The 576,716-nt window shown below is 34.9% G+C and overlaps 1 protein-coding gene and 2 long non-coding RNA genes across 6 annotated transcripts; 1 reads left to right on the top strand and 2 right to left on the bottom strand.

Moving 5' to 3' along the window:
* Positions 1 to 12,437: 12,437 nt before the first annotated feature.
* LOC140698113 (uncharacterized) lies at positions 12,438 to 159,826 on the bottom strand. The gene is made up of 3 exons (XR_012075575.1): positions 159,667 to 159,826; positions 150,492 to 150,535; positions 12,438 to 12,619 (listed from the first exon to the last, which is right to left on the bottom strand). It is a non-coding gene; the product is annotated as an uncharacterized lncRNA (long non-coding RNA).
* A 30,858-nt stretch (positions 159,827 to 190,684) lies between these two features.
* On the top strand, positions 190,685 to 522,190 carry EPHA3 (EPH receptor A3). Of its 4 annotated transcripts, none has more exons than XM_006215602.3 (17): positions 190,685 to 190,900; positions 209,169 to 209,233; positions 289,058 to 289,718; positions 405,681 to 405,836; positions 406,555 to 406,890; positions 447,210 to 447,334; positions 450,141 to 450,303; positions 457,468 to 457,570; positions 458,268 to 458,332; positions 464,380 to 464,505; positions 470,321 to 470,506; positions 479,638 to 479,699; positions 481,285 to 481,494; positions 498,673 to 498,822; positions 500,341 to 500,534; positions 512,880 to 513,035; positions 519,464 to 522,190. In XM_006215602.3, exons 1-17 carry the CDS (start codon positions 190,813 to 190,815, stop codon positions 519,567 to 519,569), a joined length of 2,952 nt encoding a protein of 983 aa, XP_006215664.1. In that variant the 5' UTR covers positions 190,685 to 190,812; the 3' UTR covers positions 519,570 to 522,190. The 4 variants fall into 4 exon arrangements, with proteins under 4 accessions (XP_006215664.1, XP_072823035.1, XP_072823019.1 ...); XM_072966918.1 differs by lacking the exon at positions 190,685 to 190,900 and adding an exon at positions 197,901 to 197,987; XM_072966925.1 differs by lacking the exons at positions 190,685 to 190,900; positions 209,169 to 209,233 and adding an exon at positions 272,648 to 272,713.
* LOC140698929 (uncharacterized) lies at positions 248,630 to 271,679 on the bottom strand. The gene is made up of 3 exons (XR_012076972.1): positions 271,561 to 271,679; positions 263,471 to 263,560; positions 248,630 to 248,829 (listed from the first exon to the last, which is right to left on the bottom strand). It is a non-coding gene; the product is annotated as an uncharacterized lncRNA (long non-coding RNA).
* Positions 522,191 to 576,716: the final 54,526 nt, after the last annotated feature.

Below are 576,716 nucleotides of genomic sequence, written 5' to 3'. Positions count from 1 at the left end.
CTGTATCTCCCAGGAAAAGGCCTGTCTTGGCATCCCTGTTGTGCAGTCACTGGAAGGGAAAAGTCCTTGGGAATTTTGGCCTAAGCATAAATGTGTGATGAATTTCAGAGTACAAGAACTGTACTCTTTGGTCAAATACACTTAGCAGAAGGTCTGAGAGGTGCATTTTCATGGATGCCTCACACTACATTAATAGTGAAGAAAGAAGTAAACAGATATGATCAAGATTCAAGAACTGAGGTCAATATCACTTTATAAGATTTTAGAAAGGTATGAATGCCAGTTTATCGGAGATGCCTTCCCTGATCACCCTGTCTATAAAAGCACCTCTCTTTTCACACATAATCCTGTTCTCTCATGCAGTTTTATTTTAGGAACTGGAATTTACCAATTTCTGATATAGCAATTTTTTCACTTGTTTTAATTCTTTATTGTCTATCTGTCAACACTTCTCGCCAACCAAAATCTAAGCTTCATTATTTCAAGGCGACTTCCTTCCATTTTATTGCTATTTTTCCAGTAACTAAAGCAGTATGGCCATTCAAGATATATTTGTTGAATAAATGAATGGGGGGGTGTTGGTTTAAGGATGAAAGAAGAGAAAATGTCAAAGAAGACTCCCAGTTTTATGGTATGTGCAACTGGATGGATGGTGGTTCATTCACTGAGGAAATACACAATAGAAATCTTGGGCAGGTGGGTCAGAAAATAATACTTTTTTTTCCTCATACTTGAGTTTGAAATTCCTTTGAGACGTCCAAATAGAGCTTGTACCTTTTCTTAATAAACCAAATATTACAGTATAAAATTTAATGCAAGTAATGGGAAGTTGCAGTGTATGTATTAGTTTGTATTGTCTATTTTATAACACTAAAGCATTGAAATCTGAGTTACCTTGTAAAATCAGCACATAATAACTATCAAATCTCCATTAAGAGATGACTGAAGAGATCAGCACATAAAGGTAACGTCTGAAGGAAGATTGGTCAGTCACGAAAGCTGAGAAAAGGGAAAAATAACAGAAATAAAAGTTTCCAATATCCATTCAGATACTGATAGAGAAGACATTGGGTCTTTAGAATTGTGTTTCCTTGGCAGAACCTTGGTTCTGTGAAATAGATACACAAACTTATGTTAATAAATACTACTAAATATTTGAATCATCAAACTCTACGAATTCTGAGCCCATGTTTATAAAATTCAACTTAAGACTTTCTTCACAGTTGCCTGTCTACCAGGAATGTAAGTTCATGTAATAACAATTTCTCCTTATAAGTTAATGATTGGGAATTCTGACTTCATGTAAAAATCTCTTGGGCTTGGTTAATGTGCCCTACCCTCCCTTTCCTAAGGGAGGCATTAACTCAGCTCCTGAGCCTTCCAGGCTTAAGGCCAGATCCTGCATCTGATAAATTCACTGAAGTAATAAAATGCCAGCCTAAGAGTTCTTTTAAGTTAGCATACTAGATATTGTTTTCAGTGGCAAAATCTGCACATTGCTGGTGCATTAAGGAGAAAAACAATTATCTTCAACTGTGATGACAAATTAAATGATATTTGATTTTGTCTCAGGAAAGATCAGGTTTCTTCTCAGCAATGAGCTAATTTTGTCCTAGGAACGAAAAGGACTCAAGACAATGGTTGTTTAATTTGGGGCTATGAAATGAGTATAGGCATGAATTTGGTCATGCCTATCCAATGTATAGCTGTGTGACATCTGGTAATCATTTATTTCCTCCCCCCGATTCTGATAAAAAAATACATACTTTGTGTCTACTAGCTAACTTTCCGTTGGCAAGTTATGGTATTAATTAATAACAAGGCAGAGTATATTCAGTCAGAATAATCATATAAATGTCCGTAACAGCTCTGTGTAATCCACCTGTGTGTATACAGGCAGCCCTCACTTTGCATGGTGCTATGTTAAGTATGACTTATGTGTAGAGGAGCCATTCAAGCAAAGCCACTACTCCTAGCATACAAGTGTCAGTTAATACATTCACCTGAAAGTGAAGATTGCTTATGACATAATTAGCCCATGAATCAGTAACAGCTATGAATATAGCCACCTTTTTGCTTTTTCATCCATTTTTAAAAGGATGATATTAATAAATATAACATTTTTCATTCTTCTATTCAAATAGGGTGGCTAAAGCAGAGGAAATGCAGATAGATGGTATTCTCTAAAAAGAATCCATCCCTTCTCTCCCAAACTTCTTTCTTTGTTTACTATTAAAGAGATTAGTATTCTCCTTGAACTTTGAAATGATCTTTAACTTGTTTGTTAGTCCTCATATCCTGTGGGTTGTTAAATACCATCATTTATGGCACTGTGCTGTCTGTTACAGCCATGCTTTCTGTTATAGTTTTATTGCTTCCATAAGAGATTATGCTGTCATTATTCTTCCTCTGGATGAGCCTGTAGTTTTCCACCTAGCCTGCTCTGCCTTTTTTTTCCCCCTCAAATAAAACAAGCAACGTGTTTACCAATTAATATTCTTCACACAAAACCAAGATCATGCTACTTCCTTGCTCACAAATCCCAGAACAATCAATATTGGGATTCAAGTTCCTTCTCAGCCCAGACCACAATTACCTTTTCTGTCCCCATAGTTCACTTAGTTTCTACAGATCAATACTCTAAAGGCAAGAATGTGGAACCATGCACTTTTATAGTTTTACTTCATGTAGTATGAACAATTACCTTCATTTTTTCAACTTCCATTCCTCACATTCATGCACGATATTCTCCATAATATCTAAACGTCCACATTTTGCTCATTTTTAGGTATAAATGCAAATATAAATGTCACTTATTCCACAAACTATTCTATTCTCCAAGCTAGCTGTCCTCTCTCCTTCTTCTACATGCCCACTTCCCTTAATTCTTAAATTTCCTATGACAGGCATTATTTTCCATTTAGTATGGCATGCATTATATATATATATTATATATATGCAATATATATCTTATTATAGTATAGCATTACTACGCATGTAATACATCTCCAACTATCCTAGAATATCCACAGATAGGGAATCTGTATCCGTTTCATGTGTGTTCTCATATTGTATTTTACATTAGTGATTTATATAAAATAATTACACACCAAAGTCTTTTATTATAGCAAGATAAATTAATGATAGAAATGCTCAACCTTTATTTATTTATTTTTTGATTTTCATTATTTTTCTGACTTTGCTCTTTTTTTCTAACATTTTTTATTGAGTTATAGTCATTTTACAATGTTGTGTCAAATTCCAGTGTAGAGCACAATTTTTCAGTTATACATGAACATACATATTTGTCATATTTTTTTTTCGCTGTGAGCTACCACAAGACATTGTATATATTTCTCTGTGCTATACAGTATAAATGTGTTTATCTATTCTGTATATGCCTGTCATTGTCTATAAATTTTGAACTCCCAGTCTGTCCCTTCCCACCCCGCATCCCCTTGGCAACAACAAGTTTGTATTCTATGTCTATGAGTCTGTTTCTGTTTTGTATTTGTGCTTTTTTTTTCAGATATCACATATGAGCAATCTCATATGGTATTTTTCTTTCTCCTTCTGGCTTACTTCACTTAGAATGACATTCTTCAGGGACATCCATGTTGCTGTCATTTTTATGGCTGAATAGTATTCCATCATATAAATATACCACATCTTCTTTATTCAGTCATCTGTTGGTGGACATTTAGTCTGTTTCCATGTCTTGGCTATTGTAAATAGTGCTACTATGAACATCTGGGTACAGTGTCTTTTTGAAGTAGGGTTCCTTCTGGATATATGTCCAGGAGTGGGATTCCTGGGTCATATGGTAAGTCTATTCCTAGTCTTTGGAGGAATCTCCACACTGTTTTCCACAGAGCCTGCACCAAACTGCATTCCTACCAGCAGTGTAGGAGGGTTCCCTTTTCTCCATAGCCTCTCCAGCATTTGTCATTTGTGGACTTTTGAACGATGGCCATTCTGACTGGTGTGAGGTGATACCTCATTGTAGTTTTGATTTGCATTTCTCTGATAATTAGCGATACTGAGCATTTTTCATGTGCCTATTGATCATTTGTATTTCTTCCTTGGTGAATTGCTTGTTTAGGTTTTCTGCCCATTTTTGGATTAGGTTGTTTGTTTTTTTCTTATTATATCATATGAGCTGCTTATATATTCTGGAGATCAAACCTTTGTCGGTTTCATCGTTTGCAAAAATTTTCTCCCATTCCATAGGTTGTTTTTTATTTTACTTATGGCTTCCTTTGCTGTGCAGAAGCTTGTAAGTGGTAGCTCACAGTGAAAAAAATGTGACAATGAATATATTTATGTTCATGTATAACTGAAAAATTGTGCTCTACACTGGAATTTAACACAATATTGTAAAATGACTATAACTCAGTAAAAAATGTTTAAAATAATCAGTTGCATTTCTTGACACTAACAATGAATTAACAGAAAAAGAAAGTAAAGAAAGAATCCCCTTTAAAATAGCACCCAAAGTATAAAATACCTAGGAGTAAATCTAACCAAGGAGGTGAAAGACTTATACACAGAAAACTATAAACCATTGATGAAGGAAATTAAAGACTTTAAAAAATGGAAAGATATTCCATGCTCTTGGATTGGAAGAATCAATATTGTTAAAATGGTCACACTGCCCAAGGCAATCTACAGATTTCATGCAATCCCTATCCAATTACCCAGGACATATTTCACAGAACTAGAACAAATTATAATAAAATTTATATGAAACCACAAAAGACCTAGAATTGCCAAAGCATTACTGAAGAGAAAGAGGCTGGAGGAATAACTCTCCCAGACTTCAGACAATACTATAGAGCTACAGTCATCAAGACAGCATGGTATTGGTACAAAAACAGACATATAGACCAATGGAACAGAACAGAGACCCCAGAAATGAACCCACAAACTTTTGGTCAACTAATCTTCGACAAAGGAGGCAAGAATATACAATGGAATAAAGACGGTCTCTTCAGCAAATGGTGTTGGGAAAACTGGACAGTAGTATGTAAAACAATGAAGCTAGAACACTTCCTTATACCATACACAAAAATCAACTCAAAATGGATCAAAGACTTAAACATAAGACAGGATACAATAAACCTCCTGGAAGAAAATATAGACAAAACATTATCTTACATACATCTCAAAAATGTTTTCCTAGGGCAGTCTACCCAAGCAATAGAAATAAAAGCAAGAATAAACAAATGGGACCTAATGAAATGCTCATCCTTTAATCATTTGAAGATTCTGTATAAGTGCTGTTAAATCAACTCAATGCCATTTGTTATGAGTGCTCATAAGTATAATTAGATTCTCTACTTAAGAAAAATAAATAAAATTATAGTAACATTTTCATGCAAAAGGACACAATTACAAGGAATACAATCCTCAAAGTCCTGTCAAGTTGTACATATTTCTATTTCTTGTACTGTTCCTACTTAGGAAGAGGTTTTTTTTTTAAATTTTCAACTCGAAGTCTTATTCTTTAGAAGAAAGATACTAGAACAGAATCCATTTAAATTCTCAGTTGCTATCTAGTTTAAAATCATGCCATTTAAATATACTTAGAATTCCATCTAGCAAACATATTAAGTGGATTATGTCTTTCCTCAAAAATAAGCTCATCTTCTTCAGGGCAGTCAATAATCAACAATTTTGAGCTTACTAAATTTAGAGCCTTTTTAGAACCATTTAGTTTTTTTTTGGAAGATTTACTTTCTGGGAAGAAATCACATACTCCATTTTGTGTGTCATTTGAGAATTACAGCATTAAGGATATCACTGCAGACTAATAGAGAAATCTTTTTTTTTTTTTTTTGAGAAAACCACAAAGCACGTAAGCCAAACTGTATTACATACATTCGGTACAATCATACTTGCAATATTAAGTAAAACATTGACACTGGCACGTTGAAACTCTGTTATGTGTCAGGAAATTTTCTTCCCTTCAGGAGGCTGACATCTGCCAAGAATGATGAGGGCAGTTATTTGGATATTATTCCATGCTCACCTCTGGCTTAGGGAGACACAGACACAGGAGAATATAGGACAGAATTTGCAGTTCATTTCATGGAACCAGCACAGCATTCTGTACAGGACAACCGTTTGGAGGAAAAGTCTCTCCATCAGTTTAAATCAGGCACAATACACACACACACCCCCCCAAAAAATACTTTCTGGCAGCAGAGTTTGAAATCATGACCAAACTCAACAGAATACATCAAATGATACACTTAAAAACAAAACCAAAAAGCGTTGAATATTTTAATAACCTCTAAGGAAGATTAGGTATTTTGGTAAAAATAGACTATTACATTTCAAACCAATGTAATGTTCCATAAAAACATGTAACAGCATTTTATTTCTTTGATTTCACGTTACCCAGTTGTGGTTACTTAGCTATTGTATAAGTGTGAAAACTAGATACTACTGTATGGATCTTGGATTTAGAATATGTGAGTTTATATGCATAGTGTGTGACTCTGTCAAATCTCTATGGCTCTCTGAAACTCTGTTTTCCCTGCAAACATGCCTATAAATATTATGTACTTGTTTCTTATTAGAGAAGTCTTATTGACCTACTTTTATATGCTTTTAAGCTATTAGAAAAATAACATAAATCTCAATTTCTGAGATTTTAAAAACAGTACCAAGATGTATTAATTTAATTTTGCTTATTATGAGAATGTTAATGACTGAATTATCATATTCACATGTTGAAGCCCCACCCCACCCAATGTGCTTATATTTAGAGATTTAGAGATAGGGCCTTCATCAGGTAAATAAGGTTGATTGTGGTTATAAGGGTGGGGTTCTGATCCAATTAGATCAGTGTGCTTTAAAAAGACACCAGAGAGTGCTCTCTCATGTGTGTTGTGTTAGCTCTGTCTCTCTGTCTCTCTGTTTCATGTGAAGACAGAAGAGAGGGCAGACATTTACAAGCCAGGGTAGACTCACCAGAACCCAACCATGGTGACACCTTGATTTCAGATTTCCAGCCCTCAGAACTGTGAGAAAATAAGTTTCTGTTAAGTTACCCAGTCTGTGGTATTTTATATGACAGCCCAACAGACTAGTACAGAGAAGACTAAGACAGCAATAAGTATAAGTATTCTGAGTACTGAATAAGTCAAATAAATTAACGTAAAGTCATCAACTGCAAGTATGCTTCTTACAGTTACAATCACACAGTGAATTTCTATATATATTATTTTAAATATTAAAATATCTAATTACTTACATGAGAAAATAAACTATATATTAAACAAAATACATACTGTCAGTAAAAAATGAAAGTTATAAAACATGTCCAGTATGGGTCCTTTATTTAATATATATGCATACATATTACATATGAAAATGTGGATGGTGATTATTTGGTTAGGATGAGCCATTTTAAATTTCTTCTCTTTCTGAATTTAACTGTACCATTTTATAAATGAAAGTACTAAATATATAACATAAAAGAGCAGTTGTTGAAGTTTTTAAATGTAGTTTAACTAAATTTTAAAATATTGCAAGTTAGTACTTTCAGGAAATAAATGGTAACAAGAACATTATGTAGAGATAACACATCCCAGATTTTGAATAACTTTAAATAAATATACTATATTCCAAAGCTGAGCTTCTCAAGTGGTGATGCCAGGACCATATTTAGATTTTGAGAGCCTCTCTACCTATGTATAAAGCATAGTTTACATATATTGTTTTTAAATATTTTTTACCTTTTGAAACCCCTGACATTTCATATGCAAATGATATAAATTGGACAATAGTAGAAAGAATCCAACCATTTCCTAACTACCAACAAATTAGCAGTGTAGCTAATAGCAAGCAATTTATACAGTGGCTAATCTGATTAAGTATCTGGTCATCACTCTGTCTCTACTCTCTAATTTATACCTTTCTAAACTCAGCCACGATAATAGAGAATACTGAATATTTTACCTTGGGTATGATATTTTTAGGATCAAAAACTGTCAATGTTTTATACCATTCAGTGGTATTTAAATAATCTAACAAGAGCCATGTGGGGTTGACATGTTGGTCAAGAAATGTCAAATGTCATAACCTTTCTTTCAAATGTAAACTCAGAAAAATTATTAAGGTGAATGTATAGGGTGTAGTGAAGATAAAGAATGGGGCGAAGTATTAATGCATATTTATTGATTGACAGACACTAATCCAGGTGCTGGGATTGTAAAAGAGAGTAAGACTAACAAGGTACATGACCTCCTATAGCTTATATTCTAGAAAGCTAATAAGTTACTAAGTAATTAACAAGTAGGATAAATTTGAGTAGTTACATGCTAACATGTGAACAAGACAAAATGAAAGCGTTCTAGGAGACTCAGTTTATATGCTTAGGAAGATTCGGTACAAGAGATAGTAATGGAAGGGAGCCTGAATGACCTGAATGTGGCTTCCATGAAGGCATCAGAGGGATGTTCCAGCCACATGGAATTGCAAATACAAAGGCAGAAATAAACCTGGAATTTACAAAGCACAGGATATTAAAAAAAAAACCTACAGGTTGAGCATACAGCAGGGGTGGGAGAGAAAGTTAAAAAGAATTGACATATATACCAGAACAAGGGATGTAAATTTCGCTTTATGTAGAATAGGAAGCCATTGGAATGCCTTATGCAGGGGAGTAGTATATGATATCAATTTGCAAGTTATCCTTCTGATTGATCAATTTTATGAAAATCTCCTGGCATTGGGGACAGAAAATAAGAGTGGTTTTAACAAGCGAAAATAGTGAGTCTTATGATCAGACACATTTGGTAAACTTTGTCTTAAGTGATGAATGCCAACATTAGCAATCAGGGATGTAATACTGAAGCTGGGCATAAATTTAAGAGAACTCAGAAACTCAGATAAATTTGTTCATTATTAATCTGTTTATAAAAAATCAAAATATCCCATTTAGGTTAACTTGGTCCATGATCTCCTGGAATTTATATTCTAGAGAGGTAAGTCAGACACTAAATAATTAAACGAAAAGGCACATCACTGCTTATCTATGGGAGGGTGATATTAAACAGCAAATTACAAAAAAAAAAACTGTAGGAGAAAGAAAAACTTTTTCCCTTTTTCCTCCTTTTTGAACAATGGGCTTAGCATTTTTATTGTCTGTTGGGGCCCACAAATTATGTTCCTGACACTGTTTATAGATTTTCCTCATCTGTAAAATCAGAATTAAAACTCTACCTCTTAGAGTTGTAAATATTACATAAAATAAAACAAGTATTTAGCACAATCCCCAACTAATTTTGGTGGTCAATAGAAGACAGTTTCTCTCTACCACCTTACTACCTCTGTTCTTTGCCATTAATTAAGAACATGTTTCTTATAAACAATTAAGTATAAAATAAGGTATATTGTACAACATAGGGAATATAGCAAATATTTTATATTAACTATAAATGGAATATAAACTTTAAAAATTGTGACTCATTATATTGTTCAACTGTAACATATAATTTTATATATTAACTATTAAAAAATTGTAAAAAAAAATCTGTAAAACCAATGAAAATTTGTGATTGAACTGCTTAAGAGCAGGGCTCAAGCAAATGTTTGAAACACAACATATTAACAGATTCTACTGCTATTAGGTAAAATAAAAAGACAAAAAAACTTAGTGGGAAAGAAAAGAAAGAACGTATTTCCTAAGATACTTCAGTTCCAGGTTGGGAGAGACTGAGATCTGTAGTGTACCCACAGCATTGTTTCTCTCCACATATCCAAATGGTCCTAATACAAGTACCTCACAGTAACACGCCACACACAGCATGTCGAGGGCACCTCCCAGCTCACAGAATAGCTTCTCTTAATACTAAGCCAACCAATATTGTATCTTGTGTAAAGAGGCATCTGTTAAAAAGATTTCTTTTTTTCTTGAATATTGATATCGTTTTTTATTTAATTTTTTTTTCAATTTAAGCTGTTGCATTTGTTTATAAAGGCTTTGATTATTGATAAAATATTAGTGTATGCACAACCAGTATTAAATTGTTCTATCTCATTAGAAGGCAGTTATGCCTATTTTTACTTTTTAAACCTGCTGATTAAAATTTTTCCCACTATGAAAACATATTATACTTTGCATAAGAACCAATATACAACTATGTAATTTTCTGGAGCTGCTTTTAAAATATTAAGTATTGGACTTTATAAAATGTGCAGTAGATTATCTCTGCTTTTGCAGGACTAACTTTAAAAGTATAAATAACTTTTAAAATATATTACAATAGGCTTAAAGAGAGGGAAAATGATTTTTTCTTGTCCTTCCTTCTCACTCTTCCACCCCCTCCAAAATGAGAAACTTCTCATCTAAATCTAGTTGCAAACATCACATAATATATAGGAAAGAATCTCTTGACAAAATGAGAAAACATCAGTACCCTATGACAAAGAGTTGAAAAGATAGGAAGACATCCCTGTTAAATGGCAAGGGATGGAATAGGAAATTAGAGAGTAGGTTTTCAGAAGTAAAAAAACAAAAAACAAACAAACAAAAAAAACAGCCTTATAGAGTTAGGGCTTAAGAACTGGGGCCATTGTCCAAGTATAGGATAAGAAGCAGATAATTTATCAAGTGATTATTTCATAGTTATTTTAGTAGTGTATAGATCAAATAAACCTGTTAGTTTAGTCATGGGTAGATAAAACAAAATCAGTAAATACTGGGGAGAAAAATTCATATAAATATTAATAAGTAAAATATCTAACATTTTGTAGTTTATTTTTTCCATGAGTTACCTAATATAACACATAAAAGAAAAGAATTTCTCTTGATAGAGCCCCATATATATTGGACTCAGTCCATGGCCCGAAAAGTTGGGTTTTCCTAAAATCAGTTCTAAGAAAGAATCTGATAATTAATTGTTGTCTGTATCTCAGGAATAATGCTCATGAATTATGTCCCTGTAGATATACAGTATTTAGCAGGGCATAAACTTATTTTAATATGGGAATTTTCAAAGTTAGAATTCTGAGCCCAACCATGTGAGAGCCATCATGGTGAAGCTGAGTCTTCGGTGGCAGTGTAATGTAGGTATAACACATTCACAAAAAGATGATGATACAGCTACAAAATGACAAGGAAATCCATCACGAAGGTTTGAGCAGGTCTTTTCGTGAGAGGCTTATTTATACATTCCAAGAAAGGAAATGTTATTCACTGGTTAACCTATCTGGTAGCTTTTTTCAAACTGATGAATAAATATATTCACACCTGTAACTGATAGTGACTCTTCTTGAGGAAAGCTAGTATAATACATGAATATATACTACAGAGAGAACCTGAGTGGACTTAAATGCTTTGCATTTAAAAGGATTGGTTTCTTCCTATTTGATCCTTTGTATAATTACTGTATGATGAAGATGGTGCCCATTATTATATAGTGTCCTTATTCAGTGACAATTATCCAAAGAGATCAAAAGAAACTTAGAAACTTTCAACAAAATAGCCTACTGTGCTAAGCATCACAGGAAATAACATTTGTCTAAGGAACAGCAAAGCAGAAAGAAAATGTACTCAGGTCAAAAGGAAAGTAAGTCTATTTTCCCTAAAGTTTGTGTTTTAGTTTCCTTCACAGAGCTAAGACCCCTGACAACCCTGGATAGTTCAATGATGCATCTACCATGGAGCCCAAAGGCTAAGATTTTAATTCTCTCAGACCTTTCCTTATTTTCACAACCCGACACAAAAAGGCAAAAGGCAGAAGTGCTGTCAATGTATAGGACATGGACTTTGTTTTTGTATGAACTTCAGCTAGCCAAATGTAAGAGGAAAATTCGTATTAATCTACTTCCTCTGAGAGTTGCTAAGAAAGTTGGAGGACATTATAAACAGGAAAACTATTTACAGTAAAGAGAACAATATCAGGATTTAGGGCTCTATTAATAAAGTTATGGAACTTCAGTTTGAGTACAGTAGCTTTCAAAAGAGAAATACAGAAATAAAGATAATAATTTGCTGAGTGACTGTAAAAACTCTGGGCCATCCATCATTTCTTTCACATCTAACAACAATAAACTGGTACTTAATTTTGATGTCTTAATGCACAACTCATGTTGAACCAGAAAAAGAGATTCCAAAGTTGCTTTTATAGATATTGTCATTAACACAAGATGAAATAATTTTCTAGATACATTATTTTTGTTAATTGTGTTAATTTCTGACATTCATTGTGTCATCCACAGTACCTCACCTATATAAGTCACTCAATAAATGCTTGAAGGATCTTACACTTTGCACATGTATTTAATATAAACCTATGTAATACATGACCTGTTTGGTCCCAAAATAGCAATGACTCTGAGGTTCTAACTTTTATTAGAGGCAATATTTCCCTTTTCAGTTGCAGGATTCTACTGCATATTCTGCTCGAAAAGAGCCTAAGTTTCTTCAGAATGTTATATAAAGATTAACTATGAATATGCATACTTTCATCATTTTTTAAAGTTTAAAATTATATTCCATTTGTATGTGAACACTGAAAGATGATTAGGAGCTCTCCTCCAGGGTTCGCTTCAAGAGACCAGGTGTCTGAATTCTCAAAATTGGTCCTTAAGGGGAGATCTGTCTCTGGAATGAAAACAAGGTTAAAGCATTGTATGAATTTTATGCCTTCCTCTTCTGATCAGGTGCCAAGACAGGCACATAAAATACTGTAAAAAAGGAAGCATTAGGAAATACTAACAATGAGGAGAATGAACTCAAAAGACAAAGAATGAAGAGATTTCCATTAAGACATTAAGTAATGCAAATATTAGCAGTGTCTGTAGAATTAAGTTCAATAGCTTGTTCAAATTCTTTAAAACTATCTAAAGCTGAAGGTAATCATTAACTTCTTCCTCTAGAAAGGGACTATTCCTAATGCTTCCATAACTTATCTAACTTGATGTAATAAAAATGATTACTTAAAATATTTTTAATATTTTAAAATATTATATATATTTATAGATATAAAATATAGACTCACAGACAGACAACAAACTATGGTTATCAAAGAGGGAAGACATGGGGGAGAAATAAATTAGAGGTTTGGGATTAACATATACACACTACTATATATAAAATAGATAAACAACAATGTCCCTACAGTATAGTACAGGGAACCATATTCAGTATCTTGTAATAAACTATAATGGAAAAGAATCTGAAAAAGACTATATGCATATGTATATGTATAACTGAATCACTTTGCTGTATACCTGACTAACACAATATTGTAAATCAGCTATATGTCAATAAAAAAATAAAATAAAGTATTTTTTAAAAATTTAACCAGTACACGCCTCACACGATTAAGATGTGATATAGGCAAAAGCTGTGAAGTTGTTGCAGGATAGAAAAGTACACAAATATTTAAGAACTTTATAGAATGTTGTTAAAGCTAATATGATTAACAAACAATAACAAAAATAATCATAATGCCATATATCCCAAGAAGAGAGGCCCCATCTTGTCTTTGATTTTTATCCGTAACATATTATCTACAATATATTTATGATATGTTACGTATGTTTCAAATTAAAACTTGCAAAGTGGAGAACAAGGAGCCACATGGTAAGCTGTGGGCCACAAGAGAAACTGAAATAGAGTTTATTGCTCATAGGTCCTGGAGGAAGTACAGAGTACACCTTGAGGGTTCCACATAGGGAGGTTAAGGAAGAATGCAGACAGAGAGAGCTATAGGACCTAGGGCTCATGCCTTCATTAGGGTTTTTATTAGAGACCTTTGGGGTTTTCCAGGTGAAGGCCAGATTGGTCAATTCAAACCTAAATTGAGGGTTTTGGTAAACTCCACTGGGGTCTTAACTAAGAGACACACAAGGAAGGCACTGGGAGAAGGGGAGACTGTTGATCACAAGGGCTGTTGGGGAAGCCATATCAGAAACTTATTTTGTCCCCATAGATTTGGGATGTGTCACCTTCCTGGCATGTGGATGTGTCATCCATCCAGAAGATCTCTGAACCCTGGACGTTAGCATTTTTATGGAAACTTCATCATACAGGCATAATTGATCTCAAGCCCTCCTCCCGTCCCCAGAGGAAGGGGGATGGGGCTGAAAGCTTCTAGCTTCTAATCATGGTTTGGTCTTTCTGGTGATCAGCTCCAATTCAGGAGCCCACCAAGAGTTCCCTCTTTAGAAGAAAAGATGCTCATATCACCCAGGGAATTTCAAAGTAGTTCTGTGTAAGATGCTCTGAACACCTCTATCATTCAGGACATTACAATGGTTTTAGGAGCTCTGTGTTAGGAACTAGGACCAGAGACCTATATGTAGATCTATATAGTGAGAGATACGTCTTCTTATTTCACATTCTCTAATCCTACCTTTCCACAAGTTGTTTTGGTGTATACTCTAGGAAGTAAGGCCCATGAACCCAGAAGTAAACAAACTTCAAAAGAGTGATACTGTATGCTTTAAAAACATATTTAAATATAAATTTTTAAAACCAAGTACAATACATATCTGAATAGAGATTTATATACACATTTGAAAAGTAAAGGAGTTGCAGTATTTCTTTAGAACAGCAAAGGGGGTTTTAACATTGAAAGTCATGAAGTTTGTTCAAGAGAAAAAGAAACTGCAGACACTATTTGTTAGTTGAGTTTTTAGCTCTCAGAAAACTTGACATAAAGTTCTGTTAAATATGAAAAGGGTTAATTTGTTATCCAGTGGTGGTTTTCATTAATTCATTCACATCTGTCCACAATCATTTCACAAATGTTACCTGAGCACCATTTCTTCCATCTGTACGGTCAGCTATTAGGGAAAAAATCATTACTGAAATACATTAATAAAAACATGCCATTAAAGCAATGAGTTTTACATTTCAGGTAAGAGGGCAATATACTCTTAAAATTACAATAAAATTTGATGAGTGTTTTGATAAAGGAAGTAGAAGGTCGGTGCCAGGGGAACATATAAGGTGCATTACTAGAGGTGGGGATGTTTAAACTAGAGTAGGAGTTAGCCAGGGAAAATGTAATGGGACAATCAGAGGGTTTCAGAGTGGGCAGCTTATACAACAGCTGTGTAGAAGGGTAGACTCACATGCCACAAGGAGAATATTTCAGTCGGATGATCTTGCCTGATTATCTCAGGTAGTTTCTTCATTTGCATGTTCCATGATATCTACATTTACCTCAGTGATAGTGTCTATTCCAGTCTCTTGCATATCAATAGGTTATGTGCCTTTTGACCCTAAGACCATGCCTTATTCCTTCATTGAACTAGATTTCTCAAGTACTTAACAAGATCAATACTCAATAAATAATTTTACCCTCAGCTTATGCATAACCATTCATTGTTTCCTGCATATGTATATGTTGATTTTGTGTCTGAAATTCATATGTTGTAATCCTAACCCCTCGAACTTCAAAATTTGACTAATTGAAGACAGGGTCTTAAGAGGTAATTAGGTTAAAAGGAGATCATTAAGGTGGGCCTCAATCCAGTATGACTGGTGTCCCAATAAGAAGAAAAGATAAGGACACATACAGGCACACACGGGAGACCATGGAGGGAAACAAGTAGAAGATAACGATCTATAAGCTAAGGAGAGAGGCCTCAGAAGAAACCATGTTGATGTTTTGGTCTCAGGGTTCTCGCCTCCAGAACTACAAGAAAGTAAATATTCTATTGCTTAAGTCATTCAGTCTGTGGTACTTTATTAGGGCAGCCACAGCTAACTGTGTATTACATACATGTTTGTACATATCTTAGTTGGATGATTGGAAGGTCTGTTGTCATTAAACCAGTAATTCAAGCAAAGTAATTTTCCATTGGGAAATGTGAAAATGATACAGTTCACCAAGCTCAACAAACCCATACAGAAAGAAAAACATAGTTGTCACTTTTAAAAGAGACCTATGGATGATTTCAATAAACCATATCAACTACATTTATTAGCCACTAATTTACAGTGGTCATTATGAGTGGTGACAGATCAGAGTTATGCCTTGGGAATGGATGTGATATCAAGATTTCAGAAAGGAAATAACTACTTAAGTTGTGATAGTGTCCACCGAGAAAAGGAAGAGTAGAATGAGAAAATTTTGTTATATTCTGATATTGAGCCTGATACGCAAGACAATGGACAGGAATAACACAAAGATAGTTCCAAGATATCAGGTTTAGAGACTAGTGTTGCCATTAACTGAAATATAAGCACCAAAGAAAGAGCAGAAAGAGAAAAAAACTGAGTCAATTTTAGACATTCTAAATTTGAAGTGTTAGTATATTGCTAGATGGAGATGGTCAGATTATAAAAAATACTAGAAATTTGGAAAATGGATCGATGATTAAGTAAATTTCTTTTAAAACAGAAAAAATTACAAATATAAGAGAAATGATTAAAATTGGGGGACCTACTTAAAAGCAGCAGAAATTTGTAAAATATGCCAACATTTGCAACTTCTAGCATGTCTATTAAAAGCTACAACACCAACAAGAGTTTTAGAATTATTTAATCAAGAAACTCATCTGAAAAAGCAAGGGAATAATTGGTGTCCAACAATTTTTTTCTGTACACAGCAAGATAATTTCATATACAAACAATAAAATTATTACAAAAAATAGGGGAGAAATAAGAACAAATGAGGACTCTACCTCTAGACATCTTAGACCAGTGTTTCTCAAATTTTGGAATAGATAATCTTTTCTTGTAATATCGATAAAAATTCAGATTCCTGCGTCTGACCCCAGGCTACTGTATAAAAATAACTTGATTAGGACCTTCAAATCTGCAATTTTAATAAGAGTTTCTTGTGTTTTTTTAAATGGTCCACAGAATAAAAAAATGAACATGACTGTCAGAAAATGCAAAAAGAAATGTATGTATATAAAATCAAGGAGTTAATTATAGAACCACATCTAAGATAAAAAAAAAAGCAGGAGGAAGAATATTCAATAAATAGTATTACAATCATGTCACAGTTTGAAATGGAATGAAAGGATTACTTCGTGAAAGGAAAGAGGAAGTGGGACAGAAACTTCTGTATCTCAGGTTCATATAAACTTTCACAAAATCTTGCACATTGGCTCAGTCATCAAGGGTGTTTTCTGTATGTTTTAAATAAACTTTAAAATTCAGAATAGTTTCAGAGTTAGAGGTTTAAGAAGATAGTTTTCATATACCCTGTTTGAGAAGATAACTAGTTTGCATGTACCCACCCTAAGTTTCCTTTATTATTAACATTTTACATTATTTTGATATACTTGTCACAGTAACTGATGTCAATAATGATGCGGTATTATTAACAGAGAAGGTTTACATATTTTTTACTAAATTTTCTTTTTATGTTTTTGGATCCAGTGCACAATACCACATCACATTATTCACTGTCTTAGTGCATTTGGACTGTAATAACAAAATACCAATTGGGTAGATTATGAACAATAGAAACTTAACTGCTCATAGTTCTAGAGGCTGTGAAGTCCAAGATCAAGGCATCAGCATGATCACCTTCTGGTGAAGATTCTCTTCCTGATTCAAAGCTAGTGCCTCCTCACTATCTCCTAACATGGTAGAAGGGACTAGGAAGTTTCTTTTTTAGAGTACTAATCCTATTCATGAGGGGTCCAACTTCTGGCTTAAGCACCTCCAAAAGACCATCACCTTTGGGGGATAGGATTTCAAATATGTTGGTGGTGGTGGGTGTGAGACAAACATTAAAATCATAGCAGTCATGCTATCTCCTTAGACTGCTCTTTGCTGTGATGACTTCTTAGATTTTGCTTGTTTTTGATGACCTTGACAATTTTGAAGAGTACTGAGTTGGTGCTTTGTAGAATCTAACTCATTTGGGATTTGTCTAATGTTCTTCACATGATTAAAATGAGCTCATAGTTTTTAGAAGGAAGACCACAGAGGTAAAATGCCATTTTCATCACATCGCACAAAACATATATATAAACATGACTATTTTGATATAACCTTGATCACTTGGTTGAGATAGTGTTTGCCAAGTTTCTCTACTGTACTGCAATATCATGCTTTTTCTCTTTCTTCTATACTGGCCACGGAAGGAAGTCACTGCACAGATCACACTTAAGAACTGAGGAGTAATGCTGCACTCCTTTGAGGAAAGTATCTATGTAACTTGTTTGGAATTCTTCCATACTGGGTATTTGTGTTTTCTCACCTACACGTTTGCTTATTTGATCATTTATCTATATTAGTATGGGCTTATGGATATTAATTTTACAGTTTTAACTATAATCCATTTATATTGCTACTAAAATTGTTCCAGCTTTTACCATGGGGAGCTATTTCAGTTGGCTTCTCTAGTTAATGTACCCTTATTATAATCATTATCATTATTATTATTTAGAAGTTCCTTACTATCTGACACTACAAGATTCTCTAGGTTTATCTTTCATATTCTCTTCTTCATCCCTAGAATCAGCCATTTCTTAAGGCTCCTTAGTTCCTTTTCTTAGAGTCTAGTATTAAAGAAATCAAGATCTATGAGCTAGGTACACTCATTGATATCAGAGTGTCATTGCTTCTTAACCTTCTCAGCTGACAGAACAAGGAAATACAGGCATGTAGACTAAACCGTATGTGTATAGTTATCTTAAAAATTCTGTGTGCATCTGTATTAAGGTAAACATGAATTCATATTGATTTTTAAAACTTAAATTCTCTATTCCGTGGATTATTCTAGCCTTTTCTCCCTGTTTGTCTGTAACCTTTCAGTATGACTATGAGAAGCCTGGCTACTGTCATTTGTCATACATTTACTCAACTGTCTAATACACATATAGAGTGTTGTCAGAATTGTTAACCTCCTCCACGGGAAACAGCTTTATCAACTAGAGTACAGTTTTTATACACACTTACTTTTGCCTTCAGTATTATAGTCTCCATTCACTCCCAATGTTACTTAGGGAATCACCCATGCCCAATTCAGTTACTTACTACATTTTTTGTACAGGCATATCTTGTTTTATTGTGCTTTGCAAATACTGTGTTTGCTACAAGTTGAAAGTTTGTGGCAAACCTGTGTCAAACAAATCTCTTGGCACCATTTTTCCAATAGCCTTTGCTCACTCTATGTGTCGCATTTGGATAACTCTTGCGATAGTTCAAATTTTTTCATTATTATATCTGGTATGTGCTCTGTGATCTGTGATCAGTGATCTTTGATGTTACTGTTGTAATTGTTTTTTGCATTTTTAGCAGTCCAGTATTTTTTAAACTAAGCTATGTAACTTTTTTAGACATGTTGCTATTGCATACTTAATAGACTACAGTGTAGTGTAAATATAACTTTTATACTAAAGATTTATAAACGTGATGCAAGGGCACTCAAAGTAGAAAGAACAGCAGATGCAATAGTATATAAGTGTGAAACTGCATTGTATATTCTGGAATTTATAGGCAATTCAGTAATTTTTGGAATATAAAGCAGAAGTTTTTTTTTAATTTCTCTTAATCTCATATTTTTATAAGTAGATGTCCATGTAAGGTATTGTGATCCTGATGTGCATATGAATAGAAGTTATACCATTTTATTCTTTGAGTGTATTCACCAGAATTCATCAAATAAGTGATTCTTCTCTTTTAATCAAGAAATGAAAACTTCCTTCTGTCCCAACTGTGTACTTCTTGGAATGTTGAAGCATGTAAAATGAGTCTATTCAGATTCATTTCTACCCCTTCATTTTGATGCCAATCACATACCATATAGAGTCCAAAGATACTGGTTAAAAAATAAATGGAAAAAACATAATTTGCACATAAATTATGTCACTCATATATGTGCTATCTCTTAGATGAAAACTACCTGCAATTATAATATTTTAATCACTGTTATCTATGCATTTCTATAGCATCATTCTCCCAAGTTTTTAAGATTATTGAGAAGGATGTTGGTTTATAACAAAATAGAAAAAAAAAGGCAATCAGATATTCCAATTTTTGTGCTGGAAACTGCCTTGTAAGGCTTACAGAAGCCAAATGGTATATTCCTTTCCCAACTCCACATTCAGTGACCTCACAACGACAAGTTGAAATTGGTCATGGTGGAAGTATATACATCACAGAAATAGCAGATGCAACACATCAGTTTTGTTCTCCCTAGGAGAACCAGCTATTAAACATTTATTAGCATGCAACTGAATATTTCTTTATAATTATCTTTCAGTATTGGAAGGAAGATGATTCCATAGTTTGTAGACCACTTGAATATGTCTTTAAAAAATGTATATACTTAGAAACACCTTAAAAGTAGATAAAGATCACTTAATTGTATGAATAAAGTGACAATAGGTTTTGTAAATCATTACTGCTGCTTACATTGAAAGATTTGCCTCCAGCATGAGAGAGTCCCCAAATAGTGGACATTTTTATGTCAAACAAGAATAATGGGATCTAAAATAACAGTATTTCTACCACTGAAGTTCTCAAAGAGTAAAACGAGACAACCACATTAAGCTCCTTCATGTGAACCACACTGAGATTCAGAATCAAATCTGCTATATATAGGAAAAGGACAGGATGTCTGTGAATTTCCACAATTTGTCTGTATTCTGTGTATTAAGCTGTCAGGGACTATCTAAATCACTTCCTTTTCTGTCACTCTGTCTTCGGACAACATCCTTTGAGACACAACAGCATTCAGCAACGACCTCTCCGTCCCTCACCCCAACCCCCAAAGTCTCAAAATGATATGTAAATCCTGCAATTCATCATGCTCTGTGTAGTACAGGTTTAATTCTTCCTCCTAGGCCTCAATCTGCTGAAACATTACTCTGATATACAGTACAAAAGCAGCAACAAAGATGTTCATATCAGTCCATTGTGAGTTGGTGGCAGGCAGAGAAATCAATGAAGCCAAGGGGACAATAGCTGGAGTTTAAACAGGCTGCTGAAATTTGCTAAGACGCAGACAAAGGGCCCACGCTGAAAGGCGAGCTACAGTGGAATTCCTCGGCCTCCATTATGTGGCTGAAACAATCCTCACTCAGAGAGTGGATTTGCATCTCTAATAGAGTTCAGGCTCTGTTTGTGAAAGGCTTTCGCTAGGCCTGACCCCGTGTCTCAAGAGCACATTGATACCCAGGGCCTTCCCTCTGCCTTGTCCCACACCACAGAGAGCAGTATCATGGGAAAATGCACTAACTTAAAAGAAAGCAAAGGAAGGCAAGAGGAAGGGAAAAAATTAAAGGCTTGAGGCAGTTTTGGTGGTACTTAGCAGTGAAAATTACTTTGGCAAATAATAGAACCTACTGCTGGTAATTACTGCTAACAAGCTTCCCCTAGCCCAAATGTGACACTTGGGCTGATGTGAGAAAAGCTGATAGAGGCCAAGCTTATTAAGTTTGAATGAAAGGAACCTTTTCCCTATGAAAATACAGCAACTCAGGAGCTTGCAAATCTTGTAATCTAGTGTTACCAATTATTCAGTAAAACAGAAAAATGGTGCTGCAATATTTTAAATCCTTCTTGGATTTAATTCAGTATGGTGCCCTAATCCTAAGCAACTATAATCATGAACATCCTTGGTTTCCTAAACATGTATGCTTGGCTCCAAACAAAATGTTGTGGGTACTTAATCTTCTCCTCCATGCAAGGAACCACTGGGGAAACCTTTCATACCTGATGTCCAGCAGATAGCCTGGCAAAACATTTCTCTTTGGGAGATTAAAAAAATAAAAAGGAAATGATCATAATCTGAAACAAGGCAATAGAATTTTGCTAAAATTCGTTCATGGCTTATTAATTTTAAATTAAATTTGGTTTGGTTTAACATAGTAATGTTAATTTCTTCTTCAACCTTAAAACTGTTTTAGTCACCATAAGAAAGTGATCATATGAAATTATAACATGTATTAATTATTATATTAATAAAATATTTTGCTTTGAGAGTAAAATCATGAGTAAAGATAAGTAGAAAATTATAAGAAATCTCAGAAATGTATTTTATTTATTACTATATTTACTACATACAGGAAAGGATCATATTCTCCCATTTTTAGGACACAAGTGTTTGTTAAAAGGTGAGTATTTCTTGTGTGCAGTAATAATTAGATGAAAGATAAATTCTTAATTCAGCATTTTGAATTGAAACTCCATTAGAATTATCTGGCATATCCATAATCTTTACATACTAACACTTTCACAAATTTTTTAAAATGTTACATTGACTCCATAGCACAAATGGCACCTCAATTAAGCCAACTACAGAAATTTTAAGTGTAAACTATTTAAATCAGTGAAAATAATCATATGCTACTGTGGACATTAAAGAGCTCAATTACAACTTAATTTTAAACTTTTCAGTGTAGCTTTGACTTCTTAATAATCCATAAGTTCACTGCTTGAATATACCATTTGAAAGTTTCCAGTGATTTGTTTTTCTGTCACCACTGGGCAAGAGGCCATATTGAGATGTTGTACACTCTATCACTTAAGAGTTTATATGGACTCAATCTGTATTTTTTAATATGACTATTTTTACAAATAGCTTAAAACATGTTTTAAATGTTGAACAACAGAGAATGCCAAAGAGTCACATATTTGCCTAATTATTCATTTTGAAATATGCATGTTTAGTTCTAAAACTATTGTGTTTTATGGCTATGAAGCCTTTAAACCTAAAATGCCCTTCATGCAGCAAAGTGTTGATTATTCATATACATAGTATTAGTGCCATGTGTTATAGACAAGCCATTTACTCAGCAATGAGGATAATAAAAATAGATATTGAAAACTTTATGCTTAATGAACAGAGTACATTTTTAACAGTTCCTTAGAAAAAACTAAATATTAAAAATTAACATTTAAAGATTAGTATCATTAAAATTTTATATAAATTTATCTAACTCAAGATAATTTAAAAGACTTTTACCACATATCTTATAAGTAAATTTATGCTGTTCTTATAGTCAGTTGATTCCTATGTAAAATTATTTATTTTACTGTTACTGTACTGTTGGCAAAATCATTAAGATGCTTTTCTTTTTATTAAGATGTTTGTGTACCCATGATTGTTTTTATAATGTAAAATCACACCTGAGAATATTAAAGGAGCTAAACAAATGAATAAAAGAATATAGCAGTTCCTTAGTTTTTTTTAAAGCAATATAAATTTTTTCAAATAGGTTTTTTGTGTGTTTTTTAAGACATTACATTCACTTTGAAGTAAAATGTGTATATTTAGTAATGCACTTTTTGACTAACAATGAATGTTGTATTAATTCATATAATTGCTGTTCTAATGTGAACTACACAGGATATCGATGTTGCAGTAAGAATATTATTCTTATTGAAAATTCATAGTAAAAAATAAAATAAATACATAAAGGAAAGGAATGAAGATATGAGAGAAGGTGTGAGAAAAAGAGAAGTCAGAGGGTTAGAGAATAAAAATGAAATGGGTAGAGACGCTGATAGGGTGGGAGAGGCAGATATGATTGAGAAGTGGGGGAGGAAGGTTGACAGAAATAAAGGGGAAGAGAGAGGAAGGAACCTTGTGCCTCACCAATATGAACACTCATACTTTTGTAATTCTATAGTCACTAGTATACTTAGTGAGAAATTCCAAGTTTTGTCAGTGATGCAATTTATCCAATTCATAATTCCATCCAAGACTTCATCTAAAACCTGCTCTAAGGCATTTTGTTTCATCACAGGGAAAGCCTGTAATTGAAAATGAACTTTATAAGAAAAAGCTCTATTAATACATTTCAATGGAGAAAAATTAATGACAAAATAATAGACTGTAAAGAGTTTGGAGAAAAACATGCAAACAAATTTGCTGGATCATCGTATTTCTTAAGCCATGTATTATTATTTTTAAGTATGTAATAGAAAAAAGTTAATGGAAGTACTAGTTTACGGAAGAGAATGTGGAAACTGATTTTAAATACCTTATTCTACAAAATTTTGTGTCCAAAATTATATTCTATATAATATATATTAAAAAATTTTTTACAAATAATTTGGAAGCTGGAAAATGACCACCAGATGAGACAAGTCACTGAAAATGGGAGCATGCTGAGATCAACAGTCACACTAGTTCTTGAATGAAATTCTTGTTTAATTCTACATACAGTGTGCTACCATTTTGTCCAGTTTTGAAACTGCTGCTCCCTTTCAACACCTTCATTTTCCTTCCTCACTCTACTACATGATGTTAATCCTTGTGAATTCTCCCTCTTGTATCTTCTGTGTCTGTTGCTTCAGTTCCATTTCACTCCCTTTTGTCTGACCACTGCTGCAGGCTCAAAATCTCCTCTCCCTCTCTCCGCTGTTTACCTGAACATCCCACTCTGCATAGAGCTGTCACACTGATTATTCTAATGTTCAAATTCAATTATGTCATACTCATGCTCAAAAACTTTCCCATCTCCCTATTGCCTTCTGGAAAATATTTCCGCTCCTCAAGCAAGTAGTCAAAGCTCTTCAAAATCCACACCAAACATCGTTTTCAGACTTATTCTTACTCTGTTCTCTTACACAAATCCAACATCCTTACAGAAGAGGACTGTTATTCCATGGTTTTGTCAGTATCATGAACATGTTCCAAATCTATTTTGTTCTACTTGAAGTTTTCTCTCCCTCTCTGAATCTCTACTTACTTTCAAATATGACTTCTATTTTGACATTTGCCCAGATCTCATCTGCAAGCAGTGTCTCTGAAACTTCATTGTCTATGCTAAACAAGCCTGTACTTTATTATAATACATGCATAATTAAATTGTGTCATTTAACTCCCAAGAGTACATAATACATTTTCTTCCCATACTAACTATAATTTAATATTGAATGAATTGAATACACAGGAATAGAGAGAGATACCAGTTTAACTTAATAATAGCTATGAAAAAGGTACTTATAATGTTAACAAAGTTAGATTATCAAGAGAAAATTTTTTCTTTTTTTAAGTTAAATATAATTATATTGCCTTTAGTGACAAAAACCAGTACATCCTTTAAATCGACTGGTCATTTTCAATAATGAATGCACTTTACTACATTGAGGAATTTACTTCCAAGTTAATACTTTAAAAATCAGGAAGTGAAGAATATTCTTTAGGTTTTAATTATGCCTGCACAAGAAATATAAATGCAGATAAATATACTATAAACTAGCCTTTAGGATATGTCTTTAAAGATGAGTTTTTTTCATGTAGTCCTTCCATAAAGAAATAACATTTTGATTTTGATATGTTCTAGAATATGACATTTCTTACTATTTATATCAGATTGATACAACATATAACATCGTAATAAATTATGAAAACTGTAATTTATGACAGTATGGAAAGTAGCATAGTATCAGATGGGTAGACTGATTACCATAAAGTTTTCCATAGGGAAGATACCAAAGGCAAAGTGGAACAGAAAAAAAGTTTATTTTTTAATGACTACTTTGACATAATTCTTGATTTCTTGTTATTTCACTCAACTGAAAAGCTGCATTTTCTTAGTTCCTTTATTCAAGATGTTAGCATATAAATGAAAATTGTTATAATATTGACATTTTAAAAAGGCCTCTTTATTCATTCTTTCTATATTGAAATTAAGCAACTGTTGATGTACTTTAGAATGAGATTATATTAATTTTAAAAATTGTTTCCTTCTTTCTCAAATTCAGAGAATGATTATTTAAAGGGCTTTTATAGTATTTTTTTTTTACTGATGGTTAAGTGAGATATAAAAGATGTAGTATCGATTTGCATATTTGTTTCTTTCTTTTTAAAAATTTTCTTTCATTTTGATAACTACAACAAATTTTAAAAATACTCCAAAAACTTAATCTCATTTAAATTTACCCTAGAGTGGTACATATTTATATTTTCCTTAGTGTTTCTGGCACTGTAGCAATGATTTATATAAAAATAGCAGCAATGAACTATGTAGTTTCTCTATTCTTTGATTTTAGAGTATTTTACAAATTTATCAGTACCTTGGAGAAAATGGCTAAAATCTTATATGACTCAAATTTTCCATCTACATTATCACTAAATGTGAGTCACTGATAATTGGCTACCTTAAATCATTTCAGTTCTTTTGAATATTATCAAGAATGCAAAACAGCAGGTATACACTGTGTTTGGTTTTAACACCTGAGGTATCTTTTGTGAGGTCTCTACAGGTTCCTATATCATGATGTGAAAATATTTTAAGTAACATGGTCCTATTAGTCCTATACAAAACTAGTTTGATTTTTAACATGAATAGTCACTAATTTTCCATATTTAATAGACTGCTATAAAAATGTGAGAGAAAACACAGAATAATTTTACTCATTTCGTTTTAACATGTTACATGAAAATGAAATGCTCAAAATGTTACTATTTAATGAAATGCTCAAAATGTTTAATTTCCCAGAATTAGTCCTAGGTTTCTGAAAGCTTTAAAATAAACAAAGAAATTTATTGCTTATTTTCCAAATAGAATAGCACTGTGATCAAATTATTTTAGTGAAACACTTAAGGCTAAACATGGAGTAATGCCTCCAGGCCCCATTAACATTCTAAGTCTAATCTATTGGAGCTGTTTCATCTGTTCCCACATAATAACAACAACAAAAAGTGTGCACTTGTTTTTGTTGTAGCGAAGAACAAAGACAAAATACATTTTTGAACTTGAATTTTTAGATCATAATAGCATCTTGTCTCCTTGGTGTTTCTTTCATTTTACCAACTGGGTGACTTGTTGAAGGGAATAAAGAGAGAAGGCGTCATACAGGGGAAGCCACCGATATCATTGGCAAGTGAAGCTCGCGCCAGTACAGGCAAACACAAAATGAGCTTTCACGCAGGGCTCTGTCAGTGTCATTCAGCTTTGCCTGAATGGATAACCCTCTCATGATTTATCTTCCATTCATCAAGTCAATGCCTGGTATCTTTTCAGTTGTGATGGATAAGACCTTACTAAATTGACTACTGCCCGCTGAGCATTGTGAAGCCTGAGAACTGAACAGGAAGGGGATCCAACCATATTTCATTCATATAGTAAGTCAGTCTTCTCAGTAGATCTAAAGACTGAGAATTAGAAAGGGCCTTGTTTCAGCCGGCCCACTGGTCTGGACCAGAGAGTCAAGGATCCATCTAGTTTCTTAGATTTGAAAGTTAAGTAGGAATAAGGGATATTAGTAGTTCCCATAGAGGCCAACTGGAAAATAGGAACCTATTCGTTAGGAAGTATCTACTACTCCTTCAGGTTTTGTTCTAGACGATAGACATTTAGCTAAATCCTTTCAAACATTGTACTCATTTTATCATGAAAAATAACTATATGAGATAGACATTATTACACATATTTCACTGAAAAGAAGTTGTTAAGCTCCATTACAGCAGTGACTCTAATTGACTTATTCAGTTATATATTTCTCAACTCCTAGAATAGAAGAATACCTAGCTCAATAAACGTCTATGGATAGATGGAAATGTGACAGTAATGGAGCAATGGAGGGTAAGGAGGAATGAAGGAAAGAGAGAAGGAAGGAAAGAAACCTAAATTCATATACTAGATTTAGGATTTGAAGTGTGGATATATATTTCTAAGCACTATGGGTCGTTTTTTTTTCACTTAAAAAAAAATCACACTGAAAACTTTCAAGATACTTGTTTGACTGTGAGAAGAGTAAACACAGTGCATCTACTTAAATCTCCTTCACAAGTATTGCATGCAACTTTTGGTCTTTTAAAAAATTGTTTTTCTTTTTTCTCCCATATTTAAAGACATAGATAAATTGTTTTAGTCCAAAGGTAAGGATATATATAACTTCATTCCTCTCTGCAGAATTTCGTGTGTGTGTGTGTGTGTGTGCACACGCACAGTTCCTCCATTAGTGTTCTGAACTCCAGGTATCCTTTAAACAAGAAAATTATCAAGTGCCTTCTGTTCATCAAGTCATAATTTTAAAATATCAGTGTACACACTTAAAATCACTGCCACAGCATACACATGTTCAAAGATATGGACACTGAAAATGAAAAAATACCTCTACAAAAAAGGACTATTATAATTATACAGTACCAAAAGCCAAAAAAAAAATAACAAAACAAACAAAAATAAATACAAACATAAAACAAATAATAGAACATTTTACATCCTGATACTGTAGTGAGTGAAACTCTTATGATTACTTATCTTGTACCTTCACAAAAAATTACTTGAAAACAAGTTCCACAGTAAAAATAGTTATTTCCTTTATTTTCATGTCGGCTTTTAAAATCTGATTAACAGATTCCTAAAACAATGGCATATGGAAAAAGATACTAAAGGATCATTAATTCTTCTGAAATGTGTTAAACAAGGGTTATTTATAGGTGTACTGGATTTATTTAAACATATACAAAATGGAGATGAAATATATATCTCTTTTATATTTTTGAAAAGGAGCAATCTAGAAACCTTTTTTACAAATTTGTATACTCTTCATTTGAAGAGTTAGCTAAGATTCTGTGCCTGGAGGTTGAAGGCAGGGGGCCCTCCACAAGATCATTCTCTATCATACCATGAAAAACATTATGCAAGAGAAAATAAATCACCCCAGAAACAGGGGGTGGAGAAGAGAGTGAGTAGTAAGTGATAGCCTTGTTTGTGTGTTTTTCAATTTTCCTGGTTAAGCTGTCCTCCTAGTTACATTTGCTTCGAATTTTCACTTTTTGTTTACCAAATGGAACGTATTTTCTTTAGGAAGCAAAGTAAACAAAAATACCCTCCTCTGACAGTGTAAGGCAGAGACGGCATTCCAAAATGGATAGGTCAAATGTACAAGGAATGTCTATAGATACAACATAGGCACGCGCGCGCGCGTGCGCACACACACACACACACACACACACACACACACACACACAATGCCAATGTAAATTAAACCTGTTGATCTCTACAGCCCCTTTTCTAGAGTCTGATATAAAATTCACTCAAGAGCAAATGATAAAATTGTAGATTTTTTTCATTCTTTGCCTCTTTTCCTCTGACTTGATCTATAACCGTTTATCTCTCTTAATCAGCTATCCCAGAGGACTATAGAAAGAGATGAGCTAGAATCAGCTTGTGTTATCTGCACAAAAGTGACAAGGAGGACTTTAACAACATAATTTAAAATAATGTTCTCAAATTGTTCTACCATAGGAGTTGTGTTTCTTCTCTCTGTTCTATTATTAAAGGAGGTTGTTAACGATGAACCAGTTTGATTTTATTAAATTGGCATTATAGGGCATGAAGACATTTTTAATACCATTTTGGGGTGGAAAAAAGAATTGGTGGCCCATGTTCTTATTTGTGATCCCTTAAGAGAATAAAAATGCTAACACCCACTGTGCCGGATCACACGCACCAAAGCTCACAAATGGGTTCAACTTTTATTCTATAAATATTTATTTAGGACTTGCTAAGTCCCAGGTGTGTTGTTCTAGGAAACTGGAATACATCATTGCACAGTATACAAATAGCATTCACTCCTACAGCTTATATTCTGGGTGTAGGAGGAACACAAATTACAATAAATATTAAAATTATGATTACCATCAACCAAGAGTTGGAAAGGCAGGGTACTTCAATGCTTGTTGATCATTTATTCACGGGTATGCTCTTTAACAAATCTTCAGGGCTTTCCACATTTTTAAAGAAAATAATTTGTTTGGTGGCCTTGAACACTTAAATAATCAGAAAGTCTAAGTTCATAATGTCTCAGGGTTAACAAGTAAATAAAAATGACACTGGACCAAGACCAAGGAGCTCTAGTCTCTAGCCAGAATTTCACTGTCATCTGTCTGAGCTCCATGGAATCGCATGCCTCCCCCAAACTGCATTTAGAAAGTAAATGGGAATTGGTATCACCTGATGCATTACTGTAAAACATCATTAGTATCAAATTATAGAAAATTATAGAATGTCCAAGGAAGTACTTTTGAAAGGCTAGAAAGCTATGCACTTTACCCAGTGTCTTAACATATCTGACATTCAGTGGATACTCTATCCATATCCGTTGAGTAGAAAAATAAATGAGTGAAGAAAAGAAAACTTTTATCACTATTTATATCATTTTTTGATAACCTGTTTTGTGAATGCTTAGTCTTTCAATTCAGCCTTAGTTTTAAAAATAGAAAAGTTAATTTCTCCCCCTAGGGCTACACAGAGAGCTTTTTTTTTTTTTCAGATTTCAAATTCACCTAAGAGCTTTTAACGAAGTTTTGTTGAAATAAACAATCAAAAGTCCTGTGTATTAATCATAATGAGCATATGCTTATTAAATAATGATGGTTCCTTCAGGTGCTCCTTGAGTGCTGTTGGTTCTGCGAAGTGGCTTAATTTGTATATTTTAAAGTTAGCATAATATCCAGCCATGTGATACATTCAGAACAAACGAGTACTCAACTCAGCAGCTGCTGAAGGATTTAGAAGTAACAAAATTTTATAAAGTTTTATACAAATTAATTTTTTTTTACTTATTATGGTTTTACTTTATATCCTCAAATTGTTATTTCTCCTCCATGCTTAATATTTCTCCTTTGGTCTGACAGACTGAAGATTTTTTTTTTTAAAGTAAACATTGAAAAGCAATTCATTTCTCTGACCAAGTCTCCAAATATCAAAGACCTAGCAACAGGAATGGAAAATGGAAGATGGAAAATCCAGACTTGGTTGCACTGTCACTTGGTTTCAGTCTAAATCTCAGTTATGTGATCAACCACGCATGTGAACAAAAGCGACATCTCAGAAGAGAGGAGGGATTTCTGATGGAAATCACAGGGGAAAAAAGAATATAGTTAGGAAGAAAAAAAGCAAGAAGGTAGGTGTCAGGGCCTTGTGGATTTTGCTAAATGGTTAGATGCCCCATGCTCTTTGCAGCAATTCTTTTCTTCTTAATCTCCATCCTCTTTTTCAAAATGCATTAGGCCCAATCCGAAAATCTCTTGTATAGGAAAGAAAGTTTTGTATATTTTTGATGTCTGTGGGAAAGAAGTGCCAGGGAGAGGTTTTATTTAGGAATGTATTTTGGAAGCATTTTCTGAGGGGAAAAAGTTTTTAAGGGAAGGACTTTGTCATTAATTAATAGTCTGAAATTCTGGGGCTGAATACTGGGGGCACAGCCCCAGAATTTCACGCTAATAATTAATGACAAAGTCATTATATATCACAGTGCTATGAATCTCTACACAAATCAGCTATCCAGCTCTCCAGCCAGCCAAAGGACAGGGCATCTTCTAATGAAATATCATGGGTATGAACTGTATCAGATTAGTCTTTTGCCTTTAGCTACTCTTATGAAGGAAATGGGGAAATATATTTACAAATAAAAACATGAAAAACAATTAAACAGATGAGTCAGTATTAAACTGAATCAACAACATTATACTATCATGTTTGATTTATGTTTACTGTAAAAAAACAACAAGATGAAAATGTGAAAAAAAAAAATACCACGACAGCCTACCCAGAAAGGGGAACATTTGTTTACTGGGTACCATAGTCAATGTTTATCCTGCTTATAGTTGGGAAAACAGAACTGACTCTGAAGGTTTATGAATTCACGTGATACATAATGTCTCTCAAAAGATTCTCACCCAACAAATACACTCAGGACTAAAGAGCTGAACTAAATGGCATTATACATCTTGAGAATCTTGATATTTAAAATTCAATCATCAGATCAAAGTTTTCCCTTCTTTCCTGTTTCTTTTATATTCACAATGAATACATTTTTTGTCGTTATGGTCATTAAGCCTAAAGTAGGTAGTTGAACGTTAAGAGGTTGAAAACATGGAAAATGTGAGATAGAATAATTAAAATTGATTCAATCCAACAGCCAATCTAGAGCTGCTAGTTCCAGTTTATATATTTAATGTGTTAAGTGAATTAGAAGAATGTCAGAATGTCTAATTCAAAATTAAGCCCCTTTTGTGTGTGTATTAAGGAACGGAAGTAAGGGAATAGAAAAAGAAAGGGAAAGGAAATATTTTTTACTGTTTTATTCATACATCTACACCAGCACACAGAGTTCTTCTACTCCGCGAAGCACTCTAAATACACTACTGGATTGCAAAATAATAACCTCTTTTTAGACATTAAGAATAAACAGTAAAAAACAAACAAAAACAAGCAAAACAAACAAATATACAAAAAAAACCTCAGAAAGCCTTTTAGGAAACATTAGGGTTTAACAGGATTTGTCATACTTTAATTTTTTGAATTGTACAATAATTCTGAAAAAAGTGTTGAGAAACTATACACTTCTTGTCTCAAATTAGAATGCAGTAACTACCAAGACAAAACAAGAGAATTAATTGTACCTGAATTAGTCTAACTGTTGACTTTCGGGTAGTGTCCATCTTAACATAATGTTAATCAAGTTTCACCTGATACACATCATAGCATCAATATAATGAACATTATTAATGCTAGCAGCCCAATGTAAAATCTTTAACTATAGCTTCCCAATATGTATTTTAATATGAATATTTTATTTTTTACAAAAGAATGAGACTCATTACAATGAGACTGTCTTTAATTTTCAAAACATACTAAATTAAGTTGGCATGTCACTTATCATAATAAAAAACATATGTCTGTGTCGTGAGAAAAAGAAATTTTGAATAGATGTCATTAAAAAAATAATTGTTCTTTTATAGAGGTTACTATGAGTCAAGAACTATCATGGTAGCTTTTTATACATGATCTCATTTTATCAAAAGAAGGACCTCACAAGTAGATATTACTGCCCTATGTTACTGAGGAATAAATTAGCCTTCATCCCAATGTTTCTCTCTAGATATACCAGTTGTGAATAATTTTTTTTTCACTGCCACTGAATACCTTCTGAGATTTTTTATTGATTTCACTGCTATTGACATTGGAAATCCTGCCACTTGATCCTGTTAACTGTTTGATAATGATGATGATAATTGTGATGAAGAAGAAATAATAAGTTTTTGCCAGTTACCTGTTCCAAGCACTTTATTGTACACATATTGTATAACTCAAGTTTTCTCCTTTAACAGAACTAGAAGAGATGACTGGAATACTTACCAGCCCTTTTACAATTTGCATAAATAAAATTCTCATTTTTGTAGTGAAAAAAACTGGAATTACTCAATTTCATATGGTTTATTCTAATATATACTGCTTTAGTTTTATCTGGTTTTTAATGATGGTAACATTTAAGCACATAATAAGTAAATATACATCTATGTAAATTTTATAACCAAAAAAGTTATTCAGGCAAGAGTTTTATTGACCAATAAAATTTTTGTATGTATAATTTTGTTTCATGAGATATTTTAAAATGTGGCTATTTTATTGGCTTTTAATCAGACTGTATACCATGCTTATTAATATAACTTTTATTCAACTGACTAATCATCCTTTCACATTCCTTTCACAATATGATCAACAAATTTTTAAATTTTTATTGATCTCTTTTTTTACAAAATCTTCCCATTACTTAGGAGCAAGATATCTATAAATTATGCTGGTTATAAACTGGCAGTAGTGTATTTTGCCACTAAATAATTTCCCAACATCAAAGGAGAAACCCAAACAGATTACCAATGAGAATTACCTTGTTCTGATAGAGCTTGGGGAAATATTTTCACACACGGTAGGCACTAATATCATTGACAATAAGGATGGTAAAGAAATGGGTGCTGATTAATTTTTTTCTTATATTTACTTCACATTCATCATTAGGGGTAAAAATAGAACACATTCTTATTTTCCATCAGAAGTGCTTTTCCTAAATTATTTAACAATATATAAGCTATTGTTTTACTCTACAGCTAACATTAAAAAGACTGTTAATTCTATCAAAGAGTGATTCCAATTTTACAATTAAAAAAGTCATAAGAGATTGAGTCAACAACTCTTCATGGTTTTTTAAGTAATTAGTTTGATCACCAGAGCAAAAACATTTTAACAGCAAAAACTTGTTTCCTAAGAAAACTTAATGTTGTCTCATCTAGAGCAGACAAATGTTTTAAAATATTTTTAGCATATGCCCTATAAGGTTGAAAAGACAGCCTTTTCTATCATCAATCATTCTCTTCACTAATAATGAGCCAATCCTAACCATAAAATATAGATCAGATTTGCTGCCCTCACATTTAAAGTTTCAGGTTCTCCTCCTGCACTGATTACAGTATTGCCATGCTGAAAGAAGAGGTCTTCGAAGAAAAATACAAGGATCCATTAATCATGAATCATTACATTTTGTCAGTTGGCAAAGGAATACTTTGCTCATTTATCCTTTGAATGAAATTAGTTCTGGCTCGGCTCTTACAGAAGGAAATTCTAAATTGTCTTGGCATCTTCCTATAGCAGCTTGTGTATGTGCCATAAAATGGCAGATGGGGTTTATTAATGGCAGATGAGTTTAGTTTCCAAGGTTTTTTCTTTTTCCTATTTGATCACTTTAATACTGAAGCACAGATAAGACTCATACATTAAGGCTATATATTTATCTATATTTTATCTTATTAATGAGGGATGAAAGAGAAACTTGGTAATGTCCATGCTGCCAAATATAAGTAAGCTCTGTATTCTCTGTGCAGTGGAGGAAACGGACACACATATCCTTAGGTTTAGGTATCCAGACAGAACCAAAACCCAACAATCAAAATTGTTGAAAATATTTGCACTTAGTATGTGAAGTGATAGTTTACTTGTAAACAGCACTAGTCACTTAACAGAGTAATATGAAGATTGCAGTCGTATAGATTAATGTTTAACAGACATATGAGTAAGTTTTGAAAAACAACGTTTCCTCATGAATAATTTCTACATAAATTTTACTGCCTCCACTTAGTCATCCTAAATGGAAGAAAATATGTTAAGTTTTAAATATGAAACACTGAAAACTAAACTACATGACTGAAATAAAAGAGTATCTGACGGGTGCATTAATCAATGGTTGAGTCTCATTTTATATCACTGTCTGGCAGTGTGGGAGATGCATAGGCAGACACATGGATTCTTTTAACCATGAGTGCATGGCTGGCAGCAATCTGTAATTTGGAATATGAGGCCTGCAATATACCTCCTCAAATACTTAATTTCACAGAACTAACACAGGTGCTGGAGAAAATATGCATTAAATGTTTTATAATCTATAAAGAACTATAGACCTACATGAAATCTGTTATTCAGCTTAAAACCAGCAGAGATAAGGGCTCTACAACTTAATAGAAGTGCTTTATGCTGACTGTTCATATGTTAGACTTGGTGGGAGTTAGTGGTGAAAATTTTTATTTCAGTGATTTAAAACATGGATTTGACTTGCCTTTGGCACAGATTTATGTATATTTAGGATAATATGTTGCATACTTGAAAATAATTCAGAACATAGAAAAAAGAAAATAGTATTTTTAATAAAATAACTCCTAATCAAAAAGAATATGAAACTGACTACATTTCCCTAATATGCAATTATACCTTCACCACAATCTTATAGCTTAAGCTTATAGGAAAGGGTAAAATAAACCTTTTATCTTCCTAGTGCTACTTGACATAGGGATCAGTGGCTATGACAGGATGCTATCTTGGTGTAAAAACGAAACAAAAAAAGGACTAATTTTTTACAACTTAATATCTTAACATTAAGCAGACACTAGCATCAACTATCTTCTTAACCTATTAAACACATTTTTATCAAATCTGTACTTAGTAATACTTTTATCTTAACAATAAATAGCTAAGCTCAAATTTGGTAGCAGACTTGAGCAATTAAAAAATATGAGTTAAAATGTTAAAATAAATTCAAGTAAAACTCTTAGTATTATTCAAGATCCATAAATAGCTATTCATTTCCCATGACAGCACACAAAAAGTCACTTAAAACTTTAAACCACACTCCAAATAGATTCAAGGTGCTCTTACACATTTTTTCTGGCCACACTAATGTTGGATTCAGAATCAGTCTGTCCATACTCCTGCCAATTGTTTGCTGTATAGAAGCAGAAGTAACTTTTTCCAGTATCTGGAGAAAAAATAATACAGTTTATGCCTGTGAAGGAGATGGTTCCACAATTAGGGTAGTTTTTGCTTCCATTTCATAAATCACTATTGAATTATGACATAACTCTGTACCTAACAGATCTATAAAGTGTATGTTCTGATTCTTGCTATCATTAAATATATTCCCAAAATACTAATCCATGTGTGTAAAGGATGTTGCCTACCTCCACATCAAGCACAAAAAGTCAGAATCCAGCCATTAGCTTTCTCCAGATACAAGATGGTGATGAAATGTGTATCTCATTTTGACTGCCAAAAGATAATGGAATTCCCTGAAATCTCATTACCTGCAAATGTAATGATAGCCTTCTTAGAGTGGAATAGTAGAAGCGGAAGTGCAATATTGCTGCAAAAACTGGTATTGTAAATACACATCTATGTGCATTACTATTTATGTCTATATTTCATACAGAGAATAAGTTTCTCTTGCATTTGGGACCTGTTTTTTAAGATTGCACAATGCTAGAATTATTTTTCTCTCCTTGTCGGAAGTTTAACAAGTCAAAATCTGAAAGGCTGTATCCTGATGCTTCCTGGGGCCCAGAGGAAGAGAACTGACTGAAAACGGTAGCTACACTGAGGAAAGCTGACCTGAAAGGTCGTCATGTTTTGATGACATTGTGTGATCTTCTGAATCCAAATGTGACAGAAGTCAGCCAATTAGAAAGCAATGTCTTAGGTATCACACAGAATAATTTTGTGTATCAAATGCCACAATAAATATGAAACTCAATACCTGTTATTAGCATTACAACACAAAGTACTGAAAACTGAGCAATATTGTTTCCCAGTGATATTTGAAATAAAATGAGGATCAAAATGCTAAGTTAACAGAATGAATCTATAGCGAGCAGAATTCACTGCTTGAGCAGGATTTTATGGCAGGGACAATGCCTCACTGAGGCCTTCAAATCATACCAGATTCACATTGAACAAATATGTATTTGGCGCCTACTTTAAGAAAATTACTATAGAAAAGAGAGTTTGCAAACTCAAAAATCTAGACACATGCTGCTGGGCATAAGAGTGAATCAGGTTTTGAAAGGTCAGTTAAGAGATCAAGAGAGAGAAAGTTTTCATGGTGCTTTCTGAGTTCCTGCAACCAATGTGACAAGTTTACAAATTCAAATATGAATTGGACTGTAGAGATTACAGTGAATATATATATCCTGCCTTCCTTTCTAAAATGTTTTCAAACGTTATCCTTAAAAAAATCTAGAATCGGGATTTTTATTTAAAATATTCCAATTCTCAAATGTTTGCTCAACTTATGGAGGTACTGAGTATGAGGATGCAAAACAAAACAAAACAAACAAAACAAAACACTAAACTTGCCCAGCATGCAGGCCGACATTTATGACTCCTGTAGTAAAGGATATAAACATGATTAACACTGTAAATTAGAAATGCACAATTTAAAATGTGTCTCTTAACCTTTATGTTTTGTTTAATTATTCAAATAATCCACTAGATAATTATCTCTAATTTACAGATGAGAAAACAGAAGTCCAAAGAAGTTAGGCTGTTTAGTAATACAGCAAAAGACCACTGTTTGAACTGAAGTTCAAATATTCTAACCCAAAATGACTGTAAAATGGATTTGAAAATTCAATAAACAGTTTAAAGCAATCCCTGTTAGAGCTTTATTATTTATCTATTTATAAATTTATCTGATTATTCAGCAAATATTGCAACTATTATGTGTCAGGTACTCTAAATGTTAAGAAACTCTCAGGTTAAAAACAGTAATAGTAATACAATGGGAAAGAGGAATAGTCTTTCAGAATCACACTTTTTAATCAATATAAAATCTTATGCAATCACATTTAGGACTAGGCAGAAAAAAATCAGGACAGATGGCAGAGAATCTTGAATGCTGAAATAAGGGATTTAGACTTGAATAGGTTGGAAAATGGCTTATACACTTGAAAATATCATACAATTTTTAAATGTTTGAGTCATTGGAACTTTTGACCATGGAAGTAAGATAAAAGAGTCTTTTAACTTGTGATTTATCTATTTATAGGAACAATTCTAATTTTATTCAACTGTTTATGTATGTGCATGTGAATATTTTTCTGGAGACAGGATCCAAGACTTCCTATTTTCTCCCATCACTCCTTCCTCTCTCCGCTTCCCTCCCTCCTTCCCTCTCTCCCTCCCTTTCTACCTTCTTCCCACCCTCTTTTATTTATTATCCAGTTTCTAAGCCACATTCCTGCTTGAATTACACAAGATCAGGAAGAAAGTGGATATATGGCACATTTTTAGAAAAAAAGTCAAATGAAATAATTTGAAAAATATGTAGTACTTTGAACTAAGTTCTGTGTATATTTCTCTGCATTGTGTATTAGTCACCAATGAGGCATCCTATCAAATGCTGATCATCTTCAAATGTTGACATAGTTATAGACAGTATTTTGGCCTTAATTTATTCCCTTGATGAATGAAATGCAATTGTATAGAATTCAAATATGTTTAAATAGATAGCTCTAAGTTATTAAAAGAAAAATAAAGTTAAACCACAAGATTTCAAATCCTAGCTATGCCACCTAATCACTGTGTGACATTCACCAAGTCACTATACCTTTTTATAAATTAGTCTCCTAATGATTACTAACTTCTTTCTAGTTTTAAAATTTCATGTGTATATAAGTCTAGAATGTTTAATACATTATTAACAGCATCTTCCCCTCTTACATAATGTATCTTAAAATACAATCAGGTTCTGGTACTTTTGATACAATCAACACAAGGAAAAAGAGTGAGAATACTCCATCTACACCACAGACCCTATGAAACTGTATACAATTTTCTAAGTGGTTGTACGTATATTGAACTGTAATATACGTGTCTACTAATGCCTATGTATTCATTGGCCAATATCTTCACATGATTTATGAAATTTCTGTGGCTTTTCTCTCAGTTACATGTAAAGCCCTCAGAATATTCACTGTGGATTCCTTTATTCATCTTTTCTAACTTTCCTAATTTTCCTTCTGGGAAATAAGACATTCCTGGAAATAAACTTCAAGAATCACTAAAATGAGAATATGAATACTTAAGATAAAATAACAAAAGAATAAACAAGATTAAAACAAAAAACAAAATGGAGGTTTTAACCTGTATAGATTATACAATGACCCTCAAAAAAAGACAGATCAACAATTTACTAAAAGAGAAAATACAAATTTTAAAAGTGTGCTATTGATGTCCTTTCCTCTTTTTTTGAATATTGAATAATATTTAAATATAATTTTATCATAAGTTAAACGTTTTAAAGGATAAAATAATGTACATGAACTATATTTACTTGCATATATATTTATATTTTATTTGGAGCCAGTTCTAAAGTTGGAAAGTACCCGTGCCTCTAAATGGATGGAATTAAAAGCCATCCTGTATTACATTGCTGCTGTTACTTTTCAATTTAATTATGTTAGTGTAGTGAAGGGTTTTATAGATTTACTGGGTATTATTATAAATGTCATTTGACTGTGATGTTGGGCATTAACATGTCAGTTATTTGCTTTTAGGTTAATAAAATATTTTTTGCAGGAACAAAAATGGTGATATAAAATGCAATGCATAAACCCATCTTGATATGCACATCATGTAATTACACAAACTACTCCATGAGCAATCTGTTTAATGTATTACTCTCGACAAAGTTCTACTAGAAACTGTGTTTTGCAGCATCATTATAGTGAGCAAGATTGCCATATAGTTTATTCTAAATCAGACAACTTCACAATCTTTGAGGAATGAAGAATTGGTTTCTTCATTTCTACTTTTCCAATGAGATACAATCACTTGTCTGATGGGGCAGCTATTAGAGAAAATGGCAAAGTGCCTTGCGTATCTTCTGAGGCTGATAAAATATAAAGTGGCATCAGATAGTGACTGAACATCATTATATAAACTTGGAATCCTACACTCAAGAGACCTCTCTCTTGATCAGGTACTTATTTATGCCACCTTGCAATACTTACTTTCAAGATAGGACAGAAAGCTTTAGTCGGCCAGATAATTACAGATTACCAGATTACTTGTGTTTTTGGTAAGTGCATGAGTACGAGTGTAAATATTCATGTGTAAATATGAGAAAGTCAAAGACCCTCTGATTCCGGGGAAGCAGTGCTCGTCACTAATAAGCAAAGTCAAGACCTCCTTCAGCCTCAGTTACTTAATTCAAATGCCAGTGGCTGTGGGTGGCTTAATTCACAGTCAGAGGGAAAAAGAAGAAAACAGACTGAGGAGGATAAACTGGAGAGGGAAAAAAATCAACCACTGTAGAAAAAGGAATAGAGGAAGAGCAACAACCAATACTTACTACATTTAATAATTTTATGGAGATTGTGATCATCTGACTCCATTTTTTGATATTTGACTGCTGATAACTTTATGTCTCACTCTTTCCTCTGGCCCCCGCTGCTCTACCTCGGGGCAAGCTGATAAGAAATCCTGGTGCTTACTCTTTCGATGATGATGAGAAATTCAAACACACAGGATCCTAACCATGAACCCCTCACCCAATTACCATAAAAACCCTAAATCCAGCATCATCTCTGCTCTCTCAAGCAACTTTTGGATCAGCCTGGGGGGCATGCCCTGTTCTCCCTAGAAAACCCCATCATTTAAGTAATGAACCTTTTCATAAACTCTTGGTATGTGTGGAGTACCATCAGGTTTGACATAGAAACCACATTTGCGGGGAGATCCGCTCTAATTTTACACAGTGACTACAACAGAGACAAAACGTATAAGAAAAACACATGTGACCAAAAGTAGATGGATATTTTGAATAATTTCAAATTATGGATGATGTCTAAATGAAAAGATCACAGACTATTAGCCCTTGCCATTAAATGAGTCGTTTTCATTTCCTTTTCAAATTTTGTGTAATATTCTTGCCAAGCAGACATCCTGATAAATATTAATGCAATACCATGATATTCATCATTTAACAAAACAACATATTTCCTTATGCCTCAAAGATTCTACCCTAAAGGAGGAAAAAAAAATACCCTGCCATTTCTCTTATATATTAGTTTCCAAAGGCTGCTATAACAAATTACTACAAACTTGGTGACGTAAAACAACAGAACAGGACAATGTGGAGAGGAACAAGGGACAGAGGAACAGAGTGAGATGAGGTGAGGCAGCATAGCAGGTGGTAATCAGAGAAACAGGATTTTCAAGGCCATAGTAAGATGTTGGGATTTTTTCTGATACAGAGGGTTTTATGACAAAGAGTGACTCGAATATGCTTAAAGTTTAAAGGACATATGATGCGCTCTGTCATAAATAACTTAAGGAAGGAAAACATGCAAAGAATAAGCTCAATCAATCTCCTATTGCACTATACTATGGAGGTGAGAGAACAGTTCCAGGCAAGACTAGATTGTGACTTGGATATGGTGGTAGGGAGGAAGATGGAGAGAATTAGTTGTATTCTGGAAAATACTACAGGAGGACCAGACACATGTTAGGAGACAGTCACAAGGATTCAAGAAGCAAATCATATATGTCAAGGTAAGGAACAGAGGATAGTTATTTTAAAACTTTATTGAGAGCCAGCAGGATTTGCAGTTACATGGTATGTCCAAAACAGCTCTGTATACTCATGTGAAGATGCAGTGGAAAACTCCAATTTGAAATTATAGGATAAAGAAAGGATAAAAACAAACAGAAAAGATCTCTAAGTAGGAATGAGAATCTAGTGCACTAGAGCTCCGCCTTAGATATAGGCAGATACATTTCATTTTTATAAATGGATAAGAAGGCAGAAATATGGTTATTGCTGACATTAGGTGGATAGGTGGGATGGTATAAGCTTGAGGAAGTTCTCCTCTGATGATGTCACTTCTCTTAGTAAGGCAGGAACAGTCATTATTTGAGAATGAGGATAGGAAATACTGTGTTATGTCTTGAGAAAAGAAGAAAAGGAGTAAATTAGTACTCCAGGAAAGTGGAAGACCGAATAAACTAGGGAAATGTAGTTTCATTGCCAGATAGTAAGTCCAGTTGATTTTTCTGGTAAGAAACTCAAAGTTAAGGCAATAAAAGTAGCTATTTGTATTCTCTAGACCTGGACAAAAATATAAGTGTATAACGAGCCATATTTAAGCAAGATTGAGAATGCAATCAAGCAAATGAATATTGGAAGAAGTGGTAAATATTGGAAGATGAGGGCATATTCAGAGAAATGTTAATGATTTACTTGAATATACTTAGGCTGGGTTTTAGTAGAGATTAAGCGGTACCTTGAAAGTGAAAGAGACAGTGAAAATGTTTTGAGATCAGTGACTTTTAGTTGCAATGTATTTGAAAATATAATGAGATTTGAGTCTTAGAGGGGGTAACCTGTGAAAAATGGTGGGAGTAGTTATATGATTGGATATATGATATTTGTGATTCTGGATGGGCACACTATCCAGGAGGTAGAGTTTAACTTTCAGTGCGGATGTGTGTCTCCCAAGAGGTAGCAACAATGGAAGCACAAGTTAACAGAAATGCAACATGGGACCAGCATATGTAAAGTGCCCTGGAGAAGTGCCTAGAGACACAGCAGAATTCATATGAACAATAAAGAAACATTTGCTGTTATAAGAATATGAACTTTAGAGATTGTCTGTTACTGCACCTAACCTACTCAATGTTGACAGTTATATTCCAATTAGCAGTTATTGACAATGACAAGGATATGTCCATCACATCTGTGAGACATGAAATAGATTGGAAGACAGTATATTTGGAATAAAAGAATTTAAAAAAATTGAAAAGGCAAAGATTATGACCTGTCCATGGAAATCATTAATAATTAAGAATAATGATGGTTTAAGGAGTGAATATCATCAAGAAATAATGGAGAGTAAGCTGAGGGTTGGTAGATGACTGTATAATGAGAGGTTGTGAGAGAGAAAATGTAATGAGATGAGGTTCAAGGTGTTGATTTTGAGGAGCAGAGAAATGGTCAATTTGACTCTAGGCCCAAAATTATGAGGACTGTGGAAGATAACAAAGCAACCATCTTTGAGAGAAATGCAGGGAAATTATCACCCACATTTCAGTTAGAGAAATGGAGGTTAAGAGAACTTTCAGAGAAGATACTGATGTTATGAGGGTTTTTGCTGATAATGGATTATGATTTCCAGAAGACAGAGTAGAAGGGTCTCAGGCATTTGGTTAGAGGGGGAAATAGGGATAACAGAATAGATCTGTCTACTTACATGTAAGTTAAAATATGGACGATAAGGGGTGATTTGGGAATCTAGGATCCCATTTGGTGATTCATATAAACAGGGATAAAAGGAACAAATTACATTAAGTCTTGAATTTAAGGCATATAATGTTGGTGAGAATTTGAGTATTAAGGAGTTGGATGGTATTAAAAGTTTAGGAATTTCTTTAATTGCTGCAAATGGAAGTTTTGTGGCTGGGGCAGGGTAGCCTACCCCCAAGCATGTGAGAGTCTCCTCTCGATCTCTGCAGATGGTTGGTGGGAAAGCACAGTCCTAGGCCTAATGCCTGGAGATCCCACTGGACTCTGTTGATAAAGGCAAGGAAATCTAAGAAGCTAGATATATTTCTAGAATGTTCAGACTTCCTATTTTTTTTTTGATGGAATGAATAGACAACTGCCATAGTATTTTGCAGTACTTCTAATACTCCTCATCTTAGAGTCACAAAAACACTTGCAACTTGAGAAAATTACACATCTAAAGAAAGAATTCAGGATTTGGTTCAAAAATCTCCTTTCTCTCCATAATACTTCACTGTCTCATGAATTCTACAAAAACAGTCCTAGTGTATCTTCTGGAAGTATATTAATTTCTTATTTCAATATAACAGGACATGGATGTTTATGTCGCAGCTATTATGGAAACTATCAATATGGTGAATATCTGTGCTCTGTTGTGTACGAACAACATGTCCTTCTATCGTTGTGCAAAGCATGACTGTAGAGATGATTTACATAAGACATCCTACCTAAACTTGTGGGTTGACATTAACGGTTTGCCTAATAAATACATTGAAAATGCCAATACTGGTTTTCAGTGGATGTAAGAATGTAAAGGACTAAACACATTTAGCAGTGGGCCAGATTTCCCCTGGGTGTTATTAACTCAGTAGCTGAAGATACATACAGGCCAGGCACAAGGCAGCAAATCAGTGTCGTCTTCAGCACTGAAATGAACTCCAAAGGAAAAGCAAGGCAGTAAATTGTGCCGTTACCCCCAGGGTATTCCATATTTATGCAACTACATGTTCAGTAACTACATCATGTTCACATAAGGAACAGCCCCATGCTTGTGAAATCATCTATGGTAAATTGGTATTTAGGAGCACTAGGAAATATTTTTCCAATCAACACTTTCCTCATTCTTCTCAGTTAAAATTTTATCTAAGCTTATAAAAGAAGAGATATTTATTGGAGTTTGTTATTAGAACAAATCACAAGAACAGATTTTTTTTTAAATAAGGATGTCAAGATGCTGTAGAGACTCATGAAAATACCACTTGAAACTGATGTTTTTTTCTCACTCCACACATCACTAAGACAATCTTATCAACATCAGCATTATCCTCCAAGGTTAATTATCACTTTAGTAGGTCAGGGTAGGTTTACTGGAATATATGTTAACTGTATCATCCAATTAATACGAAAATCCTTAGTGAGATGTTTGATAAAAGAATGTCTTACAATCCCTGTAAGTGTATATTTCTTTTCCTTGAAATCATTGAAGGGGATTGATCTTGGAAACTTTCTAATTATTGTTAGTTTTTGAATTTTCAGTTTTTACAATAAGTTAAGTTGGAGAGGAAGAAAAAAGGTAATATAAGATAGTTCCTTGTTAACCCATGAGTTAACACGTATGTTATGGTGTTAACACGTTTAAAGATCATTTGAAATTTGAGTGCCTGCTTATGGCCATGAGAATTATCTCTGGACACTAGATTTCACACATTTGGAGACAGTGAACATGACAGCTTCACCTGACTGATGGTTTAAATGCTATCAATCCCCAAACAATCTTACGGCCTTAGGTAACAGTAATGGCTTTCCATTCTGTAAAACCCTTTGCAGATGTAAGAGCTTGCAGATCAAAAAAAAATCTTTTAAGTGAAATGCATGAAAATAAGGAAAATGCTAGAGAGCATATTTTGAACCTTCCAGCTCCACATTCACGTTTTCCTGTTTTATATGATAGCTACATATTGCCTCATTTGAGGAGGAGGAGTGGTGATCCATTCTTCTCCTTCCTTGATGAGGACAAGCATTAGCACACAGTGTGCTTCATGGACCAACTACTCCAGAATCACCAGAAACATCTGTTAATTTAGGATGACCATATAATGCATCTTCCAGACCAGGACTCTTCTGAGAAACAGAAGGGTTTTATAATTATGCCAGAAGAGTAGGCGAAAGCCAAAAATACCTTATGTCACCTTAATTAAAATGCAGATTCCTGGTTTCCAGTTTGGATCTGTTGAATCAAGACAACACTTTGTATAAATATGTAGAAGTAGATGTTTTCCAGGGAGCTTCTGGAAAAGGAGAGAAAGTCTGGAGAGAAGACACGATATGAAAAGTGATTTCAAGATTATAGCAAGAAGCTAGGGGTTATAAGAAGATACCCAAATGGTGAAAAACACCTGGCAAATTTTTGCACAATGTTGAATAATGCCTAATATTGCATTTATGTTATTGCCTTTACTAACCATAGTGTATATCCTCCTCCAATGCATCAAGTATCAGTTAAAAATGTGTTTCCCCACAATGGTACCTGAAGTAATAAGTTTTAGAGAAGTTGTACTTTAAAGAAGGAATAGGGGTAGGGTCTAGAATGAGGGGAAATGGCACAGAAATAAAAATAGTTTTTAAAGACAAAATAGGGAGTAGATACTGAGAATGCAAAGGAATCAGGTCATTGACACAATCTGTGCTCAAGAGAAATAGAAGCCTCCTTAGTATTGTCAACAGTCCTGGAGGGCAGATGACTTTCTCAAAGTACATGAACTGGAGGCCGTTACATTAAAAATCCTTTCAAGCCCTAAGGATGTTCATAAGCAGTCATCTGCAGGACACTGATAATGTGATGAACACAGTCACACAACAAGCTTTACTGTGTATTAGAAAAATACAGTATGGTTGATACCCAGGTGTTGAATTTCTCCTTGACATACAAGAACTAGTTGAGAATTTTGACAAATATTTCCTAAATGAGACTCCAAAAGGCTATGCCTATTGGACTTCAGTGCCACCAGCAAACATATGAATTGTTTTAGGAGGTTAGCAGAAAGTAATGACTTTAGGAAGGTAAATCCACTAATGGTGAGAGAGAGAGAGAGGCTGGAACAACAGGAGGCAGTAAAACTACCTAGTCAGCCCCTGTAGAAATGTGAGTGTATGGAAATAATTCACCGTAGGAGTGTGGGCAGGATTAATACTAGAAATGAAAAAGACTGACATGAGCATCTCTCCAAAATTAAAGTAAAATTACAGCACATTAAAGTTAATTGACTATGGATTAAAGGACACAGCGGTAAAAACATTATTTTTAACATTCAAATAAACACTCCCGAAGTTTATTAGGCTTTAGGCAAAACAGCTAATCTCTGGTCTCTGTTTCCTCGTCAGTAATATATCTATCTTGTACTAATAAAGTATTTGTGATAATCCCTGCCTTATAGGTCTTATTAATTACATATGTGTATCTATATCTTTTATACACATATATATTTAGTAGAGTATCAGGCTAAATAAATATTGACTGTGTTATGGTTATTGTTGTTATAACATGATAACTACTTCTTGAACACAATAAGAAGTCTGAAGGGTGAATAACAGTAATTACTGACATTTGTCAACCCCCAATTATGTGCCAAGACCTACCTCAACATCGTAACTATTAACTTTGTAAAGTCTATTCAGGGCACCCGTGACTCTAACAGGTCATTTTGGAAATAAGTAAATGCCTTTGATCATAAAGAAGGTGAAAACACGTGTCTGAATTCTTCGAAATAACAGCTGTAACACCCGGGACTCCTGATAGTGCAGCAGCAGTATTTCCTGAATGGAAAGTACTATGTTGTGCCTGGGAAGCTAAATTGCTCTGTGAAGAGCAAGGTGCTTTTAGTAAGTGAACCCAAAAGGTAGCTTTTTCCTCGTTCCTCATTCCCTTCTCATTTTGTTCATTCTTTGTTTTGATTTTGCTTGTTCCCCGCTCTCTCTTCTCTTTCTCTTTCTTTTTCCTTCTCTCTTTCTCTTTACACACACACATATGCATGGATACCTTATACCTACAGCAAAGTGTTCCACACATAGGAAACCTGGCATTAATCCCAAGACTGCGCTCTCAAGCCATATGAATGCAGGCGATCTGTAGGCAACTCGTACTGTTTGGTAGGGTTATTCAGAGTTCTGAAATGCAATAATGTTAAGCAGTAGTTGATCTGCATTGCTCCTATGAGCCAAGGTTTAACATTACATGGTAATTATAATAATAAAATCCTACACCATTTTAAATTATAGCTTGCCATATGCCATTGGAAATAATAAACAGTGGATAATGTTTATTATTTACAAAAAACTCATTGGTCAATGTTTTCAGACCACAAAAAAGCCTCGCACAAAAGCTATTTAACTATGATGCAAAATGTAAGTGATTTACAACAGTAAGTTAATGCCTTTGGTGACAAATGATACTATCAATGCAACTCATGATAATTACTTTTGTATCTATGAATGTATGTAATTTGATATTTATCTGACTCGAATATACAAAATAAAAAAGCCTTCCATAATCTTCAGCTATGGTGGGAAACAAGGCACGTATACACAAGTCTGTTGGTTCAAGTTATTTTTGAAAAAATTAATTCAGATTTTATTGACCTCAGGCATTATCCAGTTATCTCTCTATAACTCCAATATGATCCTTCCTTTAGAATTTTTAATGAGGCTACATTATTAAAATGTGGCTTTAAGTTTCTTATCTTTCAGGGTGATGCAATGAAAGGCATTAGTATAACAGATTAAGCAGGGCACGTCTTGTAAAGGCAAATCGCTAACCTTTCATGTCTACTTCTGCACTCTGTGTGCCACAATGCTCCCCAGATATTAAAAAACAGTGCATCAAATAAGGCTGTGCATTGCCAAGAGGAAAGATCAATGGCTCTCGTAACAGATTCCCATCGATAGCCAAAGAACCTCACTTGCTGCATTTTCATACAAGGCTTTCAAATATCAAAGAGAATTATATCCAAGGGAAAATACTCTAACAAAACTTTAAACAATGTTGACATCTAGGGTTCTCTGTTATACCAATCACGTATAAAATTAGTATGCAGCGGTATCAGTCGCAAAGAATATTTAAACATTTAAGGATTTATTGTAATAATAAATAATGCTAATGTCTTTCTTAGGTGTTACATAGAGTACCTTCCCACCACTATCAAAAAAAAAAAAAAAACTTCTGAAGTCAATGATCGAAAGCTTTTCAACATTCTTTAGGTAGAAAATCACAGAAATGTTACGTTTAAAGGAATTTGAAAATCTTTTTTAGTTCAACATTCTGAATTGCTTCATCTTATTTGAATACATTGAAAATGTTCGTTTTATTACATTACATTCCTCTGAGGACATACTACCTTAAATTCTCTAATTCTCCATTGTAAAAGTGAAAAGTTTTATAAGTCTGTTGCATCTAGTACTTTAAAATTAAATATTTTACTTTTATATTTTAGGTATTAATGATGGCTTTTATAGAATGAATATGTTTTTATTAAGAGCTTGAAATTATGTGATTGTTTCAAAGCCTATTACATCATATCACAATTTTTATATGTCTATAAAATCTTTTAATAGTCAATTCAACCACCATTAGGGTGAAGCATAGTGTATTTGCTACATTAAATCAACCTCTAAAAGACATAGGGGGTCATTTCCCCTCCTTGAATGCTTCTACCTAGTATTTATTACTATTGCCAGTGCATCTGAAGGAAGGGCTCAGTCCCTCAGGGTTTAATTCCGTGAGAGAAAAGGGAACACTTGACTATGTATGCATTAACACTGATTTATATTTATCTAAGTAGTGGCAGAGAATAAACTAGAAAAGAACTATAGGCATAGCTGGGGAAATCAGGGGAAGACAGTCCAGAAACACACAAGATTATCTGAAGCTCTAAACTGGTGGGAGTTTGACAATGCCCGGGACACAGAAGTGGAAAACTAGATTCTAGCATGAGCTTTTACAGGAGGATCTGTGCAATTCTGAAAAAGTTACTTAATTTCTCTGTGCTTGTTTCCCTTATCTAAAAAGTAGCGGTCACTGGACATGACAAATAGAGTGATTTGATGAATTGTATTATAGCACCCAGTTTGGAGGATGTACTGCAAGAAACATACCCTAAAAAAGAAAAGTTTAATTTAAATACATTTTATCTCCCTTTCTCTCTTTTGTAGTAAGACACTGTTGTAAAATAATCATTAACATGTTTTCCACTCTGCAATATTGTCCCCCTCATTTTTACTAAAAGGCTCCCAACACCCTAAAGCAGTTAATTAATGCAGTCCCGAGAAGAAATTTTGATGACAACGAGAGAAACCTGATAGACTGGATCAAAGTATAATATTTGAAGAAATACTTGCAAAGTAGCTTTTAAAATGTATTTATTCACTTTTTTGTATGTATGTATTTTGCATTACAGAAGAGATACCAACATCCTGTGTTTGTTTCCAGAGAAAGAAAAAACAGGACACTTAGTTGTCAGGGGACTTCTGTCTCACCACATCACCTAGAGAACCCTATATAACTTTTGGGGAATCCAAGCATGCTGAAAACTTTCGTAGAATTTCCCCTCTGGGACCTGAGAGCAGAGAAGCCTGGCAGAAGTTTCCATATCCCCCAGAAAGGGGAGCAGTTAAGGAATAATTACATTAGTTGTCAAGGGCAAGGAGGTGGAGGGGCAGCTCCAATAAGTGTCCTGTGGTTCTTGGGTGAACTGGGAGAGTATCTCGATTCTTCTCATCACACCCTGTGGATGGACATGAGGTTTTTCCCACCTCATCCTAGGATGGGGGTTAACTGAACTTCCTATTGGTATAAAAGAGTCTTGTAGTAGGACTTGGGCATTTGGTAAGAAATGTTCTTTAGACTGGCTACTAGATGAAAATGAAGAAATAACAGCAGATGTCAACACGAGGGGTTGGCCTTCCAGGATGGTGAAATAAATCTGTGCATCCTAAGAATACTGATGTTCGTAGACACTGAATGGACTCTCTTAGTTCCACCCTCCCGTAAGAGGAAGCTACTGTGGAAGTGCTCAGAACTGAGCAACCAGCTCAGGGAGGGTGGGGGAGAAGACAGCTGCATGTTTGGCATGTAATCTACCTGTTCCTATGTCTGGCACATAGTAGGCTCTCAATAAACAGTTCACCTTTATTGGTTAGAAATATTATTAATATCACTCAGTGACTAAATACTGAATGTATGTATAACCACCTTATATATTTTGGTTGATCTTGTTTTTAAAACAAAGCTTTGCTGGGAGAAATACTACATTTACATACAAATATAGATTTTACTGATTTCCAGGCACTGAATATTGGACACAAAAAAATCAAATATAAAATATAGGTACTGTAGAAATATGTTGCTTCTATGGGTTATATACTTCAAAACACTAAAATAACTGTCACTGAGCCTAAAGTGTTGACGTGTACAGCAATGATACTGAAAATCTCACCATAAATTAGTTTTATGAAATGAGACAAATAATAGGAGGGAATTATTATTTGGGGGGAAAAAGTGCCTCTTAGAGCTTGTAATGATTACCAAGTAAAACCAGAATAAGTGTTCAAATAAACTGATTATATTTCAGAATTTCTTTCCTTCCTTCAACACAGAGCAACAGCTCTCCTAGTTATTGATACATGAGATTGCTGATGACAAAATGAAAATATGGGCCAGAAAACAGATTTGGGAAACATCGGTCTTTTGCCTTTTTTCAAAATAGAGACATAAGTGAGGTGTCAAGAGTGGGGCTGACAGTGATGGTATAGCATCTGACAGCTCAAACACAGCTTGCTCGTCAGTCTGATGCCACTAAGCCCAAGATGGCAGGATTCCACCACATGAATATGTCTGTAATCTTGACGTTCAGAGGACTGGTTTTTGCCTTCATGTGATTGGTGCTTGTAATTAACATAATAAAGTACTGGTTGCTACTTAATCTACAACTTCAGGGCCAATACCCAAACCCTCATGTCCTCCAATTGTACAGGTTGTATTTGCAATATTTTATCCATTTGAATGTACTCAATCAGAATACAAAGTGAATGGATAAGGGAGACTATATTTCAGAAGCATTTTTGAGATCTGTCATATTTTCTTATTTGCATGGCAGTGTGCTACGAAATTAAGTTTTGGATTCTAATTTTCTGGCTCACTCAGATGATTTGCCCTGGTGATATCAGCACTTCACGATGCTGATGCCAAGTGTTGTTTATGCCTTCCCGTCCTCTAGGGACTTGTAAATCTATCCTGCATCCGCAAGCTGTCAGAGGAGAAGAAAAGCACTGGTCACTAATCTTGTCATGATCAACATCATTCTCAGCACCCTGGTTTGTAGTCTGGCCTGGACTGAAATAAGCTGGTAATACAAACGTGTACCTTGGATATCCTTTCTGTCTTTGCCATCTAGTTGATCTTATTTTCTCCTGACATTCTTTAAACCATGGTAGACAGGTGTTACACAAAGTTGAAAACATACCTTCACTAAAGAGTTTTGTGTGCATATGCTGATCAGGCTAGTGAACAATTTATTAAGGCTTTGAGGGGGTAAGCAGTCCCTCCATATGGCTCTTCTTCTTTTTTCCCCTCTGAATTCTTCCACCTACTTAACAGACTGAACATAAAGGGAGAAGCTCTGGCACAAAGTGATAGGAACAGCATTAATTCCAAAAATTCTCTGCTCGAATGGTCCCATTACATCTACCATTGCCCACCTGAAGGTTCGTGATGGTTTATTTCTTTCAGCAAAGAGTATCACTTGTGTTGATCTCATGTTCAATAATCTTGGGCTGTGACTCCAGGGGAAACAAGTATCTTTCCCAAACAGTGAATGTTGAGCATCAAGACTTTAAATTATTTTTGGTCTTTTCATTCTCAGAATGAATAGACACAAATGTTTATTTTTCTCTTTCTTAAAATTTTTTTATTAATGTACTTGGCTGTTCTTTTTCCCTTCAGATAAAATTTATTTGTTCTGAGGGCTGGAGAGAAGAGTTCTTTGTTCATTCAGAGCCCAGGGGCATATCGCCGTCACTTCAACCTGGTTTGGGGCCAGTGGTCAGTTTTACTATCTGCACGATATTTTGGTACTTAGAAATTCATTGTTGTGAAATTTGCTCTTTTCAACTTTATTTTGTTCTGATATCAAAAGCTTTACATCTTAGTTTTATGATAAAAAATATCTAATATTTCAAAATTTTTCAACCTCTGGTTTATGCATAACCACCACAGGAAAAATGGCTTAACAGAATAAACTTCATATGACTTTATGAAGTCAAACTGACATGAGTTCCAAACCTATCTTTAATTCTTCATAGATATGAGCTTTTAGGCAAGATATTTAAACTCTATGTCCCTCAATTTATTCATCTCAAAAAAGAAAGTAATAACAACACTAACCTTGCAAGGTTCTTGTAAGAAACAAAAGCATTATTTATAAAGTATCTAGAACAGTCCCTTATGTATGAACAAGGTTCAACATCAATTAACTTTGCATTTTATTGAAACAAATTATTCAGCAAAATTTCACTTTTGGCCAGCCCTGTTCACTAGATAAGAAAGATACATAGGTAAACACCTAGAGCATTCTTTCAATAAAGAAAAGACACACAAAGATACCATTTTGTGGAGAACGGTGAGCATATTTAAGTTGTATGTATCTATTCATTATTTTGTTTCTTTTTCAGAGATTTTTAACAGGTCTCTTTTGGATTGGCTGATGGTGCCACCTCCTTTGTCTCTTGTATCTATGGCACCATTTGCGGGCCTGACTCGAGCCCCAATCCAGAAACAAGCCCAAGTTGTCGTCCCTATTTTTTTCTATCCTAGACTAGCTCTGACAGATTTCTTTCTTATTATGTTAATTCAGTATCATCCCCCAAAAGATCTGTGATTAATTCTGACACATATCCACTGGTCAATGACATAGCTTAGGAATAGTTTTCTCTCCAGGAAGTATGACCAATGGTTTCAGTGGTATTTGGTTTAAAAAAACAGCTTTCTTGAAGTTTCTCCTATTCCCTCAGATGACATATTTTGGATAAACCAGGGGTACTCTGTCAGCATACATCCTGGGCTGCCCACAAAGTAACTGCTCCTTTGTATACACTAAGTTACAAACTGGTCTCCATGTGTGTAGGTATCCTTTTCTGCCTTCCACCCCGAGTTGTACTTACTCCAACCCAAGAGGTCAGAGAGCGGATCAAGAGCAGTTTATGTTTCTCACTGGCTGGATTCACAGTCTCCATGAGGCTTTACTTCAGTTTCTTACTCAGGTTGACCACAGGGTAAAAGAGGTCATTTAGAGACACTATGTCTTTAGGGACTATTCTGAAAAGAGTGAAGACATTTGGACCTCACGGAAGTGCAGATAAGAACTCTGTTCCCGTAGTTTCCAGCTGGCCTCCATCTGAATTCTTGGAGCCTCTCTTGACTCTAAGTTCTCTTCCTAATGGGAAGCCAGCCTCATCTTACACTACAGTTTCAGGAGCAGAATTCTTTCTGTTGTTATGAAAACCTGTCTGAATACAGATACTTCTGGAAAGAGAGTTTCCTTAGCTTTCCTCATATCTGAATTTAAAAAGGCAAAAGACTCCCTCGCGGCAATAACCCTCTAAGTTCCCAAGTATTCATGTTTGTGGCTGCAAGCTCCTAGATGTGCCATTCTGAGTCAGAAAAAAGAAATAAAAAGAACCCATACTGTAGCCCTCTAAAGAAAGTACGCAATGTCAGGCATATTTTTCCTGTGTTCCTCATTGATGCTTTCTGATTGACCTTTCTTTTCCCCTCCAATTTAGAATCAGTTAATCTGTTACTCCTGGGAGGTATGAATTTCCATATTCTGGTTGATTTATATGGACTTCCTGTAAACTGAAGACTGCAGGATGAAATCAATCACCATGATGCCTACAGCAGTGGCCCGGGATAGGACATGAGAATCACCTGATGTTTTCCATTCTTATTAGGGCTGAAATGAAAGCACAGTATTTTCATGCTTCCTGTGCTGGGGATATTATTTGGAGAACCCCACACTGATAAGAGAAGAATAGAGATATGCCATTTTGTACTTTTAGCTAATGTTTTATGATGGTGATAAAACAATAACTGAAAGTTTTATCTAACTCTCTTAAGAACTCTTGAGTTTACAGGACTTCTGTAGGTAGGTGCATGATACTATCCCAGAATCTAAGAAACTGATGCATTAACTCAGTTTAGATAACATGCCAGCATTTACTAGAAAATAACGTTCTGAAATTATGAGTTATGTTCACTTGCTGGAGAGAGTGTTGTTAGGATGTTTAATTTCACTTGTTTTCTTACGTTTTTTTTTTTTCCTCACCGCTTTTCTGCGTGTTGGAAGTATACATGTATATTCAGTTATCAAAACTAATACAAATACCCATCATTAAGGTGGACTTCTTTCAAAAACCATAAGACAGCACTCTGATAGCAATGCCCCATGTTAAAGGCTTACGAACAATTTGCTAAATAAGAAAGAAAAGAGAAAGAAAATCCTAGGAAAGTCAAGGCTAGAGGTTTTTCTTTGCAGTTGAACTTTATTTCAGTTTAGTGTCCACATTTCCATTGGTCATGAAAACTTAAAATTAAACCTCTCCAATATGCACATTTTAATTTAATATGGAGGAATGTAATTCATTATTTGGCACAGATTTATTGTTGTAAAAGCTCCCGCTGATGTCATGGTGAATTCTGTGCATGAAATGAGGGCAAACAAATGATTCATTTTTCATGAATATTAACAATCAATGTTACATTCTCCTCAAACAACAGTGTAATGTTTTTTACCAAAATGCTCAAATGTTCTTAGCTTATATTTCTTTCAAAAGCCATAAGGTAGAAAAAAGTTTTGTAAGATGTAATGGTATTGCCACAAAAAAAAAGTGGTACAAGATAGAAAGCTGCCAAGTTAATCTGACTGCAAAGATCCATCAACTCAAGTGACCAAGTGGTGATAAGTCAACCATGTAGGGAGGGTTCCCTTATAACCTAGGATATATTTCAGTAGATGAACTGCTCTCCTGTCTCTGTCACTGGGATATTATGAAAGAACTCTTGTTTTCACATACAACTGCATCATAGAAAGAGGGCTGTCTCTTTAGGAACCAACTCTTCTTTCATTCAACAAATATTCACTGAGTGGATATTATGTACCTAGAACTATGCTAGGTATTTAAGGCACAATGATAGATAAAACTGCAATGTCACCAGCATGTCATGGAGCTTATAGTCTAGTGGGAACACTGGCAATAAATCAAAATAGATGGTGTAATTATAGATTAATGGGCAGGCCAAACAAACTTAGGAAGAGGTAAATATTTAATATGTGGCTGAACTCTCCATTAACCGTTAACCCCAGTCTAAATAACTAAATAGGACTTTTAGTTAGCTTGTTTCATTCTAATTTTCTGTCCATGTTATGCACAGCATTTCTGTTCAACTCTGGCTCTTCCACTGGAAATTCAGTTATTATGTTTTTGAAGCAAACAAAAGCTTTTTCTTTGATTTAAGGATTGTTTGAATAGTAAGAAAGGCTGGCAGAGAGATAAACTAGATTATTAGTATATTCACTTCCCTAATTTTCTAATTCTTTATTTGTCAATATGAGCAAAACTTTCCACGTATACAATACGAAAACTACAAATTCAAGTATACCCCATTAAGTAAACCTCCCAAAAATTACAAATTAAAATGCAGTTAGGTGTTAAGTATTCATTGGGAGAAAATGGAAAGTGAAAATAGTTTATAGTATTTTAAAGCAATGCAGGTTAGCAAGTACAAACCTATCCAATATATAATAGTATTTCCACCCAATGGTACAAAATATACATCTCATTAGCTATTGCAAGTTAGGTTCTCTTGGGAAAAGATTCTGAGATGCAGATTAAAGTGCAAGAGTTTTATTAGGAAGAGCTCACAGGCTCAAGACTGAGGAGACAGAGAAATTGAGCAGTGGTGCTGTCTCAATGGAGGTGTCATCAAACCATCTGAAGCTGGGATAACCCTTTATATTAATCCTGAATTGGAGTAAGAGAGCCATTACCTTATAGCCCTGTGGTGACCATCAGATGTGGAATTCCCCAGAAAGAAGACATGACTTTGGGCAAGACACCTGCCTTCAGTGGAGGCCATCTCAAAATAGGGCTGGCAGATGAGGGCTAGCTATGTACTGGCAGCTCTTCTCACAGCTTCATTCCTAAAGGGGAATCTGGGAGACACCTGCCTCTTACACCATTTGGAACTGTTTCTTTTTTAATTCACAGAGCAGTTAGCCCAGAGCTCTAGTAAGCCTCCCTTACTGAGGAAATTTGGATGAAGTAGATTAGTGAGAAAAATTACAGACAATACTGCCACAGATGGTTATGGGCGCCACAAATATCACTTTTATCTTCATTCACTATTACGCATTTCATCTATTCCCTCCAACATCAACTAGCATTTTTTTCTGGTCTTGGGGGCATGATGCATACCTTACTTCATGAGAAGTTTGAGGCCTTAGTCATTGTACCCTTATCAAGAAGGGGTGGTTGCACTTGTCCATTCACTATCAAAATCGGGCAAAGCAGTGTCAAGAAACCCCAAGAATAACACTTGAATTATACTCTCTTCCCCCACTGAATAACAGCAGACCCACTGGGTATTCCTGATGATCAGCCAATTATCCTTGGCAATATGGTGATTTTTTTTTTTGCCTCTTTTCTTTTCCCAACCCCACTCCTTGATCAAGCGCCCTCAGATTACCAACTCAGGCGTATTCATGCTGAGTAATTCCTTCAGCTCCTTTAGGGGTATTGTCCATTTCCTCCCTTATCAGGCCTTGCACATCTCCAGCTGGGTTATGTCCTGACTTAATCCTAGTGGCCAAAAGGGGAATTGAGGACAGATCTTGAGGAGGGGTGTATGTTAACTTGATGAGGGAAGCCTCTCCACCATCTCCAAGCAAGGTAGGACTACTAGCCCTAAATAGGGAGTAAACCATTTCTTCAGCTTTGAGGGTTCAGGGGGATTTGGGGATTCAAAGTTTATAAATCCAATTAATCCAGATGCCCCCATCCCATGTGTCAAGGTCAAGTTCTTTGCTAATCAGGGCCTTGGCCTTAGCATAGCAGACCTGATTAGGTTGACAGTTAAACCATCTTTGGAAGTCTGTTATTCCTATGAATAAGTCCTAGGCCTAACCCCCAGCTTTCTCTGTCTCTAGCTGCAGGAAGTAAAAGCCTCTTTCTGTATTTAAAATCCCCCTAGCTTTCACACTTGGCTTTCAGCTGTTAATAACTTTGAACCTTTTCTTTTCCAAAAGCAGTAACATTTAGCATATGCATCCAATTACAGGTTCTTAAGCTACATTTTACTTTTTTTATTTCTCACACACCTGATATATCTAATCAGCTAGTGCAATCCCTTCTACCAGTAGAGCATCTCAGGTAAACGTTTTAACAGTTACAATGGTACTTTGTGCCAGGAGCTATCTATACTCCACCTACTACCAGTGATGTGGTCATTGCCAGCCGAGAGGCAGGTAATCCAGTTCCAAAAGCCCATCTCTAGTCCACCAGATGATTGTTAACACCAGCTGTCCCTGAGGGGTTTTCAGGAAGCAGATTCTGAGATGGAAATCCCCACACAGGGGATTTACTAGGGAGTGCTCTTGAGATTAACTCCTGGGGAAGGGAAGTAAAGGAAACAGGGTTGGTCGGAGGAAGAAGCTGAGACCCGACAGTCTCAGTGAAAACCTCAGTCAATCCCACCTGAAGTATTAAGCTAGGATAACTATTCATAGTTGTCCAGAGTTGGGGGAAAGTGGGTTAATCTTTCTAGCCCCACACTGATCAATCACTGAATATGGGGCACCCTGCATGGGGACATAACTTTAGGGATCATGGCTGTCTGTAGCCATGGCAGTTCCCAAAGAAGGTGAGAGTGAAGGACTATAGACAGGAAATACAGTATAAATTATAAATTCTTTATAAAAGAATCTGAATGGTGTTATCATAGTGTTGACCAAGCTAGTATGTAACACTGCTACTCATTTTTAATGGAAAAAGAAAAACAGGAAGTCCTCAACCATTTATTAAAGAACATCAGTCATGCCAAGTACTCTTTCTGTTCCTCTAAATACACTTGGTTTCTGGTTGCAGTTAGCCAAAGGAAAACCCAGGCAGAAGTTGAAGAGACAACAAGCAGTAAATTCAGCCTATTAATTCCTCTAGCTCTCTTCCTCAAGAACAAATCACTGGTCTTCTTAAGGCAGCCAACTCTAAAGATTCTCTTTACTTCCAGGTAGAAATGACTTCTCCCCTGCCCATTACATTCAGGGTAGTACCTGCTCCTAGAGTGCTGTTCTTGCACTATATTCATGTTTCCTTATACAATGCCCCCACCTTTGAATTAAATTCATCTATAAATAAGTCCTTCTCAAGTTGTCCTAACTTGAGTGCACGAGTGTACCCTTTGTTTCTTAGTGAGACCCTGACTTACACAAACATCTTTCCTAATACGATCAGTACTCTGTAAACTCCCTTAGGGCTCCATCTGTGCCTGATTTGTCTTTGTGTCTCTAAATGCTCCAAGTATTCTATAGGTCTGCAGTAATTGTGTTAAATGAGCCAGTTTTTTTCAAGCATATACATAGGATTTTTATTTATGTCAGTACTAATATTATTTGAGGTTCTCATTACTTCTTATTTTGCCAAGGTTGAAGAGAGCATCTTAAATGTGGGAACATTTCTCGCATATTTTAGTTGTAAATAAAATATTGGCTAACTCAGATTCTCAGTTACTTAGGCTTTATTAGAGGGGGCAGGACCATTTAATTGGATCATGAGAAGCTAGAGTTACTCAAGATGGTCCTCTATTTGTATGACCTGGTAGAAGTTGTTTGGTTTCTTGGAGCCTGGTTTCTTTATGCAGTAAGTGAACGGAAAAAGTATCACTGACTTCTTCATAGCTCTAATTTTTTTGTAGTTCTCTGATCCAGAAAATTGTAAAATGGGCACGTTGCTTGGGATTTTTATTCTGTATAACCTTTAACTTCTGAGTCATTGAATTTTTCACAGATAATGTTCTAGGCTATTGATTATCATTTCCTACCTTTTAGTAGATGGAAAAAAATTGAGAATTAGACAGTGTCATTGAGATTTTGGCAAAGACAACAATATATAGTTTATAAATACTGCATTTGTGCTTTGATGTAGTGGCCATTGCTCAAAGTTAATGGTTTTGGCAGTCCTGGATGACCCAGCGTTGATTGACTGACATAAAGGTCAGCTGCTTAATTTATGAGCTGTCCTTCCAGAATAAAGACACTGATGCTGACCTGCTGGCAGGAGGGGCTGCTGCTGAGGCTATTGACACAATGGTGATGATAGTTTAAAAAGAAGCTATTCACCTTCTTTTGATCCCTGCCTGTTGTGATCAATGGCACTTAAGCCAGGTCAAGATAAGGAACAGATACTTCTGTGGCTGTAGAACAAATTAAGACCAAGTTGCTACAAAGCATTATTAACTTCATCTGCATTCTGTTCTAACAGATTGAACTAGCCATACATAGACAATTACTAACTACTACCCAGAGGACAGACAAGTTCAGGATGGCATTTTCTATTAGCTCTAAACGGCTCGAAAAGGAATTCAGTCGCTTCATAAATTAAAATTATTTAAAAATTCCAGTTCAGAAGTCAATATTTTTTCATATCACAAATCCTACCTACACTGTTTTGGATATAGTCATTGAACTGATGATGGTAATTTACAAAAATTGTAAGTATATTTGGGCAAAAGTTGAATTTCTCAGCAATATGAACATACAATCTAATTTATAGTTTTTTTAAATCTCAGCAGTAATGATATTTGGGACCGGATAATTCTCTGTTGCAGATAGGCTGTGTTTTGCACCGTAGAATGCTCAGTAGCACCACTGGCTTCACTCACTGGGTGCCAGTAGCAATCCCTCTCATCAGCAACAACCAAAAATGTTTCTAAACGCTGCCAAATATCCCTTTGGGGACAAATTAACCCCAGGCTAGAAACAACTGACTTAATTAACAAATGTTTTATGAATTTTATTTTGTTGCCTAGCAATGAGCATTGGGAACTCTACAATGAATAGAATGTTGTACTCTACTCCCTAGGACCTTACACTTTGTTTAAAATAGGAAAATAAGTAAATATTTACCACTGAGGTATATGGAAGGTATTGTGTATGTGTGTGTGTTTAACTTCGTATGCTTTTTTAAAAAAAAGTTTCATTCAGTAATAATATATTTCACAATGAATTTGTCATTAATTGGTTAGGCCACACCATGCAGTCTTGTCTGAAGGAAAATGGAGAAGCTAGAAATGTCAGGGAGTAGATGAGAACAAGACCAAGATGAAAATACGATTAGGATGGCTAAAACATGTAGCCTAAACTTTGACATCCCAGTGTGGAAAAACACGAGAGTTAAATCTGAAGATGAAAACTGAGGTTACTAGCAGAGTATCCATCACACTTTAAAAAAATCTTCCAGATCTTTGAAGTCAAAGGTTGTACAAGTGTAACATTTATACTTACATTGCCGTGAAACAACCTTTGGCACTAAGCTCCTATGATACAATCTGCTCCTGTTGACTCCCTCACCTGAGGATACAGCACAGATTTTCCTATCTCATCCTTCTTGTTGCAATTTCAAACTCCAAACTAAACGTCAAAATGCTACAACACTTTCCTGAAACTCAAAGAAATTAGGTGAACTCCAGCCAGGAGACATAACACTGTATACCAAGGTTGCTGCCTCATACCAAGTAGATAGAAAGGGATTCTATATAAAAGTCCTTTTATATAAAAGGCAATAGAAAACATGTAGTGGAACAAGACCAGGCTTGGTGAGCTCTTCAAAATAAATCTCTTAATGGAACACACAATTCTCAGTTGTGAGACTCAAATTGAATTAGTACTTACTATCTGGTGAGAAGTGTTATTTAACTTAACCATTTTAGGACATGTCCAGGAAAAATGCAAATATATGAAATTTGACAAAAGGAATGAATAAAACCTACAGCAGATCCCCTGTGTGAGGAATCACTGGAGTATATCAACAGTGGTCCTGAGTTTTCAATGGCACGGTGAGAAGTACAGGAGAGTAGCAGTTATTCTTAGCTTATAAATCCACACTTCCAGTAGCAACTGCATACTCAGATCAAATACTGAGCATATATTCCAAAGAATGCAGAAATATGTACTTTCAATAAAATTTTAACTGTAATGAAAACTACCTAGGTGGCTTAAAGCATCACAAAAGACAATGCAATTTTATCTCTTGCTCAGCAACAAAAATTATTTAAATCCAAGCAAAGTTTCTGAATAGATGACTAAAATTTACAGTGAATTTTAGATACTAAAATGTGAATCAAGGCTGATAAAGGAAATCACTTAACTGAACCTGTTAATTAGCATCTGCCCAAATTAGCATTTATTTTGGGATCAGCTAAGATTCAAAAGAGCAAATGTTCAGGAGGTTGTAATTAAAGAATCTTTTTCCCCCTATTTTCTAAGGTGGAAGTGGAGGGTAACTATGTAGGCTCAATCCAGAAACAAGTTGACTTGTTTATTTGGTCAAACTATTTTACAAATGGAGGTAAATTCTGCCCAGAAATGTTTATAACCATGAATAAAGAGAACACAACAAGAAAAGGCAAAATAAAAAGTGGCCAATTTCTTGCCTCAATTTTTTTCTAACAAATGTACTGTGTTAATACTTGCAAACATGCATGTGGAACGATTCAAAAATGAATTAGACCAAGTCCCTCTTTGCAAGTTGTTCACAACTTAGTAGGGATGATTAATGCAGAAACAATAAACAAAAACAGACTTAGCTAAAATACTGTTAACTAAAATATAAAAATAGTAATTTTAAAAAACCTAGAACAGTGTCAAAAAGAGGACAGCAATAAAAAAAGGCAGGGGGATGAAAGGAGGTTTTCTCAGTTCTGGTAGGTTTAGAAAATGTCTTCTATGTGCATATTCATAATGTGAATTAAAGTCATTCATATTTTTTTGTTGCTTATTCTGTGTTCTTACTCACAAATTTTGACAGCACCCTCCAAGGTTACAAGTGATTGTATGAGGGCCATTTTGGGAAGAGGCCAGTTTCTCTTTTCTCTTCCAGCTATGCAGACTGAGAGTAAAGTTTCTTCTGAAGTTAGTGATGTTCCAAATCAGCATCTCAGAAGTATATGACAATATCTCAAACGTGTCCCAGATGTTTCTTTTTTATTTTTTGGAAAGTGTCATTTTATTAGAAAGGCAGAATCTGTAAGTATTTTTTAAATATATTATACCAGGAAGCTGAAACTTTAATATTTTTCAACCATAATATGCCATTGACCAATAAAAAACAAACATATAAGGTATTACTTTTCGTCTGTATATTTCCATGCATATAAATTGCATTTAAATGTTTATATATGTGTGTGAGTGAATTGTGAGTGTGTGTTTAAAGACATACAGGTTGCAGGTTTATGATGATGGAAACAAATTATCCTGTCTATAGTTTCCATTATGCTTAATTTAAATCCAAATCTATTTAAAAAACAGAATACATTTATATTCTAATTTATAACATATTTATGCTAATATGTTATTTTAATAACTTCTGGCTTCTACATATGAATTGCATCGTTTCAAAATAGGTTTTTAGAAAAATTAAGCTGACCTTTTTTTAACTAAATCAGTAGCTGTTCAAATGACTTGTTCGAAACTAGATTTTTTTTTAAGATAAAAGTATTGATTATTCTTGAACCAGTTATACTATTATATTTTCTAGAAGGTACTTTAAAAAGAAGTCCTGGTTAGGAAATACATAACATCTTTATCAGTTTGAGGATTATAATTTCAAGAAATTGCTTTCATATTTTTCAACACAGAGTTCAAGAAAAATAGTTTCATATCATTTAAACCAGTGTAATGTGGCAAGATGACATTAAAGAATCAAATCAAGAAAAAAAAAGCTGAGAAGTTCTTGTAGTTTAAACAGCAGCCTCAAGGGAAATTAAAACAGTGAGGTATGTAATAGTGGGTTTTTACACATGATTAAGTTATTGATTTATAAAAGTATGCTGAAGTTCATGTTTGCCTCTCTACATGTGAGTACATTGCATTCTGTATTATTATGCTATCCACACCATGTTTAAAAAGTGCAGTAAGAATATTAAAATATTTGGCCACATAACTAAGAGACTATATTCCAATCTGTATTCACTTATAGATGAAATTAATGTTAAACTTAAAAAGACCAGCTTTCTTAAGGGTACTATAAAAAGATTGTCATCCTTGTTGAAAGACTGTAACATATTTTTCCCATTTCATTTACTAAAGTGAAGTCTTTATAACATGCTTGATTGTGGCATTTCATCTAAATAGACTGCCTATTGAACAGTTACAAAGTGAAATATTAACAAAGCTGATTGGGTTGTTAAACCAAACCCATTTGTAAAAATCAATTCTGACTCAGGAAAGTATGTACACTATATTTTATCACCGTGAAAAACTGATGGTGGGAAAGAGTAATCATGTATCCAAGGAACAATTTAGAAAAACCACATCTTAAACAATGGTGTCATTACAACAATCGTCCATAAAGAAAGGAAACATAAATGACGCATAGTCCTTTCAAATACCCTGAAAGTTGAATTATATGGTAGAAATAACATTGTATTCATGTTATTTTAATTCATTTTATGCTATTCAAGAAAACAGATACACCTTAGCAGGTGCTGAATAATGAGCAGAAAAATGAACATTTCTATTAGATGCACCTGGATATTCACAGTGTAGATAACAATAACCCAAAGAAATCCAATCACATAGATTGTATGCAATGACATCCTACCACTCTTCTTGGGAATGTTTCATTATTTCATCTGCGGTTATGTCTTTTCAAATTAAACACAATGTCATTTCTAGTTTTTATAACATAATATACCATTGAATATGCATGTGAATATAAAGAGTATTTTAAAGGTGTCACCCAGTACAATAATTTTCTAGCTCTCTATTAAGTAAAGTATGTAAACAGACATTACAAAGAAAATTATACCTTTTTTTAGTGCCTATTGCTGAATCATTCACAGATTTATCGGTAAACCAGACACCAAATCACTTTCCAGATACCATGTCACTTTGGCCTAACAAAATAACTTTTTCTGAAATCTTGGCCTAACAAAAATCCTAGAAGGTAGAGTATTTTGATTTCACAGAGTTTTACAGATAAAAGTAAAGTAAATGGTTAAATAGCTTGCTCATTTTCACAGACAGCATGGAGTCCACCTAGGATTTGAACTGAATGGGACAAGATGAAGACATTATTCTTAATCATGAAATTATAGGATACAAACATCCCCTAGCAGACACTTGCAGACATTCTCTTCTCAAAAGTTAACAGAGCTATGAAAAATCTTGCTGGTTATCACCCAAGTATTAGGGGATAAATCTAGATTCATTCTTCCTAATTTTATGATTGTTGATTTTCTCTTCTGGACAAAAAGAGTAGAGAGGATCCCAGTGATAAACTTCTAGGTTGCTAAAATGACTAAAGAAGGTGCTACAAGCAAACTTTACTTAATACTTCATGAAGTGGGTAGTCTCCATACTCAATAGTTTGGAGAACTGCAAAAAGGGGAACAAGGCAGAAAGTCTTTATAGTATAAGGAATAAGGAACAAGGAAGAGAAAGAATAAAAATATCTGATTGGCTACGGTTAAGTATCTGGCTTTATTTGAGATATCAAGGAACAGGGGGAGAGTCATCAGTGTTACAGCTGGTTACCTAGATGGTCTGACTTCTGAGCAGAAGGGCCATTTACAAGAATATGAAACCAAAAGTTTAAGGTATGTTTGTTGACATGGTTTTCTAGGTTCAGTGGCATCCAGTCTACCAAAGAAAGCTTAATGTGAGATCAATTTGACAATTCAAACAAATTTTATTTAACACTTTATGATGTGGGCAATCTCTACTCTCAAGAGTTCAGAGAACTGCACACTTCGTGAAGTGTTAAAGTTTGTATCACCTAAATTGTCTTCTTTAATAATTTTAACGAGGGCCATTCTGGGGTGGGGAGGGGCAGAAAAATCCAGTTGACTAGTGGAGAAAAAATAATAAAAAGAGAAATAATGGAAGAAAGATCCCAGTCCATGTTAAATCAAAAAGCCTTACGCGAAAGACCTTTTACCAAAGTCCAATATGACTCTTTCTGCACTGGGTGCATGCACTGAATCCCTCGGGTCCCCTTATGGACTAGGTTTGAGCTGAATGGGCAGTTTGTCCCTTAACAACAAAAACAGCTAGAAAATACCAAATAAAAGCCTCTTAAGAACAGCTCAAACTCATATCTCACCTCATTCAGGTGTCTGAAATATAGAAAAATAAACAATGCAAATTACCCATACCTGGCCATCCAGGTACATGGAGAGGAGCTCACTCTATTTCTGAAAAATAACTTTACATAAAACTGTCCCAAGTCAGAAAAGGAGGCAAACAGAGAATTCACTTGGGTACTATACAGATACTCTACAGAGAGACAAACTGAAGAAAGGAAGGCAACAATCAAAAGACACATTAAGAAGACCATTGGAGTGAACAGAAACAGGAAAAGAAAATAGAAAACAAATGCATCAAGTACTAAATCAAGTAGAGCATGGGATCTATGGGAAAAGAGATTAGTGATGAGATAATCAGTAAAAAGAGGAGCTCTTAGGAGAAATAGTAGTCAGAAAACAAAATGAGAAAATTGGATCCACTGCAGTAATTAGGGATGCTGTAGAAACAAAAGTAGGAATTGGAAAAAGACCATTTCTAATGATGAGATATCTTCCTGGAGATTATCACTTAGAACGAAGAGAGCAAAGACAAAGTAAGAAAAGTAGGTTTGAGGATAAATGTTAGATTTTGAGAACATAAACATATGGAAAATTGGAGCCTCCCTGATGCAGAAAGCAGAAAAAATAGAATAGGAAAAAAAAATTAAAGATAATACTTTCCTGAAATGAGAAAATAGCTGAATTTACACATTTACAAGGTTCACTTTGTTCCCAGAAAAGTTAACAGAGAACATTCAAAATCAAAACATATCCTATTGAAATTATTGAATTATAGGGATAAAATAATAATAATGCCAAAGGCATTCACACAAAAGAAGCAAGTCCCCTATTAAAAAAAAATCAGGAGACCCTCATACTTCTTTAAGGCAATCATTATGGATTGGAGTCAAGTTTATAATGTTTCCAAGAAAAAGGAGAGTGAATAGAATTTTCATTCCATTTCCATTCAAAGCTAGCTAACCACTAATGTGTAAAAGAAACAAAAAAGATATTCTCAGATTGTCTAGAATTTGGAGACATATTACCTGAAAACAAATATTTATATAATTTATACAACTAAGATACTAGTCAAAACAATAAAATTCTGATGTGGCAATTATTGTAACTAAACAAAATAAAAATGTATAAAAGGGATAAACTTACCAATTTAAAGGAAAAGTTTGTTTTCTAAAACAAATAAACCAATAAAAATTTGTACATAAGTGGAGGTTGGCAGCTAAGATGGCGGAGTAGAAGGAGCCTGAACTCACCTCCTCTCATGAACACACCAAAACCACAACTAACTGTAGAATAACCATCAGTAAAAAAGACTGCAACCTACCAGAAAATATATTCCATAACTAAAGACATAAAGAAGGAGCCACAAATGAGATGGGTAGGAGGGATGGACTTGCAATGTAATCGGGTCCAGTATTCCCTGGCTGGGCCACCCACAAGCTGAAGAATAATTACATTGCAGAATTTCCTCATAGAAGTGAGAATTCTGAGCCCCATGTCAGGCTTCCCAGCCTGGGGTCCAGCACCCAGAAGAGTTCCTAGCATATTTGGGTTTGAAGGTCAGCAGGGCTAAACTGCAGGAGCTCCACAGGACTGAGGGAAATAGAGACTTCACACTTAAAGGATGCAGATATCTCATGCTCACCAGGATGTAGGGCAAAAGCAGTGATTTCATTGGAGCCTGGGCCTGACCTATCTGCTGGTCTTGAACAGTCTCCTGGGGAGGAAAGGGGTGGCTGTGGCTCACTCTGGGGACATAGACATGGTGGCAGACATATTGGGAAGTAATAATTTGCATGAACTCTCCTGTAGGCTGTTTGGGTCACTAACACCAAGATCCAGCCCCACCCACCAGTGGGCAGGCATTGGCCCTTCCCACCAGGAAGCCTGTACAAGCCTCTGGACCAGCCTTACCCACTGGGGACAGACACCAGACGTAAGAAAACAATGATACTGCAGCATGCCAGAGGAGTCACAAACACAGCCCAGACCCTACTCCGGGACCAGCTGCCCCCTGGCCCTTGGATGACAAGAAGGGAGTACACTGTTGGGATGCATAGGATGTCTCTTATGGAGGGTTATTATCCAAAGTTGAGAAACATAACTAACCTACCACAGCCATAAAAATACAAATAGAAATTTAGACAAAATGAGGTGGCAGAAGAATATGTTTCAAACAAAGGAATAAGAAAATCCCAGAGAAAGAACTAAGTGATGTGGAGATAGGCAATCTACCTAAGACAGAGTTCAAAGTAATGATCATAAAGATGATCAAAGAACTAGGGAGATGAATGAATGCACAGAGAGAAAAGTTAGAAGTTTTTAAAAGGGTTAGAAAATATTAAGAACAATGAAACAAAGTTGAAGAATACAGTAACTGAAATGAAAAATACATTAGAAGGAATCAAGTAGATTTAATGAAGCAGAAGAACGGATCAGTGAGCTAAAAGACAGAGTGACAGAAACCATTATTACAAAACAGAAAAATAAAAAGAATGAAAAGAAATGAGGACAGTTAAAGAGACCTCTGGAATAACATTAAACCAATTAATATTCACATTATATGGGTACCAGAAGGAGAAGAGAGATAGAAAGGGCCTGAGAAAATACTTGATGAGATAATAGTTGAAAACTTCCCTAACCTGGGAATGGGAACAGTCACCCAAGTCCAAGAAGCACAAAGAATCTCATATAGAATCAACCGTAAGAGGAACACACAAAAACACACTGCAATTAAAATGACAAAAAATAAACATAAAGGAACAATATCAAAAACAACAAGGGAAAAGCAACAGATAACATACAAAGGAAGTCCCATAGGATTACCAGCTGTTTCTCCCAGCAGAAACTCTGCAGGCCAGAAGGGAGTGATGAAAGGGAAAAATCTGTAACCAAGAATACTCTACACAGCAAGGCTTTTGTTCAGATTTGAGTAAGAAATCAAAAGCTTTACAGACAAGTAAAAGTGAAAAGAGTTCAGCACCACTATACCAGCTTTTCAACAAAAGTTAAAGAAACTTCTTTACAAAGAAAAGGCCACAACTAGAAACAAGAAAATTATGAAATGGAAAAGCTCACTGGTAAAGCCACACATACAGTAAAGGTAGGAACTCATCCACACACAAACTAACAGGGAGATTAAAAGATAAAAGTAGTAAGATCATCTATATCCACAAGGAAAAAAAAAAAACAAACAGCTGAAGGATACACAAAACAATTAGATGTAAAATATAATATACAAAATAATAGTCATGAGGGGAGGAGAGTACAAATGCAGGGTATTTAAAATGCATTTCAAATTAAGGGAAAAGAAACTTAGAACAATCACATAAACATATAGACTGCTATACCAAAGCCTCATGGTAACTGCAAACCAAGTATCTCTAATACATATACACACAAAAAAGAAAAAGGAACCCAGACATAACATTAAAGAGAGTCACCAAATCACAAGAAAAGAGAACAAAAGAAGAAAAGGAAGAAAAAAGACCTACAGAAACAAAGCAAAAACAATCAACAAAATGGCAATAAGATCATAAGTATTGATAATTACTTTGAATGTAAATGGACTGAATGGTTTAACCAAAAGACACAGACTGGCTGAATATATACTACAACAACAACAACAACAACAACAACAACAACAACAACAACAACAACAACAACAAAACCTGGATATCTTCTACCTACAAAGACTCACTTCAGATCTAGAAAAACATGCAGACTGAAAGTGAGGGACTGGAAAAAAGGTATTCCGTGAAAATGGAAACCAAAAGAAAGCCAGAGTAGGAATACTTATATCAGACAAAATATACTTTAAAATAAAGACTGTAACAAGAGACAAAGAAGGACACTACATAATGATCAAGGTGTCAACACAAGAAGAAGATATAACATTGTAAATATATATGTACCCAGCATTGGGACACCTCAATATATAAGGCAAATACTAACAGATGTAAAGAGAGAAATCAACAGTAACACAGTAATAATGGAGGACTCTAACACCCCACTTACATCAATGGACAGATCATCAGGACAGAAAATCATTAAGAAAATACAGACTCTAAAGAAATGTTAGACCATATGAACTTAATTGATATTTATAGAGCATTCCATCTGAAAGCAACAGAATACACATTCTTTATATTTTCCAGGACAGATCACATGCTTGGCCACAAGACAAGCCTCTATAAATTTAAGAAAACTGAAATCGTATCAACTATCTTTTCTGACCACAATTAGACATCAACTCCAAGGAAAAAAATGAAAAAGACACAAGCACGTAGGGGCTGAACAGTATGCTACTAAACAACCAATGGATCACTGAAGAAATCAAAGAGGAAATCAAAAAATTAAAGATAAATGAAAATGAAAACACAGCGATCTAAAGTGGGAAGTTTATAGCAATATAAGTTTACCTCAGGAAACAAGAAATATCTCAAATAAACAACCTAAAATTACACCTAAAGTAACTAGAGAAAGAACAAAACTCAAAGTTAGTAGAAGGAAAGAAATCATAAAGATCAGAGAAGAAACAGAGACTGAAAAAATACAAAAGACCAATGAAACTAGAAGCTGATTCTTTGAAAAGAAAAATAAAATTGATAAACTTTAGGCAGACTCTTCAAGAAAAAAAGGTAGAGGGCCCAAATTAATAAAATCAGAAATGAAAAAGGAGAAGCTACAACCCAAACCACAGAAATACAAAGAATCTTAAGAGGTTACCATAAGCAACTATATGTCAATAAAATGGACAACCTAGAAGAAATGGACAAATTCTTAGAAAAATACAATCTCCCAAGACTGAACCAGGAAGAAATAGAAAATAAGAACAGATCAATTACCAGTACCAAAACTGAATCAATATTTAAAAACTCCCAACAAACAAAAGTCCAGGACCAAATGGCTTCACAGGTGAATTTAACCAAACATTTAGAGAAGAGTTAACACCAATCCGTCTGAAACTATTCCAAAAAATTGCACAGGAAGGAACACATCTGAACTCATTCTAGGTGGCTACCATCACCCTGATACCAACTAAACAAAGATATCTCCCCAAAGGAGAATAACAGGCCAATTTCACTTATGAACAAAGATGCAAAATCCTCAATGAAATACCAGCAAACTGAACCAACAATACATTAAAAAGATCACACACTATGATCAAGTGGGATTTATCCCAGGGATACAAGGATTTTTCAATATCCACAAATCAATATGATATACCACATTAACAAATTGAAGAATAAAAACCATTTAATCATCTCAATAGATACAGAAAAACTTTTTGATAAAATTCAACATTAATTTATGATAAAAACTCTCCAGAAAGTGGGCATACAGGGAACATACATCAACATAGTAAAGGTCACGTATGACAACTCACAGCTAATATCGTACTCAATGGAGAAAAGCTGAAAGCATTCCCTCTAAGATCAGGAACGAAACAAGGATGCCCACTCCTGTGCCTTTTATTCAACATAGTTTTGGAAGTCCTAGCCACAGGAATCAGAGAAGAGAAAGAACTGAAAATAAACTGAATCTAAATTGGAAAAGAAGTAAAACTGTCACTGCTTGCTAATGACATGACACTATACATAGAAAATCCTAAACATGCTACCAGAAACCTACTACAGCTCATCAATGAATCTGGTAAACTTGCAGGATACAAAATTAATATACAGAAATCTGTTGCATTACACTAACAGTGAAATATCAGAAAAATAAATAAAGAAAATTCCATTTACTACCTCATCAAAAAGAATAAAATACCTAGGAATAAACCTACCTATGGAGGCAAAGGACATATACTCTGAAAACTATAAGACACTGATGAAAGAAACTGAAGATGACACAAATAGATGGAAAGATATATTGTGTTCTTGAATTGGAAGAATAAACATTGTTAAAATGGCCACTACCCAAGGCAATATACAGATTCAATGCAATCCCTTTCAAATTACCAATGGCATTTTTCACAGAACAAGAGCAAAAAACTTTAAAATTTGTATGGAAACACAAAAGGCCCTGAATAGACAAAAGAATCTTGAGAAAGAAGAATGGAGCTGGAAGAATTATGCTCCCGGACTTCAGACAATACTACAAAGCTACAGTAATCAAACCAGTATGGTACTGGCACAAAAACAGACACATAGATCAATGGAACAGGACAGAAAGCCCAGAAATCAACCCATGCCCTATGGTCAATCCATGACAAAGGATCAAAAATATGCAAAGGAGAAAAGATAGCCTCTTTGATCAGTGGTGCTGGGAAAACTGGACAGCTACTTGTAAAAGGATGAAATTAGAATATTCTCTAATTTTGTATTAAAAAAACTCAAAATGAATGAAAGACTTAAATATAAGACCAGATATGCTAAAACTCTTGGAAAATGCAGGCTGAATACTCTGACATAAATTGCAGCAATATTTTATGGGGTCCATCTCCTAGAATAATGGAAATAAAAGCAAAAATAAACAAATAGGACCTAAAACATGTAAGCTGTTGCACAGCAAAGGAAACCATAAACAAAATGAAATGACAATCTATGGAATGGGAGAAGATATTTGCAAATGATGCAACTGACAAGGGATTAATTTTCAAAATATAAGCAGTAGACCTAAACAGACATTTCTCCAAAGAAGGCATATAGATGGACAACAAGCAAATGAAAAGATGTTCAATATAGCTAATTATTAGAGAAATGCAAGTAAAAAGTACAATGAGGTATATCCCCATACTAGTCAGAATGGACATCATTAACAAGTCTACAAATAATAAATGCTGGAGAGGGTGTGGAGAAAAAGAAAACACTCCTACACTGTTGGTGGGAATGTAAATTGGTGCACCCACTATGGAAAAACAGTATGAAGATTACTTAGAACACTAAAATTAGAGTTAACATATAATCCAGCAATTACACTCTTGAGTATATATCTAAAGAAAACTCTAATTCAAAAGGATGCATGCACTCCAATGTACATAGCAGCACTATTTATAATAGCCAAGACATGGAAGCAACCTAAATGTCCATCAACAGATGAATACATAAAGAAGATGTGGTACATACACAACAGAATATTACTCAGCCATAAAAAGAATGAAATAATGCCATTTGCAGCAACATGGATGGATTCAGAGATTATCATATTAAGTGAAGTAAATCAGACAAAGACAAATATCATGTTATCATTTACATGTGGAATCTAAACTAGAAAGGATACAAATTAACATATTTACACACCAGAAATAGACTCACAGACATAGAAAACAAACTTACGGTTTCCAAAGATGAAAGGAATGGAAGAGGGATAAATTAAGAGTTTGGGATTAACATATACACACTACCATATATAAAACAGATAAACAAGGACCTACTATATAGCACAAGGAACTATATTCAGTTCAATCTTGCAATAACCTATAATGGAAAAGAATCTGAAAAAGAATATATATATATATATGTATGTATAACTTAATCACTTTGCTGTATGATTGAAACTAACACAACATTGTAAATCAACTATACTTCAATAAAATTATTTTAAAAGTTATATGTAAATCAGTTTAAAGTGACTCAAAAATAATAACATTAATGAACATCCAAGAATATAATAAAGAAACATAATGCATACAAATATATATCATGTGATAAGATCTGAAAAATTGTCATTCAAGAAAAATTTATTCAGTGGACCAAAGAAGAGTACTTTGATAAGAGGTAATGTCTTAAAAGAATGGATAATTGTCATTAATACGTCCTGAAATAGACATACATCAAATACTTGTTTTAAATCATGGAAAGATTTGTCAAATATATAAGAGTAGATATATATGGAATACAGTCATATCATATAAGAATACATCTCTCAGTTCTCGGAACAAACACAAAATTAAGTAAGGATCTGCATAGTATAATTAATATGGTTGATTTTTTAAAAAATGTGACAAATTACATGCAAACAACAGAGAATATATCTTTTCAAGATTCCATGAACCATTTATTAAATAGGTTTAGCTTGACATTGGCAGGGTAGAAAGATAGTCTGCTAGTAAGAAATAGCTAATAAATAGATAGTTGAGATGTCTTGCCTGTATGTTACTTAAACAACTACTCTAAAAGAATGCTCTCATTTGTCTCCTTTATAGTCATACTTATTTCATTCAATTATCGTATTAATGTCTTAAAAATTAGGACATTCTCACCTGGCCTTTTAGACCTGGTGTTCGTGATTGTATAAACTGAGGCCTTAAAAAGGATTTTTTCTGTAAAGGAAATTCAAAATACTTGCATATGTGCTTCAAATTCTGGGAAGCAGCATGGAATGTCAGTGATTGATGAGCTAGTTATTTCAGAATTCCATTTTACGATAGTATTTCAGAAATGTTAAGTCTTGTGACAGTTTTGCCAGATCAAAAAGCTGTAATTCAGTGATGACAATAATGCTGAGCAGTTAGTTCTGGCCCCGTAGTCTGATGCCATCTTTACACTCGCAGATCAATCCCCCATACACCACTGTCACATAAAAAACACCCCATTGCACTGTACAATTTGGCATGATTGCCTAAGAGGCCTGGGTTGAACTGGCATTAATTAGCTATGTCACGCTATTATTCATTCCCCGTGAATTTGCTCTTATCATTCAGATCAGGGATGAATTCACTAGCACAGCAGTGTGTAGAAACGATATATGATCCACTTGCTTGTGTTTGGTCTAGTATTCCTCTTACACAGAAAAGTCAGTGCTGTAGAATTTAATGCACTCTAAATTTTATTCCATCCTTTGGACCATCTCTTCCTTTCTCAGCAGATAATTCACACATTAAGATACCCAGCTTGAAAAGTGCAAGTAAGCTCAGTTCACTTTCTTCCTTCTAAGACAGTTTTGTTTTATTCTTCTTGCCAGATTCTCCCTCTACCTATCACATTTTCCTTTCTGCCGACGGTCACCCTTCCTGCATTTAATTATCTGAGGTGTATTTCATCTTGGCTTCCTATGTGAACTCAGATACATAACCCTATTTATCCTCAGCTGGGAAATCCTAAAAGAGAGAATATCCATAAATAACATAGAAAAATAATTATCCAATAGGATAAATAATGGTCTTAAGTGAACACTCTGGCAATATTCATTTTAAAGATATTTTTGAGCATCTTATGGCATTTTACTGCCTATTTTATTGTCTGGCATGTCTGGTCCAGAACTTTATTCTTTCTTAAAACTTATCTACATACAGGCAAGAACATAGGACACAGAGTGTTTAATTTTGTGGCCCAGAGAAAAACTAGTCCCAAAAAATTACAGACAGTCTTCCAAATTGTGTGCTTTGAAAATGACTGAAAAGCATGGCATAATTTTTTTCTTCTAATGTGTCTGAAACATGGATTAAAGAGCAAACAAGTTCTCCAGAATGTCTCTTAAAATACGCTGCTCGACATTGTTTTATAAACTCGACAGTTATATAATATTTGTAGTTACTTGTTAAGAAGTTTTAAACTGCAAGTGACAGAAAATCATGACTCAGCAACAAAAAATTTTCACCTTCTAAACAAAAAGTTACTGGGTAAGGTAGCTTCATGTTTGCATAACTGAGTGGTCTAAAGACATAACAGAGTAAGTACCTCGCCATTCTTAGTATGTGGGTGTAGCTCCTGTCATCATAGGAAGATGGTTGCTGCAGTTTCAGCCATTACTTGCAGTCATTTCCCTACCCAGTATAAGGGAAAAATGGAATCTTTTCCAGGACAACCCCAAAACACTTTCTCATATTTCATTGGCCAGTATTGTAACACATCATCAAGATTAAACTGATCACTGACAAGGCAAATGGGACCACCATGATTGCCTTTGGCTAGTCAGTAATTACCACGGGACCCCAGGATAGTGTCATCCTTCCCAGAGTCATAATAAGGATCTTGCCATCAAGAAAGATGAGGTTTGGAAAGGCAATCAATGGTATCTGGGAAATTTATTTGCTGAATTAGCCAATTTCTATTTTATTTCCTAAGAGAATGGAACTCCGGGTAGGTAAATGATCTTCAGTGGAATTTAGGATATTGATAAGGGCAAGGCTTATACATTTGAAGCAAATAATAAAGGAACAGAGCAGGAAAAACATTCCTGGAGTGAAGATCACTAACTTATCTGACAGATGTTTATGTTAATAGCAGGTGGCAAAGAAGGTTAGAAAGACTCTAGATAAGGAGATTAAAAACTGAGAAGGTAGGGCACTAAAACTACAATGTTTAAGGAGATAAATTTATCTTCTCATTTTTGTTTTTAATTAAAACCAGGAAAAAGAAGAGGAATTTTTAAAAAAATCTTTGCTCAGCTTTTAAAGCTTCCAGGCCCTGTTGTTTCTTCTGTATTTTCCTTTCTTCATTTTGTTATACCTTTAACAAATATTGTCCTAGGTGACTGAATGTAGCAGTGAACAGAATGGGTAGGAGTCAGTCTTTAGCATAGCTCTCTGCCCTCAAGGAGTTTAAACAGTAAACAATAAATATAATAAAGAAATAAATGATACAGTCTCTTAGAAATTGATAAATCCTGTAGGGGAAAAAAGAGAAAGAAAAATGTAATGCAGGGTAATGGAGATCAGGAGTGCAAACGGAATACAGTTTTTTTTAAGTATAGTTGATTTACAATATTATATTAGTTTCAGATGTATAGCACAATGATTCAGTACAATGATACAGTCTTAAATAGGGTACTTAAGAGCACATCCTATTTAAGTAATATTTGAGTAAAGACTTTCTGCCATTCAAATCAGATCTCTCCTAATGTTAAGCTGTAATGCAGTGTGAAGCTTTGAGAAATTAAATATCCCTCAAAAATATTAAAATATATTTATTATATAGTCTATAAAATAATAATATTTTATTAAACTGTATTAGGAAATATATTTTTTTTCTTTGAATATCTCTATTGGTAGCTTTCAGTTCCTGCTCTGCATTAAAAATCATCACACAAATGTACTTCTTCTTCAAATTATGACAAGTTCTAGGTTCATTCAAGCTATTATGCCTCTCTTTAAGTTCCACTTAATCCATTCTGTACCTAAAGCACTTAGCTCTCCAACTGGCTAAAACAGAACCTTCTTGTTTCTTTTTTTTCTGGGAATGATTTCTTCTACTAAAAAAGTAAACTTGGGAGGTCAGGCAGAAGCTTATGAGAGACTGAGAGAGAAAAGCTTCACCCAGATACTTCAACCAAAGTAGCCGACGATCACTCCTAGTGATCAAAGGTATAAAATTTCTTCTGTATCTAGCTGGCTTTGGCTATTGATTTATTTGGTGTGAAACATAGTAAGTGCTACCTTCAGGGATAATTTTAATTTAATTTTTTATATTTATTGATGGCTCCTTCTACTTCTACAATCTCTAGACTTAATGTGTTTGGTACCTGAGTCTCCCATCATGGTCAGTTGTCCTTCCCAAACTGCCCCAGGTTTTGAAAGCTTAAATCTCCTCTTCAATTCCCATCCTTGCAGATATAGGCGTACCTCATTTTATTGCACTTTACAGATACTGCTTTTACAAACTGAAAGCTTGTGGCAACCCTGCATTGAATAAGTGTGTCACATTTTGCTAATTCTTGCAATATTTCAAACTTTTTCATTATTATTATATTTTTATAGTGATCTGTAATCAGTCATCTTTGATGTTACTACTGTAATTGTTTGGGGACATCATGAACCACACCAATGGAAGTCAGCAACTTTAATCAATAAATGTTGTGTGTGTTCTAATTACTCCACTGACTGGCAGTTCCCTCATTTCTCTCCCTCTCCTGGCGACTTCCTATTCCCTGAGACACAACAATATTGAAATCAGGTCAACTATTAACCCTAAAATGGCCTCTAAGCATTGAAATGAAAGGAAGAGTTACATGTCTCTCACTAGTAAGGAAAGCATGTGGAAAGCCAAGATAGGCTAAGAGTGAGGTCTCTTGTATTATATAGCCAAGTTGCAAATGCAAAGAAAAGTTCTTGAAGGAAAGTAAAAGTCCTCCTCCTGTGAATACACAAATGATAAGAAAGCAAATCAGCCCTACACCTGACACGGAGAAAGTTTTAGTGGTCTGGATGGAAGATCAAACCAGCCACAAGATTCCCCTAAGCCAAAGCCTAATCCAGAGCAAGGCCTTAACTCTCTTCAATTCTGTGAAAGCTTAGAGAGGAAAGGAAGCTGCAGGAGAAAAGTTTGAAGGTAGCGAAGACAAAGTCATGAGGTTTTAGGAAAGAAGCTGTCTCCATAACATAAAAGTGCAAGGTGAAGCAGCAAGTGCTGATGTCAAAGCTGTAGCAAGTTATTTAGAAGTTCTAGCTAAGAAAATTAATAATGGCAGCTACACTAAACAACATATTTTATATTGGAAGAAAATGCCAATATTGGAAGAAGATGCCACTTGGGACTTGCATAGCTAGAGAAGAGAAGTCAAGGCCTGAATTCAAAGTTTAAAAAAACAGGCTCACTCTCATTAGGGGTTAATGAGAATCTGCTTGTACTCTATAAATGGAACAAAGCACATCTGTTTATAACACAGCTTACTGAATATTTTAAGCCCACTGTTGAGACCTATTGCTCAGAGAAAAGATTCCTTTCAAAGTATTACTGCTCACTGGCAACGCAACTGGTCACCCAAGAGCGCTGATGGAGATATACAATGAGGTGAATGTTGTTTTCATGACTCCTAACACATCTATTCTGCAGCCCATGGGTCAATTCAAATGTGTTTAAGAAATACACTTCATAAGGCTAGAGCTGCCAAAGAGAGTGATTCCTCTATTGGATCTGGGCAAAGTCAACTGAAAGGCTTCTGGAAAGGACTCATCATTTTAGATGCCATTAAAAACATTCATGATTTATGGGAAGATATTAATACCAGCATTAATAGGAGTTTGGAAGAAGTTGATTCTAACTCTCATGAATGACTTCAAGGGGTTCAAGATTTCAGTGGAGGAAGTAACTGTAGATGTGGTGGAAATAACGAGAGGACTAAAATTAGAATGGAGCTTAAAGATGTGACTGAATTGCTGCAATCTCATAATAAAATTTGAACAGATGAGGAGTTGCTTCTACTGGTGAGCAAAGAAAGTGGTTTTTTGAGATGCAATCTCCTCCTGGTAAAGATGCTGTGGAGCACGTTGAAATGAGAGCACAGGATTTAGAATATTACATACAGTTAGTTAATAAAGCAACATCAGGGTTTGAGAGGATTGACTCTAATTTTGAAAGAAGTTCTACTGTGAGTAAAATGCCATCAAACAGCATTGCATGTGACAGAGAAATCATTCATGAAAGAAAGAGTCCACTGATGCAGCAAATTTCATTGTTGTCTTATTTTAAGAAATTGCCATAGCCACCTGACCTTCAGCAACTACCACCCTGATCAGTCAGCAGCCATCAACACTGAGGCACAAACTTCCACCAGCAAAAAGATTACTACTCATTGAAGGTTCAGATAATAGCTATCATTTTTTTAGTAATAAAGTATTTTTTAATGTACATTGTTTATTTAGATACAATACTATTACCCAGTTAATAGACTACAGTCTGGTGTAAACATAACTTTTATATGCACTGAGAGACCAAAAATTTGTGTAATTCATTTTATTGCAATATTCACTTTATTGTGGTGGTCTGGACCTGAATCTACAATCTCTCTGAGGTATGCCTTTAAATCTTTAATGACCATGCAAGCTTCTATGTGCTAATTTGATGGATTCTTTTGCATAAAATCACACACAGATAAGAATATTATAATTTGTTCTAAATAATATGCTCATGTCTTTGCAAGGGTCTTTCATGTCTTAATCCAAATAGATATAGTGGATAATAACAGATATTCAGGAGACATTTTAGAAAGTAAGTGTGCTTCAAATCACAGCTCTGGCCAGAACATTAAAGACACCACTCCTTGGGTCCCATTCCGTGGGAAGTATTTCTCTCTTCAAATCTTTTTTCTATCTCTCACTCCTAGAAATTTGAATTGCCATATAATGTAGTAGGAAAAAAAAACTCCAATAAGCTAGGGTACTGTATACAATAGCTTTAGTGGATCAATATTGTAGAATTTAGACTCTAAGGGGTATTATTCTCAACTGTGGTTCTCAGCATCTTCTATAGGAATGTTCGAAAATGTAGAGGGACTTTGGAAGTAACCCATAGCTCAAGTGGGTGTAGCCAGACATGCTGGATAGTTTTCAAGAGTGAAGGATATCTTGTACCATGAAAAATGGTCCCACCCAAAAAACTAACAGTGACCCTGCAGGGAAACACTAGAGGATGTAAATTGGTGGACGCAGTGGCGGTATACAAAAGAAGACCCTACAGTCAGCACTGTTGAATATATATGGTGGTGAAATCAAGAAGGTCTGATGACTTCCTTAGGGGAGTGAGAAGGAAAAGGAACAAATGTAGGGAAAGTACCTGTTTCATTTCAGATACAAACATAGGTAGCCTTTTTGATACTTTTTACCATTAACATGGCAATTCTTATTTTTACCACTGAGAAAATGGAAGCTCAGAGAGGTTAAATAATTCACACAAATTCAATGTGTTAGCGCGTGATGGAGCCAGGATTCAAACCCTGTCACAATGAACTCCACAGCTTCCATCCTTTCCCCTAGAGTGGAAAGACAAGAATGCACTGCTCCAGTACTTAATGTAATGAACTTGTTTGTGTGAACTTACGATTAGTAAGTATGAATATAAATACTTTCATTACAAACTTGTTTTTCCAGGGTCTCAGGCCTTACAAAAAGAACTGTGGGCCAATAATATTGTTATTTATCATAACAACAATACAATGTATAAAATATTATTATTGTACTATTCTTTCAGAGGCTCAGGAAGACTAGTGTGCTAAAGAGTAGAAGGCAAAGCTGATGTGATGTTGTGACAGATTAACTGATTGCATTGTTGGCCTCAACTAATGAGCTCCTTGTAGCCCACAGTTGACCCTGTAACTCTGTTGTCTCTTTCTGTGCTGACTCTGAACTGGCCTTGTGACTTGCTTTGGCCATTAGAATTCTGCAGGAGTCATGGTGTTCCTTCTTTAACTTTCTTGCTTCCTCTTTAGATCCTTCTATCCCCACAAGAATGAGCCTGATCCAGCTAGTTATCTCAGTCAAGGCAGTCCTGGACCACTCTACACCAAAATGACCCCAAACTGGACCAGATTAATAAATCCACCTACCCCTCCCTCAGCTGTGTGCAGACATGATATTGGGTGAGCTTAGATGAGACCAAATAATTACTAAACTGACACATAGATTCATGAGCATTAAAAATGCTTATTATATTGTCATTAAATTTTAGAGTGACCTGTTTCATAGTAATAGCCAACTGATAGAGATGATTTTCTTGAGTGATGTTTAAAGCCTAGCTAAATTAATGTCCCACAAGAACCAACACTATTCTAGCTTCTCAGGACCTGGAAACTCTTATTGGTTCAGTAGACCATATTCTGTACGTAAATGCTGACAAACCCATTTAGAGCACAAAGACATTAGCAACGGGGAAGCTCCGTTAGGCAGCTTCAAGATCAAGAGATGTCTGCTTAAGGGAGCTGTCTAGTAGGAAAAACATGACACACTCTGCTTGAGACATTAGCAAATAGATTGATTCATCAAAACATGTTAAGTTACCCCTTCTAGAGTGTGAAATTTTCTTTTAGTCAAGTTCCTGGGATTTGAATCACTGTAACTGTAAATTAAAAACAAATTTTTTCAAATTTTGGATCCTCAGGATGATAAAGTTTTTGGCTTCCAGTTATAAAAGCAAAACTATCTTTCACTGCAGTTAATCACATCTGTCTGGGATAGTTCAAATGAAACTAGGATGCTCGTCCAAATGACTTTTTGGCATCGTTTCCTACCCATAAATCCATAATTTTAATCACAAGGAATTGTTACCAAAGGAATTATCTATTCTATATAGCATATTGCTCAGTATAAGTGCTTAACATTTTTATGTAAGTCAGCTTCAGTATTTAAAATATTTTCCTAAATCCCTGGAGCTAATTATTGAGCAATCGGCATGCAATAAACCTTGAAGAAATCTTCAAAGAAAGAGAAGGTTTAAGTGGGAGGATCTAAAGACTGGGAATTACAGTAATCGAATCATGTGGTCAGGAGACATTAGTTGTTGCTGTGAGGTCTCTGCAAGATAAACATGGCTGAAACCCACACAGAATGAATAGCTGACATCAACAAGTTTTGTACTATGTCCTAAACAAACAGATTGGGTGGGAAGAGAAATATTCCAAAATTAAATCAGCTCATCATTTCCAGACAATATTCTTATATCCCCACTGCCATCCAAATTGGGGAGGAGGTGAAAAAGGAAACACTGAAACTCTAATAAATCATCTCATAACCACCAAAATGTCTCTTTCTTGATTCGGAATTAAGTAGAGTTGACTCAGCCACCCAGAAATATTCCTATGAGTGCCCTGAAAAACAATACAAAAGGCATAAAAAATCTTTTAGGAGAAGCCGTGGTCTCAGATTTTATTAGTATGTTCTAAGTCTACCGTGATACTTTGCAAAAAAATTATTCAGGTATTTATTTCATGAAAATGTATGAAGTTTACAAGTTTGTGGTTGTCATTACAAGACAAATCCTGCCATAGCATATATTCTAACTACGAACATTGTTGTATAGTTAAAGCCTGTCAAAGTCCTAGATATTAGGTCACTTGTTTCAAGTACATATATTGGATAAAATCAATATCCTTTAAAATGAAAGAATGCAAACATCTCTCTCTCTAATTCTATTTTAATAAAATCTTACTTGTATAAATAATAGGCATAACAGAGCCAGTAAAAGAACATTCCTAGTTTTAAAGTTAAATGGATTTTCTATTCTTACTCTACACTTTATTAAAATTATCCTGTAAGTTTGCTTTGTATTTTGACTCAGTCTTTTCCTTTTCAGAGTATTTTGTTTTTCCTGGAGTTTTTAGTTGTCTTTTTGTTTCTTGAAAAATGTATCTGTCACATAACAGAGGTCAGATTTTTGGCCAAGAATTGTGTTCTATTAAATTATAACTATATCAGTAAGCGTGGTACAAGTAATTGGCAAAACTGACTGTACGTATGTTTATGCTTGCAAAAAAATTTACTTCGAAATTATTTTGAGACTACAGCACTCTGAGCACTGCTACACCTTAAATAATAATCATTACATTAGGCACTATCTTCTCCTATCCTACTATAAATATAATTCCCAATGAGCAGCCAGCATTTCTTTTTAAGATAAGGTAGAAAATGTGATGAGAAACCACTCACAATAGGTCCAGTTTTAAACAATTTGAATATTAATTTAAATCTTCATATCCCAAATACAACAATGCAAAAAGTTTATGCTAAAACATTTAACTTCATCAGTGCTTAGATGAACACACTTGAAAGCCTCTTTCTCTCATGGACACACTAGATCTAAAAAATGGCATTTTCCTCCCTATTTATTTCACTGCAAATAAATTTTTGAAATGAAAGAGAAGATAAAACAGTATTAATGACAACAAAAAAAGACCCAAACTTTATATGCCAGACTACCAGCTATGTCCCATTAACTGCAAAACACTTTAAGATACAATTAAAGACCAATAATTCATATTTTAAAGACTATCTCTTTCATTTTTATTTTTTCAATTAAAATATTGTTCCTCACATAGATCTGTATCTGTCTCTGTTTCACTCTCCTCTTAGAAGGTTTTTATAAACCAAAAACCTCTCAAACTAAACTGAGCTTGCTTAGATTTTGAATTTAATCCAAATACAAAAATGAGTCTACTTATATTTTGGCTTTTAATTTTGTATGGTGTTTTTATTTTTGTTTTATTTTTAACTTTTAAGTCGGTGATTTCAAAGCAAATAATTTATGTTAATGAACCAATAGGTAAAATTCTACCATTCACAAATATTTTTCTCAGTCTGGGTGAAAACTGTTATTTAAAAACATGGCTATAATTAAAGTCCTCATTTGTACTGTAAATATTTAAAAGTACAGCTACTACTAAAATAACAGTAATGTTATCTAAGATAATCAGGAAATTTTTGGTTTACTTTTCTTTCTATAATACAGGTCATTCAGAATAGGTCTTACTTAGTCTAGATCAATTAACATTTATAGCAGGTTTTGAAAAACAGTTAATACAGTTAAGGCACAAATTAAAATTCGTATGTAGAATATGCTGTATGTGTATTAATTGACTTTGATTGATAATATAGTCTAATTAACATAATTATTTAGTCATCATTTGTATATACCATGTATATATCTGCTCATGAGATAATAATTTTGTAGTATAACTAGGTTTTATTTGGAAAATTACCAGTTTAGGTACAAATATTCTGAGAAAATTTCAATTTCATCTCAGTAAATCATCTTTAATAATAACACCTGGGTGATAACAAAAATTAGTAATTGCATTGCATCTGAAATGAGTTTTATAAAACTTAAGAAGCAAATTACAAACACTTCATGATGCTCAGTGTGATTCAAAGCAGCAAAGCAGTTGTGCTGACCCAACAGCTGCCAGCTGACTCTTTTCAGTCTTTACACAGTTTTTACTTTGCTATTTTGTGTGTAAGTAGGTGTCTGTCTATATGACCTAGGATGTATCCTTAAAATCATTTTCCAAGGAACAAAATTATGTAGCTGTGAGAGGAAGAAGTTTTCAGTTTCAAGTAGAAAATGGATTATGTACTAATCCATACAATCTTATACTGCAGCCTTCAATTAAGCTTTGATAAAGCTATACAACTGCATGTTTTGAGCACAGGAATGAATCTATGTTTAGTCATCCCAGTCATTTTTCTTATATTCTCCCCAAAGGATAAGATGAGAGGAAAGATGGATGAGCTGCCACTTCTCCACAGAGGGATGCCAGTGAGATACAGACATTCCTGATGCAGGTCTTGGCATTAGCTCTAGATTGGCATCAGACTCTTCAAAGTTCCCTTAAATAACACTGATTAAGGTTTTATATTCTGTGATGATGCCAGGCTCCGCTCTGGACTAGCTTTCTTTTGTAAAAGTTCTGGATGGATTTTTGAATTCAGTTTTGATTTGTAGGCTTATTCAACCGCAGAGAGAAAAAAAAAAGCTGTTTTTTTTTAATTTTATTTTACTTTGGTCACACACATTCTTACTTTTTCCAAGTCACCATCATCCTCAAACCTTGGGAGGTACAGTTAGATTGGGTTAGTCAAATCCCTAAAGCAAATCTCTTCAAAAAATAAAAATCGATTTTTCACAGTTACTCAAAAATGCATAGTAATTTGGAGTTTGTCTACCGGGAGTATCACTTTCCCAACCACAAGTTCCCTCCCTCCCACCCAGTCTCCTTGTTAGAACAGAATGTGTAAGCCTTAGGTGCACACATCAATTCGGGATTCACTCGGCATAGCAGCGCACGCTGTTAGCACCTTGCCTCAGGCAACTGTTCTCCATTCCTCTGGGACACTAGCACTCTTTGTACTTTCCTCCAAACTGGAATTATGCTTGAAAGCTTGATAATTTGATAAATCTTTTAATTGTGAGCTGTACATCATCAAGTTCCTTTTAAGTTTGGTGCTAACAACATTAGCTTTCCCTGCAAAGAGCACACTGAAATGATTAGTTAAAAAGCATTCTGTTAAAAGGTTGAGCTATGCATTCTTTTTTTTCTGTTTTTTTGTACCATCTTCCAGAAGCAGCCAAATAATGCAGACATTTTACTCTTATTATATGAGGTGAAGAAAGCTGAAAGTTTGCCACATGCCTGGAAAGGATCAAGTAGTTCATCGCTTACCTTAGAAACTCAGTTTGTATTTATGTCCTGCCTTTAGCTATTTCAATTTGTATGACTAAGCATGTTCTCCCTTTCCCTGCACACAGCAAGAACGCTGACACTACAGCATTCATGTTATTATAATAAAGCCTTGGCTATAATGGGGGTTGGAGTCATCATCTTATTACAGAAGTTTTGAAATCAGAGCAGAAATTCTCAATAGGGTGTCACACAAGGGTTTTGTGGTAGCCTGACAACAGTAAAACATTTTTTCTGATATTCATGTTATCAAAACAGGACCAAGATTTTTTGTCCAGTTATTCAGGAAGGAAGCCAAGAGGCACTTAAAATTCTGGGAGAGTCCCAGAGGGAAGGCAATAGTTATATCATGGGTAAAGGAAAGAAATTATGAAAAAATCTGGAGATAATTTCAACCTCAAAGGGCTTGATAATTATACTGTAGAAACATTATACTTGATTTGAATTTAGTCAATTTCTCATATTTACACTTGAACTTCAATTAATAATAGAAACAGAAATCAATTCCAGGAGGCCTCACACTTTATTTTCACAATACTATATTTTTTCTGAGGACAAATTTTGCATGCTTAGAAATTTACTTCTTTGCATCAAGCAATACTGTCACCAACCTCATGGTAGCAGCATTTCATGTAGTTTTAAATCCCAGCCAGTCCATTTAATAGCTGTGCTACCTTGGCTCTTTTGCTTCCTGAAATTTTTGTTTTCTCATCTAGAAATTAGACTAATAGTTTTCTCAAAGAGGTGTTTTGATAACCAGAATAACAGATGTGAAAGTGAAATGTCTAGCAGTGCCCCATAAATATTAGTTCTTTCTCGATTAAAAAGCAAATATCCATTCAAGGTGTAACACAAAAATTAAGTGGGCATTTAAATTACCAAGTATATTGTTTTGCAAGTAGTGCAAGTAACTTTACTTTTGTATCTGATAATCATCAGTGATCTTCTGAAATACGCAAAATGTACTTTGATGGCTCTCAAGTACATTTTCTATGTAACAGTAGACACAATTTAATTTGTAGTGGAGTGTTAGAAGTTCTATATTTCTTATATTAAATTGTTCTGTATTCCTCTTGCCAACAATTTCAAATTCTCAAATCTTTATACCTGCATATTACTGTAGCTTGGTCCTCAGCTATTCATTTTCATATTACTATTAATGTTATAAAATTCAACAGTGGTCTCGGAATTCTCTGTTCAAATGTTTTTAAAGGCTCCTCATAGCCCATTGAATATACCTGAGTGTTCTTTCCCTTTTAGCATCTGGTTCTAAAACTTTAAACACTTATTTTGGATACTCCTATACCCACATCTTTTATTTCAGTCAAATGAAACTGGCCTTCTCTAAACATGTCTTGAATGTCCCTACATTCTTTTGCTCAAGTCAAATTTTCTGTGTGGGACAACACCCCCACCTAAATCAAACTGTTTCCCACTTCTCATTTGTCCGAATTCTCTGTATCCCTCATAATTCAGGTTAATGAGATGTCCTAGAGAAAGATTTCCCTCATCATCCTGAGAAAAATGACTCCTTTTCCTCCTCTAAATTTCCTTGTCAAGACTATACGTGTACACACACACACACACACGCACACATTTTATGACGATGACCATATTCTGTCTTAGTTTTAGTTTATTTCTCCATATGCCTTTACTCCATGACTAGATTAAATTAGCTTAACACGTAGTAGTTTTGTTTCCATCGCCCCTGTTACATAAAGAACATCTACAACAATGAAATGAAATGAATCTCTCAGTCCTTCTTCTGGATAAGGTTACTGTGCCACAGCAATGAATATTTTTAAATGGGAAGGTACTGAGAAGTAGAAGGAAGGAATAACCTGGTGGTAGAGATGTCACACGAGGTACCTGGAGTGCTGGTGCTGGGAGTGGGGAGAGGAAGGCGGCAGAAAGAAGAGTGTCTGAGCAAATACAACAGGGTACAAATGAATGCAAGTATGTGTATACAGAATTGATACTATTTCATGTTCTTGGCTAAGGGTGACTGCACCTTTTAGAGGAATAGTGATAAATAGGCTAAGTGGCCACACTGAGAAAGAGGAAGAACACTGTGTTTTCAGTTGCAGAGACCCGTCTTCTAATTTTCTCTTCATGGATTTTTTGGACTGTGCTCTGATAGCACATTTTTGCTCACAGAGTTGTGATACCAGACATCTCAGAAACATTCAGATCTGCCCCAGGGCCTCCTATATCAATTGCAAACTCAGTGGTTTATTGATAAGATCTTCCGTCACCTTTCAAAGTTCTTTTTGGCTATTTTGATGCAAATATTGAAGGTTTTGCCAAATGACCACTCCCATTTTCTACACATTGCCTGGTCTTTCCAGTGTCACACTGTTTCTCACAAAATTCTTTGCTCTGACTGGAATACACTGCCTCTAAACACTCCTTATTTCCTACAACCTCCATCTGTGTTTATGTACTGAACTGCTACTCATGCTTCAAAACATAATTGAAATATCCATTTGTTCATGAGAACTTTCGAGATTTCTAACATTATGTCACAAATAAGATATGATTTCTTCATTGGACATTCTAAATAATTTCAATAATTTATAGAAATTATAATATTCTGTTTTAATATCCTTATACTTTTAAAATATTCTTTATTAGCTTATAAATTTCTGACATAGAGTATGGATTTAAAAATATTGCACATGAATGACTCAAAAATATTCTGGAAGTTTATACATGAATGATAGGGGTTGGTTTCATGGGCAAAGCCAAAATAAAGTTAACAAAGTGAAATCTTAAATTTTTGTGAATTAGTAGAAAAACGTAATTTAATTGAGAAGTTAGTATGGAATATGGTAATCTGGCTTTTATAACAAAAGCATCAGTTGGTAATTTCACAATTGGGAAAGGTTGACAAATATCAGGAAACCAGAGGCATCATAAGAGAGTCATCTTAATCTAACATTTTGTAAATCAAAACTAATATAACCAAAGAAAAGGACTGCTTTTACACCAAAAGCAGCAAATGTCTCAGGAATTTCAGTTGCTAATTAATTCTGGTTCCCAGAAAAGCCCTTGGTGAGAGTAGCTAACTAAAGCTGTTTAATGGCAGTATATCTTGAGTTCTCTACCAAAAGGCCATTGCTAAATTCCTGCTCATTTAAATCTTAATTCTAATACCCCTGGGCTCTCTATCATATCTCTATCCAGCCCCAAACTGGTGACCCTATTCTAAGAAGGAAGTGCATTCAATTTGAAATACCTGACTCCCAAGAAACTTTAGCACTCCTCTCTTGTCCAAAACAAACCAAATAAACAAAAAACAAATAGAAAAACAAAAACCAGGCCAAGTTTTCTGTAAGATTGCATTACAAGGCAAAATTAAAATTTAAGGAACAATTAGAAAAGACATATACAAATACACAACACAGCAGAAATACCAGTAATCATTTTAGGTGACACTTCTCTTTGAAAATTCTTGTTTGTTCGATTAGGTTAGGCTTTACATTCAATATTCCAAATATAAGTTCAATCTACCTTTCAATTGTTATTTTGTATTTGAGATATTTTCACATCAATCCATTTTCTGTATGATATGTGATTTGGTATAATAATCTCAAAAATAATGGAATATTCTGCCATAAAGTCTAGCCTCTAGCAGAGATTACTGTAACACACGCAGTGATTTTATAAATTAAATATAGTACTGAAGACAATTAAACATCATCAGGAAAATGTTCAGCTAATTTTCTTTCCGCATCATTCAATCCACAAAATAAAAATTTCTATGTTTTAAATGAAATTGTTTTAAGCTTTAACTTCAACGGATAAACAAAGAAAAACATTCAGAATTTGCATATCATTTAAAAGGCAAAATTATACATAAGCTTGGAATGAATGTAATGGAAGCAGTGTAATGCTATGTACAATAGAGAAATAAGAAAAAGTGAATTGTGTGACCTTGTTTCAACTAATACCTCATTGTACTTAGTGGGAGACATTTCAGTCCTCCCTCATCTCAACTTTTATACAATAGTTGATGAAACAAGAATAATTCAGCCCTTTCCATGGATTGTTCTACAACAAAATCCTGTCATCATGCACTCTGCCGAAGTGCTATAATTAGAACTTGCTGGAAGCAAAATTACAGTGATAAATAATTATATTTTCCTTACTAACAACACATGTGGGAATACAATGGAGATAAACACAATGAAAGGGAGAGAGAGACAGAGCATTCTTTCTGCTTAGCATCTTGATAAAAGCTGCACCAGAGACAGGCAATAAACTTAGCATGCAAGTACTAACTCATTCGCATGAACCCAGAGCTCCCCAGTTTGTCAGTGTTGAGAAAGAAAGAGTCCCTGACATTCTTACAAAATCAATGACAATGCCATGTTAAATGGCCTTCCATGGGTTATTACAGGTCAGTCTAAGAATCTCTTTATCCTGATTCTCCATCACTGTGCAATTTTCTCTATCAGTTTTTAGTCTTCCTTCTTGGCACATCATGATTAAACAAACATTGGAATTGCCAAATAAATGCAGGTGGATTAGCTGTGCAAACATAGACAACAACATGACCTACAAATGATATGGAAGACGGGTTACATGGAAAGTGCTTTGCCATAGAAAAGATGATAGACAAAGGCTGAATTGACAGTTGTAGAAAAATTTTTCATTTGCCAAAATTTCCCAGAGGAACTATATTATGGAAACTAAAGCTCTGTTTCTCTGAAAGGAGAGTGATGCTTGCTCAGGCAGGATGCCCTCTCCCCAGGAAAACCCTTTAATCTCTGCTGTATCTGTCCAGTGCTCCATCTCTTCCTCAATATAATGAGGTGCCCCAAAAAGCCTGTCTGGCCTAAAACATCAGCTAGTTCTGTCCTGTCTGGAGAAGCTGGTAGAACTGGAAGTTTTGGATTCAAGGTGGGTCTAACTTCTTGAAGATTCAGAAACTTGAACAGAAAGAAAAATAAATAAATTGCCAGATATGTTGTTTTAGGAAAACAGATCATTCTTTAAATCTTTATGCTGGTTGAGAAATATGCTTATGAAGATGTGAGCACTAGCCTTATGTGGAAATAGTCTGTTAAGTAAGGACTTTCTGTGCATGATAATGAGGTGACAGACTTATAATACCATCCCCATTTGTCTTGAGGGGCCATTGTGTGAGGCAGGTGGAAGAGGAAGGCAGAGAATGGGACAATATAATATAGAGTGTTACTGGAAATTTTGTATGAAACTAAAAGAAATGAGTATTTTGTGATCTACCCCATATAAGAGGAAACCTTCCATTATCTTCCCCAAGAAGCTGACTCTGGCCGCCAGATACCAGTGTAGGAGCTGTTAGTACTCCTTTCTCTGAATTGCATGCATCAAGTTAGGTAGAGTCCTATGTTTTCAGAAATCTAGTTCTTTCAACAGCTTCCCAGTAGTAGGGTCTACTTTTATTTCCATAGGACCTTCTTTTCTCTCTCTGATTTTGCTCCATGTGAGTAGCTATTATGATTCCAAAATAAACAAAAAAAAATCTATTTGTTTTAAAATATTGTCAGCCTATTCAGCAATGCAGTTATTATCTGTTACTCTGGACAAATAGCCTCTGGAAGTTTGAGTAAGTGGGGGCTTTATGGATCTTCTTCCACAATCTGACCACCAACTGGTCTTTTACAATGCAAAAAGTGTTGGACTAAAAATTTCCCAGAAATGTCAGCACTTGATACATAAACCAATTCAGTCTCTTCTTGTACCATGAGGAAAGGTCCTCTCTCTTCCCTCCAGTGCTCCAAGATGGATAACTCTCTATTCTGATGGTTTGAAGCAGCCTGTCTTGTCATTTGGTTAGGTGACAGAATCTGCCAAGTAGCAATGATTTACAGGAACTAAAGGATCTAGACCTTGACCCTTGCATGAAAAATTTAAGCCTTTCATGTAGGACTAAGGCTATGTCATCTCTCTGAACACCTGTCCTGAATACTATCATTCTCACCAGTGAATAATTCCTTCTAATATGAGGCACAGATGCTGAAGTGGTGCACGTGGACCTTATGAAAATTCTATTCCAATTCTTCTAATTTTATCAGCGATTTAAGAAGTTAAGATCATCCACTGAAAGTGAAGCTGGGGAAGAAGTGTTGGAGGATAAGGAAGGAAGAGGAGTAAGAATTCTTCTAAGGAGATGGAAGAATGGAAGGATCAGGAAATGCAGTTTTATTGCTTTGCAGTATCAGGAGCCCATTTTCAGTTCCTGGTCATGATTTCAATTTTGATCACCCTTGTGACATATTTTTCTCATGACACCTTCAACTGCATGGTTGCAAATGTGGAGTAGGCAAAGAGCTGGATTTAAGTGGAGTTAGGATTATATCCCATGGTTTATGCGAAGAATTTTCAAAGAAAATGCAGCATAAAGGATAAAACAGTGTTATGACTAAAACTGTGTATTTCCATCACCATGTCTTCCGAACTTCATTGTTACTTATCCAATTTGACAATCTCAGAAGTCCTAAACTGAGCATGTTGTCCTCATGACCAGCCTTACTAAAATAGGTTCTTCCTATTATTCCCACCCCCTTCTTACCCAACTTATCACAATTAAAAACTAATGTATTTTTGTATTCATTTTCTCACTCTCCTTCTTTCAAATTGTATGCTCAAAACATCAGGGAACAAAATAGCGAATACTTAATAAGTATTTATGAAATAAGTAAGTAAATAAATAAATATGAAAGAAAGAAGAAAATAATCTGGCTGTTGTTTGCATTCTACAATTTATTGGTTGTGATCAGCTAAAGAAATGCTCTTTTATTACCGTTACTTGTAAACCAATTATACCTAGCCTCCTGACCTGGGCAGCAATCAGAACTAGAGCCAGTTCTTCATCTTCCCTGTACTCCTCCTTCCCAACTATTTCCCCAAAATAATTCCCCAAAGAATATTACACAGTAAGGCAACCATTCACTTGGCATGAAGCAGTTATCTAAATTATAAAGAACCTTGGAATACAAACTCTTCAGAAACACTAATATATGAATTTACTTTCATTAGAGCTTTGAATTCTGATTTCACATAAGCCAACTTTACAGCTCTGTCCTGCTCCAGCCCCACCCACAGCTTTTGGCAATCTTTCTTAGCTATTTTCCTTGGCAGGGCTCCAAACACAACTCCTGGGTTAAAGCTGCAGGTGACTCCTCTAAATTGGCTGCTTCACATGATGGATAACACTTAGAATCTTCGGAACTTCTTTTTATGCATCCTTATTTGCACTGTCTTACTTATTGTTATTTGCTACCCTCATTTCTTCCCCATTTTCTCTACTGGACTTCATTGCTTTTTCTTGCCTTACTGTGAACCTCCACTGCTTTACAGATCTCCAACAGCCTTATCTTCTTATTTCATACTTTCTGCCTTTTCAGATATTGAGATCTTAGCACTTTCCAAATAATGTTCATCCAAGCCCTGAATTCCTGTAGTAGCATCAGCAAAGCCCAATTTTTCAAAAATAGGTATGAGGTATTTTTTATCTGGTATAAAATGACACTTTTACAAACATACCTGGAAAATTTTTATTTATTAAAAATATTAAGAAACTCTCACTCTCTTTTTCTTCTTTGATTCTTGATAGATGTATATTCCAAACAACTTTGGGGAAATTTCCTGCCTTACTAAACAAAAACACCAATGCAAATTTGTTAACAAAACCTTGTAAGACTCAGTGACGTTATCATTAGCATTACTATATACTGAGAATGTAGAAGGCTTAAGATGTAGGACTTGCCAAACATGTTGGTTTTATCTAAGTTGTTTTGTTTGAAAGCAAAGTACGATGTGAGCTTCCTTTCTTTCAAATTTCTATTTTCTTCTACGGGCTAGCAAAACTATTTTCCAAAAGTCTAGTCAATAAAGGCTTACTCACTTACTCTTTCCCTAGAATAAGTGAAATCTAAAGTACATTTTGGCTCAGTTAACCATCATGATTCAAGCAACAGAAATTTTAAACGAAATTCGTGAAGATAATTGCCCCAAATTTCTATATGCCTTCAGTATGTGGACACAATCTATAAAATATTTCAGAAGAGATTATATGGTTTATGTTAAAGCAGCTGATTCCCAGATAAACTCAATAAAATTGATTTGTCATCACTGTTGATTCATGGTAAGTAGCTATATTGGGAGGTTGGCATTACACACTAAACTTTAAAATTTTTCAAAACTTAAGATTTCTACATTCAGGAGTTTATCCATTGAAACAGAACTGAATAGGAAGCTTTTTAGAATGAGATGGATGATTCAGTAACAGCAATGACTTAAGTAAAGACTTCTAGGAGATTAACACCAGACAGGAGAAGGATAAACCTGTATCACATCTTTACAAGGAAGTTCTTAAAAATATGTTACAGTAATTTTGAAGAATGTGTGAAGCCAACTGTATTTTGCCTTTTAACTCAAAATTTTTAAATAATTATATTCAGAAAAATGCAAAACTGCTCTCTTAAATTTTGATCATCGGGGCGTTCCACTGAAATGCACTACATATTTTTCAGAGTCATTTTTCACTTTTCATTTATTAAATAATAATAGAAGCTAGAATGAAGCACTGGATTGTACTTCTCTTGTTTTTTTGTTTTTTTTTTCCCCTCAACACAATTTCCAAAGGAAGCAAATATGTACTGAGCTTCTTGGGGGGCTCAAACTGAATCCAAACTGCATGGTCTATAGACTAAAAAGGGTCTTGCAATTTGTCACTTCCTCCTAAGTGGGACATAACAATTGAAGATGTTTTCTGTTGCTAAATTATCTATTTGATTTCAGAAAATGAAAAGAGGGACACCACCTTCTTATAAAATCATCTTCACAGGTTTTAAGGGGTCAGGGAACTAAATCCAAACTTAAGTTGTAAGTACCAGAGGAATGGAATTCTAAGATGGCAGAGTAAGAATTACCAGGAATTAGTCTTTCCACCCAGACAGTAATTACACAGGATTAATCTGTCTGATATAACTAATTTGGAACTCTAGAGTCTGAAAAAGGCTTGCAAATTTCAGGGAAGGCTTATATGTTAAATTGTGTTAATTCTGGTCAATTTCAGCTCTTAGTTTGCTAGTGGCTACCCGGTCCACACCCCTGACCCTGTGCACATTTTCCCAATGACTTACATGCAGCTTGCAAGAGTAAAGATGGACAATAAGGACCCTGTCCTTCAAATATCAGGAACCTGTGTTCTGACTGCTGTTTGTTGCATCTGATCACAGAGGTGCAGACAGAGTCAGGCAGCCATTGCAGTTGTACCTCCTCTCGTTACAAGCCCCTCCTCTCAACCTGAAGTGACTTCCAGGGGACTTAAAGAAACAGTGCCTAACACCCCACTTCTTGTTTTTATTTCCTTTTTTGAGATCCTGGCATTAAACACCAGGACATTAAAAAGCAATTTCGTATAGGGGAGAAATTAAAAAGCCACCACACATGCTCAGAGAAAGCCATAGGCTCAGAAGGAACCTAAGAAAACCTTAAATTTACACCTCAAGCTGATCCTCAGCACAGAGACAGGTTACAGCAATAAACAAAACAAAACATATAAACAAAAAACAGCAAACTTTGGATCATGGGAAAATATAATTTCCAGAGTTACCACATTATTAGATTTAAGTACCTGGTTTTACATAAAAAAATCACAAGTCATACAAAGAAATAGGGGAGTATGGCCTACTTAAGTACTCAAAGGAAAAAAAAAACAACAGAAACTGTCCCTTAGAAAGACCTGATGGCAGATATACTAGACAAAGACTTTGAAGATAATCAAAGAATTAAAGAAAGGCATGGAAAAAAACCAAGAAAATTATGTATAGAATATCAATAAAGATACAGGAACAATGAAATGAAACCAAAAATTTCAGGAGCTAAAAATTACAATAAGTGAAATGAAAAATTTACCAGAGTGATTTGGAGGAACATTTGAACAGGCAAAAGAAAGAATCTGCAACCTTGAAGATAGTACGATTTAATATTGAGTCTGAGTAACAAAAAGAAAAAAATTTTAAAAAGTTAAAGAGAGCTTCAGGGACCTGTGGGACACATTATGGGAGTCTCAGAAAGAGAAAAAAGAAAGGTACAGAGATAAAACATGAAAAAATAATGACAGAAAAATCCCCAAATTTGGTAAAATATATGAATATAAATACACAAGAAGCACAGGAAACTCCAAGTAGGAGAAAATCAAGAGACTCACACCAGGACATATTATAATCAAACTGTAGAAATCAAAGTTAGAGAATCTTGATAGCAGCAAGAGAGAAGTGATTCATCACATATAAGAGATCTGCGATGAAATGATCATTCAGATTTATTATCAGAAACTTTGGAAGCTAGAAGGCAACTGGCTGATATTCACAGGGCTAAAAGAAGAAACTATCAACCAAAAATCTTATACCTAGCGAAACTGTTCTTCAAATGTGGGGAAGAAACTGAAACACTCTCAGATAAACAAAGGCTGATGGAGTTTATTACCACTAGAAATGCTAAAAGTAGCCCTGCAAGTGAAATAGAAGGACACCAGATTGTAACTCAAAGCCATGTAAGGAAATAAAGAGCAAAGAAAAGGTAAATATATGGTCAATTATAAAAGTATTTTTGTAACTTTGGTTCATAATTCCACATTTTGTTTTCTATATAATTTAAAAGACTAATTATTAAAAAATTATTAGCTATGTTTTTAGACACACAATACATAAAGGTATAATTTTATGACATCAATTGAAAGAGATGGGGGCAGAGACATACAAATGCAGAGTTTTTGTATACAGTCAAAGTTAAGATGGTATAAATTTATATTAGAGTGTTACAAGTTTAGGGTGTTAAATGTAATCTCCATCATAACCACAAAGATAATAGCTATAAAATAAAAAAAGGAAATAAAAAATTTAAAGGATTTCATTATAAAATATTACCCAAACATAAAAAGGCAGTAATGTAGAAAATGAGAAACAAAAAAGTTCCAGTGCAAAAATATAGCATATGTAAACATATAGCAAAATGACAGAAATTCCTCCTTATCAATAATTACTTTAAATGTAAATATATTAAACTCTTCAGTCAAAAGACAGAAATTGGCAGATGTATTAAAAAATGATTCAACTATCTATTGTTTATATGAGACTTACTTTAGATCCAAAGATACACACAGATTGAGAGTGAAAGGAAGTAAAATAGATATTTTACACAAATAGCAATCACCAGAGAGCAGAGGTGGCAATATTGATATCAGACAAAAATGAAATTTAAATCAAGAGTTAACAAAAGACAAAGACATTATACATTAATAAAAGGTTAAATATAACTGTTATCAACATTTACACAATTAATAGCAGCCCATCACAATATAAAGCAACATTGACAGAACTGAAAAAATAGAATGTTCTACAGTTAATATCTGGAGATTTCAGTACCTCACTCCCAATAGTGGGTAGAACAACCATATAAAAGATAAGGAAATAGAAAGATTAATGTTCAAAAATCAGTTGCATTTCTTTTCACTAATGATGAATCAAAGAAAAAGAAAGTAAAGAAACAATCCCCTTTAAAATAGCACCCAAAGTAATAAAATATCTGGGAATAAATCTAACCAAGGAAGTAAAAGACATACATGCAAAACTATAAACCACTGATGAAGGAAATTAAAGAAGACTTAAAAAATGGAAAGATATCCCATGCTCCTGGACTGGAAGAATCAATACTGTTAAAGTGGTCACACTGCCCAAGGCAATCTACAGATTTCATGCAATCCCTATCAAATTAGCCAGGACATATTTCACAGAACTAGAACAAATCATAATAAAATTTATATGAAACCACCAAAGACCTAGAATTGCCAAAGCATTACTGAAGAGAAAGAAAGAGGCTGGAGAAATAACTCTCCCAGACTTCAGGCAATACTACAGAGCTTCAGTCATCAAGACAGCATGGTATTGGTACAAAAACAGACATTTAGACCAATGGAACAGAATAGAGGGCCCAGACATGAACCCACAAACTTTTCGTCAACTAATCTTTGACAAAGGAGGCAAGAATATATGATGGAATAAAGACAGTCTCTTCAGCAAATGGTGTTGGGAAAACTGGACAGCAGCATGTAAAACAATGAAGCTAGAACACTCCCTTACACCATACACAAAAATCAACTCAAGATGGATCAAAGACTTAAACGTAAGACAAGATACAATAAACCTCCTAGAAGAAAATATAGGCAAAACATTATCTGACATACATCTCAAAAATTTTCTCCTAGAAGAAATAAAAGCAAGAATAAACAAATGGGACCTAATGAAACTTACAAGCTTCTGCACAGCAAAGGAAACCATAATTAAAACAAAAAGGCAACCTACGGAATGAAAAAAAATTTTTGTAAATGAAACCAACAAAGGCTTGATCTCCAGAATATATAAGCAGCTCATATGACTCAATAAGAAAAAAATAAACAACCCAATCCAAAAATGGGCAGAAGACCTAAACAAGCAATTCCCCAAGACATACAAATTATCAATAGGCACATGAAAAAAAGCTCAATATCACTAATTATCAGAGAAATGCAAATCAAAACTACAATGAGGTATCACCTTACACCAGTCAGAATGGCCATCATTCAAAAGTCCACAAATGACAAATGCTGGAGAGGCTGTGGAGAAAAGGGAACCCTCCTACACTGCTGGTGGGTATGCAGTTTGGTGCAGCCACTGTGGAAAGCAGTATGGAGATTCCTCAAAAGACTAGGAATAGACTTACCATATGACCCAGGAATCCCACTCCTGGGCATATATCCAGAAGGAACCCTACTTCAAAATGACACCTGCACCCCAATGTTCATAGCAGCACTATTTACAATAGCCAAGACATGGAAACAGCTTAATGTCCATCAACAGATGACTGGATAAAGAAGATGTGGTATATTTATACAATAGAATAGTATTCAGCCATAATAACTGACAACATAACGCTATTTGCAGCAACATGATGTTACTGGAGAATGTCATTCTAAGTGAACTAAGCCAGGAAGAGAAAGAAAAATACCATATGAGATCACTCATATGTGGAATCTAAAAAAAAAAAACAAAACAAAAACAAAAGCAAAAAAAAACAAAACAAAAACAAAAGCAAAAAAAAACAAAACAGAAACAGACTCATAGACATAGAATACAAACTTGTGGTTGCCAGGGGGATGGGGGATAGGAAGCTGGCTAGGATTTCAAAATGTAGAACAGATAAACAAAACTGTACTGTGTAGCACAGGGAAATATATACAGGATCTTGTGGTGGCTCACTGCGAAACAGAATGTGACAATGAATGTATATATGTTCATGTATAACTGAAAAATTGTGCTCTACACTGGAATTTGACACAACATTGTAAAATGACTATAACTCAATAAAAATGTTTATATAAAAAACATAAATAAAGTAAGTAAATAAGATAAGAAATAGAGAACTTGAACAGCACAATAAACCAACTTGTTCTAACAGACATACACAGAACACTCTATTCAACAACAAAATATACAGTCTTGTCAAGTGAACATGAAAAAATTCCCAGAACAAATCATATATTGGGCCACAAATTAAGTCTCAATAGATCTGAAAAGATGAGTATCATAAAAAGCATCTTTTCCCACCACAGTATAATGGAGTTAGGAATCAGTATCAGAAGAAAAACTGGAAAATTCAGAAATTTTTAGAAATTAAACAAAACACTCTCAATGAATCCATGGATCAAAGAAGAAATTACAAGGAAATAAAAAAAGAAACATAACATACTAATATACTAACTCTCATGGAGTACAATGAAACAGTGTTAGGGGAAAATTTATAGCTATACTGCTTACATTAAAAAAGGAAGGAAGATCTCACATCAACAATGTATCTTTAAACTTAGTAAACTAGAAAAGAAAAAAAATTAAACCCAGAAGGAAGAAAATAATGGCAGAAAGAAGAAAATAATAAAAATTAGATAAAAGATGAATGAAACAAGGAGTATAAACAATACAGAAAATCAATAAAGCCAAAAGTTAGTTCTTAAAAATATCAAAAAAAATGATACATCTTTGGCTAGATTAAGAAAAAAGATAGAAGACTCAAATCAGAAAAATTTAAAAAAAAATAAAAATGGGAACATTATTACCATTTCTACAGAAATAAAGAGAGCAGTATGAACAATTGTACACCAACAAAATGAATAACTTACAGGAAATGGAAAAAGTGCCTAGAAACAAAGCACTTGCCAAGACTAAATCATGAAGAAATGAAAATCTGAATAGACCTATAAGTCAAAAACTGAATTGGCAATAAACAATATCCCAACCAAGAATAGAGCCCTGGACCTGATGGATTACTGGTTAACTCTATGAACCATTTAAAGAAGAACTAACACCAATTCTTCTCAAACTTCTGAAAAACACTGAAGAGACAGAATGCATCTTTATTCATTCTGTGAGGCCTGTATTACTCTGATACAAAAGTCAGACAAAGATACTAAAAGAAAACTACAGACCAATAACCCTTACTAATGCTGATGCAAAAATGCTCAACAAAATATTAGCAAACAGAATTCAGCAGCATGTGAAAAGGATTATATACCTCATCCATGTGATATTTATTCCTGGAATGCAAGGATGGTTCAACATACAAAAATCAATCAATGTAATGTACCATATTAACAGAATAAAGAGGAAAAAAACAAATGGTCATCACAATTGATGTGGAAAAAGTATTTTACAAAATTCAAAACACTTTCATGTAAAATATTCAACAAACTAGGAAATAAGCCCTCACATATAGGTTCAAATAATTACGACAAGGGGGACAAGACTAATGAGAAAAGGATAGTGGTACTAGGGAAACCGGGTATCCATATACAAAAGAATGAGATTGGGCCTTTACTTAACACTACATACAATTATTGACTTGAAATACATCAAAGACTTAACTGTAAGACCTAAAACTATAAAATTCTTAAAATATAGGCTAAAATCTTCATGACATAAAATTTGGTAATAATTTCTTGGATATGACACTGAAGGCATATGCAACACAAGAAAAACTAGGAAAAATGGATTTCCTGAACAGTGAAAAAATTGTGTGCATCAAAATATACCATCAATAGAGTAAAACGGTAACCCACAGAATGGGAGAAAATATTTGCAAATCATATATCTGCTAAGGAATTAATATCTAAATTATATAGATAACTCTTAAAACTCAACAACAAAAAAACAAAACAACCCAATTCAAAAACAGACCAAGAGCCTGAACAGATATTTCTCTAAAGAAAATACACAAGTGGCCAGTAAGCATATGGAAAATTGCTCAATATCACTAATCACTAGGGAAATGCAAATCAGAAGCACAATGAGTTACTACCTCACACTTGTTAGGATGCTTACTCTTAAAGAGAATGTAACAAGTATGGTGAGGATATGGAAAACTGGAACCCTTGTGAACTGTTGGTGGGAATATAAAATGGTGCAACTGCTATGGAAAACAGTATAGTGGTTCCTCAAAAAAATTAAAAAAAAATAGAATTACCATATGATTCATCAATTTCATTTCTGGGGTATGCAGCCAAAAGAGGAGTTTGGAAGCAACATTTGTACACCCATGTTCATGGCAACATTACTCGTAATAGCTAAAATGTGGAAACAATCCAAGTGCACACTGACAGATGAAAAGATAAGCAAAATGTGATATGTACATACAATGAGATATCATTCAACCTTAAAAAAGGAAGGAAATTCTAACATGTCCTACAACATGGATGAACCTTGAAAAAATTATTCTAAGTGAAATAACCCCATCACAAAGAGATAGATACTATATGACTCCACTCATATGAAGTACTTAGAATAGTCAAAATCATAAGGACAGAAAGTAGAATGGTGTTGACAAGGGGCTGAAGGAATGGAGAATTACTGTTTCATGATGTAGAGGCTCAGTTTTATAAGACGACAAGTGTTCTGGAGATGGATGGTGGTGATGGTTGCACAACAATATAAACACATTTAATACCACTAAACTCTAAAGTAGGTTAAAAATGATAAATTTTATGAGTACTTTACCACAATTTTTAAAAGGTTTTTTTTTTTAAAAACTAAAGGAAAACAAACATTCCTTTTAGTCATTAAGCTCTACAAGTGTGATAGATTCTCACATTAATGTTACTTTGATATTTATGTTTATACTTTCACATATGCTTGAGTTATTGTTATACTGTTTATACAATTTCTTTTAGTATAAAAATGTGACCTCCCTCTTTCTATACTTCAAATGTCATTAACATTAACATAAACATGAAATTTTCCCCAGATTTTTCATTGAAGTTGCCTCAGAAGTTATATTTAACTTATTATTGGGATTCTGTATATCTCAAGATTATACAATAAAATCAGATGTTTCACCTATAGTAAAAAAAATTTTTTGAAAGACTAGTTATAAAAGATAAGGGGAATTTGTATGACCAATGAATAACACCAACATTTCTACAATACATTCACAAACTATTCACATACATTATCTGTTAATACTCCTAATACACATCATTTGTAGTTATTTTTAAAACACTATTCAGAATTCCAACAATGAGCCAGTTCATTAGATGGGTTCTAAATATTGCAAATTCAGCCCTTGCTTAACTGGTTGAAAATAACAAGTCACTTTCCTTCTATGCCCATATGTTTATTCCATTTCAGACACATCAGCACTCTCAGAATTCTTAAAAACAAACAAACAAGAAACCTAGTTTTGTTTCATTCCACTCCTGGACCATTGGCCTTGCTTCTCCTTCTGCCTAGAATGTCCCTTCTTTAGGTCAGGACAGGATCACTCCATCCCTTTATTAATCTCCCCTTAACTGTCATCTCCTCAGTGAACTCTTCCTTGACCAACTTGTGTTCATTAAGTTCTTTTTCAAAACTTCTCTTCTAACTGGTCACTTATCAATCCCACAGCTTCCTTTATTTTTCTTCTCAGTTGAAAATATTTTTAATTAAAACATACTAATCTGTTTACTTTCATTAGGTATTTCCCAATGAGACAAAGCGTAGCCCCTTGAGGTAGGAGCTATGTTCTATGTCCCTCTGCGTCTCGTGCAGAGAGAAGAGCAGGGACTCACAATGATTTATTAAATACATGGATGAATCACACAATGCACTAAAAAGCAGGAGGCTATTCCTGCCAGTTGTTAATATTTCAAAGAACAGGGCCCTTCTTGTCTACTAAGGCTTTTCTTTCATAATTGTAAGACACTGTGAATATATACTTAATAGAATTAAGAGTCAGGTAAAAGGATGTTCTCTCAGGAATCTGTAATATACTCCAGAGTTGAAGCAGGGGGTTAGAGTTTCAGTGACTGACAAAGCTACAGATGGAATCTCTGCATAAGTGAATGAAACAGAACCAACTGCAATAAGTGAGCTCATTTGCAGTTTGTTGTTTTCATAAACCATACCTATCAATCAACCAAAACCAGCTGCTCAATTTTCAGAAGCTATGGGTGAAATTCTTAACTGAAAAGGGTAATAAACTCAACACTAAAATACATGTGAGCATCTAATTCAGAATTGCCCTTCTAGGCTTTTATTAAACTAGCACAAAATAAAACCATTTCTTCCATTTAACTTTTGAATTTGTCCAGAGTTGTAATAACTTCCACAGGTCAAAGAAAAAGAAATTTTGTTTTTGAAAAGCTTTCAAAATCTGCTTCTGATAAATGGAGACAGTTGACAAAATCTTGAAGGGATTTTTTTTTCAACTGAGAAATAAAATTTTAATCACAAAAGCTCACGTCAATTACTACTCACCCATTTGACTCAATCTTGCCTGAGTACAAACTACATGATGTGCAGACTCCATATCTCACTCAGGCTTAGTTTTCTTACTGCCCCTCAAGTGTATGCTGACCACTTTTCATGTTCTTTTAGCGTAGCTTTTCATCACATTTGAAATTCCCCAGGGTTTTAGGATTTTTAAAATAATTTTCTATGACCAATTATGATGCTCAAAACAGCTTAGTTTTCCTTTTGTGTGTTACAAAACTCAGATTAATATTTTAAGTGATGTTTGGCGGTTTAGCTCCAAGTCTCTTCCATGTGAACCGACTTTTCTTACTCAGGTTGTGTGAACAGAAATTATAGCGTGTCAGTTCCACGCTTTGCTCTTTATTTATATGGTATGATAAATGCATTCAGAACCAAAAGACACCTATTTCTTCACTCCAGACTTGGATTAACCATACATTAGCCACTTCCTCCTGTTTTAGATCAATCCCTACTCTCAGAACACAGTTTATTCAGTAGAATTAATGGGACATCTAGATCTGCTTTTTTCTTAAGCTAACTCATTCTGCAATGTCAACAGGCTCTGACTCTAAAACTGGACTCATTATGTTAATTTTAATTGTTAGGCTGCAGATCCCCTGTCTAAGCTCTGTTCTAGGAATGGGACTTGGTTTTAGAAGCAAAATGACTCTGCTAAAGTAGACCTGAACTCTTTTTGGAAGATTTTTGATCCAAAAGGACAATGCAAAGCTAAGCCTTGAATTAGCATTGAACTGTCCATTAACTGAGCACCTGTAACATGAGAAAATAACTGAAATAAAAGTCAGATCTTCCCTGAGTTCAAAGTTCAAATCTGAAAAAAAGATAGTCGTAAAAAATAAATAAAATTTACAAAAGATATGCACACAAATATAAACAGGCATTATACATGATGTGCCATCAAGCATGAACTAGAATATAATACCTATATAAAACTGGATAAATGACTTATGAAAAGGGAAGACAGTGAAAAAAGGCATGAGTATATGAAAGCACATGGAATGTTTGAGGAAGAGAATATGGTTCCATCTAATGTGATAGGTTACTCATGGAAATTCAAAATTTTTGAGTGCTAAATGAGCCTGGGCATCAATCTGAATGTACACTAATAAGCCAGACTGTATAATAATCTATATATCTTATAAATTAGACCAGTGGGACTCAAACATTCGTGTCCCTAAGAATAACCAGGAAGCTTGTTAAAAGTAGATTTTCAAATCTATCCACAGAGGTTCTGATTCAGTATGCTTAGGGTGGACCAGGAAACCTGCACAGTTAACAGATATCCAAGGAGATTTTGATTCAGATCAATAGCACCCTTTGATCCAGTCTAGTGGGGTCTTTACTCCAGGTTCTCACTTAAGGGGCTCTCTGAGCTTTGGAGTGCCTCTCTCAAAACTTTCCATGCTCTCCTTCAGTGCCTGGGATCAGCTGGGCTGGCAGAATCACACACACTGGGATCCACATGGACTTTAGTCCCTGTCTCTCCCCTTCATGATGCTCTTCAACCTCCTACCACTGTGATGGGTTCATGTGTGCCCAAGGAGCTCCAGGGCTTGTACCTATGGAGTTACTCCATGTCCCCAGTATCTCTCCATGGAATCATGTCAGTTTGGGCTGCTGAAATAGAGCTGGCACTCTGATTTCGGGTGACTCACTCACACCGCACACAGAGCAAGTTCAGACCACCAGGCTATCTAGAGCCCTGACACCGGGACTTTGGGCCATGCCTAGACCTGTGCTTCAGCTCTTGCCCTGCCAATGGCTCTTGCTCATCTGTGTTCTGACTTCCACAGGGGTCCCCCTTTTGTTCTGAAGCACCTGAGTGTGTCAGGGTTGGTGGTAGGCATCCTGCATACTCTTTTGTCACTGGAATCCAAGGAAGTCTGTCCATCCCCTTCACTAGTTCTTTGCCATGGATCAGGAAGCACTTCACAGGTAACCAGTTATTGCTCCATAATGCATACAGGCCATCCTGATTGATATTCTCTCTTACCTCTGATTAATATGGTTACCTCCTAAGACTGACCTAGAAGGACCCTTCTAGGTCAGTCTTATGCCATATCAGATGAGGGATGGACACTCCTATGATTTCTACATTAATTCAGTTGAACAAATATTTGTTGAGTACCTAGAAGTTTCCAGACATGATGCAAGGTCTGGGAATATAAGGCCCAACTAAGTCATGACCTCTATTCTCAAAAAAGGTCACAGTTTGTGAGATGGACACATAAAATAAATGAATAAAAGTTACAGTGGCAAATTCTACAATAGTGGAAAGCATGAATCACCCAGGGGACATAAAAGAGTAAGCAGTTAACTCTACCCCAAATTGCATTTAAATCAAACCCGACTATGTATTTAAGTAAGTATTCACTCATTCAAGCAGTATTTTTGAGTGTGTCTATACTGTGTCAGATGTTATACCAGTCCTAAAGATGAACTGTCTAAGAGTGGCATGAATGATATATAACTACAAACAGAAGCTGAATAACAAATGAACCTTATTAAAGGATTTGGTCTTCCTCAGAGTTATCTCCCTCATCTACTGAAGATGAGAGCAAGAATTTTTATAGATTATTGAATAAATGAAAGGACAATTTGATGTTTCTAGAATTTTCAAAAGTCAGCATTTATTTCAAGCCTTTGCTGGAGGAAGATCACTTATTTAGAGCTTTACTTTGGGTTGCATTCTCCCTAATTACAACCTACACATAGCAAGTTTGCCCAGAATTGATACTCATTTGATAAGTTGCTTGGCAAAGCTTTAACAGCTACAAATAAGTTTTATGAGGAGTATCTGGTTATCATTCAATAGTTTAAGATTCACTCTATATTTTGTCATCATATTGAATAATAAGCCTCTTTACTGAACACTATATAGTGAAATGCCCCTACACTTGAACTCAGTGAGCTGTTGGACTGTGTACCAGCCTCAGCTCATTATTAGGAGAAATTCATTATACTCATATGTAAGTTCCTATAACTTACCTTGCTTTCCACCTCAGATAATGCTTCTGAAAGTAGTAATTATTATTCTTATTATTACCAATATTTTATTCCAGAATCTGTAAAGTATCCTCTGAACTTCACATTACAAAAGATAGGGTAATTAACATTATCATAGATTTGAAGCCATTTATTAATCTATTTTGTATAGCTTACTAAGATCCTAGTGTTTGAAAATACTGACTTGACCCATGTTGGTAACTTATTTAGACTATAGAGTAGTTTATACAAAATGAGAAGAAAGCTGTACCTGCACTGAGTTTGGAAACTACTCTTTGAATAGTCTTTGAAACATCTGACTTGTGAAGGACCACGTTATAAAACAGTGGACCACTGGTTGCATTTCAACCCTGTGTGGTAACCACAGATTTGATGGCCAAAATATTTATGTCATTTCTTTAAGCCAATAAAATATGGGATCAGCTAACAATGGTTAGTGATTGCCACTTATTAAACTTACATATCCTTATAGGATCTTTTTGTTTGTTTGTTTTTCCACATATAGCTCATATGTGGCAAGTATCTATATACTTCAAATTTCTTAGAGCTTTATGTTTTGCTGTCATTTCACAAAATGGTTTCATTAGCGTAATCTTTTGACTTCCTCTCTCAATGATGCTTTAATTAAGATTATTTCCACAAGAAACTCTGGTTACATTGAATGCTGTCTTTGAATTTCAGGTTCAAATTAGTCATTCCTGACAGGTATAGAGATTTAACACACAAAAATCTCAGTAGTATCTGTATTATTACCTTTGGGTATTTGCCACAGAGACTAAAACCTAAATTCTTTATTCCAAATCACTTTAAGGGAAAGCTTATAACACCTTAAAACATGTAAGAATCAGATAGTGGGCCTAGTACCGCAGAGATTACTAGGCCCCTAAATAATTGTGATAAATGTAGTGCAGAGGAAGGCACTGACGGTTCCGAGACACACTGCACTACTGAGAGATTTAATGGTTAAACCGCAAATTATAGTGTCTCTTTGTATTTGGTTGTGAATTTTCCCCTTGATTATCTCTGTGTCAGTTTCATCAGTTCCACTAAATTCTGGATCAGGGATTTCCAAGGGGATGCAGATGATCAAGGAACAAAGATAATAGATTAGAGTGGAGGAAAAGTATTAGAGAACTCAATTTAGTTTTTTAATTTATTCTTTTTAGTTTTACCTTTTTATTATGCCTTATAATACACAAAATACATAAAATACACAAAATAAGCTATGAAATTTGTAAATAAGACATCTATGTTGGAAGTGTACATGACACATTTCACTAATGATGAGGATAATTTCACATGTTTGAACATTGCTGCTGTAGATTGTACTAGGTTAGATTATGCTTCCGTAACAAACATCATACAAATGTAGACCCTTAGCACCATAAGGCACTACTTCCATTTTACACAGTGTCTGCTGTGGGTCTGGGAAACTCTCCAAGGCAACTGTCCTCCATGTAGTGACTCAGTGGGGAAGGTCTAGCATTCTGTAACTGCTCCATCTTAAACATATGGCCCCTTAGATCTGGGCATCAGGGAAGAAGAGTAGGGAGAACTGTGTACAAGCTCTTAAAGGCACATTTTATTGGCAAAGTGAAGCTCGAAGCCATACTTAATTTCAGGGAAATGAGAAAATGCAGTCTTCCCATGTATGACAAATATTCGTAAGCAAATCTGATAACTAGTGCATACTTTAAAGACAAATCCAGTCTATAATACAATGAATCCATTTCTAAATATATTATAAATGTTTACATGCACATACTCAAATACAGATACACATATATCACTGCTGATCATAGAATACATACATAACTATATTATAACAAAAATTCACAAGTCTGTATTTTAATTAATATACCACATTACAAAGTAGAACCTATAAGTTAAAGTTCTGTTAGCCTACAATTCAATTCATTTGAAAATCATCCTTTCATATAACACCAAATCTTTTAATACAAATGAGACAAAAATTTCTGTCTAGTTTATTAGGTATAATGTAAAAATAGTTAAAAATCATTCATCTTCAGCATCATAATCATATATATTTAATTTAGAAGAGAGGAAATATGACTATAAGAAACTTGGGATTTTGGCATTCTTGTTCCACAGAAGCAAATAAGGTATTAAAAATTATTATTTTTAAATACAGGCAATTCTCTGGTTTCTATGCCAAATTCCATCAGTTTGAAGGGACTTGGCCTTTCACAGCCAAGTTTTAAGCATGCAGAAATTATAAGTGGAAACATAATGTGTCCTCTGATCTTGGAGGTGGCAATTTTTGCTACAAAACTGGGTGGGAGATTGATCTCATTCTTTGGTTTTCCACTTTATGATGAAGAATTTAAATATGTTATACTATAACCAGCAGTTAAAAAAATAGTGTATAGCCTCAGTGAAAAAGCAATGCTTCATAACTACATAATAGCTTCATCAACAAATAAGAGTCTGCTTCCTGCAGTGAAGCCACAAATATGCTGAAAGGCCCTAGCTTTCTGAAGGATGCACAGAGCTCTCTGTTCAAGTCACTTTTGGACCATTTTCTTTCTGTGTGGTGGCAGTGGTTGTCTGGCTGCGTGGGTGTATATTTGAAACACATCTTACAGACTTTTTAATAATGCATTCTTGGGGAGAAAGGGAGACCAGTTTTTTTTCCTTTGCTATAAGCACTTAAAGTATTTCTTTGATGACTTACTGATTTTCTTTAGCAACTCAACATTGATTAAATAGGGAAATAAAGAGGATTTTTGAAGGAAAGTAGAAAAAAAGTAGTTGAAATTTTTTGTTATCAAGTTTGTTTATATTCATTTATTATCTGTGCTACAAAATCTTTAATGACTAAGCTAAGATCTCAACAGGAATTATTCATAGTGGGTTAAAGAAGCCAAAGTCATTTATCTTGAAGGCCTTTCATCTAGTGATATTAGGTCCATAACGTTTACTTGTTCATTTATTCTCAGTTTCCATTTGATATACTCAGTGATGATGTGTTTCCAACTCAAAGTTATTACCAACCAAGATTAAACAAACAAAAAAAGGGATTCTTCTAGGTCAGACCTTCTAGAGGGCAAGTATCTTGAGTATTTTCATGACCTACTTATATTGATTATACGATTAGATGATGACTTCAGCAAATTTTCCCTGGAGAGTTTTCTTCTGATCTATGTCTTTCTTAACAATTTAGGACTGTATTAGAGCAAACAAGTTTGGTCTATTTTTATTCCTTATTATTTCAGGAGCAAATTTCACATTCTCCTATAAAATCATCTATAGGATATTGACATATTTATGTTCATAAATAGATATGTACATCTAAATGAGCAGTTTTCTAAGGTTATCTTGCTGTATGTCTAAGATGAATCTTTAAATAAATCAGTAAATTCCTGAGTCTCCTTATGCTTATTAGGAAATTATGATTTTTTCATTTAACAAACATAAAATTCACCTAGTTGTCTCTATGCTAGATTATTACCTAAGCATAATAGAGAGATGGGTTATTTCTAAAACAAAACAAAACAAAACAAAACAAAACCAAACCTAAGATTTCAGAGGTAAAAATCATAGGTACAGTTGAAATTATTTATCCTATCCCCAAACTCTTAAATTGTATATTCTATGTTCTTAAAAACAGTTAAAGATAATTCTTTTACCAACCTAGGAAACTTTCTTGATCACAGATCTCTTTCATTTTTAGGAAACTTACTCCTCATTAGTGATCTAAATTGCTCAAGTTAAAATATACCATTATTTTGTACTATTTAACCAAATACTAAGTAATAAATAAATATTAGAATCCTTATTCCCTATATTAGATCACACTTGTTTTCTCACTACCAAGCAAAATAATTATAAATTCTTATTTTTCCAATGTTTAGATGGTTAACAAAATTCTTTTTTGTATCATTTTCAATTTTTCTGATTTCTTCTTAATTTGTAAACTTCAGTCCTATGCTCATATAAGGATAAAAGATAATTTCCCAGTACCCAGCACCAGTGCTCCAATACTATAAAAAATTTATGCAGATTAGCCTCCTCTAAATGGCCTTTAACTCACTAGTTCTTAAATACCATCCTACCCCTGCTGCTTCACCTCCAGGGAAAAGCTAGTAAAAAAAAAAAAAAAAAACCCAGAATATTTTGCTTACTCATTTAAAGAGCTTGCTTAACTTCACAGAGAAATATATATAATAAATTGATCCTTGAGATTATGTATCAAGGCTACACTCACAAATATCTTGTACTCAGTAGGTAAATGCGTGGATTCAAAAACAACAGGAAACGTGAGTTCAGGGTCCCGAAGGTCTAGGGTCTGATTCTTCTGAATCAAGAATATAAGTGTACTGTTTTCATAGTCCTTGGCAAAGGTTTCCTTCCTAAGATGCTTCGTGAGGAGGGTCACTGGCAGCACTGTAGCACACAGCTGCTGAAACTGACCCCTTATCATTCCAGGCCCACTGCTGGAACCAATTCAGTACAAGTTTACTGAGCATTTACTATGTGTCAAGCATTACACAGTATCTTATGCAAAGCTCACATCAATCCTGCACAATCCATCATAGTAATCCATAAGTGCATACATGAAGAAACAAAAATTTAGAGGTACTGCAGTATCCAAGGTAACACAGCCAGTATAGAAGAGTCAGAACTCAAACGTCAGGCCTATCTGACTGCAAAGTCAGTGTCTTTACTCTCCATGCTCTACTGCCTGCGCTTTATGAATGCTTCCTGTGTCCTCTCATTATGTCCTTCCCTCACTCAGACCACGTGACAATTCCTGGGAATGTATTATTTAGCATCTGTATTTGCCAAATTTCAACATGTTTTAAACTGAAGATAAAATGACTCTGTACAAAAATAAATTAAAAGATTTTTTTAAATCCCTCCAAACTATAAATCAGCACAACTTTAAATGGTGAATGTCAAGTGCTAAAATAAGGCACCAGAAATGCAATTGTGATAAACTGTCATCTTTCTACTAAAACAAAAACTAAGGAGTGACATAATTACTGATTACAGGGTATATTGTATCCCCTGCCCTCAGAAGGTCTACTTTCAGACGTGTAGATCCTACTCATATTAAAATATTCTGCTAAAACTAAGCATTTTCACTTATAAATATATTTCAGAGCTAATGATTTGAAGCTAGTACTGTCACAGACAGACATCTAATATTTTCACCACTGTGTCTTGATATTATAAGCTAGACTCAAAACAACAGTAAAGCAACATGAAGTTTTAGAAACTATCCAAACCTTCAAACTGACTGCCTTAATAACCAGGGGTTATCACAAAGCTGTCCTGTTAGTTCCCAAGGAGCCTCTATCATAATTTTAAAATTGAAATAATCTCACAAGAGAGGAGATGAAGAATAACCATTTATCTCAAAAGGGAAATATTATTCTTTTAAAAATTTTTATGACTTCAAAATAAAATTTAGTTTCACTTGATGAATGTCACTGATTGACTAGTAAACAAACTACAAAAGTAGGTTCCAATAATTTTATAATGCTGAACAGTAAGTGAAATTACAAAGTATTTCTTCTTAGCTGCCAACAGTTTTTTTGTTTGTTTTAGGAGTATGATCCAGCTCCCAGTTAAAGTATTCTGGCTTTTCTTTGAAAGCTACTTATTTGATTCTTGACTACAATCATGTGCTTTCAATTTCTTTTGCATTTTACCACTTACTTTCTACAGCATTCTTTTATGGCTGAATGACTGCCTGGCAAAATAGAAACTGAACCACAGTATGTAATTAAGTTCTTTGCACAATGGGAGTTAGTCATCGACACAATTAAACTCCTGGCTTCAGAATCCAGTACTGAAGAAATGAACAGCATAACCAAAGAGCGTTCATTCCATTAAGATTTTCCTAACTCACGGGATTGAAGAGATCTGCCTGCTTTTCTGGTGTCATGACAAAAATTCAAAATAAATTCTCCTTCCTAAACTGAAAAGAATGCATGTCAGATAGTATCTTGTTACTCCTACATTCATTTTTAATAGTTTTTTTCACTGTTTTTGAACTCAGAAGAGAGACTTCAGAAAACTGGTGACAAGATACAACAATTTAGAGATATTTCGCTCAAAACCTGGGAAAAAAAGTCCTAAAATATAAAATGTACTTTTTTTACACAGAATAATACTTTGCTATTTTAATATAATCCATAATGTAATAATAGTGCAATAAAATATAATATGTAATAGTTACATATATGTTAATACGTTTCAGTTCTTTATAAGTAGCAATTTTAGTTTTAGTTAAAACAGTTCTAGAGCAAATGAATCATTTTTAACATGATGCAAAATTCAATTTCAAATTGACAGTCAGATATGTACCTAGATTAAAAAAATTAAATGGAGAGCCATTCAGTTGCTGGAAATGCACTGGAAGAAACAAGGAAAGTGTGAGTAGATATAGTCTGGTTTTGAAATTTTTATTTTTCAATAAAAATATTTCTAATTATCCCTTGCCCTTGGATCACGTTATTGATTTAAGTCATATTAATAGGTTCTAGTTGAAGCAACTATGAATTCAGGCTAAACTAAAATGTAGAATCACATATTTAAATAAGTGTCAAAAGTTGTGATAACATTCAGTATTTCAGTGACTACAATTGTCACTAATATTGATATGGTGTCTAAAGATTTTTACATAGAAAAGACTGAGCATAATATGGTCTTATAGTTTGTAAGCTACCGGGAAAATTTCTCTGACATTTTTGCTGTAAAGTTTTTATTTTGATAACTAGTACATATAGACTCAACCACAATCAGATATATAAAAATATAAGCATAAGAGAATTCCAAAGATATGCTGCAATTGGTATTCTGATACTATTTTTGGCTAGGTGTTTGTTTTTCCTTTGGTAGAGTATCACAAATATTTTCTGGTTGTTAGTGATTGAGCATGGTCACTTGACTTACTACTATAATCACTAGAGCCTTTTTATATAATTTGAACTTGGGATAAGAGGGAGGACATTCATTAAGTTGCTGAAGAATCATGGAGGAAATGAGAAAATGTAACTATGGTTTGGTTTGGGAAAACTGTGTTTTCTTTCAAATTGCTTATAATAACACTGCATCCAGCTCTGACTAGATTGCAACCTCCTCGGCTTTTTCCTTAGGACATCATAAACAGGTTTCTTCTTTTTTGAAAGTTATTATTCCTTCATAGTACTAATTTACTCAGTGTTTCACTATAGCTATTTTTCTAAAGAATTTATCTATTATTTCATAGGTGAATACCAGTAATTTGTAAATTGCTTCTTTAGGGAAAGCAAGGAAGGCATTAAGTCTTACATCATAGAAAGTTCTCAAAAATCTTTTGAGTCAGCTGCTTGGTAGAGCAATAATTAAATCAGCAGACCATGATGTCTGCTTTCTGTTCCATTCACACCTGTCTGCCAGCAGGATTACTGGGTAAAAGAAGATCTTGGCTCTGCCCAGACAGTTTCCCCCAGGAAGAAAGACTTCCAGAATTCTGAATAAGCTGCTTCAAACTGACAAGACGACTTGGGTCCAAGTGGCAAAGAAATGGACCATTGAAGATGCTGTGATGAACAGCCCAGATGCCCTGTCAGGACTAAAGGACTGATTCCCTCCACTTCTGAAGTGCTGCTGGCTGAGAACCCCCTTCAGGATTCCCTTTGGAGTAGAGAGTTGCCTCACCCCAAATCACAACCTCTTTGTAGGGCATCCTGCATCCAATCACTTGTTGATGTGGGGGGATAAAAGCCCTGGACCCTTACCACAACTCAAGATGACTCTGAAGGCCCACCCCAGATTCTGAGCTCCCCACAGGGCTGGCATGTGTTGCTGCTGAACTGCACCCCAACTCACCCCAACTTCCTTCTCACTCCAGTCCTGCTTCCTCCTTCCCTTTCTTCCACAGACATTCATCCCAAGATTCCCTCATAAACCCTCAGCGCTGTCCACCAGTCCCGCCTTTGTCTGGCATACTACAATAGAATTAAATAATCCCACATGTTTGGTAAAATAAATACATCTCCCCCCCCAAAAAAATTTAGCAACAAAACCAATAAGAACTCTCAAAAATGCGAAGACTTTAAATCCTGAGCATTCTTGTTGGAGAATGTTTTGAGGCATATTTTCCTTTTGTACACACAAGGAAGGCAGCTTGACCAAAAGGAAGGAAGAGGCAACATCTGACTTTAGGGTTATTACTCAGACCATCACCTAATTTGATTTAAATAAGATTGTAGTAATGTGCATCACTAAAGAATAGAATAGAACATATAATTAACTACCCCATATTCAAGTTAGAGAGTGACACTGGTGGATTGTAAGAGAACTGGGATTAAAAAAATAAAATGTGCATTAGATAAAACATTGACAGTGGAACCTACTGGTTTTGTTGTTAAAATTTTTTTCAAAATATTAGTTAGAGAATGGGATATAATAGTTGCCAGGGATAGTCATGAAAAGGGGATCAGCAGGAGAAGAGAGAGAAAAGGGGATTGAAAATGTATTTGAAGAAATTATGGCTGAAAACTTCCCAAACCTAAAGGAGGAAACAGATGACGAAGTACAAGAAGCTCAGAGGGTCCCAAACAAGATGAATCCATGCTAAGACATATCATAATTAAAATGGCAAAAGTTAAGGATAAGTAGAGGATTCAAAAGGCAGAAAGATGAAAGCAAAGAGTCATTTACAAGAGAACCCCACTTTGATTACAAGGGAATCAGCTATCAGTAGATTTCTCTGCAGAAACTTTGCAGACCAGAATAGCATGATATATTCAAAGACTTGAAAGGTAAAAACCTGCAACCTAAGATAGTTTAGCCAGCAAGATTATCATTTAGAATAGAAGGAAAGATAAAAAATTTCTCAGACAAGCAAAAACTAAAACAATAAGCAATACTAATCCTACCCTAAAAGAAATGTTGAAGGGTCTTCTGTAAAGAAGAATCTACAGGAAAGGGAAAATATCAAAGGAAAAGGCAAATATATAGTAAGCATTGAAGATCACTTAAGCCAGGATGCAGATTAAAAAGCAATAAAAATGTTATAAAAGTGACTATACAATAAACAATGAAAGGATAAGCAAGAAGATGTAAAACAGGACATATAAATCACAAAATGTGAAAGAAGGGAATATAAACATGTAGATCTTTTATAATGTGTTTAAACTTGAATGACTATCAGTTTGAAGCAACTAAATGTAGTTATGGGTTAACATACTTGAACTCCATGGTAAACACAAATCAAAAACATACAACAGTTTCACAAAAAACATAAAGAAAGGGACTCAAGCATACTACAAAAGAAAATTACCAAACCACGACAGGAAAAATAAAACAAAACAAAAAGAAGAAATGAAGAAAGAAGAACTACAAAATCAACTGGAAAACAAAGTTTAAAATGACAATAAGTACATACCTGTCAATAATTACTTTGGATATCAATGGACTAAATGATTCCATCAAAAGACATAGAGTGGAAGATTGGATTAAAAAAAAAAACAAGTACCTGCAATATGGTGCTGACAAGAGACTCACTTCAGGGTGAAAGATACAGACTGAAAATGAGGGGATGAAAAAAGATATGTCAAGAAAATGGAAGCAACAAGAAACCAAGGGTAGCAATAGTCATATGAGACAAAATGGACTTTAAAATAAAAGCCATAAAAAAAGAAAAAGAATGGCTTTATATAACGAAAGAAGAGGATATTACACAAGTTAACATATATGCACCCAATATAGGAGCACCTAAATATATAAAACAAATACTAACAGACATATAAGAAGAAATTGACAATAATACTAGGAAACTTTAAATACCCCACTGACATCAGTGGGCAGATCATCCAGACAGAAAATCAATAAGGCAACAGAGGTCCTAAGTGACACAGTAGAACAGCTGTACTTAACTGATAGCTACAGGACACTATATTAAAAACAAAAGCAAAAACAAAAACAGAATACACATTATTTTAAAGCATGAATGGAATATTCTCTTGGATAGACCATGTATGAGGTCACAAAACAAACCCCAACAAATTTATGATAGAAATTATGTCAAGGATCTGTTCTGGCCACAACAGCATGAAACTAGAAAGCAACTACTGAAAGGAAAATGGGAAAAGAACAAATACACAGAGGCTAAGCAGAATGCTACTAAAACACCAATGGGTCAACAATGAAATCAAAAGAATAAATCAGAAAATACCCTGAGACAAACAAAAATGGAAACACAACTTTACAAAATCTATGGGATGCAGTAAATGCATCTAAGTTCTAACAAGAGGGTTTATAACAATACAGGCCTTCCACAAGAAATAAGAAAAATCTCATGTAAAACACCTAATCTAACACCTGAAAGAATTAGATAAAGAAAAACAAAGCCTTTTGGCAGAAGGAAGAAAATAATAAAGACCAGAGAGGAAATAAATAAAAGCGAGATTAAAAAATACAATAGAAAAGACCAATTAAACTAAGAGCTGAGTTTTTGAAAAGATAAACAAAACTGACAAACCTCTAGCCAGGCTCATCAAGAATAAAACAGGAGCCAAAAAAACAAAATAAGAAACAAAAGAGGAGAGGTAATTGAAACCACAGAAATGAAATAATAAGAGAATACTATGAACAGTTATATAGCTAAAACTCAACAATCTAGAAGAAATGGACAAGTTTCTGGAAACATACATTCTGCTAAGACTGAGTCAGGAAGAAAGATAATTTGAATGGACTGATCACTGGAAGTGAAATAGAATCTGTAATTTAAAAAAAAAAATCCATGCAAACAAAAGTCCAGGACCAGACAGCTTCACTCGGGAATTCTATCAAATATATGAAGAACTTACACCTATCCTTCTCAAAGTATTCTGAAGAATTTAAAAGGAGGGAAAATACCCAAATTCATTCTAAGAGGCCATCATCACCCTGATACCAAGACCAGACAAAGATACTACAAGAAAAGAAAATTACAGGCCACTATCTTTGATGAGTACAGATGCAAAATTCTCAACAAAATATGAGAAAATTGAAACCAGTATTACACAGAAACAATTATACAAGACGACCAAGTTGGATTCATTCCCGGGACATAAGGACAGTTCAACATACGAAAATCAACCAATGTGATATACCACATTAAAAGGAAAGACAAAGATCATATAATCATCTCAATAAATGCACAAAAAGCACCTGACAAACTTCAACATCCATTCATGATGAAAGAGTTTCACCCAGGTGGATACAGAGGAAATATACCTCAAAAAAATAAAAGACATTTACAACAAACCCACAGCGAACATAATAAATGATGAAAACTTGAAAGCCTTCCTGCTCAATTCAGGAACAAGACAAGGAGGCCACTATCATCACTTCTCTTCAACACAGTATTGGAAATCATAGCCAGAGAAATCAGACAAGAAAAAGAAATAAAAGTATCCAAATTGGAAGGGAAGAGATAAAACTGTCCCCATTAGCAGATGACATGACACTCTATATAGAGAACCCTAAAGTCTCCACACAAAAACTATTAAAATTAACAAAAATTTGTCAAGGTAGCGAGCTGCAAGATTAGTATCAAAAATCTGTTAAATTTCTTTACACATTATGAAATTTTAGAAAGAGAAAGTAAAAAAAAAATCCTGTTCAAAATTGAATCAAAAAAAAAACCAAAAAAACAAACAGGAATAAATGTAACAAGGGACGTGAAAGACCTATACACTGAAAACGATAAAACACTGATAAAAGAAATTGAAGATGACTTAAAAAAATGGAAAGGTATACTGTGTTCTTAGATTGGGAAAATAAATATTATTAAAATGGCCATACTACTCGAAGCAATCTGCAGATTTAATTCAATCCCTATCAAAATACCCATGACATTTTTTACAGAACAAGAACAAATAGTCCTAAAGTTTATAAGGAACAACAAAAGACCCAGAATTATCAAAGGAATCCTGAGTAAAGAGAACAAACCTGAAAGTACAACCCTTTCAGACTTCAAACTATATTACAAAGCTATAGTAATCTAAGCAGTTTGGTATTGATACCAAAACAAGCATATAGATCAACAGAACAGAATAGACAGCCCAGAAATAAACCCACACACCTATGGTCAAATAATCTATGACAAAGGAGATAAGAATATACACTGGAGAAAATACAATCTCTTCAACGTGTAGTGTTGGGAAAGCTGGACAGCTACACGTAGATCAATGAAATTAGAACATTCCCTTACACCAAATAAACTCAAAATGGTTTAAATACCTATAACTATAAGACATGATACTATAAAACTTCCAGAAGAGAAAACAGGCAAAATATTCTTTGATGTAAGTTGTAACTATATTCTTAGATCTGTCTCCCAAGCTAAAAGAAATAAAAGTAAAAATAAACAAATGTAACCTAATTAAAAGCTTTGCATATGGGGAAAAAAACAATTTTGGACAGCAAAGGAAACAATAAATTCTACAAAATGGGAGAAAATATCTGCAAGTGATGATATCAACAAGGGTTTGATATCCAAAATGTACAAACAGTTCATACAAATAAATATGAAAAACAAACACCCCAATCTAAAAATGGGCAGAAGATCTAAATAGATTTTTTTTCAAAGAAGATATACAGATGGCCAATAGACACATGAAAAGATGCTCAACATCTCTAATTATCAGAGATATGCAAAGAAAAACCACAATGAGGTATCACCTCACATCTGTCAGAATGGCTATCATCAAAAAGTCTATAAATAATAAATGCTGGAAAGGGTGTGAACAAAAGCAAACCCTCCTACACTGTTGGTGGGAATGTAAGTTGGTGCAGCCACTATGGAAAATGGTATGGTGGTTTCTAAAAATAAACTAAAAATAGAGCTACCATATGATCCAGCAATTCTACTCTGACTTATATATCTGGAAAAAGCAAAGACACTAATCCAAAAAGATACATGCACCCCAATGTTCACAGCAGCTCTATTTACAACAGCCAAAACATAGCAGCAACCCAAATGCCTGTCAACAGGTGACTGGCTTAAGATGTAGCATATAAATACAATGGAATATTACTCAGCCATAAAAAAGAATAAAACAATGTGAATTGCAGCAACGTGAATGGACCTAGAGAATATTACACTTAGAGAAATAAGTCAGATAAAGAAAGCCAAATACTGTATGATGCCACTTATATGTAGGATCTAAAAATTAATACAAATAAATCTATATACAAAACAAAAACAGACTGACAGACATAAAAATCAAACCTATGGTTACCAAAGGGGAAGGGGGGTGGGGAGAGGACAAATTAGGAATATGAGATTAACAGACCCACAAGGATCTACTGTATAGAACAGAAAATTATACCCAATATCTTATAAACACCTATAATGGAATATAATCTGAAAAAGCAAACAAACAAAAAGAATCATTACACTGTACACCTGAAACTAACACAATATTGTAAATCAACTGTACTTCAATTTTAAAAAGTGATAAAATTATCTGAAAAAAGCATTGAAATGGACATTTTTGTAGCATGAAAAGGAGGGAAAAAAACTGGCAGATTTTTAATAAAGAATCAAAATATTACACCTAGAGAGTAACCGAAATGCTGTCCTCTGTTAGTTCTTCTTGTATTAAAATAATTTTAAATGTCATATTATACTAAGGCCATATTAAAATATAAAAGAACCTGGACTTAAAATATATAGGTTCAAATTTATTTTCTTCTACTGACAGTAAACCAAAATATGCTTATCTTTTGGGGACTTCAGACAGGATAAATAAAATGATAGTTAAAAATCTTTTCAGTTTGGAATTACTGTGAGTTTTTGGATTCTAATAATGTTTAAATTTATAAATATATAGACCATTTAGTAATGAAAAATGCAACAATAAAATAAAGACATTGTTGATGTGTGTTTTTAGCTACTTAACATTCCGAAACCTTAGTTTTTTTGAAATTCTCTTTGTTGAAATGCAAAACTAATTTGTCTTCTTATTATTGTGGTAAGAATACTTAACGTGAGATCTACCCATTTAACAAATTTTTAAGTATATTATACAATATTGTTAATTTACTAAGCATAATGCTATACAGCAGATCTCTAGAACTTACTCATCTTGCATAATTTTTTTCTTGTTGATCAACAACTCTCCATTTCTCATTCCCTCCATTCCCTGGAAATCACTACTCTAATTTATGCTTTTATGATTTTGACTATTTTAGGTACTTCATGTAAGTGGAATAATGCGATATTTGTTCTTCTGTGACTGGCTTATTTTACTTAACATAATGTCCTCCAGGTTCATCAAGTTGTTACATATGGCAGGATATCCACTATTTAAGGCTGAATAATATTCCATTGTATGTACATAACACATTTTCTATATCCATTCATCAATCTTCCATTCAGGTTTTTTTCCCTATGTCTTAACTGTTGTGAATACTGCTGCAATGAACGTAGGACTACAGATACATCTTTGAAATACTAGTATTATTTCCTTCTACTTTTGTTTTGAAAATGCCATTGTCATTTCTTTTTCATTCATTCTTAATCCTCTCAGACCATTTCTGTTTAGTTGTGCATAAAACAACATATCTACGTTAACAGTTTCAAATGCTGACATTGAACTTATTTTATCATGGAGAAAAATGACACGTCTTTGGATCTTCAGTATGGTATTTTCAGATAAAAAGAAAATAGTTGTTTCAAAATATATCCATAAACACCTAGGGTATCAAGATCAAACTAATTTTTATGGTATTCCATAGATCTTCAAACTCATTTGCAAATATTATATAATACAACTGTTAAAGATAGCTAATTCTGAAAGATGCTAATTGTATGTTTGATAGTCAAATCTCAATTTTTAAATATTATTTCAATTGTACATGAGAGGTCTATCGCCCAAGGAAATTCAGCCTGCTAAGGTACTGTAAACCTTTGAAGTGTAACATTCTTAAACCAAAGAAATAGTGGTGAATCTGTCTTACCTGTGACGTAAGTGTTTTCCTTAAGTGTTAACTTAAATGTTTAAGGAAAAATTTGCAGAGATTTTAAAATTATTCTTTGACACCCAAAACTTTTTCCCAGGAGACCATAAACTGATAACTCATCAGTAGCCACAGGTTCGGAAAATCTAAGAGATTTATAGGAAATTTCTTCTAGATTGCTACTGTTTATCTCATGTCATTTGCAGGCTGTATGCTTGCATATATTCTGTTCGGTATATAAAGATGCTCCCAGTAGCTGAGCAATTTCCATGTTTCAGTAACACTAGAGTAAAGCCTTTGGGAGTCTGTGACAGCTAGGATCACAACTAAGAAAAATTAAAGATTTTTTTGCGATTATTAGAGCCAAAGATTAATGTGCATTTCAAAAATATAAATGTGCTTGGAAAAGGTAATATTTTGTTACACAAAATATGTGCATTTTGATTCTGCATAGTACACTTAAAATCTACAAGTGTACTCATCATGGTTTCCTTATTTAGCAAAAATAAACCTTTTTACTATCTCTCCAACCAAGTGTTAATAATTGTCAGTGTTTGAGTTGAGTATGTCTCAATGACAGCCAAATTAAAGTACAGTCGATGGGGTGCGATGGAATACAGATGTGAGAATCCAGATGCTCACTCTTGAAAATTAAATTTCCAGGTACACAAATGGAAAATGTCTCAGGGTTAATAAAGTAACTAAAGTTTCACAGACTTGTGGGCAGGCCTTGGTTAGGACCTAGATGGTGTGTATGTGTGTGTGTTTCCTGATCACAGGGTTTAAAAATTACTTGAGACAACATTGAAAATCGGAAATATCCATGTAACAATCCAGGTATTAGTCTCTTTTTCAAAACCAAGGATGATATGGAACTGGACTGAGGATTCAGTTTTGCCTTCATTTAGATTCATTTGAGACTTACAAACATTGGAGTTTGAATCAGCTGTGGACCAACTCAAAGAGTTCCTATCTTTTTGATCTTTTACACAAAAGCATCAGCTTCCCAGAAATGGTGTGAAGAGAGATATTATGAAATAGTTGAATATACAGGGCCAGAAAGCTAGTAAGATAGAATTTAATTTTATCTACTGTCTGTACAAATAGAGGCATTTCTTGATCAAGGCCAAAAGCTATTCTTGAAAATCAGACGTACTTCATGAAGGCAGTAACCGGGAGCCTACTGTATCTTATTGGAAATACGGGAAATCATAATACTCCTTGTAGACCCAAGGTATCTTAATTATTGTATGAATCATCATGCAAGGTTTATAATGTTCATTTTCACTGTTTTTTTATTTCATTAACTTCTTCCTAATAGATGAAATTGCTGCATAGTTAAATTCGTAAAATGTAGCATTTCTGTAACCCAAGTAGATCTTCATTACAACAGACTATGAAGATTATAACAGAGAATGAAATAATGAGAGAGAGGCTTTGGCGCCATCATATTCAATCATGCCTATAGTTTTGCCTGTGTGAAAATTCAGGATTATTACAAAAGTCAAAAAACTGACAATATATTTTCTTAGAAAAGATGTGGGGAGAAAATACCTATAGGGGAGCCCCAGGCAGAGTTTTGGAAATTTTATTTTGAAGGGAAACATACTAACCTCCTTTGCTAGAAGACTTCTCAATTGTCATTTAAGCTTCTTACCAAGTTTGCCTTGGTAAGCCATGTTAAGTGGACAATATATTTTTTTAATAGCAACAAAGGGCAAATAGGTAATGAATTCAGATTTTAACTGTTCATGTCCACTTTGCAGGATGACAACACTCAAAAATATATTAATAAATATCTCTGAACTTTAACACTATTGAAATCTTTTTTCTTAATTTTGTGTGTGTTGTGTTTGTAAAGTCATGCAACAGTCTACTTACTCACTAGTTAGGAAAAAGTGCTGCTATATTGTTTATCAAGATAACTATTTTAGGTCTTCAGAAAGCATAAAAAGTATGTAAATACATACATACATAGTTTTAAATTACACATACAATCTGTCTGGGGAAAACATACTGGCTTTTGTCCTGTGGAATTATTTCTGAAAAAGAATAGGAAAACATACACATACATACACATTTAAGATAGACAGTATTTCATTGTCAGCTTTAGGATAATAATAGGGAACATAATTTTATGAGTCATAGCCTGTTTGACTTTAATCCTTTTAGACATTGCAACCATTTGATTAAGTGCTATATGAGCTTTCCCCCCAACACTCTCAAAGTGTCATCTGTCATAGCCTTGCTGTCACAACCAAAAAATATGACTGTCTAATGATATTAAAGCCAAGAAATATGATGTTGGGTTTGGCATTTCAGATCACAATGGTTCCTTACTGTAAACTATGTAGCAAGGTCTCAGTGTGTATAGTGAAAGAGAAGATACCATAAACATGGCAGATTTGGGGTAAAAATAGACTGAAAAAAATGGTAACTTTACTCTCCTGCCTTATTTAATGCAGAATACTATGAATAAATACCTATGGTCTGCTAATTGTTTTCTAAGTAAATGACTATACATTAATTGTTGTGAGCAGTAAAAAGTTACACATTTGGGCTAAGTTCCTTTATCAGAACATTTGCAATAGGTTAAATTTCCCAGCTTAATACTGCATAAGATTTGTTGCTATCTGGTCCCTGAAAAGATCCTAGTATGCTATTAACACTGAAAATGTCAATTAAATGTGGGACATGATCAGGTGGGCTTTGGAATTTTAAAAAGTATTTATTTCCTAGTTTCAATTCAGGAATATATAAATTAACCTGTGTGATATTTGGCACATTACTTATTATCTCTTTCCTATTTTCCTTATTTGTAAAACCATGTTTCCAATATGTGACTGGCAGAGGTTTTTGTGTGTGAATCAAGTGGGAAAATGCACGTGTTTAACACATAGTAGGTATAATAAAAGATAGCTCTATTTATCGTTAGAAACATATAGTAAATCTACTTCTGCCCTTGCACAATGATACGGTTTAAACCTGTAATTTCGAAATTCAGGTCACCATACTTCAATACAACTTCAAAACATACTTCAAAACAACTTGTAGAGAATATAAGGTAGAGCAACAGAACTAACTGAGGAGACAAAGTAGTTTTAAGAACCATCACTTTGATTCATAGAGCTACAATGGATTTTGAGACATGTCAAAGTAGACAAGAAAGAAATGTGAGAAGAAGACATAGTTCACAGGGGACAATTAGGAAATACTGTGTACTGAAAGGAAGGAGGTTTAGCCAGACTATTGGATGTGAAGAGTATGGAATATTTATTTCACAAACAACCACTAAGAGCAGTGTGAAAACTCAAACACAGGATCTGCCCTCCAAAGCAAATGTGCAAGTGATGAAACTGGAAAATACCAAAATATAATAAGATAAACTTATCAGATGGTAAAAACATACAAAGGGTGAGAAACACTTATTGAATGTTGCTGTGAGGGTCTCCCTGGACACTCTTCCCAGCAAACCAACCATAACTCATGAAAATATTTTTTTTTAAATCTCTTTAAAATCTTTGGGAATTGTCCTCTGGGAATTTGCAAACAGCAAATGGAGAAACATTCATTCCAGAAAATCTATGCAACTTTAGTCTGTGCCATTTCACTCATAGCCTCTCCTTCTCCCTCAGCTTAATTTGGCAAAAGCTCTACTCTGGGATGATGCAGCTAAGAAGATGGGACTCTGTCACTCTTCTCCCAGCTCCCAGTCCAAGGTGATGACTTTCTGTAAAGTACAGGCTGTAACCTTTACTCACTCCCTCCACACAGCTCCACACTACAGAAGATCTACTCAAGGCAAACACAGCTAAGAGGTCTAGAGTTATCATCCTCTACCCTGTCCCCACTTGTCAAATGGAAATTCTAATACAGGAGTGTCTGACAAAGAATACTAAGACCGAATTCCCCACCCCCACCCCAGCTTGTTCATGGGGTGAAAGCTGCATGCCAGTAAAGGCAAGTAAGAAGACCTATCACACACAACCATCCCTCCAGTGCCCAATCTTGGGTAAAGTTGTTATTCCAAGAGTATCAGGTCACTCCATCTCTGGAGAAGTGGCACAGGAGGAAGTGCAATCTCTACAAGAACAGAAGGTGAAACAGCCCTCTACAAAGGGATTGACTTTACTTGAAACACAAAAGGAATATTTATGTCCATGGGCATGGTTAAAATCAATGGAGATCTTGGTGCATAGCAATTACAAAGAGACTTTCATGACAGCAACATGTAGACCAGACAGAAGGTTAACAATAAAATCAAGGGAGGTAACTGGAAAAGAAGAGCTATCTAGATTAAAAGAAGTTTCAAAGACTGATCTGAAAGAAGTTTAGAGTCTACCTTTGCAAATGGGGTACATTTGCTCCAGAGGGTTGAAAACAATGTATCAATCAGCTAGCCATTAGTAGACGCTAACTGAATGTGATTCCACTAGTGACAGAACATCCAAACTTAACAGGGAGATCAGGTAAAAAGACAGAGTCCAGCTAAAACCACATTCATGTTTGTGTAGGTTAGGGGGAGACTGTACACAGACCCAGGGTTGTACCTTCTGAAGAGCAACATCAGAGACTGCACATCGTGAGAGAAAAAAACTTCACTGAGTAAGTCCAGCCAAGTCACTAAACAAAAAAGCAAACAATAAGAGTGAGCAATAGGATACAGAATTGCTACAATATATTACCTAAAATATACAGTTTCAACAAGAAATTGAGTCATGCAAAGTAACATTAAAATGTAATGTATACAGAAATGTAATCTACGTAGAAGAAAAAATGCAGGCAATAGAAATTTGTTATGAAAGTACACAGATGATACACTTACACAAAGATTTCAAAGCAGCTGTCAAAGGTATTTAAAAGAAATAAAAATAAGCATGCTTAAAGAATTTAAAGAAGACATGATAACAATATCTAATCAAATAGTGAACATCAAGAGATGGAAATTGCTTGAAAAAAGAAGAATCAAAGAAAAATTCTGGAGTTCAGAAGTACTATAAGCAAAATGAAGAACTGATTATCAGATGCTCAACAGTATTTTTAAGCTGGTAGAAATGCAAATCAGTTAACTTGAACACAGACTGGCAAATATTATACAATGTGAAGTACAGAGAGAAAAAATGAATAAAGGAAAATGAACGTGGCCTCAGAGGAATGTAGGATACTACTGAGTAAAGCAATATATCCATATTAAAATTACAAAAATGAGAAGAGAAAAAGTAGAAAAAAGATATTGCAAGAAACAGTGGCTGAAACTTCCCAAATTTAATCAAAACCATTATTATACACATCCAGAAAGCTCAATAAAATCTAGTAAGATAAATACAAAAAATCTACAGCAGACACAATGGGATCAAAATGCTCAAAGTCAAGGATAAAGAGAGAAATCTTGAAAGCAGAACAGACTTGTCATACACCAGGGAACTCCAAAAAGAATAGGCTGACTTCTCATTAAAAACAATGAATGTCAGGAGACAGTTGTATAACATATTCAAAATATTTAAAGAAAAAATGAAACTGTCAATCTAGAATCATAATCAGCAAACTTCCTCCAAAAATCACTTCAAAAGAATGAAGGTAGAAATAAAACATCTCCAGATTTTTTAAAAAAATGACAATTTCTTGCTAGCAGACCCACCATACAAGAGTAGTAATGAAGTATTTCAGGCTGAAAACAAGTAACACTAAGCTTTAATTTAAAACCACACACACTTAAAAAGAGTGCTGGTAAATATAATTATATAGGTAATCATAAAAGACACTATGCTTGCATTTTACTTCTCTCTTCTTTCCCAATTCATGCTATGAGGTCAGTATCACCCTAAGACCAATGTCAGACAAAGACATCACAAAAAAAGTAAAATAGAAAACTACTGATTAATATCTTTTATGAATATAGATGCAAAAATATAAACAAAATACCAGCAAACCAAATCCAGCAACATGTAAAAAAATTACATATAAATTATAAATTCCACAGCCAAGTTGGATTTATCCTAGGAATGCAAAGTTGGTTTACTATACAATAGTCAATTAACGTAATTAACCACATTAATAGAACAAAGAATAAAAACCACATAATCATCTTAATAGACAGAAATTTTTAAAGCCAACACCTTTTCTTGATAAAATTACTTGAGCTAGGAATAAAAGGAAAATGATTAAATCTAGTAAAAAGAATCTATAAAAAGCCCACAGATCATACTTAGTGAAAGATTGAAAGCTTTCTCTCTGAGATCAGAAACCGGCAAGACAAATAAATACATTTTCACCACTTCTATTTAATATTTTACTTGATTCTAACACAGCAATTAGATAATAAATATATAATACATATTTATATACATACAGAGATTGGAAAGAAGGAATTTAAAACTCTCTCTTTTTGAAAATGATATGATCTTGTATGTAGAAAATCTGAATAAATCTCTTAAAAACTATTACAACAAATTTACTACTTTGGCAAGGTTGTAGGATTCAGTATCAACATTCAAAAATTAACTGCACTTCTATACACTAGCAATGAACAATCATCAAATGAAATTTAAAAACAATTCTTACAATAGCATAAAAAGAATAAAATAAAATGGAATTTAACAAAATAAGTGCAATACTTATACTATGAAAACTACAAAACATTTTGAAAGACACTAAAAAAGACCTAATTAACAGAAAGACACCTTATGTTTATAGATTGTAAGACATTATAGTTAAGATGTCAATTCCCAAATTGGTTTAGATTCAATGCAAGCTCTATCAAAATTCCAACTACTTTTTTAAAAGGGGAATTGACAAGTTTATCCTAAAATACACATGGAAATTCAAGTCACCCAGAACAGTCAATACAGTCTTGAAAAATAACAAATTTAAAGGACTCACATTTTCTGATTTCTAAGCTTACTACAAAGCTACTGTGATCAAGACAGATTGATACTGACATAAAGACAGACACACAGATAAACAGAATAGGAATGAGAATACAAAAATAACCATTTACACATTTATGGTTAATTGATTTCTACAGGTATGCCAAAAATTCAATGGGGAAAGAATAATCTTTTCAATAGGGCAGGAACAACTGGATAGCCAAATGTAGAAGAATGAAGCCAAACTCCTTCCTTATACCATAACCAAGAATTAATTCAAGACCAAAATATAAGTGCTAAAACTATATGACAACAAAAGCACAAGCAACCAAAGAAAAAATAAATTATTTGCACTCTATCAAAATGAAAAATTTTTTTCTTCAAACTCATGGAATCAGAAAAAAAAATTTGCAAATGATGTATCTGTAAAGAGCTTTGTGACCAGAATATTAACAACTCAAAAAGACAAGTGAATTTAAAAATGGGCAAAGGATCTGAAAAGATATTTTTCCAAAGACAATATAGAAATATCCAATTGACACATGATAAGATACTCAACATCATTATTCAATAAGGAAACACAAATTAAAACTATAATGAGATACCACTTCTGCTCACTAGAATGGCTATAATCAAAATGATAACCACAGTGTTGGTGAGGAAATAGAGAAACTGGAACCCACATACATTGTTGGTAGGAGTGTAAACCGCTGCCACTGTGCTGGAAAACAATGTGACAGTTTCTGAACATGTTAAACATGGAGTTATCATATGACTCAGCAATTTGACTCTTAGGTATATACTCAAGAAAAATGGACAAGTACGTCCACAAAACACATGTGTGTGAATGCTCATAGCATCATCATTCATTATAACCAAAAAGTGGAAACAACTCAAATCTTCTTCAACTGAAAAATGTATAAATAAAATGTGATACATTCATCCAACAGGATATTATTTGGCAGTAAAAAGGAATGGAGTACTGATAACATGCTACAACATAGATGAAACTTGAAAACATTATGCTTAGTGAAAAAAGCCACAGACTACATGTGAAAAGGACCACATATTATCCGATCCCATTTATATGAAATGTCCCAAATTGGCAAATTTATAGAAACAGAAAATAGATCAGTGGTTGCCAGAGTCGGGAGTGAGGGTCAGAAATTAAGAATAACAACTAAGCACAACGTTTCTTTTGGGGATGATAAACTATTCTGAAATTAGATTGTGGTACTCCAACAACTCTGTGGAGTACTCATACATGTACAATATCGATGAACTTTGAAAATGTTTTGTGAACTTAAACAAGTTAGTCACAAATAACCTCATATTATATGATGCCATTTCATGAAATGTCTAGAGTAGGCAAATCTGTAGAGATGGAAAGTAAATTAGTGGTTTAAGTGGTGCCCAGGGCTGGGCGGTGAGTGATGGAGGCAGGGATTGTGAGTGACTGCAAACATGCAGATTTCTTTTCAAGATAATGACAATGTTCTAAAATTAAATAGTGATGATGCTTACACAACTCTGTGAATATACTAACTCACTAAACTAAGCAATTTTAAAAGGTAAATTGTATAACAGATGAATTATGTATCAATAAAGCCGTAAGAACTATATAAAGGAAATGTAGCTAAACTTAGCAGGAATTTAGGCGGGAAAAATTCAGACAGCGCAGGAGTATCACTGAAATATAGGAAGAGATAACATCTCTTTTTTTTAGATCAAGGCTTGGTGAATTTTGTTGTATGCTTTTTTTAACTGAAGTATAGTCGGTTTACAATGTTGTGTCAATTTCTTGTGTATAGCATGTTTCAATCATACATATACCATACATGTGTTCTTTTTCATATTCTTTGTCACTATAGGTTACTGCAAGATATTGAATATAGTTCCTTGTGCTATACAATAGAAACTTGTTGTTTAACTATTTTATATACAGTAGTTAGTATTTGCAAATCTCAAACTCTCAATTTATCCATCCTTACCATTGATAAATATTTGGGCTACTTCCATCCCTTGGCTAATATGAAAAATGGTGCAATGAACATGGGTATAGAAATATCTCTTCAAGATCATACTTTGAATTCTTTTGGATACATACCCAGGAATGGGCTTGCTGAATCAAACGGTAATTCTATTTGTAATTTTTGGAGGTAACTACATACCGTTTTCCACAGTAACTGTACCATTTTACATTCTCCCCAACAGTCCAAAAGTATTCCAATTTCTCCACAACCTTGCCAGGACTTTTCTATTCTTTTGATAGTAACCATCCTAATGAGTGTAAGGTTATATTGTGGTTTTTGAATTGCATTTCCCTAATGATTAGTGATGTTGAGCATTTCTCATAGCCTTGTTGGCCATCTGTATGTCTTCTTTGAAGAACTGTCTGTTCCAGTTCTTTGTCCATTTTTTAAAATCATGTTATCTCTTTTTGTTGTTGTTATGCTTTATAGGAGTTCCTTATATATTCTGGTTACAAATCCCTTATCAGATATATGATTTGTAAATACTTTTTCTTATTCTTTAGATTGTCTTTTCACTCTGTTAATTGCTCCCTTTGATCACACAGAATTTTTCACATACTAAAAGATGCTATTTTTTTCTTTAAGAAAAGAAGTGCTACTTACAAAAGTGCAGCATTTTTATAACTAGTATATCAACACAAGCTAAAAATACATTTCAGTATTGCTGTCTCCAGACACAGACACCACAGCATAGACCACTATGTCCACCTCTACTGGACATCAAATAGCAATATTATAATATTGATGCTGATGCTGCTGATTCTGGAAGCTTGCTGTAACTGCCATTCCTCATACTAGTCTCATCAGAAAAAGCTCACTCTGCTCCCTGCTTCTATGTCCAGCTAACTTCAAAAGAAGCATCAGCTTCATATGTCTGACAGGGACACTGTGAGACACTGTGCCCATGATTTAGCTACAAGTGAGGATTGGAGAGTGAACACAAGAAATTTTCAGCATCTCAAATGGGAGATAGGCTAGGTTTCCTCAAGGTGGACAATTCCTCAAACATAATTATAATTATTGGCATTATGTCAAAAATAAATGACAATCACCACTCCTCTTTAGGAAATAAAGACGTTCTTTTATGAAACATATTTTGGTACAATTATTATAAATAATCACATTCTTGATGGGTTGTTTAACTAATCCAAAATAATGCTTCTTAAGCTTTTTGCATATAGAATAACAGGGCAAATTTCAAGCCAAAGGTCCTTCATTTAGTTAATTATCTCTGACCAAAGACTTTGTTACACATCGTTATTACAACTCTTAGATTCAGAAAAAAAGGGTCTCATTTATCTCTAAGCTCATTCTATTTAAGTAGAGATTACATGTCAGTGATATAAGAATGGCTCAATGATTAAAAAATTAGGCCATCCAAATCAATACCTGTGACCGATATGATCATAGATCTTATAGCTCATCACTCTCAAATTCTAGAAAGTAAATAATCTAAATAATGTCAGCTGGGCAAATCAACACTTCCTCTTCTAATGTTAGAACAGATCATGTGCTATACCATCATATTAAAAACAGAAATAGTTAACCTAATGATATTTTCTTTCTGGAGGATGAATATACAATACTTATTATGAGACACATTATTATTACACTTAGTGTATTATTAACTGCCCTTAACATACTGTCTACTGTCTCTAGAAATTATAAGTCTGTGGGAGTTTATCAGACTTTTATATTATTTTATTGACATATGTCCAATTTACACAGCTATTATCAAAACTATTTACACAATGTATTTTCACCAGATCTTAAACTTTTACATTTTTATATATTTTTAAAAAATGTCCCCCACATGAAAATTTACACAGTATATTTTCAGGGCTTATGCATCTAAAACATTCCAAAATCTGTTACCAAATTTGATCATTTAATTAAAATAGTCCAGAAGTTTCACCAGTAATAATTTACGGATAGGCAGGTATAATAAAACAATTAATTAGGATTTTCTAGTTTTTTTTATTTAAAAGAAAAATCTCAACCAAGATGTCATGGACAACCTGAAAGTAACACTGGTTCTACCCTAACAAGGCCAAAGCTAATGCTAGTAGAAGAAAGTGTCACCCACCTCTAACAGGGGAAATTCACTGAAGAGTCTCTAGGTTTAAAGCTAAATGCTGTCGTTGGCGTGAACAAATAACTGCTGTGTCCACACACATAAAACAAACCAGATTCCTGCTGACCACCTCCTACCTCCAGTTTCTTTTCATCCATTTCTAGATAGACTGAGGATGAATTTCACAGACAAAAACATGTGCATTATTGGAGTTTAGAAATGGTGGTGCTGGTTTCGCAGGCTCTCACCCTGAACCAGTGACATGGGTAGATTTATATTAATTCCAGAATTGGCTGGAAAACTTCAGTTAAGCATGAGAAGGAGAGTGAGATGTGAGTCACAACCACAAAATGCTTTATTTCATGTGAAACTGGTGTAAGTGAGAACTTTAAATGGTATTGACAGGAGTGTGAATTTTCTTTTTTGAGCGTTCCACCTGCCTAAAAGTGGAAGCTTCCCCTGCTGCTGCCCATGCTGTCCTCGTTTGAGGGATAAACAAAAGCCTCCTCTCCAAAAGTCTGTCAATCCAGCACTTTTATGAGGCACTGAATTCATTTAAAGAAAAAAAGTGCTAAACGAATACATTGTCAAACTAAAAACGATTTTAATTTTTCAAAGGGAAACTTGGCATACCAATTATTCTGAATAATCATCTCAACAGTGTGCAGTTTTGCATTACCAACTACTATGATAAGGAGAAACCCAGTACCATAGATACGATTTTAATCAGTAGGTGCTGTTGGTATTCAAAGTAGAACTATCAAGTGGCTACTGAATTTGGACAAAAATACCATAGAAGTGGGAAGCAAAAAGTGCTGCCTCGATAAATAAACATTATCAGAATAAATACTAATACTATTTAAGATTGTCCACTTTTATTTTCTAGCATTAGACATAAATCACACAAAAAAGAAAATCGTGAAATTTTAAACCAACCGTTTTATTTCTTGACAGATTCACACTAGCTTATTCACAGGAGAAACTTATTGAATTATCAGCTTGCTACCTTTGAATTTTAATTTTTCTTTATCTTTCTATTTTGGCTCAGAACAATTATTTTTTAAAACTATTTTACTGTGATTTTTTTTTGAGATAAAGAAAAAAATTGTTTTCTTTTTTCCCTCTCTCTCTCAACTTGGAGATTACTGTAAGTCATTTGTTTACATGTATACCATGGAAGTGTACATAATGTTTTCAGTTACACTACAACACTGTTTTCCTCTTTCCAACAACCAAGTGAAGAACACTTTTTCAAGTGCTCCTTTTGAGTGCTGCTCTTTCATTTCAATTCATCTACTTGTCTACAAGACCTGATAAAAGATGGGGTCCAGTTAATACTCCTGATGCATTGTGTTCACATCGACTTCCTCTTTGGTACTGTGATCATGAGCAGTACACAATAGGAGGCATTTGGGTACTCATTGTGCATAATTATTAAGGTGTGACAAAAGGATGAAGGAATTGCAGAGGCAATCTGTTCTTCAATCTGGGCTGTCTGAGGACCCTTTCAGAGCGGCAGAGTGTTAATTTCCTGAACATCTCATGATAAGCAAAACGAGCCGCCTCTGACAAGAAGGTGGCCATAAAAACATGCCGGTGCTGTGTGATTTATTCTCTAATGTAATAAAAACCCCAGTGAAATAAGAGAGTTAGTTCTCTTAGGTAAGAAACTCTCAGGCGTTTATAAAAAATTGATGTCCTTCAGCCATGGGGTAGAACAGAGACAAACTGGTTGTATTTTGAAAGTTAACTGATCTTCTCAATTTATAATAATCTTTAATTCACATAAGGAGTGATAGAAAAAAGACAATTTTATGATGATCCCTAGTGATCTGAAAGTCCATTCTTCAAACAGAATAGTTTGCAAAACATCCACAGTTACAGAAACAGCACCTACTAGTTAATAAATATTATTTGTGCATTGGTTGCAGATAACTGTGAAAATTAGTAAACACATTAAAATTTCAAATACATATGCCATACCATACAGTTTTTGAATTAAAAAATTAAAAACAGATCTGTTTTAGTATGATGAGCTTCAAAATAAACCCTGGGTACTTTTGTTCTACCATCCTTTAACGGATCATCTTTAAAGCAAAAACTCTGTAAAGGAAATGAAATAAACCAGCAATCTGTCTTTTTGAACTTAACTTGAATCAGAGAAAAGGAAGTATTATAATGAATGATACAAAATACCCATTTTTACCCCCTGAGTTGGAAATACCAGGTTATGCTATGCAACTTTGGTCTACGAAGTAACCGACCAACTCAGAAGTAAAAGGCCGAGTTTCTTTGCCCTCTGTGAGGTTCCAGACCTAGTCACCTTGGAGATTACCTTCTGTCTTACTCTACACCTCATGAGTTTCAGAACCATCCAGAGAACTAAAAGTAGTCGTCTTTAGTCTGAGACTTTTGAAAGGAAAAAGAAAAACAAATCAAGAGCAGATGCAGTTTGGAATATAGTCACCCCTCGGTATTCATGGGGAATCACTCCCAGGACCTTGTGCATACCAAAATCTGTGGATGCTCAATTTCCTTACTCCTCCTTACAGTCGACCCTCCCTATCTGCAGGTTCCACATCTGCAGATACACAGGGTGGACTGTATTCCTTCAGGATTCTTTTTCATGTCCGACTCTATTGGTATGCTCAGTGACTTAGGCAGTTCAGCTCCATATGAGTTGTTTTTAGAGGTCTCTTGTGATGGCTTAGAAAGTAATCTCAAACTCCTTTTTCTCTACTAAAGGGCAAGACTCCAGGCAGAGCAAATCAGAGATACCCATCTCAAACTGTGCATCTGTGCCATGGAGATAAACAGCAATTCATTCGTTAGGGTGCTGCCTAGTGTAGACACTAGGAGTCCTACAGTGGGATGTGGAACAAGATGGAAATACTTTAGTGAATCCACACTTACGGAAGTGGCATTTACCAGTAAATAAATATTATTGGTTCCAGATAACTGTGAAAATTAGTAAACTCATTAAAATTCCAGAATATTAGCATTTCTCACGTTTAGTTTGTTAAAAATACAAATTGTCAGTTTTCTCCAACAGAGAGTCTAGGTTGATGTCCAGGAATCTATCTATATGTGTAACAAGTATCTCTGATACTTCCAAGAATCACACTCTGAGAAACTCCACAATATAAGTATAACCAAAATATATAAGTAATTCAACCAATTACTGAACATAACAACTAATCTCAAGCTATAATATGGCGAGTATAGATTTCACCCAATTCTTCCTCTGATGGAGGGATTGTAAAAGTTCACAGAATCAGCTGTGTGCCTTCATTAAATTAAATGTTTTAAATGCTTGTTCCTCTGCTTTTGACTTTTTGCTTTCAGTATCTTATGTGTGGTTGTTTTGCCCATTACATCAAAATATTTTTCAAAGTCTATTTATATGTTTGTCAGGAAACATTTTTATCCTGATTCCCAATCTTTATATATGTTGAAACTAAAAAAGCAAAACTCTATTTTCCTTAGCCTTACCCAGGACTCAGGTGAGAATAAGGATGTTTATGCAGCAAAATTCTAATTCAGAAATGCAATCTAGCCTAAGGCTGAGAAAATGGTTATTGGAAGTGTTTGTCCACATTTGTACACAGCTGTCAGTGGGTAAACCATCCTCCACTACCCCCCGCTTCTTATATAGGCCGGGCAAGGTAAATATCCTGAAAACCAGGGTGCACACAAAAGACAACTAACTGCTTAGCAGAGGGAATAATGAGAAACTAGGAGTAGAAGAGAAGAACAAAGAGTGAAAGAGAAAAGAGAGGGGTGAGAACGTATTCGTTTCCAATGGCAGCTGCAACAAATTACACAAACTTAATGGTATAAAGCAATTACAGAAGCCAGAAGTCCAAAGTAAGTGTCACCGTGGGGAAATAAAGGTGTTTGGCAGAGCTGCACCCTCTCCAGAGCTCTAGGGGAGAATCCATCCCTTGCCTCCTCCCACTCCTGGCAGCTCTCAGAATTCCTTGGCTTGTGGCTGCATCACCCGAATCTTCCAAGTCAGCATCCTCAAATCTCTCCCTGCTCCATCTGCATATCCCCTTCTCCTCTGTGTGTCTGCTTATAAAATCTCCCTCTGCCTCTCTCTTACAGGGATTCATGCAATTGCATTTATGGCCCATCCAGACAGAATACTCCCCTTATTTCAAGATCCTTAATCACATCTGGGCTTTCTGTTTGGTTGGTTGGTTTTTCACCCTATGTAAGGTAACACTGACAAGTTCCAGGGATTAAAATGTGGATATATTTTGTGGGGAATATTTTTAAGCTTATATTGAGGGAAAAGAGAGGAAAGAGAAAACTTGTATCAGGACGCTGAAGCCAGTGCAGAAAGTGATCATTGGAACAGCCACAGGCTATAACAGGAATATCTAAGATCATTTTAAAGCGGTATGCCTTGCTGAGACTAAAAACTATCTTGATCTTCCTAAATTTTCAGTGAATCGTGCTTCAAAACCAAAGCCTCGTGGGAGAAGCTATCTGAGTTTCACAGAAGTAAAAACATCTGTCAGAAATGACCATGAGAATTTTAATGCTTAGATGTACTGGGACAGGACGTTGCAGCAAACTTGGGATAAAGGCTTGAGCTAACTTTACCGATGTATCAAAGGGCAGTGTTGCTCAGCTGAAATCTGGATGACACTGCACTTGCTGTGGTTTACATTGGGTTTTAACTATGACATTAGGTTTTTATTTGCTGCTGTGGTTCTGTCCTTTCTTGGCTGTTCATGTATTTCTGCAAGCCATCTCAACTTACTCTATTATTTCCTTTTCTATCTTCTTCTTTGCTATTCTTTGTGTCCTGAACACCTTCTTTCTAAGCTTGAATAGAAGACCCTGTTGACACACATTCCTACTTAAAAAGAAACGATAAAAGATCTCAGGTCAGCCAGTGAAAGAGGAGTTCCTATCTGCCTGCCCCTCGGTTCATAGATTTCACTCATTAAATCGTTATCTTCAAATCTATGATGAGAGAGATTTTGAATCTCCATCAAGAAACACTTTGGTCTGGGATGAAAGGAGGAAGTCTGCCAAGTTGACTTCAGAATTATATAAGTGCTATGTGTACAAGAAATTGTCTGCCCTATAATAACCTGGCACATCTCAAAGGCAGGCCTTCTTCAGTTAATGGCAGTTAAGAGAAGACCTACTGGTGCTTAGAGCCTTATTCAATGGGTTACACAGTCTTCATTATGGCTCATGTTTCCTTAGATTTCCAGCCTCACAGACACCCTCAAATGCCAAAATCATGAGAGGTAGTTTAAAATGAGGTGCCGGGCCACCTTTGCAGGGCATTGTTAGAGCTGTATTAGAGCTGCTTCACCTCCAGGCTGAGACTGAACAGGTAAGACGACGGAGGATTCTCCTTCAGTCAAGGGCATGCACAGGACAGGAGGTGTTTTTCCTCTGCCTCTACATAAACAGGGAATGAGACCCCTTAGACAACCCCTTAGAAAGCTTTATTTATTTCCTCTAGATACTGAGAAGCTGATAAGAGAAGCTTAAAGTCAGGGAACTGACTCTTCTGACTGTACAAGGTTTGGGGTGTGCTGTGAAGTTAATTTCTGCTTTCATAGTCATTCTTGCCCTACTTTAAATTATAAATATTTCAGGGCTCTGCTAGACCAACAAATTTATTTATTCTTTCATTCAACAAATGCTTGCTGAATGTCTATTATGTGCAAGAGATTATGTTACATTACTTAAGTGAAAAGAGTGTTTAGCCCTTTTACCCAGGATATTTGTAAATTAATAATATTAAAAATGTATCCTAAAGAAATATCAAACAAAGCATTTACTGAATGTGTCCCTGTAAAACACACTGTGGGGGTACAAACATGAATCTGATGCAGTCTTCCCCAGAAAGACGAGCTCATTGTTTGGTGATTAGTTATGATAAAATATCATATGAAGTAAAATGTGACAAATGAAAAGCTATGACTGTCCAGTTACAGGTAGTGCCATGGAGCAGAGGCAAAATTTCTATAGTGGGTTACAAGTGAGGTCTTGCTAACAGCTGTTCAGGAATCTCATGTAAGTCTGCTTACTTTTTGAATAAGATAACATCACACAGAAATATATTGAGACCCTCATAAATCAAATTCTATGTCAGAGGTAAAGAATTTAAAGACAAATATAACTTACTCCCTAACCTCAAAAAGGTTATATATAACTCAATGGATGCAACAGATATTTATGGAAATTATTTTAATGAAATTACACGTGTGCATTTTTAAAATTCAGATCTATATTAAGTGCCCAACTCTGTCGAGGAAAGTTAGGAGATGGGGAAAGTGAAAATCAATAATTATGTTAAAAACAGACTCTCTTTTACAATACAAATTTCTCTTACTCAAAACCAAGTGGGATCTAGATCCAAAAGTGGGTCCCAGAAAACCATGGAGATTGATTCAATTTGAAGGGTTGCTGCTCAACCTGCCTATCCTTCATGGCAAAACAGTGCATACCTCATGTGTCATGAGCACCAGAGTGACACAAACCCTAGGCACAGTATGAAAGAACACCTTCAGTATACCCCTGACTGACACAATGCTGTAGCAGTTTTCCTGGACACAGAACCCAATTCCTTTCTGCATCTGATGACCTCAACCACTAATCCCACAGCTCTTTCTCCATGTTATTTCTCCTTAACGTTAAACCTTAACTCCTTAATCAAAAAGTTCCTTTTTGATGTTGAAACTCTTTTCTGAAAAGTAACCCTAGCCACCCTCAGTAAGGTTTTTGTTTTGTTTTGTTTTGTTTATTTACAAGGGCTACTCTGACTTAGGGCAATGTACATAAATATAGTTCCCAGACAATATTAACCCTTTTAAAACTCACAACCAGAACATCACCCTCATAGGCATCCTGCTATCAGACATGCTTTGGCCAAAAGAGTAATGTCTTGACGTGCTTCACAAATGCCACTGTTCATAAACATCAACAAGATAGGATTTATTGCTCAACAAACATTGCAAAGGTTTACAAAAAAAAAAAGAAAAGCAAATTTAATTTTTTAAAATATTCAGATGACTCTTCTAAAGTGTGTCTGAATTAGTTAAATGCAAATGCTCTGGAAGTATAAGTTCTGGAAGAACAAATTTTCCATAAAATGCATGCTAAATACAGTTTGGACTGGCAATTTAACCTCGGGAAAATAAACCACTGGAGATTTTTTTCCTTTGAAAAACAAAATGCAGAACCAGTTAGAATATTGCTGCTCTGACTAAAATGGAGATTTTTTAAATGTTTGGGAACTTAAATTTTGTATAATACACACAGAAAAGAATTGGAAAAAAAGAGGACAATATTTCTTTTTACTCTTTTTACAAGGCTTAGCCAGCCACATCAGAAAGACCATATGTTAGTTGCAAAAGTTTGCTCTAAGGGGTTTTAGTCAGAATTTTGCAATTTGGATACTATATTTTAAAAATGATGCTTTCAGAAAAGATTTAAAACTCTTTGATAATGGTAATACAATTGAACTACACTATAATGCAGAGAATTGCTACTTTATAGATTTCCTATGCCAAAATAACTGAAATGCATTTTGTTACATTCACCCCATAGAGGTGAGATGGATCCTCTAAACTCAAAACCTGGTCTAGATATCAAGACAGATGATGCCACAAACTCACCAAGAGAGTATGAAAAAGTTTATCACTCACATAATGAGGTTTACTGGGGGGAAACAGAATGTGCTCCCAAGAAGATCCCAAAATGGCTTGAAACAACAGAGAACAGAGATTGTCTTCAGGGTTTTTATGGTAGATAGGAGGTGCAGGGTAGGATGAGGGTTCTTTCGCATGGGCTGTGGCTCGTGTGGTTTGGAATTCCCAAAGCACCAAAGGAGGGAGCACTGGGCTTTCTAATCAGCTGACCGAGATGTACAGCCTAAGGGGGAAAAGGAGTGGTGGGTTTGAAATCTGTCAGCAAACAGTGAACACTGAATTTGACTCTATATTACAATTCACTTCTGATATTTGACTGAAAGCTGATACAACATTTCAGTTAACTGAATTTAAACGTGTTTAAATAAACTATCATCATACTCTATGAGGTCTGTTGCCTGAGGCTGGTAAGGTAGGTGAATGTTCTATTGACTGTATTGTTCAAGAGTTCAGTATTATGCAGCTTTGCAAGTGAAATAAGTGCTTTGGTCATTATCAATAATAGATTCAAAACTCTGAAACAAGTAAGGAGTATTTTGGTGTTGCCTTGTATTGTGGCTTTAGTATGTGCAGAAACTTGTATGATCTTGATGTATCTCTTTGGATATCTATGAAGCAAAGGAGCCAGAGTTCTTAACCCCAAAAGAGGCAATCCTAGATAAACAATAGTTGCTGTCACTGTCAGAGCAGATGACCAAACTATTGGTAATGACCAAGAGTCTGTAAAATGTACATGCGGGGCCAACCGTTGGCCAGGATATCCATTTCTAAGATGGCTGCTTAAAATACAGCCAATTGTGCTAAACTTTGTATCCTATCCTTGATCAGGGACATCCTAGTAAAGGGATAAAAAGAGGCAGCCCTTCAGTGAGCCCCATCATATGTGATGGTGGTCCTGCTATTTATAAAGTATATGCACTCGCTTTGTTTACACAGTTGTACCCAAGGGACTGACGACAGAGGAGTTTTCCTCTAAACTATGGCACCTGGCAAGATATTGAGGATGAAGGAGACAACTTTCCTGTAGATGAGATATGCCAGAGTACTTGCCTTTGACTTTGTCCTCTAGAAGGAAGGCTCTGTGGTTAAGGTTCTCCTGAACTTATGGGGTACTGTTTCTATGACCCAAGACATCAGGGAGCTGGCAATCAAGGGTTTGGGGCTTAGGGCCTGGGAGACCTGCTGTTCTCAGGAAAGGCCAGTATGCAGCCAGCAATGGTCACTCTAATGCTAAGAACTGTGGAATCAAGGAGGGCAATTTCTTACACCAGAAGTCCCCGGGCAACCTATGACCATCTTGGCTGGTCCAGGGTTTAAGGGCCATGGACTTCAGTTAGGTTTGAATTAATCCCTTGGCTGTGACTTGGGAGTATCATGGGTGTTTTCCCTATAACCTGCAGGATCAGGAACTTTGTTACAGAACCAGGTAGCAGCAGCAGCAAAGACAGTTTGTAGGGTCCCAGTAAGCCATCTTTTTTAGGACTGTTATCTCATCATGCCATGTGGTAAATGCTATTCCTTCATGGGGGTAATCACCCAATGGGCCTATATATTGCACAGCGTATCAGTCTTTACCCTGACTTCCAATAGAATGGCTTTCAATGCCTAGTTGAGCATTAAGAGCTCATTAACTGTCAGTCAGCATTAAAAGTTGCTTTTGAGCCTAGCTTTAGTCACAAATTATGCTAGCATCAAGACACATGAGTCAATTTGAAACACACAGAGAAATCTGGGCCAATCCACATGACCCAGACCATTTTAAAGAGGACCCCAAACACATACTTCTGTCCATAAATGCTAATTATTGAAACTTATGACTCAGGTTGGTTAAATCTACAAGAGGTTCAGTAGGAATTAACAAAGAGCACAAAGCAGCATAGCTCAAAGCACAAGCTTGCCAACCAGCAGCGTATCTAGTCAGCAAGCCAATGCAGGCAAAGAAAGATTCCCAGTGGTGGTGGCCATTATCTGGACACTCTGCTTGCTGTGCCAAATGTGGTGGTCACCTGCAGTAAGAGAACAGACCCTTTACCCAAAATTTGGTTCAGATGTCAAGACTGTTGATGCCACATATAGTTTGAAGATTTGAAGTTTATTGCAATATAATAGAACTTTCTAGGAGAGCACAGCTGACCCCCAACAGGTGCAAAAATGCCTTAGAAGAGTAGGGAAAGGAAAGCAGCTTTGGGGTTTTTAAGAGAGTTGGGGGTGGAATTGGTAAGAGAGTTCCTCCATGAAGGCTAGGATTTGCATGGTTTGAACTTTCCAACAGTACCTGGGCTTTCTTATTGTATAGTCAAGCCACTCAAGATGGCTCTTCCCTTGCTCTTTGTACATCCTGCACTCAACCAGTCCCTGCTTCGTCTACACCCTGCTCACACACACATGCTTGCCCCCTGCCCTAGCTGGTGATTGTTCCAATCCTTAGGCCAGAATGGCTCAAGTTGCTAGTTTATTAAAGGGAAATATCTGCCCTCATGATGGTCCTTAATCTGAGGAGCTATAAGGGATGTGTTCCAGCTGCTGGCTTCCCTGGTAACTGGTAAGCCAACCTGACATAAATTGGCAGCCTCCTTCTCCCCCAGGTAGCAAAGATTGCTGTCATGTCCTGCCTGCTATCAGCGGGACACAGTGGGGTGTCACTCCAGGAACTTCTGCTTCAAATGCGTAAGATTTCCTATCTAATAAACCATTGATGTCTCTGTCACTGTTTCCAGGCTATTTCTTCAGCCTTGAGATTGGGAACTACAAGGCTTGCAGGCCTGCAAGGTACAGTCCAACACTTACCAGCTTGCCCACATGTGGGGCTGGGTAAGGAAAAACGATGGGGCTTGAAAGTTGTAAGCAGTCAAACATCAAAAAAAAAAATGCAGTCTGATTGGTATACATTGTGTGTGTGTGTATTATGTGTATGCTAGATGAAAAGATTTTATTTGGAATACTAGTACATTTCCACCTGTACCCATCATGAACTAGTGATTCACAAGCAGTCAAGGGGGTGGTGTAGAAATAGCATGGACTTTGGAGTCAGGCAGACCTGAATTCACACCCCTAATCTGCAATTACTTATTCTATTCCCTTGGGAAAGTGTAAACGTTCCAGTTTCCTCTTCCATGTAAAACAGAAACCTCACAGAACTGCTCAGGGGAAGAGGCCAACATGTGAATTCACGTGAACTCTATGGCAGGGTTCTTGGCATACAGGAGGTCTTATTCATGCTAGTTTTTAACCTCTTTTCCTTTGGTCATTCAGGAACTTATGTTTATTTCTGAGTGGAAACCCTGGCAATAGTAATGTTTTACTAGACAGCCAATTTTCAATTATTCATAAGTGGATTGTCCTTCTTGGGGATAAAGTGGTGCCCCAGCAGCTTCCCAGCTCCCATTTCAGCTGGCCAGCTCCCATTCTTCATCCTAGGGTAAGGTATGAGTCGCACCAGCTAACTGAATTACATATTAAACTGGATTATGGAAGATTGTTTTCTCTATGTGTCTTTATACCATAAAAAAGTATATTTGAAGCTTTCTATTTAAATCTTGTGAATCAATTATCCTTTTTAGATATGCATCACATACACCTTTATCACTATTCTTTCTTTCAGCAACCATGTATTTGAGCTCATGGTGGGAGGACATAGCAACACAGTAGTTCTCATGACAGGATATGATGTAAGGATAAGATGGCAGGAAGAAAAATTAAAAAAATTCAAAATACATATATGCAGCAAAGTAGAATACGCTGTTTGTTAGCAGGTAGATCATGTACTTCTGTGCCCTGTTCTTTTACCTGATGGCATCAAAGGCTGAAAACCCATGACTGTGAGCTTCTCTAGTCTGTGGCTTCTTTATTTCACAAGGGCCATTTTCAGCACTGTAGCTAGTATTTTGCTGCCCCAACCACATCCCTTTAGGCTATTTCAGTGGACACAAGCTGATTCCAGCTCCAGTACCTGCATTTTTTTATGCCTGATGACTTTCTCCATGTCCAGAAGCCACTCTGCCCACATGCCAGGCATCCTGGAAATGTCAAATATTTAATACCCATCAAGAATAGCACCCAATCAGTGACTGATGGGAATTAGTATATAAATATCCCATCATCCTGTCTCTCAGATGAGATAACTCTGAAGTATGTGCTTTACACTGACTTCTAGAGTTTTCCCAGTGGGATTAAGTTCTGTTACCCACAGTGATCACTGGCTTTATATAACTACCCTTTGTTGATCTCTTCTTTGTCTCAATTCTCTATTCACCCAACAGTGTCTTCTGCTAATCACATAAAGATCTGTGAACATCCTTAGAATTTTACCTACTTGTGAGCTAATAAATTAGCCTGTTTCTGTTTCACAGCTACTGACAGAAGACACAAAACTTCTGGGTAAGATACAAAGAACTTCATCACTCATAGCACAGCAGGCAGCACCAGCTTCATGGTCATGTCAGTTCTTCTTGCTCCTCCTTCTCCCTGGCCCTAGGGTGGTCTTGCAGAGGAACCCATATGAATGTTGGATACAAAACAGACTTGTGTCATAACTGAGGAATAGTAAACTTGGGGACTTCACTGTTTTTATCATAAATGGCAAGCAAGCCTGCTTTTCATCCTTATCCCTCACTGCAAATGCAACCCTGAAAAATGGCCCAAGTAGAGAGAGGCCAGTGTTTTACATTCTTGGTCTACCCAGCAAAAACCCACAGGACACATGGGGTCCATGGCAAGTTGCCTCTCCCAACAGCATCATGGTTTATACTTGTTTGCCCATTCATCAGTAGGCTGAAGCGAGATGAGTCATCGTTTTCACTTTTAAAACAGAGTGTATCTTTGTGTTCTGTCTTACTCGCCTCAGAACACCAACAGCTGGATGCTGTAACGCTTTCTCTACCTTGAAGACACTTGTGGTTAACTCGAGAGAAGGCAATGTAGTAAGCCCGAGAAAAGAACTGTGAGTAAAGAGCAATGGAATCATATAAGGACTGTCAATTAAATTTTGGAAGGTTTCTCAATTTTCACAGGAAAATGCCATCTGAGGTACTATGATAAATGTGAGTTTTATAGAGAAAGAGAAGATGGATCACAAATAGAGGGAAAACAAGAGATGAAAGGCTTAAAGATGTGGAACCATCGTGGTGTATCCAGCGCTGGTCAGTAGGGCAGCATGAAGCATAAGGCAAGGAAAGACATGATTAAAGTGAGGTTGGCAAAACAGGGGTCACCAGATTACAAGGGGTCCTGAAGTCATTTATGTGTATTTAACAAATGTTAACTGCACTTCTACTACATGCTGTTCCAGTAATATAAGCTACTCTCTCAGGGGTCTCCATCTGCAATTCTTCCCTCTTCACTCCCCTCCTCAAATATCTAATCAAAGTATCAGTGTCACAGCCCTCAGACCCTAAATTAGCAACCCCTTCTCCCCTGCTATCCAGAGGATTCTGTTGTAAGTGTCAGGTAAAGGCCTCTGTTGAGATACCCACCTCCGTCATCACAGTCACAGTCATCAACAAGAAAATATAACTTCAAAACGTCTTTTCTATTTCAATAGTAAAGTTTAGTGAATGTGAGAATCCATGGGAATGGTATTTGCATAAGCTAATATATCAGTCTCTGCATTCAAACTCTTTTTTATTCCCACAGTTAAGACTTTTAGCTATGTGACCTTAGATAAGCTACATGACATCACAAGGACTCAGTTTCCATCTCTGTAAAATGGGAATAATGATGTTACATTCCTCATGCAAATGTTCTGATGACTGAGGGAGATAATCCAGGTGCAGTGCTGACACTTACTATCATCCAAAACAGATACTTACCACCCTTAGGTTTATACTATTACCACAGATGGTTTGAAGGTGGCAGTATTTGATAGAACTGAACACATAAAATCAATCTATTGGGCTTATTTGGCTACTATTAAAGAATTTACAAAGACCTTTCCAAATGGGAGATAGTCACAATGTTTACAAGTTGTAACATTCTTATCAAAATTGAAATCTGCTCACTACATCAAAATCTGACTGTGGCTTTCTAAAGACTGTCAACAAATTTTCAAAGAAGTTTTGAGATATGGAGCTGTGATTTATTTTTTTTAAATCCCCACATATTTATAAGCAAGAAATAATACATTATTTTTATACAAATTATTCCCACATGCTAGGATGGACTGAAAGAGTTAATGTAGTGCAAAACACTATTAAGAGGCTGACAAAAAAGTTTAAATTGGAGGAAAAATAGCTACAGAATTTAATAGCTAAGACATATCAAACATAAAGCACATGGTTAAATACCTGATGTTATTCCAGGACACTGTGTTATAATTGGAAATGAAAAAAGGGTAAGTATGTATAACCCTGTACCACAGGCGCCTGCAACACTTCTCTTGGCTAAGCCCCAACCCAGAAGCCACAAAATATGCCCCACTGGATAAATCTGGGGCTTCCCCACTTGCATGCACTCTGACACAAGTCACAAACAATGCCTGTGCCAACAATTACATAACTTGCTCTGTAGCTATAGTAATCTTGCTCCTTCCTCTCTGGGGCCCACTCAGTCATTGCTCATTTATCTTGTTTCATGCTGGCCTGTTCACTTTATCCAGTTCCTTTAAGCCCTGATACCCACGGTCTCCACCACAAACTGGCCTTGAAACTGTGCACATTGCAGCAGAGATCCTTTTGGTATTCACCTCTGACGTGACTCTGCCTCCCTCAAATTCATTTCTGAACCCTTGAACCACATCTACCTTTCTCTTTGCATTTGGAATAAATGTGGTATAATTCCTAGGAATGATCCTCTAATCCAAGCCCTTCACTTTGCTGATGATGAAATGTTCTCACTTTAGTTACTTTTAGATTAGAATGTTTCATATGGGATTTTTACACAAATATTTATCAATCACTTCAAATGCCAGGCTAATTTCTGGAAAGTTTCCATTTGTGGCTGGTCTTCTCCTCTGTGTTATATTGATTCCTAATAGTTTTATTCAGAGGATAGCATTTCTATACTGTCTTCTGAAAGAAGACACTTTTTTATTGATAAAAGAAGAGAGTATATTGTCTGAATATAGATGCACAGGATTTTTAAAATGTATTTAAATTCTTTACAAAAGATATATCTATATATATATATAAATAGATAAACAACAAGTTTACACTGTATTGCACAGGGAACTATATTCAATATCTTATAGTAATTTATGGTGAAAAAGAATACAAAAATGAATATACAGTATGTTCATGTATAACTGAAGTATTATGCTGTACCCCAGAAACTGATACATTGTAAACTGACTACACTTCAATAAAAATTATACATATACAAAAAAGTAAATCATACACCATCTTTATGAATTCACTATGGAATTTATATCCTCTTGATTCCCCTGAAATTTACCATATTTTTATTTATATAGAACTTCAGAGTGTTTAAAGTCTATTATCCCATATTCTACTAATAACAATGAATAATGTTGGTTGGGAAAATGTATGACTTTATTGTGTAAATGAATAAACCATGGATCATTTCCAGCTATGTAGATTAGACTATTGAAAGAAAAAAATAAATTATGAAAATACCAATGTCATTGGTGAAAAATGTAATGTTTATATACTTGAGATTCCCAAATTCCATAATTTTATCTCCCCAAAAGGCCAAGTATTTTAAAATACTCACACACAGTGAAGACATCCAAGGTACTGTCTCATAATATGTCATTCTCAGGATGTGCCAGAAGCAAGTCTTTAGGCATTTTAGGAGCTCAATCCCCTTGACGGGGTCCATTTCACAGAGAATTCTTTTCTACCTGAATAACATCGTTAGGAGGTTCCAGTGTCTGTATTGTCTTTCAAGTTAGTTTGAATACATTATGAGAACAAACTTACCTTGAATTTTAACTATTTTGTTGTCTAAATAATTATATAAATAATTTATTTTTTTCCCAAACAGCTGTCATAGCATTTCAAACACTATGGGACAACAATATCATTTAATGTTCACCCTTGGAAAAAAATTTGAAAAAGAAGACTAATGCTGTGTCAGTTTTTCCTCAAATTAATTTCCTGGGGTTCATTTGGAAACCTTGGCTTAAGATCATATTGAGGAAAATCAAAAGTTAATCCATTAACTACTTCAGTGGCACCCATACATTTTAAGCAATGCAGACGTTTGCGTCTAAATTTACTGTTCTGACATAGTTAGATACACTTTAATCCTCCCTTCTTTATCTAGAATATGGCGACTTCCTCTTATACTTTGAAAGAACTTCAGTCAAAATGCTCCGTCAACACCGTCTTTGTCTCTCTTAATACTATTTCTTTCATGTTATTTCAAGGATTTCTGTAAAAGTATCTTTCCCTCTTTAAAATGTCAAATTTTACTACTTAAAATGTATGTGCTTCTTTACCTCCATAAACCACCGGCTGGGTCTAGTGGCTGAACATGAGTTGGCTCCTCCTTAAGAAAGATGCCACATTTCCCCAACACATCTCCACCCTGTAGCACATGGCCTCGAATTCTTTAGTTAACAGAGCTATTCTGTTGGAAAATAACCAAATACTTAGAAAAATGAGTTTAAATGCTTGATTATCTTTATGTTTTCAGTCAAGTATTGTTTTAGACTACTGTTGGTCCTCTGCATTGTCAGCATAATTATTTCACTCACAGTAACATGCGAGGTAGACTGTCACACTGCTACCAACATCAAATAAATTGTGCAACAATTATTTATGAATCCAGTAACAGAACTAGCAACAATAAAACTCGGCAAAAGTTTTGCTTGTCCTTATGTACATAGGAACTGAGTCTACTTCAAGTGTTCTAAAAGCCTGATTTGTATCCTTCCTGGATGACTTGTGACACGCTGGAAAATATCCCACAAGGAACAGGCGATCTCAAATCTCTATCCAACTCTGCAGCAAAATAACCTTGTGACTCCAGGCCTGGGTGGGTCAGGTCTGATTCACAAGCTGAAAAGTCCTGATGACAGACAGACAGACAGACAACAGGTAGATTTATGTTGGGGTAGAGGTGTTTGTATAGGTATAGTTATATATGTAGATGTAAATCAAGCTACAGACATAGATATAAACTTAGGTAGATATACAGGCTTATAGTTACAGCTAGACTAGCACAAAGTCCCTATTACCATGCTGTCCTACTCTGTTTAACTCATAAATTCATGAAAACTGCCTGGTTTTTGTATATGTATGAGTTCCTATCCTTTATCCTAAGAAATGTACAGTGATTGAAAGATCTTATTTCACAGCAAAAGGCCTTTACATGCTTGGGGTAAGCCAGAGATTTTACGCAGAGGCAGAAATGCAGCTCTTACTGAAGCATGGAATCAACAAAGCACAGGAAATATTTGGCAAAAGATTAGGCACTTTGTAATTTTCCGAAAATCCTATTAAGAAAGGTGTGCTATTACAATTTACAAATAGGAATCTATAAGCTGACTTTTAGAGACCTTCTTTCCAGCTTTAATGGCAGTGTCTCTCAACTCATTTCAAGCTTGAAGTTTATTTGCTAGTGTTGAATAAATGAAGACTGACATACTGTAGAAAAAGCAAACGATTTTTTCAAAGACTAAAAGGTTCACAGGACAGATAACGCATTAAAAACACACAAATACACAAATAAACATATCTACAAACAAGTAGACACAATGTACATACACACATACACACTGCTTCAAATTGACTCATTAGAAGTACTGTTAGTGGATTGACCAGTGTTACACAGATGTAATTTTTTCAGTACTCTTTTGTTGCTGTTTCTCAGACAACATATATATAATTCACCTGAGAAGTGACAATGGTCAAACTAGCGTTAAACTACTCCTCATTTAATTGTAGATTAACACCTAAAATTCACATTTCCATTGACCTGAAAACCACTATATTCCCCAAAGAGTAGTTTTTGGTCACAATAACATGTACTTTCCACAGTAAAAGGGGAAATAAAAACTGCAAAAGCAATGCAAGTACATGATAGATACTACATTTGATAGAAATGTTTGGTATATGTTGACTGGAGTGGTAGTCTGCACGAGGAGTTTTAGATTTATCAATTATGCATGCTGTATTGCTGTATGTTGGCATACATTTGCTTGTTATTTACTTGTTCTTCCGTAAGTGGTTTTGGCTTATAGAAGGCTATTAGGTCTCTAAAGTATTTCCCCTGGGCTGGTGTAACTGTTTGCAAACATATTATCAAAAACAAGAGATCAAAATAACAACAATAACAGCAAAGCATGGAAAGTCATGAGGGATCACTGGGCATTCCTCTAGCAAGAGAAAAACAAAATATCTTCCAATAAGCCAAAACATTTCTCTTGTATATCAACCTTATAGACCTCTTTAAATGTTTCACAGTCACTCACACATTTCTCTATCTTCTCTAACTGTGGTATACAGGAATCCTGTCAGAAATTATTGCAACTAAACATTTATAACTTAATTTCGTGACACCAATTATTCCTTAAATCATGAATTGCTGAAGCTTGGAACATACCTAGAAAATCATCTGTCATTTTCCATAGACGACTGATGTCGAACCTGAGGAGGAAAACAGCAATAAAACAATTAAACAGAAACCTACTAATAAATGGTATTCTATGATACCATTTATTTCTTCCACTAAGATATTTCAGTAGTCTCAAAATAATTTAGGTTTGTTGCTGGGAAAAAAAGATCAAAGTTTCTCTGACTTGGAGAATTTACAGATGAGAACAGTTATTTAAGGAGGCACCTATTTTCAAACTTTACTTATTGAACACCTACTATTTGCCATTCACTGGTCTAGTCACTGAACATAAGAGACATAAACAAGGCAGGGCAAAAAAAAAAAAAAACCCTGCTATCTTGGAGCTCATTTTTTTTAGTGAAGGAAGTGAAGAAAAGGAATATAAGTATCTGTAGTTCATTTAAAACATTTAAATTATAAGCAAATATTATGGCATTAGATAGCACGTTACTTACACAGAATGATGGAGAAAACATCACAGAATCAAAAGCTGAGAATTAACCTGAAGTCTCCAACACACAAGATGCAAGATACGATGTAGGTTTTATTTATCTAATTTAACTTCCGTTTCACCCTACATTAATCATGAATCTCATTACACACCCAGTCTTCCTCACATTACTTTGAATCTCAAAGATGATCAATGGACATTATATCACATTTCTGTAACATTCTATCAAGCACTATACAAACAAAAGGCAGTGTCATTATCTGGGTACTTTGGTGTGAGGAAGGAAAGAAACTGCAGATAAAAGTCCATAGAGCACTCCTGTATCTTAACAAGTGATAGAAACTGGCCAGCAAGTTGACATAACTTATACGTGTGCATGAATGAAGACTGTAGGAATCGAAGACATGTACATACTCTGTTTGGCCCCATCAGACTCATCCCTAGAATGTAATACACTAGGGTCTTCCCCTCAGCAGTCCAATGTCTTAAGAGGACCATTTTGCTACACAGCAAGTGGCAATAAAACACGGATTTGAAGAATAACCATTAGGATTAAAAAAAAATCACTCTTCCAACCTGTGCTAAACATCACTGCTGACTTCACAACAAGCTAAAGGAGAGGGATGACTCATCTTTCAGAATTTATGTTAATTTTTATTTTGATTTAAATTTGCTCTTCTTGTTCATTTTAAACTGACCACATCTGCCTGAAAAATTTTGGCACTGGGTCTAGAGTTAGAAAGAGAAATAAGAGAGTATTTTTTCCTAGGTTCTATGCCTTCTACATCAGTGTTAATGTGGGTTTAAAGTCAACTGTTGATCTTGGAAAACACTGGCATCCCTGGGCCCTGGCATGAATATTCTGATTCAGTAAATCTGGCATGTGTCCCAGAATCTGCATATTAAATAGTACTTACCTACCTCCCCATTTAATTCAGTTGATCTTTATAATACACTTTGAGGAAAAAAATTAACTCTAAGAGTAATGGACAACCCTGGAAAAATCCCATTTTTAAAGTTTGCAAATAATATTCTACATAAAATCCTGATCTAGCTATTTTTGTAAAACATATTACAAACAGCTAGTTGTAATAGGAAATAAGAACACACAGAGACCCATGTAAATCCTGCTCAGCTGCCATTTTAAATATGCAGTTTTTCTATTCCAATTTGTTCCTTTTGTTCCCTTTGAGATGTTTTCCCCCACTACCTAAAGAAACCAGGCAAATAATTTAAAATAGTAACTTTTTTGGCTTTTACCTAAAAATATATTTCCTACAACAGCCTAAGGAAAGTTTATCAGAATAGAAATCTACTAGGAAAAAAAAAGGTAAAGGAAAAAATAAAATAAATATTGATATGAGACAGAGCAAGGGAAAATACATTAAATAAAGCAAGCTCAGAATCCTAGTAGATTCTATGCTTGACGTGGGAACTCCCAATAAGGGGTCTGTGTATTTGAGAACTTCTGTGTGAGACGGAAGAGTGGAGGGCAGAGAAAGAGAGGGAGGGGAAGGAGGAGAATGTGTGTGGGTGAGTGTGTGCGTGTCCACGAGTGTGCACACGCATGCATGCCAGCATACAGAACTCACACATCTAACACCGCCAGATAATAAGTTAATCAGCTGAGGCTTTTGTTTTTGTTTTTGTTTTTGTTTTTGTTTTGCTTTAAATATGCTACTGCTATTTGGAGGATGGATAATTCAAAGAAAGCACATGAAAGCATGTTTTTCTTTTGAAATTACAAATACAAGGGAGGAGAGGAAAAGAACGGTTTTGATTATAGTTTTCAATTACCCTATATATGTCAAGGCCTTCCTTTTCTCTTACTAAATTTTAAAAGATTCAGAAATGTTTGATAGGATTTTGTTTTCCTCTGGATATTTTCTAAGCTATTCTCTTGGGTTCTAGGAGTCATTACTCAATAGATGGAGTTGGGGCAACTCCAAAGTTGAAAATAAATAGCAAACATGGGTAAAGGTTTAGGAAATAGAATATATGAAAAATGGCTGTACAAAAAAGAGTTAATTTTGCTTTTGGAAGACATGAATGAAAGGTACTACAACCCTTTCAGCAGTATCTAGGGCAATCACAGACAACACTTGTCCAGGTGTTCTTCATCTCCTTTGAGGCCAGAATGAGAGGAAACAGATGAAGTTGGATTATTTACTTCGAAATAAGAAATTCTGAGATGGAAGATCAACAACCATTGCAACTGTTGGGTGTTGGGGGGTGGTGTTATAAATGATATAAATAATCTTGTAACTATATTACAATAAGGCTTTCAAATTGGAACTCCTCTGTCTCAGTTGGTTTAGGTAAGCTCCTGAATGAGGGGGAAAGTGTAAGTGGGCTTCTGGAAGGCATTCTACCTAGCCATTCCATGACTTAAAAATCCAAGTGAATATTTTCATTTCCTCAGATAGTTTCAGCTGTCTGATGAGATGTCTTTAGGGAGTATTCCCAGAATTAAACATAAATTTTTTCCCATGAGCTTCTTCTTTTACTCTTCTTCTCATTCATTCCCAATTATTTTCTTTCTCATGATAGTGGAAGTTAAAAAGGGTGGGACATGCAGAGAATGTTTTAGATGTAGCCCCTCCTGCCTGAGTTAAAAAGCAGCATTTGGAAAAGTTTATGTTGCAATTTTCTGAGATCTTAAATAGAAACCTTATTGAGATTAGATTTCTAAGAAAAAATCAATAGCAACAGAAATACTAAAAATTAGTCTAATGATTTAAAATGCTACTTTAATTATGAGGAATTATAAATTGCTCATTTCAAAAAGCAATTCAACTTGATTGACTTAAGAAATGCCAAACTGTATTCCTTAATTGCTGTATTCTATAGGGGTACAATTTAATGTAAGGTACAAAGAAAAGATGGTATCAAAAGCTCATGTCTAAAAGGCATCTTGGATATGAGATAGGTAATAGAAATAACTTTGTGTTCTGAAATAAAACCTATATTGTATTTAAAAGATAATTAACTTTCCATTGATAGAATATCTTACAACTTATATTTTTAAAATTTAATTTTATCCCAAAATACTTTTCAGTAGTCCTTTTTTTCCTGTCAGTAAGGATGACAGAGAAGATGATTACTCTTGATAGAAAAGGCTAACTTAAGAAAAAATCTATACACTTTACATTCTAGCTTCTCCAGAGTGATAAATAAAAGGACATTTAAAAATTAAATAAAAATAATGCTTTGTATCAAGAGTCATTTCCCTCTACCTACCCTGTCTTATTTTATAAACTCAGTCATTATGTTGTTTGGGAAATCAATTTGCCCAAACTTGTGTGTTTCTCTTTGCCATATGTTTGTTTTCACAGGGTTCCTTGCAGCCAGGAGTGGCCATGTGACAAACTTTTGGCCAATAAGACACAAAGAGAAGCATGCAGAGAGTTTCTCAAAAATTAGCATTGCCTCCTTCTTGTTCTTTGTACTTTAAACATGGACATGGTACCTGGAGTTGAAAAGGCCATCTTTTGACCATGAGGCAAAAATGCGTAAGTACAAAAGCTCTGCATAGCACATTATAAAAAAGACCCTTGATAATGATGTGAAGCTGTGACCTAACCCTTAGACTGCTTATCTCTGGATTCCTTTCCTAGAAAAATGATAAATGTTCTCATGACTTAAGTCACTTCTGCATATAAGTTCAGTTACTTGTAGCTAAATCTATTTCTTAGTGGTGTATTCCCAAAAGAGTTTTCAAAGTACATATTTCAGTCAAGAAGAGAATATGTGATTCACATGTCAACCTACGAATAATCTTAAATCAGGAAAGCATGTGCCATTTTTTTTACCTTTCAAAAGTTATTTCATAATTTCTTGATTATAAGAAATTATAATTATAAGATTATAAGAAGCATTTTTAAAAATGAGACCATATTCTATTCCTCTCTAATTTTATCAAGTACATTTTATATTTCTGAGATGTTTATTTTCATAATTGCAAGCATCTGTATGTGTATGTAGCAATTACTTTATTACATAAAAATTTACCAAAAGTCCGACAAGTAAAACATGTTTGAGAATATATCCTTCAACAGATAACACTTCTGGATAAAAAAAAAAACTATTATTTGTTAATTATTCTGATTGCTGAAAATGTTACTGAGTTTTTTAAAACAATTACTATCCTTGTCAACAACTATAAATTTCATTCACACTGAAGAGAAAAATGTCCTATCAAAAATATATAAAAAAATTTCTACTCAAAAGTAAACAATATATTCAAAGTATTTCAGTATGTCCTGTAATAAATGCTGAAACAATGTGGAGTATTTGCATTTGTTACCCATCCCCCCACATATATATAACCAATGCAAATATTTTCACATTTATATATAAATACTTGCATATATTATATTTGTTTCCAATGTACACTGGACTACACTTGACATTACATATTTAAGTGATTTTAGACACAACAGACTTGATTTCATTTTTAGATTTTGGAAAGGAAATTCTTTAATACTATAGTGACTTTGAAGATTTAGGAATAAATATTTAGGATTTATCAAAATTGTAATTCAATGTATTCTGAATTTAGGCTTTCTAAATAAATGCTTGGGATTGTAGTTAGTGAAAAGAGTTAATGACATTTCAGTTGTTTATTACTTTTGAAATCTGTCTGGAAACACTTTAAATAAGTTATATTTCCCTTTTAAATTAAGTAAAATTATGATGGGCCTTCAAATTTTTCATAATTTTTATTCTTGTTACTTTTGTGAATTTATCTGAATGTGACACTGACATTTATTTTAAACTTTTATAATGCAAATAAACTTGATTCCAACAGTTATAAGAACTATGGAGTACAGCAACTTAATATATTTTAATACAAATATTGTAATATTCCAACCCCAACTATTCATTATTTGGGTAAGTGGAGCAAAAGAAATAAGTTAAACATAATCATCTCTTTGGTTTTCACAGACCACTTTCTTTTTTTTTAAACAATGGTTGAATAATGTGATAAGTCAATAAAAGAGAAAATAAAATTGTTTCTTCAACAGATAATACATAAAATTTAAATATCATAATTATATATGTTTTTAATAAATATACATTATCTCTGTAACGAATAAATTATTTTTTAAAAGGACTAAGAAAAGTATTGCCCAAAATAATAAATTCTGCGAAATAGAGAAAAAATAGATTTGTAAATTACAATATATAAACCTGATTTTCCCCTGTGAAATAATCTGTGAAAAAATTCTTTTTTATAAATTCTGTTATGTTTTACACATTTATTTCATACATGTTATTTTTTGGCGACTAACTTGGTTATCTTCAATACTAACATATTGAAAAATTCCAAAGTTTCAATGGTAAATATCTCATATGGTACAATAAGATATTGACAGATTTTCATTTACTTCTTCTGAATTTAAGCCCTTACTTTAGTTAAACCATGTACAATATGATATACAATAAACATAATTATTAATGATTTTTACTTTTAGTTCCAAGATCTGAATGAAGCAGACAATTCCTAACTCTTCAATACTCTCTCGTATTCTTATGATGGGGTGACTGGGAAAGGTCTTGCTTACACCCAACCAGGTGATCTGTACATAGATCTTTCAAGAACAATCAGAAATTCAATGAGATGAAAATTAGTTTTCATTTGAAATTGATAGGAATCAGTATGCACTTAAAACAAGCTCTTAATCATTTTCATTATGGAAGAAAGAACACAAACTTCATTATCAAATGAACAGAGGGGGAAGCTAGGCCTTCATGATAGGGAGTTACATGGCCGTGCCTCTTAGAATTCTTTTCTTCTCAAAAAAAATCCTCACTCACGGAACAAAGAAGGCAATGCCTTTCCTCTCATCTCTCCCCTTGTCCCTACTGTTTTTAATAATGTACATCTGACATGCTAACAATCAAGCACATGTTCTTTCATTGTTGTCTGATCTCAGCTGTCTCATAATGGCTTAAGAGGAATGATGAGTGGAATCACACATCAAGGGTCCCCTTTGTTGACAGTATAACCAGGGGTGTATTTCCAATTTGCAGTTTGGTGCTGCAGCTTTAGAAGTGCCACATTTGTTTGATATCTACTTGGTGCTGTGCCATTCATCTACCAAACTCAGGGGTCAACCACTCCAACAATGTGAGAATGAGGAATCAAAGAAAGTTTGTGAAAAATAAAAGAAACAGTTTGTTTCTCAGGTCTTTTTTTTTTTTTAATCTACAGACATAAAATAATAAAATAGCATTCTGAGAAAATCTAAGTATTCCATATGATATGCACACACATTTTATACCATCTATAGATTTGGCCTAAAAAATGTTCCATGTTTTCCATAATGAATGAAGAATCAATCTGTTTCATATTTTACCATTTGGAATTAATCTAAGACAAATTATTTTCCAGATTACTCTTATAATTTTTCTGCATTTCAAACTCTTCTCTTGGGGAAAAACACATCTTTTCAATAGTCTAAACTTTTTTCTACTATTAACATGTGTTACTTGAGTAGTAATTTAAAATTGTGTTCCAAATATAAACTGCAAAATTTGATAAAGACCTTCAAAAAAGAAGTCAATGATTATAAAAAGTAGAAAAGGCTTATGTCACAATATTAACTTTTCCCTACCAATAGTAACATGTTGTTTTCATAAAGTTCTTTTCCTGAAAGAAATCCCACTCTCCTATTAACCAAAATGTGTTACATTCATAATATTTTTTTCATCTTACATAAATTGATAGTGATTGAAATCAAGCCTTTTCTGATGTTGACACCATATTCACAGTTAAGACACTTAAATTCATCTACAAAACATTTGTCTTTTTAGGATATGTATCCCATATATATTTAATTTGTTATTTTCTCCTGTATTTTCTTTTAAGAATTCTTAAAAAGAGATTAAACTACATACATATGACTTATATATCCTTTCAACATTAATAATTATCATACCTCAGAATATTGTGGTGCAAGTGAATACTCTAGATAAATTTATTTTTTATTCAAATATCCCTTCTATTAAAATTGATTTTAATTTTAATTTAAAATGGCACGAAAAGTATTAGTAATTTTTAGTTGATACTCAAACTGTCAAAATACTATATAACATAGATATTTAAGATAAGATTCTATGCACATGGGGTTACTTGAACTTAGTATGTGGCTTTTATTTTTGTTAATGATTGTCCTTTACGTAGCTAGTATACGTAATAAGAAAAACTCAATTATGTATCAGTTTAGTAAATACCATTTAAATTAATGTTTGAAGAGAACAGGAGAATAAAATGACTAAAAATCAGTGAAACAAATGATTAGCCATAAGTACAGAGAAGTTTTAAATTAGTACGTCTGCTATGCAGTAATTTATGCTGACTCTAGAAACTTGTCTTACGTGAAAACTTGGTAACAAAAGTAACTTGTTAATGAAATCCTGTTATTTTATCCAAAGCCTAAACACTTAAAAAGACTTTTGTACCCATTTCTCATTGGAAAATCTACCATCCTTAAAGCTCCTGCAATAACTAATCCATTCTAATTCTTTGCTTTCTAATATGCATTTTTAAGGTAGACAAATACTGTAATGCATTTCCTCTGAAAATATAAAATGATTTGAGCAAAAAGGTTCTCCTGAAGCCTTGATATGATTTCATTTTTCTTGCAATAGCAAATTTAACTACACTGTATCATGACACAAAGGAGAGCTTTTGTCAGGGAAGAAAAGCAAAGATTATGTTATTTCTCTGGGTAAGGAAGAAGGACAACATTATCATTGCCAGGGCAGCTTCCAAGTACAAGCCAAGTACAAATGTGGCAGTTTACCCTCGAAACGAACACTTCTTTCACCTGAATAGCTAGATACTGTGTTTCTAGGTTTCCAACAATGTCTGGCAGTAGACTATGGCTTAACTTGAATTTTATAATGTCTTTTGTGCCAAAGAGGTCTCCAAATCTTAACAGGGTTCAATTTTATCTTACAATATCCTATTAATTAAATGAAACATTTTACTGAAATGCATGGTTGAATTTTTATAAAGGGATGTATAATGCTTTCTCTACCATTACTGTGATAATGGTAATAATAATTATTTTTACTTGGTATAAAAAGTAAAACTGGAAAAAAGTTTATAATAAGTATTACTCCCAAAGACATCTCTTTATAGTGAAATTAAAATTGTATCATCTTAAAAAAATTATATCATCTTTAACTCATTTTGCACACCAAAAAGTTAAGGCAGACTTGCCAATATTCTTTTGGAGTTTAGTCATTTTATTTTCCTAAACATACATATTTTGAAGACACTAGTTGCCATAGAACTGTTTATCAACTTTCCTTTAAAATATTTTTCGAAAGAGAATAATCATTCATCTTGTAACAGAGACAATGAAGTTTAAGCGTGATGTAACATTAAAGAGTAAAAAGGAAATTCCAAGCAGAATTAATATAATACTAAATGTTATAAAACCAAAACGCACCAGGGGAGCAAATTTACTCTTACTAAAATATGAATGCAAAAAGAAAATTAGCTTTTTCACTTTCACTTTTCCTAAGACGAAACTCCACTGAACAAGTGAGACAGCATAGTAATGGAAAACAAATATTCCAGTATTTCCTCGCTTAAAGGTCTCTTTTTGGTTTAAACATTGAACCTGTCACAAGCAAAGCCCATTAACAATTCCCAGGAAATAAAAATAGAATCTGAGTAGTAAAAGGAAGTCTAACCTTTGCCTTTTCCATTGTGCTTCCTCTAGCTCACAGGATGCCAAGTGCAGAGGCCTGTCACTCAGCCCTTCAGACCAGAGACCCTCAGGTGAAAGCACTGCGCCGACGCTTCCACGCCAGGACCGAGAGCAGACGCGCCACACACAGCGCCTCAACTCAAGATGGCGGCACTGGCGGCGGCGGCAGCGGGCTGTGTATAGAAACCACTGCGCCTGCCTGGCACTGAGAGCTGGTGCTTCGCCAGTCCTCGCGAGAACTCCATCCCCTCTCCGCTGACGAGATTTCCTACACAGCCCCGCCCTGGCCTGTTCGGGAGAATCTGTGCTCTAGAGCATGCACACCATCTCTCCATTCTCTGAGCAAAGAATAGAGTTGCTTTACTTCTGAGCCAAACTGAGTCTGGTTCTGTTGGCTCCAAGGACACCAGGCAGAAGGACCTCTGCTGGGGCCCGACTCAAGAAGGTTGGTAACAAACTTATTCAAAGTTTCTTTTCCACAGAGCTGATTTTGCTAACTCTCATTCTTCAGATAAATGCTTTTTCAGATTTTATCCTCTTTCCTTTCCTGACCCCCAGGATGGTTGCAGGTGTCTTTGGGTATAGTGTGTTCAGCGAAAAAAGCAGCAAGGGTTCTTCAATGAAGAATCCTCTGGATCTTCCTCGTCTTCCCCTTGGAGTGGCTGCAGAAACTTAGTCAATTTGATTGAGTGAGAATCTTTCCTTCGTATTACACCCAACTGTTAACCTAAGGCAGCAAGGCTCGTAGCCAAGCCATCATAGATGAAGTGGTTTCTTCTCTACTTTGTGGAAGAAACCCTTTAATCTGATTCTTCTGGATTTATTTCTTAATATGTCAGAGAAAGCTAAAAAATTCTGTTTTCTCAAAACCTGACTTTGCAAAATTATATGTTGAATGCCATCTGGGGAATACTATTTATCCTTTGTTTTACATACCTTGGCAACAACCTTAATCATCCTTTATCAAATCTACTACTTTGTGATTATTAAGAAACAAAGTGATACTGATAAAAGTACAGAAGGAAAATGATACATTTAATATATTTTTAAAACACCTTTTTGAAGTAAAGATAATGTGGCTTTAAAAATAATTTTAAAATCTGAATATTAATAATATTTCCCTTAATTAGCTAATAAATGTCCTTATCCAATAAACATTGTGTTTTCATATATTCTAAATAGTATTCTATATCCTGGAAATACATCATTAAACACAATACACAAAATTCCTGCCCTATTTGAGCTATTTTCCTGTGAACAGCATAGTTTTAATCTTATTTTCCTCCCTAGCTTTCAGTACCTATATGCTATATGCTGATAACTGCTATCAGTGAGAGTGTAATCCAGAAAACATAAACCACTGTAAGGATTTAAAAAAAGAGGACTTCAATAGAGTCAATTGTTACATAGGAGATAAAGGAGATAAGAAGGGAAAGGGGGAGCGATGAGGTAACCAACATGCTACCAACAGCTACACTCTTAGATTAGAGGATCAAAGAATGGAGATAGTTACCAGATATCAGATGCAAGGACTGACCATATGGAAGCTAGAATCACAGCCAAACTGTGGAGTGGGGGCTGGAGCCACAAAGGGTATTCAACCAGCACTAGAGATATTATTCAAGGCAAAAGGAGAGGGAAAGAAATACACTTGATTCTCCAATCTGTCATTTTCCAGTCTCTCACCAGGGTCTGCCATCAGCCAAAACCCAATGTGAGACATGGCCAGCAGTGATTAGCCTGCTTGTGATGCAGAGCAGAACAGGGGAAGCATGAGGAGTGTGTCTGAGAAAAAGCGGGACAAGCCCGGCACAACTACCAAACTTAAATCTCCTGTCATTATTTTCCTCCTGAACTTCAACTCATGTGATCAGATGCCTTTGTAAGATTTCTCCTGGATACATAAAAGCACTTATACTGAATGTGAAATATATCAGACTTTGATTAGGGGCACAAACAAGCACACAGTGAAACACACCGACAAAGCTAAACTAACTTATACGTGACCATTCATATTCCCCTGGAACACTGAAAACTGTGTATTATGAAGACAGTTGCTCAAGCATTGAGTTAGGGTTGGGTCATTCATTCTTCTCTTGTCTTTACTTCCCTTCTCCTGACCCTGTTCATTTGATATGTAAGTCTTATCTCTGAAGCATTCTTGGTCCGACCATCTACTGCTCTTCATTTCCACAACAAATACTCTAGCCTACACCACCATTACATTTACCTTGGATTTTTGCAATATCTCCTAACTGCCCCAATGTGGTAGATTGTATTTTTCAAAAATGTCCATATCAAAATCTCTCACCTCACCTAATTTTCTTCCACATGATCTTGTCATATCCCTATCAAAAGGTAAGATCAATTTCTCTATCCACTTGAATGTATGAGGGGCTGTGACTGGTTTGATCGACAGAATAGAATAGATCTGACAGTGACTCAGCACCAAAGCTTCAGTTTCCTGCCTCTTGAAGCCAAGAACCACATACAAAATGTAACTACCAGAAATTGCCATGCTGTGAGATGCCCAAGCCAAGTGGCAGGATCCTGGAGGATGAGATCATCTGTAAAAAGAAAGAGGCCAAGAAGCACTTCTAGTGCCAGGCATATGTATGAAGAAGCTATCTTGGAAGTGCATCACCAAATCTCCAGTTGCCTAAATGATTTCCTCAAAATGCTAAGTATAGAATTATCATAGAACTCGGCATTCCCACTTCCAGATATTTACCCAAGAGACATGAAAATATATATTCACACAAAAACTTGTACGTGAATGTTCATAGGAGCATCATTCATAACAGGCAAAAAGTAGTGATAACCCAAATGTTCATGAACTGAAGAATGGATAAACAAAATGTGGTATATCCATATATACACATGGAATATTATTTGGCAACAAAAAGGAATGAAGTACTGATCATGCTACAACATGGATGAACCTTGAAAATATTATGCTAAGTGAAAGAAGTCAGTCACAAAAGTCGACATGCTGTGTGACCTTATAGAGAGACAGAAAGTAGATTAATAGTTGAACAAGGCTGGGAAAGGTGTGTGTTGGTGGAGGAGGATGTGTGGGTGGTGAGTAAAGGGGGGGGTAAGTGTTGATCAGTTTATGGTTTCATTTTTGAGATGATGAAAATGTTCTAAAATTAGATCAAAGTGATAATTTTATAAGTAAAATCCATTAAAGTATAACTTTAAATGAGGGAACTATATGATATGTAAATTATTTCTCAGTAAAGCTGTTAAAAAAAAAGTATAATCAGATCATGTCAATCCTTTATTAAAACCTTTCTTTGACTTCACATCCTCCCAGAATAAAGTACCAACTCTTATCCTAGACCTCTAACTCTATGAATAAATCCCTGCAAGGTCACAACCTGGTCTTCCATTCTGATCTTGCCTCTTGCAATTCTCCCAAATGTCTACTGTGTTTCTAGCTGTGCTGACTTTTTTTCAGTGCTTCCAGAGTCTGAATTTGTTCTCTTCCTATGGTGCTCATACCATAACTACACTTATACCTAGAAAACTCTCCCCCCAGGTCTCCACATGTTTACATCCTTCTTGCCCTCTGGGTCTCAACTTAATATTAACTTCTTAAGGCAGATTCACTGAATCAAAATAGTCTGCTAGTCACTCTTTAACACAATATTGTTTTGTCTTCATGGCCCTTTGCACACTATAAAATATTGTTGAGTTGGTTTCACTTATTTACTCGTGATGTCTTTTTCTCCCACTAGAATTTGAGCTCTGTGAGAGTTGAAATCTAATCTTCTGATCATCACATTGCAGGACAGGAAAGAGTGCACAGAATAGATACTTGCTAAATATTTGTTCACTGAGGGATTCTTTACATTTAATTATCTTCTTATATTTACCATCATGGAGCAAGTGATAGCTTTTCAAAACAGCTATATGTCTCATTGTTTGTAACCTTCATTCTCACCTTTCTCTGCTCACTGCTAGAGAAAGCTCAGGTTGCCTTTGGAACAGACCAGCACTGCCCGGAATGATGCTTCACGCTGTTCTTACCTGCCTGTATCACAGATCTTCCCATTGCTACAGTAACAATGGAAATGCCTTACAAATTATTTCATAAGTATTTACACTTTATATTTTTACTATTTGTGGTATAAATTGGTGAAGAGCAGGCATACAGCAGGGAATCAGGAAAACTAACTTGCCTAGATTTTGTTCTCAAAGGGACTGAGTCACTTATCTGAGTGTATAAAATATTGAACATTTTCTAGACCACTTCTGAAATATCTTTTTGTTCCAACATCAAAAAAAAGGAGGAGGAGGAGGAGGAGGAGGAGGAGGAGAATTAGGCTACAGGATCAAGGCAGATATCCTAACAATATTAAGAAGTTCTAGGTTCGTCCCGTCATGGTTGTGCCCGATTTAATCTGCTTCCCTGATTTGCTGGAATGATTTTCTACTTCGAGCTGCCTCACAGTCTCATGGCACTCTCTTGCCAGCCTCATCTAGCCCACTCCTACACCTGATGCTGGGAGGCATTTTGTCATCCCATCTTTTGCATCTACCTCCTGTCCTGGGGCTGCCCGTCAGCAACAAAAGCATAGCTCAGTCAGCACCAGCTCACCAGGCTGGGCCCAAGGGGCTGTACGCTGCAGGTGGGTGAGTGAAGACTGTCACCCCGTGATCATCCCACGAGACCTTACACATTCCTTACAAGGTGCTCGATTAGTCTGCAGTTATTGATTCACTTGAGACATTGGAATTGGGATGATGAATTGCTTTACATATTGCTATTTTGAAGACAGTGTCTGGAATGAAAACGTGATAAGAATAATACCTAAATTTATTGAGTGCTTATTGTCATCAGGTATCATTAAATGCTTTTTATTTTCACAAAAAAAAGGTTTGAAGATAAAGTTGTGACGTTAACTACCTATGAAGAAGGTACTACTTGTATCCCCATATTACTGATGAGAAAACGAATAAGTCTCAGAGAGAATAAGTCATTTTCCTTATGGCACATAATTCATAAGAGAAAAGATGAGATTTCAACCCAGAGAATCTGGCTCCAAGTTTATTAAAGACTAAAGACTGTTTATGTGGCATTCAGTAGGAGTTTACCAATTATAAAATGAATTAGTAAGTTCTTAGGACCAAATGGTACAAGGTGGTTAAAACTGTGACTGTAATACAGATGGACTTTGACTTTCCAAATTAATAGCTTTATGTATCTGAGTAAATTCTCTCAACTTTGTCTCTTTGCCTTCATGGCTAATACATGAAAAAAATAGTACATGTTAATCACCAAGCTGTTGGATAGGTTTCCATTCTACCATGTACTTAGAAAATGAAAACAAGAAATATTATTGAACTATTTTAATGTTTATCATAGTAGTCAGCAAATGTTCACTATTCTTACTTTTGATGTGACTATTATTTTAAAAGGTTCTATATATCTTCATTGTTTGGGAACTATGCCCTTTTCAGTTCAATTTAGAAAAAAAATTTTTAAATCAGTCTCATGTGCAAGGCATTTGGGTTATCTAAAGAAAAACCAGAGTTCTGATGCTCAAGAAGCTTATGCTGAAATTATGGAGCCTGATATATATATAAACATATTATTGATGGTACAATGTAAATTTGCAGGTTAATTATATAAATAAAATAATCTTAGGTTACAGAAATGTAGTAATAAATGCTAACCAAAGTACTGAAGAATGATCTATACAAATAACATCTCAAGTAAATTACACTAGAGGATTACCATCCATTAGAGGAGGATGGAGGAGATGGAGAACACTCAACCAGTTAAGGAGACAAGAAGAATAAAGCCAGCGTACTATGAAGGTGCCTCATGGTAGAGTTCAGCCCATGGCAGGGAAGAAACGGGAGAATGGAGCTGGGCTTTGCTGAGAATTTTGAATACCATGCTAAGGAGGTCAGTCTTTATTTTCTGGGAACTGAAGAATCAACTGAGCTTTAGATCGGGAGTATAAATGATTGGATTTTTATTTTAAAGGGATGAATGTGTGATTGTGTTTTGTGTTGTTTTGTTTTGTCTTCCTCTCTTGAAAAGTTTGAGATGTTTCTGGATGCAGGGATGCAGGAATACAGAGATGAGTTTCCTCCAAAAGTTAAAGAAGGCACATTAGAAATGTGAGAAAGAAATAGCAAAGAAAGATTTAAAAGGCAGTATAGCTGTAAAACCCAGAAGAATGGTGACCGCTTGAATATAATCATTGAGAAGAAAGAAACAAACTGGATATGGCAGTAAGATTCTTAATACATAAGAAGTAAGTGGAAGTAACGTTAATTGAGGGTCACAAAAAGAGTGGGATTATGATGAAGAAATGGGCTTGACTTGTACCATATAAGTTAGAGATGTTTGTAGAAATTTCACACGGAGCTGTTTAGATATTAGCTAGTGGCTGAACAGAAGGATAAAAAGAACAGAAAAGTCAAGGAAAGAGAGGTTGTGTGTATGCAGAATTGAACGGGAAATTAGATCAAAGGCTACAGACAAATCGTACACAAGATAAGTTTGCGGAGAGGCTGGGCAACGCAAGAGTTAGAAAATCACTGGTCATTTTTCAGTTTGGTCTTAGCTGAATTATGAGGGCAGAAGCTGCTTGCAGTGAAAAGAAGAGAGAAGTAAATTAGAGGTGATATAGTGGATTACAAATTCAAGGAGTTTGGCAGAAAAGGAGATACCACATTTCTCCACTGCTCTACATCCTCCAGTCACTTCCAGTCTCACTTCAAATGAAATACAAATTTCTCATCACAGCCTAGAAGCCTTTACATTGTTTGGCCCTCTGATAATTTCTAAACTCATCCCCCCCCACACTTTCCGTATGAAGCCCTACAGCTAACTCTCCTGTAGCACATGGATGTCCTGGCTATTTCTCCAACAAAACACACAGGCCTTTGCGTGGCTCAGGTCTTTGTATTCATAATTCCTGTGATTTCCCCAGTTATTCACAAGGAACTACATTAATTCTTTTTGATAAATATTACCTTAACAAATAGTCTTTCCATGCCACCTCATTTTAAAAAAAACCTACTCCCTTTCCATCACTTACTATCCTGTCCTGTCCTTTTTAGCTTTTATTACAACCTGACATCTTAAAAATGTATTTTCCTTTTAATCCTCATCCCAACCCTCCCTGCCTTTCCAGAACGTAAGCTACGGTAGAGAAGTTTCCTCTGTTTTGTCCAATGCTATATCCCTAGTACCTAAAATAATGCCTGGCATATAATAGGTGTTCAATAAATATTGATTAAATGCATGAATGAAAGTATGATAATATGGGGCTCTACTTAGAAAGAGGAATTGACGTAAATAAAGGATTTTTTTCAGTTGAAGGCAATCTTAAGACTCTGGGTCTGGAAAGAATCAATATGAGGGAGAGACTGATGACAGCTTGAAAGGAGACAGGGTCTAAATAGGCAATGGAACAATATTCTGGAAGGGTGTGCAGAAGAGAGTTGGATCAGAGCAACAGGTCAGGGATAAATCTCAGAAAGGAACAGGAGAAATTCTCTGTCTGAAATTTAAGGGAAACAAAGGGATGGATAGAAAATAGAATCTGAAGAAGAAAATTGGAAGCATCGGTTTACAAACTATGAAGGATTCGAGAATTCTGAGATAGGCTAGAAGGAAAGGTAGGGCAGAAGCTTAAGGAGATCAAGGGAAGGGAAACCTCAAACACACTGCTCAGAGTGAGAAGAGAGGACTGTAGATTTCCTGGAAGTCAATCCAGGGCAGAATTCTTCCCTCCTCATCATTTGCCTTGCAAATTGTTTTCAGTATGATCACCTTTTCAGAACAGAGCCGTGTGTACCATTAAAATGAAATTTTATTCTACTAAGTTCTTCAGCTATAGTCTATTTTTTTGCAGACAAGCTAATATGGGATGTCAATGTATACTACTCACTGAAATTAATCTATATATGATATATATATATCTTGATTCTTGCATATATCATATATGTATATATTATGTATATATGTGAATATATGTGTGTATATGAGTATGCATATATATAAATATATATGTGTGTCTGTAAGTATATAAATATACATATATGTCTTCAAAACAGTAGATACAATTAGCTGGTCTTTGGGTTTTCTTAGAATTACCTAGTGGACTTGCAAGAACCTAGGATCTTTTTATCCTGAAACTGAATTTTCTATTTGATTCCTGGCAGAAGCCATCATCATCTGTTCAGGATGATGGCTGTAATTTAAGCTTTAATGGGACAGACCACAGAATATTTATCCCCCTCTGATGATCCAGCTGCTCTACTAGATGTTATCATTTCTTTTAACTGTTCTGGCATTAGAAAGCAAATGACAACATTTTTTTTCTATCTATAAAGTAGTACATGCATGTTAAAAGACAAGGAAGAGCATACAACAAAGAACATAAAAATTATCCATGATTTTACCATTAGCAATATAATTGTTTTGCAATTTTATTGGTATTTTCCTTTCTAACCTGTTTTTCTGTGTATATGTCCAATTTTTAAGTGTTCTAACTAATGATGTATACAGTTCTACAGTCTGATTTTTTTTTTTACATTCCCCATCATTAGCATTTTTTTTCAGGTAACTAAATGCTCTTGGAAACGCTAACTTTTTATAGCTGCGTAACATTCTATCCTATGTCATTTATTTAACCATTGTTCTATTTGGAATTTCTTTGATTTTTCTTCTTGTTATAAATATTGCTGTAAAATTTTTTCTAGATAAATTATTCAAGAACATGAGTTTTAAAATTCTTTGAAATATCATTGTTTCTGTGAAAGATTATCATAACTGCTTAGTTTTTGTTCTTAAACATCATCAGATAGAACAGGGGATACTGATACTTAATTTCATATTTATATATTGATGCTGATAGTGTCTAAGAAGTGACATTTTGGATTGTTACATTATCTTACCCAAGTATTGATAGTTGGTAATTTTCATGAACTTGTGTCCTGTTTTGTATTAATACATTTGTTAAACTTAATAAAAACTAAAAGAAATAAATTTTGTGCCATATTGGACACACTAAGTTAGAAACAGCACCAAATTCAGTATGTGAAACATGCTTTTTATAATCATGAGGAACAATATTACTATAATTTTTTTTGCAAATAGTGGATAATATTGTCATCAAGTTCAATATTTGGACACTGAGAGTTACTTTGAAAATTGTTCTGTTTAAACAAGTCAATTTTTTGCATCAGAATATTCCCTGATAGCATTAAAGTAGATATTATAAGTCTTTCAGAATATACCTTGTAAATGATATACAGTTATATGAAAGATTGCTTTTTCCTCAGTGGAAATATCCTGCCCCATTGCATTTCAAGAGCTATTTCTTTTTGTTGCTCTTGTTCCAGGAAGATAAGTGCTCCTGAGTGAATGTGTAATGTTGGTTGAGAGAAGAGAATAGAGGAGAATAAATCTCACATGTTTCTATTTGGAATTCATCAATGGCATCTGCTGATGTTCAAGGCAGGCAAAGTTGCTTAAAATGCAGACTTTCTGCTGTTTCCACCACAATCAATATCACACATCTTTCATACTTTAGAGGGCAATTTTACTGTAAATCTTCTAACATTCCTTAGGTGATAAATGGCAGGCTTTTAGGGACCAGACCATTTCAACTAACATGGCAACCATATTTGTATGGTAAAGATCTATTTAAAATAAAATGGACTTTGTTTCTAATATAATTGCAAGAAAAGAAAAGAAGACTGACCACCATTCTTATCACTTCTGCTGCCAAATCATCAGATGGTGCTTAGTTTTATTTGATTGTGTCTGTGGTTCTTATTGGAACTTAAAATGCTTTTCTTAGAGCACTGTAGTGTGAGGGAAAGAAAGCCTTTGGAGAAACACTGTACTTTCTCCTGGATCATTTAACGTCTAGCTGAAGGCACATAAAATTCACAAAGTTTTCTAAATTCTGTCATTTTCTTCTGGTGAAACTATTCCTCTATCCAGCCCAAACCTCCCATAGGCACAAAGCATTACAGTTTACAGTAAGGAACAAGCTGCTGATGCCTAGAAAGGGGATTCAGAATTTCTATGGTGATTGTGGCAGAGCTGAGCTCCTGGTCATTGGATGACCATTTTGATTTTCGCAGAGATCTTGCAGGTAGAAATGGTGAGGGGATGTAAAAAGTAGCTTGAAGTTTTCAAGAAGGATGTAACCGAAATTTAAAGCCTGACATATGCTTAATTCAGCTTAAAAATAAAATTTCAAATTTTTAAACCATTTTCAGATTTGTGTAAAAAAAACAGGAAGGCTTGAACTGATCTTACAGGACATTTACTTATTTGTTTTGTCCCTTCTAAGGAAATCATTTTTTATAGAGGAGGTATTTGTAGATAACAGATGCTGTGTCTCCTATGACTTAAAAGATTTGCTTTTTTAGAAGACAGTGTTATTTTTGGTTATGAGTTGAGGGTAGAGAAAAATAATAGATGGGACATCATGGTAGTCAATCCCTAAACTGATTGGTATTGAATGATTAAAAAAAAGTTGTTTTTGAAAAAAGTCCTAAGTCAGTACAATGAGGAAATAATACTCCTTTCAACAAATGATGTTAGGATAACTGGACATTTGTATGCAAAAGACTAAAGTTGGATTTTTTTCTCATACTTACATACAAAAAATTAATTAAAAAATTAGATAAACCTAAATGTAAGAGCTAAAATGATTAAAGAATTAGAATAAAACACATTACAAATGTTCATGTCCTTGGATTAGGTAATAGTATTTTGGTTTCTTTGATATGTGGAGTCACAGTAAATACAGGGATGGCAAATTTTTTTAAATAGCTAAACAAACATTTATCAAAAATAAAAATGGTACTTAGTATATGATCCAGCAATCCAACTCCTGGGCATATATCCAGTAGGAGCCTTATTTCAAAAAGTCACCTGCACCCCAGTGTTCATGGCAGCACTATTTACAATAGCCAAGACATGGAAACAACCTAAATGTCCATCGACAGATAACTGGATAAAGAAGTTGTGGTATATTTATACAATGGAATACTACTCAGCCATAGAAAAGAATAAAATACTGCCATTTGCAGCAAAGTGAATGGCCCTGGAGAATGTCATTCTAAGTGACGTAAGCCAGAAAGAGAAAGAAAAATACCATATGAGATCACTCATATATGGAATCTGAAGGAAAAAAAAGAGACAAATGAACTTATTTATAACACAGAAACAGACTCAAAAGCATAGAAAACAAACATATGGTTCCAGTAAGGAAGGGGGTGGGAAGGGATAAATTGGGAGTTTGAGATTTGCAGATACTGACTGGTGTATATATAAAATAGATAAACAAGTTTATACTGTATAGCAGAGGGAACTATATTCAATATCTTATAGTAGCTTACAGTGAAAAAGAATATGAAAATGAATATATGTATATTCACATATGACTTAAAGCTTTGTGCTGGATGCCAGAAATTGACACATTATAAACTGACTATACTTCAATTTAAAAAAAAAATAAGTCACAAAATGCCAAAAAATAAAAATAAAAATCTTTGTGTTATAAATGATAACATCAAGAAAGTAAAATGAACTCACAGACTGGAAGAAAATATTAATATATTTGACAAGGGACTGGTATTCCAGATATATAAAGAATAGTTACAATTTAATAATAAAGAAAACTCCATTAAGAATTAGCAAGGGCTTTGAATATGTATTTCTTCAAAGAAGATATACATAGGGATAATAAGGACATAAAATGATGCTCAGCATCCTTAAATATTAGGTAAATGTAAATCAAAACCACAGTGTTCATATCCACTAAAACAGCCTTTATTAAAAATACAGATAATAGCCAGTCCTGGGGAGGAGGAGGAAGCATTGGACTTCGCATTCGCTGTTGGTGAGAATGTAAAAGGATGTAACCTCTGTGGAAAACAATTTTCATTTCCTCAAAAAGTTAAGCATAGAGTTACCCTATGACACAGCAGTTTTGCTCCTAGGTATGTACCCAAGGGAAATAAAAACAAACATTGACCCCAGGATTTATGCATGTTTCCTAGCAGAATCATTCACCACAATAGCCAAAAATGGAAATAACCCCAATGGTTATCTACAGATAAATGGATAAATTAAATGTAGTATATCTATACAATGGAACATCTTTTTGTGAATAAAAAGGGATGAAGTATTAATGTATGCTACAACATAAATGAATGTAGAAATTATTATGCTAAATGAAAGAAGTCAGACACCAAAGATTACCTATTGTATGGCTTTATTTTATGCAATTTACAGAATAGGCAGAGCTGTAAAGACAGAAAGTAGACTCCTTGTTGCCTACAGCTGGATGCTGGAGGCATGGGAGGAAGAGCTAGTGTTAACTGGGGAGTGCTTGCTAATAGGTATGAGTTTCTTTGGGGGTGATTAATATGTCTGACGTTTTAGATTGTGGTAATACTTGTACAATACTGTGAGTATACTAAAAATAAGTCAATAAATTGCACATTTTGGTTAATCTTATAATATGGGAGTTACATGTCTCAATAAAAATGTTTTTAAAAAAAATGAATGTCAGAATCTCAAAATACGGTTTTTAAGAGAAAATTGGTACGAAATTCTTGATTGGAGGACAGGCCAGGAACTTACGCAGTTCCTGGATTCTAAACACAGAGATCTATTTTGGTTCCCAAAGAACCTAGCGAGTCATAGATGTGGTTAAGTTCTCACTTTGTTCACTTGACTATAAGCAAATGCCTCTGATGACTTGCAAATAGAAAGCCCTATCTTGTTACATAAAAAGATTAGATTTTTTGCGATTATCAGACAACACTCTGAACAGACATTTTTCTTGGGACAGTAGAGCAGTCTCAGTGATTCCAGGGTATTCTGCACTTACAACTTTTGAGGAGTGGGAAGCAATTATTAGTGATTTCATGTCTGTTTTCTGGTTTTGACAAGGAAAAGGAAAAATAAAATATATTTTATTTTCATACTATTACAGTAGCATCAGTATTTGTGTGACTCTGCAAGTGGCAAGAGTCTCACCTGAAGAATTCATTTATTTTTCCAAGTTTTGTGTTAGGGGAATGTTTGTGAAAACTTTACATGAGATCTTTACTTGATCTCTATATGTGTGCACCTTTACATACATATGTATATTTGTATATGGACAATAGTATCTCAAAAAAGTTTGCAATTATCCTCTTAGAAATGAAAATATGAGACACAAATATAGTGGTTCACTTGAATAAGTCTGAAGCAGAATGTTTAAATTCCTCTCAAATACAGTGAATGAGTGACCATTTAAAAATAATTGCAACTAATGTCAGTGTATTTTTATCTCAACAAAAGCTAGAAGTAGACAAATGCAGAGAACTTCATATATTTTCTGGTAACATATGTTTAGTCTATCATTTATATTAAAGTTAATTGAAATACATTTTTGCTATGAATTGTAGTATTCTCCTGCCTACCCCCACCTCTACCATTTATTTTTGAGTAATCTTGGGCAAACATATTTTTAAGCCTATGAAGCTAGGCATATTAATCAGGTATAACAATAAGTTTGGGAAGAACAGAATTTTGTTTTAGTTATAAAACAAATGGGCACATTTATATTGTTATCTATAAGTCTTTTTCTCTATTAAATATTTTGTGATTCTATGCTTCTAAGTAGTTATAGAATTTTAGAAATGGATATAAAAGAGTGATAAGATTATTGCTATTCACAATGTATAAAGCATTCTTAAAGTATCTCTAGGAAAAAAACTTTCTGGGATCTTTAAAAGCCATTAGGCATTTCTGAGAGAAGCACACAAATAAATGGTAATGACTCTTCCAAGTTTACAAAGAAAGAATTCAGGAAAAAATTATTATAGTTGTACAGGGTAATAATGTACAGAATAATTTATAATACATATATATTTAAAACATATACCAAGAAAATTAAGAACTTAGATGAAATAGATATTGAAGAAATATAACAAAATTAGCATAAAATAAAATACAAAATCTGAATTGACAATTAATAAAATAGCCAACAAAAATATGTAAGACGAGAGTGAAAATTTTAAAACATTGCTGAAATGAATTAAATAAGACCTAAATAAATTGGAGAAATTGAATTCATTTTTTAAAGCTTTTCCATGAAGATATCTCCAGACTCAAATAAATGATAGTATTGGTGATTCCTATTAAATATTCAAGGCATTGTACACAAGCACTATCAGAAAAGAGAAGGAGGAAACACTTTCTAACTCATTTTACCAGGCCAGCATATCCCTAATGCCAAAACCTGAAAAAATATTACTTAAAAACAAAATTACTGATTAATATCTTTTATGAATATATATGCAGAAATCATTAGCAAAACATTAGCAAATTGAATGCAAAAATATATTAAAAGATAACAGACTGTGACTATGTAGGATTTATCATAGGACTGCAAATATGTTTTAACATTCATAATCAATCATTGTAACTTACCATATCAGAATAAGGGATAAAAACCATATGATCCTTCTAAAAGAAGCAGAAAAAAAAAAAGTAACAGCATTCAACATTCATTCATGATGAAAGCTTTTCCCAAAATGTTTTCAGCTAACATTATAGTTGATGGCTAATTTTATGTGTCAACTTAGCTGGGCCAAAAGGTGCCCAGGCATTTGGTCAAATATTATTCTGGGTGTTTCTATGAGGATACTTTTGGATGAGATTAACAGTTAAATGGGTAGATTTTGAATACTCAGCAGATTACTCCCCATGATGTGCTCCTCTGAGCAAGAGAGAATTCTACAGTAGACTGCCTTCAGAGTCCATCTGCAGCATTGGCTCTTAAGGTTCTACAGCAATTCCTTTAGACTCAAACTGGAACATTGGCTCACCTGAGTCTCCAGCCTGCAGCCCTACCCTAAAGAATTTGTCCTCACCAATCTTCACAATCACGTGAGTCAATTAGTAAATCTCATTTTTATACTCATGCTTGCGCGCACACGCGCCTGCGAACACACACACACACACCCCCTATTGGTTCTGTTTCTCTGGAGACCTATAACTAATACACTGATATATTCAATACTTCCCCTGCAAGATCATGAAGAGAAAGATGGATGCTCTCATCACTTTTTTTCAGCATTGTACTGAAAGTCTCAGTCATTGCAATAACATAAAAAAATCAAGAAAAGGCATGAAGATTCAAAAGGAAGAAGTACTGTCTCTGTTCAGAGATTGCAAGATTGTTCTCATAGGAAATCCTAAGGAATATACAACACAACTAGAACCAATCGGTGAATGTATCAAGGTTGCAATATAAAGGTCAATACAATTGATCAAATATATATTTATATATTAGGAGCAAAAAATTGGAAACTAAATCTGCTCAGAACACATAAAACAAGGAATGAATTTAACAAAAGATGTGCAAGGCCTTTACACAGAAAATCACAAAACGTTGCTGACAGAAATTATAGAAGATATCAATAAATGAAAATATACATGTCCGCATGTTGGAAGACTCAAAATTAGTAAAATAGTAATTCTTCTCTAATTGCAATCTCAACTATACTCTTAGAACATTTTCTTCACGGAAAAATGTCAATCTGATGCAAAATTGTGTATGGAAATGCAAATGACCTAGAATAGCCAAAGCCAAAGGAGGAAGTAGTAGAACAAACTAATGTTAACACTTCTGCTATCCAAATGCTTAGCAATCAAGACAGTGTGGTACTAATAAAGTGACAGACCTATAGATCAGTAAAACAGAATAAAGAATCCAGAAATAAACCTACATGTATATGCTATATTGCTTTTGACAAAAATGTCTGAAGGATTTAACAAGTAGAGAAAGTCATTTGAATAAACAGTGCTAAAAAAAAGTGAATATTCATATAGGAAAAAGCAAATATTTAACCTTGTCAAAACCATACAAAATGTTAGCTCTAAGTCAATCAAATACTTAAATAGAAAAGCTAGAATTACAAAGCACATAGGCAAAAACAGAAGTGAATTTTTGCCAGTTTGAAGTAGACAAAGACTTCTTAGGACATAAAAGCACAACATATAAAAGAAAAAATTATAAACTGGACTCTGAAAATTAGAAACTTGTGTATTTCAAAATAAAGTCTTAAGACAATAAAAAGGTAAGCTAACAGCTGAGAGAAAATATTCACAATATATCACAAAGGATTTCTATTCAGAAAATATAATTTACTTTTAATATTTAACAATATACAGACAACCAGTTTTTTAAAAAGGTGAAAGATTTGAGCGGATATCACAAAAGAGGACATACAAATGGATAATAAGCACATAAAAAGATGCATTAATCATCAGGAAAAATGCAAATTAAAAACACAATGAGAAACCACTACTCTAGATGAGAATGGTTAAAATTAAAATGTTATGGACAAGGGTTTAGAACACCTGGATCTCATGTACAGTGTTTCTGAGAAAATGAAAGTTACTTTAAATATTTAAAATATCTGCCTTACAATCTAGCCATTTCATTTCTAGGTATTTACCCACTAGAAATGAAAATAAATATTTAACAGAAATGCTTGAATATGAATTTCTATAGCTACTTTTTTCACAATAGCTAAAAGCTGGGAAAAGCCAAATATCTATCCAGAAGTGAAAAGGTTAAAAAAAAAGGCTACTTTCCTGTAATGGAGTAAGTTTCAGCAATAAAAAGAAACAAACTACTGAGGCATACAACAACACGGATGATCTGAAACTCATTTCCCTGAGTGAAAAAAGTCACAGACGAAATAATGCATCCTGTAAGACTCCATTCAATTAATATTCTAGAAAATGCAAACTAATGGATTGTTACTAAAAGTATATCAGTGATTGCCTGGGGCTGAGCAACAAAGGAGAGATGGACTGCAGATAGGCATGAAGACACTTCTGGGGGTGACAGAAATACTGTACATCTTGTTTTTGGGGTGGGTGGTCACAGATGTTTATATCAAGGTTCAAATACGTCTACACTTTAAATAGATGCAGTTGTATGAAAATTATAAATAAATAAAGGCAATTTTAAAAATGGAAACAAATACATCATCAAGTAGAGTATGGTACATCCACAGGACTAAAGGTTGATGTAACTTTGAAAATGATTGTTAACTGTTGGTAATAACATCTTTTAAAATGCTATAAAATAACTAGCCTAATAGATTGGTTTATTTAGAACGATTGGAGCTATGTAAATGTATACAACCCGAAAGAGCAAATGAAAAAGGGAGGATATGTGTTAAGATACCCTTCAGGGGTTTTTCCCTACATTATGTAAGTGCCAAACGTTCTGTAAATGAGAGAAATTCCTTTTGTTCTAAAACTACTTTTAAGTGATGCTGATATGATAGGGGTGGTAGGATGAGCAAAGAGCCCAAGAATTTCTGCGTCCCTTTGCACTATAGAAGACCTTATAAATCACAGGTCAAAACAACATGTTGCCAATTAATATAGTAAAACAGCAGAGACTTGTTTAGGATTACAGACCAAGTTTGGGCAGAAATGAGACAACTGTCTTTCAGAATTAGGCTTTTTTTAATTAAAGCATAGGTTTCATTCATCTCTGATACATTACTGTATTAATTTTAAGTAAACTTTTGTGGGGTTTTTTCCTACTCAAAAAGTCTGGGAGAGTGTACATTTTTTGATCCATTACTTACATATCATTAATTCCTGGATTACAAATAAATCAAATTACTATATTTTCATGTGATTTATATTTACATTAAATAAGAAATCCTCTTTTTCAAGTTCCCATTCAAATTACATAAGTGTATCATTGTAAAATCATATCTAAAGTATATAACCTGACTCCCACAACCACAATAAAATACTCAAATAAATTGGGTCTATAAAATGTAATAGAGGGGAAAAATCCTTTTTCATTTTAGCCTCTATTTTTCTCAGTCTTTTCTTTCTAGTGGCATAATGGTCATAATATGACAAAAATAATTTTTTCTCTTTGATATACAGTACTGAAAAAAAGTCTAAGGAGCTTTTGTGTATGTTCACATGAACTTTAACTAAAACAGTCTTGGTGTCAACATTCTAATCACTGCATTCAAGTGGTTGTCATCATTCCTTTAACCAAACATGTTGATCTTAAATCTCCCTGGAGTTCATGTCACTGTACAGAATTAACTGTTTACCCTAGTTAGAGTGAACTTGTAGGTTCTAATCAATGACAGGAATTTTCTTTTTCACGTATTAAATAAAATGTCAACATTCACACAATATTTTAGATATATTTCGTAAGTAGTGGGACTCTGCAGACAAGCTGTAGCCGAAGAACTCTTTTCATAACATGACAGTTAATTTTTGATTGTGGCTGAGCCTGGCATTAAATTTTTCTGCTGTGAAGAGACGGATAATTTTAGTTAGAGGTTATACAGTATATACCCATATAGTATACCCATATAGTAGGTGGTCCTGGATATTTAATTCCATGGTACATGTTTAACATTGTCTTGTTACTTTTTTTCCCCCCTCTGGTTCAAATAAAACTTCAGCTCAAATATTGAAATCACCATTTGTGGGTCTTTGCAAAGAAACTGGTAAGTGGAATATTTAAATTACACAATTTTGCTGCAGATTTTTTTTATTTAAGAAAATCCTGGCACTCCATTTTCTGGTAGAAATACCTTTGGAGGAGTATATCTGACATGCTGGCTCTCTCCCCCAAACCATAGATACACCCTCTTTCAAATTTTCAAATTAATATATTTCATATTACATTCTTTTCACCCAGTTTAGCTGTTTAAAAAAGCTCAATAAGAAATACAAACTAATAATATAATTTCAAATTGCAAATAAATCTATTTAATCAGCATATTCTCTTAATATCTACCTTCAGTTAGTCCTTTTTAAATTTAAAAATACTGAATTTCTGGAATTTTAAAAACCATAAAGGAAAATCGAGTTCTGAAAAAAAATTGTAGTTCTTCATAATCAAATCACTGTTTTTAGGAAAATAAATTAAAGCCACTAAGACAAGGAATAACTAACATCTTGGGGGGGAATGTTTGTATTTGTTAAACTTTATAATATGTCACTGCTTTTTATTTTCACTTTCATTTACCATCTTTGGAAGAAAAATAGAGAATCACCAGGCGTTAGAAAAAATTACTCCATGTAAATCACAAATAAAATGTATCTATTGATCTCTAATCATGGCGTGTGACTGAATTTGCTTTAAAGAGTTCATGCCTTCTGTATGTCTTGAGCTCATCCTCACTTTTGTTCTAGCTGCTGCCGATCATTGTTTCATTACCCAGCCCAGCCTTCCTCTGCAAGCCATTCATTAGGGAGCAGTAAGACAGACTTATGCAACATTATTGGCCTTTCTTCCCAATACATTAGCTGACTTGCTAGCTAAGTCAGGAAGTACAGATGGAAAAATTTGTTCTTAGGAAGACCTCTTGAGAAGGTACTAATGAGATCATGCAGGAATATCTAAATATTTATTAAATGCCCATATACAAAGTAAGATGATGGAAAGAAGTGTCTGGATCAGATAGATTGAATCATTTTCTGTCACTCAGAATTCTGTTTACTGTTTCTGTAAGAATTCACTGCTTTCTAGAGAGTTTGTTATTGAGCAAAAATATTAGAACTTTGTTTGTATGTTAGGATGATTTGGGGGATATTATGACTGTCCTATACCTGTAATTTGCATCTGCCTTTTTCTTTTCCCTTTTTGACTTTTCTGTTTATTCTATTGTAGTATAACCTGGTAAAGTATATCGCAAGATTTCCATTGCCTAAGATTTCTTTGAAGAGTTCCTGAGTGTTGTAGGTCTTAGGGAAACATCAATCACCGTCCTAATTCTAGGACTGTGATGCTTCATAAAGCAAAGACATATCCAAGGGAATAAAAACTCATTGTTCCAAATTGGAAAACCTCTCTGTAATATTCAGAAACTGTGTTAAACAGGCTGACTTCTGTTTTCAGTCCTACGTGGAAGCTTTTCTTCACCCAAAGCTAACTTCGTATATTGTTAAATCTTGGATAGATAAATATATAAAGATGAAGGAGCTAGGCGTTTCTATTAACCTCACAAATAATGCATTAAAATTTTTCTCTAGTTCTTTTCTTATAGCCTTAAGATTAATTTTAAAAAATGCAAGTGGCTACAAAACGAAACTCAGGTAATTGTACATTGATTAGGAAAATAAATGAAAGACTGTCTACTAGACCTGAGCCAACACGAGGTATAGAGCAACTACAGGACTTGAGTGTCACTAGCTTTTCCTGTAATATGCTTGTCCTGAGAACAAATAAGGACTTTAAATCTCACAGCTGCCAACCAGGCTTTCTCTAAATCAGATGCTACAGTCATTCTATTCCACACTGAGTTATTTTGAAAATAAAAAAAAGATCGCTAGTTTGCTAAATGTTGATGCCTCTAAAATAACGGTCACTTACATGTGGTGCAATTAATTAAAAATACAAATTAAACTTTGCGGATATTAAATAGCTTTTTACAGGAAGTCTAAAAATTGAAATCTTGCTGGATATAATGTTTAATTTCTTTGGCAGTCATTTAAAATATTCATACATAATAGTTGTATTCTTATTCTTTATTCAAGCATGAGACCCTTCTGACTGTGTGGTTTGGTTTGTTGGAAGTTTAAAGGCATAAGAGTGCCCTTCTTCCTATTTGGGGGAAAAAACCCACAAAATAAAATATTGCATTTTGAGGATTTTAAATTTTAAAAACTAAAAGTAAAGAGAACAATTTTACATATTGAATAGATTTGCATGGTCTTGTTAAACTGTAATTTTGTTTTGCTCATATCACTCTTAAAATTTCTCTGTATAAAATCAGTTTATTATGAATGGTAATAAGTTAGCATAAAGATTGCTAAATAAATTCAATCGGTATACAGAAAGTATTTTTCTGCTATTTGTTTGTTGCTTGCCTTAAGAATAATTTCTGGCTCTCTCTAGAGGTCATAGTTCATTTAACCAGCCCTTAATATTGTCTAGGCAACCCAATTGTCTATGTTTTTAAAGAAGTGGGCATATATGATTACTAATTTAATTTTTTATCAAAAATGCAATATCCATATCAATTTATTCAAAAACAGTGAAACAAGTCTTACCAAGTCACTCATATTATGTGAGTAACTCTGCCTACGTTTCTGGGTTTCGTTAAACTGAAAAGGAAAATAAAAGAAGCAAGCTAGTAGATAGAGTGTTGAAGTCTGACATAAAATGAATCTCAAAAAGGGAAAAACAGAACAATAAAAAACTCTAAACTTTAGGTATGTTATCATGAATGTGAATTCCACTTTCATTTATTCAACAAATATTGATGGTGGACCTGCTACGTGCTGGGTCCTGTTGTAGATGCTGGGAACATGGCTATGAACAAAACAGACCAAAATCTCTGCTCTCCTCGCATTTACACTGTTTGCTTAGTTACATAGTATTTTGGATGAAGCCATCTTTTGAGGGCCTCGAACACTGGTCACAGGTGGTCTGTAGGCTCCTTGGCATCCGCAGGCCTTGTTACATTGCTAGCACAGTCGAGTTCTGGACAGCATCAGGCTCATCACTACATAGTGCATATTTCTCAGTTTTGGCATATTACTCCATCAATGAAGGGCCCCTTGTAACCCACCAAACATAGTTCAGAGTTAGAAAACTGTTAAGGACAGTTTAATCACATTTCCTTAACTTTTCCAGTAAATTTGACTAAACCATACACTTTGCAGAAAATATCTATAATACACTGAAAATCTTACATTCATGTTATTCACATTATTCATGTTAATGGGGAAAATCAATGAGGAAGCACAGCATAAAGAGGAGAAGGATAAAGAAACTGTGTCATTCATCCCAATACTTGTTAGTGTGGAAACGGACAGATTTCTCTGAACCAGGAGTCTAACGTCACACATTCTTATCTTGATTCCTCAGGGCTATGACGAACTCATCACAGGGTCCAGATAAAGTAAGTAAAAGAATGTTATGTGATTGGATGAAACTCACACACAGACATTCATAACCCATCTTAATTAGTACCAATCAGGAAACTAATTAAACTCGACCTAAAAATAAAGTAGTGCTGCTTCCTGTGAAGACCTCTGGGCTTTGTGTCAGCAAGTTGATCTGACACCTGAATCTCCAGCTGCGGGAGCTGCGGCTTCTGCAGAGCCCTCTAGTGGAGAGCATGGCCTACAGCAATTTCCCAAACCAGGAGCCTGACAATAAAAAAAATCCTTCATAAAATCGAATGACGTGAGTACCGGCACCTGCCGTTACTCCTTCACGTGTTTAGATGCGATGGCACCTCCAACATATAGGCACATATAGGCCGATTTCCTGTATGTGAACTTGATTTGTAAATTTATTCCAGCTTTTGTACTCCAAGGTGAATTGATAAAAGGTGTAAGTTTTCACTTGAGCCTTGACCTGTGCAAGTGTTTCAAAAAATAAGTATTAAATATTTGAGCCTAAACTGAGTAAGAGAAACTGTAAAGTAACACATGTGAAGTAGTAAGAAGATAACATGCACATTTTGAATCCTTCCATTGCCATAATTAAGAACTAGAGGAGGGTTTAATTTTTTTCTAGAAAAAAAAATTGTATCATTAATATATTTGTAATTATTTTTAAATGCTTTGGGTGCAATCCCCTTTACCTTGATTAATTTTTTTAATCTAGTTACCTTTGGAGCCTTAATTACCTCTGTAAAATGTATATTTTTTGTTTAAGGAAATATACTTGGATATGTAAAAACCTAGAGTTTGAGACAGAAGTAACTTCCATTTTAACTTGGGAAATACTGCACAGGTAAAGGTGACTGACATTAAAATGTGGATTACCTGCCACATTTTAAATTATTTATCATTATTTAACCACTGTATTGACATGACAGAATAGGGATCACTGACCCAGAGCACAGTATAGGAGACAAATTAGAAAAGCAGGTGAGGTTATTTGGGCTCTTGTGGAAACCAGAGTATCCGTGAAAAATCACAAATGTTTGACACTGTTGAATATAAGATCCCTATGACTTAATTTGGATTATTTTTCCGGATCCCAGCTGAATTGACAACTATGGTTAGACAAGCACATAGTCAGTTAATTTTTCTATATTGAGTAATGCTATTTTATGTTCAGGGTTACAAGATACTTGAGAAACAAAATTGAAGCCATGTGTTCTCAAAATATATTTCTATAGAGCATGTAATAATCCTTTACTACCTTTTTTGTTAAAAACTACTCTGGATGCACCTACATTTTGACCTCATCCATTAATGTATTTTCAATTATGACGTCATTAAAACAATTTTCCTTCAACCAGGTAGTCATATTGCTGTTATTTGTTTTACAGAACCATATTCTCAATACACCAAAAAAAAACCCCATAAAATAATGCTATTCTGTATTTAAAATGAATTCATTAGAAATGAGGAAAATGACTTTTTCATCTTCAGATAAACCTCCTCATACTTGTGAACACAAATTCATTTTGTATTAAGTCATAGTTTGCTTTTACAATGGTTTTCTTATGCTTGTTCAAGCTTTGCAAATCTCCTTGGATAGATGAAATTTGGCCTCAATACATTTCTTGAGAAATAATCATCAAACTGTAATTATCACATATTCAACATACCCGAAATAAAATGAAAAATTATTACACATGCTTATGTTGAATAGTGTCTTCTCTCTTTTACATAATGTTTGGTATTTACTTTGTCAGGAAAGAACTTAAAATACTGGTCAGACAATCCATACCCTTGAAATAGTTCATTAACAAGGCAGATGAGTGAATTATAAAATGCTTACAAGAGTAATTTAGCTAGAAGTGAAGTAACACTTGACAGCAAAGATGAATCTATCTTGGCTCTATACATTCAAGAAGAGAGGGATTTGGGGTAATAAAGTATTATCTCACTAGTTTGTGGGAGCATTAGGTCTATCTTGAATTTTACTGGGAGATGAGGTTGAATTGATTAAGTTATGATTCCCAAATTTTTACCATCTGACTTTTTAATATATTAATGCTTGGATTTAAATGTATACCTACATATTTATATTAATTTTCCAAACAAAATCTTTGTATTCTGGAACTTTGCCAGACAAAATATTGTCAGATCTGCAGAGACATTGCCTGGGGACTTGTCCGAACTGCAGAATCTCAGGCCTTGTCCTAGATTTACTAAATCAGAGTCTGCATTTGAACAAGCTCCCCAGTCTCCTATGTATTAAAGATTGAGGCCTCCAGCTCTAGAAAACACTATTGGCTGGTGTATTAACACAGTATTTCACGAGTGCGTGTGCATGTGTGTATGTGAATGTGAGTTTACTTAAGTATATGGATGTGTATGTGTGTAAACATGTATCATCATTTCTCAAAAACTGACTTAAAAGGACTATGATACTGGTTCTGTCTCAGCCAAACACTCCTCTCACTCCCCCACCACCTCCAGCCCCATATGCTCTTGCTCAGAGTATGCTCAGAGCTTCGGGATGTTTTCCTTAGATTTTAAGATGAACTCTTGGCTTGTTTTGACTGTCTTCTGGCAAGAGAAATGGAAGACTAGGAAGTAATGGTAGTAGTAAAGTTTGTTTTTAAAGATGGAGAAATTTTCCAGAGGTAATAATGAAAGTGAGCATGAGTGTGTTTTAAACAGCGCTGGTGAATCCTAACAAGCAAATCACATTTATGATCTATTTTTTTGCTTTACTTTTAATGACTTCATAACAATTGGATGAAATCATTCTAATTTACAATTAGCATTTTTCAATTAAAGCAGGCATGCTAATTTTTATATTGATTGCATAAACTTGCATGTTTAAACTCAAGATATATTCATTCTTGGTGGATATCAGTTAAAGTATAGCAAATTAATTTGTGCAACCTACCGTGACTATTTTCAAATCCAAAATTCGGTAACTGTCTTGAAAAATCACAGCCCTTCAAAACATTTTCTTGGGTCATTGTATTCTTCTAATCACCCTCAAACATTTTGGTAACAGATGATTTCTTACTAAGTTTCTCCTAGGCATTGTTTCTAATACTTTCTTTATATAATGGCAAGATCTTTCAGATCCTTTTCCTGTGGTTGCCTGTGACTGTGTGAACAGAATGAAGTCACTAATGTTTTAGACTTTCTCTAATCGTAAAATGACAGGCTCCAAAGAATTTAGCAGCTCTACATATGATTTTCTGAGGGGGCATTCCCAGCCCTGTGGTCTTTCCATTAACTGGAAAAACCATTTTGTTTTCTGTTTTCATAAACTCTACCTCTTTTTTGTTGTTGTTGTTCATTATTCCCTTCCTAAAATTTTCATCTCTTGTCATCTCCAACTTACTGCCTTTGCCTTTCTTTTATAATATGCACTCCTACTCAATACATTCTGATAATTATATACCCTCCATCTGCCTTTTGAACATTTTATTTAACAGAATTAATTTCCCCTCACTGTTTATGATCTGTCTGGACAATTTCATCTACTGCGGTGGACTAAGCCACTGCCAATTTACTAATGATTGTTCAGCTTGCAGTCTCTAACCTGCCTTCCCTTTTGAGCGTTCGCATCTAACTTCTGGCTTGAGAATATTTACACTTGCATCTCTCCATGTCCTAAATAGAAGTCGTCATTTTCCCACCTTTTCTTTATATCCCAAATTTGATCCCCTAAATTCCTTATAAAAGAATTGTATCACTAGTCAGTTAAACACAGGAGAGAGGAATCTTATAAGCCTCTTCCATTTTGTAAAACTCTCATTACACCTAGTTTTCCCCTTTTCTAGGTCTGCCTTCTCCTCTAAGCTTAGCTTCTTGCAAGAGTAGCACATTTACTGCCTCTACTTTCTCACTTCCCATTTACTCCTTTATCTTAATCCTACATGCAGACCAATGACTCCACCAAAACTGCTGCCACCAAAGTCATGAAAACCTTCAGCTGTCGAACCCAATTGTCATTTTCCGTCAATATCTTACTGGACATTTTTGTGGGAAGCATTGTTGACCATGAACTGTTTATGAAATCCTTTAAAAGTTTGGCTTCCGAAAAGCTAATCATTTCTAGTTCTTTGCTCTTCTCTGTTTCTGCCTGTCTTTTAAGTACAGGCTTACCTCATTTTATTGAGCTTTGCTTTATTGTGCTTTGCAGATACTGCGTTTTTTACAATTGAAGTTTTACGGCAACCCAGTGTCAAACAAGTCCATCGATGCCATTTTTTCCAATAGAATTTTTTCACTTGTCACTGTGTCACATTTTGGTAATTCTCACAATATTTCAAACTTTTTCATTAATATTATATTTATTATGGTGATCTGTGATCAGTGATCTTTGATGTTACTATTGTAATTGTTTCAGCATTTTTAATCAACAAAGTATTTTTTAATTAAGGAATGTATATTGGTTTTTCTTAAGACAGTGTTATCACATACTTAATAGACTACAGTATAGTGTAAATATAACTTTTACATGCACTGGGAAACCAAAAAATTTGCATGACTCTCTTTATTGCTATGGTTACTCTACTGTCGTGGTCTGGAACCAACCTGCAGTATTTCTGGGGTACGCCTGTATTGGTAAATGTTAGGGTTTCATCTTTTGGCCAGCACTTTGTTTACGTGAATGAAACTCATTATCTTTTATGCTAATTACAGTCGTCCCTCCCTTGGTATCCTCCAGGACCCCCTTGAACACCAATATCTGTGGATGCTCAAGTCCCTTACATAAAATAGAAGCCCCGTGAGTACAGTCAGCCCTCCGTGTCCCCACGTTCAGCATTGGCACATACAGAAGGCCAACCGTATTTTCAAAGGGAATTATTTCCAAAGGAACAACTCCAATCAAAATCTCTGTCTCCTATTAGTTCTTCAACCCTTGGTTTTCCTTCGGGTCACTTCATCTGCATAAACCTATAATAAAAAATTGTGCATCTCACGTTCATTCTCTCGTCTCAAATCTCTCTCGCGTTGCTGACTACCTCCTCACTGAAGCCACAGCATGAAAGGCCTCTTGGACGTTTCCATCTACCTCATTTCTCATAATCACTCTAGTAAGTCCTTTACCAATTCCATCCACTTAGGTCTGTGTGATTTGTAGTTCTGCCGTCACTGCTTAGTATAATGCCCTCTAGATCTCTCGTCTAAACCAAGATAAAAAAATATATTGAATGCTTTTAATGTGTCAAGCACAAGGCTTACACTTTATCTGTACCACCCCAAATCTCATATAATCCTTACAACATCCCTATGAGATAGGATCTGTTATTATTAGAATTTCTAAGAGTAACAGAGCCAGGGCCATCACCTAGATTAGTCTGATTCAAGAACCCCGCTCTTACCTCTACGTGATATTGGCTATCTGCTTGCAAAGGAATCCTAACTGATCTCTTAGCTCCTAATTGGTGATTTTGATTCTGTTTTACCCTCCCCACTTAACTATGTCAAAATGACCTTTTAAAAATGCTAGTTGAATACGTTTCTCCTCTGCCCCACGTTACCCTTGAGAGCAAGCTCCTGAGAACAGCTGAGTTCATCACCACCTGGCTCCTTCCTAACCCTCCTGAGTCCTCCTTCCCATACCCTTTGCACTGCCTCAAACTCTATGCTCTAGTAATAGAGATATATGTTTTCCTCCAGAAAGCATGCTTTTCACGTTTAATCTCTTTTCTCAGAACTCTTTTCTTTAAAATGCAACTTTCCAGCTGACATTCAATTGCCATCTATGCTAGGGAAGTGTCCCTTAATCTCTAACGAAGTTCCCCCTACCCCTCCACCTTCTACTATGAAAATACTCTGCATGTACTGCTACCTAACACTTGCATCATTTCTTGCTGGGATTCTAAATTATTTAAGTGTACAGTTATTCATGCTTTTGCCCTCAGTGTCTAGCACATGATCAGGCACGTGTTAGCCACTCACCTTGCACTGAACTGAACTATTAGGGGAATTAAATATTGCAGATGTATTCATCATCTCCCTCTTCCTTAGCCCCCAAATACAATTTTTTTTGCGGGGGGGAAGAATGTTGTTTCACCTCAAGTGTGTATTTTAATTTCATCTTATATTTTCTTTCTGTCTGTGAGATGATTCTAGTTCAGTTCCTTATTACTTTCGTTATTTTAAAGTGGTTTCAAATCTCACCTTTCTGCCTCTGATTTTCCCTCCTTCGCACTCAGCAGTGGTTCTCAAATGTCAGGGATCAAAAGGATTACCTGCCAAGCTTGTCAGGTTGTAAGTTCGTGGGTCCCAACCTCCGAGATTCAAATTCCATGAGTCTGTGGTAGGCAGAAGGGATATGCACTTTCAATAAGTATTCCAGGTACTTCAGTAACAGGTGGTCCATATACCACAGGTGGAGACAGTCTGCTCAATGCGCTCAGTAAAATTTTTCCCTAAAACTCAGATATGATCAAGTTCTTATGTGCTGAAATGCTTTTTATGTCTCTCTTTCATCTAGAATATATTGTAAGGGGGGAGGGTATAGCTGAGGGGTAGAGTGTGTGCCTAGCATGCACAAGGTCCTGGGTTCAATCCCCAGTACCTCTATTAAAGTAAATAAAAACCTAATTACCTCCCCAACAAAAAATAAAAAATAAATGAATAAACATTTTTAAATGTGAAATTATTTTTTAAAATACTCAAAAAAAAGAATAAGTGAAAAACATTTTTAAGGAGATTAGAATTTATAAAATCATTGACAAGTGGCGTAGAAATTTCTGAAGTTTCCAATCTGCCTTTCAAAGAACATCTCTTAGCACTCTGTCCCCACCCTCCTTTTCCTCCTATCCAGGCCCTTTTTGTATCACTCATACTCTTTGCTCTGTATCTGCCAAATGCTTTCTTTTGTCCTCACTTGGAAACTATTATGATTTTGTTTATGTGCCTGCAGTGCCTTCTGAACCATTCTTCAGTTAGTGAACTCCTACTCATCCTTCAAACCCCAACTCAGTTATTACTTTTTTGGTGAGGCTGTTCCTGAATCGGCTGCTCACACTTCTATCCTTCCTGCTCCTACTGTGGCCAAATTCCTTGCACCCCTCTGTTTGTGGACATCACTCTTTTTCACATCTAATCAGAATGACATTCAGGTTCTGGAAACTCTTTATTGTCTGATGTCTCTTGATCTAGAGAGTTTATAATTGAGAAATCCTATATTATTTACATTATATTCCTAGGCCAGAAATTGCTTTTTACTCATTTTCACACTATTGTAGCTCCCTTTGAACAGGAATCCCTCTTTTCACAGCGATAAGCAGTTTAAGTGTGAAAAGAGTAGTGTGAGGGGAAGCCAGGATATGGGGATATCAGCACATTGGCATGTTTTTCCAAAATGTTTTTAAATTGTCACTTCCAAATAAGACTATTTTCTTTCAAGTTTCAGACAATTTTTATCTACACCTAGAACAATGGAACCGTGCAGTTGGGAAGACTACAGTTGGTTTGGAACTTTAAAAATTACCAGTCACCCCTATCTGAAGCCTCTGCTTAGTATCTGTTATTATTTTCAATTCTGACAGACTTGGCACTTGAAGAGGGTTCTACAGCCTCCACTGACACAATGTGGGACGACGTTAGAGATACAAAGTAACAAGGCACACATAGAAAAGTGAGCAGAGTTACTGCCCCTCCTGCTTCCTCCACCCCCTAACATCCCATCCCAGCCAACATACTATTATCAAAAGACTCTCATTTAAATTCCTGTGAAAATCGTGCACTCTCATTAAAAACATAGTGTTTGTGCAAAGAATATCTTATTAGCAAGGCCTTTCAAACCTTTATTTAGATTCCACAACTTAAAGCTGTAAAATTGATCACTGCTCTTACAGCTGTCAACTTACCTTTACTTTCTAGAGTTGTGCAAGGAATGTAAGAGGCTTGTTTTCTGTTTAGAATAGAAAAAAATAGGTGAGCAGCAGGATATTTCATGTTTTAAAAAGAAGCAAGGATAGTTCTCAAAATATCAATTACCATTTGGCTGAAATAGATGGCAATTCTGTTGTCCAGCAAGGGAACAGGAAACAAGAGAAACCACTTATAACCATAGTGCAAAAAGTAAGCGAGAAAGTGCAAGGACACTATTATGTAGCCTTTGGATTGGAATGCTAAAGAGGAACAGCATCCAACTATTATCAGATTGGAAGTGGCTGAGAAGCTAACCGGGGAGCTGTGACTTATGCATTGTTTATCTCACAGAACCCAGAGATCCAAATGCTGGATGATGAGGGAGGGAAGATTGTGATGGGCTGTCATGCACTTTCGGCTTGATTTCTATTACTCTTATTTAGACCCACAGCATAGAACAAGAGATGCATGCTGGCCTGCAGCTATTCCTAGGGCTGGGTTTGCTCATTCCCTTAGGATGCTCCCCAGTTTGGAAAACCAAAGTGCACTTTTTTGTGCACTGAAATCCGGAGCCAAATCTCTTTCAAAGTGCTGATACCACTTGGTGTACAACTGAAGAGACTTTCTGATCTGGGGTGTGTATTGGTGTCTTTCTGCACCACAAAGGACTGGTGAAGAGTTATGCTCACACTGAACATAATGAAGGAATAATCCTGATTTTTCATTTGGATACAATCACATTGATTTTTTTTTTTAATGAAAGGCTCCTTTTCTTTAATAACAAACATTTCTCTGGCATTTCAGTTTCTTTTCTACTCACTCTGCCATTTGACACTCCTATCAGGGTTTCTGGTTTCTTCAGGGAATTAACCTAAGAAGAGCATGTACTGCAAACAATAAAATAGCTGCTTTTCCCTGAAAATAAAGAGGGGGTGTATTTCTCTCCCTATCACTACTCCCCACCACCGTTCCATTATAACTTCTGGATTTCCTGACCCTTCGGTGACGCCCGAGGCCCCCACCCTCTCCCTCCCCAGCTCTGAGCTTCAGAGCCGTCTGCGAGCCCCCGCGTGCAGTCCTGCGCTTCTTCAGCGCCCGCTTCCGACGGCGCTAGGACCCAGGGAAGTCTCTGAGCGAGGTTCGCAGAAAGGCAGCCAGACTCCTCCTTATCTCCAGTGTCAAACTTGACATCAGCCTGCGAGCGGAGCATGGTAACTTCTCCAGCAATCAGAGCGCTCCCCCTCACATCAGTGGCATGCTTCATGGAGATATGCTCCTCTCACTGCCCGCTGCACGAGCAACATGGACTGTCACCTCTCCATCCTCCTCCTTCTCAGCGGCTCTGTTCTCAACTGCTTCGGAGAACTGACTCTTCAACCTTCCAATGAAGGTAAGCCAGGTACAGCGACGCGCACAGCCCTGCCCCGCGGGGCTAACGCTCCTCCAAGCACGTTCTCACCCAAGCCTTTTCAGGTCGCTGAGGTGCCTTCGAATAAAGCAGTTTGCTCTCAGAGTAAACTAAAGAGGTGTTTTTATTTTCGGCTCGCTTCTAAAACTCTTTAAGAGATAATTTTGGATTGCCTAAACCTAAAATGTGTTTTTAATCTGATACCAATTCAGGCAATTACCTTGTTTGCCAATTTTAAGCAGAAAGAAAGAAAATTTCTCCAGTTTTACAACCCAGTATGTTAATTGCCAAATAGCCATGGTACTATTTCATTTTCTAATTATGACCATGTAGTACTCTGAGAAGTTTAAAAGAAAATTCCACCCCCTCTCTAGATTCTTTAGTATGTTTAAAGGTAATGACAGGTTGTTCCTACTTAGGATCATGGCATTTATGAATGGACTAAAGGGAAATCAGAGTTTGTTGAAGTGGAGATGTGTGTGTGTGTGCGCGCGCGCGCGCGCGTGTGTATTTATGTTGCAACTGCTGTAATAAAAGTGATGTGTATCCTGCCAGGCGGTGGTTTGCTCTATGGTACAGGTTCTAATAAGCAGCATATGCCATATTAACATAAGTAATATTTGCAGGAATTACAATAAGCTTAGGCTGAATTTTCTTTGTTTAAGGGTTTATATATGAATAAGAGAATGTATTTAATGAATAGTGAAAAGCTCCTGGGTAGGTGTAGTAAATAACTAAATAGCAAATTAAGAAAGAATGTTCATATGCACCAAATGGTATTTCCTTCATGTTGGGTTATTTATTTTCCTCATAATGGGCATTCATCCCTTTTCAATGAATGAAAGTGCATACCTAATATTAATGACACCAATGTTTCTTATAAGATTGTATGCTTAACAGATACATTGCCTTTTTCCTGCATACTCTTTTGTGAACTATTCCTAAGATTTGTGAATACAATCACTAACTCTTAGGACAAACTTCTCTGAATAATTGATTGCTTTAAAGCAACACTTGCAACTTTGATTTCCTCTTAATCATTTTGAACTTATAACAATAACATTTGGCAATTTATTTTTCAATTTAGCAATACTTAGCAATTGATGTGCAAATGCTACATTATATATCATGTCACTCACTAAAAGTATATATTGGCAAGTCAGTACTATTTTATATTGCATATATTATTTTTAAAAACTACATGTAAAAACTTAAATATATTTAGAAACTTTTAAATTAAATATAAAAACTGCTGCTCATATTTGGTGACCTACTTTCACTGCTAATAGAGCAGTTTAATTTCATTCTTTCCTCAGTGACTGCTTTTATCAACTTGGCAGATTTCATTACATTTTTTGTCTTGTTTTTAATTAGGAAGTTAAAAATTCTAAAATGGCTCAAGAAATGATCTTACCTTTAAGTGACTTTTTTTTACAAATCAAATTAAAATGTTTATTTGAAAGTAATGGTCAATCATTCTTTATGAATGAAAGGCAAGAGTAGTTATTTGTATCATAAGTAACATATCAAGTTAAAATTAGTGTTTATACTTTTTGTTTCTTTGAAGATATTCAAGTATTGATAATAGCTAGAAAAACAGTAATATAATTTCCATATTGCTATGATAAATTGTATTTCTCCAGAAGGAATATTTATAAACTATTTAGATAATGGATTTCACTGAATTAATAATGCACTGGGATATAGCTTAGAGTCATCATTTTTGTGCAAAACTTAACCTTTCAGGAAATCATAAGAGAAAAAAAGGCCCTTTAAATTTATTCACATTTATCTAAAATTAATGAATATTTATATAGTGAAATAGGAATAATCAAATGCAAATTGCTTTTAAATCATACCTTGTGTATATTTGGGTATATAACGCATATTATTTTATAGGCAGGTACACATTAACAATATGCATATAAGAAGGTAAATATATTCAAAAAACTGACATAATTACATTTAACTTGCTTGGCCAAAACTTCATCTATCCACTGTTTATGGGATTATTCTTTCCAGATCATGTCTTATAGATAATGTTTCCTTACCCTTCTGAAGTCACAAAGGGAAGCTTTGAAACAAAATTTAAAATGAATGATTTAACTTGGGTAATATTTGAATAAGATTTCAAATATTAACACAGTAGCTTGAGTCTTAGTAGTAGAGTTGAACAACATGAAAAAGGAAAAATCCAAGTATGGGCCAAGATTTCCATACAAGTCTTCTAACAATGTCATTTGAATAGAAAGCAGTGCTTCTGAAAATTCATACACTGGGTGGAAGGAATAACGATAAAATGGATCTCATTAATATAGCTTTCTGATATAAATTTTGAGAACTGGAATACAAAATACTAGGTTGCATTTTAAATACTGTGCTAAAAATTATATTTCAATGCTATAGAAAATTTCACTAGAGCTTTACTAGTAAAATTTACTAGATTTTATTTGCAATCTATTATGAAGTTAGGCATGATAGAACTAAAACAGAACAAAACCCAAGCCACTGACTGAGTTAATTGCTAGGAAACTTGTCACTGTGTGACTTTTTTCTTTTTAATTTGAGATTTGATAATCAAATATCAATACTGAAATGCCATTGGTCCATGATAAGAGAAAACACTTAGAAAAAAGTTTAATATGAACTTTCCTTTTACTAATCCAGTTACAAATAACTTTCTAATATGCTTTCAAGGAAATGATTCCAGGTGATACTTTCTATTACTGGCCTTCTCAATGACAATAGATTATTTATAATTACTTACAATTTTGGTCATCCCTTAAATAAAAAATTTGCCTATACACTTAAACAGAAACTTTACAAAAGCTCCATGAAACTTTATTAAAATCTTATCAGGTCTCTCCGTTTACATGACACACCATGAAAAGAGTTCCAATGGGAAATGAACTACTTTCCACGACAAAATAGAAATCTTACACCATGTGTTGTTAGAAAAATTTATATATTTGCTCCCTGTTCCCATCCTAGATGGATGATGATAATGATAAACAAAAATAACTTTATAAAGAGGTTGAATCTTGATATCAAGTAAAGAATTGACTATTATGAGTTCAATCTCTTTTAGCATTGGATAAAGTACTCTCTTTAAACACTCTTCTACGTTTCAAGCAATCTGAGGCAGAGTGCACTGCTTATTCATCAGCACATAATATACTAAATCATTTTGCAAAAGTATTTGTAAGTATTTGTAAGTTAGGTTAACATTTACCCATAGAGTTCTTTACGTTGGAAATCAGTTTTCAAAATAAAAGTGAATAAAATTCAATCTACATATTTATATACTACTTATTTGGGGAGACTTTTATTGGAGTGACTGGGACACCGTTTCTAGGAAATGTACTTCACTGAGCATAAATCACCTACGTTACTAGAGGAGATGATGTGATTGTTTAAAGCTTAAAAGTAAAATTTGCAGATGAACATTGGATGCTTCCCACTGAATATTTGGCAAATGATGGGGACAATAAACATTTAAATAGCAGATGATGCTTTTTTAAAATTACTACGAATTGGCATCATTTTCTTATATAAACACTTATCCTCAAATAATAATACAACATTGTGATTTAAACAATAATAGAGAACTAAGATACCATGTCATCTTTATAGGTGTTCTTTTTGTAAAAGAGGGTTTACATTTGCTTTTAATAGCATTTTATCATTCTAGACTAAATAATTGAATGCATTATACATTTTTGTAATTTAATAGCTCTCCTAATAGCTCACCCTTACTTCCCTCTAACAGTTATAACTGTGCTATTTGCCTGGAGGTAGGAGAAACCTTAATTTCACTATTTTATAACCCACAACAGTTAACACTTGACCTAGGTCATTAACAGGATTATCAGCAAATTTGTTTAAGCTTTTACTGACAACCTGAATTGCTAGGATAATATTTTGATTGTGCCGGAAAGAAACTTCTTGTAACCTCTCAAAATCTGTCATGAAATTAATTCATTCTGAATCTGTATTTTCCTAAAGACTAATATTGATAATAACAATTCAAGTGGGGAGATGTCCACTGATACCCCATTCTCCTCACTCTTCTGTTTTATACATCACACCATTCTTGTCCTTGTCATAAATGAGTAATTAAAAACTCTTTTAAACAGTAAATATTCTGGTGAAACAATAGATTTATAAATTCCAACCAGCTTCATTGTAACTATCAACATTTTCAATTTTATGCTTTTTTATTATTGGTGCTGTAGTTAATACTGTTTTTCTGCCCATTTTAAGATATAAGGTCAATTGAATATTTATGACTCAGAAGCAACTGGAACTATAAAAGGGAAACTACATATAATAAAACACCTTTACCAGGTGTAAGATTATGGTTGCGTTTTCTATAAAATTGTCTTTTCCATGAAACATTAGTAATTTGGAGTTACAATGAAAGGCACTTAAAACGAATATAAACATTTTAAACAAAATGTGCACAATCAGAACTTAAAGATATCTCTTTAACATTGTGTAGTGGGTTTAGGAAGTTTCATGAGAAGATTTTTATTACTTGAATATAATTATGGTTTGTCTTTGCTTGTATAAACAATTTGGTAGTTTCACCTTGACTCGTAAGAAACTTATCCTTAAAGAAAAGATTTAATAAGATTCTTGATTGTGTCTATCTATTATCTACATTTCAATATTCAAATTTTGGTGTGTTCTTTATGGATCCTTCACTTTTAACAGTTTCTTAATATAACTTTCTTTATGAAGATCCCTAAATATTAAAATTGTTACTGAAACTTTGGATTTTTTCTGAAATAAAATATATGCAATTTTTAAATATCAAATAATCAGTTACATATGCACAGGATTTTTAAAGGCAAAACATAGTTCCACAGTATATTTGATTTACTAACTTCAATGCAAATGGAAACAGCAAGAACTGTTCTTGAGAGTTACATTTTCCAAGTCATAAAATCTTCAAGAAAATATTAATAAAACTTTCCACAAAACATCAAAACTCGGTAAGTTCTTACAGACATTTACTTACTAAGAAATCTGTGATGTGGGTTACCTTTGATTTTTGTCATTTTCCAAGGGTTTTGTTTGGCATAAATACTAGCTGGATGGAGAAATACGTGTTTCTTGGAAGAGCACTAAAGTTTTATAAATTATTTTCTGTCAAGATCCTCAACCTTGTTTATTTTTTAATATATACATTTTTCTTTAAAAATTTTAATAAACCTTGTTATTTTAATTCCTGTTTGATAAAAAAAGGTTTAGAAAAACAGATGCAGGTGTCCCCTTTTTGGTTCTGTTTTCAGAGATCTGGATTTTATCACCAGGGAGGGTCAGAGAAGGGCTCTTACCAAGTGCACAAGTAGCTTTCCACAGATTTTTCAAATAAAGGGATGAATAGGGGTGTAGAACGTCCATTAGACTTTTCATCCAGGTACATGAAAAACTAGGATTTGAAATTTATCCCTAAAAATTTTGAAAACCTTAAATAATTCTTCTGTAATGACTTTAGAAATAAAACCATTGTTGGACATTTATAAAATGCAAAGGACTCCAAGCCACAAATCAGTCTAGGAAGACACTCCTCTTAGGAATCAGGGTGTGGGCACATGTGCACCCCTTGGTTTCACTCTTTGGGTCTGTTACCAACCAGCTCCCTAGAATCACGAAGTTCTTGGAATCTGGCAGAAGGTTTTCTCTTGGAAAAGTCTGAAAGTCAGCAAGTTTTAGTTTGCCTCCCAACAGCTTTCTTTGAAATAAAGGGTGGTGGATTTGTAAATGTAAAGATAATACAAAGTTGGTTAGAAAGATAGGGAGGTAGAGAAATGCAAAGGCTCTAAAACCAATGTTAATATATGTCTTTTGAGTAAAATAAAAATATTCATCACTTCAAATATGTATCTAATCAATTTTTGTTAAATCTTTGAAAAACTACACACTTAATAAAAGTGTGTGTTTGGGACTGAGGCGGGGAGGGGGGCGCTGCCAACGTTTGTTTCTCCTTTCATACTTACACACTTTTGATTTTTCCTCAGAAGAAAATGTTTTATCTACCAAAGTTTTGAGAGTGTAAGCCAAAAAATGCGTCCCCCTTTGGAAGCCTGGGCGAATGCATGTGGAGGAAGGATGCACTCAAAATCAATTCAGCAAACGGAGCCTCCAACTTGGAGTGATGTTACTAAACTAGAAGCCCTGAGTGTGGAACCCCCTCCCTCCCTTCACTTTCTAAACCGTGTCCTGCTGTTCTAGTCAAAGCAGAGGGTGAAAATCCACATAATCCAAACCAACATGGTGAAGTTAGAATAATAGGCGAGGAAAGAGGGGGAAAACAAGTGGCAGCACTGTACAAACTGCTGTGAATAATCTTAACCATGAACTGGGGTGACCACGGGAGGGATGGCGCTGCTGCTTGGCTTTCGCGTCACACCTCCTACATTAGATAATGCAATGCTGATTAAATTTCAAGTGTGCCCTGAGAAATTTTAGCACGAAACAGGGATTTACGGGGAGTGACAGGGACGTGGCAACAGAGAGAGGAGCCAGCGCCCTCGCGGCCACCACACCCACCATCAGGGCGTCTTAACCTTTAACTATTATCCACCGCCAGGACCAGGCTCGGTGGTGCAGCGGGAAAACAGTCTCCCAACAATTTACTACTTTTCACTCCGCAGCGGATTCAAGAACGGATTAGAACTCAACTCCAGTCCGCGTCCCCCAACTCAGCCCTCGGGGTTTGGTGGGTTCTTTGTGCGCGAGCGTGGCGGCGCCCCGCGGCCAAAGCGCGCTGCCCGAGCGCTGCGAGCGGGCGCGACCTCCCGGGGGCGGCGAGCGGCGGGCGCGCGCGGAGCCCCCTCGGCGGCCGACTTCCCCCGGGCGGACGGCGCCGGACGCTCTCGGCCGGGGCGGGGGCTGGGGTCAGGCGAGCGCGAGGGCGCCAAGTTGCGCGGAAACGAGCGCCGGGCGGAGGCGGGGCGGGGCGGGCGAGAGGCAAACGTGCGCCCTCTGCCTGCTGCCGCGGGGCTGCCGGCGCTCCGAGACCGGCGGCCTCCTCACCCACCTGGACTCCGCTGACCTGGAGGTGGGTCCCGCCCGGAGAGCGCAGCGGCTCGGACGGGCCGGGCAGGTCCTGACTTTCACAACAGACTTTGACCCGAGCTCTGAGACACCCCCTCCCCCCACAACCCCGGCCCCTCAGCGCTGTCAGCCTTTGCAGCCTGGCGCCCGGAGTTGGCGCGGTCTCTTTCCTTGTCTGTACCGGGCCCAGCAGGTGACAGGTGCAGGACAGGGTTCTGCAGGGTTCCCAGGAGCCCCTGCAGTGTTGGGAAAGCGCCTCGTGCCGGCCGGCTAGGTTGAGACGCACGGGAGGGCCTGAGACGAGCCTGAGGCGTCCAGTTGTCTTGCTAGCTGCTGCTTCACCAGCCCCTTTTGCTATTTCTTGAATTTTCAGAAAGTCTCCTTTTTCAGTCTGTAGTCGAAAATGAGGAATTTTTTTTTCAGTTTCCTTTACAACCACCTACCAGCGCCACCTGTTAGGCCACTTGTGAGAGCTAACGGCATGTTCCATAGACCCCCACCTCCCACCACCCCGTGCACAATTGAAAGTTGTCTGTCTTTCCCCACAGCCCAATATTTGATTGGCATCGTTTTTATTAAAATAGAATGTTCCCTTTTCTGATTTTGGGAGTAAACCTGGAGTGGGCCAAGAAGGGTTTCTGGGAGTGGGGATAACGAGGTAGGTTAGTAGTTGGATGGTGCTGTTTCTATGGTTGCTGATGTATCCTTAGCGGTCTCCATAGAAGATAAAATTGCTGAGACCAGGGGATTCCAAGACTAACTGTGGCCTCAGTGTCATGCCCAATATTGAGATAACAGTTGTACAGAGTTCCACTGGTGCACTACTTACTGGACCTCATTTGATCTCTTAAAGCAGCCCTAAAATAAGTTTTATGACGTCTCCCATTTACCACCGAGGAAACTAAGTACACTCATCACACACAGTATTAAGTGAGCCAGGCCTTCTCCTGTCTTTGTCCTTTGATTTTAACCTTACATGTTTTCTCCTGTACACGAATGCCTGTATATTAGGAGATACCCTTCTATTCAGGAAAAGCACTAGCTTCTTAGTCTTAATCCTAGTGCCTGTACTAATTTGTTTTGTGACTTGCAAGAAAAACTTAGAAAAACTCAGAGTACTGGAGTACTCAAATCAGACTTCAAAGTACTTTCAAAAACGTACTTCAAAGAGTACTTTGAATCTGCAGTATTTACCCTCATAAGTTATGATTATCTGCATGGGCTGGGGACTAAGAGCATTTGATGTGGACAGAGGGATAGGAGATTGATGTGATCTGTGATGTGTTTTCTCCACATACTCTACCTCTGTCTTCCTTTCCTGACACTCAGACACTCCTTTCCTTTCCCTGGAAAGATTTTGCCAAGAACTCCATACCCAGAGACTGTGAGGCAATTGTCAGTATAACCTGGATGTGATTTTTCAGTTTTGTATAATAAAAACAAAGCGTTAATTGACTTTTGGAGTTATCATAGAGGTCAGTCATGGGGAGAAATAGAACTTGGCCTAAAAAGTAGACTTTAATTTCTGTGGAAACTTTCCCCTTCTTAAAAGATAATTTATAAATTACTTAAGATGAGAAAATAAGTTATAAAGATTTATCTCTTCTTTCATAAAAACACTTGTACTCTATTTAAGTGGAGGCATTGAGAAAAGGTAGCTAAAACAGGGTTTTGAAAGGTGGCAAATTAAGTTGGGGCAATTATATTTTTCATGTGGGTATTTCAGCACATATGTTTTGCATTAATTGCTGCCATAAATTCTGTTAACCTGGCAAAGAGCAAAAATAGCATATTGATGACATCAGGCTTTCAAATCAGAAAGCTGCTTTTAGTATCTTGCTTTCTTCACTGGAACATGAGAAAAAAGAAATTTTCAAACATATTATCCTTTAGGTTCACAGCGAGTTAGCCAACCACTCAAGCTATTGGCACACTTTCCATAAGCAAAAGTGGAGGCTTAGCAATAAACTTTTCTTGCTCCTGAAGGATTAGAGTCAACAACTATTTTCCCTACTATTTATTTATTTTTTTAATTCACATACGACTTTGCAGAACTCTCTCAAATCAAGAAACTGTAAACTTGACTTTAAAGTCTCCAAAATGAGTTGCCTCTTTCTATAAGACCAAAATTCTTGACACATTATATGGTGGGGACTGGAATAAAGGGAGAAGCCGAGGTTAATTTTATTGCTGGTAAGTCTATTTGATATTGCTTACCGTGGTTTCACCTTGGATTTTCTATATAGTCATTCAGTGGATGTTAATTTATCATCTTTCAAATAATAGTTAAGAAAGATAGATTAATAAACTCAGCAGAGGTCCAGTAAAAAAAAAAAAAACCCACCCCCCACCTCCTCCCTTGATAAAATATGAGGCTTTAAAATTTACTTTTTGCCAGGGATAAAGTTGGTTGGTTTCCAGTCAATATGAAGTTTACGCATTCTCTATCAACCTCAGGGATGAGTAAGAGAAACAGAGAACAGCTCTTTAGTAGTCAACATGTACTTTATTTCCTGTTTTTCAAATCTAATTTAGAAATTAATAAAAAGTCTATAGATCTTAGAAGGATACATTTTTTAATCGCCTATGATAACAATCTTCACACTGAGAAAAACAGGCTGGGAAGCTGATTTGCCATAGCTTCCATGTAGATTGTTTGGGTCAGCAGAACATGATGAGGAAAAGTCTGTTTGCAATGCTGTGTGTGTGTGTGATCCATAGTATTGTCCCCTTACAAAACTGACATTCCCACACTGTGGCCAACATTTTATAGATGAATATTTACCTTTTGAAATGAAGATGGAGTAAAAGTCTGCTTTTCTGAATTACAAATTAGTGATAAAAAAAACCCCAGTAATTTGTTAAAGTATTTGTCACTGCCTAATCTTATTAATTTTCCCCACTGGACCCCCTGATCACTGATAATATTCAAAGATGGTATCAAGTTAGAGTTATATCCAAATTGTGATTTTTTTCCTTCAATATGCCAAAACTATTTTGCATTTTAACAGAATAAAAAGAACTGGCATCATCACAGAAACTATACATAGAAATTAGATTGGGTTGTTATTCTTTTATTAAGTAAATAAGCTCCATCAAATACAGGCGTTGCCAAATCTTGAAAAACTTTCAGAGGCAGACTACAAGAGGGTTGCATTTTTCTCTTGGTTTGCTTTTACTATCTAGTTTATCACAGATCAGTTAATACTCATTTACATAAAATAACTCAAAAAAGCTAAAATCAGAGATTTTATTATGATTTTCTTGACATTTCTGATCTGAAATTGTAATGCTTTGATAATCCTTTTTTTGATTTCCAAGCATAATTATATGTATTTTATCTGAATAAACAAGTTAGGTGCATCTAGTTTACAATGATAGTCTCTATACTTTGATGTACAACTATTTTCCTTTACTTAAACATTTGTGCATTGAATAAGGACACTTTTTCTTACTTTTGTTTATAAGTAGTGTCCAAGACAATTATAAATGTTTTAATATCTTTTAAAAAAACTATATAGATTTAGAGAAGAATAAGCCTAAAGCTATATAAAATTAGTATCCCTTTAAATTTTCCTTTCCAAGGGTTACCCGTTGGAAACTCAGAATATTGTATTTTACATTTTGCCAGGTTTGTGGTAGGTTTACTACCCTAACCCTAATGAAAGCTTTAGAGCCCTACATTTAATTTCAAAAGCATAAATTTAAAACCCACTAAAAAGAATTAAGAAGAAATTAACTCATTTTTCATATTAAAGTAATTTTCTTTTTGCATTTGTTTATTTACCAAACAGTGCACACCTGAGGATTAGTTACTGGATTTTGGAAAAGAAAGTTACGGGAAATGATATGTTGAATGCCCTTGAAGATAACAACTTAAGACAGATGACTTCACAATGAATACTTCTGTAAAAAAACTAACATTGATGAAAATTACCAGAAAATACAACATGGATTTTTGGGGGAAGATTAGCTTCCTAAAGCAGAGTCTCTGCAATATAGGGAAGATTTTTTTAAAAGATAAAGTTCATAATGACAACAATAAGTTAATAAAAACAAGGGGAAGAGATTAAATGATTTGCCTAATTTCATGTGATAAGGATGATTATAACCCGGATTTTTTTAACTACATATGCTGAGAAAACTTTAAAAAAGTTTGAATGAATGCATAATAAATGCATTTACAAGTAAAAAGCATTTTTGAAAGAACTGAACATTCCGAAATAGCTATTTTAATAAGCATGTATCTAAGTGTGATATAAATTCTGTGTGAGCACATTTATGTACACAAGTGTGTACTGGAAATGTACACGGTTGAATATCAAAACAGAAACACCCAAAATAGAAGCTTCTCTAGGTGCTGTTTATATTATGACTACATTACCAAAGAAAACACATTGAAATTTGTCTGAATTCTAGTTCTCTTGCAGTGATAAATGAAGTTTCCTGACCATCACCAGCACTAATAGTTTGATACTTTCCATTGACACTGTGCTCCCAAGATGGAAAGTAAGGGCTAGAGTTTTTAATTAAACTGATAAGCGTGTGGCACTTCACTAGATCCTTTATAGAGAACAATATTTATACCTTGAAGAGTTTGTTTATATGTGTATGTGTATCTACGTCTGTAGCAACAGTCATGATGTATGACATAAAGTCCAGACGTAGTTATCCTCTAGAAAATGATGAAGTCAAAGCTAAATCCTGATTTTAATTTTCCAGATATTTAAACCAATTTATTCTACACTGGGCTTATTTTAAAATTGAAAGAAAAATGTTTTGTGACATTAAAATGTCCAAAGAATATTTCTAAATTGAAACTTAATTTCATGACTATACTTTTTGTTCCCTATGTTAAAATTTGAAACCTTATATCCAAGGGACTTCCAGGCACATTTTTATTTAGAAAAGAAATACTACATTAGAATTGTTCTGTAGTCCACCTGCTTATTCTTTTCCATTTTCATAGCTATTGGGTCAGTCCCCAACTAAACAGATAACTTACACTGAGTAGTCAAAGGTCGATGATCAAGAGTTTTTGATGTGATAAAAAATATTTATGGTGTGAAGGCAAATTGTATATGCTAAAGTTTGGGCACCTATTTGCCTTGAGGATTATTTATATCATTTCAAACTGAATGATATATTTTCATTTTTCACTTTTCAATCTGTCAGAAAAAGTCTTTTCAAATTAGAAAGAAACAAGGTCTTCTGTTATTTCTAGAACACTTCAAAAAGCAAAAATGTGTCAAAAAAGTACAATGTTTACTTAATCATTAATGTTCTACCTTTAGTAACTTAACATTTTGGGAAACACATTTCACTTGTCTGAATGATTCATGGTAGAGTTTGACAATGCACAGAAACAAAGAGACCTGCTATTCTAGGGACTGTTATCAAAGCCGAGGTTGTTAATGTAATAAAACTTTACTGACAGTAGGACATTCCTACTCATTTATGTGAAAGAGTTATCTTGTTATAAGAACACATTCCCCGGAGATATTTTAATAGCTATTTTCTCTGTAATAGATGAAGAGCAGAGTGATCTTTAGAGTTCTCTGATTAAAAAGAAAAAAAGAAAAGAAAAATTTAACACTTTAGAAACAACACATGATTAACATTTACTAAAGTGTCCAGGTTTCAAGTGGAATTCTGATCTATGTTTCTGTTATTTCCTTGAACTACCCTAGTCAGGAGTACACAGATGTCTTACTGTGTGACTGTGTGTTTTGATTCCAAGGAATTCTTGCTGTCGGCAGAGATTGAGATGCAGCAGCTAATTATGGTTTCTTCTTTAATTAGGACCTGTGTAGAAGTTATTCCAAAATTATTGCCCAGGAGGAAAAGCTAATAAGAAAGAATAAGTTGACAGTATATCACCTTGTCCAGAAATCTGCTTACATCCCATAAATAAGCCATTAAGATACCATGGGACAAGAGGTTTTTCCCAGAAGTGTCTAGCACTACAGAGCTTTTAAAACATTTTTACATAATTATTTTTGTCGGTTATTTGATAGAGAAATTATCACAAATTAAGATTTCTATGACAGAAAATGCCTATAAAATTTAAGTTTATAGGAAGTTTTATTTGCACACAATTAAGAAATTATAGTTGACTTCATTCATGGTCTAAAAACATTTTTATAATTTTTTGTCTATGAAATACAATACTAACTAGATCTATTACAGAAATGTTTTATATATGTTTAGGTAGAAATAAATACAAATAGGAAGCCCAGAAGAGCTGTTAAGCTAAGACTATGTAATCACGATAGATGAAAGTTATGTTGGAATAGATAAGTACATTAATAAAGCTTTGACTTCTCTAAATTTTTTCTCAGTGCCATACACAAGTATGTACAGTAAAAATGAAAAGTTGAGCTTTGGTGGACTTCTATCAGAAAAGACATCTTTATTTCTTGATTCCATGTTACGGTTGACCAGAGTACTACACAGAAAATTAGGACACTGAAAACAAAACTGATTACTTCCTGTATCATTTTCTTCTATTTGTGACATTTAAGTATAACCTAGGAGCAGATTAAAGTACTCTTCTGCTGTCTGTAACCTAGAGCAAAGGTACTCTTTTCATCATTACAGAAAGTGATGAAAATGATAAAGATAAGTAGTGTACAAGAAATGTGGCTGAAACAATTACAGTGATGCTATGAACAGGAAAGGAAATGCCATTATTTTTTAGTAAAAACTAGACGTAATCAAAGGATGAGTTTGTTTTCTGCTGTAGTGGTTTCATAGTTATTTGAAATTAGCAATAAAAGCACCTTATACCTGAAGGTTTTACAGGAAAGCATGTCAGTTATTACAAGTTTGGAATTTTTTAGCTGTTAAACCCTACTGTTCACCTTAAAATGATTATTTGATGATTTTTTATAACTGTGATTTCATAAAATGCAACTATAGTATTACCACGAAGTATAGATATGTTATTAAATGATTAAAACGATCTTCCAGTTGAGCAAAAAAGTGTGGCATTTAATTTAAAAGATTGTTTCAGTACTGTCTGTATATTTGCAGCACTTAATCTGTAAGATGTGAATATTTCAAGTGAACAGATAGCCTCCATGAATCAGAATTTTGAAATGCTCTGGAAAACAATCTTGATGTGTTAATGATTCTTTAAAACTCCATAAATCCATACCTAAGGTTTTTAATCTGTCCTTTCTAACTGGGAATATTTGTTTCCAAATCTTATTTTGATGACTGAGTCCTTTAAAAACTTTTAACGCATTCTTATTGGTAAGAAGGGAAGGCGGTGTAAATTCTTGGCACAGAGAATTCTTCATGACATCATCAGTGCCCATGAGCAAAGCAGTAGACATTTGATTGTGTCTCTCTGTTTAGATAAAGAATAGTCAGGAAAGGGAGAGCAAGATTCCTGAGCATCTTAAATCCACAGTTCAGCCAAGAGGGAAAAGTGACAGTGCAGATCAGTGGCAGGAATGACAGAAAGGCTTCCTTCTTTCCAGAAGCACTGACAGCAGATTGGAGCCAGGTTACCCTATGCTTGGTTCTTATGCCTTAACTTCATCCCACACCTTCTAATTCCCATCAGTCACCACACATCCTTTTGACCAGCAAATCGTGATTTATGCCCCCCTGAAAGCCAGCTCAGGGAGACTGAGAAAGGATTCCCTTCCTGTTTTCATGAATGTATCCCCCTTCACCTATTTATGCATTTTCTTTTCTATTCAAAAACAGTGAGACTAGACAGAGTAAAGCACGTGAAAGACATCCAGAATTGTATCCATAATAGACGTGCGACAGTGATTTTTTTTTTTGCCAAAAAAGCTCCTATTTATATCTTAACTTAAATGGAGTTCTAACACTTAAAAATGTGTCCAATTTTAAATCACTATAAGTTCATATATGCTACATTGCTCTTTGAATAGAAAACATCCTGAAATTAATGAAATGACATATTTTTCACTACAAACCAAAAATATTTGGAAATTTCACCATTAGAACATGAAATCTGGCGAGAGACAGTTTGTATCTTTGGCCCTCCTAGCATGAGGCAGGCATTAAAGAATTAAACCACCTATATTGTCCCACCTTACCCTTAAGAATAATTTCCCAACTCTTTTTTTGTTAAAATTCATAAAATTTGTCAACTCAAAATTTTCAGCAATTAAAACAAACTTTCCGTGTTGCCAATTGTCATTGAAACTCAGACTGCAATATAATATCTGTACATCACAATTCTGTATGCTCTGGCATTTGAATAGTGGCACTACCCTAAACGGCTATGATCGGGTCTGTGTCCTTTTGGGGACAGGAAAGCATTAGTAACTAAGGTGCTTGCCTGTATTAGTGTGGGGTTTAAGACATTGTATTGCAAGGTTAGATTTAGTCGATGGATCCAGAGAAACCACTCAGAGCAGGCTGACTTTCAAATGCCATTAACTTTCTCTTCTTATCTCAATTACGCTACACTCAGATTGCTGTACAACAGATCACAGGAGACTTGAGGTTTGTATGCTGGGAAGTTCCAGCCTAGCAGTCATTGACTTTAAAGTGGCTAGAATTCTTAGCTTGTATTGTTCTTATTTGGCTGTAAACAAAAGGCACCTTGTAAACACAAAATAAGTGCTTTAAAAAAGAGGTTTATGTCCATGGTTCTTCTCTATTAGGTCATATACTGATGGTTGATTTTAAATACAATTCAGAAACCAAAATGAAACTGTTGTTAGTTTATATTTTAAGTTTACAAGAACACTGAATCTGTAGAAGATGCTATAAACTCATGGTGGCTTTCAGGACGTTTATATGATGTAATCATCACAGCAATGCTGTGGGATAACCAGGGCAGACATAATTATGTTTGATAGACAGCAGAATCAGAATCATGAGTAATGCTGCTAATTGTGTTTTCCTCATTCATGCTAAATGGAGTGCACTAAAAATTCAATTTCTGAGTAAATGCAATAAATTTAATTAATCTATTACACTTATTTTAATTGACAGTGCGATGCAATTCTTTTTGGTTCAGCGTTTCTCCTTTGAGCAGAAAACAAATGCTGATGTGACTAATCCAGGCCTTTCCCCTCATCATGATCATCAGAGCAAACTTAAGACTATAGTTCTTCAGTTAACAACCTACATTCCAATGAGTAATTTACTAAATGGAGACAATAGTCATATCTTCCTTGCCTCAAACACTTTTTTCCTTTGGTTATTAATATTGAAGTTAAATCATCCGTTTGTCTTAGCATGTGGAGTGACATATATTCATCATTTAGTATGTATTCAGTTATTACTACACAAAAAACATTGAATCATTTAAACCCCTAAAGGCGTCACCAATATAATCTGATTTATGAATGTGGGCACTGTAAATTCTACTATGCAAATCCTGTGTGAACTCAGAGAAACCAACCTATGACTGTGATAGAACCAACAAATGAATTGGGTATGAATTTATGAGAATGAATGTTGGTAACATAGTTTAAAGGTGAGGATGAATTCTCATATTTTCCAAAAATTTCCAACATTATTTAATCTGACATATTATCTGTAACATTAATTGGTAGAGGCTTTTTTTAAACATCATTTTTTCAGACATAATTTCAATGTTATTAAGCATACTGTTAAGTTCCAAACTGATATCCTAGGAAATAATTCCATTTTGGAAATTACACTGTGTAATCCATGCAGCAACTACCTTCTCCTTTTCTCTAAATATGATTACTTCTCATTGGGATTAATTTATTGTAAGAAAAAAATCGTTGATCATTAAGGAATTCCAGTGGAATAGGTTAAGTTTATGTGTTTTTTTTTTTCCATTTAACCAGCAAAACAGAGAATTTAACTTTGAGAATTTTATCTTTTTTATCTTAATGGTTAGGAACTTTCTTATACTCACCTAGTGTATTTATCATCTCACCAGCTAACCAAATATCTTCTCTTAAAAAGCAGTGCTTGGAAATTTAGACTTCTAATACCTATCAAACATAATTTTTTTCTTAACATTTTTTTAAGATTAATGTTTCCTTTGTAAGAAACTAATTGGGATGATTAAAGAAAAGGTAATGCTTTTCATGCATCAGGAAACACTTTATTGACAACACGTGGACATGTTATGCTTTGCATGTATTAGCATTATGTTTTGATTTGTGAATATATGGAACCCTTCAAAATGACTGTGTCCTTTTATATTTATTGATTCACCTGTTCTGTTTCATATTAGCAATCCTTGCGTGTTTTATGTAGACTTCCTCTACATCTTCCATTAATCAGTTGTGGGATTGTTTTCTACTTTAGAAGAAGGATGTGGTAAAACCATAGTTTCCATTATTTAACAGATTGACAATCAACATGAAACCCTTGTTATTAATTAAACTTAAAGTATTGGTTTATATTTTAATTTCTAATCCATGAGAACTTAGTATTCTCTGTGTTGAAAATAAATCATTTGCCTTTTCTTTTAATAGTATACTCAAAACACATTCTTGTTATATTTTATTATTCATCAGAGTTTTTAATAACTAGCACAAAGTTCTGAATAAAATCGTTAAAGATTTTGGGTAACAATACCTTCTCTAAATAAGTAAAGCCTTACACAGGCCATGCTATAATACATAGTCTTGCTTTAATTTCTCCTCAAACTGGTAGCTAAGCATTTTGTTTGTTACACTTAAGTACACAATTTATATAGTATTGAAAAAATACATATTACAGAATAATATGTTTGGTATTGGCCAGAGACAATAAGAAGATGCCATATCAGACATGTACAAACAGAAATATGATTCATTGTGGAAGCATATGTAACTCATTTATAGTGAAATGTCTTTTTTATCAAATTTAGTGGTCTTTGCAGTTATTTTGATTTCCTCTTCCCATGAATATTTCCTATTTTGTAGTTTTACTGTGTCTTCTTTAAACCTGTAGTTATTCTGTCAATATATTGAATATATGATATATTTATAAACAAACATAAATAGTTTAAAAAGCTGCAGAAACTTTCTATCCTTTAACTTTCTCTGTGGTTGCTTTTCTTTGTGACTCTGTTCTTATACTCATCATTCACATATAATGAGAATGAGCAATCATGTGTTTTGAATGTGTTGATATAATTATATCAACAGTAGACAGCATTAACTTGACAGAGATAAATAGGATGCATTCTTTTTAACTGTATGTGTGTATTTGTGTTTTCTTTTAGTCAATCTACTGGATTCAAAAACAATTCAAGGGGAGCTGGGCTGGATCTCCTACCCATCACATGGGGTGAGTCTGGTCAACTATTGACAGGAACACTGTCCACTGCCTCTCTCAGAGAGCAGGAGGAATTACTGGGAACAGGAATTCCTGTAATTCTGACAAGTTATGCTCATCATTGTATTCAATACATGCTTAATATTTGTGTTCAGTGAAACTATTGACAATTTTGAAGTTTTTTGTTCCCTTCTGAATGTACCAATTGCTTGAATGAACTAAAGTTTAAGTGTTACTAGCTTTATGCAGATTATCTAAGTGTGATCATCTAACTTTTTTTGTGATACAGTCAGAATAGGTGAATTGAGAAGATACTCTAAATTTTAAGTAATATGGAAAGTATGTATTTGGAGATGGTTACCTCCAGAGTTGTAGCCTTAAAATCGACTGTGGTGTTGGTTGTTAAGTAATGAGGGATGTATTTGTCAAGAGTATAAACCTGTGTTGCCTAAATTTCTTTGCTTAAAATATCTGCAACTTGTCTGGATCAGTTTAAAACTGGAAGTTTTATTTAGGAAAAATACAGCTATCTTTAAATTCTAAGCTTTTTGTATACCTTTAATACTTTATCAAGCCAGACCCAGATTACTAAGGTATGTGTATGACATTTTGGGACCTGAATGTTTATGGTAAGCCTTTGTGTAAGAACATTTTCCTTTTCTTTTTTCAGAAAAAAGTGGGTCATACATTTGGAAACTTCTTGTTCCTACAATATTGTATAAAAATGCCTAAACATATCTTTTTGTGTTTCCAAGGATAGCCTGTGGAAAATGCAAAGTGCTGTTTAGAAATATCTGTGATAGAAATAAATGTGTACATTCCCTTTCTTTCTATGCAATCCTTTTAAAGGGTTATAATTACTTCTACTTAGTACTGGTGGTCAGTCTTTAGATTTTTGTGCCTAAACATCCTAATTTTTACGGTACTACCGGCTTCTACTTCACTGACGGATGTTTTGCATCAAGGATACTTCATCTATCTGTCATCTTTGTATCTGCTTCTCTTCCTGGTACACCTTGACACTGACACGATGTCAAAACCTATCACATAATCAGGCCTTGGTTAGTTGCTTAGAAGGGGAGAGTATGAAGTAAGCCAGGATTTGGTTTTCCCATAGGTGTAAAAAGAATCAAATGCCTAGGATAAAAGCACATCCTGGGTAGTCATAACAAGTGAGTTGAAACTCAGGGTCAAGCTGGAAAACTCATTTAAAACTCATCATCCAAAACTCAAATCTGACTTTTAAGTTTGATTTTAGAAATATGAGTTTTTCATTACTTCACCAGATAACATATCATAGAAACTTGCTGCCTAAGGAGATATGAAAAGTGAAAACCATACTGACATTTTACCTATTTCTATATTCTCTTTTTAAACAGTAAATAAACCTGTGTATAAAAGCAGCAGTCTACCTCATATATTCCTTTTAAAAAGGTATAAAGAAAATACATTTGTACTTGTTGAAAATGTGGGGAAATGAATTCATTTACCCTGTAAGCTTCATAGATTTTGTGATGAACGAAGTTAACACTTACTTCCATAAAAATGTTGGAAGGGGGTGTGTTCTAGAACCCTGCCACACCCTATTCTAGAACCCTTGAATTGTTTTTTGAATCTAGTAGATTGACCAAAAGTAAGCGCGAATCCACAAACATAGCTAGAAGGAATGAATTCTATTTACCTCCGTCAACTTAATGCTATCTGTGCCCCAACCAGCAGTGTGTACGTGCACCAACCAGCGATGTCAACACCTAGGAGATTCATAGAAATGCAGACTCTCAGGCTCCACCCCAGACGTTCTGAATCAGAATCTGTAGCTTAACACGGTCCCCAGGTGATTCCTAAGCACATTAAATTTAAGAAACGCTCCTCAGAGTAACTTGCCTCTTAACTTTTCCCATGTCTCTCCCGATTTCCTTCCCCCTTTCTTGTAGAAATTGCTTATGATTTTTCTCACGAACAGTTTCAGTTTCACCTTTGGCCTTAGAGAGCTGACCCCAGGCACTCCGGCCTCCTCTTCATTGCTTTCCTGGTTCATCTTCCTGTGGCTGTGACTTCACTATTTCAGATGCATTAAATGGCCTAAAGCAGCTGGCCAAGCTCTCCAAGCTCATCATTAAAGCTAGTAGGGAGAACAAACATCTCCCCAAGGAATTATGACATTTATAATACCTTAAACCTCTGAAGATTAAAAAAAAAAAAAGAAAAATCAGGCGTGTGAATTATTGTCCTGGGGTGACTTGTACTGTATTTTTCCTTTAAATCTTCCACCTATATTATGTTAACCATAATGTCCATGAGGAAGTAAGTAGCACTAATTTAGAAAATGCTACATTAATATTCATTTTTTGAGAAACTGGTGATATTCTTGAGTGAAAGCTCTATAATCAATTTAAGTTTGAGAGTTACCATCTTTGCTTGCATAATTGTGCCTTTAGGTTCAATTAATTATTGTTATTGCCACGTTCAATTTGGCAAGGATAGAGAAATTTTGTGCTTGTTTTGGTTTTAAAGGGAATAGACAGTTAAATCAGTTGTGGTATCTATGACCAGGCTTTTCCATAAAAACAATGATGTGATATCTGGGAGCAACTTTGAATTAGTCATTGTTTTAATTAAGCAGCCATAATAAGTAAAGGTGCATCTGTTTGTAGGTTAACTAAAATATAAATATAAACTTTGGAGGAAAAATTGTAAAAATTATAATAATGTCACATCCTATTGATTCACTGAAAATCCCACCACTCTCTTCTCTTCTTCATTTTGTTTTTGGATGAGAACATTTAAATTCTACTCTTTTAATAAATTTCAATTTTGTGGTGCAGTGTTATCAGCTATAGTCACCATGCTATTCATTAGATCCTCAGGCCTTATTCATCCTACAGCTGAAGGTTTATACCCTTTTAGCTACTTCTCCCTATTTCCTCCACCTCTACCCTCTGGCTACCACTTTTCTATTCTCTGTTTCTATGGGTTTCACTTTTTTTTTTTTAAGATGCCATATATACATAATACCATACAGTATTTGTCTTTCTCTGTCTGGCTTATTTGACTTAGCATAGTGCTCTCAAGGTCCATTTATGTTGTCACAAGCATGGAAAACCCTGCTCTTTTGATTTAGGGCAATGGTTCTCAATGTGATGTGGGGGTTAGTGGGAGGCAGTTTTGATTTTGCCCCGTGGGGATATTTGTCTGGAGATGCACTGGTTGTCACAAGTCGGCTGACAGGGCACCACTGGCATCTAGTGTGGAAGTCCAGGGGTCCTGCTAATGAACATTTTGCAAAGAACAGGGCAGCCTCCTACAACAAACAGTGATCTGGTCCAGAATGACAGTGCCCAGGTTGAGAAACCCTTACTTGGGGATGAAGAATGGTGCTCCATCAGGAGCTATGGTCACTAAAGAGACCTTAGAGACTGTCAGCAACTTCTCTAAATTCCAGCCGTTATCCTATCAAAAGCTCTAAATTCCAGATCTTTTCAAATAGAAATTTTTAAAAATAGACAAATGATTCATTCCAAATTTGAAATGGATCTTTCATGGAATGATTCTATCAGCTGAGCTATATTAAATTAATATATTTGGGGAAAATTGTCAAGAGTGACCCATTCCTTCATGAATGTTCTTTTTTATTTCTATTTACCCTTTTTCCTGGAGATATATTCACACATAAAAGTTTACAGTTAACCTATGCAGCTTTCTTGGGAGGAGTATTTCTATCTCTGGGGAAGTTTAATTCAGCTTTGATTTTCTCTAAATGAATTTCATGAAATGCATTTCATGAAAGCAACATCAAATTTGAAAACTGAAATTAGTGGGGGCGCGGGGTCATGAACAGCAATTCGTTTTTCAATAAAAGACTTTTATTTGACTTGGATATTTTCTGGTACTAAGTGTGTTCACTTTAGTAAAGTAGGTAAGCAATTTCCTTCTCTGGCCCTATAAACTATGAATTGTAATACTTGAATTCTGAGCTTACTTATCTTCAGAAATTCTAGTAAATAATCCGATAGTTTAAATATCCTTTGATTTAGAGAACAATCAACACATATCAAAGTCCATATATATTGTTGGTTACAACCTAGAAAGTGTCCTTGGTTTACACATGACAAGTACTTAAATGCTTGATTGACTGACGATGTCAGTCTATCAGGAAGCTTTCTTAGTCTACGCATCATTACTGAGAAGGGGTTAGAGGGAGGTTGGCGCCATAGTTCTCACTTAGGATAGTCTTGATATGCTGGTTAGGTAGTACTGAGGAATCAAGAACCTTGACTCAGTTAGAGAAACTCAAGGAGAAGGGGATTAAAAGAGGGTTGGGAGACAGAGGGTAGAGAAAGCATAGTCCGAAATGAGAAGTCTTAAAATCAGCAATTAAGATTGTTTAAAAAATTCCTAACACCCCTCCCTCTTTTCAACTCTTTTAACCATTTTTTCCCTAAATGTTTCCTTAGCTATTTATTGGTGTCTTAGCAGTGATAATGCACTTAAATAAAAAAAAACACTCTTCTGGCAAATAGAGGCCCACTGGTTGCTCACCCACTGTCTGTTCCCTGGCTTCTCCTTGCTGGTGGAACACTGAAATCGTTCAGATGTCCACCTCCCATGTGTTCCTGGGAAATGGCTCCTCTGCCACTTGGTGTGTGTGTGTGTGTGTGTGGCTGGGGGGATATTGATTCATCTGAGAGCAAATCATGATCATTAGAGTCATTTAGCCAGCAATTGGTTTAGTCAAGAGGAAGTAAAGCTAATGAGACTGGAGCAGAATTCCAGTGACTCCTGGGAAGGGTTTCCTTCTGATAAAAATAGATAGGGAGAGGCCCGGTGCTCTGTGCCACTGGATTTACCCAGGGGTGGCCCAGTGTCTGAGTCTGGAGCACCTGCTCTCCCTTCATGGCCAGAAAGGCAGAGTCCAGTGAGCATTAGAGTGACAAGCCTGGAACTCTGACATCTTAGAACCACTGAGTTACATGAAACAATACGTGGTCCTTGTTTAAGCCATTCTTTTTGAATTTCTCATACTTTCCGGTTAAAGGCATCCTGATAGAATACAATGCTTAATCTCCTGGTCAAATATCCTAATTTCCAAATCGAGGCCATGGCAGTCCATAATTCCTTCCTCCAGTGTTACTTGTATTTTCCCAGGTTATGTTTTTTGTGCTTTAGTGTGCTGTCATAGATAACAGGTAGAACAGTAATATAGAAAAGGCACATAAAGCACATCGTTTAGAATTTGCATTCTGCATTTGAATTCTGGCTTTACCATTTATTGCTGTAAGATCTTACACAGGCCAGTTAACCCTTATTAACATTTATTCTCACTTTCAAACAAGGGATAATAGTAATTTCTATACACTTTAGAGTAAATGACATTTGAGCAAATGATACGTTTCTATATATCTATGAGTATGTGTATGTGTATATGCTAATGTATGTGAAAGAGCTATACAAATGTCATTTCCTATTCTTAGATGAGTTTTGAGGTTTTCCCATTCTAATCCAAAATCTTTTGCTAAATTCACTGTGTCTCCTTAAATCTCAGTCTACACTTTGATGCAAGTGTCTTGGAGCTGAATTTTGGAGAAGGAAAACTGATACTGCCTGAGATGCCAGCAAACACCTCTTCTCAATTAAGAGCCCAAAATATTGCCTTTGACAGCACATGACTGTTATTTCATTGAATCGGCACAGAGTAAAGTTTGAATATACTCTTGAACCACATTCTGAATGGAAATAATTAAAATAAGGTAGTTGGGTGTCCAATTTATTTATTTTAAATTGTTACGTGATTAGAATTTCTTCAAAATATTAACATTTCTTCTTCAGGAAGACCTTCTAACTCTTACATACCACCCTTTGCCACCCCCCAGACTAGTACATAACACCTGTTAAGCTCATCTACTTGTTCTTTGATGTATCTTCACAGCTTGTAATGACATATTACTACAATTATTTCATTGATATTTATCTCAGTTTGGAAACTGGAAGCTCTTTGAGACCAATTTTCATTTCATGAAATTCTCTCTTTTATTCTCATTTAAAGTTCTTGGAATGTTTGTCCATAAATTAAAATTACTGAAATAAATGAATAAAAGCTTTCCAAAATAAGCAAGGTTAACTAAACAAACATTGATTTTGCATTTGTTGAGAAAAATTTGATTAATTCTAGTCTCTTATTTTAAATGGTGTCTGTTAATAACTTCATTGTCTTTTTAATGGCATAAAGTTAAGTAAAATTATAATATATATACATACTATAGTGTATATATTATATATGTACTTGTACATATATATTATACAAATATACACATATAAGATATAAATGTATAGATGTATATCTATGTCTATATTATATATGTTATTTTCTATACTAGCAGAGCTATTTTGTTAAATATATTTAGAAAATACTACCAGCCTATGAATTGGAAGTTAACTGAAAAAGAAAAATAGCTAAAGATAGCTCTGTGTTGAAAATTATATAGATTGTTGTCTAAGGATACAAAGCCAGAATCCTGCAAATAAATTCTATTTAACTAAAACAAGAAATGTTTAGAATTGAATGAATCATAGAGAGTAATGCAAATAATAAAAATACTCTGTAAAACAAGTCTCAAGTATGGTATAATTTGCCTTCAATAGTGGAATTATTGCTGTTTGTGAAGTCTGGATTCAAAAATCTTAAGTAGTGGATTTCTAGCTTTCACTTTGTGAATGGTGTCTGAAATGTAGGAAGAATATTTTGACAACTGGGTGTTAGCAGTAACCACCTGGGATGCTGCCTTTATGAGTCACAGTCCAAATTCTGCTTCATATGCTGAATAGTTGACCCAGGAAAAATCAAATTTTTTGACATATGTGATATGTGATTCTTGGTCATTTGAAATTTTTCTGCCTAAAATGAACAATGCTACGTTTTAAATATGTCACTTTCACCCTATTGTGCTGAGCTTTCAAGGAAGGATGTATGATCAAATTAGAAAAACATGACAAAGTTTTACAGGTTTTTTTGAACCTTTCCTTGAAACAAAACACACTATAAAAGAAGGAAGTGGATAAGTGGTAGAAATCAGTAAAGGTAGAATTATTCTAGCAACATTTAATTTATAAAATTAAAACATTGTATTTGTTTTAACAATTTTTGTTAGTGCTGAAAAAACAGAAAATATTTTCCACTGCTAATGTATATTTCTATGTGAGTGCTTCTCTCTGCATCAAAACAGCATTTGTTTATATTTTGGGGATTGGATTATAATTTTAAAATATGACATGTAATATACTTTGCTCCTTTTACTTTGATATATAGCTTTGTGGGAGTTAAAGTAGAGGAGACTTGAAACATATTTGGATGGATTTTACTCATTTCACCTTTAATCATAAATTTGTGCTACATGATTCTTACATAACATGCAGTAACTATAAAGTTATGTGAAAAGCTAAGATATATTTAAATAATTTTCATTTCTAATTTGAGTATTTAACTATTTCATAAATTCATTATGATCATTTCATATTTATTTTTAAAGTAGCATTTAAAACATTTCAAATCAAATGCAAAGTTTTACTTTTAGTGGTTTCTTGTATTGATAGCATTTCTAAAAAATAATAACTTTCTGATACCAAACATTTTTAATTTATGCAACATCAAATGAATGTACTTTCTGATCTAAAAGGAATAATTATTAAAATCAAAGTAGCCAAAAGTATGGTTATTAAATTAAAAAAGAATGGCTTTCATACTCATTTGACATTAAACTTGTTGATACATGTGCAAAGTAGTATATGGCAGACTGGATATCAGTTTCTGTATTGCTAAGAAATGTCTAGTTCCCTTAATATTTTTAAGAATATACTTAGAATAAACTCTGCATTTTCAAGCTTCTAAGTTTTCGTTTGAATACAGCTTATAAATGTAACATGTATTCCAATAGAGACAAGTTTCTATTCTGTCATTCCATTAAGTATAAGTCAAGAATTTTGGTAGGAATTTATAAAAATATTTTTCACAAAAATTTTGCTTATTTACTTTTCTCCTTTTTTTTTTTAATTTCATGAATTAATGGTTTTGACCTTTACGTTTATTATTCTCTAGTGGTTAATGTTTTTTGGAAGATTAAAAAAAAAGAAATGAAATTTGGCCTGTAAAAAATTTGGTGTAAAACACTTTCTAAATAAGTCCCATGTCCCAAATGATAGCCATCGGACCTGAGAACAGTGAAAGGTTATAGCATTTACAAGACAAACCACGTGAAATATTTCTGCAACCTTAATAGCTCATTGATTACCATCAGTTTTTTTTTTTCTACTCAGAATGCTCACTTTACTCAGGAAGTGGTATATGAAGAAAAACTATCAATGCATTATCTCAGATTTCTTGGAAGTTGCTGAAATCATCCCCTTTACATGGGACAGAGGAAGGAAAACATTGAGGGGGACAGTGTACTCAGTTTTCTGAGCAGTCTGAGTTTGCAGGTTATTTTTATTCATTCTGTTAACAATGCAGTCTAACATGTATAAATATATGTGTGTATGTGTGTGTAGTATATATAAAACTGCATGTATTAAACTATAGTCACATATAGCTATATATGTATGTATATAAACAGTAATACATTGAAATTCTTACTTTTTAATTTGTAAACAGTAATTATTAGAATTGTAAAACCCTGGGCTTCCAACCAAGACCTACTACTCCATTACAAATCCTGGGATCACGGCTCAGCAACCTGTTTTGTCACAGGCCCTCCATGTGATTCTGATGCTGTTGAAGTTTGGGAATCACTGTGCTAGAAAATCATTATCTGCCATAATGAGACAGGTATTACGAAGGTATTCAGCTGCCTCTTGATACAGTGCTGTAGTTCATTCCAAACTCTTAATTAATGCAGCCCTGTGCATGATTCATGATTAATATAGCTCTGGATGTTTTTAAATTTAGAATTTTACAATAAATACACAGCAAGAAAAATAGGTATTTTGCCAGCAACTCAGGGAATCTATTCTTAGCTGCTTTGTGACAGGGATTCACTTTAGAATCATCACGTTTCTGTCATGTAATCCTGGAACTTAGTTTGTAAATATTCACAAATACTGAAGGTATTTAAACCCCTGCATCCATTGCTCATGATAAAAGAGATAACATCAAAACCAAGAGACCTGAAAAGTCATGAATTAAGCGATAGCAAAATTGAAATAAGAAATATGAAAGTTCCCCATCAAGGAGTGACTAGAATATAAGAAGATTGTCTGGGAAGTGACTATGAAATGTTCCTAGAAAGTTCCTAAGGTCAGCTTATGACGGATTTTATGTATCCCACTAAAGATATTGGAGATTATTCAAAGGCAGTATTTTTAAAAAGTGATTATGGAAGATGCTGTAATTGAAGAACAGACAGGAGTCAGAAAAAGCAGTTGGAACTCACTGAAAGTTCCCATGAGAGATTATAGGAACCTAGGATTGACCCTCTATTCCTTGGGTTATATATCTTGGTGATTTGGTATAGGTTGAATTTTCATTATTTTGCACATACTCAAAGAAGGGATTTTTCTAAAAAATAATCAAAAAGAATTTTTATTAACAGATTTTTCTTTTGTATTAAAGGTATAAAATAAAGAGAAGCTAAATTTAGCGAATTAAGTTGTAAGACATTGGGGGACTCAGTAGAAATGAAAATTATCGAGTAAAGGAAGGAAAATCATCTAGTAAGGAAGACAAAGCAACAGAAAAAAAAAAAAGAGGGCATAAGATGCTGTAATAGTAAAAGTAATTGAATTCCCCTTCCATGTGACAGTACTGGTTAATGTTCTTTGGGTGTGAGGTTAAGAATACGCTAAACATTAGACAAATGTAAAGGGTGATCTCCCTTCTCAACATGAAGTGACACAAAGTGACCCCAGGAACCAGGGAGATTCATCCAGTGCAGGGAGAGAAGAAGACACAATGTGATGATTTCAAAGAACTTTAACTCCCAGTCTACGTTTGGATACTTATTCCAGGCCACGGGCATCAAGAAAGCTGCTAGCTGTAAACTTTACGGATTAACTCAAAAGTCTTAAATGGCATTTAAAGTTGTGGGTGATATGAATTCAATTTTGTAAACTGTGCCCTAGAACCATTTGTCATCTCTATTCTCAGTGTTGGATGGAGGTGCTGGGTAATAATTTTTTAAAGTAGAATTAGTGACAGTATTGATTTAAATTTAACTATTCTCTTCAGTGTTGAAAAAAGCAGTAAACAACAACGTGGTCATAAACCGAAAATAACTGTGTAGAATTTTGTGAAAATGTTTATTGATGGAGCTGCTTCACTTTTTCATGAAGGGGGCAAAATTTTATCTTATTTGGAGCAGTAGAATATGTTTGAATGAGTAATCAATTTGAGGGCCAGCTGAGACTTAGAAATCATCTCTTGTAATTCCTTAATTATGTAGACAAGCAGTGGAGGCCCAGGGAGTTAGTGACTTGTTCAAGGTCCTATCATTACTTGCCAAGTCCGGGTTCAGTGGTCTTTTCATTACTCCTCTCTGTCTTGGTCTGTGGACAGTACCAAAGAAGGATGCAAGACTGTGATTTAATATTTAACAGACTATACTGCATAGAATTTCAGGACTATTTTGTCTGAGTGTCATGCCTTACAGCACCCTAAATAATAACCAAATCCCAATACATCAGTCAACATAGAGCTACTTTTCTTTGCTGTTGAAAAATGCTGATCTTTCATAAGGCCAAGAGGAAAACTGGGTTGTATAGGATTATCATCAGCCCTCCATTCTCTCATGTGTGCATATCCCCTCATCACAGCTTGATTTATGATCCAGGGACTGAGCTGTCACTTTCTGACTAGAGATTCTTAACTCATTCTCTGACAACTCAGATTGATTTTCATCTTAGATTCAAATATATATCTAAATTTACTTGCATTGAAAGAGTATTTTTAAATGTTAGCTCATAACCAAAACAAATTTCATCTACTTCCAGTTTTCATAAGAACCAAGGAATGTTTTGAGACCTTTTTAAAAATTAGTATGTCATTTTAATGTGACCAGTCTCCAAACAGGAAAGTTAGAGGTGTTACCTTCTAGCCAATAAATCCTCTTCAAGATTTAAAATGTTTCAAAATTGTTAGCCATATTTTTGCCTTCTAAACTGCTAAAATGGTCAGTATTTTTTGTTGGATATTTTACGGAAATAAATGGTACTCTTATGTAGCTTTCAAAAAATGTGATAACTATAAATTAGGATAACAAATTAGTTCTTTAATGAATTTTGGAAACTAGGATATAAAAATTAACGCAGGAGTTTTATAACCCAGAATTATTTTGTGGTGAAATCTACCATAGTAATCATCTGTTCTAAAATAAATGTTTTTTCATTTCTTAAATAAAATAAAGAAAATCTTAGGAGTATTAAACATTTTGGAGAGGACTAAGGGTGGTAGCATTATTTTAGAAAGGAAGTTATATGGAGTCATATTAGTTTCGAGAATCTGTGGAATTCTGAATAGTTTATGTAGTTTGAAGGGGATTTGTGAAATCTTTAGTATATCAGGATTCATTCATCCTGTTGTGCAGTGATTGTCTGTGCTCCTGTGATGTGGTAGGCACTATCATAGGCAGTGGAGGTGCAAACAATACCAATAGCTAAAATTTCTACAATGCGCTATGTTCTATTTTAGTGCTTTCCATATATCAGCTCGTTTAACCCCCACAATAATCCTGTGACATTTTACTTTCATTTTACAGAATTAGAAAGTAAACCCCTTTTCCCCCAATTTAAATAACTCAAATGCGATCATACACTCAGTAAGTGATGGAGTCAGGAATGAAAACCAGGTATTCTGACTTTTTATGTGATGTGCATCACCACTACTATATATTGCCTCCTATAAGAGAGGTAAGAAAAATATTTCCTTGCGAAGCTTCATCTGGTGGAAGAGACCAATCCATGGACCAGCAACTACAGTATAATGACAGTCATCAATTAAGACACACAGTAGATACAATAAAATTACATAGAGTCTGTTATTCAAATTCCGCTTGACATGAGTCAGGGAAAATTACATCGAGAGGTTGTGAAGCTTTAAAGTTGAGTAGGAATTTATCAGGTCTGTGTTACTGGGCATCACACAGAGCACAGACTGTAAAACAGCATTGTATGTTGAGAGAAAAACATAGCTTGTGTCATCTGAAAGTGGGTAGAGAAGAGTAGGAGATGGAATCTGGGAAGGAAAAAACAGAATTCTAGACTGGATTATGAAAAGTCTCACACACCATGCCAAGGGGTTTGGATTCTTTTCGTGGAAAATTGTTTAGCAGTCTAGGAATTAGGAAGTTTACTCTGTGGACTTAGAATACAGGTGCAAAGAACAGTTGGCTTATTAAGGTCATCCAAGAAAGATATCTGTCAGGGCAAAGAAAGCAAGTGATGGAGACTGGTCACTTATGGTATCCTATAAAAAATGATGTCAGCTGGATATAGGATATGGAGAATTATAGGATATATTTTTTTTCTCTGTGATTTATCATAACATTTTGTGTATATTTCCCTGTGCTATACAGTGTAGTCTTGTTTATCTGTTCTACAATTTTGAAATCCCAGTCTATCCCTTCCCACCCTCTACCCGGCCCCCCCCCCCCCGGTAACCACAAGTCTGTATTCTCTGTCCATGAGTCCATTTCTGTCCTGTATTTATGCTTTGTTTTTGTTTGTTTGTTTGTTTTTGTTTTTTAGATTCCACATATGAGCGATCTCATATGGTATTTTTCTTTCTCTTTCTGGCTTACTTCACTTAGAATGACATTCTCTAGGAGCATCCATGTTGCTGCAAATGGCATTATGTTGTCGGTTTTTATGGCTGAGTAGTATTCCATTGTATAAATATACCACTTCTTTATCCAGTCACCTGTTGATGGACATTTAGGTTGCCTCCACGCCTTGGCCACTGTAAACAGTGCTGCTATGAACATTGGGGTGCAGGTGTCATCCTGAAGTAGATTTCCTTCTGGGTACAAGCCCAGGAGTGGGATTCCTGGGTCATATGGCAAGTCTATTCCTAGTCTTTTGAGGAATCTCCACACTGTTTTCCATAGTGGCTGCACCAAACTGCATTCCCACCAGCAGTGTAGGAGGGTTCCCCCCTCTCCACAGCCTCTCCAGCATTTGTCATTTTTGGATTTTTGAATGACGGCCATTCTGACTGGTGTGAGGTGATACCTCATTGTAGTTTTGATTTGCATATAGGATATATTTTTTGATATTATGTGTGATTGATGATGACTGACATGTGTCTTAGTTTCTCCTAGATCAAAGTTTCTTGAATTTTAGAGTGCTTCAGAACCAACTGTATGACAGCACCCCTATAGATACGAATTGCATTGCTAATGGCTGATATATAGTATACATATATATTTATATTCATGCGCATATATGTAAACACACAGATCTGTATCTGTAACACATATCACAAGATACGTAATAGTATCTTACATGCTATTCTAGTATTTGAAATTTTGTATCGTTGCCCAAATATTGTGAGTCATTCCTAAATTACAGAGAAATACAGATGCTATGAAGGCTAAATTTTAAGACAGCCATGGGCAGTTGCAGAGAATCGCATAACGCACTTTTGGAGTTCTGGCAGATCCACCTGTGGGCATTTTGGCAGCAGAGGCTACCCGAAGCAAAAAGTAAAGCCTTCATTCCAATATTAATTTTATGTTATGTGGTATTTATGGTATAAAACAGGTGATTTCTGAATAAATATTACAGAATGCACTCATGCTATGTGGTAGACAAAGAGTGAATGATTGAAAAATAAAAGACAAAAATTTAAATAGAATTTTAAACAATGACAATCTTAGGAAATTCTCACCAGATAGCTCTTCTCTCACTATTCAATTTTCCTTTGAAAAACCATGAGATGATTAGATGTAACATTGGTACAAATTATGATTCTCAACAGAGACACAGGTAGGTTTTAAAACAGTGTTTAAACAGGAGAGGAATAATTGCTTAACCTGTTACAGAAGCAGAAATTTTCCATAGGGAGTAAGTATAAACAAATAGAGCACGAGACATCTCAAGGCACTTATAGGCAAAACATTGAAATAAGATATGTTACTTAAGTTTGTATGTTCCTTAGAGTATGTTCTTAGGAAACAGACATAGGTCTGAATTGTCACCTTGGAAGATTACGACGTATCTCAAGAAATACCGTGGTTGAGGCGTACCAAAGATAGATTTCTTTCTTATATAAAGGACGGTTGTTTCCTTAAAGTGTACATAATTCCTATTTTTATTCTTATAATCAATTGAGATTTAGTATACTGATCCATCAGATCTTTCAAGAACCTCACCCAGCAGAGGTTTATTTAATGCTTCTTCTTCTTCAAAAAAAAAAAAGCATAAACTTAGCGCAGTACTAACGAAAGACTACATTTAAAGAATTAAATTGACTGAACAGTTAACCAGCTGTAACATGTTCAACAATAGGATGGGGAAATCCCCTTTTGACCTTTTAGCTGATTAGTCCATGTCTTAATATGGAAGAATTTCTAAATATTATTTAGAGGGAACTTTATAAAATGTAATGAATCTGAAAAATGAAGCGCTTGGCTTACAAAAGAATCTGTGTAGTTTGGGAGAAAAGATACTGTTTTTAATGGGACCAGATTTCTCTTTGCTTTTCTAGTAGTACTTTATCTTCCTCTTGGAATATATAATGTGGCTTCTCTGTGAGCAGTTATTCAAGTTAAAGAAAAAAGCTGTCATTTTAATTACTACAACACAAGCTGTACTAATAAAATGGCTTCAGAAGATCTTTGTTTTTATTTGAGTCTAGGTAATTGAGAATTAGTCATTGAACATGGATAAGCCCTTCCTCCACTAGACATTTTAGAGTCAAAAGAGAGTGAGAAACAATCCCTGCCCACAAGGAGTTTGTGGTGAACTGGTACATTTTGTCTCGTTCTTGTACACCCAGCTTTCAGAGCCAAACAGGAGTATGGGATGCAGTGTTGGACATTTAATTCTAGCTGTTGATTATTTCATAATAGTTTTTGATGCTGTTTTAAAATTTTGCTTATTTTGGTGTCATTTTAGCTTTACAGAAAAGTGGCAAAGATAGTACAGATAAATCCCATATATATTACCAAATACACAAATTTCCCCTAATGTTCAGATCTTATATAAGCATTGTGATATTTCTAAAACCTAAGAAATTCACATTGATACAGTAGTTAATAGTAAACTAAATTACAGATTTTATTCTGATTTCACCAGTTTTTCCGCCAGCATCCTGCTTCTGTTCCAGTATCCAGTCCAGGGTACCACGTTGCATTTAGTGTGAAGGAAATTTTTTCCCACCAATTTCTATTCAGTAATATATTTTACCATGTATAAGTGTAACTCTCATCAGTTTAATTTTTTTTAATAATAGACTTTATTTCTTAGAGCAGTTTTAGATTTATAGGAGAGTTGAACGGAGAGTACAGAGTCCACTGCAGAGAGTTCACATCTACTCTCCTCCTCCTCAGTTTCCTGTATAATTATCATCTTGCAATGCTCTAGGATGTACAATAAATTTGATGAACCTATATTGATACAGTATTTTAACTACAGTCCATAGTTTACATCTGAGTGCACTCCTTATGTTGTACAAGTTTCTAGGTTTTACCAAATGTGTAATATATGTATGTATCACTTCAGTATCACACAGAACACTTTCCCTACGCTAGAAATCAAAATTGTACCTATTCATCCCTTTCCCTTCCCGGGGCAACACTGACCTTTTACTGTCTCTGTAGTTTCGCCTTTTCTAGAATGTCCTGTAGCTGGAATCATATTGTATATAGCCTTTTCAGAATGGCTTCATTCACTTCACAGCGGGCACTTGAGGTTCCTCTGTGTATGACGATGCTTTGTATTTGCTTTGACTTTCTGTGTGTACTTCTAGTTTTACACTTGTTGTTTTGAATTCTGAGTTTACCAAAGAAGTCTTGGTCCATGTGTTCCTTCCATTTTACACTTAATGAGGACTTCTTTTTTGAGTCTGTTTTGTTTTTGTTTTGCATAAGTCTTGATCTAAAGTTATAACAGATCTTTCAGTACAATTTGTTTAGGAAATATCTGGACACATCAGGACATTCGTTTCTTTGCATAGTATCACTTGTAAGATGACAAGATATATTTATTCTACATTTTTGTTATTTTTACAATACCATGCAGTTATTTATTTTTGGTTAAACAAATTCCCAAGTATTGGTTTGCTTCTCATTTTCCAAACACTTTGAATCTGTAGTGATGGTGAATTGTAATTGTTTATACTTCTTAGTTCCCAAAGCTGATGATTAGGCTGTGAGAGTTTGATGAGAGTAGAGAAAAAAGTCAGAATAGGCATAATCTACTCATTGAAATATAACAGTTGGTTGATGGACTTTAGTTGTAAATTTAAAACAAGTTAAGGAATAATAGTCATATCAATCTTACGCTATCAATAACATGCATCTGAAAATGCCATGGGATCTGATAGAGCATTTAACAAGCTAAAAATACAATTAAATCTATCTTCATAAAAATAGACAAGTTTCTTTTTCTTCACAGGGATTAAAAGTGATTTCTATGAAGAACATTTTTTTTTCTGGTGATTTATTTGAGAAAGAAAGACAGGGAAATAGGAGAGGCAGAAGATTTGAAAAGTGATATTATTTTGTCTAAAATCATTGTTCTCAAAATTTTGCTCCTAATAAATTTGCTTAATTTTTCTAAATCAAACATGTTAGAAATACTTTATTTTAGCTGTGTATGTGTATATATGCACCTACAGAGATATACAGACATAACACAGACACACACGTACATAGAATGTTTTTTCTTTTATACAGAGATTCTTCAGGTAAACATATAGTAGTGGTTTTTCTTAAATAATATCCATTATAAACATTCTTAATAAAACCATTCTCGTATGTGGACCCAGTCAGTCTTCAGGTGGGTATGATCTGTGAGATAAACCAGTTTTTTTAATTGAAGTGTAATTGATACATAATATTTTCTTAATTTCAGAGGTATAACAGTGATTTGATATTTTTATACATCATGAAATGATCACCATGATAAGTCTAATTACCATTTGTCACCATACAAAGTTACTATGATATATTGACTGTATTCATTATGCTATGTATTACATCCCTGTGGCTTGTTTTTCTGTCCTCCTCTTAGGCCTTGTAATAAAGGAATAAAATTGGTAATAGGATTTGCAAGTAAAGGCCGCAAAATGTATTCTTTCGTACAAGTTTCAGCTTGTTCTCAAGTATGAATACAGCCGACATAAGCAATGGGTCCTGTTGCTTTATATCCATTTCTCATACCTCTGGCTCTCTGTTCAGTGACACATTTGGGATAGAAAAGGATATGACTCGTAAAGGGTATCAGTGACATGTGAAAGGCCTCCTGATTAATTCAATGCTTACTAAGTTCAGTTATGTCTGATCACACAACGGACACTGCAGATATGAAAGTCAAAGTGATAACAAACAACTAGACTTCCACAGAGGATGTTTGATCAAACAAATACCTTGAATTCTGAATCAGATGTAAAATTATCAGTGGCCTTCAGGAAATTTGGACAGTAGAATTTGACACATATTCCTGGTATATGTGTACTTGTTTATATTTTATATGTATAGACAGATAATAACAAAGAGGAAATACTGAAAAAAGAAGAAATGAAAAAGGCTAAAAGACATATCAACAGCAGGGGACAATGTACCTCATTTGAGAGACCTGCTAGTGTAGATCGTAGATGGCATTCTTCATTCCATGATCAGTGGTCATTTCCAGAATTTGAAAATTACTGTAACTTCTCCAAATGCATGTATACACCTTTGAGAAAGCTTCAAAATACTGATTATAAATAGGTCAACGTTCTGTGTCACTGTAGTGTTACCAGGTATCAGTTTGAATTTAATATGTATTTTTCCCAAGCCATTAATTACTTACCTCATGTAAAACAGAATGACAGACTGATACAGGCAGAATACAGCATCATATGTATCTGTAAGACTTTTATAAATTTGTCTTTTATAAATTTAGTATAGGATTTGCTTCTTATAAATTTGGACAAGTTCTAACACCTTTTCCTGATTATGCTCAGGACTAAATCTTATGGGCAAAGACATGCTCAATGCTTTAACTTTGGTAATGAGAGAAACATTATGAACACATTAAGTATTATTGTAAGGGGAATAAGGCAATTGATGATTCTTAAAAACAGCAGAGGTAGATCCAGTTTTCATGGCTGGATTGTGTGCCACTGAAAATCATTTGTGTCTAATTACCTACTCCAAAATCCATTCAATCCTTTCTCCTAATGAGAAGGATCCTATTTTATTCAGAGGGACATTTTATCCTACTAAAGGAATACATTTCCCAGCTTCTGTTGAATCAGAATGTGTCCATATGACAAAGTTTTGATCAATGTGATGTAAGCAGGGGTATGGGATTTCTATGAGGATGCTGTACAGGGGATCTGGCATTTGGGTATTGACTGGCGGTACAGTAATGATCTTGTGATACCAGGATGTGAGCTACCTACTGGGGTGGTGTAGAGAAGAGGTGTGAGAAGCCTGGCCCACCGATGATTTCAGGGAGCTACCATAGCAGTTACAAACTGCCTACTTCCAAGCTCTTTATGTGAAAAAATTAGACCTTGTATATTAATGATGCTTTTCCCAGTTCTATCACTACTGTAGAACATAATTACTAACTAATACACCACCCATACATTATTTTAGAAAAACCTAACATAAATCTAGTATGGTATTATGTACGTAAGTACATACATTCTACATTCTGAATAGAAGCATGATATTATAAGTAATAGAAATTTAAAAAATACAGAAATTAAGTATTAACACATGAAATTTGCCAATACATTTCATAGTCTGGTACATCCTGAAGTTCAAGAAAGAAAACTCTTCTTTAAAATTCTGTTTGCAGTGATCCATTCACCTTTACTCTTAAAAATGAGAGGCATTTACAGGAGGCTGAAAGTGGGATTTTTGATTTTTTAAATCATAGGTGTCCTATGTGGAAAAGGTATTCAAAAATGTTTGAAAGGAGTTTTTCATTTGATAAAGACTTCTATCTCACCTTGAGTTAGTGACATGGATTGTTTACCTTATTTCACATACGTTCCTGGGTATTTTAACTCATTTTTCTCTGGATCACAAAAGTTATCATCATCCATATTAATTTGTATCTCTGTGTTCTCTGCTTTATCTGATTGCAATTACAAATCCCATCCCAAGTTCAAGGAATGAAATGAGACAACACAACATACCTAAGTCACATACATTAGAATTTACAAAATACACTTAGTTGTCTACTTCTGGCCAAGATAAAACAACCTCCTCGTGCTGTTTCTTATTATGATTAAAGGCCCTCCGAAACAACACAGACCCTCTTTCTCCACCGCCAACCTCCTTTCACATATGGAAGTTTTAACTTAGGGTCAGGACCATTCAAGATGTCTAGGTGATTTTACTCATCTGTTTTTATGAATAATTCTCAGGACCCAAAATGTTCACACTGTTAAACATTAGGGAGGACTAATGGAATATAAACTATTACATTTGAAAGAAAAAGCCTGGAATTCAAATCATTGTTCTTTCATTTATCGTTTCAACCTTCAGAAACTTACTTATAATTTTCTAAAAGAACATGGTCATATTTTTGCAGAATCAAGACACAGTGTGGTACAAAGTGAAGATTACTTTTATGATTATGGGAATGCATTTAATACAAAAGTGAATGTGAAAAATCACAAGGAGATTTATAGCTATGATTCTAGATGAAAGGGGGAGTGTGAGTGTATACATGCTGACAGCAATTTGAAAAGATTCCTTGTGAACTAGGGACTAAATTCCAGCATTCTGGACACCAGTTTGCTGGGGTATGCTTAGAAAGTCTCTCAAGTTTCAGTTTTTAGTAAAAATCTGTAAAATTGCTGAATTATTTTGTTTATTTTTTATAAACATTAGGTGCATATTTATGAGCTATAATAGCTGAGTGGAGAAAATAATTTAAATGTAAGTTAGTACAAAAAAGTGTATATAAATAAACACCTCACTCTCTGTTAATTACAACTGGTATGGATACAGTAAAACAGCAGATGTTTAGAAAATGAAGAGACCAACAATGAGCTGGGGTCCTTGGGGAAAGAGACCTTCAAAACCGGAAGTTTAGTTTTGGTTTAGAGGGTGTGTACAAGTCAGAGAGAAGACAGGAATGTTTCCTACCCCCTCCCCGGGGTTCGTAAGATACCTTGCTCTCCTGCTTCTTTGTTTCATGCCAGGGACACCTTCTTCGTGGACTTGGTTGTTGCCTCTTCATTTCCAGACTTCTCCAAAATGCAGATTCGTATATTCAACCTCCTTCTTCACATTTCCATCTGAAATTAAACTTATGAAAAACCGATTTCCTCTTTCTCGCCCTACGCTACCCCACAAATATACTTCTTGGGGATTTCTTTGTCGTCTCAGTTCATGGCCACCTGCTCATTCTAGGTGATCATACCAAAAACTTTGTGGTAACTTTGATTCTTTTCTTTCTCTTATATTTCACTTGCAATGAGAGTGAATCATGTTGACTCTCCTTTCAAAATGTGTTAAGAATTAACTATTTCTTATCATCACCTCTGCTAGCATCCTGGCCAGGACACCACCATCTTTTTGCCTGGATTACTGTAAAACTTGAGCTCCCTGCTTCTGCATTTTTCCCATTGCAGTTACAGTCCATTTTGAAATTAAAATGGTAAGTCAGCTGTGTCACTGTGCTCACCACCCTCCAGTGGTTTCCCGTCTCTCTCTGTAAAAGTCTTCAGCATTGCTTAGAAGACCTGAATGATCTCCCTCCAGTGATACAAGACCTTATCCTGTCCTCTTCCTCATGTGGCTCCATCTTGGCTGGCCTCCATGGTGAGCTTGAACAAGCGAGGTCTGCTTTTATCCCTGATTGTCAGCACTTGCTCCTCCCTCTTTCTGCAAATGTAGCCATCCCTAGGGTCTTCCTTTCTTGTCTTTCATTTCTTTTCCCTTCAAATGCCAACCTCTCAGTAAGGCTTGTCTTGATCACTGTTTTAAATTTCATTCCCTCTCTTCCACGGCAATCCCTGGGGCATGTCTTTCTTTTATTATCTCTGTAACACTTATCTCACCTCTTAACATTCTCTGTAGTGTATTTAATTAAAAAAAAATACATTCCCTTACTTTTAGAACAGGAAGGCAGATATTTTTGACTCCTTTGTTTTCCAAGTTATCCCTGGAGCCCAGGACAAGACTTGACACAGGGAAGCACTCAATAAATATTTGTTGAATGCTTCAATAAGTTAATCAGTTGATAAATGTAGAAAAAGATATCTTCCCCTTATGAATTCTTCAGAAAATGTTATAAGAATCAATGGACTAGATATCCTTATATAAGTGTGAAATGTGTGCATAAGAGTATAGAAGATCATAGTCCTTTATTAATTCTGAGGATACTAGTTTGAAGTCTAGTTTTTGAGATTGCTTTGTTTAATGGATGGCTACAATAAAAAATATTTTAAATGTTTTGATCAAACTGGGGTTAATTTTATAAATCATATAAAATACTTCAATCCTTTGGCAGCTGTTTTGTAAACAACTGTATATAATTGGTAGATTGGTCAAAAGACTGAAAAATGTAATACAAAGCTTTAGGAATCAAAAGAATGATGGTTTAAAAAGAATGGAGCTTTAAAAAATCAATATTTTATTTGAGACATAAGGTAGTTATCCTTATAGTTCATCCAAAGTTAAATGACATACTCAGTAGACCAACTTCCTTAACCACACTGAAGTATCTAAGAGCATATATAAATGATTATAATAGTGGAGCAATGATAATTATAAAGTGTGAAAATTAATTTGTCTACAATCCTTTAACACGTGTTGATATATAAGCTTTAAATCCTATATAAATGTGGAATAAATGACTATATATCCAGCTTTTCTTTATTGAACTAAAAAAGACAACCTTTATCTTAAAGTCCTTCACAAATAACAGTTTTATCTTCTTTTAATCATTCAATTTATGTAGTTTAGAAAAGGAAATTGATCAATAGAAAAATAATTGTGTTAAAAGGTTTGGAAGATTTTTGTTGGTTTTTTTAAAGATAAAATTGTATTAAAGAATTCTTGAAGTCTGTTCAAAGTGACATCTATTAAGCACTTACGGTGCATGTGTCTGATAGTATGTTCATTAAATGGGAAACGATGAATATATGACATTGTTTCCTGGTTGGAGGAGTTTTGGAGCTAGTAGGCAAAGAAATGTATATAAAATTGATAGATAATGAGGAGTATTCTAAAATAGAAATAATGATCTTGTATATTCTTCAATAGATTAGAAACTATTTCTTAAATTGTAACTATGGTTTCACCCAATCTATGCCATTTAAAACAAACTTCTCAAAGTTCTGGAACCATAAAATAGCTTTTTCTAGTTCTATTTTAAGAAGATTATCAAGTTGCATTTAGTGAGTGCTCACCTACCAGGCACTGACAATATATATTATGTATATTATTTCATTTAATTTTTCCAAGAATATATTAATTTCAGGTATGATATTAACTAGAAAGATGCTACTACAGATGAAGGAGTGAACAAAAACTTTAAAAAATATTTCAGATTAAATCACCGATGATAACAATCCGTTTTTATTTTAAAGATGGCTTTTGCATTGTTAATGAAAATCTTGAAAAGGAAAGGGATGAATACTTATGTTTTTTTACAATGCCAGGCTTCATAGGCATCATTTGTAAAAGAAAAAAAGAGCAAAACCAAAGCAAAACACCAAAATAACCACAGTTTGACAATTTTAACGAGCTCAAAAAAAAAAAAATAAAAATCATATACCTGTTGTTGAGGGTTGAGTTTTCTTGATGGTGAAAATAGGGCTTTAGTGACTTCCTTTCTGAGATTACCCTTTCTCATCTTTGAAAACATTGAACAGATTCATGGTTTATACAGTGTGTAGTTGAATGCTGGGAACCACGTCCTGTTGCAGTGGTAGGAGTAATTACAGCTGTCAGTTCTTTCAACAGGAGAAAACAACCTCGTTTCAACTTTACAAGAAACAGATTGTAAGTATCCAAAGGAAAAGAAATAACAATCTTTATATGATGAACAGTGTGGTGATTGTTAAAACTAGTCAACTTGGGCATTTGAAGGGGTAAGTTTACTGGGAGGCTGTTGGGAAGAAGATACCTTTTATATGCAAATTGGAGATTTTATGAATGAAGGAACAGAAGTTGAGTACTAAGTATCCTATGGGGACAAGACTGGTGATTAGACTTTCCAGGATGGAGAAATGGTGTCTAAAGAAACTTGTTTTAACTGCTCTCATGTGAGTTTTGTTGTTTGTGTAAGTGTTTCCTTTGAATCTGGGTGTTCCTCACATCTGCTTTATTTGGATGTTAGAAATCCAGGACTTCCTTAAACATATCAAACAAGAAGAAAGTAGGTAAAACTGGAAAAGGTGAAAATACGTTATAAAATGAAGAGCAAATGTTCTTATTTTTAACTGATCTCCAGTTTTTTAAAAAAAAAGTTTATTTTTTAATTTTTTTTAAGCATATAATGCTTCCTTTTGTTTTTTCTTTGCATATGTGGAAGGGTGATTTGGCGTGCTTTTGGCAAAAATTAGGCCAAAGTGCCAGGTTCAGATGTCTGGGAAATTGACAGAAGAGCTAATGTATTGTTTTTGGTTTTTTATTTCACTGTAAGGTAAGACTTCAAGGTCTGGTTTTCTAGTTTTCGCTCTTCCCTTTCTCCTTTCTCAGTGAAGAAGTTTGCTTCCTATCCTAGGCAAAAATAAGAATGGAATTAGTTGGCAAATTATCAAAACAAGTCAGCATGCAAAAGCTAGAAGAGAATGTTATAATGCTGGACAGACCAGCAACATTTTATTAAAAAAAAAAAGTAGACTATGAAAGTGCTAGATATATTAAGACTTGAGTTTTTCTGACTACTTTTTATAGAATCACTTTCCTTTTTCTCTTTATATTCACTCATGTCCACTACACATTTTTTTTTCCTGAACAAATTATACCTAAGGATAGCCAGATGGCCTGGGACAGAAAACAGGACACCTCTTGTTGCCTGGACAGGTTTCAGAATTGACACAGCATCCATGCACAGACGGATCCAGAGAATGTGGTAGAGGCAAGGTGTCTGCCTCTTAATATATAGAGTGCAAAAGCTAAAGGAACGGAATAAACTTCCATGGACAGTTTGGTTTGCAGATATATAAGGCTGAAATTATGATGAAGGAAAGGTTTCTGCTGGGAGAAAAGCCAGGACACTAAGGTAGTGTGAGGCAGTGTCCTAGCCTTGGCCAACCAAATTCTACCCTTTTCTGACCGAACCACTTATTTGCAAGTTTTACTTCAGAAAAATTATGATTAAAGATACTTTCATTAAAGTAACAATTGCCAGATATTCCTTACTACAGCTTTCAAATAATTTTCTAAGTTTGTCAAATTAAAATTCTGTTTGATCATTATTAACAGACACCTTTTCTCATACTTCAGCTGTTATTCATAACACCTGTAGCAAATACGTATGGTGTTCTTTCACAGAACCAGATCTTCTGCAAAGTTGATGGAAAAGAAAGAGAAGCAAGATGCATAGCATATCACATTTCTTTTAGGTGTTTTTCCTGATTTCCTTTGGGTTCTGGAATATGTGCTTAAGTTCATGGTTATCTCAATAATCACGCTGCTCCCAGCAGATGACTGTTGTAAAGGGTAATGCTGGAAGAATAAAGACAGGGCCAGGGGGACCAAGAAGCAGAGATGAAACTCTCTGGGGGCTGATGATGTACATTTATTGATTTCACAGTTACCCTACAGGTGACTAATTCCAGGAAGTTCTCTCTACATGTCTCTAGAGAGACAATGGTAAGCAGAAAAATTTGTCCTTGGAAGTGGGGGAGGAAGGCAATAAATACCATTAGTAACATATATGCTGTTGATATGGTAACATATGCAATGGAAACACATTTAAAAATAAAATTGAAGCAGGGGAGCGAGATGGGAAGAGTCCATGGGTAGAGATGAAATTTTAAACAGGATTGACAGAAAAAAGCCAGAGATGGTGACAAAAATGTCTAATGGTGGTGAAGCCTTTTTTTAACCTAACCCAGGTAGAAGGCTCGGCATTTACTTATTTATAATAAACTTATGTTGTTTGGTGTACACCAGCGCTTTACGAATATTAACGTTTAATCTACATGGTAAGCCTATGAGACACAGTTTATTATCATTTTATAAATGAGAAAACTAAAGTACAATGGAAGTAACTAAATTGCTGAAGATCGTACAACCAGTACATGGTGGAGACAGGATTTAAACCTAAACATTTCGACTCCAGAGTTCTAAACCATTTTTTAGATGCTTCTCCCTAAAGCAGAAATATTACAACAGAGTCTATGACTCCACTGAGGATTACCCTTAACACTAATGGTAGAAGATACGTAATTTCTCGTTATAAGACCTCCTGTCTCACTTTTCAATTAAAGTATAAGTTGCTGAGGTTTTACTTTTTACTGTTTATCAAAAGAAGCTAAAGAACATACAATTTATTGGTTGACTATTTTATTTGGTCAGGAATTCCCCATCTCTCAGAAGACATTGTATTACTCCAAAAAATGTTAAGATTAAAGTTTTAAATAAGTAAAATAAGTTGATAGGATGCTTCTTACCATGTCTTCTTCCAGATTCATTAAAAAACCCAACACATTAATGTTTTAGAGGTTTTGAGAAATTCTGTTTAAAGACACATGGTTTGCTTTTTTATAAACCAATTGCTTCCCAAACATATTTTACAATGGGCCTTTCTTCTTAGCAGTAACATAATAACTGCTGACAATGTAGAGGACTCCAAGGTCTGAAAGAGACTGTTTAATAAGTAGCATCAAAAGAGGACTAGACCAAGTTGTTTTTCAAATTTGAAATTAGTTCTATCTGAAAGGAATAAAAATTTGGTAAGCCATTGCATAAGTAAAATATAAATGTACTTGCCCTTAATTTCCTTAAACAAAGAAAAAAATCTCTTACACATATATTGTGGAAAAGGAAATATCTTTTTTTGTTACTTACCTGGATAATACATTATTATATATTCAAATATTTATAATATATTGTCAAAGACAATATACTATAAATAACTTTACCATATCTTCAAAGGAGTATATGCATTATTTATTCGATGACTTGTATCAGTTTATTTTATACTAATATGGCTGCCATATTGATCAAATGTTTCTAGTGAGATTTCAGATTCATTAAGCCAATATACATCAAACATCTACTATATGTTTTGATTCACTGAGATTTAATTTTCATGTCGTATCTATAACCCTGATCATTTTATACCAAACTATAATTCTTTTTACCAAATCAGATACTAATGTTATGTATCAGAATTCTTAGTCGTTAGCATCAGAAGCCCACTCAGGCTGATTTAGTCAGAAAAGGAATTTACCTAAAGGAGCATCAGCAAGACCCGACCACCCAGCCTAGGAGGCAGCAGGGTTCAGCTTGGGAGGGTACTGTGAGGACCAGAGCAAACACCACCACACTCTGTTGGTAAAGTCCCTGCAATCACCACTGGGTTCATTCAGTGCTTGACTGTGGCCACTGGCACCACTGACAGGGCTGTCTATGGAATCTGGATGGCATTGCTGAAGCTGATGCCATGAGAAAAAAATCCTGCATTGACTCTCACTCCCATCTCACAGTTCTGGCCAGGAATAGTCAATAGCCAAGCACTCGCTGCTAACTGGAGCCACAGAAAATAAATGGGGAGCATTTAATGGTTGTGTATTCAAATATAGGAAGGTGGCTCATTTCCTGGGAATGCAAGGTGGATAAATATCTCATATTATTACTATTAATGTTTTTATTTTTATCATTTTAATTATTATGTTGGAATATACCCAAGTACTCCATGTAATAAGGCATTAGCCCTACATGGAGAATTGTGAAATTTGGTGTTGGATGCTAAGCATGGTTCATTAAGAAACCAAATACCAACTAGGCTTTATATAGACCTTTCCCCCTCCTCCTCTCCCTCTCCCCATCTTCCGTCTTTCCTTCCTTCTTTTTTCCTTGCTTTCTTTTTCTTTCTCTTTCTTCCTTCCTTCCTTCTTTCCTTTTGTTTTTTCTTTCTTTCTCTCTCTCTTCCTTTCCTTCTTTCTGTTCCTTTTCTTCTTCCTTCTTTCCTTCCTTATCTTTTTCTTTTTTGATTTCTCCAAAACTAAAAAGATTGCACTAGATTTGAATATATACAAATTTATGTTGCAGTTACACCAACACCTTAAAACCTTTATCCTAATACCATTACATTCTAAGAGTTGGAATAAAAAATGTTGGTCATCAGTTTTCTTGCATTCTATCAGAAAAGGCAGTTTACAAATGCAGCAAATGAGTATAATATGAAATCTATTAGAGTTGACAATGTTATAGAGCAATTCAGATGGGTCTTACATTTATCCAGGGGCAGATAGACAACAGATATAATAAATAAGTAAATTGTATGATACATTAGTGTTTGATATTGAAATCTGGAAAAAAGCAATGTAGAGACCTTGTTGGTATCAGTTTCTTACATAAAGTGATGGTGATATTCACGTTGTTTTCCTTTAGATTGTTAGGAGGATAAAATGAGTCTTCATGGGAGGGCCCTATGAAAAGTTTTTAGTATTATGAAATTATCAATATTTAAAAATAAATAATTATAAATAAATGTTCATAAGTAAATATCAGCTTTATATGCCAGCGCTGAGAGAAAATCAACATTGGGATTTGGGTATCTTTATGTACTTTTTTCTATACACTCTTGTAACATAGTCAGAATCGTGTTGTACAAGCAGACTTGCATCCTGTTTATTCCTGTCTCTAATTAATGTTGTAGCATAAACTTTCGTCATTACTGTTGCAAACTTGGTATATCACTTTAGCAAATGTTTTCCAGGCTTTTTATACCAATCCATCAGTGAAAATGTTTTACTTTTTTGGTCTCCTCAGCTCACTGATTGCTTCCATCTCACAACCTCAAACATCTCTATGTTTGAAATTTTTTTTCTTTTTTAATTTCTTGTTTTAGACTGGTTCTACATTTTTGGTCTCAGGACCCCTTTATAAAACCCTTAAAATTATTGCGATTTTGTTTATGTGAGATATGTCCATCAATATTTACTCTAATGGGAATTAAACTGAGAAATTTAAAGAAATTATTAATTAATATACAAAATAACAGTAACTTCACTAGATGCTAACAAGAGAGATATGATGTCGTCACACATTGTAGAGCTTCTGGTAAACTCTATTGAACAACAGTGAGATAATTAAAGTGCAAAGGCAAATGCCGCCTTGTTACTATGAAAATCATTTTGCCCTTCCTGGACCACACTTTGAGAACCATGTTGTGTCAAAAATCTAGAGTAAAAAGGGACGTTTGAACAGGTAATACATTGATATGGTTCACTCAGGTCTGCCAGTAGGTCATCTTTTCTCCTTTCCAGAGGCCATTCCTATTTTTAGTCATGCGTTTATATGTAGATAAGTATTGTGTAATGCTGTATAATGAATGGAAGTTTTCAATCTTGTTTTTCTATAGCCTAGTTTTATTTTTCAAGCCTAACAATATGTTTTGGGGATCTTTCACATAAAGAGCCTCTTTGTAGCTTTAATTTCTATATTTGCGTGGTACTACACGGTCTGGATGCACCATGATTTATTTAAGTAGCTTCTTACTGATGGGCAGTCACTTCTTCCTCTTTCATTTTCTTTTTAATCCCTTAATACAAACATGGCTGTAATGAATAACCTGGTATGAATATCATTTCACAGTTTAGTAGCTATATCTTTGTTTAATGCCTAGAATAGGAACTATTGGGTTCAACTTTGTGTGCATATTAAATTTTTATAAATATTGTCAAACTGCCCTCAGTAGAGATTCCACCAGTTTACTCTCTGCCTAGCAGTCCATGGAGGCATTGGTTTCTCCACCCCTTTGCCAATACAAACTGGTATTAAGTTTACTGATCTTTGGTAAATCCTTAATTTACCATAATTTTTATTATTTTAAACTTGCTGTGCTTAATGACCCTTTTTATCCAAGTGCCACAATTCAGTTAAAATCACAACAAGTGGAAGATATACACAGATTCTGGGAATGAGTTGGATGAACATGTAATTATCATCCCTGTAGGGATGCTTGAGACTTAAAATGAGACAACAGTTACAAAGTGAGACTGTTCTATGCACACTAGCCTGTGTGGTGTCCTAGGAGTCACCTTATGGAAATGGAAAATGCAGAAGTAAATAAATGAACATGCCATATATAGGAGCAGTTAGATCAGAAAGAATAAACCACCAAATTAATAATGTATACATAATATATTTTTAAATACAAGGAATGGCCATGTTAATTTTATACAGAACCAAGCACAGTGAACTGGGAGGCTATTTTTATGATCTGACTCCTGCTCATTGTGTGAAGTGATGTCTTATTTAGTGTCGCCCTCCTTACCCAGAAACCACATGCCCAACCTCTCCCTTTTTCTCCACTATTGTGAGTTGGGTTTCCTTGGAAGCAGACTCTAAGAAGTAGGTCAGTATGCCAAACCTTTATCAAGAAGCACCTTGGGGTCATCCCTGTGGAAGGAAGAAGAGGAATCAGGAGTGGGGCTGGGATACAGACCCACCCCAGAGTGCAGAGCCTGAAACGTCTCTTAAAATGATCTGGAAATGGTCCAAGATAGCCAGGCCTTTTCATTTCTGCATGGTCTGTCTTTGGAGGCTCCACCCAGGAAGGGCATGAGCTCTGGCCTGGCTGCTCTCTACAACAGAGGCCACCTCTGAAGGGGCTGAGAGCTGCCAGCTGCCAGCACTCCCAGCAGCCAGGGCACGGAGTCCTTCAATGAACAGGTGCCCCAATGGCAAGCTACAGTGTCAGCCTATGTATCAACACAGTCGCTCAACAAAGATCATTTACGCTTTTATAACTAATTCGATCTTAGGTTTACCAAGGATATTTAATTTTATCATGAGAACAATAAATGAGCCACATTTGTGTGCTTGTCTCCTTGGAATCAAGCAGACTTCAGCTTGACTCCTGCCAGTTCCTCTTATTCACTGTAAGCTTCATTTTCTTAATCTCTAAGGAGGGAGGTGGAGGGTGACGATGCTTCTTTCATGGGGCTACTGTACAACTTAAATGTTACAGTTTATGTAAAGAGTTTACCTCACTACCTGGTGCATAGTGAGCCTTCAACAATGATGACCCATATTTTTAAAGGATAATAATAAAAAATGATAATAATATATAATTATTAATCAAGTTAATATAATGATTAACTTTTAATTTTAAAAATAATACTTTGATTTTGGGCCAGTTTGGGTCGGGGATGGGGAAGGAATAGGATGGAAAGCCTTCTCAGAAAATCTCATTTATATGGCTGCTGAATCATTAAGCCATCCCAGTTACTGTTATATTGTATTACTGTAATGCCAAAGATGTTACAGTCTTCCGATAGAAGTTCAGTGTAGAAGTTTTGTGAGTTCTTTCACTCTCTAACGTATGCTTCTAGGGAAAGACGGGAATGAAGCACCCTAAATATCATACATGAATACTAATTGTCGGTATCTGAGCTCCACTCCTGAAAGCTGGGAGACCCCCAGGTTGCTTGGTTTCTGACATGGGCTGTGGGTCTCTGCTGTAGCCCATGTTAGAAAAAAGCAACCTTTCTGGACAGATCAGAATCAATTGAGAGGATGCAGCCTACAAAGCTTCGTCCCAAGATTGATGGACTGGGGAAGGGAGAGAAGCAAAACCCTTTCTAAAATGAAGGATCCCTATTTGAGGTCAACACAAAAAGTCTGGTGGGTGTATCCAGGCGAACTAGGGTCAGATTAAAGAATGGGATCTTTTAGCATCTGATTGTGCCTAGTTCGGAGTAGAGAAGTCAGCAGTTAAGAGGACCAAACCAGGATAGAAAATGATATCAAATGGTATTAAGGGAATGGAAAAAATTCAGATTATTCTGCTAATAAAGTTGAGTTTTTCAGACAGAAGTAAAATGTCAGACAGAAAGGAGCCAAGAGAAGGAATTGATCTAGAGATGCACAGACCTGCCAGACAGGCTCAACAAAATCCAGCTGAAAAAAAAAAAAAACAAAAAGCCGAGGAACTTTCTGTAGTGGATGTCATTGCTTGCATCAACTAGGAAATCTTTGCTGGGGGAAGTATTCCAAAAGTCATTCCACACTTGACATGTCCTAATTCTTGCCATTCACAGCTTCTCCTGCCCCTTGGGTCTGCTTCCACCCACACTCTCTTGAGGGTGAAACCTGTTAGTTTTTCCTGGCTTCCTTTAACCTATCAAATTTTTCAACACAAAATTCTAGATACCTTAATAACCCTATGCTCTCATGGAAAAAAAAAAAAGTAGGCAAAGGAAGTGATCTCTAGACTGTTCAATGAAAGCATGTGCTTTTCATCCCATTTACTCTTCTGAGAACATCAACTTAGTGCTGGGAGACTGTGCTGGCAGGCTAATGCCTCAACACCCAGCAGAACAGCCATAAAGTATCTCAGGAACTAGATGAACATACTTAGTAGAAGGAATAAACTTATCGTAATAATTTAAATGAAGTTTTATTTACACGATTGCACAGAGACCATTGGTAGCACTACTCAAATGAAAAGTTTTTGAGCCCAACATTTCTGATTTGGGGTTCTCATATACTTATACTTGAGAAGCTTTTATTTTAGAAACTTGGCTTTTAAAGATTGCAGGCGTTCCTTATAGTCTGTCACTTCCAATCAGTGAGGGATTAGGAGCATAAAGCAGATTAATAAAGGGGACATTCTATAAGTGGTTCTGAGTCAACATTCTAAACAGTCCCACTGGGATCCATGGGAAAGGCCAGGCCAGTGTTCTTTCTAGCTGCAAGAAGAAAGTTGGAGGAGAAAACAAAGAACCTTCATTTAAGAATAAGACAGTTTGCCAATGCCTCAGCTAATCCTCGAAAAACTGATCTTGAAAATTAAAATAAAACATCCTCGCATACAATCCACCCAACATGTATTATCAACATATAAAAACTTCTCCAAGGAAATAGTCCTTTTTATAGGAATGCTTTTTTTTTTTAAATAAATGCAGTATAATGCAAACACATTTAAAATTGTTCAAATTCTTTTCATCCCAAATGCTGCCACCAAGGTGCCGACCACCGTCTCTTAACTGGTCTCGTGCCTGTAATAAAAATGTCACTGCTTTTCCTGCTGCCTTTCCCCTTAAAATCTCCACGTTGCAGTCCAAGTGATCTATTTAAAACACACGTTACTCCTCTGCTTAATTTTTAATATTGTTACTTTCGGAAAAAACAAATCGACTTTTTCCTCATGGTCCCTTTTACCCTTAAATACACATCTTCTGAGGGAAGAGCAAACATCAGCTTTTGTACAACAAACAAAATCTAGACTTCTTTCCAAGGCTGCCTGGGCTTCGGATGGTCTGATTCCCGCTGAACTTCTCACAAACGTCATCCCTGCCAGATTATGCTGCAGTCACACTGGCCAATTTTCAGTTTCTCAGAAGCACTCACTGCTTTCATTAAAGCTCTCTCTCTTGTGTTTTCGCTTTCCCAGCACACATTCCCATCTCCTCAAATGTGGTTCACTCTCTGGTTTTAGATATTATCATCATCTTTGTTTTACAGATGAGAAAACTGAAACCAAAGGGATTAAGTAACTTGCCCAAATGCTAATTAAAGCTAATCAGTGGCAGAATTAAGACCCCAGTGATCTAAACTCCAGATCCTGGGTTCTTCATCACCTTAATGCCTCCGTCTTACCACCTTGCTGCTCTAGTACTTAGCTTAAATGTCAGGCATTGCCCGATCCACTGTCTAAGTAGATCAGATAAGATAATTTATCACAACTTGTAATTATGTATTATAGTAACATGTTCATTTTTAATTGTTCACTATATTGTGAGATTTCTGAGTACAAGAACAAAATATACCCAGTATATGGACTTTCTTTTTTGACATAAGTGCTCATAACATTTTTGCTTGAAGTAGCTGTGGCCCACTGGGGGGCCAGGCAGGTGTGGCTACTTCTTGAAATGACACAAAGTCATATAAAGTATAAAAACTGCTGTTTTCTGGTCTTCATTCTGGTACCATCGTAATGGCCATATTACAAGATTGTGAAAAGGACTGAAAACATCAAACAAAAACAATGAAAACAATGGAATTCTTTGAAATATTGAAGACCAATCAGTTCTCTTCTATCTTTCGCTTTTTTCCTTTTCTTCCCTAAATTCATCTGCTCCCTCCAGTTGGCTCTCTTTTTTGCTTCTGCTTCTTGGCGCCATCCAGCTGTAATCAGTTTCCAAAGCAGTGTTTGAGCAGAATCTTCAGACTCAAAGTATTTTGGAATGAGATGGAGGGAGGACCAGATAGAACTCATACTCTGAGTGCATTGACCTGGTGGTACTGAAAGTGTTCCTTGAGCAGATGATTCTCTGAGAGCATTAGTTAACAAAAAGCACAAAAACACATGCCCAGACACCCAGCAAGTATGATGTGTTATTAGAAAGGGGTGGAGTGGAGGCATTTATATGACAGGTGAGAGCCAGGAAAAACATTTCTGTAAATTGGTCCGTTTCTCCTCAAAATGTGTCTGAGATGAAATGGAGCATCCTTTGTTTTATGCAAAGAAAATAATTCAGGAGACTGACAGTTTAGTGATGTATGTCTTTGTGGCTAAGACTTAAAGGCCTGAAAAAAGAAGGTTAAAATTTAAGTAAATTGAAGGACAGATAATTTAAAATACTGCATTTATTTTCTCTTTTGTTAATATTTCCTCTTCTTCAACGAAAAGAAAAAAATATAACTATAAGATAGAGCATGGGTAGGGCAAAGGAGAGAAATGAAGGGAGATAATAAAAGAAGTTTGTCTATAACATCCCTAAAGGGGAGAAATAACATTATAGGGAATAAATAGAAATTAAAATGCACTGCCTTCAGTTGAGTGTTATACTTTACTGCATATCTGGAAATATTTGTAGTTATCGGAAATCTTGACATCAATGAGAAAAGACACAGTATCTCAGTTTTTGTTCTGAATGAAGGTCAAAGTCAGAGTGTACTGTGGACATTCTAATGAGCAGCAGAATGTCAAATGTTTCCTCTTCCTTAAGAAAGTATAGTGATTGTCTGAGGACTAACTTGACACAAGAGAAATATTTGCATGTTGCTAAAGCTCTTCTTTTGCAACAGGATAGAATTCCCATAGCTAGGTCATTACCATATTTTGATTTCTAAGCCCTCATCTTTATACCATTGGTGAACAGAGTTGAGCAGTGCAAAAGCTGGGAGCAATATTTTCTCCACTAATTTCCGTCTTCTGTTTAACATATATATTCTTTACAGAATTCTGATGACATTTTATTTGAAGTGTTCAAAGTACCAGAAAGTCACTAGGAAGAAGGTTTGAGGTTGGCACTGGATAAAAAGACAACCTTGAACTAATTTTAAAGTTTGCAATTAGTAGAGATCACAGTGTGGCAAGTAAAAGTTTTAATGATAGACTGGCCCAGGCCTTGAGGTAAATTATGCATAATTATTCATAACTGCTATTTTTGGCTTGCCTGATTTGTCCTAGACCTCTGGCTGAGGAAACAATTTGAAATAATTAGAGTGCTGGTGCATTGACAATGATGAATGGATTGAATACTGCTTGTGCCAAACATGGGTCTTGATAGGAAGCAGATAACTTTGGCAACTGTGGCATTTTGTTATTGGATCTCTGAGAGTAGGAAGCTTGTGTTGTTTTTTTTGGTGTGATTTTCATAGGTTGTTTTTAAGTCATTCTCTAAAGACTTTGGTCAGTAAGGAGACTACAATTAAAAACAAACCAAAAACAACATTTTAAAAAATTGTTGCTATAAACCTTCCACATTTTTTATTTATTTATAACTAAGTTTGGCATGCTTATTGTTGAGAGTTGGAACTATGGTAAATAAAAACTAAATATAATTTCACATTAAGAAACTTTCCTTAAATTTTAATTTCATGGAAAGATTTTGTAATGTTTAGTATATTATATCGTAGCTGTAATTAATACTGTAGTTTAAAAAAACTGTACTGATAGTGAATTAAATGCAATGCTCTTTAAAATAGAGAAATTTTAAATAATTAATACATAAGAATACTATGTATGTTTCTAGAACTTTATTTTAGAAAGTAAGAAAAAATAGATATTTGCTACATGCTAAATTCCTATTGCTAGATAAAGCTCCTTTCTTAATTAAGCAAATAGTCAGAAACACAATATATTCACATTTTTCAGTAGAATAAACACCAACAATTGTCTCTGTCTGGAGACAACAATTGCCTCTTGGCTGGAGATTTGGACAAACAGCCAGACAATCTTTGTTTTAATGAAAAAGCTTCAGCCTATTTAGGTCACCTGAATGCAAAATTAGATTTCTTTTTTCTAAAACCATAAAGTAATTTAAAAGTATAAAAAGACTGAATTTCCAGACAACCTTTGAAATCTACGCTAGTTGAATTTTATCACTCTGCTAATTGTGTATGTTATTTTCTCTATTTTAAAATAGTTTCTTAAGATACTCAAACTTGGAGTGAAAATAGCATAACTTTTTTCTTAAGGATACCATATATACATTTTCAGGTAGCAAATATGTATCTTTATTTTATACACATTACTTGCATCTTTGCTATGCTTCTGAAATGCTAATACAATTGTATTATTCTTTATCACTTTAACCATGATGAAATTATTTAAATGATCTTGCCTTTTATATACAGGATAAACTACAATCTTAAATAATCTCCACATAAAATAATCTACTTATTGGCTAATTATTACATATAATAAAACACTTCTTTTATGTAACTCTTAACCCCAAGTGAAGAGGGAAAATGCCCTATGTGACCATACAGCTTTTTTCCTGTGTGTTATCAGGTATTATGTATTTCAGAATGCTGTGTCCCTGAACTTGAAAATGCTGTTTTTGCAGGGTCACTCTGCCATAAAAAAGGAGGTTCTTCTTCTCAAGTTCGTTCTTTTGTCATTTTATTCTTTGGTTTACAATCCAAATGTAACACAGCTTCAGTTTTACTGAGATGTAAATGCCACTTCATAATTTTATCTTTGGTATCTGATTCACATTTTCTGATAGAAATTGTATTTCTGAGTCTGCTTTTCCTAAAGAACTTTATTAGTTAGGGTATACCATAAAGTTACTGGTAGTGATAGAATAAGAGTCAAATGAGTGTTTTTGGCTATCAGTAAACTTTAATATTGAGATTGGCCTCATAAATGGAAGATTTAATTACAGAAGTAGAAATACTAAAGTTTAAACATGGGGATACTTGACTTGGTCTATTTTCCTCATAAGTAGATTACCACATTGGATTACCAGCCTTCAAGGACACCTTCCTGCAGCCTGATAAAATGGAGCAGCAGTGCTCTGGCGGTGGAGGTATCCCCTGGTCCTTTGAATACACACACTTTGGGGGTGAAATGTGGCCAAGGAGCCAAGGGCATAAGAACTGCCGTCTTTTAGAGTTTTCTTCTGTGTTCCCCGTGACATCTCTCTCTACTAAAGGTAGAGCAACAGTGATAGACCATGTGATCTTGAGCCCAAATAGAAATATTGAATCTTTAATCTGAATTACAATAAAAGACATCTTGCAAAATAATGTGTGAATGCTCATTGCTGTTGTTATTTTTGTTAATGTTACCTGGAACGAAGTTCAGCAGTTCACTTGCCTCCTAGGTCATTAAAAATAAAAGATGTTTACAGCGTGAAAAGCAAATGTTTACTTTTTATAACCATGTTTTAAGAATTACATTCTGATACTTTTGCTCAGCTGCATAGGGAAGCAAAACCTTTAACAGATTTGACCCTACAAAAAGGGGTTCTGCTTAACATCACCACATGGACATGCATTTGCAGACTGGTACAAATTAGCTTCTGCATTACATGTAGATTTTGATGCTTCAAATTTATGAGTTGTTTGAAAAACTATATAAAGAAGGAAGCATTTTACCCCCTAAACTAAAGTGAAGTGACAGGATTTTAAAAAGCACATCATATTTACCAAATGGCTTTTCCCATTGGAAGCCTGGCAGATTCAATTTCATGGCAACAGCCCAATATTGAAATCTATGAGAACAGTAATTTTTCAAATTGATTGACTATCACTAATCAGCACTCAAGAAAGTGTTGCTGTGTTTTTTTAAGGCAGAAGCAATGAATTCTGACACACAGTGTAGCAGGTGGTGTATATAAGAGGTTCTTTTCTTATGATAACATAATTTGATATTTAATTTTGAGGCTCAGGTTGAATGAATATGGTGGGGCGTAATAGTACAGATTCCATCTCACATTTGTTTTCTTCTAAGAAAATGGCAAATGATCAAATAATGGGCAAGAAAATGTCTTTTTAAATTTATTTCATTCACTAATTACTTCATTGCTTTAAGCTACAACCTCAGGCAGGGCCTGTTTCCACAGTGCCATTTTTTCCTTTGATAAGATTTTTCATAGTCCCCGCACCCTCCTACCCCTCCCTGCCCGGCAGATGTCTGTTATTTGGTTAGATGTTCGAGGCTCTACCTGGAGGACTATGGAAATCCTCCTGAAGGAGGGAGTTGAAGGAAGGGTAACACAACCTCAAAACCAAAAGTTCATGGCTGCATTTAAAAATAATTTGAATCAAAAAGAAATAAAATAATAATAATAATAATAATAATAATAATAATAATAATAATAATAATAATAATAATAATTTGAAGCAAGAACCACCTTCTGATCACAGTAGTCATGGTTAAATGCAAGGGTCTTAGCGATGTGCATATCACTGATAAGATTTCCCTCGGGGCCCTGTGTGATCATGACTATAGTCTTTGCATAGACAAGAAGCCCTCTGTTTGGGTGGAAGGCATTTTGAAGTAGTTCTCTGTGAGATAGATTGTAATTCCTCCCATTCTTTTTTTTGTTTCTTCCTCCTCCCAAACCAACTGCCCCTTCATTTCTCCTCCCCCACCATCCCCTTTAAGTTTGAAGCCATCAATTCATGTATTTAAATGTCCTTGGAAACTGAAAGTAATCTAGAAGGTTATTAGCATATTGTTATACATGTTAATGGCCTGACACCGAGGATGGGCTTTTTCTTTTATGGGTGTTGTCGTGAACATTACCAGTTTAAATGGGGAAAATCTTCCCCATTCAGAGTGTCACCCCGGCCCTTCATTCACTTGTCAGGAGCCCATTGTGTGCCCCAAACCTTGTCGGAGGCTTGTAGATGTTTAGTGGCAGCAGCTCGCCTTTGAGAGCTGGGAAGAGGGCTGCTGGGGATGGGGTGAGACTGGTCTAGGCGGCCAGGTGGTGGCCAACTGGCCAGTAACTGACAGACAATTTAACCTAACGAGGCTGTACAGTCAGGCCCGCTTTACAAAAGGCCCACATGTGTCCTCAGCAAGCTTCATTAACTCTTTTGGCTCGGGCTGTACTCCTCTGACATATTAATTAGTTGCAATGCTTTCTCTTCCTCTAGCTTAACCTTTCCATTGGTCACTCAAGTGCTTCCATTGGAAGCTGTTAGAATAATATGTATGCAAAATTACCAGGAAAATTAACTCTAAGAGGAAGAAAATATTCCCTATCACTGGACTGATTTTATATGAAAAAAAAGTAAAAGAAAAATGAGTGACCATTAATATTTTACTCAGAAAGGTGATATATTCTATATTGTTAATAAAAATAGGACATCGATTACTATGCAGTTGTGTGCTGATGGATATAAAATTGTCTTGGTTTTTTTCTGTCTTTGTGACAAAAAATATAAAATAATATTTTGAGGCATTTTAGACTGTATTTGTAACCAGAGTAACATGACCTTGGAATTATAAATTGATTTGAGAGTTTGAGTAATTTTCACAAGTTAAAAAAGTCTTAATAAAGAAAAACTATTATAAATGTTCTTGAAATTATGAAAAGTACAGAGCATTCAGAATCTGTACAATGTCTCATGTGTATATAAACATACATATATGTATATATATTTGCTGACAAAAAAGTGATGAGTTTTTTTTTGTGCTTAGTCTTGGCTGCTTTTTATTATATAAGCAAGTACTGTATCATGCAAACTATAACTATGTAGATGCATTAAGTATTGAATTTAATGATAGATAAGCCTAATTTGTATTTTTTCTTTGTTTTGCTCATAGAACATTTCTTGGCAGGGATGGTCTCTAGATATAAATTAATTTAGAAAAGCCCAAAGGCCAAAAATGCATTTTATGTATATGTTCTTGGTAGGCAATAAATCTTCAATGATTTAATACTCTTAACATCTCACAGCATGTTAGTCACTTGTCAAGTCCATTGAGAAAGTAAATTCAGTCTTGTTTCATCGTTTTTTATCTTGTGATTTTTTTCCGACTTCAGCAAATCTTGGTATTGTAATTAGTTCAGTATTCTGTGGAAAAAAATAAAACAACAACAACAACTACACAGGAATAAGGATAATGTGTTATTTGTGTACTTCTTGTTAAATACGAGTTTTCATTAGCTGTGTAAAATGAGTAATTTTTTTTACTTAGGTTTTTTTGCATTTTTTGTTTGTTTTTGTTTGGGGGGAGGTAATTAGGTTTATTTATTTATTTTTAATTTTTTTTTTAATTGAGAAACTGGGGATTGAACGCAGGACCTTGTGCATGCTAAGCAGGCATTCTACTACTGAGCTGTACCGTCCCCCACCAAAGTCTGTAACTTTTGCCATCCTTTTCTTAAGTTGTATTGCTAGAGAGGGAGGGATGCTGTGTTCAAAACCTGGTCCTGAGCCCTGCCCCTACTCACTTTTTGGTGGACTGAATTATAATATTCCCAGTGGTAGTTAGTTATTATGACTTTTTTTCAGGCTGACTCTAGAATAAGCAAAGTCTCAGCAATTCTTGATGTCTAAACCTGGACTGGTTGTTCTAAACTATAAAAAAAAAATTAAATGTTGTCACAGTTTAAGGGAAAAAAAAATGATACCCCTTAAACATCGGCTGATGTTTCCTAAACAGTGTTCAATAAAACACAGGGTGACCTCAAAAAGGGGATGGTTAGTGCTGGCAGACGGGTGGCATCCTGCTCCCAGGTGTCTTCACGTGTGTGTTTTGAGGTGTGCGTTTTGGAGGAGAAGAGTTGATATTGAAAGTAGAAGCAAGAAAAAAATTCTCCAGCTATTACAGAGAACAAACTCAAGAGGAGTATGTATAAGAAAAATGAGTAACTGAGACGAGTTGTAATAATTTTCATTTCAATTTGTGTTTATATTTGATAAATAGTCAAACATTATGTATAGAATCTGCTTGTGAAAACTGTGAATTCAACATTCAGGAGGCTAGGGTTTTTGTGGCACTAGTAGTCATCTTCTCCTTGGCTTTAGGTGTCCTCATAAATTTATGTCATAGCAATCGAATGAAGATGATAATCCCTGTTTTTAGAAGTATGTGCATCTTCTTCATAATCAGGAAGAACTCTGAATAGAACTGATCAAGGCAGAGATGTAGGTGTGGCCATTATGAGTACTTCATTATTGTTTTAATAGGGAAATGAGATTATTTGCAGCTACATGCAGTGAACTTATTATCTTTGGGTAGATTGGGTCTTGTTTGGGTTTGTTGTTTAATCCATTTATAAACCGTGTGTTCACATATAATATGCATATCACTTGTGAAAGTAAAATGATAGAACGATTGATTGGAGAGAGTATATTTGCACTATGTTCTAGCAAGTCCATCATTTCTCTGAGAATCCCTGTTTTGACTGTAAATTAGAATTTGTTATTACTCTTATTTTTCAAGTTATAAGCTAAAGCCAAAAGGCTTGTAAACACCTATCTTGATGAAAAGTTATTCTTTTTTCTTAAGCATCAGATAAAACTATAAAACAAATATCAGAGTAAAATATCTAGAGAGATGATAATAGATTATAAAAGCAGAAAATATGGAAAGAACTTACACTAGTCAATTTAATCAAATGCCAATGATTATAAGATTTTCTGGTCCTGCATTTTTAAAAAATCAAATCAAGTTTTGTAAATCTGATAATGCCAGCATTTGCAAAGAAGAAAAAAAAGTGACAGCATTTTGTGATACTGGTTTTGTTGTCTCAGTTTAATTAGAGGCATTTAATAATAACATTCTCTGGTCCTGCATAATTCTTTTTCAGTTAAACCAAGCTTTGAAAATCTGATGACAATAGGTTTTGTAAGGGGAAGAAAAAAAGTGATAGTATTTTTAAAATTTGACCCTGAACCTTTCACCTGAAGAAATAAACATGAGTTAGTTGTATTTGGCAGTAGAATGTTGTCTTTGAAAATATGCCCCTTTTTATTTGATGTGATCCAAAATAACGCTTAAACAAATTGGGTCACCAGTGCCAGCACTTGATAATTTAAACTGTTGTAAAAATGATTGGTGTTTACAAGTACAATTTACTCCAGGAAAAATTTGGCACCCTTTTAAGTTGGAAAAGTGTCAATATTTTATGATATATTTTATACCAGCCGTACTCATATTGCAAGATCTGTTCCAAGTACAAGCTCTAGACAACTTTAAACTATTCATTTAAAGTTGTGATTTATAGGAACAGTATAGTTACTGGTCATTTATTAAAGCACATCATTTTTAGAAACTAAAACAAAGGAATGGGCATATTATTTATATATATATATATTATATATATACATATATATATAATAAATATATCTTAGTATGTGGAGGCTTATTTTGAACCATGTTGAAATACTGTTTAAGTTCTTTTCCAAAAATAGTAGAGTTGTTTTCTTCTAATGGACTTTAAAAATCACTGTTTCTAAATAGTAGTTTGCAAAATTATTCAATTTTAAATACTTTATTCCTCTAATTTGTTAAAATATTTTCCTTAAAGGAAAGTTGCTTTCTAAAAACTTCCTTTTGGTTTCTGAATCAAGCCTATGGTTTTATTATGGTTCTTTTATATTCTGGCACTTCCAGTGTAAAAAGGAAAATACAGGAGGAAGAGGGAAAAAAAATCAAAAATCAAAGTATTATTCTTGAAATTAAAAGTTAATTGTTATATTAACTTTATTAATAATTATATATTATTATCATTTTTTATCATTATCCTTTAAAAATATGGGTCATTCATTGTTGAAGGCTCACTATGCACCAGGTAGTGAGGTAAACTCTTTACATAAGCTGTAACATTTAAGTTGTACAGTAGCCGCATGAAAGAAGCATCGTCACCCTCCACCTCCCCCCTTAGAGATGAAGAAAATGAAGCTTACAGTGAATAAGAGGAAGTGGCAGGAGTCAAGTCAAGCTGAAGTCTGCCTGATTCCAAGTAGACAAGCACACAAATGTGGCTCATTTATTGTTCTCATGATAAAATTAAATATCCTTGGTAAACCTAAGATCGAATTAGTTATAACAGCGTAAATGATCTTTGTTGAGCGACTGTGTTGATACATAGGCTGACACTGTAGCTTGCCATTGGGGCACCTGTTCATTGAAGGACTCCGTGCTCTGGCTGCTGGGAGTGCTGGCAGCTGGCAGCTCTCAGCCCCTTCAGAGGTGGCCTCTGTTGTAGAGATTATTCTGTTCTCCAGGACTTAATTTCTCCTTGGAATTAGGTTTAATCTATTTTATTTTTTTCAGTTTTTTGTTTGTTCGTTTGTTTTGGCCATGATTGACTACAATTGATGCTAACTTGAGGGCAACTTTCTTCTTATTTTATATGCAAGTTTTATACTAGTTCTGAGAAATACTTTCAATTTTCTATACAAAAATGAGATCTTCTTCTAGCTTATTCCATGTCTGGGTTTGTGATGCAAATCTCAATACATTACAATTTGAGGCTATCAGGAGAGCAGCACAGTAGAAAGATTATGGGTTTCCAACTTAAAAAATTTGACTTGGAGATGTATTTTTCCTACTGACTCTTTATTCTTATCCTAGTCATTCAGTCTTTCTAACTCTCAGTAAATTCACTTGTAGAATGAGAGTGATAACACATCTCACAGAGTTGTATGTAACAAATATGTGTGAAATATGTGAAAAGCACTTTACACGTATTAGCTGCCTTAAATATGACTTAGAACAAGGAGTGTTATAAATATACTTAACTATAGGTATATAAATACATGCATAATAAACTATTTTCACTGTTGGAATTTGTCTAAGTTACTTGGAATTTATATTGAATGTTACTATAGGAAAATGAGTTGAGGGGAATTAAATTCAAAAATAACTTTCAAAATATGTAATTTTGGTTTTGTATAATTACAATAAAGACATACAAATTTTGTTTGTTAGTGTTTTAGACCCCTGTGCAAACAAATACACACAAAATGCAGATACAAGACATGTGTCACACATACACATGTACACACACGAGATTTTTCTAGTTGATGCATAACTAATTTGCAAACCCAAAATCACTTGCCTACCTGTAGCATAGCATAAAGGGCTTGTGTGTGTGTGTGTGTGTGTGTGTGGTCTACTGCTTCTCATAATCATTTGGAATTTTCCTAAATACTGCGAGGGTAGTTTTTCTTCTTATGTCTGATTTTGTATCTTATAAGAGACATTTTTACCTTTAAGCATGTCCAGAATACTAGCCAGCTACCTGCCAGCAATTCTCTGCAGCAGGTCTGCAACAGACACTTGCCTGGCTGGTGTGCATGCCTTGGTGTGCTCTGACAACTGAGTGTTGAAATCTCTGGGGGGCTTCCAGGAGCGACTGCAAGTCTGATGCCTTGGATTGCCTGTCCACATTTGGAACTCTAACAATAAAAAAAGATTTATCTCTCATGCATCTGCCTTCTCTTTTCTGATTTGATGTTCGCTCTCCCATTGGTAAGATTTCAGTCAACAACTTCAAAGGCTGACGCGGGCTGACAGCACACTGCAGATGGGGAAAGTTACCTTTCTCCCTTTCTTCTTTGGATTTCATTTTTGTCAACACTTTTTGAAACTGCCGATTAGGTTTAAGACTTTGTTACAAAAGAGTTTTGAAAAGCCACTCAAAGTGGCAGAAAATGTTAAAAAAAAAGCTAATATTCAAGTGTTAGTTCAAATTAGTGACTGCAAATTAAATGCACTGTTTTATCACAGCACCCTGTACATCTCCCTCTGGGTAATTTAAACTGTGGTATTGTTGACAACACTCTATGTGTTTTATGTTTATATTCTCGTTTTCTGCTGCCTAGTTTATTTTGTCTTTTTCCACTTCTCTTTCCCTTATTTTATTTCTCTCCTATTTAGATAGTGTGCTGTTCAAGGAAGTGTTACTGATTGATAATTTACTATACCCAGAATTTTCCAAAGAAACTTGTTATACTTTGCTGTACAAAGCAAAAATATAGTGTCTGAAGATAATCAAAACAATGCTCCCTGAAAGGAGCGAAAGTACCGGAGGAAAATACCACAAGATGGACTATATTGATATCTACTTAATCAAGTATATTACATTTCTATTTTGGATTTGACCAAAATATTGAAACCCATATTTTACCAATATTGAAACTTCATCATATATATGGGGAGTTTTAAAATATTGAGAACAATCATTTATTAAACCACCTTAAGGTGTAGCTCCTCTAGCATTATGATCCATAAATTACTTTTAATTAGATGTGAACAATATTTTGAGGGCTTATAATCAAACAGCACATGTAGCCTTTTTAATATGTGAACATTTCAATTTATTTTTAAGTTGTTTATTACAACTCATAAATATGTTTGATTTTTATCTGGATGTTCCTTTTTCCATATGTAGAAAGATAGGACTAATACATAAAAGAATGCTATTGAATAACTTATAATTTCACATATATTATAGTTGATTGAGGAATTAGAAATGGAAATCAGTCTGTGGAGTGTTATGTCATTGCAATGATGCACCAACTGTTTTGAAAGATTCTTGTTCTGAACTTTCAGACCTTGGGGAATAATGGCCCCTATGAATCTGTTATTTATTCCTGTAGATGGTACATTATCTATGAAGTTTGTGGCTTAGAATAGTCCTTACTTTAGTTATTTTAGACGTGTTGAAAAATATATTTAAAGGATTTTTGTGTTGTTGCTATTATTATTTCTGAATAATATAATGTAATATTTAAAACATTAATGATTTCAAGACTGTTACTTCTTAAAGGATCACCAGTTTTAAAAGCATTTAAAATACCTTAACTTCTATTTGCTGAGATTAATAAGAAATGTATATTTTACATTCATGGACACTAAAGAAAAATAAAAGGTATATTTTATATCAATTGTTGCTTATCAGTAACATCTAAATCTTGAGACTGAAACTTTTTTCTGTATGTTTAAGGTCATAATTTTATAACTTTTGACCATGGTATATCAGACCATAATCAGATAATCAATAAATATTTATGGTATTAAAAACTATAGGTGTATTATTCACATGTGATGCCTTTCTAAAAGCTAGGGGTACAAATTATATCACTTATATTTTATTATATAATGAATTTGCATTCTCCTTTTTTTAACTTGAAGAAAATAATTTCTTTATCCTCTAATGGACCATTTTAGAGATGGTACTTTTGTTTCTTCCAGTGTTAAATTATGTCACGTGCATTTTCATATTTTTCCAAAGATCCAAACAAAAATTAGAAAATGATATTGGAAAGGGATGTGATTTGGGAGTCTAAATAATATGTCTCCAGTGTTTTTCCTAGCATAATACTGATCTCTGACCTCTATTTCTCTGATTCTTCCCTCAATTATCACCTTGCAGTGAGGTGTAGACAGAGTTATCAGGGGAGGGGCTTTAAATAGGTCTAATTAAAGAAAAAGGAGGGGACCTTTAAGCATGAGTTACCGTCTGACTTTATTTCTGAAATAATAGAGCACAGACACCACCACCTAAGAAGGAATTCATATGATCCATACTGAGTCTCTTTGTGATCTTGGGTCCAGGCTAGTCCAAGGGGAATGTGAAAGTATAAAGTTTGACTCTTCTCTCATCTTTTTTGTTTGGATTGAGGTCACTGATGGGGCAGAGCAGGGAACTGTGTGGTTAACTGTAGTGAAGACAGCCTTTGAGCAATGCTAAGTGTTATGTTCAAATGCTTCCAATATTTTTAAACTTGAAGTCCAAAAAAAAGTTCAGATCTTCAAAAAACGTGGACAATGAAATCCTTGTCTAGCTCCTCTTTCACTTTTTCCTATTAACACATAGAGTCACAAACCCGTGTCACCAAGTCAAACACACTCACACTTGTAGATACATGTTCCCAGCAGGGGTTCATTTGTGCTTAGTGCTGCGGTTTGGTGAAAAAACCCTCTCATATGTGTAGTTGTTTTCATTTTGGAGCTTGTCACAGCATGAAATCAGTGTCTCACTGAGAGCAGTTTTTTTTTTTTTTTAAATACCTTGAGACTTAGAGGCTAAGTAATTTGAATGTCTGAATATGCAATAATATAGCTCAAATGTGGTTGGTTTATTCCTATCAATTCCTATTATCAAAGAATAGAAAATTTACAGTAAAACAATGTGATGTGTAGTTGAGGATATTTGCAAAACCTGTTCCTTTTGTTTCTCCGCTTTTGTAGAACAGAGTGAATAATTCCTTCCCTCAAAACCCACAAATCTGCAGTATACCAATTACAAGATAGCAAAACAGCTATGCATTCAAAAATGTTCTCCATTACAGCCCTCCCTTTCCTTCCGTATTACTAAAAAGGCTAGACCAGATTGCATGTGAAATATCTAGGCGTTGTTTATGCAGTTCCAGTCCTGATGTTTCTTTCTTCTCGAAGTTTTCTGCTCTACTAGAAACTGAGTCAGGAGCTCGTTTCTCTTGATTTTCGAAGCTGTGTGCTCAATTCCCCAAAGAGAAAGATGAGACCATGCCCTGAAATCTATAGTGTGTATTTGCTGCCTGGCCTGCGACAGGAGTGCTGGTTAGAAAGCCACCACTCTCGGATGCTTTGGGTCAAATGCTGTTTTGACATTATGCTTACTTTACAGTAAACAGCGTATTACGCTGAGGAGAGTTTGCTCATATATGCAAAATGCAGAGTATAAAAAGCAGTGGTTTAGTAGTAGTATAAAGCCAAGCGAGGTTAAGGTTTGCTTGCTTTGTGGTGCAGCTGATAAAACAATTGGACTGTTTCCAAGATTCCTTGACTCCAGCTTTGTCATTTATTTTTCTCTGTCATTATTTTTTAAGAGGGAAAAAAAAAAAAGACTTATTTTCATGAAACTCTGAGGTGGTAAGCCTGTACTTTACATGAAAGAAAAACATTTTTTTTATTTTTGCAAGTGAAATCCATATGGAAATACTCCAGCAAGTTCAGTTGTGTAATTTGTTAGGACTTACTTATATAGGAGGAGGTAAAATAATTTCCAGAGAATAAAAAAAAGAAAAGAAAAAAAGGGAGATTTTTGTCAGTCTTTAGACCAAGATGTGGACAAACCAAATGAATGGTTAACCACTTTAAGTAGAACTTTTCCCATACTGTCTGACATATAATAATTAAAATTTGCTTTCTTAAAATTTGTTTTGAAAATGCTTCTTTGTATTAAACATAAATGCTCCTATATTATAATCAAGCAACTCGTGTTTGACAGACTTAAAATAGTCTCCTAGTTTTATTATTTAAACTATTCTCTTAATCTACCTGTTTTTCTTTATACTACAGCTCATTCTTTTTAGACTTTCAATAAATTTACATGTATTTATTGGTTGTCTACCTTCTCCTCACAATTATAGGAGATGTTTTGAAGAAGACAGAACAATTCCTGAGTAGTTCACAATCTAGCTGAGTAACTGTCACAAAGGTACATTAAATAAATGAGTAATGCCACACAGTCTGGGTCTTCTGATTTCTACTGAAGAACTGTTTTTTTTTTTATAACAAAAGGCAGCAATTATAGACTTTGTCATATAGTTCAGTTTTGTACACTGATTGAAATTTTTGAGGAGACAGGCATTCAAATAGAGCCACTAGGCAGGTAATCAATACCCATCTCAGAAAAGGATGCAGCCAAATAAGCTGGAAAAATAATTAAAAGACAGTGTGGCGAAGATGATAGTGAAAAGAGATGTTGAAGCGCTTACTACTGTGTGTTGTTTTAAACTTGTCTGAGTTTCTAAATTTTTAGTGCTGCGATCAATAAGCGTGCTTTAAGGTATCAGTACTGGCTACATCATTTGAGAGGTACGAGATGTAATGAAAATTCTGTGTTCAAAATTGTGAACAGTTTTAAGATGGTGGCAGTAAAGCATTGAACCATATGCAGGCCCCGCTAAGCACAGAGATCCATGCAGCCGCACAGATTACATGCCCCCCAAAGCCAGCACTGAGAGTGTGGTAGTGTGACAGTCTCCAGAGGAAGCCCCAGTTTCCAATGCTTCAAATTACTATTCCTTGGCCAAATACTAGTACTTTCTTTAAAGGTTGCTGGGAAGATTAATGAAATACTGCATATAAACTATTTAAGTAGCCATGGTCACTTAGAGGCCATTTGACAAATGATGTTTCTTATTTCCATTCCTATTTAAATGTTAGCTCTATTTCACTGTAATTTTTTTTTCTTATTTACTAACCAGATGATCATAAATTTCTCTTCTCTTCTACTCTTTTCCCTCCACTTTTCTTTTCCATGATTTTAATCAGCTTCCCCCCACCCCCAACCCCTCCTTCCATTGAAAAATAAACGTTGGTCTCGTCCCAGCCTTTATTTCCTACAGCAAGGGCATACTGTGGTGGCACTTTACTGTCCCAGACTTGCCTCCATTCTGAGAACATTCTTTCATCAAATTCTCTTGACATCTGTAAGAGATCAGTCCAGGAATGTGTAATTGCTAGTGGTGTAGTGTGTGCAGTACAGAAAATATGGCTTTTCATCATGGAGAGTAGCCCAGTCACTGAAGTTTAAATATATCAGGGTGTCCTTTAAAACTAAGAGATAGGAATGCATTAATAGTTTAGTGTAGGAAATTTTATAGTTTGAATAGATGTCAAATTGACTCTTCATATAATCTTGATTTTTACTTATATCAGTAGTTTCAAAAGATACAGATTACATTATACCAGGAAGAGGAAAATGTTGAAGTCTGTTGAATAGTAAAAGGAAAAGTCACTGTATATACAGTACAAAATTTGAACAGGGAAAGTATGGCTTAAAGTTTTTAAAAATTATAGACATGAAATTTGTACGTATGAGAGTGTGTAATTCTTTTGCTTTACTTGGAAATAGTGTATATTGGAAAACTGAGATAAAACCAACATAAACCTAGCCTGTCTTTCTACTTCTGTAATTTTGTAAGGAAGGTAAGATGCTCCCTACTCACTTCCTTTGAGGGAACCTTACAAAGATCAAAACCACCTCTCTACATGATGTAAAAATCCCCACATCACTTTGTTTTAAAATGTTTTGAACGAAATTTGTCTATGGTAAATAACTTGGTCTTTGGATTAGTATTTACAAAGCAGGCACTGAAACTTATTAGAATGTCAGACATTTCCGAACCTGAGAGGAAAACTGGTTACAAATGTGATTTTATTTTTAGGATTCAGAAAGGTAATTCTTGAAGTCAGATTCTTAATATAATTTAAAACCATCCAAACTCTTTGATGATATACCCTGATAATTAAAATAATTATTGAGCTTCCATTATATTTTAAGCATATCTATAGATTCAGTTGTTAAATGTGTACATATACCTCTGAATATACTGTACATAAAATTAAAATGAAATATAAACTAAAAATTGTTCCTCATGAACATAAATGAAATATCTCATATATTCCCTCTGCCTCCCATGTTTTTCTGAGCCCTGAAGACGTGTTTATCCCATTTTGGGTAGTCCTTGCTATGGGCTGAACGTTCATGTCCCCCTGAAGATGCATATATTGAAGCCTAAATCCTCATGGTGATGGGATTTGGAGGTGGACCTCTGGAAAGTAACCAAGTCATGAGGATGGAGCCTTCTTGAATGGGATTAGTGCCCTTACAGAAAGAAACACAAGAGACATGATCTCTCTCTGCTGTCTGCCATGCAAGGATACAAAACAGAGGTGGCTATTTGCAAATCAGGAAGTGAACCCTCACTCCACACTGGATCCAGAGTTTCTAGAACTATGCGAAATGAATTTTTGTTGTTTAAGCCACCTAATCTATGGTAATTTCTTAGAATAACTCAGGCCAAGACAACATTGGGATCATGCTTTGGGTGGGGTCTGCAAGATTTGGTCTTTTTTCAAGGCTGCAATTAGATCTCTTGCTGTGCCACTGCACCAATTACCCAAAAATATGATAACATTATCCTGATCACAGCATGTATTGAGCCCACAGGGCCATAATATTTTCATATTTTCAGTCTTGCACCTTCCTTCTCTATCACTTAAGTCCTTAATCATCGTTTAAATTTCTGAAATATACACATATATACACACATACATTCCACACAAGCAATTTTTTTCTGTGGTGATTTAATCTACTTTATTTTAAAAAAAGAATTTGTTTAAAGAAAACAGATGCATTCTAGTCCTCTTCTGTTAATATGATTTCTTTTCAAAGAATTTCTGTTCTTTCTACTTTATTAGCAGAAATCTTGAATTTTAAACTCTTTACACCTATTTTTTAAGTGACTCAAAAGTAGCTGTCATTTTTTAGGAATTGGGGAGCAACTACAGACTTTATACTGGCGTCCTAGCTGAAATTCCTTTGGAAAACTCTAGGCTTGTATGTAATTATGACTGTAAAAGTCTGTAAGATTCTGTGTATTAAATAAAATTATTTAAATTTAAATGATCCATTAAATATCCCATGAATATAAAAATATTTGGGGCATAATTTTTATAAACATTTTCAAGTGTCAGTTTTTCTTGCTGTTCTTTAAAAATTTGCTCCTTTTCTTTTAAAATATTCAGTTGATTCAGAACAACATTTGGAATTTTCAGGATGTTGGTATTCTTCAAATGTTTCAAGGACCAAGTAGTTACAGAGATCACTGGCAAAAAAAAAATGATAGTCTTTCTTACTCAACTTAATCTCAGATAGTTGGAAATTGAAAGAACCAGTTCCCCTAAGGGAAAATGTTATTTTCCTTTGCATTCAAGAAGCAAACATGAGGATAAGCATGTAAAAGTAGCTGAGTGGCTGGTTGATTTGTTTGAGTGACTTCATTCAAGATGGAGCCCCCTCCACAGCAATGGTATCTTAGTACATTCCAGGCCACAGGGATTTTGTGGCATCAAAACCATCACACTCAATTTGTGCTTAAAAGACCTCCATTCTTTGGGTTGGTGGTTTACATTGGCATTAATCTAATTACATTCCGGTTGTTTTGAATTTAGTTTAGATATGCCATAAGTGATCCCACTTTCAATAATCATATGCAGAAATTACAAAGTAGCAGTCAGTAGAGTACTTCTAAAATAAACAAGCACTGGAACAACCAAACTCTTATGTTTTTCAGGAGGATAATCCAAAATATAAACACATGCTGAAAAGCTCTTTTAAAAAAATCAGTGAAAGATTTTTCATGGCACTCAGTTTTTTTCATGCCAGAATTCCTGGTATCCGTTGTGATTACTATAACAAAAGTGAAACAAAACTCTTGAAAATGGAATCGTTTTACCATTTCCCTCCTGCTTTTCTAATAAGGCTGGATGTTTTGTAGCAAGATGATGAAGGGGAATCAGATGGGAAGATAGAGGCCTTAGGAAAAGCAGCAGCAGCAGTGATACCGAGAGAGGAGCTACTGTTCCCGGGATTAAATCATCCAAGTGCTCCCAAGTTTTGTGTCTATGATGAGCAGAGAGATTGGTACCTCCAATTTGGAAAGCATGTTCTTGATTCCTATGTGTCTAAACAGAAGAGCCAACTTTATAATTTGCTCCCCAACCCCGCCTTTCTAGGTTGTTCTTCTGATAAGATCTCCATCTTTATCTGCATGTATGTGCTGTGAAGACAGTGTATGACTGTGCATATGCACCTATGATCAGGGGACGAACCGTTCTCAACCTAGAAACATTATGTTATACTGTGTTACTTAATTCAGTCAAAACAGTATCAATGATACATAAGAAAGGTCAGCAAAGGGCTAACTTTTCTCCTGAAAATAACTTATTTATGTTTATTTTTTTTCTTTTGAACATATCAAACATGTTTTTAAATTCTGGAAATTAAAAAAAAAAAAGCACAAACTAAAAGTGTGGTGAACTTGCTGTTCCCTAGGTGCATGATGAAATGTCAGATGACTGATCCAGCCCTAGCTGTGGATGAACTAGGCATTTAACTGGCTAAGTATTCAGAAAGGGGCTTGTGTTTGAGGTATATCTAGTAGATGTGCAAAAGGAGACTTCAGGGTCCTCACACTCCCACACAGCCTTCCCTCCACGCCTCTACTACCTACCAGAGCATTCTTGCTTTGGATCCTCACGCTATTAGGCGAATGACAACTTAAGTTTGATGCACTAGTGCACTCAGGGGTGCCGCCACTTGCAGGGACAAGCAGCCTGATTTGGATGAAATAATGACTCAAGAGTGGGATTTCTGTTGTCTTGAAAAGTGATATTTTGAGAGGAAGATCACCTTGTCAATCAGTCAAAGGTAAAGCATATAAAAACCTGCCTATTCCATTTGCAGGAAAGGCCCTTTTCTTCCTCCCTCCCATTCTGAGGTGCATGTTTCTAGAAATGAAAATCTAAATCACAATATTATACTTTTTATTATTTTCATTGTTAGTGGCTCCATTTTACTTTTCATATAAGCCTCTCTTAGTAAAATCTTAGTGAAAACAGTATTATCATGAGATACTAATCTATCTTGACACTGGATTGTGACTTCCTCAAGGGCTTAATAACCTTCACCTTGTCTGAGAGGCCCAGGGACCTGTCTAAATACCTCTGTTCATCCGTGTAATGGCGTAAGCTTTACCTATCAATATATGCCCCCAGTTTAATAAAATGTAGACCAGATGGTAAGCTTACAACTCACCTACAGCTTAGTTTACATTTTTTTCTTAAAAAAATTTTTTTTATTGTTTCAAAAGAAAAACTGCTTAAACTCATTTTCCACTGTCACAGATTCAATTATATGAAATGAGAACAAGTCCAACTTTACATTGAGAAGTATTTTCTGATATTTTGTTAGTTGTGCTTGTGTAGTACTGCCAATTACATTTATTAGCCCTAAATATTAAACAGCTGGCAGAATTCCACTGTATATAAATAAGACATTTGAGACCTGGACAAGTGCCATTTTGAAAACAGCCAGCTGGTGCTTTTTACAGTTTCATTCAGCCCAGCAGTGCTGGTTCCACAGTACACTCAGTGTTTAGGTGAATGACAATGGCAAAAAAGGTTGTGAATAGCGAACTCTATAGGAAATTCCATTGTGTAGAAATATAACATTTCAAAGACTTGTTAAAGCAAGGAAATGATACTTTATGCACCTGTTTGTTGAATTTGTTGCATTTTTTGTTACCTGAGCTATGTTTTTAGTCTTTTAATTTTCTATGTGCCCATTTTGGAGAGCTCTGAGTAACGCCATGGAAAATGATTGCTGCTTTATTTTTTCTCTTCCAATAATGTAGATTTTTTCAAATTTATATTAATCATGAAAGTGTATTGAACTTAGCAACAGTGTACAGTTCAGATTCTCACTTCACATGGTGAATTTATTCTTTCTGGGAGTACCCCCAAATTTTATCCTTTTTTATTTTCACTAATATTTTCATATGAATACTTTACTTTTGTTACAGAGTTGACTACATAGAAGCCTTTTAGCATGTGGTTACATCAAATTAGTGTCTTAAACGTAAATCTATAATATTATTACCTTGAGTAAGAAGTGCAGATAAATGTTGGTAAAGCTACTTGAATGTTTATGAACATAGTGAATATAAAGTAAATGTTACTTAAATTAAATGATGAATTTGGATTTATTAGTATAATTCTAAAAATGTTTCCTTCTTTTGATGACGTGTATTCTTAGATTAATTGTTAAATATCATAGAAAGTATGTATTCATATATATGTGTGTGCATGTGTGTGTGTGGAAAGTCTAAATTAAACAGCAGCCTTGTCACTGTAGGCACTTACCTGGGGGTCATGACAGCTCTGTGGCATCACAGAAAGGACTGGGTTGAGGCATCCAATATAGCAACTATCTTCGCTTGTTGAAAGGTAAATCTATTACATATTAGCAGAAAAATTCTCTTAGCACCTCAATCTGTTTTCTTTGACAAATTTGAATATATTTTAAATTATATAGGGAGTATATCCTAAAGAAAAACAAGAAATCTGAAGAAATATAAAATTTTAGGTAATATAAAACAACTTACCTTATTCTGATAATAAAAAAGGAAACTATCTTATATGTGGCATTGTGTTTTCATTTGCTTTGTGATTTAATGATTTGCATTATGAAAAGAAATGGGTTCATTTTTTTTTCATAGTTACCTGTTTGATGCTCACACGTAATTAAAGGTTGTTGAATAAACAACTAGATAAAGCACATCCAGATTGAAATAAGCCACCTAAAGTCTTGTTCTGTAATGGGCTCCCAATGACATCCATGTTACTAGACTCAGTGGCTCAGTCCTCAACCTAACTTTCTCATCCAGCAGGAGCATTTAACAAAGCTTATTATTAATTATCTTCTTCTTATAGAAACTTTTTATTTATTTGGTGTTGGAGCATAGTTTTTGCTTTACTGGTCACTTCTCTTCTGACTCTTTTGCTAGATTCTCCCAATATTCTTGATTTCTAATAATGAAGAACTCTAGAACTCACTCTTCAAGTCTCTCCTCTACACAGCTATTTCTTAGCCACTCTCACCATCTGTGGATTGATGGATCCTACAGTGTATCTCTGTCTTCATTGTGTGTCTAAATTCCAGACTCACAAGGACATGTTGCCATCTTTGTTTGGATGTCTAATAGGCATCCATAATCCGTATATCCAAAAATACCTTCATTTTCCTCCCCAGACCTGCTCCTCTGCAGTTAGTCTTCTCGTCTTAGTAAATAGTGTCCTTCCTCACATGCCTCAGAACTCTGCCCGTAACAGTTGATCAGCATGGTGGTTCTTGACCACTGTATCCTTTACATGCTTTGATTTTTCATTAACTGATTTCTTTCTTCCCCTAGAAAATAAGTTCCATGGAACATGGGGCTTTGCTGCTTGTTTTTTCACCCCGCTGGCTGTAGACCCAGTCTTGAATATTGTCTGGCTCACAGTAGGCGCTCAGTAAATACTTTTGAATGGATTGAATGTAAGATTGTAATAAGAGCTTCTTTCATTTTCTACCTCAACGAGACACTTGTGCCTGGAGTGTAGTAGTTAAATGGATTCCTGTCTGCTTAGAAAACATTTACAAAATGTTTTGAAGAGAATAAATTTGAGTTTAGAAGAGGACTAAACAAAAATGATTGATCCTGCATTATGAAATGAGAACCCTATCATAGAATATAATGAATATAATGTGGGATTGCCGTTAACGTCTAAACTTCTATTGCATTAGTATTAATATCTTATCCTTCATTCCAAGTATAGTATTGAAAACTGCTAAGAAACCTATCTCTATTCTGAATCACGTATCTCTTCTGGAAAAGCCCTGATTTGCAGAAGATATTTCTTTGAGTTATTCATTGTCTCATATCAACTTTCCCCAGATAAACTTGCCCTGCCCACAGTTGCTTTTATTCCAAAAAAGAACTCTTGCTTTAGTTTGGAATATTTTTTTCCACATCAGCTGCTGTTTTTAAGACATCACTGTAATTACTCTATTTTTAACAATGGAATTAGAAAGGAGACATTAATTTTGTTCAATATGTTCTGCAATTTATTATTAATATGTGTCTTCCTTTGTGCAATAGCCCTGTTATTTTCTACCCAGATATAATAACGGAAAACAAATTTTAAACTCAACTACTTTTATTTGGAAGCATAATTTCAACGTTAGGTCTAAGCTGAAAACAGGTCTCTCATTGTGCAAAAACTTGGACTCTAAGATGCTTCCTGTGTAACACCATTAAACATCCTCCATCTGTAGCAGTTCAAGGCTTGACTGCTTAACTGTTTCATGACTACTTCACCTAAAGGCTAGATATGCTTCTTTGATACATTCTATATGTCTTATTGAAATCAGGTCGCACATTCCTTTACTTATCTTTTTAAGCCTTGCTAGAAAAAGCTGATAAAATACTTAATTTTTCTAGTCTGATTTGATTATAATAAAAGGTCTTAAATTTTTTTTCTAATTCTCTCCAAAATTCTGTTTGGCAAGCACATCTGTGAAAACCTATGAACCACGAATTTTAGAGAACAATATATAAATCAACCAATTAACTAAGCATCAAAAACATAACCTTTATTGGAATATTAAACTTTAAAATTTTGGTTATCTCTAACTTGGAGTTCGAGATTTGCAGATAACTAGCTACTATGTATAAAATAGAGAAACAATGTTTATACTGTTTAGCACAGGGAGCAATATTCAATATCTTGTAGTAACATATGATGAAAAAGAATATGAAAATGAATATATGTGTGTATATGTATGACTGAAACATTATGCTATACACCAGAAATTGACACAACATTGTAAATTGACTATACTTGAATGAAAAAAAGAAAGAAAATTTTGAATAAATGTTATTACATGATGTATTCCTTGCTAGGGCTGCCACAACAAGTATCACAGACTGGGTGGCTTAAACAACAAAAATTTATTTTTTTACAAGCTAGGAGTCCAAGATCAAGGTGTCAGCAGTGTTGGTTCCTTCCAGGGCCATGATGCAAAGCCTCTCTCTGGATTATACATGGCTCTCTTCTTCCTGTGTCTTCACATAGTTTTTCTCTGTACCTGTCTGTGCCCAAATAATCCTTTTCTTATAAGGCCCCCAGTCATGTTGCATTAGGGTTCACCCTAACAACCTTGTTTTAATTTAATTGTCTCTTTAAAGACTTTATCTCCAAATATGGTTATATCCTGAGGTACTGGGGGTTAGAATTTCAACATACAAATTTAGGAAGAGACCCAGTTCAATCCATGACACATAGTTAAATGCCTATGGTGTTCATTTTGGGCTTTTTAAAGGGAAAAATTAGAATATAATGTTTCTCCTTCCTTAGTTGAGCAAGTAGTTATGTATGACCCCCATTAGATATTATGACAGATAAGGAGACAACAGTGTTTACAAAAAATTAAAATGGAATTTCTTCAGACCATTAACATACTGTCTAGCTTGCCACAGTTTCCTTGAGACTCCATTGTGCCAAACCAGCTCTGCACTTTTATCTGATCTTCCCCTGCAAGTATATAAATTTTCAAGCACTCTGCTGGATTCTGCAGCTACACAAAGAATGTGTACTCTTAAAGATCACATAAATTTACCTTCAGGGAAAATGTAACCTCTTTGGAGAAAAATGTTTAAGGGATCAGTACAGGAGGAGGTAATATATACAATAATAGAATTATTTAGAAAGTGATGCAAAATGTACAGCTGAGGAGTACGGCACTCTGGCTTAGCAAGGAGGGAAAAAAATCTTGACAGACATGGCGCCATCTGAATTGGGACTTAAAGATCCAGGAGTAGCTCACTATGTAGGCACTGGGAAGAGCAGAGCAGGGAAAAGAAGAATTTTGAATTGTATGTAAATGAAAGAGTGACAAACCTCCCCCTTAAGATAATAATAAAAACCAGAAAAAAATTAAAATAAACAAAACTAAGTCAACAGAGAAGTGTGATTAAGAGTACTGTCTGTGAGCTACAGTGCGTAGATTCAAGTCTTCTCTCTGTTACTTCCTAGAGGGTGTCAACCTAATAATTAGGTAGCTTAGTGTCCTTATCTATTGGAGGAGGCTATTAATAATTTTTACCCTATGGGTCGTTATGGGGATTACATTAGATTATACATATCAAAACTTAGATAATTGTCTACTCAGTAGAAAACAGTGCATGACTATGTTGGGGACCAGGCAAGCCTGGTGAAGGAACACCAAATCCAAGAGGAGACTCCTAGGCATTTGGTTTTAGAAATCACATTTCACTATATAGCATTCATTAACTTACATTTAATATCTACAGGACTACTGGATGATTGTTAATGAAAATGATGTACTACCCCTGACCCTCTTGGATCCAGTTTTATTGGAATGAAGGGTTAATTGTCTTCAAAACAATAAGGCTAAGGTTTTAAAGTACTAAACAATGATAATTAATACAAATAAGGGTAAAATACACCCTTAAAATCACCACTATATATATCTCTCTCTATAAAACATATAAAGTGGTATGTGTTACATATATATTACATATTTTATATATTTTATATGTAATATATATGTAAAATAAAGTAGAAATAAATGCTAAATGGTATATATAGCAATCTAAATGGTTGTGAGATTTAGGAATTACTTCTCCATTAACTAGGGTATAAAATGGACTAGGACATCGCACCAGAATATTTTCTTTCCAGTGTACTGCTTCAGTGTAGTATTATGAGTCTCCTTAATTCACCAGAATGGACTCAGGCCTCATATTTAGAGGAAGGTCACAGTACAGAAAGCAAACTGGGACACGTTACCATTTTAGGTGTCACATAGCTCTAGACGCTGAAGGATTCTGGAGCCGTGTAATAATAGAAAAATGCTGCTAGGAGCCATCCTGCTGCTAACCTAGTGCAAACAACTGCTTTAAAATATGCCAGCATTAGCCACATTTGGTCATGAAAGCAGAAACTGGTCATCAGGTGTAAAATTAGAAGCAGAATTTAGAGAAGTATTTTCTATGAAATGAATGTTGGCACATCTATTATTTACACATGAACTTTGGGTTTATCTGTGAATATTCTCTGAAATATCTTGTAGACAGTTGAACTAAAATTTATTTGGATAGTAAATAGAGATAACAAAGTTACGATTTGTATTACTATAATGTTTGAAACCACAAAATAATATATTCTGTTGAATACGTTCTCTGTATGTGGACCATTTACAAGCTATTGGAACATTTGAGGTACCATAAATAAAGAAATGGTCAAACTTTGAACAAAAAAAACAAGAACCCTGTAACTTATGTAGTTGGCTGTTATTTTTGGATTTAAAAATATTTTTAAGTTCAAAATCGCTTTCATGATCATTAATAACTGTTTTCCCATTTAATAATGGCCTTGGCATTACTGTGGAAACAATTGTTACAATATGATAAACCTGTTTTGCACAGTTTAATTTGTCATTAGAAAAAATTTCTCAATCATTTTATATTGGGTCAATTTTCTTTGTAAAATTTAGTTACACAAAATAATGTTCTTAATACACACCAGTTAGCTTTATAAGCTTATTCCAATGTGATTACTTGTTATCTAAATATTAGATAAATAATATTAAACCATTATTTCATGCTCAAAATGTTTAAATTTTTATTCATTCATAAAGTTTCATGTGATTCTATAAAATTATTTCTAATCCTGAACATGTGATTATTTAAGATCCCAATTTATTTCATTGTTTTTGTTTACAGTCACATTCACTTTGAGCTGTGAAACTGAATACACTGCGTGTTGTAGAAAATTTACAGTCATATGATAATTTTAACAGTGGAATGTTTACCACTTTTGATTTGTTACAATTATCTTTGTCAGGATTGAAATACAGTCAAGTCCATTCTCAAATATTCTCCCAGAAATGTAGCTTTTCTTTTAAAAATGCTATTTCAGAATATGTTAAAACATACTATGAAAGACATAAATTAATGTGTTTATTCAATGAAATTTCAATAAGGCAGCAGGTTTTATCTAAAAATACAGCGATGTGAAATATAGCAAGGCAGATTCTTGCATTTGTTTAAAACCCATTAATCTTTGCTCATAACTGAGGGGAATTTCCAGTTAAAATTTCATACAGATAACTAGTGGATCACAGTTCTACCAACACTGACATTAAAACTAGCCCTTTCTGTCTTGCAGAGACAGGGTGGTACATTGGTACTAATGCAGGACTGAGAAAAGACCCGGATTTTGGTTGGTCTAGGTTTGGACCCTTATTAGCATTGTGATATTGGACACTTTCTCTCTCTCCAAACGTTAATTTCTTCATCTCTAACGAAAGTCTCTGGGTCCCTGTGTGTGATAAAATGCATTATGCCAGACTCTTTTCTCTGTAGATTCCACTGAATCTTTTCTGTTCGATAATAAAACCGTATTTTTTTTAAGCTACAATTACTGCCTTAACTTATTCTCTGCTCTACCCTCCTTTGGTCCATAAAGTTTTGGGAAAACCTCTGCTACCTTAAAAAAAAAAAAAAAAACTTTGTAAGTCACTGGTATCTCTTTGCTAGCCAGCACATTCTTTTCAGATTAAATGCTGTTCAGTCTAAAGTAGTCTTTATGTTAAATACAAAGTTCTTCCAATTCTCCCCCGCCTGGTCTCTCTGACTTGTTTTCTTCTTGCTCTACTCGTACCTCTGTAAATGCTCTTTTTCTAGCAGTATTTACTCTACTTAACTTGTAGAAGTTTTTTTGATCTAGGGAGCATTTCAGTATGAATGCTTTGAAAGCAATTTTTATATTAACATTTCTTTCATCAGCTCATCCTAATCCAGATTCTCTTCCCAATCTCTACACAGAAGCATTTCAAAATACAGTTTCTAAAATTCCTTTTTGTCATATATATATTTAAATCACCCTAATCATTTCCAAAGCTTTAATTATGCAACTCCAAAACCTGAATTTCTAATCTTAGACCCCTTTTTCCCCCGACTTCTGGGTGATCTTTCAAACTTTTGAAAACATCTCCATGTTTTTCGTTGACTTATTAGACTAGGCTTACATTAAATGAAACTGCTCCTCTTCCTCACATAACTTTTCCCACCTGCATTGCTGTCTCTCTCTGCTAATGACATTCATTTCCAAGTCACCAAGAGAGATTAGTGGAAAATAGAAAAGGCTTTGCAATGGAAGAGTTCTGGATTTGAGTTGAGGCTCTACCATTTACACCTATGTGATTTGGGGTAAGGGACTGAATCTCTTACTAAGCTTCATTTGTCTCCTTTGTAGAATTAATTGATAACAGCACCTGCCACACAGGGTTTTTACAAGGATAAAATGATGCATTGCTGGGAAAGCCCATTACTATCATGTCCTCATAAAATGGTCAATATGAATATCAGATGTTAACTGAAAACCTCAGAGTCATTATCAAGTTTTCATTTTTTTTAAACAAATAGCCATCAATTGCTGAGTCTGAGTTTTACCCCTGAAATACTACTCGCATTCGAATATTAATCCATTCATTTATTCATTCAATAAATGGATTCTGTGGAAATGTGTTGGGTACTGGAAATCAATAATGAGCAAAATGGACAAGCTGCCATCAGCCCTCCCTTGGCGAAGCACAGTATCTCTAATTCATCTCCCTCCGTGCCTCCTCCAGCCTTCTAAATACTCTTGTCAGAGTAATGTGCCTAAATCAGATCTTTGACTCTCTTGAGTGATGAGAAAAGTATTCTACTCCAAACTGTTCGCATGGTCATCTTTCACTCCTCTGATTGTCTGTTGTTCTCTTCAGAGCAACCAGAGTGACCCTATGAAAAACCGAGGCTTCTCAGTTCTCCACTCAGATCTCAGGATTGGACCTCATCTCCTCCAGCTCTGCCCCTCCCTCCCTTTCCCTGGCATTTCTTCCCTCTTCCCAGGACATTCCAGATACAGTCCCTTCCTTGTGGCTTTTTTCTCCAGACACACTCCTCGGGGCTTTTTACTTCTGTTTCCTTTGCCTTGAATGCTCTTTCCGGAAATATCTGTTCTCCTCTAGTCAAATATCACCTGCCCCGTGAAGCCTTCCTCTGCTGTGAGCTATCCTTTCAGGCCTTTATTTAAACAACACCTTTCCGATGAGGTCTTTCTGGGTCATTCTTTTGGAAAATCTCCTCTCCTTCCAACACACACAACCATCCCCTCCCCTTGCCTCCTTTACTATTTCTCCCTAAAACACTCCACTATATCAGAAGACACACATTTTACTTCTTTAGATGTTTTTAGTCTGTCCCTCCCACTAGAGTAAGCTTCCTGAGGAGAGAGATTTCAGACCATTTTGTTACTGCTGTAAGTCCAGCACCTAATAGTGCATAACGGGTGTTTGATAAATACGTGACACATTAATCGAGGAAACACTAGTGTCCTCTTACACTTTAGCAGCTTTGTGATATCCAAGCTCAGATGGCATCTTTGTGTTTCTATGTCTTTTTGCATATTGTTGCCTCTGCCTGGAATATGTTATTTTTCCTCTTTCTCCATCATCACGCATTCTCACTAGTCAGAAGTCTACTTGTGTTTACGTTTCTTGCCTAAATTTCACCTCCTGGCTACTGTTCTCTTCCTCTGGTCTCTCATTGGCTGCTGCCATTCTTTGATGGTGTATGTCACAGTCTCCACCCTTCTCTAATGTCCTGCACCCAATCTGTCATCGTCTTTTGGGTCTATTACCAAGATAGTTCCAGAATTTGATCTGCTCTCCCCACTTGTACTAATGATTTCCTATCCTCGGTCACTTGAACCAATAGAATAACCTCCTAATGATCTCGCTTCTTAAGATCTTTGTTCTTTGCAGTTTATTTTTCACACAGCAGTCCTTCCCATTTTTGATACATGAGTTAGACTCATTTGTCACTCCTCTGGCCAGAGCCTTTACTGAATTCCCATTTGAGCATAAAATCCAGACTCCTTCCCAAGGCCAACAAGGACCTACGTGCTCTTATACTCAACTTCCCCTCTGATCTGTGGTTTCACCTCTTCACTCCTGGATCACTCCGTTTCAGCCACAGTGGCCTCCTTGGTATGCCCTGATTACAAACCACCCTCGATCTCCCTGCCCGTGGGCTTTCTGGACTCTTAGTCTGGGATATTATATCCACAGATAGTCTTTAGGCCTGGTTCCTCACTTCATTCAAGTGGCTGCAAAAATGAGAACTTATTCCTGGTTCCTCCATGTAAAACATCATTTCATCGCCCAACTGTGGTCTTCTATCCCCTTACCCTGTCTTTGCATTTGTTTGTCTTCATAATGATTCTCACCATCTCACTTGTCATGTGTGTTTGTTTGCTTACTCTTTGTTTTCTTTCAAGGGGAACATAAACTCCAGGAAAACATTGGTGGCTTTATTGTTGAAGGAGGTCCCCAGGGCGTAGCAGAGTGCGTGGCCCACAGTGGATTTCCACTGACTGTATGAATGACTGTCTAACACTAGTATATTTCCATTCTTATAATGAAGATTTTCAAGGGCAGGAAACCATGACTTCTGCAGCTTTATCATGATAGTACCAGAAACAATGTTGTAACATGTAAGTCCTGAATAAATATTTGTTTTATTTAGTTAGCAGGTCACAACTATGTAAGCACTTATTAACTATCAACATAATCTGTTAAGCAGCTGAGCAGTACTGTCAGAAAGGTACTATTATCATCTCCATTTAGACATGACATAACTGAAACTTAACACACTGACCAGTATGAAGTAAACGCATCATCTTAATAATGCATTTTAATCTTATTAAAACATATAATATCTATTAATATGTTACACAGATAAATATACTTTTTTATTTAAAAAATAATAGTGAAAGAGACTGAAATCACATGTCTAATAAAGTTACAGAACTATAATACCTAGTGAAGTGTGGAATAATATTGGCAAAATTTTACTCCACATAGAATAGCAAATATATCATAGATAAGAGACAGCAGGCTCATTTGTAATACAGCTATGAAGCAGTCCAATATTCTGTTAACTTCTGTCATTAATTATACTTATTGAACTTTAAAACAGTAAAACAAACTATGCTTGTGAGAAATTGTGGAGACCTTAAATAAATTTGAAGAATCTCTAGATTAGTAAAATAAGCATAGGAACTAGGGAAAGCTTGAATTTAAATTACATTCCCATTATTTTATAAGGAAAACAAATCCACATATTCCAATGACATTTTTTGTTAACTTAGCTTCAGCAGAATGATAATAACATTATTTACTTGTTGTTTCCTGCCTCCCAGGTGCCGCCTGCTGTTACAACTATTTTAAATGGATAATCTACTTTTGTTCACAACAGCTCTAGAAAGAATTCACTATGACTTTTCCCATTTAGAGTTGTGTAAATTAAATCATAATCTATTAAACCTCCTATTAAGTAGCAGGGGTAGATTTTAAGCCGAGGGTCTGTTTGCCTCTAGCGCTGAGGCCCTGGGCTCCCTCGGATACTCAATGGATAAAGGGTTAAAAATGTTCCTATGAGACAGGGTTGCCACCACTGAGGGAACAACAGCAGAAGATGTCTCTGCAGCTTGAAAACTGTTGCTATAAAGCAGCTTACACTTCAGAAAAATGCTTTCAAGCATTGCACTTATTGTGTTAAAAAATAAACTGAGTTATTTGAAGATCTGTACAGCTTAGCATCTGCTCCACAGTGACATGAGTTAATTTCATTTCCGTCACCGTGAGGGCTCCACAGGTATACCGTAAATTGCTATGAATTACTGTGGCTGTGACCCATTATCATAGCAGGAAATTACATGAGTCTCACAACTCGTATGAAATGTACTGCTGTCACTGCTATGCATTAATTTCTAAGTAGCTGGCCATTTGTAATAATTCTGTAAATGTCCATTTTAGCACAGTGTTCAGTCTAGACAAGTTAAGCCAATGTGCTTGGAATTTTCCCCCATTATTTTCAAGCAGTTATACTGAATTCTAAAATTACCTTTTTATTGGGCAATTTCGTATGAATATTTTTCCAAGAATTGGAAACATGTTAGTCTCATTGTCTTACTCCCTGATATTTAAGGGAAGTTTCTATGAACAGTTAAGTTATTTGGCTATATATGAACAGAAAGAGTGAAGAAAGTGCAGATAAATATAAACAGTTTTTCCCAACTTCTGTGGAATAGATAAACATTTTATTTATGATTTTTCAACTATTTTGGCTCCTCTTTATGGAGGTAATTTTCAGATAATGGTATACTTCATGATCATAGTTCTAAAAGTAGCATTTTTGCAATTATGTTTCTTTTACATTATGAATAGAAATATTTCACCATCAAAATCAAACCTCAATAATGCAAACTATACTTTTCCTATCTTTCCTTTACAATGACATTTTTTCTCTTCACAGGAAAATTAAATTCAAATATTAGGTTTAATTGAAAACTTCTGACAATGGTAAATTTAGATATGGTGTCCCCATAGTATATTTTGTTTTAGTGTATCATATTTCTTACAAGTTAATTCCTCTGGCCAGAAAGTCACTTTTTGGTAGATCTTGAAACATTTTTGCATCATTTTGGAAAGTGTTTTCATTGCCACCCCACCATTTCCCAAACTGTAATATTCATTTTCTTCATCTTTCAAAAAATCTTCACCATCTATTCTAAAAATCTATATCATAAATTTATTAACCTATATTTTCTAGAAATTTACTGCCTTCTTCTTTTTTTAAATTTTTACAAAATGTTTATTAACTTGGTGTATGTCTTATATTTACACTGTTAAGGCCACTCTGACACATAACTATCCAGAGTGTTGATTTTTAAAATTCAATGCCTTCTGTACCCAAAAGTGTACTTCTGTGCTTTGTTAGTTATATAAGTGTAACATCTGGCACATCACATGATGTGTAATTTTAGAAAATTTCTATAAAGTGTTTGGTTTTAGGCACAGGGCTAGATGTTTGGGAGGAAAAGATAAGCCAAACCAGAGACCATACCAGCGAGAAAGAATAATGAAAGAGAAATAAGTGAATATGTCTTTATAAAATAAAAATGGATATAACAATGGATGAGGACAGTGTGTTCTTTAAGAACAGAGATATTTCCTGTCTCCTTTTTTTACTGCATTATCAATATAGATCTTGGCACATAGTAGTTATTCAATAAATGTTCATTAAATGTTCTTGAAAGAACCACATATAGGGTCTACGAGAACACTATTTCATATGAGAAAAATAAAAGAAATGCATTTATTGACGTATATGGACCTTGAATTTTTTTTCTGATAATGCTTGCAATCATTCCGTACAAACAGGAATCTTTCTGAAATATGTTTTAGCAGTCAAAAATTATAATATAATGAGCTGTGTTACTCTGCACATGTAGCTGGATCATATATACATTCATAAGAAACGAGTATATCCCTTTGTAATCCTTCGGGAACTATTCATTGTTCATTCATTCACCAGAGGTCATCATCTTCAGGCCTCTCTCCTGGATCTTTGTGGTGGACTTTCTGAAGCGCCCTCTCTCCTTCTCTTGGCAGAACCAACTCCCCATCTGGAGCTCACATTGGGTCCCTTTCAGCAGTTTCTTGCTGCAGCAAGTCAAGTGGATACACGTCAGTGGATATTTCCAAATTGGCCCGGATCTTTCTTTTCTAAGTAGCTGCCAGCATGCCCACTGCTCAGTGCCCTATGTCCCAGCCCTGCTGGAAGCCAGTTCCTTAAACAGGGTCTGTCCTCACACGTCTTCCCGCTTGCTCACACTTTTCCTTCCAGTGTGCCCCCATATTTCTGCCTGTGGAAGTTCTAGTCATCCTCCGTTTCCATTTCTTCTTCTGTAATACTTTTCCAGGACCCTCCTCTGGTGGTAATCCTTCCCTTCTCCAAGCTTCTTGCCGTACCTCGAAGAGAGAGCGTATCATCATCTGCCCTGGGTGGTACCTGTGCCTCTCCCTCCAACACCAGCTTCTGGATAGCAAAAGTCTCATTTTCCCTATCTGTTTACTATTCTGGGCTTTGCATATAGAAATATTTAATAAATGCACGTGGAATCAAGTGAAACTGCTCTTATAGAGACATCTTAAAAAATTGCAGATCACTACAGAAATCACAGTAGGATACCCTCAAACTATAGAAAATGCTAAAAACTGGAGCATGTCTAAAATCAGTTGTCTTGCATTAATACTGGGGGAAATATGTGATTGAAGGAAACCCTCTCCCCTACACTATTTACATCTTTTCGTAATGCACACGTTTTGCATTTACCACCAGATGTGAAATGCAGCATTATGATTCGATTTATGTTGTTTATTATAATAATATCTTACAAATCTCTGTAGGAGGTAGAAGATGAGAATATGCAGGTGAGCTTCTACGTAAGACACATCTGGGCCCTGGCAAATTGGAATCAAAAAACAGATGGGATGGATAAGGGCTGAGAAAAAGGTCCTTCTGCAGAGACAGAGGCAGGGCTATCTAGAAACTTTATTTTTTTTAATTTATTTTTTAAACATTTTTTATTGATTTATAATCATTTTACAATGTTGTGTCTAGAAACTTCAGACATAGTTTCTGAGGAGATTCAGAAGTCTTAGATACTGGTATTGGAGTGTGCTGTCAGAACTGAATGTTCCACTTGGCCAAGGGACACCGATCATTGGCTCCCAACCTTAGAGGAATCACGCAGGCACATTCGAATCACCCAGGCAGTATAAAAAGAAAGAATTAGTTTGGATTGGCACCTATGAAGCAGTATTTTTAAAAAGCTCCCTGGCTAATGCTTAGCCAAAAAGAAGAACCTGTGATGTAAGGAAGTTAGACAAGCTGTGGTCTGAAGTGTGGGACATATGTCCACAGGTGCACAGACGTGGCAACAGCCCTAAGCTCTCAGTACAGTACCACTGAAGCCCAGCTGGGAGGAAGAGAACTAAAATGAAACCCTAGAGAGGTGAAGGCTGTCCTCCTTCTGGTTTCAGTCTAGAGAGTTTAGGAACTGAGCCGTCCTGAGACGCATTTGTGAGTGTGGGGTGCTGGGTAACATACAGAGAATCCAAGGTAGGGGCTGGTGACAGCCCCAGGACCCCCACATGCTCAGGCTTTCTGAAGACACCACCTGTGTCTTGTAGTAACTGCAGAATGTACCAGGGTCTCCTCAATACTCCTGAGATTTCTGAACAGGGATCATACACTATCCTGGTCCTCACTCGGTCTCGTACTCTCTGAAATCCTTTGCTGGCTTTCCTCAATAATAATCTCTGGTCTTCTCACTCCTTTCCTGGTTTTCCAGCACTTTTCAGCTTATTTTACTGAAACTGGGACATTGTCCTCCCTGTTTTCAGTAAGACACTTCTAATACCAATATCAAACTTCTGCTAAATACTTAGGAGTTAAAGGTGGGTAGGAGAATGGATGCTAGTCATTGTTGTGAAGACTACTGGACAGACCGTCTCAGGCATGCTCCTTCTGGGCATTTTTATCCTTGGACTCTGGCCCGCATCTTGTTACTGATGCTGGCTTCTCAGTATCAAATCTCCATCTTCCCTCTCTTCAATCCTCTGGTTACAAATGTGTTGCTCTGACTTGACCCCAGATCATCATCAACAACAGCAAAACCCCAAGAGCCCAATTATCCTCTTTCTCATTTGTCTCAATTGTTTTATTTAACTCTGTCTTTTTATGTAGTACTATTACAAATGTGTGTGTGTGTGTACTTTTGAGACCTATGGGCTAAGAAAAACTATTTATGAATAAATGGAAATAACACTTTATGTGGATATGTCTGTGCCTGACACTTGACCGTGACATCCTTACTGTAAGTGATTATGCATCTCTACATTTAAAAATGGTGATACATGGTACATCTTCAAGTATTTCTAGGATGAACACTGAATCTTGCAATGGCTATAGTGTGTACAAAGGGAAAGAAACATGGGAGTAAGGAACGTAAGTGGCGAAAGAATAACATGAACCAACTTACTATCACATACAATTATTGAGTGCAAGATTAGTCATCATGAGCATTTTATAAAGTGCAGAACTATATGCTTCTTATTAACCATTGAAATGCAAATGTAGTATTGTAAACATAAGAATATTGGTTATCATTTTCTTTTTTTATTGAAGAATAGTAGTTACAGTGTGTCAGTTTCTGATGTACAGCTTATGTTTCAATCATACATATACATACATATATTCATTTTCATATTCTTTTCCATTATAAGTTACTACAAGATATTGAATATAGTTCTCTGTGCCATGTAGTAGAAACTTCTTTATCTATTTTACTTGTAATAGTATCTGCAAATCTTGAACTCCCAATTTAACCCTTTCCACTTCCTTTCCCAGCTGGTAACCATAAGTTTGTTTTCTGTGTCTGTGATTGATTATCATTTTCTTTTTATTATCACTGCAAAATTGAAATCTTATAAGGTAAATCATAAAGTTACTTTTTCTCACTTTAATATTTCTTTAATTGAGTTAGCCTATGCACTAAATGTAATGCAAGTTCTCTCTCTCAAAGAAAATATAAACATTTTACTCCTTACTCCTTATTAACAAGTATCTAAAAATGTATCCAAGAGAGTATAAATGAGTATAAATCTGTAATTACTATAACCGAGGTTTATCAAAATGAGAGTTATTAGGTTAAATGCTAATTAATTGTTAAAAAAATGTTTTCCCTCAAAATACTCAGTGTCAAGGAGCTGTGCTATCTAGAAAAGATAAATCAAGAGCCTCCTGTACTTTGATGATGGAGGGGCTCACTGTGCTTATGCTCCAGGGAGTAGATTTCAGAATGACCCTTCTCGGGAAAGGAAGTCTGGTTAGGTGGTTTTCTTATGGTTGTAATAATCTGGAAAAAGAGAAAAACAAGAAACTCAGTTCTGGCCTCTGTGGTCGAATAATAAAAGCTCCTAGTAAGAATCTGGGAACCAAGCTAAACATCAGAATTACTGATTTTGGAGAATTTGAGCTTTAGAAAGAATTCGAGTTCTTACTAGTTCTGGGTCCCCTTCTGCTGAAGACAATGTTACCACTAGACAACTCCTGCAGAGTATTATTTTTTTAAGGATTAGAAAAATGAAGAGATAGATGCTTTACACCTCCCAATTCTATTTGTCACCCATTCTATGTCACCCATTTTCTTTTTCTATGTTGGCCTTGGGACAATTACTATGACAAATGACAATATATTATCTCTAATAATTTATGAACATGCAGTTTAGTTCTTGGAGTAGGAAGATAGGATAAACATGAGCATTCTTTAAATTTATAAAGTATAAACATTATAGCAGCAGCTTTAATTAATGATTTCTGTTGCTGTTGTTGCAAAAACACTCATTTGGGGATTTTATTTCCACTGTCTAGTCCTCAGCAAATGCTGGAGTTTGAGACTTGTTTTTTGTAAGTGGCCTGAGATGGCAAGCCACCATCACTTACAGGCAATTTGGTCTTCATTACAAATTAATGAAGTGATAATTGCTCTCTGCAACCTTTTACGCACAAAGCATGCTGGTGCTGTTTGCATCATCTTCCTGCAATTTGTACCTCTGCATCCGAGACTTGTGTTAGCTTGCCAAATTAGCATTGAGAGGAAAAATGTTAAACTACAGTGAGATCTCCGTAATTAAAATCCTATTTTTACATCAAATTATGAACATCTTTACCTAGTCTTAATTCTGTTTGATGTCTAGTAAAATGCTGTCCAAGGCAGGGGAACTTTGCGACTGATTCATTAGTCCAGCCAAGTACAAACTCTTATCTATTGTGAAAGGAAATCTTGACCTAAAATTTTTTAAGTCGATTGGTTAATTTTTAAATTAATTTTTCTCGTTAGCTCTGTACTTTATAATGCCGTTGTAGAACCAATATTATGATAATAGAGAAGATTCCACATAATATTGACTTTTTAACATCACAATTTTTGAGCTCTCGGTTTACTCTTTTTAATTCTTCTGATATTAATGTTATACATTAGTTTTGTTTTGAACGTGACTTCATTGTTTATAGGCACCTCAGTGTAAAATCCTCAGAAATAAGACTCATATATTCTTTTCTTTTTTTAAAGCTCTCTGTATAATACACTCATAGAGTGGATGTTTGAAAACAGTATATTGGTGATTATTAAAAGTGCAGTGTGAATACTGTCTTTTCTTATATTAATGTATAGATATATTTTGTGTATTAGGTCTACAGTTTTCTAAAATTACCCAGATTTGATCCTTTGTTGGACCTTGGATATGACGATGGGGTCAAGAGAATTTTGCCTCGAGAAAATGAGAATTTCTCATATATTCTAGACCCTGAATGATTATAGTTATTAAAATAAGTAGTGCTTTTTACTTGTTTATTTTTGTTTTGCTTTCAGGCTGGTAGGAAAACTAAGAATAAAAAGTTTTAGAACTGTATTTCTCACACTGGTGGGGTCCATAAATTGGTTTTGATAATTCAAACACCCTGATATAAATAATTATTTTTTTCTCAAAGGCCAAATAAAACACTATATTTCTTTACTTTTGGTTACTATCAATTAAATAAAGTGGCACATCTCATTTTGTGGCCAGAAGTTGTGGATTGGAATTCTTATGTGTTGCTAATGAATACAAATAGAAAAAAGTGTGAATACACTTTAAATGCTAATGCTTTAGTTAGAAAGTATTTAAAACTTGTCTATCCTTCTGAAAATAAGTAACTTTTTTTTGTATTCTTTATTTATTGAAGTATAGTCAGTTTACAATGTTGTGCCAATTTCTGGTGTACAGCATAATGTTTTAGTCATACATATATATACATACATTCATTTTCTTATTCTTTTTCATTATAGGTTACTACAAGAAATCGAACATACTTCCCTGTGCTATACATTGTAAACTTGTTGTTTATCTATTTTATGTATAGTAGTTAGTAGCTGCAAATTTCGAACTCATGATTTATCCTTTCCCACCCCCTTTACCCTTGGTAATCATAAGTTTGTTCTCTATGTCTGTTTCTGTTTTGTAAATCAGTTCATTTGTGTCTTTTTTTTTAGATTCCACATATAAGCAATATTATGTGGTATATTTCTTTCTCTTTCTAGCTTACTTCACTTAGTATGACAATCTTCAGTTCCATCCATGATGCTGCAAATGGCATTATTTCATTCTTTTTTATGACTGAGTAATATTCCATTATATATATATGTGTGTGTGTGTGTATGTGTGTATGTGTGTGTGTGTGTGTGTGTGTATATATATATATATATATATATATATATATCACAACTTCTTTATCCAGTCATCTGTTGATGGACATTTCTGTTATTTCCCTGGCTTGGCTGTTGTAAATAGTGCTGCTGTGAACATTGGGGTGCACGTATCTTTTTGAATTAAGATTCCCTCTGGATGTATGCCCAGGAGTGGAATTGCTGGATCATATGATAAATTTATTTTTAGTTTTTTAAGAAACCTCCTACTGTCCTCCATAGTGGCTGCACCAATTTACCTTTCCACAACAGTGTAGGAGGGTTCCTTTTTCTCCACACCCTCTCCAGCATTTATTATTTATAGACTTCTTAATGATGGCCATTCTGACTGGTGTGAGGTGATACCTCATTATAGTTTTGATTTGCATTTCTCTAACAATTAGCAATGTTGAGCATCTTTTCATATGCCTGTTGGTTATCTGGATGTCTTCTTTGGAGAGATGTCTGGTTAGATCTTCTGTCCATTTTTTGATTGGGTTGCTTGTGAGATATATATATATATATATATATCACCATATGAGCTGTTTGTATATTTTAGAAATTAGTCCCTTGTTGGTCACATCATTTGCAAATATTTTCTCTCATTCTGTAGGTTGTCTTTGTTTGTTGATGGTATCCTTAGCTGTGCAAAACTTTTAAGTTTAATTAAGTCCCATTTGTTTATTTTTGCTTTTATTTCCATTATGTTAGGAGCTGGTTTGAAAGCAATATTGCTTTTATTTATGTCAAAGAGTGTTCTGCCTGTGTTTTCCTCTAAGAGTTTTATAGTTTCCAGTCTTAAATTTAGGTCTTTACACATTTTGAGTTTATTTTTGTATATGGTGTTAGAGAATATTCTAATTTCAGTCTTTTTCCGGTTGCTGTCCAGTTTTCCCAGCACCACTTACTGAAGAGACTGTCTTTTCTCCATTGTATATTCTTGCCTCCTTTGTCATAGATTAATTGGCCATAAGTGCGTGGGCTTATTTCTGGACTTTTTGTCCTGTTCCCTTGATCTATGTGTCTATTTTTGTGCCAGTACCACACTGTTTTGATTACTGTAGTTTTTTGTATAGTCTGAGGTCAGGGAGTGTAATTCCCCCAGTTCTGTTCTTCTTTCCCAAGATTGTTTTGGCTATTCAGGTCCTTTTGTGTTTCATCAATTCAACAAATTTAAATTTTTTTTGTTCCAGTTCTGTGAAAAATGTTGTTGGTAATTTGATAGGGATAATATTAAATCTGTATATTGTCTTGGGTAGTATGGCCATTTTAACAATATTGATTCTCCTATTCCAAGAACACTGTATATCTTTACATCTGTGTCATCTTCAGTTTCTTTCATCAGTGTCTTATAGTTTTCAAAATATAGATCCTTTGCCTCATTAGGTAGGTTTATTTCTAGGCATTTTATTCTTTAATGCCATGGTAAATGGGATTGTTTCCTTAATTTATTTTTCTGCTGTTTTGTTATTAGTGTATAGAAATGCAACTGATTTCTGTATATTAATTTTGTATCTTGCAATTTTACCTAATTCATTGATGAGCTCTAGTAGTTTTCTGGTAGCCTGTTTAGGATTTTCTATATATAATATTATGTCATTTGCAAATAGTGACAGTTTTACTTCTTCCTTTCCAATTTGAATTCCTTTTATTTATTTTTCTTTCCTGACTGCTGTGGCTAGGACTTCCAAAACTATGTTGAATAAAAGTGGTGAAAGTGACATCCTTGTCTTGTTTCTGATCTTAGAGGAAATGCTTTCAGATTTTCAGCATTGAGAATAATGTTGTTTGTGCTTTGTGACATATGGCCTTTAATATGTTGAGGTATGTTCCCTCTATGTCCACTTTCTGGAGAGTTTTTATCATAAATGGATATGGATATCATATCCATATTTTATCATAAATGGATGTTGAACTTTATCAAAAGCTTTTTCTGCATCTGTTGAGATGATCATATGGTTTTTGTTCTTCAATTTGTTAATGTGGTGTAGCACATTGATTGATTTGTGGATATTGAAAAATCCTTGCATCCCTGGGCTAAATCCTCCTTGATCATGGCGTATGATCTTATTACTGTATTGTTGGCATCAATTTGCTAGTATTTTGTTGAGAACTTTTGCATCTATGTTTATAAGTGATATTGGCCTGTAATTTTCTTTTTTTTGTAATATCTTTCATTTTGGTATGGTGAGGTGATGGTGGCCTCATAGAATGAACTCAGAAGTACTCCTTTCTCTGCAGTATTTTGGAATAACTTCAGAATGATAGGCATTAACTCATCTCTAAATGTTTGGTAGAATTCCCTTGTGAAGCCATCTGGTCCTGGACTTTTGTTTGTTGGGAGTTTTTAAATTACTGATTCAGTTTCAGTGCTGCTAATTGGTCTGTTCACATTTTCTATTTCTTACTGAATCAGTCTTGGGAGATTGTACCTTTTTAAGAAGTTGTTCATTTCTTCTAGGTTGTCCATTTTGTTGAGATATAGTTGCTTATAGCAGCCTCTTATGGTCCTTTGTATTTCTGTGGTGTTGGTTATAACTTCTCCTGTATCATTTCTGATTTTATTAATTTGGGTCTTCTCCCTTTTTTCTTAATGAGTCTTGCTAAAGGTTTATCAATTTTGTTTATCTTTTCAAAGATCCAGCTTTTAGTTTCACTGATCCTTTCTATTTTTTTTTTAGTCTCTATTTCATTTATTTCTGCTCTAATCTTTATGATTTCTTTACTTCTACTAACTTTTTAGGTTTTGTTTGTTCTTCTTTACTAGTTGCTGTAAATGTAATTGAGTTATTTATTTGAGTTTTATTGTTTCCTGAGATAAGATTGTATTGCTACAAACTTTCTTCTGAGAACTGCTTTTGCTGTGTCCCAGAGATTTTGGATAGTTGTGTTTTTGTTTTCATTTGTCTATAAGTACTTTTGTTTCCTCTTTGATTTCTTCAGTGATCTGTTGGTTGTTTAGTAGCATGTTGTTTAGCCTCCATGAGCCTGCAGGTTTTGCAATTTTTTTTTGTAGTTGATTTCTAAACTGATGGTGTTGTGGTTGGAAAAGATTCTTGATATGATTTCAGTTTTCTTAAATTTACTGAAGCTTGCTTTGTGGGCCAGCATGTGATTGATTCCAGAGACTGTTCCATGTGCAGTTGAGAAGAATGTATATTCTGCTGTTTTCAGATGGAATGCTCTATAAGTATCAATTAACTCCATCTGGTCTAATGTGTCATTTAATGCCTGTATTTACTGATTGATTCACTATTTGGATGATCTGTCCATTGCTGTAAGTGTGGTGTTAAGATTGCTTACTATTATTGTGGTATTGTCAATTTCTCCTTTTATGTCTGTTAACAGTTGCTTTGTATATTGAGGTGCTTCTGTGTTGAGTGTATGTATATTTACAATTGTTATATCTTTTTCTTGGATTGATCCCTTGAGCATTATGTAGTGTCCTTCTTTGTCTCTTGTAGCAGTCTTTATTTTAAAATTGATTTTTGTCTATTATAAATATTGCTACTCCAGCTTTCTTTTGGTTTCCATTTGCATGGAATATCTTTCCCCATCCCCTCATTTTCAGCATGTGTGTGTCTCTAGCTCTGAAATGGATCTCTTGTAGACAGCAAATATATGGGTCTTGTTTTCATATCCATTCAGCCAGTCTGTGTCTTTGATTGGAACATTTAATCCATTTACATTTAAGGTAATTATCTATATGTGTGTTCTTATTGCCATTTTGTTAATTGTTTTGGATTTATTTTTGTAGGTCTTTTTTCTTTCTTCTTTTTGTTCTCTTATGGTTTGATGACTATAGAGTTACATTTGGATTCCACTTTCTTTTTTATGTATATATATGTTACAGATTTTTAGTTTGCAGTTACCATGAGGTTTTGGTATAGAAGTGTGTATGTGTATATATATACACACATGATTGTTTTAAGTTGCTGATCTCTTAATTTCAAATTCATTTTAGATACCCTGCATTTGTACCCTCCTCCCCTCATGATTACTTTTGTTGTTTCCAGTTGTAGCCTTTTCTTTTTTACCTAGAGAAGTTCCTTTAACATTTGTGGTAAAGAGGGTTTGTTGGTGCTGAATTCTTTAGCTTTTGCTTATCTGTAAAGCTTTTGATTTCTCCATCAAATCTGAGTGATTCTTGATTGGGTAGATTATTCTTGGTTGTAGGTTTTTGCCTTTCATCACTTTAAATATATGGTGCCACTCCCTTCCGCCCTGTAGAGTTTCTGCTGGAAAAATCAGCTGATGACCGTATGGGAGTTCCCTTGTATGTTATTTGTTGCTTTTCTCTTGTTTGTTTTAATATTTTCTCCTTATCTTTAATTTCTATCAGTTTGATTACTATGTGCCTTGATGTGTTCCTCTTTGGGTTAATCCTGTGTAGGACTCTCTGTGCTTCCAGGACTTGGGTGACTGTTTCCTTTCCATGTTAGGGAAGTTTTAAGCTATTATCTTTTCAAATATTTTCTCAGGTCTTTTCTTGCTCTCTTCTCTTTCTGGGACCCCTATAATGCTAATGCTAGTGTGCTTTATGTTGTTTCAAAATTCTCTTAAACTATCCTCATTTCTTTTCATTCTTTTTTCTGTTTTGTGGTTGTGATTTCTACTAATCTGTCCTCAAGCTCACTGATCCACTCTTCTGCCTCCTTCAGTCTATTCTTTGTTCCTTCTAGTGTGTTATTCGTTTCAGTAATTGTATTCTTCGACTCTGGGCATTCTTTATATTTTCTAACTCTTCACTAAAAGCTTCGCTCAATTTGTTTATTGTCCTCTCTAGTTCTCTGGTCATCTTCACAGTCATTACTCTAAACCCTTCTTGGATAGATTCCCTATCTCCTCATCACTTATTTCTTCTTCTGGGATTTATATTGTGCCTTTGCCTGGAACATATTCCTCTACCACTTCATTTTGTCTAAATTTCAATTTGTATTTTTAGGTAGGTTAGTTATATTTATTGACCTTGGAGTAGTGGAAACCTCCTATGCATCCCAGCAGTGCCCTCTCCTCCTGTCACCCAAGGGCCAGGGTCCAGCTAGTCCCAAGGTAGATAGACTCTGTCCTGCATTTGAGGACTCCTTCCACAGGCTATGGGATTGTTGTTTTCTTACTTCTGTTATCTGCCCACTGGTGGGTGGGGCTTGACCAGAGGATTGTGCAGATCTCCTGCCAGGAGGAGTTAATGCCTGCCCACTGCTGGGTGGAGGTTGGTCCTGGCCCTCTGGTGGGCAGAGCCATGTCTAGGGGTGTTTCTAGAGGTGGCTGTGGGCTCATGAAGTCTGCTGATGGGGGGGGGGCTGTTCTCACCTAGTATGTTGTTCTGCCTGAGGCTTCCCAGCACTTAAGCCTACAGGCTGTTGGGTGGGGCTAGGTCTTGGTGCTAATGACTCAAGCAAGATGTCAGCCTCCAGGAAAGCTCATGCAGATGAATACTCCATGAATGTCCAAATGTCCGCCACCAGTTTTTATGTCTCCAGGGTGAGCCGCAGCTGACTCTTAACTCCCCAGGAGACCTTGCAAAACCAGCAGGCAGATATGACCCACGTTCCTGTGAAATTATTGCCTCTGCCCTTGGTCCCAGAGCATGTGAGATTCTGTGTGTGCTTCCCAAGAGAGTAATTTCTCTGCATCCCCCAGTCCCTTGGGGCTCCTGCAGTTAAGCCCCACTGGCCTTCAAAACCAGATGTTCTGGGGTCTCCTCCTCCTCCCAATGCTCAAACCCCAGGCTGGGGAGCCTAACGTGGGGCTCAGAGCTCTCACTCCTGTTGGAAGGGCCTCTGCAATGTGATTATTCTCCAGTTTGTGAGTCGCCCACCCAGAGGATATGGGGCCTGATTGTATCGTGAGCATACTCCTCGTACCATCCCACTGTGGCTCCCTCTTTATGTTTCCGGTTGAAGATCTTTTTTCTGCTAGGTTCCAGTCTTTTTTTCTTGATGGTTGTTTGGCAGTCAGTTGTGGTTTTGTTGCAATCGTGAGAGGGGGCGAGCTTGTGGTCCTATGACTGTGCCATCTGACTGGGAATCCCTGAAAATAAGTAACTCTTGATGGAGAAAAATTTAGGAACCCATTTATAATGGGCTTCAAGAGGGTTTCATTTATTTATTTATTTAAAAAATAAAAATATGTTCTCTCATAAGAACTTTATATTTGTTATTTTCTTGAATTATTGCCATATATATTATGAGAAAAAAATAATTTTTATGCACCTCCCAAAAGGTGAAGTGATGTGCTGCATATTATGGAGGATATAAATAGTTCTAAAATCTAACAAATGCATATGGAACAAAATTAAACTAGTCTTAGCATTTATCATGAATTAAATTTATAAATGAAAAAGGCATTTAATAAGGGTTATATAAAACATAAGAATGGCAAGGTCATGGGAGACATCAAGGAGAGAAGAGCACAGAGCAGTGAGGTTATACTAGTAAAAAAGAAACCCAGCATTTCTTTTGAAAGCAGTAAGAGTTCACATTAACAAGAACATAGCATGTGCATAAGTGAAATACACAATTCACTAAACTCAATTTAAACTTTTAGAAAAAACTAAATGTAGGTTGAGACCAGTTTTTGGAAAAAACACAAATTTCAAACTAAAGAGTTTGATGTCATTGCATAGGTAACAGGGAGCCATAGAAGACTTGAACTCTAGTATGACATGGAAAAAGATATATTTTCCTGGCAGCAAAAGGCTACACTTGGCATGATAAAAAGAAATTGTAGACACAAGGGTAATAGAAATAGATGATACAATAGTTGTAGAATGGTAAGTAATACAAACAATTTGATGCTAATCTAAAGGCTTCTCAAAATCTAAGGATCACGGAAAGCAGTACTTCACTGCTTTAAAGTCTTGAAACTTTTTTTCTGTCTTTACAGTGAAAAAATTCTATTACCTAACTGCTAGAACAACATCAACTCAAATAACCATTTATTTCTCGCTTGTGTAAAATTCAGTGTGGGAAAAGATATTAGGAATTGAAACATTCACTATATCTATCTCTTCTGTTCTCCATGGATAACTATTAGCTGGGTTTATTGGGGGAGGAGGGGGGAAGTAGGCATGTATATATTTTTTACTTCAGATTTTCAGAGTTCCCCATCATGTGTTTCTTGAGATGGCCAAGTATGTTAAAAAATATCATGCATGAAGATACATGAAAATAGAATCATTTAGATTCACTTTGCTTTGTAATATATTGATTTTACCAAAATCTGGCTCACATTGGGAAAAGTTTAATAAAGAGAAATTTCAGGCAGTGATATTTTTCATTCTCTTTTTTAATAACAAACCAAAAACAATTCAAAAAATGTACAAAACAATTTTGCAGTATTATTGGTGATGATTGATTTGAGGTTTTGATCCTAGAATATTTGACTAATTCCAGTCAATTGCAGGAATTGCTCCTTCCTGTATATCCCACAAACTGCAGTGCCATTCAGATGTTTTAATCAAAATTATAAATTATTTTGTGTCAATTAACTGAGAGACTCTTGCAAATAATAAAAACTACAAACAAGAATGTTACAGAGATGCTTCACATCATGATCTTCAATAAGTAGCGAAGTTTCTGCTTATTTACTTTGTATTTCTTGTGATGCCACTGACACTCTCATCTAGTATTCACTATTATTCATTATTCTCAGCTTATTAATTCTGCCTCTCTCTTTTTTTTTTTCCTTTGCTTCTTCAAGTGGGAAGAGATCAGCGGCGTTGATGAACATTACACACCCATCAGGACTTACCAGGTGTGCAATGTCATGGATCATAGTCAAAACAATTGGCTGAGGACAAACTGGGTGCCCAGGAACTCAGCTCAGAAGATCTACGTGGAGCTCAAGTTCACTCTCCGGGACTGCAATAGCATTCCGTTGGTTTTGGGAACTTGCAAGGAGACTTTCAACCTGTACTACATGGAGTCTGACGATGATCACGGGGTCAAATTCCGAGAACATCAGTTTACAAAGATTGACACCATTGCAGCTGATGAAAGTTTCACGCAAATGGATCTTGGGGACCGTATTCTTAAACTCAACACTGAGGTTAGAGAAGTAGGCCCTGTCAACAAAAAGGGATTTTATTTGGCTTTTCAAGATGTTGGTGCTTGTGTTGCCTTGGTGTCTGTGAGAGTATACTTCAAAAAGTGCCCATTTACAGTGAAGAATCTGGCTATGTTTCCAGACACAGTACCCATGGATTCCCAGTCTCTCGTGGAGGTTAGAGGATCGTGTGTTAACAATTCTAAGGAGGAAGATCCTCCCAGGATGTACTGCAGTACAGAAGGCGAATGGCTCGTTCCCATAGGCAAGTGCTCCTGCAATGCTGGCTATGAAGAGAGAGGTTTCATGTGCCAAGGTAAGAGTCTTTCTCTATTTTCCCTATGGTGTATTTCTCACCTGTGAGTTTATCAGAGAGTAATTGAGAGAAATGAACCCTGCAGCAAAACATGCTTCAAACTGAACAGTTTATTTCTACACTAAATTTATCCCACCTGACGGTTGATTCATAATTTGTTGTAGAAATAGTAACATGTTTGACTATGTGGGGTTGGCCTACACCCCACTAGACCATTATAAATAAAAAAAAAATTCTATCTCTTTTATGTAGGGGGAAAAATATCACTGGCACTCAGCTAATCAGATTCTAATAGAATCAGAATTTGCTTTGACTATTTATGTTTGTGCTCATCAATCTCATAGTAATACTTACCTTATTGCTATAAAATATAGTATTTCCTTCAGTGACATCTGTGCATAAATTATGTTTACTTACAAAGCATTAGTACTTTAATAAAAATTATTTTGTTTAAAAATCCAGGGTTAGTACTTCAATGTTTAATATATGGAGGAGTAATTTTTAATTTTTTAAAATTTTGCTCCATGATTTGGCCCTTTGGGCTACTCAAATCTTAGGTGGGAATGCACATTTGATCCTTTATATAGTATGAAAACCTGAGCTGTGTCATCAAGTTGATTTTTATTAAAAATCTATTCCCACTTGAAGAAAAATCAGTTAAAACATCATCTTTTTCATAGAAGAACCCCCAAATTTGGTAATTAGCATTAGGCAAGGGTTTGTATTTAAGAGCACATTGAAATTATTATTAGAATTTTAAATATATAAACACATAGGAGAACTTGAGTAACTAGTCCTTGAAATCTAGTCTGTTTTTATAACTTTGTTTGCTGTTAAACTTTGTCAAAAGAATTGAGTTTGGTATTTTATTCGTGGCCATTCAGTAAGTCTCAAGTCCATGTAGAAGAAATGAATATACTTTATATATAAATTGATCTTTCTAAGAATCTGAACAGAATATAGCATTTTGCTTGTGACTATAGATGGTTTGAAGAATTTTTTTTTTAATGACAGCAAATGGCACACTTTAGTCTGATACTTCTCCATGTTATTTAGATCCTTGGTAAGAGCCATCAGACTCCTGTTACTAAGTATGGTTTGGAAAGTTCTAAAATTGAAACAACATACTAGCTACTACTCGCTTCTGTATATACATGAGTGGAGAGAAGCCTCAATAGCCTTTATGTTCCACTTTGAATTATATCATATCACTATGGTATATTTGTGATATATGACAATTGTGAGATTTATTTTAAATAAAGACCTAGATCAGGAAGAAGTAAAAATTGCCATTCCCTCCAGTTTGGTTCCTACTGACACAGTGTCTGATATTCATACCAGGAAAGGCGTAGATGTGTCTCTGTCTCAATAATATATATCAATATATGCAGTTATCTCATAAAACATTCCATTGAACAAGAAACCTAATCACTGCTTGAGCGTTTGGATTTTAAATGACTTTTATATGGTGCTTTATATCTCATTCAAAGTTATAAGAAATAAGAAAATAAGTACCAGCACAGTAAACAGAATCACGTAAAAGTGTTAATAGAAATAAATAAAACGTGTACATAGTTAGCTTATATTACATACTGTCTTGAAGACAAACTTTAGTAGGAGAATTTTTAAAAAAGAGAGTCACATTAAGTTGTATTAAGAAAAGTTCACAATAGATTCAGAATTGCTTCTATTTTTAAACCTCATTTTAATTTATTGAACTGCTTCTTTAAAGTAACTATTATGCTGTTCAATGGTGCCCCGTGTCAAGATTATTCCTGGAGACAACATTTATGTCAAAATTTTACATCCTTGAAACTTGAAGTTTCTTAGAGTAATAGCAAATTATCCTAAGGAAAATATATTGGAGAGAAATCAATAAAAAATAATTATGGTAGAGTTAGAGATGGCACATAAAATGGAATATGTTTGGAATTTAAAATATGGATGACTCTTTATTGGTATAACTTGAAGTTGGAACATGTTCTTGTGATTTTTTTCTTGACATTTGCTGATGTTGCTGGGTGAATTTTGGCTTCCCCTCTTTTTGTAGTTAAAAAAAATCTTTGTGTATTCAGGTTATTAGACAGTGTGTCAAGGTATTTTACTTTGTACTGATTTTCATGTAGTATTGAGTCTCAATCAACTTTATTTTTAACAAATATTTGTTTTACTGTATCAGTTTAGCGTGTTGTCTACTATGTCATAAACATCCAATACTCAGCCAATTAATTCTGCAGCCTGGAATCTGTAACAGAGTAGGCCAGTGTGGCTTGAGACTTGTAATTTTGCTTTTGCTGTCAGTGATGGTGCTGGTGTTTATTATGGTTTCCTTTTTAAACTTTTGGTTGATTTTTAATAAGCTTGTAGACTAATCAGAATTGCTTGCTGTAACTCAAATCATCATCTTATCAGCAATACTTCAATTCAGGCATACAGAGGAACTGTATTACTTAGAAAAGATACAGATGAAAAGATAACTAAATAAACTTCATTATTTCATGAGATCAATTTTATTTTGTTTTACTAGAGGGTGGAATGGTATCTTGACACACACACATAGCCAGATTTTAAACACGTCAGGGTAATTTTATAACAAAATGATCAGCAACCATGGGCTTTCAGTTGCCTTAAACAGAGGAAAACAAGACTCGTTCACTTTATTTCAACACATATTTAAAGAGTACCTCCTTCATTCTATGTAGTGTAATAAGAATTTAAAGATTTTTTTTTAAACATTCACTAAGCACTTATTAGATGCCAGACACTGTGCTGATTTGCTAAGAAATGTCCGTCAGGTATTTGGTTTATCCCTCCAAATAACCTGTAAGTGTGTCCTATTATTATCTCCATTTTTTAAATAAGAAAAAGAAAGCTTTGATAGGTTAGATATCTTGCCTTATAAGGATCCCTTAGTGAGTAAGGGCTGGAGTTGAGCTCTGGAACCAGGCAGTCTGATTCTGAGGGCTGCAGTTTAATCTCAAGCTACACTTCTTCCCTGTGATTCAGTCCAGTGGTGGGAGAGACCAGGAAGCCCCACAAGTACACAGATTCTACTGGAGGTAGAATTCTGTGTAACGAAGTGTGAGTAGGACCACAGAGAGCTGGCGTAAAGTAACCAAGAATTTGTTGATGTAAGGTTTATCTATTTCAGTTTATTTCTCACATCTTTCTATTTTTAGATTTTTTAAGAAAGAAGAATCAGTAGTCCAGATGTCATATTTTACGAAGATGAAGCTTAGCCCAAATGATGTCTAACAAAATCTTGACATATGGATTGTTAGGCATCTCAGATATGCCAGAAAGTCTACCAAATTTAATTCAGTATTTTCAACGACCTATGAGTTCCAAGTAATAATGTAGCATACTCAGGGGAAACAGATAAGTAAGTCAGTGTATCTACCTTCGAGGAGCTCACAGTCTAGTATGAAAGACAGGTAAATAAATGTATAATTTTAATGCAAGACAGACCAAAAAATCATCTACCAGGGTACAAACTGCCTTGGCAGTGTAGGGGAAGGAGAGATAAATTTTGAGTATTTCAAGATTAAAAATGGAAATTGTTCGTTAATAATGAGAAACCTCTGCATTGAGAGTTTGAACTTACCGCTATTGTGCTTAGAAACGTTTGAATTAGGGAGAAAGAACTAACTGCCTTACACAGCTTATACATTCCAGAAAGTGTGGTTTATAATTTGTTTATTAAATTATTATCTGAAAAATCTCAAAATGTGTAGAAGTCCCATTAAAATTTTGTGTCCTCGGCTTGCTCCACAGGAAGACCTTCTAGGGAATCTAAATTTCATAAATAGGTCATTTTCTGACTTTAGTAATGAAATACTCTGGATTATCTATTCTACTCTAGATGGATATGTGGGATAAAGTGCAGTGAACTAAATGATGAAACTGAAGCAATCTCTGTTTGATGGGAAACATATATTGATAAAAAATTTTGTTGTAAAAAACTCATCCATCAATTTCAGAACTATAAATAAAATCAAGATTAGTTATCACAGGACCAGAATTTTAACCATGTCATTATACTTTTCTTGTATTTGATGCAAACTTTTACAACTGTCCACTTTTCCTGAAATGAGAAAAAGTAGTGGAAAATTATGCTTTGACCATTTATTCAATTATTAAGCATTTATTGAGCCTCTACTATGTGTCAGATTCTGCAGAGGACACTAGAAAAAGAAAGATGGACATTATCACTGTTAAGTTAGTTTGGTTTATAGTTAAAACATATGAGTGTGTGTATGTGTATGTGTGTTTTAAAATGTCTCGTTCTCTGCCTCCAAAGGGACATATATTTCTAAGTGAATTGTTAAACAGAGCTAAGTCAATAGTTTAAACTGAAAAATAAGGTATTAGTGTGATGAGGAAGGAAGTATTCATATGGGAGGATATGATTGATGGGAAAATAAAATGTTCTGCAAAAAGATGCTTTATGTTGCTGGTCTTCCTTTACTTTGCTGGGGAAGACTGAAGACAGGAAAGCTAAGAGTAGAAAATGGCACACCTTTTTCCTTCAAGGACTGACTAGAGGGAGGGAATAAGTGAAGAATGAAAGAAGTATTAATAGCTAAAGAGTCATTCAGGAACTGCATAGCGAGTAAACTGGAAATACAGACAAATGTACCTCCAGGAGGGTAGAGAGTACTTGTTATGATGAAATTGGTAAAGTTGAAATGCACATTAAAAAAAAAAAAACTACACAAACTTAAACTGAGGAATAATGTAAAGATTAGTAAGGAAAGGAAGAGATCATGCATCCACTTGGTTTTCTAGCAGTTTCTCTAATATATAATTTTAAAATATGGCCTTTCTTTAAATAAGTTATCTTTTGTGGTATCTCTCTTAATTTACCACATGTGTGGCTTAAACCTTATTTGGGCCATGTTCCTGAGATTTGGGCAAGCTTGCTGAATGTTGGGAGTATGGTCAAATTACAGGGTTCGATTGTTATTATAGGATGTCAATAAACCTCTTTTTTAACAAGGCAACATTGAAAATTAAAATTATAGGCCTCAATCATCTTTGTTGCTTTCAGTCATTGACAGTCAAGATTTACTTGGTTCATTTCACTTGAGAAATCCTTCATAGTTCTTACATCCCAGGATAACACTTTTCACTTTTTAAAATTGCAGGTGTGGAGAAATTTCACATAAATACCAAGGGATCCTCGTGATGTTTATATATACATATATGTATATATATATATATATATAAATCCTGGCTAATGAATTATGTTATCTGTTTTGATTTAGTTTGGAGAAAAAAATTGAGAATGTTCATGGCTTTTTATATAGTCAATTAATTACATTTGAGGCAGATACCAGGCAGTTACTATAAATATTCTTTGCCCTACAAACTGTTTAGACTTAATGTACCAAATACCTTATTAATGTCACTGAAGAATCTGTTGCTCTGTGTTTTATCTGTGTGCATTCATTGTGGAATGCTAACTTTATTCCTCCTTCTTGTACATTAGTAGCTGAGTAGAAGTGTGTTTGATGTGAGGTATGAAGACATCTAGACTTTTTGATGACTGTCTGTAATTATGTTTGTTTTACCTACCGACTCTGCCTCTTCACTCATTTCACTGTCAGCTTAGGAAGTCTCTTAAAGAACTGGTCAAGCTTTCAATAATAAAATGATTTAAAGATTCTGCTTGTTCTGACTGAGAAGCTAGAGAAAATTGAAAAGAAGTTTGTTAGTACTTACTCAGTCTGTGTGTACCTTCCAGAAGTGCAAAGTATCCATATGTTTTAATGAATTCATAAGCATTTCTTTACAGTTGTTTTCAGACTGGAAGTTCCTTGAGGGGAGGGATCATATCTTTTTTTTTTAAGGATGTTTTGCCTACAACCTAGCAGAGTACAGTTGAGGAAGTTCTCCATTGATGAATAATTATTGGGAAATTTCATGCCAACTATGCATTCTTAGAATGTATGTTCTGGAGGGAACATACTTAATATTATATATCTTTGAATCAACTGGGTTTTTCAGAATGTCTTGCACATAAAGATGTGCCTCTTACCTAATTCGAAGTGAATGCATTTGACTATTAGGTCACATACAGTTGTGACACATTAAGACTAGATTCATCTGAACTATCGTTATAGTAATAAATAAATTAAGTAAAGTAGTAACAATACTTTGTGTAGTACCTGAGAGGATACTTTTCTCTTTTATGAATTTATGATGAATATTATTTTTCTGGCTTGCAAAAATGAGTTGCCACTAGTTTCACACCTATGTTCAGCAAAGATCTATTTATGAAGATGCTAAAATAATTTTGTCCCTTTATTTTGCACACCTAGTACTTAAAGCACTTACTCATCCTTTAATGACTGCCCTGAGATGATCAGCCTTCTTACCTTGATCTTTGAAATTTTTATTCATTGTCCCTGAATTTAAAATGACAGCTCTCCATTCCCAGTTTGCCTTTAACAGTTTCATACCCATGACTTCAAACCAATGAATTTATTTGAATTAAAAAAATGCCAGTAAGTAATAATGTAAATAGCTTTCAAATAAAGTAGGTATACTATGACAGCTTTATAATAGCTATAAAATCTTTAATTTATACAATTTTTTACATCTTCTCACCAATTTTTATCATAAACCATGGCAGCATTAACATGATTGAGGAAACTTCCTCGAATCTGTCTTAAACTTTAGTTAGCATCTAATTGTTCTATTTAGCCAAAGGCTCTTGTCACTGACAAGGTTTTTAGTTCTTGGACTCGAGTCCCGGAAATGATATTTCTCAATTGTGGATAAACAGTTTGAGCCTCAATTTTCTCATCCACAAAAGGGGTGAAATAATATCTACCCTTTAGAATCACTAGTGAATGTGCACTTCGCCCATTTTGGAGTATCCAGCACAGGGCAGAAGGTACTAGAACATCATCATCATTGTCATTCATTGATGTCATTGGATTGTATAGCCTTCCTTGCTCTCTTGTTTTAATCTGTGTTAAAACACTTGAGTATGACAAACACCCATTCAACAGTCTCTCTTGCCTTAAATATTAGAATTTAGAGATACCTTGAGGGAGAGAAACTGTCTTAAATGAATTTATATATATTTAATATTCATTAACTTGTGGTCTACCTCCTTCCATACAGGATTTTTCTTTTCTGAGGGGACTTATTTTTTGTTCCATTAAATCTCTAGTCTGTTCCATCATAGGTGGTATTTCCTTTGTTCTTTTGCTTTCCTTTTTTCCTTCTTCTAAACATGAGTGACTCTTGATTTTTCCCATCTGGTGTTTGACTCAATCTCTTATTCTTTCTAGTGCAGGTCTTTTCCATTAATTTTCAAAAGCTGGCCTTGAATGTACACACAGGCGTTTTTATATTGTATACCCAGAAAGACTTTTTGATTTTAACTGATTGAAGAAAATATAGTTTAGGGAACAAGCAAACAATTGACAATAGCAAAATAAAATAAAATTGCTGTATTTCAAAAATGTTAAATCTAGAGTTTTTTACCACTGTTTTATGCACTAAGATCATTGTATACAATACTAGATTAGATAGTTGGTGAGAACATAACAATAAATAGTGATTTTGCCTTGAAGAAATGATGCAAATCATAAATAAGTAATCAAGTAAGTAAAAATATTTGTCAAACTAATACTTGACTCTGTATAGAAAAAAAAAACTGTATCCATTTGATTTATTTTAGCTATTTATTACGTTCACTTAAGAATTACCCAAATAGTAAAAACAGGCAGTGGAGAAAACAGTATAAATTTTATGAAGTAAATGCCAAATGTACTTGCATGAATTACTGAGTGATGTTACTGGAAACTTTCAATCAAATTATATCAGTGCACCAATTAAACTAATTCAGTAAAAACTCCTTTCAAATGAGAAAAAGAGAGGAAAAATAAGGGAGTGTATTTGATTTGTGACTTAAGTATTGTAGTTAATTTTTTTAGTCTGTATAAAAACAAACAGTATAAATTTAAACCATAGATTTGCATGTTTAAGATACTAGAAAGAAATGTGAATTCTTTGTTTTATATGTACTACAAATCAGATTATTTTGAGCAGTCAGAGACAATTTAATTGCAAACATATTTAGGAGAGATATGACTGTCATTTAATTTAGGGAATAGGATGAAATCGTTTCTAATCATTTAAATACCTCGTAATGAATAAAAACAAGTTAAATGATCAGCAATGAACCACCATAAAAGACCTTAAAAATCACAGGCAGTTTTATAGCTGTTAACATTCTCACAGAAGATTATAACTAAGTAAGAATTATAGTGTCTTAGTAAAATATAGATTTTTTTACCTTATATAAATGATCTTTAGTTATAAATATCAGTTCTATTGTTAAAAGGGGGCTAAACAGGAAGACATTTCTTCTCTCAAGAAGTATTTTACTACTCTTTACCCTAACCTGGAAGACCATTTTATATGTTAGAATTAAGGTATTTCCCTGTGGTTCTAACCACATTCATGATCATCCCTTATCAAATAGCTGAAGAATATTTGTTTTTAGGATATAAAATTCTTTTCTTTCTTGCTTGCTTTTTTTTTTTAAACTATGATAAGTTCTGTGAACTTTCAGATACTCTCGTCCAGTGTTACAAAGCTGCAAGTAATAATTTAGGTGACACCTATATGCCAGATGTATAGTCTTTAGGGAACACAAGTAATTTGTTCATTGAGTAGTTTGTTTGAGAATCTGTCTGTGACAAATACGGAGTAAGCTTCCCAGGACAGAGTTCGCTCTGGGAATCTGAGACATGGAAAAAATAATTTCAGTTGCAGAAAGGAAAATAGCTCTGATATTCCTTGAAAGAGGTTATTTCTGTTTTTGCATTTTTTAGTCTCATTTTTAAAGGACAATCAGAACATTGTTTTGTATACCACTCACAAAATACCTGTTAAATGTAAACTCATTTTAAAAAGTGATTAGAATTTTTTAAGAAAAAGCCACATCTGTAAGAGGTGGAATATTGGTTATTTGGAATATATAAAATCTGTACTTATTTTGGCATCTTAATAAATATCACCTTGTCAAGTACCTTGTGGATCTGCCACCATAATTTATCATCATGCATAGTTGAACCCTAAAGGAAGTCTTAAAAATTTCATTTCTTTAACTTAGATTTCTTTGGGGTTTACAGAGACAGCCTTCTTTAGTTCTGATTTGCTGCATGTCATTGTGTAAAATGAAATATTTAAAGCTTAGGTATTATATAGTATATAGCTTTTGTAAAGAATATGCATCTTTAATTTTTCAGATTTACACTTTTTCTTTCTAGCTGTCCAGATATCATCAAAACTTCTATATTTTAAAATCTGAGGGAGGCAATGTAATTTTTTCAGAATGCATGTAATGATTCTAAAAAGAGATTATTGAAATCTAATTAACTTTTCCAATTTCTTTCATAGTTTTTAGTCAGCCCCTCCCAGAGGAAAGAGAATCAAACCCTCTGTAAAATAAACTGAGAACTAGATCCTTCTCTCCCTCTTGGGATACACAGATTCTGTGAAGTGCAGCAGTAATCATTATGAAAAGACTTCTTTGCTGGTATAGATTCACTGAACACATTCCGTCATCTTCTCTGTGATTTCTCCCCCCACTTCTGTCTGTGTTTGGAGTTTTAACAATCCCTTATTAGTTCCAGAGTAGAATTTACAAGAGCTAATAAGGGTTTACATTACAGCTCTGACAGCTGACACTAAACTTAATAGAGAGCAATTGTAGAGAGAAGTATGCGTTTTGCTAATATTTGATGAAAGAGCTCCCAAAGTCAGAGCCATTTGGAAAGAATCACATGACTAGAAAAACAGCATGTATACTCTGCTGTTGTAGCTTCTCATCTTCCAGGATGCGGGCAGGACATCCTGTTGGCAGATAACTCTAAAATCACTTATGGATGCCTCTGTATAGAATAGAATCTATGATCGTTTATATATATATATATATATATATATATATGTAAACTTTGGTCATGTTATTATCTACCAGTGTTCTCGTAGTGCTCTGAGATGTGTAGCTGTCATTTGTCCTTTAGAAACACAGTCACAATGTGGACATCTAATCACAGATTTGTTGGTTGAGAGGAGACCCAGGAATCCCAAGGTGGTGTTGAAATCATGAAACTCATAATCATCATATGATCAGTTACAGACTTTTTGTATTAAAAAACCAAATAAGAAGTAAGAATGGCTTCTAATAGCAAAAGACTGAATGTAAAATATTCCTGAACTCTCTGTTCAGTGGTCAGTTACAAAGCCACAAGAGGTTAAAAGTGGAGGCTTTAATTGAGAACAGCTGCTACATTTTGACATGAAGACTCACTTTCAATAAGAGAAAGCATATGCTATGGAATGGGAGAATACCATCCTTGAATTAATGCATAAAGAACGTGCAGAGTTTTATGAAACTCAGAACAAATCTGTGTATATAAATGGTTGGAAAGAAACAATTTTGCTTCTCTGGTGATAATTAGAGAAGAAAATCTCTATTTCAGAAATCTGGATCCATTTGCTGTCTATCTCATGCTGCTGTAGTGAGGAGCTACAAAATATCTCAATCTGATTTAGCACAGGTAAAGGTTCTGTGGTGTACAGAGCTCATTAATGTGCTGAACTGGGAGGAAGGACAATACAATTCTTGCTCCCAAGTATCTTGGGTTCTAAAGGGTATATGAACTAAATTTGTGTTAAAAGGAAGCAAGGCAATATTTAAAAGGAACTAAAAGTGGAGTAAGCATGAAAGATGAATATTGTTTCAGGGCCCATCAAAATGTGCTGCTAAGATATAATAAATGTAGAGATTTCAATCTTGATGGAGTTAGAGATTCCATCATTTATTCATTTCTGCCAACAAAAATTTGTGTGCCTACTACACTAAGTGTCCACTGGAAATGTGGCACTGAACCAAACAGAAAAATGTCCCTGCCCTCAAGGAACTTGTATGTTAATGGAAATATCAAGAAACCAAATACCAGTACAGATTCTTTCAGTGTCACACTCATAGAATTTTAAAGCCTAGACTAATAGTCTCAACTCAGGCGGTTTTGCCCCGAGGGGACATTTGTCAATATCTGAAGACATTTTTGGTTGTCACAGCTGGGGGTGGAGCGGCATCTAGTGCTTAGAGACCAGAGATGTTGCTAAATACCCTGTAATGCACAGAGCAGCCTCTCCAACAAAGAATTACCCAGGCAGACCATGTCGTGACTGAGAAAACCTGGTCTAGAATAGCCCCTCCTTTTACAGAGATGTAAATTAAAGCTAAAAGTTTAGATTACACATTAGCAGAGCCTAAAATGGAACCCAAGCTCAAGCGTCTTGCGACTGTACTTCAGGACTCATCCTTTCTGGGATTTACTTAGAAACTTCCGTAACTTTTGAAGGTACACAAAGTCTTACTAACTACTTAGATAACTGGAAAATGACACTTACACAAAAAGAAAAACAAAATGAAGATTCTTTGTCTGGGAGAAAGAATAAAGATTTCAGGCATCTTCACATGTGAAGGTGGATATTTAAAAACAGGAAATGAATGTTGCTTGCACAGAGCTGGAAAAAGTGACTGACATTCAGTGGCTAGGATTTGGTAGTGCAAGAACTGAGAATGTGAACAGAGCGATAACAGAGATATCAAGGAGAAAGCCTTTGGAGGCTGAGGGAATTTTCTTATGCAAAAGGTTCAGACAGCTGCTCCGGACTTAGTTTCCTTTTACGATACTCTGACGTGCTGACATGAAATCAAATCTGACATTTGACTCCCTCTTTTCTGTAATGTGATACTAGTGCAAAGACGACAGGTAAATGTGGTTGTACTACAGGACATCCTGTATTAATAGCCTTTGTATAAAAAGTTCCTATGGCTCTAGTTCTAGGAGTGTTCCTTATTTGAAAATTAGAGGAGGACCTCCACATCAGCTGTTTCTTTTAAAAACAGCCATTTCTGTCCTCGGGCATGTAACCGAGCCTGGCACTTTATTTAATCCTCCCAGCGACCCATGAAGAGGCACTATCATGTCCCCATTTCCCAAGAGAGGAAGCTGGAGGCTTGGAGAAACCGAACAGTTGTCCAGTGTCACACACAGTAAGTGGAGAAACTGGACCTTGTGTGCAGAGCACCGTTGTGTGACCAGTGTTCCCTCTGTCACCCTCCTGTAGAGAACCAGGGTCAGGAAGGAACCTGAAGCCTACCAGCCCATGTTTTCAGAAACAGCCTGTTGCAGCTCAGGGCTGGAGTAACTGCAAGAATGCTTTTGAGGATGTTATTCAATACTTTTCACTGTGTCCTCTCTCTGGGAGCCCTCACATTGACTTCTGGCTCCAGTGCCAGAAGTGTTTGTGTTCCTCAGGCTACTGGCTTATTTTCACTTTTGGAAACTGATCCATGTCATGGTTCTGATTTCTTGTTTGCATTCCCTGAGGAAGGACACAGAATTATGTGTCTGCCTACACCCTGCAAACGGCTACACCCTCTCTACATGCCTTTTTGATACCCAACTCACAAATTTACTTTTTTATATTCCCTTTACACTCTACTCTTCACCTTTAAAAAAGTATTTTATGGTAATCGATTCCATCTTGAATTGTGGGTACCCTGCCTCAAGCGTAAATCATAAATACATTTGAATTGCCATTTATTGATTGCCTAGTATGTATACAGTGATTAATATATCATTTAATTCTCAACAAAAGCCCTACAAGGTAAATATTATTAGCTGTATTTTACCAGGGCAGGGCTAAGAGAATTCACTAATGTGCCCTGTGTCACAATGCCAGGATGTAAATTTGGTCTATCTAATTCTGAAACCCAATCCTTTTTATAATATAGTAAGCTAATAGTTTTCTTTTCACGATATTTTGCATGGCACCGTAATGTGAAAATTTGCAAGTTCTTGCTGCCAAAGAGATGTCTGGAGAATTTGGTTATTGGATTTGAGAAAAAAAAGCTTGATCATAGTTATTTAAAAAGGGAAGAACTTCATAGTCATTAGTATAACACTTTCCTCTTTCTCCAGTGTATGATGGGGTAAGACTATAATGCAAAAATATTTTAACAGGATATCTCTGGCCTTTATTTTTCTGGGCATGTGGAATTAAGTCACGCCTCTAATTACCTCTGCTTCTATTTGCATTGCCCCTGCTGTTGCTGAGGACATGATTGATAGGAGATGATGGCGAGTGTGGAACCAGGGCTCACAGAACACTCGCTATGTGCCCAGTGTGTATGCTTGCTCAATATGCTTCATTATTAGCCTGACAGATCTCCAAGTGGCAGATTGGGAATGAATTATGGAGATGACTGACATATCTGCTACACATACTGGGTTTTTTCAAAGCTCATAAACACTGATGTATAATATATATAAAACATTTTCACCCATTTGTAAACATATATGCCTATATGCATGTGGATATACATGTATGGAGACATATATAGCATGCATATATGTCATATGCATACAGGTATGCATGTACAGATATATATGCATGTTACATGTTCATATACATTAGCACTATAAACTTAACTTATATACATATTTGTTATAATATATGTAAATGTACTTAAACATCTTTATTTCTAAAAAAATTAAGACAGGTGAAGTATAGAATAAAAAAATCAAAATGAACTTAAGTTAGTGTTGGACTTATATATACATTCTTATATTTCTTTGTATTGCTGTTAGAATAAGGAAACATACAAAACAAGTTAAAAAATGCATAATTTCCAAAATTTTTAAGAGAAGCACATACTAATAAATCTTAACCCTTTTTTAGGTAAATAAATGTGGTCTAAAAGGGACATCCTTCCTGAATTACTAATCAGGTTGTTTTATATAAGAAACTAATTTCTCTTTGAAAATGTTATTGGTGTTATACATTACAAAGTTTTGTGTTGCTGTTAGAACTTAAGCTTTCCAAACTATAAAGCCTTCTATAAAGCAACTATTTCATTAATACAGTAAAACTCTTTTAAAATACCAATGTTCAAGAACAGATGTAATTCCCAGGGGCTTTTACTGTTTCTAGTTTTTGCATTTTAGTGACAAGATAGACACTGCTTTATATCCAGATCTGTGTAATGATGATGGGTGGGACGACGGTGTTCTGTTAGTGCTTCAGTGCCAAGCTACTGGGAAAAGAAACCCGAAAGTAAAAGCAGACTATATCCTTCATAAAGTTGATGGTTGCTCTTATTAGTGATGAAAAGGAAATGAGAAAATGCATTGGCTTGCTTTTTATTAAGCACAGTAGGTAAAGCAGATGAACGTTTGAAAGCTCATTGAGCTGCCATAAAGAAATTTAAACATTGTTCATATTGGCCAGGAGCCAAGCTCATGCTGTAAACTCCAGACAAGGGTCAGCTTTGCAGCAGAATTGTCAGCTCTCTTTGAGGAAGATGGTTTCTGTACATTCTTAGTCCAGGAATAAACCTTAGATTTACCCAGCGGGGTTGGTGGGATTACATTTATTTTACACAACTTGATATACATCTTAATTCATCACAGGAGATCCAGTGAGATTCTTTAGCATAAGATGATGTCACTTGATTTTACATATTTAACTCTTGCTTTTATCACTTTGTTATATTATCTGATATCTGTAAGTTTGCTTTCTGCATGTCTTCACCTAGAATATTTTTTTGAGTCAGAATTAGAAGAGTACCGTAACATATAGCCCTAAAATACTGACAGTAAATATGATACTATTTAGTAAAGTAAACTTCGTTGTTGTTATAGCTTATAACCTAAGATTAGCAGCTGTGCTTTCTTACTCCTTTATAAAACCTTTTCAGAGCTTAGTTCAAAATCTGTATACAATAGATGCATCTTTTGTGGGAATATTGATGGCTTTTTTACTTACTAAGATTTTTGCTTCTTTATTAACATAGGCACTGTATCAATATTTAACAGGAAAAAATGAAACAGTAGGAGAATGTGGGTGACTCCCTTGAATGTAGGCACACACGGTGGACGTGGGAGCGCACACACTTAAACATCTCTTATATCCTTTCTTCTTCTTATTGTAGAGACAGTATCTTTCTTTCCTACACAAATCATGTTCTGTAAAAAATAGTCAAAATTAAGCTTTATAAAATAGAGACATAATATAAATATTTAACTGATCAACCTTACTGGTTGACTAGAAAAATAAAATACTCAGACCTTTATGGAAAGTTAAGTAGGAATAATTAGCAATAAAATCATAAATTCTATGTATTAGTTAACATATAGTTTGCCTCACATCAGTTCATCTTTAAATATTATTTAACATCCTTTAAAAAAAATCACTGCAAAGAGGAAATAACAGGAATGTAATTACCTTCATTTCTAAAGAAGAAAGAAGGGTAGAAATAGCCCTTAGTTTTTATTAAAGATACAAACACCCTTATAAAGCCCATACATTCTAAATACTCTTTTAAATGTTAAAAAATAATAGACAGTGAAAACTGTTGCTTCATTTCTTATACACAATACAAAGACTTCTTTGATTTGTGAGATTATTTTCCTAAATTCAAAGCAAAATACAAAATTTTTTAAAAATATCAATGGATTTCTTTTTAAAAATACACCTAGAGGGTGAAAAGAAATTTGGAAATTTTCAAGCTATCTACACCTGAAATTAAACATGTTGGAATATCTCTCTTAAAATGTAAAGATTTGAAGGGTAGTAACTTAATAATTGCATTTTATTTGTTACTGTTCATTGCTGGTCAGTTAAGGGGCATGATTATGTACTGCTTCTTAGATGATTGCAATGATAAGAAAAAATATCCTGTAATCTGGTAGATTCTATGTCTGAAAAAGTCAGTGAAGGTATTCTGGGAATCCTCTGAGGATATTCTATACTTCTGCAGAAGGCTTTTGGCATGTTCAAAACATTTTTCTAAAACTACACTGGCTTTGCAAGTAGACTAGATGGAAACTTTACATTTTCTGTAAGATTTCGCACATTCAATCACTCATATATTCCTATAGTGTTTTTAGATTAATAGTTGTGTTTGTAACATTAGGCCATAATAGCCTAATGTATTTTCCAAGAAAGATGCATTTTTCCCAAATAATTTTGTAAGAAATATCTTTTCTAATTATTAAGCTGGGAATCCAGGTTAGCACATATCTCTTCTAGGTGTGCCTTAAGTTCCTGTAGTGAAGTTCTTTATTCTTGCAGTGATACTGAGACTCCAGTCAGAACCTACCCTACTTAACACACATGTTTATAACATGCTGATTCATTTGGTTTCAGAGCTTCTAGAAGATGAACGTCTAAAAGTTAGTAAAGGGGAAAAGAGTTACATGTAATGAGTACATTGGCAGCAAGGAAACAGGACAAAAGCCAGATGGGATATGATAACACATGTATTGAAGTTACCTTGGTCCAGGGCCACTATGGGGCCACAGCCTTCTACGCCTGAGTAAGTCCTGAGTGCATCCCAGAACTTTATGCAAAAAGCATAATGCAAGTAGACATATTTACAGTTGTACCCTTGAGGTATCAATAAATGTTTAAATTTTATTATCTCCACTCTGAAAAAGAATTAAGCAGTTAAATAGTCTATAAAGTTTCCTTTGCAGAAAGCAATGAGTAGAAGCATCATTGCCTTAATCGGTATAAATGGGATAAATCAAGGGATCTGGATTTGATCTTTGTTCTACCTTTTATTCACTGTGTGACTGTGGGCAAAGTACTTAACCTGTCTGGGTCCTCATATGTAAATTGGAGATAACAATAGCATCTCCTTTGTAGTGTTGTTGGGAGGATGAAATAAGAAAATGAAATGTTCATAAAGTGTTCGATACAGCTCCTGGAATATAATGAGTACTTAGTAAGTATTAGCTTTTATCATTACCAAAATAAAACCTTAGGAGGAAACATCAGCTGTCTAGAAAGATTTTTTTTTTCTTTTGGAAGTTCCAGAATCCAGGAAGCTAAAGTTTTGCTATACATCAAAAAAAGGACAAAAACCAACTAAATGAATTTTAACGAAACAGTACAGTTTGTCTTATACAGTATTTCTGTACTCTAATTGTGGGATCTTCAATTCTTATTTATTTAGAACTTAGACTGATCCATGATTGGATAGTTTTTCAGACTCAAATAACTTTACTTGGTTCGGTAATTGGTTTTGATGGTCTGTCTAACATGGTTCAGGGTTGTTTCTTTTAAAACAAGGCATGTCATACCATTCTGACTTCTTTATAAATTCTGAATTACTTTGCTGTGACAGTATTTTTTTCTTTATCTTGTAGAAAATCAGTTCTTATTCAGGGCCAAATAATTAGGTACTTTGCAAATGTCATGAAGTTTGAAGCTCAAGCATGATTACTGAGGCTTAATCCCACTTAAATCCTGCAGATGCATCCACTGAACAAGACTGTGAGTGTAAGAGGGAGGTGCAGGAATGAGCTTGACAATGTGTATATGCATAGGCAGGAAAGCAGAGGCCAGATTATAAGGCAGAGAGGGAGAATGAGAGACAGTCCATACACTTACCTGGGTCAAAAATGGTCAAAAGAGAGAAATCAGTGAAAACTTGATACTCAGGAGTCCTTCCATTTTATATGTAAATGTTCAGTTAAACATAGAAGGTACCCATCATGAATGGTACATGCTTTTTTAATGTAGTGCTTTAAAAATATTATTTCTTAGTGTTTTCATTTCTAACTTTTTTTTCAAATAGAGAGACAGAAATTCTCACACTAAGATTCTAATTGTAGCTACTAAGTGCTAAATAATTTTTTAAGTAAATTGTTTCCGATTGCCTTTGAGAAATAAGTAATAGCTTTTCTCTTCTGGGAAGTCTTGTTTGGATATGGAGGAGATAAACCCAAGAGATCACTTCCAAATCTCTGATTCCTCATTTACCAATCATAATTTATTTCCTGTGTGTTTCTTGAGTAAATATTAAATTGAAGTAAGGAATTTACACATCACTAAAGATCGACTATTTAAGTCAGTATTCAGTATATCAAGGAAATATCTTATAAATCATAACATAAATTTAAACTGTGAAACTTGGAGCAAAATTCCTCCGGTGCCCTGTACCCTTTCAGGAACAACTTGTGGGTCTTAATTTGTGTGTATTCAGGTATGAGTGGTGACTGATTCCTAGCTTTACCTGTGATTTCAGAAGGCTGAGTATTATTCTTCTATTCATTGAAACACTTCAGGGAAATTTACTGTAATAATTCAGAGTACAAATATCCCAGAACATGATGACTATTATTTGGGGCAGTTTATTTGTAATGTCTCATGTCCAAGAATGACTAACTCTTATATTAGGTTGTTTAAACTGGAAAGGTCAAGTGACTTAAGCTTCCAAAAATTCATTTAGCCAATTTCACATTTGCTTTCAGCACTGTGGTTCTTTTCACCAAAGTGCATATATGTTGGGGCTACAAGTACAGTGAATTTATAAGGTTAATTATAGTGTATTGTACACAACACAGTCATTTTGTTGGTAGTTCAATATTATGTTTGGCATGTGTGATAACGTTGCAAAGTAGATTTGCTGTAACATTGACTTCAGTATCCTTAGTTGGAAATGACTGCTTTGTTGGACACATGGTCCCCAGGTAAAATGCCTACTTTGATTCACTTCTCAATTAAAACAAAGTTTCTGTTGAAAAAAAATTTCACCCATTGGCTAATATTCATGGACAGGGTATGTGTAATTGGCAATGTGTAGTTAAGTGGTGTACAAATTCCAGAAATAAAAAGAGAATATTGAAGATGAAAACTTGACTGGGATGTCATATTACTTGGAAAAAAATTGTACAAAATGCAAATGGGAGAGCCTGCCAGTACAGTTATAATGGGTTAATTTCCTGGTGTTCCCATAAGGCCTAATAAATACAGTATATTCACAAGCTCATTGTTCTATGCTTAGTGCCCTTGTCATTCAACACATTTGGGAATGAATGTTGAAAAGCATAATGAGAATGCTATGTTCAATTAAATAAAAATATTATGTATAATACAATTAGATTATCATATGGCATAAATTTGGCTTTAGAGATTATGAATTTTATAGAGATTACAAATTTCATATGTACATAGTGGTTGACTATTAAATTTAAGGCATTATGGAAAGCACTGTGTAGGATGCAACACCTGAGGAGCCCATAAACAACCTAAAGAAGTGTGAAAGTACTTCCAGCAGTTTTCGAGCTGAGGTACATGTAGCTTGGAGAATCACAGAGCATGTCCAAGGGGGTACATTGACATTTACACTTTAAGAAAATTAATTTTCATATCCTCAACTTTTGTATCTACTGATGTTGACTTGTGTGAGAATTCCAGTGTGTTTAAGTTCAAACTAATTCTCTCTCCCAATTCCCTTTCACAATTGCTCTTCTTTTTTTTTTTTAAGCAAAATATTTCTCTCATTCTTCTGAAACCTTATTAAGGTGCATTGTTCCTTGGATACAAGTGTTAAACAAAAGGGAATTAAAAATTTGGTGTGGAGAATGTGAATGACTGTGTATCAAATTCAATTTCAAGTCAAGTGGTTTTTGTTCTCTATTTTCATTGAAATTGAAGAAAGATCCAATAAATTCAGTTGATAAAGCAGCAAAAATCATTTTAGTGATAAATTACTATGGTATTTAACATATAACTCAAGTTCAAAGAATTAGTCCTGTTGCTGTAAAAACCTATTTCCATTTCTATCCACTTTTTATGTAAACAAGATTTCCCAATGCCTTCATCTAAAACAACAAAAGATAGAAATGAATTGATTCTGAGTGCATAGCGATAAGTAATATCTATCCTGATTAGGAAAAAAATCTAGTTCATCTCAGTAAGACATGAATTTCTAACAAATTTTAGTTGCAATTAAAATTGTCTTTAATTTATATCCCTGTAGTTTTGATCAGTTCTTTGCTTAAAATTTAACAAGAAAATTCAGAAAAACAATTTGCAGCCTTAGAGCATTATAATTAAAAGAAATAAGTTATTCATTTCAGTATTTTATTGTAGCAATATATGATACATTGATTAATGTAAGATTTTCAAGCATAAAAATCTTATAACCTTCACATAATGTTTTATGAGGGAGTTCGTATGAAAGTATGAACTCAGGAAGAACAAGAACTAACATAAAATTTTTGACCACTAGAGAAGAACATGATCATTTATTTTTACTTGATAGTGGGTATCAAATCACTTTGGTATTTAGATTCCATTGGGTGCATTTAAAAGACTGGCGTAGCAGCTTTATTTTAAAATATCAATATTTACAATATGCTGGAAATTACATCATTTCCAGTTATTTACACTCATGAGGAAACATTTTAAATGTTAACTTAAAATATATGAGTCAGTATATAGGTTTTAAAAGATTATTTTAGGGTGCATGTGAGTAATTAAAGTTAGAAATTCATAGATCTAGGGCAACCACTTTTACTACCAATGGGAAGATGAAGAGTCCGAGCAACTGACTATATTAGCAGGGTCACCCCAGCTAGTTAGTACTAGTACCCAACTAGAAGGATCTCTGGAGAAAAGAAGGGCTTCATGAAGGGTGTAACATTGAGGCTAAAATATTACTGAATGAAAATGGCCTCTCAAGGCAGTGGAAAGCTTTAAAGATAGGAAAAGTTTTCGCCAGTAATAGCACTTTCATTCCTGAACCATAGAACATTTTAGTCTGCCTGAATGGCACGTTTTGTTGGAATGTATTTGTAGTATAAGGGTGCAAAGTTATGTTGGGGTTGAATGGCTTAGGTCAAAGATTTTAAACTTTCTTCAACTAACATGTGAGGAGTTAGCTGTTGAAGGTCTTGTAGTAGAATGAAGGAGAAAAGTAGTATGGATCTAACATGGAACTTATAGGTAAGCATTGCCTTAGAAGGTTTTGATCATCCCAGGGGAGGTTATTTGACCCTATTTTGGTGAAATGAATTACATGACCTTTTATTTGGCTTTACCTACCTTTAAGTGTTACAGTAAGACTAGATCCCACGGATACAGTTCCACTCCCCCAACACAGACACACCACATCACGCACACACACACACACACACACACACACAAACACACCTGCATCTCTAAATCTGCTCCCACAAGGGCACAAGTATGGTGGCCCATGTCACTGGGTTTCTCCATGGAAAAATATGTATAATTCTGTAATATTCTTTATACCATATGTTTATTCTAAATAAAAACAATTTATTAAGTGCAAAAAAATCTTATTTGTTACACACTTCCCCTCATATTTCTAATAATTGAATTTACCTTAAAGAAGGGACATACTACTTCCTCCTTTTATTAGTAAGCTTGCTTTAGAATGAATACGGTAAGTTTATTGACACAATTGTTCCCTAAAGAATATCTGTTTTAGTGCCATTTTTTGGGAACAAAAATGCACCTGCCATTTCTTTCAATATGTGACATTAGTAAATTATTTATTATTCAAAATGCTAATAATCTCTGTCATACCAAACTCTTAACTATTCACATTTGAAGCATTTTATTATATTGTCAAATATTTCCTAAGTATGTATGTACCTAAAAGAGCACAACCTAGATTTAATATTTTCTGTTAAACACGTAACTCAGAATGAAAGCAGTTCTTTTGGCATCCACTTTTCACCTTCCTTTCCCTTCCTCCCTCACTTCTAGCTGTCATTTTTTTGTGTTTTTGGAAATGTAGAAAGTGCGTCTCAAACGTTAATTTGCACATGGATTACTTGAAGAGCTTGTTAAAAATGCAGATTCTGAGTCTGGAGGTCTTCGGTGGGGTCTGAGGTTCTGCACTGCTAATAAACTGTCAGATTGCATGGATGCTGCTGCTCTATAGACCATGTAGGATTATAAGACTTTAGAGACTGAAGTAACACATTACCTTTCCTTATAAAACAATTTTCTTAAAAAAGTTTAACTCAAATGTAAATATTAAAAAAGGAAAGCCAAAATCTGGTGGCTGGTCAAGGAATGCCCATTTCTGGCCAAGTTGGTAGGTATGAGAAAACTTTGCTACTGGAGGTCAGATGTGGAAACAGCAGTGGTGTGACAGTTGTACCTGATTAGATGGGTCAAAATGGTGGGCCAAGCTAGATTGAAAGGCCTGAAATTCAAATTTGTGTTAGAAACAGGTTTTTGAGGCCTTAAATAATTTTAAGGGGAAGAATGTCATGTTTAATACGGATCGATTTAATGTTACAAAATACAAATAACCCTCTTTTGGAGGTATGTTTAAATTTTAGGTTAATGGGAAAATTTAAGTACTAGTGGGGAAAGAAAACATTTTAATAATGTAGTAAAGGAGCAGAAACCATTCCTCATTTTTATGCCAGATTAAATAATGGAAGACAATTAATATTACGATGTGTTACACAAAATGGTCTCTTAAAACTTGAGAATATTCAAGTAGCCAAGAGGAAATTGAAGTGCTCTGTAATTAATTCTAAACACAGACTCAAAACGAATGTGATTTTTAAAAAATCTTCTACTCCAGGCTAGAAGAGACTTAACTATTTGTCTATCATTCATTCAGGTCATTTTTTTTAGTATCAAATGCTAATGAATGGTAGACGGAATGAACTTTCAACTTTACAGAATCATAGCTGTCAGTTTTCTTTTATCTCTGTACCTGAATTCAATATGTATAAGGAGAGTTGCCTTTTCAGGAGGTAGGAAAATGGACACTATTTTATACCCAAGAATGATCAAGTTTAGATTTTCATAAAATATAGTAATTTATCCCAGTATGAAAGATCACAGCTATTCCATCCTACATATTTACCTTACATAAATACAATGACACCTGAGTTATAAGAAAAAAAGATTAAGATTTAAGAGCAGAATGAATTTTGTCCTGGATATTTGTCAAGTAGTTGTTGATTTGAAAAAAAAAAAAAAAAGCACAGTGTGAGAGCTGTGACACAGTTTCAGTTTTATCTGAGTACTTAGGAAGGACTATAGCCCAGAGAGGGCCTCTTAGATAGCTCTGGGGAGCTGCTCCGTGATTTTTGATGAAGGGGTACATTCAATTAAGCATACATCTCATCTTGCTAAGAAGGTTCCTGCTAGTCACAAGGAACAGATATCTCAGTTAGTGATTTTACTGCTTTTCTAAGTATGGGATGATGCAAGAATCCAAGTTCATAAAAAAATCTCTTCTCAAATTTTTCTAACTAGCTGAGAATCTGTTTTGCCTGTTTGCTCAGGGCACAGAGCGCCTCATTCCTGAACTTCTCCCTGTGCTGTGTCTCAGGGACTGCCCTGGCCAATCAGTCAGTCCTTGTACAACCCGGTGGTGGGCCATACTGTTTGGTTTACATATTGTTCATATCTGTCATATCTGAAGATGAGCTCTTTAGAGAACAGAAAATGATAAAATGATAAAATGGAAGCTCTCATTGATTGGCAGTGGGGTTTTTTTTAGTGTAATAGATGCAGTCATGATGCTATCAGCTTAACTCAGTGCTCCCCCTAAGACCTACATTGTCCTTCCCCACTTTTCTGTCTTTGATATTGAGCTTGTACGTGTAAATGAGGATGTCTGCTCTTTTTGCTCTGTTGTTGAGGCATGAACAGCAGGCTTTGCCTTTGGTACTGAGTCTATTCATAAGATCAAAGCTTTTGAAAATGTTTTCATTGTTATTGTTGTTGACATGATTTTTTGCTTTTACTTCCCCTGCTGGGCCAGACCCTAAGAACTTTGCACCGGCTGTTATTTTTTCTCATGTGCTGAATTGCAGTTGGTTTGAAGACTGCAAGTGGAGAGTAAAAATTATACTGGTTCCTCAATTAGGGTTGGCTACAGTCTTGTACTGTTTCAAACTAAAGACTAGAGTGTCATGCTACCTCTCTCAGAGGGAAACAGTGGAAGGCATAACTAAGATAAATGAAGGCATTTTGGAGTTTGTCAGTTAGAAAAGGCAAAAAGTTAACTAAAGGGAATTTTTCTCTCATTGACTTTCAATTACGTTTTCCAACATGCAAAGATATTAAGACTGCTTGAGGCTGCTTAGGGTGGGAATAATGAGACTAATTCATTTATTTTTAGATCCTTAAGTTCATTTCGTCACTAATGTTTAAAGGAAATGCATGTGTCACTGAAGCAGTATATCAGATGTCTTCTTTTCAATCTGAAGTCGTATGTAATCACACAGATATCTCACAAAACAGAAAAATAAAGTAGTGATGACTCGACTGCTTTTGAAATGCATATTTATTTGAAATCATAGCTGGAATGTGAGCCACCCATTCTCTGCTCCAGAGAGATTCTCTGCTGGAGAGAACCGTGAAAGGAACAGCCCTGTCCGCCTGTGCTCAGGAGGTGCCTGTGGAATCAGTGGGCCATGGAGTTAACTGTATCTGTAGCCTAACTTGGACCTGAATATAATGAATGGTTGAAGTTAAAACAGACAAGCATGGAAAAAAAATTTTGGTAATTTGTGCCAGGATTTCAATGTCCTATTAATTTTTAAAAACTTACTAGTGAAATCATTTTCATTTTTATTCATATATTATTATGGGAAAACTCCCTGGTATAGGACATTTTTGAAGTTCTCTGTAATGATGATTTACCATTTCTAAAACATAATCAGTTGGTGGAGGAACTTAAGTTTCACTTTATTTCCTTTTTAGTGAGATGTATCTACTTTTTTCCTAGCTCATGTCTTTCCAGGAGACCAGGCCTATATGAGACTTATAAGCTAAATATATTACTGTTGCCATAATTAAAGTGACAGCGTTTTTTTTTAATTATTATTATTTTATCTTTTGTATAAGCAGAAAAAATATGACATTTGGGGGCTTGCAATTGAGGTGGGATTAAATTGGAAAGTAGAACAATGGAAAGAATCTTCTTATAAGATGGCACAAATTTGAATGGCAGAGCTCCATAGTTATAACCTTTAGAGTTTTATTTCTCAGATAAACCAAAGGCAAAGGATACAGGGTAGGAATGTAACAAATTATGCCATAGAGTGAAAAAAATGCCACTTTGAATTGATATGAAGTGAAAGATCAATTTAAAAAAATTTCATAGAGTAATAATGATGCTATGTAAACAGGAATAAAAAATAGAATAAAAATAATATTAATGAAGTAATTCTATAAAATCTTAATATTAACAGAAAAGAGAATTTGATTTATACTGGAGCTGACATAAAATCTTGGTGTTATTAATTTTCCATGGAGTAGCTGTTTTCATGTATTTTAATCAATAAAGTCTTGTAAAGCTCTACAAAACCATATATAAAAAATTATTTAAACTACACAGTAATGTTCCACAATCCAATCTTTGTGAATGAATTTCATTTATATTTCATTGTTTATTTTCCTTCAACTTTATAGCTAAGTAATGTAATTTTGGTTAATTATGATTTGACACAAATGGACCAATAAAACTTGTCACTTTCTTCCTTGGTAATGGGACTATTAATTACTTCTAGAGGTGAGTTTCAGTAGTATACTTGAATTAGAAAATAATGAGGCTTTTTGTCATTCTGTAGTGTTTGGATGGGCTTTGGCTGGGTTATTTCAAGATGAATGTTCTCCTGGTACTACTCACTGATAGCTTTGTAGAATAGAAAAACGTTCATGACTAGTCTTTTTTTGAATAAAATTTTTACATTCAAAGGGACCAAAAAAAATGACGTTTAGTGGCAAAGTGAAGATTTAAGCCTAAATTCAAATTTATTTTACTTAAACAGTTTTACCCCTACATGAATACTTTAGTTTCTTAATTACTGTAGCTTCATAACAAGTTCTGATATCTGATATCTGATCTCTCCTTCCTGCCTTTAATTATTACTGACAATTCTTGCCCTTTATTCTTTCATACACATTTAAGAATCATGTTATTAAATACTATGAAAATTCCTGTGAGGTTTTTATTGGAATTTCTAAAACTTCAGATAAATTTAGGAAAAAATGTGGGATAAAATGATATATTTTCAATATACTATTCTCATCCATGAATATGGTATATCTATACATTTATTAACACTTCTTGAATATATATTCATGAAGTTTATCATTTTTCTTTTTGAAGCCTTGATAAATTCTTAACAGTAAATTTTCATTTATATTAAAATTGAGAAATTAATTTATTAAAATACATTTTATGAAAAAATACATTTTATGAAAGGAAAACAAATTTCAAACTGAGAACTCCTCTCAACACTTATAGCTGAAAAATACATGTATTAGTAACAGACAAAGAATTTCTATGTATTAATAAATACATATGAATAGAAAAATGAGCTAAATTCATAAATTGACATTTTCCCAAAAAACAAACATATATATTCAATAAACATAGGAAGAAATGTTCAATATCATTAATGATCAGAGAAATGTAAATCAGGAAGGTAATGAGTTACCATTGTTAACTGTTTAATTGGGAATATGTATATATTTAAAGCAGATATTTCTAGTATTGGAGAAGATGAAGTTTCACAGCTTCTAGCCAAATTTAATATAACTTGTGAGAATTGAAATGTTTTAACCACTTTGAGAAATAGTATTATCACAAGAAATAAACTAAGCCATTCTCCTCGTTATATACCCAAGGAAAACTCTTGTTTATGTTCAGCAAGATGTATTTTCATGAAGTACTGTTCAAACTGTATAAGACCTGGAAATAATCTAAATTTCATTAAAAAGAGAACAGATGAATAAGCTATAGTACATTCACACAGTAAAGTATTATACATCAATCAAAATTAATGAAAAATAAGAATATAAAGCTGTCTATGAATCTTAGCAATATAATATTGAGTGACAGGTAGGTTGTTAAAGTAGCATGTATCACAATCACCCTATGTTATAAATTTAAAAAGAATAAAAGTTTAAAAAGTGTTAAAATAGTTATAAAATTAAATTGTATAAGTAAATAAATATAAGAATTCTTCATATTCTGGATGATTGATTTATAGATATTTATTACAGTAGTATAATCAAACAAACAAAGAACTGAATGAATCAATAAATGTATGCTTCCACGGATAAGTGAATGAGTAAATAAATAAACTAATAAATACATAAATGATAACTGTACATGAGCCAATATAAACAAGTTTTCATAAACCAAGAATTATATTAATTTAATTCTATGGACTCAGTGCCAATAAAAATAAATTTTAAAAGTGATATCAGAATTGTCACAAAATCTTATTTTTGGTTGACTTTTTTCCTAAGATTTTCTGCCTATGATTTCAGTGGACTTATATAAAATTCAGTTGGTGGTAGATGATTATTATCTGTATACAAGAGTCATTTTGACCTGTTAAGTTAAATCATGATCAATCCTGGAGCTTGTAAGATTATGTAGAATAAAAATGATTTAATTTTTGTACTTAAAACCCTTCCTTAGGAGAAAAGATCAATTGGCTCTTAATATATTAACATCAAGCAATCAAGGCAAGATTTTTCTTTCTGAGATACCCGAGGGAACTACAATGACTACTCAGTATATTCTTTAAATAACTGATATTTACCATTCATCAATATGAAGGAAAGTGTATTTTTAAGGGGAGATGATTACACAACATGGGGTAGCCAGAGGAAAATGTGAGGCCAATTTCTATTCAATTTGGCAGATGGTTCAACATTGTCTTCCAAAGAGCCAACACAAAGAATTTGCGTAACAATCTCAATAAAAACAATAAAGGAATTGGGAACTTTAAGAACATTTTTCATTAAGCAAGTAGCTTGAAATCTTGCTGAGGTATGTGAACCTGATTTTGAATTTGATAATTGAATTTTTTTTTCCTAGAGAGCCCAATATGATTTTGATATCTTCTGCCTTCAGTCAGAACCATAGTTAAGTCAGTCCCAGAGTCACAAAACCATTCTTCTTTTACTACAGTTCTAACGTAAGAAATCCATTCTTGAGATTAACAACCTTCGCTTTAGGAAGTATTTCATTTTACTGTTTGTTTAAATGTTGATAGTTGTCATTTATGGCAATTTATCTGTAACCAGTACAGTTTTAGGGAAGCAGTGTTGCCCAAGAAAATTTGTGAAATAGTGTTCTAAAATATGTAGTTAATCTTTCATCCTTTATTGAATTGTTAACCTCAACAAATTACTTATTTCATTTCCACAACTTTAAATGCCAAGTGCTTGTAAAATGGTTGCAAATATTTAAAATTAAACTACTTCATAAATGTTTGTAATAAACTACACCATGAACTTGATTATATCTGAGAGGGAAAGAAAACTTTCTAGGAGTTATTTGGTAGCCATGAATCTACTCTTTATTATTCTCAGAAACAGAAACCAATTGTATTCTATCTTAAATGGTGAGGTTTATATTAGGTTAAAAAAAAATCCTACCCAGCATGGTATAAATACATCTTAAATGTGGCCATATTTCCTTGCTCAAGAATATGACATAAGAAGTTACACAGTATGCTGGAGTGATTGAACACCTTTAATCTTTGGTCTTTCTATACTTTATAGCTCAAAGTCAGAAAGAAAGCCCCATATGCTATATCTGTAACTGTGTACATTGCATTATGGAATATCAAAAGCAATCAGTCCTCACTCAAAGAGGATTGTACTGTTCAAAGTAAATGCTTTCTTACTGTGAGTTTTATTCCTGAAACCAATTCAAGTAAATTGAAGGAAAAGAAACACAGAGGGATATTTTGCCAGTGATTTCATTGCTTTCCATATTTCAAAATAGCAGTTTTATAATTTATATGATTCTCCAATCCAACCCATTCAACTCCTGTAGAGGATGCTGCTTTAAAGAAATTATAGCTAAGTCAACAAAATAATAAGATGACAAAATAATAAGATGACAAAATTATTATTATTATTATTAATCTTACATTTTAGGAATATTATAAAGTTACAGGTGCTGTCAAAAACTCAAAGTCCTTATTTGAATGGTATATATTTTAACACTACCAAAAACTGTTAGGTTGAAAAAAGTAAATGGGAAGGCATAGGAGTATTTTTAAAAAATCAACCAGCCTTTCTGAATTCATAACTTGAGTTTAAGTATCTACACACATTGCAGACATTTATCATCATGCCTCCTCTCTTTTGTGACCTTCTGAAAGGAGCATAATTCATCAAGAAAATATTTTTCAGTAATCTCTGCCCAGGATAATTTACCTTTTTTCTGATCTTCAAAGTGACAGATTGCAGAGGTTGAGCCTCTGTGACTTAAACCACAGACAGTTTCATGTTTCAGTGTGCTTTTCTGTCTCGGTGGTTGACTTGATTTATAATAGTTGAGGTAGTGCAAAATTAAAAATTAATTAATTTGAGTGAATTGGTAATAAAGGGGACAGAGCGGCTGCATTGAGATGCTAATAGGTCTATTCCAGACCTATTCTGGCCATCTGATCCTCTGGAATATCCAACAGCTGTGGTAGGCAAAACTGACAACTGAGCACATTCAGGAGAAAGGGTCAAGAGTGTGGCTCGAACCCCAGTGGGGCCAAAACAGGGGCTGCTCTGCCCGAGACTCTACTTCTGGGTTGAAAGCAGGTCAGATGGTGGAAATAATATATTTATATGAAATTACTAGAGAATCTCTGTAGAGAAGCTGTGATACGATCTCAGGATGTGATTTTCTGTGTGTGTGTGTGTGTGTGTGTGTGTGTGTATACATGTGTGTGGAAAATTACTTCCTGAGCCGTTGTCTGTAAGGCTTCCCGTAACTGTAATGCTTGCTTCATTGACTGTTTTAATGGGAAAAATGCATAATTAATGCAATTAAGATTTCTAGAATAAACATAACTTTTGAAGTACATGTACTGTTACACAACATATAGTATCATTTATGCATACAAGACGTGTAATATATTCCTATCCTTTGAAAGAGTGAAATGTACTATTAAATATAAAAATTACATTTTACAACACATAAAATAGTGTTTTCTCCTTTATGTGACTAATTTGTAATGTACCTACTATGTTTTTACTCTACCACAAAATAATACATCTATCATGTATTATTTTTTCTAATTATGCAAAAGAACATACTCATTTATGAGATATGGATTATATGAGAGAAATGGGAATAGAGTAAAGAAATAAAATCATACTCCATCTATTTAAGATTATAATTATGTGTATGTCTGAATAATAGACGAATAATAGTAATATAATAGGAATTACTGATAATTGGTTGTCCATAAAAATAATACAAAGCAGCACTGATTTAAGTTATGAAGATCCACAAGCTGATTTGAGACAGTTTCAGTAATCATGATAGAGCAAGTTTCTGAAACAGTACATCAGAAATGCTTAAAGCAACACTGTTCTTCTTGAAAACTAAACACATAGATAACAAACTAAATCAAAAAGTTTGTTTTGTTTTGTTTTACAGAGGCACACTTCATCTTTTCCTTTTTAAAAAATGTTATTTTCCTGAAGAATGCATTATATACCTTGTAGCTTCCTCGCAACAGTATAGCCATTCTATTAATTTGAAGCAGTCTGATATCTAGTCTAAATATCAAAAACGAAAACAAAGCAGAACCACTCATTGAATAGCAATGTAATTTTTTAATGTTTCTTCTACTTGATTTCTTCTTGTTTTTCCTCAGGGAGAATAAGAAAAGGCGATTAGCTATTTTACTCAGAACCCAATTACCTCCATGTTTCTGGTGGGAATTTTTGTACCACATATTAATCAGTGAATCAGCCAATCTCTTTTAACTTCCTGTAGCTGAATGTTAGGTAATTGAGAATTGATTGACATTTGCCCCTGACCCAATGCATTTAGCTAAAATTTACTATGGTGCTGGTGATCTTTATGTATTTCAGCAATGCTGTCATAACTGCTTCTATTACGTCCACCACCAACACCAAGAACTACGTAACACCTCAACTATTTCTACCTCTGCAACTAATACTACTATCTAATTAATCCACCCCCACTACTAACACCAGTATTTATTGGGTTCTTACTTCATGCCAGGCAGTTTTAGCATTTTCAGATATACTGATATATTTAATCCTCATAACAACCCTCTCTGCCAAGTAGTATTATTTTTTCCATTAAAAAAATGGAGAAATCTAGATGATCTATCAGTCAATTCCTTATTAGCTCCTGCTACATGGTTTTAAAAGAAGGTAATGCACATTCTTTGTTTGTCATTTAAATAGTTCATTATTTCTTGCAACACAAGGAGGTAAACATATAACATATTTTATTATAAGGTTTTTTCCCAAACAACAATATAAGAGAAAAATATATCTCAAGAAACTATTTCCTCTAATTATTGAATAATTTATTTTTCTCCCTAGAGATAAACTAAAGGGATCATCAGGCAAAATTATAAATCTCAAGTCTCACACTTGTATTGATGGGATGGTAAATAAAATTATACTTTCCTGTTTCAGAAAACAAGATTAAGTTATCCTTTAGTGCAATAAAATGCTGATTTCAAGCCTAGGCTGATTCTTTTAAGGTGCTTTCCAATCAATGAGGATATGAAGGGAAATGCATAGTTGGCAGAGTTGGGAATCCAACTCAAAGGCTAAAGAGTAATGTATTTATCTAATTACTACAAATGCTGCAATATGAGCTGATGATTTTTAAACCAGTTTGAAGACAAGAACTGTAATTCTACTGAGACAGCCATTCTCGCTACAGGCAAAAATCCATAGACTATTCCTGTTAAAAATAATAGTAAGTCCTTGTTAGGAGACACACACTGATACTAACGTTTCAAATACAAAAGTTAAAAAATTACTGTAACATTCACTGTGAAAACCATGTCCAGTTGGCACTGCAAGATAATGTTTTAGCAGTTCCTTTATAATTCTTGTTTTCTAAAGTTTATAATTAATCAAAACCTCGGATTGGGTGGGATTCTCCAAGTCATTGGACAGATATTAGGCAAACATGTCACTCTCAGGGTTCACTCATCTCACCGCTTGTGCTTTCATAACCTTTTATTCATTTTATTTAGTAAAATATGAAATTATTTTCACTCAGGAAAAAAATAAAGCCGCCTCCTCCTTTAGTTTTTCTTTCATACTACCTCTAACAATGCTTTTTTTTTTCATCATTCACCAACATAGTGCTGTGATTTGGATCTTAGGAATTTGATTATTTTGCATTTGAAAGCATGGAAATATTGCCATTAAATCTCATTTTATACTTCAGCAATACTGACTTTATATTACATTATTGATGCACAGGTTTAATTCTGAAGAAATATTGGGAGAGATTGGCCTATACTTAAAGATTTTAACAAAATTAAAATGGTTTTTAAGTCAGTGATAGAACTAGGTTTCCAAGTGTCTATTTTTATGAAATCTGAAAGAAAGTTAGTAACTTTATTATATTTTATGTTTATTTTCCTTATGTTTAAAACTTTAATCAGACAAGCCTGTATGTAGCTAATATTTTAAACTTTAAGTAGTGTGATTTTAAAATGATATGAACTAATTATATCACCTGGATCACATAATTTTATGCATCCAATATATTTGGATTAATTTTTCTAGTAAAATAAAGAGGAGAACTTTTAAAAGTACTTTTATACCATCTATTAATTCTTGAAACAAATAAGTTCATTTTTTTTATTTCTATTTACAAAGTTGCTAATTTAGTGATTATAAGATTTGTATGGTAGTGTTTCTACAAATACTAATACAAGGAATGGAGAAGAAAATATAAAGAATTATTTCAAAATATCTTTGTTTTTTATATTAAAATATTATTTTAGCCACTGTGGTGCTAATACCAGTAATCGTGGTGTTAATACACAACTTCATTAGTGGCAACCATACGGTGCAAGGCTCTTGTCAGTTACATGCAGCACAACTGAATGCTCCTGATAGAGGTATTGGCTTTTTTTTTTTTTTTAATTCTGGCTTTTGTGCTAAGCATTTGTTTTTGAAAATGAAGTGACACTTTTTCTTATGACAGTGAAGTTGAGCAGATTGTTTTGGGCAAAGTTCAGTTGCAGTTAACCTTCCAGATGAACAGTTGTGCTCCCATAACTCGAGGTCATTCAGGTCAATCTGAATTATTAACGAGGATTGCAGAAAGGGGAAATATGGTTGGATATTCTTAAAGAAACATTTAAAACAGAAGACGAACGAAACCAGAATATCAGTGTCTGTCGTGGTTCTGATTCACTTTTATTTCATTTTTTAAAAAACATAAATAGCATAGAACTTGTCAGTCATAGCCATGATTAGTACACACTTGGTCTTTTTAAAAAACTTTGAGTCACATTAAAAGTTTATGTGTCTTTTATATCCTTATTTTAGGAAATACACTTTCAGCTGTTATCATTATACATTCTAGAGTATCCAGACATACAATTCTCTGAACAATATTTGAAGGAAAGAGAGTAGAAAAGTACAAAATATGTCAGTGCTTTATTTTTCTTTTAAAGCATTTCAGAGCTAATAACCTTAAAAATAACATTATGCTATTTTCAAATGTTGATATATTCAAATCTTATAAAATGACTTTCTATATCTTGTAAATGGTTAATGTTATAAATGTTAAACATATTCATACATTACCAATGAGATTATTTCCACCTTGAAAATAACAAAATGAAAAGGGAAGAAAATTACAAGGTCCTTTCTGTTGGTTGGTCTGGTGAGATAGAACAAATATAAAAATCTAGTTGACTCTCATAATTGTGAAAAATCCTACTGCCACAGGCAAGATTAGTCTATAACACTTTCTCTGAAGTGTGAATTAAGTCTGACTTTTCAGGATTATCTGGAGTTGATGTGGATGCCTTTGTACACTGGATGGAACCGGGCATCCAGCTGGCAGTAACCACGATCAGAGTGCTGGCCTTGGCTGGTTGAATGGATTTTGCTTCAGGTTAAGAAGTCTTTAGGGAATTGGGTCAAATTGTACAAGGACAGCTTTTCTGATTCCTTGCCTATGATGTAAGACCAAGAGCATAATAACGTTACTTAAAACCCCGCCATATACGAGATCATTTAGAAATACTAGAATGGGAGATCTCAGGAGAATAAATTAGACCCACAGTTAGATGCTGGAGAAAGTCTTTTACTGAAAGGATAGGCCAGAATCCCAATTCCTTTTTACTTTTCTCTCATGTCATGTGACTCTGATATGCTCCATTTAAACCACAGAAATACTTTTCAAAGGGAAACACTGAGAAAGTGACATAACTTTCACATAATATGTGGAATTGTTACAATTATGCCATCTTCTGCATTTTTGTTCATATGACTGAAGGTTTTAACATGGCCAAGAAACATCACGCTGGGCTAAAAGCCCCTGTAAAGACTTCCAATGCAGTTATGAAATTTTGAAGTTTATATTTTATTTTATAATTGGGGAAATAGTGTTTTAGATACTCAAAAGTTTCAAGAAATCCTCTTAGTAAAGTATTAAAAAAAAACCTCTTACAACTCATTAAATCCTATTATGAACTAATTATTTTGTATGCTTTTATTTTTAGGAAAAAACAAGATATGAAGTTGAAATTTTGTATTTCTAATGAAACTCTGAAGTTTAAAGCTAATTATTTGGAAGTTAAAGTAATATTTTGATGGCTCCCATGTCACTTTAATGTGACATAGAACATAGCTTTCTATACCATGATCCTCTGTTGAATAAATCTGGCCCCCTGCTGGCCTAATTCTTTGACTCTCCCACTGGGTTGTGTCAAAGAATTTGTAAAGGATACAATGAAGTCGCCATCATCTCCATGGGTTGTGGCAGTTCAGTTGCTTTGCCTATAAATATACTGCATGACAGTTGCCACCCTGCACTTGCTGTGACACTGTGGACGTACCTTCCATCGCTTTTCTTTAACAGAAATGCGAATGGCATTTAAGAAAGTTAAATGTGAGTTATAATTAAAAGCCTTATTAAGTTTGAAATCGTCAGAAAGTAATGTCATTTTAATGCTCTTTGGAACAGTGTATTTTCTTGCCTGATACTATCAAAACTGCAGTTCTTGTTCTGGGAGTTCTCACTGATGCTCGAGATACATAATGCACTATGTAAATAAGAGCAAGTGTTAGCTGTACTATGTAGGGCTGCTGGTTCTGTGGACTTCATCTCTTAAGAATATTTAGCACCATTCAGCCAGTATTTATCGAACATCTGCTCTGTGCCAGGACTTTTCCATGAAACTGGAGACAATTGCAAAAGAAAGTAAGTCCCAGCCATTATTCCCAAACAGTTTAGGAGATAAAGAAGAAGTTAAGTAAAAGAATCATTTAAAGGCATTAGAGATTAAAACATCATCCTCTGAGACTGGAATAGATTCAGCCCAACTTGAGGGGATAGGGAATAATTCTAAAAAGGCAGATAACTTTAAGGTGGAACTTGAAGAATTATTAGCAGATATACTTAGGCACATAAAAATGAGATGGATGAAGGAACTTGAGATAAGATAATATCATGACAAAGTTCTGAAGGTAGGAAACAAGACATAAACAAGAATGGCAAGTGTTTTGGTATTGCTGAAGTCTCAACTGTGAGGGGTGCAGGCAAATATCATTTGAGAAATAGACAGGGGGCAGGTATTATAATATCATATCATATACCATCCTAGGAACTTCAACTTTATTATGTGAGTGTGTGGGAGGTGCTTTTTTTGCAGAGTGAGGGGTTGGCTCTGAATGTCTTAAAACAAATAATTGACATAGATTTTTGTGATGGGAGGAAAATTACATATATAAAAATGGAGACTACTATGGTTATTAATTCAAGAAATGGTAATGGTCTTATCTAGACCAGTTTTATAAAACTGAGGAGAAAGGTATAGGCCCCAAAAGTACATAGGGTATGAAATCCATGGAAATAGGTCACCTATGGAAAGAGAAGTCTAGGTGACCTAGTTTTCTAATAAGAAGAAATTGGAAATATGGAGAAAATATATGAAAAAAGTGATAAATTCACTTTTGAGCATTTTGTAGTTCAAATCATTGTGTGATATCCAAATATAATTATTAAGCAAACTTTAAATTTGAGTCTAAATTTCATTGCTAAAGACGTGCTTGACATGCAGATTTGTGAAATTCATCGATAACAGATTCAGCTAAAAAAATCTGGAGTGGATAAGATTGCCCACAGAGACTTGAAAGTGAAGACAATGCTAACATCTGGAGCCTTAGGGAACACAGATGCTTAAAGGAATTTTCAATTACTTTATGTCAATTGCCTATTTATGGTACAGATGTTTGATTTACCCCTTGTTCCCTTTTTTAATGAACATACTTATATATTTCCAATTAAAACAACAACAACAACAAAATGCTTTCCCAATATATCTTCTCAGGTTACCCTACTATTTATCTCCTTTCCTGAATCTAAACTAAATTAGGAAATCTAATCATTTCCTTGATGAATTGTAACATCTACTGCCTGTACTTTTCACCATAAAGTCCTTGCCCATTTTTGACTTGTGGTACTGTAAGAAAATAATGTTCTTGGAGTTCACAATGTGAGACTTCCAGGTTCCAAACCAATGACCTTTTTTTTTCAATTACTGTCTTCTCTGATCGCTCTGAAGCAAGTACTCTACTGATCACCAGACTCATTCTAGAAACTTTGCTCAGTGATTTATCACCCCTCATTCTTTTCTAATCCCCACAATATGGGTCTACATTGACTATTTTTTCCCAATTTAAGACATGAACTTCCAGTTGCCAGTACTCTGTCTTCATTTTTTATTTCCCTTTGGTTCTTTGGCATCTCAAATCCTTTCAAATGTATCTAGCAGTTGGAATGCATTGGGGTATAACGACAGATACCCCTAATTGAACCAGCACAAACAATAAGAAAATGTATCCAACTTTACCTGGCAGGAAGTCCAGAGATAGGATGTGTTTCAGCTATATTATTATCAGAAATCAACAATAGCATAATGAATGTGGTTTCTTTCTCTACTCAGCCATAATCCCTGCAGCTTCATCATTGGGGGCTGGTAGTAAAGTGATTGTGGCAATTCCAGGATTTCTATCCAGAAGGGAGATGATCTTCCTAGGTTTTCTCTTAGAAGAGAGGATATTTTTTCCTAGAATTTCCCCTGATAGTCGACTTTTCACCATATCTTACTGACTAGAATCAAGTCACATGCTCATTGCTCAACCATTCACTGTCCTGAAATAATCACTCCTCCATCCTTACAACTGTGGTAGAATCAGATTTCTGAGGGTTATGACTGCAAGGGGGTGGAGGGTAGATTATGGATACTTGAAGTTGTGTCAGAAAGTAATAAGATACGATAGGTGCTGAGTTAGCCACCAACATTGTCCATTGTAGGATACTGTCAGCTATCCCATATCATAAGAAATTTCCAGTTTTTAAGGTCTTTTAATTGAAGCTCTATTTCTAGTGCCACATTCTCGAATGAGGCTAGTCAATTTTGTGTTAAAATTTTAAAAGGTGGTTAATTTTATCTAACACCAAAATCAGCATCCTTCCTACAGAATTAGCTCCTCTGAGTCACCTTTCCTCAGTAGCAAAAGCTCCTTTATTCCTTGCTTAGAATCACAGAAGCTTTATGGACTTAACTATCCTCACACACTTAGTGAGTTGATTCCTTCTTTCATATTTATTGGCCAATCTGCCTATCTTCCACTCTGTTTTAGGACTTCAGCAGTTCCCACATGTATTACTAAGGTATTACTAATTGTTGTTGTTATTGTTGTTGGTGGAGGTGGTGGTGGTGGTCCTTTTGGTATCTTTACCTTTATCTATCCTATGATGGAGAGCAAGATTAATTTTTCTAATTTGTTGTTGTACTTATCTTACTTAAATCCTCAAGGTCTTTCTTCGCTTACCAAATTCCTCAACTGGGCTTTCAAGAATCTAGTCTCAGTTACCTTCTGTTCTTATTCCTACTGCTATCCTGTACTGACCTAGTATTAGACCTAGCCAAACTGGAGATCCCTCCAAGTTCAACAAACTAGATTAAATATATCAGGATTTCCTTAAAAGGGCCCAAAACTCTCATCACTGCTCATACTCAGGCCTTTTTTCTATTACCATCTTTCCTGGGATGGTTTCTGGATATAAAATCCTACCATATTTTTTTTCAGTATTTTTGTCTCCAATACCACTTCTATGTGAAGCCTCAACTGACCCTAGAATGATAACATTTCTTCCAATGAATTGGTGATATCTTTCCGTGAGACTGCAAATTGACAAGAAGGATTAGTCATGTTCATCCAAGTAAGCTCTATAGCCCATTTTATGAGTCTGCATAGTTAGCAAATATTAACATTTTTTTGTGGAATTGTTAGAAACAGTAGATATAGAATTCATGTCCTGGGACTAGAAACAAAAGGTTCAGCCTTAGATCTAAGTAGTTAGATACACAGAATCATGTTTAACAATTCTACTCTTTAAAATTTAAAAGTCTTCAGAAATTCAATAATCAAAATTCTGGACTTACTCTTGTAAAACTATTGGATTTTTGGTTGTTTTTTTTTCTTGTTTTACATCAAAATCCCCTATATTAAAAAACAAACAAACAAACAAAAACAGAAAAAAACAAGGCAAGAGGAAAACAAACTCTCTTAAATCAGAAACCCTGGGAAAAATACTTCTTTTCAGGATTTGTTTTTAACCTTTCAAATAGATTATAGTTGTTCCTTTAAAGTAGGAGACTAATATAATAACTTATAGAAAGTGATAGATGTTTTGATCACAATAACAATTCTGGGCCGAATTAATTTACCACATACAAACATTGAACATGATATATGAGAAGAGTGACTAAAATCTATGAAGGCATATTATGTGTCAGATATGTTTTACATAATATCTCAACACTGAAGGTAGGTGATGTAAATCTAATTAATAGAGATAGAATCATATTTCAGAGACATTAAGTAATTTCTCCAAGGTAACATTGTCAGTAAAGGGTAAAACTCTGATTTAAACACAGGTCAATTTGATTACTGAGCCTAACGCTTTCAACACTCAAAGGATTATAAAGATAAATGTATTAAGCAATCAAGGATAATTCACAATAATATCCAATACCATTTTTATTTTAATAAAAACTCGAAGTTTTGTTAGTTTGTCTTGCATAGAATAAGTTAATCCATTGGCATATCTTGCTTTTACTCTATCATACTGTCGTATGTGGATGTAAAACTGAAATAGATGAACATTATAGCCATATATTCAATGTAAAAGAAAAATATATGGGGCATTTTATTATTCCAAGTATCTCAGGATATTCCCATTTAAATGTATTATATACATTTATTATTAATCACATTATTTTGTTTTGTCTTTTTAAATGGATCATATATGAATAAAAATAATTGTGGTACATACAACCTAAGAGAAAGAAAATCATGAATTATACTTTGAGTTTTAGTTTCTATAGTTCTTCTATTCAGGAATAGTAAATTATAAAGCAAAAATGTCATCATTATAGGAACATTTCTTTTAAAAAGAAATATGAAATATATTTGCAGAGTAAACATGATTCTATGTATTTCTCATACTGCAAACCATTTCCAAATTTCCACATATGCTTGCCAAGAACAATGATAGTTAATGTTTCATTGAATTCTTTGAGAAATGTTGAATACCAAGACTGGTTTGGACCACATTTAAGCATAGATTATGCTAGACTAAATTCCAGAAGAAGAGAGAATATTTTATATTTTTGGCTATTTGTGTTAAAAAAAGAAAATCCTCAAGTAGAATACAGATGCAAAATACATTTGGTTAAAAAAAACTTATATCCCATTTGCCAGTTGCTATTTCAGTGTGTTTTTTATTCCTAGATATTTTTTCAAAGTCCTTAATAATTAGAAAACATTGAACTTTTTGTCCATTCATATTTTTTTAAATATTGTTCAAGTTTGTCGTGCTCTTACCTTAATAGATGTCAACAGCAGGTACAAAATAGTTTTCAGGGAATTAATTGTTCATTTTTAAGACTTTATATATATATATTTGTGAACATATATGTTTAATGTGATGTATGTGTCGTGTGTTTCATTTAAGGTAATAGTATAAAGGATGAAAATAATTCAGGGAAAACACTGATAGAACTTAGTTCTTCTAGCTGATTTTCTTTAAACTTACTTTACTTCCCCCTGCCCCCAGTTTAGTGATTCCCCATTGCCAGATGCCATTTAGCTATCCCAAGCAATAGAAAAAGATTTATGCATTGGCAAGTGGAGAGGTGAAACACTGGTTAAAAGAGTTCTGCAAATGATACTTCTGATCCCAGCAGGAGTTATAAGTTTACATTTTAAAAAGCAAAGTTTTTTCTGTTAATAACTATAAATTATATGCTTTAGTGTATTATCCCTTTTTTCTTTTTCCCAATGATAAAATCCCTCAAGTACGTGAGTGAGACAGATACAGTACACTTATATTTTAGGAAGTCTTGAGGTTTTCTTTGAAAAGAACGGATTTACTAGATTGAAAGATGCATATAATCCACACCAACCCCATGCCCTCCTCCCATCTCAAAGTTACATTTTCTTTTAAAGTAAAAGAATGAAAGTTCTCAAAAAACGTGCCCGGCTTAGGACAGCCTTTAATCATTAGTGCACTCCTGTTCCCTTAGCCTCTGTGAAGATGTGCATTATAGCTTGAGCTTTAGACTACATATTTATATTTGTTAGAAAGCTGTACTTACAAGGGAGTCAAGATCAATTGTCAATTTCTTATGAAAATGTAAACTTTAAGATATTCTTTTAAGTAAATAGGGAGCAATTTAGGGAGATGCGTCTGTAAATTTTCCTAAATAATAACTTTGTTTCATGTTGGCTTAGAAACTGAATTTAGCTACTTAATAGGGAAATTTATAGGTAAAGATAAACTCAAAATTAGGAAAATCTATTTGAAATTATGGTTTGTGGTTAGCTTATTTGAAAAAGAGAAAAATAGAGTTAGCTTATTCTTTTTCAAATAGTAGCAAAATCACATGATATGTTAGCTCATTGTCTTGCACTGTGGAGTTGAACTAGCTGCTTTCTTTCCATGTTTTAAACATACTATATATTTTAGGTGAAGAAATCACAGAAAAGGAAGGAACATTGAACCTTCTTAATTAGAACCTTCATTAATAATATCAGAGACAGCCATTTGCTCTGACCATTGAACCTCACAATTTGATAAAAATGATACTAGAAAATAATGAACAATATTTTCACTTTTCTTTTAGCCTTTTGAATTTGTGTTTCTCCACACTAAAATAATCTCTTTAATTCACATTTAGACCTCATACTTAATGTCAAAGTAAAATTCTATAAGCTCTTATTAAAATGTTTTAGAAACATACCTTGGAATTTGCTTCACTTAGTTAAAAAATTAGAGTCAGCCGATAATAATACATGCCTGACATCACTCTCCTCTGCACTGATCAAACAGAAAATAATTTTTATATATTTAGTTTTGCGATTAGTATTATTTCCTTCTGTGATGTTATATTTACTGTAAAAATAGGAGAGGCTATATAATGAATGTATCTACTTATAATTATATGTCTAGTGAATCCTGAAATTATTGCTAAAATAGTTTAAAAGTTCCTGTCCATACAGCGCTAACTCTATGTAAGTGCAGTAAAACTTTTTGAAGTACCACCATATTGACAGCATTTAATATACTTAGGCCATCTTTCAAAGTGTGACTACCCCTTTTATAAATGTCTCTTAATTACTCATGGTCAGAAAACTGGAGGCTTCAATCTCACTAAATCTGAACTAAAATAAAGGTTATTCTATAGGGAAAGCATGTCTTTAAACATCATTCAGTTACTTGAATTGGACTGGACTGTCCTCTTGCCTGAGCAATATGGCATAGGGTGGAAGGAGGAATATTAGGAAAGGGGAGAGTCTTCCCTATTTTGTATTTATAATTTATATTTACAAGACATTTTTACACAGTAATCTACTTAAACCAGGTCTTCAAACCCAAGAGAATTGTTTAGTAGTTTAAATACATACTAGAGAAACATAATTGTGAGCTTGCCTTGTAGTCTTCTGTTATAACACTAGGTTAGTAGGGAAAAAAAAATGCTTTCTGAAGGTAGAGATTCAAACAATTGACTTTTAAAAGAAGGTCCAGATCATAAGTATAACAAAGAACTCCCTTTATAGTATATGTTTATTTAAAGGAACTTTTATGAAATATGCAGATGTTAAGAAATTCTTATATATACCATATGCTTTTAGAATTAATTCTGGATGTACTTTAGATTAAGACAGGTCTATGGTAACATGTTATCACCTATATGACTACATATTTTATTATCAACAATAGTTTTATTTTTTTAACACTTGACATTGTGATATTCTTATTTCAACTAGAGTCTCCTGTACTAGGGTCACAAGAGTGAGATGTCTGCCCTTCAAGGTTCTGTTTATGGGACTTCCCTTAAATTAGGACTTTCAAACTATGACTAGCAGGCCAAATCCTGCCTGCCACCTGTTTTTTGTAAATACAGTTTTATTGAAACTCAAACCTATTAACTTATCTACATATTTTCCATGGCTGCTTTTGTACGCTACTGTGGCCTGTAAAGCCTGAGATATTTACTATCTGCCCCTCTCCAGAAGTTCGTCTACTTTTACCTTAAATAGAACTATGATCTAGTCCTCAAAATATCCTCCTAGACATGTTCAATGAGGGCTAAAGGAGCTTCTCGTCAATGCATGGCTTTCAAGCCCAAAGTCTTGCTGAACACCCAGACATAAAGCTAACACAATAATAAATGTTGAGCAAGGACTTCGCTGTTCTCTCATTTTTGTCTTTCTTTTACACAGAAATTCAACAGTGAAATAGTGGGAATGTCCAGGGCAAATCAATTTATATCCTATAGCAACAAATCTGAAAATATCAAAAGACCCACATGAAACAAAAACCAAACTTTATCCTTGTCTAATACACAGTCACATCCTTTAGAGGAAAAATGAGAATGCTGTTGACAGATGATGCATTACAATCTCATGATGCTGTTCATATTGGCATGGGTTATAAATATTAAAAGATGAATTCACTGTTTTAAGTGTGCAAGTTTGTATATACATGTTGCTTAAGACAGTACAACTGGATGTTTCAAAGTCTAAACTATTTCACCATATTTGAACAACTTCAAATGGGTTGAAAAACAAATAAGCACACACAACCCTGATTTTTTGACGTTCCCTGTCCTACTACACTCAAAACTTGCCCCATTTAGCACCACTCCATCGCAGTACATGGTAACTCTATCTTTCTAGCCAAAAAGCTCATAGCACATTACCTCTTCTCTTTCTCTTAGACTCCACTTCCAATTCTGTGAAGAACTCTAGCTTCAGAAAATAAGAAAAATCTAGCCTCTTCCCATTCCAGATGATCTTCAACTTAAAATGGTTCAACTTAACAATTACTCTACTTTACAATGACATGAAAGTGACACACATTCAGTAGAAACTGTACTTTGAATTTTGAATTTTGATTTTTTCTTGGGCGAATGATAGATAGTAAGATATTCTCTCAGGATACTGGGTTCGGGCAGTGAGCCACAACTCCGTCGGTCACGTGATCTCAAGGTCAACAACCAATACACTTGCAGTGACTCTGTACCTGTACAATCATTTTTTTCACTTTTAGCACAGTATACAATAAATGACATGAGATATTCAACACTTTACTGTAAAACAGGCTTCCCGTTAGCTGATTTTGCCCAAGTGTAGGCTATTAGTAAGTGTTCTAAGCACATTTAAGGTGGGCTAGGCTAAGCTATGATCTTCTGGAGGTTTGGTGTATTAAATGCCTTTTTGACTTGCAATATTTTCAACTTATCACAATAGGTCGGTCAGGGTGTAACCCCATGGTAAGTCAAGGAAGATCTGCATGTAGGACTGTGGTACCCTAGACCCCGTCACCTTTGTGTCTTGTCAAAATTGCGGTAGCTTCCTCACTCATCTCCCTGCTCCCCCTTTGATGCTTCTCCTCCAACTCCCATCTCAAAACGACAATCAGCATGATCCTTACTATTCTGTACTAAAAAGAATTAGGGATTTTGGAGAAAAAGTGGAGTCCACATCTGAGGCAGAGAAGGTTAAAGTCTATAACTATTTTATTGTTCAACAGCAAGAATGTGTTCAGAGCAAAGAGAACAGTGAGAGTGAGGTGGAGGATTCCCAGGCTTGAAGTGGCTCTCGCTGGCCAGACTTAGAACAACTTGACTAACAAAAAAAAAAGAACAGAAAGGGACTGTCACATTAAATAATGATAAAAACAGTAGACAGCACAGCAACAATACTACTAATATCAATAGTATTAAAATCTTTGATCCATGGTGATACTCAATGAAAGGTGGAGGGGTACGAGGGAAAGCACATCTTCACAGAATGTTAGCTTGTACATGTGTTATGTTTCACCAACCAATGTAATCATTAATATAGGTAAACATTATCAGTGGAGACTAAAGCAATTGAGAAAAAGAATACTCACTGGACCCTAAGTATCACCCGACAGGTGACTTTTAAATTATTAATTACAAAAAGAAAGATTAGCTTTACAGAGGAGGGATCTGATGAACTCCACGGTAACCTCGTCAACAAACTTTGTGGCATCCCCGGGACAAATCAGCTTTATGTACCTAGTGACGTGATGCAGCAGGAAGGGCACACAGCACTTTCTCATGTTCTTACAGAAATTTTCAGTTGAAATTTAATCATGAGGAAATATCAGACACATCCATCAATGTTGTGCGATATTCTATAAGCAGCTAGTCTCTTCATGTCCTGAAAGACCAAGAGTTAAAAAACAAAAACAAAAACAAAAACAACAGTATTTGTCTAGAATAAAGGTGACAAGAGAAATGACAACCAAATGAAATGTGTGATCGTGATTGGATTCTGGATCAAAAAAAAATCTTAAAGAATATTTTTAGACAGAGAAATTTTTGTGGCCTATGTATTAGATAATATAGTATCAATGTTACAACATTGCGTTGTGATACTGTTATTGTGATTATGAGGAAAAAGCCTTCGTACTTAGAAACGCATGCTGAAGTATTTAGTAGTAGAGTCATTATGTGTGCAGATTACTTTCAAATGGCTCACTAAAAAGAGAAAAAGTAACAATAACAGCACACAAAAAATCTATACAATCTATACAGAGAAGAAGCAAATATAGTAAAATGTCAATATTTGGAAATATAGATAAAAGGAATATGGTTTTCATTTTCATTATGGTATAGATTTGAAATACAGATTTTGAATTATAATGGCAAAAGAAATATCTCTCTATATATATCTCTATCTGTATCTATGTTTATATCATCATCTTCTTCTTCTTCTTCTCCTTCTCCTTCTCCTTCTCCTTCTCCTTCTCCTTCTCCTTCTCCTTCTCCTTCTCCTTCTCCTTCTCCTTCTCCTTCTCCTTCTCCTTCTCCTTCTCCTTCTTCTTCTTCTTCTTCTTCTTCTTCTTCTTCTTCTTCTTCTTCTTCTTCTTCTTCTTCTTCTTCTTTCTTCTTCTTCTTCTTCTTCTTCTTCTTCTTCTTCTTCTTCTAGCAGATCACGTTACTCATTTGCTCAGAACCTTCCAAAGGAGCCCATCTGACTCAAAGATAAAGTCAGCGTCGTTAAAATTAAGGTCAGGTGTTTGTCAGAGCTTAGGGGTCAGGTGAGCATGTAATAATAATTAGAAGGAGTTCTGGGGGATGATGGAGCAGTTCTGCCCCTGACCATGTTAGTGTTTGTACAAATCTATACATGCAATACATTTCAAACGATAATGATGAAAAATGAATGTATGGAAAATCTCCTGGAATTTAAATAAACTCTGTAGTCTGGTGTATTGTACCCGTATCAATTCCCTGGTCTTAGTACTAGAGTTTTATAATATGTTATCATTGAGGGAAGCTGAGGGAAGGGTGTGTGGAGATGTTGTATTATTTTTGCAAATTCTGAGTCTAAATTCATTTCCAGATAAAAGTGTTTTTCTTTTTTTCCTTAAGTCCTACAAGACCGTGCATTCTGGCCCCAGTTACCTCAACAATCTCATTTACTACATTCAAGCTCATAGTCTCTTCTTCCCCTGTTGGCCACCTTGCTACTGCTTTGTAGGCACGTTCTGTCCAGGATATTTTGCTCTAGGGGTTTCCTCAGGTACTCCCTTGACTAACCTCCAAGTTTTGAATAACAATCACTTGCATTGGCCTCTAATACTACTACAACGCCACCACTCCACACACATCCTGATCCTCTTACGTTGTTCCACTTTATTTTTTTCCAGAGCCGTTATCACCATCTGTCATCATCATAATTTTCATAGCCATTATGTTTATTTTCTGTCTTTCTGACTAGAATAAAAGTGGCAGTGGGAAAAGGATCTTTATTTTGTTTACAGATGATACCAAGTGGCTAAAAGATGCTTCAGGCATAGTAGGCATTCTCTAAATAAGTGCCGAATTGACTTGCAAATCTTGGATTTTTAGTGCTGAAAGTTTCTACTTGAATAGTGGGACATGTGCTATTTCAAGAAAAGGCTGTTCCCAAACACTTTCTATGGATCAGATTGAGTTAAAGCTCCGACCAAAAACACATTAATAATATCCTTCAGCTTGCTGCTGTGAGCACAATTTACAGAACATAATATTACTTCTTTCTTTGCCTTTTTGTTTTGCACACAATCAAGATCTCCCTCTGTGCTGACTTCCACAGCAGGCTGATTCAGGAACGGCTGCTGATTCCCTTTGTTTCCTGTTAGTGCAATGCGGGCTTCCACAGCAGCTCCACGGAAGTCTTTGAGGCTGACCTGCTATTGCTCAGTGCAGAGCAGCTGCTTAGGTGTCCTGTTGTCACGTATTGTCTACACATTTGCTTCTGTCGAGTTATATTCCAACAGTGGCTCCAGCATGCTGGCTGAACTTGCTCTTCTTCTAACTATGCCATTTGGTTTCCAGGAAGGTTGGCTGGCTGATGACGGATGGCACTAAAATCAGTTCTGATGTCTGTTTTCAGACTCAGTCCTCAGAAGGTTGTAAGGACATTGTTATTTGAAAATCACTAAAGATCGTTTGACATTTGAGAGTTTTAGAATTATTTGATTTTATTATTTTAGCATTTGTATATGATGCATTTAGAAATGTAATTCGTTGGTTAGGCTGTCTTTAAATATGCGGTGTTTCCTGGCAAAATACTAACCTCTGGTTTGTCCTTTGCACGTTCGGCTTCTTTTAATACTTCTGCTTTCAGTAAAAAGTCATATGCACAGAGAACTATTTCCTGCCCACTGGTTTGAGAGTACATTGTTACTTGTTCTTCTCCATGACCCCACCCTACTCAGAACTTACCATTTTATACGTATAGTTAAATGGTGTGGACTATTTCTTTCACATTGACCTGAGGGCAACTTCACTTTGGTTTACACTGTAACTTGGCACCTAGCACAGAGTTTGGATATGATAGGTGATCAAAATAAATCTTTTGCAAATAAATGTATGTTTGACAAATTTAATTTCCACATGCTATTTGAGTAAGTTCATATACTCAGAAAATAATTATTAAAACAAAAGGTAACCACAAGTATCAGATATCAACTCAGTCATAGCTCTGGTATATTATACTCACATTGTTCTCTGAAAGTCATTTTCAGTCATTTTATATTTTAAGAGTTATTTAGAACATTGTACCACCTTTAACCTTCAAACAAGCAGATACTGACATATAAGCACATATTTATTATAACCTTGTCTACAATATTTACTATTATAGTATTAGATATATACTTCAAGATTACTGCATTGAACAGTATTGAACAGAAGACATAATATTAGACATAATAATAGGCAATATAACATTATAATTTTGTCTATGAAATAACTGCTGATATTATTTAATTTGTTTACCTTATTGAATATCTATTCCCAAAGGTAAAACATAAAATATGCAATATTTTAAAGCTACAAATTTAGTTGTCTGCTGAAACAAACTCAACTAATAGTAAAATAAGCCTCAGAAGAAACGGTCATATTTCTACCTATCTAGCCTGCCTGACTAGGAAGATCAATTTTCTCTACAGACCTCTTCATCGATATCTATACTGATACAAACCAAAATATCTCAGTGTATTTATTCTGACAAGAAGTTAAATTAATTTCATAAGCATGCCATGACAAATTACTACAAATTAGGTTGCTTAAAACAACAGAAAATATTATCTCGGAGGCTGGAAGTCTCAAATCAAGGTATTAGCTGGGCCATGCTCCCTCTGAAGATTCTAGGAAAGAGTTCTTTCTTGCCTCTTCTTGGTTTCAGGTCATTGCTGGCAACCCTTGACATTCTTTGGCTTCTAGCTATATTATTCCAATTTCTGTCCCTGTCTTCACATGGCCTTCTTCCCTGTGTGTGTCTTCACATGATGACTTTATAAGGTCTCTAGTCCTTAGATTTAGGGCCCATCTTAATCCCATCTGACCTCATTTTAACTTAATCAATTGCATCTACATCTATTTTAAAATTAAGTCACATTCTGGAGTTCCAGTATACATGAATTTTGGGGGGACACCGTTCAACCCAGTAGTAACTGTCCTCCTGCCCCCAAAATTCACGCCCAACCTACATGCAGAATACATTTACCCTTCTCAACATTCTCAAAATTCTTAACCCATTCTAGCATCAACTTCAAGTCCAAAGTCTCATCTCAATATTAAAGACTCAAGAAGTCTCAAATCTCATGCTCTAAGTCATGTATGGGTGAGACTCTGGACCTGATCTATCCTGGGGTAAAACATTCCTCTTCATCTATGTACTTGGGAAACTAAAAAACAAATTATCTGCTCCCAAATTCCAATGAGGAGACTGGCATGGGAGAAACAGTCTCATTCTCATATGAAGAAAATGGAAGGAATAAAGAGATCATTTGTCCCAAGCAAGTCCAGATTCCAGGAGCATGCATTCCACTGTTAGGTTTCAGGGCCTGAGAACACTGCTCTGGGGCTTGATTCCCAGTCCTGTAGAGCCACAGATGTTCTATCAGCCCTGCTCTGTGTTCCCTTCCTCTTCAGCTCTCACATCTATCCTGCCCCTTAGTGAAATCCTGCTCATATTTCAGTCTTGGTTTAACTACTACTTAAATATTCTGAAGTAGATGAGGTCGCTTTGTTAGAGGTTTCTATGTAAATACTCATCTGCACTGTGTTAGGGTTCTGCAGAAGAAACAGAACCAACAGGAAATTAGAGAGAGAGAGAGAGGGATATAACTACTCTTAATTACTCCAACACTATATATATATATATACCACAACTTCTTTACCCAGTCATTTGCTGATGGACATTTAGGTTGTTTCCATGTCTTGGCTATTGTAAATAGTGCTGCTATGAACATTGGGGTGCATGTATCTTTTCAAATTAGAGTTTCCTCTGGATATATGCCCAGGAGTAGGATTGCTGGATCATAGGGTAAATCTATTTTCAGTTTTTTAAGGCATCTCCATACTGTTTTCCATGATGGCTGCATCAAACTACATTCCCAGCAATAGTGTAGGAGGATTCCCTTTTCTCTACACCCTCTCCAGCATTTATTGTTGGTGGACTTTTCAATGATGGCCATTCTGACTGGTGTGAGATGATAGCTCACTGTAGTTTTGATTTGCATTTCTCTGATTAATGATATTGAGTGCTTTTTCATGTGCCTGTTGGCCATCTCCATGCCTTCATTGGAGAATTGTCTATTTAATAGATCTTCTGCTAATTTTTGTATTGGGTTGTTTGGGTTTTTATTATTGAGTTGTGTGAGCTGTTTGTATATTCTGGAAATCAGTTGCATCATTTGCAAATATTTTCTCCCATTCCACTTTTGTTTTATTTATGGTTTCCTTTGTTGTGTAAATGCTTATAAATTTAATTAGATCCCATTTGTTTATTTTTACTAAGAAATACTTATTGAATTAATGAATAAAAAGCAGATTTGGAATTCTGTCTTAAAAGAAAACAACATGACTTTTCTACCTTGGGAGTTAAAAAAAATGTCATAGACAATATGCTTGATTCTATTTTGAAGTCCTGAAGAGTCATTGAGAATACTGAAGAAATGAAAACTGGCTCAGGCTTTCAATGATTTCAATATTAGGATGGAACTGAGAACTTTTTAAAATTGTTAAAATATTTTTTTGGGAATTGATTCAAAATTAAAAATTATTTTCAGCATCTACAAAGTTATAATTGTAAACAATGAAAAATGCAACAAAACCTTTGCTTTTAGGTAAACTTTCATCTAAGACTTTATTTCCCAAAACTAGTATCATAGAGAACAGTATTCCTTTAAAGCAAAATCAGGAAAAATGGGGAATCCTTGGCCAGATAATTTGGGGAAGTAGTATATTCAATATCCTCCTTCACACATTGACTTTCATTATGTACATTCATGAGGTAACAATTATGAGCAGTTCTACAGAAAAGAAATTTTATTTTTTGAAAAAAATATTTGCCCTTCAGTGCATTCATTTTAATCATCTTTGTAAACATTTTGATGCACCATTATCTTATGAAATACTTTTGGGAAATGTGCAAAGTAAAATGTGACATGGCCTTTATTATTTAATTTCTGTTCCCATTCAGAGGAAATTAGGGAAAAAATATTATTTCTTTTCAAGAAGTAGCATCTAATTTCTTGATATATCCCTTTATTTGCTGAAATTATTATTTTAGGGAAAAGTATAGATGAAATAACTGCTTGATTTTTGACCCAACTGCAGAGGTCAAGGAATCAGTAGTATTCTCCTCCTTTGGACGTGTGGACATTATGAAACATAGTACATTCTAAGTAAAAATCAGGTCCTAAGAATGAGGACTGGTTGGGTCCTTGTGTTTCCATTTTCTTGCACCCTCTCCTCCATGTCAGATTTCCTCTGCTTTAGGCGAATGTAATACTAGAAAGAAGTGACTATGGGAATATACGTAGGCCATTTCTGTTTCTGGTTTCTAACCTTAGAACGTTTTAGGATTTGAGATGGAAGTTGGTTTGGGGACTTGTCACTCAGGATTTTCCAGTCTGACGAGCACTACCAGAAGACACCTAAAAATTTAAATTCCTAGGTTGGCCCTTGACTCTATCTCCTGGAGACCTTATAATCCCAATGGACTCTAGAGAAGCACACTCCTGCAAAGAAAAGTACTCCAAGATCATTTAGCAATAAGGAAACGACAACAACTGTGGACTTATTTAATATTCATGAAAATCTATGAAATAGGTAATAGGATTATTTCCATTTCACAGAGAAGGAAATTGAGACCTAGAGTTCAAGTCACTTGTTTAAGGTGCACAGTTATTAAGTGAAGCAGATGGGTTTTGAACCCAGGGAGATTAGCTCCTTGAAACTACTCCTAATTGCTACAACATACAGTCCTCATGTTCATGGAAGACTGTTGCTTTATTGAAGCCAGCTTAGTTCCCACCTAGCTAAATTTGAGTTTATCTTCATATTATCAGGACTTGAAAAGTTTTGTTTCATATTCTAGATATGTCAATATTGAATTGAGGATTAAATTCAATTGTAGGACAACATATAAGTCAATAAACTTCAGTTACTTCTATAGATTTTAACTGAAACTCTCAATATTTATATGTAAAAATTTATAAAGGACCTCTTAATTTTCTTCCAATCGTAAGGCTGTACCTTTTCTTGAGCAATTAGCATATTCAATATCATGGATGATTTAAATATTTTCTTTATGTTTCTTCACTTTAGATTTCTTTATGGGTAACATTTTTTATGTTACCCCTTGATCTATGATTGTTCTCATATTACTGTTCTCATTGGTTATGAACATTTGGTTTTATTAAAAGGTATATATTTAAAAGTAAATTAGCTCAAAATAAGACTAGACCAGAAGAAAATTTAACAATGAAAAATATTAGTTATTCGCCAAGTACAAAATTGCTTTCTCAAAATCCATTTTAATGTGTTCGAATACATTTTTCTTTAGAAGCAGATTCACTTATCCAACCTTGAAAGGGCCAAGACCTCTGGGAGGTTATGACCTTTAAAAAAGATTTAAAATAGCATTTCACTTAAAAAAAGTGAAATTGTCTAATATCTCCTACCATTTCTTCTTATTTTCTGCCTGGGTGTGTATTTTCTCAGAGAGCATAAGAAAATTTGCAGAGTGTAAGGAAACTGGATGAACAGAAATCAGACTTTTTAAGGCAGAGATAGAAATGAAATGGAATAAAACATGTAACAAAGGATGAATAGTAACTAAACAAAATAGCATGTAAAGTAAGCTTATTTTGCCAAACATTATATTATTAGAAGTTATAGTAGATGATGAATAAGACCTTTAAAAAATTTAAGATGGTGAGCATCCTTGTAATTTTCTTTGTAACTACATTTAAAATAGATGTCGGAATACTTGAATTGGGAGTGAATAACGGTTGACTCAAAGCATATCATTAATTATCCTTGGCTGTTTTACACTGTGGCTAATTCAGATGTTACTCTCTCAGGCAGAGGAGGATTGATTTATTCAGTCTGGAATCCTATTCTCATTTTAAAAAGAAAGGCTTCGGTACCACTGTTTGACACAAGTCACAACCCTGCTGTTCTCCCTGGAAGTCGGAAACAGAATCGCAAAGAAAGGATGTTTCTAAATGAGCATTAAAAGTCTGCCATGTTGGAAGAAGGCTTATTAAAAAGAAAGCCTTGGCAAGAAGATATTGCTGTTTAAAGATCTAAGTTTTCAAAAATAACTTTATGAACGTTGTCCTTGTATGCCCAAACAACAGCAAATCAATCATTGGTTTATTTCTATTTGAACTCTGACTTATTTTTTAAACTTTTAAAAAAAGCTGCCAAACAAAACAAAAACAAAAACAAAACAAAAACAAAAGCAAAAATGAAAAAAACCCCACTAAAACCTGAGAATAAATGGGGACCAAGCAAGGACTTAAAATTTTAGACAAAATGCTAAAGGTTTCTGAGATGATCCTAAGCTTAAGTTTAAGAAAAGAAAAACAATAAACAGATATGACAATATTTTGTTTTAAAACAAGTATGTTTTGTTAGTAATTTTAACTGGTTTGAAGCCCTCTCTGTTGCTGGTCTCATTTCTTGTTGGCCTTCTATAAAGTTCCTGCCAGATGTTTACAATGATGGAAAAAGATATGCGAAGTTCCTAATAGCTAGGATGTGCTTTCTGATGTAGGTTAAGAAAAATTATGAACTTAATTATTTGTGGTAGGTTAATATAATTTTATCTATTTGCCAAAGGATGCATTAAAATGCCAAAAGAAACAACTCCCTTGCTGTAGGCCACACAAGTCACCAGCATGGAGGAGTGTTTGAGAGGGATTAAAATTCACAACTTCTGACACCTAGTCCACTAGGCCACACCAATGTCAAACTGACCCCCATAGATCAACTTTCTTCTTTCTGAAAACACGTGTTTCCTAATGCTATTGCTGCTGAAAGATATGTCTGTTCATGTGGCTAATCTTCATTGCTGAGACGCAAATAATAAGAAAGGATCACTCATCTTCCAGTTCACTGCATTCTCAAAAATTTAAAGGGGATACCTCGAGTTTAAAAAAAAAAAACAATTTGATTTTCCCTTTAAAAAAAATCTAAATGTATGATCTATCTGGTTTTTCATTTTTCTGTTTTTATTAGTTTTGAGACAGCAAAATTTTATTACATAATCAATGTGTTTGAAAGTGAGGAAATTGAATGTATTTTCAGGATGGTAGACAATTAGACTATTATACATTATATTGATGACACATTAAAAGAGAAAACCTAACTGTGCTGATTTTTCAAGAAGAAAATTCTCATCTATAACTTTAGCACTTTAGCAAGAGCAGTAAATCAGCTGAGATTGAAAATTTACAATGTTCTTTGAGGAAGGTGAAATTTATTATTAGCTTTTATATAGTCCATTATTTTCCCCAAATGCTATAAAATATTTTACAAGTTATTCTTTTCAGCCTTCCTGTGTTGTGGTGAATGATATAATTTTTCTTATTTACAAGTTAGAAAAAAAAAAAGCCAACCTGAGGGCAAAGGAAGGTTCTGTATCTTATACAAGGTCACAGGATAAACCTGTGAGCATTTGTAAGAATTGAAAAAATTACACAGTTGTATGACAAGACTCTCCTTTCCTACTCTTTTAAACATCACAATCTAATTCAAATATTACTTTTGTAACTCTACTGCCCAGTGATAAGATCTTTGATATAATTAGTGTTCATTGTGTGCCAGATGCAGTTATATGTGATGACTTATTTTATCTTCAAAACAATCCTACTTGGAAAATCTATTTCGTACATTTTACAGAATGAATTTACATGGCATTCCTGCACTCAAGAAGGTGCACAGAGCTGTGGTTCTCAAAGTGTGAAGCACAGAGCCACAGCAGCATCACTGGGGGAGGATTTAGAAATGCAGATCCTGGGTCCCACCTCAGACCAGCTGAGTTAGGAACTCAGAGAACAGGGCCCAGCCATGTGTGTTTCACAGGTGATTTTGATGCAGGCTGTGTGGTCTGAGAATCACTGGTGTAGAACATAGATTCTAGCGGGAGGCTACCTGACTCTGAGTGACGAGATTTTCAATTATGAGCTGTGTGACTGGTCTTTCAGGCCTGAGCTGGGTTATCTTTAGAATGTGAGTGATAATAATAGTACCTCTTTGACAAGATTGTCAAAAGCACTAGAAGTGTATTTATAGTAGACCTCAGGCAACTAGTTGTTCTTCTGTGAATACCAAATTCAAAACTTAATTTTAGTATCCGTGGGATCAGAAAATTATTATATGAGGATCTATTAATATTATACATTAAAGTGCTCTTCATGATGTCTGACAGCAAATGGTTAGTGACCGAGATCTCATATTATTATTGTTACTGCTGTTAGTAGTACCAGCAGTAATCATTATCATTGCCAGGCATTATTTGACTTGTAGAAGACTGGTTTTATTGGTTTACCTTTGACCTTAAGCTCAGGAATCCTCTCCACCCTCCTTTTGCCAGGATTTCTGACCACTGCCTTCTTGTTTGTGCCTGTCTGTCTTTGGCCAGCTGTTGGTCCACCTGTGCTTTACAACTAACAAGAGTTAGCCACGAGGACAGCTTCTCCTGCCTACAGCAGCCTGATGATCACTTCTGTCTTATTTTTGTAAGAAGAGATGCAGTAGTTGAATTGTGCAGCTAGAGGATGAATTCAGTCCACATACCCACTGTACATATGTGTCCGCTCTTACTCAGTACCTTCCTTTTAGTTGAATTCAAGAAAAGTTATACTTAAGGACATACATGTTATCAAATTATGTCTATGCTTCATGGCTATAACTTTTTGAGTAAGTTCAATGTCAACTTTCAAATATTACTTGCTACAAAATTTCCCTTATGCATTATTTTTCTCTTTTCCTGTTTCTGATAAAAAATTGTGCTTTGATTAAAAACAAATAAGCAAACAAAAAACTGTACTTCTTCACCAGAATATTTCCCAATTTGCAACAATAATGCTTTAAAAAAAATTAACCAAGTAGGGAAATTTATATTGCCTTGCCTTCTACATATTTGTAACTTTCATGTATACAAAATATAGAGTATTCCTACTGTGTACTGTTTCCTGTTAATATTATTATAGTCTCTGCTTCAGGATTGAGATAAAAATTCTTTACTCATATTCTCCAAGGAACATTAAGCCCAATAATAGTGAGGAAAGGACTTTTAATTTATTCTATCATCTTTTGTATCTCCTGAAAGTCGTAAGTTAAGAAAAACAAAACAACTTAGAAATAGCAATCTAGCATAGTGTTTTTAAACACTCCAGAGTAAGGTTATTTTTCTGCAGCATATAGTAAAGTTGGATATATTTCTGATTAGTGTTCATGATACACTTTAAATATTTTTTTAACGGCTGAAAGTCCATAAGGTTAGGTTTCACATGGGAAGTCAAGAGACTTGCATCAGTTTGACCTTCTCTGGTCTTCAGTATCCTTGGACATCATCTTCAAGATGCTTAGATTTCTGGGTTTATGTCCAAGGAAGAGAAGGAGGAGGAAGAGAAATAAGACAGAAGAAGAAATGATCAGAAATATAAGGAAAGAAAATGCTATCAAATGAGTCAATTTACATTTACTATTGTATCAGTTATATTACCAATTTTTGGCTACTATCTTCAAAAATAAAAAGTTTTTTAAACAATAATTTTTGCTTAAAATTTAAATTGAAAAATTCCTGTAGTCATAGTTTAGTTACATGCCACACATCTGTGGTTATATTGACAGATTGTGTGAAAATTGTATCGGCACTTAAACTAAAACTCTATCTCTTACAAATAATACAGTGTCTTTGAACTTTGTTTTGCTGCAAGTGTCAAGGAATTTTAATCCATTAATTCTTGTTAGAAAATGGAAATAAGTCATGTGCTATACCAGATTTTTGTTCGCAGTGAGACAGTGACGTTAAGCAGAATCATATTTCCCATTTTTCTAGCTGTGTGAGAGGATTTCTTGTTAAATACCTTAAAGTCATTCCTTTTTCGTACAGAATTGACTTTTTTACCTGATGCATATTTATATTTACTTTTTTCCTCTTTGTCCACATTCACATTCATAGTCTATCATGTTTAAAAGTAATCTTACAAAAACGTTGGAATACTATTAGAAGAATGAGAGGTATTATTTTTCACAACTTGGTAATATAAAGAGGTTTGAAAATAAATATGTAAATTTGGGAGATATTTTATGGACTTAGTGTTCTCTGACAGTCAATATAAAAGACTTAAAAACCACATGTCTCTGGCTTGAAGTAAATTCTGGCTTTATTATTTATTATACAATTATAATTTTCATCAGTTGGTTATGTATCCACTAATGGAAGAGAATGTTTTCCTTATCTAAGCAAGTAGTTTATTATGTCAGAATACATCTATTATCATCGGAAGATAAATTTTCAGCTTATTGAAGTAATTTCTGCAAGTGTGGTGAGCCAAGAGATTTGATTTCTTATTCCAGCTCCTTTAGCACCACCCATGTTCTCTTAAAGATGTCACTTTATCTCTCTAAGCCTCTCTTTACTTATGTGTTAATTGAAATATAAATGTTTATAAATACCTAACATGGAGATACAAATGAGATGAAGTAATAAAGGAGCTTTGAAAGGCTATAAGAATGCAGTTTTCTCTTTACTATCCATTTCTGCATTCATCCTATTTATTTTATTTCTTTCGTTGCTCATGCCTTAGATAAAATCTTATATTGATAGAAAAGTAGCCAACTTCTTTCTATTTGCCCATTTCCTTCAGCCTTATTTGTAAAATCTAACTTAGAAGAGAGTTTTCAATAAATATAATCTATGTGAATGAATGTTTTTTAAGTGGAAAATGGAGTGGCAAAAAATGAGTGAAGATACTCAGTTGTAGCACACATAATTGATTCTCATTCCTCTTGGTAGTCATGTTCTATAAATATGAGTACAAGTGTATCTTGCTGTGAGCATCTGGTCACATTTTCATCTGTCGATCAATACATAAACCTTGTTTTATGGTACCTTATTTAATATATATTGTTGATTCATTAATGTTAAACTCAGGGCCAACCGCACTGTAACTTATGTCTGAAGGAAGATTTTCTAAGTCATGTATTTTCTTTGTAAGACACATCACAGCCTTTTGAATTTAGAACACTAGACAGCACTTCAGCACTATGCCCTGAGGCCATTTTAAATAGTGAACTCACCGACATAAAGCATAAAAATGTGAAAAAAAAGTGGCAATACGTAGACCACAAAAAGGCTATTTGTCTACACTATGAGTTCTGAAACGGGAAGTCAGAATTCTGCCTTGTTTGACCTCAGCTAGGAATATATATGTCGGTCAACAATTCTTTTGCCACTCTCTGCATGTCCAAATGACCAGGAAATAGCCACAGGTATTGACTTTGGAGTCACCAGTAAATTTTAGTGTGTAGGTGAATCCACAAATATGAAATCCACAAGTAATGAAGATCAACTTTATTTGTTATTTCCTATTTACATACCATTCTCTCATTTTGTCCGAGCCTCAAAATAGTTGTTTTTCCCCTTTTTAGTGTGTTTTAATTTTTTTCTATCTTTTAAAACTGTAAGAAAATGAATCATTCCATCCCTGGCTGTTTAGTATTCAGTATTTTGTTTTATTTTTGCATTCTTTAGTTCTTTATGAATACTACAGATACTCAGATGCTAGCTAATTGAAGTAAGTAATTTCTAGGCAACATGAGAGTAGAAGCATTAAAGCAAGTCATTTAAGTGAAATCATCAGACTTTTTGTTTAATGATGTGTATTAAATTCTAACATCTTCTAATGAGAAAGGACTAATATGCTAATCTGGATGCCATGGATTTCCATGAATTAATAGAGGACAGAGAAACATGACTCTGAGAGATATCACTTGTGTCATAATTAAAATGATTTATCTAGAGGTAAAAATCAATACCTTTGATAGAGCCATCATTTTGATATAGTGAATTGAATGTGTGCCTTGTGCCCCTTTGTGTCATAGTTTTCTGCACTTTTGAAGACTGAACAGTGATTTTGGATGGTAACCAGGGAGGAGGGGATAAGGTAGCTTAACCAAGAAAATTTAAGAACTGAAGCCAGTAACCACACATAATCCACTCCTCCCACTGCAAACGTTAAATGAGAGGATTGCCATCTTTCCTGTCCATGTGTATCAATCAGATTTCATGCTCCCATTTCACTAGGTTGATATGTATGTCACATACAGCACATTTATATTTTTCTCGAATCCTAACATTCTGTTCAGTAGGCATTAATAATTCCCGAATTTTACCAATGATGAAACTAAAGCTTAGAGTGGTTGCAACTTGGTCAAATCAAAAAGCTAGTAAGTAGTTTAATTTAAATTGAAGTTCCAAGTCAGAAAGACTTGTCCATAATTTTTCCACTACATTTAGTTTTATATATATCAAACCAAAATTCCTCCTGTTGCGTATGCTATGGACAGTTGTTGGAGGAGTGATGTCAATTCTACACAGCATTTTCCTGGAGATTCGTGTTCCTCAAAAATCACTGACACTCCTGAAATCAAGAAGCCATGACAGAAGTAAGAAAAATCCACCAGAACTGTGATGTTTCTAAGACACAACGTCTTCATGATAGAGAAAAGTGGATTTCCCTCTACAACTCTATACTCCGTAAATCTTCACAGCATGTAGCTAGGAAAATGTGCATTTGTAGTCGTACTAATAAAATTCTTAACTGTGAACGTACCAAGACTTCATTTGTAAAGAGTGAGAATTAAGATTCTTATCTCTCTTGGATGCTAAAAGATTCAAATGAGAGATATCAGTGAAAATGGCTTTCAAAACGCACCTGATTCATTTACAAATATGCTCACTCCTATCCGATTCATCCTCCAACCTTGAAATTTCTCAGTCATATATTAAAATGCTTCAATCTTTTCCACAATTGATAGCTGACAGGATATAGTATATAGCTGACTCAGTTTTATGCAGAGCTCTTTATATTTGGCGTAAGTATTCTAATTCTGTATCACAGGAAAAAACCTTAGGTTCTTTTATTCATTAAGTATATATGTGTTGAGGGTGTATAAAAAGCAATGCCTTTGCTGAAAACTAGTCCTAGAATAATGAAGCAAAATATCTTCCTTCAGTAAAAGGAAATACAATGCAGTGCAATAGGATACATCTTCTGCATAATCAGGAGATACACTTGATCAAGGGTTGCAGAAGATGAGATCTGAACTGGACCCCATGGAATGAGTAGCAGTCAGCAAGCACAGACCTGGGGAGAAAAGGCAGGGGGAAATTTCTCAAAGAGGCCTCAAGGCAAGAGTGCACACTTAGGAAATCAGAAAAATGGCAGCGCCTGCATTTTAAAAATAGATGCTCTCAATGATAGGCATCGTCTATAAATGCCCATGTTCTTAAATTGCATGTAGATAATTCCTACTTCAGAACATACTCTCATTGATTTATCAGAGTCACAGAATGCCATCCATAAAGACATGTCAGCCTTCTAAAGAATAAATGATAGTATGAAATGGCTCATAACACCTTCCCTTAATCCCTTCCTTCTGAGATAGGATGTCTTTAGAGTAGCACACTCTGCAGAGTAAGGATGCCTCTGCCCAGGTGCTTAAATTATTGATTGAACCTGTCACTAGCAAATTCTTTAAACTGGATACATTTTGATTGAGTAGGAAGGAATGTTTAAACGGATGCCTGACTGTGAAGAGAATGGTTTCGCAAATTTCTCCACAGTGCTCCTAATTAAAGTTCTGATAATACAGTATTGTGAGATAACTTGTTCTCTTCTATTTTTAATATGGCGATTTAAAATGTGCATATAAATTAAAAACACAGGCTTCAAAAGCAGCCGAGATTGATAACACTTCTTCCCTTACCTCTTAGATGTTATTTAGGGAAGAAAATATGAAATAGGTTTGATCGAGAGAGAAAATTTTACCAGGCTTTCTATATTCAGGAGGAAGATTTATGATTCTAATCTGAATAGCCCTCTCAGGAAGTCTAAGTTCCCACAGAACACAGGAAATGATGTATTTTTCTATTGCACTAAAGAACACATTATGTATTAAAGAGGATATCTGAAAGTCAGTCTGTTTTGAAGCTATCCAGCTGCAGTATTAAATAGACCATAGCAACTTTTATAATTTTCAAAGTGATGTTAAGGATCAATATAAAAGTTTTTAATGAATAGATCCCTTTTAAGATGTCATCTTATAAAACTCATGATTAATTGTATAGATATTCATATGAAATAACATTGTCTATCCCATCCCCCCCAAAAACAAGCTAGATGCATACAAAGCAATGACAATATCGGAGGCCATGCCATCTCTCTGCTACTGTACTGTCAGTTTTCATGTCTTGAGAATATCAGAGCATACATTGTCTCTGAAAACTGCCATTTTTTCCTCCAGTTGGCTCTCTTGTCTTAATACAAATGATAATGGTGATGATGATGTGGAATTACTGCATGCACATATAATGAAGCAATGACATCTAAAATCCAACTATGATGTAACTGTATACAAAGTCCTTTAAGCTTTTGAATATATTTTAGTCAACAATACAGTAGATATTTCATGCATTGAAAATACTTTGTTATACCGTCATACCAGATGACTAGAATTGATACTTGAGAAATTTAAAATCTGAATTGTCATGAAAATCTAAAGAACAAAACAAAAATAAATCTGCACCACAAAACCTTAGTTGAGAACTAGTTGGCAGTGATAGAGCTGTTCTAGGCCACTGAAAACATGATGCTTTTAAACAAAGTATTTTTACTTAGGCATTTCAAGACATGTTACTATAGGAATAGCACACCCTAGAGAGCTTTTATTTCATAGGTTTATGGTTCAAACTCTAAACCACCCATTTTCATGGGAAAAATGATTCCAGTATATTCTGTTTGTTGTCATAATGTGATGCCCTAGTGTTTTGTTGTTCTTTCTCCAAAGATTCCCTCAGACTTTATTTGTCAGGGAATATTCATGTTCCCATTTATGTAAATCCCCTCTGTACTAGCTAATGCAGTTTAAGTCATTTATTCTTTCTTCTTTTAAAAAATCTTTTACACAGTGATTCTCTATCAGACTTTCCCTGGATGGTGAATATGGTTTCAATGGGGTGTTTAACAGTCTTCTCACACCAGAATCAGGAGATTGACTGTAGCCACCTTTCCAAGGAAGGTTCATGAGGTTGGTCTAAAATATATTTTATTTTTTGACAAAGATCTTTGCTTTTACAAGCTTTACGAGGGGTTTATACTTTTTACAAGATGCCTTTCTCAAACATGTATAATTCCCCAGCAGTCTTTTAAAATAGAGTCAAAACACTTTTCTTTTGGAGGAGTTTTACCCCAAAGGCTAGTATGTTAAACATATTTCCTGCTTGACTTTTCATTTTAAAAGATTTATTCTTAATCCCAGGCATATTGGGACAGTATTCAGACACGGTATCAAGTTTGCTCGGCCTCAGTGGCATACTGGCAGCCTGCTTCTTTCTTGCCACAAGAGTAGCTGGAAGCAGGTCTCTGCCCTGTAGGTGGCTGGAGCCTGAGAAGCTTGGCTTTACCAGGTGGGAAATCAACCTGTCAGGAAGAGTCCTGGAAAGATGATTAGTTTACTAACTTCATTCAGTGAAAACGTTTGCAACATGGTGTTCCCTCTGCTCTCGGGTCTGCCATCACTGAACAATCCAGGGTTTCATGGGCTGAGTGGAATCCCATGTGCACACCCAGCAGGAGGGACATTCCAAGCTTGTGGGCTTCCTCTGCCTTGTGATCCTGTGGACTTCACATGCAAAGCCTTATTTTTTGTGACTCCTTCCTCCCTCGCTTTCTCGATAACCCACAACCACGGGTGCACAAATCAGGAATAAAGTGAAAGAGAGACTGCTCTACTCTTTCCCGAGCTTGATAAATCTTATTAAAGATTTGTGTGTATAAGTTATCGGCTTCTTGGGCAGAGCATTTCTCATGACCAGGCTCATTGCCGGGGAGGTTTGCCTTAATTTCCCAAAAGAAACGCTCTAAAATGAGTGCAAATTAACTTTTAAAAACTAGATAGATTTCATTACTCTAAGTGCCTCGTGCTGGGGAGGGGTGAGGCTGAGCTCACGTTCAAGTGTGTTGAGAACTGTATCCTTCACTTGAGGATTTAAATATGCATCTGACTTGCTTGGTGGTAGTTCAAACTGTGGAAAATTTGAACCAAATGTATATATATGGTGGGGTTTTTCCCTTGGATTTTTAAATAGCAGACTAAGTATCATTTAAATTCCAGGACTAGTCTTTTATTTTAAATGTAAAATTGTTTTTGCAAGTAAATGGCTATGTCAAAGGAACTACATTATTTTCTAAACGATTATTTTTTATTAGTTGTGCACATACCTACAAACTCTGAGTCAGGTAGGAAGCAATATGTTCTCTTGTCCTCAGTAAAGAGTTTTAAAGAAAGAGTTGTTTCTTATTAATGAAATTTACACATTCTGTTTACCGTTCTAGAAAGGGTTAGAGAAAAGGTCAGTAACAAGCAGCTATTCTACACTTCAATATTTATAGTTATTGAATAAGTTATATTCATATACCTCATGCTGTCTATGGCTAATTCGTTTTCAAACTTTCTTTTATTTTTTTTATAGCTGTCTTTCAATAATTGGCTTAGACATGTGTTTAATACCTGTTCAGAATAAATGGTATCAAAATTTCAAAGAAACGACTCAGTTTGTTTAAAATTCAATGAAGTGCACTACTAAGTAAGCTGATGTAAGACTTTGCTAATTGGCAATTTTTTCTTTTTTTTTTAACAACTGAGTTTTCCTTAATAAGGCTATGTGTCACAGTCATGGACCCTATAATACCTATTTGGTATGATTCTAAAATAAGTGTAGGGCAACTGTGTTATATATTTGACTACTAATTTGTCTTCTTGTTAATTGTTGATCACAGTCCTTTTTGCTAAGTAGCCAATGATCATAAGAAAAAAATTATAGTATCTGAGCCCTCAGTATCATTATGTCCATCATTGGGAAAAGTCACTCTAGACTAAAGATGGTAGGAAGAGAGATATTTACTTTAGTAAGAAGAAATGATCTTCATTAACTTGTTAAAACATAGTATCTGACAAAGTTCTGTTATCAGCCTAATATTTGAATCATCTCCTATTCATTCCACTTATAAACTCAGGAAAAATTTATCAAACTACCAGCTACAGTGCCTCAGCATTCCTTGTCATGTGAGTGTGTGTGTGTTTGTGTGCGTGTGAAAGGAAGCACGGGATAAAAAATTGTATCAAAACAGCTAGATATAGAATCGATGTAATGGTATTTACTTCCTGAAACTGTGAATGGGTTTATTTAGTAATGCTCATGTTTTGTAATGACTTTTGAATACTATTTCATTGAAAATACTGATGTTTCAGGTAGGAGGCCAGCTGGACTTTTAAACAGGACTAAAGGGATAAGTGGTTATAGGCAGTCTGTCCACAATCCTGTGGTTCTGTTACAGAGACAGCATCTCAGAGTTAACAGTAATCAATGAAAAGGCCCCAGAGGATTGAAAAGAAAACTGGGGCTGGAGTTGGGAAAGGGGTGGGGTTATCACCATGTCTCCTCTCTGTTGTACAGCCTGTACAAATCAGAGCACTTGAGCAGTGACATGTGATGTTTCTATTCTCATCGATCATTACTGAGTGAACTATTCTGAAGGGGATGACTGCTTTCAGAGAGTCAAGCATGGTATAATTGGGTTTCAGTTGAACTAAGCAACACATCAATATGGTTATAAGATATGGCTTTGGTACATGAAGGCATCTGCATTGTATTTATGCGTGTACACAGCTATTAAATATATAAAGGACATACCACTTTGTAACAAATGTGACATAATCACATGTATTACATAAAACATACTAACAGTACTGTTTTCACTATCGCTGTCTAACTAAGAATAGGATGGATCTTGAGTTATTTTCCCAAAAGTGGAAACAGCTGTATCCTAACACATAATTATGATCCTTGTGATTGGACTTTTGTATTTTACTTAGGAGATTAGCTCATGATAATAATAGATATTATTTACTAAATATCCACCGTGGTATTCACATATCTATGAAGGTCCATTCATGCAGTCTTTCACTCAGTACTGTTTTATTGAACATCTACTCTGGACTAGACATACATTTCAGGTCACAAACCACGGTGAGTAAATATAGACAATATCTTGGCTCCTCTGACATTTTCAGTCTTTGAGCAAAGAGAAGAAAAATTCAAATAATGGCTTTTAATCAGAATTGTGATGATGGCCATAATAACCTAATCTCAAAGGTCACTGAGAAGTGACATTTAAGCTGATATCCTACAAAAATTTACCGAACACTGACTACAAGCCAGACTGTAATGGGTGCTGGGGAAATAGTAGGAACACAGATGCATATCCTTTAATGTTGAAGTTATTATTCTTCTTATTGATTAATCTTAAAGCTGTAAGCACCTCTTTGGGGGTAGATCCGTAAAAAGCATAGCTCATCTACCATGTGTCTTTCATTCAAGAGTTTCTTTTCCTGCCTTTTATCATTCTCAACCCCATGAAGGGAATTGATAGATCGTTACTCTTAAGGGCAGATCATAACTTAATTTGGTGCATGCCATGATTTTTCCCATGTTTTTATTTACTATATTGGTATTTTTGAAAGAGCCATTATCAATTATAAGTGCCAGTACTGGGGTTTAAACATAACAAGTGAATAAATGTGGAAAATATAGTGAGTTATTGCAACACCTACCACAGGCAACCAATAGATTGTCTTTTCTCTGTGGGAAAAAAACGATCCTCTATGCCAAAGCTGAAATGTGTCATACCTTTTTAAACATAATATGAAGTACTGTGAGCCATGCTGATTTTTTGGGCCATGTTAACTGATACATGAATAATAGGAGCCATTGAGGTTTTTGCCTTAATTTTTTGGAATTTAAGTTGCATTAATCTTTGATAAATATCGGTTTAACCGTTGGCTGTTTCTGTACTTTACTTGATATGGGAGTAGCCAGGCAAAAGAATTACTGGAGTTCCAATCAATATAAATAACTATGTTTGGAGGGCAAGTGTAAGGAATTTGCTTTCATATGAAGTAACAGGGCACAAACAAGTTTTAACTAGTTATTATGGGTAATAGAAATAATTTATTGTGGCAAAGTAGAAACAGCAAAGAAAAAATGTTTAAAGTGTTAAGTAGCATCAGGTTTTTTGAAGGTTCAAGCCCTTGTTCACCTGAATCTTCATGATATTCTGTGTAGGTAGCTTCCTAAAGCAGAGGGAAAGTGTAATACTGCATTGTTGCTGATGTTTATTTACTCAGTGGAGACGGCAGGTGGATACAGCACCTGAATGTGAGAAAGTAACAAAATGTTCCATGTGTGCTTCCGCTCATCTTCCCCAGGTGAACCACCAGGAATAATACAAGGGGAAGTAAAACCCAATTACATTTTTACTCTGCAGGACACATCTGTGATAATTTTCAGATAGACAAATAAACAACCAATCTTTAAATGTCAGAGCCCTTTTTATCTAAATATGCATTTCATGACACTCTAAAGATAAGGAAGTCTGTTTTGCAATATAATTTGGAATCATTTTAAGTTAATTCTGAAATAAGTAGAAATCAGGGTCTGACATAAAGTGTGCTGGGATTGTTAGGAGAACATGTAATTTCTGTCCTTAACTCGACTGATAACTTAAGATTGTTGACTGTGTCATTGAGCCTCAATGCAGAGCTTCCTTGTGCTGGTCTGACCAGTGTTTTGCGATGAAGACATTTTACTTATGCATTAAAATAATGCAGAAATAAGAGCTTAAATGAAAGCAGAACAGAAGCACAATAACTGGATGACAAAATAGCTCAAAAATAGTACACATTTCTATCCCCTTTTCTCCCATATTCTGGTTCTTTAACTACAAATCTCATTGTACAGCACAAACACAAAATGAAAAAGAATTTATACTCTATACATATGTGTTTGACACTTAACTGCTACACATTTGAAAATTCTTTTTCTTCCCTTTATATAAATTTGTACTGGAATTGAACAAAGAAAGTAATCTAATGAAACAAATGAAATATGTTTAATTTTCTGTTCTTGATTTCTTTTAAGAGGTAAAATTGCAGCTCCTCAATTACAGGGTTTACATTAAAAAGAAATTCTGGGAAATTCCATGGACTTTTCTATCCATATTTCTTTTTCAGATTTAACTTTTAGTCATTTGTCTTAGTGGTATGCTAACGTAAATACAGGACATTTGTTGTAGACACAAATGTCTACATTTATACCAATGTACTCTAAAATATTATCATTTTATTAATACTAGAATTTTATTTAAAATGTTAACATTAATTAATAATACGAGTATTAAATTTATTATAAATTATATTGCTAGTATTTATTCACTGTATTTATGTATCATGTTTATTAACATAAATTTAAGTATAAAGTTTCATACATAGGTAGGCCAAAATGAAAAAAACCAAATCAAAATAATTCTAAAAAATTAATTAATTAAGTCAAACTTGTATTCAAAACACATGTTTGTTGTTGTCATGGATATATTCTGGATATTTTTTCATTTTTTTAAATCCATACTCATTATCTTTAATAAATTACATATTTTGGGAAGTTCTGTATGTGCACCTTGCTACATCTTCGATAGTTTTCTTAAAGACTCAAAGAAAATGAGTGGAACTGTCAATCAATGTGAAGACTTCAGAAAAATAAACCATTCCCAGCAGTAGTAATGAGGCTGCTGATAAACTCGATCTAGAATATTTGAGAATATTTAGATTATATTGAAAACAATGTGAATTCAGTGAAAATTTTACTACCATCAACAGTTTCTCAGATATGAAACCCTAGTGACTTAATTACACAGACAATTTTCACTTTGCTGATTTAAGTCTTCATGTGATTTCCCCTGATTATTTTCTCCAAGTAAAAAATAGCATTCTATTCCTTGCTAGCCAACTGATCTTCTAAAAATAAAACCAGATTATATAACCTCCTTGGACCCATACCTTGAATAGCCCCCTTCAGCCTTGCTGAAATGAAATTCTACTTCTTACCATTGCCCAGAAGGCCTGTCCACTTCCTCCTTCTCAGACCTTAGCCCCTGCCTCTCATGTCCTCACTTATTTTACTCCAACTGCTGTTCTTCATCTTTTGTTAACATGGAAGTTAGAACAATCATTTAAAAATATAAGTCATTCATGTTTCTCCTTTCTTTGTTCAAAGGCGGACAGTTGCTAAAGTCATTTCCTTTACTTAGAATATTCTCTGCCACCAGATTGTCTAAAAGTAGTCTGTCTCTCCATAGCAAGGGCTCAGAACAAATGTTATTCCTCAGAGAAGACGTCCCATGCTGCATTCACTTATTAAATGTTGAAAGAACACTTAAAATGCTAGGCAGTTGCCTCTGCAATTGGAAAATAACATTGAATGATAGACAAAAATCTCCACCTTAATGATGTTTATACCCTAAGAAGGAAGAAATAATACAACAAACTAAATCCACTAGAAAGTAGTAATTTATGGGGAGCAAAATAAATCATAAATGGAGAATAAGAAGTCTTAAGGATTGGGGGTGCAGTTTTAAAAAGGAGGGCGTCACTGAGAAAGCAATTTTTGGACAAAACCCTGAAAGAATTAAGGAAGCAAACCAGGCTGCTAGACTGAGAGCTTGCCAGACGTTTGCAGAAGAGAAAAGGCCCTGAGCAGGAAGTATTATTGGTGAATTTCATGAATAGTAAGGAGGCCAGTTTACCACGTGCAGAGTGAAGTAGAAGGAGAAGGGTGGCAGGTAAGGGAAATAACACAAGGGATGTGGGACAGATCAGGAAGGGCCTCTTGGTCCATACTGAGACTTCAGATTTTATTCTGAGTGAAATCAGAGCCATCGGAGCCTTTGAACAGAGGAGGCACGTCCTCATCACCCAGTTCGTGCTTACTCTGGCTGCTGTGCTGGGAAGAAGCTGTATGGGGGCAAAGGTGAACCAAGGAAGCCCAGTTAGGAAGATTTTCAGTAATTCAATCAAGAGATTCAGGAAGGCTTGGGAAATGGTGGCAGCAGTGGAAATGGTGAGAACTCGTAAAATACTGGATATATTTTGCGGGTAGTGTTGACAGAATTTGCTGCTGCTTTGGATCTAGGAAGACAGAAAGAGGAGCCAGGATGGCTCCAGGGGTTTTGGTCTTAGCAAAGGGAAAATGCCGTTTGCTGTGATAGGTGACTGCCCGTGTGGCAGGTTTGAGGAAGATAACTAAATTATATGGTATGTTTGGAAGTCATAATTAAGCTCTGGGCCTGGGTGAAGTAAGAAGGAAGGGTGTGCAAATAAAGCACATATAACGTACAAGAACTGAGCCTTAATTCATTCCAAAATTAAGAGGTTACACATGTGAGCAAGTAAAAGTACTTTTTTTTTCCCACTCCACTTGCCTGGCCTTCTTAATCTCTGTTACAATCTTAGTATTAATTTCTTAGAAGTTCTTAAATGTACATGAAAATCTTAATTATTTTTACATTTACATAATACCATATTTTGCACACCCTGGTTCATAAGCTTTATAAGAGCAGGAAGATGGTCTGACTTATTCACAAAACCTAATCCATGGGGAGCCCTCTAAAAACACTTATAGAAAGAATTAATTCTATAGAAAGAATTAATCTATCCTTGATTTTTAACAAGAAAAACATTCATAGCTATGGAATGATTAAGAACAGAAAATTAATAGCTAACATTTATTGAGTGCCTACCATATTTCTCTGTCTTTATGTGTAATAAAGCCATTTAAACTGCAGTACCATCCTGGAGGGTAAACACTATTTGCTCATTTTATAGATGGGAAAACTGAGGCACAGTTATGCTAAATACCTTGCCAAAGGTTATGTGGAGCCTACTGAGAGAATTGAGATTCTAAACCAAGGAATCTGGCTCCCAGTGATAAAAATACATCTTTTACCATGATAGTGATACTTCTTAGTGGAAGGAAGTAATAACAGTGAGGTCAATAAAAGGGTGATACTTACAAGGTTTGGAGGTGCTTGTGAGCCGCCCAGTTAAGAGAAAGAGTGATGTCAGCCAAATGGGAGAAAGGACCATCACCATGTTGAGTGACTGTGATATTCTGGGAATGTACATTGTCCAGGTGATCAAGTTCATCAGACTTCCCCCAAAAAACACTAAGGAGAAAAGAAGGGAATAAAAGAAGAGTAAGAAAACGTATTTGTATTTAGTTTAGCATTAATTATTTTTAGAAGCAGAACATTTTCATAAAGCTTATTGAGGTCAACATCCTTAGTCAGAGAATACTGAGGGGATTCCCCAGATTACATACACTGGCATTGACCTAAATTGGGGTCAACATCTAGAGTCCTACCTCAGCCGTTTCTTCCCCCTATTCCAGATTCTCCCCAGATGTAACATTAAACTTGAGTTTTCCTTCGAAATGGAAGAAATTACACCAAATTGTTCATCTTCCATTTTTTTTCTGACAAATAAAAATATGTCTGAATATGGCAGTATAACAGATTACTAATCCAGTTCTGTAGGGATGTGCCGACCCTATAAGAAAACACACCAGAATTTATTTTTGAGGAAAAAAGTAAGAAGTCACCAAAGATGTACATGCTTCCTAACAATAGATGATTTATCAGCAGCTACAAAATAGTACAATTAAAAAAATTATTCAGCATTTGTATGTTAATAGTTACCATGATGCATAACAACGCCTCACTTACATAGTCAATGTTACATTTTCAGGCTCGGGTATGTATGCATTTGTCTTTTTAATATAATACTTTCTGTGAGCAAAACATCTTTCTAAATGGACGTGTCATGCGGTTTTTGGTAGGACATGAATGATTACAGCCTAAAACTAGTAATACGCCTTTCTGAAACAAATATAGGACTATGATGCTGTATAATGTTGACATTTATAGCCACTTTCATAGACTTTATCTCTCATCCTTGAGTGGATATCGAGTGCACTGTATTCTGCTTTAAAGTGCCCGTGTGTGGACAAGCACAGGAACTATTCTGTGACGAGTGTTACAGACTTCGGCATTCCATTACTGCAAGTTGTTTCAGAACCAGTGGACATACAGAGTTGGCAATCCTTCTTTGCGAGTGGCAAATGGTGACCATAATCTAGCAATGTTCTCCGATGACAAACTCAACCAAAGGTCCCTATAATTAGCCTGGTAATAAATACTGTTTATGTAAGCCTTGTACACTACTAAGCATATTAAACTCAAAAGCATCATAATGGTTGCATAAATGATGTTGCCTTTCTTCAGTGTTACAGGATAATGAGGTAGTATGGCTTAGAAAGTTGTCAGGATAATTCAAGTTTAAACCTCAAAATGGAAAGCGCATTTATTTAACCTGAGGGTGATCCAAGTTCTTCTAAATGGTTTTAAATGTTCTTTGATCTTAACAAAGAATTCTGAAGATACTTTCACCCTATATTAATGGCAAAGGATCACTTATAGATGTGGTAATTATGATATAGCAATTTCTACAGTAACAGCTAATATTAATATAGCACCTACTATGTGACAGGCAAGGTTCCAAGTTTTTACATATGTTAATCTATGCAGTCAGCAGCACAGCCTTATGAGGTAGCTACTATCCTTACCTCTGTTTTACAAGCTAAGGAGCTGAAACAGATGTGAGTTGACATGCTCCTGTCACACAGCTAGTATATGGGACCCACCTCCCATCAGGGATCATTGAAGGGCACAGAGCTGAACTTTTCTGTATCTGAATTCTTTTAGGGTGGGAAATGTGGGCTGGTAGAGAGAAGCTGGGGCTTGGTTCTGCCTTTTATTCTTTATTCCCACTGACAACCCAGAATGCTGATGAAGTTGCCTTGTGGTGGCTAAATTTGGTATTTGAAGTTGGTACTAAAACTTAATCAATTTACTTAATGTTCTACAAAAAAGAAAGAAATTGTATGTAGTGTATTAAAATAATCCATCCTTTATAATGGGTTCTGGAGCAGACAGGTTGTGCCAGCTAAGTTTATTTGAGGGCCTTAGGCCAATTTTTAATTTGTTCAATTTCTCTATTCTAAGATATATATGAATATAAATATGTATTTAATATTTATATTTGATGTACATCAGGTATGTATATTTTAATTTATAGAGCCTCATCTTAGAAATTAAAATTTTATCTAATTTTCTGTGTTCTCCTCAGTGATAGAAGGTTAAATATGCATAAGGCGGTGCATGTACTGCTGGTGCGAGGTGATGATAAGGAGAACTGAGACTTACAGAGACAAGGGGAGAGGAAACTAAATGTGTAGAGAGGACCAAAGAAGCTATAATTCCTATCCATTGCCACTGTGACGTTCTTCCTTCCTTTCCGCTCAAGTTTGATGAATAGAAGTGGGTCCCTTTACATTGCTTTATAGTGACTGTTTTTTCTGGGGAGTGAAGCCACTGTGGGTAGTTTAGCTTTCTGGATTATAAGCATCAGTGAAAGCTCAGCCCAAGAGGTACCTGATGGAGCAGATCATGCTGTCTGGCCTTCAATGTCGCATTCGTCCTCTGAAATCTCTCCTGTGTCTTATCAAGCATAATGTCAAGTAATACAAACTGTGACAATGCCATCAGCTCCTAGTTGGGCAAGTCTTGTGTTGCTGTCCTAAACATCAATTTCTGTGGAGTATATCACCATTTTAAAAAATCATTCTAACCAGGGGCTTCTCTCGAAGTTTTATTATACAATTGTCTATGAGCAAAATTTTATCTTCCCTCATAAACTTACCTGAGCAATGAACATTATTTTACTCCATTGTATTGTTATTTACCACAGTCTTTTGATAATTTCTGCCAAACTTGTTCTGCTATATTTGTCACTTCTTCTCTCTGATGAATCAACATATGGAAATAGTGTTAATGTATGATCTCATCAGAGTTGTGTGTTGAGGAAAACAGGTTTTGACATATGCAGCGTGCATGGTTTAGGAAGAGCGGATAGCACCCCTCAAAAATACACTTGAAAATATTGTACTGGTAGGTTATGAAAAAGGAAGTGTGACAAGTGTTCATTAAAATTTCTAATTCTTCTTTTTCTTCTTTTTTGGTACACCTGAAAGCAAAGTATAACCATGTGTTTGGGTAACAGTAAGACTTCCGTTATTGCAAAGGTGGTTGAAGGCCTGCTTACCTGTAAATAAAAATCATATCCACCTGTCAGTTTTAAGCTTTAGCCCTGCCGTGATGAATTGGTCTTCACTGTTACTGTGTGATGTGTAGGTCAGATAAAAACTGGACAGTAGCCACTCTTTGATAAAAGGATTTGCAGGCAACATCTATTCTTGAGAGTTTGGGGTGTATTTTTGTGACTGAAGTAAATTAAGCCCACAATCTACATTGTTAGTATAATGCTATGCGTATTTTGTTTGTTAGATATTTTTAGAGGCAATTTTATTTAAGGAAGGAACTGTGGATATCACAAATCAACTGAGCTGAATGGTGCACGGCCGTGTTCCTTCCCTGCTAGACTCTATAATCACTCGGATGAATGGCTTTGAGCCTTTTTCCCTGTGTAGCCCTTGTAGTCAGCGTAACGTGTGACTCATCACTACAGTTTTCTGCTTAGCTAATGAGTGAAGACAGGGATCCAAGTCCAGCTAAAGCATGTTCTCACTCTGTGACCACGAGTAACCCATTGAACCTCTTCCACCCCCAGTGTCATCTCATTTAAGTAATATGAGAGTTTGTCTAGACTACTTCTCACTTCTCCTGTCCTTTGATTAAAGGATCTTCTAAGAAAGATTATATATCAGGAAATAATTACAGAGGAGCAAATTTCAACTGCACATATTTTCATTCTTACTTTGCATTACAGAGGGAAAGAAGTCCACCGTACACTAGGTTCTACAAAAAACGATATTGCTGTTTTTTAATTTGCAAATATTCTCTAAAAATTATGTCTTGTGAAAGATAGAGACAGAGAGAGAGAAAAAAATAGAGACAGCATTTGTATCAGTTATATAAATTAACACTTGATTTAGACCAGCCTTCTGTAATAATAATAAGATGAGAAAAGATGAAGGTTATTTACAGGATTCTTGAGCAATAAAATCAAAAGGAGAAGGGAGATAGAAGATAACTTATGGTCAATTGTAGGTACTTAAAAGTGAAGAATTATTACTAAATTGCTGGGGACCTTGAAGTGTGATGTTGCATGAGATTATGTGTAAGGATCATTTGCTCCATTTTATGACTCTGTCACTTAAAAGATCAGAACTTTCCAACCTGTGAGGCTAAAAGTTTGGCCTGGTGTGTGGGACGTGTGCCAGCTGGCCAGGATAAGTGAAAATATCTGCTTCTTCAATGAACTTGTGTTAATGTATGAACCTTAGTCTACTTTTTAAGGCAGGATTAATCTGGATATATGGTACCACCAATGTCTGGGGAACAGAGATGAATGCAAACTGTCTGGCAACCAAATTAATATTGAATTGATAAACTTATGTTTGGGTGCCCAATAAGATTTTGGGCTCTCCAGACTGGTAAGTCTAATTATTTCTATAGTTCTAAGCAAGCTGGTAGGAAGATGCAGTAGTTCTTTCCAGAAATCATTTTAATAATGAATGAAGAATTATTCTATTGGGAAGGTAGAAGAGAATAAGGAAGGCACTTATAAAGTTAGTTTATGTAAGCTTTTACATGAAACAGAAAATACATCTTACTGCATTGCCTAAAATGCTTTGCTTGTAGAGGCTATATTAAATATCACTTTTTTTCAGATTTATTAACATCTACAGTATAAAATTCTTAATTGTACTATTTGATCTACAGAAAGTATAACCTATCAGTTGAGAACTCCATAATTCAAACTAAGTCTGTAAGTTCTCCAATATTTAACTTAATTCTCTTTAATTTTGCTCACACACACAAAATGACTACTGAAATTTATTCCAAATTTCAAAAGTGTTTGATTTGAGTAAACATTTGTGCAAAGGCCTTTTTATAGACGTTTCATTTCTTTTTTGGGGGGTAGGGTGGCGTGGATAAGTACTTAAGAGTGGGCTGGCCACACCATGTGACATTCAACCTTTTAAGAAAGTGCCAAAATATTTTCCAAAGTGTTTGAAACATTTTACATTCCCGCCAGCAGTGTATGAGAATTCTGGTTTGTTCACATCCTTGCCAACCCTTGGTACTGTCAGCCTCTTAAAATTTTTGCCATTCTAATAAGTGCATATTTAAGATCCTATTTTAGTTTTGATTTGCATTTCCATAAAGCTGATGATATTGAGCATCTTTTCCTGTGCTTATTTTCCATCTGTATATCTTCGTTTGTGAAATGTATGTTGAAATATTTTATCCTTTTTGGAGGGGTGTGAGAGCAATTTTTTTAAACCATAAAGTTTTGTGAGTTCTTATGCTCGACACAAGTCTTTCATCAAATATTTGATTTGCCCAAGGAATTTGCAGATATTTTATCCCAGTCTGTGATTTGCTATTCATTCTCTTTCTGTAGCATCTTTTGAAGAGGAGAATTTTAAATTTTGATAAAGTCCAGTTTGTCAATTTATTTTTTACTGATGGTGCTTTTGCTGTCGTATTTAAGAAATCTTTCCCTACTGTAGGAGTTTGTAATCTTCTTTCTAAAAGGGCCAGATAGTAAATGATTTAGGCTTTGTGATCCATAAAGTCTCTGCCTCAACCAGTCGTTTCCCTGGTTAAGTGTGAAAGCAGCCACAAAAATCTATACATAAATGAATGTGGCTCTGTTCCAATAGTTGTTTACTGAAATGTGAATTTCCTGTGTTATTATATATTATGAAATACTACCCTTCTTTTTAAAATTTCTTCAGTCACTTAAATATATAATTTTTTTAAATTAATATAAATATAAATATAAAAAATTCTTAACTTACACATCATAGAAACATAGGCATAAGGTTGAATTTGACCTGTAGGCTCTAGCTTGCCAACTCCTCTCCTGACACATGGTCACAGTGATTTTTTTGCCTATGTTTTCTTCTAGAAATTTTATAGTTTTAGATTTTTGTGATACATCTATTGTTCATTTGAATTGATTTTTGTGTTTGATACGAAGTAAGGATCAAAGTTCATTTTTTGCAAATGGCTAATTGTTTTCAGCTCTGTTAAAATAACTATACTTTCTCCACTAAATTCTCTTTGCACCTTTGTAGAGAATCATTTGAGAATACATGTGTGACTCTATTGCTAGACTCTGTTCTGTTCCATTAACCTATTTGTTTACCTTAATACCAACACCATACCAACTTGAATTAAGTCTTGAAATCATTACTGTTAGTTCTCCAGCTTTGTTCTTCTCTTTCAAATTTAATTAATAGATATAGAGCTATTTAGGTTATCTTTTCCTTTTGAGTGAGCTTCCCCATTTTTATCTTTCAAGGAATTTTTTAAAATTTCATCTAAGTTGTCAAATTTATTAGAATAACATTTTTCACAGTATCTTATCTTTCTGATACTATGTGATCTGTAGTAATGTCACTTCTCTTATTTCTGATATAAGTAATTTGTGACTTCTCTTTTTTCTCATATCATGAAGTTAGTAGTTTCCAACTTTATTGACCTTCTTAAAGACGTATCTTTTGATTCCATTGATTTTTTTTCATTATTTTTCTGTTTTCAGTTATATTGATTTCAGTTTCTACTGTGATCTTAAATATTTCCTTTCCTCAACGTATTTTTATTTAATCTGCTCTTCTTTTTTAGTTTTCATGATGCAAGCTGATGCCATCGATTTGAGACTTTTCTTTTTTCAATATAGATGCTTAGTGCTATAAATTATGTCTAAGTACTACTACATTGACATTGTCCAAATTCTAATATATGATGTTTTTATTTTCATTTGGTTCAAAATGTTTTTTAATTTAAACTTTTATTTTCCCTTTGACTCACAGGTTATTTCAGTGTATTACTTGGTTTCCAATATTTGGGGATTTTTTTTCAGAAGTCTTTCCGTTATTGTTAATTTAATTCTACTTTGGTATCAAAACAGAATTTGTTCACATGAATCTTTTAAAATTTATTCAAACTTGTTTAATGGTCCAAAACATGATCTATCTTTATAAAGATTTAGTGCAAACTTGGAAAAAATATGTGTTCTACCCTTATTGGGTGGAGCGTTCTATTAATGCAAGTTAGTTGGTTGATTGTGTTGGCCAATTGTGTTACTGAGTTTCTCCACACTTGTTGTATCAGTTATTGAGAGGGAGGTGTTGAAATCTCCACCTGCTAAATTGTATTTGCCTTTCATTCCTTTGTACTTCTCTCAAGTTGGTTTTCATTGAGCTCTGTGATCATGTGTCTAAACATGTATGAATGTTATGTCCTCTTGGTTAATTGACCCCTTTATCACTTTGAGATAAAGTTTTTTTTTATCTTGTTACTTTTTTTTTTTTTTTTTTAGTTCTGAAATATCTCTTGTCTGATTTAATATTGTTTTCTCAACTTTCTTTTTTTCTAGTCTTGGGATATTGCATCTTTTCTTATCCTTTTACTGTTAATCTATGTGTGACTGTATTTAAAGTGTGTTTCTTATAAACAGCAGACAGTTTGGTCTTGCTTTTAAATTTAATCTGAAAAAAAAAATCTGTCCTTTATTTGGGCTGTGTAGGCCATTCTCTTCTAAGATGATTGTGAGGAGTCAGGTTTAATCATGATCTTGCCATTTGTTTTATGTTTCTGCCTCTGTTCCTTATTTGTTTTGACTTCTTGTTCTTTCTTCCTTCGGATTAATCCATTTTTTATGATTCCATTTTATTTCCTTTGTTAGCTAATCAATTCTAGCTCTTCATTTTGCTATTTTAGTTTTTTTAGGATTTGCTATATAGATTTTTAGCTTATCACTGTCTACCTTTAATTGATATTATGCCATTTCCTGTATAGTATGAGAATCTTATACTAGTATACATCCACTTCTCTCCCCCTAGACTTGAAGCTATTGATTGCAAAAATTTTACTTTTTAACAAATGCTATAAATCTAATACAACATCATTATAAGTTTCGTTTAAAAATTCAATTATATTGCAGGAGATTTGAATATTTACAAAAGCTTATATAATTACCAGTAAAGTCACCAATGCTGGTGCCAACTCTTTATGTAAATCTATATTTCTACGTAGCATCATTTTCTTTCTGCCTGAAAGGTTTCCAGTAACATTTCTTATAGTTTAAGTCTGTTGGTGAGGAATACCTCAACTTTAGTTATCTGAAAAAATGTTTAGTCCACCTTAATTTTCGAAAGATACTTTGCTGGGTATAGAAATCTGAGTTGACATTTTTCCCTTTCAGTAGTTTGAAGATATTTTACTCTTTCCTTGTTCTGTGGTAAGAAATCTATTGTGTTCTCTATTTCTTTTTATGAGGCACCATTTTTCTGTGGTTGCTTTTGAGATTGGCTCTATTACTGGTTTTGAAAAAGTTATTTATGATGTGCCTTAGTGAAGTTTGCTTTGTGTTTCTTATGAATTGGATTTATTGATCTTAGGGCTGAGTGTTTGAAGTTTTCATCAAGTTTTGAAAAGTTTTAGTCATTATTTCTTTAAATATTTTCTCCCCACAATTGGTAGCTCCAATTGCACATAGATTAGGTAAATTGAAGTAGTCCTAGGGTTCATGAGTGCTCATAACCTTTTAAAAATCATTTTCTCCATGTTCTTTATTTTGGGTAGTTCTACTGGTATCTATTCAAGCTCATGAATCTCTTCCATCATGACGTGTGACCTGATACCAATCCAATTCAGTGTATTTTTCATATCAAACATTGTAGTGTTATCACTAAAAGTTTAACTTGATTCCTTTTTATAGCTTCCATTTTATGTTTAACTTTCTGAACATATAGAAAAATAGTTACGTTAACTGTCCTAGTGTCCTATTACTTCTAGCATCCGTAACAGTTCTGGGTTGATTTTGAATGATTGATTTTCTTCTTCATTATGAGTTGTATTTTTCTACATGCCTTGAAAGTTTTTTTTTAATTGGATGTGAATCATTGTGAATTTCTCCTTGTTGGGTCTGAATGTATATGTATTCCTATAAATACTCTTGAGCTGTTTATGGGCCACAGTTAGGAAACTGTTTGATCCTTGTGAATTTTGCTTTTAAGATTTGTTATGTGGAATCAGAGCAGTGTTAATTCAAGAGCTGATTTTCCCTCACTACTGAGGCAAGCCACTCCTATGTGCTGTACCAAGTACCCCATGAATCTCGAGGCTTTCCAGTTTGGTTGGTGGCAACAAGCCTTTTTCCAAGCCCTGTGTGAGCACCAAACATGATGTCTCCAATACATTGGGGTGGTTCTTTCCCTGGCCTCAGGAAGTTTCCTCACACCTGGGCCTATCAGTGCTCTGCTGAAACTGAACGGGCATCTTTCACAGCTGTCCTTTAGACCTTTCTGTGCAGCTCACTCTTGTCTGGTGTTCTCTCTGAGAATTTTAGTCAGCCTGGGCTCCCTGGAACTTTGGCTCCATCTCCTCAACTCAGGGAGTTTTCTGAGCTTGGTTTGGGTCCCTCTCCTTGTCTTGCAGCCTGGAGAATCTCAAGGCAGTAAGATGTTGACTGTAGCTCCCATCTCATCCATTTCCATTTTCTTAAAGACCATTGTTTTTGTTGCCTGATACTGAGTGACTTGAAACTGCTATTTCATACACTTTTGATTATTTATCTTGTTTTTTTTGTTTTTTATGGGATGGTAAATCCAGTCCCTGTTACTCCATCTTGCTCAAGAGCCAAAGTTGGAGTTTTCTTATGTATTCATTCTTTTAAACATATTTGTTGTGTTTTTAAATTATATATTAGAGGAAGACATAATATCCTATAAAATAATACATGCTATGGATTATATTAAAATTAATAAAAGACTTGGGATATATCAATTAAATATTATAGAACAAATAAAACAATGTATGATAACCACTAAATGGATTTTAAGGACAAGAGTTCAACAAAATAAGAATTTACTGAGGATTATACACTTAGAGACACGTTCATAGGGAAAGTATAGTGTTGGTAAATTCTCTGAGGCTGGCATGGAATATTTGGAGAAAGTCATTCCACGCAGATAAACACTGTTAAAATTGTGTTGTATAGAATGATCAAAGAGAGGTTATTTTAAGACAGAGGGCAATCAAGGATGATAATATGTCCGAAGAATCATGTAAAATGTCAGATTTTAGAAACTTTAGCTGTATCTTTTTACATAAAGGCAACAGTAAACTGTTAACATTTTTCAAATAAGTTTGTGAAAGGATGATGAAAGCCATTTTGAACAAGAATAATCAGAATGAAGTGACAGGGAAACAAATATTAGGAAAAATAGTGAAAACACGATTACACTCATCCAATTTAAATTAATACGTGGGTAATGAGGATGAAAAGAAAAGACAGACAGAAGAAACATTACATCCTGTAAATTGGCAATAGTTGATTGTATTCAGAAAAGAGAAGAGGGAACGTTTCTGAGATGACTGAAATTTAGATAAAAAAGCACAATGAAACTATCAAGAGGAAATAGAACATTAAGACAGCTTAGTCTGGAAAACTAAAACTAAAGTGAACCAAGGAAAAAATGATAGAGTAATAAAATAATAATAAATGGAAATATTTATTAAATTTGCAATATATGCGAGTATTTTACAAAAGTCTTTACATGGACTACCTCATTTAATCATCACAGCATTGTTACGAGCTTCTGTGATTGTCTGCAATTTACAAATTAGTATATTGATGTCAGTCTTCTGCTCAAGGTGATGACAATTGTTGTCCTCAAGGGACAGGATTTGAATCTCAATATATCTAGCTTAAGAATTTAGTTTCATGTTGGAGATAATTACTATTAAAATGATGTAACATAATTTTAAAGAAAGCATGTTGGGCAGGAGTTTCTCTAACACTGTATACCAAACAGGAAAATAGAATTGATTTGTGCAATAGAGAGCCTGAAGGAACAATTTTGATAGCCCTAAGTAACAAACACTCACTTTTGCCTGTCTACAATCTGAGATAGTGTTACTATGTAACTGACTGTTTCTGTATCAATTATATCAACTTTTCTCCTGGAATAAGAAGATTGCTTTATTTTTGCTGTCACCGCATGTTTTTGCCCCTAAGCTAAACAAAGGAAGAATTTTAAACATTAATGCTAGTACTTACCAGGACTTGAACCACAGTAGATTTATGTCTTGAGTAATTGTGATTACTTCATTATGTTTATTATCTAGCTGCTCAGTAAATCTTCTAATTGACAAGACTGTTAAAGTCTCAAGACCTATAATGTCTTTCCTTTCCTCATTGGATTACTTTTTTTCTATCAGGAAGGTAGTATTCACTCCAACTTATTTGTTTTTCTACTATAAAAGAGGTATAGTTAATATCAACATAAAGTATTCTTGAAGCTCACTTAGCATTGTCACTGTATATAAAGTTTGAAATACTGATGATGCTACACACATACACACACACACACACACACACACAGGCACACATGCATACGCAAGCTGAGAAGCAGAGAAAATGGGAAGACTGAATTACTTGGTACCTATTATGTTCCAGGTACCATGCCAAACAGTTTTATTTAGATGACCTCATTAAATACTATGAACAGTTATCTCCATTGTCTGAAATTTACCCAATGTCACTCAGGTAATAAGTTTTGGAGCCAGAATTCAACCTTCACTGTCTGACTTGTCAGTTCAACTTTTTAACCCCAGTGTCATAGTTCTTGGTACTAAGATATACTGAGTCAATATAGTGTCTGCCATTTATTTTAATAAAGGAAATCCTGTGTGGTGAAGCCAGTTTTTAAAAGATGAAACCTCTTAAATAAAATGCACAGCCTATGTCTTCTTACCACATTGCCATACCTACTCTCCCGAGACCTCTGAGTCTCTTTCCTCTCCTGTACTTTTAAGTTACCTCACCTTTGAGACATGGTTATAAAGTAGTGTGTCTGGTATTTCCACAATGGTACAAAACAAACCTTCAGAACATAGAACTCATTCTTTAAATAAATGCAAAAGCATTTGATTTTATTCAAAAGGTGAATTTTACTTTTCAGTGTGGTTAAGAATTATCCAGTCAAACCTGGTAGCTAAAATGAATTTCCATATAAGAAGGCCATTTAGGGTTAAAAAAAAAAAAAGAAAAGAAAAATGATTTAAAGCACTGAGGGAAATTTTCTCATGTGGCTCATAAAATGTTTCTTGTGACAATGTCAAAAGAGTTTTCAAAAATGTTTTGGCTTTCAACCACATTGTAGAATAAATGTGCACCCTTCTTAATTTTCCACTTTTAAGCTGCCATAATAATTTGGAATGAGGTATTTTTGATAGAAAAAGTTGATAATGTTACTTATAGTAACAAAATATATATCCAGTTCTAAAAGAGAGAGATTTTGCTAAGCTTACTTTGAACAGAGATCAGCACATTGCTATACACCAGAGATTAATAAATGTCCCTTTCAATATTAAAATTGGGTTTTATATTAATTAAACTGAGTCACATGATAACTTGATTTACATATTTAAGTATTTGGATCTCTCTATGCTTGAGGAGGTTTGTTATGGATTCAGCAAATATATTCACAGAATAATTTTAGTCGCCTGCATTTTAATGTATGGCAATGAATATAAATTGTTACGTGAATGGAGAGAGGTATAAATTGAGAGTTAAGCATAAAATGCCAAAGAATATTTATTTAGAGTCAAAATCATAATCTCTTCCACAGATTTCCGTGAATGGGAAAAAGCTCTCCTTTTTTATTTCTTAAGGAGCTCAGACAGCAGAACATACCCCTGCACGGTAGTCTAGGATATTGTGATATCAGTGTTGATAAGCTCTGTAAGGGTACGTTTTTGAAACTTAGGAAAAATTATCAGGGAAATAAGAGACTGAAAATGTGATGTGGCTATTTTGTGAATATTGACCTTCTTAACTTTGGGTAAATTCAAGTAAATAAAAAAAATAAAATGTGACTACCTCAAGACCTTAGAAAAATTGTAACCACTCAGACCAATGCAAAAACCTTGTCTGGGTGTCCTATTTGGACGATTTTATTAAGTAAACAAATAAATACAATAATTATTTTAACCTGAAACAGATTTCTTGTTAGGGGACAAAATAGCATTAGTCTTTTCATTTTATTTTTAAATCTATAAAATCCCCAAAGTTGTATCATCCCAATTAGAGTAGCAGTCCACTTAGTCCATATAATAAAGACAGTCGTATTACATACTGTAAAAATTTAAAACGTCAGTAGGTACTGAAATCCCCCCGATGATGACATGGTTTTCCTTACAGTTCACCTGCCCGTTACGATAACCTTTTTATCTGGTTTACAACAGCCTCTCTTTATACTTTTATTCTAGTTGAGATAAAGGAACAAAAAGGATTGTAACATTTAGCTTGCTTTGTGGGAGGTACAAAAGCCTTTTATTTCATATCCATTTGAGGAGTCTGACTCTGTCTTAACTCAGTACAAGTTGAGAATAAGGAACTGAGTAGGTGGAAACGATTAGAGAATTGCAGTCAGGAGCAAAGTGGTGAAAGATATTGTATGTGAGTGAAGGATACCATATGGGATTCATTTCATGTGCATATCATGGCTGCTTATTTTTCTAATATCCTTCTTCCCACATGTTCTAAGATACCTAAAAAAAAAAATCTTCGAAATGTCCTTATATTTTTTTAATGTAAAATCACAGTGGTTCCCTGCTTGCTAATACTCTGCTACAGTTTTGCTTTTCCTATTGCTCTTTTACTTCTTTTGTTCTGAATGACTTTAGAATTTCAAACACAACAACGGTATATGGTCCAATAACAATATTTATTGCAGGATTATGTAAAGTAGCATTTGAACTTATTGTTTTCTCCCTGCTTTGTTTAAATTATATTTCTGGATTTTGAAAATCATTTTGATTGATGATATTTTCCCTCCACACACTCTTTTTTTCTATTTGTAATTCCTGTAATTGCTTCTTCCTGTCTTTTGTTCACTGTTGTCTTCAGAGCTTCTTTCCAATACTAGTCTTTTAAAATATTTTCACTTTGATTCACAAAGGTGATCTTCAAATGCACACCCTAAAATGTGGGAAAAGGGAAGGAAGAAAGTAAAGGAGAGAGAAAGGCAGGAAGGAAAGGAAGAAGGAAGGAAAAAAGTGAGGAGGAAGAGAGAGAAGGAAGGGATAGTTTATTAAATTGGAATAAGCTGTCCTACATTTTTATTACTCCTATGTATGTCTGTAAATATCAGTTCTTCACACAAAAGAGTGAAGCAGGCAATTTAGTCCACATGTAAAAGAATATTTGAGATATATTTTCATTATCTGGGAATATCTCAAACAAGTAACCATCTCATGTTCTTTTTATTAGTCTTTATATTTGGGATCCTAAAACTAAAGCGATTTTTTTGTTGTTATGATGTGAGAAAGCGGACTTCTCACACCAAGAAGAAAGCGAGCAAGTTGCACACAGAGAACATCCTCCTCTCACAAGTAGTTCAGGCATCTCTTTGTGCATCTCTGTGTATTTACATCCACAGTAACCAAGGGGAGTTTAAACTTACAGTCCCTTAATGTATTTTCTCCAAATAAGAGTAAGAGCTGATCCTCTGAAGATTTACAATCAGACATGCTTTTTCTTCCCCCTTGCTGATTTTCAAACTACTAACCGTCTTTTCCTACACTGACAATCTCTTGAAACCCATAGCGTAGAGAACTTTAGTTCCTGCAGTATCCCTGGCCCCTGCTTTGCTACTCACATGGGTGCAAATTTCAGGGTCCTTGAGTCTTTGGAACCAGCTGGGCCCTTTGATTAAACTTTCATCACCAGCCCTTTCACCGGACTTCATCTTTTAGCAACAGACTCCCTACTTCTGTCTAGTCCACTATGAACTGTATTTTAGCCTCAGCTTTAGCCAGTCTTTCACTTCTAGCATCTATTCTCAAAAGAGACATGGTGATATTTTTAAGATTAGCCAATGCAGGTTTCTCCACTGCACTGTACCCTCCAGTGGCTCGCCTGTTTATTCAGGATAGACGCCTTCCACTGACACTGAACACCATCCATAATTTGACCCTGAGGACTTACCTCCTGTTACTCTCCCTGTTGGTTCTACCACTTGGTGTGTTGGCTCTCCTAGTACTCCTGAAATACATCTTCATCCTCGCTTATTTTTCCTGGCTGTTTACTAGGCCAGGAACAGTCTGGCTTAGGACTCTGCATGATACTTACTCTTACTTCCTGGTTGCTTAAATCCATGACAAGTTGACTGCTCTTTTCAAAATATTCCCTTCACACACTCCCTTACTTCTTTATCTTAACAGTTTATGTTTCATTTTTCCACATTAATGACAGCTGTATCTCATGTAAAATATAATTAATGTACTTATCCTGTCCATGACTGATTGTCTATTTGCCTTTCCCTCTGCTCACTGCGCACTACAGTGTAAACTCCAAGAGGGCAGGGTTCTTTGTTTTGTTTACTGATGAATCTCAAGCACCTTGAAAAGTTTGTGGACAGAAGTATTTGATAAATTTACAAATGAGAGTGTTTCCAGCAGTGCCACGAGGTTAATGAGCACCTTAACCTGGTTACATGATTAGATTGATGTTGATCTTCTCTAGTCACATGATTAGAAGATTATTTATTTTAAAGATTATTTTTCAGTTTTCTTTTTGACTATTTAAAACTACATCGCTTAGCAATTATCATATGATGCATGACTCTCTTGCCTCTGGAATCATTTTTATTGTTAAAGAGTTACCCCACGTACACTAGCCATACTTCCCAGTTACTCACACCATTTTTTAATTGTATTCTCTTTTTTCTCTTGTTGTTATTTTCCCATTTGAAATATCTGTTTCAGCCCTCTCTGTGATTTATACTTTTCAACATGATGAGCTGTTTACCATAGCATGTGAAAATTGCTGTAGTTTAAAGGAAAATATAAAGGCCAAGAAAAGTATTATTTTGCATGACAAATCAAGCCATCTGTTAACAGAAGACAGAGTTAACATGCTGTAAGTTTAGTTTTATTCTGTGAAGATTTGTAAGGACGTTTAAAGCCCATAAGTACCAGCAGGTTTTTTGGACCACCACATAAAGTAGAAGAAAGACTATTAGATTGATACATAGGAAGGCATAGATAAAAAAGTTCTCAGTGCTACTACTTCCTCATAGTGTAACATAAATAGGTCACTTCATATCCCTGAAACCATATTAAATATCTTGTCTACCTCTATGATTCAGTCATCGTACTATTTCTCTGGGGTTCTTGACTGTTAGAAGAAAAGCAACAATGTATCTTTCCTGACCATAGTGTGGTCACCTTTTTTCCTGTTGACCGTATCAGCTCCTTAGTTGTTCCCACTTTCAGATCACTCTTTTCCTGGATTTGCTTCCTGCTCCTCACTATGTATGTCCCACCAAATTCCTTCACCCTATTTCACAGTGCACAGAATACAACTTTGGGGGAAAAAAACCCTACTTACATTTCCCCCTTATTATTCTAACAAATTAGCAATAAAATATCAGGTCAAATATAATGTAGAATAAAAATAAATTTCATGGAAAGCTATATTCCTAGAAGGGGAGAGGTGATGAAAAAATAAGAGACTACTACTGTGTGCAGTTTCCATTGATGGAATCAACTGGTACATCTTGCCAGATGTAACTATAAAACAACGTGGTCACCATCCCCATCCTCATCGTCATCATTACCAGTGGTTTTTGCAGGCTTACTCAGCTCCAGGCAATGTTCTAGGTACTCCACATTGACTAATGAATAACCTTAACAAACATATGAGAGAGAGTTAGGGTTTTGATTCCCACTGTATAGATGAAAACCTGAGGCAGAGAAAGGTTGAGTAATCTGTTTTCGGTTAGAGAGCTTGTAAATGGTGAAGCCAGAATTCTAAATAAAATGCCTGCTTTCAAAGCCCAATTTCTTAATTACTATACTGTTTTGATTTTATCCTACCCATTAAACTGTGGGCAAAGAATTTAGGTCACCTCAAGAGAATTAACTCTATTGAAATCATCATGAAAGCAAAAGTAGAGGGTGTTAGGCGACACTATGAATATATGTGGTTAGAACAGAACTCACGTTAGCACTGGCTTTCAGGACATTTAATTTTCCTTTTTCAACCATCTTAACAAAGTATCCCAGAAAGTACTCAGCAAACATATTAAAGTCCTGAATGATAGATTGTAGTTGAATTTTGGGTCAGACCTTTGGGAAACAAAGATATGGGCTGTATAATGGCAGTGAAATTAATGATATAAAACTCAGGTCTGATGGATTAGAAGACTCCCTGGCTTTTCCAGGTCAGTTCACCTAAGCTCAGTCTCGCCATCCGTTCATAGCAAATTGTGAGTAATCCTCAGAAAAGCCCCGTGGGCTTGGTCTGTTTGGTCTTAACCTTGCTGTGGTTTGGCTAGGCTGAAAGCTGAGAGTAAAAAGCTGTGTCTTCCACTACTTGTCAAGTGATACTTGCCAACTGTGAAGTTGGTCCTCTTTGAATTTGACATAATCCTTTCTAGATGAAGCACTGTTCAGGGTTTCTTTGGTTAGGAACAAAGAAATAAGTCTCAGAATTGAAAAACGATCACATGAAAATAGTTGTCTGTCCTTCTCACATTTCAAAATGTTAGACCTATACTTATAATTTCAAATTTCAGGGAATAATAATTTGGCATTAAATTTTATAATAATATATGTATAGTGCTGTAAGGGGCTACTTTCTCCTTGTGTCAGGAAGTTTGATGAATTCCAGTTTCCCTAATGCATTGTCAATAGCATAGGTTTTTAGTCTCCTCTGTGTTTATATTGTACCTGAGATTGCTTAAACCTAGATACACTAAAATAATAATGATGATGATGACAACAAATGATAAGCTAACATGAACATGGAAATAAAAAACTCCTTAAGTCTCTTGAACAGTTTTAAGAGGGAAACAGAATTCTTGGTAGCCAAAATCCCTGAGCAGTTTTGGGATAGCCTTGGGATTTTCAAGTACAGAGTCCTAACTCAAAGTATTGTGGATCATTAAACCTAATGACGACCAAAGAAAGCAAAAGCCACAACATAAATTACTAGGAAAATAGAGGGGTGTCTGAAGATACACACAAGGTGACAGTTTTAATTATTCAGGTGGTGGTGTTAATAGACTAGTTAAAAGCATAGAAAAACACAGAAACTTAATCATATAAGATACTGTTTTAAATAAGACACTTACACAGTTACTAAAATAGTAACCATGCTTATATGTGTCAGATTAGGGGTCCTCTTATTTTGGCTGTTTGCTTGTTTTAACTTTCTTTCATTTACTTTCCAAATTTCCTTAATATGATAAGTTTAATCACATAAGATAAACAGAATTTAATGAAAGATACAATGTACAATAGCACCTAGGAGTTTTTGAATTTAAAATCGATTCCTTTGAGTATGATGATTAAAAGAATATTGATTGCTTGAGTCATCTAATGAAGTCTTGGTAATGTTTAATGTTTTTGGCCTCAGTGAAGCAACCACTGAGTATTTGTTGAATGAGCATCGTGTGTTTGGCCCTGTGTTACACTGTGTGAAATGAAAGGGACAAAGATAATATAGTGTCTGTCCCTTGTCCCAAAGATCTAACTGCACAAGTGTAAAGAAAAAAAACCTACTCATGAAAAGCATTATAACAAAACCCATATATAAGTTGGGGTAGGGGAATACAGCTCAGTGGTAGAATGCGTGCTTAGAGGGCATGAGGTCCTAGGTTCAATCCCAGTACCTCCACTAAATAAATAAATAAACAAAATAATCAGCAAAGCCATGTGTAAGGAAAGCTAAAGTATACAGTACGATTTGTAAATATGGCATTACATGTATATAAAATACAAAAGAAAAAGAAAAGAGAAATTTGAGAAGGGAATCATGTCAACTGGAATCATAAAAGATGAAGCTGGCTGTGACTGAGAGCAGGGGAGCAGGAATGCAATGGAGAAGAATAAGAACCATGGAATAGGGGCAACTGAGTATGCTGAACTGAAGGTTACGCTGAGAATCCAGACTGGAGAAGTGCAAGGTAAGCAGGAATAAATCAAAAGGGAGAAAATTATTTATGGAATATAGCTAAGGGGAGATATTTGAGTGTTTCTAATAATTTGCACTCCATATTTCAAGCTGAGAAATGACATTCATCTCAACAAATATCATGAACCATCACCTACATTATGGTTGGATATAATTGGTAAGAGTGAGGTGCTGAGATGTGTGGCATGGTGGAGAGGTTTGTGTAAAAGGAGCTGGGAATAGCAATTTGAATGAAACTCAGTCATCCTTTGTAGGTAGTATTAAATTAATTAATTTAGAAGATTAATATTGAATGCAGATGCAAGATGGATTAGATAGCAAAGGCAATGGATTCAAGAAGACGTATGATCTTTTTTCAGACCACCTTTTCCATATGAATGGCCACTGCTTCCTCACCACATTATTTAGGAGGCAAACAGAGGAAGATCTTTAGAAATATTCAAGAAGCTGGATAGTGAGAAGAGAGAGTGCTGTCTCAGTAGCCAGCATCTTGAAAGCCTCGGACATGGAGAGAGTAGTGAAAGTATCAGATGTTGCTCAGTAGACCACACAAACTGCAAGAAAGTAAAGAAAAAGCACCCTTAGATCTAGCGTTGGAAGTTATTCTTGACATTAATCCCAGTGGTTTCATTGAATTGGTAGAAGTTGGAGAATGAATGGATATAAGAAAGTAGAAAAGGAGAGGCTAGAATATGCTTTCCACAGTTGTTCTGGAGACAGAAATTAGTAGTTGCATCAGCAAGTGTGGCCAGGAGAAGGGGACAAGGTGGGGATATTGTTTTGTTTGCTTTGTTTAGGAAAGTAGTATCTTGAGCCTGTCTATGAGCTGTTGGAGGAGAGGCTAATAAATGTGAGACGTCCTAGTTGACAGTGTCTAAAACAGGAGAAATGAAGATAATCAAGAGTTCAGGTGGAGAGAGGGTGGAAGAGGGAAGAAATCAGTTTTAGTTTCAGACTCTCAAAGTGTGATATTTTCTGTGATCATTGCCAGGTGTTTCAACTTCCTGACATGCATGTGTGCAAATGCACGTGCGTGCGCGCGCGCACACACACACAGAGCCCCCCATCTGTCTGAACCTTTATTAGCCTATTCTATATATTCATACACCCAAGCACTAAACATAGGTAGCTAAGTCTTTACTGTTTTTATTGTTGTTGTTATTATTATTATAATTATTATTAATTATTTCAGTTCATTTATTTGATAGCCTTCAAATAGGAATATTTTTTATTTCACTTCCAAACCTGTATTCCTCCCTGGGTCAATAGTAATTTAAGTCAGACTTCGAAATGTTCAAGAAAAATGTTTTTAACAGATAACTGAATGCAGATTTAAAGACTTTGAGAGATAATTGGGTCCACCCTTCCTTTTTTCTTTCTACACAATAAAATGCCGCCACAGAAAATACATACATACTCTGTTTCCTAATGTCACTCTCAGATCTGGGGTTTTTGTCACTCTAAGTTACAAATCTTATGAATTAAAGCTCAGAAGAAAGCTGGCTTCATTACTTCAGAATCAAGATTCTTACAATAAGTCAAATCCCTGATGGAAAGCCCACAGAGTCATCTTCAAATGCCTTTAAATTCTCTGTTCTAAGTAGAAAGTGGCACAATTTCTAAAGTGTTCACTGACTGTCTCTCAGTAGAGTTTTTAATGAGCTGATACCTGTACAACACTTTGAGAAGTTTAAACCAGGGTTTTTTAAAAAATATATAAAGTAGACGTATGAAAGTAAAAGACAAGTGAGTCAAAAGCATAGTAGGCCATGTGAGTACTCATTTTAAGAGATAGAAAGAACATACAATGTAATAGCTTTAAAGAAAAAGTAGATATTGAAGACATTATCACAATTATCCTTATAAATGCACGGAATAGTGACAGACTGCTTTGGGAAAGTCATGAAATACTTTCCTAAAAAGTGTTAGTATTCACACAGTATTTCTCAGGTACGTGTTATGATAAATTGGTTAACTGAAAAGTGCTTTAATTAAGGAGACAAAGTTTAAATTATTTAGCTCCTCTCTTTCTTGACTTTTTTACATTTCTTTTCATAACCTGGGTCTTACTAGGGTAAGACAGGAATGTATTCTGCAAAGTAAATACCTATTAATCAGTAAGGAATTCCTGGAAGTCAATACATAAAGTAAATCTCCCAATAATGCATTACTGTTAGGTCTTGTCAGCTGTTTAAATATATGACCTAGCCAGTGTAGTTGGGATGCTAGTGTTTTGTGACTGATCTATAAAGTACCAACAATAGCTAAAAGCAAATTTTAGTCTCTGGAAATGTCTTAGTCAGTCTGTAATTGCTTGTTTGTTTGTTTGTTTTGTGTTTTTAAACATCAGTGATTTGGAGCCCAGTCTCTGGAGCCAGAATGCCTGAGTTCTTACCCAGACTCCACCGTCTCCTAGCTCGTCACTTCACTTCTCCGGCATTCGAGTTCCTCCTCTATGTAATGGAGCTTGTGATGGTGCTGATATAAAGCACTGTAGTGAATATTAAATAAAATGTTAGGGAGACCCCTGGCAAATAGTAGGCACTCTATGAATGGTCACTATCATTATTTAACAGTTTATTTTTTTTCAGAAGAAAAAATATGTAATGCATAATGATCCTCTCTATGTTTAAAAAGGAAAGAGACTGTATTTCAGATTCTGAATTACAAAAAGTAAAAATATATATATAAAATGAAAGAATTTAGCTTTAACACATTTTCCTTTGTTCTCCAAGCTACTAACATTGACAAAGGAGTGCTGACATTTTGGAGAAATAGACTTTTTGGTGAATGGTACAATTTCTTTGTTCTTGTTTTTGACGCTTACTGTTTCAACCAACAATATAAGTGAAACCATTCAAACATTGGTGTCTAAAATGGGACAGAAGGTGAGGTTGTGATTTGAGTAATAGAGAAGGATTTAAAAATTCAGCATTTTGTTTCCATGTACACCATTCACTCTGACTGGAAAGAAACAAATGATAATCATAACTGAGTCAAGACATTTTCAGAATTTTCAGATGTGCTCAAGTTTAACATTCTCTTCAGTGCTAGTCAAAGGACCCCGTGGATTTAAGAGAGTCATGATCCAAGCCATCAACTGTCTCTTAAAATTCATGTTTATTATTCTGGTTTAGAGAATATGGATTATCTTTCTTCAGCAAATGCCAGCTCTGGAATTGTTTATTAAGTGCCTATATCATTAATACTTCCAAGGGGCTCTTTGACCTCAGAGTAGCCTTCTTTGGCACAGGCACTTGGGTTTTCAACACTGCATAGCTGGCAATGAAACATGGACTATTCTCCATGTAATGTCTGAGAAACATACTGGGATTTGTTTTCTGATTTGAAATTGCCAAGAATATTCAAGAGTGGCTTTGGGGATCGTGCAACTTAGGCACGGTTTTGTTGGAAGAGAGAGGAAAAGAGGGATACCGAAAATGAAAAGAAAACCCTAAAGTCAATTAAACAGCCATTAAAGTCATAGAGGGGGTGGTATGGAGCCCACATAGCTTCTCAAAGTCTTGGCACCTCAGTCTTCTCTGGTCAGCAAGTTCCTTCACAAATGTTTTCTGCTTTTACTTCTTTCAGGTCTTTTGATCACGTGTATTTGTGACCTCTGGTATTAATAAACTCAGCATGCAATGTTACTCCTTGCTGAAGGATTAAAACCTGTCAAGATTATAACAATGCTTATTATGTTTTATTTTTTATTCATAAATGTCACAAACCGTAAGGAAATTTCTTTGAAGTTGGGGAGGGTGCTTTTCATTGATAGCCTAAGATGTGAGAGTTCATTCACAGTTATGCAATTAGTGGGTTTTTTTTTTTTATTGTACTTTCTTTAGGATTTGTTACCTATGCAGTATGTGAATAAAGGCAGTTTTAAATATTCCTTTCTAATCTTGCCTTGCTCCACGAAATTTTGTCAATTTTTTTCTTGTCTTTTTCTGCTCTATCTTTAGGTTCAGATGCATTTATAGGTATATTTCTTCCCACTGTGTTTGTATTTTTATTACGCCCCTCTTTTTGTCTAATGACATTCATGCCCTTAGAGTCTGTTTTGTCTGACGTTAACATAGCTACGCCAGTTCTCTTATGCTACTATTTACGTTGTATATCCTCTTCCATCTTTTCACTGCCAACTGATTTTTTAGTTCTGAACTTAAGGTGGATTTCTTATAGACAGCATATAATTGAATCTTGCTTTTGTGAACCAATCTGACAGACTCTGCCATGCATTTGGGGTGTTTGGTTCATTCACATCTAGTGTAAAAGTTAAGATGTTTGGATTTAGGTGTGCTGTTTGTTGATTGTTTTCTACTTGTCTGAATACTTTTTTTTTCTTTCTGTTTCTCCTTGAATCTTTTCTGATTTTGTTGCACCATTAGTTTAACACAATGGTTAGTATATCATTTTGATTCCTCTATTGACATTTTGACTCCTTTATTGACTTTTAACAATACTTCTTTGTGCTACTTTTTGGTTTTTGTAGTGATTTCAGGGTACATCTCTAACTTATCAAATCAGCTTCAAATTGTTCCTGAATTACTTCTGGTAAAATAGAAAAAAAGTGTGATATTTATAATCCTCCCCCCCCTTCATCCCGTATGCTGCTGTTGTCATATATATGATAACATATATGTCTTAAAATCAAATATAGAGTCTTGTGTTTACTTTAACCGCTCATGTGACTTTTAAATAATTTGAGAAAAGATATTATAGTGAATAGTAACAGAATAGGAAAAGGGCAAAGTTATGAGACTTTCACTCTATTCTATTTGCCATTCCAGCTTCTAAATACCACATATTGTTGTTCAAAGCTGTTATCAGTAAAATAAAATGACATATTCTCTTACCTTGGGAGGTATGTATATTTTGTAAGATAAACTATTCTTGTAGAGATTTCAAATTTGATGTTATCACGGTATCAAATTAGAATTGAGCTGATTGCAATATTAATTTGAAGTTGTGTGTGCACACACACAGGGACAAACACACTCTAATGATTATTTTATACTGCTTTTCATTTTACTAAGCATTTCAATGTGCCTTTCCTCATTTGGTTATATTTAAGGGATCTGCTGTTACAGAATGTTACGTATCAGTTAAATATGTTCTGAGAGGCCATGTGCTCTGCCACAAATTATATAATCAGGTTTCAAATTCTGTCAAATTTAGTCACCTCCTTCACCGTAAAAGTATCAGCACATGGTCAAATCAACTTTTTAAGCCTATATAAAAAGCTACTATTCTGATTTTCAAAGTAGTTTCTAATCAATATTTTTTTGGTTTGGTTTTGTTGTATGGTGACACTCCAAGTATGTGACTAATTTTTTTTTCAATGTTAACTATGGGCCATGAGAGTCACATGGGGATGAATAAGATATTTTGTTCAAACAATGGGAGATCTTGACTATAGTGAGGATCAATGCTGATGTAATACAAAGCAATTTATAATGTGTTTATCAAAGATCCAAAGCACACTGATTGTAAAGTGAAAGCTCCTGGAAATAAACTATGAAAGGATACAGATGAAGAGACACATCTTCATGCCTGTGCCTCATTTCCAGAGCCTGGTGATAGTACTGCTGTTCTCAGCATGCTGCTCAGCAGTGATCTCATCGCTAACATAAGATGCACTCAGCTATCTGATACCTAGATGGCAGCCTACAAAATATAAACACAGTGCCTTCAAATGGACCATAAAGCCTGACTAAACTCTACAAATTAGGAATAGGAATGAATACCTGTTCCATCATTACATCATTTGGGTACACCCAGCAAATTACTCTCTGATGTATAAATCTGGAAAAAAAAATTTGTATATGTGTGTGTGTAAAAAATTGTTCTTATTTTATTTTATGTTTGTTAAAATGTAATGTCTTATAGCAAAAGATTGTACCCACAGAGGTGGACTTGAAAAGGACAGCATTGGGGCTCATGCTTCGATTGTGTCAGCCATATTATGTAAAGAGACATTTGGAATAAGAGCTACAGTTCAGAACTCGGTGGACAGGAACACTTCAGTACACCTTCAGGAATTAATACAAGCTTTTCTGTCCTGTGCATGATAGTGACTCACATAAATGTGTTACCATTGATCTGTTTTAGCAGTGACATTTAATCTTGTTTTAGGAGAATCTTCCCTAAGGTTGAATGAATATTGCTCTGTCTTTGATTGAGGATGCTTGAAACCTGTGAAGAGAATTTTCTTTAAAAAAATGCAGTGTTGTCATCTTAACCACATAAGCTTTCACAGTTCAGGCAGAGTTCCTTTTCTTCAGGCCTTGTCCTGGATTTGCCTCACAAATAGCTTCATGGAGAGAAGTCAGTGATGCTAAGATCGTAGGTGCCAGCAAGTCTAATTGTGATGGATGAAGCATGGTTTCAGATAAAGATTTATTCTCATTTCAGAACTTCTTGTTCTAGTTGACATTATTTCTTGAGAGTACAAACCTGGGATAGAGGTCCCTGAATTATTTCTAAAACATTGGCATGAGAAAAATATACCCATCTTGGTGTTTATCAGTCAAGGCACAGCGTGAGTGCCACAGTGTCTGTCAATTGAGAAATGAGGCAAGGAGAATGGATCAGTCATACTTTAGTGTCCCCCTGAAGTGCCTTTCTTGATACCTAATAGACACATAAGAGCTATTCTCTGAAAGGAATCACACTGAAAGAGAAGTCCGCTTAGGACCTAGTTCTTGCCCAGAGAGATACGAGGAAGAAAGCATTCATCAGTATTAACTGTTTCAAATACGATCGCTGGCACCAGAGTAAACACGGGAGGAGAAAGTCATCCCGAGTTACGGATGTGGTGCGCTAGTTTCATGGCACCAGGTGGGAATGTTAACACTTAATCAGTCTCTCTGGCGTTATTTCCTGTCCATATTGCCAGCTTTATCACCATGAACGATGCTTTGATCCTCTTCTGTGGTGTCAAGAACAACAGGCCACAGAATCAGTGACATTCCAATCAGTGGGGTATCGTTTTACATTAGCGCTTATCAGATGTGGTATTTCACTAATGCATTTTGACAACATCTGACACAATACCGGTGCCTCGCTATAGATACGGATACAAATACAGATGCAGATACAGATACAGAGACGCCTAAAATGGAGATTAACCACAAAGCCCTTTGTCTGGCCCTCGTCTAGATTTTGAAAGCAGAAGGCAGTATTCTCTCCTAAAATGTGCTGCAGCTTTCTCCTTGATAATGCTTAATCCTCTTTTATGGAAAATGAAATTCTTCGATTTTGAACACACTTGATAGTTACCTCATGTTAAAACAATGCCAACATGTAAATGCGAAGAACTGAAAATGCTCATATTGCACACACCTACCGGTTGTGAAAAATACCTTACATAATAGTAAAAGCTCTTTTTTAGTAAGTACCTGCTCTGTGTTAACACTTTATGGTCGTTTCAGTGTTCACAACCACTCTGTGAGGCAGACGTTTTGCACATGTGGTAATTGAGTTCAAAGCATTTGAATAGTTTCTTGATATCACTTAGAAAGAGGCCAAGCCCTGTTCCTCCCTGAGAGGCAACTTCACCACACTCAAACCCTCTACTGCCACTCAAGACCACCCTCCCTTTTTCTATCTATTTGTCCAAATATCAAATTATTCTAAAATTAGGATAAGCATTGCAGTGTGATGTAAAATGGTGGTCACAGAAAGTCAGTTTGAAATAATTTAAAACCTCTCCACAGTTAGATTTTCTTTTTGGAACTGCCTTTTTTTATTTTTTATTTAGTTATTTATTTTTTCCTGCTTGATAGTCAGTTAACTAAACTAGGAGGAATAGCATACGAGTGCTTTCCACTAGCAGGAAGGGAAAGAAACAACTGATAAATATTAATGTGTTATAGATCCAAGACAGACTTGGAGCATAGGAAAATCTCAGATCTGGGTGTGTTCAAATCGGGTCCTGTATTGCAAATTGGATGATCAGGGCATTACTGACAAATGGGGATGGGGAGAGAAATGTGTAAAGGAGGAGTTAAAGAGAATAACAAAATACCATAAAAAATTAACAATCCATCCACTGATTTCAAAAAGACTGCTCCTAATTGCTACATATATAGTCAAAAATGCATACACACACACACACCTCTACACCTGTAAAGCCAGAACTATGAGATTTCCTGGATAGAAAACAATCAGTTTTGCATTATAGCATCAAGAAAATGTTATGGCTGCCCCATTTCCCTTCCAAAATGTCCACAATTTATATTTTTAATAATGTAAACTATTAATATGAATGGTTCTATCAGTTCAATATGTAAAAGGCAGACTAGACATTTTTCTAAGATTATTTTTACAATTAAAAGAAGTTAGAGAAAGAACATTTTGTATCCGACCAAAAATCATTCAAACAGATGAGGTAATGCATTCTTTTGCATCACTTCTACATAAGTGATATTCTTTGAGGTTTCTAAGTGGCTTAAAAGGCGATTTTATAGGTTGAAATATTGTCCTTTCTAGCTTTATGGTCAGAGCAAAACAGTACTTGTCTGGAAGGCATATAATATTGCACACGGGGTTAATTAGGTTAGGGATGAATTAATTTGTAACAATTTCCGTTATTTGACAGGCATCAATAATATAGTATATTACTTGCATTCCAGACATCAGCATACTGCTGTGACCCAGTCAGATTCAATTTGGGAAAATCTTGGATCATATGAATATTTTATTATTGATTTTTGTAACATCATATTTTATAATCAGGCCTGGTTATAAAACACCATAATAACTTGAGGAGATATTTTTGAGAGCCACACTGTTGGTGAATGGAAATCATGCTTTCTGTAGCAAAATGAAAACGCACTGTTCTCTTCCTGGAATGAGATGTTAAGGTATAACTTTGTACATTATTAACAGCTATTAAAGAAGCTCCTTTTCTAAGCAGTCTCTCCATCCTTTGACTGGATGTTTCTGTTGAGGGGTTAATGGGGTCTGGTGATAGTTTGTATAACTTGGTTATCTGGCTTCTTTACCATTTGACTATTTTCAATTAAGTTGACTTCTTCTAAAAATTCCTCTATATACCCAGGCCCCCACTCCTGTGCATACAGTGATCAAAGTATCTGATTTTGCACATAAATGATCAGATGTCAGGCTAATTTGATACAGAAAGGTTATGTCGATGGTACCAGTGGTTAACTGCATTCTATTTCCAGATAAGAGCTTGCATTCATCAAAAACCTAATTGTAGAACTTTTGGTTATGGAAATACCAAGCTGAATCTACTCACAATGTGTAAAGGCACAGAACTGACATGGCTAAAGAATGATAGGGTTATAAAGCACAAGAATTGCTATTAAGTAATGAGTTTTCTTGTTGTATATATATTTGAAAAAGTGTAACATTGTACACAAATATTTACACTGTGTTAATTACATTTAAACAGTATTGTGGAATCAGAATCGCATACACACATTCACACGCATACATACACGTACATACATCTTCCCCAAAGAATGATAAAGGCTGATGTTCCTTAGCCTGAAAGTCTAATTGGTCAAAGCACACTTCCTCAGTTCTCTTAATTTTCATATTTTTTTCAGAATATTTTACTCTTGCTCATTCTTTTGTTGAAACCCCCAGTATCCACAGAGCCTGTGCCTCCAGTACCATTTACTCTTTCTCTAGGTTCTAAAGTGTAGTTTTCTAAATTTCTGTTCATAAATATGTATCTTTTTTCTCTATTCCTTTTTGCTATAGAATATGAGAACTTTTGAGGAAAGAGATTGAGTGGAGTCGGGGAGAGAGATTGGGAGGGGAGCTAATGTGGCATGGCATAGGTGCTCACTATGGTAAATGCACACACATACACACCACTAGTGTGTATACACGTCTGTATGTGTGTATTAGCGTTGATTTAGTTCAAGAAACATTAACCACCAATTTTGTATCAGGCAGTGTTAGGATACCTAGTATACAAAGATATATAGGATATAAATCCTCTTCTCATTGAATTTTCAGCACAATAGTGCCGAGACCCCCACAGAGAGATAATGAGTATATAATATATTGGGGTGGGGAGGGATAAATTAGGAGTTTGGTATTTGCAGATAGTAACTACTCTATGTAAAATAGATTAAAAAAATAAGGTCCTACTGTATCGCACAGGGAACTATATTCAATATGAAAAAGTATATATATATAACATTGTAAATCAACTGTATGTCAATTAAATATTTTAAAATTAAAAGATTTAAGCATAAGCAAGTGTTAAAATTACACACAGGAGAACAACATAGTACACCAGTCAGGATGGGGAGAAAACTGAAACCCTCAGAGACTAAGCATAATGGTACTGCCCATCAAAACTGCATCCAGAGGAGAGGAGTGCCCCTCCTTGTTCTGTTGGGAGACAGATTTACCCTTTGTGTGAAAATGGGGGCCTCAGATTGCATAAACCAATGCCATAAAGTGTTGAAATAGCTTCTCTCTCTCTTAATGCTAAGCTACCCTGTGGTTTCCCTATAAAGAAAGATGCACAGCTTTTCAGTTGGGGCTCATGGTGTACCAAATAATGGTATACATATACATAGATACATACATACATACATACATACATACATACATACATACATACAAAACATCAAAAAATGCCAGTTTGTTCTGTTATTGTAAATAAGTGTATGGACTTCAGCAATGGTTGTGTTCAAGATGTTCAGAATTCTGAGCCCTAGAAATTTCTTACATTGAAAAAATTGCCTAATTTTAAGAAGGGTGACTCGTTTTATTTGTATTATTATACAGCTCATTTTAGTAATATTTAGGAGAATGGTAGGCATAAATGCATGTACAGAGAATTCAAATAGAAAATAAAGGGGGAAACCAGATGCGAGCGCCTACACCCCGCCGTTGTCCTCCCGCGACGCCCACGCCTTTCACTTCGTCTGGTGCAGCAGCGTTACAGTGGCCTCCAGCTGTGGTCAGAATAGTGTTCATCTCGTGCTATTCCCCAGTGTCCCAAAGGTGTTTAATTTTCAAGTTGTAGCTGACACAGAGGAATGGAAATTCAGCAAATGGAAGAGTAACTTGAGATACGAAACTAAGGGTGACGACTGGGACATTATCTTTGCTTCAGGGGAAGCATTTTCTCCAGTGCAATCGTTGAACCATCTTGTGTCGTCTTCTAATCCTGGGAGACCAAAACTAAATGGGCAAGGAAGTCTATTTATTCTCAGATATGGGATTTTAAATTCTGTACTTTTTTTTTAAACCATAGAGCTACATGGCAAGAATTTTTAATCCCTGTTTAAACTTAATTATACACTTATTTAGGATCTTGATTAGCAAAAATTAGTTATTAGGTTACCAGCAATGAATATAGAGATACAACCCCACAAAAAGTCTTTGGAAGTCTTTTAGAACTTCTGAAAAATCATTAATGGAATATTCAAATATTCAAAAATTACTTCATTCATGTGATGGTTAAGTAACAACCTATCTCAGTGAATAAAATTGAAAAGAAATTCCTAAAACAGAATCAATATCATCCTAGCTACTGGAAAGTGAATTTTTTACCAGTAAGTGATAGAGGAAGAAATGATGGATAGTATAAATTTAGGAAGGGGTGCTTGTTTTGTTTCTTTTTCTCCACGAGGAAGTTCACACCACTGGGTTAGCGTATTAGACTGTGCCCAGTATCGGAACATGTGTATGGAGTAAAGTATTATCAAAAGCACATGCATATGCAGGTTGACATAGGATAAATTTGTCATTACTCTAGAAGTTCTGTGCTGTGAGCATAGTGGAAACAGTACGTGAGTTTCAGGAAGAAGACCTGGTATTGAGTCCATTTCCACCAACCACTGGCTGTGGGATCTGGGTCAAGTTCCCTCAGCATAAGGCAGCACCCCGCTACACAGGGCCAGTCAGGACTGGAACACAGGTCTGTCACCTCCCAAACTGCCGCTGTTCTTTCTCCAACATGAAAGGAGAGAATTGAATAAGGAAGCTGTGCTAATAGTTCAAACTAAAATAATAGCAAGTTAAAATATTTAAATATTAAGATAAAATAAGTTAAAATATTTTATATTCTTAAGAGATATTCTGAAACCACTTCATTAAATAAGCACTTCCTTTAAATTTCTGTTATTCCATTAGAAGATCCACGATATTCTACTCAGTTGTTAATTGCTTGTGATTCTGAGGAGTGTTCAATTTATTTCATTAAAGTGTGAGTAAACAGAAAGGGGTTAGAGAGAAACAGAAAGGAACACCATAGAGACTTGTAAACCAGCTTGGCCGAAGGAGCAGGTTTAGAAGTATATATAAAATTGAATCCCTAAATATTCAATTAATAGATGCCTTAACTGAAATAGATTCCATGTTGTGCTTCTTTTGAAAAATCAAAAGAATAAGAAAGAGTTAAAATAGCATCTATAAATGGTATTAGGCTTCTTGAAGGAATATAATTTACAAGGCTGAGCTGCTGCTCCTAGTGCTATGTTTTTTAAATGTGTAAACACATTGGCTTCTGTTAATTTAAAACTGTAACACCTTGTGCAGTGTGGAACTGAAGTATCTTATTTCTGAGGTTTCACTTGCCATAAGGTAAGTCTAGAATTTTGGTAGAATTTATATAAATTCTGGCATAAGCTATTAAAATGAATCTCCTTCATTGGAAAAGTCCGTGAGAGGAGGGGGACACAGTAACTGCACAAAAAACAGTCTGCACTTATTCAGGAGAGTTTCCCGTTTGGCACCAAGGAATTATTCAAATATCCATTGGTTCTTTGGAAATAATTCTGCGATCACCTAAAAAAGCCTGCCAATTATTGCCATATGTGAATGTGGTTTTCGCAATCTGGACATTTATTCCCTAGGATTTGGACTAATAGCTCTAGCCTTTTACTTCTCATTAACTGTCAGAAAAGCTATCAGACAGAGGAGACATTGGTCAGTGCCAACATGATACAGATTTGGACAAGCGGCTGAAAGTTGAAAGGATCCTATCACCTTAGCAACAGTCTGTACTTATGAGGAAATAAGTATCAAAAAAATCTAAAGAGTTTCAAAGTCAGATACATTTTGAAACTCAGTAAAAGAAGGCTCCTTCAAGAAGTGAGGACAAGATGTGGAGGGAAGTCAGCCAAGTTTGTAAGTGTTTGCAAGTGCATATGGCAGCCAAAAAATAAAAATAAAAAATTGCCAGTACTGGGGGTGGGAACAGTGAATCTATATAAAGAAGCACAGGGGCGCTGAGCTCCAAAGTCAGAGGTAATCCTTTCAGTTACCCCTGAGGAGACCCATTCAGCTCTTTCCACCAGTAAATACAAGGAATTCAAAGAGGAGTGAAGGCATTAGTCATGTGTGGTGGGATGGACTGGCAAATCAACCAGGCACCAAGGGCAAAGCACCGCTCTGGTTTGTCTGTGTTAAATGAAACTTTGTATAGGTATAATACATACACGGAACTCTCCAGAGTCACAAAGAGGTAGTTGGAAGTAGTGGGAACAGCAAAGGACTGGTCAGATATCTATCACTAATTTACTTCGACAAGAGGATGCTGTGTTGTGATAGATTTTTGTGACTACTCTGAAAAATTATAACTTTAACGGGGAAGGATATTACAATAATGTTCCAAGGAGAAATGAATGCCTAATACATTTCCAAAAGTAGGAAATTTAGAAAAGGCAGATGAGGTTTAATATTGTTCAAATACACTGACAAACCTACTGGTTTTTGTCATAGATTTTAGAAATGTTTGTATGCATTATGTAAATATTTAATTCCTTATATGAATATATAGTAATACTCACTAATTTCTAATATGAATTTGAAGCTTATTGTATTCTCATTTAATTCTTATGAAATCGTAGTAGGGCTCTTTTACTATCCCCATGTTATGGACGCAAAGAAACTGAGAAATGAAGAGGCCTTGTAGCTTGTTCAGCTTAGTAGGTAGTAAATGGGAGAGTCCAGATGTGAGCCTGAGAAGTCTGAGCATGTACTCTCAACAATTACAATATGAACATCAAAATAATATTTCCTACTGGCTTTTCAGCATTGGTGTTAAATTTTAAATTGTTGACCCAGTAGTCATGAAATATTTTTGTTGATCTGCTTGTAATTTTTCTCCTTTTCTGCTTGGTGATAGGTAATGTCTGCTAGCAAAATCAGGCAGTTGTTGGAGTCTGACATGAATAAACTGGAATCTGTTTCTTCGCAGTACAAATACTGTAAATACCACACAATTTAGTACAGCAAATGCTTACTTGGCATTTCCAATTGCCTAACTCAATGTAACATACTTTAGATTAAACTCTTGTCTTTTATTATCCATATATCCATTCACTCCCCCTCGGGAACTAGTCATAGTACCCAGTAACTCACACAAAAAGCTTGGATGCCAGTCTTTATGCTTTCTTCCACCTTATGCTCTGCATCTACACTCTTTCCAAGACCTAGCGACATTCTCTACATACCTCAAATGAACTCACTTCTTTCTATGCCCATAACTATCTTTCTATCCATGTCATATCGTCTCTAATTGGGATTAGTTCAGTAATGTCTTTTCTGCCCCATTCTTGACTCAGCTCAATGCATTTTCCCCAAAGGAGCAAGAATGATCTCTTTGAAATGTAAACCTGATTATGGTGTACCTTGGCATAAGGCCTTTCAGTGACCTCCCAAGGCCCTTACTATATAAAAATAAACCCTTCATATGACCTTGAAGGCACTGCATGGCCTGACTGGTCTGCAAGTCCCCCAGATTGCTTTGAGGCCCATGTACCCTCTGTTTCAGCTGTACTTCTTTTCCTTCACTTTCATAAACTGTCAAAGCTCTTTCCTGCCTCTCGGTTTTCACCCTCGAATGTTCTGCCTGCCGCCGTTTGCTTCTGTCTTTTACACAGCACACAACTCTTCTACTGCTTTGTACATATTACGGAAAATGATAGATTTCACTTTTAAGCTCAGGTGGTGTACATACTGTAATTATTATTACACTCAGTTGGAAATTCACTTACACCTTTTCTCTTCTAAACTAAATTAATATGTTCATTCAGGAAATTAACTTTCTTTAGTAAATATACCTCATATATTTTGTTAATCCTGGGGATATTTGCTTAAACATACTTGAAGAATTTCTTTGAAAGAAGTGTTTAGAAGAAACTGGGGAGTCTCCTAGTCTACTTTATTTCTAGTTTAAAAATATGATTTATGATTATCATTAATCATATATGTAAGGTTTTATATTATGTATATATCACATATATCATATATTTCTACATTTAACACCTAATGGAACACATAAATATGTATTTTTAAATTTTCTTGTCTTCCTATTTTTTCATTATGAAACTTCATGATTGATTCATAACATGAGACTGATCCTTTAAAGGGAAATTTGGTCTACTAAGATGCTTATGATTGGTTGAACCTAGCATTAGGGCATGGGAAATGTTATAATGGACATTGCTATGGGAAGGAGGAGAAGGCGTCCATTCTTCTCTCAGCATTTATTGGATTTATTGGTTACTTTTCATGAGCCAAGCATTCTAGGTGCTTGTTATCTTAGCTGTCACCCCACAGTAATATAACAGCAGTTGAGTTTTAAAGAGTAGAATGTTTTTTATACATGTGTATTATAAAAAAGAGGGTCACACCTTCAGTGTTTAGTTTATAGCTAGGTCTAGTAACTATATTTCCTGGCAATATGTATCAGTTGTCAGCTGAGTTGAGCACAATTTGGAGAAAAAGGGATTTCAGATAGTGGCAATTTTCTCAGTTTTATAAGCACATAGATGGTTAAATATCAAGGCAAACAAAAATGAGAACCAGACTATGAGTTTGGATTATTTCAGATATTACTGAATATGAGATTAAATTTATGTAGTCACACAATTTATTCTCCTTTTTAGGCATAGCTTCTTACTGTAGATCATCAAATAAATTGAAAGTACTATGAACCAAGATTTCCTCAGAAGGAAAATGGTATGGAACCAGAGGTTAGAAGTTATGTTAAGGCACTTTAAATGTGCCATTTTCTGGTCCAGATTAATAAAAATTTTATTGGTTTTAAACTCTGTTGTTACTTAGTTGTGCCAGATATATAATCAGAGTGACATGTACAGATTGGAGACAGTGCTAAAGGTTTTTCTAGGCATCTTTTCTGAAGTGCATCAAATCTATCCTAAAGTCCTGAGAAAGATGCTGTTTTTTTACTCTTGTTGATATCCTGAGTATTTACTCTTCAGTAGACTCTTTGAAGAACTCCAAATACAATGTAATTTTTAGTTAAAATCACCTATATGAATGTGAAGGTGATTTTTTTATTTTCCTAGGCTGCTTAGAATGCTTAATGTGTAACAGACTAACAAATTCCACAATGAAGTGGAACTGCATTAGCCCTCTTAGTTTTTGATTGGAAACGATTTATGGTATGCTTTTCCCCACTACACAATAAAATTCCTTGTTCCAGCTGGTAACAGAGAAAGGAGGAAATCTATTCTATGGCAAGCAGGCAGATTCCGCTGCATTGAAACCTAGCTTACAAATATCTTTCTAGCAGACCTACAACAGTTAAGCATGTTCTGTTTGTTATGAATAGAATTTCCTTCTATCAGAGCCATTCATCTTGCTAGACATAGGTTCAAGATATTGTTGAAAAACATTACTATTGGCAAACAGTTACTGCAACAAAAATAGAGGTAATCAATTTTCCTTGTGCCCCTTAAGATCTGTGTAATGGTTTTTATAGTCATACCATATAAATTTGTTACATTAATTTTAGGGTGCTGGAACCATTGTCAGTCCTTTATTAGTTATCACTTTTAAATTTTACAGGATGAGAAGACGATGGTTGCAAAAACACATGTCTGTGTCTTGCAATCCCTCATACTTGGGTGTAATTTCTGGTTACAACTTAATAGTGGGATAAGCAGCCAGTGCACTTAATATTATTAAGCCTCAATCATCTCCTCAGGAAACCTAGATAATACCTGCCTCACTTGACTTTTTTGAGTGCAGAACTGAAACACAAGTGCAGTATGAGACATGGAGATTTTCAGTAAATGGTAGTTATTACATTACATAGAGGTAAGATGTTCTCTTCAGGTAACTGGATCTGGGGAAGGTGACACAAACAGGTAATGCAATTTGCCTGGCTTTTCAAAAAGAATCAATGCCTCATTTCCTTCCCAGCCCCTCACCTCTCTAGCCTCGTGTACCAGATCTAAACCCCTTATGTTGCAGAATATAAGAAGGCAAACAATTATCCTGAATGAATTTCCCAAGTCAATTAACAGAATTTTAAACAGACACTCCAAAGGGTGGATGGAATATATAATGATCTCTGCCCTGAAGAAACACTTGCAAAATGCACGCTGTGGTCTAAATTAGAGAAACACAGGCACGTACAGACACATGCACTGGATGTGGCTGTTGTAACACACACCCATTCTTCCTCGTTCACTCCCTCTCCTCCTCCCTCTCCCTCCACTCCTCCTTCAAGGGTAGCAACACTGAACACAGGTGAACAATACTGTAGTTATGTGAAATGTCCAGATCGGGTGAACAAAAATGGCAGGAGTCCTTCTTCTGTTGTTCATCCTCCTTTTGTTCCAGACTCTTAATGTGTCCCATTATTTGTGCTAAAAGAGTGATATATATTTGCAAAATATAAACAATGCATTTTAATATTTCCTCTATAATATTTTCTCCTATTCTTTCTGTCTTTTGATTTTCTCCTCCTTTTAGATGGATTTAACATTTTTAGTTCTTTTATTTCATTGCATCTATCTCCTAAGTTAAATGTAATGTCCTAAGCTAATAGTCATAACTGTGAAAAAACATTTATCTCCTCTATATTTAGAAATTGATCATTTTAAGGTACTCAAGTCTGTTGCATTTTCTTTTCATAACACTGTTAAATACTACCTGTGAGATTCTTCTATATACTTTGAGGAGTTTCTTTCCATCTTAATTCTATATTTTTGTATTTTTGACATACAATTCAGAATAGACATACACATATGAAACTTTATAGAGAACTTTTTCTTTGAAAAACTTCATATTATTTTGCAAATAGAAAAATTATTTTTGAATAGGCTGGGATTAATCTTATGTGAAATTCAAATGTATAACATAATATTTTATACAGTTTTGAAGTTCAGGTCTTCCTTAATTGTTTCAAAATGAGTGACTGGTTTAAGGGTTTTTTTTTTTGAAACAACACTCTTTTAGCTAATGACTATATTGCTGATCCCAAGAGCATTTAATTATAACAGTTTTTTATGTTTTCTTTGTGAAACCCATTCTTACATGTTTTGGGAGTGAATTTCAGAATACTTTGAATATAAATCTCCTTTCTATCTTGGAGCAAATATTTACCAAAAGCATAAGAATAAATAAAAAGAGACCCTAGAATTACAGTAACTCATTTTTCTCTGTGTTACCTTACACATTGCTGTTAGCCACGAAGTACCTACAAGCAAATATTGAATACCTTTAAATTGTAAACTTCTCCTAGTTGGTAATATTTTGTGATCATAAAGTGAGTGCTCAATGTATAAATAACGCATTATAGATTTATTTTAAGTCCATTTGCTTTCTAACCAAACATTATCAAATAGTCATCTTCATAAATTTCGAACAATAAAAATGGAATGGAAAGATGATAGGATTGTAAGAATTGTTAAAGGATGCAATTGAAAGTTGCAGAGGTATTTCCTCAGGATAGAAAGTGATATTATTTTAAAATAAACATATCTAAAAAATAAAGCTGATTTAAAGGGCTTTTGAGAAAATATAATAATGTCATCATTCCTCAAAATTCTAGATGGCCATCTTCATTTTTTAGAAAATGAGTCATTAACAATATAATTAAGAGAGGAAATATTTTTGCAACGTGACTGGCAGTGTTTACAGAATAATTTTTCCTTCCTTTTCAGGTTTTCATTTAAATCCTGGATTTTAAAAATTGTGCTATTTTCTTGATAAATTTTCCCAAGTGAAGATACAAATACTTGATATCAAAAGAGTGAAATTCACATTAGTGGGGCTATCAACATTTGCAGGCAACCGTAATTCTCCCCCATGTTGCATTTTTTAAGAAGAAAGAGAAGAAAAAGGAAACCTCTAGACCAGGATAAGTAAGAGCTAATAAAAACTGTGGTGAGTGTGTGTGCGTGTGTGCACGCACGCACGCGCGTGTGTATATGTGGCATGTCTGTGTGTATGTAGGCAAAGAGAGTGAGAGTAATAATAGATGTATAGATTTAGGCCCCACATATAGTACACATATTTAGTTTTTCACTTTATATGACATGCAGCTAAAGCTCAGATTACACTCATACAAACACACACATACACTATGTTCATTAACTAAAACGTCTTGATTTTTGTGTGCATATATGCAATCTTTATGCTTCTAATTCTTGTTTAATTTTTGAGGTTTTCATTACATACATGATAATGTCAAGAAGACAATATAAACAATAAAGGCAGGATTGCAAACACATTATTTTATCCTGCTTTTTCACCATAAAATATTATGAGCATCTTTGTGAGTGAGACATAGTGTATCTCATAGATGTATGCATAATTTATTTATGAAATTGTATGAACAACATAATTTAACCACCTTTATAATTTGAGGCATTATGTTCCTTCTAATTTACCAATATTGTAATAGCGTTGCTCACATATCTTCGTGTATATAAACATGCACAGGACCTAGTTCTTCGTTGTGCATTCACATACAGTAGATCTTTGGAAACAGCATCCAAAGTTTTCATGACTTGTATCTCGAACTCCTAATCTGAGTGGCTACAAATCTATGATGGCAATTCTGTTCTCCTAAAATTGACTTAAGACAGTGGATATCAAATTGGTGACCTCTCCAAGCTCTAGCTAGTGTTCCAGTGCAGCCTGGAAAATGCTAATCCAGAGTATGGCTTATTTAGACAGGAGGAAGTGATTTACCCCCTCAAAATCCCTTCTTAGGAAGAGTTTTCTTACACATCCCAGTGCTCTTCTGGTCTAAAGAAAACTTCTGGCACTATTCTGAAAAGCTTTTTCAGGCTGTCTTGCAATATGTTCTGAGTATAGATTTGGGTCCTATACATATTATGTTCACCATAGTAACGTCGCATAAAAATGATTTTCTCTTTCATTCTCTGTCTCTATCTCTCCATTTTGAGTATTGACCTGCCATTGCATACATATTCCTATGAATGTGTAAATTTTACGAATGGGTCTCATTCATAATTCTCTGAGCACTGATAATTATGAATAGGAAAACTCAACTAGCGCTACTCCTAGAACACATAATTCTTCCTTGAAAGTTGAAGACAACTGAAAAGCTGTCAAAACACAACCTCCTTTGGACCAGGGTCTTTTTTAGCATTCTCCTGGTGGTGAACACTCATGGGACATTATTTCAGTGTTGTTACTGGCACCTGTCTTGCTAAATCTGATGGAACAACCACAAACACAATAAAGTCTTGTTGCTAAGCTATCTTTGAGCCACACTAGATTGTGATGGATTCTGTTGTGTTTAATGGTATGGTGGCACTTTGCCTTAGGCTTTTTTTATTGAACAGTGGAAGGAACAGAAGAAGGAAACACTTGATCACTTTGTAAATGCTGCACATTGCAGGCAGGGTTTAATGACTGAACGTAGCCATTTCCAGTGTATTGAAAAGCCTCCGCCTTGCCTCAAAGCATTGTACCTCTATTCAAATGGCAAAGAATAGAGTTCCTGTAAGATTGTGGAGTGCAGCTCATTTTGGGAATAAACAGTTTCTTTGACCTTGTACCGGCAAATAGACCCTGTCAGGCCTGGAATTGCAAGGCCAGGAAATCATCTGTTTAGTCAGTGCTGGTTCTGGTCATTAGTTTGTGTTTATGGCTGGGAATTGATAATATAACCCTGTGTATATAGAGCTCAGGTCTGAATACTAAAAGGGCCCTATTTACCAACAGCTTTTTTTTTTAATTTAAAGTTAATTCAAATTGAAATGAGCCTTTTAACCCTTAATTAGGACCATGTTTTCTCTTAAAAGTCAACCACATTAGTCAACTGGAGGCAAAATTCACTTTGCAATTGAAAAGCTGTCTACTTTCTTTCAACAGTAGCCACCATGGTTTACTAAGTGCATTTGTTTTCCTTTCACTATGGTAACTTTACCCGTCCTCTGTATCAGCAGAGCTCAAACCCATCAATTACAACTTAGAGGAAGAGTGTGCTGTGTGCTTTGGGAATGAGGCCAAGATTCTATCTGGAAGCTTTTTTATGATTATTATTCATTGTACAGGTAGAGCTCATAGGACTCCCTGCTTCATACTTTTTTTCTTTGCTCTTTTTCAAAGCTGGTAGTTTGTTATTTTACCCCACCACTGACCCTCAGTATTTAGTTCCTGTTTTATTGTTACCTCTTCATAAATATGGAGTCAGCAGATTCCCAAAATATTTCTAATTCATTTGCTATAAATTAGTATTATTTTGGCTTCCTTCTATTATTTTATTCATATTTTTACAGTTTCTCAATAGAAAATTAACGTTTGGCATGGGTGACATCATTTTTGTTTCACTGTGGCCCATTCTGTATTTTTCAGTAAGTTTGGGAGTTTGCTCAATAAATGAGCACATATACTCCCACTAACTGGGCACATCAACTAGGGAAACTAAAAGCTAGGTTAACAAGAAGAAGACCAATAAAAGCTCATTTCAGACTAACAGAAGGGAAATGTGTTCTCTTTTAAACTCTGTTTTCAGTAATGTGCTCTTTTTCCTTACCATTAAAAGAGAAAAATAAATCATATCCTCTTACATTTTAAAAAAATTAAAAAGAATAATTAATATCAATTTTTAAATTTTTATTCATTCCCATAAGATTCCCAAACTTTTAAACAATCTATCTATCTAAAATGTACACAAAAGGAAGGGTATAATGAAATCTATTTTTATTATGCTATTGGTTAAAATCAAAGTTTAATAACAGGAAATTGTTTGGCAGTCAATTTATCTTTCAATCCACCCAAACATGAAATCAATATGCCCTTTGAATGCATACTGCTCTGATATAGGAAAACACTGAAAATGGCAAAAATCTGCCATTTCTTTTTCAAGTATGTGTGTGTGTATATATATATATATGTGTGTGTGTGTGTGTGTGTGTATTTTTTAAATCAGAAGAGAACCTTTCTTTGTCTTGTTGCCCTATGTAGTTGTGTCATTTCGATGGCTAATTTCAATCCTTAAAGCAGGGATAAAAGTGAAGATACTTTGTTCTATTTTTTTCCTACTTAGAAAGTTCTAGGAATCCTACATATTTTGGTTCACAAAGTATTAACATTTTAGGGTGTCTAGCCTGAAGAGTTTTTAGAGACAAGTTAGTCAATACCCATTGTTTAATAAATGAGAAAACTGAAGTCCAGAGAGGACAATTGGTTGCAAGCTAATTATTCATTTAAAAAAATGTATCTCATCAACTACTAGGTGTTGGACAATGTGTTAGACACTAGGCTTACAAAATGAATAGGAAATAATTCCTGTCTTTTTATTGCTCAGAGTCTAACCTGGGAACAGATAATAATTCCTAAAAATGAAACTTCAGACTTATTTTCTAAGGCTAGTGATCTTCCTATAAGATGCTGAAAACATCATGAGGTGTTGGGAGAAAACGAAGTGAAATCAGGGACTTTCTTGGTGAAGATGAAAGTGTTGTATTGTAGTGTCTCAGCACTCCATGCTTACATGAGAAGATCCACTTCTAGAATAGCAACGCCACGTGGAATTAATTGATCTCCTCTTTAAAGCTAGGGTTGGAAATTTTATCATTTTGGACACAATAAAATGTCTAGGTTACTTTAGGGGACCAATACATGTTTGTTTTCTGGAAGTGAATAAATGAAATCCAAACATTATTTGAACAAGTCTGATTCCTAGTAAATCCATGGTGATACCCAGCAGGATTTGAGGAGGTGCTACCTCCCATTTTGAAGGGTTAATTTAGTTTCATGGCTCATCCTGCTTTGATTTACAAACACAAAATCAAAGATGAGAGTTCCTGCTACACTTACCTAGTTCAAAAATCTCCAAGACAGCAAGAGGGTAAAACTTCTCTGGGACCACAAAAAAAGTGACAGTTTGCCTCTACTTAAAAGATCTTACACTGTTTAATCACTCTTTGGTTTTACTACCTGAGGTAGAGATCTATGAATAATTTTACGAGTGTTTGACTGGCAAGGAGATGTACTACCGGGTTGCCTGGAAATCGGAATTCTGTCATTTTGGTGACAGGTTTTGAACATGTGCATTTCCACCTCAGTTAAGTATTGTTTCAATCGGTGACCAACACAGAGAAAGCCTTAACTATATAGCTAAAGTTTTCTTTCTTAATTTTAAAACTTAAAACTGGATAAATCTGAATTAGTGTTAGTTTGTTTCCTGTCTTGCCTGGTCTCTGTTCTTTGATATTCTAAGTTGACCAAGACTTCTTTTGAGTAAGAAAAGGAAGGGCAGTACACTAACATATCTACTTTCTACTGCTTCTCTGGATTTCATTTTTTGTATACTGAACTTTCTCAGTCTCCAAAATAATAGATAATTAGAGAAATGTGCACATTGTTATATTAATAGTTTTACATTCAAGGTAAGGAATGTGATACTTTCAAATTACAATCATTGCTTTTGTTACCATAAGTAAAAATAATAAAGCATAAGTACTTTACCCTTTAGAGGTAAAGTTTCAAATTTTTCCATGAGAATTTTTTAAGAATGAAAAAGGTATAATAGATGTATAGGTATTTAAGCACAAGTTGATTTATTGCAAGGGAAAGAGATTATTTCTTGGCAGAAAAAAGTTTAAAGTAAGTATATTACATAAAGAATTTCCTGTTATACATTTAAAGATAATGTTTCTTACCAGTATAATAATTTTATTAGTGAATATAAACTTTTCAGTCATATTTTCAAATTTGTTGAACAATTTGAGTGGAGGATTTAAAAATTCTGCTTATATCAAGAAAAGGAAATTTTACTTATGTACCTCCCACATATATTGGGTCACTACTCTTTAAGTTGACAGACAACCTCTGCCCTTTCAACAAAAAACATCTGCTTATAATAGTGTTAGGCCTCAAGCAGATAGAAAATCTGAGAGAATGCAAGAGAACATTAACCTTTCTGAAATGGTGTCTTACTAGGAATAGATGACAAATATTTGCATGTGTTTAATTAAATGTGAATTGGATTAAATTTTTTAGATGACTATTCTTCAATGTCATAGCAAAAGTTTAGAATAGGTAGAAAAATAATATGCTTTTAATGAGTGATTTACATAAAATTAAAAGCAGAAGTTCTCTTTCTTGTTCAGCCCGTCATTGAATTTCTTTGTTATCTTGGGCATGCTGCTCTTTCTGTTTGTGGTTCAGTTGTTCATTCTGTAAATAAGTAGATTCATATCTGCCTTGATTGTTTCAATAGAACAGTTCTTCATAAGAGTAAAGATGTCTACAAAATTGAGGATGTTACTATAGAACCTAGCACTGTACTCAGGATACAGTTGGCATTCAGTGGATATCTGCAAATTGGTGGCGAAATCCTATCAGCTAGCTAGCAGATGCCAGAAAACGCAGAGTGGATTCTGGCCCTAACTGTGCACTACATAACATCGTGGATTTCCGTGGCCTTGGATGTAAAACGCACAGACTGACCCATGTGGTTTCTTAGGATTTTTTTTTTTTAGCTCCATTAAACTATCATTATATTTAATTAATGCATCTCAACTGAATCTTTTGGTCTTTTGTATCATTTAGAAATGCTTTCTGCTGCAAGTAAAAGAAAACTTGACCACAGTGACTTAAACAAACAGGGTGTTATTTTTCTGACATCAGAAATCTTAAGATAGGTGCTCGCTGCCATCAAGTGCAAGGTACACATCTCTCTGATTTTCTTGGCCTTTAACTTAGTGTCACATGTAAGCCATTATGCCCATAATCAGGACTGGAATAATGTAGTGGGAGTGGCTTCAGTTGCATTTGGACTGTCTTGTTAGAAAAGCAAAAGGTATCCCAAAGATTTTCATCAGATCTCTGTTTGTGTCTCTTTAGCCATCTCTTCGGCCATAACCTTGGCCATCCAGCCCCATTTGCAGTGAAATCTGAGTTAGGGGGTACTTGGCAGAATGCAGTACTGAGTAAAACCAGGATTCTATTAGCAAGCAGGATTTGGATAATCGAACATGTAACCAACAGTACCCAAAACATTCTTCTACTTAACAGTTTGTCTTTTCACATTGATCTACTTATGCATTTAATTATACTTCCTACAGGCCAGCTCCTACTATCTTTGCATGATCTTTCTCAAATGGGATTCCTTCTGTGTAGTTTCTTCCAACAGCTCAGTCAGGATGGAGCACTCGCTCCATGTGGCCTGTGTTAAATGTCTTTTGTCCGCTTTCAAATTGCAAAGGCCTTTTGGGGATGGACAGAATTAGAAATATTTGTGTCTTCAAGACTAACAAAAAGGCTGAACAAGAGTAGATGATGGACAAATATTTTTAAACTGCATGTATCCATGCCTACCTGTCTTTTACTATTCTCATCTCTATGGTTATTATTTACTCAAAATTAGATAAAGTCTACTTACCAGTTTGAGTCATATTCTTAACTTCTAGGTTTATTAACTGTAGCTACTTTCAAGTTTCAGAAATCCTGTGCTGTGGTGCTGTAGCTAAGAAGTGTATTATATGACTGACTTGTCTTTTCTTTAAGTCATTACATAGTATAGCCATTTAGAGTGTTAACAAAAAGCAATTGAGTGTTTAGCGAATACCTTTATGCTAAACATTGTAAAAACCATAAAAGCCTCAAATTAAAACACACAGATAAATTTACAAGCAAACAAAATAACAAGTACATTGGAACACTGCAACTTAATCTTTTTAAAGACTCAGCAATGCCCTCTTGCAAATTTAAAGGCACTCAATGATGAGCTAAATTGAAACCAGAAGTTAAGTGCGTAGTGTGTTTATACTTTATATCATTTCCTCCCAAAGCAACATGACATGAGATATGAGTGGACATGTCTAACCCATGCTTAAGAACAATGTTCAAAAGTTTATAATCCTAACTCAAATTTGGTTAGGGCAATAGAATTTATATGAGTGGCTCTCGATGTTATACCAAAAATTGTTCAATTTAATGTAATAGAGTCCTAAAGCCATTCTTCGTAGGACCTTGAAAACAGCAAGACTAGATTAATGATTACTATCATTTTCAGTTATTTTGTTTGTCTTGTCAATGTATTTTATGATAAAGATAGTCTATAAGATCTGTTCTATATATAAGTGCATCAAATCTCAATGTAGCTTTGAAATTGACTTTTAGGGACTCAAGAAATTACTGCCTTCCAAAGATGATCTAGAGGACACTTAAAAATTTAAGACCCTGAACTCCTTCCTCAAAGGAATGTTTTTGTTAGGATTTTCACTATGATTTCAGTTCTCAGTTTAATTATGAAAATGGACCAAATAAAACACTACAGCATTTTAAATTTTATATCAGATTAAAAGAAAATACTCTATTGGAGACATTTCTGTAAAAGCTGGAAATAGATAGTGAATACTAAATAATCAGCTGAAATCAATATTTGGTAACCAGTTCATTGGGCTTCAAACAACATGTCATTCAGAGATGCAGCCAGATAGAAAGAAGATAACATAGTTCTTTTAAAAAGCATTAACTAGTAACAATTCACAAGTATGTCAGTTTAAGTAGAAATCCCTGTGTATTTGAGACACAGACAAGGAAATACATTAAAATCTTTATTTTAGGCCATTGCCATAGAAGTTAAGGAATGACACTGTCAAGGCAGAAAAAAAATATCATAACTCAGGGGAACAATATATCAAGAACCTTAAAATATAAAATCATGAGTCCTTCCTTCAGTTGCTTACAATGTGTGTGGATAAAGTTGTACACACAGAAACTAATTAGAAAACAAGTGAGTATGTGACAGAGTGCTAAGTGCAGTGCAGAGTATACACATTGCATCACGTTTAAAGAGGGAAGGACTGCATGATGACATGGCTTTGCTTTATTTTCTCCACAAATACTCCAGTGCCAAGTAAAGCTGTGAAAACACGAGCTGGAAATTTCATCACACTTGAGTGCCAAAATAATCTAAAACTTGTGGGATATTTTCCCCCTAACATTTGGTGCAAATTCAAACGTGTATGTGGAGAAACTACATGGGGCCACGTTATTTACTTCTGTGAATTCTGGGAGGAGAAAAATGGATTTTATTCATCATTTTATTCATCATGCCCTAAGCTTCTGAACTCTGTTTTACATATTTTTGAGGATATGTTTTCAAAATTATCACAGAATTTTAACAGAGTCCTTTTGTTTGTAGCTTGTCGACCAGGTTTCTACAAGGCTTTGGATGGTAATACGAAGTGTGCTAAGTGCCCACCTCACAGTTCGACTCCCGAAGATGGTTCAGTGAACTGCAGGTGTGAGAATAATTACTTCCGAGCAGACAAAGACCCTCCATCCATGGCTTGTACCCGTGAGTAGTTTTGCTGCAACCCATGCCTCCATGTTTGTTTTATTTCATTTTTTTTCTTCTTATTGTGCTTTTTCTTTTTTTTCTTTTTTCTTTTCTTTTCTTTTCTTTTTTTAAAGCATTTGGCCCATTTCCTCCCGTTATCCATGTGCAAATTGAAAGCTTTCTCTGCTTCACTCACCATGCTTGGATCACCACAAATGCAACATTTATCATACAAAATGAATTCGCTTTTCAAGCACTTCCTGCAACAGGACCCCCAGAAAGAAAGAGAATTTTCTGTATCTTGTTTTAGATCTTGCATTATGTTTGACAGGCTAGGGGAGGTTATCGGCCCGGGATTTGTGTTTTTACTTTGCTATTCCCTCTTGTTATAGGTTGGTCGTAGGTCATAGGGAAAAGGGACTAAGGTTTATAAAACTAATACTAAAGTTTTCATAACTATTCACGAGAGCATTGAATTTAGGGGTAAACCCCTTTGTTGGACTTTGTGAATGCATCTTCAACCTTGAGTCAGAACTCCCCCGTTTATCTCTGGGGGAGGACAGAGCTCTTGAATCCATGTGTCTATAATCTCATAGATCCTCTAAGGACAAATTAAAAGTATATAATAAAGACAAGATGGTTATTTACCTCTTTCAGTTCCATTGTAAATTATCTGTTTCCCTTGCAGTAGAAAACAGAAGTGAGGCTCATTAATCTTTGTTGAACTACTTTGCAGGACCTCCATCTGCACCAAGAAATGTTATATCTAATATAAACGAAACCTCGGTTATCCTGGACTGGAGTTGGCCTCTGGACACAGGAGGCCGGAAAGATGTTACCTTCAACATCATATGTAAAAAATGTGGGTGGAATGTAAAACAGTGTGAGCCGTGCAGCCCCAATGTCCGCTTCCTCCCTCGACAGTTTGGACTCACCAACACCACAGTGACAGTGACAGACCTCCTGGCACACACCAACTACACCTTTGAGATCGATGCCGTCAACGGGGTTTCAGAGCTGAGCTCACCCCCGAGACAGTTTGCTGCAGTCAGCATCACAACTAACCAGGCTGGTGAGTACGTGCTGGGTGCTTCCGGCTCCTGCCATCTCAGAGCCAAGTTTTGACAGAAAGAGTGGAAAAAAGGATAGGAAAAAAAAAAAAAGACTTGAAACAGCCCTAGGATATTCTCTTTGATCACTTCTAGACAGTTATGGTAAATTAAATAGCTCAATTTAATTCTTAAATTGAGAATAAATCAGATTTATTAGATGATTTTAAAGTAGTTGAATCCATTGCTTCCCAATTTGAAATCTTTCAACCTTTGGGGCTCTGGAGATGGTACTTACGGGGGTCCTTGAAGCGTTTTCATATTTTAAAGAACTTAACAGACGTTGAACCTAGGTTGGAAAAGCTTATGGAGGTTATATATAAAACTAAGTATCTTTACCTTAGTTATAATTCTATCAGATTTTGTATATGGTTATTCAGTTATTTTATGCTCCTCAACAGCACTGGGTAATAGAGCTCAGATAGTTAAAAACTCTTTGCTTAATTAAAAAGAATACAATAAAACCATCTTATTTAATGAATACAACTTGTATTTAAAAATTAAAAATATAAAAATATTGAGAAGTGTAGTAAAAAGAGGTCTTGGTGGAAAACTGTTGTAATCACTGATCTAAAAAATTTCCAGATATAAATATTTTGGTAATTTCACCAATTGTATTTTCCTCTGACAATTTTTTCCCAATAGAAAACATTATGTTGCCAGGTTATAAGCAAAGGACCTTTAATATAGAATGAAAAAGTTAAACAAAACTTTCACCTTTCTTTCTCTTACACCTACATTTCTCTTTACTGTTAGTAAATCCTGTTCTTTCAATCACCCTTTAAATCTTGTATGTGTTTTTCAGTTCTCTAATAATTCTTGTGATTTTGTTTTTCACTATATTTTTTAACAGTGTGGTGTCCAAAATTATTTATGGGGTTTTAGTTGTGATTCTCTCAAACATGTAGAAGGGTTATACTCTGCAGCGTTTACAGAGACATACCAGCGATGTCCCTTTGAAATAAGACAATCATTTTTCCAAGGTGATAACTGTGATGAGTGAGTAAAACACAGTTGTCTAATCAGCAAAGCTGGTGCAAAATTAAGCTGATGGATATTTATTGTGCATAATTATTGCTACAAGATATCATAATTAGAGGCTCATTCCAAGCAGTTCAGAGATATTATTGTATCACTTATACACAAACAAACATTGAAGTCAAAAAAGGGGGAAAGGGAAGAGACAGGATGGCACCCTGAGAATGCTTCAGCTAGAACTACAGGCTCTCACGTCTGCTCCCAGGTGGGCTGACCGTGAGTTAGGACTGAGTGTAAACTCAGCTTCTTTGCTGCATTTGGCTTAAATTATGGAAGTCCCTGTGCTGTCTAGGGGGACTCACTCTTAGCTCTGAGAATATGAATACTGGATGTCAGAAGAAAAGAGAAAGGAGAGATGACTAAATTCTATCAGCTGGAAGAGGTCTTAGAGCAGCCAGGTACCTAGCTGGGAAACTGAGTTCTTTCTCTCTCTTACTTGGCTAGCTCAGGGAGGTTAGTTAAACTACTAAGGGTACAAAGTTAATTGGTGTCATCCAGGGCTAAAATTCATCAAGAATGTACCTGTATGACTCTACTGGTGGTAAAATTCTGTACTTACTTCTATACTAGTTAGGATCAGGGACAGTTACTTCTGCAGATGAATATAGAAGTGCATCTGTACTGGTTAATCTCTCAAGCACCCTAAGTAGCCCCCTAAACCCAGTATATCATGTCTCCCTCTTCTTTCCCCCAGAATCCAGCAATCAAAGCAATAAATCCTGGCATTAGAAGGGTCTCCAGATCCCTGTGCTGGAACTCTTTCAACCTGAGAGACCCATGCCCCTGCCATGCCAGCTGACAGATATTTTGAATAGAACCCCTGGCAGAGTCCATGCTGAAATGTGTCTCTTCCTGATTCCAGATCCTTCTTTTGTTCCCGCTTTTCTTCTGGTCTCCTATGTTGATGAAATTCTTATAATTTTATATTGTTTCACGGCGATAAATAAAGTTTCCCTGTGGAAAAGACATGACTTTTTAATGAAGTCCACTGAATCATGATTTTAATCTTGCTTTGCTGAATCTGTCATCTCTCCCACTTGAAGCTAGATCCCAGACCAAGCAACATATGCTTTTGTTTTGCTTCAGTTAATGACATTTAAACTTTATAACTAATAATATTTAAAGACTTGTAACTTAGGTTTATTTAACTGTCTTCCATGAGAGGAAAAAAAGATGAGTAATGCTATTGCTACGTATCACATGATTATAGCTTCTCGTTTTCAATGAACACAGGAATTTTAAGAAATTATAATTATGCGGCAAATGGCTTTCCCAAATCCTATATTTCACTCTGACTTACTACCTTGTTTAAAATAGGAGCATCAATCTGTGTTTATAATTATCTCCTAAGCCAAACAAAAACGTATAAAAACAAGCAAGAGCTCCTTATTTTCTGTCTTATCATTGACCTCTGGCTTTCTGACAGTGCATTTATCGGGAAACTAATAGTTCCAGATATATACAGTGAATGAATCTAGGTAAAGTGGCAAGCTAGAGCAGGCCGAGACTTTAAAAAAATAAATGGGGTTGATGCTTTAGCCCTCGAGTTACAAATCACAGCGTAAGACGGAGATTCAGTAGGGATGATATCAGTTACTCTCCCTGACCCCACTCTCATTTTTCAGAAAAATCACATATATGTCTACAGTATGCACCATGAGGCATTTTATGTATTTCAGGGGGTCTGTATCATTTTGTGTGCCTGGGGAGGTAGAGGTCTTTGTTCCACCTTCAAATCCCTGCGGTAAGATATATAAGCGAGATTAGAAGCAATGCTGTTCCTCCAGAGAGTGTTTCATTGTTTTGCTTCATTTTTGCTCTTGTGAAGGTTAATGGACTGGTAGCCTTGAGAAATGAGCCTCCTACCTCTAGAAAGATATGGCTATGACAGATATGATGCCTGGTGTTTAAATTCCTCCTAGCGTCTCTATCTCTGACATGGATACAAAGGGGAAACGTAAACGTGTCCTTTTAATTTAGTTTGTGAGATTGAGTTTGTTGATTTTTCTCTTGATTACATTGTAAAAGCCAGGCGATGACTGCTTGATAAGGCACCTTCTAAATTGTAGAGGATTATGTTGTAAATACGGAGGTTAGTTCCCAGCTCTTAATACTTTCACAAAGTATGTCAGCAAGATAAAAAGCGTGGTCTCTACATAAAGAGTGGATCCATGAAGCCATCAATCAAACATGCACAGAAAGAACTGCAAATTGCAAAACAAAAATCTGTGTATTAAGTTATATCTTGGGGTAAAATGCTACTTCTTGTTTATTTCTTGGAATAAATATACTTACCTTTCAGTTTTCAAGAAAATCATTCCACTAGTGGAATATTTGTCTCTGTTTATTCTCCACCTCTATCAAGGGATCTGCCCTTTCCCCACTATCCTATAGCACGTGACAATCTCACACAAGAAGAGGGGGCACTAGTAGAGAATTTACAGGTTTTCAAGTTTTGAGATCTACCCCTCTCTCATTTTATAGAAACTGAGTTCCAGGATGCTTTTCCAGCGTTTAATCAAGGGATCAAACGTCTGCTTATGTCTCCCAACTCCAACTCTGCTTTCAACTTCTATTCTTGTATTCCTTCTGCGATCCTATGACTTGAGCCATATAGCTACATAAAGAAAGGCTGCCTTGGAGACAGTGCGGGGGCCTTGCTGGGAAAATCTGCTATAACCTATGCCATCTACAGTAATCTTGGTCCTTGCTTCTCAGTCATTTATCACAGGGTTCCTTAGGGGTTTTCTGCAAGAGATCTTCTTTATCATCTGACTCTTCCCCAAACTTAATCTTATCCTTCACTCCCTCATTCTCCACAGATGATTTTTCCTCTGAGATACTGTGATTTATAGTAAGAAATATATATTTGGTCTTGGTCCCAGTTTATGGCATGGAGCTCCTAAAACCCTTGGAATTTCCTCAGTGATAAGAGCAATAAAGGTGTATTTTGTTATTCATAACCCCTTTCAGTCACATCTGAGTTTATGTTAATCAAGTGACGTTTGGAAATCCCCTAAGGATGGTGGCTGTTTGCCAGGGGACCCAGCTATGTAATTATAGGGTTGGAACTCTTAGCCATTTTACTCCTCAATCCCACCTCTGGGTAGGGTAGAAGGGCTGGAGATAGTGTTTGATCATCAGTGGTCAGTGATAATCAATCATACTTATACAATGAAGCCTTCTTAAAAACTCAAACCAAAGGACATGGTTCAGAGAACTTCTGGGTTGATGAACACATAGAGATGCTGACAGGTGACACGTCTAAAGGAAGCATGGAAATTTTCTGCCTGGTATCTTGACCTATTCATCTCTTCATCTGGCTATGCCTGAGTTGTATCCTTTTATATGAAAACTGTTAACCTAGTAAGTAAAATGTCTTCCTGAGTTCTGTAGGCTGTTCTAATAAATTAATTGAATGTGAAGGGGGAGATCATGTGAACCTCCAGTTTATATCCAGAAGCACAGAAGATAGCAACCTGGATTTGAGATTAGTATCTGAAAGAGCAGCTGGGAAAGTCTTTTGGGACTGAGCCCTTAACATGTAGGATCTGATGCTAACTCCAGGTATCAGAAATGAATTGAATTGTAGGACACCCAGGTGGTGTGGCAGAATTGCTTGGTGTGGGGAAAGCCTCCACACATTTGGTGCCCAGAAATGAAGTATTGTGTAGTGGATACACACAGGAGTGTGCTTTTTCCTCTTACACCCTCCTAACCTAGTAAGACCATCAGGTTTAAGAGGGAAAAGAAAATGCTATCTCATCTGCTTTTCTAAATCTTCCTCCTCCTCTTTGTACTCACTAACTCCCGTTGACTCCTGACTGTAAAGAGTGTGCTCTAGAGCGAACCTCTTCCCTTTCCAGCATCTTGGACAAACACTCTCCTGGCTCTTTATCTTTGCCTTTCATATTGCATAGCATGTTTTTTCACCTTAGAGGAAGATACAAATGATTAAATAAAAGCACTCGAGGGTAAACTGCAGATATTATACCCCTTTACTCCTAAATACTTCAGTGTGAACTTCCTAAAACAATGACACTCTCTTACATATCCTCAGTACATTTATCAAAATCAGGACGTTAGCACTGTCCATATTATGATCTTATCTGTAGAGATTAGTCACCTTTTGTCGGTTATTCCACTCGTGTCCCTTTGGCAAAACAAGTTGATGTTCTGTTTGCCTTCAGTTTCTGTCTATAATATAGTTCTTACCTATAATAATGAATAAGCTTATCATTTTCTGTAAATTAAGTCAGATGGAAAAATACGAAGGGCAAGGGAATCAACACTTATAGGTAAGACTTTCTGAGGTGCTTGATATTACTCTAGGAATTTCAGTTTCCACTCCATTGAAAAAATACCAGTAAATAATATTATTTAAAACAAAGAGAACTTGACATGGTTTTACTTAGATTTCCTATGGAAGGATCGTTAATTTACACAAAGGAGGATAGCATTTTAGAGACGTTCTGATGTTAAGGAAAACATTCATATTCTTGATTTTAAGCAGAATGGCCCTTATCATCCACTTAATTTAATAATCAAAGACAAATCTCTTCTTTCCCTTGAAAATTGCTATCCACTATGTGAAAAGATTGAACTGGAAATCCAGTCATAATTTTTCCTGTTTTTTTTTAAATATATAATTCTAGGAGTTATAGTTTAGAACTTTGTTAACTGGTATAATTTGAATCAACCAATACCCTTTTTTTGACTTTTAAGGACAACTACCCACTGACTTCCGTTCAAGGACTTTATTTTTGGAAGTACAATCAGTTACAATGTGTCAGTTTCTGGTATACAGCACAATGTCCCAGTCATGTATACACATATATATGCTTGTCTTCATATTCTTTTCCATTAAAGCTTATTACAGGATATTGAATATAGTTCCCTGTGCTATAAAGAAGAAACTTCTTTTTATCTCGTTTTATATATGGTGGCTAACATTTGCAAATCTGTAACTCCCAAATTTATCCCTCCTCACCCTGAAGGACTTTAAAAAGCTTACTTGCCTCTGCTTTCGTGGCCTGTTATTTCACAGGTCAAAGTAACAGCATCTATTAGTAGAAAAAAATAGTTTTCTATATCTTGAATAAACAATACACACTTATTAAATGAATCCTAAACTATCAGAGCCCTTTAGCTACATTTAGAATCCGGCCTGATTTTTTTACATTGATAGAGCAGATATTTTAAAATCTTCTTTCTTCTTTATTCTGAAATACATTTCCTCTACTCACCTTGTTGTTCTACTGGGGTTTAGAAACAGCATATATAGAGTTGACAGTGGAACATCTTATGTCAGAGACAGCCAGGTAGGCTTTAGAATTTCTGAAGAAGCAAACATTTCAGAATAAAAGTAGAAAAGTATACAGCTTGGGTCTGCTATTAAACTGTGGACACATATTGATAGAGTTTCTATAGAAATGAAGACTGCCGGGTGATTAAGTACGCTGCATATAAACTGGACACCAGCAGCATCTACGTGCATTCTTTTACAGCACGAAGCGAGGTGTTTTGTAGCATCAGTGTAGTAAATTGGAAAGTTAAAATATAATGGAAATCAACTAGGAAATAGCGGAGATGAGATTCCAGTAACGCACTCCGATGAATCCTCCCCTTGTTGTCTCACTTGTGTGATTAATAAACCTTATGAATTGCCGTCTTCACCTTTTACTTCTCTCAACAAACAAATGAGGTCTGAATTGATTACAAGCGAATGTATACGTTATAATTTTCCCGGTGCATTTCGCTTGTGTGGTAACCGAGCTTCTTTCTCTCCTATTTGAAATCAAGGCAGAGACCTGTGCATCTGGAAACATCACTCTGCTGTGGTGTGTCACAGTGTGCCTGAAGCATTCCACATTGTTTAACACATTAATGACGCCTTTCAGTCACCACACCCGGGTGTGGAGGCGTATTACATATCTGCAGCATGAGCAATCAGCTGAACAAAGGCAGACCCGGATATTGTCCTGACAGTTATTCAGAACCTCTGTATGAGCTTAAAGCCTCATTTAATCCTTACAACAATTTTATATGACCATAAGTGGTTAAATGTCTTGTCCGTGATTTCACAACTCCCAAGTTCCTGCTCTTTTAACTGTTAGGATATTCTTTTTCCTACGGCTTTGTATAATTAAGACTGAAAAAAAAATATGTAAAGATGGTTACCATATTATTGTACAATCGTGGCTACCTGGCACACAGATTGTATTTTTTTCTTTGAAATCAAAATTTCATATGGTTTGAGCAATGCTGATAAGAACAGAAATCCGAATTGCTTTGTTGGGAATTTATCTATGCAAATCTTTTTTCCCACAACCAAAAAGTAAACACCTATGTAAAGTAGCTTTGAAAGATTACATTTACTACTAATCAGTATTAATTTAAAAGCATTTATCTTGACAAATTGTTATCATTAAGAATTAACCTCCTACTGGTTTTCACTTCTATTCCAGTAAGAAAAAATAATAATACTTATAACAAACCAACAGAAGAAAAATCTGTGTCTTGTCACAGTTTTGTCCAAGAAATAGCTTTAAAGGGGAGGCTGTCTATCAGAGTAGGAAGAGTTCTGGAATGTGTATCAAAAGAGGCAAATACTCCTCTCTGCTCCGACTCTTTGCTTTGGGACTCTGAATAGAGTTATCAGAGTTACTGTTTTATCTCTTTTGTGAAGCTAAACACTTGGACTAGATAATTTCTAAGTTTCCTTCCAGTTACATATTCTAGGGAACTAAACTGATGCAAAATATATCATGTAGTCATGAAAAAATAATCCAGTATTTACTCATAATTGAAACAACTATGATGGAAAAAAAAGTGTTTGAAAGGCAGAGTGGTACAGGACAGTGTCAAAAGCCCAGCTGATGCCACTTAATGGTGAAGTGATTTTTTTTTTAATTTGGTTTGTTTATCCATTCATTCCCAATTTTGTTTAAAAATGAGTTTAAGGCAGTTTTTAGACTAACCTGGAATCTTTGAATCCTTTATGACATGGATGCAATAACACACACGGACTGTTGTGAGGACTAAAGAAAATGAGAGAGATTGTATGGGACAGAGGAAGTGCTTAAATAAGTTACTGAGCCCTGCCTCATACATGACCATGTTGCTCTTGCTCTATCTGGAGCAAACAGACAATCCTTCTCAAAACTGAAAAATTATGAATAAGTATTAAAATATGTGAAGTCAAGCTCTGAAACACCCTACTTTGATGTAATTGGTTTAGGCCCCAGTTCTTTCAAAATTGGAATTCATAAGTGTGGTGTAAAACAACTGTCAATATAATAAACCATTCTTACTTCCCTAATTACCTGCACCCACGTATGCATATATACTGACCTAGTGTTAGCACTGAGGTGCCCATGGGAAGGTCATATTTGTCTATAACTCTGAGACTCTGGCTAGGCAAGACCCAAAGGCATCCATAAAAAAAAAGATAGAATTGGGGGTCTGACATTTGCAGGTGTTGGCCACTGTATGTAAAAATAGATTTTTTAAAAAAGTTTCTTCTGTATAGCACAGGGAACTATGTTCAGTATCTTGTGATGGCCTTTGATGAAAAAAGAATATGAAAATGAACATATATATGTGTATGCATGACAGGGACATTGTGCTGTACACCAGAAATTGGCACATTGTAGCTGATTATATTTTAATTAAAAAATGCTCAAGTTTTAAAAAATGATTGGTAAGAATAATAAAGGGATAGTAACATAAAGAATGTCTATAAAGATTAAAGAAAAGAGATACAGAAAGAAATCAGGTGACAAATGAATATTCTAATAGTCATTCAAGATACAGGGTTAAAGTAATACACTTTTACCAAGGATCATGTTGTAACATAAAACAAAGATTTTGCAATTACTTAGAAAATGCTCACCTTTTACTTTTAGTCACTACAATGTTGTTTTTTTAAAGTACATTTTAGTAAATTTACTATATTCTCAAGATGGGAAAATTTTAAATGCCCCCCAAATAATTATGCTCACTACAGATGTATTAAAGAGAAATGTTGCATCTCATGTAATTTTAATGGTTTGGTTCATCATGTTATTTGAATAGAGTTTTGGGGCCGAGTTTGTCCATCTTTGTTCATCTGGAGGATAATTGTGTGTATGTCATCTAAGAAGGAGCACACATAACGGTTACTCATGTAGATTTCCAGCATGCCAAGGAAAGAGAGTCTTTATTTCACTTTCATTGAGTAGAGCATGTTTTATTTTCCTTCTATTAAAATGTTTTCAAAAAAGTTTTTCATAGTTGACATCTGAAATATATTGCCTAATATACAATTTACTCCCAGTAAAGAACTAAGATTTAAAATGTAACGTACATCTTTCTTGATTTGAATTGATATGGTAAAATAATTTGATTTAATTTAAAAACTTTATTTCTGAAAAGTTTAAAAATGAATCTCATCTGTCTTACTTGAGATGTGTTTCCATTCTAAGCTATTTTCATAAATTCTTATTATTGCAGATGGAAGATAGATGTCATTATTAAAGTCCCAATATAAAACAGCTAGATTAAAAACTAGATTTTGCAGCAACTTATTATTTATATGTGTACATGTGTGTGTTTTAAGTCGTTTGAACTTGTACAGTTTTACTCTTAACTATGTTATTTGTTAAATAAGGATTATGTCTTAATAGAGATGTAGGGGAGACCAGAACAGATGCCTATGGAAACACTTACAGTGTTTGCTACTTGTAAGTGATCAATACTTGGTAGTTAATGTTTTTAATGAACATTTGGAACGTTTAGCAACAAAGATACTTTTGAAGATCAAAATAACTTTTAGATAACTCCTGGTTTTCTTTGGCAATACGTAACACATTTAATTAGTAATTGCTTTTTTCTGTTTCCTAAGCATTGACTGAGCACATAGTATGAACCAGGTACTATGGCTGAATGCATGTGGATAAAATGATGATTAAGATGTGGCTACTATCTTCAAGGAGCTCTCAGTTTAGTAGGAGATCTTAAAGGTTTTAAGAAACCAGCATGAAATTGATTGGTTTGGCCAAGAAAAGGCAGGCAAAACCAGCTGCCAAGAGACTTCAATAAGCATCAGCAGCTCAGTGAAGCCACACAGTGAAACATTTATCTCGAATTCACAGATAATGCCAAGTTATGTATAATAGCTTCAGCTTTTTTTATTACTAAAGGAGAGATTTTTTAAAGTATCTTTTTGTGATTTTTTTTGTTACATGATGCTAAAAAAAATACACTATACCAAAGATTTTCACTAAGAGGAGGAAAGAAAAGAAATAAAATATTTTCAATTATGTGCAAATGAAATGATAGTTGTATGTATAGTTTAATGATATCACAATTAAATGTGTCTGGTTTGTAGAAAGTAATTAACCAAGATATGTGAAGTTATAATAATGGAAAGAGAACAAATATTAAGAGCTGTCTGGTGAAATTTTCCACATCTGTCTGACTTGTTTATCAATTTGTCTGTCTATTCATTCTCCTATTGCCCAATCAAGCTTTTTGTTATTAGTATGGAATTAAGTATTTATTTAGTTAAATATGCAGATTTATAGGCAGTTACCATATAAGGTGTACGAAAGTAGGATCAAACCAACACATTATACACCTCAAACTTACACATTATGTGCAATATATCTCAATTTTTAAAAGTATATGAAACTAGAAAGCACTAAAATATAGTTGATAGTGATTATCATAAAAGTAACTCTTCATCCCAGGTATTTAAGAAAAGGTCAGAATTTCAGAAACGTTCATAATAATCATTGTAAACATAAAGGTTCTAATTGTTCTGGAGATATATGGCCATAATTTAGCACTGATGACATAATAGCATGCCAGGTTTGATTACTCTTTCAGGTAATATTTGTGAGGACATCCATGATTACAAATACTATTTATAAATGTTAAAAGGTATTGCTCACTCTCGCTATTAAAATTTTAAAACTGTTGAAATGAGTTTCAAAAAGAGAAATCTATCAGAGGAATTAGATAGAAAGAAAAAAGGCTCCATTCTTTACCCAGGTCAATCTTTGTATATAATTTGTTAGGAGATACGAGTTTAACTGTCTTCTTGGGAAGTACTTAAGGAGATTCTAAAATTTATGCTCATTCCACACATAATGCTGCTATTTAGACAATTATTTGCTACAGTTTTTAGAATACTGAATGAAATTTTAAAAAAGATTTTATAGATATTTCGATGAGAAACATTTCTCTATTATCAGTAGTTATTTAAATGAACTGGTAGGCATTTGATACTTTGTATTTATTTGTGCGTATCTTTGGGTCGTTCTAATAGCTTAAGGGTTAAGGTTAACGGGCGCAAAATCGTATTTATTATTTAAACAATACGGCAACCAGGTGTGGAATGCCAGGTATTTGCCAAATACTGTATTAGGTATTTTACAGGCAACATTTAAGCCTTAAAACAAGCCTGGAATTTGAGCACTATTAACCTTATGTATAGAAGAAGAAACTATTTTCAAGTTTAGTTAACTAGCCCCATTTATCTAACTTACATGACTAAGGAGGATCTGAACCCAGGGCTTTTCAATACAACAGTATTTCCCAATTTTCAGTAAACAACTGGATGCTTTCAGGAATTTTGCTTCAACCGTTTACCACCATTTTAGATCAAAATCAATGTACTTAGTTAAATCTCTCTTTTTTTTTGCCTAAAATGTATTTGAAAACTTTACTCCTGTGTATGGAAAGCTAATATCACTTACTAAATATTTGTCCGTATAACACCTACGATCCTGTCTCAAACCACCAAGGGTAAATTTAGAACCCTTTGAGAAATATACTGCTGCCCACCAGCACTCTCTCATTGACTGTTGTCAATATGGAGTCAATAACCCAGAGGCCTCCCCAGTTCAGGTACTGGTGACTGCATCCTTCCAAGTTATCCATATCAGAGCTGGTGAAGTCATCCTTGACTCCCCTCTCTCACACCTTACATCTGATCCATCATCATATTCTATAAAATATACCTTCAAAGTCAGACTAGAACCAGACCACTTCTTACCATATCCATTGCTAAGGCCCTAGTCCCTTCATATCCTGCCCAGATTATTTAAAATACCCCCTACCTCAATCCCTTCCTCCCACCCATGCCTTCTCTACACAAACAAACCTGTCATAACTATACTAGTGTTCATTATCATTAATTATCTCGTTATGTGGATTAATGATATTTCTTTTTTTTTCTAAAATACTTCGTAACTGATAGTATTTGCTAGTACTTTCAAATGTTTTATTCCCTTCTCCTGTTTCTTTTTAAAGGAGATGGGCATTATTTTTTACATGACTATTGAAAAGATGAAAGAAATAGCCTCCTATGACCAGATAGGTTTATTTTTTTTAAAACCTCAAGCAGGAATTGCTGTTAATAATTGTGTGTTCCTAAATGCTGCCTTATGGTTTTGATGACTTAATATGTCAATAGCTTGACACTTGGCATTTTTTTCCTCACTTAACTCTCACATGTAAAATATTCATCTACAGCATCTTACCTAGAGTAAGATTTTGAACCCAAAAGATGACACTTAAGACAATTTTTAAAAGATGCCATTAGTGTTGCCCACAGGCACAACCCAGGTTGTCTTGTATCCTTTGCCCTTTGGAATAAAGACCTATGAGTTCCTAATCTATACTTTTTTTTTAAGTTTTTAAAGGGGTGTCATGTGTAGCCCAAGATACAAGCTTGAAAGTTGATATGAGCAGTGCTTTGTGACAGAACCACAGATGTTCGGTGCATGATATATTTATTTTTTACCCCAGTGGCCCTTATAAAAAGGGCTAGAAGATCAGCTTATAACAAGTCAACTAATGACATGATATAGAGAGGCCCCCGGTTCAGTGGCTGTTATTACAGCTGTGTCCCATTACATATTAGATACCTAGAACATGGTTGCATTCCGAATGGCATTATTTATCTTTTGAATTTCAAACATTCCTGCCATAAATAAGGATTTTATGCTTTTCAAAAATGTTTCACAGTTTAGTCTAGGGAATACTGAAAGGTTGCTTTTACTTAATGAAATTCCCCCTTTATGGGTTCCTGGAGCAAAGATGAGCATTTTTTGAGCACTCACCTCCCCAGACCTGTGTCCTTCTCCCCTCTGCCCAATCCTTGCTATTCCCTTAGCCTGGAGAGGTGATAATAACTTGAGTTTCACAAGACCAGCAGTGGGGAAACTATATGAGAGTTGGCCTTTGATCATGGTTTAATAGTTCTCTCTCTGTGACTTCTTCTGACAGGAGGTATCTGAATCTGTCATAGAATGATGACCTAAGTTAGTGCTACAGGGAAAAAAAAGATTTTAATATGGCCTTTGTTCCCAGAGTAAACACTATGTTTTAAATATGTTCTAAGTGAAAGTATGAAGAGTGAAGACCCCTCCCTCCCCAAGGTCCTGATTATAATTTGAAGGCGCTGAAGACCCGTGCGTTTAAAGCATAATAGTATAAAACCTTAAGAAAAGCTATGTGAGATGACCCCACTCCAGAAATAATAAGCACAATTATTCCTTTCAAAAATAATTATAATGATCCATCTCATCTTTTTGAAGTGGGACGAGCTGCTATTAATCAAGTACGTGTTCCTTTCTTTCTGAGATGTACGCGTCTCAAATCTTGAGGAACGAACCATGTAAAGAAGGAAATTCATGACGTATGTCCTTGATTCAGGGAGAAACTCAGTCATTTTCCTTTTGTTCTCCAAATAATTGTTTATTCTTGCTGGTGTGACAACTGCTGCCTAGGAGCGAGCCCTGCTCCACCTCGATGGAAAGGAAGCAGCTGCCTTTCTACTGCAGTTGGTGTCAGACAGCTGCTTTTATTGTCTGTATTTCTTTATAGGGCCTCTCATTCTAGCTGTAGTCACCTGCACACAGCCTGCAGTTTTTTTTTTAAGTCATAAAGGCTATAACCAGAAAGCTTTGTATGACCTCTGTACTGAGCAATGCAGAAAATAGAGTGGAAAGACACTTTCCCAGAACATTGAAGGAGGAGTGGACACATGCGTATGTGTATGGGGTGGAGAGGTGTTGGGAAGTGGGACACAGGGGAAAGTGCTTAATATGTGTGATGGCGTGTTTGTGAAAAGCACCAGATTGACAGATGGCAGGAAGTGCACAACATGGGAGGGATGGCAGGGAAGCTCAAGCCATCCGAAGAATAGCCGCCAGAATGAGAGCCAAAAATATGCCAGGAGAATGAAGTCTTGCATTTATTTGTTCAGAGTTTAAGAAAAAGTTCTCATTGACCAGGATTATATTTATTAACACAAGCTAAAACTTTAGTCCAGTCCATTTCAATTGCCATTTTCCTCCTAGAATTTTAATGAGAGAATTTATACAAGCCCCCACTGTGAGAAGAATTGCAAGATGGTGGCTGTGACACCAAAGGAAACAGCTCTATCAGTTTATCCTAAATAAAGCTATGTATCTAGATTTGCTTTTTTTTTTCTTTTGGTCTTGTAGTATCTTTGGAAAGGATTTACTGAGTTATATTAATCTCTGTATTAGTCAGCATTGTCCAGAGAAACAGACCAATACGATGTCTGTCTGTCTGTCTATCTGTCTATCTATTTAGAAAGAGAGAGAAAGGAAGAGAGAGAGTGGTGTATTTTAAGAAATTGGGTCACATGATTGTGGGGACTGGCAAGTCTAAATCTACAGGGCAGTCTGGCAGGCTGGAAACCCAGGGAAGAGCTGGTATTGCAGCTGAGTCTGAAAGCAGTCTGGAAGCAGAACTCCCCCTTTCATAGGAAAGACTTCAATCTTTTTTTTCTTCTTAAGGCCTTCAAGTGATTGAATGAGATCCAGCCACATTATGGAATGCAATCTGCTTTACTCAAGTCTACTGATTTAAATGTTAATCTCCTTTGAAAAACACCATCAGAGTGACATCCAGACTAGCTAAGTTGACACAGAAAATTAACCATCATAGTCCCCCATGGCAGTGGTGTGTGCCTGTGTGTGTGTGTGTTTGGGTGTGTGTGTGTGTGTGACTGCTATCTCTCTTTTGAATAAATTTCTAGACCATACGTGTAAGGGGAATGCCAGAATAAATTGTTACACAGACAATAAGAATCTGAATTTCACCCGCTGACAATACTGAAATTCTCTTTTGGTGAATCTTGATTCTACTTTGGGTGTCTTTTCTGAGGTCTTCCTTGGAATACAATGCCTAGTGCATCAGAGAACATCACCCCCACCCCCAATCCTATCCCAAATATGTTGAGTTTCAAGACTTGTGTGTGACCACTTATCAAGAGCAATGTACTGTTTTTTATTGGTAAATATTTTCATATGAACATTATACTTTGGAGATTACTTTCTTATGTGTCTCCTTTGGATAGAATTTTAGGAACATTGTCGGGCTTTATGAGACAGCCTTCACCACATATCTTCCCCTTCTCAGCCTTTGAGGGGCATCTCTTTGTCTGGGACAGTGTGTGACTGACACTAGCATCACTCAGATGGTGTGGTTATCATCTTTGGGTTGTGATATCAATGAAAAACCTCAGCTTAGTGATTCTTAAACATGAAATTGCTTTAAAAAATGCTCAGAAGCTTTTCAACACACCAGTATGTACCAATTTCAAGCTAATCCTATAGGATCAAACTCTCTGACATTAAGTGTGGGAATCCCTAGCACTGAGTAGCTGAATCTGGTCCACGAGCACTTATAAGTTCTTAGGAAGAAACTGTTTTCCCAATTGCCAGGCCGCAGACAGGTAGAAAATCTACAGCCCTCTCACATTTGATGTCTCTACTTGAGTTTGAGCTTAGATGAAGTGCTTGGCCAGAGGCCAGGCATATTGAATTTGTAGACCAGAAGATGAGTAAGGCTTTGGGTAAAAACCAGACTTGTGGATACTAATATTACAGTGGCCTCAAAATGCAACACTTATTTTTCTAGATTTTATGCAAATATAAAAGATTGTCATTATTTTGTCAATATTTCTTGAATCTATTTAATTCTGAAGGATTTTAACATTCATTTGTATTTGATTTTTCCCCAAATTTGTTGTAGAGTAGGGCTGAGTCAATCAGTGTGACATATAGATCCTACCCCAAAATATACATTAACCAATGTTGAGTTATAGTTTTCTTCTGCATTTCAGTCAATCTTTGCTGCTTTTAAATTTTTTTCTTTAAATTCATTTCATAAAGTGACTGTACTTTTGTAACAATAATTTTTTTATTTATTCAACTTAATTCCAAAAATATTTATTGAATACTGTAATGTGACCAACATTGTGCTATGTATTGGGGGGTATAATAATTAATACATGCTTGCAGAAAAGAAATTTATAATGACTTCAACATTTAATCAAATAAATATAGTTGGTGCAATCAAAATGCATCAATATAAAAAAGGAATGCTTATTTCCAGTTTGAGAATTGAGAAAGATTTAATTGAAGGGGTGGAAAATGAAAGGTAAACAGGGACTTGATAGGTGCAAAAGGGAACGAAAACATTAAAGACTGGGAACAGAAGCAGGAGGCTGGGGAGGTAACTGTCTCTTCAGCAGAGTCCATTCAGCTCAAGCCTAGGAGAGAGGAAGGCTGAGTGGGGGATGTGGGCTGGAAAGGTGGTTTGAGGTCTGAGGTATTCCAGGGGTTCAATTTGCCTAAAACAGACGCACGCTCACTCACCTGCATTTCCAGACATATTTAGTCAGGGATACAAAACTTAAGTGAAGTGAGAGAGCTACAGGCACAAGAGCAGAGACAGCATATCTGGGCTCAGCTTTGCACCCTGGCTCCCGGAATTCTGATAGGACAGCAGCCTTGGGTGAATCTCTGTGCAGCAAAGGTCCTGGCCGACTTGGAGACATACACTACCCTTGCTGCACCCTGCTCTTCAATACTCAGTTCTGTATTATACATTCTGGAAAAAAGCACCAAGAATCTGCTCTTCAGTTTCAGGAATATTTACAAATATTGAACCTTTTTGGTTCCTGAACCAAGTCAACAACAATATCAATAGACAGAGGGTCATGGGGGCCAAAGCATGGTCAGTCTCCCGGTGTCTTTGAACAGTATCTTTGCCTCCTGCTTTCCTCTGACATGGAAGTCCCATCTCCCTGCAGAGTCTACCATGCAACTTCTTGTGGGTCAAGCATGCATGGGAATTGCTTCTTCATTTTCTGTGTAGTGGTGCTTTTGTATGTGATAGATGGTTGGGGACAGGATGGGCAGAAAGGCATGTAGATTTCTATGGAGGTGAATAACATTGCCTGATCTATGATTTAGGGAAGTGAATGAAATTGCAAGGGAAACCAAGTGACAAACTAACAGTAACACAAAGAGAGATAGCAAGGTCTAAACTAAATTTGAAGAAAGGAGGAAGATGACCTTTAGAGATTAAAACTGAAATGTACTAATTGAGCAGATGTGAATTAAAGAGCAAAGGGGACTTGTGGCTCACTCAGACACGAAAATAATTTAAACAAGTGTGGCATAAAGCATGATGAAACCATTGATCAAGATCAGGAAAGATGAAAACACATGATAAGAGTATTTTGGAATTGATGAGATAAGGCAACATATAGGTTGTTCATCCAAATAATTGTATGAGTTTAAACAAATGACTATTGAAATCAGATTCTTCGGAAAGAACTTAAATATAAATTGTATATTTGGATATCATGATTTGAAAAAGAGTCAATATATAGAGTATAGAATTTTTTTTAAAAATGGGACCAAAGATAAGATCTTGGAGAATGGGAATAGGTAGCTTCCAGCATAGAGGAAGGAGGCGGCTTTAGAATATGTGATTGTAACTTAAGAAACCATACTCTCTTTTTATCCCCTCTTTTAATCCACCTCAAGAAATACAAGCTTTATGAAGGCAGGGAACTTTTGTCCACTTATATTCGTTGATGCATCGTTGATATATTTCTTCAGAGCTTGAATTGTAGTGGGTATTAAGTAAATGTCTATCAAATGGCTGGATGGTCAGTTATGCCCTGTTGGCCCTAGCTGCACAAACTCTTTCCTTATTTCTACAACATCCTTTCTGTCTTTGCTGATATTTCTAACTTCAGGTTCTCATCATCTTTTATCGGACTATTATAGTAACCACTAGTCTGGACGTCCTTCCACCTCATTTGTTTTACAAAGCGCCTTCAATCTGAATGCTTTTCTGTGGCTTACACAGCTCCACATGACCCGCTCCATGCCCACTTGCCATTTAATACCTTTCCACTTTATGCTGTATGAATATAATTTATTGTCATCTTCATAAACTCTTTTACCATTTCACACCATTTTGAACATTTTAGCTATTTTCACTTGCAGGATATTCTGTTTTCCTTCTTCACCTATTCATTTCTCATCTCACGGAAAATCAGTTCACGAGTCGCTTTCCACAGGAAGTTCAGTAAGCAAGCCTCCCTTGGACCCCTGTAGGAACCCCTTCATAGCTCTGTCACTGCTCTTACCCGATGCTGTAACTTCTCAAAAGCAGACACCCAGTCTTATCCACATCTGCTGAACTGTAGTGAAATCATGGTGAGATTAATCTTATTGAGTACAGTTTTGATCATGTTGATTACTTGTTCTAAAAGCTTTAATGGCTCCCCATGATACACAGGAAAAAAGTCAAACTTCTTAGCCTGGAAATTAAGACCATTCTTGTGTAGGCTTCATGCAAATCTCCAGCCATAGTCAAAGATAAGTTTAACTCTTTCTTGTTCTACAGGAAGTTTTGCAAATTTGGTAACCTTCACCTGAGATACACTTGTTTAGTATTTATGTATTCATCCTATAAGACCCGAATTAAATGCCAGCACCTCTGTTAATTTTCTCTAATTCTTCTCCGTGAGAAGGAACTGTGCTTTCATCTGACCTCCCACAGCGCTGCATTCTCAGCTATCGGTGTCTCTTACGGTGCGCCTCTATTCTAATTGACATTAGGACGGTATTTTGTATGCACTTAATCTTCCCTCTTGTGCTCTCCATTCCTCGAGGGCAGGATCCAGGCATGGCCCACATTTGTCTCCTTCCTAGTGGCTAGCTTGGTCCTTATCCAAATGGATACTTTTAGATACTTTTAAAGTGAAAGATATAAGAAGAAAGGAGGGATGAGCAGGGCATTTGAATACTAGGGGTTGGAAGAAGTAGATCAGAATGCAAAAGCTACTAAAGTTGGTAGTGGGGGAGGTGTGCTACCACTTGAGACAACTGAGAGTGACAGAATTTGGGGACAGAAGTTGTATTGCAAATGTTAAAGGATATAGTCTGGGACAGGCACCGTGCTAATGGTGTTCTGTGTATCATTGAATGCAGTCCTCATGAAGAAAAAACCCTATAAAGCAGAAATTCTTATTTTCCCAGTTTTTCAGTGCAAGAAACTGAGGCAAGGACATTAAGTAATGTACTGTAAATTCACCAGATGTTTCTGCATCATGATTTGAACTCAAGTAATCCGACAGCAGGGCCTGCATGCTTAACAAGCACTTTGCCCTCGGTGGAAGCAGGCCATTGAAGGGAAGAAGAATGTGGGTTAGCAATGTAATGGCCAGGTCAGCAGGGTCTTGAGGATTCAAGTAATGAGGGGAAGGAATGGAATCAATGACAGGTATTAGTCATGAGAAGAAAAAGGAAAACTTGTTTCTCTCAACCCTAGGAGGAAAGAAGGAAAAAGTGGGTGACTCTAGAAAGTCACTTTGCCGAAACAGATCATGAACTGAATTGGATGAGGATAAAGAAATTGCTAAACCACAGGGTAAAAATGCGATGCGCCCTTTCTAACTGCTCCAGCTGTTGTTCATCTCCTTTGTGCCATGGACCTAGACAGAACATCACAGCTCTACAATGGATATAAAGTAAGAGCGTAACAGAACAACCAAGGGATTAAGGAAGCCAGTATGGAAATGGTATTACATCTGCTCTTAAACGGTATGAAAATAAATGATTCTAGGTAGCCCATTCTCTGTAAAATCAATTTTTGTACAATTATGGCCCTTTTCTGAGGAAATCCTATGTGTTTGTTGTTCATATATTTTTTCTTTATTTCAGTGGTTTTTTGTTGTTGTTACTTCGTTTTGGCTAATGGTTTTGAGATACGGCTGTGGCCACAATTGTCATCGCCTTCTATGTATGCACATTAACAAGATGTCTTCGTTCTCATGTCTTTAAGTTTCCCTGAAAGATTAGCTTCCCTACTTACTGAATGAACAGGCCCTTAATTAACATTCACTTCTTGTACAGGAATCTTTTATTCAAGGCCTGTTCTACCAGGTAAACTGAGAAACAGTTCATAAAATCAGAGAAAGTATGGGTGATAACTTATCAAGGAGATGTGTGGAGTTTCCCTAAGTACGGCAGCCAGTGTCTTCTCTAGGTCAGTCATCTGCAGCTCTCTTGTCTGATACATTTAGAACTTTTAGGGGCAGTCTGTTGATGGGAAGAATTTGTTCTAGTTTGTGTTCTTCTATTTAGTTTACTATAAAGCACAGTGATATGAAAGGGGAAAAAAAAAGACTGAGATTGACAAGTAGCAAAATTTTAAAACTGGAAAAAAATGTCTTTTCTGAAAACTTCTTATATCCTGGTCAACCTTGGTTATCTATGTTGCAGAGAAACAGTTTCTAAGTAATTGAATATTTGAAGAGTTCCTAGACTATGTCTGGTGCTGGGCTTTAGTAATCAAGTTCACTGTTTCCGTAGCGCAATTGTCTATGATTCACGTTTAGCCTGGGAATTACCTGAAAGCCGTGTTCAGTTCTAAAAATGTAAAATCGTTATGGCGTGAAGAGGTAGGGAAGAAAATGTTACCACAAGGTTCTGCATAATTTGTAATCAATCTGTTCTGAAAGATTCAGATCAAATTGGGATTGATTTCTACCCTCTTAGAATCAAAGACTGATCCACCTCAAGTTTTTGGAATCAGTCAGTCCTAGAAGACTTTGCAAATAAGAAGACAAGGTGTATCAATAGAAGCTTCTAAGACAATTCATAATTTCACTAGTCATGCGTGACCTAGAACTTGAAGAGGCCTGAGATACAAATTTGGGCCTCAATGGCTCTGTAATGTGATAGAACATACTGACTACTTCTGGCAGTCCCCATGTCACCCTCATGCTTGGGCTGAGGCTTCTGTATTCCAAGTTTTTTTTTTTAAGCAGAAAACCCCAAAACCATGCAACAGCTTTTATTCATATCTAGCAGACTTTTCATTTCTTCTAATTGCAAAAGGCTGATGCATTGGCATACATGCCACTTCCAGGAATGCTCTTAACCACTTCATCAGACTTGGCACTGTCTAGATGTTGGTTTTGATTGCCAACCTACAAAGAGGAGAATCACAAAAGGGAAAATTAACAAGTGTGCACAGTTCCAGAATTTGTTCTACAAATGTGTTTTAAATCAAATGAATCATCCTTTGGCACAAGCTGTTCACTTTATAGCCACTCATTTGAACGGCTTAGTCTCTGTCTCCCGAAGACTGTGGTTAGCATTACTATTGATGAATGAGACAGTTACCTTAAATCATAAATAAAACAAACAGAATAATTTAGCATTTGACTCTCAGAAGAAGGTATGTTATCTCACTTTGCACTGGCAATATATTTTAAAGGGAAGTATTCAGAAAAATCTGTTTAAACCACAAAAGGATCAAGGATGTGTCTGCATAGAACTCTTGCATGAAAAGTAATTTGATCCAACAAATGCATCTTGATTTAGAAAATATGTGGTCCTTCAAAATATTTGATCACTTTGCTTTTCTAGTCTTTTTATTACATAAAAGTGATTTTAGTGCTCATCCTTGTAACATTCTAATTTGATTAAAGGTCTCTGGCACTAAATACAACTCATGCTTTGAAATATTTAGCCTTAAGATCAGTTTTTTAAATTAATGTCAAATCTTTGCAAGGGTAAAGATTTACAAAAGTAAATAATATTATTTGTAAGTGAGTAATAAATATTAACTCTCTAAGAGATTAATTGGGCTTTTTTTTTTCTATCTCAATCTTTACTTTTAAAGAAGTTCTGTTGCTCATTTATAATTTCTTCAAGACCATTTTTTAAAACTGGAACCTTAGGCAAGATAAAAACTTAATCAATGTGTGTAATATTTTCCTCATATTGTGTAAGCTATCTGTAAATAAGCCTGTGCATTTCTGCATCCCTGTCTAACATCTGTCTTACAAAACAAACCTTTGGGGGTAATAATCATGAAATGGCAATGTTATTTCAGAATGTTCTTATAGCAGTGAGTGGAAACTGAAGAAGTAAGGATGGAAAAGACTTCCCTGTGAGCCCACTTGCCTACATTTCTGTGTGACAGGTATCCGTTCTGGTGAAGTGCGCTGGACAAGGGGATAGCAGGATATCATCGCCTTGCTCTGAATGGTCTCTCCCAGCAGGGGCTTGCTTATCTGCTCTTTCTCTGATTCCTACTGGACTCCAATTTTCACTCACCATGTGAATTGACAAGAAGGATTTATTCAGAGAGATATTTTACCTCACTTTCAATCTGAGTACAGGCTTCTGTTTGTGGGCCTCTGTAACATGTTACCCCAACATAAAATAAAATTGAGTTCTGTAAGGCTTTGAGAGGTCTAGGGTGGAGAAGATGTCTTTACTGGGTTTTATTCATCCTGGGTTCAAGAATTTAACTCTAAGATTAGAGTTATTTGGTGCAGTTATTATGATATGGGTATTATATAGAATATAAATGCTGATAGGAAATACCAGCATTTATTAAGACAGCAAAAGGATTTTTAATCAATGAGTTTCCACAATAAAAGCTAAAATATGTACAATTACACATACTACATATACATGTGCATGAAGTTCAGCAAGATATTTTTCTGTTGTTTGGAAATTGGCAAGTAAGATCACAAGATAGGGGGAAAAATGCACCAATAGACCTCATTCAAAAGAGAACTGCAGGCAGTTAGGGTCAGATTTCTGGAAGGTGTTTTAAATGGCTCCAAATGAGTCCCTGCAGTATAGAGACCTATAGAGTCCTCTGAAAAAGTCATGAGCACATATAGGAGGTCAGAAAACAATCCCAAAGCCTGGTATCAGCCAAGAAAACAGTGAACTCAACAAATGCAGTGCAACTGTGTGCACAGTAAGGATAAACTTTTTCATTTTTCCACAACCTCTCCATGGTGTCCCCAATATCAGAAGAGAGAAAGAAGAATAAAAGTGCAGAGTTTCTTCTCTCTCACTCAGGAAATTGCTGTTTTATAATGGTGTACCATGGGCATGAATAATGGAAAGTGAGCAGGAAGCCATGAGATATTCTAGCAGTGTCATCAAAGAACAGGGAAGCAAGGTGCAACAGATCAGAGGAGCTCTGTTCTCTGTACTTCACTTAAAAAATGGCATGAGTCTGGTCTGCATTGCAATGTGTGTTTCTTGTTTGAGGGCTCATTGTCATGATATGATACTTGCCTTGGTAGTTTAGTTTGCTGGGGAATCCCCAAGAAAGGCTAAATAATTAAGTGTCTCTGTTTTTCTAACTTAGAAATGCTATATTCTGAGCTTAGAAGGACAGAATTTAAAAAACACAACGCAACAAAAAAACAGAAAAATAACCATTTGGCTCAGAAGAGTCACACCTACCTAGAGTAGACAGAAAAATAGGGGCCTCAATGAACAAAAATGAGTCCACTAAACCATGGTATAACACCACAAACCATCTTCTTACCCCACTGTAGCGACTGTAGTCCTATTACTCAAGTAATTTCTAATATTATCTGTATTACAACTTCCAACTTTCAAGAGTGAGATTGAGGCACTGATGATGCTGAGGTAGGAATATGTGTGTTTACATGTGTGTGTATGTGTGTGTGTGTGTGTGAGCTCTGGGTATCTGCACACTTATTATATCCTTTTGTGTGTCTGTGTTTGGTTTTCCTAAGCTCAGACCCAATGGATACCAGGACTTCCTGTTGACAGTGTTTGCTGGTAACTAGAGTAGGCACAAATTGTCCAAGTGTCTTGAAAATCTAGATAGAACTCAAGATGGTCTCAGCTCTCATCAATATTTTGAGTATCTTCAGAGACCCAAGGTGCCTTACTTTGTCTTCTTCTAGAAGTCTTAGTTTGCCTTCTTTTACAAGTAGGGGGATGTGAACATGACTAGGGAAAGGAAGGCAGCCGATGAAGGGTCAGGTATTGGTCATGGTACTCTGGAAGAGACTGGAATTTAATTCTGCTGTGGAACAGCAAGAACCAGTATAGAACATTTGCTGCAGAGAAGAGAAAGCTTGAATATTTATACATAGACTCCTTACCAGTCCTTGCCTGAGGGCTGTCCAAAGGATGAGGGGTAACTGAAGGAGTATTAACTCTTAGAACTTCCAACGTGATGTGTTTGGGCAGAGCTGACTCCAAAGGCCAAAGAAAGCCCACAGTCAAATGAGTGAGGTGCTGGCATCTTGAAATAGGAACCTTAACCTACAATAGTAAATTCCAAAGGGATTTTGTTGGGATGCCAGCAAAATACGCCCATTAGGTGTCCTGAATGAATGGAAGTACTTCAAATCAGCTAATCTCTAACTGAGATGATAGGTTCCATGTGCATTAGGGGAGCACGGGATATCAGATAGTAATTTGTAAAGAAACCCAACTCTAGTGATGAGAGTGTTTCACGGGCAGGCTCCATTACACTGCTTTAACCATTGTACGTGGCTTTAACCATTCCACCATGCCCAGACGGTAAGGGACACAAACTCTTCTGGAATAAAATCATTTTATGATACTTACTTTTTTACCAAGAAATTAATCAGAGATATGTAAAGAGATATTTATTGCATTATTAGTTTAGAAAGGACCGTTGAACCACAATAAGGAGAGCTATAACGTTGTTTTATTGAATGATAAATAAAATTCTGCTGTCTCAAGCGTCTTTTTAGAGAACGACTTGAATATTGCTTAATCTTATTTCAGTAGGACAGTAGGAAAGGGAAAGAGTATAGGATTAAATAAGTACTCATCACTAGCTTTTTTTCTTTAAAGATTTACCGGTTTTAAGTTTCTATAAAATTGAAATAGAAATCATCTTATTGTTTATATTACAAAGTGTAACTGGAAAATATTAGTGGGAGAAATTCAAATGAGAGAAGTATGTGAAAATGAATGGGAGTACCAATACTTGCTAAATGTTTTAGTTGAAGTTCTTAATATTTTTAATTCTGGGTCTCCTTTTATTTTCTGAAATCAAAAATAATTCCTATTTTGTTAAGATTGCTATTAGAATTAAATAAAATAATGTGTGAATCTAATATATTAAATGATCAGTAATTGAGCTTTATATAGGGTGTGTGTATATAAGTATATACACATAAATATGTGTATATGTACATGTATATACATACATATATGAGAGTACATATATTATATATCGAGTGTACATATAAATATTTTTTTGTGTTGGGTTTTTAAAACTAGTACATTCAGGTTTTACATTTCAGTGGTTTTCTTTAACTATCAACTATAGGTATATAATTTTCTCACTAGTGTTCTATCTGATGAGTTATGTGATTTAAATAATTTATGTTCAAATTTCATGTAATATTTGTATCCCTCAATATTTTTATAGTTTTATATTCAGATTTAATACTATAAACATAGCTTCCTTTATACTACGTGTTTTTCACCAATAATTGGGTTGAAAATTTGTCGATTTAAGGTTTCAAAGCCACCAATAAAGTTGACACTAAGTATTCAGATGCCAGTTTTGCAGTAGGCACTCTTGGGATATTTTGTCATCAACGTGATTCGTCACTTCCCTAAATGAGCATTGCTAGTTAGCAATTTGTAGTCCATAGGGCCTTTTAATTTGTCTTCAAATAGTGAGTTTGAACATATGTTATTTTGTTAAATTATAGATGTTAGCTGAATAAATTCTTTGGTTGCATGTTTTCTTTCTACAGTAAGTTGATTGTTTCCTGTAAAACCCTGCTGACTTTTCATGGAATGTGTTGGAAAAATTTTCTCACAATTTTCCTTCTGTGTCTGTAGTTTTTGTAGTTACTTTCTTTATTATAAGCTTAATTTCTATGGGTTTTGTAATATGGACATGTTCTTTTTTTGTTGTTCAAAACTTTTGTTTTATTTGGGTTGATTTTTTTTTCTTATCTGATTTCATGAGCCACTGTTTCACTAGAAAGCTACTGGTGAATTACCAAAAGCATTTCCCAACCTATCTTTATACATTTAAAAAAAATTATGAATGAAGAGAACACATACATTATATTGATTATGTGCAATTACCTCTGCATTGGAGGGTTTATATTGAACACAAATGTTAATAGAATATTCACTCCACATGTACTCATTTGCAAATGTTATACATTGTTTAGAACCCAATGTCTGGTCTTAGAGGATTCTTATTTCACGATCCCTTTTCAGAGGATTAAACCAAGCCATTAGAGCCCAAAATCAGTTTGACAGTCAGTTATTCCTAAGTTTAACAAAGAGTAAAAGTACCACACTTGAGCCATCCAGGAAAGCAAGATGTATTCATAGATCCATAAACGTATATATGAAAACCAACCATGAGACCCCTAGAATGTAACAAGGGTAGGGAAACTCAGTCGTGTTTGGAGAATGGACTGCCAGACTTCTCAAACCTCAAGTTTGCTTCGCCTCCAGCATTTTTCCCTCATTTTTTTTCCTAGCTAGGTGCATTTTGAAGTAAATTTAACTTGAAAAGCATGTTTCTAAAGCTAAACCACAGACTGTGCAATGTGAATAATAATGATCCTGGGCTTATTGTTTTTCAATTCCAGAAGAAATCTGACAGATCAGGCCAGTTCTTCTCTCTGTATAATAATTTACACAGATTTTTTTTTTCAACAAACAAGTCTGAAAATTAGATAAAATATATGGAACACGGCAAAAAAAATGTTCAAAATCATTCAAAGTCATACAATGGATTTAACTAGCTCTCAGTTCTGGTAAATAATGTATACTATGTTTTACTTCAAGTTATTCTTTTTTGAAATATTATTTTATTGAGGTATATTTTACATCTCATGAAATCCACCCAATTCAAGTATACAATTCAAAAATTTTTAGTAGCTACTGACTGATGCCACTGTCACCATAAATCAGTTTTAGAATATTTTTATCCCCTCAATAGGTAATGATAATGAACCCATCACTGCATTTTAAGACAGTTTTTAATATAATTCTAATACAAGAGTTTTCATGTTGAATGTAATTTTTCATAACTAAAACCCAACACAAAGTGACTTCAGTTCACAAGCTTGGGAATGAATGTTTAGAATTTTTCCCCACATTAGTTAAAACATAGTGTCCCCTGTAAAATCTGACATTTATGCAGCATTATCTGAGAACTCTTGTTCTGTGTAGGCAAAAGACATTTTTTGGTTAGCTATTGGAAATTCGAAACGCAGGAACCTAAATATACACATTGGAATAAAAGCCAAACTCTTAAAAGAAACAAGTATTACTGTATTTGTAGCCACATAATTTTCTCTTTTTTTTTTTTGCTTTTCTTATGCAATCCAAAAATGGAACAACTTAAGACTATTTTTTTCTAATGTGCTAAAATTTTTATGGTGCATGTAAAAATTAATCCGCTCCAGTTCTCAAAATTCTAAGGTCGATTATGTGAAGTTTATATAATTGCAAAAATATGTGTTGATGCATTTTCCTTATTTAGATGGACTTGAGAACTAGCATTACTCCAAGATTCATGGCTAGCTAAAAAGGTATTTGACAAAAATCCTTTAGATAAATTAATCCTGTTCCTGGAACTAAAGAGGTCAAGCCACAGGCATCATGGAAATTAAGCAACAGGTAGTCTGTCTCTGCAATTTCTCCTTTGTTTTCTGTGTACATTTTTAAGAATCTCTGTATGTGGGGAATGAAATGTTAGTTATTGAGACTAGATGTTTGAACTTCTTAATCAAGTGATATGGGACAAAAAGAGATTGGGAAGTGTATTAGTAACTGCAAGCATGGACAATGAGAATTTTACAGCCAAATTAGGAATTTTTCAAGTATGATTGCTTTTGGAGACTCTAAGTCTTTGTTGGCAATTCCACTGTTAGTGCAACAGAGACTAAATAAAGCAGGGAGGGAGGAATAGTGCTTATATAAATATTCAAACAGACCCAAATTAGCATATCTCCACCTGCATCTGACAAACAGCTAGACAAGAAGAAATTAATAAACACATCTTTTTTATTAATTAATTTGTTAAATTTTAATTGATCATGGCTTTGGAATGCATACTCTGAGAAGATGTAGAATGAATATTAGGATTCATGTAGCTTTTTCCTATTACTTAAAACTCTCTCAGGTGATTTCTTTTGAATTAACAAATAAAGACGATCATGTTCTTTAACAGTGTATCTGTATTAGAAGTAAGTTCCTAGCATCAAGGTAACAGGGAAGTAGGACCACTCAGAAAGATGATTTCAGGTCATCAAAATATTTTACTTTCTATATAATGACCCACCAAAAATGTTCTCTTTTCTGGAATACTCCCTGTCTTTTTTTTTTTTTTTCCAAGCCAGTGAGTCTTTCTGTATGTAAGTAAATTGAAAAGCTCTGAGCTAATTCAAAACTCTGATTTCCAAATGTTTGACCAGACTTTGCAGATTTCCTGTTCTGGGAGGTTTGAGCTTTTACCTCCTTAAAGGAAGGGATCAACCTACATGAATCTGAAAAAGGACCTCCCTCCCTGCTTCATTTGGTCTCTGCTGCATTCACGGAGGAATTGCTAGACATATCCAAGCCATATGGGCCGGGCACGTACAAGCCACATGCTACGCAGAATTTCTCAACATTCTGTTCTGCTTCCACACACAGGATCATTACTATTTAGATGCAACGTATACTTATATGGTGTGCATTTATGGGGGTATAATGCACTATAAAAATTCATGATTCATGCAACAGTGAAGAGTAAAGTGATGGCTGCTCACTCATGCATGTGATACTTATAAGGACAACTGTCATTCCTTCAGGAGTAAATTATAAAGTTATTGTAGGGCCACATTTAAATTCATACAAATGCACGCATAAATTTGTCTGTACATGTGTGTAGGAGTTTCAAATTTTGGTAAATCAGTTAAAGCTAGCTATTTATTACCTGTAACACAAACCCCAGTTGATCCTGCTATAACAGGGTTTATATATGATGCCTGGAAGAATTCTGGACTGTTACAATTGTGGTAGCACCTCCATCTTATTTTCTTTCCTTGCTTGTAAAAATGAAAGGATCTAGCAAAAACGGAACAAAATTATTTACCTTGGGCCTATAATACCAATGAGGAGTAGGTCCAGATAAGTGTCAGCTTATGTTTAGTGTCTAGTATGTAACTAACTATCTAAGCATGGAGTTAATGAGCAGAGACACAGGTGTTCAATAGATAATAAACCTATAAGTGCTGAAGTACCTATCCCTTAAATAGCATAATAGGTTAAAATTGTGCTTTATCAAAGCTGCTACAGGTAGGTTTTAAGCCTGGTGTTGCTTAAACATCAAAGACAGTGCATGTTGGAGATCTCTGGGTTTGAAGAAGATTAGACCAAAAACAATTATAGCAAGATTGTGTGTATACCAGGCATTTCTATAGATGGCTCATTAGCTGTCTGTCAAGAAGAGTTCTTTTACTTGCTGGAAAAAACTTCTAAATGATATTCTACTACTGTGATCATTTTATAACATAGTTATTATTATTCAGGTGTAGTGAGGCCAAAGGTTAAGGAGATGATTGCTATTGAAATGATAGTTTGTTATTTACAATTCCCAAGAGGAGACAGCATGCCACACCATGGAGGACCAGACAGAGGAACACCAGGGTCAGTCAGAAGGAGCAAGGAGAAAGCACAGGCAAGAGCCTTTATTGTTGTTTTGTAAGAAAGACAAAGCAAGGCGAGATAAGGGAAGTGTATTTGGGACTGGATAGTTTGAGTCATTCCGGCAGTAGGCTCTGAGGTATAAGGACTTTCTCTGGTTGTCCGGTGCCGGTCTGGGGATGCTTAGTGCAGAGGAACACAGCCTGCTAGAGCGTTAGGGCCAGGTAGAGAAGGCACTGGGCCGATTGGTTTGTGAGATGAAAGGCACACTCCTGGGCCAGTCTTTGCTCTTTCTAAGAACTGGCGAACCTGGAAGAGGCAGTCTATCCGCCGTCAGCAAAGCTCCAGACGACAGAGCATCAATAAGATAGAAAAAAAGAAAATATATTTAATAGTGTGACATACTAAGATTTAATTATGAAAATTGTATATTTTACTTCTTTTTAAATTGAGGTCACATTTATATGTAGTGAATTGTATTAACTGTAAGTAAAATTAGACGACTTTTAACAAACATGCCTACCCCGGTGAAAGCATAGAATATTTCTATCAGTGTCCCTTTTTCTTCTGTAGTTATAGTTTGTGAATAGAAATTTGATTTACTTAAAGGCCAGTACATATTTTATCTGGTATCTGAATGTGACATACATAATATAATGTCATTTTTCCCCTCCTTCCTGTTCTGCTTAAACATATGAACCAAGCAACCCAAGAACCAAGAGTGTAGCCTTTCAGACTAGTTTTCTTGCTATTATCTGTAAAGTGGAAACTGGTTAAGTGGGGTTCTCTTTTGTTCTAAAGGTGTGTTAAACATTGTGTCTATCCCCTCTAGCAGCAGGCCCTTTGTTACAAGCTCCGCAGAGAATGCCACCAGAGTCCAGATTTAGTCCCATCTGCCCTGTGCTGGAATGTGGCAACCCTACCTCCAGAGGACTCTGAGTCAGAGCAGACCTATTACCTCAGCAGCCCTTTAAAACAGACAGAAACTTACAATGTAGTTAGCCTCTTCGTTCTTGGCTGAAATTTTCTCTTCATTCATTTGGGCTTGATCTTGTACCATCATCCTTTCCCCACCACCATATGTCCATTAGCTACATTCAACAGCTGCCCCTCTCAAACTTTGGGGCCATCTGTACTAATATAATTTTGTCTGTACTAAGAAGTTGTTAAAGATATCATTTGATTTTGCCCAAGGCTTCATATTTAGTATGTAAATTTTGATTATTAACTTTGGTTTTGAAATTTCTACTTTATTGTCTTTCTTTTGTGGAAACCACTGAATTAAGGCAATGAGGAGAGGATGCTGTTATAAACAATAAACAATCCTACATTGGTTGGGAACTTGGGATATTAAAATTCCAACAATATAAATTCTCTAAATATAATAACTAGGAAACTTATCCAAGGAAAACTGAAAAAGTCTGGATTCAGACATATTGCTACTCCCAAAGCCAAGTTGTATCTTCTGGAAATTTTAAGATATTTAGAAATCTTATGAAGTGAGGAATTTCTCAAACAACTTTTGTCTCTCCGGGAGGCTAGTTTCTATGCTTTCTGTGTAGATTGTTTATATTATCTCTGGAATGCATTTTTCTAAACTTAGGCTCAGAGAAATACTTAGAATTGTAAAGTATGGATTTTCAGAAATAAAGAATATCGTTTATTTAAAAATAATGCATACAGAGCTAAATGTCCATCTGTGTAGCAATTTTGAGAGTACTTTATGCTTCATGTGTAATGATGAAGAAAAAGAATGCCCTAGATGTAATTAAATTTCAGTTATCTCATATTAAAACACAATCAGACCCTCCAATAGTATCATGTTATCTTTGTAAAGAGAACATTAGGCTAAACAGATACACACACACACACACACACACAAATACTTAGGTGAAGAACCATCTGTCATTTTCATTCCCTTGTATATCAATGCATGATGTCCTTGTTTAGGGCTCACTAGACTCTGAAATGGCAGACATTTGAGAATCCTCACAGCCCTCCAAAGGACTTAAAGAGAGAACACTATCGTAGCGTATCTCCGCAAATCCAAGGAACATTATCTTTTTCTAAAATGTACTGATGCTATAAATGTATATAATCTCTCTGGGAATCTCAATATTTTATGACAGGTTTGCTGGTATACTGCATTTTTCAAGGACAATTAGTTATGAAGAAACCTTTATTTGCTCTAATTTTTGTTATTCCTTATCTACATGATTTCTTATTTAGAATTAATCAATTCTAAAAGAAGAGTTTTAAAAATAAGTATTTATTATTAATATTAACCTCTTTCACAATGAAGCATATTTAGAAACCTCTGATTACCCTCATAGAATGTCAAAGCCATATCACACACATGAGATCATAGAAAATATGCATGTATTGGTCTCTGTACCCTTTCATGGCACAGAGCTCCTAAAACTCATAATTTCCTAAATGATGAGAGTACTAGGAACATCTTTGTCCTTCTGCCTTTGACCCTAGTTCCTGACACCAGATCCCCGAAGCCCTAGTAATTTCCTGAGTGGTAGAAGTGTCTTTTGTTCTAATGAGGAGACTCAGGATGGGTTCCTGAATGGCTCCTGGACAAGGGCTAGTCACCACAAAGACCAAACCTTCATTAGGAGCCTGGATTTCAGCTCTGCCCCATTCCCTTGAGAATGGAGAAAGGCTAAAAATGGAGTTAATGATCTGTCATGCCTACATGATGAAGCCTCCATAAAAATCCCAGGTGTATGGAGTTAGGAGATCTTCCAGGTTGGATGAACACACCCCAGCTCCTCAGGGACAGAAGCTTCTGCACTCCAGACCCTCCCAGACCTTGCCGTATGTCTCTTCATTGGGCTGTTCTTCTTTATCCTTTATCATATTCTCTGATAAACTGGTAAACATAAGTAACTGTTTTTCTGAATTCTGTGAGCCACTCTAGCAAATGAATTGAACCAGATCAAAGAGTCATGGAAACCTCCAATTTGTAGCCAGGTCCTGCAGAAATTGTGGGTAACCTGGGGAGCTCCTACTTGTGATTAACATCTGAGGTGGGGGAGAAGCAGTCTTGTGGCAGCCCTTGAAGTGTGGAATCTGACATTATCTTCAAGTAGATAGTGTCAGAATTGAGTTAAATTATAGCACACCCAACAACTGGTGTTGCAGAATTGATTGGTGTGGGGAAGCCCACATGTTTAGTGACCAGAAGTGTCAGAAGTGTTGTAAGTGTGGTTGGAGTGTGAGAGTAAAGAAGAAACACAGAAAGAACTAGTTTTTTTTTTTTAAAAAAAAAACAAAGTATTTATAGATTGATCAGATTCTGTGAGGATACTGAATGATACTTAAAGAAGGAGAACTTAATGTTAAAAAATGAATATGAAGATTAATTGAAAAAATGAAAAATACCATCTCTTTTGATGAATTCATGCAATAAACTTATATATTGCTACTGTTTATTTTTCTCTTTTATTGCTCCATGCTGAGATGGGAATGAGATTATAAATTGTAACTATATTCCCCACTCTTTAAAAGTACCTTGGGGTCTTCAAAATTCAATAATTAAAGTTTTAGAGTTTTTTTTTTTTAAAGAAATTTAGAGCTGAAAAGCCTAAAATTTTGGCCAGAATTTCCCCCCATTATATTAAATCTATTTTAAACAAAAGATAGGGGAGGAATCCTGCTCAAAATTCATTTTCAATGTATGTTCTAGAATGTTTCTCTCTTGGCACTATTGATTTGGTTTAGAAAATTATTTTTCTCTTTACTATAGAAGAGAATGATATAATTTTATAAAAAAGGTTATCTCTGTTTAACATACTATAATTTTCATTTTTGTTTGCATTTTATTATGTTAATAATCAATCAGGAGCTAAGTAGGATTATTTTTCGTAGGAACTAGCCACAAAATATATTGTACATTGTATTGCAGAGCTAACCAAACTGTGTAACTAGATTTATGCAAGGTTGTTCTGATGCTAAGCACTAAAGACTCTGAGAAACTTACAATCTAGTGGGAAGACACACTGTTAAGCAAATTGTGTAATTACCACACAATGGGATGGGATAAATAAGAAGAGAAGGAACAACCACTATACATCAGAACAGAGGAAGGAATTGATTATTGCCTAAGGGACTCTGAAAAAGCTTTATGGGAGAATTATACTAGCAATGGATTTCTAAGGACAATGAGTAGAAGAGATTTTTCTGGTGGAAAAGGAAAGAGATTGAGTTTTCCAGACAGGGAGTATATAGCAAGTACCATTGTAGGCAGATAACCAAAGGAATTGTCTTTAAAATTTTGCTTTGAAAGGAGAGCAATAAATGATAAAGCTGATATGTATGTTGCAGTCTAATGAGGACTCTTAAATGATAATGCAATGAATTGCAAAGCACACATCCTCTTGTCATCCAGAGTTTTCCATATGAACAGTCTTAAGAGTTTTCTGATATCAAATTCCTAAAAATATAGATTCCTAGACCTTTCCTTTGAAGCTTATTTTTTAGTTAACTGGTTTAGGAAAACTGATGTGAAATTGTTACATTTTTGAAGGAGAGGAGGTTAATAGCTCACTTGCTTTATAAAATGATAAATCATCAAAATTTGTAGAAAATTAAAGGAAAGGTTCTGGAAAGATTGAGAGGAAAGGCACAGAATCCAGTGCTGGTGAAAGATGGCAAGGATTTGAACTGAAGCAGGTCTGGAAAATTAGAACTGGGTAGAAAGAAAATTCAGCAGCTTTCAGATGCTGAAGTTGATTGGCTTGTGGGGTTCTTGGTGAGGGAGAATATATAAAGAAGTGTAACTCTGAAATTTCAACTGTTTGGGCTGTAAAAATGGTGCGTCCTGGGACCAAAACAGGAAATTCCGGAGAACAACATGTTGGGGAAATCAGGGTAGGGGTGGGGAGATGGAGAACATTAAGCTAGGAAGGATTATGTTCATTCAAATGCGAGTGTTTCTGGATTTAATAGAAATGTTCACTTCTGAAAAAACTGAGACGGAAATGTTCTTAAGCGGGCATTATAATGAATGGTACAAAAAAATAAGAGAGAATGCTTTTAAAGGCATGCCGGATTCAAAGGAAAAGTCTTTCAACCATTTACTACATGATATTTTCCCATGGAGATAATTTTTAAAAGCTTTGGCTCACTTAGAAAAAGAAATACTGAGGCCTTTTTGTTATTACTTTAACTTGTCCAATCTCTAAACCACAGAGATACCTCAGAGGTTCATTAGAAATTCCCAAACCCAGAAAGAGGAAAGTCCCAATAAAAACAAATGAACCAAACCAGATCCTTGAGGAGTTGAATTTTGAAGTTTTGACTTCCTGATTCTAAGGATGGGTCATATTTTAGTTGCAGAATAATGGTAAATGTAGCTTAAAAACACCATAGTTAAAATAATGAATCCCTTCCATGTCTGTCAGTAGATTTGGCACGCACAAGGACTGTGTGATTCAAATACACATTGTGAACTACACAAGCCCCATTTCTAACCAGATCCCTTTACAAAGGAACCTTTCTTAGCCTGACATCTTCACTTCCCCGTTGTGATTCGCTTTTCCATTATTGCATTAGATGCAGTCAGTGGCTCAGGTTTTGTTGACAATGAGAGACAATCTCTTCCTCTTCCTCTTCCTCTATAAGTAAATAACCCAGTGTTCAGTTATGAACTATCAACAGTTATACTTCTCTGTCTGTCCTCTGGACTCATTGCATGTCTCTGATTCAAGAGATTGCCATTACAGTGGTCTGGAAGGAAGAAAATACTCGAGGAATAATTCAACCCTCGGTTGCCAAAAAGTTATGTCTCCTTAGAAGAGAAATTGAAAAGCATTTTGATACCAGCTTTCACAAAACCCATATTACTAGCGACCATGGAGTGAAAATACCTGTTGAATCCTATGTCATGACCTAAGAAAAGTTTTAAAGAGGAATGCATTGACAGAGCGATGAGCAAGTTCACTGTGACACCACAAGTTAAGAAATTTTTTAGCATTTGGAGTCTTCAGGGCTTCATGGTGCCGAGTAAGTTTAGAAAAATTTCCCGGAGGATGATTAACTCTGTGACTTATGGACCTCTTGTTCCCTCCTAGCCTTGACTATTTTTCTCTTGTATTTGTATTCTTATAAGAAATATTTCAATTAAAAATAAATTTCACCCATAGAATGACTCATCCACAAAACTTCATGATGATTATCAGAAATATTCTCCTGAGCAAAAGAAACCTGACATAAAAAAAAAAATACTGTATGATTCCATTCATATAAAACTCTAGAAAAGACAAATTGAATCTGTAATAACAGAAAACAAATTAGTTATTGCCCATAGCCTGAAGTAGAAGGATTGCCTGGGATATGGTACAAGGAAACGTTTTGGGGTGACAGAAATATTCTTTCTCTTGATTATGATGATGGTTACAGAAGTTTTGGATCTGTCAAAACTCATTGGAGTGTACATTTAAAATGGGTCTATTACATTGTTTGTAAATTACATTATAGTGTATGTAAATTGTAGGATTTATATAGCTTCCTGGAATGTAAGCTGTGAGAAGGCATAGATTTGGGGGATTTTTTGTCTACTGTAGTAACCCCAATTCCTGGGACAGTCCTTCAATGCCTACCACATTGTGCATTTGATGAATGAATTGGTAAATCTGATAGACATTTGAATTGAATAAACGTAAACATTTCCTTTTCAGTAATTTTTCCTACAAAAAAATAAATTTCACTTTACCGAGTACATCATATCTCCTTATTTTCACAAGGACACATATATTGGGTTGAACCCAGAACAAAAGCTAAGGATCAAATATTTACTCCCTCTCAAATACCAACCCAAAAAAAATGTATTTTAACACTAAGACATTATTTTAAAGACAGTCACTGTCTTCCTAAAAGTTATTTTTCTACTAATTTAATTTTTCTTCTTACCAGTTTCTCTATTTTTTTTCCCTGCAAAACTGTCCATTTACTAAACTGTGTAAATTCCTGGACCCATTTCATAGCAGCCTACTTAGTCATTAACTTCTTCCTTTTAATAAGAGAATCCTTTTAATAATACATCATTTAAGATATATAAAAGAATCACCAGAATAAAATTCTAAATCTTAGGCTATTGGAGTATTCACAGCATCTGCTATTTTAGCACATACACCAGCATTTTGCAGGGAAAAACTGTGCCTCCCCTTAATAAGTAACTTTTCACTCGACTTATGAGCATTTCTCTAATCTTAAAATGGTTTTTAATCCATGTAACTATTACCCAACACTCTTTAAAATCAGAAATTTAAAAAACAGGGGAATGAGAATAAAATAAATCAAATGTATTATATGATATACATTGCAGTATCACATTCTTTATAAAAGAAAAATAAGACATTTCTATGAATTTTGAAAATTAATACTTTAATAACCAAAAAAAACCCCACAGATCTGTTTCTCATAAATATTGCAAATTATAATACAATGCATGAGCAAGTCTGGATAAATTATACTTCAAGACACAAATTAAAAAGTGTTCTATAGAATAGATAAACAAGATTATACTGTAGAGCACAGGGAAATATACATAAGATGTTATGGTAACTCACAGAGAAAAAATGTGACAATGAATATATATATATGTTCATGTATAACTGAAAAATTGTGCTCTACACTGGAATTTGACACAACATTGTAAAATAATTATAAATGAATAAAAATGTTTAATAAATATATAAATTAAAAAAAAAGTGTTCTAGAAAACCTTTTAGGAAACATGGACGCAGGGGAGTGCCCATGGAATTCATCCCTTTCTGCAGTATGTTTTATTATATCTTAAAATTATTTATTAGGGGAGAGGAAAACAATTTCTGTGAATTATTTATTAATATTAAAATATTGATGAGCATTGCCTAAATGTAATGGGATTCCAGTTGGTGCATTGGATTGAAACTGCTGAAACACAGCCAGCACAAGGGGCGTGTATTAAAAGAGCAGAACAAATGACTTAACAGGGGCCTAAAAGCAGCAATCAGAAAAGGTTCATTTAACTTAGAGATGGCACAAGCTTCGAGCAATTGCCTCTACTTAAGTAAGTGTGGAATTACAAAAGGCTATTTATTACAGTCCAACAGGGCCCTGCAGCTTGCTCAAAGACCTTTGAAGAATTTTCGACAGTTATAAAGCCTCGCTCAGCGCAGGAGCAGTAGAACTTAGGCAGATCCCCAGAAGAGCCTGGAAAGCTTTCATTAAAAAGTTAACACGATCTTCTTCACAATTGATCTTGGAAATGAATTATTTTCTCTCTCCTTTTTTAAGGAGAGATGCTATACCTAGTAATTTTCAAAACTTCTTTGAAAATGTGCTTTAATTGTTAAGAAAAATAAACCAGTTTCACAGTGATATGGGATGAAGGGAGGGTCTCCATGGATTTACTAAGAAAGTGTTCCAACATTCAGCCGCTTTGACATGCTCTGTAAGCATACATTAGAAGTTACTCTATTAATGGATTTTCTGCAGGAGGAAATTGGTGGAATTTCTCTCTTTTTTTGGTAAAAAAAGGAAAAATTGGTTCTAAGGACATTGAAGCTGAAATTATTCTATTAGTGATTGGATAATAAATTGATTTTTCTAAGTATTAGGGTAAATTTAAAAAATAATTATTAAAAATTTAACATATCTGTTATTTGTTTCTAACTCAGTGACATGTTTATAAACACTGGATATGTTTATAAAATTTCAACTAAATATAACCAAAATAACTTATCTTTTGCTTAGAATCTATTTCAGAGCAGCAAACTGCCTCGGAGTGAGGGTTGAGAGTGTTGTGAGCCGAGTTTGGGAAATAAAACAATAATATTGAATAGATAAAAAGCAAACATAAAGGTAAATGATATTAAGTTACATGGAAGGATATTGATTGTTAATGGGAGCAAAATGTGAATAAGAAAATGAATTTACTTTTCCATCAGAAAAGCAACACCTACATTTTTCTTTGGAGAAGGTTATGTAATCATTCCCAGGCCATTAACGTAGTGAGGCTTTAATTACAAAAATTTATAAGAAGATATTACAAATAACAGAAATAGAAGGATGGAAACTTTATTGCAATAGATACTTTGTTTAGCTTTACACTTTCCAAAGAAGTGTCACAAGACAAGCTTACTGAAAGCTCTGTTTTTAAGTGAAGAATAAAAACGAAAGGCATTTGTAGACAGGAACAATTTAAATGAGAGATTGAATGCAAAAGTTGGCGAATGATAATCATAGAAACATCAGGTCAACAGATAGGTACTGCTAGATGTTGTTGGGAATATGAATAAACCAGGTGCTAACAGTCCTTGATTTGAGAAAAAGATCTATTAAAAAATAGGTCCCTTTAGGAATGAAAACAATTCAACAGTTAATGTGCCTAAGAATTCTTGATTTTTATTTGTTTCATGTTTGTAAGTTATTTTGCTGCATTCCTTTAGGGCAGAATGCCACTGCGCCCCACACTGAGGTATTTTGGTTGGCCAGTGTACCAAGACTGAGATTTGAAACCAAAAGTGCATTGATGGATAGTATGTATTTTTCTTTTTAATGGAAGGATTTCAAGTAAGATATCACTTAAAACACATTTAATCTTCCACTAGAAATGTTACTGACCCTATGATATCTGATCCAAACAGATTTTTTTTATTCATATTCTATTCTTTTGATAATGCATAGCAAAATGTAGCAAATACAGAGTCACTACTCAGTAAGATATCTCAAAATAAATAGAAAGAGGTGACACAAATTGCACTCATTACTGGGTACTTCTGACTAAATTTTTTTTTTGAGAAGTAAAAATGCAAAAGCAGAGATTGTTGTTTCCTGATACGTATTTTTTATTCATGAGAGATTTTTGTCAGAAGTCAAGGTCTACTATAATGTGTCCTAAATCCTATCTATTTTATGATACACTAAATATTACTATTACCTATGGATACCATGGGACTCTATGCGTAATGGATTCCAGTCCTCTTACAGAGTTGCATATGAAAATGTTATCAATGAGCTGAAGAATCTGGCATTAATAACTTTGCAACATTGTAACAAATAGGTAGTCCTGATGTTTTGTTCTTTTTTTAATATATCAAATATATTTCATTGCTTACATTATAGTAGCAGATTGAAAACATCTGCTCACTTGCCACTACTCCACCAGCAGCTGAAAATCTCAGCTCATTTTCCATAGGCTTGTGTGTACCAGGGCTATAATCCAGCTGCTGAGGCTTGATATGGGGCCAGATTAATACTCACGAGCCTTTGAAATGGAAATAGTGCTTTCTTGCCAAAGATTAGATCAATGATAGACTCCATTTGTTTGTTCCCGTCCCTCTCCACTCTTCTTTACCACCCTTCCCAACCTGATTAATCTGCCTTTTCCCATCGTCCCTCCCTTCCTCTCTTTACAGCTCCATCACCTGTCATGACGATTAAGAAAGATCGGACTTCCAGAAGCAGTATTTCTCTATCCTGGCAAGAACCTGAACACCCTAATGGAATCATATTGGACTATGAGGTCAAATACTATGAAAAGGTGGGAGATAATGTTAAAGGGCTGAGTTGTGTAGGAAAAGGGGTTACCTTCTCATCAGTGTGCTCTTGCAAAGAAACCAGTGGCATTGCTGGGAAGTGAGAGCTCTGTTTAGAATTCTGGTCATGGGACACCTTTGATTTATATAGAGAGGGGTGTTTAGAAATCATTGTGTCAGATATTCTTCAGCAAAAAGCCATAGCAAAGTTGTTACTACCAAATTTAAGCTATCAAGTTGTGATATGACAGATGACAATTGTGTCCTTCCTTGCTGAGACCCCTGTTATACCAGCTGTTATCTAGTGATTCCTTCATCTATTGATGAACCATTCCTTAGTTCATTGCCTTAAGCATCATTTGCTGACCTTCACACTCAGATAAATTTCATTCAATACAGATAGGAACCTTGAACTAATAACAAAACCAGTGTATTATTGAACTGATGATGGAAAGCTTTCTTAACTTGTTACAAGGAAATTTAGAAGGTGGGAGTGGTTGGATACATTTGCCTCACATCATAAAATTGTGGTTCAGTAATATAATGATAAGAAATAGGCACACAATTATTTATAAGTAGAATATAGGCCATGATATTTCATACTGTAAATAGCACTTATTTCTCCCTGAATATAAATTATGGTGAGATTTGAAGGCAAGATGTATTCAAACATTATCATTAGAACTCAGTGATTTTATAGCTACTAATATGAGCACAGCATATTTGTGTATCTGCTGCCATTTACAAAATATTTTAAAGTGAACTAAAAGCAAATCGTGTGTTTTATAGTTTCTATTTGCACAACACTTCAGCATACGTTATTTCGAGCTGTCTGATAGTCCGATGAAAGTGGGCAGATAGGTTCTTTTATAAGTAAGGAAACTGAGAGTCAGTGGCATTATTTGAATTTCTCACAACCTCACAGCTATTAAACATTAGATTTCTGTTTGAACTCTGGCAGCCATGACTCCTCGTGTAGTATGATTTCCCCTGTACCGCATATGTCCCGCTAATGAAAAGGGATCATTAGAGACGTGAGAATTAGTGATATGGTCAGTTGTGCAAAAAGACATAATGCATTCCTTTGCATCATGTAGTTATTCTGTTCATTGAAGTTAATGTATTTCACAAGTGTGATGCCATTTTTCTCAAAGTGCCCCCTACAGGGAAAAAGGTATGTCTCTTTCATTAAAAGAAAGTGAAATCTAGTAAACCTCACTGTGCCAAAATCATTCTCCAAATAAGTGATCTCCTAGCTTTCAGTGATCCACTGTGGTATCATCAAATGCTCGTTTGATCGTGATCTTCCATTTTTAAGTGTTACAAGATGGACTGGGCAAATATAAGAATCCATGTTTTATAGATGATGATGCAACAAAATAAAAAGGCAATTAATGATACAACTCAATTTAGACTGGATAGGAGAACCAGGGAACACCCAACTCTTAGATCTATGGAGCTGATTCAAAAATACTATTCATCTCCATTCACATCTTTCACAAACATAAAAAGTTTTCTGAGCTTATTTCAGATTCCACCAACCAAGCACAATATGCATCCTTATTTTAAAACAATATTAATCAATACAGGTAAAAAATGGCTGAACCTTTTTATTATTCCCTAAGCATTTTAAACTTGATGCATACCTATGTGTAATATCATTTTTATATACTTTATAGAATTACTTTTTTATATCATGCATTCATATATTCAAAAGTATTTCCAAATATATATATGATGCTTGGAAATATTTTGGAATATATTGGAATTTAAGCTCTACAAGGCCTAGCTTTCTTGACTGTTTAGTTCATTAATGATGATGAACGGCAGCAAGTTTGTCTGGGTATATGCCTAACAATCTTTTCACACATGAAATAATAATTTCTGTAAAATAAACATATTTGTCCCTCTTCCTTATTTAACATACTAATTCAAATGCTGTTTGATACATAATCAGTATCTTTTAAAAGTATCTGTAATGCATATTTTTTCTGTAATATTCTGTATAGTTTTGGTTGAGAATATGCATTGTTCTATATCACAGACTCCCGACCCCACCCCACATGCAGCAACATTTCACCATTATTTGAAATTAGGTTACCCACCAAGTGCTCAGTGTGTATTGACATGTGTTAGAGGAAAAACACGGTTCTGTGTAAATCCAATTTTTATAAACAAGGCTTGACACAAACAGTCTTTATATTAATGTGCAGTGTGAATCTTCTGATGTACAATGTGAATCCATTTGGGAAAATTTCTAGACTTTTATCTGAAGATTTTTGTCTCTACTAAGCCACGGTGACTTAGATTAAATACAGTGCGAATGTAGTTGATGCTAAGAAAGTTATTAATGTAGAACTCTGCATAAAACCTGGGCCCTTTTAAGTTTAATATCTTATAATTGATAGAAATATTTTCTGAGAATCAGTAGGACATTCCTGTTAAGTTTAATTCAAAGGGGCATTTTCCTCTTTGAGAGTTTATTCTTGGAATTAGACTGAAGGTTTCATTCAGCTGTGGCTTTGAAGAGAACATATTTTCATCCATATATTAATTGGTAAGACTGAAAACTAATTTTTCCTGCCTATGTACAGGGCACAAATTATTTATCCAAGTTAGGAAATTCTGTAAATTGTTTTAGCTTAAAAATGCCTCTAGGTTACATTTAGAGAGTTAAATGATTGTCATCTCTTTTATCAGTCCTATGATCTGAGTTAAAATCCAGAAGAACTGGTTTTGAGTGGCTCACTTTTTTACCATTTGATAGCGTTAGGAAGGTTTGATTTTAACATGATTTTTCTTACCTCAAAGCAGGAACAAGAGACGAGTTATACCATTCTCAGGGCAAGAGGCACGAATGTTACCATCAGTAGCCTCAAGCCTGATACTACATATGTATTCCAAATCCGAGCCCGGACCGCCGCTGGATATGGGACCAACAGTCGCAAGTTTGAGTTTGAAACTAGCCCAGATTGTACGTATTTTCTCAATATAGTGTATGGTGGGAGGGCTGTTGCAAATGTGTCTGATAATTCATTCTCACTCTAAGTTTTAACTAAGTGTTTTACATTGAAAATATATTGCTTGAGGACATTTAATAATTGTGCATAGCATTGGGACTGTGTCCTTGTGTTTGTGTAAGGGTACATCATTTTTTTTTCTCTTTTACAAATCAAACATATTCTAATGCCTGGAATGCTTCTGGTCTTCTGTTGGCTATAAATTGCTTTGAGGAACATTATTTAATATAATCACATTTTAACTTCCAGTACCTGTTAATCCAAATATTCTACGCTCATTGCATGATTCAATGAACTACAAAAAAGAAACTTGCTGATCCATGAGGAACTTAATATTTTAATCCTTAACACAGTTAATCTTGTATCACTTGGAGATTAAGGATTTTCTAAAACCTGATTCATCACCTCATTCACATTCACAAGCAATTTGAATAGCCCTGTGTCTCTGACACCAAATTTGTCTGAAATTGGCAAACATTTTCCCCATGACATTTTGCTTTTCCTCACATGCATTTGCTTCATATTAGAAGAGCCCCTCTGCTAAAATATAATTTTCAAAAAGGCAAAATCATAGCTGTGGTACTAATGTAAAATAAAAACAAGTTAAAGATTTTATTCAACTTATTAATTAATGAAGAGACTAGTAAGAGATTAAATGATTTAAAGGGAAATTTGAAGAACAGATACATATACACATATATATACACATTTGTATATGTTTGTGTGTGTCTTTGTGTATGTGTGTATGCATATGTAGACAATCCAGAATACTTAAAAAAATTGATTAATTTGTCCAAAACTGGTTATTATACTATGGGACAATAAATATACTGATTGATGTCATCTCTTGCAATGCACACAAACTAATCATATCTCTAGTGAATATATCACTCTAACTGTAATGAGAAGGATTATTTATATCACTATCCATTGTCTGCAACTAATTTCACAGCTGTTAAAACAGGCTAGAAAGACAATCAAAGATAAACATCCTTGTAGGGAGGCTATAGCTATATACAGTGGTAGAGCACATGCTTAGCATGCATGAGGTCCTGGGTTCAATCCCCAGTACCTTCGTTAAAATAAGTAAATAGCCTAATTACCTCTCCCCACCCCCCAAAAGAAAGGAAAAAAAATTTAAAAAAAAAGATGAACAACCTTTAGAAACAGATATCCAGGGAGAGTCTGACAATGCCCAGCCCTCCACTGAAAGGAAACCCAATATTCTCTTTTGATGGTTCCAATTTTACCATTTCTCCCTGGCATCTATATTTTCCATTTTCTAAATATTATATTAATAATATAAAATCACATTGTTGTTGATATGCTAATATTTTTATGCCCAAACTTCATATCTCATTGAAACATTCCAGATTAATAAAAGCTGTTAATATGATAGAATAAATATTTTATGACATACTTTTTATCTGACAGAAATGCTGCTTAAAATAACAATTTCTACCTTCTGCAAGGTATTGAGAATCTAGTGTTCTTAGAAATTATCAGCTCACAGCTGAAACATGGCAGTCCTGCTACCAAAGGAAAGTTGCCATCTTCAAAAGCACAAATTTATACATTGGTCCTCTGGATCCATGGGTTCAGCCAACCTTGGATGGCAGACATTAAAAAAAAAAGTTCCAGAAAGTTTCAAAAAGCAAAACTTGAATTTGCCGTAAGCCAGAAACTATTTAGATGATGTTTTTATTGTATTTACAGCTATCTACACAGCATTTACATTGTGTTAGGTATTATAAATAATGTAGAGATGGTTTAAACAATGTGGCAGGCTGTGCTTTGTATGCAAATACTACACCATTTTACATAACGGACTTGAGCATCCTCAGATTTTGCTATCCGTGGGAGTCCTGAAGCCAATCCCCCTTGGCTATGAGGGACCACTGTGCCTCAAGACCTCTCCTAATCCTCCTGTGATGGAATGAACATGGAGAAGTCACTCTTTGAGGACATTAGAAACAAAATGCTGTATAAAATAACTACAGAATCTGTGTGAACAAGATTTAAAACAAATTTAAAATTTTATAAGACACAATATCAAAATATAATTGCAACTTAATATTAGTAGTTCTGAATCTTTTTGTAACTTTTAAGTGGTGTAAAGAAAGTTCCTTGTTTTGAAATGACTACAGATTCAATTTTTTCAAAGTATTAAGTAGTTATTTTAATTAACAACAACCAAACCTATATTTTCTTTAGCAAGGAAAATCACAAATCACAGAAATAGAAAAATCAAATGTTTATTATATCATATGGTAGAAAAAAAGCCATACTGAGGGACAGGAGGGACAGAATACTGTTAGATAAATATTTATTATATTGATGCATATTTTGGAACATCAGTCAGTCTAACCTTACATGATCTTAATTAGCAGTTAACCTTATCTGATAAGTAAATTTGCAAAAACAACAATAAATTGTAAAATTCTAATATGATTCCAGATTTACCACAGATATCTCTATGATAGTGTTATATATGATCGTCTAATGAGTCTTCAGTGTCTGAGGTTTAAGAAATACTCCATTTAAAAACTTTAGTCTTCGGACTTTTGCAGATAAATTTTATATTTGCTATATTTCCATTGTTTGATAGAGAAGATGGAAAGAAGAGAGAAAAATAACTTTTTTAACATACACTTTGATTTATAAAAATCTTTGAGTTTGCACAGTTTGATTTTTTTTTTAATCAGTTTACTCTTACTGCTTTACCATAGAATTCTTCCCAACTTTAAATATAGAGGAGGAAAAAAGTACCTTTTGTCTTAGGAGGAAAAAGACAAAAATCAAAACTCTCACTCCATTTTTTAAATCAAAATGATATATTCGTGAAAACTCTAAGGATTTAGAAGTCTTATTTGTTATAGATCAATATTTAAAAGATATAAAAAAGGCTCTAGCTGTATTTCTTTAATGGTTTGCTTCTTATTCTAGGTTTTATTTTTTTTAATTATAAACATTTCATCCATAATACATATACATGCTTCTTAGTAGAACATAGTGTATTTTTACCTGGAATTTAGATAGTATTTTTTGGACTTAGTTTACAGTAGCAATATGAAGACACAGTGGAGCACATATTTTCTTAAGTGTTTTAAAGTTTCTTACTATTTATAGTCAGTGCTTCTATTATGTACAATTAAATTTATTATCATTTACAGAAGAGGAAACAGAGGCATCGAGAGATTAAGTAGATTTCTAAAGTTACACAACTGGTAAATGATGGGTCTGATTCCAGAACCCATGTATTTTTGTGACAGTATAAATATTTTCATAAATATTTCATTTGATTTTGCTCTATAAGCTGTCCAGATACTATTATATACTTTTGGTCATGGTCTAGGACACAGAATTTATGTGTTTTTTCTGAGATTGCATAGATGTTCAGTGGAGTCAGTGGACCTAGAACCTCCAGGTTTTGGAGGACTGATCCAGTGCTGCTCTTATACATTTAAAAAAAAAAGTCATGCTAAGACCCACAGAAAGCATGGGCTGTATAAAAGTAAAAGAACTTTCCTAGAACAAACACAACATCCACTAAAGCAAGAGTCCAGATGATATTGTTACCCCAAAGGTAAAGACCTCAGTTCTTGTCATACCCGAAAAATAAGTTTTAGTCAGGAGACAGTTTGTAGTGAAAGATTTTAGATTTATTTAGAAAAGGGAAAGTACACCTCCAAGAAGGGGAGGTGGGCTGCTCCAAGGGGAGAAGAGCGGTGCTCTCTGTTTTGCCTTTTCTCTTATACCCTCGCTGAGAGGTGGTCTTTTGATTGATTGATGGCTCTTGCCCCTTGAAAACCTAGTCATGATTGTTTCCTTTGCACATGTCCTTTCCCATGGTATACACAGAAAAACCCATGTGGGGCTAAACCACAATGTTAATTGTGTTACAGTGAGCACTGGGTCATGTCCAGTTATGTTTTTTTCGCTACTGTGAGGTCATGACTGTCAGGTTCTTACCAGTTCCTTACTGGCAGCCATTCAGAAGAAGTAAAGCCCCTTTATGCTGGAGACAGGCGTAACACCGTCTTCCAGACCTTCCTCCCTCTCCTCCACCTTGTTTGCCTGGTGCCCCCACTTATCTAACTGGCATGTTTGGGAAAGCAGACAGTCCAACTGTCTGGAAACCCTCAGTGGGTAGAAACTGAGTCCAAAGCCCAAGAAAGGCAGGCACAACGTAGGTGTTAAGAGGAAGGACTCTGGAGTAAACTGACATGTATAAGAGTGACCTTGACAAGCCACTTCAATTTTCAATGCCTCAGTTTCCCTGTCTGGAAATTGGGGAAGATCATTGTGCATTATCAATAGGGTTTTCTGTTGCTTGAATTAAGTGTTGTTTGTAAAGTGCTTAAAATATTACCTGGCATAGTAGTATAGTGGGCACTCATGCTGTGTGTTTTGTGTTTAAATAAATAGTACATAATTTGAACATCCAAGGAATTTCAAATTGATATCAATTTTTGACAGTATGCTAGGTAAAATTATGAGACAACTCTATAACACATTTAATCAATACTATTTATTCAAAGTTTTGCCAATTTCAGTAACAAAAATGGTCTGATGTGGTCATGTGTTTTTAGGTCATCTCTTGGATTCATAGATATTTAGAGCTAGAGGAAATTGTAGAGAAGTCTAGTTTAATCCTGTCTTGAACAGAAAAAGGAATAGAGAATTCTTCTTTATTCTATCATGCCTCATAGCCACCCCCTCCCCACCAGTTTCACTGACCTTTATTTCCAAAACTGGCTAAAGTTTACCAGTGAATTCAGAACTTGTTGCTCTTTACAAGTTATTACAGTATGCAAAATGAAAAGCATGAGACAGAGCAATTATTACATGTTCCTGAAGCATTATTCAATTGCAAGATTAAGTTATTTTACAAACGATTCATAGATCTATAGCCAATGGCTAGGGATGTATCAGTCCAGGTCTTCCGGGAAGCAGATACTAAGGTGGAATTACAAGAGCTTTGGGGCGAGAAGTGGATACAGATTAAAAAATAAAAGGGGAGGAGCAGAAGTGGCCGAGCAGAGCCTCAAACCGAGCTGAAGAGAGACAGAAGAAGGGTTGAGGAGGAGAAGCCTCAGAGAGCTCCAAGCGGCTCGCCAAGCCAGTGGGGAGCTCCAGAGTGAAGACCGCCCTTCCTCCCAAAGGAGTCCCACACTGGGGGGAAACGGTCTGGCTCCAGGCCCCTTGCCAAGTTTAGTCCTTGAGGAGAGCCCGGCCGCGGCGGCTCCTGAAGGTGCGGCAGCTGGAGGCTGTCTGCCCACTGTAGGCTGGGCAGGAGGGAGATCCCAGCAGGCACCCCCATGGCTGCCACAGTGCTGTGAACAACAGTTTTGTGATAGTAAAGAACAAAGTGCTTGTCACAGTGTATATTATGAGTGTACCATCCTGCCTCACTCTGAGATCTTTTTTTCAGATGCTTGGAAAACTTCTAACAGCCTATCTGCCATGTCTCTGTATTGGCATCATTTAACTATTTCCTAAACTGCATTATTTTAGAGAAAAGCTTCCAAACTTAGATTTTCATCAGGTTCAAGATGGGATGTTGGCTTCCAGAGAGGTGATGGTATACTAAACCCTCTCTTCTAAGCTCCTCTTTTGATACCTCGCTCATTCATTTGTTTAGTCAGCATTTACTACAAGAGCAATAAATGTTGATGTATGAGTGTATGAGAAGGAATGTTCCAGGAACTGCGTATATTTCAGGAAGTGTAGAGATGAGAACGCTTTGGATTTTGTTAGCAGATGAGGCTGAGGATTTAAGCAGAGAACAGATCCGAAATGGCTTTCCAGGTATTTTATCCGGAAAGTGATAGAGAGCCCTGCAAAACTTTTATGCACGAGAATGACATAATCAGATTCAGGGCTTAGAAGGAATACTCTGGTGGCCAGGTAAAAGATTGGAAAGGCCTGCACATAGTGATCAATTGGGAATTTCTAATTGTAATCCAGAAGAGAAATGAAGCTGGAAACGAAAACATTTAAAAGAAATTGGTGATTAATTGGATATAGAATAATCAGGAGAGGGAGAAGACAAGGTGACTTTATGTCAATGGTTTGTTACTCAGAATGTTGTGGTCTGGAATCCGAGGCATCAGCATCACTGGGAGCTCATAAGATATGCACACTCTCAGTCCTCCCCCCAGACCGCCAAACCAGAAACTGCTTTGCCCAGAAGATCCCCGAGTGGTTTGTATGAACATCAAAGTTAAGAGAAGCACTGGTCTAGGTCAAGGGTCAGTGAACATGTTCTTTAAGGGGCTAGAAAATAAACATTTTAGGCTTTGTGTACATGTCGTCTCTGTTGCTCCTGCCCAGCTTGGCTATTGTTTCCTAAAAGCAACCGTAGACAATATGCAGATGAATGACTGTGGCTGTGTTCCAATGCAGTTTTGTTTATAGACACCAAAATTTGAATGTTATTTAATTTTCTCATGTCACAAAATCTTTTGACTTTTTACAACCATTTAAAAATTGTAAATTGTTCTAAGCTTCTGAGCTATACAAACACTGATGTCAAGCTAGACATGGCTCCTGGGCTATTTTTGCCAACACCTTGTATAGGAGAGTGAATGAGTGATGGGCTGTTTATAAAGGAAGGAGATGCAGAGACAGGAACAATTTGGTGGTGATGTGTGTTGAGGTCCACAGCACAGGTGTTACACCAACTCTAAGATAAATTTGGATATTGGAGGCTAAACAAGCTTAATGAGAAAGGCTGTGTAATTTTATTCAGGGAAATCTTACCTATTTCCTATGTTTCTCTGATAACTTCTGTTTTATATGATGGTTTCTTGCCAGTGAGTATGGAGAAAAGCAGTCCACCTGTTTCACGCCATAGGCACTCAATAGTGTTGATTGATGCCAATGAAACAGAGTGTTTCATCTTACTAATGAGAAATTTCAAGTAAAATTATACAAAATATCTCCTTTTTTACGCTGAGTGAAGAATTATTTTTTACCTTGTATCAGGCAGTAAGGCATATTTCAGGTAAAAGCAGAATAAATATGACTTAATTTATCAGTGTTTCCATTTTGATGTTGGTTATGATGTGTTAATGCCTGGTCTCTTCTGACTTTTTTCCTCTTCAACCTCACAGCTTTCTCCATCTCTGGTGAAAATAGCCAAGTGGTAATGATTGCCATTTCAGCGGCAGTAGCAATCATCCTTCTCACGGTCGTCACCTACGTTTTGATTGGGAGGTGAGTTCACAGTCTGTTTTATGACTTACTTTCAGCACCGCTTTTCATGCTCCCCCCAATTGCTATGAAAATCTGAAGAGTGTGGTCAGTAAAGTACTTTAACAAATAAGAATGTCTCCACTTGTGTTCTCCATCTTTCTCATTTCCCTCCCTTTCTTTTGATGCTCCATCTTACGTTTTGAGTTTCTTTTTTTCACTAAGTTCCCGCCCCCTCTCCAACACACACCACTTCTCTCTTTTGACCTCACTCCTAGTTTCTACTTTCTTTTTACCAATTATCCCTTCACTCTTCAAATACACCCCAGATTTCTCTGACACTTTCTCACCCAGAACACTGGTAACACTGCACAGCACTAATCACTAACAATGGAAACTTTACCCTTCATTCATTTGAACAGCAGTTGTTTAAAAAAAATACTATAAACACTTTCGAGGGCCATTATAAAAACCGAACTGAAGGGGTCTGCACGGTGGGGAAGCAGCTCTACATGTCTCCTCATTAGGCAGCCTTCCAGGGTCCCCAGAGAAAGAGGCTTTCTATAGAGGATTTAGAAAATCTGAAGTCATTAAACTTTCACTAAAGCATTTAATTGTTTGTGGGAAATGCTCTATTTTTTGTGTTTTGCACATTCTGAGCTTAGATGATTGTTTTAAGTATATTTTCTTTCTGTGTTCTCTTCCTTTGATTTACCTCCAGGTTCTGTGGCTACAAGTCAAAGCATGGTGCAGATGAAAAAAGACTTCATTTTGGGAATGGGCATTGTAAGTTTCTAAATGATTTTTGTTGTTTTGGTTTCACCATTTCAATTTTAGCAGTTAATAATTTATAACTGGATAACTGACTGCCCCCTGACGAAGAGAATCCAAAAATGGAACAGGTTAAGTTTATTTTAAACGGAGATGGGAATGCACGGCTCTGCATCAGGTAACTGTTACATGGCCACATTTCAGCAGACTTGAGCAAACGTGAAGGGTAACTGGTGGTTTATATTCAAATAACGCACACGATGGGGAGTACATGCTATAGTCTGCTCTGCGTGGCTGAGAGGCAAAGCGTATCTTCCGTTTCCTTATTAACAGTCCTTTGCTAAAATCTAAATAGGAGCCTTTTCCCTTTCCTAACTGCCAAGTAAATATAAACAACCTCTGTTTATGTGGAATGCCTTACTCCATTTTGTCAACCAACCAGGAAAGAGCTTTTAGAATAAACTGTTTATTTTGGAGTTACATGATATCCAACTGGTAGGAAAGCCAGCACTTTCCGCCCTTATTTTAATACCAACCATTGGCATCTCTTTTTTAATATTTTCTAAAAGAAATACTCTTTTCAGAAACAAAGCATTTGTATCTAATATAAAGACGCAGTTTTGTTTTTCTTTCTGTTTCTTCTGGCGAAACAAATCATTCCAGGTGTTTTGCTTTTTCAAACTATAGCTCAGTTTATTGTCATAATTGCTAATCAGTGGCCTTGAAGGGAACAGCATGTTGTCGTGGAAATTTGTACAGAGGCTCTCCTCATGCCTATATTCTCTCAAATAATTTCAGCGTAACTAATACAGTCTTGTAAGCCTGATTTTCTTTGGCCTTCACTTTTGTATTTTCTGAAAATACGTTTAGTTCAATGTGATACTTCTTATCCGTCATTGGCTTTCCATCTAAAAGGTATAGCTTTAGTTATAACTCAGATCAAAACTCAATGACCTGTTGCTACCATGCAGGAAGCATTCAGTAGATTGAAGAAAGAAAAGAAAGTCTTCCGAAACATAGGTTGAAGTAGAGTGGACAGAGCAGTGGAGTTTGTAGAGAGTATTGTTTGTTTTATCTATCTCATCGAAGTCATAGAAAAATTCACAGACAGTCCCAAGTATCATCTTCCTAATATCAGTATCTCATTCCCGATTAGTGAAGTTGCCAACTCAAAAGTCTTACCAGAGTGCATGAGCCGATTACAGGATGTTTATCTGGCTTTTTCTTCATGATCCCCTAAAACACTGAGTCATGGTCGACCATGCATAAATTAGCCAGGGCAGGTGCATTCCTGTGGATTCCGTTGCTCTTAATCTGAGTGGGACAATGGATGTAAGTATTGTCTGTAGAACAAGACCATACTGATTTGGCTCTTTACATAGGAATTATGAATCTCATGACTTTGGAACGTTGATGAATTCCTGTGTGCCAGTTGTAGGCAGGTTCCTCTGTCGCCCCAACTGCTTTAGCTGTTGGTCTTCATGGTGGAGTTTGTGGAAACTTAAATTGTCTTCAAATGTGTAATATTCTTATGATAGCCAAACAAAAAAGAAATGTTTTATCCTAGCTGTGAGGGCATAAAGTAACTTATATGCATGTCATAAACTTTCTGCGTCTTAATGCTACAGCTGGTTTATTTCAGACCATTTATTTGGTATTACTTTGAAAAGCTCCAGCTATGAACTATTCCCTCCAGCCTTGTTACAAATCCTATAATATTGCTTCAAAAGGAAAGAAATGTGTTTCACCTCCTAAGATCCTGTCCCCTTGCCCTCTCTGGCTGGGCCTTTTTACTTTTTTGCTATCCTTAGGGCAACTCATGCTGGTAAAATGGAAATGGAAATTACTGTGTTTGCAAGAACGAGCTGTAAAGTAGTACAGCTTAACACATGTGCATGTGTTTATTATCTGGTTTTCTTGACACAGCCCAGTTACTCTGTGCGTTGCCCTTAATTATTGGTGTGAAGGGATTATGTGCCTCGCATCCTGAATCACCTGATTCCTGGAACCTCTGGGGGCGGCAGTTAAAAATCAGCAGCCAAAGCTCCCGCAGTGAACAGGCCATTTTTCTTGGGGATGTCTGCATGTGTGTGTGTGTTTGTATTTGTATTGTTTCCCTAACTGTTATGTGAGTAGAGAAGCAATTTACTTGATTTTAATCAATCACAATGAATTTGATTGATTTTATTGGGGAAAGACTTGAATTTTTAGATTATTTAGTAAAACATTTTCTCTCTCTGGGGCTGACAGGTATGCGAGGGTAACTCTAAAGCACACTTTCAAGGCTGTTTAATGCCAGTGCTTATTTGGAATGTTTGAGACATTGTTCCCAACAACTCATTTTATAATCATATTTGTAAAGTCCTTTTTTTGAATTTAAGTATAGTTGATTTACAAGATTATATTAGTTTCAGGTGTACAGCATAGTGATTCAGGAGTTTTACAAATTATAAGCCATTAAAAGCTATTACAAGATAATGGCTATAATTCTCTGTGCTGCACAATATATCCTTGTTGCTTATCTGTTTTATACATAGTAGTTTGTATCTCTTAAACCCATACCCCTATTTTGCCAGTAAGTCTCTCCCAAACTGATTTCCTTAAGTTCAGCAAGGTAAAACATTTGTAATTGTTTACCAGAAAAACAATTCATTTTTATCTTATTTTTAAAGGTCCTATTTTTTTTCTTTGAAAAGGAATGCTAGATTTTCTTTCCTTACTGTTTCCTGACCTTACTATGATTAGGGGAAAATCAAAACTGGATGATCATGTATTCTCACTTCCATTTGATGTGCCTTCTTTAAAATGTAACCAAATTGACTAAACAAAGAGATTCTGAGAAGACTTTTTCCTAATGTCTTTTAGAAAATCTATAGTTACTTTTAGTGTTTTCCTTACCCCAAAGCAAAAAAGTATGATAGCTTTCCTTGATCTGTTTGCTTGTTTTAAGGGTAAAGTGTCTTAATACTGATAATGTCAGAAATAGTTTCAGTGTAATAATAAATTATAGTGGGCCACTCTACTAATGAGTGACTGTTTTTATAGGAAGCAACATTTATAATAACAGCAGAAGCATGCAGACCGATGTGTGAGCTCCAAAGAAATGGGCATTTCTGAGCCCAGATTCTATCTCCAGGAAACCTCCATAATATTCATATTTGTGAATAAACATTCTTAACATGAAAATACTAATAATGGCAATAGTCTCTATCGTTCCCCGGGCACTGACCACGTAACAGGCACTCAGTGCGAGGCACCTGAATAGCAAGTTGCCCAGGGCTTCTTTCTCTGATGCCTAGCGGATTCTTTGTGCTACGCTATTCAAAGTAGAAGAACTGAAAAAGCAGATCAAAAGCTACTCCACTCACAGTTTGCCCAAAGCAGGGGCAAAATACTTGCCATTTTCTCATTTCTGTGGATGTTGACTCCCTGAATATGTGTGTCATCTCACATCACATACTCTCTGCCTCAGGACGGAGAGTGGCTGCTCCTTAGCAGTGTCAGGGTCAACACCAGGCAGAGGTGACAAAGGAAAATGGGGCACAAGAGGATGGCCATGTCCCAGGTCCCAGGCAAGTCCCCATAAAGTGAGGGTCCTTGGCTTTGTGCAGGAAAGAATTCAAGAGTGAGCCAAAGTTGAGTAAAAGCAGATTTGTTCAGAGAGATGCACACTTCATAGACCAAGGGTAGGCCATCTCAGAAGGCCAGAGAAGCCACAAGGCATCAGGTGGCTGTTCCATTTAAAGTAAAAGTAGATACATACGCCATAGACAGAGTGCAGGCCATCTCAAGAGGCAAGAGAAAGGCCACAAAGTGTGAGGTTGTTAGTTTTTATGAGCTCAGTTATTTCATATGCTAACAAGTGAGAGGATTATTCCAATTACTTTGGGGAAGGGGTAGGGATTCCCAAGAGCTGGGCCACCACCCACTCTTTTACGTTTTATGATCATTCTTGGAACTGTCATGACACCTATGGGAGTGCCATTTACCAAGCTAATATATCACAATGAGCATATAATGAAGGTTAGGGTCTGCTGGAAGTCAGATCTTCTGCCACCTTGGGCCTCGAGGTCCACTGGGAGTTGAATCTTCCGCCATCTTGGTGCAAATTGCTGTGTTATTCTCTTAATGGTTGTGCCCTGCCCCCTTCCCTCCTGTCTCAGAGGTAGGAGTGGCGCTAAACTGTCTTCTCTTGCATTCTCCATTTGCTCCCTCACCCCCTAATTCCTATTCAGCTGTCTCAAAATTACCTGTAGAAGTAGCTGGGGAAAGTAGAGTTTACTTCCCCTCTCTCCCAGCTACCATATCTCTTTTATAGTCCATTTATTCTCACACCTTTATTTCTTCACTCAAAACCTCTAAGCTGCACAGGAACATAAGTGTGATGTAACATGGCATTCACAAAGTTGTCCTGTAGATCAGAAAGCTAGTCATTTCTTAGCCTAAAACTCTGAAATCCTAGACTCACTGGCCGAATGTCCATTGTGCTGGAGGCTCTCCAGAACAGCTGCTGTCATCCCAGTCTCCACACCTATGTCAGACAGACTACAAAACTGGCTCAAAGAAATCTCTGGTAATCCCACAGTGTTCAACAAGATTCTTCCATTAAAAAGTGGTATCTTATAATAGATAAACAACAAGATCCTACTGCATTGCACAGGGACCTATATTCAATTCCTCATAATAGTCTATAATGAAAAAGAATATGAAAAGAAATGTATATATGTATATGTACAACTGAATCACTATATTGTACACCAGAAACTAACACAACACTGTATATCAACTGTACTTCGGTTAAAAAAAAAGTAATAGCAGAAAAGACAATGTGATTTAATTATTTTAGAATTAAAAAATCCTTTAATGGTATAGTGTGATAAATGAAAAAATATATCACCATTTAGTATCCATGTCCCTTGCTAAAATAATTTTACCAATTTTTTTTTTTACCAGTGTTACCAAAATAAAATCAAAATCAATAATGTTAGTACATATACTGTGGGAGTTAAATTACAATGTCTTTTAATGTTAGAGCATGTTTATATACTTTAATAGATTTTAGATTCCCTTTTTAAAAGTCTTGTTTTCTTTAGAGAAAGAGTTTCGTGAACATTCCAAATTGTCTCTAATATGAATTATTTTTTCAAATAATAAGAATTTAATTAATATTAAATCAAATCCAAAATGATTATTCTGTATCTTTGGTCTGTGTTTCATTATAGAATATCATGAAATTTTTTAACCTTCAGAATAATTAAATATATAAATACACTATGAAGAAAGTTCTATTTAATAAGCTATAAATATGATTTGTTTGGAATTTAGCTCCTCAGCACCATTATTAAACTTATAAAGAATACTTATATTACCTTTAACTATGTTGAAAAGTTACACAATAAGGTTTCACTTAATTGATACTATATTAGTATATACATTTTACACCCATATTATATATACATATCCTCACAGCTTAAAATAGATCTTTAATTGTAGTGGGCAGGAATTTTGATTGTGAACGTTAATGAAAGCCGAATAGTGGCAGACAAAAGACATGCCCTTTTATATCCTTTAATTTATCTACCATTAAAGCAGCTATCCTACCTTATCTAAGTATTTCACAAACTTTCGTTTATTGTGAGATGTGGTGCTGTCACAGATATGTGGTTACTGCACTGTTTGTAGAATCATAAATGTGTGATAGTGTGATGGCATTTAGTCACTACTGTGCTGTTTGTAATTACTGGGCCTCCCCAGTTCTGAACCACCTTTCTCACCTTAAGATTCCCCTCCTTGAATGTCCATTTTCCTTCTAATGTTTTTGCAGAGAAAGTTTATTGTGGTGCCTCTTTATGTTTCTTTAGGGGGAACTTCTTTTCTTAAATTATTCAACACTTATTCCAGCCTCTTTGCCAGTTTCAGTGATACCTCAGAATAAGCTGAGTTTGGCACAGTTTGATGTCATGGGGATTTTTTTTTTGAACTAATAATGTTATCATAAAATTTGCTCAGAAAGGTTTTATAAGTCTAACTACAATAATGCCTTTCTTCTGTTCCTTAAACAGTGAAACTTCCAGGTCTCAGAACTTATGTTGACCCACACACATACGAAGACCCTACCCAAGCAGTTCATGAGTTTGCTAAGGAATTGGATGCCACCAACATCTCCATCGACAAAGTCGTCGGAGCAGGTAACCACTGCTGTGAGCCCACTGCCAACCTTGCATGTTAATTACAAGCTTACAACCATGAGTAAAAATGCTGCTTGAGAGTGATTGCTTAGGTTCACAGGACTAAGTACATTGCTATGAAAAGGGATATTTTCTGATTTCATGATGAAAGGTAGGCAGTAAATAAATGAAGGGGCATTTAATGGAATGTAGTGATTTCAAAGGTGTCAGACTTACAGGCCCAGAGACCACAGCCAGCTCTTTATTTATTGAATTTCAGAGGCGGCAGCCGTGGCAGCTCAGTCTCCCCGGGCTGATCATGTGTCACTCTGTTTGGCTAAAAGGGGGTAACAGGATAAAAATGTGTCTTACTTTAAATTAGCCTACTAAGTGGAAACTTTGATTTGTAGAAAAAAGTAATTTTACAATCTTCTTTGGAATTTAAAAAATAGCACAAAATAAAGTCATACAGGATATGTTTTACACAAATTCCATCACAACTATTTTGAGGGGATAGCTGAAATAATCTGAACTACTCCATTTTAATACTTGTCTGTAATTGCCAGTCTTAAATTATTTGTATTGAAGCTTGTTTTCATATAGACATCTTTTTCTTCTACTTATTAACTTAACCATAAACTCATTAACATAAAACACCTATGGAGTGATTATTTATAGTGGTTGCTTATTTCCAATAAGATTATAGATATTTATAAAATTACGGTATTTTATACATTTACACATAAACACATGGACATTCACAGTGTATATAGCTTGCATTTGAATACAATTACTACTCAAAAGTAAGAATAAACAATACTATGCAATAGTTTTACACAAGCATCTCATTCTTCAATATTCTTCTAAAAACAAACACAAATTAGTTACGTTGATATGGGAAATGGAGTGAAAGACTGAAAAATGAGCTCTTTGAATTATGCAAACCATATCAGATTACATTTTCTGCAAGTACCATATATATGACTGATGCTTCTTTGTACAAGTGTGCATATAATTTTCTCTGTTTCTTTTTCCGTGCACCAAAGCAGTATTTAGAACTCAAGCAGTATTTATTTTTCAAGCAGGCTAATCTGAGTAATTCACATATTATCTAAATAAAATGATAGTTTACTAAATCTTCTCTTCTAATTTTCTTAGTGTTGTATCCTAAAACTGACATGTGCAGGTACTTTGATAATATGAAACTAGCAATTTATAAAAGTAAACTAGAGTAGGTACTTCTCTTTTCACAATCTAAGACAAGAATATACACATTCACTGTTCATTTTAATGCAGCTAAAATTAATCCGCATTTGTATCAAGGACTGTCATGTGTATGGTGAGCTTCATCAGCTGCTCCATGGTGTGGAGGGTTTCTGTCATGCTGGTTTTAATGTTGCCCCACAAGAGTGCACTGTTCTCCAGCACGGAAGCTGCAGTAGCATATGCAGCAAAGGACTTCGCACACTCAACTGGAGAATGTCATGAGAGGAGGCGAGCCCACTATGGTCAGCCAGCATCCAGAAGACCAGACATTCACATTGTGACCTTGAAATTTGGGACACTCTGCATTAGTAAAAGCTTATAGACACGGATGTTACTGACAAAGCCAGATATCTAAGACACAGTGGGGTGAGGAAAAGCACACTCGTTAAAAATAATACCTGATCAATGAGATAAAGGGAAAGGCTATTTGTACTGAATCACTTAATAATCCCTGAGGCTCATTAAAATTAGGACAAATCCTCTATTTCCTTTCTCTCTTCAAATATATATGCAAAAAAAAATTAGGCATATGCTCCATTTTCAGGGTTTTACAGCCAGTTCTCTCATTTGCCACATTAAGGGCTATACAGTTGTGCCCATTTTTGTTCAGAAACACATGTATCTTCAGGGTTGGTTATCTTCTCCTGAAGGAGTGCAGTATAATATACATACCCAATTCTGTCTGTCTGGTTAGCCTTTAAGTGATTTGTCATTATCAATGTAGAATACGAAATCAAGATTTTGAAAGCTATAAATTTTTAAACATTTTTTTGTAAAATGTTAAATATCTACAAAAATAGATGAAATTGTATAGCAGTGTAATGAACCTGCATGTACCCATTTCTACAACAACTTCAGTAACGATCCACTCATAACCAGCTTTCTTTCATGTATACCCTTACCCACTTCCTATATCTTTTTAATGTTTAAAAGTTATATTGTCCACAAAAATGATAATAATCATGTTAAACTGATTAGCAGCTATCTTCCATTGTTAAAAGGCTGAATCTTTCATTCAATGACAGAACTTTCCCAGTCAATTAAATATTCAGAAAGACTATATATGTGGAATATGTCTCTAATTTTATGTCACAAATTTTATACAAAGAAATACATACAATGGAAACTTTCATTTATGCATTGAATAATCAGAAGAATTGTACCCATATTGCAAATTACAAAATTAAAACTGAGCCATGAGTTAATTTTCTCAAAGTAGTAAATTTTCATTAGTGAAGAATTTATAATGACTAAAATTCCTAAATTTAGTCCTCGATCCAACCATTATTTCAAAAATCAAATACTGAAAATTTCTGAAGGTAGAGAATACTTATTTAATTCCTATTCTGTGCTAGGCATTCACATGATATTTAATTTTATTAGCCTTTTAAGTAGGTATTATTATCTCCATTTCACCAGAAAAAAATCTGAAACTTGAACAGTTCATGATCACATAGTTATTAATTAGGAAACTGAAATTTGAATCTTGTACTTTTCAACTGTAAATCTATACTAGACACTAATGATCACAATAGTGCCTTCTAAGACTTTTTAAAGGATTAATTGAGATAATCCATGTATACTGCTTAGCTGACACAGCAACATTGTTCAATATACATATTCTTAATTCTTCTCTTGTTATAACGGTGGAAGGAGAATGGGCTTTGAGGCTAGTGCAGAGGATCATTCTACTTACACACAAGTACATCTTCCTCTGTTTTAAATGAAATCAGTGAGAGTAAGAAATTTTATTTTGAGCAGTTGTGCATTGCGTACTTTATATCAAAATACCGTTTACCCATTCTCATAAAGCATACTTTTTTCCAAAGAACAAATAAAAACTGATGCACTTACTGAATTTTAAAAAATCAGGTAGTGTCTTCTCAAATGATCTTTTTGTAGCTGTACTTTTATTTAGAAACGACAGGATCTAAATTTTTTTCTTATAGGTGCAAAATTAATCAAATATGACCATGTAAAACTTGGCCAGATGGAAAGATTGGGCATTGCATTTGCCCAGTCTTTATTTTTTCAACACTATTTTTTTAAAATAGTTATTATAAAGATAATTGAATTAATAGTTAACATTTCTATGTCTAGTGTAATGTATTTGTGACCATTTCTTAGGATTTATCAGAGTAAATAGTCACATTTGTAAATTTTGTGATTTTTAGATACTAGACTTACTGAAACACCATGTTCTGAATTTTGAAGGTAAATGACATGTCCCTATATCCAGCTATCCAACTGAGCACAAAAGGAGAAACACAAATTGGCCCACTTGAAATTCTGCCTCTTTCCCTTGGTCTCCCTAGTGAGGTATATTCACAACACGCTTTCTCTTACAAATACTCGGCCAATATGACAGCAGCCTTGTTATCACCATCATCATCACAACCATCTCTTCTTACATTCATGCAGAATTTGACATTTTAAAAGCACCTTTATACTTATTCTTCAGTTTGATCTATCTCTTAAGAGGCAGACAGATAATTTATCCCTCTTAAGATGGATCTGAACTCAGAGAAGAAATAGTGACTTACGCTTAGATGGCACTTACTGTGAGTCTGGCACTGTTCTAAGTGCTTTAAATACTGTAGCTGCACAAAAAATCCTGTGATGTAGACATAATTCGTGTCCGTATGTTATAGATAAGGAGGCAAAGGCACAGAGAGGTTAAAATAGTAATTCAAAATCACACAGATAATAAGTGACAGAGGCAGAATTAGACCCTACACAGTCAGGCTCCAGAATCTATGCTCTGCCCCACAGTTCTGTACTGTCTGTCCTGTAAACTGACAAGTGGCTTGTCACTTAGAATAAATGGTCCTGACATCCAAATGTAAAACACCATCCTTACACCACATTGATCATGATAATGACAGAACTTTTTTTCAGAAAACGAAAATTCATTATGGATGCTTCTTTATGATTTACCCAAACTTTATCATATCTTCTCCTCCTAATCCTCACACATCTACAATGACATTAAAAAAGATCATTGAACATTTCTTAAGTTCTGCCCCTAATCCTCCCTATAATTCTAAAAAAATAACACTCTAGCTGCAGATATTACTGTCTTCTCTGCATTTCCTTGAAGGGAAGAAATTAGATCTGCCTTTATTACCATTATGTCTCTGTGTGTTGTTCATACTATCTGTCATACTGTTGCCAATTGGTGAGTATTTATGAAATAAATGTATAAATAATGGCTTTTGGACCTTAAATGACTTTGACAAGTTATGGTGTAAGTTGTTGTTTTGAAAATAGTGGCAAGACAGGATTCCTGAGAAAGGATCAAGTCCAGGGGAGTTTAGGACTTCCTGAGAGAAAACCAGTCACTTGGCGTGATACAGTTGGTGAATCCGTAGGACAACCTGCTGCTTTTGTGGGCTGAAGGACTTAACTTGGACAAAAATTAGAGAAGCAGCATTTGACTTCTTGGCACCTCTCTCTGGCTGACCTGTGAGGCATGGACTTGTACCAAAACTCAGAGTGAGAGGGTTGGACCAAGAATGTTTTTCCATTCCATAGAGAGCCTAAAAATTGATCACGTAATTTTTCTTTTCAGAAAAATCTCTCATTTGCTATTAAATGAGAGATTTTTTAAATGTTGTACAAAATCCATCTAGTAATCCACACAAGATTAGAATTTCTTCTATGATCTAGGAGCATCCTATATGTGGCACTACTCTGTGACAATCACGATGGCAGCAGTGGAGACAGAAAAGAATGTGAAGGGTCTCTGCTCTCGGAAGCTCAAAATCAAAGAGTTGTGGGCAAATCTTCTCAAACACCATCTACATGAAGATGGCGCCCAAAATAGTTCTAGGCAGTATTTTATCATTGAATTAGAAAATGTAAAATCAGCAACACTCCATATTCAACAAATTCTGATTAACTGTTCATTTAAGACAACTTTTTTTTATTGAAGCCCATAGGATGTAAGAAAATATTTCTACAATGATTCTATAAATAAGATTTGATACTGTTGGATTATTGTGTTCCTTTCAGAATCCCAGAGAACTTTACAATTAGTATGTCCATAATGCAACATACACTACTCCAGTAAAATGCATCGATAGTGTATGCTTTTATTCTCATTTTCAGAGAGCCAGAATACGTAGCTTATTGGCCCTCTTGGTAAAAACAGAAACAGTGAGAAATGACTGAAATTTTATCCAGTGCTTGACTCATTATATCAGGGCTAGTCTGTTGATTAGCCCCAGAAAATGGTAGCTATAAGAACAAGAAGTGAAAAGTCTAAAAGATACAGCTCTCAGCTTCCCTCTTTTTCTTTCATATTTCATTATTCACAGTAAAGTGCGTCAAAATGCATGCAGCTTATCACAAGGTCCCTTTTCCAGCCAGTGTATGTATTTCCTGAGGTTTCTTAGGGAGTCTCAAATTACCACCATCCAAAATAATTTGGAGGCCTACAGTGTACGTCTTGCAGGTCAACAGTGTAAATACTTTGAATGGAATTGTTGAGAGGAAATAGTTGGTCTGTACTGATGACTTTTTAAGAATTCCTTACCTTGTCTTGTTTTGATCTTCTGCATCCTAACAGGTGAATTTGGAGAGGTGTGCAGTGGTCGCTTAAAACTTCCTTCAAAAAAAGAGATTTCAGTGGCCATCAAGACCCTGAAAGTGGGCTACACAGACAAGCAGAGGAGAGACTTCTTAGGAGAAGCAAGCATTATGGGACAATTTGACCATCCCAATATCATTCGCCTAGAGGGAGTTGTTACTAAAAGTAAGTAAAATCATAAGACCGATTTTGTGTCTGTTGAGTCAAGGTTGTTTAAACCCAAAGTCAATAATTTAAGAATTTTGATTTTTTTTCATTATCACCTGATAGTCCTGACCACCCCACACACACCGCCACCAAAATGTTTAGGATTAACATGTATTTCTTTGACAAGAGATCAAAGATATTTAACTAGTATTAGGTTGACAGTGCTATCCTAGATCTTAAAAAGCTTAAAAAATTTAGGAGCTAAACATTGGACTATATTAAGACATGCTGATTAAAAAATAGTTAAGTGAATTGTGTGGAACTCTCTGTTACATGAGTAGCAAGGAAAAACGATGACTCAATTTTGACAGAAATTGCTGGGAACTCCCAGCTAGCTGCCTTTTCTTTCATTGTTCACCAGTTTTATTTAAGCTTCCAAATCTTTACCCTCTTGGCTTTAGAAAAATTATGGGAGTTTGGGGACTGCTTCTGAGCTGTAAAGATTGGGATCACATTAGACCCAAGCCCTTTGCTCGGGTCTCTGTGGATTTCAAATAAGTCTGATCTAGAGTCCCAGCTGGATTCTTGACTGCTCTGGGGAAGCTCTGGCTCACAGCCTGTGGAAGAGAGCTGAACTTATTTCCATGATGGTTTCTCCAGCCAAGCTCAGAAGGCATCCCGTGAGGCAGATATGTGATTTTTGGCTCTAGTCCCAATGAAAACCTCTTGAGAATGCTCTGGGATTTGTTTTTTTTCTCAAGGTTTTGGACCACAGGATGAAGAATAAGCTAAATTGGCAGCAAACTTCCTAGAGTGAAAGACAGCATATGGCAGGGAATTTGGCATCCTTTAGGGGATAATTCATTGGCACCACATTTACATATTCTATGGTTACCAACAGACATTACACATTAAATTCTTCACAATGATGTTTTTCTTTAACATTACATAGAGCACTTTCCAAATGGCACTAATATCTATTCTCATTTTAGTGTGACTAGAAAGGCAATTCCTTACTACAAGAGCATGGTATAATTGAAATAATACTTGGATTTCCTTTAGAGTTTTTTAATATAATAAATGGGGTTAAGAACTTAACAATGTAGAAGTACTTAACCATAAAGTATAAGTCCATATTAAGTCTTGTAAAGCATATTTTTTCCCTCTGTACTTCTAAAAATTAGGCCATATTAGTAGTAACACTAAAATATTTTCTGATGAAAAATATCTTTTTAGCTTTTAAAAATTAATCATAAAAACATTGTTAGTGGTACTAAGGATTGGAGGTGTAAGTATGTGTTCCTTCAGTGCAAGATCATATTTATAGAATATCCTACTGAATGTCCATAGAATTATAGAATCGTGTCTCACAGGGGTTTTAATAGTCAGTTAACCATTGATTCTTCTGCATGTCATCCTTACCGAGAGGTTGTCCTTCAGATCTTGAGCCCAACTGGGAGAGGAAACTCATTCATACTTGTGTATCTTTTCTTCTTTAAATTCCCAAATTTCAAGAATTCTTCTTTTTCAGTTGACCAAGCATTGCATTATAAACATTACTTATTCTTATTACTACCCTGTGAATTAGATATGGTGATTCCATTTTACATTTGAGCAAACAGTAACCTTAGATAAAAGCAAGTCACGTATCCAAGTAGGAAGTCCTGGAGATGGCGTTGGAACCAGTCTGTTGCTTTCACCTCTGTCCCCAACCCCAGACGTAATGGGCTTTCTTCTTTTTATGTTTGAATTCTATGAATTCTTTTGTATCTTCAATTTTTATCTTCCCTAATAATTTGGTCATCCATCAAGCTTCAAACATTTTCTGGAGAAAATAATAACCCTTAACACCTAAAACAAAATGTTAACTCTCATTAGGGGCAAGAAACCATGCTATTTGATAATCAGTGACTAAACAGAACCTGGATCAAAGGAGGTGCTGAATTTACCAATGTTAATGAATACAAAATTGATGGGTTAATTGATTGAATATGAATAAGACAACAGTGTCTTCTAAGAATAGTTCTCTCTTCGGTGTTGGTTCATTAAACTGAATGCACATTTCAAAGCAGTGCAGTTGTGTGACTGATTACATCACGTAGGGAGTGGTGGAGAAAGTGACTGCAGTTTAGTGTGTACAGAATTACCACCTAACTTCTCCTACCCCCACGACTAAGAAAAAATGAGACAGCAGTGACTATCGAACTAAATATTAGGTTTAGATTTAAGCTGACTGATAGTCTATCATCGTTTATCAAACATGAGTTGAGTTTCTTGTTTCCAGTGTTATGAGTCATTGAAAACAACTTGTTTTACTTTGCTAGCTGTTTCCCATAAAATTATTTACTGATTGACAGGCAATATTAAACCATAATTATTGTGGCAGATTTTTTTTAGATATAAATATGGAATAATTGATATGAATTATGGTCACTTGGCCAAGAAATCCATAAAACAGACCCCAAAACCAAAATGCAGGAAAAAATGCACTAAGAAATAAATGACCTTTAAAAATCGCAGGTATTATGCAGTAAATGTCCTGTTCAAGGCCGAATCTGTAACATTCTAGTATGGATTACAACTGCCTTATTCTTAGAGTGAAAGTTCTAAATTTGATGTATCTCCTGGTCAAGTAATCATGTAAGAGACTGCCAAATCTGACTATATAAATCTCAGCCATCTCATATATCGCAAACATAATAGGGTAGCAAGCCTAGAATTAGATTCTGAACTCCTTTAGTGGCATATTTAAAAGCTTGAAGTCTCGCACCCTGTTACATCTGAGAGGAACTAGAAATGCGTCAGAATAAAGTTACTGTGTTGCATTTAAGATATAAATGAGGCAAATTTGTCACCAAAAGGAGTTAGTTAATCAACTTCTATTATTTTCTTTGTTTCCTGAGACTCTGTGACTACTAAGACAATCTCCTGGCAGCGTTCAGAGACATACACACACATGTGCACAATCAGAGTTGTGAGGTATGGAGCTGGTGAACAAATTGTAATGAAAGAAGAAAAGAGAGCATACTGGCACTTGGATTACGAATCCAAGGTTCAGAGATCAAAGTCTGACTCAGCTCTACTGGTTGGGAGATGTCTGACAAATCAGAACACTGCCAGAGACTCACTTTGTCCACTTGTAACATGGAATTAGCAGTTCTGCTTGACTGTTTCCACATCCTTGTAAGGTCAAATAAGATTCCATAGGAATACACTGTTAGGTGGACTAGAACTATGCAAATACAAATTACCACTTCTGGTTGAGTTTGAGAAGATTTTACCACTTAATCTGGGGATATAGAAGAAAATTCTTCAGAAAAATTCCTTTTTTGCTCAAAGATAATTTTAAAATTATTGCTATTAATTATGTGCTCTGAAAAACTAGGTCTATTATAATGTATCATTTTCAAGTTAGGGAAAGCCTTTTCTTCAGTCATTATATTTTCATTTATTTGAACTGAGCCATAAACAATTTTAATGGTATGTTTTAAGCCTGATGGTCTTAAACAAGAGAAGGTGAGAGAGTCTCTGATCTTCAAAGTAGCAGAAAGCTGGGGTCACAGTCCTACTCAGAACTTGGTACTAACATGTGTTGTCAATTTTAGCTGAAGTACAAAAAGTTGGAACTTGTTTTTAGCAAATGTTTGATATTTCTGCCATCACACTATTAGTCAAAGGATGTTCCAGCTTCATCCAAGAAGACTTTCCATTGGTCACTTTTCACCTAGTGAAATAGAAGGAATTATATTGGATGGGATTGATATGCTTTTTGTTGTTATTTAGGGATGGATTTTTTTAATTAAAAAAATAATAAATGCAATTTAACTGTAACCTTGTATTATTGAGGAAAGTCATGGGCAGAATTTTTAGAGGATTTCTCATACTGAAAGCATTTCTGTATTGGTGTGGGTGTCCACTGTACACCAAAAGATAATCATTTGCTTACATTTCCTGCACATATGGTGTGGAAATCTTACTGGAATAAGTCATTTTTTTAGTGAACAATGTCAAATTAGTTCTATTTCTTGTTTGCCTTTTTCTAAAACTTTTCTTCTGCGCTTGTCTCAAGGGTACTGCACTCTATGTCATATTTTTAATGGGCACTATATGTTATATATATTTCATTAATTTATAAAAATAGTTTATGATAGATTTTAGAAACTCTGATGAAACAAGTTATCGTGCATTCATGACTGTATTTTGATAAATGAGTTGAAAATTCTTAAGTTCCCTTATCGACCAAACTAGGAAAATCTCTACTCAATAAACTAGAGGAAAAAAATAAGGCAGGGAATGCTATTTTTACATGTATAAAAAGCTTTCCTTATTTCCTCAACATTGTCCACTCACTTCTCTTTGTTAAATTGGCCACAGTTGAGTTACAAAAGAATGTGTTGCTGTGTATTCCCCCCAGTCATTCAGATAAGATAGGTTTTGATATTTTTGAAAAATTAAATTCAGTTTACAAAATTTTAGTGCATGAGTTGTATGTGTCCAAAGATTGCCTCTCATAGAGCGCTGCTTTAAATCTGCGATAACTCTCCTAAAGGAAGAAAAATATACCCTTGTTTCATAATTGTCTAAGTAATTTTGGTCTTACACAAATTCTTGCAAAGAGGGAGAATAAGAAACACCCCTACCTCATGAAGCTAGTGATACCTTGATATCAAACCATACAAGAGCATCATCAGAAAGGAAAATAAAAGATGAGTATAGCACATGAGCAAAAATTCAGTATCACTGGAATAATTATGAAACCATGACTAGCAATGCTTTAAAAAAAGATACTATATCATGGTCAAGTTTAGTTTATTTCAAGAATGCAAAGTTGGTTTAATATTTAATCATTCAAGAAATCCACAAAATTAATAGAAAAGAAAATCAACCTCAATAGGTGTAAAAAATAAATATTTTAATTTAAATTTATTAACACATCATGCCTAGAAAATATGTACACCTGATAAATGTATATAAACACCCCCAAAACTACAACAAACAAGCCTGCAAACATCATACTCAGGAGTGAAACCAAGAAGGCATTTCTTTTAAAGTAGAAACTAGGAGTCTGCTGTTACCATTTCAATTCATCATTAGACCTAATGTCTTAAGTTTTGAAATTAGACAAGAAAATAAATAAAATGTAGAAAGTTTGAAAAGGAAAACTAACCAAGCTTCCTTATAAAATCATACTGGGCACATTCGAGTATTATTCTCAATAGAGTAAAGAAGAGTAGAAATATTGTTCCTATCTTTTAAGGTATTAAATTTTGTTTCAAATTAAGTGTAAATAAATTTTAAACTTTTAAAGTCAACTGCATATAAAGTATTCCCTGTGCTGAGATTCATAGAGTAGAGTTGGTTAAAAAAGGGTTGGAGAAAGCACTTCTGAGGCTGATTCGAAGAGAGAGAGCGTCCCTACCCAGCCTGCGACAGTAGACGCCACACGGCCGGTTCTCACTGGCGCTCTCTTAGGTGCTGGACTTAGAACTACAGACAAAATAGGTTGACTCCTGCTGTTATTAACTCATTGACTAGTGGACAGAAGAGGGATCGTTCTTAACATAAATAATGTCTTGATTAAAATGGAATTTTCAAAAGATTGCTCTGTATGTTTATATGATTTAATGGGAAACCTGCTGTAAAATACTCTAATTCAGTCTATTCCAGTATTTCTCTGTCTCAGTTAGTTATAGCACACGGTAATCTATAACTGAAACATTTTCTTTCTAATCCAAGGTGATTCAAATCTTCTTTCCTGAGAACAGTAAGGCATATTTTGTCAATTTTATTTCATTTTCCTTCTCCTGTTTATGCTTTTTTTGCTTCCACTCTGATTCTGATTACATGATACCAATAATGAATACTTGCTGCCAAGGTCAAAGGTTTCAATTTTATAAATCACACTCGTGTATTAGAGTGTGTGTGTCTTGAAAATAAGGCAGTTTATAAGACAAAATTACCTTTAATAGGAGTTAATAGCATTTCCTTTGGAAATGAGTTAAATTTCAATAATTTGTAGCATTTAAATCTTTGATAAATAACTTAGGCTTGAATGAAAATATTTTCATCTAAGGCCAACATTTATTTGATAATTGCAATATAGATTCCAAGCATGGCTATATGTTTGTCACATTATCCCACCCTCTTATTTTAATAGAAAATGTGATTAAGAAGGTTATGGTGAAACAGATAGCGCAGAACCTGGAATTCTTAGACATTTTGAATCACGTGTCTTCTGTCAGCAAATAAAATGATTAGTAGTATCTCTGAGCCACTGGGGAAATTAACTGATTGTAAGAGACTGGTGTGCTTCCCTTAACCCTTTAATTATGAAAGATCATGATGTTATCTATACTCCTAAATCAATATAAGAACAAAAGCAAAACTCCACTGCGCATTTTGTTTTACTGATTTTTGGTGGACTTTCATTTTGCCCAAACAACAATAATTTCATTGATTTCAGTTTGTATAAGCAGATGTATTTAAGGATCTCTGAGGGCAGTGAATAATATAGGCCCTTAAAAAAAGCTGGTAATGTCATTTCTAATTCAAAATACACAGGAAAGAGCACACGAGACTTCGATAGGAATGCACTGCATCCTGTGCAGATGAGATGGAATTTTATAAATGATTTCCAACCACATTCAATACATGTTAGAACTAGTTCTCGCCACTGTTGCAAAGTCTCTTTTCCTTTAACCCTGTTTACCATAATCAAAGTCACAAGGAGAAGTAAGTGAGGATACTGCTTTCCAAGGTAGAATAGTTTTTATTCTGTTTACTCTGTCTGTACATCTGGGTTTGCTGAATCTTTGAACTTAATTCAAAGCACATTTGCAGACTTTCCCATCTTAACTGATGTGTTTACAAATACGTAAATTATAGAGCTAAATGCAGCCTGATCTGATTTCTGAATGGTCATGGGGCTTTGGCTTAATTGACTGGTTTGATTTTCCAGCTACTTTTATTTCCCTTGCCAAACATTTTACTAGACATGCTAACAAGAAATGAAATGGTCATAAGGCTGCGAGCCATAAGGAAAAGAGTGATAAGCAAAGGTCTGGTTAGTACATAAACGTGATAAATGGCCACTGTAACTGAGAGTTGGCTGAACGAAGCTGTGTATCTGTGACTACATTCAAGTGCTGCATTGAGTTTTTCTAGCATATTAGTCTTCCAAGAATTGTATTAAGGAAGAAACATAGAAATGTAGAGTGATTTATGGAAAACATGCATAGGCAGGGTTTCATTTATTTATTTGTTTGTATATTCATTTTATTTCAGATTAGTTTTCTAGGACCATCCATAGACATTTGATTTACTGTTCTGGAGAGACAGAAGTTTCCAAAGAAATGTTGAATCTTCCTTTTTCTTCCTGAACATTGTCATGTCAAAGCCTAGGTAAAATTTTGAAGAAGCAAGTCTGTAGGCTCAAGGTTTTGGCTAAAATGACTTTTCAAACGTTACTAAATTTCATATATGTGTGTGTGTGTGTGTATAGTATATTTGATATGTTACTGAAAATATATAACTTAATCAGTGTCCTAATGGACAATGAATTGATGTGTCAATTGATTTTTCATATATGAAAATCTGAGAATTTATAGAATTTAAATAATTCTCTCACCTCTTAATAATAAGACATATAGCTTGGGATATATGCATGTACTAAATGTAGTAAACATAACGTTCATGCAACTAAGCTATAATTCATAACCAAAATGAATTAAGAGTTTTCACCTATGAAACAATAAACAAGGAAAGAAATATATTTTCTGGCATCAGGATGGCACACGAACCATAAAATAGAAGGAACACATGAGGAAAAGAAATTATGTGTGCTCTACAGTTAGGTGCACAGGGATGTTTGTTAAAAATCTATTATGTGTTCAAGGTCTTTGACCTTGCTCAGTCAAGATTTGTCTTAACTCAGGTCTTCTCGACTTGGAAGAGGAATGATTTTTTTTTCTTTGTGTAACATGATGGATTTATAGTTAAAACAATATTGTAGCAACAATAAAGGAAGTGAATTATGGGGTAGTAATCTGTGTAGGCTTTGAAACTGTAGTTACATTTTACTGTAACAATTGTCGAAAGTGCTACCCTCTTCAGTCATCCTTTCAATTCAGAATGATGCATAGAATTGATTCCCAACAATTGCCTCAGTTATTATCTGTAGTTGGAGATTTATTCTATTTGTTGATCTATATATCAGTATACCTAACACTTTTGCGTCTTTGCGTCTAATGCTTTTTCATATTTTAAATGTTTCCCTCAGTGTACATTTCCAAAAGTAACGGCATAATACATTCAGGTTGCAACTTCTGGTTTTATAACTTAGCTGTGTGACGTTAAGTTTATTACCTTCTATATATCAGTTTTTTCATGTAAAAAGTGGAAATGATAATTAATAAGTTAGTATATATAAAATAATTAACACCAATATTCTGCATACGCTAAGTACTGTATAAATGCATTTAAATGCTTGTTAAATGTTTACCAGTAATTAAGGCCACATACTTCCAAAATGGTTATTACAAGTTACTACCAATAGCAATTTTAATTTTATTTTCCCTTTAAACATAACATGGATTTTATCATTTTTAATGTGCTAATTGAATACAGATTTTAAAAGTTTTAATTATTAGTCTTAATTGTTTTGTCCGGTTGGCACATAGTATCCATGAAGGTAGGGACTTTGATTTACCTACTGCTGACTAATGGGCACAGGAGAAACACCTAGCGTGTAGCGCTGTAAATATCTGCAGTAGTTGTAATGATTATGGAATTCCTGGCTCTGTCTGGTGCCTGAAGACAGAAATACTTGATTTTACAAATCAGCTAAAACGCAATTAGAGTGAAGCAAGGGGCATATTTTGTGTTCAAGGAAAACCATGCAAATAGGCCAATTTAGGTATCATAGGATATGGGCCCTTGTTCTGAAAACCAATCTTCTTCCATCTTTTTTATTTTTTTGCTTTTGTTTTCTATTGAAAGCTAGTTTTGTTTTTAATTGCAACTTTGTAGATTTGGAGGACAGAGAAAACTTTCAGTTTTTAGTTCATCAGGTGTATCAAAATGCATATGTTCATTGCATATTTGTTGAACTCTGCTGATGGTTATACATTTATTATTTACCATGTATCTAGGTAAACCAGTTATGATCATCACAGAATACATGGAGAATGGTTCCTTGGACAGTTTCTTACGTGTAAGTAAATTTTACATGCATTCACCTATCTCTGCCTTATCTTTAACTATCTACACGTATATAAAGATGGAATGAATCACTGAAAATGATTGATACAACCTCTAATATTGTGCCAAACAATTAGATAATCAGTTTTAAGAAAACTGAACTTGTTAGTACAGAATAGCAAGAGGAAGACTGTAAAATTTCATCTTTGTCTTGCAGCATCCAAATGTTGATGGTTTATATTTTTAAAACAAATTTGTGCAATTTTCTTCAGCCTTTTTATACTGACAAGTTTCACATTGGTTAAAACAAAAATTTAAAAATTCTAAAGTAAGACATAAATAATATTGATATAAAAATATTCTTTTCTTTATATAAAGCAACTTCCATTTATTATAAGATAGAAGACCTCTATCTTTCATATAGTATTTTCCACTCAGAAGCTAAGCATGTGCTGTAATGTCAAAGTATTCTCAATCCAGAGAAATCATTACTTATATATCATAACATATATATACATGTGGGTACATTTCAGTTGTTTACGTTTAGAAAATTTATATTTTAATAATATCAACAATATTACATTCAAAGAAATTCAAAAGCTTTATGGAATACAAGTCTGTCAATCATTAGTCATTGCAACGGATTAAAAAAAAAATAGACCCTGTCCTCATGGTGCTTTCAACAGTATATAAATGGGAACTGATAGATAGATTGATGAAATATATGGTATAATTCATAATCATGGAGGAAAATTCTAGTTTTTCTATGAATTAGAAGTTATATTGTTTACTTTAATATTCACAAGCCAAATAAAAATTTTAGTAGCAATTATTTTCACAAACATATTTCAAAAGCAAGTATTTTACAAACCAGTAATTAAAAATATTATAATAAATATTCATTTAAAATTATCATTTGTGTAGGTATTGCCTAGACATGAAATTTTAATTTTTGTGTATCTATGTATGGATGCATTTATCTGTCTATCTATCTTATAAATCATATATTTCTATTTTAATACAAGTAGATTGGAAGCTTTTCTAAATCCAGGACTCTTTGTCTCTTGCTGCTTTCAGTTTTATGACATACAATTCAGGGTTGGGTAGAAAAAGAAATATTCAGTAAATCTTTTTGACTAATTTTAAGCAAATTGTTTATTATGATAATTGAATATTTAATGTCTACCTTATTTAAAGGCAATTAATATGTCTGGAAAACAAGAAGAAAGAATAAATATTCAATTCAAACCAATAAATAAAAGTCTAAAATAGCCACAGGAACCATTTCATTTTGTTATTCTTAACCTTAAAGTTTCTGAGAAGGAGCTTGTCATCTAAAGACCACAAAATTCTACTTTTGAACCTGAATTCAACAAATATTAGGCTACTTCTTGCTACAAACTGTTTGGTAATGCAGCTACTAGGCTATTCTGTTTTACTCCTGTATCCGTTTATTCACACGTCTTGTTAGGCTGGTGTGTTTAGAGCTAGAATGTATATAATCAGTCATGTTATGATTCAGTATGTGACATTTTAATCAAGATATGGCTTTAGGAAATAGCAACACATCTTAATTGTACATTTGAAATCCTTCTCAGAAACACGATGCCCAGTTTACAGTTATCCAGCTGGTAGGGATGCTTCGCGGGATAGCATCTGGCATGAAGTACCTCTCAGACATGGGCTACGTTCACCGAGACCTTGCTGCTCGGAACATCTTGATCAACAGTAATTTGGTGTGTAAGGTTTCTGATTTTGGACTTTCACGTGTTTTAGAAGATGACCCAGAAGCTGCTTACACAACAAGAGTGAGTAATTCATTTTTTTTCTTTTATCTTTGTATAACATTTTGTATTATGTTGACTAGCAAATGAATAAAAATTATATGCCAAAATTCTTGGTCAATTATATTTTTTCCCAAATGAAACTTATCCTTTAAAAGTAAAATATTGTGACACATTCTGGGGAAATAGTCACTGTTCATAAGGTGAATAATGTTATTAATTCTGAAATTCTATACATTGGTTTAATGATTCTCCAAAAAAGGCAGCAAGTTTCACACATGTCTGAAGTCTTGGTATTTCTCTGCTTATCCATCTTTTTATCATGGTTGAGCCACTGTTAGGAAGCAGATGGGATAAATTCTCAGTATCTGCATCCAACTAGATATAATTTTAAACCATGTTAAAATTAATATTCACATGAGTAACACATGTTTACATTATAAAAATTTTAAAACAAAGCCATAAAAAGGAGAAAAGTCATCTGTAATTTTGCCACCCACAGAGAATATTTTTGACTTTGTGAGTCAATTCTTCCAAACTTTTTTGGCATCCCTATATACATAGACATATGCATGAGTAAATAATTAAAATTATTCTTAATACAAATTGGGTACTGTTTCTTTTCTTAGCAATATACCTCTTGAATATATTTCACTGTCAATAAACAATTTTTGTTTTCACTTTTAGCAATTTGCCATATTGTATTTTCTAGTTGTGTCATTTTTAACCAAACCTTAACTAGTGGACAAATTATTATTACATCTAGTCTTTCAAGAACTTTTTACAAATTTGTAAATAATACATCTGCATTCATAACTGTTTGAGCCTAATGATTCCCTGACATACTCCTAAAAGTAGATTTTCTGTGTTAATCTGTGTCTACTTTAAAAGCACATTTCACCATGCTCCTAATAAAACTAGATATTATCATTATTTTTAGTATTTACTTATTAATTGTGAGGAATTTTATCTAATTATTTTCATTTGCATTCCTTTGATTCAAAATGCATTTGATTATTTCTTCCTATATTTGTTGGCAAGATTTCTTTGAAATAACATTTCTTTAAAGAAATTTTTTTGCATGGAAGAAAATTTAAGAAATGAAGATATAATAATCATTGCTAATGATACTACTTAAAGATAACCAGTTTTAACATTTAATTTCATCTTTTCATATTTTTCTGTGCATTTTCATATATATTTCAATTCTGAATATAGTTTTTAAAAAGATCATACTATATATACTGATATAGAAAATAATTTTACTTAATAAGTCTAATATTTTCTTTATATATAAATTCAGTACTATTTTGTAATCTGCCCTTTTTAACCTGAAATATAAAATATTGGATTTTTCTAAATGATCAAACTTTCTTTTTATAATATTACTAAATAATATATGGTACTCCATTTTATTCATATAATTTATTCAGCAAATATACTATTAATTGGGTATAATTTCAATGTTTTGATATTATTAGCAATACTTTGATGTACATCTTGATATATTTAGTTCCTGTCTTGGTGTCATTACCACCTCAGGATAAATTTCTAGAATGAAAATTGGTGAGTCAAAACGTGGACAGATACGTGAAGATTTGATACATGAGTCGCTTGACAATTTTCCATATAGTTTGTTACCACTTTTCATTTTTAGTGACATTGTGTAAAGGAGGCTGTTCCTCTATACTCTCACCATCCAAGAGACTGGGCAGTTTTTAAAAAAAAATACAGTCAACTTCTGCTGTTTTCTTCTTGTTTAATTCTGAAAGTTTATTCCTGATTAAAAAACAAACAAAGAAACAACAAAAAAATTCTCATTCTTTTCTGAAATGATCTCAATAACTCTATTAACAACTAAAGTTGTCAGTGGCTTCTAAATCACACTGTGTGAAAAATCTCAACCTGCAGACTGAGTTCCATCTGCAGGAAAAGCCACAGTGATAGAACCACAGAAAGACGGAAGCACCGTGTCCCTGAGATTTCCCTAGATGTGTTGATTTAGGAGTTGGAACTCTCCCAATGACTTCCACCCTTGTTCGCATTTGCCCTTTTCAGTTATTCTCTGTAGATTACTTTTGTTCATGAATCTATGTATTTTTCAAAACTGCGTCCTGCATAAAAAGATTGCTGTTCTTAAGAACACAGTTCATTAGATTAAGAACAAGAAAAATGGAAGACAATGTTATGTCTTGCAGCTAGTTGAATTAAATTTAGCACGGTGACTACGCCTACTCAGCTCTGAAAACTTGATAAAATTGCAAACCATGGGTAAATATCTTGATGGTGCTTTTTATTGCTCCTTCTCTGATCTCCAGGAAAATTAGTGAGCCAACATACTGCAGCTAGGCATTATTTTTATGACTAAATTATCATCCCAGGAGGCAACATATGCAACATACGATAATATATTTGTTGTTTGGAAGAGAATGTTTTTTATTCTACTCACTGCTACTCTCTGCATTTTAAAGATATTTTTCATAACCTTCTGCTACTATATGAGCTTTTAACATATTCCATGAAAAATATTCTTGCTGGCATTATCTCTGTTACAACAATTACCTTATCCAAGAAATATTTCCAGTTCTAATAAAAAGTATTTGGTAAAAAAGCCTTTATTTGAGATACTAAATTTTCCAATAATTCATTCACATTCTATTCTCTATTCTATGTCCCATTTTAAACTGAGAACATCTTTGTTCTCAATCCTAGCCTTGATTTCTGGTATTGGGGAGAAATAATTTTTCTCTACCCTTCAAAGTTTCTTTTAGCTGGTCTAATAATCAAATCAACATGAAACAGATTAACAGGAGAAAAACGAATTTAATTTCATATGGATGGGAATCTCAGGTACATGAGAGAGTCAAAGACAGAAAGGTAAAATGATGGATAGATGCCATCTTGAGCTAAGGAGTAGGAAAGGGGGTTTGGGGCTTCAAAGGGGAGGAGGGTAATTCTCATGTTGATAATAAGAGTAGACGTGGGGTAATTAGATGTTTGCCCTGCCGTATAGGTGGGCCACTCAGATAAAATTTATCTCTGGTAATAATTCCTATTCTAGAAAAGGACCCTCCTCTCCCCTCCATGCCAATTTGAATTCTTCCAGGTAGTTAAGGGAGGGGCAGAAGCTTCTCTTAAACTGGCAGAGTCTTTGATTGCCTTTGGCTCAAAATAATTCACATGCCCAAGTGGTACATTTTGGGGAGCAGGATACTGCAAGGAACAATTTCTCTTGTAGGAAATTGAAAGATTCATTCAAACCTAGATTATCTGCTCTCTGGAGACCATATCAGGTTAACTTTCAGAGCGTCATTTATACTGATTGCTACTTTGTCAGGACAAAGGGGTCCACAAGATCACTTCTTGAACCTTAGTAGAAGAATGGTGTGGCTATGTCAAAGTTCCTCTTTAGCATTTGTGAAATAAAAGTGGCACAGAATCTTTGCATTTATGTTTCATTCCCAGAAGATTCTTAAAAACCACACGAACCTCAATGAGCTCATTCAAGACCAATAAATTGCTGGTTAGAGTTCTTCAGTGTTCATCCTTATATTTTCTTGGAACTGCTTGAAATACCCATGGAGGTCCTGGCTTCCTTCTGAGAAGCTGTAATTTGCGTCTGCATTTCTAGAATAATTTAGATACCGTTGATTTAATTTCCCATAATAAACCTTGTTTGGTACAATAATTTTATAATTTACCCTAAAATGTGAGGTATGGCTATAAAGTAATAGGTCTGCTGTTTTGTTTTTTACACAAGCACACTGAAACAATTACATGAGTGTTTCCATACTAGGTTGTCTTTTTGGGAACGTGTACTCACTGCACATTCCTGCAGGAGCACTGCACAGCTTCAGGAACATTGCTGGTGCACAAAATGTTTTGGGAGCTCTTCTTTTGAAATTATCTCTAAAACTAGATTGTGAATAAAACTACCACATCACTCCAAATTGTTTAAGCATATAGTATTTTGGGAAGCAGTCTTGACTAAGATAAGTTTATATCTGGTCTCAATAAGTTTAAAGTTAATAAATAAGGAAAGTAGTGTTTTGTTGCAAAGTCTGTGTTTTTTTTCCTAACCAAAGCAGTATTATTCAGCTTAGACATCCACTTTATTTATTTGATTTATCATGCTATGATATGGTTATTTCAGAAAAACACATTTATCATTTTAAAACAGTGTGCCAAGGCATTCTTTTTTGAATAAACATATCCTTGTTAATCTGCTTTACTGGTCATATTACTTTAGTCACACAACACACTTCAGAAGTTAGCATTCAGTGCCTCAGTATATTAAACCTTTCCGATTGCTCCTCTGAAAGGTGTTGCCTTTAGGTAGAGGGTAACTGCACTAAGGAATCATGAGACACTTGATTCAATGCCCCTGAATGAATGCAGGGTGTCTGATGTTCTCATTTTTAAAACATCTCTGTTGTCAACAGCTAAGGTAGAAGAGCGGAATAGAAATTATATCAACTAATTCTGTATTTTAAAATTCTTAAGCTGGAGGGGACATCTGAGGAGTTGAGAAAATCCTTTGTCTTAAAACTTATTCAACAATTTATTAGACGTTTTCCCGGGCTGCTTTTGATAGTGTCTTAAGTGTACCACAACTTTTCCTTCCTTGTATCCTCAGAGTATGCCTGAAAGGAAAGGGTCAGCAGAGATAGTGATAGACATTTTTTGGGTGTTTTATCTTTTCCACAAGAATATTCAGGAGGAAATCAGAAATTTTTTCTATACACACTTCTAGTTATTTCTCTTGATTTCTCACTATTGAGTTACACAGAAATCCCAGACATTGACACTTTTTATTATATAATATTATTTTGCATGCTGTTATCTTTATAGAATTTATGACTCATGAGATGTTGAGAGTGAGAAAGGTATAAAGTTTTAGTATTATTGTAAAAATAGTTCAATCTTGCAGATTCCCTGAAATGCTCTTGAGGACACCCAGAAATGCTTGTATGACCCTTTGAGAATCACTGTTATAGATATTTTATAAGGAAAAATACCTTAAAAACTAAATAAATATTTGAGCAGTTATTAAATTATACAAAATATGATATGATATATAGTATTATTTGATCTAACATGTTTGAAGAAATATCTTGAAAGCATACCTGTGGCTTCATACCAAATCCATGGGTATACAAATCACCTGGAAATCTCCTAGATTTCAAATGAGACGTATATGATTGGAGCATTTAACTCCGCAAATTAAAAACATCAGGAAATCTGTGTTGTTGAGAAAAGCAAACAAAATATGAATCACCTCTTTTTGGTTACCCATAATGTGAATATATTTCAAAGTATAATTATGGCATGTTTTCTATTTTTTTTTGCACTGAACTACTAATTTGCTTTATTTTATTCGAACAGAAACATAGTATTATTGGTGAGACTGTTTTCCACTGAATAATTTTTCAATCTTTCTCCTCATGAAATTCCACTTTAGACAAGTTAGCATTTTTAGATGTCCATGCACACATCTGTGCATATGAACATTCTTATATTCATATGTTGAAATACATGGAATCCAAAGCTCCAAGATGACAGTGCTCAACCTGCTGTTTTAAACAGCATTAAGTTAGAGAATAGATAGGCTTTTATCTAATTTACATGCTTTGTCATATAAAGTCAATCCAATTCTCAAGTCCCCAAATTCATTGTAGGGGCATGATTACCACACAAACTCATTTGGGAAATTTGTGAAAACCAAATGATATGTTCTTGGTTATATTCTTCATTACTGGTTTTTTTCTTTTTATTTCTGTCCTGAAGATGCATACTGAGTAATTACCAAGTGGATTTTTGCATTGCATGAAAAGGTTCTGTCTTGTGTCACATTGTTTTATAACTAATTAACACCTATTTAATTTTTAGAAGATAAAACCAAATGAAGTTATCACAGGCATTGTGTGTTAAGTGATAGTAAAAAGAATTCTTATTTTACTTAATTTATTTGATTTTTCTTTCTCTATGACTCTGCCAAGTTGATGCCAGAAGTATTCTAGTACGGCTTTGTCTTATCACATTTCATTTGCAAGATAAGAAGAAAAGAGTGGCTAAACTAGGAAGTTAAAAGCTAAGCAGTTAAATACTCCAGTTCAGGATAACTCCATTCTAAGAAACATATAATAATAGAAAACATGAGCCTTAGTTCTGTAGAATTCCCAAGGACTAAAAATTATGCATACCCCAAACTGGTGTAATATAAAAAGATAATTAAATTATTTTGATGAGTAATATATGCCATATATAATTTATACATGAATAAAAAAATAAGTATCTAATCAGTAGCCTTCATATAGTAACTTATTTCAAGCTTGAACCCAAAATACATAATGTCAACCACGAATTTATTTCCTACTCTCTTAGAATCAGTACCAATACATCTGTAGCTTCACAAAGTAAAGGTATAGATTCAAAAATCAGGAAATTCTAGATTTTACAGCCTCAGTTAATGTTGCATCAAAGTTATTGAGAGCTCTAGTAACTTTCTAGGCACCCATTGTAGAGAGAGAAGTAGCATAAACATTTTACCATGTGAAAATAATCCATCCACATTTATGTGGAGAAAAATCACAGCTAAAATTTTGGAGTGGAACACAGGAGTGAGGATGTTCTATGTAAATCGTTTACACACAATCTCTAGCAGGAACTGTTTTCTCTACAATGTATCCGTAATTCATTCATTTATTCATTCGACAAATATTTGAGTGCCTACAATGCTTATAAGACACCGTTCTAAGACCGGAGGATCCAGAGGTGAATAAAACAAACCCCTGGCCTCATGAGCTTACATTCTAGTGTGGGGATTCAGATAATAAACAAACAGGTAAAGGTGCAGCAAGGCAGAGAAGTAAGATGAGGAATGTGGACGGTGTGAGGGGGCTGCTATTCTAGTTAGAAGGATCAGAGAGTTTCTCTGATAAAATGATGTGAGAGCAGAGAATTGGTGAGAGTGAAGGAGTAAATAACATAAAGATTGAGGTTAATAAGCCAGATCCATTTTGCTTTAACAATAATCCAATTTAATAAAATAATTTTAAAAAATTCTCTAATTCCAACAGGCACTCTTTACAAGGAGACAAATTATGTACTTGGTTTAATGATATAACTCAGACTAAACACCACGCGAATAGTGACTGGTCCAGTCTATAGTTTTGGTGAGCCCTGGAAGCTTAGTAAAAATCACTTCCTAAAGTTATTTCCCGTTGACTTGTGAAGATTCCACATTTTCTAATACGTGACGACACACTGCCTAAAACTTTTCCTGTGTGCCCTGAAGCCAATGACCAGCCCCAGACTACCTCGGCTTGGGGAGGGATAGCAGCCATGATGTCCTAAGCCAGTCTTACTGCTTGATGCCTGGAATAGCTAATAATTTGAATCATTCCTGTCCTATGACCCTTTTCAACCAAAATTCTGTATGTCATGGTTCAAGTCCACTCGCATGATTTTGTACCTTTTATTTTCTAGCCATTGCTCTGAAATTGCCCCAATATGTCAAGCAATTTTTGCTAAACATAGCCATACAAGGGAACCATTGCCATGCTGTCTGGTCAGAATTGTTTCATCAAATATTTATGAGATTCTCAACCTACCATTTTGTGTTTCCTTATTTTTCAAATTATCATATTAATAAATCCAAGCTTACTCAAGTTATGTACTTGTTTTGGTTAATTACTAGGATGAATCTAACATTACTTCTATTTCATTATTTGTATTGTAAATATATAGTATTCTTGCTATATTGAATAGGTCTCTCTGACTTGTTTACTTATCAATATTGCTTTTCTGGAAAATTGTGTTCAGAGTACTAAAAATTCAGACTTTGAGATGAATTTCTATAACCTTTTAAAAAATGAAATAAAGATTGAGTATATATAAAATACAGGTTTAAGATTTAAAGCCTCTTTGAACTTTGAAAGGAACTGGACCCACATTAGGATATATGTTTAGTGTTACCCCTAAATTTTTGCATTGTTTTGGCTGAAGATAGACATTATACATCAGGTGCTAATTTATATTGTGTTACATTAAGTCTGAAAGTAACAGAAGAGATGTTTATTTCTAGTTCATTTCCTGGATAGCCATAAAGTACCGTAGAAGGCAAAGTGAAGATTTTCCTATATTTTAAGAAATTTATAAGCATCTCACATACTGTTGAAAAATTTCAAAGGTCCAGATTAATGGCTCTTGCTACCTGAGAGATCATCTGTCTCTGGTCTTGTGTGTCAGTCAACATCTGCTGGCATAATTCTCTCGATGGCTTTTAGATTTGAACTATGGGGAGTCAGAACAGATGCTTCCCCCGGGAGTGCTCTTGGATTGCCCTTCACCTTGTCATGTGCTGTTGTCTACAGTGAATGAAGTTCAGTTCCTGACAATAGATAGATCCTAAATCCTTGAGTCAAATGATTTATCTCTGTAGTCCCACTTCCAACCTGAGAAGCCAATATTTGCCTCCAGGTTAAACACTCAATTACTCAGGGTTTACTAAGATAAACTCTCCAAAATCCTTTGTCACTCTAAGTATGACCTGACAGAGCTCACAGGCAGGCAAATGGGAACTAGGGATCAACAAAGCATTTCCTAAATCGGTAGGGAGAGATTTGTATATGTAATTAGAGAAAAATTAGGGCAGACATGAGATACTATGCCTCAATGTCCAGAGATTTCAGCAATTACACTCCTTTCCTTTAGGAATCAAGACCTGAAGCCCCCTAACCCATAGCAAATGAGCTGACTTCATTAAGCACCTGAAAAATTCAGGGCTTCTAGCCAGATGTCTGCTTTAAACTGTCGAAATTCATTAAGCTTAGAGAACTGAGTTGCAGGATCTTCCAAGAACAGGTTTACTGTATGATTCCTACTCGAACTGCTGTTTCTGGACAAAGTGAACAGGTTTTGGACTACTTAAATCCTGGATTAGAATTTAACAATTACGTAATGCCTCTGCCCTGAGGATCCCTAGTACCTTTACTTGCACCGTTTTATTCACCTTTAACTTTTCTATAAGAATTCTGTGGAAGTAAATCCAGACATGACACCCAATAGACATGCAGTTTAGGCCAGAGTTAGGATCATCTTTGAGAGTCCAAAATAATTAACATTAAAAATGTCAGCATCCTTGATGTTTATGTAGGTTCAAGATAGATATTGGAAAGTTGAAAACGCTAAGGTTTATAAGTTAGCACAGCTGTTAGAGATGATAAAACTTAACATAAAGTCAAGTTTTATGTTTCCCATGACCCTCAACTTATGAATGATAAGATATCTGCACTGCAATCCAAGTTTCAGAGAGGCTAAGAAACTTGGCAAAAATTAAATAGTACAGTCAAAGTTAAGCCTAGGGATGACAACTCCTAATTCTCACTGAACTTAAGAATCCAGTGGAACAAGAAGTGACCATAAATCCCCCTGCGCCCTCAGTCACTAAGCTGTGCATAGACAAGGAATCAGCAACTGGGGGATCTGGCTCTGGGTCTGGCATTGCGAATACGAGGAACAAGCATTAACTTCTGATTCTGTTAAGTTTGGACTGGAGGTCCCACTGCAATTGAAGCTTTAGACACAGTCTATATACTGTGGATCTGGGCTCACTCCAGGCAATTGGAAACTTTTCCCAAATACACAAATATCTGGGGAGCTTACATGTGGATCTAGAGACCACCTTAAGTAAATGCTTCATTTTAAGATCTGTTAAAATATTGTAAAAAGCGTATCTTCATAAATTATTTTTGTAGTAACTATTTGTGCTTTATTTTTCTGAATGCCTAGTAGCATTTTACCAATCAAAATTTAAATTGCCAACTGATTTCAAAGTTTTAGCTCACTAATAACAGTTGCCTTAGAATAGCTTTACTGTGGCAGGAGGGAAGTAAGCCAAATGATGACACCATTTTGTCCTGCCAAATCGAAATTTTTGGATAGTCCATAGAAGGGTAAGTTTGGCAGGTATTTGAAAAGTATCTAAAATTTTTAAATGCCCCCCCACCACATTCATAAACTTAAAAAGCAATTTCTGAGTGTGAAAAAGAAGGAGAAGAGAAAATAAGTCAAGCAATATGGGCTTAAATTTGTTGGGGTGGGAGGCAGGGAAGAAAGAGGAATGTTTGTGGTCCAATAGGAAGCAGAAGTATGAATAAATTTTGCAGTGCATTACTTGTGGGAAATTTAATGAGTCAGACTCTTGTATGCTCAGTTTATTTTATTTTGATAGTCTTAGATCTACAGATGCTCAGCTCGAAGGAGGAGAGCCTTGTTGTGAAGTGTGACTAAATTAAAATTTATGGGCCTCAGCTTCTTCTTCCACCCTTATTTCAGAAGCAAATTGAGCCCTCAAGGACTCTTATCCAAGGTCTCACGATGCCAAGGAGATTTATGTTTTTGCAGCCATAGATGAATAAAACAAAAAAGTAGAGGGAAAAACCTCAAAGAGATACTAGTGTATCCACCAAAATCCAGGTATCAGAAGATGAGCTCTGATGAACTTTTCTAGACTAGAACAGAAATGAAATATCCATGGGAAGTGTGCTAATGGTTAAACAAACAAACAGATACAAAAAAGTACTAATTCCCCTTTGTCTACACAAAATCTAGATAATCCAGATAAAGCCTGGACCTCATTTGAATTATTTTCCCCTGCTGATCAAGATTTGTCACCAACCATCTAAAGCAATAGTTACCCAGTAGGGGTGATTCTGCTCCCCAGTGGGTATTTGATATTGTCTTGAGACATTTTGGCCGTCACAATTGGAAAGGTGCTAATGAGTAGAGGCCAGGGATGCTATTAAATTTACTACAATACACAGGATAGCCTCTATGGCAAAGAATTAATCTGGTCTAAAATGTCTACTGTAGAGAGACCGTGTTCTAAAGTTACCCAACGTGTATAAAAAATGAGTAGGGATCAGATCTCTCTCTCCGGTACTTTATAATTCTTCAGTCCACACTGGACTGCAAGTTGCAGGGAATAATGTGGAATATAGTGCCATTTGTGGAAAATTATGCAAAAGACTAACAATCTGCCATCAAATCTCCTAGAATGTTGAACTTTGGGGTATCAAACTTACCATAACAAATACTATACCTTTTTATTCTTGTTAAATTTCATTCTCATTTGCTTTTGATCTAACACTTGAAATTTATAATTCTTTTCTGCTCAAAGCTCTAAATTTTAAGCGTGATTACTTTATTTTTGATGTTTGATTTCATTTATTAAAATGTCATTGGTGTAAACTCATGAATAAGTAGCTTATTTTTAGCTAGCATTTGAGTCTTACTTATGCATAGTTTTTTTATGTTTTAAAATTTTACTTATCTTCATCTTACAAAGGAATGGAGTAACATTCATGTGTATAGACTAAAAATATTTATTAAATTATTGGTGGTATTTTTAGATTGGTAAAATATCTACAACAGTCATATTGAGACAACTGATATAGAATGCATATTATTTATGGAGTCAGATGAAAATCTTTATAGCATTCTGCAAAATCTGAAATGCTTAATCCATACAATAATCCCATCCTATGAGATATTTTAATAATTTTATAGATACTGTCAAAAATTGATAATCAATGATTCTTATACTTACTATCATTATGAGACTAATAGAATTATTAAGTCATAGCATGAGGGGAAAGAAGAGTATATTAGAAAATTATATGATTTTTAAAAACTATTATGCTAGATATTAGCTCATTCTTATTTGGTATTTACATATATTCTAAAAATTAGATTTAATGTATTGTTTTCTAAAAATGAACTGTATGTTTTTTTAATTCTCAAAATTATCATAGATCTTCAGTAAAATCTACTACTCTAAGTCTATAAAATAATTAATCGTATTCTCTCTCAAGAAAAACTACACACTCCTCCAAGAAACAAGGTATTGTAAATATGAGAGCTAAAAAGTCAGACTCCTGTTTTAAACTGTGGGTATGCAGAAAGGAAGGGGGAAAAGCAGTTACTTCTTTGGACATCCCAGACTAGTCAGGATAATTAAGCAGTTGAAGGATCACAGAAAATGGAGTTACCGAAGTGGCCTAGAAGAGCCTCATGTGTTCTACCAATGAGTTCACAATTGACCAGGATGTTCAACCAAGAAGTGTGCTAGTTACAGAAAGCAGACAAAAAAGCCTCCCACAGAAAACGAATAGCATGTATTTAGGGAAAAGGGAATTCAGTGCAAGTCAATGAACATTCACTGAGTTCCTCCTCCGCACAGTTGCAATATAGTATCTAAACAACACAGTTGCTCTCTGCAGTGAACACAGGCCCGTGTGGCTTCTGCTCACTATCTTCACCTTGTAATCTATTCAGCTTTTCATAGGCTTATGATTTCAAATTATAGTCTGGGCACACTAATTTTATTTATGGCAAAGTATGGGACAGGAGCTACTGAATTTAAAGATTTTGTGATGACAAGTACCCTCACCCTTCCTCAGTCTCTATAATAATATTACGAGCTCAGAAGGAATCTTTCCCGCAGTTTGATTTCAAATGAAGTGTATACTATGAATATTTTTTTTCTCACTTAAAGCTAGAGTGACTCCTTGTTGTTTGCCAATCATGGAAAATGTTTTATATAATGCTTCTTACTCTGATATAATTTTAGCAATAATAGCAACAAACGCTATCCCTTACATCTTCATTTAATAAATTCTTTATGCAAATAATACAAGTGCGCTAAAAAATATGCTCTCCATTTGAAGGGAATTGGAATGAAAGAAAGGGCAACACATTTATTAAGTACTCTATCAAAGATTAGACACTTTATTAGTTGCCTTAAGTATATTATAAATCTATTGCCAATGACAAAAAATTCCCTAAATAATAATGAATAATCCTCAATCACCTTTATTCTCTTCCTTCTCCAGTGATGGATGGTGTCATTTATAAGATGGCAGGCTAAGGGCAGGATGAGAGTCTGGAATGTATGATTATCACTTCATTCTCAGAGCAAAACCAATCAGTCTAAAACACTACCTGGAAGCAGATAACGAAAGTCATCTGATGAGAAAGCTAAATGTTCCAGGGTTAAAATTCTAGGGTTAAAAGCTAATTATCTAGGGATTTGAACGAAATATTGAGCAAAAGCAAACAACACTTACTCATTGACACTTTCTTCTAAATAAAGAGTTCAAATTAGCCCCAGTTGTTCATTTAGAATGAGTTGCATGGATATATGGGAAAATATGAATTAAGAGTTTCCTATTTGTAATTAAAATAAACATATTTACTTTTGAGTATATGAACTTACTGAACAGTGACCTAGAACAGAGCCCAGCAACTAAGAAATTGACTAGTACACTAAAAAGTTGATCAGTGAAAAGTTCTAGGAAAGTTCATGAAACATTTAATTTGCAAACTGATTTAATTGTTGAGCTGATTGAATACCACTTATTTACCTTTCATGTGTTCAGAATAATAAGTTTGGAATCAAATGGAAAATAATCAAAATTTCCCCTTTCCTTATGCTTTCCTATAAGCAAAGCAACAACTCAAGCTTTGATGCAGTTAGGAGCCAGAGCAAAGCTTAGAGTAAAATCCTTGATGACAAACTAGTGAATAAGGCCATGACCTGCACTTCTCAAGCTAACAAATATTGTAATGAAAGCTCTCTGTCATTTCCCAGTTGACTACTGTGCCAAAGCCAGAATATTCTGTTAAGAATTAGTCCAAAGTTAAAGATAATGTAAGAATTATTAGATCAGCCAATGAGTTTCAAAATTGTTATATTGAAAACTTTGAAGCTGCTATTCTAACAATTGTGTGTGCTTGTGTGTGTGGTATGTGAGGCTGCAGCAATTACAAAACATATCAGCAAGAGAGGAGAATTCAATATGTATGTGTTTTGATTAAAATAATTTACCATACATTTTCCCAAACATATTTCTTCTTTTGTGTGTGGGTATTAAACAATGTTTTAACAAGATTTGCACAGTGAAAGCAAATAGACAGCGTTTGATTGGAAAATTGGTCTGGAAATAATTTGCTTGAATCTGTAACTATGTGCTGCGTTAGAAAACACACTGCACAAGTCTCAGTCAAGGACTGTAAGAGCGAAGCTCCCACTGAAGAGACGGGCGTGGCAGCAGTCCCTCCAGTGGCATTCATGTCTGTATCCAGAACCCCTGATGAAAAGACTCCCCTTCCAAGCTGAAACGTACGTGTGGCTGTGTCTTTCCTTAAAAAATTAAAGGAAAACAAAAAAAAAATTTATTAAAATAGTCTCAGCAGGCTTTCCCCCCTTGAATCAGCCTGCCTCCCATTCTTGGAGATGTGCTTTTCCTTTTCTAAATAAATCTTTAAACATCTTTTTGCTGAAAAAAAAAAAAGTCTCAATAGTCTCCTCTGGAAATCAGGGATGAAGCACTTAAGATGAAACAGCTTTGTCAGGTATCATTTTAATCCTGGTTGAAGTAAAATACAATAATTGGGCTTCTTGTTCGTGGTTGTCACCAATCTATTGGGTTTCTTTCTCCCTAATGCCTATATACTTACTTCAACCAGAGATCTTAATAAGGTGACATGTATCTGTGCCTTACATTTCCTAAATATATACAAAATTTTCAACATGGAAAGGACTTTTCTTCTTTCCTTCGGCTATTTTTATGCTTTTAGTAATTTGCTTCTGGGCAAAGTGTCTGTAGCAGAGAGAAGACATTCAGCTGAGATTTGAAAATGTTATCTTTTCTTTGCCCCATGAATACAATTTGTTTGACTGCTGTTAATTCTCAGAGTTCTCCAAAAAAAAAAAAAAGGAGAGAATATATGCCCAGTGATTCCATTTGGTATCTTGAGTAGATTTTGTTTAATGCCAAATGTATAATTCTATTTCTGTCAAAATTAAGGGATAATATTTGAAATCTTGACTCCTTAAAACCCAAACTTGGACTAGACAGGTACAAATAAATTAACTTGATTCTTTAAAAAGTGTTACTATTATTATTTTTAAGATTGAATGTATTGGCAGAGAATGGGCAACATTAGGCTGGGGAAAAGAGCCTCCAGATTTAAACATGAGAAAGGATCTTGTAAATTTTTGTTGAAAAAATGCAAACTATAAAGATGAGAGTAAATGAATGAGTGTAAGTGAGACAAAAAAGAAAGGGGCAACTTCTAAGACTGTATGCCCCCTCATCTCTGTGACAGATAAATATTTTCTGTTCTGTTTTTCTGGCTCTAGGCCATCTTTACTCGGGTGCACATTGAGCAGTGTAGTGTTTCTCACTAACTAACTCCCAAAGCTCTTTTAGTCTGGCAACCATCCCCTCCAACTTGATTTCCCATCACCAGTATAAATCGCAGTACCCTTAGGCTGGTGTCTTCTCAAGAAGGCTGTGCTTATTCCTCCTCTCTGAATCACTTTTCTAGTTTCATGCATTCTTCAAAACCCAGTGTAAGCCCGACCTCCTTCAGAGACCTTCTGACAGCACTCATTCTGGACAGCTCACTTGTATGAAAACATTGAAGAGAAGTGTTGCGTATACTGAGCTAGCTGCAATCCCACATGCCACTCTCCTCTTCAGGATAATACTTGCTCAGTATACTAGTAATTAAATCCCAATTCGACCTTCCCCCCACTTCTTATTATATGCCTCTGCATTCTCTGTAGTATTACCACACCTAGAAACCGTTCCTCCAGAACATACATTTTCCTCCTCTGTGCTTTGATTTATGCCATTTCCCTCAGAGTTTGGGAGTATCAAGCTAATGTTTCTTGAGACTTTCCTATATGACTGAAACTATGCTAGAGATTTTACTGAAATTTGTCATTTAGCCTCACCAGCACTATTAATTTCCAAATAACAGATGAGGAAATTCAGGCATAATGAGGTTTAATAACTTACCTGCCAAATTGCCAATCCATTTCTCTAAAGCAATATATTGACACCTTTCAGCATTATTTAAGAACCAGTGTAGTGCTGTGAGGTACCATGTCAATGAAATACATTGGTGAATATGGCATGAGATTGGGACATCCATCCCTTTTTTCTTATTGTATCAAAAATTGACACATCTTACAAGGCTCAATTCTGATGTGAGTGAGAATCCCAGCTCTATGCTCTGCATCAGAGTCTCCACTACGGCCTTCCCATTCAGCAGAAGGTTGGTAACCTGCGTGATTAGCATCACCTGGAGTTTTTCAGCAATCCAGACCCTGGCCACACTCTGGAGCTACTGAATCAGAATTTCCGTTTTCATGAGAGTGAACCCCAGATGATTCTTATGCGTTGTAAAGTTTGAGAACCAAAGCGCTAGATACTTATTTCTTTCTGCGTTATTTTTCACAACAACTAATTAGCATTCCTGTTTGCCTGATATTTCCCAAACAGAAGGGCCAGTATGCTATTTATATTTGTCTCACCCAGAATGACTAGTGTAATACTTCCCATATGGTTGCTACTCAGCACATCTTTATTAAATGTATTTATTAAACTGAGAGCAAATTCCATGGGAGTTATACCTTTGTATCTCCCATAACTCATAGAAGCAATATTGTCCTTTAGACTAAGTTCTCAGAATGTAGTTATTATATCTTCCTACCTCAAATGGTGCCTACCTAGTACATGGAAGGTACTTCACTGGTTAATGATGGAGTGAGGCGCTGAGTAAATTAATTAAGATGACTGATGAATGTATTGAAGAGTTTTTTAAGAAGTATAATTTTATTTTGTATTTATTCAATTAACAAATACCTATAAGAACTTATGTGTCAAGGAGTGGTGTAAATTCTTTACAAATATTACCTTGTTCACATTCTGCACTAAAGATTGTTTGTGCATAAATCTATTTTAAATCAGCAGACGTTGATTTGAGATACCTCGTTCAATTCTAATGTATAACACAGCATGTCTACTTCAGGTTGTTTTGTTGCAGATGACCAATAAATGTGCTGTAATTGGTATAAAATGTCAGCATTTAAAGAGTGTTCAATTTTTTTTCCTTTCGTCATTTCAAAATCTTCCCAAATTGATTGGAAGTAAGTATTGCAGTAAATAGTATGCCACTCACTCCTGCTTGGTATTAAAATAGGAGAATATAAAGATATATCAGAAGAAACCCATATTCCATTTCAGAAGAGAAATACCTTGAAAAATTCAGTCTAATTTCAGATATAATGTACAGTATAGGTTTTAGTCATTCGTGACATCTGTATACATGATTTTATATTCCAAGGGAGGGAAGATTCCAATCCGGTGGACATCACCAGAAGCTATAGCCTACCGCAAATTCACATCAGCCAGCGACGTATGGAGTTACGGGATTGTTCTCTGGGAGGTGATGTCCTATGGAGAGAGACCATACTGGGAGATGTCCAATCAGGATGTAAGTATTTGTAGTCGATGAGTTATGGGTTCAGATTAAGAGATCAAGCTGTGCAGGGAAGTGGAGCATAATGAAACCAGGTGGCTCCCAGTTTGTGACATTGAAACAGAATACTTAGAAGAAATGAAATTGTTTCCAAATCTTGCAAAGATATTAATTGAGTTGCTCTGAAGGCTTTACAGTTTTCCCTCAAGCAAGGATTTAGAAATGAGACAAAATGAAGACATCTGTAATAAAATGTAATGAAATAAGTGCATAACAATGTAATAATAGATACCAGGGAATGGTCAAAGTATTTCTGCTACAAAATTGTTTCACTGTAACTTTAGTAAGTTGCACGTGTCTGCCATCCTTTTAGAGTTAATTAATTCATCTCTGCCAACATTTTGTTTACTTAAATATAGTATTTCCCAAAGTCAGACAAAACAATCTCTAGCATGTTGTTTCTCATAATGTATTAAACTTGCACGTGAACTTAGGTATACAAACTGAAGTCTTTGGATGGAGAAAAAAATCTTTAACTTTCTCGTTTAACTGTGATATGATTTTTCAAAAGGATCTTTGTTTTCATAAGTTGTGTTTAGCTAATGCTCAGTGAAAGGATGCTATTGGCATAGGGAATCAGCACTCAGAGATTTTTCTTTATGCTTAGCCAGAAACTATGAGCATGATCTCAAAGATACATATGAAGGAAAGCTGAGATGCTCTGAGTCATTTCCTACTCACCACATATAAAGTCGCTTTTAATGTATTTGGATATAAAACCCTTTTTGAACTTCTTCAAACAAGCCGTGTTTTATCATGGTACTGGGAAAACCAGACTCACTTTCCACACCTCTATTTTCTAAACGCTTTCTGTATTAGAGGATCTCAAAATGTGATCTCTAGACCAGCAGCTTTAGCATGGCCTCGGAATTTATAGGAATGCAAATTCTCAGGCCTTCCCCAGAGTTTTGGAATCAGAGGTTAGTCCTCTGTGTATTAGTAAGTACTCCAGATAATTCTGATACACAGTTAAGTTTGAAAATCATGGCTTTACCTGATTTAAAAATGCTAATGAACTTATGGGGACTTAATTGAGCAGCACAGGGGCTTTTCCCAAAGGAGCTTACTACAATTTGGACGACACCATTTAAACTGTGATAGAACTAAAATCTATGTTGATTCTTCCTACATTCATTCACATATAGTTTCCATAGTATTCTGTATTACCAAATAATAATTTTCTTTATAATTTACTGAATTTCCTGTATCATAGAACATTTCCTTTGATTTTAATCTGAGAAGTCTCTTTGCAAACTTTTCTTTCCTAAATCCACTTTCTCTGTCTCAGCATTCCTTTATATAACATTTTGGGGCATGGATAATATTTATTTAGTGAGTTGTTACCCTCTTAAGAAATTTAAAATGAAAACTTTTCCATTTAACTTTGAAATATTCGTGTAAGTGTGCCCTGCCCATGAAGAAGTAAAAGAAATTCCACCTCTTCAGTCTCTGGAAACTTGGCTTTTCACACAGGTAATTAAAGCTGTGGATGAAGGCTATCGACTGCCGCCCCCCATGGACTGCCCAGCTGCGCTGTATCAGCTGATGCTGGACTGCTGGCAGAAAGACAGAAACAACAGACCCAAGTTTGAGCAGATTGTCAGCATTCTGGACAAGCTTATCCGGAACCCAGGCAGTCTGAAGATCATCACCAGTGCAGCAGCAAGGTGACACATTTGATTTTATATCCTGCACTCACTCCGAAATGAATGTATTTTCTATATCCAAAGTGTTAATTTTTTTCTGCCTCTCCCCTCACTGCATACGTGATACTTTTATTGCTCAAGACTAGAGAGGCATATTTTCTTTTTCCTTTTGAATCTTTCAGGAGGAAATCTCATGCTATTTAATGATAATGATAAAATTCTGAGTTTTTTTTTTTTAAACTTCCATCTTGACCAGAAGTGTGTATACATTCAGACTTAAGTCTTTAGAAACTAGAAACCCTGGACACATAGCTTCTTTTCACTTTATGCCATTTAAAAAAAAAAAAGGAAGTCTAGAGGTGGGGAATTCTAGCAAAGTCTTAATTTATTCCTCGTTTACAATAAAGTTCCATAAATCATAACAATGTCTTCAATTTCCCCTACTTGATTATACAGATGTTTTCTTAACCCATAACATGTGCCAATTACTTTGTTAGATACTGTGGAGGATAAAACAAAGGGTAAAATAATGTCAGTGTTTTCGGACAGCAACACAATGTCAACACATCATAGCTATAATGCAGCCCTGAATGTATGATGTCTGTTAGATATTATGCATAATCCTCCCACTAAAGAATCACTGAGTTGTCTTAGTCGCTTTGAGAAATGTCAATTATATTCTCATTGTACACATAAGAGAAAAGTGGTTCTTTGACAGTTTGATGATGTGTGTTTTTAAAGGAAAATTACAAAGTTTTAGTAAAGGAACTACATCTAGTGTTTGCAAAAATTCACAGTATTAATTGACATGCATACATACTATATAATGATGATTTACTATGACTCATGTGTGAGAGACATAATATCAAGCCCTATTGGAAAAAAAATTCATTTTCTTGTTTCTTTTATGCACATCTGTTGTTTTTACTGACAGTTACCAAGATTTGTGACTTTCAAATTGATAGAGCATTTGCTAAGGCACTTTATGATAGTGTATTTAATTTTTTACTTTATTAGGAGCAATTATATTGAGCCTACATGATCCAGTTTCAATATTATATTTGAATAAGAAGAATAAAGAAAATTTGAATCAATGTCTTAATATCAGTATGTAAGAATCACAGGTTATTTGTTAGAGACGACGTTTAGGGAAGGTCACTAACATTGAACTGAATATTCATTCAGTTGGTAAAACTACTGATACCATAGCCTGTAAGGATGAATCTCTGTTCTAAGTTGCAGAGAGAGACTGTACAGACTCTTTTGGAAATCCACCTGACAGTTTAACAACTAACAGAATAACAAACCTGTCCTCCCCTGGGCCGTATGGTCCTCATTTGCACCCTGAAGCCATTTCTTTTGAGCGTTACTCAATAGCAATCAAAGCAAAAAAGAACATCTTTTCAATTCTTTCCATATCATAAAAAAGCATTCAAACCATTCCCATTGGATGTTATTATCAATATAAAGACTAACTCATGTAATATAATCAAGAGATGTTTAAATCCAATTTTATGTGGGTAAACAGTCTTAGTATCAGGTCATAGTTTGTGAGGACATATCCTCATATCCAAGTTTTCTTTAATTCATTCTTATTGAAGTGCATTGAATATTTTTTTCTCCAAATATAAAGTATTTAATACTCTAATAGATTCCATGTATTTTGTCACAAAACATGTAATTTTAAGGAAGTATTTTTCTAAGACTTGCCATCCACCTTAATTCACTAAATGTAAAAGTTTTAGAAATTGTGTTTATATGTTTACTTATTGCCATTAAAGTATAAAACTGGGAAGATTTTGCCATTATAAATTTATTAACAACAATCTCAAGTTGCCATGCAACAATGTCAAGAGATCTTACTTTCCTTTCAAAAAATTTTTTCCCATTTTTGCCAATGATTGTTTTATTCTTTTTCATAGAAGATTAAACTCATTCCCTTTCCCCTTTAATTTTCCAATGATGCCCTTGCCACACGTTTTATTGAGACGATACAAGTTATCAGATGGGAGATTCCAGCAGAAAAACAAAAACATACTGGTGCCTGCATCCACCCGCCTTTTTGTTCTTTCCTCTAATTACAAGTGTGGAAAGTCCTTTTTTTTTTTTAACATTTTTTATTGATTTATAATCATTTTACAATGTTGTGTCAAATTCCAGTGTAGAGCACAATTTTTCAGCTATACACGAACACACATATATTCATTGTCACACTTCTTTCTCTGTGAGCTCCTTCTTGCCTCTAATTAGAAGAGAGAAGGAGAGGAAGTGTTCTTCCAACGTCAGAGGCAAATGCGTCCTCTCTCCCTTTCTCTATTTCTCTCTCCCCTCATTTCTGCGATTCCAGGAGAGGAAGTGTCCATCCAATTACTGTCAGAGGCAAATCCTCAGTCCCTCTCTCTCTCTCCTGCATATGCAGGCTCTTTATTTCTGCAAGATCGTTACCATAAAAATAATTACACTGTTTCTCAAATTTCCCTAGCATGAGAATCATCAGGGGAACTTACTAAATGCACAAATATCCAGGTCTATCCCAAGCTACTGATTCAGAATCTGTAGGAAAGGGAAATGGAATCTGGACATTTGATTAAAACCTCCAGGTGACTTATCATCAGAGGAATTTAGAAGATGCTGGTTGTCAACATCACCTCTGTGGGCCCCACATCTCTGCCAACTACTTCCTCATTTTTCTACCACCCTTGAGAGCCAAACTTATCAAATAAGAGTCTCAAAGACATCTGAACTGTAATATTCTGTAATTTTATCTTTTTATGTTCTCCTGGTAGTCTCATCCTTCTGGTGCCTTCCTAATTTAGTTGAAGGTCGGCACCAATTCATCTGCCCAGTCAGGCTTAGAGCTCATCTTGGCACTTCTTTCTTGCCCTCCAGACTTTGACCCAGGTGATCGTTGGATCAGCATGACGCATCTCTCTCCCTTTTCACTGCAAACATTCTCTTCTACATTTTCCCCTCTGACCTCGACCACTGCAGTAGCCTCCTAATGTGTCCCCTGCTTCCATTCTTGCCCCACTCCAAGCATCTTTTCATGAACCTTCAGAGTTTTCTTATCAATCTATATTGATTAATTATATATTGATAAAAAAGATATTGATCAGTTTATATATATATATATATATATATGTATGTGTGTTCAGTCACCTTTTTATAACCAATTTTGAATTCTCATTATCCTTGTGAAAAAAAACTACCTTCTTTTTGATGATTTAAATAGCTCTGACTCTCCAATGTCATTTCTTTTATTCAAACATTAATTTCTTTATTTTTCAACAACTGTTTATTATATGCTAATCTACCGTGTGCTTGGTCTGTGTAGACGCTGGAGAACAGTGAAGAAGACAAATACGGTTCCTACCATCCTGGAGCTTGCATTACAGACATACAATAGACAATAGACAGATTACAGGAAGGAAATAAAAAGTTGTGATGGATTATTACAGGGTGGTTGGGAAAAAGCCCTCTGAAGAGATGATATTTGTGCTGAGAACTCAAGAAAGGAAGAGAGCCAGCTGTTTAAAGACTCCTCCTCCCCATAAAAAGAGAAGTATTCTTGGCATAGGAAAAAGAAACTGCAATGAGTCTGGAGAGTTCTAGAAGTAGCAGAAGGACAGCACCATTACCAAAGAGCAGCAGGGAAAGGGAGAGTCCATCGTGAGTCTGAGACGGCAAACACAAGCCAGGGCACTTGAGGTCACCCAGGCCGTTGTAAGGACTCTGGATTTTTTTTTTTTTTGAAATGCAAATGCATGAGGAACCCATGAAGGCATTCAAAACAGAGAAGTGATGCTATTTGACTGACACAACTGCTTTGTGGGGGGAGGGGCGCTTCCACCTTTCAGCCTGTGCCACTTTCACTGAAACACCACTCTAGCCAGAGTGACCAAGTCCAAGTTCCTTCAGGAAGCCAGAGCTCTTCAGACACAAGGCCAGCAGCACACGCTGTTCTCCTTGTCTAAGAGCCTCCTTTGCATCCAGCTTCCCTTAGGAAGCAACACCTACGTCTCGTCTTATTTGAGTCATTCTCTGACTACATGGCTTAAAGATCAACATGAGTATTCCTTCACAGACCACTGTCTCTGTTTTAATCATGTTAAAATCATGATTTTTAATTCAGTGGTGTGTGTTTTCAAGTACTCTGTTCCTTCAGCTGGCTCAAGCCCTATGCGATCCGAGGCCATGCTTCCCTCGGGTTGCCAGTGCCAGGCTGATACTGGAAATGCAGTAAATATCTGTTAAACAGGTGATTACATAATTGCTGAAATAATAATAAATTTCCATTTCAACAGGCACACAATTTTTAGAAAAAATATTCTCTTTTTTTTTCTATTCATTATACCGATTTCTGCAGACCTTCGACATAATGGTAAAAGCCTAAATTTTTCACCCAAAGTTTCACGTCTCTTTCTGTCAGCTCAACTCCAGAAACAGTCTCCTCAAAACACACTAGGCAACTGTGTCTCAACCTGAGTTTGTGGATGGCACCAAAGATTCAAATTTCTGAATGACTTCTTCGTTATTGGGATCGATGAATGTATAGAATTGTGTCAATAGAGTCCTTTAGGAAAAAGCAGCATCGTTCTATCATTTTTATAGGGATGTTATTTTCCAGAGTCTGCCTGAGTCTAGTTAGTTTTATGGCAAATTTTATTTCATATACTGTTACAGAAATCTTTCTATAAGGCATTATTTTACTTTTCAAACTTCCTTAGAGTTATTGATTCATGAGAGAATCATTCCCAAAGAACCTTCCACTGAGAGCATCTTTGGGAGTATCATTGCTGGATGTGGAGAAGGTGTTTAAGCAGATGGCCAGCGTGTATTGGATTAAAAACTTACTTAGCTGTTGCAAAAAGTGGTGAGAAGTAAAGGGAAGTTATATTAAATATTATTTAAGTTTGTTTTCTAGTAAGTGATTTATTTTCCTAAAAGCAGAGTAATTGGAGGAGACCTGCATACATTTAAATTTTGACTGTATATCAATAGGAAGATACGAATGTTTAGTTAGCAGTTACTTTGTGCGAGGCATTATACTAGGCCCAGTGATGATTATACAGGTGAAGAGACACAGCCTCCACCCTCAATGGCTTACATTGAAAACTGGAGGGGAAAAAGTTCAGAAATACTTCCACAGCTGACCCTTGAGCAATGTGCATTTGAACAGCATGGGTCCACATACACATAGATGCTTTTCAACTGTAAATACTATAGTACTACACAGTTTGTGGCTGGTTGAGTCTGAGGATACAGAGGAACCATGGATATGAGAAACTGCAGATGGGGAGGACTGACCAAAAATTAACCCTGTTGTCATTCAAGGGTCAACTGTAATATCCCTCCGAATATGTATTTATTGGAGCAAGAAGACAAGGTGTTTAGGGATCATGAAGGAAGGATGACTCTACTTTTAGCTTTGAGATTCTCTGGCAGTTGTAGAGAAGTGGCTTTTGGATGATGGGTGAAATTTATACGAGCTGGTAACAGGATAAGATCGTACCAGGCTAGGGGGACATTGTCCAAAAAATCAAGACACAAAAACTTAGGATATTTCATTTACATTGCATAAGACAATTCTGCTGTAATATAGGATAAGAAAGGAAATTATGAGGAAAGAGCCTGAGAGATTATTTCACCAGATCACAGAAGATTTAATGTCATCTCTAGAAAGTTGGGCTTTTGTTCACGAGGAAAAGAGGAGCCACTGAAAATACTTAGATGATATATTATACTGTATCTGTGAAACGGTTCTCTGGCAGCTCTCCCTAGAAAAGTGGGAGGTAAAGACGGTCATGTTAAGGAGTAAGGAGGTGACTTCAATAGTCTTGGAAAGGACTTGTGCTACTGTAGAGCAGAGAAAATGAAAAGAAAAGGTGTGAATTCAGAAGATTTTAGTGACATGAGTATTATAGGGCACAGTGATTAAGGAGATGTGCAGAGTGACAGCACCAGAGAGCACTCCCCGGTGAACAAGGAGCACCCTGAGAACAGTGCTCTCACTGCCGGGGGAGGAATGGCAGAGGGAAGAACAGCTCTGCTGGGCAAATGAGCATCTTGCACGCAAGACTGAGTCCCACAGGAAGCTGGAAATTTACATCTCAAGCTGGCGGAGAGATTAAATCTAGGGATCCAATTTAGAGCTTTCTCTCTGGAAAGAACATTTTAAAAAACAGTTAAAATCATGTTTAGCAGGTACAAACCTCAATCTAGTCATGCTGATTGCAAATATATCCATCTCTATTCTTCTAATAAGAATGTAATTTCTGGTTAAAGCTGTCCTATCCCATGGATTACCAGGAGACTTTAACCTGTGAGTGGCAGAGGGTGTTTGTCCACATAGGTTGACACTGAGACCTCCCCCCTCCCAATCTCCCAGATTGAACTTCCCAGCTTCTTGCTGCTTCGGTGCTGCCCTGCAGCTGGGGGGTGTTTCTGAAGTATCTAAATGCCTCAATCACTTAGTGCAGAAGTCATGACCTCAAAACTCTACCAGAGCCGAGAAGCTGATTGAAATGAGTGAATGCTTCCACAGTGTGTAACAGGATGTGGTGGTAACTTACGGAGATTTCAGGCTCCTCATAAGGGGTCTACAGAGCCAATCAATGCCAGTGGATGGCAATCCTAGAAGGAAAAACGTATGAAACATTAGTTATTATCTCAGAACATTAACCCTACCGCATAGACCTCCACCCAGAGAGAAAGAGAATGCTCTCTGTTTAGAGCTTCGGAGAACAGTACCAATTACAGAGCAGAAGAATGTGACATGGTAGGTAGGAGCAGGGAACAACCAGAGTTAGGAATGAGACTTGGACCATTACAGAAACCACAGCTCAAGGAATTTTCTGAAAGTGCTTAGAATGAACTGTTTTATCAAAAGTTGCGAAGAGTGAGGGAAAAAAAGACAACTGAGGAAAAAGGTCATTCCGTAAAGCAATGAGAAGGACATTGGGTTCTTTAGTGAACTATTTTGACTCTTTTAGAGTGATAAATGAGATATGGAATTTTAAGAGATTTAGTTATAATTTGATGATGAAAAGGAAAAAGCAATGTGGAAAATAATGCTTTTGAGAAGTTAAAAAAAAAGAAAGAAAAGCATAGTCATAATGTACATGCATAAAAGGGTAAAAATAAAGCTCCCTTCCTCTTTTTAAGAACTGGAGAAATCTTTCTCAGAGAAGTTCTTGATAGCAAATGCTGCTATAAAAATAAATAGGAAATAGTAATGATAAAATTTTGTCTTATTTCACAACACATTTTTGTTATACAGATAAAAATTAAGCAAAATTCATGTTTTAAAAGAAACTATTTTAAAGATTTGTTTTACATTATACATACTTATATAATACTTACATATTATTTATCTTTCATGTAATACTAATATAAAAGATAATTAGTCTTACATTATGTATAAAATATAGCTCCTGGTTTTAAGTAAACTGATTCAATAACTTTCCTGAATGTAACTAAATTAAAATTTTTTAATTTTAAAAAAAATTTAAAGACTAAAAATAGATAAAAATAACAGATGAATTAATTCATTTCTATTTAGGCAGTAAAGTGCCTTTTTATTTTTGGATATTTATATCTATAAAATGAAATAGAGAAATGACTTGTTCTTTAAATTCACAAAATTTTCACACTCCAGGTCATTGGATTCCTCAATACTATTATTGTAAATTTGAAGAACATTAATTTGGGGCATAAAGAATTAAATAATACATTCTATATATTTAGAATGAGTTTCTAAAGTGAAGGTAACCAAATTGAATGGTATAAAGACAAACAATGTATTTTAAATACTTAGAATAAGATTCTGAAGACCCAGTTATACTTAGTTAATATAACTGAAATGATTTTAAATATACTGCACCATTGCACTGATTGCTAACTTTGTAAGGATTTATCTTTATTACATTGCAAGATAAATAGGAATAAATATAAGTAGTACTTACAATTTTGCCCTGTTAATGGCACTGAATTAACATTAATAAAACTCTTTTGATCTCTAAGAGAACAAAATATAATTCTTTTTAAGAATAACTGCTGTTTTGACAAATATTATATCCTTTAAGAGAAATCTAATGACCAAAAAAATCTGTTCCTCAAAATGACTTTGACCTCCAATTCTGAAACTGACAAGGTGACTTTTCTCACTGAACAAATATGGTACAGAACCTTCTAGAGGGAAGCAAATATTCCAAATACCCAGGTGATTTTTTTTTTAATCTTAAAAATCAAAGCAGTAATTTCACCACTGGGAGAAATTAAACCAGATGTGATATCTATAACCGCTAAGATTTTTGTCCTTAAGGCCTCAGGACAATTAAAATAAACACAATGACTTTATTCCTCCTTAATGTGTCATTTATATACTAGTCTCCTGTTGGGAACTGTATATACTCAAAATTATTTTCAGTTATTGATGACAAGTTAAATTCATTTAATTTTATCTAGAATTTCTAATGTTAAAGATAAAAAGATTAAGATTATCATATATTCTCATTTAAAGAATTGGCAAATACAATATTTTCTCCTTGAAATATATTGACACCATTTGAAACAAAAATATTAACAGTAAATTATAAAAGGTGTTGAAAAAATATTTTCAGGCATTACTCAAGGTAAATACACTTAATATTTTGCCTTTGAGAAATTACTCTTAAAAGTTAACATGGTCCCTGAAACTACTCACAACAGACAAGAAACAGGTAATTACAGGGTAATAGAATAAATCACTGATATTATTAATATTTACTTCTAGACTCAGAAGGCATCTACTTATTCCTTAAAGAAATGTATATTAATCATTACTTTAATGCATAAAAAATAAAGCCCTTTGTAAACACAAAGGAGTCTTTATGTTATAAATAAAACAACATTCAATTTTAGTGAGTTAGAATTCTAATGCAATATTGAAATAAGATTATTATGAGAAGATATTCTTGGGACTAGCAGTTATTTATTAACATTTGTTCCCCAGTATCTGGTGCTAATTGGTATGAGCATTTACAGATAAAATAGAAGTTGATGGGAAGAAAATATATGTGTACCTCTTTAATGCAACCGTATGGAAATCCACAAAAGAATAATTCACAAGCCTCAATACAAGGAAGGAGAAAGAAAGGGAGGAAAGTTATTTTTTGCTTCCCCTGAGCAAACATGTAATTTCCATGATTTCTTTTTAATGACTGCAGTCTGCGGCCAGTAGGTACTGATTTATGAAAAGCTGTAAAAGATCAGGTGGAACTCTGCAGGACATCGTTTACAGCTGCACGGATTGAAACCCATCTAATTTGTCTAGTAAAAGTGTGAGCTCACGGTGCACATCACCCAGCCTATAAATTTCCCCTTCAGACCCAATGTCTGGGGCTGGGTCTAAAAAAACGCCAATGCCTGCAGCTGCTCAAAAAGCCCACATTCCCCTGGTGCGCATGAAGAGACATCACAGGCTCTTCACAGTGAGAGACAAATTCCTATCCATTGATAAACTCTCCAGATGTCCTCTCGGAGGAGGAAAGGAACCAATTTTTATTTGAATTCCCCAGAGAAATCCTGGAAGTGGAAAAATGATACTTTACAGGGCTGGTTATTCTGAGGTCACTGGCATTAAAATTAGGTCATTCTTTGTCTTCCTTATACTTTGATCCAAGTAATAAATAGAAAAACTCGGTTGGGGTCACTCTAATCCCTAATCCGCACGTCCTGTCTTATTTCAATTTGTTTATACTAATTTTCTCTAAACTCTTGTTGAGTCTGGCTATTGCACTGAGCTTAAAAATACAAACGATTTTGAGTTGAGAGGGAAAAATTCTGCATTTTGCTATAGGCACACTTCATAAATATTCTGCATAAATGTCCTGGGGTTTGAGTCTTCATACCCACAAACCTGTAAGTATAAAAGTATTGCTATTCATGGGACCAAGAGTCGACAAGAGGCAACATTAGATTCTATACTGTGGCTACTGTCGAAATCCAGGCTGTGGGGTGTAAGTTTGCCTGTGTGTGTGCGTGCACGCCTGTGGATAGTCTAATATTTAATTGTCTCCTTTCAAGGTCTCACGTCATTTTCCTTATAAAATTTTCTCATACCTGATTTAATGCTATTCCTATCCATTTTGTTTGCTGAGTCAATGTCTTATGCAATGAGTCCAATGTCATATCTAATGTTGACCAGTGACAAAGTCTTTCACTCACAATGGCCATTCAAAATAACCCAAGAATATCATGTACACTTTGGAACCTGCGTTGTGTATCTGTATCTGTAATTCCTCAAGTTCATAGGAAGAAAAGAAACACAAACAAAGAATTTTCAATTATTTTTTAAACTGTTTTTTTCTTTTTCAGATGAGCAACTTAAAGAATCATAGAAAATTTTTTCTATATACGTTCCAGAAGAGAATAACTTCTAAAGTATTATGTTTGTATTTTGAAGTGTTCTAGATATTCCTCAAAGGAAAATTAATGCTTCGTAAAATAATGCCTAATTTCTATTTCTTTCTTTCTCTTAGATCACCTGTAAGAGTTAGTTAAAACTAAACCGTAACACATAAATATAAATTATAAGCTCCTTAATTTCAATTTTTTTAATTTATAATTCAAACACATGGAGTAGAGAGGATTGAGGTAGCTTAGTCTAATGGAAGGAAGGTTGAAAAGTCCTGTACTTTCCGCTGTCCCCGCTTCACCGACCAGGAGGAGACTAGCTATTGATCTGCATTTAACACAGAGTAGGCAAATATAACAGAACCAAACTGCCATGTTCTCAACGTTCTCTTAAACTCAGCATTAAAATTGTGTTAAAAGTTAATTTTTATCAAATAATCAAACTTATTTTAATTAATTAAAATTTTATTTGTATCAAATAAATTGAATTGTCCACATAAAAATCCAGATGAATATACATTCCTTCCATGTCTCCCTAGCGACAGCATGCAGGTCTAGGGCATGATACACAGTTGTTCAGGTTTAAGAATCTTAACCTCACATGTAAGCATGTCTCTTGCATATTAGGGAGTGAGTTGAAGAAATATCATCAATAGTAATGGAAATCTCCCAATTAAATAGTCCTTTTAAATGTGTACAGAACTCTGATTTGTGACTCAGCTTTGGTTTCAACTTTCACATGTATTATAGGGGCGTAGCATCAATGCGTAACTAACTTAAGGATTAAAGCCCTTGGTATCTGCGTACTATGCTCAGTATAGTTGCTGGCACACTGTAAGTTCTCATATATGTTCAATATATCATCATTGTTACTATTACTTATCTAAAAGCAAAGGTCTTCATAACTACTTTTTACATAAACTCCCTTCCTAAGAGGAGAGCATAAAGAAAAGGACAGTCAAGTGTCCACCTGGTCCATGTGTTATGAGTCCAAGGACAATTAAAGAAGTCACTGAGAGCTGACAAAAACAACCCAAGGCAGTTTATCAATCGGCTGCTTCTTTTGGCTCTTCAGGGATGCAAATATGGTCCATTTCTTTCACATCCCTTTTGATTCCTTTTATGTTCCTTTGATTGACCAGAGCTGGGTCATAGATCTGCAGTCATAGATCTATGTCGTTGGTCATAGATCTAAGGTTAGACCTGTGATTATATAAAGCAATCCTAGAAGTTCTCTAAATGCTTAATGCATATTCTGCGATAAAAATCACAGTCATATCTATCTATCTATCTATCTATCTATCTATCTATCTATCTCTGTATCTGTATAATAAAATCCATTTGGTGTTGTCACATATGTGAGAATTTCACTTATTACTTCCACTTATTGTTACTCATCTACTTTTTTCAATTCCTTTTGTAATTTTTACTTTTAATGACATTGTGACGTTATGTAAATCTGTACTGACTTTATGCCCTGCTGTAAGTTTAGTCCAGGTTGTTCAAAATGTCCCTTAGACAGCAACCTGCACATTGTCTACGGATGATCGTCCAGTAGGCAGGATTTAATATTGGAAACCAAATCCATCCACCAAAGCAGGTAGCAAAGTGTTCAGTGTGTCATGTCAACTATAACTGAATCCTAAATCACCACCATCTTCACTAATGGTTAAACAAATCAAATTATAAAGCTATGTGTGGATATATTTATGCTTGTCACTGGCAGAGTTTCAACAATTTAAAAAGCAGTCGTGGGTGGAGAAGGGGAGCATTGAGACAAGACGATTGCAAAGTATTCTTGCAAGCTGCCAGCTTGAGCAGATGAAGCCTTCATGGCAGATAAATTTCACAAATAAACAGGAGCGCCACATGAAGTCTGGAAGTTCCTGCCGATGTTGGTGTCAAATTTTGACACGCAGCAACTCTGCCAACTCCTGACCTCTCTCCCTTTGGAATTTTCTTTTCTTGCAGGCCATCAAACCTTCTTCTGGACCAAAGCAGCGTTGACATTCCTACCTTCCGCACAACAGGTGACTGGCTTAATGGTGTCCGGACAGCACAGTGTAAGGAAATCTTCACCGGCGTAGAGTACAGTTCTTGTGACACCATAGCCAAGATTTCCACAGAGTAAGGAATGTTTTTAAGACTGAACGATTATGAACTTTCTGGTGGGCATATATGTTTTGGATTAATGTATTATAAGTATTAGGTGAATCTCTGAGGTACTTAACTTTCTTCGGTAACCACTGAACTGGCTCCTGGGTCTCTGTCAAGGACACCTTCTCAATTGATGAGTGTTGATGTGTCTTTATTCCTCATGCTAGGTCCCCACAACAGGTGTCTTCACTGAACTATGACCTCCTTCAAAAAGACCAACAGATACATATCCATACCCAACCCTAAAAGATCCAAGCACCGGATGTAAAACATAAACCAATTTATCACGATGATTTATATATCCCTGCATTTGCAATTTTCTGCTATTAACAAAGCTTTACCTCTATGCAAATGGCAAATTGAGAAGTAAGTGGATAATCTGGTATACAAGGAAACATGCTGAAGTCCAAAAGTAGTTTTCACAGCTACTAAATAAACATCTTATATCATCATCTATTATTGTGTGATCTCATGCTAGAGAATAAAGTTATAAATAGGGTTAAGACATGATTTAAAAGGCTTCTTGTCATTTTGGAAAGACAGAATATGCATAATTAATATATATTAATATTAATTTGTGACGTCACGTGTTAAAAGCTAATGATAATTAAGTGTAATATGCTATATTTCTTAGACAAGGATCCTGTGTTATGATAGGTCTCCTTCGGTAATAGGAATTCTTTGATATGAGAAATCCATGGGCTTAAGGAGGGGCGTTTATAAGGGATCAAATGAATCCAGTGAATAATCCATGAAATTCACCCTCATTCACAAACTATGCTAAATTGGGAACACGAAGTGAAAACCTGGAAGTCACATTCTCCATCTCTCTGTGAATGAGAGAGAATTTACTTTCTAATGAGATAGAATCCTTTTCCATAGCTGAAAATGGCTTTCTCAACCTGAGATCATACAACCTTGGTATGCCACTCAACTGCCCAGGGTCCAACTTTCTTTGTTCCAATTCCCCAGGAGAGACATTCTGCTGGCCTCAGCCCTGCTTATAGATTGGCTTCTCCAAACGCACGTTTGTTTGCCACGAGCTAATCATTTCTGTTCAAAGGAGGTGGAGTGAGAGAGCATAAACTTGGCTCTAGGGGTCCTTTCCTGAGGAAAAGATAAAGGACTGCTCCAAGAGGTTTTGTGCTGGGCAGATACACCAAAAATTGTCCACAATTTTGTAGCTTGTATCGTCTTTTTGGAAACTGTATTCATCTTTGAGTCAGACTCTTCTATCTTTGATCTTTGTAATGTTAAATAAACCCTTCAGTGCCCTCAAGTTTCTTTAAGTTATATCCAATATTTGAATATGTAATTTTTGTTGAATATTTAAGGACTTTCATCGTCATCCTGTCAATCATTTAAACAAAGTCACCTTGGAGAGTTACAGATTAGATGTCAAACCAGTAGTGTGTGACATAGTTAATAAGAGATACGTGTACCTAACAAATAGGTAAGAAGTTTATCATTTGTGGTATAACATTTCAATCAGAAACACATAGTCACAAAAGGATCTAGAGAAAGGGTATATTAGTATAGAAGAGGAGAATTTGTTCTTAGAAAATAAATTCATTCTAGTCAACTTAACATGTGTTGGTATCCTTGTTTAAAGAGGAATGTAGTATTTCTTGAATAGACTTCTGACCCAATCGACAATATGCTTTGAGTTTCTGTTGTGTATATTTTGATCAGACACAGACCTAGGATATATTAATGTATTTAAATATTGTTATAAATTCTTATTTTAATAATGTTAACAGCTTGGGTTAAGATATACAAGGCACCTGCTTTAGAGCACAGAAGCATAGCAAAGAACAAACACAAAGTTGACCATATCTGCACCACTGCCAGATTTTCAAAGGCAAAGCTATGCAAATGTTTATTCTCAATAAAAACCTCAACACTCAGAGCTTTTAGATAATGGAACGCTATTTGAAGTGGATGAGGCAGAACATTGTTAATATGATTAACTGCTAGCTCACAATTTAAATATAGTTAGACATTAAAATCTATTTATGTGTTTAGAAGGCTATTTGCTTAAAAAGGTAAAGAGGCGGCATTTGCTATACTTCCAAGGCAGGGATGTATTCGTCTCAACAATGCAGTGTTAGAGAGTGAGCTCTGTTTGGCTGGCTAGAATATTTTCACTTAATTGTTATTATTATTTAAACAACCTGTGAGTGTACATTCAAGATGAAAGCTGACTTTTCCTAAAAGACTCAGCTCTTTCAGGTTAGCCCTTTACACTGAGCCAGGTGGTCTCAGATATCTTTGTATTTCAATCCCCACAATGTGCTTTCCTCTGTCCCTTCTCCTCAATTCAGACACAACATCGAATTAACATTTATTGACCTAAAACTCCTTGAAAAGTGTTGTTTACTTTTTGGGTCTCTGCAGTGTGGTGTACCTCATGCCCCTAGTTTATGTTACAAAAAATGAGATTTAAAAATACATTTAGTGCACTAAGAGTCTGTGGAAATCTAGTGAGGCAACATTCTCACCTTAAATACTATACAATATTTAACTCAATATTTCACTCTTTCTTTTGCAATCTTGGGCTTATTTTTTTATTTTTAAATAATGCTTTATTAAAGAAGCAGTAAAGAAAATTAAAAACAAAATACAAGAAAGGAAAAATAAAGCCTTGTGATTCTGCCACCCAGGAGACAACTCCTGCTATTATTGGGCTTATTGTTTAAATTTGATTCCTTTCCACCCCTATTTTCTTTGTGTCCCTTGACCAAATAACTCTAGAGAGTCTCCTAGAATAAGACAGAGATACCTATAAAAGGGTTTTCCATTTGTTTTTGTTTTTGTTTTTCTATCCATAATATCAGTCACAGGGAAAAATCAATAGAGCTTCATACTCAAATAAATATTAACTTATTTCAATTGTTTAGGGATTTCATTTACATGCCAGCTACTCAAGTCATCTAATTTTCAATAAAATCTAGAAAATGTGCTGTTGTATTCAGTCAGCATATTGAAAAATATATTTCATTATCTAAAATGGATTTTTGGAAAGTTAACATGAGAAGGGAAGAGAGAAAGAGAAAGGGCATGAGACTGCAGAAACTGGAGACAGAATTAGGTGTGTGGAATGAGTATTAGGCAGATTAATGGCTGCATGTCATTATCCTGCACCCTTGGATGCCATTTTCAAAGTGTCATCACCTACCCTTTTGCCTTTGAAGTACCAGATCGCTTATTAACCTCTGGTCTCAATCTTGAGCTGCTCTTTAGTCTTGAACTTTTCCACTGCTCTTCTGAACAGGGTAGTGATAACGAGATAAGCATCTGGGGAGCGCTATTGAGACTAGAGCAGCTGGATGTTTAGAATGATTTTGGACATGGCAGGGTGGTGGGTAGAAGATACTTTGGCAGGGGTAGAGAGGGACATAAAGACCCATGCTAAGGCATAACCTAAAGGGATATTTACTGTAATTCTCTTTTCCAGTATAATTCTTTGCAATCAATATAAACAAAATTATGTATCTCTTTGCTTACGTTGGGTTCCCAGACACTGAATCTGAGACAGTTTTATGCAGGAGATTTCGTCAGCTGCCCTTGGGACATAAAGAAGTGATGAGGTGGGCATTGGGCTAAAAGAGAAGACTTGGTCCTACCTATTGGAGTAAGAGTCCTAGAGCTGGGCCGGCCCTCAGATTTGTCCCAGATTGGTCTGTGAACTTGCAGCATCTGATTTTGTCCAGCAACCAGAGTATCGGTGCTGTAGTTCCAGAGGGGAAAATGGGGCCAAGCGTCATAGCATGTTACCACTCTCTCACTACACTTAAATTTCCCAGCGAGCTCAGGAAAGTAGTATACTACCTTGGAGCATTTTTCCCTTGCTTTCCATGATTGTTGTTTTGTTTTTTAAGCTTGTAAAGAAAGGGGACAGGAAGAGATAGAGAAAAAAAATCAGCAAGTCATAAAAAAATATGATACAGAATGGAAGACAGATGAGAGAACGCAGAACCAGTGAGGCTCTGTTGATTTGTGGGCATGTATTTATAGCCACCCTGTTTTCTGGCTCTGGACTCATAGCCTGACTTTGTTGTAGTTTGAGGACAAGTAGGGAAATGTGTGTTGTTCTTTTTAAAGATGGATACATGGTATCTTTATAAAAGAATCAAAATCCTGTAGAGAGGACATTCTCAAAAGCAGGGATCAACATAAACAGACAAAAGGTTCATTATCCACAGTTACACAAAGGGGCACAAGCTTGTATGTCACCCTACCTCCCCATTAGCTTTCCTGGTGAAGCAAGGTAGATGAAGTGCCCAGAGAGGACCTCAGGCAAGAAAAATATACGTTGTCCCTAGAGAATTTACCAGCCCCTTGAATGGCAGGCAGCAGGGTGGTAGGTCATCAGGATTTAATTCCCATCTCAGGTGCTAGGAATGCAGCTGAGCCTTGGTTAATTTTATGCAGCTGATATGTAAATAACATCTAAATTACTTCTTAAATGGTTACCTGCTGTCTTCTTGCACACCTTCATTGCTTGGGAACTCACTGCTTAAGAAATGAATTAACCCATTTCAATGTAGTTGAACTCCCAATTTTTCATTCCTTTCTTTATGCTCAACATAAAGGAGCCCCATCTGTGTGAGTGTGCTCATATGGGCGTGTGTGCTTTGTCTTCTTGCCATTTTCAATTTGCCTAGCACTCCTTGCCAAGTGATGCTTAATCCTCTGTCAGCTTCCCCAGATAATCACATTTGGGACTATCGATTCATTTTTTAGTAAGTACATATTGAGCCTCTACTGAATGAGAGCTCTTGTTCAGGGTGTGATTGATAAGCAGAGTACAAAACCGACCAGAATCCCTGTTCAGATGGAATTCACCTTCTTGTGGGGCAAGATAGACAGTAAATAAAGTAAACCAGAAAGAAAGGCAATATGCTGGGTGGTGGTAAACGCTTTGGAAGAAACTGAAACAAGAACAGAGAAAGTAAGAAGTGCAGGTATGAGTGCAGAAAAGTTTACAGTATGAAAGAGGAGGGTCAGGGAGCTCTCTTAAGAAGGAGATGTTTCCGTCAAGATCTGAAAGAGGTGACTATATGAACTAATTGCTTAAATCAAGAATATTTAGTTAATCATTTGCACATGTTTAGCTAAGTCTTCCCCTCCTCCAATGAAATTCCGTATGTTCTTACAATCTTTATTTTAATACATGGTTTCTGAGTTTTCACTATTTTAAATTTAATAATTTTGATACCTAGAGATATATCCTTGCCATTTTTTCTACTTTGAAAAAACTTTATACTTTAAAGAAATTGTTCCAGTTGTCTATGACTGTGCAACAAACGACCTCAAAACTAAAAGACTAAAGCAACAACAATGTTATTTTATATCACAATGTCGTGTGTCATGAATTTGGGCAGAGCTCAGGAGGGTGATTCTTCTGCTCCAGAGTTGGTGTTGACTGAAGTATTCACCTCCTATGAATCCAGTCTAGTCTGGAGAGCTTCAGACGGTTTCATTCTTGTCTGCCCTGGTGCAGACAACTACACAGAGCTGGGACTGGAGACTGAGTGCTTACAGATGGCCTCTCCAGTATCCCCAGTCTCAGGGTAGTCATAACCTTCCATGGCAGCTCTGGGGCCGAGAGAGGGTGTCTCAGGAGATAAGAAGTGGAATATGTTAGTTTCTTAAGACCTGAGTGCAGAAGCTAATACAGAATCACTTCAAGCATGCTCTGTGGGGTCAAAGCAGTCCCCAACCTGGCCCAGGTTTAGGGGAGTGGGATAGTGTCCCACAAAGATTGTGTGGCCGTCTGTATTAGTTTCCTAGGGCTGCCATAACAAACTACCACAGACGAACTGGCTTGAACAACAGAAATGTACTTTCTCACAGTTTAGAAGCCAGAAGTTGGACATCAGGATATCGGCAATGCCACACTTGCTCCAAAGTCCAAAAGAAGAAGTCCTTCTTAACTTCTTCCAGCTTCAGATGGACCCTGGAAATGTAAATGTAACTCCAGTCTCTGCCTCCATCTTTACTTGGCCTTCTTTTATGTGTCACTGTGTGTCCTTCTCTTTCTCTTATATAGTCTCATTGGATTTAGAGACTACCCTAATCTAGTGTGACCTCATTTTGACCCTTGCCTTAATTACATCTACAAAGACCCTATTTCTAAATAAGGGCATGTGGTGAGGTTCCAGATGGACAGAAACTTTGACAGAGACATTATTCAACTCACTACATCATCTGTATTCTTCCACAAGGATAAAGGTGGAATGGTTGAGATATAAGAGGTAAATGATGCAAAAATCAGAAAATTATGTCTAAAGCACTGGGATATATAATTGCACAAGTTTTCTAATTGAAAATCTACTTACATACTATACAGGAAGCCATGATTCTCACCAGAAATCTTTTTTTTTTTTTAATAGTGACATGAAAAAGGTTGGTGTCACTGTGGTTGGGCCACAGAAGAAGATCATCAGTAGTATTAAAGCTCTAGAAACCCAATCAAAGAATAGTCCAGTCCCAGTGTAAAGTGCTATTTCTGGAAGGAAGTGGTGGCTCTGGAAGATGTAGTATCACTCTGCAGACAGATGATGACGCTGGAAGTATTGGTGGAAGTTCCAAGCCCAATAAGACACTCAGATAAGAGTACAAATGCCTTAAAATGAAATTGAAAAACTCTTGATTTCCCCTGTCATTTAGTGGATGAGTGAGTGGGTGTATTTTGTTTTGTAATTGCTTTTTTATATTAGTTGTTGGATTAAATCAAAATTCTTCAGCGTGAACTGATGAAGAACTAGCATAGAGCCATTGATCATAAACTGACTGTCATAAAAGCAAAACAAGTGAAATAAGGTAATGAACATGGTGGCTCCGTTTACTAAGAGCCACAAAAGAAAAGACTTGTGATATTTTTATACACAGAAGAAATCTGTAACTGGTATTTTGTTTCTTTAAAAGCAAACAGAATAGAGGAAATCATACCTCAAACTATCTGGCCATATTTACTACATTTTCATTGTATTATTCTCTTTTATCTGTTAAAAAGCATATAGAAATGAAGTTTGTAGTTGTGTTAAGTACTACACATTTTTAATTGTTAGCTTCCTTAAGTATTACCATGTAAAAAAGTGTTTTAATTTTGATGAAAAGTATGTATTTATTTTCTTCTGAATTGTTTTTATTGTTTTCTATTTATGCCTTGATTTAATTTGGATTTGTGACAGCCAAGTGCCAAATGCTCTCTCAAATTGTCAGCAGTAGGAGATGTGATAAACTAAACATAGAAAATGATGGGTTTCTTTCCAGATTTTTGGAACCATCCACTTATATATATCTATATCTATATATGAAAAGAAAGAAGCCAAACCCTTCCCTTGTTCATATACTAACCAAATCTCTCAAAGTCTGAATTATCCCATTCATTTTTGTCTCTCCATTTATTATTAACTGTATGCTCCTAATTTAGTGTGATGTACTGGCTTGTGTGTAGTGGATTCTCAATGACATACCAGCCCTGCTCTGGTGCTTAGGAGACCATCAACTCCCTCCATTAGTAAAAGATCCACATTAGAGCCCCTGAATAGAGAATAGCTACACTGGAAAGAATTGGGATCCTATTTAGATTGCTGCATTAATTGGCAACAGAGCCTATAAGCCGATGCATGAGTCAAAAAATCACTTGCAGACTGGCTTTGAAATGCCACTTAATATCTTTGCTTAAACTTTTTGAGCTGTCTATAGGGAATGATGGTAACTAAACTACTCATCTGTATCACAGGGTTTTGTTAAATTAATTAAACATTGTCATCATCAATAACAAGTATTATTATCTTATCTCAAGCATCTCACTGAAATGCACCTATTGTAATTTTGGTGTATATCTTAGAAGCATTGAACTTCTTGACACTGATTGAACATATCATTTTCAAAATAGCTGGTTATCCAGCAAGACTCAAAGTCTGGAGAGATCTCTCATTGCAGGAACTTTGACTATTCCATAAAAATCAAATATGAGCATACTTGCTAACATTTGAAATATGTAGATGGTGGAGATCTAGCCATAATATATTGTGAAGCAACATTTTAGCTCTATCTATATTCTTTCTAATGCTGATATGATCATGTTACTGGAATAAGAAATGCATATGTCACAAGAATAGAATGGATAAAATGCTGCTGCAACCTTTATGTTCTTATGCAATATTCAACACTTATACAGCTTACAATCACAGATCAAAATTCACAAGTGCTAATTTGTTGTAAATTTAGGGTAATAAGGCTTAGGTTGTTTTCCTTCATACATGAAATTATTTCTTCAATGTCCCTTATAGTCAAATCATCCTACTAGAAATCCTGTATTGGGTATATAAGAGCATGAACTTTTTAAAAAGATATATGAGATTATGAAATTAATTACAAATTTCACTTAAGCCTGACATGAAGCAGCTAAAAATCATTTTGTAAATCAACATTTTGTGTTGTGGAATGTTGGATTGAGATCTGAATCTGGCTTCAATCTCATTTTTTTTTTCCAGACTAGCATTTACTTTCTTAGGTACTATTCTCTGCATATTCAACAAAATCTGTGCATTTCATGAACTATAGAAGTTGAGGATTGTTGAATCTATTTCATTTATTTTGGCTGTGGTTTCCATTGAAAAGTAGAGGTTGTATACGCAGTATATTGCTCTTCACTTTTTCACTATTTTTCTATCTGACCTCTTGTTGACTTACTTTACACAATCCTTACCCTGTACATATGTAAACATAACAGTGTACGATTCCTAACTGTGGAGTAGAGGTACTAGAATGCTCATGGCCATCTCTTTGTACAGGAACTGCATTGAATTTCAATCAACATGAAACCATACAATGTTATGTACCATATTATCTGTTTTGTATCTTAAATTTGATTTACATATATTATTTATTTCTGGAAACTTGCCCAGTTTTTGCTGTACTAAGTATCAAATAAGCCATGTATAAATGTGATATGATTGGCGATATGTATGTACTTTAAATTTGTATTTTCAAAACAGTACTCATTTAGTTTATGTTGTACAATGTAGATGGCCTCTTACTAATGTAAAATGATTTGTAGTGGAAACATTTATATTTTTATAATAAACATAATGAAAATATTTTTTACAGATTGGAATACAGAAGTGGTCTTTGAACCTTTTTTAAAATTTATAAAAAATATGTGCTTGTTTAAATAGCAAAATAATGAAATTTATATAAGTCAAGAATAATGTGCTTCTGTTTCTTTTTTCTCCATTAGTGAGGAAGGATTCATGTTATGTTAACCACATTTTTGTCTAAATCTCATTATCAATAAGCTAGAAAAATAATCAGTAAATATCATCTTTATGGTTAAAGAACACAACTGTATTAGATAGTTCTCTTTTGATTATAAGCGACAAGAAACAAATGGCTTAAAGAAAATAAAATTTTCAGCTCATGTGACAAGAAAGGCTGGAGATAAACTTCCTAGCTGAGGAAGCAGGCACACATGGTTCTGACCCTATTTTTCTCTCAAGGTTCTGACCCTATTTTTCTCTCAACTGGGTTAATTTGCAGACTACAGGTGACCTTTGAAAAATATGGGTTTGTACTACATGGTTCTACTCATTCACAAATTTGTTTTGATCAACACAGGTACAACACTACATGATCTGCAGTTGGCTGAATCCACAGATGAGGAACCACAGATGTGGAGGACTGACTATGGGGCTTGAGCATCCTGGGGTTTTGGTATACACGGGAGATTCCAGAACCAATTCCCCATGGATACCGAGGGATGACTGTATATCTTAAAATTTCCTGTAGTTAATATGACTCTACATTGTAATTCCTGTGAGATAATTACTGTCCCTCGGTTGTTCCAGTAGAAATCGTGGGGTCTTGCTTGGATCACAAGCTCAGTCTGATCACTTTGGACAAGAGGAAGAATGACTTACGTTGGCAGTTCTTAGTCCTGTGCTGGTCCTTGGAGATGGTAGGTGGGGTCAAGTGGAAGTGATGATCCATAGGAACTAGAGGTGTCAGGGTGGTTTCTATCCAAAAGAAAGTCAGAATATCATTTATGGGAAAAGAAGGAAGGAAGGAATTCTGAATGGGCTCAATGAAACAAAAATTAAAAACAACCAACCAACCAAATCTGCCAATAACACTATAAGAAATACTTGATGCATTATATAAAGTAGATCCCAAGTCATCTGAAACCTACTCAAAGACAGCGGTTATAGAAGAAAACTAAAAAAGCTAACTCACAATATAAGGCTAGATAAGTGATCAAGATTTCCATAGAGATGAGGTCACAAAATAGATCAGTTTTGAGCTTGCCTTCGAGGAGAAATAGCATCTTATCATGTTGAGTGGAGTAGAGATTAACTTGCAAGCAGGAGATAAAGGGAGAAGATAAAGAAGAATATATTTATTCATTCCATAAATATATGTTAAGCAATATCATGAGACAGGTGTTCTACTGTCACCATTTACAAGTTACTTCATTAAATCTTTGCAACAATCCTGTAAATAGATTAACCCACTTTTACTAGATGAGAACATCAAGAGTCAGAATGTCAAGGTCACCTTCCCAAGGTCACCCTAGTAAATATAAGAATAAATATTTCAAACTGGAATCATCTTATTCTGTACTTTTCCCATAATATAATTGCTACTGTAATCCGCAAAATGCTCTGGGGACAGTGACAATGCCTATCCGTAAAAATGACTTGGGGAGGAGCTGAAAGTTAAGGAGACGAGATGATGTTAGAAATGTTTTGGTGTTGTAGGCATGAAGCCGCACTTACTCTAGGATGGTGGTAATAGAATGTGGAGCATGGAATGCATACAAAGACACATAAAAAAAGGAGAATTATCAGAATTTACCAATTTGACCTGAAAGTTGTTCAAAATGTAAGAATCATAGGGAACCATAAAGTGTCCAGAGTGTTTGTGGAAATGATGGAAGTATTATTAGAAGTAGGGACTAAGGAGAAGTTAGTTTAACATTATGAGTTTGCTAAATTCATACTAGCCAAACCTTACTAAGTTCATAGGTATTGAAGATGTGATTCTGAAGCTTCAGAAAAACATTCAAAGGAGAAAGATGTCTCTGGTACTATGTAGAGATCGATATATCTTTATGTGTGATATACATACATGTTTATGTTGAATCACTTTTTTAGATCAATGTTAGCTGCTGTAATAGTTACATCTCCAAATGCCATCAGCTTAAAAATAATTTTTAAAATGCTATTTTAAATGCAGAATGACCCAAATTACTTGTTTTTCAGGTGGCCTTGTTTGCAATGATTCAGATCCCACACTCTATCTTATGAAGTAAAAGGCTTTGGAATCCTTTGTTTCCAACCAGTAAAGTGAGAGGGGATTGTCCGTGGTAGATTTTATGAGCCCTGCTTGTGAGTGGCACTTATCACTTTCTCTCTCTTTCCATTGACTAGAACTCAATCATAGGGCTCTACGAACTGCAAAAAGATCTGGGGCACGTAGTGTGCTTACATAGAAAAGGAAAGAGCTTTTGGAACTCATATAGCAATCTCTGCCTCAAGTCCTTGTAACTTACATATATAATGCGTAAGATGCAGATACTTCTAAAAGGCAATTCAGGAAACATCAGTCTCTGGCTAAATCTACCCATTTCTTATGCTTTATAGACAGCCATTTTTAACTCTTTTCTCTCATTACTTGAATCCAATACTTCCATTAATGCACCTATGTCCACTATGGGTGGGCACTGTTCAGATCTCCTTTCCAGAGAGAATTTATGTGAAGGAGAGCAATTAGCTGACAAACTCAAGCTGCTGTATTTTCAAAATCCCCGGCATAGTTTACACCAGGCCGTGGAGCAGGATGGGAGAAGTAGATCCAGGCCATTTCTTCCCCAATGACAGACTCCTTCAATAAGCAGTCTTGGGTCTCCTGTTGCAGTCATCCTGGCTGCCCTGCACCCTGAGCCTCCTATCCAATCCCCCATCCTTTTCCCTTTCCTTTCACAGGTGTCGGAGGTGTATTTCAACCTGTAAACTGCCTATGCCTCTTTTTCTCTGTCACAATTGTTCACAGGTGAGTCCAACCAAAAACTACTGTGCAGGTCTAATTCTTTCTTGATGTCAGCTTCTTGAACATCCTAAATTGAGACAATGACTCTCAAGTTGATTGACCTGGAAATTACAGTGTCATCTTTTATTCTTTCCTCTCTTATTTCAAATCAGTAAGTCATGATTCCACATTAGGAATGCTAACTTCTAGTCTTTTCTTTATCTTCTACCACCATTTCTCTTGGTCCCTCATTACTTGGCTGGATTATCTGAAAGAGTCTCTTAAATAATTCATCTGAATCCAGCTCTTATATCTCTGATATCAGTCAGACTGGTTCAACATAAACATGTATGTATATCACACATAAAAATATCGAAGCAAATTTAGTTTTGTACTTTCTCCTTGGGAGCCTTGCAAATGCCAAAACCTCAAGGGCCTGGCTGGGTACGTAAACGAGGGAAGCAATTGGAATGTGGGTGGTGACCTATAAAAGCACTCTTCATTCCTCCAGAAGCAACTTCTCGGCAACAAGGCTACAAGGATTCAATGTGAATTTGTGATCTTTCAAAAGAACTTTGAATCTGAGTCTTTTGAGAATTTTTATATATTTTAAATATGGTGACCCATCTAATAACAAAGAAGACTCATCCAAGAACTGAACTTAGCCTGTGGCTAAGTTGTTTCTAGAACACAGAATACTCTTTAGTATTGGTACACGGGACCTGCCTTGGGTAAGCCCTGCTCCTCTGTGCAGTCTGCCCACTTCCTCCCCGCACCGCACACGGCCACGGTGGACTGCTCATAGTTCTCGGAATATGCCACGCTTGTTTTTCTTTTTCATGCATCAGAGCCTTTGAACTTTCCATTCGTTTGTCCAGAATCATCTAACCAATCTCCATCATTCTTCAGGTCTCCCTATCTCCTCCAGACATCCTGTCTCTTTATCTCTGGTTTAGGTGTCCTCTGTGTGTGTGTGTGCATGTGTGCGTGTGTGCATGTGTATGTGTGTTTGTGTGTGTGTGTGTGCACGCAGAAAAAGAGCGTTGTGATTAAGCTGGCATAGCATGTATCATCTCGTACTGAAATTCCTCTTCTTTATGCCCCAATCTACTCCTGGCTGAGGGTTCCTTGATGCTTTATAAATCACGATATTTTATAAATCACAATGTCCCCTTGCCCATTGTAATGCCTGGTATGTAATAAACATTCAAAATTTTTTGACTTAGATTAATGTATTAAAACAATTTTTGACAATGTAATAAAGACGACTATCTCTTTTTTTTGTCCTTATCGAAAATAAAAAGTCAATAAAAGTAGTTAATGTTCTAGTTGTGTATCTTGGATCATGGAACATACTGATTTCTGCTAGAACTAGTTCATTTTCATAGAATTTTGTGGACTCTTTTCATAGGTCTCAATGCTCCCATTTTTCTTAGTGCAGTTAAGTCGTTTAAGTAGATCCTTGAACCAGAGCTTAGCTATAAAAATTTAACAAGGTAAATGCCAAAGCTTTTCTGATTCTTTCTCCTCTCTTAATCTGTACAAATAATGTCAACATGCCTACTCAAAACTACCCTTCTTATGGGGCATCTGGGATACACATTCTATTGACCCAGGGGAATCTAGACACAATTTGGGAAAATAAGTGGTAGAATTAAATACACCATAAAATGAAGGTTTTAGAGTTTCAGAAGTCCTCACCCTGAAATTCTCTGGGAAAACCCGGTTACAAGTTGATAAGAATAGTTATAATTAAATTACATGTTCCCACTAAGTGAACTATCACCTTTCTTCTTTGAAGGAAGATAATTTTCCACTTAGATTGGAACTAATAAAAGTGACAATTGTACTAATAACAACAAATAAGAATTTTTAAACTGCTTGATAATTTCTCTTGCATATACATCCATATAAGTGTATTAGTATATTTATCTGTTCCAAATAATAACTGTAATCTGTTGAACATCATCATGTCCCAAGCACTTAATATATATAATTTTCATTTAACTTTTCCCAACAGTCTTATGAAATGAGTATGTTATTATCTACTTTATAGATTGAGGCTTAGTGTGGTTAATAATCACACACATATATACAGCAGTCAAAATCAACTCCAGCATCCTTCCTCTGAGTGACTACACTCTATTACCTGTCAGTATAATATTACTAGTGAGGATGAAATCTGAAGATCAATTATGAAATGCCCGCTGGATTTAAGATCTTGAGTAGTCTCCATTTTGCCACTTTTCAATATGCATGATGTTAATCAGTGACTCTCTAGCAGAGACACATTGCTGCAAAATCCTTTGATTCTTACTACCGTGGTGGAGGAAGGAACAGGCGGTTACCCTTGATTTCATTTCTGTGAACTCCATTTCAAGAGCATGAGATTTGTCTGACATATGGTGAACCCTTCAAGCAAACATGCTCCCTTGAACATTCAACAAATAATCTAATTTGGAAACACCAAATACCACAAGGAAAAAGTAGTACTCTTGTGCTATTTTCTGACAGATTTCCACACCAATGATTTATGGAAGTGTGTTAAGTTTGGGATTCTTATCTGAAGCCAAGAGAAAAGCCCTTACATTTTGAAGCCTATCACCCTCAATGATGGAAGCCAAAACCTTGGAATGTTTGCTAAAATCAAGGATGAGAGAACACAGAATGTCATGTACTATCAAGAACTTATTGACTTTCATATGGTTCTCATTTATTCTCGTACATGGCAAATCAAAAGCCTTGGGAGGAAGCCAATACAAATTGTTACAGATAACACTATCTGAATTTAACTGCCATAGGTATGCTTCATATAATAAATATATATTTCATATCAGCAACTCAGCAACAGAAAAATGGAAAAAGACTGTAGTCAAAATTCATTTGGATACTCTCCTTCAGAGAATACTCAATTTGCCAATATTATTATTTATCTTGGGCTGGAGATCCCTTAATATTCAATTTGTTTCATGTTTCTGACTCTAGAGATCATATATATATATTATATATGCATATACATACTCTATGGAATATTGGAATCAAGTTACAATGATATTTTAGGGTAATAAAATTAAATTTCAATACATGAATGTTTAGTATGCACTTGCAGGATCAAATAGATTAAATTATTCATATTTTCACATTTTCAAAGACATTTTGCAAATAGGAATTTTTTCTTTATTCAGTTAGCTACATTTGATCATGGAAGGCTCTAGCATGACACATAATTTTTAGTGTAATTCTGACAGATTACTTATCAAACGCCTAATACAATGTCTGGCGCAGAGTAGGTAAGTAGGCACACAGTATTTGTTGAATGAATTTTAAATGTATTGTTGGAGGAAAAATGAGTAATACTGCCTTTTTCAATTACTATATCATTAATAACATACAATTTAGTTCAACCTAGATTACTGTGTCTCTCTCAAATATTTAGAGAGAGAGCGTGTTTTGTAAAGACAAATCTAATCTCACACATAACCTGCTTCATGGCCTAGCGCATAGAATAAACTCATTATTATTTATTGAATGATAAATATTTTAAATGCAATATCACTACAAGTAACAAAAGAATGCTATTATATCTTCTTGTTGTGAAGGAGAATCCAAATATAGTAAATGACTTACTAATATTTAAAGGATTAGTAAATGCCAAAGCCAAGAATAAGATTAAAATTTTTGAGAAATGCTTTTTTCTAAAACAGCACGTAAACAAAAGAGATCAAGAAATTTTAAAGCAAAGTGTTTTTATTTGTTTCTGTGTTTTTAAGGAATGGTTCAGTTACTATGGTTACATAACTTCATTAACTGGCTTGAAACACTAAGTCTCTTAAAGTCACTTATCTCTCAAGTTTTCTGTGGGTCAGGAATTCAGACATGGCATAGAGCAGAGACAAGTTGTCTGGGCCTCAGATAGAAGACACAGTCCTGAGGATTGGAATCATCTGAAAGCTCATTCACTCATGTCTACTTACTAATACTAGCTGTCATTTTGGGACATAGCTGGGTTATTGGCTGGAACACTCACATATGGCCTGTCTTTGTGGCCTGGGCTTCCTCATAACACGGTGGCTAGTTCCAAGTACCAGCATCCTAGGAGAGGGGGAGGAAAAAGAAATCAACTGAGAATTGTAAAGAGCCTGAGATTTTGCCCTTTTTACAAGCGTCTCACGCTTTCATGGATACTAGTAGAAGATGTGACGTTTCAGGATTAGGAACAACGGACTGTTTGGCACTTTTGGCAATAACAGTAGCCTCAAGGTCAACATTTTCAGTGCTGGTTTCCCATGCCCCGATTTCTACAGACAAAACAAAGAGAGTCAGGTCATACCTGCATATGCAGTGGGTTCTGTTGTTGGAAAAGACACCTGAGTTTAAGGAAACTTAGTCTATATGGGCTGCAAGCAAACCTGCTTAGTGGGAAATATTTTTATCATGCTGAAGAGTAGACATCAACTTCCTTGTCTTCTGCACTTGTTTGGTTAAGAGAAACTATATAGAAAAATTGGGATGTAAATATCTTCAAGGATATAAAATAAATGATGCTTTTAAAATAAATATTGCAATTTGTATAAAATGCATATGTAATATGGTGGAATAGATAGGATTTTTACTAAATCTATAGATAATTTGTGTCTAATTGATATCTTTACTAACTTGAGTTTTCCAATCTATGAGCATGGTGTGTTTCTCTATTAATTTAGGTTTTTTCTGATGTCTTTCATCAACATTTTGTAATTTTCATCGTAGAGATCCTGTATAGGTTTTGTTTAATTTATATATAAGTATTTAATTTTCTTTGGCATAATTATAAATAATATTGTGATTTTGATTCATTTCCACATGTTCATTGTTGGTTTCTAGAAAGTGATTTTTTGTTGTTGTTGTTTTGATTTTATATCGTACTGCCTTGTTGAACTCATTTATTACTGCTAAGTTTTCATTTTTTATAGATGCTTTGGACTTTTCTATGTAGATAATCATGCCATCTAAAATAGTAACAATTTTATATCTTCCTCTCCAATCTATATGTCCTTCATTTATCTTCCTTCCTTACTGTTCTTGCTACAACTCTAGTACTATGTTGAATAAGAGTGACAAGTAAGCATCCTTGCCTTTTTCTCAGTCTTAGGGATAAAGAATTGTCTTTCATCATTAATAAATTTTTGTGATACTTTTTATCAAGTTGAGGAACTTCTCTTAGTTTTCTGAGTTTTTTCATGAAGAAGTGTTGAAATTTTTCAAATTTTTTTCCGCCCCCAGTTGGTAGGATCATGTGATTTTCTTCTTTCTGATATGGTGATTATACTGATTAATATTTTTAATATCAAAGCAGCCTTGAAAGCCTTAAACAAATCTCCCTCGTTCATGGTATGTAATTATTTAATACACTGCTGGATTCAGTACTAAGATTTTGTTGAAAATGTTACATCTGAGTTCGTGAAAGACATGTAGATGTTCTTTCCTTTACTTCACTTCGTCTTCTTTGTTGGGCTTTTGATGTCGGGGCTTTTCATAAAATAAGTTGAAGATTATTTCTTCCTCTTTCATTTTTGTATCCATTTGCCAATCTCTGTCTTTTAATTAGTGTATTTAGATTATTTATTTTTAAATTAATCATATTGTGGCTTGTCTGTCAATTTACTATTTTTTCAATTTTCTCACTGTTTCTCATGCTGCTCTTTCTCTTTTCTTGACTTCTTGTGAGATAATCTTTTATTTAGAATTGCCTTTTGGAGGTTTTTCCTTTGTGTTTAACACCGTATAGTTTTCTTAGTAGTTGCTCAAGGCATTATAATAAACATTTGTAACTCTGTACATGCATATAAATTCTAATGTTTAGGCGAACAAATGTATCTGTTTTTTGCCTATATGAGATGAGTATTGGTCTAGATGTTTCCTATAGGTGCTTCATGTTCTAACACTTTTTAATATATGATAAATATTCAGTATTACGCATTTATTATCATTTCAAAATTGTAGTGCTACATATGGAAAAATAAAACTATATGTCCTTGCTATATGTGTTTATTTTTAAGTGAAAAAGAATGCATATACGTGTAATTAAGATAAGAAATGATTTATTATGCATGCTATTAAGCAGAGTTTTTTGAACTGCCCAGTCGAGAATTTAAGGAGTTAACTGAGAACAGTGTAGGACTCTCTTGATTGGTTGTAATAATTCTAGGTTATTTTATGTGTGGGAGGAATTCTGTTAATTCTCTCCTTTTCTAAAAGAAAATTATCTTCATTTGTTTTTTTTATTTTTATATCTTTACTATATTAATAAAGGCATCATCAATAGCTTTAAACTTTGTCAGAACCACTGCTGTAATATAAGTTCACATCTATGATTTGTTTATTTGGTTGTAGAAGCAACTGAAACAATAGAAATAAAGGCATGAAATTATCTGAGTTATCTCTCAGTACTAACAGAAGATAAAAATGCCTATGCACTTATGTAATACAAAAAATAATGTGGGTTTTTTTTGCTTTTTGCCCTGGATATGTGGCTGAAATAGAGTAGAGAAAGTAATGAAGATGGATGTTGAAATTAATGTTGAAGCTTGAAAACATTTTAGTCCTTTTTGACTCCTGTAGAGTTCAGATGCTAAGATGATTTGTTTTTCCCATAATCCATGTGTCATTAAATAAACCCACATTCATTGAGTAAACTGCATTTTTCTGAGCCCACGAATAACTAAACTAAACATTTCTTAGTTCTGAAACTGTCTAAAGGACACTCAGTTACTACACTGTATACTTGTAGAGTATTGGCTAAAAATTTTTCTGTTTGCCCTCTGGTATTTTGAACACTAAAGAGTTTTTTTCACGTGACTATTTTTGAATGGCTAAGTGAGTAACGTGAGTCTCATCAGGTATTATATATCACTGTGAGTACTTCCTGTTGGGCTTGTTAAAAAGTACTGTGGTGGAAAGGAATCAGGATTCCATGTCAAACTAACCTGAGTTCACGATCCTTAGCTGTTTTTATTAGTTAAACTCAACGCTGGTTGAATTCTAGAGATTCAGTTTATTCATCATGTATTATATAAAAATAATTGTATCAAGCTAATAATGTTAGAAAGATAAAGTGGAACATTATAGGTAGAGTGTTTTTCTTAGTTTACATACTCAAAAAGTACTTTTCTTTGCCCTATTTACTTACCTTCCTCCAGTGAAAAAGCCTAGTTTTAGGATTTACATTCACCAAAATTGAACTCTGAAGGAAGTGAGTTCCAAAGGTAAATTTTGGAAAGTCATTTGGGAACCATTGTTCAATGTTTGGCCAACTCTGATAATAATTTTTTACATTAAAACTGATCAACAATTATTTTCAAAATACAGAACAAGCCTTCTCCTATTTCTTACTGTTAATAAAATGACTTTTGTTTTTGACATTTGAAGTGTGCAATAATAAAAATTATATAAGGTAGAAACAACTTCCTTTAGTGAAACAGAATATTTTGACTTTGTATGGAAGCTTATTTTCAATCCCAACTTAAATAATACAAAACTTAATTTCCGTTTCCTAGTATTAAATTATAAGCCATATATTCCTGTTTTACAGTGGACTACATACACTTAGAGGCCTGGAAATATTGCTTCAAATGAGGAGATGTTAAGTGTGGTAAATGGCTACTCCACGAGCATAGTTTCCTGCTATGTAGGGCACATAAATATTAGATTTAGTCTGAAATGGTTGAAAATGTTTCCAACATCTTTTAACAATTAAAAGAAAAAATGTGAGGCTCTGAGAAGATCTGATTCATTCAGCAAATTTGTATTCTGATTAAAAGAACTATTTGATCCTGCACAGTAAGTGCATGGAAAAAAGCTGGCTAGCTATTTGATTCAATGTGGTTGTTAGAGAAGAAAATACGGCTCTTATGCAGGGTTTTAGCCTTGTGTAGCTTTGTGATTGTTATTTGTTTACCCATGGTGGAAATCTCCTTATTAAATTGTGGGCAAGAGGCACTTTTATTGGTTTCCCGAAGAGTAACTGCTTATTTCAGGAAGCATTAGATTAACATACAAGATGCAGATCTCTGGAGTTGATCTCACAACAGAACTAGAGCACACTGACTTGATACTTAGACATGTGCAGGAGACAGACAATTTCCTAAAGGGCTGGATGCAATTTCTTCTTTTAGTTCTAAAACCAATTTTAACAAATTTTTTGACCCATCGTAAAACTATGGGCACATACATCAAAAGATGAGGTTCGATAAAGTCTCCTCTTTTGTTCTAAGAGTAGGCAGCAACTGAGATTTACATGGTTATAAAACACTACTTAAAAATAAAAAGCTCAGTCCTGTACATACAGATGTGCCATTGTTGGTCAGAATATGCTCTCATTAGCTGTTATACTATCAACACTGTTATCAACATGGCGCTGATCTTGCACTATTTCTTCTTCTCCACTCCTGGCTCTGCACTCCTATTCCTGGGCCACTTAAGCCATACATCTTGTGTACTAAACCATATGGAGCATGTTTTTGTATGAACTCTCATGATTAAGGACATCTGTCTCAGTTTCTACATTAGTCTTCAAGGGATCTTTGCATCATTTAATGGTATAGCAAACAGCATGATTTTTATCATGAAGTTGGCTACATAGCTTTACTGGGGATTCCACTGTTTTCTTTCCTAAAAACAAACACATGGATGGATATGTATTTTATCTTTCTCTTTTCTTCTTTCTTGCTTTTCTTCCTCTTTTCTTCCCTTCTTTCCATTCTTCCTTATTTCTGTTCATACTTACTGGATGTCCACCACATGATAGGCAGGGCTTATAATATTCCAGATTGCAGGTTTTCAATACTATAAAGACTGTCTGCAACTCTTCCAGAAGATTGAAAGGAGGGAATACTCCCAAACTTATTCTATGGAACTACCATCACCCTGATACCAAAACCAGACAAAGACACTACCAAAAAAGAGAATTACAAGACTGTCTGCAAATTCTAATGCAATTCACTTTTTCATTCAATTGCTTGTTTGGGACATAATTTGGATTCCCTGAATGGTTTTTCCAAATGTTTTATTATAAGTAACATGACTCAGATTTGACCCAGATTTCCTGAGAATATTATTAAAGAATTTATCCAAACTGTCTACATGCCTCATGAGATAGCAACACAAAATGTTGATAGTCCTGTATTGAAATTCTACTAATTCTTCCTGCTTTAGAGATGTTCATCACAATTTATTCATAAGTATACATATTCAATATTACCATTCATGTGTATGATAGTATTTAATTCATATAAATTAAATCAAATCAATGTTTAATCACTTTTAAATGGATATAGTAACTTAAATAGATAAGAAGTACAGTGATATGTCATTAAACTCCTACAAACACTAGAAAACAGATATGAAATATGTAGCTTTTAAATCAATTACATTATATATTGCTGTTGATTTCAGTTTGTAATTTGTAAAAGATCCTCTTTCTTTGTTGACGCAAAGATAAACTGTATTGAAAAAACCTGAATAAGGAAAAAGTCTAAGTTAATGTAAACTACATTGCAGACTTTAGTCATTGTTTGTTTTTTCTCATGGGTAAATTATCACTAGTCTTATTTATTGCTAAAAATAGTTTTCAACTATGTCTGAATACATTTAGGAGTCTCAGTGAAACAATATTGACTAGTGAATACTGATTATCTCTGGATGTCCAGGTACTGTGTGTAATATGCTAAAGATACAGAGTCAAACAGGATATTGTCCCTGCTCTGGTGGAGGAGTCTACTTTTGTTGGCACTGAGAGTTTTAGAGGACGAGATAGAGGCAATACTGATAGACTTTGTTTTCAAAGGTTTAGTTTCATAAATAAAGTAGCAGCCAAAATCAACACATTTAAATCACTGATGTGAAGATATTAATAGTTCTCTAATGCAAACATAATTTGTGCTGTAACTTATATTTATGTCTCATTGCCGAGATAAAATTCATCCATATCTCAGCTTTCCTTTTACTATGAAAACTGTATTTCAGGTGGCATTTTGAAATATGGAACACTCCTTTCGACTAAGAACTTTCAGGATGCCTAAGAAAGTCATCATCCATCTTTATAGAAGAAACAAATGGAGATACAGGTGTGAGGGACATTTTGACTTTCTGTTCTAAAACCCTGAATGTCCTATTTTCCCCATAATAGACCATGCAGAAACAATACCATACAATGTTCAGTATTTGATGTCAGAATTGAAGTTCTCAAATTTTAAAGTATGATTCTACCAATTTTGATTTCAAGTCTTTTGACACAAGGGTGAGAAACTGATATTTTATTGACTGTCTTGTGTGGGACAACACTCTACAAAATATTTCTTTTAATTCTTTACTATAATTATGATGTAGATATGATTTTCTTTATTTTATAGATGTAGAAACTGGGTCTTCTAAAAGATCATACCTTTGCCTAATGACAGCGCTAGTAAATAACAAAAGCAGATCAGTCTAATTCTAAACCTACTGCTTTAGTTTCTCAGAAAATTGAAACACTTTAACATTATATACTTATTGGTGGTGACAGATATTCTTTTTGTTGTCCTGTATTGGTTACCCATTAAGATCTACAATATTGCTCAGCATACAGCAGAGTTTCAGTGGTTTGTAATCAGCTGGTCAATCATTTCAAATTATTAAGCACTCAAATACCAAACCCTATGCTAGTTGTCTGGGATTTAAAAAATAATAGGAAGTGAAATGAACACCTATGAAGTTTCCCTTGTTCTTAAAAATGTTCCCTCATAATGTATGTCAAGTCACAGGAAATTTCTACTGTAAAATTTTAAAAATCTACATTCTACTTGGAAAAGGAGTCATTTTTGCTGCCCTCTCTCTCTTCTTTCCCAAAACCAAAGTTTATGCCACTTTGCTGTGCTCATTGATATAATTTCTATTTGGTTCATAGATTCTATTATTGTTTTTCTTTTTTGAAGGACAGAAAAAGTAAAAAGTGAGTTAGTTTAACTATAGCACACCTACCACTCTTCAATTATTAAAATTTTTAAAAAGTAAATGCATTTATAATACATTCAAGTGCAGTTTGAAACTCTGCTGGGAAGTGATGCTTTTAGAATAAATTTTCCAATCTGGCTTACTGGAAATTTTTAGAAATAAGTAAATCTTAATGAGTTTCCATCTGTAAGATTTTCACATATCAGGTCCTAGGGAAATGCTGAATGTTAATGCCCTCAAGTTTTGCTGAAATGGTGTACTCTTATAACTCTTCTCATATTTAATATTTCACCCACTTAACTTCACCAGAAGTGGTGTTTTCATAATGCATGACAACAACAAAGACAGAATGACAGGAAGAGAGAAAAGTGCCATCAGGTTCAGAGTCAAAAGGAAAAAAAAAAAACTCTTTTTTTTAAATAAAGAAAAATTAATACATTTGCAAAACACTTTTTGAAATTTACTTAAATTCTTTATTTCCGTCTTAAATCCAAAATCTTATTTGTGAAAATCTTTATGTGTGTGTGTGTCCATATGAGTATTGTGGTAGAAAAGACATATATCATGTGCGGTTGACTTGTTCTTAAAAATTTACTGTCAAAAATATGCTTAGTTAATTGATACCAGCAATTGAAAAATTATATTGATAACTGATACTTATGATATTTGTGCCTGAACTTTTCTTGTAAAATTCTCTCTCATTGTCTTTCATTCTTTTCCTTTCTTTCATGTATTTAATAGGAGTTTGGAATTAAGTCATGTGACCACATGATTAAGTCTCTCATTCAAAATCTTTATTAGGATGTTGGAAATTTAAAAGTGACTTAATTCATGAATGTGATGTCAGAGACGAAATATGAGAGGAAGGGGTATTTCTAAATGCCTTCCAGTAACAATGAAAAAGCGGAAGTTATTTGGGATCTCATAAGATGGTTGAGGAAAAAGTGAAACCTGAAACTAAGGAAACAAAAGTTTAGACAAGATAATCCCAACATCAGAGAAAGCATTTGTCATTGTCAGAACTCCAAAGAGCAATAAAGCTTTAATCCATTTCATGGACCCCAGGCCTCATGGTCTAGTAATTCTTATGTCACCAAACCATCTTATGATCTGTATGAAATTACAGTGTGTCACCACTCTACATCTGCAATCTTAATGTTTCCGTCCTCTGATTGCATGACAAGAAAACTCTTGAACCAGAGCACTCCACTTCACAGGAGTTGGACAGAACCAGCTGCTCACAATTTTGGAGTTTTACAAGGGCTTTTTAGTTCCTGAGTCCCTGTCTGACCTGTGTCCATTTTCAGAATTCTTCAGGAAAAAAATTGGGGTTGTCTTTTTGTACCTTAAAACATTTTTTAAAATACTGAGAAAGATTTCCAAAACTAGCTAGAGACTCACATTCCTCTTCCTATTTCTTTCAACTGTGTAACAGCTGTGAAATCTAAAAAGTGACCATTTTAAGTTATATTCACTGATTTCAAAACAAATCAGTTTTGATGGTTTCATTGCCCCCCTTCAAAGAAGCATCTACCAAATTAACATCTACCAAAATTGCTGTCATAATGGATTATGTTTTTTTTTTTTAATTTTTGTCATGAAGCATCAAAAGGGATTGTTGACTTTTTACCTGGTATGAACAAACTAAGGGGAGTTTGGAAATGTAATCAATGGAGAAATAAATTTCAAATTATACCTATCTCTTCAAAAGTCTTTGTGCCCACCTGTTCTATTCCTGGAAATATGAACTTTTGCAAAGTTCTCTGATAGCCCCCTGAATGGCCAAGGATATTTTACTTGGCATTAATTCCCCTCCCACATACTGTTCAGTTAAAACAGAACTGGTAGCTGAACAACTGCCCCTGGTAAGAGCTGTGCAGTTTATATGCTTTGCCTAATCTTTTCTGTAGAAAACTTTGCAATCTAAGTGTGTTAGAAATCAAATCAGGGTCATTAGGAAGTCTCTGCTCAAAAAAAGGAAATTAAACTCTTACAGTCATGTACCTGTGCTTCCTGTGGCATGTGATTTTATATTCCAAATTGTGCTTTCATTTTTTTTTCCTACTGCAGACAAATAGTACTTATCACATCAACTCAAGTTATAATTGATTCATTACCAAGGATCACAATGAATGTGCCTTGCTTGTAATTATAATCTAGTACAAATTACGTACATTTAAATGAAAACACAAAGAGCTCCTGGGGTGGCAGAAAGATGCCGGTTTACACAAAATGCTCTGCTTTGGAGAAAGCAGTAGTGGGGTTGTGACTAATTAAATCTGGAAAATGTTACATGCTTCACTCCTCCAAGTGGTGAATCTTTATACCTGTTCCTCGTTAAATTCTCTAGAAAGTGCAGCTCTAAACATCTGTTTAACTGTGCTCATTCTATATCATTTGAATTTATTTGAACACAGAAGACTTTTCATTAGGTATTTGTTTTGCAGAACACATGCTGGGAAACTATTCTGAGTCATAGCACATTTCCTACCAACCTGATGGTCAGAGTCTGAAATAATTTTGTGTTTGTTTTGTGTTTTATTAGTTTAGAAATTCTATGGTAAAATACATCGATTGTTATCTGTTATAGTGTGTGCAAGTTGTATCTTTTCAGAAGAACTATTGATTTTTCCTTCAATCATGTCTTAGTAGAATGGAAGCTAAGATTTCTTAGAAGTAGTTTAATTATTGAGGAGTGAATTAAATGCCCACATTTCCCAGGACCCAGCTGGCATAGAACACAATTTTTATTTCATCAAACCTAAATTAATTCAGTGCTATGTGTCTTTTTCATATTGGTTATATAATGCATAATGAAATTCTCTGAGAATATGAATTATCTCCGATCTGGTTGCCGTTATGAAACACTTCATACCAAGTGAGTGTGAGGCCACCTTGCAGAGAACAATGGAAAATAAGTAGTCAGCTTTCATTGGAGGAAAATGTATAATTATGAGTTAACCTTGAAAAATAACTCTTCAAATAGAGGGATACTCAGTTTTCTTTGGAGTGAATCACTTTATCCTGAAATTGTGTCCAAGACACTAAGAGCAGACCAGCCCCAAACAGAAGAGCTTGCAAAGGCATTGGGCTATAAATCACCGTGGGGCAGGACTGACCTGGAAGCAGTGCCAGGATGAAGTTTCTTTGATAATTTACAGTTTCTCATGCCCTGCTATAAACTATGAGATGTGATACCCCTTATGTCAGTGAAATGTTGACTTGCTTGCCTTTCTCTGCATGGCTCCAGGATTGATCCAATGTCTCTTTCGTGACTTAATTAGTTTGATGTGGCTAAACATGTGAACGGTAAATATTCTGACGTCCCGGGAGGTCCAGAGGAAGGGAAAAAAGAGGCAAAAGGAATCTATGCTGCTTGGGCCAGGAGTTACCTCACTGTCACTTCCAGACTGGCAGAGAGAGAATTAGCGATGTTCCTTCTGCGGCCATCAGCAGGTCACGGTGCTTTCCTGCTCGCCCACTGGGCCTGCGGCTGTAGAGAGCAGCCACCTGGCTCTCTCTGGGGAGCTGGGCTGCATCTCGGGATGTGAGACTCAGAAGGAATGGAATCTCAACGTTTCCGACTACTGTTTAACTATAGCCGCTCAGTGCTTGTTCTTTGGTTGCCAACATACACTATGTCAGAATCATGATTTTTGACAGAAAACGGAAATGCAGGAGATGACATAAAATTGAAAGCAGTGACATAGATCAGAATCGATTTGGGGGAAAAGCATCTTCATATACACAAATTCTCCCCTAAGACGTGATCTTTATCTATTACTTTTGACCTCACCCTGACCTCTTTTTAAAATCCTGTTGCCACGAACTAAAGCAATGAGGTCACCTCAACTCTTCCTTGACAGCTTCCTGCTAACAGTTTAGATCTTTAAATAGTTCTGCATGTTTCTCCGGGCTGCTTCAGCCAGACCAGCCAGTCACCCTGAGGTCTGCAATATAGATGCCATATTAAGGCTCTTTATGGCTAGAAAAATGACACGTGGTACTTATAAAGTCAAACTGAAATATGTCTAATTTTGTCACAATGTTTGGGAAAATTGCAACTGAACATCTTCAAAGAGATTTTAGTGATTCCAAACAGTCTCCAGCCAGAGGCATGGTCAGGGATAGAAGTAAAACTGCTTGAATGAAGGAAAAATGTGAGAATGTTAATTTACATCTACATTATCAGAGCTGGTTGTGAAAATGTTTGCATACAAGACATTTTATTAAGAATAACACATGGCATAGACTGAAGAGCAGTGTTTGTTTTTCAGTGAGGCTAATTCCAACTCATTTTTAATATGTATCTTCAGGCAACAGTACAGCTGGCTAGTGACCTCTTGCAAAAATACTGAACAGAGTTCTTCATTTGTCTAATACAAGAGATAGTGTATGACCCAGGACTAAGGCAAATTTATCATCCTGACAGGAAAAGATAAAGCATCTAATAACTGAGTGATACCATATGTAGACTCTTTCAGAAATATTTAGGACTTCTACCCCGTATAATAGCTATCTCAGTTTTATCTGCATCTTCTCTTTTTGATATCATGTTGTTGAAGTCAACAATATAAATTCAATGACTCACTGAACTTCTGCTCTTGAAGACCTGATGGATGGTTCTAACAGGGAAAAGGTATGTGCAGGTGGGAGCTGAACCTTTATTTTCAAGGAGCATCAAGCCAGACACAAATCAGTCAAATCGGAACTTGCTGCTGTGCAGACGGGGAGCTGTTCGTGGAGAACAGGATGCTTCCACATACCGTTTTTATCTCCTATCAGGAGATGTAAGTGATTCCAGTCAGCCTTGAATAAAACTGTACAGAAGGAAATGTTTATCACATTGTCTCAAAACAAATTAACCTTTCAAAAATATTTAAATTCTATCAAATATAAATTTTCCCTGATACACGTGTAAGGGAAGGGGGACTTCCCGGCACCAGACTTTGAGAACTACCTGAGTTAGAGCATTCCTTAAACGTCTTCTTATAGGACCTCACCTGGCCTCATTCCTGCCAAAAATAAACACTTCTTAGGTCTCTAGTGCCACAATTTCAGGTCCAAGAAGCACTTGATAAAACTATTCTGATTTTTCTTTTGGAACTTTAAGTGTCAGACTTGAGCTCTGAAACTCAAGTGACAACCTGATTATCTAGGGAATTACCTCAGAGCCATGAGAAAGGAGTTCTCAGTAGCAGAGTTTCATTTTCCCAAAATATAAGATGAAGAGTGAATACAGCAAGAGTAATATATAATATCGCCGCGTGTGCTCTAGGTTGGAATGGTATCTGATGAAAAGATTCAGGTTTAGAAATGAGCAGTCATAACCTCACAAGTTTTGATCATTCATAAGAGTGCAGATATTATTTCAGCGTTCGTAATCACAGATCAACAAAATTAATTTTTTTCATATAGGAACATTGACTAAGTAAAATTATATCGGGGTTGGTTTATGTGTGTGTGTGTGTGTGCTTCTTCCTGCTAAACTGCAGCTAGCTGGTACTAGAACAAAAGTGCCTCTGAAATGGAAATGCGGATGTCTGCCGGAGACACGGCTATACGCTGCCACTTGCTAATGTGGCCTTAGAGGATGCTGTGCAAGAGGGTTCTCAAACCTCAGAATTCTTATTTTAGTAAATTCTTTCATCTATTGTACTTTTGCAGTTTAAATCAGATGACGTTGCTGCTGGTCTAATATAAGACGATGCATTAAGTTGAAGTGGAAGAAATCCACACAGTGACAGGGATACAGCGAAAGCTCAGGCTTCCATTTAATAACTGAGTGATACCACATGTAGAACCCCGAATGTTTACAAAACTGTGTGGGTGGGTTTATGGAACCAGGCCTTTCCCTGGATGTGGAGACCTGTTTACAGACTTACTCCAGTAGAAAGAGAAAGATCACTGGGCTTGATCAAAACACCCTTTGGGAAAGGCTGGCCAACTTGGATGAGCTTTTAATCTTCAATTTAAAAACAATATTAGTATTAAGTTTGTTTTTTCCTATTTCTTCATTGGAAAGTTGACTCAGTTATTATGTTGCCATTTCACACTTGACTTGGGCTGTGTATCCTTTATGAATAGACATGCATTTTATTATATTTTAACATATTACAGGATTTGTGTTTAGTATTTACAAATGTGATAGAAGAATTGGTCAAGTAAAACAATGATCACATTATCATTGCAAGGCACAAAATGGTCATGCAAATAACGTCTCATAGGTGATGATCAACGCATTTCACTTCAGTCCCCCTTGGACTACAAGCATACGTCTTCCTACTTGAGCGGGCAGGGAGTTAGACCTCTGGTTCATCCCCCGCCGTCCTTGGAAGAGTGCTCATGAAAATTGCTTGGAGAGACTGTGTGACAGGACCCCCATGCTAAGTTCAGGGTGTGTCTGCCAGTTGACTTTTGTATTCTTTTTTTGTTTGTTTTGCTTTTTACATAAAATATTGTGAAGAAATGGTTAGAAGTGTCCATCAACTGAGAGTGTATACTGTTCCATAATCATTCAGCCTACATACTCGTCTTATCCCAGGCTCACAAGAATGATTTTAAGGACTTCCACAAAAGAAGATTCTAGTTTCCATAAGCAATTTATTTTACTATTTAACTTCATGAAGTGCATGATCCTGTCTGACATACCGTCTTAAAGACGTAAATTATTTCCATATCCTCGAGATGTAATCTGGGTGATAAGAGGGAATTTTTAAATACATACTCCTATAAAAACTGATGAATTTAAAAATAGTTTTTAAGGACTCATTTAGCTTTCACCTACCAACTTAAATAACCCTGTCACTTTAGAATCCTTTTTTAAATAATTAATTTTAATTAAAAGTCTAACAATGAACACACTCTTTTGTAATACAAAATGAAAAGCATTACATATAAGGTTAATATCTGCTTTGTTCGTCACCCCCAATTTCCCAGAGGCAGTCACTGGTATCAGTTTGGTCTGTAATCTTCTAGCACTCTTTCTCAGGATTCATGTAGACCTACAGAACCCGAGAAGGTATGTATGTATGTCTAAATATGTGTGTGTGTATGTGTTACTTACACATGAGATTTTTGTCAATTGCTGAGTGTGACTGCTCAAGTATTCATTACAGAACTAGGAAGGAACCCCAGAATAGGTTCAGGGATCTGCTGGACTCACTGTCAGATGGACCTGAGCCCAAACTCCCTTGATCACTTGACCTCCACAAACAAACTCCTACTCTGATTTGTGGACCACATTTTGGGTCTCTACAAATTAGTATCAGGTCAGAGCTGATGTACAGTAATCTGTGAAAATTTCAATTCTTTCCCTTTCCCCAGTGAACAGTCATCCTGGTAAAGGGCCAGAGGTCCTTCGGGGAAGTTACAACAGTATAACTTTTATTTTGTCAGTGTAGCGGGGTCCTTCCTCCAGGAGACCTGCCCCACTTCATTCAGGGCGTTCAGAATCTGTGCTTATTCCCTAATAGCAACTCTCTAATTTTGTCAGGCTAATATATGAAGATTTATCCTATTATTCTGGAACTGTTCTGTAGTGTTAAACAGCCATTCCCATAGTAACAAACATTTTTATTATTCCCAAGTTTTTTTAACACACTTATAATGTACATTAATGCACATTTCCTCTTGAACATATGCAGGTGTTTCTTTTGGTTACAGCCTAAGAAATAAAATACTAAAACATAAAAAAATTTATAGATTTCCAGTGTTGTACCAAATTGAATCACCACTAGCACTCTATAAAACCAAATTTTCTTACCATTGAGAGCACTGAATGATATAAATGGAAAACTGGAAGCATGAAAGAGTGGCATCCTTGCCAATGTGATGTCCACTGTACATGAAAAGAGCTAGTCCTCCCAAGATCACAAGCACACACTTCCTGTCTGAAGAAGCAGGGAATGGTACCTGTGGTCCCCCACCCTTTCTCCTTAGAAAGGGGCTCAAGAAAATTGCTTGGAGAGACTGTGTCTTAGAGGTTCCTAAACCATCCTCAGATTTGATGATTCACTGGAAGGCCTCAGGGGATTTTAAAAAGCTGCCACACTCTTAATTATAGTTTATGACAGTGAAAGGATGCAGATTAAAATCAGCAAAGGGGTAAGTTGCATGAGGTGATGTCCAGGAGAATCAGGCACAAGCTTTCAGGTGTCCTTTCCCAGTAGAGCCACATGGACTTGCTTAATTCTCCCAGCAATGCTATGTGACAACCTACACAAAGTGCTGCCAACCGTGGAAGCTAAGCAGAGTGTTGGTGTTTAGGATTTGTCCTGGGAGCCAGTCGTACAGGCATGTGATGTCTACTTGGACTGAACTTAGCTATTCAGACACCAGCCACCCAGACAAAAACATGCATTCACTATAAATCATATTGTTAGCATGCATTGTCTAAACATACTGCTACCTACAGGCTCAGTGCCTCAGGCGTTAAAAAAACAGTCTTATCAGTTAGAATATTACAAAGACTCAACACTCACCTCCCAGGAGCCAGCCAAGAGCCAGTCCTGGAAACAGTATTTCTTGGAAATGTGCAGATTTGAGCAACTCACATCCACTGAGTTAAATTTTCAGATTTTTCATTGCTATTATGTATAAATACAGTATTTTTATAATGGTCTTGTATCCTACAACTTTGGTAGAATCATTATTACTCTATATTTTTTTCTGTCTTTTTTAGCACCTATAAAGACACTTCTCCTTTAATCTCACAAGTTACTTTTTAGTTATATTGATAGTTATCTTTATCCTAATGTTCCATTATAGTCTAACCTTTAAATTCCAGGAAAACTTTTTTTAGTATTTTTATTTAAATACACTGCTGGAAATGATGTGTTAATATTTAAAGAATTTTTGCATTTTTGTTCCTAAAATTAGATTGATCTACAATGTCATTTTGTTGCCCTATATTTTTCTCATATTAGTGTTGATTAAAATCTTATCATAGTCATAACTTTCCAAATTTTCACTCACCATTAAGTTATAAACTCTCTGGATTTCTCAATCAACATCTTCTAAATTATGGGCTTTAGAAAATGCTGTAATAGTAAACTAAGGGATCTAAATTGTGCTTTTTAAATTTACTTATCCGTCTGCATTCACAAATTCATTTTGAGTCCATGATTAGTATTATTTACCTTAACTTAGAGATCCATTCTACTGTCCTAGTATATACTCAGCCATCACATCTCTTTCATTTTTATATGTTCACCTTTCATAAATGTATCTTATGGCATTAATTGAGACCTCTTCTTTTTGTCATAAAAATACAACTTTTATCTCAATTTGTGTAATTGTGTAATACCACACAGAACATGAAAAAGATGACTAGCTGTGCTTTTTCTTCTATGTTTTTTACACATAATTCTGATATAAATTTAAAGCTTGTAAATGTTTGATTTCCATTGCACTGACGAGCTCACTTATACTTAAGATATGTGAATTAGATATCCAGTTTATATAAAGTACATTCTTTGAAAGAGAAGATAAATGGAAATGAGATTCACAGTAGGGAATTCCTAACTTTTCAGCCAAATCATTTTCTTCTTTTCTGAAAAAGGGAACTCAAGAACATTCACTTAACACTTACCTCCAGAAAAAGACTCACAAACTCAGTAAAACATCTATTCAAGGTCTTTTATAATAGGAATGACAATAGTGCCTTACATGTCGAGCTGTAGCCAGTATTTCTGTCCTCAGTTCAGCCACAGGGCAAGAAATTCCCAAAGAAGCTTCCATTTGACTCCAGTGGGATGTAGAAATGATTCTTCCTGTCCACCCCAAAAAGATTATGATGAAAAGAGAATTAAACTAGGAGCCAGAACACCTGATTAGTCTCTTATCTTCATCATAAATGTTGTGAGACATTGAGCAAACTGCATTTTCATCTCTGTTAATATTGCTTCCATGTAAGATGAAGGGGTCAAAATAGATATCTCTAAGGTCCACTCCATATCGAGAATTCTATGATATTATGTTGATTAGAGTCATAGTATCTAAGTGTTCCTTGATAGCTTAAAACTGGAAGTTTAACCTTCATGCTAGAAACACATTTGATGTTGAAATTAGCTGATTTATTTTGAAAGAGCTTAGCTTTGATCTAATGCATAGATTCAGGACATCATGATGTGTTTTAAACACAATTTAAACATTAAATGACAGTCTGAAGAGAGAATTACTGCAACATCCAAATTTTTAAAAAGAACTTGTATTGCAATTTTATCCTTAATTAGCCAAGTTTCAAGTAAAGTCCTTACAAAAAATAAACTGCTATTTGTTTATTTGCTTTATTCCAAAGAGCCTTTACACAGAGCTTCAACTAATAGTGGTAACAGAATATAGGTAAAGCTTTAATTTATCACAAATATATATTTTTCAATATTTACTGCAACACATTATTAGATATTTATTTACATGATTTAAAATTAAGTATAAAATTTCGGGTTTAATAATCACTGGATAAAAATACATTTGATATAGCACAAGGAAATACATTCAATAGCTTATAGTAGCTTATGGTGAAAAAGAATATGAAAATGAATATATGTATATCAATGTATGACTGAAGCATTGTGCTGTACACCAGAAATTGACACATTGTAAACTGACTATACCTCAATAAAAAAAAAAATCAGATTTCTATATTGAAGGATCCCCTTCCTAATCTAAATGAAATCTTAGGAAAATGATTCAGCTCTGGGATACATGGTTTAATCTCTGTTCATGACTTTATTATTATTGTTGGTTATATTGTATTTTATATCATTTATCGAGTAATAATCCCTTGTGCTTTTCAATGTATATTTTAAACTCCAACTAAAATAATAATGCTAAAAAAATGAAAAAAATAAATTTTAAAGTTTTAAAATTAAAATTTTGATAGATCAATATAAATATAAGATTCACCAGCCAAAACTGGACTCATTTTTAGTGTGGATTATATTTCTCTCTTTTGTTAATCTTCATTGCAGAGGCAAACTTCTTACTATAGCTTATGTTTTAATTAATTTTTTCCTTCCATTATATTTCTGTGGATGTTGTGTACAAATTATTTATATTTTGTACTCAAATTTAGTTTAACAAAATTAAAAAACCCAACATACCCAATAACCACTTGAAAACATTGATCTAAGTTTTGGAATTAAAAAGATTATTTAAAATGGTGGTTCCAAGCCCTAGATCTGATTCACTCAATATAAAGTCTATATGAAGTTAAAAAAAAATGAGATGTGAGAAGCAATTAGTGATAAAATTGACAAGCAAGTATTAAAAAAAAATTTTAAGATATATTGCCAGTTTTCTGAGTTTAATTTTACCTAATATAGGGTAATTTTAGAGGAATTTGTTGAGATATTTATTGTATTACTGGTAAGAGCCACCTATTTTTTCTTTCAATGTCTCCTTTCTCTTTTTTATTAATTTTCTTTTCTTCTTTAAGAGTGTAGAATGTTTTAAGTTGACATAACAAAGAAGAATATGACTAAGTTCTTGCTTCCAAGAAGCTTAATATCCACTTGGAAACTGAGAATATTTACCAAAAAAAAAAAGAAAGAAAGAGAAAGAAAAAAGAAAAGGAAACCAAAAAGTATAAATTAGTTAGTGATTAGTGCCAAATTAATTTTCTCTATTATAAAGCCAGGAAATTTAAATGAATGAAGATAAGACATTTCTGCAGTGTAAAAAGGAATTCAAATTGACAAGATAATGTATATAAAAGATAAAAAAGAAATATACTCATTCCTCCTGTAGTGAAGAGCTCAAAAATATAGATTCAACTAGGCAGGTAGCACAGTCAGATACTAACGAGTAAATCATATATCTTTTCTGTAAGTAGAAAGATATCGATTTTAGAAGTGTATTTTTAAATATTAAGAAAATAGTGTTTGAACCGTTTTCTTGAATACAATTTTATCTGTTTTTAGCAGAAGAAAATAAGGTTGAAAAGAAATAAATTTAGGGAGATGAATAAATCCAGTCTTGTTTTGCATAATAGGAATGTTGGAAATTTTGACAAACTTTTTGCATGAAGTGATGTATGCTAAACTAATGCTTTCAAAGGTTCTTCTGCCAGTAGTGTGTACATTGTATTTAAGGGGGCAAGAAGACAGCTGAGAAGATCATTAAATCAGCCATAGACGTATGAGTCGAATGCTTGGACTAGAAGATGATAATAGCACTGGGAATGGAAAGAATGGGAAAAACGAAGGTAGCATGCAGTGGAGGGACTTCCTGAATGTAATAATTAAGTAGATTAAAAAAAGTCACGAAAAATCACAAGAATGTGAGCTGAAAACTTAGAAAATGAACACTCTACTAGGAGAAATAAAGCTGCTGGTGGGAGAACCAAGTCTGGGGGAAATTTTGATGTATTTGATCAACAACAAGCGTTTAAGACAATGATTATGCATTTCTTTGACAACTTTTATTTAGGGCTGATCCAGAGAAATTTGGCAAATTTAGAAACTATTTCAGAGGGGTTTATAGCTGAAATCATTAGAAGATATGAAACCTCCAGGGGAGAAATAAATGAAGAGCAGAGAGGTAAAAAGTATAATGCAGTGGCATGATTTAAACAATGGCTGATGTGAGACGACCCAGGAAACAGAAATAGTCAATGGAGAGTAAGGGAGAACTGGAACCCTCTAATGCTGTGAAATCAGTGAAAGGTTTCAAGGAGAAGATGTGCAGTGTCACATCGTTTGAAAAAAATAGGACTAATAATGACAAAGAAGAGCTTTGCCATTTACAAAAGGAGATCACCGGTTAACTTCAACAAAGGCACTTGTTAGAAGTCAGAAACCGCATCATGGGATTAAGTCACGAGTTAGGAAATGGAGGCATAGCAAGAGTGGAGTGTTCTTGAGAATTTCGTACTGGGAGAGAAATGCATATAGGTCTCTTTGGGTTTAGGATTAGAAATTGTTCAAAACTAGAGTAAATTTCTCATTTCTTTCAGTTGAGAAATTTGGTTCAGAATGCATTTGGTTCAGAAGTAAAACAGAAACAGGCAAGGAACAAAGCAATTCAGAACCAGGCAGTTCTAAGTAACTCATTATCTAAGTTGGACTTACTGACATATCTGGGCTCTGTAACTATTCTCTGTACTGTGATTATCTACCTACATCCAGGTTGTAACTTCCCAAAACTTAAAGAGTAGGCAAGCAAAACAATTGACTATAAAGTGCGTTGTAATTTGTACTTACCAGCCAAGAAAGGGTATCCAGGGAAGAGGAATAATCTAGGGAAAATGTATGTGTTAGCGGGGCTGGAGTCTCCAAGAAAAAGCCCCTAAACCTTTCAAAGATGGAGCAGAGCACTACTGGAGTCGGGCCGTTTGTCAACAGAGAAAGTTGTAAGTGGTAAGATGAAAGGTTTACTTTCTTTATTCCCATGACCTTTGAGGAGTGTATAATCTAGGATCTTCGTTTTGTCCTCAAACCATACCAATGGTTCTAATCAAAATTCACTTTGGGGTGATTGTTTAAAAATAAACTTTTGGATGATGTATTGTGAATTTTAAACACTGTCACCTATTATCATTTAGGAAAATGTATATATTTGTATTTTTTTGTCTCATTAAACACTGTTAATTTTTGTGTTCTCCAGCCAGAAGTTTCACTGGAATGATGACAGGGAAGGAAACAGATGCCCAGATTAAATATGTTATGATATATCACACAATATTGATAGCCAAGGCCACAGAGCCTGTCAGTGGCAGACTGAACGATTTTGTTAACTCCATGTTAAGTTCTAGACTCTAAATCTGATGCAAACTGAAAGTGTCATAAAAAGTTTAAAGGGCTGTAAATTCATGATATGCGGCAAATAAGATAAATGAGTTAAAACCTAAAGCATATTAATTTAAATTAAGACAAAAATTAGTATAGAATACATGATCAAAAAGTATGTAAGAGAGAATTCTGGGCATGAGGGGTTTCCTATGCTAATTATTATTTTAAACAATTGATCTCATTCATTCAAAATCACTCGTACAATTAACAAGTACAAATGCTTTATTTATATATTTGTTTAAAGTCATTTTCTTAATCAACAGATTTAAAAATAAGCTCACCTTGATTCTACATTACCTTAACATTATAATGCTGAAAAATACTTCTGCAGCCTGGTATTTGAAAAATACAGTGAAATTTACCTTCAATTGCCCAAGAAGAATTACATTATCACACATTTAAAGTAAAATTTTCTGAAATTTGAATCCAGGAAACATCCTTCCACATTTTAAGTAAACTTCCATTAAATACCTATTAGATTATCTTAATAAGAATAGTTAACTTCTATCATCTTTTCTTCTCTTTTTTTTCCTCCTTTATCTATTTGCCTTGTACCTATGGTAGCTGGATTTTATATAAACTCTCAGTCAGTTTCTGCTATCTTAAGGCATAAATTATGGGTTTGGAAGCAGATCTAAGACAACAGACAGAATTGTAAAGTAGGGAAGTAAAAGTTTTGATGATATAAAGACGTTAACATATTCGAACTTAGTGCTGTCAATGATCTGTCCTTAGGAAGCAAGAATGAGACACCTAAAGGTCATGATGCTTGCGTAATTCAGGAAATGTTAACAAAAAAAAAAGAAGAAGAAGAAGTAAAGACAAGAAAATAAATGCTTGAGAAGTTATTGCAAGAAGATAAAATAATGATTCTATGGTATGTCATTCCTCACAGATACCAAAGTAATGCAACCTATGAAAGGCGATTGTCAACATATGGTAATGTGTAGACTGATGCTAATTAGACAGGTTTTTACTCCACACATAGTCTGGCCTTTGCAGTTCTTGGTAGTCATAAACACAAGGAGTTACTGATTTAACGACAGGCAGAATTTCCTGCTGAGCCAGGAAGAAGATAATGGCTTAGATTGAAGTTTAAGTGTTAACTAGGAGACATATTCAAAACAGCTAACATTTACCGATTTTTTAGAGGAAGGACATGCTTGTATTAGTTCAGAGATATTATAGGAAGCAATGACACTATAACTTCATTTGGTTATTTACTAAGCAACAGAAACTTCTGAAATTTTCCCAGGTGCAATGAATTTATCTTTCATTGCTTTTTTTTTTTTTTTTTTTTTTTACTGAGATAAGCACTGCCACAAGAAAGTATTAAAAAGTATACCATCAGGATATCCTACCCAACTCTTTCTGCAAATTAATTTAGGTAGATGAAGGAGGCAATACACATATACTTCTGTTAAAAAGGAGAATGACAAAAATATTTTGTCGAAATGGAGAAAATCTCAGTCTTGTCACTGTTCTCCAAAAGACAAATTGCTCATATCACCATTAGCCATAACTCTACTAAATTTCACCACGGGATCCCTACCCCGGCATTCTTGACTTGTCCCTTTGAGACAACATAAAAGGGAGACTTTACAACAGGGTTGTAAAACATGAGGTCCTGTAGGTATTTTAAGTGACTACACATATGTATTTTGAGTATAACTTTTTCAGCTGAAAAATATATGTATTGGCTTTTTTTCCTTTACAACTAATATTTATCCCCAACTCAGAAAAGTAGATCTGAGAAAATAAGAAATTAGAAGCAAAATATAGTGAAACTGCCTAATATACACACAGTGATGATCACTGTCTGTAAATTGTTATAACTGAAACATTTTTCCTGGATGTGACATTGATAAAGATCATGTGGATGCCCACGAAACAGGATACAACCGTTTTGCCTTTATGCAGTTTACAATATACCTTCCCAGAAGTGAAGTTTTATTTTAGCTCTGAAGTAAAATTCTATAAATTATCTCAGGAAACCGAGTCTCAGAAAAATTTAACTAATGTCTTTAAGGTCACAAGGTTAATAAGTCTGAGAGATGAAACCAAATTTCTAGGTCTTCTGGTTCATTCCTCTTCAGTCTCTATTATATTGTCCATGGAACACTGAGTTTACAAAGGAAAAGAGCAAAAGTGAAAGTGCAACCAAGTAAAAGAAACAAAAGGTGTAATCTGATTGTTTGCTTTCTGACAGAATAGAGAATAATGGCCTTCATTCTTGATTGCATCTAACTTGACCTTGAATTATGCACCCCTCCACTTCTGCCCCCTCTTTACACTAGCCCTGTACTACACTTGATCAGCCATGTATTTATTACTGGATCCCCAGTGGCTGGAAATAGCACCTGGTGCGTAGTAGGTATCAGTAAATATTTACAGAATAAATAAATTGCATTTTAAATCTGCGAAACTAATATTTTTAACACACCAACTGAATTAAGACAAGCCTTGAAACTGAACCACCCAGACTGTCTGTTAGCTAAACATGATTTGAATCACTTTGGTGCTGCTTTATTACTGTCACTCTTTGGGAATCTATTAATGGTATATGTTAATGTGTCAAACATCCTGAACAAACAGTAAAAATGAAACTGAAAAATGTCAGATTTTTTCTGGCTGCGGTACAATTAAATAGTTGTGTTAAACATGAAACATATTTTGCCTGACACAGGCGAACGCTGGCCTGCCCACTCTCTAACACTATGCAAATGTTAAATAAATATTAAAGAACCAAAAGTAACTAGGTGGTTTGCCATTTACTTCCTTTTAATCTATTGTTATCTGGGGTCCATCGTGTAGCTATTCAGAGTTTTACTCAATATCTTGTAGTATATAAGCTGTACTTAAAAAATGCCCTTGAGTATATCTTGTTTTTGTATGTAGTTTCATAGGCTCTCTGTTACAATTATGCTAGTTGTTTTAAGTAAAATGCTCATGTTATTGATGAAAATAATATGGACCTCTTTTGAAAGCACGTATCGCAGTAGTTAAAGTTTATGATAGAACATGTGATGAGTTGGTCTTGATTCAATCACTAGAATAGAGATATAAATTTCCAATAGGACCACTGCATGGGACTCAGACACGTTCCACAGGATGTCTGGCCATGGGGTGAACGGAGGGGCGAAGCGTGTGTTCTCTCTTTCACTGGGGGAATGTTTCTCCCACCAAGGCCCTTAACACTCACAGACTGCTTTTCCTCCCAGGTTGGTGTCCATTAATCTTACCACCTCCTGCCCAGCTGAGTCAGCACTTCCAGATTCAGCACTTTGTCTTCACAACAAGCAAATGGCTCTCTAGTTGTCAGATTTGCCCGGGAGGAACAGCAGCACAGTGGGAAAGGACCAGGCCTCAGACATTTACAGTCCAAGACGACATTAATAATTTTTGGTCAAAATAAATAAACTTCTTTGGTGATTTGTTATCACTTAGATAATCTTAATGGTGAGAAAGATATGACTATTTCTCCAGCAAAAATTGAAACTTTAATTCCTCAAAAAAGAAACACAAATCAGTAAAGATGTCTGTCCATTATCCTCTTGTAAACTAAACTTTCCCAAACTACATAAGCACCCTTGAGCTTCAGGTATGTTTAATTCATTCACTTTTTGAATATTTGGGGATACATATTCTACTTTCTATTAATAATTTATTTATAATGGTCTTGTTTTCCTGGTCTCATTTTCCTGGACATTTCCTGGGAAATGTCAACTGTCTTTAGAATGGTCGTTTCATTTCATGCAGAAATAAAAGATCATTATAAATCACCTGCTGATTCTTGCTAAAGAAACACAAACATTTTTAGAAAAGTTACAGATTTCTAGATAAGCTAAATTCCAGATATTTCACAGATATGTGCACATATCTGAAAACAACAAAGTTTTTAAGTGCATCCTTTTCCTGGATTGCCAGATTAGTTGATCCTGGGCTTAAGGCTGGATCCTTAAAAATCTGTGCTACAGTTTTGATTATAAACAACTACTAAATATTAATACATCATATTACAGACAGGATAAAGTAACAGAAACATTCAGATGTATGGTGTTTTCTCAGTGCTTGCTGTGTATTTCTCTCTTAAAAGGAGTTCTTTACTGCTTCCATTCTATAGTATTTGATTAAATGGTTCTTAGGGTGAGAAACTTTAAAATCCTTAAGGGCAGATAACATACCTTGTTTACATATTTATAAAAAACAATGGCATCTCACACAAACAAAATGTAACAATGTTTCTTGAACGTAGTGATGGGAAAGCCAGCTCTCTGGCTTTCTGGTTGTGAATGCACATAGATTAACTTTAAACCCATCCTCCCCAAACTTCAGTGTGATGGAATTTTGTAAGGTGCTTGTGTCAAACTGATTTTCAGGGGCCTCATACGCAGGTCTTCTTGTTTAGTAGACCTGAGTGTGGCTTCAGAATCTGAATTGACATCAGGCATCTAATTTTGACACAGGTTTTGTGGAGAATATTTTGAAAAACACTGTTTTTTAACAACTATACCATGTTGTCCTCCATGAGTCGATCACTGTATTCTATTAGGAAGCCAATTTTTAGAACAATGCCCTCTTACACTTCCTAAAGCTCCCATGATGTGGCGTATGCCCATGTTTTTGCCTGGAATCAGGCAGACGGTCTCTGGGAGGGATGCTCAGCTGATTGACAACTGGTAATAGTGGAAGGTCAACACTAATTACTGTGCCTCATTTGCATGAGGAATTTTGAAAGATGGAAACTAAAGTGTCTGTGGCATTTTCTGCCAACAAATTACCTGGCTGACAGGAGGATGTCACTGCCTACCAGTGCTGATAGTGTGAAACTGGGTACTTGTGCAATTAAGGAAAAGTGAAATATTGCCTCAGTGGGTTACCTTCCTAGGAGTAATTACTACAGGTGTCAACAAAGCTGGAAAAAGAAGGGAATCTATTTGCTGTTCTCTGAGTAAAGTTTGTGAAGGATGAAAGAGCTGATTCTGATGATCATCAAAATCTCTATCCCACCTCTCAGTTTACTTGTTTGTCCCTGATTGTAAGAGCCTGAGAAAGGCTCAGAAAGCCGGCAGTAATTAAGCAGACCAGAACGAAATCCCTGTTACTTATTCCATGCATTCCTGAGACATTTCTAATGTTCTGAAATACAATGTTTCTGGGTAGATTTCAAGAGCCAAGAGAAAGGATTAAGGACAGGAGGAATTGTTTGAAAAGAGTCAGACAAGAACTTATGGAGAAAATAAAGGCACTGGAGTCCACGTTTTCCGGGGCCAGAATATTTGCAGTACCTGGGGTTTGGGCTTATGTATCCATAGAGATTTGTCCACTTTCTTCACAAATTTGAAACTGCTCTAAGTCTTTCCCCTTGGTTCTCAGGCTGACTGCATGCCTCCCACCCAGAAAAACCAGTGCCCCCTGATTGCCATAAATTTTCCTTGTGGCCACAGCCATCCAGTAGCGGTTTGGAGCCCCCTCTTGGAGATGGAACATGTCTGAACACTGGAACTGAGGGCGAGGCTGGTAAGTTGAGGTCTTTTCATCTGGTTTATGTAGCTCTGAGTTCACCACCATCATCAGCACTGATCGCTTCAGAGTTCTGTCGCTCTGTTCTGTGTTAACCCTCTCAGACCCCTCTGGCCTCTGGGAGACCTGACCCCTACTTTGAGACACACTGAACTGGAAATAATAACTCCCATATGGGAGAAGAATACTTCAGCCCCGAGAGCTTATCAACCTTTGTTTTTTCTATGACTGCCAAGAAAAGGAGTGTGTGTTGGAAGCAATTCTCTCAGCTTATAGCTATTTTGATAGGGGTTCTATATTTAATAAAGGTTAAATCCATTGAAACTCTGAGTCAAAGGCACTTTTCATGGCCAACAATTTCACCTACTTTAGAAGCCCTCTCTTCCCACTCTCCCCAGGTCTCCTCAAAGCGGGAAACGGGTGACATTGCTTTAATAGGCAAACAGCCCTTCCCCCAAAGAATATATTGAATAAGTATTTCCAAGCTGAACTTGTACATCACTCTCATATGTCTCTCTTCTCCACACAAAAGAAAGCTCTTTTGGTAATTGCAAGACTTAATTAGCCTGTGTTCACACAAAGGCTTCTTTTGTTCACCTATCAACAGGCTGCTTTCACTGATGGTTCTCTGACTCTCTGAAGACTATTATTCTCCAAAGTTTTACACAGACTTCTATTTTCAGCTTCAGAGTCCTGTGATATAAGTGCTCCTGCATTCCAGCCCCCCGTGTCTTTTTCTCTGCCTCATCCTGATTACAGATAACTCCTTCCAGGGCTGATTGCGATCTGATCACCTTCCCGGTCTGCCAGTTCCAGATTTTCAGAACAGCAGTGATGCTGTGGCAATAATGGTCCTCTAGAGAGCTGGTTTCCTACCAGTTCCATTTTCCCATCTTTAAGTCAAAGCTATAGCAATAGCAAGGAACGGGGGGAAGCAGGAACACCTGAAAATTACCAGAAAATTTTCTTTTCTAAATCAAAGGAAAGAAAGCACATCTCGTATCAGTCTATAGATTTTTTTTTTAATGTAGTCTTTATTAGTTAATTTATAGCAATCACATTCTGGGCATCACCTGATATTACTCTCTCTGCTATTACCTCCTTTCTCTCCAGTGTTTAAGTAAATCCCACTGCAACATTTTGTGACACTTTTTATGTTGATATTTAAAAAGCTTTCTTCCTAGAGATTGCTGCTTTACTTCCAGGGTAGTAAGCTTAAAATTTACATACTTTCAGAGTCTGACATCTGAAGACTCAAATCTATAGAAATGCTACCACTAACATAAAGAAAAAATTCTTGGAACACCAGTTGTTAGTGAGGAGGAAGCCCTCACTGCCTGCGATACAATAATCCCTCCAGAAAAGGTTCTTATTATCATGACTATCCCCGTCCTGTAGCAAGTGATGCTTATAATTTATATCCTTAAAGCTGAATATTTACAATATTCAAATGTATGAGTCCCCATATAAAATAGAAAGTTTTTGAAATCATTAATGGTTTCTATAAACTTTCTGTTAAATCTATTAAACATAAATATTAGTTTATACTACCAAGACATTTTAATTTGAAGAACGCAAGGCTCAGAGAAATATATTTTAAAATCATAAACATTTGGTTAAATAAATATGAACTCAGTAATCTGGAGTCGTCATCAAACACTACCACAGTTAATCAGGATATTTTTCACCTGCTCCAGAAGAGAACATTGTACTACTCTCCCAAAGTTTGCTAACAGAATACTACTTTTGACACGTTCATGAGTGTTAGGTTGCATTTGGAACTGAATAATATTAAACCAAATATTATGTGTGTATGTTTGAATTTGTGTTTTTCTGCTGTAAGTCTCAGACCTTGACATGCTAGTGTATTGTTCTTTCCAAGATGAGCAAATTCATAAACTTTCCTCCATTAACTGGACAGAGAAACCTCTCTTTGAAGGAGCATCTCATGAAATTAGTGTTCCATGGTTCACAGTTCATTCTAATTCTCCATTGCTTTTTCCTTAGAGTTTCAAGGCTGTCTTGAACTGCTAGCCATTCAGCAGCAGTTTTATCAAATACCAAAAACAAAACGAAACACACTGATTTTAACTCTTCTAACGAAAGAGTTTTTATTATTCTCAGATACTTGTTTAATTTCACTTTACTACCTCAGCATTCTTTGTGTACTGCGTGCCCCTATGTTTTTCTCTACCACAACAACAAGAACACACTGTACGTCTCTTATTTATCATGGTCTTGCCAGTATGACCACTTTTTTGAAAGAAGCATGTTTTTCTTCAGTTCAGAGGGAAGTCATTTCCTTGATTTGCAGATCATTCTGCAGACACATTTTGTTTGCTGATTACCTTATTTGTGCGTACAACTGGCCCCATTTTACAGCCACCATTTATGCTTAACTTCTCCTCTTACAGTCTGGTCTTTGCTATCCGCTGTGCTCTATAAAGTTACATAGAGTACACACTCTTCCAGTTTGTTGCAGAGTATACTTATTAAAATAATATTTCAATAGAACATGTAGAATTAAATATTATTTTTATCATCATGAAAATGATAGTCTCAGGAAGAAATAAATCACCCACAACTAACAGGAAACAAAGCAGTTACAGTGCTCAGTATTTAGTTCACCATTTTTCTATCAAGGCTAAATCTAGTTTTTAAACAGACCCATCCGTGATGATCTGCTCTAAATGTAAACTCCTTAAACTCTCAACTTTGTTGACATCCTCTCCAGTATTTTCAGTAATAGATATTTTTGAATATCAACCCTAAGGGAGAAAAACGTGCCATGGTGTGGACGGGGAGGACACATCAGTAGTCCTGATCTCAAAAGACCCTCCGTACAACTCAACAGTTAAGGCATAAATCCTCTAGAATATAATAAACAGTGTAAGGAAGCTTATGATACGTGCAAGAGGAGTAACAACAAGGTGAGAACACTGAGCATAGGGTGGTCAGGGGAAGATCATGCTATGTTAAGCCATATAAAAAGCAGACTAAACATTTTTGGAAAAATAATGAGGGTGGAAGAAGCAATGGGTTTGATTACACACTATATACACTTGAGTGACTTTAGGGCATTTTAAGAGGGAAGATATGAAATCACTTTTCTGTTTTTCTAAGTTTGTTAAAGCAGTCATTTGTTTTAAAAAGTAAATGGTTAATAAAATTGTATGAACATTTAATTGTCTCAATTGAATTTGAGCTCTTTTCGGCATGTCCTTTGCCATTGGTGAGATATAGCACTGCAATTAAATTAGAAGTTTATTTTCCTTTTCTATCTTGGAATTGTTTGCAAACAGTTTTTTGCTTTTTTTTCTTAAGTCTGAGAGTTTTTTTTACTCCACTGTAAGTCTAAACAAAATGCAAAAGAACCTTTTTTTCAGTTGTCATTGTTTGCTGTTATAGACTGAGTTGATTTGACATGGTGAAAATACAGTCTTATTACATTACAATTCACTTTAAATAAGACAAACATATGCATTTTAACTTTACTAGGTAATTTAGAGAAAATATTGGGCTTTAATGCTATTTGAAAAACTAAAATACTCAGTAAGAACAGAATATACTTTGACTATGTTTGATTGGAGTTACAACAAAATGAAAACCTGATCTTGAGAGTAAAAATGTTATGAGGGGACATTTTTGTCAGGCTTACACTGTCATCTGTCCTTCATTTTGTTTCATGAAAATCAGCAAGGTTATTATTTAAACCTGCCAATGTTGAAAGGCAAATAGTTAAATTTGAAAAATGGTTATTTTACTATGGATTTTGAGATCCTTGGTTTTCTGTCCTCTTCTCTCTCTTGTTCATATTCCATGAAAAAGCATTCCAACGACTGGTAACAGCAAACAGATTCTAATTTAGTTCTAGTTCTTCAAACTTATGTGTATCACACTTTTTTTCTCTGCACCATTTACCTCTCCTAGCTACTTTGGGGGATCACGACCTTTATATTCTCCATTTTTGCCCATATCAAAACCTGTTCTCAGAATAAATCTGAAAATTTTGTAATGACTTATATCACTCCTTCCACTAGAGGGTAATTATTCTAAATTAATAATTTTCAAGTACAGGGGGTCAAAGTCAGTTTTTGATTGTAGGACGTTCCCAACATCCATAAAACCACTCCACACATACAGTTACTTACCTTTAAGTAAGGCCAAGCCAGCAAGAGACTCAGAACAAATTTAGACTTTAATTGAATAAAATGTAACCATTATATGACGCAGCTCCTGGTTAAGCACTAGTAGAGCACTAAGGCAATGCGAAGACACAAAAATTCATTCTAAACCTAAATATGAGTGTACTTATTAAAGTAACAACCAAATATTAAGTATCCATGAGAAATAAAATATTTTATTGCAAATTTCTACAGAATAATTTTAAGATGTAATCCTAAATAATAACTAGTATCAATGAAGACATGTTTCCTTAGACATAAAAACATATTTCAACAGTGCCCTAAATTCCTAAACATCATTAATTTTCTTGAGAAACACAAAAAGCTCACAAAAACCAAGATACTATTCTGTGGCTGTATATTTGGTCAAGGCAGGGAAAAAAGTACTGAAATAATGCAGAATTGGCAATTGTAGCAGTAAAGTATCCAGTAGGATAGGTTGGTGACTACTGATAACAGCATAATATTCTATGTACATATTTAAAATTTATTAAATACTTTTATACTTGTCGTTTCTTGCAAAAATCTTCATTTGACTTAAATAGAGAAAATGTTATCCTTCCCATTTTACTATAAATTTAGAGCCATTTAGGGCATTAAGAAGAGAGAAGCAATATCAAGTCGAATGAGATTTAATCTTCATCACACAAACTTATCATTTTTCAACTTGGAAAAAAATTTAAAATGGCCTCAATCCCAGACCTTGCCTGATATCTGCGCTGTGCTATGCATAATTGGCTATTGATTCTCACAATAGTCTTTCTATGAAACTTGTGTGGTCCTTCTGAGGAAGTCAAAGAGTGAGATAATGACAATAGCACTTACTATAAAAATCCCATTTTTGATCCCTGTGTTTGCTGCCTCCAATTTGTGGTTTGTTTCCCTTTATTAAGAAAAGCGGTCTGATGTAAAATCACACACTACACAGTACAGTGTTGGCTCCCCTCTCCTCCAATTTTCCACGGAAACACTGGCCACCACACACATTGCTGTCAAATTGTTCTGCTTCTCGTCAGCTGGACACTGACAGGAGAACAGGAGACTGGTCATGCACCAATTAGAAGGACAGACTTTTTTTTAAGTCCCTTCTGAAAACCCTAGGTACCAAATATTAGCTTATGTAAAAGTTATTTAAGGAGAAAGGATAGGGATAGGAGAGTTACAAGACAGAATTTTTAATGTCTTTGTATTAGGACATGGAGAGCAATTCGTTTTCAGGATGGCACCAAAAGTTCAAGTGAAATTCTTTCCTAAAGCAGGAAAGGGCTGAACTATGGATCCATTTAGAATTGATGGCTTTAGAAAAAAAAAACCCATATCTATAAAATTCCTCATGTAGATTTGACTAGATAGCTCTTTTTCTGAAATAATTATAGGCTAATAAAGGTACGAAATTTATAGAAAAGACATTAATTTGGTTTGACAGAAATAATAAACAGTGTAAACCAGTAGTACATTGAAAGTTCCCATAGCAAATTGATCTTTTAATATTGTTAGTTATGTATGAAAAGTGCAATAAGTAGAAATTTTTCTCTGTTTGCATAAATGTTTTGTGCTAAATATTCTTAACATAAACTTAAGACATTATGCAAAAAGCTTATTTTAAAATATCTTATTTAGGATTATAGAGTATTATGAAAGTGAAAATGGATTAAAAGACCATACAGATGACTAATAGAGCACATACATTTATTGATTTTGTGTTTATATCACAAGTATATAGGAATATATATACAAGACTACAGGGAGATTATTTGTAAACACCTTTAAAAGCAGCCATCTCTTGAGGAGCAAATTGGTAACTTTCAGTTTATCTCTCTTTTATGTAACTCTACTGGGAATTATTTATTTATCAATCATTACAATATGATTTTTAAAATCTTTTATTTTTGAAATCTTAGAAAATGGTTGAAACACTGAATAAGCTGAACTGATTACTGAAGAATTTATAAATTACATAATATCTACAGTGAGAAGAAAAGAGGCTTATGAGTTCATATTTCAGTGCTGGTTTAAAAGTATTTAAAATTAAATATGATCATGACAGAAAAAAAGAAAAGCACTCCTTCCCTGCCAGATAATATCTGAGGAGTGCTGGGAGGATTTGGAGTGTCATGGAATTTCTAATACTTAGAAGGATATTTGGTAGCTAAGATGCTAAAGTCAAAATGAACTTAAGCAAAAAACCTAAATTTTCAAAGGTATTTGTTACAATGGGCCATTCATAACACATTTGATGACAGCTTTTAGAAATAATTTAACTGATTACTTTTACTGAAAATATAAATGAGTCTTCATACAGTTGCTCCCTGTATTAATCTTAGATAAAAACTGAAGATGTAGAATAATTTAGTGAAGTAGGTATAAACATTCTTTGTTACTCAGCTTGGCACTCAAAAGAATTCTGAACTGATGAGTAATTACATGCTATGTGCTTTAAACTATCTGACAAAGAATCAAAAATCATAATACATTAAGTAAACTATAACAATTATCCTTTCTATTTTTGATAGTATATTAAATGAGATGAAAGAAATATGGCAATAATTAATAGTGAAGTAGCTGAGACCCAGCCTACTGACTTATCACATGAGAAAGTAAAACCCAGGGTGCATTAGGATAAAAGTAACTATAGAGATTTTTTTTTAAAAAGCTGTAATTGAAAGATAATTTGACATACACACAAAATAAGACAAAGTACAGTCTGAATTCATGTAGACACTGATGCATTTAAAAATCAAATTAAATGTGTAGTTCTGAAATTTATGGGATATAGCATTGTGCATGATTTTATGTTTTCCTAATTTTCAGTGTATAAAAATAATCATATTTAAAACAATAGAAAAGTAGAGAAATACGGGGGGGGGGGAATCTCATGATCACACCACACAAATTCTATTAATATTTTAATGTTTGTAGTCAAAACAAATGTAAATTTATGTTAAATGCAAATTTTAATATAGATGTAAAGTTATATTCAGAGTTTAATAAACGTTTCCTTATTGTTGATGTGTAGGTTCTAGTGACACTCTCACAATTGAAAAGTTATAAAAGTAAATAAATCTTTTACTAGCTTAAGCAAGAAAGGAAACCAATTGGAAAGCATAACTTGACTGGAGTTGCAGGCAACTGGTTCTGGGGGCTCATCAAGTCTCTGTCTCCTTCTCTCTGACCTTCGGCCGCACTTCTGTACGCGTGCCGGTTCCATTCAGCTGTCAGTAAAGTGCCACGACGGCTGCGGACACGCTGAGGATTACATCTCCCCGAATAAGCCACCCTGATGGAGAGAGGACTTCTCTATCCAAAGCCCATACGACAGATCAGGAAAGAACTTCCTGCCCCAGTAAGACATGCCTCCCTGTATTGCTTGCCTGTGTCTCTAATCTTGGGGGCAGCAGTTTGTGCTGTGTCCTCCCCTCTTTTATGGATCCAAGAAGAGCTGGGTTTTCAGTCTGTTTAGCTTTTTACTACTTGTTTGGATGGAGTAGTGACTTCCAAACTCCTTACATTCAATCAGAAACCAGAAGTCTGTGAGAAGATCTTTAAACTAAATATTAGTTTACAAATAGCTCCAGGGTCATTCAGGTTATTTCTTTACGAGTGAACTTTGGTCGTTTATCTTTCAAGGACTCTGTCCATTTCACGTAAATGGATTTAAAAGCATAAAGTTGTTTATAATATTCTCTTATCTTAGTTCTAACTTGCCTAGGCTTCAATGGCTGCTCTTTCATTACAGGTGTTAGTAATTTGCTTCTCTCTTTTTTTCTTGCATAGTCAGGCTAGAGATTTATCAATTTTATCAATCTTTTCAAGGAACCATCTTTTAATTTTATTGCTATTTTAAATTTATTTTGCTTTTATGATAATTGTCTCATTTCTTCAGATTACTTTGAGTTAATTTACTCTTTTTATATCTTTTTCTTAAAAGGGGATTTTATATCATTGACTTGAGATAATTCCACTTTTCTATTATTAGTGTTATTGCTATAAATTTGCTTTTAAGTATTTCATATATATATATATATATATATATACACACACACACACAATATCTATGTATATGTTTTATTTTCATTCAGTACAATATATTTTCAATTTTTTACTTCTTTATTAACCCATGGGATATATAAGTGTGCTGTTTTATTTACAAATATTGGAGAATATTTCAGATATCTTGGTTCTTGATTTCTACTTTAATTACACTTTAGTTGGTGAAGTTACTTTGTTTAATTTAAATTGTTTTAATTTGTTGAGTTCAGTCCAGAATATGTCTCACCGTTGTGAAGGTTCCACAATCAGAATACCCACTATGTTTAGGTAACTATGGAGTATTCACTGCTAAATCATATTCTGGGCCAAATCTTCTTGGCTGTTAGTCTTAGGGTTGGGTCAGTCATGCTCAGAGTTGAGCTGGGTTTGAGGTTTTTTTGTTGTTGTTGTTGTTATGGTTACTTTCAGTTCATAATTGGCTTCAAAATCCTCTAGAATTTCTTATTCTTGCATGCTTGGCCATAAAGTTTCTCTCAAAGTCGACTTTACTCTCAGCTTTAGGTCTTCCTTGTGTGTGTGTGCCTTATTGAAGGTCTGCCTATTTCTTGTCTTTCCCTAAGTGACTGACTGCTGGGGCTTGATACTTAATGCTTGCTACCCTCTGGTGAGAGTCGGGGGGTTTTCTGTTGTCCTCTTCCAGCCTCAATATTAGGCAAGCCTTGTGTCCCTGGGTCTCAGAGGTTGAAACTATTCTCGCTCAACGGTTGAGGATAATTCATCAATGAGTTTATTGCTCCCCAAATATTTGGAAGTCTCTATAAAGTGGTTGCCTAAAATTTCATTGATCAGTTGAATTCAGAAAAGTAATGACTTTATAAATTATAATGACTTTTCCTTTTGTTAAAATGGGAGTTACATTATTTCCAGGTTTTTACATCTTAAGCTAAAGCCAGGAGTCTATCCCTGCCTTTTAAATTAAAAATCATACTTCTATATATATTCCTCTGAGTGGAATATATATTCCACTTGAGCACATATCATCAATTTTTATGTAAAACATAACTGCAATTATTTTTAAGTTAAGGAATCATTGTATTTTTTTAAATTTAATCCCTGTTAATAGTACAAAACTTAGATACCATTTTTTATTATTTTCATTTCTGATAGTATGTATACATTTTGTTATTAATTTCTAATTTTATTACATTATAATCAAAGGCTGTGATACATAAAAATATCTGCTATTTGACTCAGAATATTACCAATTTTTTAATGCTCCTTTACTAATTAATGAAAATTTGGATGCTCAAAGAAATTGATTTTCAAATGGCATTGAGAAGTTAACTGAAATTCAATATTCAATATTCAAAAATAGTGCTAAAATTAATTATTACTATTATATTCAAGTTTAGCTGCAAGTCACAGTAAGCACTGAGGTTTGTGGACAAAAAAATTATTTTATTCTAGAATACAGAATGATCATATACTAATGTGACCTATATTCACAAATCTGTAATGTAAATTGCACACACTGTTGGTTATGATTGAAGCCACTGTTATCTAAACCCTTAAGATGCTTATCCAGGTGAAGCAGTCTATAATTGGACATTTTGAGACCTTGATTTTATTGCCATACCTTAAATTTATCTACTTTAAAATTTGCCGCATTTAATGTAATCCCTTTTTTCATCCTGTCAAGGCCTTTTGGGATACTAATTCTGTCATCCAGAACACTATCTATTCCTTCCAGATTCATGTCATCTTCTATTTGGATAATCACATTTTCATACAAGTCATTGATAAATGGTGATAAGTGTTACAGGATAGGACTGAGAAGAAAATCTTATGTTCTGCTACTGGAAATGTCTCTTTAAGTTTATACTTTTCTATAAATAAACATGTTTGGATATGTCCATTTAATTTATTACAAATCTACCTAACTGCTGCTTTGACTTAAAACTGTAAAATATGACATACATGCTGCCATATTTTCAACACATATTACAGAATGATCTGGTTTTAAAAATTTTTGAAGTTGAATCCATTTGATAATTTATTCTGAAATTGTACTTGTGCTTTCTGTATTTGAAGAAAATTACTGTGGTAAATTGATTGCAAAAATGGCTGAATGCAAGGGGGGAGGGCATAGCTCAGTAGAGTGTGTGCTCAGCATGCACGAAGTCCTGGGTTCAATCCCCAGTTCCTCTGTTAAAAAAATAAATAAATAAACCTAGTTACCTCCCCCCACTAAAAAAAAAAAAAAGATAAACAAAAATGACTGAGTGCATGATTCCTCCAAGAATACCTTTTGCGTTGTAATTTTATAGCTTCTACAATCAAGAGGTGGACTCTGTTTCCTTCATTTCTGAATCTGGGGTGATTCTGACATGCTTTGGCTAACAGAATATGGTGGAAGTATCAATATGATGTATCAATTCTTAAAGCTCAGGGAGACTTAAGCACTTCCACTGTTTCTTGGAATTCTGCTCCATGATGAGAACAAGCTCAGAATAGCCAACTGGAAAATGAGAGAGAGCAGAGATGCTAAGCAGATACTATCTAGACCAACTAGCTGAACACAGACAGGTGAGTGATTCCACAGAAGATCATCTGACTCTGACCAACATTATTGAACTACCCATAGACTCATGAATAATAATAAATGTTACCCAAAGTGACTTACAGATTCCATGCAATCCCTAGCAAAATTTCAATGGTGTTTTTCATAGAAATAGAAAAAAACAATCTTAAAATTCATATGGAACCACAAAAGTCTCTAAATAAGCAAAGTAATATTGAACAAAAAGAACAAAGCTGGAGGCATCACTATCTGATTATAAGACATACACAAACCTATAGTAATCAAAACAGCAGAGTACTAGCAAAAAAGCAGACATATAAACCAATGGAATGAAAAATAAAGAGCCCAGAAATAAATCCATGCAATTATAGTCAATTGATCTTCAACAATGGTGCCAAGACAATGTAATGTAGAAAAGATAGTGTCTTTGATAAATGGTAGTAGGAAAACTGGATATCCATATGCAAAGGAATGAAACTGAATCATTCTCTTATACCATATATAAAAATCACTTAGAAATGTATTAAAGGCTTGAGTGTAAGATCTTAAATTGTAAAACTACGAAAAGAAAATATAGGGAATAAACTTCTTATTTATTAAAGTGTAGTTAATTTACAATATTATATTAGTTCCAGGTGTATAGTATAGTGATTCAATATTTTTATAGATTTTACTCCACTTAAAGTTATCACAAAATAGTGGCTATATTTCCTTGAACAATATATCTTTGTTGTGCTGAACAATATATCTTTGTTGCTTATTTATATTATTTTATACATAGTAGTTAGCATCTTTCAATCCCAAACCTCTATCTCACTCCTCCTCCCTTTCTTCTCCCCACTGGTAACAACTAGTTTATTCTCTGTGAGTCTGTATTTGCTTTGTTATATACATTTGTTTGTTTTATTTTTTAGATTCCACATAAAAGTGATAACATACAGTATTTATCTTTTTCTGTCTGACTTAATTTATTAAGTGTAATACTCTTTATGTCCATCCACATTGTTGCAAATGGCAGAATGTCATTCTTTTCTATGGCTGAGTAATATGCCATATATATATATATATATATATATAGTCATATAGTAGTCCTATTTTTAGTTTTTTGAGGAAATTCCAAGTTTTTTGCATAGTGACTTCACCAATTTACAATTCCACCAACAGTGTACTAGGGTCCCCTTTTCTTCACATCCTCATCATCATTTGTTATTTGTAGACTTTTTGATGATAGCTATTTTGATAGGTGTGAGGTAATATTTCATTGTGGTTTTGATTTGTGTTACTCTGATAATTAGTGATGTTGGACATTTGTTCATGTGCCTGTAGGCTATCAGTGTATCTTCTTTGGAAAAATGTCTACTCAAATCTGCCCAATTTTAATTGGGTTTTTTAGTGTTTTGTTGGTTGCTATTTTTTTCTGGTATTGATTTGTATGTGCTGTTTACAAATTTTGGATACTAACCTTGTACCAGTCACATCACTTGCAAATATTTCCTTCCATTCAGTAGGTTGTCTTTTTGTTTTGTTGATGCATGGCTTCTTTTGCTATGCAAAAGCTTTTAAGTATTATTAGATCCCATTTGTTTATTTTTGCTTTTATTTCTTTTGCCTTAAGAGACAGATCCAAAAAAATATTGATATAGTTTATGTCCAAGAGTGTTCTGCCTATGTTCTATTCTAGGAGTTTCATGGTTTCGGGTCTTACATTTAGGTCTTTAATCCATTTTGAGTTTACTTTTGTATATGGTGTGAGGAAATGTTTTAATCTCATTCTTTTACATGTAGCTGTCCAGTATTTTCAGCACCACTTATTGAAGAGACTGTCTTTTCTCCATTGTATATTCTTGCTTCCACTGTTGTAGATTTATTTGCCATAATTGCTTGGGTTTATTCCTGGGCTTTCAATTCTGTTCCATTGATCTATGTCTCTGATTAGTGCCAGTACCATCCTATTTTGATCACTGTAGCTTTGTAGGATAAAGTCAGGATGTGTGATACTTCCAGCTTCATTCTTCTTTCCTCAGGATTGCTTCAGTTTGGGGTCTTTTGTAGTTCTATATAAAATTTTAGGATTACTTGTTCTAGTTCTGTGAATAATGTCACAGATGGATTGCATTAAATCTGTAGATTGCTTTGGGTAGTATGGACATTTTAACAATATTAATTTTTCCAATCCAAGAACATGGGTTATCTTTCCATTTCTTTGCATCATTCTCAAATTCCTTCATCAATATTTTATGGTTTTCAAAGTATAAGTCTTTCACTTCCTTAGTTAGGTTTTTTCCTAGAAATTTTATTGTTTTTTATATGATTGCAAAGGGGATTGCACTCTTAATTTTTCTTTCTGATAGTTCTTATTAGAGTATAGTTTGTTAGGTCCCAATATGATCACTTCTCTTCCCTTCCTTCCTGATTCCAAGTGTATCTTTCTTTCAGCCTTACTGTTACAGGAGTCGTTTTGCTAGTCTCCAGTTAGTTTTCAATGAGAGTTGTTCCACATGTAGATGTATTTTAATCTGTTCATGAAAGGAGGTGAGTTCTGGGTCCTCCTACTCCACCATCTTGATTCAAGTCCCCAGGAAAAACTTCTTGGTGTTGGTCTGGGCAATGAATTTTATGATCTCAAAATCACACGCAACAAAAGTGAAAACAGACAAGTGGGATTGCATCAAAGTAAAACTTCTGCACCACAAAGGAAACAATCAACAGAGTGAAGAAACAGCCTACAAAATGAGGAAAACATTTGTAAGCCACGCATCTGATAAGAGGTTAATATCAAAAATATATAAGAAACACAACTTTATGGCAACAAAGCCCATTTAAAAATGGGCAAAGGACTTTAACAGACATTTCTCAAAAGGAGACATACAAATGGCCACCAGGTATATGAAAAAGAGCTCAACGTGGCTAATCATTAGGCAAATGCAAATCAAAACCACAATAAGATATCATCTGATACCTGTTAGAATGTCTATTGTCAAAAAGATTAAAGGTAAGTGTTGGTAAGGGCGTAGAAAAAGAGAACCTTTGTGTGTACACTGTTGGTGGAAATATAAATTGGTATAGCCATTGTAGAAAACAGTACAAGATTCCTCAAAAACTTAAAAAACAAAAATATTATATGATCCAGAAATTCCACTTCTAGTTATATATTCAAAGGAAATGAAATCAACATCTTGAAGGATATCTGGGCTTCCATGTTCATTATATCATTATTTACAATAATTAAGTGTCCATCAGTCAATGAATGGATAAAGAAAATGTGATATATACATACAATGAGATATTGTTCAGCCTTTAAAAATAAGGAAATTCTGTCATTTGTGACAAAATGGATGAAACTAGAGGACATATGCTAGATATAACAAGTCAGACACACAAAGACAGATACTACATGATCTTACTTATGTACGAATCTAAAAGAGTCAAACTCACAGAAGCACAGAGTAGAATTGTGGTTGCCAGTGGCTGGGGAGTGAGGGGTGTGGAGAGATGTTGGTCAAAGGACACAAAATTTTTGTTATTCAGAATGAATACATTCTGGAGATCTAATATACAGCATGGAGATGATAGTTAATATTGCTATATTGTATATCTGAAATTTGCCAAAAGAGTAGATCTTAGATGTTCTCACCACACCCACACACAATTACTGTATGAGCTGATGGATATGTTAATTAGATCAATGTGGTTATCATTTCTCAATGTCTACATACTTCAAAACATCATTATGTATAATATAAATATATACAATTTTTATTTGTTAAATATACCTCTATAAAGCTGAAAACGTATAATAAAATGCTTGTTGTATGAAGCCACTAAGTTGTAGTGGTTTTTTTTAATCACCAATAGCTAACTGATACATTATCCATTTTACCTTTTATAAAAATTGGAGTAATGATTTTCTGTGAATGTTTGTCAATATATCTCCCATTCTTAGGATTATTCAGAAACCATCTATAAGTTTATATTTGGTCTTGTTAATGTATGTATTACCCTAAGCTTGGAGTGACAAATAACTTTAACTTTGTAGTTCTGATTTATCAGTAGTGATGCTGTATCAAGAAAGTGAGTGGTTTAATTGCTTATAAATGTCTGTGGACATAGGATAAGGTAGTAACAGCATAAACGCAGTATGACCCTGAAACAACATGGCTTTGAACAGCATGGGTCCACTTATACACAAAATTTTTCAATAATGAATACTACAGTACTATACAGCCTGGGGTTGGTTGAATCTGTGGATGTGAACCACTTATATGGAGGGTGAATTATAAGTAATACAAGAATTTTCAAATTTGAGGAGGGTTGGCACCACTGACCCATATTGTTCAAGGGTCAACTGTGTTTGTTATTCTTGCTTTAGAGAGTCTAAAGTATTCTTGGACCATGAATTTCCACAACTATAATCACTTCCAAACTAGATTTCAAAGGTAAAGACATTTACTATGTTGTCTCTTGGTGATTACTATTAGAATAAATTTATATTACTTGAGAAGGAAAATTGTTTATCATTTGTTCATTAATATGTATTAATTTTCTTGGTTGTCTAGTTGTTATCTTAAAGAAAATATAAACCTTGGCTCAAAGATGATTGGATAGATAGGAAGAAGACCAGATACCATGGGAAACAAGGGGACAGAACGAAGTTTCACAAGGAACACACCTTCAGGAATCATCCACTCTTCATCCCTTAGAAAATGCAGCAAGACAGTGGGCTGTTTCAGCTGGGTAAGTCTTTGTAGATGACAGTGAGCGATGTTAATAGAGGAGGTTTTGTTTGTTTGTTTGTTTTGAGGGTTTTGTTTTGTTTTTTGTCTCTATAGCTAGTGCATGGGGCTAGAATTCATACTTTGAGCACTTTCTTTCCAGGGGGCAAACCATTAAGATAGATGTGTTTTTTTTTTTTTTTGAAATAATGGCTAATAATAGAAGTATGGGTGTTTTCCAAAATAATGCTTAAACTTCAGAATGTTTTAGATGATTGAATTTTTGTTTGTGTGTTTGGGCATAGAGCTATCACTTCTACTTCTGCTATATATAATTAACTTATTAAGTTTAAGAACTATAGGATATTTTCTCTGAACATTTTAGCACTATTTATACAACTAGTAAATTAAAAAATCCCAAAGGAAACAAATCAAATCTCTTGAACATCTAAAACTGACCACAGATGTGAAATCTCCTAAATATTTTTATAAAACAATGGCTTCATGTCACCTTCCCTACAGAATTTCAAATGCTATTAAAAAATAAAGCATTCGTAATTATCAAATAATTCAACACTTCTTGTTATATCTCCATAACTCATAAAATAGTACCCAGAAACTCAAGAGGCTAAACCCAGTAATTTGTTCCACGTGTGCTCCAGGTCATTCTGACAATGCTCACATTTGAAAAACACTGATCTGTGACATATTCCTTTACCAGTAGTACACCTATTTTCTACTCTTTTTGTCCACACTCAAGTTCTACCATACTGAGGGGAAAAATTGAACAGAAAGTACAGAAAGTTCCTGTATACATCCTTAACCCTAAATGATTAGTCTTTTGAAGTTGCCAAGTTAATTGGTAAAGCACATTTTTGGTCTGAAAGAAATACATAATGTCACCTGTATTATCACAAAAATTAGAGATTTCTAATGTATTTTTCCTTTGTTATCTCACCTTGTTGATTTTATCAAGGCTGTAGGTGGAGTTCAACAGACAATTTCTCCTATTTCTGTCATCTAGAAGAGGAAATTGTTCGAATATATGTTTGTTCAACATTTTCCCACAATTCTCTTGTTTCTATGTATTTGCATGTACAACTATATTGTCTGTTGAAAAGAAAGTTTTCTTAGGACACATTTTTTCACATATAACACTTAGTACCCACATTGCTTAAGGTAAAAAAGGCAGCACTATTGACCAAATTTAGTTAAAACATAATGTTTGTTAGGTTGTACTTCTATTTTCTTCATTGTGGCTATTTTTTAAAATGTTTAATATGAGTTAACTACATGCCAATTTACAATGTGATGGGAACTGAGGAAAACCGATGTCTCAAAAATTATCTTGTGATCAAATGCATCCTTGTGCACCAAATAGAATCCAAGTAAGTAATTCAAAGTTGTTGTTAAACAGCAAATCTGAGTTGTATAGTAAATGCAGATGGAACTTACATAAGTAAACATAACTGGAGTTCAAGAAATGTGTATTACATTTAAAGGAGTTTTCTCATTTCAGATTAAGACTTAAAATGTTCTCTTCATGTTCATGTAAGTTTGATTTTAAGCACTTTCAAATTTCATACATTGTGCAAATCAGCTTATTATATGGATACCCAGAATCCTACATGTCTATACCCTGAAAATATGTTCTGCCTCTGGGCCAATAAAAATAAAAGAATTCAGCTGAAACAGAAATTCCAAATCATTTCTAAATTCATATACCTCCAGAAAGAGGTTTGAATTTAGTTAGAATAATATATGTGTGCAAAATAAAGGTTTAAATTTACAGCTTTTTAATTATACATTCCTATTTCTCCTAATGCTGTCTTATTTTACATCTCTGTTCTTTTCATCATGTGATGTATAAGGTTATTTTAAACTTTTTGGTGGTTTTGATGAACCAGATTCTGCCATCAATTTTCCGTTGAGACTAATCTCCATCTCTACCTTTCTGGGGTCTTCTATAACAAGAGGCTAGAAGCTGGGAAATTTATTTCCTACACTCCCTTGTCAGCTGCTTTCCGTTTAAGTTCTGTCAAGGGGATGAACTGGCTAGAGATGAGAAGGCAAGATGAAGACGGAAGGTAGTTTGTTCCTGGTTCTCGCAGCGGCTGCAAGGAAACTACCACAGGGTGCTCAAGACTCCGGGCTCCTTGGTGGTCTCAAAGGTGACACCCAGTCTGAGGCTGGCCTCCTGACGCAAGGTTGTCGAGGTGCCTTCAGCAGTGTAAGTAAGTGACAGCCATCCAGCAGCAATAGCAGCAGCAGCTGGTTTAAACTCCTGCGTGTTGACAGCTATGGATCTCTGGAAGTTCTGAAGTTGTATTTTTTTTTTAGTTAAAACTCTTTTCCCACAAGTGCTTCTCCAGCCCTTCCAATACCTTTAAAACCAGCTTTTTTATGAGCTCTTTCTCTGCTTGAAATGTCTAGAACAGTTTCCCTTGTCTGGGCTGAAAAATGACCCATGCATGAGAAAAACTTGGCTTATTCATTGGGACAATTAGAAAAGAAGACTGATGTGTGTATGTAAACCTCACACTGCGTCCAATATGATCTGGCACAGAGAATAGCCTTTTCAGCATTAGTGTTGAGGACACAATTCGGGGAAAGTCTCAGTAGTGGAGAGAGTCAGCTAAGGTTTTGCCAGAACCTCATCTATTCTTCATAGATACCTGGAGAAACTGCTGTATTGGGAACGGATAAGAAAGAGCCTTTTACTGGGAGATAGCTATCTTCCAGTGCGTGCGTGTGTGCGTGCATGCGTGCGTGCGTGTTTTATATCTGCTCATGGAGTTACTTCTTACCTGGTTATCCTTTTATAACGTTAAATATGCATAAACGCTTAAGCTGTAGAACTGAAGCCAGAGTTTTTTGGTTTAAGCCTGGGCTTCTTTTCTGATCAGCTAGAGTCATGTCAGAGTTTCCCATTTTTGTCTGGCAAATGAATACCATAATCCATGCCTACTTTGCAGAGCCTTTTATAGGATCAAAAGGGATAATGTACATGAAGGTGCTTTTTTCTACATTCACATCAGGTGTTATGAGAGAAGATTAGTTAACAGCTGGACATGAAAGGACTGTGACTTCAGAAATTACACCAAGAAAAGTAATTCCTGAATCAAACAGTGACTCTGTTCACAGCCTCCATGAACACTTTGACGATTTTTCTCTTTATGTGGAGCTATGAAGTCAGAAATGGCTCAAGAACAAGGTGAGAGATCCATGAAACATAAAGGAGGAAAGAGCAGAAAACAGTCAAGAGACACGAGTTGACAGTTGCTACACATTCATGTCAATGTTGTCCTGCCCGTTCTCAGTCGTACCATCCTAGAGACACTGCCTCTTACTCTCCTGCCTGTGCATTGAGTGCTGTGAATGCTGATGGGTTTGTGCCACAGAAACCAGAATTATAAAAATATGTTTTTTTAGAAACTATTGCACACTAGAATCAACCAGAGAGCTTATTCAAACACAGATTCAAGTGCACCACCCTCAAATTTATATTCACAAGATCAGGATGTCACCCAATATTCTGAATTTTTCCAGTGTCCCAGAAGGTTCTCAGGTATGGGTCTGCACTAAGGCAATATTTCACAAAATAGCTTCTGGATCAATTTAATTGAAATTACCTTTTTGACATCTTTAAATTTCTAATTTCTGAGCCCAAGCCAAGATTGTAGAATCAGTGTCTCTAAATGGTGGAACCTGAGATCTGCAGTTCAGTAAGTCACCCAAGTGCTTTTATTCATACTCAATTTTGGCACCCAGGACTAGCAGGCAAGGTTGGTTCAAGAGTGAGTTCTACACCTGCTATCTCACCCCGACACACTCTCAGCCACTCTGCAAAGCTGTGGCTTTCAGTATGAGCACTGGGGTGGTAATAAAACTTCCCCTGCAGCGTTAAAGTAAAAAAAAAAATCTTACTTCATTGCATTCCTAAATCAAGTTGTAACTGTTTTAAACTAAAATAAAGACAATGATGTTTAAAAAGCAAATAACTGGTAAAGTTCACTAACAAGTGAACTCAGGACTTTGATTTTTCCAGAGTTTTATACTAAGTTCCATCCCATGCCTTCTTGGCTTCCTCTCTGTAGCCACTTCTAAAGTTGGTGTTATTCTTCTATACTTCATGGTGACAATTCTCAGTAGTCATTTCACTTGGCAGCATTTGTCGCTCTTGGCTTTTGGGCTTGCACAGTTTCTGCAATTTGGAATGCCCTCATTGATGCATTTATCTGGTTAACCTACTCATTCCTCTAAGTTCCTCTTAAACATCACCATCTCTGGGAAATGTTTTCGGTCTCTCAAGCCCAGGTTATTCCCTGCCCTCTATGTTAGCATCCAGGACCCTTCCTATTGTATACACCACACACTAGGCTAAGTCTCCACTTATTTGCCTTCATCTCCCACTAGATCAGAGCTCTCAATTTTTTTTTTCCTCTGTAAGTACCAGATAGTAATTATTTTAGGGTTTGGGGGTCATGAAGTCTCTGTCACAATTACTCATCTCTGTCATTGGAACAAGAAAACAGCAATGGAGAATAGGAATGACTGTGTTCCTGTAAAATTTTATTTACCACAATGGTCAGTGAGGAGATTTGGCCATGGATCTTGGTTTGCTGACCCCCTATGCTAACCTGTTAGCAAACCATGTCCATTCTTGTTTGCCACTATAGCCTCAAATAATAGAACAATTTCTGGCCATACATATTGGTATTCTGTACACAATGTGGTCCAACTACTAATAAACAAACAATTAGTGGCCTAAATAAGATAGACGCTTATTTCTCTGTCACATAAGAGAATTCTGGAGGTAGGCTCTTCCAAGTTGGTACAGCAGTGTCACTGTTCTGTGTTTTAAATTCTCATCTATATACTTTACCAGCCTCAATATGTGGCTTCTATTCTTGAAGGGACTTCATTTATGCATGACTGAAAAAGGGAGGAAGTTCATTTAAGGAGACCTCCTGGAAGTCTAATGTATGTTCACTTACATGAAACAGTCCAGAACTTAGTCACAGTTAGCTACAGGAGAGGATGGGAAAGGTAGCTGTTGAGCAAGGAGGACTATAATCAGCTAGACACTGGAGTCCAATTACAAAGGGAAAAAGGGAAAATGGATGTTGGAGTTTAACACACATATGAATGCCTACTTGGGGAGGTTGCTTAGTATTTTGTTCCAATGATGTATCCGTATGTCAGAAAAAGAAGCCCAATTCCATCTACTTGGAATGGCTGAAAAGTGTCCGTGAGAAGGAACAATTGCCCTCCATAATGCCCTTCCCACCTTACGATTATATTAGTTCATAAACACAGGAAAATGACTCAAGCGGTTAGAAAGCTTTCATTTTTGAGTGACGCCAGAAGTTCACAAGTAAGTGACCTCCCCAAAATTTCATTTCATGATTAATGTGCTTGCATTTACTATAATGTCTCATGCCACACTTCAGAAAGACAAGTTATGTTCATGTCAGGCCAGCTCCACCCAGAATTTCCAAAGCAACTGTTTTTGTGCATAAAAGGCAGCTTGAAACATGCATAATTACAAATATTTACATCTGTTTCCAATCTCTAAGCCAGAGCACAGAATTACTGTTGTACTGGGGCTTACACAGCGGTCTCATTTGTTTATTTATGTTTTGGTTCTTGAATTACATACAAACGTGAACAATGACAACAATGTTATAATAAATACCTGGTATCTATCAGACGGTGGGGTTAGCACACAGGAGGAGATTTTGGTCTTCTCTATGAGGAATGTATATTTGATCTTCACTAGAAGACTTCTAGGGTCAAAGACCTAAAAACAGAAACTTGTTAAACCTAATTGGTTTTCATTAGTGAATCCTGTTTCT

The sequence above is a fragment of the Vicugna pacos genome, chromosome 1 (assembly GCF_048564905.1).
Source record: "Vicugna pacos chromosome 1, VicPac4, whole genome shotgun sequence".
Taxonomy (NCBI): Eukaryota; Metazoa; Chordata; class Mammalia; order Artiodactyla; family Camelidae; genus Vicugna; species Vicugna pacos.
The sequence above is the reverse complement of the archived record's forward strand: the minus strand, read 5'-3'. Positions and strand labels throughout refer to the sequence as shown.

Excerpts from the sequence above, each read along its gene's own strand:
- EPHA3 (XM_006215602.3), top strand. The coding sequence starts at position 190,813 with ATGGACTGTCACCTCTCCATCCTCCTCCTTCTCAGCGGCTCTGTTCTC. Across the intron at positions 457,571-458,267 it reads ACCTACGTTTTGATTGGGAG|GTTCTGTGGCTACAAGTCAA; the intron begins GTGAGTTCACAG and ends ATTTACCTCCAG. Across the intron at positions 500,535-512,879 it reads ATCACCAGTGCAGCAGCAAG|GCCATCAAACCTTCTTCTGG; the intron begins GTGACACATTTG and ends CTTTTCTTGCAG.